Source organism: Battus philenor, unplaced genomic scaffold (assembly GCF_028537555.1).
Source record: "Battus philenor isolate CCGP_79_NKW_IND1 unplaced genomic scaffold, ilBatPhil1.0.hap1 SCAF_20, whole genome shotgun sequence".
Taxonomy (NCBI): domain Eukaryota; kingdom Metazoa; phylum Arthropoda; class Insecta; order Lepidoptera; family Papilionidae; genus Battus; species Battus philenor.
In genome coordinates this window covers 94,020-605,309 of record NW_027181683.1, presented here as the reverse complement: position 1 = coordinate 605,309, position 511,290 = coordinate 94,020, and the positions used below count along the sequence as shown (strand labels likewise).

Sequence of the window (511,290 nt, the reverse complement as noted above, 5' to 3'; positions counted from 1 at the left end):
AGGACTGGTCAGGCTGCAGCAGGTCGAGCATATCGAGTATAAAATAGTAAGGAAACCTAGAGTGTAGTGGTTGAGGATGGATGTATGGCTAATGGAATGAAAGAGAAAGACTGGGAAAATTGTAGAATGAAAGAAACAGTACTACAGATAAGATGATATATGAAAGAGAAGAATGATAATAATAAAAAATATGAATAAATTACTAGAAGTAAAAAGTCCCTGTCCCACACGAGATAGGGGAACGAGAGGTCCCCAACAGCGGGGACCATATGAAAAAAAAAAAAAGCAGGTCGAGCGCCGATAGTTGACAGCGCGTGTTCGTGCCTGTGCGTGGTACGAAAAGATTCAACCTCGCAACCTGATGTGCGAGACTATATGAGGATTATAGCGTGAATTTAAAGATACTCCGAGAATAAAATTGAAGAACCGAGACGAGAATTTATAACGTAAATTCTAATTAACCCCGGCGCGTGAGATGTCACATAGCTGGTAACCGCAACCGAGGCCAGGGTCCTTCTCACGGGATCAATGTATCTAGACTCCTGTAGTTGGTGCGCAGGCGCATTGGAATGTTTGTTATATAAGGGTTCGTTGAGCCGATAGCACGCTTCCACAATCTCACGCCACTTGAGATATACCGTGCCCCTCCAAGTGTTTAAATATTACTGTATTACAAATGCTGTGACATTTCTTCCATCTATACTTTTTTGTTAAAATTTAAATTTAAACATATGGAACGCTGATATGCAACATTATACGGAACACCTTGAACTGCCCAGCGTAGGGCATACGCCCACAAGTTTGAAAGACGAGCTTTAGGTCATCAAAAGACTGACACATTTAATTGTTATTTAAACACTATGAGAGAAGCCTATATTCAGTAACATAAGTCTTATGGTTGAAACAATGGTTGACAAAATATGAACCTGAACTAAATTCATTTGATGTTACATAAAACCAAGCAAGCATTAATAGTCTTAGATAAAGAGTAAACAATATATTTGAATATACAAACTGACAAGATGAATGTGTTTAATTAATGATAAATTATATTAAAACAGAACAATGTGTATGTGGAATTATATAGTATTGTTACGTACTGTTGGTTCTGACTCGAAATGAAACATCACTGGTTCACAAGGAGTCCTTTATTCACAAATCAGATGATCAACACACTTTAATACCAAGTATACTTTTTCCAAACTACGTTTCAAAAATCGCTCAAGAAATCACTGTTCAAATAACTTACAAATAGTCACTTTATATCACTGATCGTAGATCTTAATCTTATAACTCGAAAAACAACACTGAACTGTCGTCATGGGGAGTACATATATTTGTACTACGGATAAGGTTCTAGTAAGTTCGAGATAGTACTCGGTTAGAATTTCCGAGAATCGTACACAAAACTTATAAAAGACTTCAAGGTTACGCGTGTTCATGACACTTCTTGATCCTAGGGTTCCGTGTTTATTGTTTAGAGGGTTCTTTAATTCGTGCTTTGTAACAATACATAATCTAGTATTTAAGTATTCCATAGCGAGGATTTTATCTAAAATTGCTTTGGTGAGCGCTAGGCTTGAAAACTTGGAACAATGGCGAAAATGAACAAATCTATCCGTATACATTCATACTGTATACACACTATAAAATGCATTTTGAAGACTGTACAGCGGAATAACACCAAATAATTCCTCCATCTTCCATTTTCACACGTACCCTAAATATAAGTAGTAAAGCTACCATCAGCTCTGAATCCTGATCTGCTGATAAGCCAGCCGGTAACTGAACAATTGCTCTCTTTAAATGAAATTTAACAATATTTGATCTATATCAACATATCGATCGACAAAAAACACTAAAATGCTATTATAAGATTTATTAAATAATATACTTTTAATTTTATATATCGAGGAACTTTATTATATATACGTACACTAAGACATATGAAAGATTTATTGACCTTTTCAAGACAACGACTGCATTTTGGAGATGCAAATAATTCCCCCATCTCCTTTCTTCCATCGTACAACAAGACGCACGGACGACATACGTACACGGTTGAAATTCCTTCTACCCTCACTAAGGATTCTGCTAATACTTTTACATGAATAGACAAGGAGTGGAACAACCTAATCGCGTTATTCCATTCAATTATAACTTAGAAGCCTTCGAGACAATGAGAAAATATGTTGAACACTCTTTTACATATGAAAATATGTAAAACAGTGAATATGTTTCTTCTAGAAAGGCAAATTCCATCGTAGAACTCGTCATCGCTAAATATCATACGAGAAATAGATCAAATGCTTCGCCTACAAAGACTAAGGAGAAAGAAAAGAAGAAAGAAAAGGAAAGGTAGTGGAATGTTCTAGAAGATAGAGTAAGAAAGGAGATGTAGATAGATATAGAATAAAATGAGCTGATGACAATAGCGGGATAAAAGTGGACATGGATTACCCAAAAGAAGAATTAGCTATTGGAATAGGTTTTTATCAAAAGGATGCAAATGCATCCGAATGTGATCCACAGAGGATATGGTCGGAAATGAGAGTCATGTCAGTGTTAAGATGGTCTTCATCACAAAAACAGTGATTCACTGTCACGTGTGTTTAGGATAGACTTCTTAACACAGACTTAGTCTAAAACCATTGCGATCGAATCATGATGCATTCAGGACTGAATTTCCAAATAAGACCGCAAATGACAATTGTCGACTAGATTTTGTACCGTTTTTAATTCAAATTTTTAATTTCAAAGAGTTTCAGGTAAAGACAATTACCTAAGAATTAATAAACATCATGAACCGGCAAGGATATACGCTTATAAGGAGGATATCTAATGAATTCAGGCGTTATTTTGCGGAAGTCCATCCTAAGTAAGAGAAGGACCAATATATAGCTACTTCCGCCAATGCAGTAGTAGTCGTGCAACAAAGTGCACCGCCCGCCAGCCCGCTGATAAATGCGTATGCGGCAAACAATGCGAATTACACAACTACCACCGTTAAATCTCTCAACACGTGTTTCACCTCTCCACGGGGCATCCTCAGGAGTAATGTTACACCAATTAGTGCTTTCTCTGTGTGGTGCACTTTATTGCACGACTACTACTGCATTGGCGGAAGTAGCTATATATTGGTCCTTTTCTTACTCATAAGGTAGATAGACAACCTTGATAAGGTTGTTTAAAAGCGCAGAATACAGGCTTTTAACTAGCTTATTGGTAAATTATGACGTCTGATTTCTGAAATGGTAGTGATGATAAAATTTCAAATGTGTTTTTAATTATTACTAAACAAGAACAAAACGATTCAAGCTAATTACTGTCATCTAATCTATTCACAATGCATCTGATATAATCTAACATATTGCAGCAATCTGATTTGATCCAGTTATAGCCGCTTCATGCGCTTGCGATAGGAAGTTAATTATTGTTATTATCAGTGATGTATTGTTTTTAATACACCCGTCTTACCGGTAAAACCGATATTTAGAAACCGGTTACGAATCTAAGATCTTCATTTAGATCAGTGATTCCTAAAGTGATAGACCACTTTAGGAATCACTGATCGACCCCTAGGGGTCTATGACAACCTGCAAGGGGTCTACGTCGGCGACAAAAAATTTGGGGGTCCATGAAATGAAAATGGGGTCCACGATTGTGGATCTCAACACATACGCTGATGGTACCTATTTACTTACATCACACTGTCTTATAATATCAAAACATTTACATTATTTATTAAAGTACCTATGAAGTAAAAAAATTATTATATATGTTTATAAAATTGTGTAAGTTGTAGGATGTTGGTAATCGCTTTGTGGTCGCAATACATTTTGAACAAACACTAAACTTCAGAACAGTTAGAAATTTAGAGGTAATCAATATCAGGTAAGTAGGGGTCTACCCAACACGAAAAAACATGGCAAGGGGTCTACGACACAAAAAAGTTTGGGGAACTCTGATTTAGATTAATGAACTCACGTTTCTTCAAATTTCACCTTCAATATATTTCATTTCATCGTCATTATCATTTTAAATGTAAGATGTCCATTACTATATAGACCTTGGTCAAAGACCTAGGTTTTGTCCAATGTGACATGGAAGTAACCAGCTTTTTCCGTTTACCTATCAAGGTTTATTGTTTACCTTGCGCTTACCGGTATATTGCCCCTACTTCTAATCTTAAAGCCTTAATGACAGTATTCTATATTCAAATTCAAAATATTCTATTGGGCATTTACATGTGCTTTTGAACCGTCAATTGTTTTAATATTATAAGTAATAAGCTACCACCGACACGGAACGATCTAATCAGGGTTGGCAAGAAACTTAATTTTTTTTCATGTGCACATTATAATATCAATCATGTAAATGAGTCAAAAAACCAAGTTGCAAACATTTCAATCAACTAAAAACTGTTGAATGCTATAAAAAGATTTATTTTTAACAGCATGCTTTTAATTTTAGATTTAAATATAGAAACGAAAGTACTTAATATATCCTGTGGAACTATTATATATGCGTACACAGGCCCATGAAGGATTTGTAAGATTTTTGATTTTTATTTCTTGTATTTATTCTGCTCGCTATATGGCGTGCCCAATGCCATTGGAATCTTCCAAATCACATTTAGATTGAATAAAGATTTCCATATAGATATTTAAAATTGGAATACCTTCAATTTTTTTATATATGGTATATTAAATGATTGTCAGTTAATAAAATTTATATGGGAAGATGTAAATATACAATTATTTGAAACCATTTCTCAAAATATAATTACATCTTTAATTATATAAAACATTAACAAAATTAATTGTCCGCCATCTTGTTAAAAATGGCGCGAAACTTCAAAATGAATAAAACACTTCGTAGAACAAATTCAGACGCATAACCTCAAAATACTGATAATACGTCACAAAAACTAAATGAAAACGGTTAGTTACCTAAATTGTTTTATTTAAACTAGATAAAAATATTATACAATTATTTTAACCGTAATAACATTTACACAGATTGTTTGTTTGTTGGCTCATGTTACTGTCTTATTTATTTTCGCGTCATTTTACCCGAAGCGATGTGTATAAATGTAATTTCTGAAAGATAAAAACCAATTAAACATTCGTGCTCTCTCATTCTGGGCCTCAGCTTGCCCACAGTTGAACTACGAAATCGCATCAAGAATAAGGACAGATGGTCGTTGGAGTCTTAAGGTTTTGGATGAATGACACAAAGGAAAAAAAATGGAAGGGTAGAGGGCAAAAGGCCTGGTCTAATTTTCCACCGCAGCTCAGTACTCCCATGATGGTGGTAAAAAGCAGCACAATTTCCCAGGACTGGTCAGGCTGCAGCAGGTCGAGCATATCGAGTATAAAATAGTAACGAAACCAAGAGTGTAGTGGTTGAGGATGGATGTATGGCTAATGGAATGAAAGAGAAAGACTGGGAAAATTGTAGAATGAAAGAAACAGTACTACAGATAAGATGATATATGAAAGAGAAGAATGATAATAATAAAAAATATGAATAAATTACTAGAAATAAAAAGTCCCTGTCCCACACGATATAGGGGAACGAGAGGTCCCCAACAGCGGGGACCATATGAAAAAAAAAAAAGCAGGTCGAGCGCCGATAGTTGACAGCGCGTGTTCGTGCCTGTGCGTGGAACGAATAGATTCAACCTCGCAACTTGATGTGCGAGACTATATGAGGATTATGGCGTGAATTTAAAGATGCTCCGAGAATGAAGTTGAAGAACCGAGACGAGAATTTATAACGTAAATCCGAATTAACCCAGGCGCGTGAGATGTCACATAGCTGGTGAACGCAACCGAGGCCAGGGTCTTTCTCACGGGATCAATGTATCTAGACTCCTGTAGTTGGTGCGCAAGCGCATTGGAATGTTTGTTATACAAGGGTTCGTTGAGCCGATAGCACGCTTCCACAATCCCACGCCACTTGATATACTGTGCCCCTTCAAGTGTTTAAATATTTATACTGTATTACAAATGCTGTGACATTTCTTCCATTTATAAGTTTTTTGTTTAAATTTAAATTTAGACATATGGAACGCTAATATGCAACATTATACGGAACACCTCGAGCTGCCCAGCGTAGGGCATACGCCCACAAATTTGAAATACGAGCTTTAGGTCATCAAAAGACTATCACATTTAATTGTTATTTAAATTCTATAATAGAAGCCTGTATTCAGTAACATACATACTGTGGTTGACAAAATATGAAACAATGGTTGACAAAATATGAACCTGAATTAAATTTATTTGGTGTCATATAAAACCAAGCAAGCATTAATAGTCTTAGATAAAGAGTAAACAATATATTTGAATATACAAACTGACAAGATGAATGTGTTTAATTAATGATAAATTATATTAAAACAGAACAATGTGTATGTGGAAATATATGGTATTGTTACGTACTGTGGGTTCTGACTCGAAATGAAACACCACTGGTTCACAAGGAGTCCTTTATTCACAAATCAGATGATCAACACACTTTAATACCAAGTATACTTTGTCCAAACTACGTTTCCAAATCGCTCAAGAAATCACTGTTCAAATAACTTACAAATAGTCACTTTATATCACTGATCGTAGATCTTAATCTTATAACTCGAAAAACAACACTCAACTGTCGACATGGAGAGTATCTATTTGTACTACGGATAAGGTTCTAGTAAGTTCGAGATAGTACTCGGTTAGAATTTCCGAGAATCGTACACAAAAATTAATAAAAGACTTCAAGGTTACGCGTGTAACGACACTTCTTTATCCTAGGGTTCCGTGTTTATTGTTTAGAGGGTTCTGTAACAATATATAAGCTGGTATTTAAGTATGCCATAACGATAATTTTATCTTAACTGTACAACGGAATTACACCAAATAATTTCTCCATCTCCCATTTTCACACGTACCCTTAATATAAGTAATAAGCTACCATCAGCTCTGAATCCTGATCTGCTGATAAGCCAGCCGGTAACTCAACATTTGCTCTCTTTAAATGAAATTTAACAATTGATCTATAACAACATTTCGATCGACTGAAAACACTAAAATGCTATTATAAGATTTATTAAATAATGTACTTTTAATTTTATATATCGAGGAACTTTATAATATATACGTTCACTAAGACATATGAAAGATTTATTGACCTTTTCAAGACAACGACTGCATTTTGCAGATGCAAATAAATCCCCCATCTCCTTTCATCGGACAACAAGATGCACGGATTTACGACATCCTTATACGGTTGAAATTCCTTCTACCCGTACTAAGGCTTTTGCTAATACTTTTACATGAACAGGTAAGGAGTGGAACAACCTAATCGCATCATTCCATTCAATTATAACTTAGAAGCCTTCAAGACAATGAGAAAATATGTTGAACACTCTTTTACATATGAAAATATGTAAAACAGTGAATACAGTAATACCCCGCTTTACGCGAGGGATACGTTCCAAAAAAAATCGCGTTAACTGAAATTCGCGTATAACGAGGTTTATGATTAAACATAGTCAAAAATTATTACAAAAAAATACAAACCATTTTAATCAATCACTTTAATTCTAGGAACACTTTATACGACACATACTCTTATTATTTACGGAAAAATACATCTATTGTCTTTTGGGTAACGTTTTGTTTACGTTCTTGTAAAATACGTTCATAACACCCAACACTGTTTTTAATTGTTTGACAGATGGTCAAGACACCATAGAGAAGTTGATGACAACATTATATTTATAAGCACTCTTTCGCGTAATTCGAGGCATTTGAGCGCGAAATTTGCGATTCGCGTTGTAGTGAAACCGCGTATAACGGGGTCGCGTAAAGCGGGGTATTACTGTATGTTTCTTCTAGAAAGGCAAATTCCATCGTAGAACTCGTCATCGCTTAATATCATACGAGAAAGAGATCAAATGCTTCGCCTACAAAGATTAAAAAAGGAAAGGTAGTGAAATGTTGTAGAAGAAAGAGTGAGAAAGGAGATGTAGATAGATATAGAGAAAAATGAGCTGAAGACAATAGCGGGATAAAAGTAGACATGGGTTACCCAAAAGAAGAATTAGCTGTTGGAAGAGGTTTTTATCAAAAGGATGCAAATGCATCCGAACGTGATCCACAGAGGCTATGGTCGGAAATGAGTCAAGTCAGCGTTGAGACGGTCTTCATCACAAAAACAGTGATTCACTGTCACGTGTGTTTAGGATAGACATCTAAACATTTACAGACTTAGTCTAAAACCATTGCGATCGCATCATCGTGCATTGAGGACTGAATTTCCAAATAAGACCGCATATGACAAATGTCTACTAGATTTTGTACTGTTTTTAATTTAAATTTTTAATTTTAAAGAGTTTCAAGTAAAGACAATTACGTAAGAATAAATAAACATCATGAACCGGCAAGGATATACGTATATAAGGTGGATATCTAGTAGGATATAGAGCTACTTCCGCCAATGCGGTAGTAGTCGTGCAATAAAGTGCACCGCCCGCCAGCCCGCTAATAAATGCGGATGCGGCAAACAATGCGAATTGCACAACTACCACCGTTAAATATTCAACACGTGTTTCACCCCTCCACGGGGCATCCTCAGGAGTTATGTTACACCGATTAGTGCTTATTCTGTGTGGTGCACTTTATTGCACGACTACTACTGCATTGGCGGAAGTAGCTATATATTGGTCCTTTTCTTACTCATAAGGTAGATAGACAACCTTGATAAGGTTGTTTAAAAGCGCAGAATACAGACTTTTAAGTGGTTTATTGGTAAACTATAGAGGAGGATTATGTTGAGCATTAGACGTCTTATTTCTGAAATGGTAGTGATGATAAAATTTCAAATGTGTTTTTAATTATTACTAAACAAGAATAAAACGATTCAAGATAATTACTGTCATCTAATCTATTCACAATGCATCTGATATAATCTAACATATTGCAGCAATCTGGTTTGATCCAGTTACAGCCGCTTCATGCGCTTGCGATAGGAAGGTAATTATTGTTATTATCAGTGATGTATTGTTTTTAATGTACCCGTCTTACCGGTAAAACCGATATTCAGAAACCGGTTACGAATCAAAGATCATCATTTAGATCAGTGATTCCCAAAGTGGTCTATATCGATCCCTAGAGGTCTATGACAACCTGCAAGGGGTCTACGTCGGCGACAAAAAATTTGGGGGTCCATGAAATGAAAATGGGGGTCCACGATAGTGGATCTCAACACATACACTGATAGTACCTATTTACTTACATCATACTGTCTTATAATATCAAAACATTCACATTATTTATAAAAGTACCTATGAAGTAAAAAAATTATTATATATGTTTATAAAATTATGTAAGTTGTAGGATGTTGGTATTCGCTTTGTGGTCGCAATACATTTTGAACATACACTAAACTTTAGAACAGTTAGAAATTTACAGGAAATCAATATCAGGTAAGTAGGGGGTCTACCCAACACGGAAAAACACGGCAAGGGTTCTACGATACAAAAAAGTTTAGGGAACTCTGATTTAGATTAACGAACTCACGTTTCTTCTAATTTCATTTTCAATATATTTCATTACATCATCTTTATCATTTTAAATGTAAGATGTCCATTACTATGTAGACCTTGGTCAAAGACCTAGGTTTTGTCCAATGTGACATGGAAGTAACCAGCCTTTTCCGTTTACCTATCAAGGTTTATTGTCTACCTTGCGCTTACCTTATTGCCTCTACTTCTAATCTTAAAGCCTTAATCACAGTCTGTTCTAAATTCAAATTCAAAATATTCTAGTAGGCATTTACATGTGCTTTTGAACCGTCAATTGTTTTAATATTACATGGAACGATTCGAATAGAGTTGACCAGAAACTTAATTTTTTTTCATGTGCACATTATAATATCAATCATGTAAATGAGTCAACAAACCAAGTTTAAAACACTTCAATCAACTAAAAACTATTGAATGCTATAATAAGATTTATTTTTAACAGCATGCTTTTAATTTTAGATTTAAAACTAAGAAACGAAAGTTCTTAATATATCCTGTGGAACTTTATTATATTTTATATACGTACACAGACCCATGAAGGATTTGTAAGATTTTTGATTTTTGTTTCTTGTATTTATTCTGCTCGTTATATGGCGTGCCCAATGCAATTTGAATCTTACAATTCACAGTTAGATTGAATAAAGATTTTCATATAGATATATCAAATTTGAATACTTTCAATATTTTTATATATGGTATATTAAATGTTATATATATAATATTAAATATACTATTATTATATTAATTAACCATTTCTCAAAATATTAATTCAACTATAGGAGGACCACATCTTTAATTGTATAAAACATTAACAAAATTAATTGTCCGCCATCTTGTTGAAAATGGCGCGAAACTTCAAAAAGAATAAAACACTTCGTAGAACAAATTCAGACGCATAACCTCAAAATACTGATAATACGTCACAAAAACTAAATGAAAACGGCTAATTACCTAAACTGTTTTATTTAAACTAGATAAAAGTATTTTACAATTATTATAACCGTAATAACATTTACACAGATTGTTTGTTTATTGGATCATGTTACTGTCTTATTTATTTTCGCGTCATTTTACCCGGAGCGATGTGTATAAATGTAATTTCTGAAAGATAAAAGCCAATTAAACACTTGTGCTCTCTCATTCTGGGCGTCAGCTTGCCCACAGTTGAACTACGAGATCGCATCAAGAATGAGGATCTCCTCGTTTCTTTCGAAATTAACATACGCCAGAAAATCGGCTATTTGAAGTAGCAATGGGTGGACCACATAGCTTCCAACACAGATTCCTTCAGGAGCTTTAAAGTTCTGGAATTGACCAGATCCAGACAGGTCATCGTCACAAGACACTGATCTGTTCAGGAGTGGGGACTACGGTACATCTAGTAAGGAGTCATCCTTGATAAGCCGTCAGATATTGGATACAGGCCGCTTCCAACCGTTTTTTTTTAATCTGCTAGAACAGACGACCATTCTAAGGTCGTCGAAAGATGCTGCCATTGTAATGATCGTAATGAAATTTGAAGAAAACTATGTCTAGCATTGGACGTCATATTGATCGAAGTAATGTTTTAACTCGTGTCAATCTTCCATAAGTTTCTGTAATGATTATATTTTTCTAATAAAATATAGAATGGTATTAATAACATTAAAACGTGTTAATGGAATTAACTGTACTCTGAAAAATAAATATATCCGAATATCACACAACTATAGTAAACATGTACATATAGTGAACGACATATCTGCGAATTCTGCTTATAGTGAATTTACACGCGATAAGAGCGATTGTCATTCAGTATAAACATGGTTTAGTATAAAATAGAATCTGGGCGCTAAAATACAAGGAGGTCATTTTAAAACTTGCTACAGATGGCGTCAGTCCCGAGAATCGTAATTTGCTAATCTACAATGCCATGGACCCAACAAACTCACGTTGAATTAATAGAATTATTTAATTAAAAAGAATGTATACAATTATGACCATCATCAGTATATCAGCCAAAGTCATCAACTCCTGAAAAAAGGTCTACTCCAGAAATTTAAGTTTGGAAATGGTCTATATCCTGCGTTTTATGACGATCTTAACATGGTGGTCTGTCCACATTTTGGGCGGTTGCCCAACGCTGCACTTGCCAGTCTGTTGTATCTACTCCAGAAACTTAAAGCACAAGTTGCCATCAGTTCTACGCGGTATCTGCCCTGCCTACTACCACAGGAACTTTTCAATTCTCTGGGCTATGTATACTTTCATTGGTCAAAGAATCTCTCTTTTCCTGGTGAAAAGACACCCCGCATTTATAGGGATGCTTGATCTGATTCCAATTTTGAGCAAATCGATCTTTACTGGAATAATTTTTTTACACGCGTATAGTATGGACATAAACGCCTGTTTTGTAAAAAATAACAAAATACCGTTATATGTATATATGTTGCTAGTACTGTAGTAATCATTAAAAATTTACACATTTATGTCAAAATTACTCTATATGTGTATGTGTGTGTATGTTACTGTGTATTTAATTTAAATTTGGAACGCTGACCGAAAGTTTACTAACTGATATTTACAAATAAAATTATCATGACATATAAATACGTGAATACACAAATCTTACGCGTTCATTGCACCATATCTGTGATATACATATACAGGGTGTCCGGTAATGAATGGATAACCTTGAAATGTCTTATAGTACAACTTGTTCCTATATTACAAATTTTGTTACTTAGTCAAATTTTCTGCTTTTCTACATTAATGGCAATAAGTCACTATATATGAAAGATACATTTATGAATTATACCATTATAAAATCTACATGAAACCGACATTATTTTAAAATTATTGGCCACCCATACATTCATACATTTTTTTCATACCCAAGAGGTTTGAACTTCGCTTAAATAATATTTTTTGCATGTTTTTCAGAAAAAAATTAATTTGCGAATTTAAAAAAAAACTGCAAAAGCTATTCATACTGTTTACTTTTTATCTATCAGCACAGTTAGTGTATAATAATAAAATAACAAAAAACCAATAGAAATCAATTATTTTTGGTCATAGTGTTCAAGACAGTAAAATAAGATAGAAAAAATCGACTTTTCTTTAAAAAAATATATCAAAGGTACTACTTGTGATATATTATGTTTCGTATTTTTTTTTCAAAATGGACATAAGTTGTACTATAAGACATTTCAAGGTTATCCATTCATTACCGGACACCATGTATATAGGATGATTTATTATACGTGTTATACATCTGAATAGGTGAAATCATTGTACATATGTCAGTAAAGACATTTAAAGCTGTAATGTATATTTCAAATCATCCTGTATAAGATTATCACTATGAGATATGTTACATTAATTTATATTTCATTTTGCAGGGATAGATAGTAAAGTTTCATTGCTTTGAAATTTCTTTTTTTTTTAAAAAAAGATATACAAAACGCTATTTCTATTTTATGCTAATGTGTTTAACTTTGTAGGAGTATATTTTGGGACTTTGTAAGTCTTATCTCCTGATCTGGTGAACAGTGACTCCCCAGGAGTAACTCAGAGCTGCCTCTGTCACCATCTGATGTCTCTGGCGCAGTTCAGTTGTTTTTCTCGGACAGGACGTTGAATGTTTACATCATCTTCTAGACAGCTCATCAAAGAAAAGTGTAAGAAATATGTGTTATATATGCTTTGTATGTGTATTAATCTGCTTCTATAATTTTAATATGTTGTAAATCGAAATAAAACGCCTTTTCTTACTATATTATTACGATTGTTATTATTTCGTATAACAATTATTTTCGTATAGTGTGTACCATATATGAATTGAGAACAGATAAGCTATACATTGACGTTTTTGTCTTACTAAAATGTCTAGAAAAAAGGTTAAATTAATTTTTTTTGTTCTGTTGTCTGTTTTTTGTTCTCATTCTTGTTCTTTTTCGTGCTTTTAGGACGTATAATAGAGTGTTAAAAAAATAATTTGTAATTGTTTAGCAAATTTTTTAAACTTACGTTACAAATAATTTGCTGCAACATTTTTGTCAGGCGCTGAAATAAATTGAATATGAAAGGTCGCGGTGAGTAACTGTATACAGGCAGCGCAAAATCGCTCATTGAGGCGATCTTTGGATTCGACATCCTTGCAGTGAACATCTATCGACTGATACGATAGACGGTTTGCCTAATCTTTAGTCTGTCTTAGTATTTTTTTGTCAGGCGCTCAAATAGATTGAATACTCTATATATATACACCTATACCTCACTTTGCGTGTGGTTATGTTCCAAAAAAAGGACGCAAATTGAAACGCCGCAAAGTGAATTAAGATTTTCTATAGCAAACCATGTAAAGATCGAAGATAGATTCACGGAAAATGCTACTTTTTAAAAAGAAAAACGAGCAAAGTAAACATTTATAAAAAAAAATAATATAACTCTGCCAATAAATAAATTGGAATAATATTTAACTTTTTATTAACCAGAAACCACACGTAAAAATTTATATAAATTTATTATTCTCCTTAAAAAAAGCACAACGTACTCCATTACAACACTACGTAATTGAAACTGAACTCCAAAATTAGCAGAACAAAGTGAAAATAAAACTGTATTAAAATTGCTTGATTTTTTAGTAGAAAGGGAATCAAGTTTTGATGGCATGGCGCAATTAGAAACAAAAGTGTTGACACCTTTTGGAAAAAAAAAATTAAAGACTCGCACCCAAAACAACGCAATATCGAAAATCTAACGACGCACAGTGAAAATTAGTACTAATTAAGCAGCGACGCAACTTCGAAAAAAAAACGCAAAACGAAACCACGCAAAGCGAGGTATTGGTGTACTACATAATTTTTTTATTATCTAATAGATTCAGGCGTTACTTTACGGAAGTCCATCATGAGTAAGAAAAGGACTAATATATAGCTACTTCCGCACATGCAGTGGTAGTCGTGCAATAAAGTGCACCGCCCGCCAGCCCGCTAATAAATGCGCGTGCGGCAAACAATGCGAATCACACAACCGCCGTTAAATCACTCAACACGTGTTCACCCTTCCATGGGTCATCTTCAGGAGTAATGTTACACCGATTAGTGCCAAACAGTGAGCTCTATTTTTTTAATGGCCACCGCTATGGGGACTCCTCGTATTCTATCCTCCTATCTATTATTGGATAGGGACTTGGTTTTTATTTAATCATTTTTCAAGTGATATCTTTATTTTACTCTATCGTTTCTCCTATGATAAGAAAAGGACCAATATTTAGCTACTTCCGCACATGCAGCCGAAGGCGTGCAAAGTGCACCGCCCGCCAGCCCGCTGATAAATGCGCATGCGGCAAACAAAAAGCGTGACGAACGCGTTCCAGTTGCACGAAGACTTTCGCCGTAGTAAACCGCTCTACCCGAGTAAAGTTGTGTAGTGTTGATGTTGTGTATATGCTTGGGACGACAGCGTGGACCACAGGCGAGCCAAGGATGGATCCGGATCCAACCTTGGTGCACCCACGCTGTTCGCGGTTAGAAAGCGGCCGCCCCCTAAAAACGGGTGTTGTCGTAAGAACACCGTGATATATTTATAAGTGCAAATGCTTTAAAAGTGTGAATAAATACTTTTTTTTATAAAAATTGATGATGTATTTTGGCCGTGTAGGAGGATAACTCTGTGAAATACTTCTACCTTTTAATGACCACCGATTTTAGGGCCTCTACTTCTTACTGCCCTGTGTGAGGCAGGCACTTTACGAATTCGGATAAAAAGAGTTTTTCAATTTTACTCTACATTCTCTTTCGTCCTTCACATTATCTTTCATTTCTTCCTTTTATGCTTCACGTGATCTATCATTGTTCGCTTCCAGATCATCTTACATCTCCTTCTCTTTCTTTATCTACATTCCTAGATCTCAGTTTTTCTTTATTTATTTACATTTATTTTGTTATTTTACTATTGCACTAGAGGACAGCATCGTGATGAACCTGTGTGACATCATTTCCAGCATCTTTTAGTACTTTAAAATGTAAATCTAAGACCAATGTAAGGCACTTTCGAGCTTGATTTGCAAGGTCAATCAAACCTTGTTGGCTATGGATCTTTTTACGAGACAGAATCAACATTGACGAATGTAACCATTACAGCCACACGGATTTACAAGCTACTATGTTAGTAGGCTCCACATAGCGCGCAAACCAGATGGCCGATGGTACCTTAAGGTTCAGGAGTAGAAACCACAGAACGATATAGAACGCTTACTCACAAGCTGGACTTTAAAAGACTTTATACAACTTCCAACCGTTCTTATTGGAAATATCTTGCGGTGGATATAGAAGATTTTTGTGCTCTTGTTGTTCAGGGATTCCTTATCAGTCTGCCGTTGTCTTTACTGCAAAACATAGGTCTTCCTCAAGGATCGATGATGCGACTTCCTATGAACTATGTCTTCGGTCTACCTTTTAGGGGATCAACCCACGTCTTTTCTGCCAGAGTGTGAATGCCAATGGAGAAACATTATTCTTCTTTTCAGCCGATAGACTAGTGATTCCCAAAGTGGACTATATCAACTCCTAGGGGTCTATGAGAACCTGCAAGGGGTCTACGTCAGTGAAAAAAATTTGGGGGTCCATGAAATGAAAATGGGGGTCCACGATAGTGTATCTCAACACATACACTGATAGGTACCTATTTACTTACATCATACTATCTTATAATATCAAAACATTTACATTATTTATAAAAGTACCTATGAAGTGTATATTTTATGTTATTTTATTTATAGTTTATTTAATGTTACGTATAATTTACATAACAGATACAAAATTTTATTTTGTGTAGTTTTAATTTAAATTCAATTAATAAATGTATGTATTAACACGTGTTTTTACTTTAAGTTTATAACACTAAACTTCACTACAGTTAGAAACTTACAGGAAATCAATATCAGGTAAGTAGGGGTCTACCCAACACGGAAAAACATGGCAAAGGGTCTACGACACAAAAAAGTTTGGGGAACTCTGCGATAGACGCACAATGAAAGGACACAACTATTCCCTAAAGATCGCTTCGATGTCTTGCGCTTCTCACATTCAGACTTCCACCAAGTGGGAGCTTACCTAAGTTGCGCTTGCTTGCTCGTGGTAACTTGATAACTTTTAGAACCCAACCGCCATTGGTTGCACGAGCACATACGAGCAATTCTTCAAGCTACGTAGTCGATTTTGATTCTTCTGTGTACCTCATTTCTAATCAGATCTCGCAACAAAACCAAGCATAGCCCTATCCATTCTTAACACCGCCTATATATCTTTCACATATATACACTCGAAGAATATCGGAGGTATATATACAGATAGATTATCTGTTTCATATGTAGCACTACGTTTATTTGTTTTGATTTCATTTGATGTACATATCGTTATGTTTTATATCCATTGCACGTGGCATATGGTGTATTCAAATGCGTGTCACCTGCATTTGCTTACATGTGTATCTACCATTATCAGTGCACGATGGTACTTAACGTAGGTAAATTGCAGTTCCGACCTCCGTCTGTATAAACAAATATTGCTTGTCTTCGATGCTTTTTAATATTGTTTGTTTTGTGTACCTCAGGATATGTAATTTTTGTAACTTTAAATAATATACAGGGTGATATACTTTCAATAGTGGTATTAGTCGTATCCCAATGGTTGAGGGCTGTGAGTAACACTAAAGTAAGGTATATATTATTGTATTACAAATTGGCAAGTTTATGTGCCAAGGTCAACAAGAGAACAGACGGCCATTGGAACCTTAAGGTTCTGGAATTGGGATCTGAGACTGGCAAGCTATGTGTCTAAACGTTGTATAGCTATGATATATATATATATATATATATATATATTTTTTTTTTTTTTTTAAAACAATGCCGAACCTTCACCAGAATGCCCAGTTTTTTGGCAACTATTTTACCTTTGTGCCTAAACGACCAAAAGACTGAGATTTGATATTTGAGTAATACCCAAGAGTTTGAGATGATCTCTCACTGGTATTAATGCACCCTGAAAAGACTTAAACAGTTGAAAGGTCCTCTTAGCTGAATTTGTTAAGTAACTAAGATTTTAAACCTGCGGCATTTTAGAACTATATAAACTTATCAATGTATAAGTAAATTTCAGAAAATATCTTAAAAGATTTTTACGATGTCATTTCATTTCCAGAATTTGAAGCTTTATTGAAACGCTTCGAAGATCAACGGGTTCGAACATGTTTGATGAGTCCATGTCGGATATCGAACGCTGCCTCTCCTTGGTCTCCCTCTTGGTCTCCACTCTTCCTTCTGCGCGCTACAGGGCCTGCCTACAGGCACTTTAATTTACCGATCCAAAGATCTACTCATTTCGGATTCGATCTCATATATATCCCATGTATAGATCTCTCCATGGTCCGTTTTTATGGCCCGATTTTTGGAGGCCTTTCGTGTCACCCCTGCCTTGGGTATACAGGGACAATTTTTAACAATAATAATTTCTACATAAACTTGCTTTATTTACATTCTCATCTATTTTCCATCTTAATGTTATATACTCATAATAATTTATTCCTCACAAATTATATCATTCTTTTTCATTCTTTTTATTCCATTCATACCTTGTCTTAATTTCGTCGCCTTTCTCAATGAATACCTACTAATAATACACTACAGATATTTCATTTAGTCCATTTTATTATATTTTTATTTCTTTTACTTTATATATTTTTATTTACTTAAGAATATATCACAGCTTTATCACAAGTTTACTAATCTATCACAATTATTTTGTTTTTTTTTTCCAATATCGAGCCTATCTGTTTCTCTTTGTACTCTTTTCTGTGACCTTCTTGCATTATACCAGGAAGTTCGTGATGGTGTCGTCAATTATTCTGTTCTGCTGGTATTATACTCTTTGTGCTGAATACTAAATAGCCAGTGGTTAGGAGGACCTGTCTGGTCACACCGCTGGGTCAACGGTCCTCCGGTTCTCCTTCAGTTTCAACCTTTGCAGATGAAGGAATCCCCCGTGCCTCGTGAGGATCTGTACCAGAACCGTGACCAGCGCAATCAGCGCTCGATTGAAACTTCCTCATTACCGAAGATATCATGCATTCCAAATACCTGGTATTCCATTTGCCAAGTATATACAGGCTGAACTGTTGTCCCTAAATGAAACAGGGCATCTCTCGTACTCCGTTCTTCTTTTACTAAAAGCCGCTTTCTTACCAAGGCATGATCTGTTAAACAGCTGTGATTTATTTTATTTTTATTTGTACTCGTTCAGGAAACATAAAAACAAGAATTACAAGGGGTCAGTACAAGATATCGCCTTTATCATTATTTATCCAAATATTACTTTTAATATGAAAAAATTAATTAAATCCGGTGAAGAATAACTTTTGTTTTCATGGTCAAAATTAGTATGTTAAACATATTCAACTGCAGACGAAACGCATTAAAAAATAATTGCAGTTAAATGAATTTCATCGGTGTTTTGCAATGCAAATTACCTTCACGATTCCCGGGAGTTATCTGTGCATGATACATACATGATAATTTGCTGCAAAATTCATTTATATAATAAATACATTTAAAAAATTTTTAAGTTATACGGTGTTTTGATACCCATATTGTGTTGGTTGTGAAAAAATATGTACCTTGTCCACCATATTGGAACGGCGTCCATCTTGAATTTTAAATTTTGACATAATCATCGTGTTTTACTAGTGTAGCCCTTTATTTGATACCCATATTGAGGGGGTTAAGGAAAAATATGTAATCCGCCATTTTGCATCGGCCACCGATGATGATCTTAGATTTATAATATTATTGATTTTATTATATTGTATTGCCATCTAAATTAAATGTGTGTACCAAATTTCAGATCAATCTGACAACGGGAAGGTGCTTAAATTTCAATTTCTAATTTTGATCCAAATAAATTCCGTACGGGTCGAACTAAATAAAACCGTTTAATAAAAAGGATTCATTGATAAAACATTCATGTGTTTTTAATTATATGATGTGGCTTGACAAATATTTTATATATATTTATTCTATTTATATATTTATTCTATTAATTCAATCATGGCTTTGTGGTGAAGTTTAACAGGTTAGGTAGGCAATGTTAGAGACAACACCTAACGAGCTGGAGCACAAAAATTAAAACGCTTGGATGAAAGATAAACACAGTTTATTTTAAAAGTCATCCGCCTACAACTCAAGATACATCAACGCCGTAATAAATTATTTGTTATGCGAATGAAATTATTTTTACATAAAACTTTCACCGCTCATTTGTAAATATAAAACATTGATTCAAAATTGATATAAGATAGTATTTAATTCCATATTCCATCGCAACACTAAAGATTTAATACAAATTCACAAACAACAACACATATGTCAGTTGACGCCGTCCGCCATTTTATATTACACTAGCTGATCCCGCAAACGTTGTTTTGCAAAAAAAATTGATATTTTAATTTACAAATAAAAAATTAAGGGTTGATCGTAGAGGGGTGAAAATTTATGGTTGTATGTATTCTTGTATGCTGTATCATAAAAAAATAAAAACGAAAAATTTCGTTAAAAAAATAAAAATTTTTTTTTTAAGTGTGAACAACCCTTATCACTTAGGAGTATAGAAAATAGATAGTAGCCGATTCTCAGACCTACTGAATACGCATATTAAATTTGGTAAAAATCAGTCAAGCCGTTTCAGAGGAGTTCAAGTTCGAACACCGTGACACGAGAATTTCATATATTAGATAATATTTATGGGCGTGAGACGCGATTTTGACAACCGCCTACAAATCATACGCCGCGCGTCCTTACATTTTGCGCATGCGTAGACCGATGGATTGACAGATAAGCGAATGCATCTTGACAACAGTGATTATTTCACTACAGCTTCTATCATTTGATTTAAAAAAAGTATTTATTTATAATACTCCTTATATAATTCTTTTTTATAACCTCTCTTTTTTATAACTTATGTATTTAATCAGTAATATAGGAACAACATTACATCATCAACACTAGCGCATCGAAAAGGTGAATTTATAACAAATAAAATTGTTTATTTACGTCGATTTGAATACGAACGAAGCTGGAATGAATACACACACATTTCTACTTCAGACCTACCGGCCCGAGGAAGAATCCCATAAATATATATATCTTTAGGCTTGTGGTTGCACTAGGAAACATTTCGTTCCCAATTGCCGACAGTTGCACAAGCAATGTGCCATATCAACTGCCGCTACAGACGAACACTTCTTCGGGCTTCGTTACCAACCTTAGTTCTTTTGGATCTCATTTTTAATTCGATCTAGCAGTGAAACTCCTAGCATAGTCCTATGTATTGATCTTTACGACACCATGAGCCTTTTTCTAAAGCCAACATTCACCTAAAACCACCAACTACCTTTGCGATATCACGTTTCGCTATGTGCACCAGAATGTATAGCTACATCTTACTGGTCATATTGAATATCTTTGGAAAAAGACTTTGTTCAGCACTGAACTTCTTATGTCTTAAATAATAATTTAAAATATCATACAATAACCCAAAAGGTGTTAAAATAACACCTGATTCATTTTTTACAGTTAACTTACCAACAGATAACGTACTGTCAAAATTTATCGTCCAATCCGAAATACGGAAGCGACTTGTCGAATAAATAATTTTTTTTTATGATACATGGAAGATTTTTGTGAGAAGAATAGAAGACACAAAGACAAAGTTTTTTTTTAACGTAATCTGAATTGTGTTTTATTTATTTACTACATGATTATTTTTGACACTACAAATTCTGTTTGAACCGCAAGGTTAGGTTAGGTAAGAAATTTTCACCACGAGGGTTTCGGGGGTAGCGTATCCACGCATACCCCGGGACGGGCTATCGAAAAATAGCACGGCGCGAGGGAAGACCGCGTGGCGATCCCTGACCGGGAGATACCGTGGTCCCCCGTTTAGCGCAGAGGGCGACCACCGGTGGGAGTTTTAGTGGGTAGGATTCCCACATACCCCTGTCCTCCCCCAGAGGCAGGGCATCTTGAATACCGGAAGATTTCCCCACCGAAACAAAAAAAAAGGTAAGAAATGTTACCGTATTCTTATATATACATATATATATACATCGTTAAGTTGCAAATTAAATATAGAAAAACCACCCAAGATGTGTAGTGAAACCAATTCGCGACATCACAATATATATATATATATATATATATATGTGTGTGTGTGTGTGTGTGTGTGTGTGTGTGTGTGTGAGGGTCTATAATGTATGTAACAGCTTGTGTTGAAGAAACCTATTCATTCTTGTCTTGAAGACTCCTAAGTTATAATTTTCAGAAAACAATGACGCAGGTATGTTCTTCCACTCCTTGGCTGTACGTAGCAAAACGCTTAGTGCTGGTGGAAGGAATTTCAACCTATGTCGTGAGTAATTTCATTTATCATTTCAGTTATACGACGCCCACTGTTGGACACGCACTTACTACCTTAGGCCTTCTGTCTACCTTATGAACCTGTACCCTGGACTTGCCGCTCTTAATTTTCTTGTATCACGTTTTCTTGAACGAATCTTAATAATACAATGTGAATAACAAACATTTATGGCAGGTTAACTAGATTTTCATTATCATCTCCACCACTGGACATAGCCTTCCTATAAATTCCAACAGGATCAGATGAAAGTGGAAGCCTCTTTTGAAGATCTTCACTAGGTCGTCTGTCTACCTTGTGCGTGAGCGTCCTAAGTTACTCTTGCTTCCCCGTGGTCTCTGAAAGCGCCCTTTATCCAGTAGCTTCAGATCTTCTTCTTAGCAAAGTCTACTGTCTACCTGTCTGGATGTACCATAGTTTCCACTCCAGAATCTGAAGAGTTCCAGTTAGAAGCGGCCTGTATCCAGTATCTTCAGACGGTCTTAACAAAGTGGAATGTCTACCTGTCTGGATGGACTATAGTTTCTACTCCGGAACCTGAAGAATTACAGTTAAAAGCGGCATGTATCCAGTATCTTCAAACGGTCTTAACAAAGTGGACTGTCTACCTGTCTGGATGGACAATAGTTTCCACTCCATAATCTGAAGAATTCCAGTTAAAAGCGGCATGTATCCAGTATTATCAGACCATCTTAACAAGGTCGATTGTCTACCTGTCTAGATGGACCGTAGTTTTCACTCCATAATCTGAAGAATTCCAGTTAAAAGCGGCATGTATCCAGTATTATCAGACCGTCTTAACAAGGTCGATTGTCTACCTGTCTAGATGGACCGTAGTTTTCACTCCATAATCTGAAGAATTCCAGTTAAAAGCGGCATGTATCCAGTATTATCAGACCGTCTTAACAAGGTCGATTGTCTACCTGTCTGGATGGACCGTAGTTTCCACTCCACAATCTGAAGAATTCCGGTTAAAAGCGACATGCATCCAGAACATCATCAGACCGTCTTAACAAGGTCGACTGTTTACCTGTCTGGATGGACCGAAGTTTCGACTCCACAATCTGAAGAATTCCAGTTAAAATCGGCATGTATCCAGAATCATCAGACCGTCTTAACAAGGTCGACTGTCTACCTGTCTGGATGGACCGAAGTTTCCACTCCACAATCTGAAGAATTCCAGTTATAAGCAGCCTATACTCAGTGTTTTGTGACGGTTTCAACAAGACCGATTGTCCACACATTTGTGTTGTGGATTCGGTTCACTCCAGAACATTAAGACCCCAACGGTGATCTATTCTCTGAGCTCTGTGACATGTCTGCTGCAACTTCAATCTGCCAATATGCTTACCTATATCTGTTTCTTTCATTCATCTACAGATCTATTCAAGACTTTATTTTTTGTCATTTTAATTCAGTGTATTGTACTTCCAAATCTAAATACATGTCATGTATTTTTGGAACGTCCATCTCCTAGTAAAATATCGAAATATCGTAGTTTTGTATCAATGTGAAGCATTTACACTATGATATGCATATACAGATGTTCTTTTCAATAAATGTTTAAGTTTTATAAAGTAAATAGTTCCATTGAAGAATTTCTACTATTGTTCGATTTCCGCATTCCCTTTCAGACGGCAATGTTACGTCACATGTTTATAATTACTTTACTTATATAAACTAGATAATGTGGTAATTTATTTTTGAATTTATTTATAATATTAGTTTTAATAAAATCGTAGAAGAATTGAAAATTTAACCGCAAAACACTCATACTGTGAAGTTATGTGAAATAAATTTAAAACAGTAAACATTTATCGAGAAAAATCTTTAACATATGCTGTTATTATATATGTAACAGAAAAAGAATAGACAATAACAACACCTTATAAACGAAACGACCTATTTAAAACGACATAACGGGTACAAACTACAAACCTTTACATATATACACACACATATATATATATAAATATCTTAATGTCGCGGGCTGGTATTCAATGCGCATTAGTTTTGCGCGATTTATATGAATTAAATTCAAAACTTAAAGGTTTTGTTATTTATAAACTAAAGGTATCTATTCCTATAATAATAAAAAAAATAAGACTAATTATTTTTTATTTTTGTGTCAATTCAAAACTGAATAGTTAGTTTTTGCGTGGAATTTAACACAGAATTATTTCTTTTCTTCGTTGAAGAATTTTTTCTAAAATAAAAATAGCATAATTTACTCGTCTAAATCAGTCCAGTCATTTTAGAGATTAGCCAGAACAAACAGAAAGACGGACAAACAAAAATTTTAACGAAAAAAATTTCTATATACAATGTATATATATTCATATGCATGCAGTAAAAAGCTGTTACTATAATATTACAAACCTACACTCCTATTTTATTTCTTTATATAGATTATACGTGTTTAGAATAAGTTTTAAGCATTGCAAAGTTTAAATCAAGGAATATTAACCTGACCAGTATATATTAATATGTTTTGGATCAAAAAAAATTCGTTCTCGGCATCTTTCGAACAAACAGTAAATCATATTAAATCGTAAAGATACAACGGTAACAATTGCATGACTTATTAACAACGATAGATCAACATCTTTTCACTTTCTGTTTAATTTTAACTTTAATCTTAAAAAGGAATATCAGAGTTTAAACTACATGTAATAGTTCTACTATACCAAGTGATCATTTAAATGTTCTTTGTTATGCTACTAAATAAAAAAACAAAAATCAAAATTACTTACAAATATTGACTGAGTTCTTCATCACGCAACGATTGTCTTCTCCAAGATTTCCCCACAGCTTCTTCACGGATGCTCTGGTAAGTTGGACCACTAAACGTGTGATAACTATCCGAACTCGATTCAGTCAAATGCCGATCAGTATCTTCACGTTTAATATTAACGTGTTCATCAGGTTTAATATCCTTTTCCACTTCACTTATTACGTTATCTCTTATATCTTCTATTTCTAGAACTGCTGAAGATTCTAGAACTATATTGTCTTCTTTCGAAGCATTAATATCTGGATCTATTTCATGATGTTCCTGTTTAGAGATATCTTTGGATTCTTCTATTTCACTATTCACAGCATGATTGATATTTTCTTCTGTCGACACGTAACCTTTATTTATGTAAGCATGAATGTCTTTATCCATTTTCGGGCTGAAATTTAAATAATTAGGCTTTATTTAGTGAGGTAAATTATATTGATGAAATCAAAATGTTATTTATACGAATCACATCGATGTCCCAAACGAAGTTACAATCTATTCGGAAGGCTGTTCTGCTGAGAGCCGGTGAGAAACTTAACAGTTGCTCTTTACAAATATAGTTTTATAAAGAGCGCGCGACAATAAATAACTTCCTGAGCAACAATAACATTTAATGCCACGCATTAACACCAGTATAGTATTCTTGGATAGAATTATATACTTTTTTTCAATAACATGTTTTTAATATCAGTTTTAAATCTCGCCAATGGCAGATCTGTAGTTGATAGTGGAATTTTATTATACATATATATACCTTGTGCCATGAAGGATTTTAGTTCCTTGTATAAACACCTATATATACTTTTATGTTGTCCAGAAGACAGCGATTGACTTGTAAAATATTTGGACGTATGTACAGGAGTGGTTACTTCGTATTACGAGTATATATTGGAAATAAATGAATGTACATATACAACTGTCGTAAAAGTAACGAACGATCAAAAATATTTCACATATGCGATAAGATTACGAATGCTTAAAATACTCTAAGGTAATTGTTTTTTTTTTTAATTTAATTAGAGCCATAAACACGGTCGTTGCTAGACTCATTGCGCACTTTCATACCGTACTCAACCAGGTTGGCTCGACCTGGTAGAGGAAAATTCACTAGTGCGAACCAGGCAGTTATGACCGGATGCCATTTTCCTAATAAAAATCAAATAAAATTAACAAATATGTCGTTTTAGGTACTGTCTTTATTCCAAGCCATAAAGTTTGTACATACAACAGAAGCTACAGCTCCCGCACGAAGTGACAACCAGGCCAAAAAGACCTGGTAAGCGTATTAGTGCATTTTTGAGTTTACCATTGCTATCACAAATCCATCAGCCAATGTATAGGTTTTAATCACATTTCTATATAAATATATAAAAAGAGAGAATCACATATTAATTTCACATATCAAAAATTGTTCAACTTGAGGTGAACTAACATAAAGCTATATCGTCAGTCCGTCTAGTGGAGTACCCATCCGTTTTTTACTTTTTCCTAAATTAGTAGATTATACACTCGAAGAGTTCCCGCGAACAAGTGAATGGAAATATTTTCGTTAACATACTCCCAACACTTTGAATAGATTTTAGAATTAAATTAGATTAGATACATAGTTCATCAACACCGTCATTATCATGCCAGTCGTTTGCCATCAACAGCATCATCATCTTGCCAGTCGTTTGACGCCCACAGCTGGACATAGATCACCCCCATAGATTCCCAAACCGGCTGATAGAACACTACATCTATTTTTCTGATGTGAGATACACGACGATATAAATACAGTTATCATAAATTATCTAAAATTTTAAATTTGGAATTGAATTATTTTCGCCATGTTTAGATTTAAAAAAAATCCAAGTTCTGCTGTCTATTTATATAAATTATCATATTCATTAATTATAATTAGATAAAACACTCTCTTGTAGCACTAGAGTATTGTGACTTTTGTCATTTCAGTCCAAAGACACCCAGTGCAAGGCACAGGTCTTTCCAAAGGTACCTATGGGAAGATATACTATAATCGCCACGCTTGATGACGACTACATATACATATATACTTATAATAAATATTATATATATAATTATAAATATAATCTAATATATAAAATTCTCGTGTCACGGTGTTCGAACTTGAACTCCTCCGAAACGGCTTGACCGATTTTTACCAAATTTTATATGCGTATTTAGTAGGTCTGAAAATCGGCTACTATCTATTTTCTATACCCCTAAGTGATAAAGGTTGTTCACACTTAAAATTATTTATTTATTTTTTTAACGAAATTTTTTGTTTTTATTTTTTTATGATACAGCATACAAGAATACATACAACCATAAACTTTCACCCCTCTACGATCAACCCTTATTTTTTATTTGTAAATTAAAATATCATTTTTTTTTGCAAAACAACGTTTGCGGGATCAGCTAGTAATATATAAGAACATCAAGCTAATTTAGATCGCACTTTTGTATTGTTTTTAGTAGAGAGATTATTTTTGAGACTTGCGATCATAGGTCACGTTGTCGATTGCCGGGATTCAATCTTATATAACTAAAACTTCTGTGTATGTATTATATAGGATTGCCACTGCTCACAAACAGGTTTCCAGAAGATGGGCAGCAGCATATTACCACACTGCAATCGCCAACCCGCCTGCTAAGTGTGGCGATTAAAGTATATTATCCCATAGATTTATTTGGAGGAAGCCTATGTCATGCAGTGGGTATATATGTACACAGAGAACTAATTTTTAAAATTTTTTAAAATACGTAACACATGGCAATGTATTGTATTTTCAATATTAACTCGTATTATATTTTTCGGAAAACTTACTAATAATTTTTTTTATATTAATTCCTATCTGCAATTAGTCGATTTGATGTATATATCACGTTTAGACTTAATGTTATATGTTATGTCATATCGATTTAAGGGCTTATGACAGCTGACATTAAGTATGTCAAATGTCAAGTTATTTTTGTGATCCCTTTGCATGTTTTTATATCTTTGAGTTGAGAAACTTATTTCATATTACAGTGTATTTTAAATGCCACAATACAGTTTATATATAAACATATAACACTTAAAATTTGTATATAGAAGCAGGTAAATACTTACCGTTAATATTTACACTAAAATGCAACGAAAACTGTACAGTTAATTTTAAAAATTGAATAAGAAATATTAGAAATTAACGGCAACGAATACAACGTATACATCGAGTCGCACACCAAATGAATATACTTGATCGAACTTCATAACAATTGAGGGAGATTCAACAATGCATGTTCGTTGTTTTGAAATTACTTCTATAATTTTATTACGTACGCACCTATATTCCATCGTGTAAACTGTTATGTTACAATACTCATTGTTAAACTAAACACAGTAGACATACAGATATCTTAATTTTATTTATATTTATATTAAGTTGGGAGAGAAAGTTTAGCAAGGTATGTATAACTTCGATCAAAAGCTAAGGTGAAATTGTCATTCAGAACTCCCGAGTATTAGGAAGGTAGGTATTTTTTTCTACGTTGGCAAGACTGTCTATATATATACGCCACCGATGACAGCACGACCACGGCACAGATGACTGCTCCCGTCCCGAAGTTCCCTGTAAGAGACCACCAAAGGATGCTACCAGGATAAAGTTTCGGAGCCTGTACCCAAACCTATCCCCCCCCTCACCCTCCGGAATTTTCCTTCTCCTTCAAGTCTCTCATCTCCATCCAAAGACCATCTGGTTCAGAACGCTTCGAGCGATAATACTGCTTCTTGTACCTCTATAATAAATTGTTTCTTTTTTAAGTTATTATCTATGGTGTACAAGCAAGTGTAAAATAAATAAAACACTATGAACAATTATAACAAAAGTAACAGATTCCAAATTCAAAAGTAACATATTTTTATTTTTAATTATAACAGTGTTTATGACTAGAATAAGTATATACTGGTTTTTTAACATTTCTTTTGTTAAATTAAAACCTCTTTAGTTTATTTAAACTATTCGTGCTAGAAAGATAACTGGCAGCTGAATTGTCTAAAAAAAACATTAACAAATCTTTTATCATTGTGAAGGAAACTGTAATATCAAATAACAACACGTAATGAGATGATTAATCATCTCACATAATTCATGTTTATCTCACAACAGAAAGATAGATGTAGACCATGGATGCACAGACCGCGGCCCACCGGTCGAACACTGGTGGCCCGCCGACAGCAAAAATAATACTCTCGTGCATTAGAAAAATATTGAATTCTTTTCCAGAATAAAACCAAAAAAAATTAATTACCTATACTTCTGGCGGCTGGCCCGCCATCAGTTCATGATTTGCCCGAATGGCCCCTAGTCTTAATCTGTGCAACCATGATATAGATCGATACCAACCGGTTTGGGAATCTATGGAGGAGGTCTATGTCCAGCTGTGGGCGTCCAATGACTGGCATGATAATGATAGCATTGATGAACTATATATCAAATCCAGCTTCATTCTTAAATCCATTCGTGTTGTCTGGAATTGTTACAGTAAACGAAAATACATTTATTTAGTTCACTGGTGAACAGGAACTCTTTCTTTCTTCTTCTTCTTCCAGTGTATGATCTGCAGACAGTATAGACTACTAATTTAGGAATAGATAAAGAACTGATGGGTTCCGTGGTAACTGGAGTTGAGTTGGTAAAATTACACCGATGTAGCTGTCTGAAATGGCAGCGGCGATGGCCGTTGGGATCGAAAGCTTCTCAAGTGGCGACCACGAGCCAGTGGACGCGGCGTGGGAATCCCACTAGGTGGACCAACGACATAGTTAAAATCAAGAGAAAGAGAGAAAGAGATATTTTGCCTTGCAGTGGTCGTCTACTGGCTGAAAAGAATAACATACATAGATTTGCCATATACGCGCACTAATGCTCACAGTAAAACGAAGGAAAATCGCTTACTTGGGACACGTTCTTCGACACCAACGATACAATCTCCTTCAACTTATCATGATGGGAAAGGTCGCTGGTAAAAGGAAGGTTGGTAGGAGAAAGAAGTCGTGGCTTCGTAACATTAGAGAGTGGACCGGAAACGCCAGCGCTGCTGAGCTATTACGCAGAACTAAAAATAAGGAAGAGAGCAGGAAGCTGATAGCCAACCTCCACTAGTTGGAGAGGCACTTCAAGAAGAAGACATAGATTTGCTTAACCTTCCTATACCCGCGCGTTTGTCTGAGAGACCGACAGAATGATTTTTCGATTTTAAATAACGAACGAATGATGCTAGTTTAATGAACTTTCTAGCTAATTTTGCTTCATCATTGATGCTTGATCAACTTCATCATTCAGAGACCGGCGCGGGTACACGTGTTACACTATTTAGCGCGGTTTAAAACAGTGTGATACGAAAACTTACATTGAAATGTGCCATTGTAAGAGAGCTTAATTTTTTTTAAAAATTAATTTTCACTTTTCCATTTTCTTTATCTTTAACATAGTCTTATAACCTTTTGTGGTGCTGAGGAACCTTAACTTAAAATATATTTTAAGGTAGTGAAATTCAAGAGCTCCCCTAGAAGCCTCGACTGAGGCTGCTACACACTACAATTTCACCGATTTGAAACCTTTACACGGTGGAGTTCCCTTGAAGGCATACTAAACTTTTCATTTAGTTTCATATCAGCCCGAGTATGGAAATTTCTATTGGTATCCTTATCTCCTGAGAAATATAACCCAGGTCACTTCAAGTTTATAATGAATGGTACCACCTTCGACCACATCGTCGCTTTCCAACAGCGAGTTGGTGGTCAAAAGTGGACTAGTAAGAAATTAAAAAAAAAGATGTCCGCTGTACACTGGACTTATTGAGTCAGGTAATACAGAGGTTACCTTTTTTAAACCTTTAAACACATTACATCTGTTCCTTAACACGTTCATTGCGGGCCCAATTTTGAAGAACTTTCAGCTGGTGCGGCTGTGGTCGAATCAGCCTCAAGCTGAACTTCCTAGTAGTGCGGTTGAGGCCTTTTCTGCCTCATGTTCATCAATATTTTTTTACAATATTGAGTCAATGCTTTGCAAACATAAAGAAAGCTATATTTGTCTTTGTCATACCTCATACGGTTGAGTGTAAACAGCCGCCGCACTAGAGAGAAAACACGAGTTTTACGCGCCGCACCAGTGCAAAGTTTACCATGAGGCTGAATCGACCTCAAGCCGCAGTGAACGTGTTAAACTATAAAGTCCCTGTATTATTTCACATATCGTAGACTAAATAATAACACGCCTACTAATCAATAGTTTTTTTATTAATTAATGCCATTCTGGGCAGATTTTTGACCAAAGAGGTGATGAACTCCCCAAGTAGCCGTTTGTAAGGAGTTCAACAACTTTTGAATATTACAATACACTCCCTTCGAAATGTCACTACATTATAATCCTTTCTAAGTGGTAATAAAGCTTAGAATTAATCTGCTACTGTATTAAATATATTGCAGTACAAGAAACCTGTCTGAATTTGCTGTGGACTCTTCACGGATCTTCGAATTTTCAGCGCAGGTTTGGAATCTTTTGGTCTATACGGTCTGTACGACGTATATCTAATCACCTGTTCAGCTGAATAGACTATATTGCGCTATCCGATATAGCCAACTCTGTTAAATTTCGAATACCTCCAGAAATATTTAACTGTCTGCAGTATTCCACACACTACTCATGTAAAACTAAATCTATGTAGGTTTTCATCTATCATAAAATATGCCTAGATACCGTCGTAAAACAATAGAGCGACAATGTGACCAGAATTCAGTTATTTTAAAACATTAAATATGCTCGAAAGGTTCTACTCATATCTTATGTTTATATTCATATGAATTTAAATCTGTTGATTGTATCTTTTGAAACATATTGTTAGAGTTAGGTTTGTTGACATCATAAATAATAGTTTTATTGGACTTAGTACATAATTCTATTATTTCTTCGTTGTTTACATTAATTTTTTCTAGTAACGTCTAATAAAATTTGTCGCAATGACCTTCGAACTCTGTATGACGTATTTAATATTACAGAAAATTCACTAGATGGCGCTAATTTACAAAATCGGTATTGATAAAACAGCATGTCGTTGCAGGTGATGCAACTAGATGGCGTTTGTTATATATGAAAATCTTCAATTTTTATATTATATTTTTTGGGGTTGTCGATTGAGGTATATCGCTCCATAGATATCTTTAGGATAGGTCCACGGTTTGCATTTAGCATAATTGCGAACAATAAGACACATTTAATCCTCTGTATAAACTTTTATTTAAAAAAGCTTCGAAGATTCTAGACTCCATCTCTTGTTTCCATTCATGTTTCTTTCCATCTCAGCTTCTTGTAGCTCTGTAAGAGATAATTTATTTTTATTTTGACAGCATTTAAAATAATTTTAGTAAAGATAAAAATAATTTTTTACAAGGATACAGATTATAAAAAAAACTCGCTATTAATATAAATCAGTTTGAAAAAAGAATTAAAAAAATGCTTTTTTTATTTTTTTAAAAGCGCGAAAACATGATATTTTTTTAATGTCCGCTATCTTACCTCCGCCGCCATTTTGTGTAACAACGCTGATGTCTCTGGACCGGTTTGTTCGACTAAAGATCTAAAAATACCAGAATGCTGTCCATCCGACCTGAGAAATATCAAATTAATTATTACATAGAAATATTCGTAATTTAAACTCATCGGTATAGGCCTCCCCCAAAGATATCTCTGGGGGTATGTACCATTAATCACCATTCTTGGCAGGGAGGTTGGCGATCATAGTATAGTATTATGGTACGCAGAGGACGCTGCTGGCAATCTATTGGAAACTCTTTTGTGTTCAATGGCAATGGCATGTGAATAATGCATGACTATATGCCAGGAATCAAACCCATGACCTAGGATCACAAGTCTTAGTTCTTTATCACTTGACTGCCCTTGCTCTATATACAAAGTTAAATTTTCTTCTATGGCAACATTGGTAGAAAATAAAATTTATTTATATAGGTAGAGTCTTGTGAAGGTAAAGGTGAAGGTCGATGTATGCGGAGCGTCAGCCCCGAGAACGGCACTCAACATACGACTATCAATGGAATGCTAAAAAATTAAATCTCTTGTAAGAAAAAAAAACAATGTTTATAAAATTAATCTTACCTATTTATATCCTCATCCTGATGCTTTAGGTGATCTCCTATTGGATGTTCCTGTTAAGAGATAGAGATTATCATATAGCATCCACAGATGTCGCTGTAAGTAAGCTGGAACGTCTATGTACAGCCTAAATCCTAGGGTTGAAATTAGGATGCATAGATGATGGTCGGTGATGGTTATAGCTTCATCAAATTTAAAATTACTTTTTTAAATATAAATATATATCACGAGCTGTGCGAATGATAAATGAATCAGACTTGAACAACAGGGAAAAGGAAATCAGAACAATGAAATAGAGATATTATTAACTAAAATTACATACACATTTATTAAACATTGAAATAGAATGTAGGTAAACATATCATAGCATAGCGTTCACGCTCCGCATTGCTGACTACTACAGCTACAATACTTTTATGTCAAATTACTCTTGAGTGTTCCAAAATTATTTAATTCAAATTTCGAACACCGATTTGAATTCGAACGCCGTTTTGAATTCGAACGCCGATTTGAATTCGAACGCCGATTTGAATTCGAACATCAGTGATGTAGTTAGATAGCGTTCGTGGTCGTCTTTAGCCCGAGTTCACTAGAATAGGGCTAAGGTATCCCCTGCCGTAAGTGGCCACTGAAATGGCATCGGATTCGCGGGCGTTGAAGGTGGTGGCAGAAGGACAGCAACGCGAAGTGGTCTGATGTTGCTGCAGTACAGCGAGGATGCCGGAGAAGTCACAGCTTAGTTCTCAATGTGTCTTGGCACAGTAGTGAGAGGCAGCTGCGAGTTTAGTAGGAGATTCGGTAGCGCCTCCAAAAGCACCGAAAACGACCACTGAGGTGGTTTTAGTAAGGAATTCCACATTACCCCCTCTCCTCCCGTAACAAAAAAGAAAAGTTCATTGTCGTTCATACCAAAAATGGGATCTTCGGATTCGCGGATGTTTAAAGTGAGGGCCTTCAGCTCCCAATAGCTTCAGCGACTCTGAGGCGGATGAGTTTTTCAGGGGTAGCGTGAACTATATATACCCCGGCGTGAGGGAAGATCGTGTAGTGATTCCTGAATGGAAGATATCGCGGTTCCTACATCGTGCAGAGAACGATCTCCAAGGGGGTTTTAGTAGGTAGAAATCCGACATAACCCTGTCCTTCTCCCATAATATCTTGCACATCCCAAAGATCCCCCCCATCCCCGAAACCAAAAAAATAGGTCGTTTTAATCGTAAATACTCTTTGTTCATATGTGAATATACCTTCGATTACTCTTGCCTATCATCTTCAGTCATTCATACATCTGCTTCATTCTTACCTGATCATCTACATTGGATTCCTTCTGTATATCTGCGAGCAGCTCAAACGGATGTCCAGACTCCACTACTCGACCCCTGTTATATATACAGAGTGATTGTAAACAGGTGTAAAATCTTTAGAGATACAAATTTACTTTCAATTAGTTTATGGTACATCCTATTAAAAAATCTATGGTTTCAAATACTAACGTAATCATAATATACTAAAAAAAAAAAATTTAAAATTCCGATTATTCTTTTCAGCTGATGGGCGCCCACTAGAAGGCATATATACTATGTCCTGGGTCCAACACTGGGGGCCCCCCCACGCCTCAATTCGGATTACTATATATAAAAATTAATTATTGTTTAATATATGTCCATGCAGACTATTCTACCAGGAGTTATTTACCCATCGCATTCCAATAGAAAAATTAATAAATTTTACATTATTAAGAGAGATCACTTTATACAAAGTGATTGAAAAAGTTGTATTTAGAACCAATCATCTTTATATTCTCACACACACACATATATATATATATATATATATATATATATATATATATATATATATAAATATATATGTATATATATATTAATATACACACATAGAGAAAGAGAGAGAGTTTTTTGATGTCCATACGTCTTAGTTACTCCTATAAACCGAGTTGAAAATAAAATAAAACACCAAATATTAGTTTAATTTCATGAGTATATACGAATAGCATAAATTTAACTCGATATACAGGGTGATTGGTAATATATAATAAAAGCTTTAACACTATTAATGGTTTAACAATAAGGTCATTTCGATTTCAATTTACTACCTTTTTTAAGGTCCCCATTTTTACGGACCTTTCGTTCCTCCGATTTTATAGCTATAACAGAGAATTTTCGTGCAATAATTTTACCCCTAAATTTCTTTCATACTATCATCTTTCAAATATTACATTTTGTTACATTAACTTTTATTTACAATTCTCACATCGCCTCTATTTATTTGTGACTATCTTTAGTTTTACAATTCACTGGTTTAAATCTTTTATACCTCTAAACAATCATCCTGTATACTAAATCAAATCATAGTGAGACTCTCAAGGGAATAAATGTTGCTCAAACAAATTAGACGCTTCATTGGGAGAGCTATCTGAACCAGAGAGAGAGTCGCCCACCATTTCTGAGATACAAAAAAACCATAAAGAAGGCAATTGAAAGAAATATAAATAAGATCATAACTATTAAAATCAATAGAGTCAGGTAAGATCAAAGGAATATAAAAATATTTAAGAATAGATAAAAAAAGTAAATATGAAGAAAAATGCAAGATATAAGACTGTCACGAAAATTTCTATACACTCATTCTGATCTACAGGATGTTCCAGATCATAAACGAATTTTAATACAACACTTCTAATACTCACTTGTCCATAACGATGACGCGGTCGTAGTCCATGACGGTGTTGAGACGGTGGGCGATGGTCAGCACTGTTGAACCAGCAAACTTGCTCCGGATGGTCGACTGTATCTGCTTATCCGTCCTGTTTTTGAGAAGATAAATATTTCATTCCATCTTCTGATGGAAGACACACACCCCACTTCTCCACTGGATGAACTGAGATAGTCAAGCTCCCAGGACCTCGTTGGATTTGAGTCATCATTAAATGTTGCAATGAGATAATCAAATATGTTATAAATAGGAGTATACAGAGAGGTAAGAACTAAATATAGAGTATACCTATAATAAATCAGAGGAAAAACTGTTAAATGTAAAAAAATCATAAATAAAGTGATATACAAAGTAGACCAAAGAAATTAGAATAAGTAAAAAATTGTAAAAATATTTAAGAATAGATTGAAAAAGTAAATATGAGTAATATTAAATTAAAAAAATAATAATTTATTGTAACGTCTCTGTCCCACACCAAACAGAGGGAACGATAAATAAAATAAAAAAAATTGCTGGCAGAAGAGAAATGCAAAATTTCTATAACCTCGTTTAGCCCTACAGGTTGCTCCTTTTGTTACTGTAGCTGTTGAAATTGTGAAGAAGAGAGTGAGGTGATGTACGGGAAGAAGAAAAAGAATAACAGAAGTACGAAAGAAATAGAGATTCATGAAAAAGGAGAAATAACAGAGATATCTGAAAAAACTTATAAATTGAAAAATGAAATCCCTGTCCCTCTCAAAGTAGGGGGGAACCTGATCTATTGGTAACCTAGGGGTTTGCTCGTGTTCTTGCTAAGATGATGATTTAGATATTCATTCCATATAAGAGAAGATCGATGTCCCAGCTGTGAAACATATCATTAAGATTGGCGTGTACCAGTCATCATCATTTCTGCCACAGAACATCACCTGGATATAAGCCATTAACATAGGTTTCCAATAGGACCCATTGGCAGCTGCGTATTGTTAATATTACTCAAGTAACAATTGAAGAAATATCCTGAAAGAGAGTGATTAGGGTAGAAGAGTGAGGGAGATGGTTCACTGACTCCGTGTCGACGTTGGCTGTGGCCTCGTCCAGCACGAGCACGGTGCAGCTGGCGAGCGCCGCGCGCGCCAGGCACACCAGCTGCCGCTGCCCTGAAGACAGGTTGCCACCGCCATCGCCCACGCGCGTGCTCAGTCCAGCCGGCAGCGCCGCCACTGCCTCCCGCAGCTCCACCTGCACCACCACGCAAAGTCACAAGGCATACGCCACCCACAAACATTGCCACCATGACACATGAAATTTGAAAATAATTGCTAGTTGAGTAATAGCGATGAACTGAAGGATCTAGAAAAAAGGCATCGACCCCCATGTCGATGGACTAACTTGAAAATTGGGGAGATTGGCAAATGGGGTTTTTAGTTGGTTAGAGTCCGACACTACCTGGGCAACATTCCCAGGTGTCCAAGAGGATTTTCCCCATTTGCCAATTAGCTCGACAAAAAAAAATTAGCGATGAACTTTAAAATGTTTTAACGATATAAGAAAGAGTAGAACAAAAGGTGATGAAAAAGAATCTTTAGGTGACGTAATGAATAATGTAAGAATTGCCAGAAAATATCCTACAGGTTAAAGAGACGATTGGATGCGAGTGATGTGTAAGAAAGAGATGTAGGACCTGATCGAGGGCTGAGAAGATCTGCGCATCGGTGTACCGACCCTCAGGGTCCAGGTTGTCGCGCAGCGTGGCTGCGAACAGCGCGGGCCGCTGCGGCAGCGCGCACAGACGCGACCGCCACATACGAAGCCCTGCAACCTCTGGTCGCACTCCGTCCACCGACACTTTTCCTCCTACACGGCCTAGCCTACAAACACAGAACCTCATCATGAACTATCTTACTACCTATCTGCATAAGAATGAGTGTAACACACAAGAGTGAGAGAAAGAGATGGAGAGGCTGCAAGACATAACCCCTCCCTCTCACAAAAGTCAGCACAATGACCGGAGAGTCAGTAATAAGGCATGGCATTACCTTACATTTAAATGATACATGAGACTATGAGATCCCATTATTTATACCGAGTTATATAATTGTTTATATTTCTGTGGGATTCCCCTTTTCAACGCGCCGCTGACAATGACGTAATATTACTCCTTCAAGATAATTTCAATCTTCGATTGCCAGAGTTTTACTCTCAGTTTTCGTGTTAATTTGATATGATAGTCTATGCAAACTTCTCCCAGAGCCAACATTTTTTGAAGTGTTGGTAATGACGGTATGAAAATATCTCAGGCATTCTCGCATCGGTATTTTGAAATTCGGGAAGCGTAAGACAATACCGCTGTGTTCGTTATTTTATCTTTTAATTTGATATCCAAGTAGATTCTCTCCATTCTTCTCTGATTGGTTTGTACTATGTTACCAACTAATATATAATTGAGTAAAACTTCCAAATTGTATTGTCGATGTGTATAAATTTTATCTGTATTTACCCATAAGAGAAAATTGTGTAAGAAAAATTGTAAAAAATTATAAAACCCTGTCGTGCCTCGCAGCTGGGAGAAGAAAGATCCGTATCAAATAGCGGCAACCCTCTCCCAACTGTCTGCGTTTAGTAAAAGCAAAAAAAAATATTGTAAAAAAAACATTAGCGATACAAATAGAATAAAAAAAAAAACTATGTTACCAGTCTTCAGGTCAAACGTTCCAGGTTTTGCATCCATATATACACCATATATTAAATGACCTCAAATGAGGTCTACATTTACTCGTTTAAAGTATATACACTAATAACTAACCATCCTATATAAACTTGCTTTTGTATGTAGTAGATATAAATTCATGACTAACCTGAATAGGGCGGAAATGAGAGAACTCTTCCCTGCTCCAGTTCTACCGACCACAGCCACTTTCTCTGATGGACGGATCCTGAAGCTAACGCCTTTGATGGCGTACACCGGTTCTTCTGTTTTCTCTTTCACTTCTTCCTCGCTTTTCGGCGGTTTCTCGTATTCAAGAGATACGTCCTCGAACACAATTTCACCTACGAATATAGCCATTATATATATACATATATATATATATATAAATATTTATATATATATAAATATATATATATATATGTATATGGCATGATTGGACCCTCCCCTAGATGGAGCGACGGCACAGTTAGAGTGGGAGGAAGTCACCGGAAGACCAGACATCGTGCCTCTCTTTGCTGGAGATCTAAGCCTTGGGCATCTATCGGGTGATATGCCCATGATGATTACGGTGAAGAATTTAAAAATTATTACAACACTTTCGCTAACAAAACCAAAAGTTGGTTGTAAAGTAAAATTATTTATACAAAAAAATTAGATCTGTTTTTTTTAATAAAATAAGCGCTTTTAACTACATGCATATCAATATATATACGGTACATATACTAAAATCCCATTTTTTTTTGTCTTTTTATTCCGATTAATATCTGAAATGACTGGAACGATTTAGACGGGACTTGTACTGGTAGGTAGCTGATGTAATAAGGAGTAACTTAGGCAACTTATATTTTAGAAAAAATCTTAAACGAAAAAAAAACTAAATAATTTTTTAATAAATTTTACGCAGACAAAGTCGCGGGCCACAACTAGTTATAAATAATAAGTATAAATTGTGTTGAAATAAAATTACAATGGGACAACCTTACAACTGTGAAGTTCAGAAAACTAACTAATCGTACCTTTCGTTGGCCACTTTTGTAAATCCAAACCAGGATGCTCTTCTTTTAGAGCCTGTTCATCAACTTCCACAGGCTTCTCTGATGGTAGATTGTTATACTCCAGGATCCTTTCCACCTGGAGACACCGAGCTGAATATCAGTTTTATTTAATCCTACACATCTAAAGTATACCTACGAAGATCTATTATCTTATTATTATATCTACGGGTTTAATTTACTTTGAATGCCACTGCTCATAAAGAAGTTTCCAGAGGATGAACAGCAGCGTCTCCTGCGTACGATAATATCACACTGTGATCGCCAACTAACTCATCAAGTGTGGCGATTATGGTATATTCACTCATAGACATTTTTGGGAGAAAAGAAACCATAGGCTGAAACGTCGTAGTTGATGCAAAAAAAATAATGAATGGTTTAACTAAAGAACGAATGAACGAACAAATGAATGAAAGTAAAAGTTTTGTTCGTTCGCGGAGAACAGAGCTGACTCTTCCCAAGCGATTCTTGGGTACATTCCTTTAGTTGTTTCAAGCAGTGCGTTAGTTAGCGGGTTGATATGAACCATCATGATAGCACCACGAGGGTTTCGGGGGTAGCGTATCCACGCATACCCCCGGACGAGCTATCGAAAAATAGCACGGCGCGAGGGAAGACCGCGTGGCGATCCCTGACCGGGAGATACCGCGGTCCCCCGTTTAGCGCAGAGGGCAACCACCAGGGGGGGGGTTTTAGTGGGTAGGAATCCCACATACCCCTGTCCTCCCCCCAGAGACAGGGTATCTTGAATACCGGAAGATTTCTCCCACCGAAACAAAAAAAAGAGCTAAAATACCAGTTGACGTCGCTACAAATGAATATATTACAACATAGCTACGATGTTATACTCATACTGATCTAAAAGGTACCATTTCTATATTCTTCGTCACATTTGTCAACTATATAATACACGAATTATTTGTAATACAGAAATATATGGTTTACCGAAGTCATCTGGTTCTCCACGTCAGCTGTCTGCCGCATACCGAATTGACACATGCCAACAAGACCTATAGCCTGGGTTATGGCAAGACCAACATTGCCGCCTCGATTCTCTAAAAACGGAAATAGATAATTACAAATCAGCACTTTTCTGGTCTAAATCTCGAAGTAACTTAAGATAATTTAAAAAATTAAAAAAGGGAAAAGTCAATCAGATCTAATCTCACCCGTGTTCGTGAACAAGAAGAAGCTGAAAGTGACGAAGACAAGGTAAAGACAGCAGACCATGTCCATCCAGAAGCCGAACGCCTGATTGGTGTCGAGCACCAGGGTCCAGGCGCAGCTGTGCAGATCCTGTAGCTTGTCGAACTCTCGCGCGAGTGTCCGCTGACGAGAGCCGCAAGACCTGATGGTCGTCAACCCCGACACGGTAGCGGCCGCGTGATTCAAACTCTGGCTGCGTGCTTGTAAGAACAGTACATACATTTAAATAAAGATAAGAAAATGGTAGACGCTGAACCCCACCAGATACAGTCAGGGTAAGTCATGTGATGGTGGCAGCGCCAGGTTATTGTGGTATTCTTTGGAGGTGGACTTTGATTTTTTTTTAATTTTCCTCCGTTATTAGGGGTCACTCGTTCCCCTATCTTTTGGAAGTTCATGGTTATTTCTTTTTGTTAATTTTTTTTACACTTGTTATATTTCCGCACTCTACATATATTCATTTAAGTTCTTTCATTATTTCTCTTACTTTCCACATTTCGTCTGTCTTACCCTTTCATTCCATTACCCACTTTTCTTCATTTTTTCTTCATTCCTTACTTCCGTCACCTAATTCCTTAGTTTTCTTCTTTCTTCTGGCCTTTGTCTTACAAGACTGGCTGATTGGTGGTAAAGAAAGAGTACATCCTGTTTCCATAGCATTAAGAAAGTAAGACTCGCTTTAGATCATGGTTTCACAGACTTATTAAGACTAGGGGCCACTCGGGCAAATCATGAACTGATGGCGGGCCGGCCGCCAGAAGTATAGGTAATTAATTTTTTTTTGGTTTTATTCAGGAATAGAATTCAATATTTTTCGAATGTACGAGAGTATTGTTTTTGCTGTCGGCGGGCCACCAGTATTCGACCGGCGGGCCGCGGTCTGTGCATCCATGGTTTAGATCATTAATGTTTACAGTTTTGCAGTGCGATAAAATTCAAAGTAACAGATTCTTACATTTGTGTTTTTGGAGAAGAATTTTGTGAGTTCAACACTGCATCTGTTTCCCCAGAACGCTTCTTCGTAACCTTTCTTATACTTTGACTACGTGAAATAAATACGACGCTATATAGAGATACGTTGTTGAATGGATAGCTAAAAACAGCACATTTGCACAGTATATGCTTCTAAACAAATTTGTAACAGTATACCAAAACGTTTTCTTAACCATATTTATAGTGAATTCAGCCTGTTAAAAAACCACACATATATGTGTGATGCCTCGGTGTTACATTCCAATATAAGACGTAAATGTTTTTGGAAACCTCTCTTAACATAACAGGTACTAAATTGGACATATTTTATTAGCAACACATCCCTTGTTTTTAACAATATCTCTATCCTCTTTCGTCCTTCACGTTATTATGCGTACTCTTTCATTTATTAACAATCCTTAAATATGACACTTCTCTTTCTTAGCCACTATCTTGCCATTTGTGAATATTAAGGTACGTTTATATAATGACATTACTTTTTCGCCACTTGTTACATTACCAGCTATTTAGTCGTTTATTTAAATAAATTAATAAAAAATTTTCATTATCATATTTTAATATTTGCATTTACATTTTTAACTAAAATTTTATTAGCACTTTATACAGTATTATTTCCTTACAATTTATTGTCTCTACTAGATTTATTTCGGTGAATATATCTTAGGAGTACCAACCTATAGCTTCGATCCTCTTCAGCTCCCGACTGGTGCCAAGGAACAGCTCTCTCAGTAAATACAGGAGGACGGTCACCCCGGCCGTGGGGATCAGGAGCCACCAGTTGGCAATGCAGACAACTATCAGCACCGAAACGATTTCTAAAAAGAACTGGAACAGATCAATTTCACATTCACACGTTTGAATCGTTAAAATATTGTTATGCCATTTAATGGGATCAGGCGTTACCTTGCGGAAGTCCATCCTAAGTAAGAAAAGTACCAATATTTAGCCACTTCCGCACATACAGTGGTAGTCGTGCAACAAAGTGCACCGCCCGCCAGCCCGCTGATAAATGCGTATGCGGCAAACAATGCGAATTACACAACTGCCACCGTCAAATCACTCAACTCGTGTTTCACCCCTCCACGGGGCATCTTCAGGAGTTATGTTACACCGATTAGTGCCAAACACAGAGTCTCTGTGTTGATTTGCGGAAGTGGCTAAATATTGGTCATTTTCTTACTTATTTCATTTATTAAAAATAACAGGATATTTAATTTTAGTATAACAACGTCATAGTAAAGATTGGATATGTATATATATATATATATATATATATATATATATATGCCTATATGTATATATATATACTATCAGTACACACATTCAACGAAAACCAGATGACCACGTGGTAAAAACTGCCTTAAGCCTCCCAGAATTCCCAAGAGGGAGAGGGCGTCCAAAATCTACGTGGTGGTCTAATATCAGAAAGGAACTGGAAACCCTTCAACTTGATGCAGAGACAACCCAGGATAGAGTGGCCTGGCGCAAATTGATAAGGAGACCCGACCCCAAATAAAGGGATAAGGGAAGGAAGAGGAAGAGATATATACTATCAGTACCTCAGAAGTAGTATATATGTATATATATATACTACTTCTGAGATATGATATCCCAGAGCAACGGAGAGTGCTATGCTCAGAGTTTCGGTGCGAGATCTAATCATAAATGAAGACAAGCAAAAGCACTAATATCACTGACGCAGCTCGAAGAATTGCTCGTTTAAAGTAAGAAAAAAAAGAAGAACAGATATGTTGGTAGATTTGTTTTGTAGATATTCCCCTTCACCTTATGCTTATAGTGGTTTTAATTTACAACCGATTCTTCATACAGTTGGAAAATCTTGAATGATTTTGACCAAAAAAAAATTATCAAAATAAATGTTGGCTTACCCCGATGCAGTCAAGAAGAGTTACAGGCAGCAGCGAGTCCACCTGACCCATGTCCTTGGAGAAACGGTTGAGTATTCTACCTGATGGGTTGTGGTGGAAGAACCACATCGGAGCGTTGGTAACGCCGCTGTAAAACGCAAAGGGTCAAATATCGCAAATATCACTAGATCGTTGAGGAAATATTACTTTTAAATTAACACCATATATCTTCCCACCGTTCTCAGCTAAAATGGCTGAATAGCCGACAGTGCTGTTCTTTACTTGCACTAACTACACTTTCCAATCCCAACACCTTTTCAAATGTATATATATCAGGTGTAGATACAGTTAATATTTAACCCATTCATGTATTACAATTATTAAAAAAAACCGTTTTCTATTTTTAAAATAAAATCGGCTGTATAGTGTATTACATATGTTCATTATTATTGTTACAAAGCACGAGTTACAGAACCCCCTATATAAACACTGAACCCTAGGATCAAGAAGTGCCGTAAACATGCATAATAAACAAAAATAAAGCAATGAAAGTGGGGTGATGAATGAAAGGATAAGAAAAAAATGAAAGAATTTGTGAAGAATAAAATATGAATGAATAAATGGCATAAGGAAGGAAAAAAGATAAGAACGCAAATATTAAAATCTGTAAAAAATTTGTAAAAATAGTCTCTGTAGACCTGTAGTCCCTAGAGAGAGAGAGAGTACGAAAGGCACCTAAAACGAAGGACAATTAAAAAAAAACATTTGTTCTCAATAGAAATCGAAATAAATTAAAATGTGAATATAAAAAGTGTTTGCTACTTATAAAAGTTAGGTTAGGTTAGGTTAGGCGAGATAAATTAACTTTGTTACGGACGATGGTTTTATGTGGTTTCGAACCATCGTGATAGCACCACGAAGGTTTCGGTGGTAGCGTGAACCATTCACGCATATCTCTGGACGGGCCATCTAGAATAGCACAGCGCAAATGGAAGACCATGTGGCGATCTCTGACCAGGAGATACCGCGGTCCCCCGTATAGCGCAGAGGGCAATCATGGGTGTTTAGTGGGTAGAAATCCCACATACTCCCTGTCCTCCTCCCAAACGCAGGGCATCTTGAACATCCGGAAGATTTCCCCCCGAAAAAAAAACGAACAAATAGAAATTTTAAGAAAGCAAACTTACCGAAACATAGTATCATGCAAGGATATGGAAGCCTTGATGCAGGTGTTGTAGAAGACGATCAGCTTGTTCCAGGTTAGGAAAATGCAGATGCCGATGAGACTGGCATATATATAGATGCACTGCTCGCGGGTCAGTTGTAAATAGTTGGCCGGATTTTGCAGAGTATCTGATATAAGAAGTTACTTATTTAAAATTCTTTATTGAAATTCAAAATTCGAATGAAATTTGAAGCTACATAGCGTCATCGTTTGCGGCGTATCAAAAAGGGGAATTCCACAGAAATATAATTACTTATATAAGTCGGGCGAAAGATAGCGCTCTACAATACTTCTCGACCTGTGATTGGTTGAACATTGTTTTAAATCTGTATATATATGGGATAAGCTTGATGAATATACACACTTCTAATTCGGACTTCGTGTTGTTATCATCTCCAAAACCAACCAGCTCTAGGAAGAATCCCATACTTTATAAGAGTAGACATTAAGTAAGAAAAGGACCAATATTTAGCCACTTCCGTACATGCACTGGTAGTCGTGCAAATTAAAATACTCAACACGTGTTTTACCCCTCCACGGGACATCTTCAGGAGTTATGTTACACCGATAAGTGCCAAACATAGAGTCAGATTTAACGGTGGCAGTTGTGTAATTCGCATTGTTTGCCGCATGCGCATTTATGAGCGGGCTGGCGGGCGGTGCACTTTGTTGCACGACTACCACTGCATGTGCGGAAGTGGCTAAATATTGGTCCTTTTCTTACTTAGGATAGATTTCCGCAAAGTAACGCCTGATTCCATTAAAAATAAGAGTAGACATTAACAAGCGCTTTTGAATTGTCGATTATTTTAACATTATAAGCAGTAAGTTACCACAGGCTTGGAACGCTGATCTATAGAGAGCCGGCCGGAAACTTAACAGATGCTCTTCTAAATTGATTTCAACAATTCTTCTTCATGTAAATGTGTCAACAAACCAAGTTGCATACCTTTCGATCAACTAAAAACTCTTAAGTGTTGTAAAAAGATGTATTTAATGCTAGCTTTACCCTCCTCTCGTTCCTACTCCACCAACTAAAATAAATTCATGAACTGTGACGGTAGTATATGAAATTCATTGGAATGACAGTGATGCCATCTGTCGAAAATTGATCATACCATATATATAGAAACCTTCGTGTGCTCATGCACAAAAACTTAGGTAAGATTATCACATGATAAAAGGCATAGTTTACGAATATATATGACATACAGACAAACGTTCATTTTTAAACAGTTTTATATTATTTAGTTCGACCCGTACGGAATTTATTTGTTTATTTATTTGGGTCAAAATTAGAAATTGAAATTTAAGCACCTTCCCGTTGTCAGATTGATCTGATATTTGGTACACACATTTAATTTAGATGACAATAAAATATAATAAAATCAATAACATTATAAATCTAAGATGGCCGCCGATACAAAATGGCGGATTACGTATTTTTCCTTAACCTACTCAATATGGGTCAAATAAAAGGGCTACACTAGTAAAAAACGATGATTATGTCAAAATTTAAAATTCAAGATGAACGCCGTTCCAATATGGCGGACTAGGTACATATTTTTCCACAACCACCACAGTATGGATATCAAAAAACCGTTTAACTTAAAAGTTTTTTAAATGTATTTATATATATAGATACTTTTAACCAGTTAATTCACGCTCGATCATAAAAACTGTTTCTGCCCGCAGGCGTGAATTCACGCCCTAGTGTCTTAACTTTGATTTTTCTCTTTTTTATTAAGATAATAAATTAATTTATTAATTTTTTACTTTCCGATTGCCAGTACTTATAGTAAAAATCTCCTAGAATCTATTTTTATCTAGTTTATTTTTTTAAACGGTTTTATTTAGTTCGACCCGTACGGAATTTGTTTATTTGGGTCAAAATTAGAAATTGAAATTTAAGCACCTTCCCGTTGTCAGTTTGATCTGAAATTTGGTACACACATTTTATTTAGATGACAATACAATATAATAAAATCAATAACATTATAAATCTAAGATGGCCGCCGATACAAAATGGCGGAATACATATTTTTCCTTAACCCCCTCAATATGGGTATCAAATGAAAGGGCTACACTAGTAAAACACGATGATTATGTCAAAATTTAAAATTCAAGATGGACGCCGTTCCAATATGGCGGACTAGGTACATATTTTTCCACAACCACCACAATATGGGTATCAAAAAACCGTTTAACTTAAAAGTTTTTTAAATGTATTTATATATAGATACTTTTAACCAGTTAATTCACGCTCGATCATAAAAACTGTTTCTACCCGCAGGCGTGAATTCACGCCCTAGTGTTTTAACTTTGATTTTTCTCTTTTTATATTAAGATAATACAAATAATTCATTTATTTTTTACTGGAATACGATTGCCAGTACCTATAGTAAAAATCTTCTAGAATCTATCTTTATCTAGTTTAATTTTTTATCTGTTATATGCATGTTTCCGATGTCAAGTACAGTGTGCGTAATAGACGCGGTCTTTAGACGACAACGGCTTATTTTTCCGGGGGCCCGTCAAGAATTAATTTTAGATTTAAAACTAATAAACGCGTCTAAAATGGCAGTTGAAAGATATCTTGTTGAACTATTATCTATACATACATACCAATATTTCACTTTAAATTACATAAATAAATAATAAATCATATGGTGTAGGATAAGAAAGAGATATGGCGATCCTTGCTTCAGATATATCCAATAAGATGTAATATGGTCCAGTATGATTCGACGAGTTTACCAAAGTTTGTCCACTTGTGGGTGAACATGTTATGCTTGCTCGTCCACGATCATAATGCCCAGCGGTGATTTGGCCTGTCCACTGCACACTTCACCGATGGACTTTATCAATTACTTTATACGTAACAACACAAAATGTGATCATATAACATAAGGGGAGAAATTTAAATCTGTTTTTTTTTTGTAAATAAGAGAATTATTTACCAAAATCAGAAGGAATTATGGTTGTAGAGTTGTCATTTGAAATATTTTGGTAGTAAGCATTATTCGACTCCTCAAGATTGACCCTGAAAATAAAGAAATTTTAAGAAAAGAAAAATGAAAAATTTAGTTTAAATTTTTAAATTAACTTCAAGTTAGTTTTGAATTAAGTAAGCAGTAAGCTAAAACGTGAGTAAAACAAATTGGGAAATATTATACTTAATTGTAAAAACAAAGGCACGGACGCTAATGTCTTTGAAATACAGAACCTAATAATTTAAAAAAACCTTCGAACATCACTCAGTTTTTATCTGTAGTTATTATTAATAAATTGTTTCGGTTTAGCATGTATCAATCATTTTACTATAATTAATTTTATAACAATATATTGATGAGGTTATATAAAATAAATTAAATTTTATAAACGCATTGCGGGCCGCATGTTGGTCACCCCTGAACTAAATGATTTCATAAAAACAACTCCATGCAGTTTCAATTTAAATAAGTAATTTTATATAATTTTAATAATTGCATATGTCTCGATGTATTTTCCTGTTCTCAGGTCAGAGTATTTCTCCTATCAGTTGTTACTTATTTTGACTTCAAGAGATATAAACTGTCAGCAGTCCAAGATGTCCAACCATAAGGTGGACAAAGGACCTGGTGAAGGTCGACGGAAGACGTTAGAAGATGCTTCCAACAGGTCATATTGTAAATCTATAGTAGAGCAAGAAAAGGACCAATATTTAGCCACTTCCGCACATGCAGTGGTAGTCGTGCAATAAAATGCACCGCCCGCCAGCACGCTGATAAATGCGTATGCTGCAAACAATGCGAATTACCCAACCGCCACCGTTAAATCACTCAACACATGTTTCACCCCTCCACGGGGCATCTTCAGGAGTTATGTTACACCGATTAGTGCCAAACACAGAGTCTCTGTGTTTGGCACTAATCGACTAAATATTGGTCCTTTTCTTGCTTAGGATGGACTTCCGCGAGGTAACGCCTGATTCCATTAAATCTATAGTAGAGACCTATGTTCAGCAGTTAATTTTTTTTTAATTTGAATTGAACTGACCATTCCTTCATCCAGATGTCAGTGGAAGAGTAAAAGATTTGAGCGCAAACGAAGAGGGCGAACAAGCAGAACATAGAGAAGCCTGTTCCCCCACTCTTCACGTAAGCCAAATACACGCCGCTGTCCACGGAACCCTTGTTCTGTATTTCACCTGGAATCAAATCACGTATTAACCGTTTTGTATATCTTTGCTTTACGAATTCGTTGTGATATATCAGGGGTTGCGAACCATTTTGTGTTTATTTATGTTATTTATAATACATTTTACACAATTTATGTAAATATAATGGCGAACTTAATGTCGAAGGCATTCTCTACCAGTTACCTTAGCGGTGCAGGAATACATAAATAAAGGTAGGTTCAACAAGTAATATAATAAAAATATATATTTTGAATAAGTAAAATCAAATTGAAAGGGAAAATGGTCGCATAAGAACATATATATATATATATATTTACATATATATATATATATATATATATATATATATATATATATATATGTATGTATATATATATACATAAGGTCACTCTCCTTTCACCCCTACCCCGCTATGTATAATTACTTACAGCAGTTAATCATTAATAAATAAAGCAGCTTCCATCTTGGAAGAATAATGCCGCCACTTACCGTTATGTTTTTGTACCAAGGTGGTAGGAAACGTAATAAAACAATAATAATAATTGAATGTTAAAGGATATGTAAATAAAAATAATAAAGAAAATTGTGAAAAGAAATGTGGCGAGGAATGGGAGGCGATGCGCGAATGAAATGTTAAAATATGATCAGAGAAAGAAGAATGTGATTGCCGAGAAAGAGAGCGTGTATTAAAAAGTAAAAGAAGAAAAAATGTTTGTAATCTATATTTCTGTCCTAAAAACATGATAAGGGGAACGAGAGGCTCCCTCTAAATCGAGGGCCATTAAAAAAAATATAGTATTAATAACATTCATGTAAATAATCACAAAATTACCAAACTGTAATAGTTTCGGGATAATTAATTGGTAGGTTTTTTTGTTGTCTTACATTTTCTACCATTAATCGACCAAGACATTATATTATGTTAATAAAAAAATATTAATTACTTTTTCATTTACATTTATACTTATTACATATGTACCAATGGATTGCATTTAAATGGTTCTGGTGTGTTTTTACGTGTAAAGAAAATTGTTATCTTTGTCTTGGGCGTGGCTAGCTTAACCACGCCCCTTGCTCGAATTCATCTCTCGTATTTATCTATACATTCTTCCATCTTCTCTATAACTCTTACCTTCATAATCCGGATCAAGAATATTCATATCAACCGACATCTTTGAAGTAATTGATATGGTTCTCTGTGCACGTACTTGATTTTGCTGTAAATAAAAAAATCTATTGACATATTTATATTCAATACAGAAATGTGGGGGAAATTAAACTTCTAGAAGACATAGGACTTTCTAAATCGATTTGAATGTTAAGGTAAAACATCGAATTTTATTTTAAAATTAAATGTATTTATTACACTTCACAATCATATGATCTAGGCCAGTGTTTCCCAACTCAGGGCCCACCCCCCACAAGGGGACAATCCTTTAGCTAAATTTAAAGATCATGTATGTCACAGGGGTGTAAGGATTTTAAAAATTGAAATAGTAGCGAAAGCAAAGCTTTCTTTTATCACCTGCTAGTCCTTTGAAAGCGACGACCTGGTACCAGGCACGCAGACTCAGTATGTACCTGTTCACTCATATTGAAGATACCTGGGTTATATTTCTCAGGAAATGCGAAAGCTGGCAGATTGTTCTATTCTCAAGTTTTGAGGATCAGAGACTATCTTAACTACTGTTTCTGTAGAAGTTGATGTTTTTAATCCTGAAGGCTTTTATAGCTTCATCAGTTCTGAGTTTAAGGATCCGTGAAATTATCAAAATAAATATTACTGGCATATTCCGAGACACAATGATGTTTGCATGTAGGATACGCCTGTACTCGTGTAGAGGTGTATAGTGTAATTGTTATTTATGCAGCTTGGTACGATAGCGTGGACTTTTCGGCAATCCAAGGAAGAATCCGAACGAACCCCAATATGAATCGTGTAGTGTGGTGAGTAATGATTTGTTTTACTGAAGAACAGGGTGTCGTGTGCTCAGGGTGGTGGTTGCAGTGTTTTGAGGGTCTGCAGCCTGTTATGGGAAACCTAAGATTGGAAGAGCCACAAAGACGCGTGTGGAACGCCTCGCTTTCATCCGTGAGCGAACAATCAAAGTTAAATTGAGATAAAATTTTAAAATACCGTGGACAAAATAATCCAAAGTATATGAAGGTAAGAAGACTTGACATGATGATCAATAGTTGTGAATGTTGTCCAGATGAAGTACTAGGGAGACATGGGTGATTAGACAGGAATCTATTTTTGTATGTGAGAAAAAATATAAAAATTCTGGCATATTCTTCTTCGTTCATTACCATGTCTTTTACCACATGGGTCGTGTGGGCTAGGGAAGCACTGAGCATGCATATGCGAGACAGATTCACCAAGATGTCCACATGGAGATCTCTCACCCCAGATTAAATCTCACATTTTTTGAAAAAGTCTCTGGTTTGATGTAATAATATGAAAAAGGAATGATAAAGTTCCCAACACTAAGCTTTGCAGTATACCAATTTTATAACTATTTTTAATTATTAATTTAGTACATAAAAGTACCAGATACTGACTGATAATGAATATAACTTAAAGAGAATGCTTACCGATTTCTCTTCTTTCTCTTTAACAGTCTTCTTTTTGTCTTCATGCACGTGATCTGCCATCTCCACCAACTTTTCAAACTCCGATACGGTCTCCTTAAGTACGTTATAAGGGCCTTGTGCTACGATCTATAAAAAAAAATTGTTCCATCTCCTAGAATTCCTGGTGTCCTGGTACCTTCTTTTAAGCAACTATGCTGCACACTCAATATTCACAAAGCGATATCTTTAGAGTTGGTATTAATCTACTTCATTCTTCTTTTACTTCCAGAAGTAATTACATGACGCATTAAGTATATTACTCAAGGACTGTGCTACGATCTATAAAAAAAAATTGCCATCTCCTAGAATTCCTAGTATCCTGGTACCTTCTTTTAAGCTACCATGCTGCACACGATATTCACAAAGCGACACCATTAGAGACGGTATTAATCTGCCTCATTCTTCTTTTACTTCTAGAAGTAATTACATGACGCATTAGGTACGAGGGTCAAACTGAAAGTTCTTAGAAAATCAAAAACTAAGCATTCTAGCAAGTTATTAGTTTTATTATAACTTTTCAAAATAGCGTCCATTTACATCAATACATCGCTGCATTCGATGGAACCATTGAGAAAAGCACCTTGCCCACTCGGCCTTAGGGGTCTCTTCGACGGCGTTTTGAAACGCAGCCACTGCTTCTTCGGCGTCCATAAAATGTTTTCCTCGAAGTTTTTCTTTTATTTTCGGGAATAAATAAAAATCGCAGGGTGCGAGGTCGGGGCTATACGGCGGGTGACCCAGTAATTCCACGTCTGAGGTCGCCAAATAGTCGATCGTTTGCCTGGCAGTGTGCGACGAGGCATTGTCGTGATGAAGGAGGATCCTGCTGTGAGGTCGTTTCTCTCGAACTTTTTCCAAGACAAGTGGCAAACAGTTGTTAGTGCACCACTCTGCATTAACCGTTTTCTGATCCTCTAAAACAACTGTCGCGTAATGACCTGTCTTTCCGAAGAACGAGGCCACCATCTTTTTTCCAACACTTCGACCTCTCTTCACTTTAGTTGGCAACTGTTCGGAAGGAAACACCCACTGAGCAGACTGTCTTTTGGTTTCCGGATCATAACAGTAAATCCAGCTTTCGTCACCCGTTAGTATGTCGAACACAGCATTTGAGTCACCTCCGTTAAATTTTTGGATCATTTCTCGGCACCAATCAACACGGCGGAGTTTTTGAGCCTCGGTCAAATTATGCGGTATCCAGCGGGCACAAAGCTTCCTGACCGCTAAATGTTCATGGAGGATTTTGTGCACTTGACTCATACCTATGCCTAGACTTGTCCGAATCTGCTGATAGGTCACTCTTTTGTCAGTCTCTATCATACGCCGCACAACACTGATATTGTCTTCAGTCGTCGCTGTAGAAGGCCGTCCCTCACGCAAATCATCGGTGAGATTAGTTCGACCACGTTTGAATTCATTAAACCAGTTGTAAACTGTGGCACGAGGTGGGGCTTCATCGTGAAAAGCCAATCGAAGTCTATCATAACTTTCTTGTTGACTTATATGACATCGAAAGTCATAAAAAATCATTGCACGAAAATTTTCTCGGCTTTAATTCATTCTGACGTGCACAGACAATTTTCAATTTGCCGCCAAATCGTAAAACAAATGACAAATGAATGAAATGTATACTCAATATTATTGGTAAAGAGTTCTATTTTCAAAATTTAAACTTATTTTTTTAATATAATGCTTTTAAGTTGCCAGTTCTAAAAACTTTCAGTTTGGCCCTCGTATATTACTCAAGGACTAACTACAATGACATTTTTTATAATGTTGAAATTATTTGACGATTCAAAAATGCACGCAGTAGATTCAAAGTTGTAGTAATATTAATCAAATTTTAGACGGATACTTGAGCCATATTCCAAGCCTAAGGTCTAGACACTCCACGGTGTGTTAAATGACCTAAGAACTCTGTGGAGGTTCAAACATTCTTCACAATGCTTTAAAAAATGAGACATAGATGAAACATTTAATGGAATCAGGCGTTACCTTGCGGAAGTCCATCCTAAGTAAGAAAAGGACCAATATTTAGCCACTTCCGCACATGCAGTGGTAGTCGTGCAATAAAGTGCACCGCCTGCCAGCCCGCTAAATGCGCATGCGGCAAACAATGCGAATCACACAACTGCCACCGTCAAATCACTCAACACGTGTTTCACCCCTCCACGGGGCATCTTCAGCAGTTATGTTACACCGATTAGTGCCAAACATGGTCGAATACAGAGGTAAGTGAAACATCCTGAACGTAAAAAATAAGTTCAGGCTATTGATAAATATAGTTGAAAAGACGAACTAGGTGATCATAGGAGGTCCATGGCAGTACGTTCCTTGTACTCTCGACTAATCAAATCCATCTAGAGCTGCTTAAGAGATCGCAAGAAAGTAACAGAGTTATAAGCTAGATATATCTGTCTCGCTCACCCGTCCACCACGCATGACGCACACGTTGTCCGCATGACGCGCGTATTGGACGTGATGAGTCACCAACACCGTCGCCTGACCACGTAGGAACCCTCGAACGCAATCCTCGTAGATCGCCTGAGCTACCTGACGACAAATTATTTATCTTATGAAGTTATTATATTCTACACTAGATGGCGCTAGTTGTATTTTACAACACGCTATCGTTTTTACGAATCCAAACTAGAACATCTCTGATCATTTTAGATAAAAACGTTTCTGGAGTTTCTTTCATATTTAATGGAATCAGGCGTAACTTCGCGGAAGTCTATCCTAAGTAAGAAAAGGCCCAATATTTAGCCACTTCCGCACATGCAGTGGTAGTCGTGCAATGAAATGCACCGCCCGCCAGCACGCTGATAAATGCGTATGCGGCAAACAATGCGAATCACACAACCGCCACCGCCAAACCACTCAACACGTGTTTCACCCCTCCACGGAGCATCTTCAGGAGTTATGTTACACCGATTAGTGAGTCGAACACAGAGTCAGTTTTCAGTTTCAGGTCAGTTCAGTTCAGGAGTTTCTTTCGCTACTCCACCCAGCGCTGATGGTTTAGAAAATGTTGATGTGTTCGGTGTGTTAATATACACTTACCTTAGCATCGACTGCTGCCAGGGGATCGTCCAGGAGGTAGACATCGGCATGCTGGTAAACACAACGCGCTAAGGAGACACGAGCACGCTGACCACCGGACAGCGAAGACCCTGAACCAATAATGGTGATTATCTTCTTTGGTAGGTAACTTTTGAACATCATCATGTCAGCTGATAGACTCCTATTGGAAGACATAGATCTCTTCCATATAAACATGATGATCGATATCTTACTCGCATCCATCCTTTCTCACCAGTCTCGAACGAAAAGATAAAAGATAGGAGCACCGCCTCATTGGTGAACTAACAGAAAAGCAGCCAGATCTTTCTGAATTACGAGATAGATTATAGGAATTGTAATCAAAATGATGGAATAGTAGCAGTAGTAAAAGAAAAAAAGAGTTAAATTATGACTAAGAAATTATACTATAAAAGTGTGATATACATATAAGACGAATAATAAAAGAAAAATAACAAATTAAAGAATTGCACAATAAACATAGTCCGGAAGAAATTGCGAAAAAAGCTGATGTATGAAAGGTGAATGAATATGAATGAGAAATAATAAGACTGAGTGAAAAATGAGGGAATACCAAAATTGTCATTGTATACTTAGCTATTGGAAATTTACAGGGGAGGGGGGGGGTCAGCCTGCGTCTATTACACGTCTAATATTGTCGTCTATATGTTTATCGATATCAAAGTCATCGTTCCATTACACTCTACACACCAGAAATCTAGTGAAATATTTTGTATATAATGTTTCTAAGTATGAAAAGGACCAATATTTAGCCACTTCCGCACATGCAGATAATAATAAAAAGTGATCTGTGTCAAACACCGAGCACTAATCGGTGTAACATAAATCCTGAAGATACCCGTGGAGGGGTGAAACACGTGTTGAGTGATTTGTCAGTGGCGGTTGTGTGATTCGCATTGTTTGCCGCATACGCATTTATCAGCGTGCTGGCGGGCGGTGCATTTTGTTGCACGACTACCACTGCATGTGCGGAAGTGGTTAAATATTGGTAGTTTTCTTACTTAGGATGGACTTCCGCAAGGTAACGCCTGATTCCATTAAATATACAATGTTACTAGCGTCTTTGTTATTTATATATTTACCCTCCCCCCACCCCAAAAGGCCGTATTTTTCTTCTAACAACCTTCTTATGATATAAGCAAGCAATGCCTAAGAATGCTGATGTAATAACGATTATAAAAGATATTAATAGCATATTAAAAATATAGAGGTCTATCCAAAACCAGATAGAAGCATACGAAAATAAACTTAATAATGCTAAGCGGATAAAAAGAATAATGTAGAAACGTCATTTTGGTTTTTCTGATTTTTTTATATATGGTCCCCGCTGTTGGGGACCTCTCGTTCCCCTATCTCGTGTGGGACAGGGACTTTTTATTTCTAGTAATTTATTCATATTTTTTATTATTATCATTCTTCTCTTTCATGTATCATCTTATCTGTCGTACTGTTACTTTCATTCTACAATTTTCCCAGTCTTTCTCTTTCATTCCATTAGCCATACATCCATCCTCAACCACTACGTTCTAGGTTTCCTTACAATTTTATTTTGCAACATTACTTTCATTGTTCAAATATTTAAACACGTATTTTCTTTATAATTATCATCTTATATTATACTGTTTATTGCACTATTTTTGGTACTACTATATTTTAGTGTTTTTTTTTTCTGATTTATTATGCACATAATATATACTCCTGATGGAGGTTCAACACCTGGCCTCACCTCTCTCGCCTACGACAGTCTTATCTCCATGAGGAAGTATGTCCAGGTCACTCTGCAACTGACAGCACTCTATCACCTTCTTGTATCGCTGCAAATCCAATTCCTGCCCGAAGAGTATGTTCTGACGTACCTGTACAATTAGTTGCAGGTGTAAAAGCTTTTAAAGTATGTTAGATATATATATATATATATATATATAGATATATATATATATATATATATATATATATAAAATTCTCGTGTCACGGTGTTCGAACTTGAACTCCTCTGAAACGGCTTGACCGATTTTTACCAAATTTTATATGCGTATTCAGTAGGTCTGAGAATCGGCTACTATCTATTTTTCATACCCCTAAGTGTACCCAATTTTTTGACGAAATTTAATGTTTTTATTTTTTATGATACAACATACAAAAATACATACAACCCTAAATTTTCACCCCTCTACGATCAACCCTTATTTTTAAATTGAAAATTTAAAAAAAAATTTTGCAAAAAAAATTTGCGGGATCAGCTAGTATATATATATATCTAACATATAAAATAAAGTAATTTCCGTCTATTTGAAATATAAATATTGTTTACGATATGTCCCTGCTGACTTTGTACTGCTAGAACCTATTGGCCCCTCGCGTTACAATGTAACAAAAAAAAATTATGTAACATATTTCAGAGTAATCACTTTATAGGGTCCATTTCATCCATTACATTTCGTCCATGTCCATTCGACACCAACGATACAATCTCCTTCAACTTATCATGATGGGAAAGGTCGCTGGTAAAAGGAAGGTTGGTAGGAGAAAGAAGTCGTGGCTTCGTAACATTAGAGAGGGGACCGGAATCGCCAGCGCTGCTGAGCTATTACGCAGAAACAAAAATAAGGAAGAGAGCAGGAAGCTGATAGCCAACCTCCACTAGTTAGAGAGGCACTTCAAGAAGAAGAAGGGTCCATTTAAAATAGGTGTCAACCCCTTTAAATCTTCACACCTATATTAAATCATCCTGTATATATTTTTTAAACGTACTGTTGCCTTGATAAATAAGTTAAATCGAAGCTAATACTAACCGATGCATCGAACAGCCACGGCTCCTGAGATGCATACGCGATAGTGGCACGAACATGTATTTGTCCAGCGTTGGGGGTGAGCTCTCTTAGCATAGCCTGTAGCAGCGTCGACTTCCCACTTCCCACGGTACCTACAATCGTGGTCAAACTTCCCGGCATAATCTACGCAATGAAACAATAGAACAAATTTTAATTGTTTTAAATAGGCTTTGTTAAACACGTTGATATACTGTACATATTAATATATACAAAAAAAAAAGTTTACCCTACCGTCAAATTGATATCCGTTAGAGCTGGTGTTCTGATGTCTGTCTTCTCTTCCGTGGTCTTCCAGTGTGCAGAGTAGTCCTCAAGACTTATCAGCATCTCCGATCCCTGCTTCTCCACTTTCAATATTCGCATTTCCTCTTCAGGTATGCTAAGAGAGAGAGACAGTAGTGGGATAAACATTGCAACACAGTGATATAAAATAATTATAGAATCTAAGTAATAAAAATGTTATTTAAAATAACAATGTAATTTAAGAAAATGTAAAAATAAATGAGGAATAAATGAAAGATGATACAGAGCAAAAGGGAAAGACAGTAGAATTGTGGAATGAAAGAATAGACCGAAAGACAATGTGAAGTATGAAAGGGGAGAAAGAAAATAATTAAAAATTCTGTGAAAAATTAAATAAATTTACCCAAAAAGTCCCTGTCCCTGTCCCACAAAAGATAGGGGGTACGAGAGGCCCCCAATAGCGGGAGCCATAAAAAAACACAGTGACCACATGTGTACATCACGAAGAATTCAACTAGAGTTCAACTGGGTTCTCTTGTTACGGAAGCTGGTATTATGAGGAGCAGATATAAGAGAAGTTCCACTCCAGCGTCCCACGCTCCTTATCTCCCACCAGCGCGTACCGCGAGTAAATAAAGGTAGAGACTGAGGAACAGTAAGTAAGAAAAGAATCAATATTTAGCCACTTCCGCACATGCATGCGCTGATAAATGCTGATAAAGGCATTTATCAGCGGGCTGGCGGGCGGTGCACTTTGTTGCACAACTACCACTGCATGTGCGGTGGTGGCTAAATATTGGTCCTTTACTTACTTAGGATGGACTTCCGCAAGGTAACGCCTGATTCCATTAAATATGTGGAACCGTAAACAAGGACACTCTTTCTCAGGACCTCATAACATAGCATAATTTGTTTTAATTATTTCTAGTTGATATATTAAATCAGTTTTTATATAAATCTTTGAGAGCTAATAGGAATTTAAAAAATAATAAATATCGCTCGTGCAAGCGATGGCTGTTGAAGCCGAAAGATGTTTGAGGCACACCACAAGTCGGTAGATGCAACGTGGGTAGTACCTCACTAGTGGGACTGTCGAAATAGTTAAAGTCACAGGATCTCGCTGGATGCGTGAGTCCAGGACTGATCAACGTGACCATCTTTGGGAAAAGAACGAGATAGAACCACTCAAAGACCATTTTTCGAAATTTTATTTTATTAAATCTCTTGAGTTTTGTATTAAAATAAGCGAGGTATAGGAGAAACATGGTTCTGGAATAAACGACGTTGACCTTCAAAATATACAGATGACCTTGTGAAGATCTGGATGTCGGCTTCTAATCGGTTCCATTGAAAATCTTCATATCCAGCAGTGGACGTTCTGATGATTATGATGTTCATCATATCTAATATGTTAGCTACTTCCGCTATGTAGCAGTAGTCGTGCAATAAAGTGCACCGCCCGCCAGCCCCCCGATAAATGCGCATGCACGACTACTGCTACATAGCGGAAGTGGCTATATATTAGTCCTTTTCTTATTTAGGATGGACTTCCGCAAAGTAATGCCTGAATCCATTTGATGTTCATCATATCTTCAAGCCTTATATCACCCTTTAAAAATATACTTAGGCTATTTTTCCTTCAGATATATTTCATCATCATCATCATGGCAGCGGTTAGATATCCACTGGAAGGTATAAGTCTTCATCAAAGATTGCCACCATAACGAGTCACACTAATCGGTGTAACATAACTCCTGAGGATGCCCCGTGGAGGGGTGAAACACGTGTTGAGTGATTTAACGGTGGTAATTGTGTAATTCGCATTGTTCGTCGCATGCGCATTTATCAGCGGGCTGGCGGGCTGTGAACTTTATTGCACGACTACCACTGCATGTGCGGAAGTGGCTAAATATTGGTCCTTTTCTTACTTAGGATGGACTTCAGCAAGGTAACGCCTGATTCCATTAAATATAACGAGTCAGCAACTTCCGCATCAGTCCTAGTGGAAGACATAGACTAGTATGCTATCTGTATAATTATTTTTTTAAAAAATAAGAGAACTCACTCAGTTCGAACTTTTTCATAGACGCCATTGCTCTTTCTTGCATCATCCTCTGCGATCTTCAAAAGGTCGACACCATCTGAATTGTCCACCTCCGGTAGAAGAAGGAACTCCTGGATTCTCTGCACACTCACGTATGCCTCGAGAACGAAAGCTATCGCCATTGGAAGGAAGTCCACCAAAGTATATTTAAGGTTCTCGTAATAATAGAAGATGACGAAGACTTTGGCAGCAGTGAGGTCGTTTTGGAAGAAGATGAAGGAAAGGATGCTGATGAAGATAGCGACCTTCGTGTTCAGTTTGACGCATGAGATCATCACGGCGCGTAGCCAGCACATTTTCTTTAGCACGTTCATTTCTTTTCTGAAATTTTGTCAGTTTATCACCATGTCATATATCATATACCTCTTCCAAAGATAGCTATGGTTACCTATCTTGCGATGCCCGCATCTAGAGACTTCTTGAAACCTATATCGTAGGTCCATCTAGTGGTTTCATATAGTGAATAAATACAAGAACTTTCGGACAGAATTTCTCCGAACTCTTTCTCTTACTTCTTTGAAAGTCTCTCTCTTATGAACACTACCTAAATAGCCAACAGAGGAGGCTTCATTGTACCTAACCAAAGCCTTGTACACAAACATTTGACTAATACCAAGCGTATGGAGAATTTTAAAAATTGTATTTGGCACCATACCTAGTTTATGTAATGCAATAACCCCACTCCGTTTTAAAACGAAAATAAGAAAACAGTATGAAAAAAATCATATAAATATGACAGATTCTAAATTCAAAAGTCATATTTTGTTTATTTTTTAATAATAATAGTGTTTATGGCCTGACTTAGAAAATAAATAGAACGGGGTGGTAAGTTCTAGACCACCCCGTAGATGAACCATGATTATAATAAAAAAATGCAATAAAGATTCTTATAAAAATGACAGATTCTAAATTCAAAAATTACGTTTTGCTTATTTTTAAATATAACTGTATTAAAGGCCAAACTAACTACTTTTATGTACACATACAGCCAGATCGATGAAGTATTTAACTTTTTTGAAAAGGATATATATATATATATATATATATATATATATGTGTGTGTGTGTGTATCTAATAGATTCTAGCGTTACTTGGCGTTAATGTTACATTACTCTTAAGGATGTCCCGTGGAGGGATAAAACACGAGTAGAGTAAATTAACAGTGGTAGTTGTGTTTCGCATTGTTTGCCGCATACTTCATTGCACGACTACTGCTGCATAGCCTAAGTAGCTATACACTACTTCCTTTCTTATATATACGTGTGTTACTATTTTAACAAATTTCTTACTTTCTAGCCTGTCCAATAATTTTAGCGAAAGCCTCTTCCCACGCGTACATCTTGATGGCTTCGATGCTTTGGATGACTTCGTTCATGAGCCGGATTCTATGGTCTGTTCTCACTGTGGTCTGATGCCGGAGGTTGCTGGAGATTTTGCCGAGGTAACCTTTAATTGAAGTTCTTTATACATTTCTTCTATCGGACAACAAGACGTACGGACTCACATTCGTACACGGTTGAAATATCTTCCACCTGCACTGAGAGCTTCGCGACTACTTTTATAATTCTAACAGCCAAGGTGTGGAAGAACCTACAGGCGTCATTCCAGCCAATTATAATTGAAGAGTCTTAAAGACAAGAGTGAATAGGTTTAGACCAGAGTTCCCCAAACTTTTTTTGGGTCGTAGACCCCTTGATATGTTTTTCCGTGTTGGGTAGACCCCCTACTTACCTGATATTGATTTCCTATAAATTTCTAACTGTAGTGAAGTTTAGTGTTAAAAACTTAAAGTAAAAACACATGTTAATTTATACATTTATTAATTGATTTTAAATTAAATCTACTCGAAATAAAATTTCGTATCTGTTATGTAAAATATACGTAACATTAAATAAACTATGAATAAAATAAAATAAGCAATAAGTCAATATTTTTAGTGAGAAGGATGAACCTGATGCTTTAATAATAAATTATCAACATTTGACGTCAATTTTGTAAGGGTTAATCTTAAATCTCCTCGGCTAATGATGTCTCGTCTGCTTTTTTACTTCATAGGTGCTTTTATAAATAATGTAAATGTTTTGATATTATAAGATAGTATGATGTAAGTAAATAGGTACTATCAGTGTATGTGTTGAGATCCACTATCGTGGAACCCCATTTTAATTTCATGGACCCCCAAATTTTTTTCCCTAACAGGGGTCTACCCATTGCAGGTTGTTATAGACCCCTAGGGAGTCGATATAGACCACTTTGGGAATCACTGGTTTAGACATGCATGTACCATCGTAGACCACTTCTTCGCTGAACATCAGGCGAGACAGAGGTTCTTATTACGTCCGCTTGCTTCATCATCGATCATATCTTTGCTTTCCAACAGACGAGATGGTGATCAAAGATGGACTAGTACCCGCTATACATACCCCTAAACCATTTACCCCTATAAAAATCATCCTGTATAATAAGAAAGATGAAATTATGATACCTTGCAATGGAATGAAGAGCAACAGGAAGGCGACGCCGAAGAGTGTGGAAACTCCAATCTGACGGTACATGAGGTAGACGATGAATGCGCTCTCAATAGGCGTTCGGAACAGGTCGACAAGGAACAGTATGGCCATGTCGAAACGCTGCGCATCTGTGGTCAGCAGGTTTACCACGTGACCAGCAAGACCTTCGGACGCCTGCCCGCCCACGGTCACATCCAGTCGTAGCAGCTGAAAGAGAAACCTATGTCTTCACATATCCAATACGTTTTTTTATAAATACTGACTGATTTTTAATTACAGTTTCACTGTATTATAAGTGTTTGTAACTTTGATGTTATATACGGCTTTTTTAAATTACATTTATTATTCTTTTACATATATTTCACTTTATTTTCTTAAGTGTATGTCTAAGTCACCTAATGTTTTAAAAAAACGTGCCATGGACAATATGACTAAGTGAGGCCTTCGCCTTAAATATTTTTGATTTTTGAGGTAATCATATCATAGGGGACTTCAAGAGACAAAATGTGATTGCTCGAACAGATACTACAGTTTTGATAGAACTCCGTATGCAAAGCCGCCTGTGGGTAGAATGAGATTTAGAATGACTTGACTTTTGTAGTTAGGGACTGAAGAAAAAGGAGGAATTTAATCTATATTTGATCTGATAAAATGAACACCTCGAGCCTGTAGATACGGCCCCCCCACTCAGGCCTCCTAGTTGACCCGACGACATAGAGAAGGTCGCTGAAAACATCCGTGGGTAGTGCAGGACCGGTCATCATGGTGACGATAGGGGGAGGCCTATGTCTAGGCTTCTATCGGATAAGATGATGATAATTACAGTCACTCGTACAACGCGTATTTCGCGCTATCAATACATACCTTTCTATATATCATGGACGAACATGCCACCCTTAGTTTCATACTCATTGACAACATCCACAGGAACATTGGATGCATTATGACTGCATTTATTAACTGCAACCTGTGAGATATGTATCATTTAAAAAAGACACTGCATTTTGGGGGGGGAAGTCCGGGGGCAGACGTCCTACGCTGCATATATCGGTCTGTGGTTTCTATTCTAGAACTTTAAGGTCCCAGAGGTCCCATCGGGCCAATATCATCATCTCACTTATAAGACGTCCAATAGGCATAGGCCTCGCTCACAGAGCTACAATAGAACAGGTTGGTAGCTGACTGCATACAACGTCTACCAACGTCTTTAACACGTTCACTGCGGCTTGAGGTCGATTCAGCCTCATGGTAAACTTTGCACTGGTGCGGCGCGTAAAACTCGTGTTTTCTCTCTAGTGCGGCAGCTGTTTACACTCAACCGTATGAGGTATGACAAAGACAAATATAGCTTTCTTTATGTCTGCGAAGCATTGACTCAATATTGTAAAAAAATATTTATGAACATGAGGCAGAAAAGGCCTCAACCGCACTACTAGGAAGTTCAGCTTGAGGCTGATTCGACCTCAGCCGCACCAGCTGAAAGTTCTTCAAAATTGGGCCCGCAGTGAACGTGTTAATGGTGCTTTCAGGAAGCTTTCATATACACGCTCCAAGATATATGCCTCTCCCAAAGGTATATATGGGGGGATATACCATAATCACCACGTTTAGCAGGCAGGTAGACGACATCAGAGTGGTATTATGGTACGCAGATGATGCTTTTGCCCATAATTGGGAAATGTTAACTAGATCGTCTGTTCACGTTATAGGCAGTACAATGCTGTGATTGCCGATCCGTGGTATTCATTTTTTAATTCAACATTACAAACAGTAAGATACCACCGGCTAATGCTGATAAGTTGGGAAGCACTGGCCAGAAACTCAAGAGTTGCTAATTTTAATGAAACGTAACACTTTTTCGTGCTATAATAAAATTCTTAGAAACTACAGGAGCGATTGGCCTTAAATGATATGTGGATGGAATGGAATAAATTTGTATGTAAAACATTTAAAATGAATTATAAGTTTGGACGAAATGGAAGAACATTTCAAAGAAAATATATATTTGAATGGAATGGAATAAGTTTGTACGTAATACGTTTTAAAAATTTATATCACTGGATAGAATGGAATAATTTTGGATTTAGAACATTTAAAATTATTCATATATTTGAATGTAATGGAATAAATTTGGATGTAACACGTTTTAAAATTTATATCATTGGATAGAATGGAATAAGTTTGGATGTAGAACATTTACAATTAATAATATATTTGAATGTAATGGAATTAATTTGGATGTAACACGTTTTAAAATTTATATCATTGGAAAGAATGGAATAAGTTTGGATGTAGAACATTTAAAATTAATTATATATTTGAATGTAATGGAATAAATTTGGATGTAACACGTTTTAAAATTTATATCATTGTATAGAATGGAATAAGTTTGGATGTACAGCATTTTAAATGAATTATAAGTTTGGATGAAATGGAAGAACATTTAAAATAAATTATATATTTGAATGGAATGGAATAAGTTTGGATGTAATACTTTTTAAAAATTTAAATCATAGGATAGAATAGAATAAGTTTGGATGTAGAACATTTAAAATAAATTATATATTTGAATGTAATAGAATAAATTTGAATGTAACGCGTTTTAAATTTTATATCATTGGATAGAATGGAATAAGTTTGGATGTACAGCATTTTAAATGAATTATAAGTTTGGATGAAATGGAAGAACATTTAAAATAAATTATATATTTGAATGTAATGGAATAAGTTTGGATGTACAGCATTTTAAATAAATTATAATATATATACAGCATTTTAAATGAATTATAAGTTTGAATGAAATGGAAGAAAATTTATATTAAAATATATATTTGAATGTAATTGAATAAGTTTGGATGTAATACGTTTTAAAAACTTATATCGTTGGATTGAGCGGAATTAATTTGGATGTAGGACATTAAAAATTAATTATAAGTTTAGATGAAATGGAAGAATATTTAAATTAAAATATATATTTGAATGCAATGGAAAAGTTTGGATGTAGAACATTTAAAATATATATTTGCATGGAATGAAATAAGTTTAGATGTAATAATACGTTTAAAACGAATAGAATGGTTGCAAATAGTAAATCAAAACCAAAAATAAGTCGATAAGAATAAGTCGAAGTATTCAGTATAATAGCATATAGAACCTCTCGACTCCTTAAGAACTTGTATGACGTAATGTTCTAGAACTTTCTACATATTTCTAATTGTTCACTCACCCGACCACTCCGAACGCGTACAAATATGCATCCGACACTGTTATACCCGACTGTGCGGTAGAAAAGTAGTTTATCATACCTTCAAGGCACATCGGTATTGATAGTCTGAAATTAAATATTATCATTCAATCATTCATTCATTCATTCACTGTTGAATGTTTTATTTATTCACTGGCTATATCATCTTATATGCTAATATACCAAGGGTAGCGTAGCTCCTTGATAGTTCGAGACATTGTTCGAAATTTGAAATTTTTGCTAGCTGCAATTTAATACGAAAAAGAAAATGTTTCTACTAAAATTACACCTATCCCCCGATTTACACGGTACTTGTTTTACATGTTTTCGCTTTTACACGGTTTTCCAAATAATTTTTTTTTTCGTTTTAATAACCGATTGTATAACCATCTCTCATAATGTAAATATTTCTGCTTCAAACATCGCATCGGCACAAATAACTTGGAGTGATGAAAGTGAATTTGAACCTTCGATTCCGAATAAAAGAATGAGTGTATTTTCTGACAGTGATAAAGGATAATAAAACACCTTTGGTTTTATTTTTTGTTCTTCTGTAGTATATTTAATATATTAAATATTTTAACTTGTCAATGCATTTTATTTTTATTTCTGTGTACACCAAAAAATATTGAAAGAAAATAAATCACAACTGTTAAATGGCAAAATTATGGATTTTCTGCAAGTTTTTCGATTTACACGGTTTTGACTTGACAAATTTAAATTTTCGATTTACACGTTTTTTTCTCAGGAACGTATCTACCGTGTAAATCGAGGGATAGGTGTATATTTATTGAAATTATATGACAAAAATACAATATATGTGCATTGAAGTTAGATATAATAGCACATGTATATGACAGCACTACTAATTATACTCAAGACGGCGGTTAGTTAATTATGATCGCTGTTTGGATTTTTTCACACCTGTAATTTGTTTCGTTTTCCCAGGAGCTGACATAGTTTAAATAATTGAAATAATTCGACAATCAATCGGAGCCAAAAATAATCGTTCAAAGAGCCGTGCCGCAGCTTTGCTTTTGCCGAGCGCGCAAAGGTGGCTTGCGAGCCGCAGTTTGGCCACCCCTGGTATAAATAAATTTAAACAAAATTCAAATATCAATAAGACGTCATAAGACATAAAACGCTTGTTGACCAACCTATCTGCCCGTCGCTTACGAAATTGGGGTATAGTGAGCGGGCGACATATATATATATATATATATATATATATATATATATATATATATATATCGCAGCCTGTCTGTGCTCCCATGTTTAATAGGTGCGTTTGCACACATATACCAACATAACATAAAACATACACACACGTATATACACGGATACTGTACCATTCGTAACAATTAAGTAATGTTTTCATGTGTGTGTATCTATTTATTATAAGTACAGTTTTTTCCCTTTTTTGTCTGTTTGCGTTCTATGTTTTTATATGGTTAATTATAGTTATTATAATATGAAATAAATGAGTATTATTGTTATTAAGTAATTTCTATCAAATTATGTTCTCACATACTTGTTTTGATGTAAACGAGTGATCTTTATAAATGATTCAATTGGAAACTATAACGAATCAAAACATCGTCGAAAATGTCCAAAATATCTAGGAAGAATGCCACAACTAATATACGAAGGTCATCTTAGAAATATGTAACCATGTACTCACCTTATAGTGCTTTCAAGTAGAGAAAAAATAACATTTCCGATGATGAACTTGAGACCGTAGACTTTTGTGATGGCGCGTAAAAGAGAAGGTTTACCTCCATTTCCTGAAATTTATTCGTCAGTTTTTACTAATTAAATCCGGTACTTTTTAAAATTGGTTTGACATTGATTGCCTTTATACCAGAGTTCCCCAAACTTTTTTGTGTCGTAGACCCCTTGACATGTTTTACCGTGTTGGGTAGACCCCCTACTTACCTGATATTGATTTCCTGTAAATTTCTAACTGTAGTGAAGTTTAGTGTTAAAAACTTAAAGTAAAAACACATGTTAATTTAATAATCCTACAACTTACACAATTTTATAAACATATACAATATTTTTTTACTTCATAGATACTTTTATAAATAATGTAAATGTTTTAATATTATAGGTATGATGTAAGTAAATAGGTACTATCAGTGTATGTGTTGAGATCCACTATCGAGGACCCCCATTTTCATTTCATGGACCCCCAATTTTTTTTTCGCTGACGTAGATCCCTTGCAGGTTGTCATAGACCCCTAGGGGTCGATATAGACCACTTTGGAAATCACTGCTTTATATTACCTTATTTAAATTATTTTTGTTTCTAATACTTGTAGTCCTGATAAAAATAATGTAACATATTTCAGAGATGAGTTGAGCCTGTAAAGGATATATTACCTTTTGTGAATTCCTCGTTCCATTTTGCACCCAATGTGTCGCCCCGCTGTGCGGCACGATGTCCTGGTGTGCATCTGTTAATATTAAACGATATTTCTTGTAAAATTTTCCAGGTTTTGTGTAGTAGAACAAAATACCTATGTTACTACGAATTTTGTGGTAGACTGTACGAAAATTAAGCACGTTTAGGTAGACTTTAAACGCATTTACACGTTTTTTTAAGGCCCGGAGCCCCTCATCCCACTATTAATGGGTAAGGCCAGATCTCTAGGTGCGAAGCATACTAGGATTCAATTCAGAGACTCTGTGTTTGGCACTTATCGGTGTAACATAACTCCTGAAGATGCCTCGTGGAGGGGTGAAACACGTGTTGAGTGGTTTGGCGGTGGCAGTTGTGTGATTCGCATTGTTTGCCGCATACGCATTTATCAGCGGGCTGGCGGGCGATGCACTTTGTCGCACGACTACCACTGCATGTGCGGAAGTAACTATTGGTCCTTTTCTTACTTAGGATGGACTTCCGCAAGGTAACGCCTGATTCCATTAAATAATACAGAGAACAATAGACGAGTCATGAGGTGTGCTGATAAGCAAGACAGGCAATGCCTACCATCAGCTGCCGGCTCTTTAACGACCTGCTCCGGCTGTTACAACCCCAACTGCTCTTGTTGGCAGGAACTTTAACAAGTCGTGGTTTTTTTTTAAATCTATTCACATTCGGCGTTACGGACAGTCCTTTGTACAGAGCTTGCCTGGAGAAGAACGAGACTGCTCACGTACTTATTCGATATACGAGTGTAGCATCCTACAGGACTATCCATCTCGAGTCGCTTAGGTGCCTCTCCGAGATCGCTGGTAACATGGAGAGTCTGCTGGGATTCTCGAGGAGTTAGGTTAGCTTGGTTGCGGAAACCAGCCCGCTGAGACAAGACAAGGCAAGTCAATATATTGAGCGGGTCATCGGCGTGGAGGGCCGTGGCCTCTTTTTGTGAGACCGTCATGGTCCAGAAGGAGGCGGCCGAACGGGATCGGCAGAGGACAGATCCCGCTCGGAGACGACGCCGTCAGCGCAGAGACGCGCCTCGCGACGGCCCTCCGGTGAATGGTTCTCCCCTAGGATGGGGGCCCTAAACTCCCACTAGCTTCGGCGACTCTGAGGCGGACGATGGTTCGACGTGGTCTCGAACCATCGTGATAGCACCACGAGGGTTTCGGGCGTAGCGTAAACACGCATACCCCGGGACGGGCTATCGAAAAATAGCACGGCGCGAGGGAAGACCGCGTGGCGATCCCTAAACGGGAGATACCGCGGTCCCCCGTTTAGCGCATAGGGCGACCACCGGGGGGGAGGGGGGGGTTAGTGAGTAGGAATCCCACATACCCCTGTCTTCCCCCCAGAGACAGGGCATCTTGAATACCGGAAGATTTCTCCCACCAAAACAAAAAAAAAAGTCAAGATTATATAAGACACATGTTGTAGTAGACATTAAACGGTATGAGTTGAGTTTTTGGCAAAAAAGTCGCGAAGAACTAATATAGTATGACATCGACCAATCGAGACTTGACGCCATTGAAACAAAACATCCTTCAAAATGATTTGGGCTGAACCAACTGATTTTTTTTTTGAATAACCCCCGCTATTGGGGGCCTCTCTTACTCCTAACTTTTTGAGATCAGGGACTTTATTGTTCAATAATTTTTTCAGTCTTTTCTTTATTTATTACTCTCTTTCACGCGTCACAATATTTTTCATTCTTTACTTTTGTCCTTCACAATATCTTTCGTTTTGCTCCTTTATACCTTTTTTCTTTCCTCGCCTTTCTTACATCATCTTCTTTACTCTAAGGTGGCTAGGTACATTTTATTTATTTTTATTCTTTAATTTTATCTTACATTTTATCTTTATTTATACATAACCAAACCACCAAACCAAATGATATTACAACACCATCAGCGATTTCTCTTATTGTCAATCGCTAGTTTTCAAGCAACAAATCTTTAATTTTGAAACGTGGTCTTTGTCAGTTTTAAATGACAATTTCAAATTATTTTTTTAAAAGTATATCGTTGCAAAATTAACATATTAATGTTCTAAAAGAAATTTATGTATCGAGTATTCAAGAACACATGTATTAATTTATCTCTGTAAATAATTCAAGAAATTTACTTAGCACGGTTTCTAATAAAAAGCCTACTATTCTTTTTCGGAGCATATTCAAAATAAATATATTTAGGTGTAAATTCTTCGAGAAAAATTAATTTTTAATACAATCGTCAAAAAAAAAATCAAACACAACTGAGTTTGTTGTTAGTTCTTCTCGATAGATGTCGCTTTACTAACTAACGTAACGTTATCTCGACTTAAACTTTGACTGAACGTAAATAAAAACCTGCCAAACCATTTGAAGGTCAATCATTGATCTCTCCAAAAATTAACAGACGTTAAATATCTCAGATTCAATTCAAAACTTTCCCACGATGTATATCCACTGTACACTGCAGTTTTGTACAATAAAAATTGCAAATAACTTTGTCCTCGCTTACATGAAATTGGTGATAAACTTGAATTTTAATTCAGCAATATGTCCTTCATGCTTAAAAACTCGTTGTTTATCATCATAATGAATTATTATGAGGTTATTCACCTTTTTATCACCATGTCAGCCGATACACCTTGCTAAAAAACATAGGCCTATATTGACAACTGAATTCTCGACTTTAACTATATTGTCGAACCCAAAGAGAAGCCTATCGACGCCGCGTCTAACGGCGTTTGGTCACCACTCGTGGTCACCACCTTGAGAACCATTCTGCTGTCAGTTGCTACCGACTCTCTTCTCCAAAACGTTCTTTTTTGGAATCCACCTACCCTCAGCATTGGAGTCAACAAACTGATAAATGTTTTTAAAGAAGGTCAGAGCTTTTGGCGGAAGAATCAACAAAACTGTCTAATTACGAATTATTTATATAGCACACACACACACACACATATATATATATATATATATATATATATATATATATATATATATATATATATATATGTGTGTGTGCTATATAAATATATATATATATATGTGTGTGTGTGTGTGTGTGTGTGTGTGTGTGTGTGTGTGTGTGTGTGTGTGTATTAGTTACCTCCGAAACGGCTAGACCGATTTTTACCAAATTTTATATGCGTATTCAGTAGGTCTGAGAATCGGCTACTATCTATTTTCCATACCCCTAAGTGATAAGGGTTGTTCACCCTCAAATTTATTTTTTAAATTTTTTGACGAAATATTTTGTTTTTATTTTTTTATGATGTGGCATTAAAAATACATACAAACCTTCATTTTCACCCCTCTACGATCAACCCTTTAATTTCAACGTTTACGGGTTCAGCTAGTATATAGATATATATACATGTATATATATATATATATTCATTTAAGTATAGATATACATATACTATAGTATTTATATAAATACCACATATTTTTATTACCAAGTAACTTTTTTTGAACATTTAGTCACCTGCACACTAATTACCTCGGCATGACCTCTGGTTTACTGATAGAGAATGCCTAAAGGCATTTAGTCCGCCATTACAAAATTTATAATAAGGGTGAATCAATAAATAAACCGAATTTTTAATATTTTCATATAATGCATAAATTAATTATCAAAATCACCTTTGAGATGGACGGATCAAATGAGGAATGTTAAAATGACAAAAAAGATCCAAGGCCTATCTATATTGGTACTAGCGATCAAGACACGACATCCGCGGTGCGTGGTCCAACATCGAATGACCGGATAAATGTCAAATGAGGGACTTCCCCGCGGCACGAAACGAGCTAACGTCACACGAAAATAATTACAATTACAAAAACTTAACCTGTTTTTTGTCACTACTAAGGATCATGATCTTTTTTGGAAAATTATATGTATATGTATATATGATAAATCTAACCTGTACAGATCTGTGATGCTGAGATCGCCTTTACGTCCTTTTACGAATAAACCGCGGGTATACCTGAAACAGAAACAGTTGATTTCAACGTATGAAAGACAGAGAGAGACATATGAGCGGTCATATCACGGACTCTTTTCATTTATATTATTATACTGCTCTAATAGAACTGAAAGTGGCCTGTATTTAACGTTGACGATGTTAGCAAGCTTCTCTGTCCTTGTAGACATCAGTGGCCGATGATTTTGATGGTGATAATCTACTTGATCATAAAATTGATCATCAGCGTCTTTAATGAGAATTTAGAAACAAATTGATCACCTATAAAACGGCATCTTTGATCATTCCAAACGCATTCTGGTCTGTGAAGCCAATAACAGATTCCTTTTAGTTTCTTTTGTGATCACTTTTATAAACGTGTTAATCGTTAAAGCAAACCATCACCGAGCTATATCATCACGTAAAACGGAGTGATGTCATTTATAGTCAATATTTATTCGCGTCTGGAATTTCATCATAAAACTAGTTTTATTACTTCATTATCATCATGTTATAATAAATTAAAAGAAATAGGGTGAGCCCATAGTGTATTTACAAGGTAACGTGAAAAACTGTCTGTACCAAAGTTTCGACTGCAAATAGTCTCTTATTCCTTTGTAATAAAAATCATATTTTTTTAATAAAATACTTCGAAACATTTACAAAATTAAAAAAAAATGGCGTATTATTCAATAAAAGAATGTTTAAATGACAAGAATCCTTGGCAGTGATGTCGCCTGATTATTTTGATTTCATTTAGGCTATATCTGATAAAGTGTATATGTATAAACCTATGTCAAACTTTATTAAAGGTTGTGTTGTTGTGGAGTTTCATACTGCTTCTTCTCCACAACTATAACACCTTGCGAAGCAGAGTAGAATCAAAAAAATAGATAAAAAAGATAGTTTCTCAATAAGAATACAGTTAAAAGTTCCAAATTTGAATAAACCACCCACAAAAATTGCCACTTTGACCAGTCTTGCGGTGTCCTCATCGACCGAGGTCCTTGACTATATCATCCGTCCTACTAATGGGTGGTTCATCGCGTTCCCTGTTCACCAATTTAACAATAGATATAAATTAGTTTTATATTATTATCATATAAACTAACTAAACCATTTATGTTTGTACGTATGACATTACTTTTGCGCCACCTGTAATATTATTATTACAGGTGGCGCATAAGTAATGTCATAATGTGAACGTAATAAGTGAAGACATACCAAAAGCACAATTTTGAAAATATATTCGCTCTCTCCCTTGGATTCTGTTTTCTGTCTGTATCGTAATGTCCGGGATCCATTGCTGGTTTTCTTTGCTCAATGTTAGAATTTTTCTAACTAAACACGTATCATATTTTGTACCTGAAACAACTGAATTATATATATTTTAATTTTTATTTTATAGTATATAACATATATGTAATGAAAATATTTTTATTTCCGTAAACATGGTTAAAATGTTGTTACAATTTTATAAACATAAATATCACATGTTTAGCCAGTATCGGCATGCAAATGTAACTAGATACTATACCTGTTTTTAAACAGTTCTACTTATAACTACTAAATTACACTACGTATTTATTCTATTCAATATCATTTAAAACAGAGTTTCCCAAGCTATTTTGTGTCGTAGATCCCTTGCCATGTTTTTCCGTGTTGGGTAGACCCCCTACTTGCCTGATATTGATTTCCTGTAAATTTCTAACTGTAGTGAAGTTTAGTGTTAAAAACTTAAAGTAAAAACACATGTTAATTTATATATTTATTAATTGAATTTAAATTAAAACTACTCAAAATAAATTTTGTATCTGTTATGTAAAATATACGTAACATTAAATAAACTATAAATAAAATAACATAAGCAATAAGTCAATATTTTTAGTGAGAAGGATGAATCTGATGCTTTAATAATAAATTATCATAATTTGGCGTCAATTTTGTAAGGGTTAATCTTAAATCTCCTCGGCTAATGATGTCCAGTCTGTGTCTTTTTTTCGTTAGGAGATTGATATCGAGTGACGTATAGAGTGACGAATTAAACAAGTCAGTGCAAGGTAGCGAAGCTCTGAGACTGCGACTCTCAGGTTTTTACAAGTTCAAAATGTATTGCGACCACAAAGCGAATACCAACATCCTACAACTTACACAATTTTATAAACATATATAATTAATTTTTTACTTCATAGGTACTTTTGTAAATAATGTTAATGTTTTGATATTATAAGATAGTTTGATGTAAGTAAATAGGTACTATCAGTGTATGTGTTGAGATCCACTATCATGGACCTCTATTTTTATTTCATGGACCACCAAATTTTTTTTCGCTGACTTAGACCCCTTGCAGGTTGTCATAGACCCCTAGGGGTCGATATAGACCACTTTGGGAATCACTGATCTAGTGTATCATTTATTCCCAACGTTGAATTTAACAAGATTCTCATCCCGCGAATGGGACACAGAATCAAGAACCTTTTTCATCCGCTGCACCATGTGTTCACTTATATGCCAGTAATTACGTCGTTGCAGCTCGGTTTGACTTTAAAAATATATGAAGTTACATATATAATGAAAATTGTGAGGCTGGTGATGAACACGGCATTCCGAAGCTGTGCTATGTTGCCAATCCAACTAGTGGGGATCCCACGTCGCTTCTACCGGTATATCACAGATAATCTATATATATATATATATATAAATATATGTGTGTGTGTGTGTGTGTATAGCTTATCTGTGATCTCATAAAAAAAACATCGATAAAGTTATTACTAGTAGGTATAATCAAGTTTCCCATTTTTACCTTCATCACTGAAACCTTTTTTTACGAATTCCATTTAAAATTAATTAATAACTTAATCACCGCTACACCGCGAAGGTCCATCGAAGCCTTCTATTTCTACAATAATGACTATGACATGACCTCGTGATAATGAAATTATCTCTCAATATCGTCGTGCTGAAATTATGGAATGGATCATTAGTAGTTTTCAATGACCCGCTGGATAAAAAAAAAGAAAGTGAACGATTCAGAGATTACTTGACAGCTTGCAATACGAAAGATAAACATGTTGTTTACAATTGAATATAGATGGCGCTGTTAGGTACAAAAATATTGCAACAATCATGAACTATTTTCATATTTAGACAAGGTTTACGATGAGCTATATAAAAAGGCTCAAGGTAAAAGAATACAGATAGATAAGGAAAAGAACAAAGGTGAATGTAGCTCGAAAAATTTTTTGTCTCAAGTGGCAGTATGCTTGACACATCGCTGGTACAGCTAAGAGACGTTCGAGCAGAACTGTCTTCGAACATCGACCACGAGCTGATACACGCAGCGTGATATTAGGTTGACCGACGACATATTTATATCTTGTGACATACACAAGTGTTATAAAAAAGATATGGTAATATTCATATATACTATGTATATTAATTACATCATCGTCATCTTGTTAGGCTCTTCACTCAATCATCACCACGACTGGTCTTCCACCGCCCCCATACAGCGACTTCTCGTGGCTTTAACTATGTCTCTAATATATTCAGGCGTTACCTCGCGGAAGTTCATCCTAAGTAAGAAAGGGACTAATAAATAGCTACTTCCACTATGCAGCATTAGTCGTGCACCGCCCGCTAGCCCGCTGATAAATGCGTATGTGGCAAACAATGCGAAACACAACTACCAATGTTAATCTACTCTACACGTGTTTCACCCCTCCACGGGGCATCCTCAGATGTTAGAGCGTTCATAGTTGTCCATGAAGATCTCTGCCATCAAAGTAGATAACAAAGATCCTATAGCCAATCCCACCCTCTGCAATAACTGCAGAAAATTAAATAAAATTGTTTAACAAATTAATTTAATAAAAAAAAAATTTAGAATGGTCACAAAAAATTTTTCCTTCTTGCCACAAATTGCGTATAAAATTTCTCCGAAATTCGTTGTTGATCTTCCAAATAAAATCTTACATAGAGTGTTTCATTACGGGTATAAAAGCTAGAAAGCATTTACATCTGTTTCCAAATACCCTGTATAAAGTGATCACTCTAAAATATGTTACGATAATTTATTTATTGTAATTCGTACAGCTTTTAATCATCCTGTATATTTGATTTTTCTTAACGAAACTTTAGAAAAAAATTCTTACATACCATTAAATGAACTCAAATGAATTGGCAGCACATTCTTGTCTCATTTAATCTTATAGCATTATTAACACAGCTGTCACATCCGCTGCAAACTTTAATTAGAAGTATGATGGAAATAAATTACTCATTGCGTAATAAATTTGTTTATCTGTTACATGTTTTTTCTCTTAAATTATATCCCGTATTCCGTGCCAAGAATGGATTTCCAGTTTAGGTTGCCAGGATTTGAAGAAAGGAACTTCGCATCACTTATGGACAACGAGGAGAGTCGCGGGACCTTTCTAGTACTGCAGAAGGATCACAGGAGAGACCATTACAAGGACAAGTAGACAAAAACAAAGGTAGTTAAGACTAAAGAAAATATGAAAGTAAAAATTGAATTATAAATCAATGTTAATGTAAGAGTTAATCAAACAAAGAAATAAAAATAGATCAAAACAGAACAAGATGTAACCTGTAGTATTCTAATGGGAAGATGACGAAAGTAAGGTGATGAATGAAAGGATTACAAAAAAAATTAAACGAATGAAATAATTTATGACGAACAAATGATATCGAGGAGGAAAAAGATGAGAATGCAAATAATATGATGAAAGAAATATATAAGTAAGAAAAGGATCAATATTTAGCACAGAGTGCAACTCTGTGTTTGGCACTAATCGGTGTAACACAACTCCTGAAGATGCCCCGTGGAGGGGTGAAACACGTGTTGAGTAATTTGGCGGTGGCGGTTGTGTGATTCGCATTGTTTGCCGCATACGCATTTATCAGCGGGCTGGCGGGCGGTGCACTTTATTGCACGACTACCACTGCATGTGCGGAAGTGGCTAAATATTGGTCCTTTTCTTACTTAGGATGGATTTCCGCGAGGTAACACCTGATTGATATTAAAAGAAATATATAAAAATGATGTGCTATTTTCCCATAGATCACTTTCAACTTTTTTTAACTAGTTACGGTGAACCACTTGCAGCGATATTTTTATCATATCACTAGATCTAAATGAAAAATTTACTCGGCAGCGATGGTTTGCAAATCTAGGCACGAAATTCATGAAATATGCAATATTTAATGGAATCAGGCGTTACCTCGCGGAAGTCCATCCTAAGTAAGAAAAGGACCAATATTTAGCCACTTCCGCACATGCAGTGGTATTCGTGCGACCAAATGCACCGCCCGTCAGCCCGCTCATAAATGCGTATGCGGCAAACAATGCGAATTACACAACTGCCATCGTCAAATCACTTAACACGTGTTTCACCCCTCCACGGGGCATCTTCAGGAGTTATGTTACACCGATTAGTGCCAAACACAGAGTCGAGTGGGTGAGAGAGTGAAATATGCAAGTTTGGACAAGTAACCTAACTGTATCGTACGGGTTCAATTACCGCGATACAATCTTATATATTATAATTAACAATTTGTGTGTACGAAAGACACTGCTCACAGACAAGTTCACCAGACCGCCTGCGAGGCGTGGTGATGAAGGCATATCCTTCTACAAATATCTTTGGTAGAGACTTGTGCCTTGCAGTGGGCGTCTATAGGATGAAACAAAGACGACGAATTTGATAGAAGAAGTCATGCAAATATACTTCTTCTTTATCAAAAGCAGGTCAATCTTCATGAACTTCTGTTTACGAATTGAGCTCACATTTTTTTGATCACCTCAACGTGAACTCTACGTGGTGCAGCTGAATCACTTTGGGAATTACTATTACAGTGAAACGTCATAAAATGATCAAGCATTTTCAACCTATCACCATTATGACAATCTGTAGAAAGTTATAATTTCCGAACGCAAACCAAAATGGTAGCAAAGATCGCCACGATGACCTGTCGTGCGCTGCCTGTCTATTTTGTTGTGCTGTCTAGGCTTTGTACAGCTTCATCGAAATTGAGCCCGTGGAAACAGAGGTCCACGGACTAAAAAATTTACCCTGGGGATCGTACCTCAGTTACGAAAAAGACGTCCACACGCGAACTATACCCGTGTAGGTGTATAGTGTAATGAGTGGGGTGTTGAGTATGTAGCACGAAGCGGGGACTACTCGGCGGTCGGGAGAGACACGGGCCTCTCCGGACCGCCCTCGCTTGAACGCGGGTTAGGCGGGCGCGGCCGCCGTGTCATGTGTAGGTGTGTAGTGCGTGAGGCGTGTGTCCTGGCGTTAAGACGGGGGAGCGGATATTATTTAAATTCCGCTTTAAGGGCAACGAGAAGGGCCGCTGTATCTACCGACTCATGTCAAACATTAGTGCGAGGCAACTTACTACCAGCGCCATCTGTTGACACTATTTAAATTTTATTTTTACCTTCACTTATTAAAGATACTAATACAGTTCAAAATGTCTTATCTATATTACAACTACACTTAACCAAACATTGCTTGCTTAACGGAGACTTCACTTACAATGTGTTTATCAGGAATGACTTAAATTTAACAACATTTTTTAACCAAGGTTTTCTTAACAATACTGCTGTCTTGCATTGAAACGATACGGAAGTATATTAATATAAGAGAGTTGATCGTGCGAAAAAAAAACACAATACAGCCTATATATACTTATATACAGGATGATTGAAATACATACCACATATATAAAACTTTTACACCTATTTCCAATCATACAATATAATGACTCTGAAGTACGTTATATTCATTTATTTTTTCTACAAGATTTCGGCAAGCCCATAATTTCTGGCAGAAAAAACTGCAGGCACAGGTATTAAACAATAATTTATTTTAATATGTAGTAGTACGAATTTTGATACGCTTTTTGTTTCTATACTATCATTTTGTTATTAATATATAAAATCACTTGTTTTTTGAATCCTATCCATATATTGACAGCATACATGTATAATGTTTTTTATCCTTTATATATGAAGCATTTGACATGTCTCGCCTGATGTTGAGCGGTGATGAGGTCCACGATGCTACATGCTTAGATGAAACCTATTTGCTCTTGTCTTGAAGACTCCAAAGTTATTCAGCTGGCAACAATGGCGCCTTGGCTGTTCGCACTATAAAATATGTATTAAAACTAAGAATTAATAATGTTACAAAGCACGAGTTACAGAACCCTCTAAACCAGTGATTCCCAAAGTGGTCTATATCGACCCCTAGGGGTCTATGTCAACCTGCAAGGGTTCTACGACAGCGGAAAAAATTTGGAGGTCCATGAAATGAGAATGGGGGTCCACTATAGTGGATCTCAACACATACACTAATAGTACCTTTTTACTTACATCATACTATCTTATAATATCAAAACATTTACATTATTTATAAAGTACCTATGAAGTAAAAAAATTATAGTATATGTTTATAAAATTGTGTAAGTTGTAGGATGTTGGTATTCGCTTTGTGGTCGCAATACATTTTGAACTTGTAAAAACCTGAGTCGCAGTCTCCAGTCTCGCCATACCTAGTGGAAAGGTGGTTCAGCGCTGTTACCAATCTCCGAGTCAGCCGAGGAGATTTAAGATTAACCCTTACAAAATTGACGCCAAATGTTGATAATTTATTATTAAAGCATCAGTTTCATCCTTCTCACTAAAAATATTGACTTATTGCTTATTTTATTTTATTTATAGTTTATTTTATGTTTATTTAATGTTACGTATATTTTAAATAACAGATACGAAATTTTATTTTGAGTAGTATTAATTTAAATTCAATTAATAAATGTATAAATTAACACGTGTTTTTACTTTAGGTTTTTAACACTAAACTTCACTACAGTTAGAAATAAACAGGAAATCAATATCAGGTAAGTAGGGGGTCTACCCAACACGGAAAAACATGGCAAGGGGTCTACGACACAAAAAAGTTTGGGGAACTCTGCTCTAAACAATAAACACGGAACCACGGATCAAGAAGTGTCGTAAACAAGCCTGAACTTGAAGTTATTTATAGATTTTTGTGTAAGGTTTTCGGAAATTCTAATCGAGTACTATCTCGAACTTACTAGAACCTTATCCGCAGTAAAAAAGTTTTTCGAGTTATAATATTAAGTCCTACGATCAGCGATAAAAAGTGACTTTTTGTTAATTTATTTCGACAGTGATATCTTAAGCGATTTGGAAGCGTAATTTGAACTAAGCGAAAGTATACTTAGTGCTGAAGTAGGGTGACCATCTGATTGAATAAAGGACTCCTTGTGAACCAGTGGTGTTTCTTTTCGAGTCAGAACCCACAGTACGTTACAATAATATATTCTTTCGCTCCTTCAATCTTTTAGACTTATAATCCATCTTTATGTGTATAAAATGATTATTTGAATTTACAAAGGTAATATAAATTAACAAAAAAGTGTAAACTACACTAGAAATACACATTACAAGTTAAAAAAAATTGTCAATGAAATCAGATGCGTATTTTGTAATCTCTCTCTCTTCTCAGGTACCGATATTTCTTTGAACTACTTACATAAAGTGAAAGGAGGATATACATAGACGAATAAGTTAGGCAATTTGGCCAGGATTGGCACGAAGCAAATAACACATGTCCTTCGGAGCCTTACAGTTCAAGAGTAGACACCATGGTCCAGCATGTACATCTATGGGCCCATCACCAGACCAGTAACATCTATCCTCAGGTTATGAAATATATGAAATCAATCGAAACTAAAAAAAAAGGTGCAGTAGTATATACTGTGCATTCGAATACAAATTTCGAACGTCGATTTAAATTAATAATATCATACAAGAGAATATCAACTATACTAGTTTTATTATAACTTTTGCTTCCTTCCAAAGACATTCTTCTGTAGGTGCTATATTACGCCAGCGGCGCATCTAAAAGGGGGAATCCTCCTCTATAATAAACGACAACCAGCGGCGTCCCATATTTTTACGATTCGCATCAACAGTAATTAACACGTTCACTGCGGCTTGAGGCCGATTCAGCCTCATGGTAGACTTTGCACTGGTGCGGCGCGTAAAACTCGTGTTTTCTCTCTAGTGCGGCGGCTGTTTACACTCAACCGTATGAGGTATGACAAAGACAAATATAGCTTTCTTCATGTCTGCGAAGCATTGACTCAATATTGTAAAAAAATGATTGAAACATGAGGCAGAAAAAGCCTCAACCGCACTACTAGGAAGTTCAGCTTGAGGCTGATTCGACCTCAGCCGCACCAGCTGAAAGTTCTTCAAAATTGGACCCGCAGTGAACGTGTTAAAAAGTCAATCAGTAGAAATAAGACTAAATAGAAACAAGCAAGCTCAAAGCAGTCAAGTAGGATAAGTTATTATTGGATGTATAGATATAAGACAAATTAAGAATAAGTATAAGCACTAAGTTTTGTATTGTATAAGAATAGACAGATAGGAAATAGTATTAAGCGTAGAATTCACATATAAGAATAGACTAATAAAAAACATGTAAATAGCTTAAGAAAATAATAAGTGTAATATAAATAGGAGTTAATACTATAGGAATATATAGAAAATAAGCTATATAAGTATATATCATGAATATAATATATATATCAGTAAAAATCTGACACTGCCTAGGCCCTCCATTCCCAGGCGTCCAATGAGGATTCCTCCCCCCCCCCCCCTCCCGTCTAGAAATTGTAATTTAGTAAATAAAGGCTCTGACTATGTTAGAGGAAAATTTTGTAACAGTAATAAAAAAAATAGGAGGAAACCCACAGAAATATAATTCTTTATACACATCGGTCGAAAGAGAGCTCCCTACAATAATTCTCGAGTTGTGATTGGTTGACTATTTTTATAGGTTAAAAATTGTTTTTAAAAATTTAAATCAATATAAATATGGGATAAGCCTGATGAATGGACACACTTCTTTTAAGTTCACGGACCCCTCCGTTCCGTGAACTCACTTCCGATGAAGCTGTAAGAGCCGCAAGGCTAACAGCACCAACATCATACGAGACAATAGACAATAGAATGAATGTACACACTTCTATTTCGGACTTCGTGTTGTTATCACCACCAAGACCTACCGGACATAGGAAGAAAGACATAAAAAGCTACAGCCATTCACAAGCTACCGCCAACCATACACTTTAATTAAAAATACACATTTAAGATAGTTTCAAATACGTCAAACAATTGTGTTTTTTTTTTTCTTACGATTACATTCAAAAATGTCCCTAAAATTTCAAAACGTTTCATTCGCAAGCTTTATTACAAGATGACTATCACAGATTTATAGAGATTTTAATCTTGATAACTAGATAAAGACTTTCAATAACAGTTTTTCCAAACATATAGTTACATACGAAGTGTTAATAGAATGATAATAAATTTAGCAAATGCTAATAAAACTAAACGGGAAAAATATATTTTAAATTGTTAAATATCCAAGTTAATAACCTATTAATATAGAAAAATTGATGTATGATTTAAATTTATAATATAATAATTATCGTGCTAAATCACTATTTATTTTTAAAAAAATTGTTAAGGAATATTTACCAGACCAGTGATTATTTATCTAATTATTTTTGCTTTATCTTATTAATTGTCCTAATAAAATGTATTATATCGTATTTATTATAAGTATATATGCTTTAGACATATGTATGTATGTTTTGTACAATTTAACTATCTATTATTTATACTTCTATTTCCACAATATGGTTGTCTGTAAAAAATTGCCTCGTATTATAAGACCATCCATTATACTTTTTTATTTACTATTATAAAACTTTGCATATATATTCTAACGTGTACAATAAAGAACTTAAAATTAAATTAAAATTATCGTACGTAATACGGGATAGTAAATAGATTATTTTAAACTTAATTAACTATTTTAAAATCATAAAAGTTACTATAGAAAAATGTATACATTAATCTTTTATGATTTTATAACACTGTTAACACAAATGCACGCATCTCATGGTGAGTATAGAGGTAAAAACGTATCAATGGAATTTCCAGACTTAAAGACATGATTTTAGGATAATTGGCTACAAATTATTGAAACGCGTGACGTTTCTATATTCCTGATTCTTTTAAAACACAATTTAAATTCATTACACTTATTAAAAATCGAAATTAACTCAAACAATAAATACTTACATTCGTATTCTTATATTTCTTATAAACACAACACACTTTAATACTTGCAACAGTAAAATAGCACAATATAACGTCCATACGCCTTAAATATTTTATAACCACTAAATTCTAAAACATCGTTTCGCGCGCAGTTGAGTTTTTTTTTTAATCGTAAACCGTCAAAGGCGACTCGCGCCGGCAAAAAACTGCAACAGACTGATGTAAGAATATATAACCTTCCTTCTCGAATACAGCTATTATTAAAAACTTGCATGAAATAATATTCAGTTGTTCAAATATAGAATATATTTTAGTTTTTTATCTAATAATATTAACCATGGATGTCGATATTTTTTGTAATTCATTTATAAAAGTTTTTACCTAAATATATAGTGGTTGACCTTAAAACTGATTTTATTTTATCGGTTAGTCGTTGTGTTGTGTTCACGTGGCATCGAAGGACAGATCCGGTTGAAATGTAATTTGAATGCGGAAGAACGGATATAAAAATAAATGGTTTTAATATACATTTTTATATTTGAGTACTGTTATGAATAAATATATTTACTTTCACCGTACAAGCAACTAAATGACTATGTACGTAGTTTTACCGGTTAAAAAGTTAATATATTATCTATAATAACTAAATAAAAATATAATTAATTAATTAATGATTTATAAGAAGACTAAACACTAATATTAATAACAATAAAAAACATTTTATTTATTTTATATCAAAAAGTTTATTAAGTATAAAGAAATTACTTTCTAGCATTCCCTGGTTTTCGTGTGGGTATAGGATCCATAGAATTGTAGTGAAAGGGAACAGATACGGTGCATAGGCTTCCTTACAATGTTCATCATCACCGAACATACTCCTCTCTCAATGTAATCAAACTTTAATAATTCCTCTCAAGGTCCTGATAGATTTTGATGAAAATCCTTCAGCAGGTTATATAGAACTACTGTTATATCCCTCGCTTCTTCTTTTCAGTCGATGGACGCCCACTGCAAGGCCCAGGCTTTCCTCAAAGATCACCACGATGGCTGGTCTTACTCTGCCCGCATCCAGCGACTTCCCACGACCTTAACTATGTCGTCGGCCCACTTAGTGGGAAACTTGCCCACACCGCGTCCACGGGCTTTATTACATTCTTCTTTCTATAAGCAAGAAACTAGTATGCATTTACTTATTAAACATTATCTTATTCAATGTATGCAGCTCTGAAATAAATATAAATAATAAGTGGAATAAACGTACAGTTTTACATTGAAAATAAATAGATAATATGAAAATAATATTTTTTTGAATACTAGAATGTATATAGTTGTAAAATAGTAAAGATAAAAGTACAGTTGGCGATCCTATCACGAGGCAATCTCTTCCCGACAACCGTAATGTGTAACGGGAAGTCAAAACATACAAACATATACATGTACAAAGCATACACTTATACATAAATAATTAAATTAAATACAGTATAATACATCATTATAAATACAATAATAAATAAAAACGTCGAACACTTCGATCGCACTTCTCTCCAAAAATAATGAAGAAATAGAGACAGGTTAAAAGTAATTAAATCATAAATAATTTTAAGTTTAATATTTTGTAACCATTTTCTTAAAAATAAGCACGTCTTATATTCAGCAGTAACTCATTATACAAACAAAAAGTATTGTAAAATGAAATACATTATTATTACACAATGTATACTATAAACGTGAATGACTCACCGGCATAGACCCGTCGATGTTGTTCTGCCTGTGACAGTTCTACGTATATCCGATGACGTCATTTAAAACAAAATTTTCCCTAGTGACTGTTTTTGTTTGGTCACATGTTACCTATTTCGTTCGAATTTAAGCAAAATTGTTTTAAAAATACGAAATAAATTTGTAAAATAAAATGTAATTTATTCTAAACGTAACATATTATGTTTATCTATAATCAAGTTATTTGTGCCTTGCAGACATATTTTATAGTTTTTTAACTAACTCTCTTTCGGACTCAATTATTTATTGTAACATTCGTCGACAGTGGTAAATGTAAAAATGCGTTCACATGTAGTTATTTTTTCTAAATATCGCACAATTAACAAGTTTATATAGATTTGATAAAATCTAGAAATTCGAGAGGTCATCGAACTCTAGTCTAACCTAAGGTTAAGTTCGTCGGAATAAATTTAAATTTGCAATTTAAACCATAATATAAATATATAAACAAACATAATATAAATATATAAACCATAGTCTTTGATCCCTATTTAGTAAAGTTTTTATTTTTATTTGTTTTTTCATTGTTTGACTATAAATCATTTTCAATCTATCAATATAAAAACAAATTTCATATTTTTAAGCTTCTAAGTTTGTACTTTCTTACTGCCTTTTGTTACTGTCTATCTCCAATAAAGTAAATAAATAAATAAATACTCTGGATGCTTCCAATCGATTCTGCTAGAAACTTATGAGAGAGGTTCAGCAGAGTAGGTTCTGTTATTTATTCAGCCAATAAGATTGCAATAATGAAGAGTTTCCAGAGGATGTGCAGCAGTGTCGTTTTCGTATCATAATACGGCCTGGATCTCTAGGTAGAGTTACGGAAAAATGTAGAGGAAGGAAGAATCGCCTCCTTCATGGTATTGAGTAGTCATTTGTAGTTAGGCGAAAGCGCACACGGGGACGAAGGGTAACAAGAGGGCGGACCAGCTGGCCAAGGATGCTGCCCTGAAGAGTAAAAGAAGACCGGACTCCGAGGAATGCTCCATCTCCTTCGTCTTTCATGGGCGACGATATCATGCGCTCATCATTCCTAGATTTCGACAGAAAAGTAGTGCAAACTGCAATAAAAGTAAAAGCAAGACGTCCAAAAATAAAAAAAGTATATAAGGCACAGGGAAAAAGGGTAGTAACATAGTACCAAATAGTAAAGTAAGAAAAGAAATGTAAATAAATAAAAAGAGTCTGTGATAAAAAATAATCTGTGATAATTGATATAAAAAACTGTGACGTAGAAATGTAGACGAAGAAAGAGAAGACGACGCAAAAAAGAAAATCAAGCGAAGACTGACAGATCGTGTGAAGCGTAAAAGGAATCAATAAAAGATAATGTGAAGGACGAAAGAGAATGCTACAATAAAAATTGTGTTGCCCCGTGTTGGGCAGTGGGGACGAGAGGACCCCAAAAGGGAATTTAGAAAAAATAACAACATTTCAATCGCCAACCAGCTTGCGTGGCGATTATGGTATATCCTTCCATAGATATATTTGGAAGAAGTTTATGCCTTGAAGTAGGCGTCTGTGGGTTGAAACGACAACTGCTATTTATAATATAGTAAGAAAAGGACCAATATTTAGCCACTTCCGCACATGCAGTGGTAGTCGTGCAACAATCAGGTGTTTCACCCCTCCACGGGGCATCTTCAGGAGTTATGTTACACCGATTAGTGCCAAACACAGAGTGACTCTGACACTAAGACTCTCGCATTGTTTGCCGCATGTGCATTTATCAGCGGGCTGGCGGGCGGTGCACTTTGTTGCACGACTACCACTGCATATGCGGAAGTGGCATGGCCGATTCCATTTAATATTTATATATATGGTCTGGGATGAACTAGATAGGAGAGTGAAAAATTGCTGTTTTTCTAGCTCAGAACATTTATGAGTTATTAGAGAGTGAATGAAACAAGTTATATGAAGATTATTTTAAGAAGTTAATTAATAGAATGCCTACAATCTTTGCTGAAAAGCAAAAGGTGGTCACTTTAATGAAGTAAAAATTAGATTAGGTTCCCCATTATTTATTAATTTTCTCTTTTGGTCTAAGTTACTTATTGTTAAGTTTTTAATTTTATATCAATATAAGTAATTAAAGATCGTTAAATATTGCATGTTACTTTTGGAAATGATATATATATATATATGTACATATACAATAGTTTTAGTATATGTCGCGCTCTATGGGGCCACATACAACGGTGTCATTGTACAGTTACGAGAAGCAAGTGAATGTCTGACCTCGGCTACTTCTGAGGTAAGAATACTTCAGTGGAATTTATATCATTACTGTTAATTACTCTATTACTTTAGAATAAAAGGTCAGGTCTGTTCATTGAATTTATTTAAAGCTACCTGCTTTGATCAAAAAGAAAGGTGTATTGGCATTTAAAAGTCCTGTGCATTAGAAAGGCATGTAATTCTGTTTCCTAAAGTTGTAGTTGGAATATCATTTGGTTCAGCACAAATCATTTTAAAGTATGTTTTGTGTCGATATCATACTGCATTGGTTCTTCGCGAATGTTTTGCCAAAAACTCGACTTACACTTTTCGACTACTACCATATTCGACATATTTGAATGTTCAGCAAACTCAAAAAGCCGATAAAAACCTATTCGAAGATCTTGAAGGCTTTATCGGAAAAAGACTATTCCGATTGTTTCGAGGACTGGAAAAATTGTTGACAAAAGTGCATTTTATCGAACGGGGATGAAATTGATTTTGAAGAATATATATACAATTTTCATTTTATTAACAAATTCATCTTACTTTATGATCACAGTGTTATGTATTTATGTGAATTATACAAAATTTAAAGCAATTTTTATTATTTCCTGTCCATGACAGACGTACTGTCAGAAGTCCTTTAACTTGTGGCATGTCAATAAAAAAAAATTGTAGCTACCACAGTAGAAGCTACATATATTTTCGCCATGTTGGATTCTTCCTAGAGCCGGCAGGTCTTGGAGGTATTAAAAACAGAAAAGTCTGAAATAAAAGTGTGTATATTCATATTGTATTGGGTCTGTATAGTTTTTGCCGTTAGCCTTAAGGCTTTTACAGCTCCATCTGAAATGAGTTCACGGAACGGGAAGGTGAACTATGTGTATATTCACCAAGCATAGCCCATATTTATACCGACTATGAAAACAATGTTCAACCAATAAAAATCTTCGGCTAATCATCGCGTCGAAAAGTATGGTAGAGCGCCATCTTTTGTCCGATGTATATACAGAACTCTCTATATAAATATAACTATATTCCTGTGGGATTCCCCTTTTTAATGCGACGCGGACGATAACGTAATGTAGCTAATACAACCGAAATTGCTCTCCGCGAATCCCGATCTACAGTACACTTTATGCGTGAAGAGAATAATCGTCTTCTTAACAGACGACGCTCTTCCAGTATCACCTATAAAGCCTTTTTGATAAATTAATTAAAAAAATATAAAAAGGTACCAAAAGTAGTAGCTAAATGTGGAGATGAATATATATATATATATATATATATATATATATATATATATACGTGTGTGTGTGTGCGTTTTTGTCTTCTTTAAAATTTTCCGTTACATTTTTTTATTTAATTAAAGTGATTATTTAGCAGGATTCAGAAGATCCAAGAGGCGATTATGACCTTGACGACGTGATACTAATTTTGAAGGTGTATAAATAGCCTACATGGCTTTTTAATGTACATATCGTCGGGGTTTTCATTCACACTAAATTTTATAATTAATTATCGTTTCAACATAGTTGTGCTCTTGCATGGGTTTGGCCGTTTCTAATAGCAGCATCAGAATATTGATATATTGCCATCTATCGGCATTGTTCGAAATTACATTATTTTTAAGGGACTCTGTAGTTTCAGCTGATGTCGACAGATGGCGTTAGTTCATAAGCAAAAGTAACAAGGTAGAAAGAACATTGCTAATTCACGGACCCTTCCCTAAATTGATCTCAGAAAAAGCTGTAAAAGCTCCCGGTCTCTCAGCATTAACATCAGAAACAATGGAGAATCGACATTAACAAAGACTCTATCTTCACATTCGAATCTTCTCCTGTGCACCGCCCTCCTTCTCTAATCTTGGTTCCTAGACCACAATTTGCAACTGAATGTGACTAAAACTTGTAACTAGTGCGTATTAGTGTCATTTGCCACCAGCTACTATGACGAGTATAGAAAGATTACTAAATCGCATTCACATCGGTAGACTTATTCATTTCCAGTAGAAGTTGTTGCTGTTTGGAGCTGAATTCATGAAGCGGAAGGTTACATAAACTTAACCCTTAATAACCTAGTTTCAATTTTGAAACCAATCTTTTAAACCGAATGTTCACATTACTATTAGTTTTTTTATAGGTTGACTGTACGTATTTTACTGTTGTATAATATTCTTTCCAACGAAATTAAAAAAATATGTTTTTTTCTTCATCTAGACCCTCAAACAAACAGTAATATTTAAAACAAAATCTCTTTCGTAAATCAGGCTATTAAGGGTTAAAACATCGCTAAAGAAACGCGACATTATTGCGTTTACATCGCGACTGACAACCAGCGATCGCTTGTCGATTATATCGACTACGATAGCGTCGCTACTAAAAGTTGCCGTGGTTGACGGTCTTAATGATGCGTTTATATTTCTTTTTAATATGCGTAGACTACATTTTCTCTATTAATTTTTATATTTTTGGTTGTATTAGACCTACAAAGTCAATATAATATTTAAAAATAATAAAAGTAAAATAAATTTAAAAAACTTTTAAGATAAACGGTTTTTTGATACCCATATTGTGGTGGTTGTGGAAAAACATGTACTTAGTCCGCCATATTGTAACGGCGTCCATCTTGAATTTTAAATTTTGACATAATCATCGTGTTTTACTAGTGTAGCCCTTTCATTTGATACCCATATTGAGGGGGTTAAGGAAAAATATGTAATCCGCCATTTTGTTTTGGCAGCCATCTTAGATTTATAATGTTATTGATTTTATTATATTGTATTGTCATCTAAATTAAATGTGTGTATCAAATTTCAGTTCAGTCTAACAACGGGAAGGTGCTTAAATTTCAATTTCTAATTTTGACACAAATAAATTCCGTACGGGTCGAACTAAATAAAACCGTTTAATAAACAAAGTTCAAGTGGAAATAGAAACAATAATTATTAGAGCAATATATTAAAAGCGTCCACACAGCATCACTGACAAATGTAGACTGATATTTTGCACCAGTGTAAACGCATCTTTAACTCGTTGTTGCTTTACAAAGTTTTAAGTTGTGCATTTTTATTACTACCTTGCGAATACATAAAATATACGAATAGACACATATAGAGGTAACAAATGAACAATACTAAAGCGACACAAATTTTATTTCAGCACATACCATTTTAAAAAAATGTTATTCTTAAACATTATGCAAATATATTTTAATATATGGACTTAAGAATAATATACTTATAAGTAAACAGGATGATTGCCTATCGGTGTAATGGCTCTAAAGAGGGTGAAGAATGTGCTCATTTGTCTGCTAAATGCTTTTTCATCTGCTTCTAATCATCCTGTACTAAGATAGGTAGCTCGCGAACTAAAGACAAGAATATATCTTTGCAAAACATATAATCACTCTCCAGCTCGCTTGTTTCAATTATATCTCTATATCTTCATAAATAAGGCTCAATTTTCAAGTAGTAAGTGATGAGTTACGGCTCGTTCAGAGTTAGAGAGAAAGGGATGGGCTTATAGAGCAATTTATACTTAAAAGAGGGAGACGGATAGCTATTGCATGTTTGTATAAAAATGTAAACTACAGATTTTCGGAATGACAATACACTTGCGAGCGTTTAGCTTTTTTGTGTTTTATGACAAAAACATAAAATGCTTAATATGAAGCAAATGCAACCAAAAACCAACATTCAATTTTCAACAAACTTTTTGCATTAATATCTCTAATCAGTACTGAGCTAAATGAGTTAAAGATATAAAAGATCGAAAACATGTAAATCACTATTTTCTTGTCAGGGATACATTTTGCCATCTCTATTCTGTACATAAAATTAAATTCGATAATTTTTTTGATGAGTATCTAAGTCAACTTGGCTTTGACACCTGTAACTGTCAAGTTACTTAACTCCTACCATCCGCTAACTCTGGCTTTTAATACAAACAGGAAAATAACATTAAAAACAAGGTTTATTTTAAATGCCATACTAGAATCAAATAAGCTTACCTTTAATGGTATACACGTATACTATTCACGACTTTTCGTTTTGTATGGAAGTCCCAAAAGTGATACCATTTTGGGCAGAGAAAGGGATGCCGACCTGTGCTAACAATCAATAAACCAAGAACTAAAACAGCACGGACTCATTTTTTATCGACTATAGAAGCATTTGACCTCTTCCGTTTAAGAGATGAGATCTAAGATGCTAAATACTTTGCTAGAAGAAATCTATTCACGCTTGATGTGGAGACTCCAAGTTGCTGGAAACCACGAGGCTGGTAGGTTATTCCATACCTTAGCTGTTCACACTATAATGTATTATCAAAAACGCTTAGTGTGGGTAGAAGGAATTTCAACTGTGTACGAATGTCTTGTTGTCCGATGGAAGAAAGGAGATGAGGGAAATAATTGAAATAGCTCTGGCGCACACTTTTGACACCTTTTATTAGACACAGGAAGGCTCTCGTTTATGATCGTAATTTCAACGGCATTAGCCTGGTGCCCCAACATCTTAAGCCAGAACTGAAACACTCAACCGTTATCAAAAAAGATATTTTGTGCTGCAATACAATTTTTCTTCTACTTTTTTATGACAAACCATATTCATTCCATGATAGTTTAGAATGTTCAAATCGATAAAGATTTCCATACATAGGCGTACTTCCTGTCCAGTCGTTTCCACAAATTTCCGAATCGAGATTTCTACTTTATTCAATGACTGCATACAATAGATGACTTGTCTTCATTTATTACGATTTTGGTTCATCAGGAGACTTTGTGAAATGTTCATTACTTACTCTTGCTTCATCATCATCTCGGCCGGTAGACGCTTACTGCGATGAATAAGCCTCCACTAAAGATCAGTACCTTTACGGTCTACCTAGTGCGGGATCTACCCACGCCAAGTCTACCAACGTGATCGCCATTCCGTAACCCTTAGATCCCAGCAGACATAGATTGTTAGAGCGATATGTCTCCTCCCACTGTACCTTCAGATGAGAATTTCTTCGAGCTCGGATCTTCTGAGGATCTCCTCGTTTCAGAGCAAAGCCTTCAGGCTGACAAGCCTTCGTGTAATAATACGTATTAACTACATACTACGCACTACTTCTACATAATGCACGGGTAGTCCCATAAAAAAATGTATTCTCCACCTACCCTCATCAAAGATTTTCTTTTAATATATTCAAATATATTCTGTTACACCAAGATTCTATAGCAGACTAAGAAAGAATTAGTATTGGTGAAGAAATCAAGTAAGTTATAAATAATTGATCTATTGCCATAAACAAGAAATTAAATATATTTAGTACTTGACCGTGATGTTTTCCCAACCCGTAGACACTATTCCATCACCCATATTAGATACGGAATTAAAGTTTACTCCTTTCACCAATTAGTTTTAACCACAAACAATATCTATCCCAGCTAGGATTAAATACCAGAGAAATGTCATTGTCGACGTGTAGTGTTTTTTTGTTTCTTACATCGTAAGGCAACCATTGTACACGCTGATCTCTCCAAGTTGGTTTCCTGCAACGAAATAATCTTGTTTATTTTCAAGTCAAAATTATTGATTTCGTATCCTTTGGTGATTCAATATATGTTGAATAAAAAATTTTCAATAAAGACCTTGTTTTTAAAATTAAAATAAAAATCATTTATGTTTGGCAATTGAGAACAATAATATCGATTCTTTTGTCTAAATATTCAAGCATATTTATTGAAATAATAATTCGTTGATCATGTCAAATTTAAATTATAATTCGAAATTTGAATCGCTCCTAAATTCCATAATCCAAAAAAATATTCAGTTATGTATGATTGCTTGATCGGGGCGGTCAAATAACAAAAAATAGTATTACAATACAATCATTTTTTCGGTGACTGTTTTATATGACCCTATATGTTGAAACCCTAAAAAACACCATATAATACTGTGATCAAAAAGTAACCTGAATTTGCTAATAAATGATAAAAGATGTAAATTCTTTATTTATTCTCCATTTCATTCCTATAAAAGTTATCCCCGACCGCAAAACGCACTTTTCGTCACGCTTTTTCCAACTCTCGAAACATTTTTTTTTTCCGATATAGCTTTCAAAACCTTCTTTGATTCCGTTTTTATCTACTCAAACGTGTCAAAACGACATCCTCGTTTTGGCTTTTTGGGTTTGCTACTTCTATAAGTCGCACGAAGCCAAATCAAGCTAATCGGTGGTTGCAGAATGATATCAGTCGAGTTTTTTTTTGCAGAAAAGTCGCGACAAACAGAGAGAAAATTGAGCGATTTTAACCAATATGTGGCGTGTATATCGCGCGCCACTCGCTAACCACTCCGCCTTTGGACCGCGCCTCGAAAAACGCGTTGCCTAGCAACGAGCTCTTACCCACGTGCCCGCGCAGTCAATCGCATCGCGGCAGCGTCGTAATGAAACGGACAAATGATAGATGGCGCCACGGTAGACGCAACAAAAATTTGCATCGCGCTGTTGAGAGTCTCCGCGCTCATTATAACTGCGAGCGGAGGTGTGGTCAACATTAACAAGAAGCTACAGTGCTACGACCACTCCTACAAATAGACACTTGACGTTTTTGAGACATAAAGCATCCTTCAAAATAGTTTCGACTGAGCTAAAATATATTACAACTTTTTTTACAAACAGACGCTTGGCAAATTTTGTTTATTCTCTGTTGATGCTAGTACTGTTAGCCTGAAGACTTTTACAGCTTCATCTAAGCGAAAGGATCCATAAACTTAAAGGTAAATTATAAAGACAGCCCTACCAACCTAGGAAAAAAGGCGGGTAAGTTTTAAATGACAATTTCATCTTACTTTTTGATCACGGTTATAAGTGGTATATAATGGTTTTTTGACCTGGTTTAAACTGCAGCCCAAGTGGAATTTTCAGAATCTGCGGTTGCAAGGGGGCAGGGTGTAAAGTGCATACAGACTACAACCTCTTTTAAGGTAGCGAAGCTCGGTGGCTCTAAGGAGCCCTGGCTTGGACTGCTACATGCTAACCGGATTGGGATATGAAGGTAGAATTAAAACTTCTTACCCATTTTTGGCGAAATTACACCACGCTTCGCTCAACACACTGACAACCTTTTTATCCATTTCCGTACAATTTTCCGCTTTGCTCTTTCTATAAAACAAATACTGCGCCAAATCTCCGTGAGACGCTCCTCTGCAGCCCAACTTCTTCATGACGCTGGTATTCATATTGCCAAAGTAAGAGAAATAGCAGAAATATACGTTTTCTATATAGCTTGAGATGAGTTCTATGAACATGACCGTATCTCTGCCGAAGTACGCGTCGGAAACGAAATCGACGTACTTATCTTTATCAATATCTTTAGAATTGAAATAGAATTTTCGTAATTCTTTAGCGAATTTTTCTGCTCTTGCTGTGTTTAGTTTTATACCACTAAAGCGTGGTATAAAATTTTGAAGATTATCATCGTAGAGGACTTTACCGTCTTCGTCTTTTCTCAAGAAGAGAGCTCCTTCATGAGAATTTAACGTGACTATAATTGGCATCTTGTTGATCCTGTTTTTACGAATGCTTACAATCGGGTACTCGTCAAAAAATTGTTCGACACCTTCGAATTTCCTCTCGACCACGGGTAGCATGAACGCATTGATGATAGAGGGGGGACGGTTTAGCTCCGCTGTCATTGTTGCCGAGATAAGATCCTCCGCAGAGGCAGTCATCATAAATTCATACATATCCTTAACATCAGAAATTTCCTTTCCCATGTTTGAAACTATCTGTTTCGCCTTTCCAACCTGATCCTCTTCTAGAAGATACAGATCTGAAAGTAAATTTCCGGACTGCGCTATGATTTTATGACACAAACCCACAGCCATTTTTGATGTTAGATACGAGGAGACGATACCACCACCAGCGCTTTCACCACAAGCAATGATATTGTTCTCATCGCCATTGAAGTATTTTATGTTATTCTTCACCCACTTCAGCGCCATGACGGTGTCCTTCAAGGCTGCATTTCCAGGTACTTCTGGTATGTTTAAGCATAGAAACCCAAATATATGCAACCTATAATTAATTGTTACCAGAATAACGTTGTGCTTTATTAAATAATCAGGTTTATAGTAATCGCCATAGCCGAAGAGAAACCGACCGCCGTGTACGAAAAACAGAACAGGTAACTTCTCCAATTTTTCAACTGGCAAACTCGGCGTGTACACGTTTAAGTACAGGCAATCTTCTGACCCTACCAATGTGGAGGGGTTGTATGGATTGATTTGGACACATTTGTTGCCAGGCTTCGTGGCGTCGCGGACACCCGACCAGTTTTCCGGTTCCTGTGGACACTGTAAAAGAGATTTATTTTCATTTAACAGAATCAACCCTTAATAGCCTAGAGTTTCAATTTTGATACCGATCTTTTAAACCGAATGTTCACATTACTATTAGTTTTTTTATAGGATGGCTGTACGTATTTTACTGTTGTATAATGTTCTTTCCAACGAAATTATAAAAAATATCTATTTTTCCCTTCATCTAGGCCCTCAAGCAAACACAGTAATATTAAAAAAAATCACTTTCGTAAATCAGGCTATAAAGGGTTAATAATCAAAACTAATGTATTTATGTAATGCGAACAGGTATAATAATTAGATAGGTAGTCAAGTTGCATTAATCTAAGATTTCCCTTTAAAAAAATTACACAAGGATATATTTCTATTGTTTTACTTGTCTAGGAGTAGATTTTGAGACTCTGCGAGTCTGAGCTAGTACTTTGGTGAGCAGTGATCCTCCTGGAGCCTAACTCAGAACTGATGCTATGACCATCCGATGAAGATCAAGTTATTGTGCAGAAGGGACATCGGATATTTATACCTTATTACAGTCAGCTTATTCGGCTAAGCAGTGATTCCCAAAGTGACCTATATCGACCCATAGGGGTCTATGACAACCTGCAACGGGTCTACGTCAGCGAAAAAAAATTGAGGGTCCATGAAATGAAAATGGGGGTCCACGATAGTGGATCTCAACACATACACTGATAGTACCTATTTAGTTACATCATACTATCTTACAATATCAAAACAGATTGAATTGACGCCAAATGTTGATAATTTATTGTTAAAGCATCAGGTTCATCCTTCTCACTAAAAACATTGACTTATTGCTTATGTTATTTTATTTATAGTTGATTTTATGTTTATTAAATGTTACGTATATTTTACATAACAGATACAAAATTTTATTATGAGTAGTTTTAATTTAAATTCAATTAATAAATGTCTAAATTAACATGTGTGTTAAAAACTTAAAGTAAAACTTTAAGTTTTTAAAACTAAACTTCACTACAGTTATAAATTTACAGGAAATCAATATCAGGTATGTAGGGGTCTACCCAACACGAAAAACATGGCAAGGGATCTACGACACAAAAAAGTTTGGGAACTCTGGGCTAAGGGAAGTTTAAAAAAGGGATACCATTTATGGCTTAACTTGCGCATTATTCTTCATAAGTCGTGTGGTGATTATAACTAAAAATATATTAATTTTACACCACAGCAACAAACACACATTTATTTATACTTACAACATACTTATAAATACATAGGACTGTTTTATAATATTTTCTCTAAAAATCTACTAGATGGCGCTAGTCAATAAGCCTCACGTAGTACTGATTTACCAACGTCTTGTTCTCTTTAAAACCACTCTGTATAAGTGGATTACGTGCTCCAATAAATAAATACTTATATATCACAAAAATTGTGTTTTTGTCTTCATTGAACTTTAAAAGCAACCTACCATCGTATATCTATACATATAAAAATATAAAGAAACGGTATAATTAAACATAGATATAATACCTAGAAAAAAGAAACAATTTATATACAGGTACAAGAGGCGGCCTTATCGCTCGAAGCGATCTCTACCAGACATCCTTTGGATGGAGATGAGAGACATGAAGGAGAGGTCAGTTTAAGATGTACGTACATACAAACATATACATATATACCAATCATTTGAGATTATATAACACTGGTACATACACTTATATACACTTATCTACCGATACAATAATTATGAAAATTAATTCAAATATCTGACAATTTAAAATAACTTTTTTTTAATGGCAACAATACGCATTCACACAAAACTGGGAAATCACATTCAATGTACAATTGTACAGAAATTTTAAAAAATATAGTGAAGTATAAAACATTTATCCAGACATTAAAATAGCATGTTATGGCCTCTTCCGATATATGGAATAAGATTTATATGTGACAAAAAAAACACGCGATTCAAGACATATCATGCAATAGGCATTTATAAAAACGTGGAAACGAATAATAAAACAGCATCTGAACAATTATAATCCACTGTTTTTACCTGTCTCTAGAATCATGGAAAATTTATAAGAAAACGCTATGCCAATGTAACTGTATTTTGATTTAAAAGTAAAGAGAGTTTGTATTAGGTTAGGTTTGGTTAGGTTCCCGCTCGGAGACGACGCCAGGAACGCGCCTCAGGACGGCCCTCCGGTGAATGGTGTTCCCCTACCATAAACGGGTCCTTCAGAGCCGCGGGAGTTTAGGGTGGGGGCCCTAAATTCCCACTAGTTTCGGCGACTCTGAGGCGGACGATGGTTCGACGTGGTAGCAGCACGAGGGTTTCGGAGGTAGCGTGAACTATACACGCATACCCCGGGACGGGCTATCTAGAATAGCACAGGGCAAATGGAAGACCATGTGGCGATCCCCGACCGGGAGATACTGCGGTCCCCCGTATGGCGCAGAGGGCGATCGTCGGGGTGGTTTTAGCGGGTAGGAATCCCACATACCCCTTGTCCTCTCCACAGAGGCAGGGCATCTTGAACATCCGGAAGATTTCCTCCCGAAACCAAAAAAAAGGTTTGGTTAGGTTACATAAATTCTTTATTCATTTTTCCAAATCAATTTCATGCACTTTAAAGTGATCCCGGTTCTCTAAAACGCACTTTCGTCAACGTTTTTCCCAGTTCTAGGAACAGTCAGAACAAGATTCTTCGATTCAATTTCAATGTCATCAATCGTGTCAATACGGTGTCTCCTCATTGGCCTTTTGAGTTTGTTGAATAGCCAAAAGTCGCACGGATCCAAATCAGGCGAATACGGTGGTTGCGGAACGATATCAGTCGAGTTTTTGGCAAAAAAAATCGCAAAGAACTAAAACAGTTTGACATGACCAATCGAGACTTGACGCGTTTGAAATACAAGATTTCAAAATGATTTGGTCTGAGCCAAATGATATTCCTGAGCTTTAGACGAACAGACGCTTGAAAAATATTATACAAAGTCCTGGATCACAGATCACTGATCACAGAAGAATACGCAAATAAAAAATGTATACACAATTTTTTTACTTGGTTCTTTTTTAAAAGTAAATTAATTTTGTTTAAGTAAATTAATTCCGATTTAATAATAATGTACTGTAAAAAGGTGGCAAATTATACTGATTTTTTTTTAGGTTCAGGAGAGTAGTCGCTTGAACCTTATAACAAGGCTCAAGGTCACTCACATATCGATAGAGAGAGATAGAGCTATACTCGGAGTTTCGTTAAGAAATCGAATCAGAAATTATAAAATCCGAGGAAACAAGTTCACAGACCTCGTTAAAAGAATTGTTTATCTAAAGTGGCAGTAGACGGTTCTTATCTTCTCTTATGCAACCGGAAAAGGTAGCAGAGTGGTTCTAGATGCGGTCAGCGCAAGATCAAAGTGACAACCTTTGTTAGAGGCCTGTGGATTGCACTGGGCCTCTACCGGCTTAAAAAGAGAAGGAGAATCGACAATGGTAGTGACGTTCCCTGATCGTTTTGACTTCATTTAGGCTATATCTGATAAACGGTTGTTAAAGTATTAAAAGACTTTTTTTGAGGAGTTTCTTCTTGCTTCTTTTCCACAATTACTACAGCTTGCGAAGCAGAGTAGCATCAAAAATAAAAAATATATATATATTATTACTTTTACTACTGTATTAAGCATACAGTAAATTATAATTGTCCATTTCCTGCTTGCAAAATCGTGTTCACAGTGACAAGTAGAAGTCACACCGACGAACCCAAACAACAAAGATATTATTGATATCACGTTGAACGATTATTCATGACATTCTAAATGCAAATGAACCACAGCAAGCCATATGTTACAGTACTCACCTTAAATCTCAATCTACCCACAGGCGGTTTTGCATATGGTATTCCCTCGAAACTGTAGTATTTCTTTGAGCATGGAGTCGCACAAATTTTGCCTTTTAAAGTTCCCTGGGAGACAGTCACCTCACAAGCCATTTTGTCTGTGATAATAAAAATAAACAATCTGTGATACCTTAGCAATGGAAATGAGAAATGATAGGCGATGCTTAAAAGGTATACTAAAAATATAACTAATGAAAGATATTGTGAGGAAAGACTGTTTGAAAAAAGAAAGTAAAATAAAAAAAGATTAAATGATAAAAAGTATTCAAGGAAACAAAGTCCTTATCCTACATGGAGGGAGAACAAGAAGCCTCATTAAGAAAAGGACCAATATACAGCTACTTCCGCCAATGCAGTAGCAGTCGTGCAATAACGTTTAAATTGTTCACCGCACATGCATTTATGATTAAATGGCGGAAGTAGCTACATATTAGTCCCTTTCTTACTTAGGATGGACTTACGCAAAATAACGCCTAAATTCATTAGATATTTAAGAAGTCTCATAAAATTGCCTTTAAATCAAACAATAGATAAATAACTTCACAGCATTATAAATTAAAGCATCTGTATCGAAAAATTGACGACACACTTTCTCAATCTACTTTGCAGCCAATCCAGGTATCAGGCAAGGCTTTCCATTTAAAGAGAACATTGTTAATTGAAGTGGATAATATATCAGCTCATAGATGTCCACTGTATGGCACATGCCTTCCCCAAGGATGACTGATCAAACCTACCCGCATCCAGTGATTTCTTATGATCTTAAATATGGCATTTATCCACGTAATTGGCATATATGGTGAACATAGCTTGTAAAGGAAATAACTTAAAATAAACTCATAGCTGATTTGTATGTGGTAGAAATATCAGAGAGGTATAACAACATACATAAATATATATGATTAGTACAGTAACATTGACATTTAAAAACATTACTAGTTTTTACAGAAAATTATTAATTAAAAGTCTGAACTTTGATAATATATCTTGATAAAACTATTAACTATTTTAGTCACATAGCATTCTTATTAGATGGTTCAGTCAGTTGATGTTAAAGGTTACACCACACCAATAAAGGATCGAAGAATTAATCAGAATGTACTCAGGAACCACCTTGATACTTCATTAGAAGCAATTACTAGTGCTACTTATGAGATTTCAGACAAGAACGGAACATTATTCCAGATTGAATTGTGAACCTTGGCTTCATTGGGCAAAGCAGACAGAAGGTTGAGGAAGCTTACATGTCTATACTAAGTCCAAAAGAACCCTCAGGAGCCTTAATTTCTTACTCCTTATATCTCACTCACACACAATACTCACATATGTTGCTAAAGCCAGTTAAGTCAAAAACTATATATAAAAATATAATTTAATATTGTTTCAATGTCAATTTATCAAATCAAAAATGAGAGTGTATAATAAACATTAATTTAAATAATATGAATTCAGTTTCCCGTTTAAAAAATTAAAAAATAAAAAACATGCTGAAAGTACAATCCAAATTAATTTGATAATAAAAAATGAAGGTCATGTTATACATTCATTAATACCAGATTGCTTTGAAACAGCCTAATATTTTGAGCTTTATAACTAAGAAAAAATATTTTCTGAACTTCCTTTTTGTTATTTCATTAAAGAATAACATAAATAACACAAGGACTTTATTTATTTATTATAATTGCAATAAATTATAAAATATTAATCAGCGATATATAATTTATTACTAAAATCACACTGGTATAAAACTTTTATAACTGCACTTTGAAAAAATTAAAAAAAAATATATGTAAACATACCTTTTAAAATAACGCACCAATTTTTTTAATTTCGGAGATGAATTTTTAAAAGATTATTTAATAAATGGTAACCAGAAATCCGACTTTACTAAAATAAAATGATTGTTCACTACATTTTATGATAATAGCTTCGCTGACTTGACTTTTCAGTGGCGTCGTATAAAATGCAAATAATATGTAAATGTAACATTAAAATCAATTTAATACGAACGGAACGAACATCAACACTGACAGCCGATAACACAGATACTTACTATCAAAGTGTTTATAAATCCCGCAATATACTTTATTGTTCGTACAGACAAACAATTATTATAGAACTCTTTTTATATTACAGCGGCATTATACAGCTCCAGCTCTAAATGTTGTTTTTAACTGCTGAAGTAATTTATTTCACAATTATTTTGATTTTTTTAGGGACCGGACAGTCATTGCTCCAGTGGCATTTGCAATTTGACGAATTTGAGGAAACCCGCGGATTCCTGGGGGAGTCACAGTTTGGATTACTACTTAATATTATTTCACCGGATTGAGAAGCCAACGAGCTTTCAGATCGCTTCGGTGTATGCACCTTGAACTGACCAGATTCAAGAGCTCCCACGAAGGGACCAAAGTTTAGGCTTGTCGATAACACCTCCTTAGCATTTCGACACAAGGGCACCCGAAAGAGCTGAATCTTAATTTGGTGGATTGTTATTGTCTATCTAATATCACAACTAAAATTTCGAAAAGTGTTAGGATTGGAAAATAAGTGGCGGAAAAAAGAACTCCAGCCACAATTCTCTATAGATTGATCGTTGGTTGGCGTCCCCTGTAACTTACGACCCGGAATCGTTTCCGTCGAGACCGGTTGGTTATCGAATAGCGACAATGACATGTGCAGTGTATGAGGCTTGTCTTAATGTCCTTGCAACGTCCGGACGCTCGAGAACGGAGCGGCGTTTAAACGTACTGAGTTTGATTTCATATATCGTTGAAAACCTTTAGAAATTGCCCCATAACAGTAGCTGAATGCAATTAGAAAAGAAGAGAAATTTTTATATCATCTGTGCTTAATCGTAGTTGCATTTTTACTAACGTACTATTAGACAGCTTCACAGTTCTAAAAATAGTTTAAAATTGCACTAGTTAGATAGTTCATTATTTTGATTTTGATAACAAAATAGGCTACGGTAGGGATTGTCTAGAGTAGTTCGTAATTATTATAATAAACTGTATATCATTGATAAGGTCAAGATCACTTTAATAGATAAGCTAGATATCATCAAATAAAGTGGTTGAGCCACAAACTTAAAAATTATTTACAATTATTCCTTATAAAAAATCTAGCCTAATGAGATACCAAATATATCCATTTTCTTTATTTGTATAAACTTTAAATGAAATATATGACAATAAAGCTTTATTTTATTTTAGTTTTATATTCGACTAAAAAAACTAAACGTAAAACAAATTGGTTAAAAAAGAACACGACTTAACTTGTTTCAGTGCGTGTATCCGAATGCTGACCGCCGCCATGGCGCCATCGCTATTGCGACATATGTAGCGTGACAAGTCATGTCATTTTTGTCCATGATATATGAAAAAATCCAATGGCAGATTCTTTTTTCGGGTTCGATACTTCGTTTCCGGTGAGTTTTAGAAAGTTCCAGCGTGTTTCGCTGATTAATTTGGTGTATAATTTCTTTTATATTGTACAGAAGTATTAAGTGCCAACATGCTAACTGAATCACACTTTACGTATTTTTGTTATTTTCATTAAGTTTCGTGTGTCTTGTGGGAATTATTTGTTGCAGAATAGTGATTTAATACAGAAATATGGTAATAATTTTAATAAACCGTGCTTGAAGTTGAGTATGTATGCAATTTATAAATCAGTATGTATGTTCGTACGTGTTTATATCAGAGCTAGTTTCCATAGCTGGACACGTACTTTTAAACTCAACATCGTTTACTCAACCTCCTTACATCATTCGAACCCTTTGCTCTAGTTAAATTTATTTTTAAGACTAATTTATTGCTTATTTTTAATATTCTCGTATTCATACGAAAAATTTCACTATTTTAAATGAATACTAACTTATAACTTTCTATCGTTTCTATAATCATTATGGATTGAATATTTTAAATGGACCATTAATTACAATGACTATTAATATTATCATTAAAACGACGTTAAGTTACAGTTAAACTAAAAAAGCACAAGACAGTTGGAGGTTATTATTTTCGTGTTGTAAATTCTATGTTTCTATACTTTGTATTTTTAGATAAATGCTACTCTATATTGTTCAGACAAATTAACTACACAAAATCCACAAATTCCACAGCTCATTTGATTTCATATAAACTGAAATTAGATTGACATCTATAAAGCATTCTTCGATGTAAAGTTTCAAAGGTTCCAAATGCGTACGGATGTGATAAGAGCACAATTACATCCTTAGTCCAACAGTGGAGAAATTTGATCCCATACATAATTATCAATGAAAAATCCTTCATACTTTAATATGATTTTTAATATGTTCATTTAGCACAGTATTTTCAACCTTTCACACGCCTGCTTCACTTTAGACTTTCTAAAATCCTTATGCCCTCCTATGTAACAAATATACTTTTTATATTAAAGCGAAATGGTTAAACTTGTGTTAAGTCCACTTTTGAATTGTCCACCTTAAAAATAAAATGGCACCACTGTATGGTTTAGGCCCTGCTTTGGGGAACACAGATTTAGAGACAATACATTGTAAGAAAGGGACTAATATACAGCTACTTCCGCTATGCAGTAGTAGTCGTGCAATGAAGTGCCAATAAATCATTATTTTAGGTCTCTGGTCTAAGATGTTAAGTCCTTATTTATGCTATTTTGAACTATATATCAGTGTTTCACAACCTTATGCAATATTAGAAGGCCCCCTATGTATCATACATAAGAGATAAAGGGTTAAACTCGTGTCAAGTCTATTTTAGAAACTGCCTCCTTTCCTGTTGTGAGGTGCAGGCCCCATGTTGGAAAACATTCCTATATACATTATAAAGTTAATACAAGTCTTCTTCCAAGCCATTGGCTAAGTCCTCATGACTAAGGGTTATGTGTAATCATATCACTCTCTGCTATCAGCTCTCACCATGTTTTTCTGTTTCTGGAATGTTTTATCTATCAGTGCATGGTGCTGTACACTTTTGTAAGTGTCAGGGTAGTGAGTAGGTGTTTATATTAGTAAACTGTTTCTGTGTGTTTTCGCGATTAGCAATATAATTTTCATACTCTCACCAGAAATTCATATACTTCAAGGGATATGTGTACAGGTGTTTGGAAAAGCTGTTGTAAATGTTTATGGTAATTGTACTTTTATACAGCTGATGATTGGAGTTAATTTGATTTTGTTTTTACAGAACTTAAATGACGACGAAGGCGGAGGAGGTCCTTCGGAGGATGAGTATGACGCACTCAATGATGAAACTTTTGGACAGGACTGTAAGTTATTTATAAGAATCTAATAGTAACTAGCTTTATAAATTATACATATACCATAATAGCCACGCTGGGCATGCAAGTTGGCAATCACGATGTGGTATTATAGTATTCAGAGGATGCTGCTGCCCATCCTCTCGAAACTTGTTAGTAAGCAATGACAATCCTTTAAAATAACGCACACAGTGTGATTTAAATAAGGTGGCATCATGGGAATCAAACCTGCGACCCACAATGAAAGTCTTTGTCTCAAGTAATTAAACTTCTGGTGGCATCATTTCCTCAATGCTGAGGATTGTGATCTCCCTGGAGTTGTCTCTTGATTAAATATTTTTTTTGGGTTATTCTGCTGCCCAAGTGGTATTTATAGATTCCGCTGGTACAAGAAAGCAAAGTGCGAAGAGCGCTTTACTTAAAATCTGTATTATTGTGACAAAGCTGGAGAGTATTGAGAGTATTGGGAGTAACTTTTGGGAGTATTAGGTGGATGCTCTGTGGAAAGACAAGGCTCAAGGGTCCCTATGAGCTTGTCTTGGTTTGTTATTCATTTTTAATTATATTATATCACCTGTTAATATCTTTGGCATTGTCAAAGTGATGCATAAAGTTTGGTGGTTGTCAAACATGGCGACAAATATGCTTTCTTCGTTGACTTGTTCCCAGCTGATGAGCTGGACTGGGAGGTGGAGCATGAGCAACTGGCCGAGCAATTGGAGAGCAGCAGAAGGAACAACAGCGGTCTTGATGAGGCGAACTTGCAGCTAGGTTAGTATCAGTTGCAAATACTTGTATATTTTATCAAGATCAGATTTCAATTTGATAGAGTATATAACTCTGCGAAAACGTGATCATATATACAGTATGTTTTTTTATGATCTATTTTTCAAATGTCCTTAATTAGAGTAATTTATTTCTAAGTATTACTTAACAATTTCTTACATGTATTTCAATGGCATTACAAACAAGTTAAAATGTACATAGGTGCTTACCAAGGAGTTACTCATTTTATATAGTCTATCACAGGGGTGTTGAACCCGCTGCCTGAGTTGAACACTTGCAGTCCTATACACACATATATATATATATGTACAGAGACAATATGTCAAGTATGGACACATAAACAATAATTTACCTCTATATATGTCAATTACAACATACTAGTTAAAATATATTTTTTTGTGTCCTAGTAAGCTTTTGAGTTTGACCCCTCTGGTCTATAGAAAGGTGGTAAATGTTTTTCAATTCACACATGCTTACCATTAGAGGTCAGAGACTTTCGAACCTGTGTTCGAATCGAACCCAACACCTGCGTGTTGGGTTCGGTTCCCGTGTTACAATCATATATAATTCACACTGTAAATTATATGTATGGAACAGCCACTGCTAACGAACAAGTTTACAGAGGATATGCTGCAGAATCCTCTGTATACCATAATACCACATTGGGATCACCAACCCATCTACCAATCATAGCGATTATGGTACATCCTATAGATAGATAGCTTTAAGAAAGGACTATGCCTTACAATGAGCGTTTATAAGTTGAAACGACGACAATACCTATACATATCCCCATAGATATAATAGTAGGAGGCCTATACCTTGTAGTGGGAATTATGGTTTTAGATAAAATAAATAATGTAATGATAATATACAGAGAAAAATGCAGAAAGTTATTGGCCTGACGCATTCAAATAGGAAAAAAAATTAATGTAACATATTTTAGTGTTCACTTTATACATAGTGAACAAAAATAGATATAAAAGCTTTAAAACTTTTTCCTGCCACATGAACTATACATTCACCCCTTCAAAGTTTTCCTTATAACAGAACACTTTTGTATCATCCTGTATCATAACATGATACATATGGTGCAATGTGTGCAATTGAAATTATTAGTTCATATTCAACTGTTTCCATTAAGCATTCCATCAGAAGTGTAATGTTTTAGATGGCTGATAATTGAAATTGGAATCCAAGGTTTAAGTTTCATAAACCGAGACAACAATAGGCCATTTGCAGATCAATTGTCTGTTTCATGTTCACGCAAGTGCAAAATGAATCTTAAATACAGGGAACCTCGCTGCTTACATATAGTTAATTATTCATAAATGTTTATACAGGGTGATTGATTGCAGATGTAAAGCTTATTTGTCAGCGGTAACCTGTAAAGCTTTAACACATTTTTTTAATCATCCTGTATAATATGATCACTCTGAAATATACAATATTTTTTTTATAATGTAATGTGATAGGACAACTTCTGGCGATACATCTGTATTAATTGTCTCTGAACTATAGATTTTTAAACAGGGTATACTATAGATCAGTGATTCCCAAAGTGGTCTATATCGATCCCTAGGAGTCTATGATAACCTGCAAGAGGTCTACGTCAGCGAAAAAAAATTTGGGGGTCCATGAAATGAAAATGGGTGTCCACGATAGTGGATCTCAACACATACACTGATAGTACCTATTTACTTACATCATACTATCTTATAATATCAAAACATTTAAATTATTTATTAAAATACCTATGAAGTAATAAAATTGTTTATTTAATGTTAAGTATTTTTTACATAACAGATACAAAATTTTATTTTGAGTAGTTTTAATTTAAATTCAATTAATAAATGAATAAATTAAAATGTGTTTTTACTTTAAATTTTTAACACTAAACTTCACTACTGTTAGAAATTTACAGGAAATCAATATCAGGTAAGTAGGAGGTCTACCCAACACGGAAAAACATGGCAAGGGGTCTACGACAAAAAAGTTTGGGGAACTCTGCTATAGATGAATAGACAACGAAAGATTTATCACTTTAAAATTTATGCACCTATAACTAAACATCCTGTATAAATGGACGCTGTGTCCAATATACAATAAAGTACAATATATAGTAATGATTAATTTGTAACATTTCAGAGGCATCTCTCTCGAAACTTGTGTTGGACGAACCGGACTCACCCCAAGGGAGGCATTCACTCAGTTCATCTGTTTGGCGGCACGATATCTCGCTTCCATCTTCATTGGTAATAAATCTCTATTAAAATTCATGTTATGCGAACAAGGTGTGCTGCTGGGAGACCATGACCATGTCGAAAGATCAGTCTGGTTGTCACAGTCTAGGGTTTTTGCATGTCTTGAAACATACCAACTTTAGTCAGGGGGATTTTGGGTTCGGGAAATTGAACATAAACTTAACCTAAATCAAGCTGTATTTCAAGTAATCTTTTGAGAGGACATATATATAATCCATAAGCAAATATACACACAACTCTCTTTTACATGGTTTCACATGATTTTGAAATAATGCTCTTCACCGATAACTATAAATATAATATTTTAATATGTTTCTTTTATTCTACCACAAATCACATAATTTTTACTTTGACTGTCTTATAGAAACTTATTTATGTAGTAACAAAATACATTTGGGAGGTATTCTTCCAAATGTATTTTGTTACAATCTTTTTGGTTTTTCGGGGCCTCTTGTACATTCCTCCCTTTTCGGTTACACAGGGATAATTTTGGTTTAGTTTTTTTTTCACATTCTTTTTTATCTCTTTGGTCTCTATTCCTTCACCATTCCTTCCGGACTGCTTTTTTTTCTATATTTGTTTAACATTTTACAATTCTTTAAGTTATTATATAAATTTTGCATCTATATTACACTTATTATGTAATTACTCAGTCATAATTTAAAATTTATCTCTCTTTCCTATTATTATTGTGTTTTATGAGGGAATACCATTACGAACTACATACGTAAACAAACCATTGCATAGTTTATGCCCTTAGATGTGTTAGTGTATTGGTCTATTTTGTAATAAAAGGCCGTTAAGGCCGTTAAAAATGAACGAAATTCAAAATTGAATTAAACCCAGACAGTAGACTGAATTTTCATTGTACACTAATTAAAACTTTTATTTGTATGTATAAATGAATTTTTTAAGTTTTATGAATATTTATGTAATATAGATTTCATAATTACGTTTTTAGGACGATTTTTTTAATTTCATATGATTTTTTTAATTTACCATATCTCAAAATTTACCATAGTTTTTCTAAGGTATAAACCAAATTCGTATAAAAAATTAAATAATTTAATAATCCATATGAATATTTTTTTATTTATTGTTTTTACTATATACGACCAGACAGAAAGCTTTAAATAAATTTGATGGGCTTTTTGTTTATTTTGGTGATGATACACTTCCCATGATGTGAAATTTTTGTTTTTGCAGCCAGCACCACCACTCAAGAACGTATGCACGGTTGAGGAGTTGGAGAGGCAGCTGCGACAAAGCCAAACATCCCAGCAGCCACAAAATGCATTCCCCGGACAGAATTTCTTTCAGGTATTCACATATATTTCTTAAACTGTGATGAATTATTCAAATGATTATGAAGATTCGAAATTAATTACTGAGAAGCAGTCATAGATTCCATTCCTGGTATATAATCTTTTATAATTCACACTTTGTGCATTAATGATATGATTGCCGCTGCACATAAAAAAGTTTCCAGAGGATTGGCAGCAGCATCCTCTGTGTACCATAATACCACACTGCCAAGTGTGTTGATTATGATATATACCCCTTTATTTTTAAAATAAATATAGTAATAATCGAGTTTTTGGCAAAAAACATCTAGAAGAACCAATGCAGTGTGACATTGACCAATCAAGATGATGCATTTGAGACACAAAACATTATTCAAAATGATTTTGGCTGAACCAAATGATATTCCAACTCTTGACAAACAGACGCTTGGCAAATTTTATAGACCAGGGGTGGCTAAGCCCCTTGGTAGGTCATACCATCGTATCTATACCATCGTATTATACCATCGAATTTTAAACACAAACCGTTTTAAACCCACAAAAGAAATTTTTTTACAAAAATTATATTTATTGAAATTATGTGACAAAAGTACGAAATATGTGCACTGAGATATAATGGCACACATATATGACAGCACTCTTGATAATACTTAAGATGCCGGTTAGTTAACTTTGATTGGTGTTTGAATTTATAGGTGGTTTATTTATAAGGTGAAATAGTAATAACAATTATTCACACCAGTAATTTGTTTCGATTTCCCAGGATGACATTGGTTATATAAATTTAAACATTAAAATAATTCGTCAATAAATTGGAGCCAAAATAATCGTACAAAGAGCCGCAGTTTGGCCACCCCTGTTATAAATAGTCCTATCAACCTTGAAAAAAAAATTACCAGCCTTCATAATGCTTGGAAGGTTTAAATGACAATTTCATCAGAACTATTATTTATATGGTAACTTTTAATGTAGTTTTAACTAAGTCAACTGCTGGTGTACAAATTAATTTACATTTTATATGCAAGCCGTAATATTTTGTACTTTTTATTGTATAGTAATCAATTTGTTTGTTTCTTTTATTTCAGCCTCGCTATCCTCCTGTTATCTTACAAAGACCACTGGGTCTTCAAGCCCCTGTGCCCCTTCCATATGCACCGCAGCAGCAAATGTCTCACAATGTCAATCAGATGAACCAATCCTTGAACAAAATCATTGGTCAATCAAGCCAAATGAAGCAACTGGGTCAGACAAATCAACTAATGCCTAACCATATGGTGCAAAATCAAATGGGTCAAAATATCAACCAAATGGGTCAAAACATGAACCAGATGTCCCAGAATAACCTATACATGCAGAACAATCAAATGAGTTCGCAGTTTCAAAACAACCAAATGGGACAAGGCATGATGAATCAAATGCAACACAACATGCATCAAATGAGCCAGACGAATCAGATGCTCCAAAATCAAATGAGTCAAAATATCAACCAATTGGACCAGTCGATGAATCAAAATATGAACCAAATGGGTCAGAATATGAATCAGTTGGGTCAGAATATGAATCAGCTGGGTCAGACTATGAATCAGATGAGTCAGAATATGAACCATATGAGTCAAAACCAAATGATGCCTAACGGTGGTCAGTTTAATCCGGGAATGAACCAGTTCCCACACATGATGGGTCAGCCTAGAATGATCGCTCCGCCGCCCGGTATGGGTTTGCCGAGACAAAATTTTAATCCAAATATGAATCAATTTAATTCTAATTTTCGTGTAAGTATGCTTTTAAGTGAAATAAGTTAAATTTTAAGTTACTTTAACTATAGGCCCTATATTTTATCTCTAGGGGACCAAATAGACTGATATAGGCCCCCATCAAGGCATGCCCACATCGCCACAATGTCTGTTCTTGAACTGCCTGTATCTAGGGACCTTGTGATATGGTGGGTGCTCACGCCACATATACCAAGGGTGATTAGAAATAGGTGTGAAAGTTTGAAAGACTTGCTGCTTGATGAACAAATCACCCTGTGTAATAATTTTTTGGAATCTATAAAATGTAATAACACTATGCTTTGAACTTCTTTCATTTTTATTTCTGGCATATAAATCGATATTTAATTCAAATTTAAAGTTTTTTTATGCAAATACATTGTGAATAATAATTTTATTTACAGGGTCCAATGTCAAGCAATAAAGGAACAGAATCACAATCACCTCTAAACCAGAATCTAACGATGAACCATTTAAAAAACCCGACATCAACAATCAACCAGAATATGGTTAAACCAATGATGAACTCCCCGCAGTTGAACTCGCAGATGAATTCTCAAGTCAACTCGCAGCAGATGACCTCTCATCAAGTTACATCGCAGAACAAAGTTCAAATTCAGAACTCAATGAAGTCATCATCGCAGAGAAATGATAAATCACAAAAGACAAGAGTCTACAACAATACGAACACAAATAAGATGATGCCGTCTCAGAATCTGGCAAAGTTTCTAATGCAGAACCCGTACCCGGTGATGCCTTTCAACAACAGTTTCCACAACGCCAGCCACCATCCGATGTTGAACAACAGAGGGACGACATATAACAACAATCAGTTTGTCAACAGCCATCCCATGTTTAGCGGAGCAAGACCTAATGGTAGCTTCAATAATGGCAACAGGTATGTTGGTTTTTTCAGATTGTGGACAGGCAATTTTACTGAGAATTTAATTTATATCATGTTACCTGTCAGGTACTGTTTTTGCATAAATTTTATGGTACTCTTTCATTTCGGAATGTTACATATTGGTCTGTGTAATGACTAAATCAAAACTCACTTTTCCTCTCGACCTCGTAACAAGTAAGAGAGCATGTCTTAGAAAAAATAGTCACTCGAGAAGCAAATCTGACTAGAGAGTGTAGAGTATGTTCTTCAAATGAAGACTTAGCGAAACTAGATACATTCGTTAAAGCTGTTAGGTAGAAAAAGAAATATTAAAAGTTCATTTTAATTGTTTTACTTTCACATTTAATTACGAAATAATGGCCTGAGACCTAAGATGAATTTTCAGTAAAATTGTGAGTCAACAATGTGTTAAGTGTTGCTATCATTAAAGTTTTTAATGACAACTATAAAATCCAATTAGGGTTCAAAGTATGGGACCAACATCCTTCCCCTACATTTCAGGCACATGGTGAACGGTGACGAGGGCGCAGGAGCCTCGGAGGTGGACGAGTATGCGGGTCTGATGACGCAGCGCGAGAAGCAGTGGCTGATTAATATTCAGATGCTCCAGCTCAACACCGGGACACCATATATTCATGACTTCTATTACACGGTCAGTATCAGTTTATGGAGTTGTTTTTTTTTATTATCTATTTGAGTGCTTTCATAATGCATTGGTCTCTAAGAGTGCTTTCATAATGCACTGGTCTCTAAGAGTACTTCCATAATACATTGGTCTCTAAAAGTGCTTCCATAATACATTGGTCTCTAAGAGTGCTTACATAATGCATTGGTCTCTAAGAGTGTTTTCATAATGCGCTGGTCTCTAAGAGTGCTCCCACGATGAATTGGTTCCTAAGAGCGCTTACACAATGCATTGGTCTCTAAGAGTGCTCCCACAATGAATTGGTTCCTAAGAGCGCTTACACAATGCATTGGTCTCTAAGAGTGCTCCCACAATGAATTGGTTCCTAAGAGCGCTTACACAATGCATTAGTCTCTAAGAGTGCTTTCACAATGCATTGGTCTCTAAGAGTGCTTACACTATGCATTGGTCTCTAAGAGTGCTCCCACGATGAATTGGTTCCTAAGAGCGCTTACACAATGCATTAGTCTCTAAGAGTGCTTTCACAATGCATTGGTCTCTAAGAGTGCTTACACTATGCATTGGTCTCTAAGAGTGCTCCCACAATGAATTGGTTCCTAAGAGCGCTTACACAATGCATTAGTCTCTAAGAGTGCTTTCACAATGCATTGGTCTCTAAGAGTGCTTACACTATGCATTGGTCTCTAAGAGTGCTCCCACAATGAATTGGTTCCTAAGAGCGCTTACACAATGCATTAGTCTCTAAGAGTGCTTTCACAATGCATTGGTCTCTAAGAGTGCTTACACTATGCATTGGTCTCTAAGAGTGCTCCCACAATGAATTGGTTCCTAAGAGCGCTTACACAATGCATTAGTCTCTAAGAGTGCTTTCACAATGCATTGGTCTCTAAGAGTGCTTACACTATGCATTGGTCTCTAAGAGTGCTCCCACAATGAATTGGTTCCTAAGAGCGCTTACACAATGCATTAGTCTCTAAGAGTGCTTTCACAATGCATTGGTCTCTAAGAGTGCTTACACTATGCATTGGTCTCTAAGAGTGCTCCCACAATGAATTGGTTCCTAAGAGCGCTTACACAATGCATTAGTCTCTAAGAGTGCTCCCACAATGAATTGGTTCCTAAGAGCGCTTACACAATGCATTAGTCTCTAAGAGTGCTTTCACAATGCATTGGTCTCTAAGAGTGCTTACACTATGCATTGGTCTCTAAGAGTGCTCCCACAATGAATTGGTTCCTAAGAGCGCTTACACAATGCATTAGTCTCTAAGAGTGCTTTCACAATGCATTGGTCTCTAAGAGTGCTTACACTATGCATTGGTCTCTAAGAGTGCTCCCACAATGAATTGGTTCCTAAGAGCGCTTACACAATGCATTAGTCTCTAAGAGTGCTTTCACAATGCATTGGTCTCTAAGAGTGCTTACACTATGCATTGGTCTCTAAGAGTGCTCCCACAATGAATTGGTTCCTAAGAGCGCTTACACAATGCATTAGTCTCTAAGAGTGCTTTCACAATGCATTGGTCTCTAAGAGTGCTTACACTATGCATTGGTCTCTAAGAGTGCTCCCACAATGAATTGGTTCCTAAGAGCGCTTACACAATGCATTAGTCTCTAAGAGTGCTCCCACAATGAATTGGTTCCTAAGAGTGCTTTCACAATGCATTAGTCTCTAAGAGTGCTTCCACAATGCATTGTTATTTAAGAGTGCCTGTATAATGAGAATTTCTTGAGTGCCTTCGCAAAGCAAATAACTAAAAGAATATCCGCTTGTATGAGCTTAAGATTCTTCTGTGGAGAATTAATAAAGATATATGTTAAATTACTTCAGGTTTTCCTTGAGAGGCAGGCAAATAAGGAGAAAGAAGGAGTGAAAGAGGCCCACAAGGCCAACCAGCAAAACCATCCGTTTTACAGTGGAGGTAAGTGTTTTTTATATTCTTCTTTTTAATAAGCGCACAGACAGGATATTTAAGAAACTTTTTGTGGTGATCTAAATTTTATAAGTAATGTTGGCAAGGCTTACATCATTAAGTAACATATTTTGTGTATATATATTTTAAGTACTAAATATTACAAGGTGGTATGTAATGTCCGTCAAGTCCAGACGCTCATGGTAACCAAACCAGGACCAGGAAACCACATCCATGTTAGTTAAACCCTACAAATCAAAAAACAACCGGTGCCAATTAGGTTATGTGGAGTCTTATCTCCCTTAGCGACTACACTTTATCAATAGAAGTAGAGAGTTCTCTCAGAACGGCTGCCTTAGGCCAGACCTCTGCCCATTGGGTTTTCGGATTAATATTTAGAGTGGAGCCTTAAACTCCTACTAGCTTCAGCGACGCTTAGGATCATGGATTGCGGTTAGATGTGGTCTCGACTCATCGTGACAGCACCATGAGGATTTTGGGGGTATCGTGGATTATTTATACCCTGGAACAAACTATCTAATATATGAAAGCGAGAAAAGATCGCATAGAGATTTATGAACGGGAGAGACCGCGGTCCTCTATATCGCGTAGAGGGCGATCAATCCTACATAACCCTGTTCTCCCAGAGGCAGGGTATCTTGGACAGCTGGAAGGTTCTCCCCCTGCCCCTTCCGAAAACTAAAATAAAATAAAAAAAATTAGGATTGGAAAATCAACCTTTTAGGCAGAGTTTACAAGAATAGGGCTAAATTATCCTCTTCCTGTCGTAAGAGGCCACTAAAAAGGCATCAGTTTTGGGGTTGTTGAGGTTGGGGGCCTTCATCGTTCACGCAAACCCAAGAAGGGCAGTAACGCGAAGTGGTCTCGTGCGGCTGCAGTACAGCGAAGATGCAGGGGGAGTCAGTTTCCTTTCGGGCTGTACCTTGGCGTAGTATTGAAGGGCAGCTCCAGGAAGCAAGATGTTAGTAACAATCAATCTATAACATCGTCGTCTTAGCCGATAGGGGTTTTAGTGAGTAGTAATCCATCATAACTCTTTCCTTCCCCTGACGAGCAGGATATCTTTGCCCATCATGAAGATTTTCCTCCTATACCAGTTCTTAGTTTCACCATAGGTTACTTCAAGCCATGGTGAAATTAGCTCCAAAACTATGAAACGGATTCGCTTTAGAATGGTAGTTACCTTCTTCTTTTACCTCTTGGAGAAATCCATCATCCTTCAATCCTGTTCTAAACTTCTATCAATTAAAGGCGTTCATTGCAAGATATAGTTGATGGTATAATTCCAGCAGTGAAACACGAGCAGCAGCCCAGAGAACGTCACAACTCGCACCGGCACAACTCCACCAGCGAGGACGGCGCGCCACGAGCGTATGTGCCCATGCAGTTTGAGAACTCTCTCGGCAAACTTCAGGTATACATCTAGACACACACCTATAGTTGTACCACTACCCTTGTATTACTTTGCAAAAAAGTTCTTACGACTTATTCCTTTTTGTACCGTCCACTTTATATCATCAAACTTACTAGATTGTAACTGCTTTAACCAACTAGGTGGTGCTCTTACAAACACTGCGTTGTGTTTATATATATCAAAAAATGTCTCACAATTTCAATTTTTTATACGTTTATTTCTTTTATAAAATTTAAATTTTTGATGCTATCAAAACCTGCCTTATACAAATGGTGCAGGCTAAGATATATTGTTATAAGTCTATAAATACTTTGGAGAAGGGGTTGTTATTTCTCTTGTCAGACCATTTGTACAGATGCTATTGTAACGTTATACAAATCTGTTGCTTCTACATCTTAAGTTTAGTGTTACCGAAACCTCTGTACCGCGCCTTAGGTTAGTGCAACGAGGAGGGTGGAGAAAAAACGAACGAGCCTCGAGTATTGGGGGCTCCTTTAGTCTGTCTGTCTGTTTGTTCCTACTCATATTTGAAATAGCTGGACCGATTAACTGGACTTATACTGGCAAGTAGCTGACGATTGAAGTCTGAATTTATATTTTCAGTGCGGCAGCGTGACCGCTCCAAGGAAGATAATTGATGTCGAAGTGGTATCAACAGAGCCAGCTTCAGCCAGGGTGTCTAGAGCACCCAGCGTTGCAAGCACCATCAATCCGGCTGAGGTGAGTTTATTATATGACAGTACCTACCTGGAGAATAAGGAAGGAATAGTTTAGGATTCGTTTACCATACCATTTTTTCCATTAATTTTTAATCTGTATCTGTCGGAAAATTTTGGTAAATACAATCCAGTAACAAAAAAAAAGAGAAAAAAAAATTTAATCTAAATTTTTATGTAAAAAATATCACGTGTAAAAGCATCTTTACATTCAAATTTTGCAAGCCCCTAAAACTTGTTTAGCATCCTGAAAATGTAACAATTTAAATGTGATATCTAGTTAGGCCTTCCAAAGATATCTTATGGTAGATGGTGGTCCCAATGTGGTGTTATGCTGCAGAGAAAATAGCAGTCCATCCTCTGGAAACATATTTGAAGTGGAAATCCTATGTTAATGTGCAAAGTGTGAAATACATGATTGTATCCCTGGTATCAAATCAGTAACCTATGATTGCAAGTCTCAATCCTCTACCGCTGTGGAAATATATACATGGTGTTTATATTTTCTCAGCGAAATAATAAATAACGTAATGATAATAGAATAAGAAAAGTCCTTTTTAAAATTCGAATTGCTAAATATTAAAATTAATTATTATTTATTATCTGTGTAGACTGCCAGAAGTTAATAACCTGTCACTTTACAATAAAAAAATTAATGTAACATATTTCACAGTGATCGCTTTATACAGGCTGATTTGAAATAGGTGTAAAAATATAAAGTGTATAAATGAGTTATACATTCACTGTTTTTTAAAGCTTGTATACAATAGCTTCAAGTTAAATACCTTGCTGTTCAGGTTCCAAGAGAAGTGAAGAGAACGAAGCAACTGCTGTTGGATATCGAGGCGTTGTATCTGATACTGCTGCGGTTGGAGGAGCTGAACGATCCCCTGGCTATCTCCAACGCGCTGATACTCAAGGTATGTGGTTTATTATTACCGTATATCATGCGGTCAATCAGTTTCGAAACCTCGTCTTCAAAACACCGCAATGTTTGAAGATGAAGGTCTTTGATATGTGTGTTGCCGGTGATGAGATACGGATACGAGACGTGACTAACGACGGGTTTAAGAGTCAAGTTCAACTAGAGAGCAATAGAAGAAGGAGATCCACAGAAGAACCAAGAGTAACGTAGCTCGAAGAATTGCTGCTCTAAAGTGGCAGTAGGCGGGGTATATCGCGTGCAACCGATAGCCGTTGGAGACGAAAGATTCTCTAGTGGCGACCACGAGCCGGCAGTAGTGGTGTGGGCAAGCCTCCCACTAGGTGGACCCATGAATTAGTTAAGGTCGTGGGAAGTCGCTGGATGAGAGCAGCGCAGGATCGGTCATCGTGGTGATCTATGGCGGAGGCCTATGCCTTGCAGTGTGAGAATATGAAGAACTTGCACCAATTAGTTTGAACTCTTTTTTCATTCATTCATTCACGAGGAAGGTTAAAAGCCATAAAGACTATGGATTAGGTTCAAATGTTACCAATTTGGTTCAACAGTAACTCACTGTTAAAATCGTCTCGGGTAATGAGCATGGGGCACTAGTCTATCTTTAATGGAATCAGGCGTTACCTCGCGGAAGTTCATCCTAAGTAAGAAAAGGACCAATATTTAGCCACTTCCGCACATGCAGTGGTAGTCGTGCAACAAAGTGCACCGCCCGCCAGCCCGCTGATATATGCGTATGCGGCGAACAATGCGAATCACACAACCGCCACCGCCAAACCACTCAACACACGGATATTAATATAATTTGGAACTACATTCAACCGCTTGCATTGTTGGTTAAACCAAACGTTTTAAGCTGCCACCCGATGTAATTAAGGCTATATATTGGTCTTTTTCTTACAGTAGTCTATCTCCCTCGTTCCTCTAGCGCGCCCGCTCGCACACAAGTTTTCTCATGGTATTACCGTGGGTTCGACAACTCGTGATATATGCAGTGCTTGCCTACGTGAGTTGATGTCAGTTGGCATGCTTTCGTGGCTGGATTCCACATTGTCGCCAAAATGGCGGTAGGCGTGCTTGCAGCGATACAGCTTGCAGTGTTCGTCGCTCACTAGATTGTGCCTGGGTGCTCTTAACGTGGGTTCAACTTTGCGGAATTTTGGTCAGTTGGCATCTTTACATGGGTGGATCCGACATCATTCTCGACCACTGCTGGTCTTGATTACCACAGATTTTCAACGGTATCTATTAAAAGCGACCTGAATTTAATGCCTTTTGACAACCTTGACAAAGCCATCTGTCTTTACGAGGCCATGGTTTCTATTTTTAAAACCTTAAGGCCTCATCGGCCATTTGTTTTTACCAATACTCTGGGCAATGCCAGTAATTTTCGTCGTCTTTGGATCCGTTCATGTCCAATTAATTACAGTAAAGTTCCCATTAATGTATTCTCTATAGGATCATATATTTCCAACATTATCTTTAACATATAAAATATCACAGGAAAGAGAAGAGAAGCAGAAGCAGCTGGAAGCAGCACAGAAAGAAGCGCAAGAGAACGAGCTGGAAGAGGACACAAACTTATTCCTGAAGAACATAGAGTCTGTTCAGAGGAGGCTCAAACAGGACAGTCCTAAAAGTGAAAGCATAGACAAGAGGCAGGCAAGTATTTTTATACTAGTTAATAATTTTTTTCTATTAATATAGCAGGTTTAATGTGGGTAGATAAAGATTTTTAATTCAAGATGTTTTATGGAAATTACCCATTTCTTGCAGCATAGCGATAACTTAAAAATGTCTTTTTCTATTTCATTAATTTTGTACAAGGTTCATATCAGAAAACATCAGAAAATATAGTGACTTTAATATTAAAATATTCATTGCATATCATGGAATACTACACTATCCAACTAAAAGGAATAATGCGTCAATTGCAATCTCTTTGGGTCTCGGTACAGTCGTGTAAAAAAGTATTTAATGGAATCAGGCATTACCTTGTGGAAGTCCATCTTAAGTAAGAAAAGGACCAATATTTACCCACTTCCGCACATGCAGTGGTAGTCGTGTAACAAAGTGCACCGCCCGCCAGCCCGCTGATAAATGCGCATGCGACAAACAATGCGAATCACACAACCGCCACCGTTAAAACACTCAACACGTGTTTCACTCCTCCACGGGGCATCTTCAGGAGTTATGTTACACCGATTAGTGCCAAACACAGAGTGTTTGGCTTAATATTGGTCATTGCTAAACACGTAAGACACAAATTTAAGAAAAATGTGTAAATAAAACAAGAGCCACTGTAAAACTAATTAACTATCCTAGACGTATATATAATTATAAAATTAGACAGTTTGAACTTCGTGCATTTGACGATTCGCTATGAACTTCGCGTGTTTGACATTTCACTTGTTGCAAATTAATAATGACAGTGTTTATCGTATTAAATTAATTGATTATTCTGAAATATGTTGTGTTAACTTTTCGTCTAATCTAGCTGTACGAAGGAATAAAATTTACAGAAAAAAAAAATATATGTAGCCCATGAATAGTTCAGACGGAATAACCTGTTAAAGAAAATTACAATTTTGTCCTAATGTCGCAGGTGGTGAGTCTGGCAATGTGTGAGAAACCGGCTCCTGCGAAGAACCTTCTAGACGAAGACAAGGACGACTTGTTGAACAAGATGTTTGCGGGGCTGCTGCACGGTGACCGCTTGCCCCAGATGCTGACAGTCAGAAAAGGAAGGGTGAGATCTATTTCAAACTATCTTATTTATTTATCCCCAGGATACTACTTTCTGTGGCACTCTGACATCTTGCGTTTGTTTTTTTTTATTAAGGCTATATCCTACACATCTAATATATAAAATTCTCGTGTCACGGTGTGCGTGATTGAACTCCTCCGAAACGGCTCGACCGATTTTCGTGAATCTCAGCGCGCATATCGGCCAGGGCGGAGAATCGGACAACATATATTTTTCATCCCCCTAAATGTTAAGGGTGGTTCACCCCTAATATTTTTAATTTTTAGACATTTTTTTTGGTTTTTATTTTTTTATGATACAGTATAAAAAATACATACAACCCTAAATTTTCACCTCTCTACGATCAATCTTTATTTTGTATTTGTTAATTAAAAACTTTAATTTTTTTGCGAGAATTTTGATTTTATTTTGTCATGACTTAGAATATTATAAATATATCCCTGTACACTTGTAGTAAATAGTTATTTTTATTGAACTAAAAAAATGTTTCGTTTAGAAATAACATAATTGGCAAAACAACATTCACGGGATCAGCTAGTAGTATACATATATGTAAATAGGTACTGTTAAACTTTTTTTTAAAAGAAGTGTTCTTATGAAATTTCTTTCTGCTTCTTCTTCACAATTATCTTACGTAGCAGAAGAAAGTAAAACAAGAAGTTTCTTTCCAATAAGAATCATGTTAAATTTTTAGATTTCCAATATTACCCATTGGAAGCGATCAGCGTATAATGTTGTCGTTGTTGTTGCAGGCACTTGTTGCTCGGTTCGCGCGTCGTACGCCGTCGACGCACGTGCGTTTGCGCGCGTTCTGGTCGCGCGTGCTGCGTGCACTGCCACACGCTGCGAGGCGTGACGACGGCGGACTAGCTGCGCTCGCGCACCACTACCGCAGGTAAACCGCACTACAATATGCATGCACACACACACAAGAACATGTATGTACGCCACACAAACATTCAAGCCAACACACGCACACTAGAATATGTACATACGCATATAAACACATGGGTAAACATATATGATTATATTTAAGGGTACTCAAAATCATGTACATATATATATATAAGCACTTGGTCAAACTTTTAAGTTCACTGACACACACAAGAATATGCATGTACATGTATAAGCACTCGGTCAAACCCATACATTGACTGACACACTGTAATATGTACAAACGGACCAAATTTTTACGTACACATGAAAATTTTGCATATACATATACGAATATTCTGGTAAACTTTGCATACGAACAGATGTATGCTGAAGAACATGCATGTCTGTGCACAAACATGTACATAGTTGTGGGAACGGAACGCAAGAGAAAAGGAAGTGAGCGATTGATTGATGAATGAATGAAGAGTAGGAATGGATTAGGGGCATTCTCGGGTAAGATGGGGGTCGGGCGGTTGATGTCAACTATGTAAGACGTGAAAAAATTAAAGTGTTTGAAAAAAGATTTACATCTATTATTCGCCTGCGTGATTCACTCCCACATAGTTAACAAGTAAAAGTTCTAGTTTCAAGAGTATAACCTTCACCTTCATCGTTATCAGGTACATCCAGAACACGACTGGCTGGTCTGCAGTGCTGGAGTCTTGCGGTATACTGTCCGAAGCCATTGACCCTGCGCGTACGCACCACGCACTTACCACTGCCGTAAGTCTACTTCTAAAGTCACTCACTAGTGAATGTCATGAGGGGAATTCCATAAGCCCTATTACAACAATTTTCCTTGATCTGAGGAACAAGGAGGTCTGATGACATAGCTCAGAGGTTGTACAAGTTGAAGTAGTAGCGAGCAGGGCATATAGCGGGAAGAACAGATGGATTTTAGGGTCTTGGTCCTGGATTGGAGAACATAGCATGCGTAATGTAGGAGATCCACCCCTGAACTGGACAAAGAACCTTCAACCCAACCATAGAGTTAATTTAACGAAACGCAAACAACCGTTGGCTTTGGGAGTCTAGACTCCTTTAGGCACAGGTCTCCCTTAAAGTTTGTCACAATCACCTTGGTCTTTCGCTGCATGTATCCAGTAATTTCTCTCGACCTTACCTACATAGGTAAGGTCGAGGTATAGTCCGATGACATCATCGGACTACCTAGTGGGGGGAGGGGGGGGGGTTACCCACGCCGCGTATACCAGCTCGTGGCAGCCATTCGAGAACCTTTCATCTCTAATGGCCGGTCTTGGGATTTAATGGAATTAGGCATTATTTTCCGGAAGTCCATCCTAAGTAAGAAAAGGACCAATATTTAGCTACTACCGCACATGCAGTGGCAGTCGTGTATCAAAGTGCACCGCCCGCTAGCCCGCTAATAAATGCGTATGCGGAAAACAATGCGAGTTATACAACTACAACCGTTAAATCATTCAACACGTGTTTCACCCCTCCACGGGGCATCTTCAGGAGTTATGTTACACCGATTAGTGCCAAACAAAGACTGTGTGTTTGCTCACTTTGTTGCACGACTGCCACTGCATGTGCAAAAGTGGCTAAATATTAGTCCTTTTCTTACTTAGTCTTGGGATTCTTCTCTGGGTTTATTTTGTTGAAGTATATGTATAATAATAGCAACCAGCGGTCAACCCTTGGATGTCTTAAGGAGCATTTAAAAGCTTGTGCAGCGGCTTCACTCGTAATCATATCAGCCGAAATATGCCCTCTGCAAGGCGAAGGCCTGATAGATCTCCATGATGATCGGTCTTGCGCTGCCTGTATTCAGCAACTTAACTATGTTATCAGAACATCTAGAGGAGGAGGGGGGGGGGGGCAACCCACGCTGCGTCTACCAGCTCCAGGCCGACTTTAGAGAACCTTTCGTCTCCAACGGCAATTGGCTGTATTAGCGATCTGACCTGCTACCTGACATTTCATACGAGCATATCTTCAAGCTGTGTTCTAATAGTTTGGTTATCCTGTAGATCTCCTCGTTTCTGATTTGACCTCGCTGCAAATCTTCTGAGCAGCAAAGTGTTTAATTGATAAATTTTGTCTCCAGCTGACATTAAGTTGCGTGTGCGCAATGCTGGAGAAGGCGACGATGCTGGTGAACACCCCTGAGGCGACGTCCAGCGAGCGCCAGTGGTTCAAATTCCTGAAGAGCCTAGCAAGGGCCCTGAAGAACACTACCGTCACCGTTGCCAAGCCAGTCCAGCGTCTTCCAGAAGCGAAGCTACTCCATCATCTCAAGCAGTTGGAGTCCAGAAGCACCATAGAGATCCTGCAACGGGGAAGAACCACTGCCGAGTTCGCGGACCTTACTAAGGCCGATGTGTCCGAACAACTAACCAAACATCTCTGCTGATTTCGGCCATTTTGCGAAAACGTCGCCATTTTGTAACGACAATGTAAATTGAAGGTTTCGAGTTTAACTTGCGTCCAAATCAATCCTCTGTTCATCTAGAGAGTTTGTAAATCCTTTCAGTTGTACATAGATGTATTAAGGCCTATGCAGCGGGCCTTTTGCCCAGGCTCAGTCGACGTAGAAATAATGGAGTAAAAAAGTTTTTTACATATTTTTTTTTAATTTTCGACGGCATCGGCGAAAAACTGTCTATTCGCCGTGACTTTCGGTTTATAGTCTGTGGTGTCGCCATATTACATCTGTGAAAATCGTCCTGGCCGCATTTAATATAGTTTTTTTTTTCTTTCTTTCATATTCTAACTTATAACATAGTGTATCTAATTAATCTGACATTTAGAAATAATTTCCATTCATCATCTATTTTCTATTGTTTAAAATTTAATCTACGGCTGAGCTCACAGCGTAAAAATGCATTGTCATTCGGATATTATTTTAACATAGAATGGCAACATTTACGCGAATTACTTGCGGGAGTGTTACCAGATATTTTACTTATTGAAATATCTAGTAACACCGTCTCGGCCCACTCCGGTTCTGATTTAAAGTTTTTTATTATTCTTGTAAATATTAAGAGGAGTTAATAGAATCAAATAAACGTTTGTCTGTAGATCGAACGGCTTTTTAATTTTAAAAAAAGAATTAACGCACGCTTCATTCGTAAGGGCTGTGTTCGAATTTTGAATATGGATGTTAATATGTTCACAATCCATATAAAATGTCGAGGGGTAGGTGACTGCCAAAATGCTTGATGGCTTGATTTGTTTATACGAGAAATTAATAAATATATGTTTATGAGACTGTGATCTTTATCGATTTTACTCTCCGCTGTTGATTTGTTTCGTTTCTTTGTTATTCTCGTGAGAGTGGGGAGACGAGTGGGAGGAGTCTAGGGGGGCATGAGTGATAGGAGAGTAGAGAAGGATACTTGGCGGTAGAGTAGGGCGGATGAGTAACAGAGTAGAGTTGAGTGGCCGTAGAGAAGGGGGAAGAGTGAGTGAAAGTAGGGGGGGATTGAATTGCGGGCACTGACAAATTCACATTTCGAACATTTGTTAAACGCGAATGTGTTTTTGGAATAAGTTTAAATTAATTGCGAAGAGATTTCAAAGGCCGCGCTCAGCCAAATGTTAAATACGCATGTTGTTTCTCTGTCTTGCACTTAGTTAAATTAAGATAAATGTTTTATACGCGCTAAAAATTGTTGAACTACCCACGTAAAATATTTCTATTTATGGGGGAAATCCCCTACGCGGTGTAAATATTTAACATTTAATTGTGTGAATAACATTTGGCGTGGTCAGGTCTGCGAGATCGCTTCGCAAAGGGAACTGACAGTGTATATAAAGCGAAATTGGGAATAGGCCCCCAGCGCTGGGCATGCACGTCTCATTTTTGTTATCACACATTTTTAATTTTGTAAATTGACCTCGCTGGGTGCGCTCGTGCGCGGTGCAAGGAGTTATATAGATTTTTTTTTTTACTACCTATTAGTAGTTTTTAGTTTTTTTTTTAATCAGTAAATAAATTGATACTTTGTTTATAGCATCGAAAGTGTTTTATTTTTACCTTTAGATATAAGAGTATATATCAGGGGTGGCCAAACTGCGGCTCTTTGAACGATTATTTTTGGCCCCGATTGATTGTCGAATCATTTCAATATTTAAATTTGTATAATCTATGTATATGTGAACAGTTATTATTATTATTCCACCATAAAATTAGCGAAATCCAAATTACTAACCGGCGTTTAAAATGTTAGAGTGCTGTCATATACGTATGCTTTTATATCTAACTTTAATACACATATTTTGTACTTTTGCAATATAAATATGATTCGCGTACAAAAACATTCTTTAGCGTGTTTTAAATGCCTATTTTTAATTGCGGCTCGCAATAAATTTTAAATTTCGAATTAAGGCTTGCACTGTCAGAGCTTGGCCATATATATATATATTGACTCATCACTATATCTCTAGATCGAGAAGGCTTAGAGACTTGAATTTTAGGAGGAATATTCCTTTCGCCGAGTAGAAGTCAGCTAAGAACGATTTATGTGATATTCCACCTATAAGAGGAGTTATGGTGGAGATAAATTCGCCAAGCAGGCGTAAGGAGAGTAAGTTTCTTATATGGCTAATTTAATACTCTGTATTATATATGTAACAAGTATGTACACATATATAGTTATACTAAAATAAAAAGTATAATGGGCAGCTATATCAAAGTCCTATATCTTTCAGACGATCATAGTATAATAAAAATATATGGTTAGTGATATATAAATACACGAATAAATATATTTATATTATTTAAAATAAAACTTTTCAAATGTGACGCCATTTATTATTACAAATACAGTGTGACAGTGTGACTATATGTGAAATACAATTAAATAAACCTGAAACATTCATGAAACAAAAAATTATCTTCATTTATTTTGAAGAGTAAGATTGGGTATAGGTTTAAAAGATAATTTTGTCAGAAAAAGCTATAAAGATTGTATGCCTATTCAAATACTGTATATATGTTATATGCAATTATATATTTTCTATATTAAAACGTGATAGGCCAGTAACTAGGCTAAGTTTGGACAGATAGATAAACAATAATTAATTTTAATACGTATTAATATGAAGTTTGAAAACGATTTTTCTTACTATATCATCATTACTTTATTATTTCTGAAACCATAAATTTTATAAGGTCTATCATATATTGATTGGGAGTAAAAAAGCTGTACATTAAAACTTTTAAACCTTTTACATATATAACTAGAGACCCTTTATGATAGGCATGATGTATGGAGTCAGGATAGGTTTTGATTAACTTGCACAAGGGACTCAAATATTCCCAGGCTTTCAGGGATATCTATAATAGTGCAAGGAACTATTTCAGAGTTACAAAGGTTCTTAATCCATCGTAAAATACTACCACGGAGAGAGATTAGGTAGTTTTGTGTGAAAAACCACTACCCAGTCTTCTAGTTTTGCCTTGCACTATGTATTTTAAGCTAGATAACTATAGAGTGACCAATAGCATATGACAAGCTGATCTCACACTGTAGTTCTATATGATCGAGGAGTCAGGAGTAGCTGGACAGCTTCAGTTCCGTCAGCATGCTGAAGACTGTCTCCACCAGTTTGTACTTCATAGAGAACGCCGCACGACGTGCATCCACCGATCCGTAAGACAGATTCAGTGTAAACAGATCCGGGAAATACTGAAAAAGTAAATATATACACATTTTTTTGTCCCCGTTTTTGGGAGCCTCTCATGGTGTGGTCTCTATCTGGTGTGGGATAGGGACTTTTTGTTTACATTTATTATTTTTCACATACATTTTTTTTATTTTCTTTCTCTTCTTTCATACTTCATATTATCTGTCGTTCATTTCTTTCTTTCCACAATTCCACTGTCTTTCTCTTTCGCTCTGTATCGCCTTTCATTCATTCCACATCACTTTTACATTTTCTTATATTCTATCTATATCACATTTTTTACTTATATTCTATTATTACTCTATATCACATTACTTTTTTGCTTTTATTTTATCTTTGTGTTATTAATGATTTTGATTAAAGATACTTTTAAACACATCGCTATTCTGTTGCTTGTATTATATATTTATAAACAACATTTACGCGCCAAATATGTGATAAATAAAAGAAATAAAAATAAACTAGTAAGCTAATTAACAACTAAAAGCCCTCAAATAGCAGACTACACACCCTTGAGCATCGTCGTCGATTTGCCAGCTTATAGGCTTTTATAGGATACACTTTGGAGAATGCTCGAAGGCTCTTTTCGAATTGATTGAGCCATCTCCATTCCTTTATCTGACTACTAGGCGCAGGCAAAAGTTTCATCCATACGTTGTTGACATACCCAAAAGTCGAACTAAACTGTTGATAGCTCGTTTTTGGTGAGAGTCGCCAAGATTTGGAACGACCTGCCTGGGTCTATTTTTCCTGATGAGTTGAACTCTGGAGCCTTTAAGAGTAGAGTGAACTGGTTTCTTTTGGATGCGCGTGTACCACCTTCGTCTTCATCTACACTTTCCATAAGGTGAGATGGAAGACAAATGCCTATTCCTTTATATAATTTAAACATTTACATTCATTATTTCCGAAAAACTTTTAGCTCACAATTTTGCATGTTAATGTTTATTTAGTTTCTTAATCTATTAACTAACTTAAATTGTAAACTATTTAAAACTAAGTTAAAGTCAACTAAAATTATGATCATTTTTTTAAATTATTGGTGTCTTGTTTGTTTTTAACGACGCCCAAACAATGTTCAGGTTTTAAAATGACATTTCGTGTGACCACTTCCTCATCCCTACTCCATATTGGCTTCATCAGGTTGTGCGCCAGTGTATATGCGGCGGTTCCCGTATTCACATCGATGAACCTTGCGATCGCATCTTGAGTCTCTACCGTGCAATACACGCGCGAGTTCGTGTGATGTGATATTGCTATCACCGCGTGATGAACACAGTTATACAGACCGAAGGTGTCTGTTATTTGACAGACACCTATACTGTTGTTAAATGAATAATTCTTATAACCCAATTGTATGTTCTCTCAAATAAAACTAAAACCGATAGAGCTATAAATGAAATTAAAAAATCTCTACAAAGAATTGCAGTCACTTTTTAAGAAATTGCAAGTAACTCTTATTTGTGCGGTAAGAGTGTGAGATAGAGTGACTAACCGGCAACCCCGCCATCGGCTCCAGGTCGAAGTTCTGCGTCAACTCGTTGCAGTTGAGTATTGTCGTCTGTTGTGGAGTCACATGCAGAAGGGCGAACTTAGCCTGCAATTAGAACATTGATTGGTGTCTGTTTATAGAAATCTAGGTATCAAAACTAAACCTATATATCGCTAAACACTAGTACCTAAGTAAAATGTATTTCGGATCGTTATATTGACATTTTTTTAAATTCAAATCTGAAATATCTTTATTCAAGTAGGCATTTATATGCATTTTTGATTCGTTGATTATTTTAACAATAAAAATAGTAAGCTACCATCGGCATATATAAAAATACTCTTCTTCATATATGTTGTAAGCTGAAAATTAATATATGTGCTACTAACATATCAAATTCATAATAGAAATATAACCAAAAAAAAAAATACAAAGTTTTTAAGTTAGGACACTGATCGATAGGTTGTATCTAAGAAAAAGGGACTAATATATAGCTACTTCCGCTATTATATATATTAGGCTCTTTCTTAATGGACTTCCGCAAAGTAAGGCCTTAATCTTTTAGATAGATAAGTTGTATATTACCGCCAGATTTCAATGTTACTAGTACTTATTCTCTGTTGATGTTATTGCTGATAGCCCGAAGGCTTTTACAGGTTCATCGGAGCTAAGTTCACGGACCCTTCCGTTCCGAAAACTTAAAAGCAGGTAATAAAAGCGGATTTATTTTTCCACGTTATTTTTTTATTATCTTTCTACTTCTTTCATTCAACACATAATCCATCTTTCTACTTCTTTCATTCTACAATTTTATGAATCTTTCTCTTACGTTCTCTTCGCCATACATCCATTCTCAACCACTACTTTCTAGGTATCTTTATTAACAATTTTTTTAAATCTTAGTTTTATGCAGCTTTACATTCTTTTACTTTTTATCTTTTATTCCACTTATTGCAACATTTCTACTCACTATTTTATTTCCTATCTGACAATATTTGAGCCTATAATTAAGTTATATTTCTCTCTATTGCTGTTCTGGCTACCTTTTTTACCGTAGTTTAGGAAGGATTTGCTTTTCTCTTCCTCTGATATAATGGAGGCGATGGTCGCATCCTCAATCTTGTCTGACCGGCATTCGGAGTCGACTTGGAGTCTTCTGAATGCGGGACAGTGGGCTACCAGGCGGACCATGGTCTGATCCACGGCGCGCGTACCAGTTGCATGAAGACATTCTCAGGTAGTAAAGCGCTCTACCCAAGTAGAGTTGTGTAGAGTTCGTGTTGTGTGTATGCGGTTCAGGACCGCAGCGTGGACCACAGGCACAGAATACTGGATACATAATATTTTATATCTTTCCAACTGGTGTCTAAAAGGTATAAATCAGAAGGTTTTCCAATGCGTGAGTCTCTAAAAGAATATGATCTTATTCTGGGTTGATGTTGATGCTTTTAGTCCTAAGGCTTTTACAGCTTCATCAGAACTCGGTTTACGAAGCAGAAAGGTCCGTGAACTTAAAACAAAAAGCTGGACCGGACGCGTTCCATTTGCACAAAGACCTTCGCACTTAGTAAACTGCTCTACCCGAGTAGAGCTTTGTTTTGATGATGTGTTGGGACCACAGGGTAGCCGAGGGGGGATCCGGGTCCAAACTTGGTTCGCCCACGTTGTTCGCGGCTAGGGAGCAGGCGGCCGCTCCCTATAAACGTGTGGTGCGATGTGATGAGTAGTATTTGGTTCTATTGTTTATAACCCTGTGATGAGGTGAGGTTAGCGCTTGCAGTGTTGTGAGTGTCTGCAGCGGGATACTAAATACGGAGTATATAATTTAACTATAGACACTTGCCTCCCGCTTCTTATCAACAGCCTCCCGCATCTGCATCACGATATTTCTGCTTCCAGCAGACACGTTCCATCTGCCGAGATGACATTGCGAAGTGAAAATTCTGGAAACCACTCGCTTGAAGATAGATACATTCACACAATTGTTAACTCATGTCCTTACTAACGACACAATTTAAGCGAAGATAGAACAATGGTTTTTTAAACAGACGACACTCAAGAACATTTTTTTAAATGGCCCCGTTATTGGGAGCCTCTGGTACCCCCTATCTGGTGTGGGACAGGGACTTTTTATTTACTTATTCACTGACATTTTTTCATTTTCATTCTCTTCTTTCATACTTCATATTATCTTTCATTCATTTCTTTCGTTCAACAATTCTACTATCTTTCCCTTTCGCTCTGTATCGCTTTTCATTCATTCCTCATTACTGTTACATTTTCTTATTTTCTATATATCACATTTTTACTTATATTCTACTATTATTGTTACTCTTACATTTTTATTATTTTGTTTCTTTATAGGGATATGTTGATTTGTTTTACATTATTTTTGATTCTTGTTTTGAAGAACTTTTAGGCGATAGTAAGAAATAAAGAGGAAGATGAACCCAAAGTGATTAGCTTGGACGCGGGTGGTAGGGTACGATAGGGTGGAGGAGGAGAACTGGCCCGGGACAACTACCTTAGACATCACAAAACGCAAAACTTCAACTCGTCTGCATAGGCAGACTCCTCCTCCCCCAGGAGTGGGGTCCGATGTTAGTGATTCAGAAATTGCAAGAACCCTATAACACAAAGGCAAAAGCTCTCCCGATATTAAGGATAGTGTCCGGGAAACCTGAACATGTCTGCCTTCCTGGCGGCGCTAAACACCTCCACATCGCAGAGTGTTTCCGAAGTTGGTATGTGAAAGTGGTCGCACAAAACGTAATTTTAAAACTAGACATTGTTAGGGCGTTCTTAAAATAGACCAAGAGACTTAGTAAACACTGTAAAACCCAAAAACGTGAGCAAAAATATATTCGGAAATATTAAACATAATAAAGATAGCACGAACGATAATGTCTGTTAATATATATTCTAATAATAATAAAAAAATGAACGATTATATGTAGCTTCAAGTAATACAATTAAAAATACGTTAGGCGTTCTCTTTTCGCTTAAATTGTGTTGTGGATCGGGAGTTAGTAAGGTAACCAAAACACCAACCTGCTCCACTGAAAGTTATAGCCCCTGGACAGGCAGGCCATAGCGTGGTAGTTGTGATGTTCAGCCACCCACTCCTTCGGACAGCTGCCCTCCACGTGATTGTGCCCGTCGAAGTCCGGGAAGAAATCACACGCAGCCTCACGCATCAGCTTCGCGAAGAAGACAAGTTTACTCACAAAATACAATTATTGAATGGAATCATATTTAAAGATTTTACTGGTACATTAATTAAAAATAGAAGTTAGGATAATTCTTAGTAATATATTTGGCTGTGATAAATCTTAAAACAGATCTACATATAAGCCCACATTACAAGGTAGATGCCGGCTAACTCCGTCGCTGGTAACAAAAGGGTTAAGGATATAGGTCCACAGGTGGTCCGCATCAGGGCGCGTATATACCAACTCTCCCTGAACAATTGCGAATCCTTTTTTGAAAGTTTGTTGCGCATGTTACGCCCTCTTTGCTGGTTTTCTTTGGTGTGTATTGTTTTGGTTACTGACACATCGAGTGTGGTTTCAACCTGATCGTACCAGCGGATAGGAGTGTTCATTATGGAGTAACACAACTTGTGATTCTAGCCTGTATCAATTTGGATTCTAGCATTCTTCTTTTAATGTACACTTGTGCGAAACAAGAAATGAAATAAAAAAGCATGTAAACGATTTTAACAAAATAAATAGAAATGTATGACAAATTATGTATAGAATTGTTATGTATTAGTAACGATAAAAATAAAATGTAAGAACAAAATAAAAAAATAAAATAAATGTACCTAGCCACCTTAGAGTAAGAAGATGATGGAAGAAAGACGAACAAAGAAAGAAGGTATAAAAGAGCAAATCGAAAGATATTGTGAAGGACGAAAGTAAGGAATGGAAGATATTGTGACGCGTGAAAGAGAGTGATTAATAAAGAAAATACTGAAAAAATTATTGAATAATAAAGTTCCTGATCCCAATAAGTTAGGGGTACGAGAGGCCCCCAATAGCGGGGGCCATAAAAAATGTACACTTGTGAAATTTCTTAATGATTTAAATTATATATATTATAAATGAACCTGTATCATTTTCTTGACGCTGTATGGTTTATCGAAGTGTTGTTTGAGAGCGCGGGTGGTTGCATTCGCGATCCAGCGAAGTCGGACGGTGTTGCCGACACACAACCACGTGACGGTCACCGCCACGCCCGTCACGTTGATGATCACGCCGTTGCTGGCAACAAAGCCTACATATATCTCCTAGATCTCTTCTCCATAAAAGGGAGTCGGTTATAAGTTTTAAATGAGAGAATTTATAGCTCATTTGTTAGCAAAAAGTCTTCGAGCTTTTACACTTACTTTCAATAACCATTTAACACGTTCACTGCGGCTTGAGGTCGATTCAGCCTTATGGTAGACTTTGCACTGGTGCGGCGCGTAAAACTCGTGTTTTCTCTCTAGTGCGACGGCTGTTTACACTCAACCGTATGAGGTATGACAAAGACAAATATAGCTTTCTTTATGTCTGCGAAGCATTGATTCAATATTGTAAAAAAATATTGATGAACATGAGGCAGAAAAGGCCTCAACCGCACTACTAGGAAGTTCAGCTTGAGGCTGATTCGACCTCAGCCGCACCAGCTGAAAGTTCTTCAAAATTGGGCCCGCAGTGAACGTGTTAAAAGTATTCACTCTGAAATGCGGTACATATTTTTTATTTAAATGCGACAGGCCGCAGGACTTCTAGAAGTACAAAATCTGCTGGTGCAGATAGTAATACACTTTGGTTTTTATTTCTAGAACTATTGTTTTTTAGAGAGAATACCATACATAATTAACATCAAATGAAATGTAAATTCATCCCTGCAATCGATAACAGTCGGGGCCGAAAAGTTCTCGAATGGACTCCACTAGTAGGTAGACGCGGAGTCGGTAGACCCCCCACTTGATAGACCGACGACATATTTGAGGTCACAGTAAGTTGCTGGATACAGGCTGTGCATGACCTGTCATCGTGGCGATCTTTGGGAAAGGCCCTTGCCTTGTAGGCGTCTATCAGCAGAAGATAACTTGTTGATGAATGGAAAATGTTAAAAGCGACGACTCTCATAATTGGTTTCGGGCGAGTTAAAAGTCTTTCGTTTGGGTAGGTAGACAACCATCACTATGTCAACATATACATCCACTGGAAGGCCTATATGCCTCCCCCAAAGGTATGATCATTGATCTTGCGCACCCCATTTCCAGCGACTTCCATCGACTTTGATTACATCGTCTGTTCATCAAGTGGGTGATATGCCCATCTATTTGACTATATTATAAGATATTTCAACTGTGTTACCTTTCTGGATCCGGTCTTATATCCCAACCCTGGTACGGAAGGTTACTATAGCGCAAAGTGGCGATTCCGATGGGCCCTGTTAAAGGATACAAAGTATTTTAAAGTTACGCAAAGCGTGATAGTTATAGAACTTGACGAACTTGATTCCATGCAAGAAGGAAACCGGACAGACATCACCACGTCTCACTATTACCATCATCTTTCACCATCAACCATTGATGGACATAATCTTGTCCCATAAATAATGTCAGATGACTATCTTAACAAGGTCATCTGTTCACTTTATGAGTGGACACAATGCATGTTCTATTGAGACTCTTGATTTAACGTATTCTTGTCATAAAAATGTAAAGTCTAATACAAAATAAAACAATAAAATATAATGTAATAACACATTGAAAATGTAAACACATGTATTGTAATCTTATTATATAGGCTACCGTGGCAAGAATTAAAATTGAAAATATTCTGTTGTAAAATAAAAATAAAAGGGACAATATGATGTCCAAAAAGGTAACAGGGATAATAATTTTTTCGACGATAATGAATATGGCAATAGTAATAATAATGACTACGACGACGAAGACGATGATGATGATGACAATAATAATGAAAATAATAATGACTATGACGACAAACATTACAATAGTGAAAAACACGGTGAAGACGACCACAACGACAAACATGGCAATAATGACAATAATGAAAAACATGGTGAAAATATTAATGATGATAATGAGGATAAATATGTAAATAATGACAATAATGAAAGACACGGTTAAGATATGATTAATAACGTAGACAACAAACAAGACATTAATGAGAATAATGAAAAACACGATGAAGGTGATGATGATGATAACGACGATGCTTATAAACATGGTAATAGTGACAATAATGAAAAACATGGTGAAGACGATGATGATAATGTCGATGACGATAAACATGGAAATAATGACAATAATGTAAAAGAGTGGAAATGATGATATTTTATCACTTTACAGATCTATTTGATTTTTTTGTAATTTATCATTACAAGATTATTGTTTATAGGTGCTAAAGGTTTAAATATGTAAATGTATTCCTCATTTATCATTAATAAATCTTATATAATAGGATCATTTTTCTATATTACATTATTTTTTAAATTATATTGCGGCAAAGTTATAACTTCTTCAATTTAAAGTCTGCAGGGATAGCAAACAATATTTTAATATGTCGCAATCGGAATTCTAAAACGCTTTTTCTTACTATATTATCATTACGTCATTATTTCTGAAGCCTTATTATTTCGACAAGTAGTTCCATACATTAATTGAAAACAAATGAGCTATAAAGTCACCCAAGTTTTTACACCTAAAATCAGTCATCCTATATAATATTCCTAAATAATTCTAGCAAGTTTATTAAATGTATTCCTCACACAGAACACCCGTCCTGAACTGCACGGTTAGCTTATCTTCATTGAACTTGTAGTCATTGATGTAGGTGTTGACCCAGAAGCGGCGAGGGTCAAACCACTGGCAGATCACGGGAGGTTCAGTCCACATCACGTCCTGCGGAAGTCTGGGAGACAGAGTTCGCAGCTGCATCATCTAGGAATGCTTCTTGCTTCAAAGCATTACAGATGCTGCTAGCTAGCTTACGTAGCTCTTATTGGTATGACGAAAGCTTTTTTTTCGTCTCCTTGCTTTGTGTGGAATATGGATATTACCACATGGGGTTAAACAGTCTTTTCAGTATTTTTATTTTTATTTATCCTTCTCCTTTCATTCTTCACAATTTTTTTCATTCATCACCTTTTGATCTTCTCTTGCATCACCTTATTTCCCTCGTGTACATTTATTGTTAAATTTGGTTCTTATTACAGCATCTTTTTTATTTTATTTTCTACATCAACAATTTTAAATTACAAATTTTAATTTGTAATTTTACTATTGTTATTAAATTTGCCTTGATATTTTATAATATTTTGTGTTCTTATGATCAGGCTTTACTGGACTTTTTATTATAGTCCTTACTTTTGTTTCTACTGATGGTCGCCCATGAGGAAAGCGGAGTATAAATTTATATATTTCTTTTTCCTTTCTTATTTGCATTATAAATCTTAAGCAAATTTAATTGATTGCTACATTTAAAGGTTCGAAAATAATTTAGTCTGCCCATAGCCTTGACGGTGGTAATATGTATCAGAAAGTAATTGTGTACATACTCAATAAACACGAGAGCTAGATTCTCATACTCTGCTTCGACCCTCTTGATCTCCGCTTCAATCTCCTCTGGTGTTCGCGTGACACCTGGCGGTGGTGGAGACGGCGCTCTGTACCGAACTTGGTACTTGATATGCTGCAACTGTTTCGGCAGCTGTACTGGAAACATAATTGTTTATTTATTTATCTCTGTGTTTTAAATTTTCATCTTATCATTTAGATACACCTGTAGAACAGTCTTTGTTTCGTTTCCCTAATGCAATATTGTTACCATATTCATGCATTGATTTTATGTTTTATGTATAAACAAATGTGATATGTCCAAAAATATTGATTTTTTGCAAAAATACAAATTATTTGTACCTAAAACTTGACTCTACAGAAAGTTTGTATGCTAATCTTTACTATACCTTAAAAGGCTTCATAGATCCTTCAGGAACGGAGACGCAGTGCTAATATAGCCTATCTAATGCCTTTAACGAACGGTAAAATAGACTGTTACAAGCTTCTAAGTGGGTAGTGGATTCGTGCACATGCCAACGTCGTGAGAAATCCTTTATTACTGCATACTCCTCGTGTAAACTCAAACTATCGCAGCGTGCATTTATTATAGGAGCCAGCAACTAGTTTAGACTTATTTGACCTTTTTTACACTCTCACTGTGTTTGGCACTAATCGGTGTAACATAACTCCTGAAGATGCCCCGTGGAGGGGCGAAACACGTGTTGAGTGATTTGACGGTGGCGGTTGTGTAATTCGCATTGTTTGCCGCATACGCATTTATCAGCGGACTGCATGTGCGGGAGTTATAGATGTAAGGTCGGTTTAAAACGAATTAAACCAATCGGTTTAAAACGAAAAAAATGGTTTAAAACGAAAAAAACGGTTTAAAACCGAAAAAACCCATTTTTTTCGATTTTTAACGTTTAGTGTTGACGACTATGATTTTCTTAAATATAAACACATTATCTATTCCAAGCGTAGACATTACCTAGCTAAGTTGAAAAACTATTACCTAGTTAACTATATTGGTTATTTTGAAAAGATTCATACCATACATACATACCATACCTAACGTTGTCTCTTTCATGTGCAAGTAAAACAGAGGGCATTCACTGTGCGTGTGTATGTGTGTGTGTGTGTGTGCATAGCTGTCGGCGGTGGCTCTCTGTCGGCAAACTCTTTGAACAGAAATTGAGGAGTGGACCTTTGAGTAGACCTTAACTACTTGGAAATAAAGGTCAAAACTCCTATCCACAATTTCTTTATGATTTAGGTACATATTTTAATCTATTGTATCTAATATTGTTTCTTTATAATTATAGTACTTTATATGTAATATACTTACCTACATAGGTATAAACTGCATAGGTAACTAACACAAGACCAAGTATTGTCGATAATGATGTGTAAAAACACTGTTCTTATATTTTAGTAGGCGAGTTTTAAACCGTTTAAAAAGATTTATTTGGGGTTTTAAACCGCCACTTTTGGTTTTAAACGTTTTAAATCGTCTTTTTTACATCTATAGCGGGAGTGGCTAAATATTGGTCCTTTTCTTACTTAGGATGGGTTATTAGGATTATTTGTTGTTTGATACATATATTTGTTTATATAATACATTTTCTTATTCATTTATTTATTATTATAATCATATCCTGTTATTATAAATTTTATCTATATACAAATTTGTAATGTTCTGATCTAGAGCGCACTATTTCTTTAAATTAAAATTTGTAATTGGCGATCAGCTACTATTTATTTATTAATATTTTTTATCTATTATTCTTTATTATACACGTTAAGACACATTTAAATAGTCACAATAATATACAAAAAAGTACAATGGGCGGTCTTATCACACAAGGCAATCTCCTACAGACAACCATAGTATGTAAAAGGTAGAAGTACTAATATTGGGTAGTTGACGTTTAAAAACATAGTCACTTACAAACAAACGTACTTATACAAAGACATACATGTATATGTATATAACATATATATTTATTATAAATAAGATATAGTACATTATAAATATAATGTAATAATAAATAAAAACATTAAACTGATTTCGATCGCAGTTACTTCAGAAAGAATAAACAAAACAGGGGATGAAAAAAAAAATGAATTAACATAAAGATAATCATACATCTAGTAAATAGTTCTTAACCATTTTCTTAAATATAAGTAGTGAGTAAGCGCGTCTTATATTCAGAGGTAAATCATTCCACAATCGAACGGCTTGCGTGGTGATAGATTTGGCCATAAACGAGGAAGAATGCGCCGGTACTTTTAATTCCAGATTCTCTGATGATCTCACAGACCTCTCATGTGTATCCTGAAGAAATTGAAACCTCGATTTGAGATAAGAGGGAGTGAGTGGATTGAAAAGAATATTAAAAAGTAGATAAAGGATTGTATCTATTGTAAATGTATAAATATCTTCTAGCTGTAATCTTTCTAAGCGTGTCAAAATGGCCTCCCTGCGTTGGCCTTTTGAATTTGCTGAATATTCAAAAGCGCACGAAGCCAAATCAGATGAATACAGTGCCTTGCGAAACGACATGAGTTGAGATTTTGGCAAAGAAATCCGCGAAGAACCAATGCAGTACTTCAACCAACATAGACTTGAGGCATTTGAGATACGAAACATCCTTCAAAATGGTTTGAGATCAAATAAATGATATTAAAACTTCACAAAAAAACGCTTAACAAATGTTGTAGACAGTCCTACCAATCGAGGAAAAAATACCTGCATTCCTAATATTCGGGAGTTTTAAATAAAAATTTCCCTTACTTTTTGATCACAGTAGTATGTTGTAAAGACAAAAAATGTTAGTGGCGTCGGCAAATCTCACATAATGTTTCAAATTCTTATACAAATATTATTAAAATAGAACGACCAGTGAGTTGAGAAGTGGTGGCATCACGCTAGAAGAGAATTGTGATTGTTGGTCGCAAGTTCGATGCTTATACTATGAATCCAGAGAATGGGCAAAAATATCCTTTGTATACCATAATATCACGTTGCGATCGCCAATATCTCTATATTGAGGCTATTATAGTATATCTCCCTATAGATATCTTTAGGAGAGGCTTGCAGTCATATAGTCTGATACAAGGGTGACCAAATGAAACAATCCGGACAATAGCGCTTTACGAAACTTAAACGTTCAATAATTATTCCCAAAATAACACAGATATGATATTTATCATACAGCTTAGTATTTATACAGTTACTGATAAAGAAAATTCCGCTTTAAAATTCCGGCATATGGAAATTAATTACAAACGCTAGCGAAATTTATTAATATTGATAAATATGACACCAATTTCTGCATGACTAAAGTATGTGAAACTTGAAATTACGTTGTGCCGAATTGCGTAGTTAGCTGTACTCTTTTTAAATGTATAATGTTAGAAACATCACAAACTTATAAAAATCTAGAAAAATCGCAGAATAACCAGAGACACAAAGGTTCGACTAATGAGAAGTCTGGTCTTTTCAGTATTTCCATACGGAGTTAAGATCTGGACATTTACGATTCTGGATCGATCTGAATCGATGAAAATTAAAATGTGGTGCTGGAGAAGGATGCTAAGAATCCCGTCCACGTTTCGATCCTAAAAGAAGAACTATAAAAGAGACATTATTGTCGACTGTACAATTACCTCAAGTTGTTTGAACATATCACCTGTAATGTGGACTTAATAGAACGTTTGGTGATGCAAGTGGAAAGCAAGAGACCTCGTGGACAATGTCCAACCAGATGGACATCAACTAAAAACTCATTAAATAAATGCTCTCCCTCCACCAGACAGTTACATGGCAACACGTGGCAAGAGTGGCATGAGCATTAAAACCGACTGGGGTATGACTACAATCAATCTAAATAGAGAACGATTGAGAAGAAGTTAGAAGCACTGCATTGTTATTACACAATTTTTTAACTTTGTTTTTACAATTATACGTTTTTATCAATTTTTACTTTTGCTCACGTTTCTTCGTGTCAGTGCTCTCTGTCTTAAAGTATATCATAACTTAAATCTAAGGTTCTTAAATCATTGAATCACATTGAACTAATGACACTGGGCCCTCCTGAGGAGTTCTCCAGTACAGATGAGTTGAAGTTGGTTTTTGCGTATTGAGATGTCTATGATCCTTGTTCCGGTTCTCATATAAGACTTGTCCTCCACCTTCGCACTATCGCACTCCACCGCCATGACGTCCACGCTAAATACTTTGGGCTCAACTGGCTCTTCGTTTCTTGTTAGCTGTTACCACGTTTTTTTGGGCTCTTTCATTTCTTGCTAGCTGTTTCAGAAAATTAGATTCGCGTGCTAATCGTGACAAATGGTCACCGCATGCCCCGTCAATCCCGTATCACTGCAAGACCGTCTTTATCCTATGTCTCATTAGGGTCACCGCCAATTCTTCATATCTACTCCTCGTCGAGGTATTTCGAGAGGTACAGTCTTTCAACAGACCTACGAGTCCAGGGGAGATTTCAAACCATTACTGTGTTCTTGTGTTAAATAATGTAATTAAACACATCAACATCATAATTTTAACTCTAGGAAATCTACTCCTAGACTTAGGCTTTGTAAATAAATTTCCAGTAAGCCCGGTTGCAAGTGAACTTTATCCAGTGTCTTCTTAACAAGGTTGCCTGTCCACCTTGTGGGTCCCATGGGATCCCAGTGTCACGAGGTTAGTCAGTGAAGCTGATCTAAGTTGGCTACTGGTAGTAACCATGGGAGAATCAAATCAGGAAAGTAACATCGTCTCCTTAGTTAGCCAAAAGGGAGGAAGCCAGATATTTCTGGAGTATTGTAGAAGTTTAATTGGAACATCAATAAAAAGGAATAAGATGTCAATAACTCTATATAAGAAAAATTATAAATAATGATAAAACGCTGTCGTGACTCGCAGCTGGAAGAAAGATCCGTATCAAATAGCGACAATTCTCTCCCAGCTGTCTGCGCGCAGTGAAAGCGAAATAAAATTATTGTAAGCAACACTAGCGATGGTAAGTAAACTGCTAGTGACGGAACGCAAAATCATGCGGAAGATCTTGGGACCAGCGAGAAATCAAGACGGATCTTGGAGGCTCCGAAAGAATGCCGAAATTCAGACTATAGTAGCACAGCCAAATATCATTGGCGAATATAAAGCTCAACGAATCCGCTGGCTTGGTCACTTGGAGCGAATGGGATCGGATCGGAGCGTGAAGGTAGCGTACCTGGAAAAACCGAGAGGTCGAAGACCAGTGGGTAGACCCAGGTATCGCTGGATCGATCGCGTTAAGGCAGACTTGCGCGAATTGAACGTCAGCCAATGGCAGACGATGGCGCAAGATAGAGGAAAGTGGAAGTCTCTCGCTTCGGAGGCCAAGACCCACTTTGGGTCACTGAGCTAGCGGAGTAGTAGTAACACTAGCGAAACAAATAAGAAAAAAAAAAGATTGTCTTCCATTTTAAAGACGACGTTTGCACGAAGAGGGACTATACCCGTGTAGGTGTATAGTGTTTCCACTGTAGCTTAGGTTGGCGAAACGAGAAATACTAGACGGTCGGGAGCGACGCTCTTTGACCCTAACCCTCGCTTGCATGCCGGTGATGGTGTCGTTGAAGTCTCATGAGGTGTGTGTGCGGTGTGGAGGCTTATTTAAATTCCGTTTTAAGAGCAGCAAGGAGCGCCGAATGCAGAAAGCGCTCCAATGTACTGGAGGCTTAGTGGAGCTTTGCTGTTAATATAGATACCTCGTCAAGGTCCATATTTGCGTGATATTGCGCGAGAAAGACTTTGAGCTCCTTGGCGGGAGAAGGAGATCCGGCTTGCTTCGGCTGCTCAGATTGAGCCACTGAAGATATGGAAGTGGGGGTGTTAGGATTGCGTCTCGGGTAGAGAGGCTTATTACAGGCTGATGTTTCTGGAGGAAGAGGGGCGACGAAGGGGGGGGTTTCACTAAGGAAGTGGAACAGGCTTTGCCGTCCCATGCTCTATATCGGTTATATATGATAATACAAAAGCGTTGTACATTATAATTTATAGTAAAACTATGAAATATCACAGCTCAATATTTAAGTTGTGATTACATTCAGCAAAGATAAGATATGTCGATGGCTACTCATCGATTTAGCAAATTATATGCCAACGTTTATTTTTTTTTTTCACTTCCGCGATAAGATACGCACGTTATCAAACACTAGTTGGTTCACGTGACTCCGTCTTTGTATCGTTTCTCTATATAATTATATACAGAGTGATTTATAATAAAGTAATGATTTTTTTTTAGTTCTTTATTTTTTTTATTGCCCCCGTCTTAGGTGGGACAGGGTCTTTATTGGCAATTTAATTTTTTATTCACATAATTTTTTATTTTCATTCTCTACTTTCATTCTTCACATAATTTAAATTATAAATATTAAATTTCATTCTATTCTTTTATGCCACAATTCTGCTTTCCTTCACTTTTGCTCTGTGTCATTTCATTCCTCCCTCATTACTTGTTACATTTTATCTTTTTTCTTTCATTTACATTTTTATCACACTTTATATCACATTTGAGTTACATTATATCACCTTTTTTCTTATTGTCTACTTAAATTTTTATTTTTTTGTATAACTTTTTTAATTATTTTCTTGCAGCATGAGAGGAATTCTTCCCTAGTTTCCTTTCCGCCTATCAGGGAGGCTATTGTCTGCTCCCTGATTTTAACGCCAGTAGTTATTTAATTTATCATCATTTTAAATTTTAATTTATATAAGGTAATCACTTACCCACTGTTTCGGATAATGTTATTTCTGTTGACCTGAAGGCATTTACAGCTTCATAAGAACAAAGTTCACGGAACGGAAAGTTCCGTTTCAAGTTTTTTAAATGGATACTCTCCTTTTGGATACTTCTTGTTCTCCTATTTTATTTCAGGGATAGGGCGTGGCAGCCGCTCAAGATTCGTCAGTTACACTAGCAATGTCACCTGCCTACTGCCATTTCAGACGGATCTGCTGATCTGCCCATTTTTGTTTTTATCTCGCAGCGAAACTCCGACCGTAGCTCTCTCCATTGCTCTCTGTTTAACATTTAGCCTAATGAAACCCGTTGTAAAAGACCACATCTCGGATCCGTACATCACCGGCAACACACATTGGTCAAAGATCCTCATGGATCCATACCTCATCACCGGCAACACACATTGGTCAAAGATCTTCATCTATAATAAATACTGCGTTTATTAAATTACCTCTTTCATTTATTAAGGTTCTAATAGATTAATAAAAAAGCTGTCAGCTGGTCATATAAATCTCAAAATACGATATGTAGAACCGACAAACATATATATCAATTTAACTATAGATATAGACTACGTATTGCTTGATTATTAATACTTGAATGTTTTTGTCATACGCCATTTTCCAGTCATAATCAGTTTAGTTAGAACGGGAAGTTTCACGTGATCAAGTGTTGTTGTGTCTTCGTGTTTACAAGTGAAGTGATAGTGTTACTGTGATCGTTAATGAGAAGTGAGTGAAGTGAGTGAAGTGAGCCGATGGAAGAAGGTTAGTCGCTGCAAAAATGGACTATAAGTCGCGCTATCTCCACACCGTGTTGTTGATAAGGATATTATAATGCTAATCAGATGCCTGTAAGTATATTCAACTGGAATACTGTAAAGTGGGTTATTTTTATTATTCTTTTCTTTAGATGCCCACTCAAAGGCATAGCAGCCAAAGATCATCATGATGACCAGTCCTGTTCTGCTCGAATCCAGAAACTTCCCCCAACTCTAACTATGGTTCATGGTCGTCACTCCAGAACCTTTTGGTGCTACCAGCCATCGTTTTTACGAGTAGTTCGCAGGGCAGGTAATTCAAATGAGCAATTCTAAGATCTATCTCACTGATCTTGATTTAAAGCGGGTCAATGTGCTGTAAATAATGTATTTTTTAAATCTTTCATAATTCAAGCATTTGACCTCTGTCTCTGATGTTTAGTTAAGACAATGTCTTACGATAACATATGCTTGCCCAAAAGAAACCTATTCACTCTTGTCCTGAAAACTATTATACTGTCCATTTATTGATATTATTAAAGTAATTTATAATTACAAAATAGTCAAATCAGGTTAGTCTAGAAAGAAATCAATTTCATATTGAGCTTGGCTAGGAAGTGTGAAAACTACGAAACGTCTTTTGGTTCAATATCCCTATGAGTAAAGATGAAAGTCTACCACGAATTTGTGTTACCAGTAACAGCATAGAAACGTTCTCCCTTACTCTAGGCCTTATAGGCAAGATATGACGTAAAGAGCAGCAGGGGCGGCTCTAGCTCGTGTAGCGCCCGTGTGCAATGAAACCCTGGCGCCCCCTAGGCCTGACCAACTCCCGCGGCTATAACTATTAACCTTGCCGTCGTAACAAGAAAGTTTTTTTCATATTCCAACAAGATATTTTATAAGTAGGTATAGCTTACAGTATGGTATTAGTTACGGCCTTTCTTATGACGGCAGAATAACACTCATTGTTTTTATGCCTGTAGCACATCTCTGTTGCGAAACTAAGCGGCGAACTGCGATAGTTTATGATTCGTCTTGTGTTTTAAGTTTTATGGAAAGCGAAATGTATTGAATTTGGCCACCGCGCTGGTTGGCTGCTTCTGTCATATCATTGTTGTACTATGATGGTTCAGGACGATGCTCTTAGCAGTCTCAGGGAGCGCCGCGGCGCCCGTGTGCATTGCACACCCTGCACTATAGGTTAAGTCGCCCCTGTCGAGCAGGAACAGGATCAGGAATATGGTGAATCATACAGTCCCTGACGAGCAGGAACAATAATAGGAATGTGGAGATTCATAGATATAAGTAACTGATATAGTCTAGCGGACTCGCATATGGCAGTAGAGAAATGCACGCATGCACAAATGGCATGGTAAAGTTTGTCGAAAGATAATGTATGCAATTTGCTTCTTATTTCCCCTATTGAAAATTTGTGGAGGAGACCCATGCCCAACAATGAACTGAAAGAGTGAACAAAGTGAACTGATTGAAATGATGCAAAAATGCATAGTATTTAATCTTATTAATATAAATTTATTGAAATTAAAATAAAACATGTAATATTGATGTACATGAGAAAAATATATAAACTAAATAAAGCTGTGATACTGCAATAGAAAATACAACTGAAGTGTTTGAGAATGGATAAAAGGAATGGAATGATCGAGAAAGGTAGATGGAATTATGGAATGATAGAAGGAAGAAAAAAAGATATTGTGAACTATGGAAGACGAGGATGAAAATAAAAAATTCACGTGAAAAAATTGTTAAGGAATAAAAAACCCTGTTCCCAACAAAATAGGGGAGGAAGGAGAGGTCCCAATAGCGAAGGCCTCATAAAAAAATGCACAGTGTATTTCACGAGAAGAAAAACCAGGAGTGAATTTTGTTAGACAAGTTGAGGTCTATAATGAAGTCTTTCAAGTTAAAGTTAAGGCCTAATAAGAGTTTACAACAAACACAGTAAGAGTTTGTTGTGAAGGTGCAAGTGAGACAGCTGCACATCTAGAGATAGAAGGCTTTTCGATTCTAACCTTCAATGGAAGCCTCACATTAAGTCTTGCGGCTTATTGCTGCAACTTATGCTGTTAGGAAGATAAAATGTTACTCTGATATCGATACTGCTAGTATAGTGTACTTTAGTTATTTCCAAAGAATTATGTCCTATGGATTGATACTTTGGGGTAGAGCTGCAGATATTGAAAATATATTTGTTTCGCAAAAGAGAGCCATCCGAGCTATTTACGGCTTAGGATCTCATTGAGAAAGCAGTTTACAGAGGTCAATATTCTTACAGAGACCTTACGATATATATATATATATATATATATGATATTTTTAAGTTTACAATTATTATATTAAATTTAAAAAAAAACAACTGTCAGTACCAAAAATTCGACTGCAAAAAGTCACTAATTTATTTGTAATAGACGGAATCAGATTTTTAAATAAAATTCCACAACACATTATTGAACTATTAACAAAATTCAAAACGCATATTAAAAATAAATCCACGGTAAAAGCTTATTATTCAATAAACGAATATTTAAATGACAAAAATACTTGGCAGTGATGTCGCCTGATTATTTTGATTTCATTTAGGCGATATCTGATAAAGTGTTTATGTATAAATCTTTGTTAAACTTTATTAAAATATTTTTTGTTGTAGAGTATCTTACTGCTTCTTCTTCACAACTAACATGCCATGATCCCTTCAATAAGTTCAAAAATAAAATTTCATAAATACACATTTATTTTGGTTTAGGCGGTGTAAATTTGATGACAAATATTTAAAAGAGTTTATCTATTTTAAACGATTTTTAAAATTCTTTTAAAGTGAAACTAACCTTGGTGATTATTATATAATTAACTCTAACAATTGCATTTAAGATATTAAAAAAAAATATCAGAACAAAAACTAATTTGGTGGCTTCTGATCTATTGAGACGCGGTCAGAAACTTAACCCTCGCAGTCATTAAAGCAAGTTACACACATTTCGGAAAAATAAAACCTCTTAAATGCAATAAGATTTATTTATATCTTCTTATTTATCTAAAACAATAGAGACCCTATATAACACCACATCCAATAGTCTAAATATGTTTTTGTGATGTGGATAAACGTTTATTGAATAATTAACATAATTTGTGCCCGGAAAATGAATAATGCGCCTACGAGCGGTTGCGCATCGTTCCCTAATTCAAATCCGACTCCCCGAGAACTGCAACAGCCGCGCGCGCACGTTCTGCGCCTTGGCTACCTGCCAAGGAGCAAGCAAGAGCGCGTATAGTGCACGCCGTGCGAGTGAGCGAGACGAGTGGACGAGACAAGCTAACGGTTGAGCGTTGTGACGACGTTTGCGGGAACTTTCAAATATGGCGGCTTTTTATGTAGCAATATTATTACAGTTTTAGATTTGAAAGTATATTATTTTAAATTTAGATTTTAGTGTCCTATATCATTACGAATTAATGAATAATACGCAACCCTGCAACCAGTGGTACGCAACAATTTCTAACATAACGTGACTACATTTCAGGATAGTCTCGTGTCTTCTCCATGGGTTGTCTGCCCAACCGCCCCCGCCGCCTATGGAGCGCTGCCTCACCGGCTACATGACGGACATCCAGTCTTGGGTCGACTTCCGTGGACGACTGACCAGCTCAGCATGTAAAACTAACATTTTTTTCCGTCTCACTTATCATTTCACCTTCAGTAATCGATTCCCCTACATTTTTGACGTTTAACCATCAGCCCCGACTGGCTCGATCACGTGTTAGATATTTAAAAGGTGATTAAAATATCAAGCATAACACATCATTCCCACTGTTATCATCAATCAAGTTATTTACAGTATAGTAGCCCACAACGTTTTTTGACTTTTTTTTAATCTTACAATAAACTGAATTTGAAAAAATGCTGGATTGGTTAACTTCTTTTTATTATTTAGCTCTTACTTACTATTTATATATTTATTTATTTGTTGTACATTCTAGAAAACATATAAATAGTTTCATAATTATAAATAAAAAAGTACAACGAGCGGTCTTATCACACGAGACAATTTCTTTCAGATAACTATAATATGGAAACAGTAGAATAAATAATGCGTAGTCAACGTGTACAAAATATACATATATACAAACATACATATGTATATAGCATATGTACTTATAATAAATAAGGTGTAATACATAATACAGTATAATATATACATAAATAAAAACAGTAAACTGCATGGTTTTTCCTTTAATATTATTTTAATGTTTTATTATTTGTTTTATTTGTACATTCAACAAGGATAACAGTTTTGTTACATCTGATGTAAATAAAAATGTTGCAAGCATCTGACATTTATGTATGCACCAGTTTTTGTTTAATGTACTATGTTCTTGTGTAAGTTTGTGTTTACGTTTGTTCATGTGCCTTAGAAGCCTTATAAAATTACTAACTTAATGTATGACATAAACCATGCCTTAAGGTTCTAGAGTGAAGAACTTGAACTGTCAAGCACAGCTTAGGACGATCACCAATGAGGTGGAAAGGGAGAATTTTAATATCCTCGGAAGACGCTAAATGAAAGCCTTTTTCAAATGGTACCATTGGAAATTACTGAAGAGGCAAATATCCAGCTATGGATGTCCAGCAGCTGAGATGTTGACAATGATTACCTAAATTCCTTTTTTAAAAAGTTAATAAGTCCATCACGTGTCTGAGTATACGAGTATGCATATAACTAGTTTCACGAGATGTCTTAAACTTTACTTTTGTTAAGTAACAGTGCACCGCCCGCCAGCCCGCTGATAAATGCGTATGCGGCAAACAATGCGAATCACACAACCGCCACCGCCAAATCACCCAACACGTGTTTCACCCCTCCACGGGGCATCTTCTGGAGTTATGTTACACTGATTAGTGCCAAACACAGAGAACAACTCTGTGAAGTGGCTAGATATTGGTCCTTTTCTTACTTAGGATGGACTTCTGCGAAGTAACGCCTGATTCCATTAAATATTTACTTTTGTTAATTATAAATCTAAAATTATAAGTATGTTATAAAATAAATATTATTCATTCAAGAGTTTTTATTTCGAAATGTGCGGAACTTGGTTTGTTCACTCATTTACATTATTTATGTCATTTTTTTAAATTTCATTTAAAAAGCTACTGTTTAGTTTCTGACCTGCTTTTAGCAGATCACCGTTCCAAGCCGGTGGTAGGTCATTACTTATTATGTTAAAATAATTGACAATTTAAAAGCACATGTAAATGCCGGAATTTGATAACAGTGTTTACAATTCCAGTGCAAGAGAATGCCATAGACGTTTCCTATCAACTCAACTCCATAGGGGAGCTAAGGCAACAGATGCAAAATTTCGGCCGATCCAGGAACAACTCCGTTCAATACCTCAGTTTAGCCAGATGTCAACTCCGATGGGTGCCCAGGGTAAGAATATTTTGATTTCAATTTTTAGACGCAAAACTGAAAGGATTTGAAAAACCTGAAAATTAGTTTCAGAATTTTCGTAGGTTTTGGATTTAATTAAAAAGTTCTACCATAAAATGACCATCCACGGCTTGATATACTTGCTTAATCACGGTTGAGGATGATGCTCTTAGCCCGGGGGCTTTTATAGCTTCATAGGAGCTTCACAAAGTGGATGTGTCCTTGAACTTAAAAATAAAACAAAAGTTGGACAGACGCGTTCCTGTTGCACTTAGTCATCAGTCGTAAACCGCTCTACCCGAGTAGAGCTGTGTGGTGTTAATGTTGTGGATATGCGACTTGGGACGGCAGCGTGGACTACAGGTGAGGAAAAGAGGGATCCAGATCCAACCTCGGTTAGGGAGAGAGCGGCTGCCCCCCTAAAAACGGGTGTTGTAGTGTGACGAGTAGCGTTTTATTCTGTTATAAATTACGTATTTTTTTTGGCACCCGCTATTGGGGACTTCTCCTTCCATCCCCTATTTAATAAGGAACGGGGTTTTGTATTTCTTAATAATTTTGTCACTTGAATTTTTCTCGTCTTCCATAGTACACAATATCTTTTTTTCCTTCTTCTATCATTCTACAATTCCATCTTCCTTTCTCAATCATTCCATTCCTTTTGTACATCCTCAAACACTTTAGTTATCCATTTCTATTGCAGTATCACAGTTCTAATTGGTTTAATTATTTTCTCGTGTACATTAATTACGTATTGTCCTATGCGGAGTATCTCAGGTTCAGTGGTTGCTGGTGCTTGTGTGGTTAACGCTTCCAGTGTTGTGAGTGTCTGCAGCAGGTGTGTTGCGTTTTTTGTGGGAACCCTTTAACAGGCATGGGTAGTACGTCTTTGGAAGGTCCCTTGGCAGTCACTGAGGTACGGGAGGAGTAGCGAGTAGCACTCGCTATGATAGGGTTTGGGTGAGAAGAGACCGACTCAAAGTAACTCTTTGAGCAAGCCTTGTAGAATTCTAGGAGCGTTGGGAGTTGGAGATCTACATTACGAAGATACCTCTTCGCATGGTTGGATATAGGATTCCATTGATCTCTTATATGTCCGGTTGATGGTGGTCTGCTTCCAATCTCTTCCAATGACATAACCAAGTGCGTCTGTTCACTTTGTGGACGGATGTTATACTTTTCTGTTGCCGGTCTTGAATCTTAACTTCAAAACATGCCATCCTGTCCACTACCAATTCAACCCCCCTATCCATTGGATTTCCTCTTTTATAATTCAATCTCTAAGAGAAATTCTGCGTATAGATCTGTCCATGGAGCGCTGAGCAATTGTGAACTGGCCAATGACCCTCAGAGTGAGAGACCACATATTTTGGCTTTTCACCGTTCTTCTTCTTCTTGTTCTTTTCAGCCATTGGACGCCCACTGCAAGGCATAGGCTTTCCCAAAAGATGTCTGTGATGTCCGGTTCATCTACTACCCATGACTTTAATTTTAGATTTTAAACTTTTATTTTTTGCGTTATTTTGTGGAATTCCATCCTAAGTAAGAAAGGGACCAATATTTAGCCACTTCCGCACATGCAGTGGTAGTCGTGCAACAAAGTGCATCGCCCGCCAGCCCGCTGATAATTGCGCATGCGGCAAACAATGCGAATTACACAACTAACACCGTTAAGTCACTCAACATGTGTTTCACCACTCCACGGTGTATCTTCAGGAGTTATGTTACACCGATTATTGTGTTTGTGTGTTTAGCACTAATCGGTGCCTGTGCGGAAGTGGGTAAATATTGGTCTTTTTCTTACACTTGATTGAACAAAGATATTTTGAATTTCGAATTTTATATATCTAGACATAGTAGCTTTATATATCTGGTCTGCTTCCAGCTGTTCCTGTTCAGAGACTCATCACGTCGGATCCTCACCGACACCGTTGTCTATCTGACGTTGTTTGGAAATGACTTTGATCCAGCTCCAACCATCGATCGCTTGTCTCTTCAGCAGCAAGAGTATGAGATGCGATTGGATAACAATAACTTGAACTGTGAGTGATCTTCTCTACTTTTCACACTTTAAGAATAGAACTGGTTGCTTAGCGGTAGATGACTGATATTTCCGATCGTGTGATGATGATTAGTTGGATTCCCGGGATATAATCTTATATGTCTTATACGTCGCCTGAGTAGACCCACTGCTGGGTAGACCGATGACATTATTAAAGTTGCCGGAAGTCGCTGGATACGGCAGGCAAAGGATCATCATCACCATCGTGGAGATCTTTGATGGAGGGCTATGTCATGCAGTGAACGTCCATCGACTGTAAAAAAGAAGAAAGAGAAGAAAGATCTTATATAATTCACAATTTGTGCACAGTTATATATCGTTCCCACTGCTCATAAATAAGTTTCCAGAGGATAGGTAGCATCTTCTTTATCATACCTGCCAAGCATAACGATTCTGGTATAACCCCCATAGATATCCTTGGCGGAGGCTCATGCCTTTCAGTGGGCTTTTACATGCTGAATTGCTGTTGATGAAACTGTTGGGACCAAAAGGTTCTAGAGTGGCGATCATGAGATGGTAGACGCTGGGTGGGTAGGCCGCCCATTAGGTAGACAGACAACATAGAAATATATCACGCAGAAGACACTGCTACCCAACCTTCTATAACTTGTTTGTATCCAGTAACAATATATAATTAATGACACAAAGTGTGAATTATTTAAGATTTTATATCGGGAATCGAAGCGGAGACCTACGATCGCAAGTCAAAGTCCTCTACAACTGGGCTACCATAGAAATTAATTCATTTATTTATATTATTATCCGCTCATTGATATTCATAATGAGCAATTGACGTATTTCGTGAGAAGAGTCGAATTTCAAAAAGTCAAAAAAGATCGCCACGACAGTCTTACGCTGTCTAGATCCAGTAAAAAACACATGTAAGACATAGTGTTTAGTCGCAAACGGTATCATTATTTGTTTATTTATAGAAACTAACATAATGAGAACATTTAATAATACTGCAAGACAATAATATCATTAGGGATAGAATAGAAGAGAAAGATAGATAGAATTGTAGAGTGAAAGAACAGAAAGATAGATAATGTGATGCATGAAAGAAGAGTATGGCAGTAAAAGATCAAATGTGAAAAAATTAATAAAAGTAAAAACCCTGTTCCCACACAAATAGGGGCCGAAGGATCCCAATAGCGGGGGCTTGAAAAAAAAACAGTAATCGCAAGAAGAGATCCTTTATCTCAGACAAAAGAATTCGCATCAGGATTGGAACAGAGTAGCAGAATTTTTAAGAACATCTACTCACAATTATTAAGAGCAATAGATATAAGAATCTAAAATTTACGTGAAAGTTATGTATGAGTCCATCTATTAAAATTGTCCAATACAGGATTTGTCAAACAAATTCTCAGAATAAAATTATTCATAGGAAATTTAAAAAAAAAATGTTTTTGTTTAAGGTTAAGGAACAATTTAATGTTCTGATGATGTATATCTGTCTCTTTCGTCATCCTCAGCTATTTCCTGGGCGGCAACTTTAAAAGAAACACAATTTCCGCATCTAAAGGAGTTAGATTTACGCATTTGCGGGATCACAGAATTGGGAAACGGAACATTCTCCACCATGCCGAACCTGGAGAAACTGTATCTGGGAGAGAATAACATATTTCATATCAACTCTTTGACATTTACTGGTCTTAAAAAATTAATACATTTGGATATCAGCAGAAATTGTGAAAACGATACGAATGGAAATTTCCAAGGTTTTACGTTTGATGATTTTAATGTTTTCTCCGGGCTCGTCAATTTGAGCTCGCTGGATTTGTCTTACTCGAGAATGTCACAGCGTAATGTTCACGCTTTCAAGAACATATCGAAAAATTTACAAAAATTGTCAATCTGCAATTCGGGCTTGACAAATATTGGTCCAGATATTTTCGATGGTACGTCAATTAGATTTCTAGATGTGTCTGGGAACGCAAATATATTTAGCAACATTAAAGGACTTCAATGTGTGTCGTCGACATTGCAAGTTGTGTATGCGGACAACATAGCTTTGACCAATTTTGATGTTTTTGAAAATTTAACATCACTTGAAATTTTACGAGTATCGAATAATGAAATCACAGAAATTAAAGAGAAAACAGCGATGACCCTTCCAAGCCTTCAGGTTCTTGATATGGACGCCAACAGAGTCACGACCTGGCATAAGCCCACTGTGTCTTTGATGCCGGAGCTAAAACTTCTGTCATTAAGAAATAATAACATCAACTCGATATCTGAAGTGATGGCAATAGACTTTACTAATCTAACATACATTGGTCTATCGGGTAATTTCATAGTTTGTAATTGCAATTTAAGAGAGATATTTGAAATTGCAATTAGAAATGAAAAGAATAGAGAAGACGAACACATTCACCCTTTGGAGTGTATCAACAGATCGCGGCTCACGGGTGTGATGTATGTCACGGCATACGATGACGTCAATACGATCATTGCAAACAGAAATCCAGTCAGACCAGTTTGCGTTGGTAGGAAATGTGAAGACGTTGTACTGGAAATATCAGGAAACTATCTCTTGTTGGACTACAATCAGAATACTTACCATTGTCTGATGATGTCCAATGGTATATCCACTTCAGTTAAAGCAGTTCCATCTTGCAAGACCCGCAAGGATTTCGATGGAAATGAAGTAATGTTCCCAACTTGGAATAGACTTTACCTACTAATAATACTGCTTATAATTTTACCATTTTTGTTTTACGGATTCGTCTACAGGAGAAATTTAAGATATTTCCTTATAACAGTAAGAAATTCTGCAACATTGAGTTTGATAAGTAGAGAAGAAATCATCGATGGTAAGTACTCTGCATATTTATGACACTCTATACATAATAATAAATAATGCTTTATTGTAATGAATTATAATTTACAATAAGTATTGTTCTCTGCAGACTTTAACTAGACTATAACTTTAAGAAAATTAGTATTTCGTTTTTCATAGTGATCACTCTAAACAGGTTGATTTTAAATAGGTAATAAATAAGCTTATTGCTGACAAATGATCTGTACTATTGACACCATTAACCAATCAACCTGTATATGTTAGATTTTTAGTCTGAATATCTGTAGATTTCACATGAACTATTCATTTATTTACCCGTAACAATTTCATATGATTACGGATCTTTGAAGGTTAACCATGGTTCTAAATCAAAATACTTGTTTGGTAGACGCAATAAGTTTTGGATATTGTTACGTACTGTGGGTTCTGACTCGGAATGAAACACCACTGGTTCACAAGGAGTCCTTTATTCACAAATCAGATGGTCACCCTACTTTAACACAAAGTATACTTTCGCTTAGTACAAACTACGCTTTCAAGTCGCTCAAGAAATCACCGTCCAAATAACTTACTAAATAGTCACTTTGTATCACTGATCGTAGATCTTAATCTTATAACTCGAAAAACAACACTGAACTGTCGACATGAGGAGTACACTTATTTATACTACGGATAAGGTTCTAGTAAGTTCGAGATAGTACTCGGTTAGAATTTTCGAGAACCGTATACAAAAATCTATAAATAACTTCAAGGTCACGTGTGTTCACGGCACTTCTTGATCCTGGGGTTCCGTGTTTATAGTTTAGAGGGTTCTGTAACTCGTGCTTTGTAACAATATGTTTCAGAAAATACTATCTTCAACTATGATGTGTTTGTTTCGTATTGCAACGACGACAGAGCGTGGGTTCTCGACCACCTTCTCCCACACGTGGAGAAAGACTGTAGCATCAGCGTGTGTTTACACGAAAGAGATTTTATGGTAAGAAAACCTACTTTTTTCTTAATCATGGTTTATTTCATTGCATAGGTCATTTGTCTGCAAAACCTTTTTAAAAGCCTTTGGAATGGAATCAGGCGTTACCTCGCGGAAGTCCATCCTAAGTAAGAAAAGGACCAATATTTAAGCACTTCCGCACATGCAGTGGTAGTCGTGCAACAAAGTGTACCGCCCGCCAGCCCGCTGATAAATTATAACAGTTACTCTGTGTTTGGCACTAATCGGTGTAACATAACTCCTGAAGATGTCACGTGGAGGGGTGAAACACGTGTTGAGTAATTTGGTGGTGGCGGTTGTGTGATTCGCTTTTTTTGCCGCATACGCATTTATCAGCGGGCTGGCGGGCGGTGCATTTCATTGCACGACTACCACTGCATGTGCGGAAGTGCTTAAATATTGGTCCTTTTCTTACTTTTTAAAAGCCTTTACACCTACTTGCCGTATACCATATGAAGCGATCACTTTCAAAGATATTGTATTATTTTTATATTACAATGTAAATGCCAGTAGAGAAATGTCTACCGGGAAAGATGGTAAACAATAATAAATTTTAATATATACCTTATTTATCATTACGTTTTTATTTCTAAAACCATTAATTGGACAGTATATACCATACATTAATTGGCAGCAAATGATCTCTACATTCATTTCTTTAGAGCTTTTACACTTAAAAAATCACCCTGTATTCATTTCACTTTGAACCAACAGTAATGTACGTGAAGACAAATGCTAGTAGAACCGAAATTGATAGTAACTAGAATGAAACTAATTTTCTTTCTAAAAGTAATGTTTAACCTAAAGAAAAGGCTTTCTATTCAATAAACGAATATTTAAATGACAAGAATCCTTGGTAGTGATGTCGCCTGAATATTTTGATTTTATTTAGCAGTATTAGTAGTAGTATAGTTAGATAGTGTATATTTATATATCTGTGTTGTTAAACATTATTAAAAGATGTGTTGTAGTGGAGTTTCTTCCTGCTTCTTCTCCACAACTATAACACCTTGCAAAGCAGAGTAGAGTTAATAATAATGGATTTAAAAAATAAGTTGACAATCAAAGGTTTCTGTTGGTAATTCTAATGTTGAATAAATGATTTCTTTTCAATCCTATGAAATATATGATCGATCATAATTTCACTTCCCAGGACAGCAGTCAAATTTAGTTGTATTAAGGACACTTATGAGAGTGATCACATAAAAAAAAGTGTCGAGCTTCTTGTGGGCTCTTTTAGCGTACGTCAACACTTGTATATTTTTTTTAAGCTCATATCATATTAATAAGTTGACGATCAATAAGAGTTCTGTTAAAAGTTCCAATATTAAATAGAGTAGTTTTATCTTTTATCTTTATCTTAAAATAAAGCTACGGTCGTACAAACGCACTCAGATCAGAGAAAAGTCTGTAACAAACTCAGTCTAAATTTCCTTGTTTTTACTATCACAAACATTCTTAAATCAAAATAAGATAGATTTTCTTGTTCAAACATCGGCATATGGCCACAGATTTATATATCATGAATAAGTTAAATGTTATCATCACCATTATATCACCCTGACCTTCCAGTGGGATGCAAAAGGTGATTAATAGATGTAAAAGCTTAAATGTATGATTCATTTGTCAGTAAAAAGCTTCTGCATCTGTTTAATTTTTTAGTCACTAACTTTTCTATATCACTATCATAATTTTATCTGAAGAATGTCCACTACTGGGCATGGGCCTGCAATTAGCGTCTTACAACGACTTTAATAGGGTTGTCATTCCACCTCGTGCCGAGCTATCCTAAGCTTGTGTTATGTGCGTATTTAACGGAATCAGGCGTTACCTTGCGGAAGTCCATCGTAAGTAAGAAACGGACCAATATTTAGCCACTTCCGCACATGCAGTGGTAGTCGTGCAACAAAGTGCACCGCCCGCCAGCCCGCTGATAAATGCGCATGCGGCAAACAATGCGAATTACACAACTGCCACCGTCAAATCACTCAATCTTCAGGAGTTATGTTACACCGACAAGATGCCCCGTGGTGGGGTGAAACACGTGTTGAGTGATTATTTGAAATATTGGTCCTTTTCTTACTTGGGATAGATAGAAGACGATTCTAAACATAAAATAGTAACCTAAAAATTGCGACTCTTTATTTTCAATCTTACATAACACATTACTTAATCAATTATAATAAATGTTTCAGTTACATCTTGTACCAGTAGGTGAAGGTGTATTTAATTTTAACACGTTTCAACATATGTGCGTATTTTTAAATATTTATCTTTGAAGGTGGGACTGTCGATCTTGGAGAACATAGTATCCTGTATGGACCGTTCGAAGACCATCATGCTGATCCTGTCGCAGAAGTTCCTGCTCAGCCAGTGGTGCCAGTTTGAGATGCATCTAGCTCAGCATAGGTGATATTTTGAGTCAATTCAACACATTTCTCTATAACCAATGTATTTGACGTACTTAAAAATATATAGACAATATTACATATTACATATTACATATGACAAAACTTAATGAAAGATCTTAAGAAGTATACATGAAGAGAAAGAAAATAAAAAAGATGTGAATAATTAAATAATTTTGCCCGTAAAGTCCCTGTCTCACAAAAGATAGGGGGTACAAGAGGCCCCCAATAGCGGGGGCCAAAAATAATATTACATATTTGGTGTATATATTGAAACAGCAGTCAACAGGCTTATTTAGCTTCTGTATATTTACTCTCCTTTTTCTCCGTCACAATCTGAGTCACACGTTCCTTTATTTTCCTCCACAATGTCTCACATTCTTCTAGATTAATATTATTCTTCTATACATCATATTTCTTACTTCTTCGCTTCTATAACATCACAGTAGGTTTCGTGTACATCACAGTTCAATTTAATTATTGTCTTTGATTACATGCCTCATAATCTAAATACACACTTACATATTTTAAGATCAAGATGCTTAGTACGCGAGGTCAAGTGGAATTTGTAATCTATTGCAGATACGGGGCTTGCTTTCTTTACATGCCTATGGACACTATATGTCTTTGAAAAAATATAGTTTCACATCTGTTAGGTTTTAAAACACCGCGTATATACAATCTGCTTTTAAAAAACAGGTGGTTACAGGTGTACAAATTCTAAATAGGTCAATATGCAGCGTATTTGCTATAAGGTTAATGCTGCACTCTAAGTCAGGGGCGAACAACCTTTTTGAAAAACAAGTCAATTTAAAAATTTTAATTTTTTTTGATGGGTCATTCATAAATTTACACTATGATAATTTACAAAACATTATTAATGATAAAATTTGGAATGAAAAGATATGAAATTGAATGAAAAATATACATTTCACTTATTTATATGTATGCCATCATAGCGATTCGGTATTCTTTATCGCCATATTCCAATTTAATAAATAAAACAATGAACAATCATATAGAGATGACAGGTTCCAAATTCAAAACTAATGTTTTGTTTATTTTTAAATATAAATGCATTTATGACCCGGCTAAGTATATATTGTTTTTTAATCATATATATTTCACAGGCTATTAGAAACAAGACGAGAGGATCTAATTCTCGTGCTCCTTGAGGACATACCGCGTCGGCTACGTCCAAACACACTACACTACCTGATGCTGACAAACACGTACATCGTGTGGCCGAAGGAGGAATCCGAGAGGCATTTGTTCTGGAGGAGGCTGAAGAAGAGTCTAGTGATTCATAAAATGCAACAACCGGAGAACGTGTCTCTGGCGTGAAGAGAAATGAAAGTCAGCTACTCGGAAACTTTCACCTAAAGTTTATTTATGATAGGAGAACTGCTTAATATTTGATTATAAAGATAATCAGTTTGACGTCGACTGCAAGGCGAAAACCTCCTTCAAAGAACTCTTTGTTTGGCACTAATCGGTGTAACATAACTCCTGAAGATGCCCCGTGGAGGAGTGTAACACGTGTTGAGTGATTTGACGATGGCAGTTGTGTAATTCACATTGTTTGCCGCATACGCATTTATCAGCGGTCTGGCGGGCGGTGCACTTTGTTGCACGACTACCACTGCATGTGCGGAAGTGGCTAAAAATTGGTCTTTTTCTTACTTAGGATGGACTTCCGCAATGTAACGCCTGATTCTATTAAATATTCAAAGAACTTTACAAAGCCTGGTCTTGTTGCAGCGACTTTCTGCGACCTTTAGTATGTTACAGTACATTTAATAGGTTTACCCACGCTTTCGCATCTTTTGCATCCAACAGTCGTCGGTAAAAAGTGCGATATGCTCCACCCATTGCCATTTCAGACAAGCAACACTTCCAGCTTCGTTGGTGACTTTGTTCCTTCTGCGTATGTCCTCATTTGTGATTCGATCTCGCAGCGATACTCCTAACATACCCCTCTCCGTTGCACTCTGGGTGACTTTGATCCTTTTTCTCTTTCCATACTTAAGTATACGTCAATAACTTTACTTCCAATTGTAGTATATAAATAGATATAGAGATTCCAAACTTAGATTTCACTTTATTTAACTTTATATAATAGTACAATGTACAATATAGCAATGAAGCTATTTATCTCCATCACCCTGATTTGATATATATATAAAAGCTATTTAATGGAATCGGGCGTTACCTCGCGGAAGTCCATCCTAAGTAAGAAAAGGACCAATATTTAGCCACTTCCGCACATGAAGTGGTAGTCGTGCAACAAAGTGCACCACCCGCCAGCCCGCTGATAAATGCGTATGCGGCAAACAATGCGAATTACACAACCGCCACCACCAAATTACTCAACACGTGTTTCACCCCTCCACGGGGCAGTTCAGCAGTTACACTGATTAGTGCCAAACACAGAGTCAACAACAATATTGGTCCTTTTCTCACTTATATAAAAGCTTTAAAGGTCTGAATGTGCATTACATTTGCTAACAATTAATGTATGGTAATTGTCGAGTGGTGATCAAGATCCGGTAGAGGAGCCGTGGGCACGTCTCTCACTAGAAGGACTGACGATGAAGAAGAATATATTTAATGGAATCAGACGTTACCTTGCGGAAGTCCATCCTAAGTAAGTAAAGGACCAATATTTAGCCCGCTGATAAATGCATATACGTATGTATGGACCAATATTTGGCCACTCTCAGTCAGACTCTGTGTTTAACACTAATCGATGTAACATAACTCCTGAAGATGCCCCGTGGAGGGGTGAAACACATGTTGAGTGGTTTAACGGTGGCAGTTGTGTAATTCGCATTGTTTGCCGCATACGCATTTATCAGCGGGCTGGCGGGCGGTGCACTTTGTTGCACGACTACCACTGCATGTGCTATATATTGGTCCGTTGTGAAGTGGCTATATATTGGTCCTTTACTTACTGAAGAAGAATATGGTATACCCTATACAAAAATCACTGGTTTCAGAAGTAATAAACAACACAATGATAGGAAAGTAAGAAAAATCGTTTTCAAAAATCATATTACTACATATTAAAATGAATTATTATTTACTATCTGTCTTTATAACGCCAGAAATTATTAGCCAGTCGCATTCCTATAGAAAAAAAGTCATTTAATGTAACATATTTCAAAGTCATCACCTTATCACCTTATATATTATGATTGGATATAGGTGTAATAGATATAGAAGTTTTTGCACATAAATTAGCTATACATTAACCCCTTTTATGCTTTTACATATATATCTAATCGTACTGTAAATTCATAATGTATTTCATGTAAAAAACACAAATTTTATTGTTGACAACATTTATGGATTACAATCGATTAAAGCAGTTATGTTGTGTGCGATGATACCACACCGAGATCGCCAACACTACCAATCGTGGCGATGATGGTATATTCCTCATAGATATCTTTGGGATGTCCCATGCCTTGAAGTCGGCGTTTATAGGCTGAATCGACAATGGTTACAGTTTAAATTTAACTGCCAGTTTATTATTTTGTAAATTATTTGTTTGTAAACTAAATGATGTAATATTTATGTCCAATGTTAAACTTAAGATTTAGTTTTAGATACAGTTAGTTGAGATTGTATTTTTTACATTGTAAATATGTTATTGTGATGTTATTATTAATAAAAATAAATTAATATTTGTTACTTTGTTAACTTGTATTCATGTATAGAATCTTCCATCTAGTTTAATAAAAGCGTCTGTCCGAAGTAGTGTTTACCGCTCTTTGGCTTCCATTACAAAACCTATTTATTCTGAATTACCAATCTGTTGCATCAGGCCGTCTTTGGGTCGACTCATTTCTTATTCGATCTATAATAAAAGATCATATATTGTAACACCTAACACAACTATGTGACTCAATAAGTTCATTGTTATTTTTTAGACTATCGCTATAGTAATGCTGTGATCAAAAAGACATGATTTTATTTTAAATATGTAATTTTTTACAAATCAATTTCACCTCCTTCAATGTTAACAATGTCTGTGTGAGTAAGTGACGGAAAGCTTTTTATAGACCTCAAAACAGTCAAAATAGTTAATTTCCGGCATAGCCTTCCAAACGTGTCAAAACGTGGAATCAGGCGTTACCTTGCGGAAGTTCATCCGAAGTAAGAAAGGTACGAATATTTAGCCACTTCCGCACATGCAGTGGTAGTCGTGCAACAAAGTGCACCGCCCGCCAGTCCGCTGATAAATGCGTATGCGGCAAACAATGCGAATTATACAACTGCCACCGTCAAATCTCTCAACACGTGTTTCACCCCTCCACGGGGCATCTTCAGGAGTTATGTTACACCGATTAGTGCCAAGTCTCACTCACTCTGTGTTTGAAAGTGGCTAAATATTGGCCCCTTTCTTAAATAACCAGAAGTCGTACGGAGCTAAATCAGGCAAATACGCTGGTTTCAAAACGATATCGGCTAAGTAAAAACTCAACTGACATCGTTCTGAAAAAAAGTTGCGAAGAACCAATGCAGTATGACATCGACCAATCGAGACTTGACATGTTTGAGATACAAAACATCCTTCGAAATGGTTTGGGCTGAACCAAATGATATTCCAACGTTTAAAAATCAGATGTTTGGCAAATATTATAGACACTACCAACCGAGAAAAAAAAATATCTGCCTTCCTAATGCCAGGGAGTTATTACAATTTCATCTTACTTTTTATTCACATCGTATATTGTGAACACTTTTGTTCGTCTAGTAAAATCTCAGAAGATCCTAATTCGAAAGAAAATAGAGTCACAATTACTTCATCCAAGCGTAGCAAGCGCAACCTAATCTGAAAGGAGGTCATTTGAAACTCAGTAGGGTTATTTCTTTAGAATCACTTTTACAAACATCCTAAATACAGTAGTTAGTAATTCACTTCCAAGTTCTATTATCACTTAAACTATCTTTTGCACTATAATTCGATCTTCTGTTAGGTTAATAAACTTTAAATGTCTCAGTATCATCATAAAAAATGAATAATAATTCGCCATTTTTAAATAGTTTAATGTAATAGACTACATAGTTGCCTATAAAGGTTATACTAATTTTTTGGAACCTAGGGAAAGGTGTTAGAAAACTACCTTTATTTCAAGTGCTAGCAATCTATGTACATCGCATGGTCAATAATATTCGAGATTCGTTCAGCATTGAGTTGAAAATTATCAATGCTCAGATAAAGGAAACCCAATCCAAGGTGCTGAATACGACCGACCTTGGAGACGATCGGTTGCTATGCGCGGAATATCGTAAAATCATTCTTTTAGTCACAAATGGTTACTTGTCCTGGCATTTTCAGGACACGAAAGTTTGAAGAAAGCTTTCTCAGGAGTTACAATTCAGGTCGTAGAGATTTTAGACCACTTCGACGTACGTTCCTTGGAGTGATTGTGTGCAAAGGCATCCCAAAAATTAGACAAGTATAAATTCTGATGAATTCCCAGTAAAAACGTAACAGAGTTTCAGAACGCGTACAACGCCATCTATTGAAATATTTTTAAAAGTTTTTTTTACTATGTGGTCAGTATTTGATAATAGGCGGTACTTACGCGTGGTGAGCGTGATGCCACCTTGCATCCGTTTCTCCTGAGGCGGCGTGGTAAGGAGATCCAAGTTGAGGATACCACCACAGATCCTGTGAAAGAACGGATTAAACTTATTGTAGACAAGCGAATCCCAGATGCCATGGGGATCCCCTGGGGTATGCCTGAGGCCTTCTTCTTCTTTTTAGCTGATGGACGGCCATTGAAAGGATAGGCCTTTCCCAAAGATCGTCACGATGACAGGTCTTGCATTGGTATCCATCGACTCCCTGTAAACTTAACTATTTCTCCGGTCTACCTAGTAGGGGACCTACCTACGCCGCGTCTACCGTGGCGCCCTTGGTACCCTTGGAGATACGTGGGGTAAAAAGTCGTTTGGTGATTATTTTAAATGCTTTTATAAGAAATCTATGATGGTTGCTTATATCTAGCAGTAGGCGACCAGCGTCTGAAATGATGATGACGATGGTGATGGTGATGACGACGACGATAATGTTGATGATAAAGTATTATTTACTAGCTATAAATGATTTAGGAAGCAAGTTATGGGATTCGTTACCTGTATTTACGCAAGTTCACCTCTCCGGACTTTGTCTTCGTGAAGCATTGCTTCAAGTACTTTGCAAACGCCAATTCTGTATTTAAAAATATTCTTTTTTCAAAAAACTAACTCTTAAATTCAAATTAAAAATAATTATTGAACACGCAATGGATAACATCTCTGTGACGTCTGTATATATATATATATATATATATATATATATATATATATATATATATATATATATATATACAGAGATGATATATATATATATATATATATATATATATATATATATATATATATGTATATAAAATGACAAGAACAAGGGAAAGAAAGTCTGCGGGACCATATATCCCCCTCTCCAATAAAAAGACAATCGCTGTGATAATTTTGATATAGTTTTTAATTATATGCAATCTACGAGTTGCCAATACCGCTTGTCATAAATAAACAAGATAAAGTACAAACATGAATAAAAAAATTATACGAAGCTTTCTTTGAAATACATCGAAAGATTGTTCGATATAAAATTAGCTTTCAAACTATACAAAGGTTATAATTTTAAGTGTACACTTAAAATTCCACAGTGGTTGATTTCCTTCTGGTTGAATAGAGTAGCGGTAATATTATAATGAGGAAAAAATTACTTCTGATATTTTATTTGTGTATATAACAGTATTATTTAATAATTATCCTTTCTATAACCGGTTTTTTTTTATCTTTTTTGGCCCACGCTATTGGAACCTCTCCTTCCACCCCCTTTATATTTGGGAACAGGGTTTTGTATTTCTTAATATTTTTTTCCCTAGAATTTTTATTTTCGTTTTCGTTTTCGTCTTCCATAGTACACAATATCTTTTTTCCTCTTTTTATCATTCTACAATTTCATCTTCCTTTCTCGATCATTCCATTCCTTTCGTACATCCTCAAACACTTCAGTTATCCATTTGCGCAGTATCACAGTTTTAATTGGTTTAATTATTTTCTCGTGTACATCAATTTTATCACGGATTTATTTTACAATTTTTTTTAATATCAAGGTATCTATTTTAATAACTTTACAATGTTTTATCCACCTATGTTTTGTTCTTGTCTATTGCTTATTGTGCAACTTTCCTAAAGAATTTGAGAACGCACTCTCTTTCATCCTTTTCCATTTTTTATAACCGGTTACGATGTAAGATCAAAGTACATATTTTGATGTCATGGAAGTATTTTCTTAATATATTTATGTACAATATTATCCACACAGGATCATAAATGACCACTTGTGTAACACAAGCTGAAATTGAAGCTGATATTAGATCAGATTTAGCACCAATATGATCTAATTCTCCAACTTAACCCCGCAGAGTTTCCAAATGCGATCTGGTCTGAGAGAAGTCAAGTCCACAACAAGATTGTATAATAAATTACCGCTAAACATATAACGCGGTAACTCACTACCTATTCCTATGAAAATGGTTAAGAAATATTTGTTAGACCTATGATTATTTATCTGTTAATTCATTTCTTTCTCTTTCTCTGTTTCTTTATTCTTTCTCAGGCAAGTGCGATCCAAGTCCAAGTTCAAGTTACACTGTAACATGTCTTACACCATATTTATTATAAGCATATATGCTTTATACACATGTATTTATGTTTGTATATATATATGTTTTATACACGTTAACTACCCTTTATATATATTTCTACTGTTTTTATACCAAGGTTGTCTATAAGAGATTGCCTTTTGTGATAAGACCGCCCATTGTACTTTTTTGTTTATTATTATGAAACTATTTAAATATCCTAGCATATACAACTTAGACAGGTTTCGCACGAATTCGAGCTTTCCGTGACCTAAACTATGTCTTCCGTCAACCTAATGAGGGATCAACATAGTACGTCTACCATTTGTCATCGGCGATACCAGAAATGAGCGCCCACTGCTATTCCAGATGAGCAATTATTCAAAGTACGTCCGTTATTTTGGTTTTTCTACAGATTTAAACAAAGCCTTCTCCGTTGCTGTCGACGTGACCTTGAAACATTATAAAATCCACGATCCGAGTTCATAAATCATCACTGGCGAATTAGTCAAAGATCTACACTTTCAGACATCGCTTGATTATTAAAACACCAGAATTTTAAAGAAAATTCAATCTTCAGCCATACGAAAATTACAAATAAAAAAATCAATACAACTTACCGTTTTGTTCAATAATAAAAGTTCTAGGGTCCGGTAGACCCTGCGGTTCGGCCATGTTCAAATTGTCCAGCTCCTCTTTCTCTTTGTCGAATTTTAAGAATCTGAAACGATTATAGTTTTAAACTTTTAATTTATCCTGCCATATTATATATATGAAGCTCCTTTTTTTTGGTTTCGGGGGAGAATCTTCCGCAGGTTCAAGATGCTCCGCCTCTGAGTGAGACAGGGGTATGTGGGATTCCTACCCACTAACCCCCCCCCTCTCCGGTGATCGCCCTCTGCGCTATACGGGAGACCGTGGTATCTCCCGGTCAGGAGTCGCCACGCGGTCTTCCCTCGCGCCGTGCTATTTTCGATAGCCCGTCCCGGGGTATGCGTGTATACGCTACCCTCAAAACCCTCGTGGTGCTATCACAATGGTTCGAGACCACGTCGAGCCATCATCCGCCTCAGAGTCGCCGAAGCTAGTGGGAGTTTAGGGCCCCCACCCAAGCTCCTGCTACTCCGAAGGCTCCGTTTATGGTAGGGGAGCACCATTCACCGGAGGGCCGTCGCGAGGCGCGTCCCTGCGCTGAGGGCGTCGTCTCCGAGCGGGATCTGTCTTCTGTCGATCCCATTCGGCCGCCTCCTTCTGGACCATGACGATCTCACATAAAGAGGCCACGGCCCTCCACGCCGAATATATAAGAAGTAGCCCTCCTACAACACAGCTTCATTTAACACGGTTTCACTTTAACGTGATAATAAAACTGTGTTTGTACATACAACATTGTACGTAATTATATCTCCCGGTAATTTTATTCAAAGCTTTATAAATTATTGTTAGGTTTATTATTAATAATTGTTTTTAATTAGTAGTTGAAACGTAACCCTCCTTTTTGTTAGTACAAAAAGGGAGGTTACGCAATGTTATGCAATGCGTGTATGTACAATAAAATTCCACAAACAATTTCGGATCTTTTATTGTAGATATATAAAACTAATATTATTGAAAAAAGGTATATTATTGTATCCAAGAATACTATACTGATGTTAATGCGTGGAATTAAATGTTGATGCTCATTCAGAAGGCTAATTATTGTCGCGCACTTTTCATAAAACTATATTTGTAAAGAGCAATTGTTTTTCGCCGGCTCTCAGCAGAACAGCCTTCCGAGCTGGTGGTAGCGTTCTGGACAACAATGTCGACCTTTCATGTTGATTGTCGATTCGAAAGTGCTCCTAGTGGTCTTTTCGAGTAAAGAATGGTGTATTTTGATTCCAATTTTTTCTCTTTGAAACTGGTATAGTCCAAAAAGAAATCCTTGGTAGAATGGAAAGAGATAAACTTACGGATTTGCCTTCATAATGTTCTCAATCTCCTTTATCTTGCTCGCGATGTCCTTGTAGAACTTGTTCCGTGTTTCCTCCTGTTCCGCCTTAAGTTTGTACGTCGCTGCGTGTTCCCTGCAGTTGAAGGTGTACAGATCTGGACAGGAACATATTTGTACCATTACTTAAAGAACCAAGAGTCAAGTACATAGCAGGACATTACTTCTTAGGAAAGTTTCCCGAAAGTAACTTACAGAAAGTAAGTTATCGATTATGTATTCTCATCACTATCATCATAAACTTAAATATGACCACAACTGGACATAGGGATACAGGCTGCTCCCAACCGTCTTTATTAGAAATGTACTGGGGAATCCAAAGTTCAGTGTTTTTTATGTATAGTCGCAATACATCTGCCATAAAACGCAAGAGACCTTGTACTTTTTTTTTTGTTTCGGTGGGGGAAATCTTCCGGTATTCAAGATGCCCTGCCTCTGGGGGGAGGACAGGGGTATGTGGGATTCCTACCCACTAACCCCCCCCTCCCCGGTGGTCGCCCTCTGCGCGGGGGACCGCGGTATCTCCCGGTCAAGGATCGCCACGCGGTCTTCCCTCGCGCCGTGCTATTTTTCGATAGCCCGTCCCGGGGTATGCGTGAATACGCTACCCCCGAAACCCTCGTGGTGCTATCACGATGGTTCGAGACCAGAGACCTTGTACTGTTTCAACTTCACCAGTGTCTTGAATATGGGAGTCAGCCAAGAGCCAACTTTTTTGGATATTAATTTGTTTAAAAATGGATTTAAATGTCATTAATTACGTATCATTTGCATATATGAGGTAAAAAAATAAAAAAAAAAATAAAAAATATCACGCACCGGCGCGAGACCGGCACTGCGAGAGGGATTCTCTTTGTAAGTGTCGAGTTTCGCTTTCTTTGGCACGTGGCAGACTTTTACTCATACGCATATTGCAGGCGCAATAAAAAAAGTATAAAAATTAACTAGAAACCAATAGTTCGCCAACGAAATTAAAACATCAAGTGCAAACACGCTAGTGTGTAACTTCGCGTGATGCCGGCCTCGTACTTGTTCTTAAAAGTTGGTTTGTATACATCTCGCGCCCGCGCGAGACCGGCATCTATGTTAGAGTAGAGTTTTTTTCTTTATTAATTTATTATAGTAGTAATTAACTATTTAATATTTCAAGTTACTTCACTCTAGCTCTTACGATTGTTTTACGTGGATCCAAAATTTAATATATTTATGAATCCGTGCTGTATATTAACCTAATAGATAACATTTAGCATGATGGTATAGCTTGATTGTTTTTTTCACTTGCTATATCTAATGAGTCTACTTCTTTTTGATTTAATCCCTATTTTTACTTTCCTGTGCATTATATAAATTTAATAAATGGCACTTGACGAAGAAATCAGACGGGGGGATCATATGAATTTTGATTTTTTTTCTGTTAATTATTGATGATTCTAGACTGTTTTAAAAAAAGTATTCTCCAAAATAAAATTAATGACATGGGCTAAGCCAACATTACAATTTTTGAAAATAATACTGAGATCTATGTGGTGTGGTTGCTCACCAGTAAGTACTAAGACTTGCGAATGTAGGCATAGGGTTCGATCTCCGAAATGCAATCTTACATAATTCACAATTTTGGGATTATTATAGATAGATATTTCCGTAGCAAACTTTCCAGAATGCAGTATCTTTAATGGCAGCTGGCAACTTTTCGCTGATCCTCACAAACAAGATTCCAGAGGATTGGTAACAGCGTCCTCTGTGTACATAATACCACACTTCAAACGCCAACTCGCCTGTCAAGAGTGACTATTATGGTATATCCTGTCATAGATATCTTTGGTGGAAGCCTCCGCCTTGCAGTGAGCGTCTATGGGCGGAAACGAGGAAGTAGATGAAAGACTGTAGACCTTGAGAAATTATCCGTCCGTAATTGTATTTGGACAAAGAAAATTTTGGCAATAAGCTTCGATAAGTATCTTCGATAAGTCAAGACAGTACAACTTACTTTATATTCAAGTTACAAGATGAAAGGTTCCTTCTTCTAATAGGAATGAGGAAGAGGAATCTTACCTAAATCTCTGTCTGGCATTTCAACGGCGAGGCTGAATGTGCGGCAACCTTCACTCAGAAGGTCCACCATGGAGCGAGCCGCCCTCACACACACACACGAGCCGTCGATCATCTTGGGCAATCTGATGCTGACTTGCATGGCCGGGAACGAGAGCTCCATTGGCTCGCTGCAATCACACGAAGTTCACGGTAATTATGGCAAATTCCTTTATACCACTGAAAGTGTAGTGTGTAGTGTAAGACGTTCCGACAAATAAACAATAAAATAAATGTTCATAATAGATCCATTACATGAGATAAATACAATCTAATATATAAAATTCTCGTGTCACGGTGTTCGAACTTGAACTCCTCCTAAACGGCTTGACCGACTTTTACCAAATTTTATATGCGTATTCAGTAGATCTGAGAATCGGCTACTATTTATTTTTCGTACCCCTAAGTGATAAGGATGATCCACCCCTAAATTATTTTTTTTATTTTTTAGACAATTTTTTTGGTTTTTATTTTATTATGATACAGCATACAAAAATACATACAACCTTAAATTTTCACGCCTCTACGATCAACCCTTATTTATTTTGTTAATTAAAACCTTATTTTTTTTGCAAACAACGTTTGCGGGAACAGCTAGTAGTCTATAATCATCAGCTTAAAATTAAGTTTGCGCTAGTTCGTAAAGCGCCATCTATTGAGGAGAATTAACAACATAGTCAGTCGTGTTTGTTTACGGAGGCAGAGCATAGGTTCTAAAAATTTAATTTCAGATATAATTAACTGTTCTTTTGGATACACACAAACACATACATACAAACAAATAAATATCTACTACATTAAACTTTCATACTGAAGCAGTGCTTGAATGAAAATAAATACCGTTCCGGTTCCATTGGCTTCGGCTTTCTGGTAGGCATTCGCACAGCCACCCAGAAGTTCAATCGAAGTCCTTTGAACTCGCGCTCATATGTGGTCAGCTTGATGGAGTCCCACTTGAATCTGTGCTCCAGGTCTCGGAGGAGGGTGAAGGAGGCTGCGTGGATAGCGTTGGAGAGTTCATCTCGGAGCGCCGTGCGAACCTGAAAAAAATAAGGAACATCGTGAAAGAACGTGTGAATCTAAAAACGAATTCAAACATGATGTATTAACCTCAAAAAAACAATTGTAAAATAAATCCGTCATAACATTGATGTACACGAGAAAATAATTAAACGAATTAAAACTGTAATACTGTAATAGAAATGGATAACTGAAGTGTTTGAGGATGTACGAAAGGAATGGAATGATCGAGAAACGAAGATGGAATTGTAGAATGATAGAAGGAGGAATAAAGATTTTGTGTATAGAATGAACTTTGGAAGACGAGAACGAAAATTATAATTCTAGTGAAAAATAATTTATTAGGAAATACAAAACCCTGTTTCCAATTAAAAAGGGGGTGGAAGTAGAGGTCCCCAATAGCGGGGGTCAAATTAAAAAAACCTCTGGAAACTTGTTTATGAGCAGTGACAATCCTATATAATTAATAAACAACACGTAAATTATATAAGATTGTATTCCGGGAATCGAATCCTCTACCGCCGGACTATCACTGCATTTTTTTAATTTTTCGTCCGTCGATCTGTCTGTTTGTTCCGGCTTATCTCTGAAATGGCACGACCGATTTTGACCACACTTATACTGGCAAGTAGCTAATGTAATAAGGAATACCTATTGCTAATTTTATTTCAGAAAAAAAAATTAAGTCAGAAAAAGAACTAGATTAAATATTTTTTTTGGTAAATGCCACGCAAAATCGCGAACACTGGTAGTAGTATATACTTTTAGGACATTCTGCTCTTCCCTAATACACGAATGAAATGTTTATTTATACAAAAAGAAAAACAAACAGATAGTAATGATAATAATGCGTGTCTATGTCTCTGTGTGTATGTTTGTTTGTTTGTTTGTTATATCAACTAAAGCTATCTATCACACAAAATGTATTAAACATTATGTCTTAGATTCTACTAGGAAATCAACATGACTACACTTTTTGTGTGACATGGAATATATATATATGTGTATATATATATATATATATATATATATTTACTGTACTACATATATCATAGAATATTTTACTATATTGTTTTGAGCACGCAATTAAAAATATCCTTGTAAATAATCCCTTTTTTCGCGAAGGCTCTTAGTTTTGGGGGCATTTCGTACATTCCACCATCTTGAGTACACAGGGACAATTTTGGCTTTTGCAAGTTCTTTTTTATTTGCTGACTCTTCTTATATCTATCTTTTTCTTTTATCCCTCACAATACCTCTCATCCCTATTCATTCCTTTACCTTTCTTACATCATCTTTACTTCCTCAACCATTCTTTCCGCGCTACTTTACAATATTTATTTTGTTTTTTACATTTATTTAACCTTTTATAACTTATTTAATTAATTATATTTCTCTTAATATTAATATCTTATATCTATATAACAATTTTATCACAAAATTTCCTCGTCATAATACATATATTACATAATACATAATTTACAATTCATCTCCTCTTTCTTTTCTTACTATCACTATGTTTTTGTTTTTGATTATTATCCCTATAACCTTCCGGGAATAATCCAGAAAGATCTGCCGGCTTTCCTCTTTATTCCCCAATGAGGCGATGTTCCTTTCTATCTTTCCGTGTAAGCGAGACTGGAATTCAAACTTTCACTGGACTTAATTATAGTATAAAACTTACCTCCGTAAAGCCTTCAATCTGCAGCTTAGTGAACTGGCTCGGGTCGGCAAGAAGCTCATCCAGCAATTCCAGCATCTGAATAAATTGGCATAGACAATATATAACAGTGATAGCACGGCGGCAGAGAACTGAGACATGCGATCGTAGGTCGCTAGTTCGATTGTCGGAATACAATTATGTGTGTATCTGGCCATAAATATTACTATAATTAAAAAGTACTAAAAATCTTTTAAATTTGGAATCTGTCACTTTTTTATAATTGCGCATGTTTTTTTTACGGCTAAATATTGTAAAATATCTTATGATATTAAAATAAAGCGGCGTGACAAATAGAATCACATTGCTGTGATTGTATTTGTAATCAGAAATTTTACTTTTAATCATTCTGCGTCGATTAATCAAGTCAAAATTATGTTCGTTTCAAGTTTTTTAAACAAAATATACACATACATATATTGATATCAAATGATCAGCTATGCATTCTCTTCTATAAATTGTACAGAAAAAGCAGAAAGAGAAAGGGAAAGAGTAGATGGTATACCCACCGGTAGGACCTCAATGAACCGTCTTGACAGGTCGTTGTCATCACATACATCCTCCTTCCTCCAGAGATGAAGGTAGGTGTTCATTTGAGTCACCACTCGAGGGTCTGGAAGTCCATCACAGCGCAGATATTGCTGCCACTATCAATCAAAAATTTAACATTTAATAAATAGCAATGTTCATGTAATATATGTTCCTAGACATTTCCATTTCACTAGACTTACTCTACCCTCCGTACACGTGGCGTTTTCATATTGGCGATTAGTAAAACATAACATACTAGAACTAGGTATGTAGAATGTGTTACAAGTGAACAGACGGGCACTGCCATGCGCCATACTGAGTGACTCTCTAGACAATCGCGAGACCTGACACCCTCCATCCATTAGCGTTAAGAATAAAAGAAAATTTTATGAAAGCGAGAGAGGATGGGAAGAATGTTAGTTTTTATGGGTGAAAGCAGAGGCGTGGATGGAGGGGAATGAGAGGGCGGATCAACTGGCCAAGGACGCGGCCTTGAACTGCAAAAGAAGACCAGACTACGAGGAATACCCCATCACATTCGTCAAACGACAGCTAGGCTGGGAACGCTTGACGAATGGAATACGAGGTACATGGAAGGTACGACGGCGTCGACAACATGGAAATTTTTCCCGGACGCCATCTCAGCCTACCGCGTGTTCCGCAGTGTCGAGGTGGATGCGATCTTTGTCCAGCTCTTCACGGGGCACGGGGTGTTCTTCGAGTACCTTCACCGGTTTCAGCTCATGGAGGATCCCTCGTGCTTCTGTAAACCAGTCGTGGACTAGACCGTGGTCCACCTTTTGGCCAACTATCACGAGTTCGGAGGATTCCGAGTCGGCTCCGAATGCCGGTTAGGCACTAGGATCTGCGAGGATGCTATAGCTTCGCTTATCAAGAATGATGAGGTGCAATCAGAGTTTCTTAGACTATGTAGAAAAATTGTGATAAACGTAATAAAAAGGAAAAGAGGGAAAATGAAATGAAAGGGCAATACAGATGAAATGTAGAATAGAAGGAAAAAATAAGTGTGTGTGTGTGTGTGTGTGTTTAAATTATTAAACCGAAATAAAAATCCTTAACCCGTAAACAAGTTAGGGGTACGGTAAATAAGAGCCGCTTCAAACAGATATTATAGTAAATCTATAGAAAACGTCTCAGAGTTTGAAAAAAAAATGATCATAAATCAATATCTGTATTCATCAATCAATCGAGTCATTTCATTTTCTGATTTATGGTAATATTGGTCTTGATCCATTGTCTATAACACAATTATTTATTTTTATTTATTTACTCTTTTTGCAATTATATGTAATAGGATAAAAAATGAAGTACTATGAGCGGTATTATCGCAAAATGTGATATTACATTGTATGGATATAGTTAATAAGGAAAAACACAGTGCGTAGTCAACAAGCAATATATATTAACATATATAAATATGTCAATTGATAAGCTGTCGTACTTATACGTCTGTGCTCGGATATATTTACATCATGTATTCTTTTTTTAAATTTTGTTTCCGTAAAATAAAAATAATTCCATTGATTTTGCCGATTCAGAAACTTTCAAACGAAGAGAGCCGATAAAAGAAACCAACACCAGATGGCATTTTAGATGTTATTGAAAGGACAAAGGAGGTTAATAACTTTTATAAACTACTTGGTGCAGATTGGCTTCTTGCTTATGATGACGAATATTAGATATTTCACATCTATGAATGTAATTCAAGAATTCAAAGAACCAAATCCTTGAGATAACGTATTTTTTTGATTTAGAAATTTACTTACGGCGGCATTCATTGTCTTCTTCTTCAAGAAGTTCACTCTTTGTAGTTCAAATTCTGAAATTATCAAAAAAATTGAACTTTGTGGCATTTTGAGGTTTAATAGTTAAAATATAATGTTGGAAGATAGCGTGGTGATTGAGGATTTTATAGGTATCCAAGAATAATTCTATCCCAGACTACGACACAACACAGAGTCACTCTGTGTTTGGCACTAATCGGTGTAAGATTATTCCTGAGGATGCCCCGTGGAGGGGTGAAACACGTGTTGAGTGATTTAACGATGTAGTTGTGTATTTCTCATTGTTTGCCGCATGCGCATTTATCAGCGGGCTGGCGGGTGGTGCACTTTATTGCACGACTACCACTGCATGTGCGGAAGTGGCTAAATATTGATCTCTCGATTTCTTACTTAAGAATAATTTTAGCCGGTAGACGCGGCGTGGGTATTCCCCCCACTAGGTGGACGGATGATATAGTTAAGATCGCGAGAAATCGCTAGATGTGGGGAGATCCATGTCTTGCAGTGGTCGTCCATCAGCTGATAGAAAGAAGAAAAGTGGACTATCGATCTTAGAAAGATCTTCGAAGAACCCTGGATACTATCCAGTTCTATTGGATACCTATAGAGTTCTACACTTATCAATACGTAGTATTATTACGTTATTCCGCTAAACAAACTTACTTCGGAACAGGGAAATGGTTTTGACTAGCAGATCTGCTCTGACAGCTTGTTCCTGGTTGTCCTTGGCCATGAGAGCGGCGCGAGCTCTGGCTTCGGACAGCCGTTTTTCCTTGGCGCCCGCCAGGATGGCTTGCCTGTCAAATTAAATGTTTCTCACTTTACAAAGCACAACAGCCGTGAAGCTCTAAGATTCTGGAGTAGAGATAACAGTTGATAAGCATTTCGGATGCAGGAAAGAATAAAGGAAAGTAATATCGCCTCTGTAGTTAGCCCAGAGGGAGGATGCTGGATATTTCTGGAGTACTGTAAGAAGATTATCGGAACAGTAATATGAAGGACAAAAGGTGTAAGTCAATAGAAGAGACACACATTGCGACCACACTGTGAAAAACCTAAACAAAATAAAATAATGGATACAAAATATAACTTAAATGAATATAAAAATTGTAAAATATGAATCAACAATAAGAATTTAGAATTGTTACAGTACTCTGATGGGAAAGCAAAGGAAGAGAGGTGGTGTATGTAAAGGAATAGAAGAGAAGCACAACAGAGGAATGAATGAAGGATCTTAAGAAGGACTAAAGAGGAAGATGGAATTTAAAAAAAAAAAAATAGTGAAAAATTTATTGTAAATAATGTCGTTTTTTAAACATGGTATGGGAGCACGGTAGGTCCCTAAAATAGGGGCATTTTAAAAAATAAACTATCTTGTGTACGATCGCCGGAATATCCTAGCGGCATTTTTGGAAATCTATGGGGAGTCTGGACATTTCTAACAATGTACACTTTATTACTAAAATCATCTATTATAAAATGATTTTAGTAATAAAATATCCACTGCTGAAATATCCACTTAAAACTGCCATTAGTATGACGTACATTTCTCTTTGGGGTTACACGTATATACATATTTTTCTCTCCAACCAACAACCAACCAACTGTAATATATACGTAATTTTAGTTATATAGATAAGTACTACTAATTGGACTGTATCAAAGTACCAACAATTTTTATTAAATCTAATTCACGATCTACGTAAACCGCAATAGCGTATGACTAACTTCTCGGCCTCTTTCTCCGCTCTCCACTCTTCAATCTTCTGTGCGAGCCATGCCTCTCTTTCTTTCTTTGCCATCTTCTTCCAGTTTTTAGGCTGTGGTGAATTCTTATTTTAGTTACACTGGATATATATTATAAGTTCTACTGTCAATCCGATCTTGGTAGAGTAACTTTGTATCACTATAAAGTACATATAGGTTTAGCACGCATATTTTGTTAACAACTTGCACAAGAATCTAAAACAATATTCTAACGTGGACAGAATACGTAACATTAATCACGCGTTGCAATTGAATGTTCTAGCGAATTCTAGTAAATTTTAAATACAGAACATATTTTTGTGAACAGCAAACGGCTACTGCCCTCGTCGCGCAGTCAAATATTGAACCTGCTATTGAAAGGGGACGCTATGAATAACAAATAGAACAATAAAAAGTGTTCCATTTCTTTATGACTGAAGGAATTTTACTGTCTCGTGCCCTATTCATATTCCCTTAGGATTTTCGACGAACGTATCTAATAAAATTTCCTTATAAAATGGGTATACTTTTTTTAATACCAAAAAGTCACGAGCTGTGTAATCTTACAAGACTTCCATAACAGTAGAAGCACATTCCTAAACATGGAAGAAAGTGCACATCAATATAAAAATGTACTGCTAAAAAACAATGCTGCATATATTATAGACTTTGCAAGAATATTTTCATGTGCTTACACACAAATTTAATAATACTTTTGCATTTAATGCAAAAGACAGGGGACGTTTTGAAATAGACTTGTTGTCCAGAGAAGAATGAATTGCTTCGAATCTAGATGACGCTGCAAATCACGTTGAAGTATTTAGAGAATCGTACGCAAAGTGAGGCAAGGTAGAGTTGGTAACAGAAGTAATTCTGACGATAAACATCACATCAGCTCTGCAAAAAGTATATTTCTAAAACGATAACTGTGAGGAAAAGGGTCTAAAATAGAAGGTTGTCTCACTCCATAAATTATACTTGAGAATACATGGATCTAACTGTTTTGACTAGTGTCATGGTTTACATTTTGAAGGGAAAACATATCATTTCGCCTTAAAGGTAGATTAGCTTGTATATGTTAGCATGTAATTCTATCTTCTCTGGAACTCATCAGGTTTCTCTACGATATCAAATGAGGGATTAGGTAATCCAACGACACACGAAAGTAACTAAATCAGCAGGCCATGTAGTGTCCAGAACAGATGGCTGTTAGATCCTCAAGGTTCTAGAAGCTATAGACCGGCAAACGGAACGTAGTTTCATCGGTAAAAGTGGAATGCAGGTCACTTCCAACTGGTCCTACTGAAAATCTATGTAGAAGGTAGATGTCCAGCAGTGGACTTGCAGCTAAAATGATGATGATGATGAGGTTGATAAATAAAACAATGAAGATGATAGACGTGACGATGGTATGTAATACAATGAAAATAGGTGTCAACGCAATATCTTACTAAATTTCTTTTTACTTCTCGAAAGTTCTACAGAAGTTTGAACTGTTCTTTAAGCAATAGTTATTTTTTTAATAAAAGTCTAAAACTTGAGCTTATAACATAACAATTAGAAACTAGCCATTCCTTTTCAATTGATGTAATATCGTCTATGCCTTCCAATAAACGTCTATCGGATGACATGAAAAAAATGATGAAATATTTATTTTATACCTTTTCAAAAGCCGGTATCTCTTCCTTCTTCTTCTCTTTCTTTCCCTTCTTGCCTTTTTTCTTCTTTTCCGCTTGATCTTCCTCTTCTTCTTGTTGTATTTCCTCTGTGATATAATTAAATTTCCATTATTTATAATACTACATGATATCATAATCTGGTCTCTTTAGTTGAGTTTAGTTTAACCTTTATTGGTCAAAGCATGTGATCATGGGCAGTTTAATCATTTTCAAGTTGTTACATTTAACTTTGTTAGTTTTTTGCACTAAGTGAAATATATTTGATAATGTTGCAGCGCTAAGTCAAAGTTGTCAGACGGAAATAATAAAGTTTTGTTTTAATAACAACAATTCGTTAAAAATCATAAAGCCTTCAATTGTACGATCCTGCATGTATATAAAAATTAATTTTTATTTCCGTTCGTTCATTCATGTCAGTCCCTAAAAGGTGTCACTCCCAATGACAGATCTTTTGTTGCCCACTGACCACTATTATGTCTTCGGTCTACCTAAAGGGGGGGTCTACCCATACCGCGTCTACCGGCTCGTGTGGAAACCTTTCAGCCCTAACAGTCATCAGCTGCACGAGCGATGGGCAGATCGCACACAGCTGGGCACCGCTCACAGCCATTTCATTTCCATTTCCATTTGTGATTAGATCTGGTTTTTTCGTTGACTATATCTTAAAAGACTAAGGAATGCATTTGTATTATTATAGTTATCTATTGGAAAAATGAGTAAAAGTGTAGAAAGTAAAGTTTCTAATAAAACTTTGTAAATTTAACATTTTGGTATGAACTTCGCACACTTGATACATCACTGTGAACTTCGCGCGTTTGACAGTATATTGCTACATCTTTTATATATAGTCGCTTATCAACAAATGCTGTAATGTGTATAAATATACACACACACATATATATATGTGTATATATATACATATATGTATGTGTGTGTGTGTGTATATGTATAATCAATTATCTTACATTAAATCATATGAAAATATAACGAACATATAGATTTTAACAAAAAAAAAACATTTGGTAAATCATAATGTCTGTTTATAATTGCCATCTAAAGATTTAACTGCCTTTTGTTACGCACCTCCTAAAACAGGCGAATCTATATAATTCCAAAATGAATTGTTAATTTAAATGTCTTTATTTTCAACTCACAGGCTAACCTTGTAAGGTTAATATATTAACGGTTGAAAATTCCACTAAATCTAACATAATTATACTTTATAATGATATGTTAATTATTTTTTTGTATTTCAACGCGACAGACCGATGACCTCTCCTTACTTATACCTTTATGACTCCAATTACGTTTACTCTACGTGTGAATCCGTAGTCCAGCCTGTTTACAACCTACCAAAACCTTCGAGAATCGATATTAAGGTTCTTGAAATATCGTATAATAAATACATTTAAAAAACTTTTAAGTTAAACGGTTTTTTGATACCCATATTGTGGTGGTTGTGGAAAAATATGTACCTAGTCCGCCATATTGGAACGGCGTCCATCTTGAATTTTAAATTTTGACATAATCATCGTGTTTTACTAGTGTAGCCCTTTCATTTGATACCCATATTGAGGAGGTTAAGGAAAAACATGTAATCCGCCATTTTGTATCGGCGGCCATCTTAGATTTATAATGTTATTGATTTTATTATATTGTATTGTCATCTAAATTAAATGTGTGTACCAAATTTCAGATCAATCTGACAACGGGAAGGTGCTTAATTTCAATTTCTAATTTTGACCCAAATAAACAAATTTCGTACGGGTTGAACTAAATAAAACCGTTTAAAAATCATAGACATTTCTATGGGTGTTAAAATTTAAATTGTATACTCACCTGCAATCGATTCGTCAGACCAGTCGAATAAGGATGTCGCTTTCTTCGTTACCTCCACAACCTGAGTAGTGACGACATGTTTAGCTTTTTTAGTCTACGTGGTTTTCTTATAATTGATATTTAAATATCTAGTGTCTTCAAATTTAATCTATATTTTCAAAACATATAAGCGCGCAGCATAGATAGCTTGGAGCATCAAGGTTCTGGAGTTGAAAGCGAGGTAGGAGCAGCAAAGTAAGTCCACCCACAAGATGAATATAAGCCTTGGATTTGGTGATCAGAAGACGCTAAATCCAGGCCACCTTGATCCACTACAATTGAAAATTTATAGGAAAGGCTTTATATCGGTGGAGGTCTTATAGTTGAAACGAAGATGATGAAAGATGAAGCATCAAATAAATTAAATAATCTTTGAAAATTTGCTATAGCTCGTGTAAGTATTTGGAGTTCGATAAGTGGGCGTTCTCTTCTGTTTGTTAAAAAAAGGATTGTTCCTTAAAACACTATTCAATCTGGAAAATTCCACATTATAGGATCAAGATTTAAAGCTGCTTTCTTAATAATATTACCAATATAAATGTTTTACCTTTCTACATTTCACAAACATTAGCGTCCGTGCATTCGTTTTAACAATGACATTTTATATTTCCGATTTTTTTTTGCTTGCGATTTTTCATGAAATAGTGTATACTAAGTGTCTTAAACTATTTTCTAGCCTTAATTTTGGGTTCTTAAATCATTGATGTCTTGTGCTGTTTTTAAGATTACCATTTAAAACTAAGTTGAAGTCAACCAAATATTATGATTATTTTTTTAAATCATTGGTGGGTTGTTTTTGTTTTTACAACGCTCTAACAATGTTCAGGTTTTAAAATGACGTTTCGTGTGACTGCTTCCTCATCTCTACTCCATATTGGTATCCTCAGGTTGTGCGCCAGTATGTGCGGCGGTTGTCGTATTCACATCGATGAACCTTGCGATCGCATCTTGAGTCTCGTGCGTGTGAAACTCACATGTATCACACGCACGAGTTCGTGTGATACATGTGCGAGTTCGTGTGACGTGATATCGCTACCACCGCTGGACACTGTTATACAGCCCGAGGGTGTATGTTGTTCGACGGACAACGATGACCACCTCGCTTTTTAGCCCCTGAGCCTTGTAGATGGTGATCGACCTTGAACCTGCCTCTGTATCGTAGCCTTGTCTTATGAGAACTTGTTTATCTAAGTAAGAAAAGGACCAATATTTAGCCACTTCCGCACATGCAGTAGTAGTCGTGCAACAAAGTGCACCGCCCGCCAGCCCGCTGATAAATGCGTATGCGGCAAACAGTACGAATCACACAACCGCCACCGCTAAACCACTCAACACGTGTTTCACCCCCCCACGGGGCATCTTCAGGAGTTATGTTACACCGATTAGTGCCAAACATAGAGAGTGCCAACGCCTGATTCCATTAAAAACTTGTTTATCGGCTTGGATGTGTGTCAGATACTGAGTATTTCTCTGTTTCCTCTCTTTTTGGACGAATATACATATACTTCTAAGCTAAGGGATTGATTGTAAGTGAAGATTCTATTAAATTGGTCCCTTCCAAAACTTCTCTTCACATAAAAGTTGAAAAGAAATGAATAGAAAAAATGAGACAAAAATAGCAAATACCTCTTCCGCCTTCTTCTTCCCTTTCTTCTTCTTGATCGGTTTAATTTCTGTAAAATAATAATAAATGTTAAAAGCTTTCTCAAGGTATGAATTAGTAAACATTATTAAGCCCTGGTTAGCATTACGTCTTGAGTATCCTTTATTTTAGTTTTAAAAAATGATGTTTATCTTGTTCTTAGACGGAAAAGTGAAGGAGAAATTATGTAAGTAAAAAAATTATTCCAGAAGTAAAAAGGTGATTCGAAGTAAGAAAAGGACCAATATTTAACCACTTCCGCACACGCAGTGGTAGTCGTGCACTTTGTTGCAGAAGTGGCTAAATATTGGTCCTTTTCTTACTTAGGATGGACTTCCGCAAGGTAACGCCTGATTTCATTAAAAATAAGGTGATTCGAAACTGTTGTATCTTCCTCTTACTCTTATAACATGACTTTGAATTCAGTTGAAAGAAAGGGTCGAGGAGGAAACCCTGGCGGGAACTAACCAGTGATCAATAATAAAAGTCACCAGACGTTCCTAGGCTTCTATAGGAAGGTCATAGAACCTGCAGTAAGAATCAACAAGGCTCTTATCACACTCTTAACACGTGTAACTTAGACATTATTAAACCTTTTGACTGTCAGATGCTTAACAAATGTTACAGACATTCCTACAAACCGATGGAAAATAGATACCCACCTTCTAATGCCCCAGGAGATTTAAATAACAATTACACCTTACTTTACAATTTATATTCGCCTTTCTAAAGCAAACCAATCAATAACCTGTATGCAACATACCTGCGTCATGTAACACGCTTTTCTAGTCTCTAAGAGGTGTATTCCACTAAGATCTTGTTACAAAGCTAACAAATGTACATAATGTATAAATTATTACATACAGTATACTACAATCTTGATCCTTGATAAAAAATCCCCCACACTTTTCGTTACGTTCGTTTCGTTGTCAATGAACCATCGATCAAACTGTGAAACTAGTATTGCAAGACAATGTATTCCGCCCGATTTTGTCTAAAATTATATTCGTGCAAGTCTTGTGTTTTGAATATAAGAAGTTTAAGTTTCTCCAGCCACATCCTTTTTTTAAATATGCTACTTTTGCTATATGATGTGTTGACATAAATCATTGGAGGTTTGTAAATTTATGTATATATGTTATATATATATATATATATATATATATATAACATATATACATAAATTATGATTTATTTATATATATATATATATATATAAGAGGCTTGTCGTTATAATAAGTTTATCTTACCTTAATGCCTCTTAATTATTTTGTAGTATATTAAAGAAGTCCATTGAACAATAAAATCCTGGTAGAGTATGAAAGAAAGCTTGGAAATTAATTTTTCGGCTACTGCATTCGAGATATTGTATATAAAAAAATCAAGAAAAAGAAAGAGGAATGAATGGAAGATATAAAGAGTGGTTACAGGGAAGCATGACAACAATGATATTCAGTGAACACATATTAATTTTACGAATACTTCCTGCTTTACCATTGGGTCTACAAAAATAGGGGCCATGGTAAAAATTCGTTGGTGAAGGCATATACCTTGCAGTGGGCATGATTTGATAATGATTGCCTGATCTGAAGTAATGAGAATAAACAAGTTTACCTTCCACTGGAGGCAAGGATTCGAACGAGGCGCTGGTGTAAGAGGTGTCGGTATACTGGACCTCCTCAACTGGTTGCTCCAGGTCCGTGGTGGCCACCAGCGTCTCCTCCAGCACTTCGGACTCTGTAATTTACATTTCCAATAATTTACTGTGACCATAAAAATATTTTTTTTTATTATAAAAAATTATATTTTATAAGATGTTTCATTCTAATATGTCGTTATATGTTACAGACACCAGCGTTCTTCTCCTTAAATAAGCAAATAATAAATGATACCTTCAAATGTTTATATATAAAAAAACTAGATCTATATATAAACAATAAAACAAAAAATATTTATACGAATAGGCTTTATCAAGCACCTTCGGAAAGCCAATATATTGATATAACATACATTTAAATATGTGTTTACACATTTTTGATCTCTAAAGTGGTAGCCCGGCGTTAGAGAAACGAGACTTGCGATCGAAAGTCATGGGTTCGATTCTGGAAATACAATCTTACATATATACATATATATATACACATTTTGAGCATTAATCAATGCCAGTCTTATTGTTTAATACAATGCGAATTACACAACAACCACCGTTACAAATGTGTAACATTACTCTTGAGGATGCCCCGTGGAGTGGTGAAAGACGTGTTGAGTGATTTAACGGTGGTAGTTGTGTAAATCGTATTGTTTGCCGCATGCGCATTTATCAGCGGGCTGGCGGGCGATGCACTTTATTGCACGACTACTGCTAAATAGCGGAAGTAACTATATATTAGCCCTTTTCTTACTTAAGATGGACTTCCGTAAAGTAGCGCTTGAATCTATTAGATAATGTTTAGAAGTCTTCTTGGAGTTGAAAGTAAAACTTTAGTATAGAGAACAGAATGAATTTTAACAAAAACCCTAAAACCACGTTAACGAATCCTAGAACTAACTTTATTTAGACAACCAATCAAAATCCTTACTTTACAACCAATCACATGCGTCGTCTGTGTGAGGCGACGGAAGATGTGTGCGACAGAGATAGATATATATGTTAAAATTGTAGCGCGCATTAATCTATGCCGGTTGTGGTCGCTTCAAATGAATTTTATTTGAATACATATATACAATGTTATCTATATATGTATTTGTGTAAATGATTTAAGTTTTGTCTTATCTAAAGCGTTGTTACTTCTGTATTCTTCTTTAGTATATTGTGTGGTCACTATGAATAAGAAAATAGAAGATATTTACCTGGTGGTTCTGGATGGTCATTCTGAAAATAAAAATAATGTTTAGTGTTGTTAGCGTTCTATTATCACTATATGTTCTTTCTTAGACATATCAACTTATGTTACGTATTTCTCTTAAAGTTAAAATAAAAAGGAGAAGAAAATTTAAGAAAAAGGATTCGACTATACATTGTCATTTTAGCCATAGGTCGTTCACTGCTCGAGATAGGCCATAGGTTTCCAATAGCACTTGTTGAAATAGGACCTGTTGAAGCACTTATCGTCTTCCGATTAGTAATATATGTGTTCAAATCTGAATATAATATTTTTATTAATACTATTGGTTTGCGGGAATTAGTTGATCCATTAAAATTTCACCAATATATTCCTCTTCAAAGGTTTCTACAACCTTTAAAAATAAAATTAAGTTTATATTATTTTCCAGCTAAAATCTGGATCATTACCATCATCATTTCAACTGAAAGACGTTCACTGCTGGGCATCGACATTCTCCAGATTTACGATAGAACCGATTGCAACTGGCCCCAGAAGTCCAACAGTCGTTTTAGCTGATAGATGCCCACTATAAAGCATTGGCCTTTTCTTCTCTAATCATTCCTATCTTTCGCTCGTGGGGTGGCGAGTGATACGGTTGAAAGAAATAAAACTGTACAGAATAAGGTACTTAATAAGCTCTGCACAAAATAAATTGTTAACTAATAATAAGAAATAGAAAAAGAAATGTGTAATAAAGAATTAAGAAAGTAAAATAAATGTGTAAATAAAGATAAATTAAATGTAACATAAAATTAAAAAACAAAAATAAATAAAATGTACCTAGCCACCTTAGAGTAAGAAGATGATGGAAGAAAGGCGAGGAAAGAAAGAAGGTATAAAAGAGCAAAACAAAAGATATTGCGAAGGACAAAAGTAAAGAATGAAAGATATTGTGACGCGTGAAAGAGAGTGATAAATAAAGAAAAGACTGAAAAAAAAATTATTGACCAATAAAGTCCCTAATCCCAAAAAGTTAGGGGTACGAGAGGCTCTCAATAGCGGGGGCCATAAAAAAAAGCATAGGCCTTTAATAAAGATATCTATGAAGAGATATACAATAATCACCACGCTTGGCAGGTGAATTGGCGTTCGCAAGATGTATTATGGTTTACAGAGGTCGCTGCTACTCATTCTGTAGAGGTCGCAATCCTATATAATTAATGCACAAGGTGTGAATAATATATAAGGTTCTATGCTGGGAATTCCTACGATCGCATCACTGCTCATGATAATAATAGAAACTATATTTTTTAATATGTCATATATGTAAAGAATCGAAGAACAATATATGACACTCAAATCAATGGTTATAAATTACTAGCTGATCCCGCAAACGTTGTTTTGCAAAAAAAAGTTTTTAATTAACAAATAAAAAATAAGGGTTGATCGTAGAGGGGTGAAAATTTAGGGTTGTATGTATTTTTGTATGCTGTATCATAATAAAATGAAAATCAAAAAAATTGTCTAAAAAATAAATAAATAAAATTTAGGGGTGGACCACCCTTATCACTTAGGGTATGGAAAATAGATAGTAGTCGATTCCCAGACCTACTGAATACGCATATAAAATTTGGCAAAAATCAGTCAAGCCGTTTCAGAGGAGTTCAAGTTCGAACACCGTGATACGAGAATTTTATATATTAGATAAACAATTTTTAACATGATCATAGAACTTATCAAATTACCTTTTTCTTGTCTTTTTTCGCCATGGTGAATTAAAAAAAAAACGTTCGAAAATATATACCGTGTAAAATAACAGATGATTTTGTAAAAAAAATATATAAATATATAATATATCGCGTACGATTATCTGAAATAGTTACATGCTAGTGACATAATGTCGGCCAACAAGTGTCAAATTACTTGACGCCAGTTGCATAGTCATCGGTAAAGATGCGTTCAATTATTATTACTATTTATATAATAATAAAACCTCTTTTCTCCTTGGCCGCGTCATAAGTCGTTCTCTATGGCGTAGAAACAACAGACGTAATTTATTTATTTATTATATGCTTTCTAAACTTGAATCTTATGGGACATTGTTATCTGCTTCGGTGCAATGAAAATACACACACCAGTACGATTAGGGGAACAAAAAAATTGTTTTCGACTTATTTCATACAAAACAATTACTTCTGCTCAAATTACTAAATTTTTTTGAAAAGTTATGAAAAAACAGCGATTTATGAAATTTTCTTTTTCAGTTATTATCGGTTTAATTTTAAAATGAACACGATAAAAAATCAAATCAATATCGAGTATTGCCTTCGCAAGCCCTTATCAGTGCTTGTATACGAATGCATATATCCAAAATAAGGTTGTCGATTATTTCTTGAAGCAATTTGTCCTATTCTTCCACCAACGCGAATCATCAGGAACATTCCTGGGAGTTGGATTTCGCTGTCTATTATAGTAGATGTTGACTTGTTGATGTTGTTGTTGAACAGAGAGATATTTATCAGAAGTGACGTCAGGTGTGTTTCTTCGTTCTTCAATCATCATGAAATGTCGGCATTGTTGTCTCTATAGGAAGCTATCGGCTCGGAAGGCAGCTCTGTTGAAAAGAGCCGGAGAGAAACTCAACAATCTTTACAAACATAGTTTTAAAACAGTTCTAGCTTCCTGTGTGAGCACCCACAACATTTCCTGGATAGAATAATATAGTTTTTTCAATAATATATGGGTTTTAAATCTCTCCAGTGGTAGATTTAAAATTGATTTTTAGTATTTTATTGTACATACATATACTTTGTGTCATAAATAGTTCAAGTTCGAAGTTATTGACTAGAAAATCGTTTCGTTGATCGACGAAAGACTTCGAGTAACATATAAAACAGGAAACGACTAAAAAAGTCACGCACCTGTCTTGAAACAAATGGTCGTTGCTATTTCTACGAATAATAAATATGTATTAGTTTGCATCGGATTTTGAACGTGTAGATTTTTATTTTTATTTATATATTTAATATACTTTATTGTACACTTTTGAATACATAAATAGTTTCATAATTATATACAAAAAAAGTACAATGGGCGGTCTTATCACACAAGGCAATATCTTACAGACAATCATAGTAGAAGTATAAGTAATGAGTTGTTAAACATACATATGTATATAGCATATACTTATAACAAATAAGGTATAATACATTTTATAAATATACAATAATAAATAAAGCATCGTATTGACTTGGATCGCACATGCCTCAGAAAGAATTAAGGAAAAATTTTTGTTAAAACTCAAAATGGGCGACGTACGGAGTATGTACTGATTGAGGAAAAGTGATAATCGAATAAAAATCTGTTTGATTTTTTTATCCGGATTGCAAAGAAAACACAAAAACGAAAAGTGTGCGATTTATCGATAGATGAAGCAAAAGGAGAAATGTAAACAGTATAATGTATCCGATACAAAAAGATGTTTTGCAGCTTCCTGAATGCTGCCCATTCTTGTTGAATTCTAGGAGTGATCTCTTTCTTGAAGTTGGACTCGCCAAGCTGGATGGTTTGTTCAAGTTATGTTGCTTACACTATTGTCTTTTATTTCATTTGGAACACAGAACCTCTTTCAACTCCCATGGTTCTCTACTGTTAAAAGGTTAGTTACACATATGTATTACATTTGCAATGGCGATAAAAAAGTATTTTCACGTGTTGAAAATGTATCAAACTTTTAAAACACCAGAAAAACAGCGACTCATGTCGACATTAACAATGTCATCCGCCATCTTGTGGGTGTACGTTCTGTGCTGCGCCAACCAGTTCTTCATGGTTTTCACACCAAAAACCTCAAGACTTTTCTGATACTTAACTTGCCAATCCACTTGACACATAATCAACGGTTACTATAATGATCTCTATTGATCTCGACTCGTCATAAAATTAGTGTTAAGATGTTATTAAAAAAAAAAAAAAACAAAATTGTAACATGTGAAATAGAAAAATTTTTTTTTTAAATATTGTTCAGCAAGTTTTATATTTTTTTTCTGTGTCAAAATGTGACAGGTCAATATTTTTAATGATAAAAAATTTAACGAAACATTTTGGTGAATACATAAAAATTTAAACAAATGAAAAAATATCGAAACAATTGAAAGTATATATGCCAATATAAACGCGTAGATATATGCATGATATATGTACATATACAGTTACATTTACCCTTGAATTGCATATTGAGTGTTAAGGGAATGTTAAAACTTAATTATTATTTTTTACGGTCGTGACTTATTGCTAATTGGTCGATGATTCAATTCTTGGAACTGATCATAAACCGTGAAAAAAAAGTAGCTTCCTCGTTCCTTATCACTGGCCAGTACGACTACAATATTTTTATATAAAATTGTTCTCGCACGTTCGAATTTAAATTCGAACGCCAATTTGAATTCGGACGCCATCTTTTATGCGCCATCTTGTTGTATTTTGGAACGTTTTCCCATATAATTACTGCACAAAGTTAATTACATTATATTATATACCAGGAATTGAACGCGCCACTACCGCCGTACTGCAAGAATAAATGTACATATTTATACATATATTATTTTTGTCAAATATATATATATCCATATATATATATAAATAAAAAAAAAATCCATGTAAGAAATTCTGATTAAAAATACAGGATGATAGGTATATACGTAAAAGTATTTAAGAGGTAAAGGTGTACTTTATATGCTATCAAATAGTATATAGTACACCCTCTTCAATAACCAATCCTATCAAAAATAATATATAACATAGTGATAATACTGTAAGAAAAAATGATTGTAAATTGGGATTACTAAATATAATAAATATATTTAAAAAACTTTTAAGTTAAACGGTTTTTTGATACCCATATTGTGGTGGTTGTGGAAAAATATGTACCTAGTCCGCCATATTGGAACGGCGTCCATCTTGAATTTTAAATTTTGACATAATCATCGTGTTTTACTAGTGTAGCCCTTTCATTTGATACCCATATTGTGGAGGTTAAGGAAAAATATGTAATCCGCCATTATATATCGGCGGTCATCATAGATTTATAATGTTATTAATTTTATTATATTGTATTGTCATCTAAATTAAATGTGTGTACCAAATTTCAGATCAATCTGACAACGGGAAGGTGCTTAAATTTCAATTTCTAATTTTGACCCAAATAAATAAACAAATTCCATACGGGTCGAACTAAATAAAACCGTTTAAGAATGAATTTTCGTTTACTTTCTGACGACGTTAGTACGTATTCGTCTGCCTAGCGGGTAGGCTCCCTAGTGAATCACTGGATTCGGGCAGTGCAGATCTGGTCATGCCCTTTCGACGTCAGGACATGTGCCTTACAGCGAGCTCCCTCGGTCTCAATGCACAAAACACAGACTCGGAGGCCGCGGCCGCCTAAAAGCGTGGGCGGCCTGGAGAGGCCCCTATCACTCCCGACCGCCCAATATTCCTCGCTTCGTAACTTACACTACACGTCATTCACTACACTATACACCTACACGGATATAGACATTCCATGTGTGTGCGTCTTCGTTGTAACTGGGGTACGATCACCCAGCGTGTTTTTAGTCCGCGGACCTCCAGTTTCCGTGGATTTTTTTGGTCCTTGGACCTCCAGTTTCCGTAGATTTTTTTAGTCCGCGGACCTCCAGTTTCCGTGGATTTTTTTGGTCCGCGGATCTCCAGTTTCCGTGGATTTTTTGGTCCGCGGACCTTCAGTTTCCGTGGATATTTTTAGTCCACGGACCTCCAGTTTCCGTGGGTTTTTTTAGTCCCCGGAACTCCTGTTTCCACGGTCTCAATTTCGATGGAGCCGGAAAACCCTAGATCGGCTTGCAGCATAACTTCGTACACATCTAATGGCAAATGAACAGGTGATCGTGGCGATGTTTGAGGGAAGGGGAGCATATCTTGCAGTGGGCAAAAGTTCTGTTCCTTTAGACTTTGTACTTCCAGAAGTTATTAGCCATTTTAATACCAAAAACAACATTAATGTTCCACATTTCAGATTTGATCACTTTATATAACCTGATTAGAACCAGTAAACGATATAAGCATGAAGAAAAGAAAATCTTAGTGAAAAACTAAAAAAAGATTGAATATTTCGAGTAGGTACTTCGCCTTAACAGAAAAAAACACTTTGTCATTATAATCCGTCGCATTGAATGGAAATGCTGAGTATACGTAGCATTGGGCACTGGCCACGCCGCGTCACATTGTGTCCTGTATTAATTCTAGAAAGTGATAGAAGCAAGTGATAACGAAACTTTTTTTTATAAGGTATGATTTATAGTTTACATTTAGGGACTTTTATATAACCCAATTCACGATTTTTTTCATAAATTAGATTTTAAAATGTGGTATTGAACTGAATCAGAGTGACTCGACCTTTTAAGAATGATATCCTCCTACTAGACTTACTATCTGAAGTCGTGTGTATTTAAAATTAGTGCCCTTAAATCCTACTATCTTCAGCAATATTCTACAGCCTGCATTTTTGAAAGCGTGCATTAGAATTACGCCAAATATTTCCCATATCTCCTTTCTTCTTCACGATATCCGTACATGGTTGAAATTCCTTCAATTCGCACTAATACTTATACACAAACAGTCAAGGAGTGAAACAAGCTGCTGGCGTCATTGTTTCCAGACAATTATAACTTAGGAGTCTTCAAGACAAGAGTGAAGTTTCTTCTAAGCATGTAGCATCCTAGACCTCGTTATCGCTGAACATCAAGCGAGGCAGAGGTCAAATTTCATCTAAAAAGGATGAAAAAGCGACTCTAAACCATTGTGATATCACCACGAGGTTTACAAGGGTAGCGTGAACAATGTATACCCAAGGTCAGGCTATACCAAGTCATATAGTGCGGGGGGAGTATGTGTTCTTTATCTTGGAGATACCAGAGTCTGTCATGCAGCGAGAAGGGTGGCAACCGGGGGGATTTTAGATGGTAGGAATCCCCGTAACATAATTCTCTCCTTAGAAGCAGGGTTTCTTGAACATCGAGATGAACTCCGCTTATAAAACCAAAAAAAAAAAAAAATTGTCGCGAAAAATTATACCAGTACAAAGTCGATATATGTAATTTTGAGCCTAGTCCATATGAATATTAACCCTTTCCACTCCAATGTCGAGTGTCACTCGACACTGATTTCGTTCCACAAGCTCCACTGTCGAGTGATACTCGACATGGTGTAATACTTCTTTTTGCGGAAAATTTTAAAACAGGTAAGGTTTTTGTTACTAAAATTTTTGAATCACGAATGAACGAAATATATTCTAGAATCGCAAGATACTATAATTCAATTAAATTTTATCGATGCTACATAACAGCTTTGGAGTGGAAAGAGTTAATATAAAAAAATATACATAACGTAAGGCTTAGCTTCATAAAATTATTCGCTATTTTGTGAAGCAACTATGGCAGATTTTAAAGTATGTCATTAATACCTTATGTAAATATTTTAAATATTTATTTAAATGGAATCTCGTAAATACTGATACTTTTTTCTAAAGTAAAAAATATTTTTGATTTAATTATTGATCTTATAATTAATTAGTTCATATAAACTGCTTCATAATTACAGTTTTTATACTGTTTCCTAATTTTATAATTCATTTACATGACATATGTCTTACTTACTAATTTATTCCATATGCTAATCTATTTTGAGCACAGCACATTTTCTCAGAGGTCCTAGGGTCCACAGAAAACTCGAGGAAACGATTGAGAAAAGAAGCCAACAATACTTTTTGTCATACACTCACAGCATAATCAATAAATTAAATAACTAATCGATTATCACTTCACAATCGATTTTTTTCGAAATAATCGATTCAAAATTAAAGCACCATCGCAATAAAAATTGTTATAGTTAGATATAATCATAAAATGATATGGTAGAAGTAGCTCTAAAGGTTCATCGGCATCAGTTAAACTTTTAAAGTGGTCCATAAGAAAGTTCAGGAACCTCTGGTCAAACTGAATCATTGTTCCAGATCATCATGGGTTTCCTTGAAGATCGAGACTTCACCGACGTGGAGACGATACCGGAGTACTACAAAGGCAAGACGCTGTTCATAACTGGAGGCTCAGGTCATTGTTTTTTTTTTTTAAATTGATGCAAATAAACAATTTAAGTATAAGGTCGCATTTAACAGTATCACGGCTCGCCGTTCACATATCAACGGGGTTTTATTGTTAAAAAAAAAGAAATGCTAACTTGGAAAGGTACTGGCTGCATTTACAACATCTTGTTTTTTTTTTATAAGTATCTGAAGTTATAGGTCTGGCGCATTCCGATAATAATTAAATAATGTAACAAATGTCAAAGTGATCGCTTTATATTATAATTTAATGTAAAATATTGTAATGTAAAAACACTAACTGATGCGGTGTCTAAACGATAATATAAATTTCTAGCGTGTGAATTGTAAAACTAGCAAAGTTCATAGCTAACTGCCAAACGCGTGAAGTTCGTGGCGAACTATCAAACGCGGGAAATTCAGAGTAAACTGTGAACCGGGCAAACTTCAAAGAGAAATGTCAAACGCACGAAGTTCATAGCAAACTGTCAAACGCGTGAAGTTCGTAGCGAACTGTTAAACGCGGGAAATTCAGAGCAAGCTGTGAAACGGACAAACTTTAAAGAGAAATGTCAAACGCACGAAGTTCATAGCGAACTGTCAAACGCGGGAAATTTAGAGCAAACTGTGAAACGGACAACCTTAAAAGAGAAATGTCAAACGCACGAAGTTCATAGTAAACTGTCAAATGCGTGAAATTCATAGCGAACTGTCAAACGCGGGAAATTCAGAGCAAGCTGTGAAACGGACAAACTTTAAAGAGAAATGTCAAACGCACGAAGTTCATAGCGAACTGTCAAACGCGGGAAATTTAGAGCAAACTGTGAAACGGACAACCTTAAAAGAGAAATGTCAAACGCACGAAGTTCATAGTAAACTGTCAAATGCGTGAAATTCATAGCGAACTGTTAAACGCGGGAAATTCAGAGCAAGCTGTGAAACGGACAAACTTTAAAGAGAAATGTCAAACGCACGAAGTTCATAGCGAACTGTCAAACGCGGGAAATTTAGAGCAAACTGTGAAACGGACAACCTTAAAAGAGAAATGTCAAACGCACGAAGTTCATAGTAAACTGTCAAATGCGTGAAATTCATAGCGAACTGTCAAACGCGGGAAATTCAGAGCAAACTGTAAAGGGGCAAACTTCAAAGAGAAATGTCAAACGCGTGAAATTCATAACGAACTGTCATACGCGCGAAGTTCATAGCGAACTGTCAAACGCGTGAAGTTCGTAGTGAACTGTCAAACGAGCGAATCTCATGATTCGCAACGTTTGTTCGGTTGTTGACAAGTGAAAATCAAAAAACAAGATTGACCATATATATGGTCAATCTTGTTTTTTTATTTTCACTTGTTTTTCAGTATTAAAACTAATCAAATAGGCATATTGGGATTAGCGACTTAAGGCCATAATACGAATAATATAGTCGTCTGATTACAGGATTCATGGGCAAGGTTCTGTTGGAGAAGTTGCTGTACTCATGCACGGAACTAAACCGGATCTACCTGTTGCTGAGGAATAAAAGGAACGTAAATTCTGAGGACAGATTGAAAGCGATATTCGACTCTCATGTAAGATACATACGTCAGATTTTATATCACACCTCTCCTAAAATCACAAACAAGGTATAGAGTTTACTAAACGCAAATTACTAAAAAGTCTTACCTGAGAGTTTTTAATACATTTATTAAAATTCTAAAATTCTTTATTTAAAATACATTAGATTACATCTCTTATTAACTACCAGTTGAGTCTAGCATCTGTTTGGATGATAAATACTGCAGACTTGAAAAGAACAGACGAAGAACTATAAATATACAATTACGCATTTAATTAACTTTGAGTCTATAGGTGAACACATTAAACAATCTTTGCAAACAAGGAAAAACCTTAAAAATAAAGGCTTTCTGAACGCTATTAAGAATTCTACTATAAAAGCGTAAAGTAAAAGTCGACTCTTACATACACATAATTCATTATTGCTTCTTGTATCTACATTGTATATTACGTCAACAGATGCTTTTGTACTGTAAAATGTTACTGGCCAGTCGCAATCCAATTAAAAATTCGGATTTCAAAATATCCGATGTATATAATGATTTAATAATAAAGAGATCGGTAAGCCTAGAGTAGACATCCATCTACAAATTGGATATTTCATTGTCCATCCATCCATCCATTTAATTGGACTATATTTTTAAATTCGTCGGAAGACGCTGAATGCCAGTTGCTTCCAATCGATCTATGCGGAGACTGAGGTAACAGTGGACGTATTGACCGAAGTAATAATGATGATGAACAAAAAGTTGACGAAATAAAAAACTTAGTTTTGTGTGTATTGATTCATACAATAGCAGAAAAGGTTTGACTGACCATAATTTGTACATAAAGCAACTTCATTCGTTGTTTAAATTTACTTCGTAGTTTATAAGGAAAAGTAAAAGTTTTATTATTAATTTCATAGCATGTTTGTTCTGCCTATTGCAAGGTATAGGCCTTCCGCAAAGTTTTACCATGTAAATGGAATCTATGATCACAATTCACAGTCGCTACACTACAACTCTTCTTTGACACGCTTATTCTTCTTTTCAGCTGATAGACTTCCATTACAAGGTATAGGCCTGCCCCAGAAATTGCAGCGATGACTGATTTGCTGCCCGCTTCCAGCTACTTCCCTCAACCTTGACTATGTCATCAGTTTATCTGGTGGGAGCTTACCCACGCCACGTCTACCGGCTCTTTATCACCACTCGATAGAATTATGTCATCAGTTTATCTGGTGTAGGCTTACCCACGTCGCGTCTACCGGTTCTTTATCATCACTCGATAAAATCTTTCGCTAGTGACTTAAAGATATTAAAAAATGGCATCACTAATCGAGTCATATGTAAATATAAACTATTTCACAATTAACAGACAGACAGAGTGATTGAAAATATGCAAAAACCTTTAAACGGGTCAATAGAGCTATATTGGCAACAATCTATATTTTTTAAAAGGAATATATACCTCTTCTAGTGTTTCGACCGTCTGCGCAAGGAGCGGCCGGGAGTCTTCGAGTCAAAGGTGTTCGTCGTAAACGGTGACGTCAGTGAGATCGGTCTGGGTATGTGATTGTATACCTCCAGGACTCACAAGATCACAAGTAAAAAGTAATTTAGTTGGAACTCTTTGGTAGCATTGGAAATTTCTCAAACTCCAATGCGAAATTTCCGATATCTTCAATTGGATAAGATTTTTGTACAAATCTTTTGGATATGATCCAGTTGTCGACCAGTTTTGCGATGGTTGGATCTAATTGATCATTCATGAATCTGTACATACGAGATACTTCGATAGAGTAGAAATAGCGGAAGATTATGTCATTAAAAGGCAATTTAACATGTCTCATTTAAAATCATTTGAATTCATTTTCCGGATTTCTTAGATCGAATTAGAGATTAGGAGATACGTAGGCATTCGACTAACATAGCACAGTGGCGCCACCTTTATTTCTTCGTCCTACTGCATGGAATAGGCCTCCCCTGATCTATATGGAGTTATATCACAATCGCCACGTTTAGGCGGATAGGCGATCGCAGTTTTCTTTTAGTTTACTAGCTTGCGGATTTCGGAGCCCTGAGTCCGATGAAGCTATAAATGCCAAAACGGCTAACAGCGCGCATCAACATTCGAATATAGCCATATAGCTAGGCAGATTGGCGATCGCAGTGTGGTATATTTTGCAGAGAACGCTGCTGCCCATCCTCTAGAAGCTTGTCTGTAAGCTGTGGAGATCCTATATATTTAATGCAAAAAGATTGTATATTTAATGGAATCAGGCGTTACCTCGCGGAAGTCCATCCTATGTAAGAAAAGGACCAATATTTAGCCACTTCCGCACATGCAGTGGTAGTCGTGCAACAAAATGCATCGCTCGCCAGCCCGCTAATAAATGCGCATGCGGCAAACAGCGCGAATCACACAACCGCCACCGCCAAACCACTCAACACGCGCTGCACCCTTCCACGGGGCATCCCCAGGAGTCATGCCACACCGATTAGTGCCAAACACAGAGGATATAGAGAGTGTATCTCGGAATCAACACCGCGGCCTATCGCAAGTCTCAGACGTCTACTGCGCCACCACTGCTCAATTATTATCTACTTAGCATCATTTAAAGTAAACATAAACTAAAATCAGAATGAATTTTCCTATAAGGCATCTTTATATTTAAATCTCAGTAAGTTTCAAATCTCGTAGAATCCCAAAAGAGTCCACAAAAAACTTGGATTTGTTTTAATGTGATCACTTTTAAAATAATCTTAATACAGTAGGTACAACGAGTTACAAGTAGAAATAATTTAGTTTCAATGAACTTAAATACGAATATCGTTTTGCAAGTCAAATGTTGACCTTTGATCATGAAACCTGGTGTGGTATTAACACCACTGCATACAATGGTAACCAGTACAAAGTATTGATGAATTTTATAAATTTAAAATGTAATTAGTACTTGATTATGTATACAGGTTGATTGGTTATTGGCTTAACATTATTAGAAGCAATGAATATATGAACTATATATGGAATATCGTCTCCAGCTTTGGTTCATTTAAACTAGTAGTACATGTTGACTTGTATAATGTTATATAGATCAACGATACAATTGAACAGCTCGATATCCAATGCGGGCCGTGTATCTACAAGCAGTGACGTCACGGACGTTTAGATTCGCGTTTGGGAACGATGGATGTTTAATAGGCGAGAGAGCCGCCACAAATGTTTGGTGGAACGACATCATAATTAAGGCCGTTGTATCGTTCGGATGTCAATCGGCTAAAAAGATGAAGAACCAAAACCATCCGATGGTTGTCTGGAAGAAATGTCTTTGCTGTGGTTCAATGAAACTAGAACAGTAGATATAGACTTATATAATGTTACACATATCCACGATATAATCGAACAGCTCAATATCCATTGCGGGTTTTGTGCGGGTCGTTTAGTTTCTCATTTGGGAACGTTATATGTTAAGTGGACGAGAGAGTGCCGCATGCATATCATCAGTTTTAAATTTGCTACCAATTAATGTATGTACACCCTATCTAATTACGTAATGATAATATAGTAAGAAAAAACATTTTCAAATTTCGAATAATTTTACTTTTTAATTAATTACTGTTTATTATCTGTCCCTGTAGACTTTGTACAGCCAGTAGTGATTAACCTGTCATATTTAAATAAAAAAAAATGTTACATATTTCAGAGTGATCACTTTATACAGTTTGATTAAAAACAGGTATGAAAACCTTAGAGCTTTTCCTTATTAAACCTTATAAAGATTTTACTACCTATTTAATAAAAAAAATGTAGTAAAAATAATTTATTACATAATATACAAAACTTTTATTCACATTGTCGCCTCGTTACCATGATTTCAGCCCTAGGATGTCCACTATTGGACATAGGCCTTTCCCATAGATATATCTAAAAGCACGTACTAATTCAAAAAGTAAAGGCAGGTAAAGTGTATACAAGTAACTTATATATTTCCAGGTCTCTCTGCGGAAGACAGAGCTCTTCTAACCAATCAAGTTCATATTATATTCCACGTAGCAGCCAGCGTAAGGTGAGCTTATTATTTATTATAAATAATTACTTAACACGTTCACTGCGGCTTGAGGCCGATTCAGCCTCATGGTAAACTTTGTACTGGTGCGGCGCGTAAAACTCGTGTTTTCTCTCTAGTGCGGCGGCTGTTTACACTCAACCGTATGAGGTATGACAAAGACAAATATAGCTTTCTTTATGTCTGCGAAGCATCGACTCAATATTGTAAAAAAATATTGATGAACATGAGGCAGAAAAGGCCTCAATCGCACTACTAGGAAGTTCAGCTTGAGGCTGATTCGACCTCAGCCGCACCAGCTGATAGTTCTTCAAAATTGGGCCCGCAGTGAACGTGTTAATGGTGCTTTCAGGAAGCTTTCAAATACATACTGAAAGATATATGCCTCTCCCAAAGGCACCACCGTCCCTGATACGAGTTCCGACACTCAAACTTTGTTAAGTTTTAAAGTTCACGGACCCCTCCGTTCCGTGAACTCATACAGATGAAGCTGTAAAAGCCGCAAGGCTAACAGCATTAACTTCTTCAGAAACAGTACAGTACAGTCTCCCAAAGGTATATAGGGGATATACAATTATCACCACGTTTGGCATTTGGCAGGCAGGTAGACGACATCTGAGTGTGGTATTATGGTACACAGATGACGCTTAAGAGGTAAAGAGACCTGAAGGAGAAGCCTCTATTGTAGTAAATACTTTATTTTATCTCACCGCCTACAAGTGCAGTGAAAAATGCCTTAAAGCAATGCACAATAGCATCCGCATACTTACTGCCTTCATTAACCCACTTGCATCTATTTGATGTCGCGGCGTCAGCCCCGACTGACCCGTTAGTAAAATTAGTCCTATGTTCCCAACGGTCTCTCTTGTTTCGGTTATTTGTGCAATCGTAATAGCTAATCAAAGCAATTATTGAATTCATTAGATAGTTATTGAAGTAAACGAAGTTACCTTGGTTATCGTTAATTTTGCTTGTCCAGATTCGACGACCCGTTTGCAGTGGCAGTGAATCTAAACCTACGCGGCACCAGGGAGGTTGTGGAGCTGGCTAAAGAAACCAAATTATTAGAGGTTGGTAATATGTCTCCGGCAGGTAGGTGTTACGATAGAATTATGGAAAAATATAATTTTTGTATTTATCGCTTACAGGTAAAGTGTTTGAACTCTGTTTCACCTGATGTTAAGTGATGACAAGGTCTATTATGCTACATGTTTGCTTAGAAATAACCTAGTCACACTCGTTTTGAACACTCCTTAGTTATAGCGTAATAAGACCTAATTAGGAATGTAGATGAGTGAAGAAAGACGACGTATGAAAGAAGATCAAAACGTGAAGAACGAAAGATTTTGTAAAGGATGAGAGAAAAAAATGAAAAGAGTCTGTGAGGAAAGAAAGAAGAAGTGATAAAAATAAAAAATGAAATATACCCGCATTATAACACCTCTACCAAAAAAAATATCGCTCGCTGGAAACAATGAGGCCGGAAGGTTATTTCGCTCCTTTACTATTCGTACTATAAAAGTATTAGCAAAACACAGTGCAAGTGGAAGGAATTTCAACCGTGTACGGATGTCTTGAATCCGTGTGTCTTGTTGTCCGATGGAAGAAAGGAGATGGTTAAATTATTTCATGTAATTCTCACGCACGCTCTCCAAAATGCAATCTATAGAATACCTATATTTTGGAACCTTTTTCCGACGCTCTAAGCTTTGAAGGACCTTTAGTTGCATATTTATTTGATCATTTGAAACGTTGTTGATATTTCTTTTATAACAATAGTATCTTTGGGTGAAAGCCTACTTCATCTTTTTATATGTGTCTCACTTATTTTGGCCAACCAGTCTTTCTTTGATATATTGGCTAAGTCATCACGGTCTATTTGGTTGCCTTACCTTTTTAATTTTCTGGTGATTTTATTAGTTATTAAGCATCTCATATAATAGACTGGCCGGCGTGGAAAAAGTCGTCCGACCACAAGGAGACTATACTGTCTTGTCAAGGTTGAAACACGGTGCTTGTAGGCCGCTTCTAACAATTACTATTGTCTATATCAGTGATTCCCAAAGTGGTCTATATCGACTCCTAGGGATCTATGACAACCTGCAAAGGTTCTACGTTAGCGAAAAAAAAAAATTGGGGGTCCATGAAATGAAAATGGGGGTCCACGATAGTGGATCTCAACACATACACTGATAGTACCTATATACTTACCTCATACTATCTTATAATATCAAAACATTTACATTATTTACAAAAGTACCTATGAAGTAAAAAAAATATTATATATGTTTCTAAAATTGTATAAGTTATAGGATGTTGGTATTCGCTTTGTGGTCGCAATACATTTTGAACTTGTAAAAACCTGAGAGTCGCAGTATAAATGTATAAATTAACATGTGTTTTTATTATAAGTTTATAACACTAAACTTCACTACAGCTAGAAATTTACAGGAAATCAATATCAGGTAAGTAGGGGGTCTATCCAACACGGAAAAACATGGCAAGGGGTCTTCGACACAAAAAAGTTTGGGGAACTCTGGTCTTTATGGAGACTATGTCCAGCTGAGGATATCCTATCATTAAAATGGTGGTGATGATAAGAAATGCAAATAATTTTTGATGTTTTCTCCAGGTCTTGGTCCACGTCTCCACGTCGTATTCCAATACAAATAGGAATCCAATCAAGGAGGTGATGTACCCTCCTCACGCGGATTGGAGGGACACCATCACCGTCTCCGAGGAAACCGACGAATACACTCTAAGTGCCATCACGCCCAAGTAAGTTATAACTAAGATCTTTAACACGTTCACTGCGGCTTGAGGTCGATTCAGCCTCATGGTAGACTTTGCACTGGTGCGGCGCGTAAAACTCGTGTTTTCTCTCTAGTGCGGTGGCTGTTTACACTCAACCGTATGAGGTATGACAAAGACAAATATAGCTTTCTTTATGTCTGCGAAGCATTGACTCAATATTGTAAAAAATATTGATAAACATGAGGCAGAAAAGGCCTCAACCGCACTACTAGGAAGTTCAGCTTGAGGCTGATTCGATCTCAGCCACACCAGCTGAAAGTTCTTCAAAATTGGGCCCGCAATGAACGTGTTAATAACTTACTAAGTCATATAAGCGCTATAGGATTCAGAGAAATTTTTATGTTTGCTTGCCTTTAAACGTTCAAGCTTTGAAGGTGTGAATCTATAGCTTATTTTTTGTTATAAGAAAATCAGTAAGAAAAAGTTTTTTTTTTAATTCGTATTACTACATATTAGAATTGTTTATTATTTACTATCTTTCCCTGAAGACTTTGTACAGAAAGAAGTTATTGGCTTGTCACATGCCAATTGAAAAAATAAACTAACGGAATAAAGTTTTACAGATATAGGTAATTGAAAATAGGTGTAAAAGTGTTCAAGCTTTTTATTGTCAAATAAGTTAAACATTTACTTTTTTAAAGCTTCTACACTTGTCTTGGAGAATTTCAAATTGAAATATTGCTTCGAAGATTCTAGATGCATCCTGATCTGAAAATACGCAATAAACCCGATAAATTTTTTAAGATCATTGTCACGAATAATCTCTTAGAATATTAGTGTCATTTATTCTTTAGCTAAAGATATTGTAATATTTGTTGAGTTGAAGGCTCTAAACTTGTGTTTCCCAACGTGGGGGCAATACCTTACTTAATTTGATTGTTAAGGGGGGCAATTTGAAAGTGGATTCATTCCTTAATCCTTTCGCTATAACAAATAAATTATATACAGGAAGCGTAAGAATTTTAAAAAGGTTAAAGTAGAGCATGGCAGAGAAAAGGTTATAAAATACTCATCTAAACAGAATTATTTATTTATTTAAACTTTATTGCACACCGTAGATAATAAATAAAAAAATAAACAATTTATATAGAGGTACAAGAGACGGTGTTATCGCTCGTGGCGATTTCTACCAGACATCCTTTGGATGGAGATGAGAGACATGAAAAAGAAGGCAGTTTAGGGTGTATATACATACAAATTCATGTATCATTATACAAACATACACTTATATATACACATATATATATTTACGTGTAAAAGGTATCATATAGATACGAATAAATAATAAATGCTACACAGTGTCCTATTTTAAAGGTCAAGGATGTGCTCTTTAAAAATCTTTTTAAAATCTGACAGCGATTTAGCGCATCTAATTGGTTTTGGTGGCTCATTCCATAACCTGACAGCGACAAGAGTAAAGGATTTCTTCATAAATATAGTAGAATGAATGATTTTGCATTTATTTATTTTGCAGATACCTGGGCGATCTACCCAACACCTATACCTTCACCAAGCAACTAGCGGAGCATGTTGTTTACGAGGAGAAAGGAAAACTGCCTGCGATAATCATAAGGCCTTCTATAGGTTCGTTATGTAAAGCATTATAAGTAATCATGACATTATCTGTTAATGTTGATTTTCTTGGTGAACAAATCTTTCAGTGCTCCTGTACGTACTATTTTTGAAGTCACAGATGTTTTTCTGAGGCTTGTGTATATGATTAGGCGTCTCAAATGCGACGACAGTAAAATTTTATTCTAATTTACATATATGTATATATATACATATATATATACATATACATATATATATACATATACATATACATATACATATACATATACATATACATATACATATACATATGCATATACATATACATATACATATACATATAAAATATCAATCTTTGAAACTTTTACTTTCGTTTGTTTCCTCTTTTATATTATGGACCTCTAGATATGAAAAAAAGATCAGATATTTAATGGAATCAGGCGTTATTTTGCGGAAATCCATCCTAAGTAAGAAAAGAACCAATATGAAACACAGAGTGGCACTAATCGGTGTAACATAACTCCTTAAGGTTGACCGTGGAGGGGTGAAACACGTGTTGAGTGATTTAGCGATGGCAGCTGTGTAATTCGCATTGTTTGCCGCATGCGCATTTATCAGCGGGCTGGCGGGCGGTGTACTTTGTTGCACGACTACCACTGCATGTTCGGAAGTGGCTAAATATTGGTCCTTTTCTTAAAAAAGATTAGATTTTAAACCCATAGAAATGACATGATGAAAAAAAATAGTAACTTCTTGGTAGGTAACGTGTTTATAATGTTACAGTATTACAGTTCGTTCCCACAAAATCCACAAACACCGAAAAGTCACTTTATTTTTCTTGTAAGATAACATTTATTTAATTTTAGAGCAGTGGTAGCTCAGCGATAGAGGAGTTAGACTTGCGTTCAATGGTCGCGAGTTCGATTCTCGGATTACATTCTAATATGATTCACAATTTTTGCATTAATTATACAGGATTTCCACTGTTCATAAACAAGTTTCTAGATGATGGGCTGCAGCGATCGCCGCGTACTATAATACCACACCGCGATCGCCAACTCTCCTGTCAAGCGTGGTGATCATTATATATTACCCATAGATATCTTTGAGTGAGGACTACGTCTTGCAGCGGGCTTCTATGGAAAAAAAAACACACTTAAAAAACTTTTAAGTTAAACGGTTTTTTGATACCCATATTGTGGTGGCTGTGGAAAAATATGTACCTAGTCCGCCATATTGGAACGGCGTCCATCTTGAATTTTAAATTTTGACATAATCATCGTGTTTTACTAGTGTAGCCCTTTCTATTGATATCCATATTGAGGAGGTTAAGGAAAAATATGTAATCCGCCATTTTGTATCGGCGGCCATCTTAGATTTATAATGTTATTGATTTTATTATATTGTATTGTCATCTAAATTAAATGTGTGTACCAAATTTCAGATCAATCTGACAACGGGAAGGTGCATAAATTTCAATTTTTAATTTTGACCCAAATAAATTCCGTACGGGTCGAACTAAATAAAACCGTTTAATAATATAACTTCAAGGACTAATAAAATACTTTCGCAATTTGTTCTACTTAAAGAGCATTGAGATAGAGTGGAAATCTCTTAGATTTTTCTAAATACAAATACTTGTAGGGGAGTTCAATGTTACATTCATTACCATTAATTTTGTTTCTTCGTTAGATGATCATTATAATATTAAACTAGGATAGCATATGTTTACTTGTACAATTATACATAGAATTACGATACAATCGAACAGCTCGATATCCATTGCGGGTCGTATATACACAAGCCGTACACGTGGAGTGACGTTACGGAACGTTGAATGTTAAATTGTCGAGAGAGTCGCTGCAGTCAGTGTAAATAATAAAAGGCAGATAATAAAGTACGCTACTTAAATAACTGTTTTTTTATTCTGGTGATTTTACTTACAGTTATATCAAGTCACAAGGAACCTCTGCCTGGGTGGTTGGAAAATTTTAACGGTCCAGTTGGTTTGATTGTGGCCAGTGGGAAAGGTAAGCTGTGTTTAATGAAAACTTATTTTTGAATATATTACAGGATTTAAAGACCACTAAGATGCCCCACTGCAAGGTATAAGCCTCCCACAATTATCTGCATTCTGCCATTCTACACTACCTTAACTGTATCCATCTAGTGGGAGATCTACCTGCCGCGTCAACCTGCTACCCAACAGCCTTCAGTTGCACGGGCTATGTGCACCGCTCACTGCAACTTTATATAATCAATTCTTCGATCTACCTCGGTGACTTTGATTCTTCTGCGGATTCTCTCATTTATTTATTAGCCACGCTTGGCTTTTGATTTTTATAGCTTCATAGAACTTAATGTAAGCTATAAATTCATTGTATGTTATTAGAGATAATCTCCTTAATAGATTGAGGCATGGTTCACTGATAATAGGTGGACACGAAGGGTTATAAAATGAGGTTCATGAGGTTCCAGAGCGAGAAGCAGAGCTAATGCCAGATGGGTTGACGAGATCGTGACTACGGTCATGGGTGGCTTCAAGTTGCCAAAGGTAGAGAATGAAAAGCTTTGGAGGAGGCTTTCAACTTGAGGGGGTCCAAAATTAGTAATTTTAAGTCATTTGGAATAGAATGAAATAAAGCTATATTATTATTATTATATTATTGGAACGCTTTCAATTTCAGGAATACTTCGAGCGATTTACTCCGACCCGGCTCTGGTGGCGGACTACATGCCGGTGGACATCGCAATTAAGAGTTTCATCGCCGGAGCGTGGTCGAGAGGCACCAAGCCGTAAGTCAGACAATCTGGGCTAGTTGCGACGGACCGAAACACATTGTTAAGACAAGTATTTTTTTTTAATGTACAGTTGTAATGGAAAAGGCGTTTGTCTTCCATCTCATCTGATGGAAAGTGAAGAAACCTGTTCACTTTACTCTTAAAGGCTCCAGAGTTCAACTCATCATGAAAAATAGACCCAGAAAGATCGTTCCAAATCTTGGCGACTCACACCAAAAACGAGCTGTCAAACCGTTTAGTTCAACTTTTGGGTATGTCAATAATGTATGGATAAAACTTTGGTCAGTGCTTAGTAGTCAGATAAAGGAATGGAGATGGCTCAATCAGTTCGAAAAGAGCCTTCGAGCACTCTCCAAAGTGTATCCTATAAAAAAACCGATTCTCAAAAGTGTATATATATATATATATATATATATATATATATATAAAATAGCAAAAACAATATGAGAATGCTGTTTACTAATTAAAGTAGGTCGTACATCAGAAAATCATTACTCGTTTTACTATATATAAGTAAATTTAAATTGTAATCTGTTGAAGATTATTTTCTTAATTAAATTATTATAAAAAATGTTTAAAGGTTGTCGCCGGACGACGACGTTCCCGTCTACAACTGTTGCGCCGGGGACCTGAACAACATCACGATCGGCAGGCTGCTGGAGTTGGGGGTCAAGGTTATGGAGGAAGCACCCCTGGGCGGCATGCTGTGGAGGGCCGGAGGGGCGGTGACCACTTCTAAAACGGTGTACTACCTTAAGGTGATTATTTTTTATACGAGCCAATCAACCTTCGGAAGTATGCTCACGTCTCTGCTCATCGATCCGATTTCAAATGGTTACCAATCCTTGAGCTGAGAATTCTTTTTTCTCATTTAATGGAATCAGGCGTTACCTCGCGGAAGTCCATCCTAAGTAAGAAAAGGACCAATATTTAGCCACTTCCGCACATATAGTGGTAGTCGTGCAACAAAGTGCACCGCCCGCCAGCCCGCTGATAAATGCGTATGCGGCAAACAATGCGAATCACACAACCGCCACCGCCAAATTACTCACTACTTTTTACTTCTTTTTTCTCTACCACTTCGCCTCTCTACTTAACTCCATACTGTAAAGCTCAAGTAAACCTGAAGAAAAGTTTACTGTCATCAAATAATCTTTTACTACTTGTCCTTTTTACATATGACTTCCAACATTTTTCTTTTCCTGTCAAAAGTGTTCTGTATTGATATAAATTTCCTTTCTCACGCAGAGAACGCTGCTGTTCATCCTCTGGAAACTTCTTTCTGAGCAATGGCAATCCTATGTAATTATTGCATAAAGTGTGAATTGTATAAGATTGTTTCTAAGAATCGAATTCGCAACCTAGGACCACTACATGGGATACCACTTCTCTAAAATGAAATATATGTTATCATACAAAAACAAAGTGAGTTTACGGGGTTTGTGGGTTTCATGGGTGCGAATTGTAATACTAAACACAGTTGCCCACGAAATAGTTAACAATTTCTATCGGTGTTAAAAAGTACACTTTTTATAGAAAAAAATCAAATTTTTCATGTCTAAAGATCGATGACAAACAAAGGTAGAAAACGAAAGTGAATGTTTTAGTGATTTAGTAGTTGTCATTATATATTGTATGAAATTGATTTTGATCGAATCAGAAGTAAGAAGACGTAGCTTGAAGAATTGCTCGTTTAAAGTGGCAGTGACGGTCACCGTTGGAGCCGAAAGGTTCTAGAGTGGCGACCACGTGGCAGGCCCTCCACCAGCTGGACCGATAGCATAGCTAAAGTCACAGAAAGTCGCTGGATGCTGGGCAACGCAGGACTGGGCATTGTGGTGATCTTTGTGGGAGGCATATACCTTGCAGTGGGCATCCATCTGCTGTAAAGAAGATATACTGTATATAAAAACTAAATAGTTACCAGTTAATAAAAAATGTGTTTTAAGCTAACCATAGTAATTATAATTAGCTTTAAATGTAACATACATTGTAGTGTTTATTGATTACTTCGAGATTGTTCTATTAGAGAATCTAAAATGAAAATTCTTTTTCAGGTCTTGTTGCTCCATCTCCTACCAGCTTTGTTGGTTGATATAATTCTATGGGTAATTGGACGAAAGCCTATGTAAGTAGAATACTTTATAAATAATTATTCAACAGTTTATATATCTTCAATCCACCTTGTAGTGTCAACTACACCATTTCTACCATCTTGTGGATACACGGTTGCACGGGATATATTGACCCCACCTACTGCCACTTTAGACGATGAATAATTGTGAAATTATTCACAGTAACCTGTGTATTTTGGTGTAGGCTTTTCTCAGAGTACATTTGGGACCACAGTAGTTTTAAGTTGAAGTATGCCATTATTACTGACCTCAATTTTGGGTTTTTCTGGAATTTTCGTGATGTATACATTTAATACTAAGTAGTGAAAAAAAATTAAAAGGAATAGTATATTTAAATAATAATAAAGCTTGTGAATGTTTACTACTTCTTTTTTAATGGCTTTTGTTTAAGGGGAACTTTTGTTTCCCTTTCATTTCTCGAGATAAAGATTTTGATTTCACAAAGCCTTCCAGTACAGTCTTATTCATTTTTCTTCCTCCTTCTTTCACAATTACATTCATTCTTATTGCTTTTATTTACAAACCTTAGTATCGTCTTTGATACCTCGATACATTTTAACAATGTTACGTACTTCTTTACATTTTCTTTTACCATTTGCATTTGATTATTCTTTAAGAGCATTTATTTACTATTCCAATTCTTGAATATGTCTTATACTACTTTCTATATCGCAGTTATTTTTATATACTTATTTATTTGATCGATCCTTGATTTTACTACTGCATCAAAGATGTTTTTAAAAGTGACTACAAAAAGAAACAACCTAGGTTTTTTTTATGCATTTGAAGTATTTTAAGTTGGATGTTGTCTCTACGAGTAAAAAAATTTGGTGATAAAATTGGCAATGAAAAAAATAACAGATAAGAAGTATAAATAAACATGCTGTTATATAAGGAGCAAAGGTAAAATGGAATGTAGATGAGGGAATAGGCTATGTGTGAAAGGTCAGAACGTAAAACAATGAAAGATTTTGTGAATGATGGGAAGAAAAAAAGAAAGTAATTGTGAGGTAAGAAAGAAGCAAATTTAAGAAAAATTTTAAAAATGTTAACACCTGAAATATGATGATGAACCAAAAAAAATCGTTCAAAGTGATAAATAAAATTACTATATTATTGTTGTCAAAAGTTATGGTACATTTTCAGGTTGGTCAAAATCCAAAGACGCATATACATGGCGAACATTGCACTCCGGTACTACATCACACAGCAATGGACGTTTAGCAATGAAAACTTTGTGAAACTCCGAAGTGTTATCAAAAAAGAAGATAAAGAGAACTTCTTCTACGATTTGGAGAGTATCGATCAGTTCGAGTTCTTCCGGTTGGGTTGCATTGGAGGAAAGAAGTATTTGCTTAATGAAAGAGAAGAGGACATACCAAAAGCTAGAGCGCATTATCATAGGTAAGAATAATATTCCAGGTCCATTTTTAGAGAGGGCTTTTGACTCACACAGGATGTCTATCTGCTGACATAAATGAATGGATGAATGTGGAGGTAGCTTTCAATAAAATTGTCAAAACATGAGATCATGACATGGACAGCTTTAAGTTCTATAATGATATGAAAAATGTAAAAAACTTTGATTAAACTTATACGAACTTTACATAAACACAAGCACATTTCATGTAAAGTGTATCAAGTCAATTTCCGCTTCGTAACTTTTACTCACCTTTGATCTCTCCACTCATTTTAACAATATTTCGGCTCTTGTTTATTCTTTTTTAAACGGTTTTATTTAGTTCGACCCGTACGGAATTCGTTTATTTGGGTCAAAATTAAAAATTGAAATTTAAGCACCTTCCCGTTGTCAGATTAATCTGAAATTTGGTACACACATTTAATTTAGATGACAATACAATATAATAAAATCAATAACATTATAAATCTAAGATGGCCGCCGATACAAAATGGCGGATTACTTATTTTTCCTTAACCCCCTCAATATGGGTATCAAATGAAAGGGATACACTAGTAAAACACTATGATTATGTCAAAATTTAAAATTCAAGATGGACGCCGTTCCAATATGGCGGACTAGATACATATTTTTCCACAACCACCACAATATGGGTATCAAATAAAACCGTTTAACTTAAAAGTTTATTTTACCGATTTTTATTTCAAACGGAAAAGGTTTGATAGAGAGAAAGGAATATAAACGCTGGTACTGTTTCTTCCTTTCTATGATTATTATTTTCAATAGTTTAGAAAAGTAGTGATGTACATAAGTTTAGAAATAGAAATAATAATTGTTATATATTTTTATCATCATCATAATGTCTGCCTATAGGCGTCTACCGTAAGGCCTAAGACAGCCAGAAAGATCGCTACTGTGTACGATCTTGCACTGTCCGAAGCAACTTGTCGTTATCTTGATTATGTCGTCGATCCCCTAGTGGGGGCAAACCCACTTTGCGTTCACCGGACCGTGGTCGCCAGTCGAGAACCTTTCGGTTGCAGGAGCAACCCCAGGTGTTGCGTGCATTACATTCCAATACCATATAATATCTTTAATTGAAGTGGTCACTGCAAATGATCCTATATGGCTAATTGTCGTTTCAATCTATAGACGCCAACCGCAGAACATATGCCTCCAATATTTAATGGAATCAGGCGTTACCTTGCGGAAGTCCATCCTAAATAAGAAAAGGACCAATATTTAGCCACTTCCGCACATGCAGTGGTAGTCGTGCAACAAAGTGCACCGCCCACCAGCCCGCTGATAAATGCGTACGCGGCATACAATGCGAATCACACAACCGCCACCGCCAAATTACTCAACACGTGTTTCACCGCTCCACGGGGCATCTTCAGGAGTTATGTTACACCGATTAGTGTGACACACTCTCGCATTTATCAGCGGGCTGGCGGGTGGTGCACTTTGTTGAACGACGACCAATGCATGTGCAGAAGTTGCTTAATATTGGTCCTTTTCTTACTGAACATATGCCTCCCCCAAAGATATCTACGTTACATGAGTATAGTATGACCAATTCTGTTCACCAAAGGTGATCAGTACTTGGTTTCTTGTATTTATAATTATTTCCGCAACTTTCATCACTCTCGTCGTCACTGCAAGACATAGGCCACCCCCAAAGATATCTAATGAGAATGTGATCATGATCGCCACGCTTGGCAGGCGAGTTGGCGATAGCTCTGGGATATTATGTTACACAGAGGAAGTTGTTGTACTTTCTCTGGAAACTTGTTTGTGAGTAGTGGTAATCCTATATATCTCGGGAATCGAACTCGCGACCAACGATCGCAAATAGGACTGAGACTTGCTACAGCTGCTTGGATGTGTGAAATTGAATAGTAATATGAATAAATAAATGAATATCTTCCTAATTTTTCCAGAATGATATATTTGGATCTGTTCGTCAAATTCTTGTTCTTCGGATTCATCATCTGGAGATTGCTGCAAACGAATTTCGTTCAAGATATACTCCAGTCCGTGTATAGCTCGTTTTTTTGACGAGTAACCTTAAAATTTATTTCAGTTATTGCAAACATTTTTAGAAGCGACTGTTTATTTATATAATAAAATTAAATTTGAAAAATTGTTTTATTTTCTGTGATATGTCATTGTATCATCAAGCGATTTGATTTTGAACAAACACTTTAGGGATTTTCTTACGAAAGTTAAAAATTTTATTATAAACAGATGACCTAGCTTTCTTTTGGGATACATGTGATGGAATATATTTCTTGTTGAACCTAACTTGAGGCTATAACTTGTTCGGATGATTTATTTGGGACATGAAAACAACAGACGAAAGAAACTCACAGTAGATTTTGTCGCTATTTTAAAATTCAATTTACCTTGTTATATCAGATCAGGGGTGAGCAACCTTTTTGTTTAACTGGCCAATTTATATTTATTATATTATTAGAAAACTAACTTTTTTCAAAATTCATAAATAAATTTTAATTTAAAAATATAGGAACTGATAAACGTTTTACTTGAAAATTATTAAGCTTAACTATCGTGCATTACTTAGTTTTGATCGGTGGTAATTTTTTATAAATTTCATGTTGAAAAACTATTTTAAATTTTTCGCCAAAACACGTACTTCCGAACAGACAACATTTACTATGCATTTCTCGTCAAAATTAGAAGTTTTTTTTGTTTTTTTTTTAAATTGAGACTACTTAAGAGTATCTCTATTCCTATTAATTTTTAAACAATATTTAATTAGGAAAAAATCGAGAAATTTTATTCAATTTTTGAAATGCTTTTCGGTCACCATATAAATGTCCAAAAAGTTGCAAGCGCCTCGCGGGATTGATAGGATAAGATCGGGAGACAAACAAAAACTAAATCTCGCGTACAAAATGTTTTATTTCTTATACATAAGAGTTTGAGCTTAAAATATACAGAGAGCCACCTTCATCTCCTATCACAACTATAATTCCGGCGCTATCGTAGACAACGCCGCATCTTAAAATATCACAAAGCAATTCGTTATAAAATTAAAACTACCGAACTAACTAAGCAAGTCGATGCAGAGGCCCACTGTACAGACAAACAGATATACTACCTTAACTATATTAAAATAAGACTTAAAATATAAACCTACCAGATTGAGCATTAGACTAATATAGACAACTTAGCTAATTTACAAAAATAATACATTCGTACTAACTAAACCCTGCCGTGTGAGACTAAAACTAATGATAAACTTCAATTTCAAGTCATGAATTAAAAATTTTGATCATGTGACATCTAGAACTCATTGACTCAATAAAGAACAAATATATCAGTTTAATTTAGTCGTTAATGACAAGGGAAGACTTATAAATAATCCAGATAGACGGTAATCATTCCAGTGCCGACCATGCACACGCAGTTTCTAAAAGGTGAACCAATACAACGTGCAATTAATCATTTTACAACAGCGAATGCTTTTTGTCTCTATCCATCGTATAGCATTGTTTCTTTTCAACAATAAAAACTATGACTCCATCAGTTAGTATCGACATCTGTGATATTTAAACTGATTAATCTATGGCTTAATCGACTAATCAAAGTTATACTCATACATTAAAAAAGGCATTAAAGTAATTCCATTGTTTTGCTAATCGTCCGTTAATCGGTCATTTAACAATTGATTAACTAATGACATTGGCCTTTTAGAAACTGAGAATTAAAGCCCCTTATTAAACTTAAATGTAGAATCTAAAGCAATTGAGCAATGTAATGTGGTTAAGATTAAATAAATATTGGAGAGAAGTATGTCGTGAATTCTTAGTAGATAACCCAAGGATACCGCTGCGCCTGATTAATATTAGCTAAATAAATATAATTCTCAATAAAACGCAACGCGGGTTCCGTTGGGATTTCGACGAAGATTTGGTGAAGCTATATCTTATAAATTTCTCATAAGATCACGTAAATTTGCACACGTGGTACGCAAACCTTTGTCAACACTAAAGAAGGACATTTGAATGACGTATTTGTATCTACTTCTCACACCATCATTTAAGTTCGAAAATAGCCTGATACGTTTTCGAATATGACAACGAGAAATTTGACCGAACAAAACAAGTGGACACAACATATCGAATAGCTTTCAAGACAAAAATATTTACAAAGGTTAGTGTTATATTGTTTTTATTTAAAATTATCAACACTAATTCAATCAAATATTAATATTTAGAAGTTGTATTGATGTTGGAAAAAATAAATAAAATCATGCGTAGAATAAATATCAATGTTGATCTGTTATCTTTCGAACAAACACCTTTCGACCGACATTCTATTGAAATTTCCTGAGAATCAGGAAAAATTTGAAACGATTCTACGATCGGCTATATATTAGTAAATGCTTAGTACTTGGCAAGATGAAGGTATTATGCTAGATCAACCGACGTTAAGGTAGACTTCGTTTTTGGGTTTCGAATCTCGTCGAACTGTTGCAGGGTACATGACTGCAGTCTCGTCGAACTCGCTACCGTCATCGACTACTTCTAGATACCCGCATTCGTCGTCACTGTCTGTTTGATTGACTGCCTTATAATCTTTGTAGGTTCCATTATCTTCACCAGAGTCACTTTTATCAGCTGTGATTAGAGAGTTCTTTCTATCGTTGATTGCGTTTCTCATGTGCGTTAGTTCGTCTTTGATGCTATGTCTGACGCCTTCTACTGAATCAGCCACACGATCTGAGAGTTTATTGCTGAGCTCTTTGATTCTGTCGCTGTGAGTTTTGATGAAACTTTGTTTGTGCTCTCGATTGTCTGACTCTGTATCGTTGAGCGGTATCTCGCAGGGTGCGTAGACTGAATTGCGGCCGTTGCATCTCTTCTTCTTCTCTTGATCAAACCAAAGATTCGATTTGAAATTAAAGTTGCATTTTCTGTTCTCATTGTTATAACTTTTGAACATGATCTTGAACGTGAGGATGTAGCTGGTCATGAGGATCAGAGCGATACCGATGACGAAACAAATGTACATCGCGGACTGTTCCACCACGGGAAGAATGTTGAGGTATAATTTGAATCTTTGCTCCAGTGACGGTGTCAAGCTGTACAGTCTCTGCAAAACAAGTAATATATTAATATTACGCAACAATATTAACATAAATAACTTAAAATAAATAATTCTTCAGCGACAACAACTAGCTGCATTGAATTGTGCGCCACAAAACTAATACCTTTCGTATTTATATGTACCTTTTTCTATCGCACACATCTTCCGTCGCTCTCATACAAACGACACTTGTGATTGGTTGTAAAGTAGCAGTTGTGATTGGTTGTATAATTAAAATAATTTCTGAGATTCGTTGACGCAGTTTTGTGATTTGGAACAAATACAAGGTCTCGATAAATAAAATTCAGTCTATTCTCTGTTCTTTAGTTTTACTTTTAACTTCAAGAGACAGTTTTCTAAAACTCTTAAAATGACAAGTAAGAAAACTAAAGGTTAAAGATTGCTTATGCGATAATAATCTGTTAATGAGATGCTATAATTTCTTTGTAAAGGACATAAGGAGCAGTAAACATTACAACTAAAAATCGTCGTGGTCTCAACTGGCCATAATCATCAGCGTTCAGCAGAAAGATGTCCACACCTGGATGTAGAGTACGTCCAGAGATTTTTAATAGGATCGTTAGAAGAGATCTTTTTCGTCTGGTGATGATCAGGTGGTTTGTACACTTTGTAGATTAACGACCCATGTTGCAATTGCTAGTCCGTAGCTTCCATTGCACACTTAAGTCTGATGTTATCATAGAATAGTTCAATTAGATCTAGTATTTTCTAAGAAATCGAATCCTTCTACCATTCTATCCTTGACGTAGGTAAAAACTACGAAAGATTAACTATGAAAAATAAAATTATCAAAGAGAAATCAACTTACAATATCAAACCACAGCAACGGCAGGTGCATATTGGAGAATCTCTCTGTGTTTTTGATCATTGATATATCGTCAAGGGCCATGTTGATCTGGAATTTGGCGCTTACGTCTAAAGGAAGACCTGAATCTGGCTGGACCCAAAATCTGAAAGGAATTATTAAACTTTATAAGTACATGTTTATCATCGTTTCTGCTGATAGATGCTCATTGAAAGTCATAGGGCTTCTTCAAAGATATCTATGGTAGGTATACTATAATCGCCACTCCTGGCAGGTGGGTTTCTGATAGTAGTATGGTAATATAGTACGCGAAGGGTGCTACTGCTCATCCTCTGGAAACTTGGGAACAAAAATGTAATTGTAATAGAATGTATCACGGTAATGGAATCCATGATCTACGATCGCCAGTCTCAACCCTCTACCGCTGGTCGACCACTGGTACATATTTCTACCTTCAGTGAACTTTATAATGTCGGACTCATAGACTGCAAGTTTAGAATAAATTCGAAGTTTGAATTAATGTTTTTGATAAGCGTGCAAACTTTTTAGAAAAAGTAGGAACAATATTTAAAAATAGAACTATAATTAAAGATTAATGTACGATACGGTATTGATTTTTTTTTTATTTCAATTGCGATTTATAATACATATAATACGAAATTCAACGACTGACAAAACGTCACATAGGTAGTGTGGGAAAGAGATAGTGCTCTACTAAGCCGAAATTAACCGATCGTCTCTTTCCATAGGTCGATGTCCAATATTTATCAAGCAACGTATGTATAGTATCCAATTACTTACCTAGTTTCATGGTCTTCTTTGTTGGGAGTGAGTCCTTCTACTTTGCTGAACAGGATATCGTCTCCTTTATAGAAATGCGGGTAAGAGAGAGCGATAGGGAAGCTGTAGTAACAATCTGCCACATCGATTAAGCCTTCTGGTAAACATTTACCTGAAATGAAATTATAATAATGTGTAATTCGCATTGTTTGCATACGCATTTATCAACGGGCTGGCGGGCGGTGCACTTTATTGCACGACTACCACTGCATGTGCGGAAGTGGCTAAATATTGGTCCTTTTCTTACTTAGGATGGACTTCCGCAAGGTAACGCCTGATTCCATTAAACATTAAATATGAAATTGTACCATTAGCTAATTCAGATTTCAAGATATTTTTGACATATACAAATCTAAAATCAACTATGTGGATAATAATTTTAAGCTCATATATGTTTAATCTGTGGAACAATTAAATGTAGTGAAAATGTAGTTCGAATAATGAACCCGGTTGTCTTGTAGCAACTGTAAAGGGTGATTGTGAATAGGTGTAAAACCATTTAAAAAGGGAGTGTAAAGATCATTTACTGTAATTTTTATGTATGTAACGTAACAACAAAAATAGTAAGAAAGAGTGTTTTCAAACTTGGCGTTCTATACTTCCAGAATGTTACAGACTTTGTGTTGTCATATGAATTGATGTAACTTATTTAAGAATGATCAATTTATTTCGAATGATTAAAAATGTGTATAAAGGCTTTAATATTTTCGCAGACAAATGATTTACTAATTCTTTAAGGCTTTTATACCTGTAACAAATCAACCTGTATATTTGATTTTACCTATTTTAAATGCTTTACTTCATTGAAGTAAGAATCAGGTCGAATTAAGAGTGAATGCTAACACACACGCATATATATATATATATGTAGACATATATTAGTTAAATATAACATTACCTTGCCTACAGAAGCACTTGTTCTCCTTTATATTCTTTCCGTTGTCCAGCATGTGCTCGGGAAAAGTATACATGTAGCCCCTGAGTCCATTCTTTATACCTTCGGCTACTGGTATCTGTACAGAGAAACAAATATTAATAAATATTTAATGGAATCAGGCGTTACCTCGCAGAAGTCCATCCTAAGTAAGAAAAGGACCAATATTTCACCACCTCCGCACATGCAGTGGTAGTCGTGCAACAAAGTACACCGCCCGCCAGCCCGCTGATAAATGCGTATGCAGCAAACAAAGCGAATCACACAACCGCCAATGACTCTGTGTTTGGCACTAATCGGTGTATCATAACTCCTGAAGATGCCCCGTGGAGGGGCGAAACACGTGTTGAGTAATTTGGTGGTAGCATAAATATTGGTCCTTTTCTTACTCAATATTAATAAAGTTGAAAATTTTTGCTTAGGATTCACTGTTATATTTTCAATAAGTACACCTTTTTTTATACAGTGTTTACCGAAAAAAAGTAATTCACATTTTCATCATTTTTTGGTTAGTTCAAAATTTTATCATTATTAAAATTCTTACACCACTTATAAATTTTGTATTAAAGCGAAAAGGTTAAAAGCGAGTCGAGAACATTTTCCAATTGCCCTTTTCAGCAATAAAATTGCTCCTCTGTAGGGCGTAGGTTTAACATTTAGAAACACTTGCTAAACCTTTTAATAATAAATATCTTTTTAATTGATGGAGAGTACATTATCTCAAAAAATTATTGAAGCAATAAAAAAACTAAAAAAAAAAAAATAACTGCTAATAAAGGCTTTATGACATTAACAATCAGAAGAGGCTTTTAATTACGAACGAAATCTTTTAAACCTAACAGTTGCGGTATATCTATCATATATTATAACAAAATTAATTTTTATTCCTCATTTCATCATATATATGTTTTATATCTATATATATTTTAATATCCAAAAATTAAGTTTTTTTTTGTACTTTATATTTTTTAAAGTTAGAAAAAATGTTTCGTTTCAAAATTGACCATATGTCACATGTATTTTTTCATTCCATTTTAGTAAGCTTTCCAAAGGAACGTATCTACCGTGTACATAAGGTTTGACTGTACTTAGTTTAAGAGATATATATATATTATACTAGCTGATCCCGCAAACATCGTTTTGCAAAAAAAATTAAAGTTTTTAATTAACAAATGTAAGATAAGGGTTGATTGTAGAGGGGTGAAAATTTAGGTTTGTATGTATTTTTGTATGCTGTATCATAATAAAATAAAAACCAAAAAAATTGTCTAAAATAAAATTTTAGGGGTGGACCACCCTTATCACTTAGGGGTATGGAAAATAGATAGTAGCCGATTCTCAGACATACTGAATACGCATGTAAAATTTGGTTAAAATCGGTCAAGCCGTTTCGGAGGAGTTCAAGTTCGAACACCGTGACACGAGAATTTTATATATTAGATATAATCTTACCAAAGGAGCAGCTCTACAAAGACTCTTCCTGTAGAACAGGATGGTCTGGTTCCTTGAGACGCCGCCCTTGAACTTTGTTCCATCGGACGCATACTGCACGTTGGAGCAGTGCTTCCCCTCCCAATGGGGCAAGTCGGTCGAGCCTCGGTAGGTGTCGATTAAGCCCGAGTTGGTGACGTCATCAGTACCAGTGAATATGGTTTCGTAGTCGCCGTTGAAGTCGTACATCTGTTTCATCAACATTATCTTTATTACATCATTACAATCATCTACAACCGACAGCTTAAAATTAACTTTAAGTTAGTTCGTGACGCGCCACCTACTGGTAAGTAAGAAACTCAGTGGAGATTGTAATTGTTTTAATGATAGTTGTAGTGGAATAGGCGCTTGTCTTACATCTCACCTGGTGAAAAGTGTAGATGAAGAGAAGATGGTACACGCCCATCCAAAAGAAACCTGTTAGATCTACTCTTAAAGACTCCAGAGTTCAACTTATCGGGAGAAATATACCAAGCAAAAAATAGAAAATTCCTTTAGAAATAGAAAATTTCTTAACATCTTTATAGTAAGCATACTCTGAAATAGAGTTGTATGGCTTTTGGCAATTCGTTCCTAATAAATTTACTAAAAAATAAATTTACTGCGTCTTTTAGTGGTTTGTTATAAAATCGCATACTCTGTAGAATAGTATAAAACGGAATACAGTGGTACCTCGACATACGAGTGCCCCAACATACGAGTATTTCGAGATACGAGCCGACGAGCAAGTGATTTTTTGCTTTGAGCTACGAGCGAAATTCGAGATACGAGTTCGGTTCGGTAGTAACACAAGATACAAGAGTTACAGTCACAGCAGCATTCTGAGGTTATGCAAGGAATTGGTTTTGAGGAGACAGAGGAGGAGGTTATTTCTACAAGTGAGATAAAGGAGATCTTAGGAATGTGGGAGAGAGTTTCACAGTTTGTGGGAAAAAAAAACACCCAGAAAAAGTTGCAACTGTTGCATCTGACCTTTTTAATGACACTTGCCTTATTCATTTTCGGAACATTCTGAGAGGGAGGAAGAAACAAACCTCCTTGAACATGTTTTTTTCTAAACGGCCTTCAGGTGAAAGCGAGAAAAATGTAGCGAAAAAGGCAAAGACCAGTGAGGATATCTAATTTATTTCTTTACATTCTCTTTTTTGTTTTTGTGCAATAAATATTTGATATTTATAAATACGTTTTTATTGTTCAAAACCACGTAACAAAAATAACTGGGGTGACATTTTGGAGGTTGGAACGGATTAATGGTAGTTCAATTGTTTTGTATGGGGAAATTTGCTTCGAGATACGAGTAATTCAAGATACGAGCAAGGTTGCGGAACGAATTAAACTCGTATGTCGAGGTACCACTGTATAAAGGAATGCAACGTAGTAGAAGGGATAGTATAGAAAAAAATATAGCCTAATAGGAAAAATAGTATAAAACTGAGTACAAAGGAATACAACGTAATAGAAGGAATGGTATAGAACGGAATATAAAGAAATGCAACGTAATAGAAGCGATAGTATAGAACGGAATATAAAGGAATGCAACGTAATAGAAGGAATAGTATAGAACGGAATATAAGGGAATGCAACGTAATAGAAGGAATAGTATAGAACGGAATACAAAAGAATACAACGTAATAGAAGGAATAGTATAAAAAGGAATACAACGTAATAAAAGAATTAGTATAGAACTTATTACAAAGATATACCCTTGAACATTCAAGTATGAAATTGTCTTATATATAATTATAAATTAAACTACCTTATTAGCGTAAGTCACTAGTTATACGAGATTTACAATTGACATTAAGAATGTTTATTTTCTACTTTTAAAATTATATTTGTAGGTTGTTTACTTTAAAGGGTATAAATGTTATGAATACAGGTTATATTGATTCTATAATTAAGCAAACTATTTTTGTTTTCGTTTAGGTATATATAATTTAACAATGGGACACTATGTGAAGGAAATAAAAAATTTAAAGATTCTTAAATTTCTTTTATCTTTTTTAACTAGTCTTACTAAGTATATCCGGGAGTTCCCCGTCTCGCGCCGGCGCGAGAAAGGGGGTTTACGGTGAGGGTCAGTCTGGGGTTTGCTTTTGCGTTTATCACTATTTTAACATTTTATCTTTGGTTAGTTGCCTTGTAGATTGATATAGGTAAACTTGTTTTAACTTATACATTAATATAAACGAAATCATTGTGTACACCTTTTTTACTTTCTTAAGAATTACTGTACAGTAATACCCCGCTTTACGCGAAGGATACGTTCCAAAAAATATCGCGTTAACTGAAATTCGCGTATAACGAGGTTTTTGATTAAACATAGTCAAAAATTATTACAAAAAAATACAAATCATTTTAATCAATCACTTTAATTCTAGGAACACTATGCAATATATGCAATCTTATTTTTTACGGAAAATACATCTATTGTCTTTTGGGTAACGTTTTGTTACGTTCTTGTAAAATACGTTCATAACACCCAAAACTGTTTCTAATTGTTTGACAGATGGTCAAGACACCATAGCGAAGTTGATGACTACATTATATTTATATGCACTCTTTCGCGGCATTTGAGCACGAAATTTGCAATTCGCGTTATAGTGAAACCTCGTATAACGGGGTCGCGTAAAGCGGGGTATTACTGTAATGTTTTTCATTCTCTTATTGAACTTTTATTGATCGACTACTATTTTTTTAAATACTTTATTTTTGATTCTATTCTGCTTCGCAAGATGTTATAGTTGTGTAGAAACAGGAAGAGACTCCACAAACGTGGCATTCATGCTTCATAATTCTGGCCACAACGACCACAATACTTTTTGTTTTAAATAATTTTTCGCTTTCGAATTTAAATTCGAACTCCTATTTGAATTTGGAAGCCGTTAATGATGTGGTCGCTACTATTGCGTACTCGATGAAATTGTAAATAATCTTTGCGTATTTATTTATACATAGTATTATTGAGGCGAATTTTCGTCATATGCTAATATTGCCAGGTTCAAAATATTCATTTTATCGAAAAAAACCTGGCAAGCAAATTGGTACACTCTTAAAGTACTTATTAGAGTACAGGGTTAAACTCACCCGGTCAATAAGGCCAAGCTTATCGAAGTATATCCACCCGGGCATGAATGTGTTGCCCAGGGTCATCAGCTTGGAACTGTATCCCATCATGAACTCCTTGGCCGTCATCCGGGCGAGGGGCTTCGTGTCCGTGAGAGATATCAGGTTGTTGAGTCCAAATCGAGTCATGAAGCTCTGTTTTGATACGACGTTTGCTATACTCTGAAAATAGGTATATTTTATTATATATTAAACCATTACACTACAATGATATTATGATTATGGAAGATCTGGGAGTTGAGGATAACAGTTGGACATTTCTATAAATGTCCAACTGTTATCCTATAAATAAATAAAACCTATGTTTTGAAGCTAAACATTTAAGTGGACATTCACAGTTGAACATTGAAGCCTCTTAGATTTACAATATGATTTGAAACAGCCTGCATTGAGCGTTTTTCGGTGACATTTACAAAGTCATTTATCCACCTCGTGAATGGGCGCCCAACGCTGGGCTTGTCAGTCCACGGTATCCACTATAGAATCTTAAGTCACCTGTTCTGCGCGCTATGTGACTTCTCCACTGTCACTTAAAATTGTTAATCCGTTCGACTTGAAAGGAATGTAAAAAATACGAAGAATACTAGAATTTGTGAAGCCATTAAGACGAAGAATAGAACAAGAAATTGCGAAGGAGATAATAGAACAAAAATAAAAAAATTATTCTGAAAAAATAATCACACATCTTTAAGCCAAACACCTATTTTCACGTGTAGATGTGAACGAGAGGTTCCCACAAACACTGGTTTAAAAAATCCATAGGACTTTGACGGTTATCTTAGTTCCTTTACAAATTAGATTATCTAGAAAAATTCTAGGCGTAGTCCTCTCCGTGGTTTTATTGTCTTCAATCAAATCAAATTAGATATCAAGTTTACAAAGTGCTTGTAATTTAGAAATACATTTACCGATATAATTCGGTGAAAATTTTCCACGGACTCAATCAAAGTGTACATTGTATCAATAATTGTTTCCAACGTTAAAGGTGTCATAACACAGTATGAATCAGTAGCAGAGAGTTATTAGCAAATCAAAATTATCTCTGCGTTAAGATTGCGTGTTGTTTTGCAAGTGCTTGCTTCGTTTAATAAGTAGGGTTGTCAACGAAGGTGTTTTGAAATTGAGGCTTTGTCATTATGAAATCTTATTTCAATTGTAATCGCTGTGAAACGATTATTTTCTGATTGTTTATTAAAGAACCGAGCAATGGTATTGTTAACACAATCACGAATTTCATTTGTAATAAGATTAGTATAGCTAGAGTAATGGTAGAAATGTTTCTGAAGCCTTAAATCATGGATGCACAGACCGCGGCCCGCTGGTCGAATACTGGTGGCCCGCCGACAGCAAAAATAATACTCTCGTACATTCGAAAAATATTGAATTCTATTCCAGAATAAAACCAAAATAGTAATTACCTATACTTCTGGCGGCCGGCCCGCCATCAGTTCATGATTTGCCCGAGTGGCCCCTAGTCTTAATAAGTTTGTGCAACCATGCCTTAAATGAAACAAATATGACACTAAGAAAAGACTTATTGTCCAGGGTAGAGTTCAGATATCTAATAGCCCTTTACGATTAACGGATAAAGTAAGGTTCCTCATGAAATCATTCCGGAACTTGTACTCAGAGAGCGTCACAGTTATAAAGACAATTAAACAAATATTTATTATTCCAAATAAGCTATGCTATCTTCCAAAATTTAAGAAATTAATGTCATATATATTTAAATATACACTTATATATAGATTTGCATTGTTAGTTCTATTGAGTATAACAAATGAAAATCATCATGATACTAATTTCGACATGGATAGGAACTGGAAAGCATCCAATACAAGACTAAAAATAATCATTTGTTACTCTGCAGTGTCTTTATCTAGACAAGATGAGAGTAGTCGAAAGGCTAAAAAGATTTAGCACTATATGTTATGCAGAAGAACGAGTATAAATAATAAAAATACATTTAAAAAACTTTTAAGTTAAACGGTTTTTTGATACCCATATTGTGGTGGTTGTGGAAAAATATGTACCTAGTCCGCCATATTGGAACGGCGTCCATCTTGAATATTAAATTTTGATATAATCATCGTGTTTTACTAGTGTAGTCCTTTCATTTGATACCCATATTGAGGGGGTTAAGGAAAAATATGTAATCCGCCATTTTGTATCGGCGGCCATCTTAGATTTATAATGTTATTGATTTTATTATTTTGTATTGTCATCTAAATTAAATGTGTGTACCAAATTTCAGAACAATCTCACAAAGGGAAGGTACTTACATTTCAATTTCTAATTTTGACCCAAATAAATAAACAAATTCCGTACGGGTCGAACTAAATAAAACCGTTTAAAAATAACATATTGATATATCTACAATAAAACTGAGTTCTATAAACTTATAAGAATCGAAGCAAAAACAAAATGCGATCATGAAAATCATCACCGTCTTATCAGCTGATAGACAGTCAAGGCCTTCACCATAGGATAGCTAAAATAACTGATCTAATGCTGCCGGCATCCTGTATCTTTCCATGATCTTAACTATGTCGTCATCTTAGTGAGCGACCAATCCATGCAAGAAACGGTACAAATACAAAATAAAAACATGTTAAGAATGGACATTACAAATGAGAGAATAAGAGCGGATACAAGCGTTCGGACGGAATTAAATCAGATAGACAATATTGAACATTGTTACTAAAGCGATATATGGAAGTAAACATATCATAGTTACTTCTACATTAGCTAATGTGGGAGTGGGAGTCAACCCAAGTGATATAGGCACTTATACTTAACTGGCATAAATATGTATATAAACATCAAACACCGAGGAGTAGAAATAAAAAGAAGAAATAGATAGGAAATATATCTATAGCAATATATATTTCATCATCATCACCATCACCATTGTATCAGCGGATAGACGCCCACAGCAAGGCATATACTTTTCCCAAAATTTGCCACGAAGATCGTATCCAGGACTTCTTGCAAAATTAAAGGTATCTTTGGCCCACGAACGGCTTGTGGTCGCAACTCAAGGACCTTTAAGCCACATATGGCTAAGTAATATACCCTATCCACTGCCACTTAAGATGAATAATTCTTCAAGTTACATTGTTGACCTTAGTTATTCTGCGAATTTACTCTTTCTGATTCGTTTTCTTAACGAAGCTCTGAGCATGCAGCACCATACAATATATAATGACAGAGAATAATATCTAATAGATTCAGGCGTTACCTTGCGGAAAACCATCCTAACTTAGAAAGAAACTAATATATAGAAACTTCTGCTATGCAGCGGTCTGCAGAGACTCGGAGAACTCGGTGTTTGGCGCTAGTTAGTTTAACATCTCCTGAGGATGCCCCGTGGAGGGGCAAAACACGTGTAGAGTAGATTAACGGTGGTAGTGTTTCGCATTGTTTACCACATGCGTATTTATTAGTGAGCTGGCGGGCGGTGCAATTGCACGACTACTGCTGCATAGCGAAGTAGCTATATATCAGTTCTTTTCTTAATTAGAGAATAATAAGTACTATTTACCAGTAAAGCAATATGCGGCATGTAGACGATATCGTCTTCTTTATTTCCCTCCGACAGCTCGTCGACCCAGGTCAGAGGATGTTTCGGGATCGCTGACAGAGTTCTGTTTTCGTTGAACCGTATCACTTCGTGCTCAAGATTTTCTCTGGAAATACAATGACAAGAATTAATTTTACGAAATTTTTGAATCATCCTCCTTAAATTGGTGCCCAACATTATTGAACACTTAAAGCATTTCCATCTCCCTGTCTTTTTACAATAGATAGGATTGCTCTTTCGTGTAGTATTTCGAATCAGATTTATCCTGTTCAAACTTCTATCACTACACTATCACACTATTTTTTGTCGTCAACCACTGCAGTCATATTTAGTTTCCATTTCCCACACGGCTGTTTTTTTGAGTGAAACAACAAAAAAATGAGAAGATTCGAGATCTTTTCGCTGTCTCTCAAATTAATTGTTCTTGCGACAAGTCAATTATGCCTAGGAAATCAGACAAGACCTCCAATAGAAGTAGTAGTAGCTGCACTGGTAGAAAAAAAAAACATTATAGGTTCTATTCGTGTCGTAAGAACAGAACTCAGAATTTGAAACGATTCCACATATCTCGATCCTTCTAGAAACAACTAGATTTATACCATCTTAGATTTAAAAAATTATTGGGTTATTTTTCTATGAAATTCTTGAAAGCGTTCCACTATCGCAACAATACGTATTTACTTTCTACTTATATGATGGGGGCATTTAGAACCTCTTTACATTTTTGTTTGTTTTTTTAAACGGTTTTATTTAGTTCGACCCGTACGGAATTTATTTGTTTATTTATTTGGGTCAAAATTAGAAATTGAAATTTAAGCACCCTCCCGTTGTCAGATTATTTGAAATTTGGTACACACATTTAATTTAGATGACAATACAATATAATAAAATCAATAACATTATAAATTTAAGATGGCCGCCGATACAAAATGGCGGATTACATATTTTTCCTTAACCCCCTCAATATGGGTATCAAATGAAAGGTGAAAGTGAAAGGACTAGTTAAACACGATGATTATGTCAAAATTTAAAATTCAAGATGGACGCCGTTCCAATATGGCGGATTAGGTACATATTTTTCCACAACCACCAAAATTTGGGTATCAAAAAACCGTTTAACTTAAAAGTTTTTTAAATGTATTTATATACCTTTTGTACATCGACATTTTGTGTCGTTTTGTAGTTTTTGTACGTTCGTAACAACAGACAGAGTTTGTTCTGTCTGTCCATTGTATTATATGTACGTATCAGTGTACTGTTACCTTTATTTTCATTTATTTAATCAATTATATAGTACACATGCTCGCCACACTATAGTTTATTTCAAGACATTTTAGAACGGTACAGCAAAAACAAAGATCTGTTGTCTGTATGGTGTGTGATTTTGTTCAATATATATAATCACCTGTATACGTAAGGTCCGACTTCTTGCAGCTTCACTTTGTCGTCCACACCCGACATGTACTCCTCGGCGTTTGTGACGTTGAAGAGATAGACTCTGCAGTAAAGTTTCACTTCAGGCTTTCTCCACATTTCGAAGATCTCACCTCCATCTTCCAGGATCGCTTTCTGTGAATACATTATTCAGTTATTCCAAGGTCCTTCACAGCTTACAAGTTCGTACTTAACACGTTCACTGCGGCTTGAGGTCTATTCAGCCTCATGGTAGACTTTGCACTGGTGCGGCGCGTAAAACTCGTGTTTTCTCTCTAGTGCGGCGGCTGTTTACACTCAACCGTATGAGGTATGACAAAGACAAATATAGCTTTCTTTATGTCTGCGAAGCATTGACTCAATATTGAAAAAAAATGTTGATGAACATGAGGCAGAAAAGGCCTCAACCGCACTACTAGGAAGTTCAGCTTGAGGCTGATTCGACCTCAGCCGCACCAGCTGAAAGTTCTTCAAAATTGGTCCCGCAGTGAACGTGTTAACTAAATATAAACTATGTCAATTACAGACTTTACATCTTTATCAATTCAAAATAATATATTAGACATAAAATAAGAAGAAAACAATAAACAAAGTATGGTATATTTAACAGTGTGCGTGGAGTGTGTTTGTTTAGTGTGTATGGAGTATGTGTGTTGTGTGTTTTATTAATTTTGTGTGTGTTTACTTAATCTTTATTTTCGGTTTATTTTTTCTTTTTGCCTAAAAGACATTTCTTTACTTGTTTTGTATTAGTATCGAGTGGTAATGAAAGGGTGTAGTGAAGGGATTTCTGTCATAAAAATATCTGATGTGCCGAAAAATGAGACATTTTCAAATAATTTGTTTTGGCTGCAGGAACATGTAAATTTGAGACGCTTTGTGAGAACACTAAAATTATATTTTGCAGGCAGTTCAGGACAATCAAAATTATTGTCTAATACATTGTACAGATTCAATATATCTATTAATTATTGTCTTTCTTCTAGTGTGTTTATGTAATGGTAATGACATGATTCCGCGTATTTTAAATTGTGCAATTATCTCTTGTAATTAAGAAATTTGATAAATTTAATTTGTTTTTTTTTCTGCATTGTCAATATAAGTCTTATGAAAGGGTCGCCAAATTAAATTTAAATTTTTTAATATATTCCTTACGAAACGTTATTGGATTCACAAGTCATAGAAAACTAATATACAATTGAAATAATGTGGTTCAATAATTATCATTTGATTTAGCAGAAACATTGTCTTATGTTACAAGACAACCCGGACACTAAGAGGCCGGAACAAGTTTGAAAGTTTCAATAAGAATGAAAAAATACATTAGAAAAGGTCTGACTTATAAGAGAGATATAATAAATAACTTCTGAATCGACATTACCTGGTTAAAGAAGAAATTATAAGGATGCAGAAACAATATGAAACACGCCGTTCCCAGCGCGAAGAAACCTAGCATGAGCAAGATAAAAAGACCTGGAACAAAAGAAAAACTATGTAAATGATATGTACAAAGTATCCGTAGAAATTTATGTTTCTAAGAGAAATTTTAAAACGCAAAAAATAATTGATAAATAACTGTAATAGACAGACGTTTTATACTTAGCTTTATGTATACATACAGAGCGTGTAATTACGTACAAAAAGTAAACATACAAAAAGGACGAAACACAGCTTCGCACAAGGATTAATAAAAAAAAATTACAACTTAAGGGCTTAGATGTTAGATAAGCATAGTTCAAGGAGTCTATAAAAATTATTGAAATAGTAAATATTAAACTAAACATAGACTTATCAATGAATCAATTTCCAAAACGTCCCTTTGAACATCTACGTATCATTCGATCCTGTAAAACCATTGAGAGAAATCTCTTTGTGTGTGTCACTACTCTGTGTTTGACACTAATCGGTGTAACATAACTCCTGAAGATGCCCCGTGGAGGGGTGAAACACGTGTTGAGTGATTTGACGGTGGCAGTTGTGTAGTTCGCATTGTTTGCCGCATACGCATTTATCAACTGGCTGGCGGGCGGTGCACTTTGTTGCACGACTACCACTGCATGTGCGGATGTGGCTAAATATTGGTCCTTTTCTTACTTAAGTCTCTTTTCCCCAATTAGTTTAGTATTTCTAAGTTTTAAACGAACGAAGAATAAAATGGCCGCCTTTACCAAAACAAAAATTGAAGCAACAACCGTCTGCGTAGATTATTGTGCACTTCAAATTTAGAAGCGTTATTGATATATATACCTTCCTCTGTCACACATCTTCCGTCGTTCTCACACAAACGACACTTGTGATTGGTTATAATGCAGGGATTTTGATTGGTATAAATAAAGTTAGTTTTAGGATTCTGGAACGTTGTTATCAGATTTAAAATTAATATATGGTTTCTGCAAATAAAATTTAGATTTATTACTTGCACTCAAGTTATATTTTTAACTCCAAGAGATATATATTATAAGATAACTGCAATTAATTGACTTATTTAACTTATCCTTATTTATTTTAAGCTATCAATCTCAACCTTGTTCAACAACAGTTGTAACAAAATCAAGATTTATTTTGAAAAAAAGTAATTTTGTTTCTTGTTTTTGTAGGTATTTGTTGGTAGACAAGCCTAAGTTAATCATAAGTTGACTACTGAAGTACAACGAGAGAATTAAATTATAAGTTACGTCATTATCAGTTGAAACAATAATTATTTCTCGGTAATTAAGTTACCTCAAGTGAGACCTTCGTTAATAGAAACATGCAATATCGTAAGTAGTAGGTAGCGTCGAATCTAATTGTGTCAGCTGATATTGTATAGCAAGCTTTAGTTGCTATACTTAAAGTGAATTAGAAAGATGTGTGAATTTAAATTTTAGGTAACTTTTTTCTTTCTATTTTAATAATTTTCATTCCTAAAACTGCAGAACTTGATACCAACAAGATGGCGCGACATCTAATGAATCTTTAGGAATTGTAAATGAAATGTTTAATAAAAAACTGTTATTTTGTCGATGGCATGTTTAATAGCTTTCCTGGAGCCATGATTTGGTTCTCCGAATATAAAATGATAATTAAATGTAATCACAAACTTCATTCTTCATGCAGAATATAACGTACACTAACATATTGGAAGACGCTGATTTATTTATTACACGCTCCAGCTGCGTTGTGACTTTTGGGACATACTGTATATAAATAGATCAAAGTTCAACTTTTCACTTTCCACTCTTAGATATTCTATGATATTTTATGCAATACCTTTCACGTCATCAAAATATTGGATGCAAGCAACTGGTGGTGATGGGAAGTCCTTTGTGAGTTGACGTCCTTTGGGTAAACCAGAGCGACAAAAATAGATTTATAATAATCCTTTATGTTTCATATATTATTAATGATATATTATTAAATGTGCACCCGGATGGAACTTGATTTGCAATTATGCGGAATTTTAATTAATAACTCTGCCGAACTTGATTTGTAAACAACTGTATAATATATTCATACGCAATGTTATTGCACATAACATGGCGATACAAAAAACAACCACTTAAATTATAACTACAAAAGCTGTCCTCAGTTAAAAAAATCAGGTGATAAAACTTATCACCAACATAATTATATCTATCTGGGTGTACTAACCAGTGTAGCAAGATGAAACACGTTCAGATTTCCTAAAGTATTTTAGAAAAGAAATAAAAGTTAAGATATTTAAAATTATAATTGTAAATGAAATTAAAATAGGTTAATAAATTAAGAAGTTAATAAAATAATACTGTAAAATGTAAACCTAAAATAGACCGAATGTGAGAAATAAAATTAAGGCAAGAATTGTAATAGTTAAGGAAAAGAAAGAATGGTGTAATGAAAGGAAATGGTAGAAGAACAGTACAGTGAGAGATAACAAAAGAATGAAAAATATATGATGAACGGCTGAAGAGCACTAAATATTAAATATATTATATAAAAAAATATTTAAAAGAAATCAAAGTCCCTGACCCATAAATAAGTTAGGGGTGCGAGTGGCCCCCTACAGCGGGGGGGAGGGGGGGCTATAAATTAGTAAAAAAACCAGTGGAAGGCAGTGGGTCAGACATATGGGAACAGATGGCAGATGCCATAAGGTTCTGTAGATATAGATAGACAAACAACTTTGCCAAGGTTGTCAAGTGTAACAAAAATACATAGGAACGAATTGTAGTACAAAAGAAAACATATAATAGCGTTAAAATAGTGTTAAGAAAACAATAAAAACAATTTAAAATGTGTAAATTCCATAATAATGCAAAATAAATAAAAATGAACAAAATGTACCTGTAGTTATTCGTGAAGGTAAGGAATATAAAGAATGAAATGGAATGAAATTGTGACGAACACAAGAGGAATGAGATGGTGATATTAAGATGGAAGGAATAATAGTATGGATATAAGAAAATACAGCAAATAAATTATTATTGTAACTGTTATCCCTGTGTACTCAGGATAGGAGAAGTACGAAAGCCTCCCAATAACGGAGACCATTGAAAAGGTTGTCGAGAATCGCAAGCCTCTTTCAGCCGATCTTATTAAAAATCTCTGGGTAAGATAAATCTTCAGGAATGGACTTGGATCATTTGAAATATAAAAAAATTTATGCTTATTCTTTCTGAGAATCAAACCTATAATTTGTTTAATTAGTTTTTAAACGCTCTTTAACCACTGAGTTATAAGGTCAAGTAATAAAAATGTTTAATAACCTGTTGGTTGTATGCGCTGTAAATCAATATATACTATTAACATTTAATATTCTAGATATTTTTATTTTTTATTTCACAGCAGTATAAATGAAATAAAAAGGAACGAACAGAATTTTTATATGAGACTATTAATGTCAAATAGCGTCGTGTTACCTGTCTTTCAAAGTTTAATTGAGAAACGAATGCGATTCTTAATAAAGGTTATAATTAACTAGATTTTATTTTCCATCCTAGGTTTTTATAAGAGTAATTTAAACCTTCTACGTGTCTCTTTCCATTTCTCTCTGAGGTATTTTCCTCGCATGGATTTTGGCGTGTTTCCATGATGAATTTGTTCATCATAAACTTGGGAGATTTCTCAACCTTGAGCCATTCATTCTACCCTAATCAATAAATCTCTAGCAGTGATTTTCATAAATACGGTAGCTAATATATACGTTTTATTTTATTCTTTATTTAATATTCTTTATTGTACACGTTAAGATACATTTAATAAAATTTACAATAACATACAAAAAAAAGTAAAATGGGCGGTCTTATCACACAAGGCTATTTCTTTCAGACAACCATAGTATGGAAAAGGTAAAAGTACTAATAATGGGTAGTATACGTGTACAAAAAATACATATTTACAACAAACAAATATAGACATACATAAACATACATAGACATACATAAACATACATAGACAAACATAGACAAACATAGACATACATAGACATATATAAACATACATAGACAAACATAAACATACATAAACATACATAGACATACATAAACAAACATAGACATACATACATACGTATATAACCTATATACTTACTACTACTTACTTATATGATATATATTATCGCCTTATCAAGGTGTATATGTGTCATATATGTTGCCAATTTTGAGTTGACCTTCTGTGTGTGTCATGCCATCTCCTCAAAGTTATGTAAATCGAAACTATTTATGGAATCCAAAAACAAAGATATCAATGTATACGAGAACATAAATATTAGATGTTAGAAATAAAACGTGTCGAACTTGTGTTATTAATTGATCAAAACACCGGCAGTGACCTCTGGGATTCGAGGCCGGTTCCGCTTGGAGGATCTGACCTCCTATTATGCAAATTTTTGGACCATAAGATAAGAAAACTCTTTGCGAATTATTGTAGGCAATATCCGATCATAACATAATATTAAAAAGTAAATCATTGATAAAACTAGGTGATTATGATTCTCGGAATACAACTTTATTTATAAATAAAGGAAGAAAAACATTTAAAAGAATCCTAAATCTTTTTTTAATGAATATTAAAACCACTATCGCGATATGCAAAATAAACATTTATTACCTGTTATTTAGATATAAGTTTCATTGAATATGTATCTACAAAAATTTATCGTCCAATCCATCAAGTATAGGAAACACTTATATAGATCCGCTAGCCGTCATGCGCACTACCGATGAATTTAAATATCTTATATTTAGTTGAAATTCTTGTTAGACGATAATTTTTCAATAGCCGAAGTGATCAAATATGTCGGCATATGTTACTAGTTGAAAAGTAAACCGGTGTTTTAATAGAATCGTAAATGGTCCTGTTTTTATACAAATTAAATGTGTATCAGAAATTAGGAGATACACAAAATAACGAAAAAAATTGTCCAAAGTGGCAGTAGGCAAGGCAAGGTTATCAAGTGGCGACCATGAAGCGGTATAGGACATACGAAAAGCTAAAGCGCAATATCAGATATAAGAATAATGTTCTTTAAAAGTAAAGAAGATGGGAGAGTAGGTAAAACGTGGCTTGGGTATGCCTCCTCTGGGTGGAGCATCGACATAGAAAAGATCGCAGGATCATAGTGACCATCTTTGTGAAGGTAAAAGGTAAATAAATATATTTAAAAAACTTTTAAGTTAAACGGTTTTTTGATACCCATATTGTGGTGGTTGTGGAAAAATATGTACCTAGTCCGCCATATTGGAACGGCGTCCATCTTGAATTTTAAATTTTGACATAATCATCGTGTTTTACTAGTGTAGCCCTTTCATTAGATACCCATATTGAGGGGGTTAAGGAAAATTACGTAATCCGCCATTTTGTATCGGCGGCCATCTTAGATTTATAATGTTATTGATTTTATTATATTGTATTGTCATCAAAATTAAATGTGTGTACCAAATGTCAGATCAATCTGACAACGGGAAGGTGCTTAAATTTCAATTTCTAATTTTGATCCAAATAAAATCCGTACGGGTCGAACTAAATAAAACCGTTTAAAAAGAAATGCGGCTGTGAGATGAGTTTGAACGTTATGTTACCTTTTTGTTTTTTATATAATTTTTGTACTTACTTTTTGTGTCAAATGGAAGGTGATTAAAAGAATATTTAAAAAAATGATTTTGTTTGTATAGTAATTTTTAATTAATAAACTAGTCAAATAATTGCATTAAGTTTCAATCTCGCTTTCATATGTATATTATATCTTTAGATTCTTCTATCAAAGATAGCTTATGTAGAATTAGACAGGAGTAGATCTTCAAGGAATGACGTAGTAAAAAGGTGATTGTCTTTTCTCTGCGGGTTGGTTTTCACGAGTAAAGATATGCATTCGTGCAGGGGTGAGTAACCTTTTTAATCAACTAGTAACACATTATTAATTAACTCTAAAAAACAAAAAAAAAATTAGTTGAAAATTTTAATGAGAATTTCGTCAATGTTTGATACAAACAGATTTATATAAGCCGGAATAAATATGCAGTTACACATATCCAGGTTTCTAATCGTGCATCACTTGGTGTTAATAGATGTTTTTTTTTAAATTGTTTCAGTTTAGTATGTACTACCGTTTTATTATAATTTATTTCATAACAATATATTGATCAGATAAAATCAATAAAATTAATTTGAATTTTAGAAATATTTGCCGGATCGCAAGTATGTCTAACGGGCCACATGTTGGTCATCCCTGCATTAGTGCTTTACACTGTTCACTACTGAACTTGACTTACCCAATAGATTTTTAATAGGACCTGTTAAAAACGGTTCGCATCTAGTCTTCTGGACTTAATTCTGTAGTCTTTCCACGTCTCCCGATTCGTGGTCTTCGGTCAAGAATCTTAAGACGATCTCGACCATCTGTTCAGTGCCATATGACCTGCCTACTGGTACTTTAATTCGCTAATACGCTGGTATATGTCGTACTTTCGTTTATGTACAAATTTCCTAATTTTAAAGTGTATATTTTTGAGATATTTCTAGCATAACACTCTCCATAGTTCGTTGAGTTGCCGTGATCTTCCTAATGAATCGTGAGAGATCACGTTTCGTTTCATTTTATTTTGTTTAGTTTAACTAATTTCATACACTAACACCTTGTAATTGAGAGGTCGCGACCATTTAACAATTCATAATTTGTACGGAAAATAACAAGTCAAGGCATCTTATTTGTCTGAAAAAAAAAATTTTAATATTAATTGCGTTTATTTTATATTATTTTATGTTCAACTAACCTTGTACCATATTTATTTTAGAATAATTTGACAGCGTTGTAATTAAATAGCTTTGAAAGGAAACAAATGAAATAACACAAGAGTGTTATAAATTATTCTTTACAAAAATACCTTGATTATATTGAAGACAAACGACCAGAAGACCTAAGACCGGAGACTATGTGCTTTAGACTGGTTACATTCGGTCTTTTGGTAAAGATATTCATCTTGATTGAACAAGTATTCGCCCTTGATTAAAGTAAGGAAGCATTTGTCCGCGGAAATAAGTTCTTTGCATCTTAAATGTGACAAATATTTACTATTAAAAAAATGTTGATCTACTTACATAATGAATTACGAACTCGAATTTGATATTAAGTGTTGTGAAATAACTTAATATAAACTAAATGGTTTTGCGTCGTGGAAAATTTATAATAAAATTTTAATATATTTGTAAGTGACTTTAAAAGGAGCAGGATATTATAATTGACAATCAATTACGTACAAAATATTATGACTCAAAAGGTATATAATATTTTAAAATGAATGTCAATAAGATCACATTTTTGTTACGTATGATCGGTAGATTGAATGATTGGTTCAAATCTTTAAAAGGTTTAATCTGTATCTCATTTGCCGGCAAAAACCTTAGACATATATACAGTATGATTGATGATATTCTTGGTAAAAGTTTTAAAGGACTAAAAAGCTCAAAACTTGATATATATATACAGGATATATATCTCGTTTGTCAGTAAAAATCTGAAAAATATATACAGTATGATAATAAAAGCTATAAAAGATATAAGATCAAATACACTTATTTCAATTCTTGGTATAAAGTGTTTTATTACTCTGAAATGTTTTGTATTAATTTAATATGTCTAGAATGCAATGGACTAACAATTTCGGGCTTTATAAAATCGACACGTGCAGACTGTAAGGAAAAAGAATTTTAAGATTAATTAGATTATTGCGTTGTTTATTATTTTTGACATAGTTGAGTTTTTAATAAGGTGTTCCATATCTCTCATTTAGAGCTTTTATAGCTATTTCCAATAACGCTGAATAATATTTTCTTTTTCTTCTTTTCAGCATATGGATCTAAACTGCCAGACATAGGCCTCCCCCAAAGGTCCTCCCTTTAATTATGCCATTCATCCATCTACTGGTGAATCTACCCACGCCGCGTCTACCTGCTCGTGGTAACCACTCGGCCCCAACAATTGTACCAGTTCAACTCCAGTTACCACGGAACTTATAGAATAAAAATGTTTAAAGCTCATGTCGGTTTTTTATCAAAGTACAACCTACAGCGTGATATGCGATTAAAATTTAAAACGTAGGCGGTATGGAAATCCCGTCTAAACAGTACCGTTAATTATTACCGCAAAAACCTTAATTGCTTCAAAAACATCCGCGTTTCTTTTTAATAATTATATGTTGATATGGCATACGTTTGATAATAGCATACCGTACATGCACACATATTCTATCAGAGCAATAAGCAATAAATATAATACTTTCAAAATCGAAGGAGCACAAACAAATTCCTGATATAAAACTGGAAATGTAACTTAGAACGAAGATCAGTTGTCTCCGATATGCCGATGACACCACGTTTGCTTCTCTCTCCGGACGTGAACTTAAAGAAATGTATCTCAGGATTAAACCAGAAAGTGAACAAAAATTGTGGTCAATGATCTGACTGCCTTCAAAGCGTCGATTAAGTTCGTGGCCGGGGTTTTTTCCACTTAAGAGCGCACGTTTAATATGAACTCGATTTTGCACAGTTAAATATGATTGTTGGATATCATCAAACTAAGTTTTTGCGGGGCCACTCGGTGGAAGATTCCGACGAATTTTTTTACTTGTCTAATTGCGTATCGAAATTACGTCAAAACGAAATAATCTTAAGACCAAGGTAGAGTATCAATCATTGAAATGGAGCACCACGTGTTCTACATATATAAAAACGAATATTTGTCTGTATGTCCTTCATACAATTGTAAACTATGCATTTGATCATGTGATTATCTTTAGCGAAATTGTTGCCCATAAACTCACAAAGGTTTCTAAGTTAGTATAATCATTTTTTGACAGATGGCACTACTGTCGTTATAATGAATTTCATATATATATACGTAAAAGTTCAGGCTTATTTGAATTGAAACGAAAAAATTATAAACTATGTTTTTTTGTTAAATACCACGCAGACGATATCGCAAGGCATGTGAGTGGAAGTAGAAGAAGTAGACCTCAATAAGTGATTGATGGCTTCCCAATCTGATTGACTAGAAGTTCTTTTATTCTTTCATACATATAATTATCGGTTTTGGATAGTCAACTGTGTGTGAGATGAATGCTAGATAAACTATATTTATATTCAGCTCTGAACGTACTAGTGTGTTAATATGTAGTTTATTTATTTATTTTATTTATTAACTTAAATGCATAAGCGATAAGTAAAAATATTACAATTAAGTGTTAAATATGATCTAAAACCAAGAACAATGAGAAACATAATTATAAGAAGATATAGCTATAGAGTAGCGGTTGAGGAATGATTGCCAAATCTCTGAAATAAGTTTTCAAAGGAGAGATAGTAGCATTCTCTGCGTACCATAATACCACACTGCAATCGCCAAACCGCCTGCCAAGCGTGGCGATTATGGAATAATCCTCCATAGATATATTTGATAGAAGCCTATACTTTGCAGTGGGCATCTGTAGTTTATAAGACGACTAATGATGGAGTTATGAGTAAAGTTGCGAAATAAATTTTACTAAACACAAATTTTTAGATTTAAAAATAAATTACCATAAAAAGTCTCAAAAACATACTTCAAAACATTCGATAATATTTATTAAACAAAACAAAACTCGCAAGAATTTTAATAGACTTTGAAATGCTTTTTAAGCAATAAAATTGGTAATAAATACCTGTAAATACTGTATTAACAATATTGAAAAATATTAAAAATATATATCACTATTTTTTTTTTTAGCTTTGGTTAAGGCCGCTTTTGGAAACCTTGTAACTTTAAACTCTCGTGGCGTATATAAGTGGTGATTGTAAATTATTTTATATGCATAGTAATATTAAATAACAAATAAAACGGTAAAAAAATCGTAACAAATATTATTTGATTTGTGTGCAAAAATCTCAACACATTCGCGGACTTTTTACAGAGAAGCGCAACGTCATAGAGTATAAATTAATTATATATAGATGCGCCACAAAAACTTTAATGCCCATCAAAGCTAATTATTAATGAATAAGCTTTATAACTTATAAGGATAATTATTATTATGAAAAGGATAAAAAAAATGCGAACTCATTGTGAGTTAGTACTCGTATGATACAAAAAGTTTGCGGATAAATCCATGAACTTCAACCCGGATTTGGTAACACAAAAAAAAATTATAATCACGAATATATTTTCTGAAAGATGATTGACATCAATCGGATTGTTTTTATAATGTTTGCTAGAATTAACCTCGATTCAGTTATACAGATGGACAAATGAGGAAATTAATATAATAAATATTACGTATATTTCGTAATAGATAACATCCGTGTAAGAGAATTCTTTAAATATCAACCATATCACATGTACATAATTATTTTCTAATATTAGATACTGATATTCTAAAATCACTTCGTTGGTTAATATATTCAATATTGTCATCTAATTTCGTATCATGTTTATATTCATAAAATCAAAATATATTCAAAAAGACATTTATATCCGATTTTGAATTGATTGATTATTTTAACATTATAAACAGTAAGCTACCACCAAACGCTAGTCTGTTGACAAGAGCCGACTGAATTCGATTGTTGGTTTTTAAATGAAATTTAACAATTTTTCACGTGTACATCTTAATATCAATCATGTAAATGAGTCAACAAACAAAGATGCACACATTTCGGTCAACTAATTTTAATTTACTTGGTCTAAGATATCTTGTGGAACTTTATAATATATGTGTACACTTATTTTTGAAAGATTTGTAAACTCAGTGCAGATGATTTATTCTTCCGACTTATACAATTGATTAGAAGTGATCAGAAGTGGAAAATAAAAGTAAAATAAGTTAAAAGTGATGTATCTCTTGAGTACATATAGAAAGATTAATACTCAATCATCGTTTAGAATATTCTAGAAGCAACACAACTGTTATCTGCAAGTCATGATTATCTTCTACTTCTACTTATATATGAAAACATAATCAATAACTGTCATGTTTTTTTCAGAAGATTAACTGCGTGCGTCTGTCTCACTTTAGGTATTGTAATAATTACTTCGCATATACAATTACATACAATTAGTTCTTGTACACAAAAAAATTACTCACGTCAATAGATAATTGCGGACACTAACAAAGCAATCTCGGTAACTTGAATGATTACAATGATTTATATATAAACTCATTTTTTTACGGATGGTCAAAAAATTTGAAATTCATTCATTCCGATAGTTTATGGAGTCAGAACGCAGATGGCGTAGTTCAAATCTTGTTTTTGGTAGCAGAAAATGGTGTACCCTTTAACAATAAGATCACAGATAATGCTTATAAAGCTGCTGATGCCGAAATAAAAAAAATATCAAAGAATATTTCAATAATAAGGGTTACTGGTACATTTTGGAAATTGTCAATTCACCTGGCAATTCAAATGTTTATTAAATATGCAATTTAATATTAATACAAAAGATATCTACGCCAACTAAATTTCTTTCGTCTGTTCTTTTCGGGTCTGGAGTATTTATGGTTCCATCATGTGGTAGGCTGAACTTGACATCAACAAGAGATATAATTGATCGTATGTGGAAAAAAGGATGTCTGTATTCGAATTTTAATTAAGAAAAGGACCAATATTTAGCCACTTCCGCACATGCAGTGGTAATCGTGCAATGAAATGCACCGCCCGCCAGCCCGCTGATAAATGCGCATGCGGCAAACAATGCGAATCACACAACCGCCACCACCAAATCACTCAACACGTGTTTCACCCTTTTGCCCTTTTCACCGCATTGTTTGTTTGTTTTTTGTTTTTGCGGTGCATTTCATTGTACGACTACCACTGCATGTGCGGAAGTGGCTAAATATTGGTCCTTTTCTTACTTAGGATGGACTTCCGCGAAGTAACGCCTGATTCCATTAAATATCGAAATTTAATTTTAAAGTTCAAGGGTTCCAAGTAGATGCTACATACTGCTCTAATTACCGGACTGCAAGGCCACCGAGATTTTAAATCTGTAATTCCATGGAGTACCTGTCGCAAGAGCCTTCAGGAAGAGACATCTGTATGTGATATTACTACGCGTTTAGTACTATCCAAGGACATCCGGAAGTGCCAATTCTTGATGTAGCCGGTTACCAATGCTTAGTTAAAATAATTACAACGAATAGTGAGAACTTAAACAAGAAATACAAGCAGTTTGAATAATTTTTTTTTGTTTTAGTTTCTGTTAAACCTTATCTAAATTATGGATCTAATATTTCTGTGATTGCAAAGATAGATTATCTCTCTGGGAACAACAAAAAAACTTCAAAGTTACATTAGTTTTTATCGTCAAAGTAAATATCTGTAGTAAAACAAATTGCGTTTCGGTTATGTTAAAAATAAAGTTAATTCTGCAACAGAAAAATATTTAAGTCGCTATACCTGTATCTATATATTTAAATTCTAATACAATAAGGTTAGATATTAATTAAATGATACGTTATCAAGAATATTCTTAATTACCACGCCTAATTTGTAATGGAAAATCACCAAGTGACGTCATTGCTCACAACGGTAAGAAGATTTTCCCAAATACTGTAAGTTCATTGTAACATAACATCATAGTTTGATTGACATATATTTTTATGTTTTCCTCCTTTCACTGAACACAATTAAGACCTCTAAGTCCAATTTGGAACTTTTTCAACGATATCCGTACGGAACTTTTAACGGGTGATTTTAATACGTTCACAAAAAATATTACATACACACAATGGTAAAATTAACGGGATCCTTCAGTACATATCTCTCCAAATTACACCTCGAGCATCTAAGATAAAGTATGAAACAAAAAATATCTATGAATTATTGTACTGCTTACTTATATTTATTGCTTATTTAATAACATTTTTCATATACTTATTTCAAAAAGGCACTAACATAATAAAATGATAGATATTGACTTATTTATTTAAATCTTTAATGGTAAATGTTATGCAAGGTTAACGAGTGGCGAAGATGCTGCGTGGGTAGACTCCCAAGTGGACTGCAAACCCGGTCCTCGTGGTGATCTTTGGGGCAGGTTTATGCCATGCAGAAGAAAACAAATCCTATACAATATATAAAAGAAGAAGAACACGCGATCTTATAGCAAACCACATTTTTTTCAGAAAATCATTGTATGGATTTACTAAGAAAAAATTGAATTGATGATCATTAAGGAATAGAAGGAGGTTGGATACCGAATATTTATTAAAATTACATGAGATAATGAGAATACAATATTTTTGGTACAAGAGTCACTAGACAGTAACTGAAGTGAAAACAATTTTGTATTCAATTTTATAGGCACTGTTGGTTAAAACATTTTACAAAATGTATTAAAATATACTATTCCTCGACTAACTGATTCATATGTTGTCGTGACGAAGGTGTTCTGTGTCCATGGCCTGGTGACACATGAAGCTAAGAAGTACCCATATGGCCGGCCAGAGAACACTGACTCGATAAATAACTTTACAGGAGAGGAAATAGGAGGTATTTTTCGCAACTAAGCAAGGTTGTACCACGGATTCCAACAGAACCTAGATCTCCCATAGGAGGCTATTTAAGGTCTGTACATGTGAGTACTGGATTTATTAATCAACTTTACTACTGATCGGATAGGACAATATAACCCAGAAAATAAGATGCGCTGAAATAAATTAAATTGTTCTCGAAGCGTAACATTTTAAGAATGATATAGAAACATAGTTGCAACAAGTTCGATATCATCGTTGTTACGTTGTTAGGTACAAGCCTCCCTTAAATATATCTATAGGAGGGACCAAATCGCCGCGCTTGGTAGGCGAGTTGATCGCAGTGTGGTATTATGGTACTAAGAGAACGCTGCTGCCTATGCTCTAAAAACTTGTGTGTGAGCAGTTGCAATCCTATATAATTTATGCACAAAGAGTGAATTATATATGAGACAACTGCTGGTCTACCACCATTGAAGTTTTTAATAACACAATAGTATTAGTAGAGTATAAGCTCTTTATCCTTACCAGTAGATTACATACCACTAAATTAATCTATATACTTGTTATTAATTTGCCTCTCAGAGACAAATGGATTATTACCGAAGTGTCACATCTGAATGTTAATCAATTTTTCTTTGAAGCCGCGTATGCGAGCGCTTGACATAAGTATGTTTATGTACTTTTACATTGATTGTTTTTAGTTACAATACTTTTTTCTGCGTAATTACGCCTTTATTTAGAAGTAAAATTACAAAAGCTTAAATGTCTTAAACGTTTTTCCTTTAGTCTCTTTAAAATGAAAACGCTATATGAAAAATTGAACATATATATCTTGAGTAAGATAATATATTTTCATTAATAATTTAAGTATAGAAGACCATAGGTGTAGGTTTCCAATCGTACCTTTCATGCATGGATACTTATACTATACATACTCCCGCGGGAGCAGTATCCCTGAAAATTTCCACAGTAGCACAGCGCATTGGTTATTGTCACATTCTATTGCAGCCGTTGCTGTAAGTGCATCGCCTGTCAAAAGTCGGGACTCGTGAGATAAAAAAGAAAAGAAAAGAAAAGAAAAGAAAAGAAAAGAAAAGAAAAGAAAAGAAAAGAAAAGAAAAGAAAAGAAAAGAAAAGAAAAGAAAAGAAAAGAAAAGAAAAGAAAAGAAAAGAAAAGATAAGAAAGAAAAGAAAAGAAAGCCGATAAAATATGAAGATTCAAGTCAGATTCAAAAGGCAGCTACAATAGCATATTACCGTACCCGGCAATAAATATTGCACATCGACGTTTGGAAAGAGACAATTGGCTAATTTCGGTTTCGTCGAGCATTATCTCTGTCCTACACATTGTTTGTATTTCGTGTGACAGAGATAACGCTCTACGAGGCCGAAATTAGCCGATTGTCTATTTCCAAAGGTCGATATGCAATATTTATTGCCGGGTATTGTAATATTAATATATTTTTTTCAATATTAGAATTTATATTTCACAACCTTTTACAATTACGTTTAATATTTACCAATTTTTTTATTAATGATCCTATTAATACTTCTTAAGTAATTATGAAGCTACATTTTGTAAACTACATTGTTAGCTTGGTAAAATAATACTACGGATCCGAAACGAGGACTTTGACATCTCAACCCGAGATTATCAGACTAAAAAAAGTTTTCATGTATTGCCGAAAATAATAAAAGGCAAATCCCAAACCTTTAGGTTTATATAAAGATATCTCACCTTTCTTAAAACCAGCCCTAAATCCGATATTATTGCAACCAATTGAAAATTAAACGAGTATCCAAAATGCCACCGTACTACCTGACATTCATTTCGACAAGACGACCTTATAAAAATAAAATTTAAACCGAGTCATCGACATACGCATTATCCACTTTTACATTTTGCTTTTTCGTAATGAGTACGCAATGTCCTTGAACATACATATAATAATACATCGAAAATAAAAATAAAAAACAGACTATACATTTTCGATTGCTATAAATGGGAAATTCCAGAAATATTATTAATTATCTGTATTTATAAATACCATTATGCGCCGTGGAAAGCACTAATATACAAATCAGAAACTAATATGTCTAAAGAACAACTTGAAAAAAAAAATTAAACAATAATACATCATGAATGCCAATTATACCGCAGTAATATATGCTTATCTTTAATAATATTACAAGCCAGTTGCACAATTACAAAATACATTTAAAAAACTTTTAGGTTAAACGGTTTTTTGATACCCATATTGTGGTGGTTGTGGAAAAATATGTAAATAGTCTGCCATATTGGAACGGCGTCCATCTAGAATTTTAAATTTTGACATAATCATCGTGTTTTACTAGTGTAGCCCTTTCATTTGATACCCATATTGAGGAGTTAAGGAAATATATGTAATACGCGATTTTGTATCGGCGGCCATCTTAGATTTATAAAGTTATTGATTTTATTATATTGTATTGTCATCTAAATTAAATGTGTGTATCAAATATCTGACAACGGGAAGGTGCTTAAATTTCAATTTCTAATTTTGACCCAAATAAATAAATAAATAAATTCCGTACGGGTCGAACTAAATAAAACCGTTTAAAAATACAAATCATCCAACATTTTCCTGCGACATTAGTAATATCATCTGACCATCTGCAATAGATATCCTTATGCTACGCTAGCCAATAAGTGGTCTCACTTTAGAACCTTAAGGTTCTAACGCCCATCTCCTCTAGCGCTATGTATATTTACAATATTAAACATAAACCTTATTTTTTAATATTTAACAGTTGAACACCATATTTGCAACTAAAATACAAGCATATATCATTTAATTTATTTGAGCCTTTTTCACTTTCTACATAGGAAGCTATGAAACATCGTCTATTCCAATGTAGGTATGCAGGCCTGTTGCAGGTGGACCTGATAAGAAGTTTCAAGGTCACCAAAAGATCAATGGAGAAGGCTGTTTCTTTGTGAGATCTAATCAGAAATGAGAAGCAAGAAAAGGACCAACATTTAGCCACTTCCGCACATGCAGTGGTAGTCGTGCAATAAAATGCACCGCCCGCCAGCCCGTTGATAAATGCGTATGCGGCAAACAATGCGAATCATACAACCGCTACCGCCAAATTACTCAACACGTGTTTCACCCCTCCACGGGGTATCTTCAGAATCTGAACCACTTCAGAAACTGACCACTGCATGTGCGGAAGTGGCTAAATATTGGTCCTTTTCTTACTTAGGATGGACTTCCGCGACGTAACGCCTGATTCCATTAAATACAGAAATGAGAAGACCGGAGAAGAACAAAAGGTAAAGAATATGTCACATAGTGTAACAATTTTACAAAGGCTCAAGTGGTCATGACTTAAAAAAAGATTGCAAAACACCGTAATATACAATTACGTGTAATATACAGAGGCGGTAATTAAATTTGTAATAAATATAGCCTATTGTATTTTTAATCATTTGCATATTTTTTATACGCACAGGTCATAGATTCGCATACTGTATAATTACACTTATAAAGGAAGTAATTGCGTGAATAAAAAAAATAATACATTGTTAACTTACACAGGTATATACATAAATAGTAATAAAGCTCTATTATATTCGATACAAATGACTTTAAATATTATATGGACACCCTCAGAGTAAAAACCTGTTCCAAAGCTTTCCATTTTTCTCGATCTTTGGCAACTTGTAGCCATTCCTGATCTGCCGTAGCCACGATCTCGTCAGACCATCTGGCGTTAGGTCTACCTCTAGCTCTGGTACCTCGAGGTCCTGTCCATTTTATAACCCTTTGTGTCCTGATAACAGCGAACCTCGCCACGTGACCTGCCCAGCTCCTCTCTCTTTGGAGGTAATAGGTAAGTGCATCTGTTATACGCGAACTCCTGAAGATGCCCCGTGGAGGGGTGAAACACGTGTTGAGTAATTTGGCGGTGGCGGTTGTGTGATTCGCATTGTTGGCCGCATACACATTTATCAGCGGGCTGGCGGTCGGTGCATTTCATTGCACGACTACCACTGCATGTGCGGAAGTGGCTAAATATTGGTCCTTTTCTTACTTAGGATGGACTTCCGCGAGGTAACGCCTGATTCCATTAAACGTTATACATGTTTTTTCGCGTATGGCTGTATTCCTTACTTTACCTTTTAATTTGATATCCAAGTAGCTTCTCTCCATTCTTCCCCGAGTGGTGTGTATTTTGTTACTAGTCTTCAGGTCAAACGTTCTAGGTTTGACACATACATAAATAGTAAATCCTTTTTTTTAGTCTATGGACGCCCGCTGCAAGGTCTAGGCGTTCCCCAAGATCGCTATGATGACCAACGATCGTAACTATGTCCTGTATGTATATATCGTCGTGGTTCATGACTGCCACTCTAGAACCTCTCGGGGCTGACGGACATCAGTTATACGACCGAATTCCACGCGTCCTGCCATTTCAGTTGAGCAATTCTTCCAGGAACACCTTACTATGTAGAGTTAATTCAATTTTCTTAAACCGTTAATTTCTAAACAGGTTGTATCATATTTGAAATTGATTAAAAACAAGCTATAAACTTTACAACATATAGATGTATACCCAATAATAATGTATACATAACAATGACTAATATTGGTTATATATAAGTTTACATTAACCTTACATAAGTATTATTTATGTACGTTATTGTGAATGGTAAAATTTTCCTAATAATTACCTAAGTTATGTGTTTTTATTCACGCATGAGCAACTTTTAAGTATATCAACATACATACAAAGATTACGCTATATCTAATTATGATTAGTTTATTATTTGCAAAACAAAGTGGACATGTCACTTTGTTAGCGTCGTGGAAGGTTTCAACCTATCCTATTGGAGATCTATGAGGTAGATCTATGTCCACTAGTGGGCATTCTACTGCTTAAATGATTTCAATACCATTTTCATGGATTAATTTTCTTATCATTGACGAATATAAAACTCAACGAATCCGCTGGCTTGGTCACTTGAAGCGAATGGGATCGGATCGGAGCGTGAAGGTAGCGTACCTGGAAAAACCGAGGGGTCGAAGACCAGTGGGTAGACCCAGGTATCGCTGGATCGATCGCGTTGAGGCAGACTTGCGCGAAATGAATGTCAACCAATGGCAGACGATGGCGCAAGATAGAGGAAAGCGGAAGTCTCTCGCTTCGGAGGCCAAGACCCACTTTGGGTCACTGAGCCAGCGGAGTAAGTAAGTAAGTAATTTTCTTATGATCACCATTTTTGATGGACTTGTTCATCCCTACGGTTCTTTGTTCACAACGGTAAAAGATTTTTTTCAATTCTGATTTTAATTTTATTCTCTTCTTTCGTTGTTCATGTTTTCTTTTGTTCATCATCTTTCTTCTAAATATCTGTCACTGTTTACATTCTTTTCATTTCTGATTTCCAAGATATAACAGATTCGTTTAAACTACCACATTGGATACATACCTTGTTCTATTTTGTTCATTTTAGTAAATACCTATATTAATTGCAAATTTTACCTCAGTTTTTTATTTTTGAATCTTAGTATCGAGGTCTTAACTCTGCGTTACATAACTAAGTCTTATTCTTATTGTTCTACACAAACTTAAGAATATGGGGCGATATTCGTAGCCCACCAGGTGGTGATGGTACTTGATGGGCTTCCTTTTTCTTACTTCCATCTGGAGATAATTATTAACAATTGTAATAATAGAGGGAATAAAATTAAAAATTAAATCTTTTTGAATTAGTTAATCTTTAATAAATAAATAAAAAATAATTTAATTAACTCCCAATAATATAAACTGTGAGAAGGTTCATGTAAATGTTATTCGAGTCCTTCGAGACCAAAAGTACAATCACCGAGATCGGTTTTAATAGGATCATTGACACAAATTAATAAGATATTTCCAAAGCAAACTTACTCTTATACCAATAACACATTAAAAGGCATGAATTCATTTAATATTAAATCAATTTTAGTTTGTATTTGACTAAAGATTGATAAAGTAAATGTAATATAAAACCTTCTTTAGTTGGTAATAGACGTTGTTTATGTTAGTATTTTGTTTGATGGTCATCAGTACTAAAAACTCCATTAAAAGAATAATTGAAAGATCAAAATAAAAATAAAAAAAAATTACAACTACTTCGATCAGCCTATATACAGTGAACACTGTAAATTATGTACACGAATGTACAGGGTGATAGGAAACTACCACCCGTGTACGTATTTTCTGCTAAAAAATTAACTGAAATGCAAAGAAGACGGTAGCATTAATGGCGGCGTTTGAATCCAAATCCATGTTCGAATTTCAATTCGAACACAAAAAGATTTTTTTTTTAAAAAAAGTCTTGTGTGTGTGGCCAGCGATACGAAGCCTTATTAAATTAACAATACATGTGTATAGTTAGCTATAAGCTAATTATATCTAGTAGAACAATGTCTGTAGAGACGATAGTGATCAATGATTTTAATACGTAGTAAGTTAAATTTCGAAAACGTTTTTTTTTACTACATTATTCATCACATATTCAGTCCAAAAACCCCCATTGCAAGACGTAGATCTTTCTCGAAGATATCTAAGAAGGAATATCCACGCTTGGCACGCTTATATTTGCCTCGCTTGGCAGGTGGATGGTAGATCGCAGTGTACTATTATAGTACTGCCACACTGCTGCCCAACCTCTGAAAACTTGTCTGTGAATATATGCAATTCTATATAAGTAACAAAAGGACCAATATTTAGCGTGACTCCGTGTTTGGCACTAATCGGTGTAACATAACTCCTGAAGAATCCCCCGTGGAGGAGTCAAACACGTGTTGAGTAATTTGTCGGTGGCGGACTTGTGATTCGCATTGTTTGCCGCATACACATTTATCAGCGGGCTAGCGGGCGGTGCACTTTGTTGCACGACTACCACTGCATGTGCGGAAGTGGCTAAATATTGGTCTTTTTCTTACTTAGTATGGACTTCCGCAAGGTAACGCCTTAATCCTTTAAATACAATTCTATATAATTAATATACAAAGTGTGAGTTATTTAAGATTGTTCTCCGGGAATCAAACCTGCGACTTGCAATTGCAAGTCTCAGTCTCTTCGTTGAACAAATGCAACTTTTACACATAAAACAAATTCCCCTGATGTATTTCTTTAAATATAGCGCCTAACAAATTATAAATAGATCATGTTTATACACTTCTGCCTAGACAATAACCTAGGCGTTGTAGAAATAATAATTTGAAATTCCATCAGGAATATATCCAGGAACTCCATCACAAAGAGGTATTTGGAGAATCGCATCTAGAACGTGATGATTATCACGTATCTTATATAAAATTACGTGACTTTTTATTAATTATTTTTAGGTTAAAATGTAACACGTTCTTTGATGTTTTGTTTACTGCAGTATATTTATCTTATACTATAAATATTCATGTCTTTATATATATGTCAAATGTTGTCTATAGTTGTTAAAGTTAGGTTATATGGCTTTTCAATTTGAGCACAATAGAGGGAGCTACGGTCTTACATGTTCTCCCTTCTCTATTTGCCATCCTTGAGTTTAATATGGGAGAACTTGAACAACTGATTCACAGCATACCGAAGGTAACAAAAATATATTACATACCCTCGAAACTAACCTCAAGTAAACTCTGTTGAACTATGTTTGAAATTAAATAAATAAGACCATAAACGAACTTTTGTTCATCACTACTCAAAAATAAGTTTCCAGAGGATATACAGCAGCGTCCTCTGCATAATAGCTCAATGTGATTACTACCAGCCTGTCAAGTTTGGTGATTAAGGTATATACCCCCATAGATGTCTTTGGAATACGTCTATTGAATTATTTCTTATAGCATTTTGTCTTACACAATTTTATTAAGGGATAGTAATATAGAAATTGATTGAATATTTATTTGTCATTTCCAATTGGACCTATTAGTCCTAGATCGAGTGTTATTCGTCTTCCGTCGAACTAAACAAAGTCTTGTAGACGTCTTATGTCTCACTAACTTGTCGAAGGTTTATAACAGGTTGTCAAATATCTCCCTTCCGCTTTTTTGCTCTTTATTCAATGCTTTATAAAAAGTGTTACAGTGATCGGATTTAGTTCAAATATGCGCCGTTTTGTTCGATAATCTGTTTCCATCTAGACGGCAACTTCATAATACCTCCCTCGTAGAAGCCCCCCTCCTTATTTGCGAAGAACTCGGACAGCCACTTTTCACAAACCTCTTTTGAGTTCAATTTTACACCACCAATGGCGTTCGCCATGGACAGGAACAGGTGGTAATCACTTGGCGCTATGTCCGGGCTATATGGTGGATGTGATAAAACCTCCCATTTTTTTTTCATGGCCCCCGTTTTTACAGACCTCACGTTCTAACCCTATTTATGTGGGAACAGGGATTTTATTCTCTATGTTAAATTTTTCACCTCCTTTTAATATCTTTATTCTCTTCTTCCATTCTTCGCTGTATCTATCTTTCTGTCTTTTTCATTCCATAATTTATTCTATTTTTCATTTCCGCTCTTTAAACCTTTCATCCATCCTCAATCGCTGCAGTTAGGTCTAATTACTATTTATAATATATTTAATGGAATCTTTAGACTTGAGTGATTTGATAGTGGCAGTTGTGTAATTCGCACTGTTTGCCGCATACGCATTTATCAGCGGGCTGGCGGGCGGTGCACTTTGTTGCACGACTACCACTGCATGTGCGGAAGTGGCTAAATATTGGTCCTTTTCTTACTTATTTATAATATCACAGATTTAATTTGTATTTTCCTCTTATATATATATATCACAGTTCTTTAATTTATCACGATAGCTGTATTGTTATTTCTTACATTTTCACTTTTCCTAATATAAATAATTCTATATCTTTTTTTTCTTGCATGTGTTACATATTTACACCTTCAGTCAGGCATGTTTATTATTAAGCCATTAAAATAAATAAAAAAATGAACGGGATTTCCCCACGTGAGAAAATAAAAGGGTTGTTGCCAGCTAAACGCACATGCTCTCGACACGAGTCGAACTCGCCGTCAACTATGCAAATTGAATTCAAACAAATCTATTGATTATTTAACTTGTTTTATCCGTTAATTGTATTTATATTTGTTAAATATTAATAATCAGTGTATTTTAATAATAACATTAAATGTACGCGAAATAATGAAAGTTGGTATATTATATATTTTACAAAGTCGAATGACTTTATTATTCGGAATTGAAATCAAGCTTGATTCTGATGCTGGTAATTATCAAAATTTCTAGAATGTTCTAAACCGAATAGAACAAATGGAACGCATATTTAAAGAGCATCGAAGATCGATAGAAAAAAAAATTACTAAAGATTTGAAAATCGAACGAAGATTCCCGAACTTTTTGCTACAGTTGTGAATGCTTTTGGGTAAATATAAAACTCATGTATCGGCAAAGATACTTAAAGATTTTAAATGTATTTCCTATTAACCTGTATATATAATATTTAAATATATTTCTTTATCTTTCCTGTATGAAAACGACAGGTCAGTAGCTTCTGGAAGAATAAAATTTTGTACACGTCCTTTGTTTACTTCAGACCTACAAGCCTATGATATTATAACTGTAACATAAAGACATATAATTAATAGAATTCTTTATATATTATATGTCTGTTAATATTATTTTATCTGTAATTAATTGGATATATTTATGTCGATTGCATCTATTTTGCATTAAGCGGAAATCATGGCGAGTATGGAAAATTGTTTTTGTCTTGTTGATCTAGGTGTAATATTTATTTTAATTACTCCTTCGGTTCTAAAGAACTAGGTGAACAGAATCACGCTACTTTTAACCTTTCTGCTTTAACAGTCCAATTGAATTTTTAAATAATATACTTATAATTAATCACCTTTAGTTTAAGTCTCGTCTTCTTACATATATACCTAGAAAGCTTTCAGATGTAATAATTTATTTCAACATTCCAATGCTACAAAATTTCTTGACAAAAAGGTTTTTTATTTTACTCTAGGTTGGGGCTGCAGACTTCTGTTCGTTCTGTAATATATCTAAGATGAAAGAACTTGAACCCATCAAGTTTAAATTGTAAAAACACCATTATCTTTTCATGAATAAAGAATGTCGCTTCTCGTTTACGACGGCGATGGAGTTGTGATGAATATATATATTCATCAGCCGAATTATGGTTCAACCGGATTTACCGTAGGAGGCCGAGAAGGGCTTGATCTCGTGAGTCGCCTTAGTTCACCAGGTGTCTTGAAATCTTTATTTAAGTAGGCATTTATATACACTTTTGAATCGTCGATTATTTTAACACCAAACGTAACAAGTTACTACTGACTCGGAATACTGGTTTGTTGATAAGAGCCGACCAAAAACTCAACAGTTGCTCTTTTAAAGTATATGTAACAATTTTTCACGTGTACATTATAATATCAATCATTTAAATAAGAAGAAAAGGCCCAATATTTAGCCACTTCCGCACATGCAGTGGTAGTCGTGCAACAAAGTGCACCGCCCGCAAGCCCGCTGATAAATGCGTATGCAGCAAACAATGCGAATTACACAACCGCCACCGTCAAATCACTCAACACGTGTTTCACCCCTCCACGAGGCATCTTCAGGTGTTATGTTACACCGATTAGTGCCAAACACAGAGTCACATACTTTGATCAACTAAAGACTTTTGAATACTATAATATATATGCATACATATAAAGTTTATTTTTATTTTTGGTATTTATAATGTATCTGTCACAATTATGTTATAAAAGTATTTAAATTTTAATGCATAAATGATATGTTATTAAATAAAGTCTGTGTGACAGTTTCTGAAGAGTCCATCGACCGAAGCCGAAACAGGTTCCTTGGCGCCTTTATTTGGAAAAAGATCAGACAACATCCTGGAGACCTGTAGGTTAGGTGGCTGTCGTTGGCAGGAAAAATGTTTGAAACGGCATATGATGATGGAAGAACATCATGGAAGTTAATCTACCAATTGAGACAATCCGTTGTTGCTATCGACAAGTGAAAGAATTTTTGAACGTAAAAAAATACCAATATTTTCCGATTAGGCAAAAGCAACGGAAAACAATTTTACTTGTACGTAATAAAGAGTTTTTAAATATTAGTTTATGAGAATGAAGGCTATGTTTACGATAAGAACAAGTTACGTATAAAAAATGTCGTCCGTGCAAACCGCTTCGCTACCTCGCGTGTCCGAACATGTAAATCTGTTGAATTTATTTAAATATTGTTTACATGAACGATAGAATAGCGTTCTCAATGCTAAAATATGCGCTGTAAGAAAAATTAAGAAGCGATCGGAGTTCATTTTGTTAATAAAACTTAATTGAACAAAAACATTCATGTCTTGATCATGAATTTTTCTTATCAATGGCAGAGTGTGTGTTCTCGGAAGTGCCAGTCAGCGCGTGATGTGAGCAATGACACTATATAGTGCAATCGATAAGACGCACATGAGATCGTTAAGAACAAACCGCTTGATATTTGTGTACCTCGACCATCCAGCCGATTATAGAAATGGTAGAAGTGCAAGTCACATATTGAGGTATGCAAATAAGACGATGGGTGCATGATTGATACGACGCACAAGAGATATTTAAGAACAGATGGCTTGACATTTGTGTACCATATCCATCCAGCCGCACATGTACCTCGAAAGATGATTATAGATATAGCAGAAGTGCAAGTCACCTATAGAGATATGATGGTGCGACGAGAAGTGTGTGGTTGATACGACGCACACGAGATATTTAAGAACAGATCGTTCCGCATATTAGTTTCAACGATAATTATTATTTTATTATTAATTTACAAACTCTTGTAACATATCGTTATACATTTTCTTACTTTTAATAAAATAAAAAAGTAACATGTTGAAAAGCTATAAATTTTTATTAATTTATTTATATGTATGACTTGACTCTTTATGTAATTATATATATATATACCACATAACATTAATTTTTAAATAAGGATCCAATTACATGTCTTGAAATACAGCATTGCATACATGTATTGTTATTGTTAATTTAGAGAAGGTGCAGAAATAATTAAAGGATGTAACGCCTTCTCATGGCCGAAGAAGGACCTTGGTCATGTTTGCCTACAGTTGATGGTATGTTATATGAGACGATAGAGGCCGACAGACAGGAGCTTTCCTCAATGTTCACCACGGTGACAGGACTTGCGCTTCCTGCAAGCTTACCATGTTCATGGTAAACCTGATGGAAGGTGAGGGAGGCGTCGGTTGCAGATCGAGTTACGTCAGTGATTTCGGTTCTTTTGTGTATCTCCTCATTCCTGATTTCGCAGCGAAATTATGTTATATCTAATATATAAAATTCTCGTGTCACGGTGTTCGAACTTGAACTCCTCTAAAACGGCTTGACCGATTTTTACCAAATTTTATATGCGTATTCAGTAGGTCTGAGAATCGGCTACTATCTATTTTCTATACCCCTAAGTGATAAAGGTTGTTCACACTTAAAAATTATTTTTTTTTTTAACGAAATTTTTTGTTTTTATTTTTTTATGATACAGCATACAAGAATACATACAACCATAAATTTTCACCCCTCTACGATCAACCCTTATCTTACATTTGTTAATTAAAAACTTTAATTTTTTTTGCAAAACAACGTTTGCGGAATCAGCTAGTAACTTTATATATAATAAATAAGTTACAATATAATATCCTAGGAGATATATAGCATTCGTTCTACTGTCGTAGATGTCAGGATTGTATTGTAAACGTCTGCGTGTAGAGTGACTACGGCGCAGAAACTTTAGGGGTCGTTTTTTTAAAGTCACAACCTTTTATATTTTAAGGCCAGAGGTTGAATTACCATATGTCCGTTCGTGTAAAGTGCAAGGGAAGGCCGTCTTAGCTTCCAACATCCGGACATACAGATCCAAGAGTGTCATTTTAAAATTAACATATTAATACAATACATTAAAAACAAAATGCATTAATGTAATGTGTAATACATTCGTATGCTGATTTACAATTATTTTTTTTGCTAATTATATTCAATCATTTGAATATGTATTAATCAAACAAGTTAAAATATTTATAATATTATAAAACAATAAGATATATTTGATTTTTATTTCTGATACTTTTAAACTGGACATATTTGTTACAAGCACTTTCGAATTGATCTATCGATATAAAATGTTGACATTATTGTCCCTACAGGAAGCTGCCGCCGGCTCGGAAGGCAGTTCTGCTAAGCCGAAGGAAAATTCAACATTTTCTCTTTACAAATATAGTTTTGTAAACACAATAATTAACTTCCTGAGTTTTTCGCGACAATAATTAGCTTCCTGAGTGAGTATCGACATTTAATGCCACGCATTAACATCAGTATAGTATTCTTGGATAGAATTATATACGTTTTTCAATATTTTTTTGTTTAATATTGTTTTTAAATATTTCCGGTGACATATCTAAAATTGTTTGTGAAATGTTTTTTGTACATACGTGTTGTACCTTGTGCCATAAATGATTTATTAATTTTTGAAGACGAAAACTAGCAGCATACAGTTTATTTTTATCCCTTGTGACACCGTGTCTGTGATGGTTTTTTTTTTAATAATTTTGATGTGTTATAGATATATTGCAAAGTCGACGTCGATAGATAACTGGGATATGTTCCCACGCGGTCTGTCATGAACATATAAATACACACACACATATATATATATATATATATATAAGAAGTAAGAAAGTACATATTCCTATGTAGACACACACACACACACACACATATATATATATATATATATATATTCGCTGATGATCTAGCAGTCGTTATAGTAGCGAAACACGTGGAGGAAGTGAAGTGGGCATTTGAAAGATCCTTCCAAAAAATCACTCTGTGGATGAGGTCAGTCGGACTAGAACTGGCTGAGCAGAAGACGGAAGCAGTGCTCATTACTGGCAGGAGAGTTGCGGAGACCATCACACTCAATGTCGGCAGCTGTGAAATCGCAACTCAACCAGCTATACGGTACCTTGGAGTAATGATCGACCATAGGCTAAACTTCAAAAATCAGGCTGAGAGAGCAGCAGCGAAAGCGTCTCTGGTGACAGCTAAACACTGCCGACTCATGCCTAATGTCGGAGGTCCCAAGCAAAACAGAAGGAAGTTATTAGCGTCGGTGACTACGTCAGTGCTTATGTACGGAGTACCCATATGGTCCGACGCACTGAGCAAACAGGAGTCCCGACGGAAAATCGCCTCTGTTTATAGAGTCAGCACTCTACGGGTAGCTAGCGCCTTTCGTACAGTATCGGAGGATGCGGCATGCGTGATAGCAGGTATGGTTCCTGTTGCGCTTCTTGCAGACGAAAGAACTGATCTGTACCGTAGCAAAAAAAGGAAATCAGACCCAACTTCAACTGAACTTAGAATTCGGGGAAGACTGAAAAGCTTGCAACAGTGGCAATCGTCCTGGGATAAGTCGACGAAAGGAAAATGGACGCGTAAGCTAATACCAAACCTAGAGCCATGGGTGAACCGAGATCATGGAGAGTTGAACTACTACCTGACTCAGATGATATCCGGCCACGGATGTTACCGAGCGTATCTCCATAGGTTCAAATACGAAGATTCCCCTGACTGTCCTAATTGTGTCGGAATGATTGAAGATGCAGAGCATGTCTTTTTCGTCTGCCCCCGATTTAACGAAGCCAGGAGGTCTTGGGAAGAAGGTGTAGGATGCAGAATCTATCCTGAAACTCTGATAGCTACAATGCTATCCTCGCCTTCGGCCTGGGAACTTACGAGCGCGTACTGTACGACGGTGCTGAAGGAGTTGCGAAAAACAGAGCAGGAGCGGAGGAAGTTGGCCTGACCAGCCAGTCTATCAGAGAAAGCTGCGGCTAAATCCCCCCCGCGAAGTAATGCCTAACGGCCATGCCGTGGGGACCAGGGATACCGAAGAGAGAGGATTGTTTTTAGTCGGTATTGATCTAGATCAAGTCCGACATACGGGGCACCAACATCAGGCCCTATGATACGTAAAAGTATTTTTAAACCTCTATAAAAAAAAAAATATATATATATATATACATATGTGTGTGTGTGTGTGTGTGTATTTTTATGTGAATATGTCTTTTTTCTTATCAAACTATTCTCAAGGATTGATTTTGAAATTGGTAATATAGTGTTGCCATACACATATGTTAGATTGTAAACTTTCAATTTTATTAATATTTAATTATTGGTATTTTTTTAATATTTACGCAAATAAATATTTGTGAAAGCTTTAAAAGAATAAATAAATATCAGTAAAAAATATTAAAGTTTCTATACCTATTTACAATCACCTTGTATAAAGTGATCACTCGAAAATGTGTGACAATAATTGATTTTTTTTCTATTGTTATGCGACTGGCCAATGACTTCGCTTTGCACAAATTTTGCAGGGACAGATAATATATAATGGTTGATTTCTTTAACGATTATTTTCAATCATATAATGTATAATTCAATAATTGATACGCTTAAAAAAAAACAAGCACGTCATTCGATTATTTTCGGGCGCAAATGCTCCCGACGTAATTGACACAAAATGGTTAACTTAAACTCATATTATTTTTAACTTATTTAATTTCTAAAAATTATTTAATTTAAGAAATAAATATGAGTCTGTATACCATATTATATATATATATATATATATATATATATATATATATATATATATATATATATATACATATATAATATCTAAAAAATTTCAAAATTCAGAAGGGAATGTTGTTAATATATATATTTTTTGGTTCAAAATAATAATAAATTTATATAAAATAACATTAGATCTTAATAAAATTTATTGGGAAAATTTAAAAACGAACATTTCTCGCTTTTTGGCCTGCAAAGTCATTAATTACATTTTCAAAATCAATAGTGTCGACTAGTTTGAAACACAGATATGTGTTTTTGTGATTTAAGGCCCTTTTAAAAAACACTTTATGTGTTTTGCGAATGAAAGGCTTAAAAACTGTGTATATTATAATTTGTAACCGTTTACTTTTTTTTAATGATCATATTATTTAACAACTTACAAAAAACAACCTAACAAAAATAGTAAAATTCGATATTCTTTTAATGTTATTTACTTTAAATTATGGTTTTCATTTTTCTTTTAACATTTCATTATTCATCATTTAAAAAAAATTTCAAAAATTTTTTTTTTAACTTTGGTGCCCCCCCTGCTTGTGGTGCCTGGTGCGGCCGCCCCGCTCGCCACCCCCTAGCTACGCCACTGCTCCAGAGCCTATAGAACCAAACAAAGATAGTTGGTATTGTATGTCTATATAATGGATGGCTGGTAGTTGAAGGTTCCTCACTAAGGTATGATGACCTGGAAGTCCACCTTCGTAGGAAAAGGTCTTCGACTGCTATTTTTAAATATCTATTGGGAAAGTCTACATCGAGTATTGGACTTGTAAATATTTGCTGGTTCTGTCAAACCATGTGCTCTAAATCCAACAAGATGCATTAAGTATGTACGAAAGGGACCAATATTTAGCCACTTCCGCACATGCAGTGGTAGTCGTGCAATGAAATGCACCGCCCGCCAGGCCCGCTGATAAATGCGTATGCGGTAAACAATGCGAATCACACAACCGCCACCACCAAATTACTCAACACGTGTTTCACCCCTCCATGGGGCATCTTCAGGAGTTATGTAAATATTGGTCCCTTTCTTACTTAGGATGGACTTCCACGAAGTAACGCCTGATTCCATTAAATATTTAAATATGTACAACTTCAAATGAAGAATCGGTGATGTAATTTACATAATATATGCGACCAGCTGGATAGAAGTCCTCAGGCTGTGACCGTGATAATTAAGATAGAAGTAAATCGATGTCAAATCTCAGTTCACATTTATATATGTAATGCCGGCACGTGACTCACAATTACTCTGCAAAGACCGCGTCAGACGATCAAGGTGATAAAGATTTAGCAACACTTCTCGTAATCCTTAGATGCAAATGACCACGCCAACGCACAAATTTACCTTCGGAAGTCAACTATATCTCAGCATTTTATTTATATATATTTATTCATATAATTTTACACTTTGTAACATTTAAATTGATCACTCGAAAATGTGTGACAATAATTGATTTTTTTTTTCTATTGTAATGCGACTGGCCAATGACTTCGCTTAGCACAAATTCTGCAGGAACAGATAATATATAATGATTGATTTTTTTACGATTATTTTCAATCATATAATGTGTATATATATATATATATACATATATATATAAATATATATATATACACATAATGTAATATATATATATATATATATAACGTCTTAATTTACCTTTGGAAGTCAACTATATCTCGACATTATCCGTTTATATATATATTTATTCCTATGATTTTACACTTTGTATAATTGATCACTATGCCAGTATATGCTGTGTATGTAATTCATCCTTTAACAAATAACTATGGTATGATAAATATATAGTGGAATCAGGCGTTACCTTGGACTTCCATCCTAAGTAAGAAAAGAACCAATATTTAGCCACTTCCGCACATGCAGTGGAAGTCGTGCAACAAAATGCACCGCCCGCCGGCCCGCTGATAAATACGCATTTATATAGTCCTTTTCTTAATATGGTATGATAAAATAATACAGTAGTTATTGAAATAGTGATGTAACATAATGATGATAAAAGTTAGGCATCAACAAACAAAAACAAAAAAGATTTGTAAAAATAAATAATATTAAACTGTGATAAAGATAAAGATAAAAATGTGATACAACAAAACTAGAAATTAAGAAAATGTAAAATGAAAAGAGGATGAAAGAATGGTAAAACAGAGCAAAAAGGGAAAGAAAGCAGAATTGTGGTATAAAAGAACAGAATGAACGATTATGTGAAGAATGAAAGAGAAGAGAATGAAAATAAAATAATTAAGTGAATAAATTAAATGCTAATAAAGTCCCTATCCCACTATAAATAGGGGTACGAGATTTAAAAAAAAAACATAATGATGATGCAGCTCGAAAATTTGATTGTTTAAAGTGGCAGAGGGCGAATCACTTCGCTCGTTGGACCGAAATGTTATCAAGTGGCGACCACGAGTGCGGCGTAAGTAGGTCTCCCAATGTTTGGACCGTTGACCTCAGGGAGAGACCCATAAGAGAATTTACCATAATCGCCTCTTAACAGGCGGATTGGCGATCGCAATGTGGTATTAAACATAAACTTGTGAACTGCGGCAATCCCATATAACAATACTAAGTTCGAGTAATACTGTATCCCAGGAATTGAACCCATGACCTGCGATTGCAAGATTCAATCCTCTACCTCTAGACTACAGGATGACTATTTATTGGTGTAAAAGCTTTAAACATATTGCGAATTTATCAATAAAAACCTATTGTTATGCGTATATACAATCACCCTGTATAAAGTGATTACTCTAAAATATATAACATGAAAATATTTCTTTTTTATTGGATTCCGACTAGTCCATAACTTACAGTATGTATTTAATAGAATCAGGCGTTACCTTGCGGAAGTACATCCTAAGTAAGAAAAGGACCAATATTTAGCCACTTCCGCACATGCAGTGGTAGTCGTGCAACAAAGTGCACCGCCCGCCAGCCCGCTGATAAATGCGTATGCGACAAACAATGCGAATTACACAACCGCCCTCGCCAAATTACTCAACACGTGTTTCACCCCTCCACGGGGCATCTTCAGGAGTTATGTTACACAGATTAGTGCCAAACACAGAGAGACTCTGTGTTCGCATTGTCTGCATGTGCGGAAGTGGCTAAATATTGGTCCTTTTCTTACTTACAGTATGTAGTTTAGAGACACCGATAGTAAACAATAATGAATTTTAATAATAATATTCATTTTTAAAACGACATTTCTCACAATATTTTTATTGGTTTATTTGTTATATCTAAAACCTTTTATTTTTGGGTACGGTGTACCATACATTAATTAGTAACAAAAAAGATAAAAGATAAAAAAATATTCAACATAGGAACTTCTAACCCTTAATGGCCTGATTTACGAAAGTGATTTTTTTTTAATATTACTGTGTTTGCTTGAGGATCTAGATGAAGGGAAAATTAGATTTTTTTTTAATTTCGTTGGAAAGAATATTATACAACAGTAAAATACGTACAGCCAACCTATAAAAAAAACTAATAGTAATGTGAACATTCGATTTAAAAGATTGGTATCAAAATTGAAATTAAATGGCTATTAAAGGTTAACGGAACTCTTTAAATCTGTTTTATTTTTGACTCTGCTTCGCAAGGTGTTATACTTGTAAAGAAGAAGCAAGAAGAAACTCCACAACAACACATCTTTGTATAAAGTTTAACAAAACAGATTTATACATATACACTTTATCAGATGTCGCCTAAATGAAAACAATCAGGCGACATCACTGCCAAGGATTCTTGTCATTTAAATATTCATCAGTTGAATAATTAGCTTATTTCGTCTATTTATTTTTATATGCCTTTTAAATTCACCTCTTTATTTTTATAACCAATTCTAGGAGACTACTTTTAAATTTAAACATTGCTAATCAGTTGTCCGAATGCAGTGCACGCTTTGTCACCTTTGTAATAAAGAAACAAAGAAAATTATTGCTCTAATGCAGGGGTGACGAACACGCGGCCCGCTAAACATGTTTATGTTGCCCACCGAGCATTTCCAAAATTTAATTCAGTTTATCGACTTTCATCTATACATTGTTATAAAATTTAATATAATAAATAGTGGTACATGCTAAACTGAAACAATTAATAAACCACCGATCAAAACTGAGTGATGCACGATTAAAAACATATATATACGCTTGTAACGAAAAACTTTGCTAGAATTTCTTTCAAATTTTCAAGTATATTCGTTAAAATTTGTAAATTTTCTTATTCCTATATTTATTAAAAATAGAGTTTTTTAAATTAGTAATAAGTATTAAATTATATACGACCTGCCAAAATATTAATAAAAAAATTTAATTGGGCCGTTGATTAAAAGGTTGCATGTGCAGGGGGCACTAATGTAATATACTCTTTGAGTTAATATATACATAAAAATAATATAATTAAAAATAACTAACCAAACGTTAAGTTTGAAACTTGTAAACGGTTTTATCTATTCACGACTAAGGTTCTTTTGAGAAGAAAAAATAAAGAAAATTAAAAATATATATATTAAAAAAAACACTTTTTCACATACACATTACACATATTAAATATTCGTTCTTTACTGTTAAACATTTGGCTTAATTTAAAATCCAAAACAGGTAGTGATGTAATAAAAAATAGCATTAAACATTACAACTTAAACATGATAAGATCAAAATGAAAATGATAAATTATTTATTGATTATTTTATTATTTTATATCAGATATTGCATCGAGATATTTTTAAAATTATTGGCATATTACCGCAAACTAAAATTCTTTACAAAAATAAGTTTTCGTGTATTACACGTTGCGAAGATTTTTTAATATAGAAACAAAGGAAATTATAAATATATCAATAAGTAAATGAGTCGGTACAATTATTTACTTATTTCTGTATTAATTAAAAATTCATTTGTCACGTTAAATTTTTAATGGATGTTTGTAAACAAATAGAATAATAACCCAAAAAAAAACTGGTTTAGTTTAGATAATGTGGCGATAATTAAGGAAGTCGTAGCGTTTAATAAAATATTCCACGCGACTAAGTGGCAGTTCATTCGTAAGGGAAACCAGTTGTTCACATGAGCGTCACGATTCAGTCGCACAAAGGCGCTATACCCTTCGAATTCCGCTCTAAAATCGTACGCGGCGACGTCAGCGATTTTAAATTGCATAGTTTTAAGTAAAAGTGAAATGGAGCCTTCATAAAGTCTGTACGTCATCAAAGGACATGATGTTTTACGAGTAGACAAAGTGGGGAAGAGAAAATGTAATCTACAATGTGTATATATATATATATATATGTGTGTGTGTGGGTGGGTGTGTATATATGTATATGTACTTTTTTACTTAGATACATTGCAAAGTTGACGTCGATAGACAACTTGATATCGGAACATGTTCCCACGTGGTCGATCGTTAACCGGAGTAAATCATAAATTGCCGTACAATGTAAAATATACTACTTTTAAAATAAATATATGTATATATTTATATATGTGTATATATATATGTGTATATATATATATGTATGTATATATATATATGTAACAAGTTTTTGTTTCTAATCAACAATATATTCATCTTCGTTATCAACAACTTCTTGTCGCCTAGTATACAAATTTTCAATGCCGGAGCGGTAAAAGTCAATCTGTTTTTCTGTAAAATATGTATATATATATTTATATATATATATAGGATACCGTATAGCGGCCCGAGCCGAGGCTTCTCAGGGATCCTTAAAACTTCTGAAAAATCGTAAAAAAATATATATATATATATATATATATATATATATATATATATATAGATAAATATATATATTTTTTTTTTCAACTTATATAAATAATATATATATATTTATTTAGATTTAAAAAGATTAAATCGGAGACAGTTGAATGTAAAAAGATGAACAGACTACGTAAATATCCTTTCACCTAGTATACCCACATTATCCAGGCAATGGCAACCGGCCAAGCCAAGGTTCAGCTCTCTCGGGTACCCTAATGTCGAAACATTAGGAGACACCTTGGGGCACCTCCGGGAGCTCACGAGCTTCGCTATTTCTAGAGGTCTTAGACTATACTCTTAAGTACACTTTACGTCCTGTCACTTCAAACCCACGGAATCTGCAAAAGCCGTTTGGGCAGCAGTGAAAGTTCAAAATAAAAACGTGTACCTATAACCGAATGTACGAATATAATCTGGTACATCACTACAAGTAATTTGCCTCATCTACCATGCTGTGATACAACATATCACCTTACCTCGGGTACCGTGTCTCGGAAAATTTGTGATGCAGTATGTGACGAAGGGTATACTTATTTTCGAGTGTGAATAGAACCTGATCGACCTGCCGAGATGTTACAGCCTCGCGGTTGACCGTCATGATCATTAGTCATGTAAGAATTACTGCAATTAAAAGGAATAACAACGAAGTCACAACAAGATTCTTGTTAATACGACACATTTACATTTCTAAGTAATTAAGACGCCTATTTCGCTGTGATGGAAAAACTTCTTACCGGTTATGGCGATAATCAGGTTTGGTTATGGTGTACTATGTCGTCTTCTGTATATTATTTAGCAGTATTTCTAGTTGTAATGGAAATCCCTTACTTTTTCTTCTCAAATCATTATTCTCATCGTTTAGGATCGTGATCTTGGAGTAATTTTTATTATGTTGCTACCTGTGATCGATGACATCAAACACAGCATGAGGATTAGTGTTAAGTGCTAAGCGGATTTGGTTCAACCTAATGGAAAGCATGGTCATAAATTGATTTTAATAGCAAAAATCATACTACTCGAAATTCACCTAGTGATCTATTGCGTTTATGGTAGCCTCCTTGAAATACAGTGACGTTAAAATTACAAACACCATTGAGTTTCTTGTTAGTCCTTCCAAGTAGGTTGTGCGATACAAATCAATGTAAACTGATAATTATAGATAAATAGAATAAAGTAAAGTTATTTTTACTTTGACTTCGACTTTACGTTCATCGACCCGTCTCCTCTCTCTATCTAGCCAAATTTTTAATGATTCCACTAATGCCGCTTTGTAAGCTTTCAAGACAAGTAAAAAAATCCTTCAGTAGTTTATAAAAATATTTCACTGTCACTTCTCACTTCTACATATTCTTCTTCTTATTCGTCATTTCCTTTAGTATCTGCTACTATCTCTTCCTAGGTCATTCTATTTCGCGAAAGTTTTAAGAAGCCGTGTACAGTGGTGTTACAAGCTCTTTTGCAATAGTTAATCATGTATGTGATTGTTCTCTGTTTTATTAACCTTCATATTGTCGACAACTGTAGACTTCCCTTGATTGTCCGAGCCTCTTAGTCCAATGTGGTACATGTGATAGAATGTTTTACGCAAGCAGATTGTGGACAGTCTGGTCTTTATTCTAAGCTCTTTAAGGATATAGGAATAATGTCCGTTGTCCATGACCCACTGTCATGACTTTCGGCGCGAATACCAGATTTCAAATGTGTCTATTCTTCTACCTCTAGATTTTCTTTCTTGTTATTCCGTTGAGTAGTATGTTCATCTGTGTGATCTTTGGGTATATTAGTTTCTCTGAGATTAGTAAGTCCTACTTCTGCTAAAAGTTTATGCAAAATAAAAAAAGATTCAATCAAACGAATTGACCGAAATCAGGTCTAAAAACCAGTTTAAATGATAAATAGATAACTGCATTTATATTTAAATTAGAATAATATTATACTACGGTTAGAATTAAGAATATTGTACACGTTGATTGATTCATTTTTACTTGTTCTGATTTTGGAAAAAAACAATCGATATTTTGCTTTTATAGTCAGTTATACATATCTGTCTGTATGCAAGCCGTTTTTACCAGTACCATTCTAAATCTTTGGGCAAAAGTGCATGTCAAGCAATGGAAACCTTACGGTATTTTTTAAATCTTATATAGGCAAAGTATTTGACTTCTGTCTTGCCTGATGTTAAAGAATGACGAGGTCTATGATGATACATGTTTTTCTAGAAGAAACCTATTCACTTTAGTCTTCGTCTTAAAGACTACTAAGTTATGATTGTTTGTAAGCAATGACGTTGGTAGGTTTTTCCACTCCTTGGATATTCATATAAAAGTATCCACAAAACACTTAGTGCAAGTGGAAGGGTTTTCAACCGTGTTTAGATGTCCTGAATCCATACGTCTTGTTCCTATAGAATAAAGAAGATAGGTGAATTATTTAGTGTAATTTTGACGAACATTGTCCCAAATACAGTCTGTAAAATACCAATAAATTAATTACAATAGATCTTATTGGAAATCTGTGGGGCAGTCACACACCAGTGGACTTCATAAAGAACGATATTAAAAAAAATTGAGAAATATGAAAAGTTGTACATGAAAAAAGATTTACACTTTCTATATGTGAAGGTCAACATGTATATTTATACACAACTGTGTTTGTACGATAGTATCAAGCCTTTAAATTAACTTTTTGTTCCGAAAAAAAAAGTTGAGTCATGGAATTTGAAGTAAAAGGCCGTAGTAAACGTTGATTTTTAGATACTTTTTTTAATTAATTATAGGTAATATATAATTATAGATTAATTTTTGACGTTTTTAAGCTCTCATCAGTTTCTCTCATTACGCTCACATTTCGCGGCAATGTTTAACTCTGTTTAAAATTTCCTGATGTATTTTATGGCGTCTGTTATTGGGTATCTCTCGCACTGCTCTATCTGATTTTGGGACTTCGACTTTGCGATTTAGATTTTCGTTAATGATTCTCTTCACATACTTTTTTTATTTATTTACTATGGATTGGGAATTGCGGCTGCTGGTCTTATCGCATCATTTACTTTATTTTTCTGTTCGGGCCTTAGCTTTCTGTGCCGTTAAAAAGGCAAATCTAGGATTTCCAATAAAACTGACCAACTTTATGGTCCAATTTTAAGCTTGTCATTCCATGGAGTCCAATCCAAAACGTTAAGACCCCTGAGTCTACTTGTTCTACGTTACTGTGTTTTGTAAACTACAATGATAAGAGAAGAAATAGAAATGTATACTTTTTCTTAACATTGGACATAATATAGTACTATGTTTAACATGTAAATTTAGATATCGTTATTATAATAGATGGTCTCTCACCAAAGATTGGTCTCGATCAACAACGAAGGTTTATTAAGATATTAATTTTGTAATATCACATGTTTACATTTACAATTAATTGCTTTGTTATTAAAATCCACGTCCATTTAACTTAGTTTAACGATTCGTTGCGTAATACAGTTCAACGAACGTGAGCAAAGAACATTTGAAATTTCAGGGTCTCTCTTGTTCTAGAATGATCTGGCATTCTCTTTTAATTCGCGGTGTTTCTTGAATCTTATGACTGAATAGCTGCATACATCAAAACACTAGTTCTCGATCTATACAAACATCTGTATAATATACAGGGTGATTTTTAATAGATGTTTTTGGGCACCTGGGCAGCTTGACCGCGAGTCGACCAGTTGATATACAGTTCAGCACTTTTTGTGTTAATATTACAAAGAAACATTTTCAAATTGAAAGCTCTTTTGGTGTTTAAAGCCACAAGTCATATGTTTCCTCTTAGATGCGATCACTTTTCTCTTCAATGTTTTTGATGTAATGTGGTCTGATCTTTCTGTGATGTTGTATATAGTATATTTTTAATCTTATGTTACGTATATAGAAACACATAACGATACCATTATTTATAAAGTTACTTTAAAGTACTCTATGTGTACAGCTGATGTATCATAAATAAATAAATATTATAAACAAAGTAAAACGAATAAAAGGGATGGTGAAACTAGATTGTTTATTTATAAATGTAGATTGAGGCTGTACACCACATTCTTAGTCCAACCGCATTACAAATTATAATAATGTTTTGTTAAATACAATGTACGTAAAACCCCGAGTTTTAATCGAAGTATTTCTAGAATGTGCTGTACCGGAAGTTACGAAAACAGGTTCGCTTATGGTCAATGTCAGATTTTAAATCAACCGTTTATTACTGAGCGAATTTATTTCTTCCAAATTATTTCATAACCACCAAGGCTTTGCAGGCTTAGTCGTGACTAATTATTAAAATAGTCAATATATACGAAGCCTCAAGTACTAGTTGAGTTGTACACCAGCGGCAGTGGACTAAAACTTGCGATCGTTGGTCACGGGTTCTATTCTTCAGATACACTTTTATATATAACTAGCTGATCCCGCAAACGTTGTTTTGCAAAAAAAATTGATATTTTAATTTACAAATAAAAAATAAGGGTTGATCGTAGAGGGGTGAAAATTTATGGTTGTATGTATTCTTGTATGCTGTATCATAAAAGAAATAAAAACAAAAAATTTCGTAAAAAAAAAAAAAAAATTTAAGTGTGAACGAACAACCTTTATCACTTAGGGGTATAGAAAATAGATAGTAGCCGATTCTCAGACCTACTGAATACGCATATTAAATTTGGTAAAAATCAGTCAAGCCGTTTCAGAGGAGTTCAAGTTCGAACACCGTGACACGAGAATTTTATATATTAGATTTTCCACTTTCTGCATTAATTATTAACACATTCAATGCCTTGTGGATCGTATAAAACCCTCGCTGCACTTTCCGTTCAGGCCATTTGCAGTTCTTATTGAAAAACATAGGATTCCTAAACAAATGAATTGTAGGCTCCAATATCGATAATTTCACATCACGTATGATGTACGTAATGCATATTAAAATTTATAACTTTTTCCCGTTAATTATAGCTTTATAGATAAATGTAAAGCACACGTCTTCAACGATTTTTTTTTAGTTTTTAAAGTTTGGATCGTATACACCCTACGCGGCCTGAATGGGCAATCTCCAAAAATTACCCCGGTACGGAACGTGTTAAAAACAAGTTTCCAGAAGATAACGGCAGCGTTCTCTACGTACAATAATAACGCACTGCGATTCCCAACCTGCCAATCAAGCGTGGCGGTTAGAATAATTGAAAACTAAGCAATAATTTGAAAATGTAAAGAGTAACGAGAAATACAAACTTATACAGTTTTAACACAGTTAAATATAAATACATTAAAAAAACTTTTAAGTAAGTTAACCTTTAAGTAAAGTTTAAAGTTATACGGTTTTTTGATACCCATATTGTGGTGGTTGTGGAAAAATATGTACCCAGTCCGCCATATTGGAACGGCATCCATCTTGAATTTTAAATTTTGACATAATCATCGTGTTTTACTAGTGTAGTCCTTTCATTCGATACCCATATTGAGGGGGTTAAGGAAAAATACGTAATCCGCCATTTTGTATCGGCGGCCATCTTAGATTTATAATGTTATTGATTTTATTATATTGTATTGTCATCTAATTTAAATGTGTGTACTAAATTTCAGATCAATCTGACAACGGGAAGGTGCTTAAATTTCAATTTCTAATTTTGATCCAAATAAATTCCGTACGGGTCGAACTAAATAAAACCGTTTAAAAAATATACCGAAAACCTCGGAGAAGGACACGATTAGATTCAAGAGCTGTTTAGAAATGCGTCAAGGATCATGTATTTTTTAATAATTGTATTTTGCATCACAATTGTGTTTTATTTACAATAATTTTTTTCTCGTTAATAAGCGCAAGACGTTGGGAAAGAGATGGCCTGTGTTTGCTACGAATCTTTCTTCTCCCAGCTGTGAGTCACGACTATTTATATAGAATTTTTCCTATGGGTAAATACAGTTAATATTTGTGTATGTAAACAATATTATTTTCGTTTCTACATTACTTAAAGTCACTGCCGAAACGACTTATATGTATATATATATATATATATATATATATATATTTACATACCTTTTCGCAGAGCTAAAAGTGCTTAAATATAACATGTCTTGGGTATATTAATTTTCTAGATTTCTAATTACCAGGCACAGGGGAAATTTGAGATAGCAACACGATAGGTTGATTTCAAATAACCAACCTCTGTCGTAGATAATTGCTACAACGTCGGATAGATATCGACGTTTCACTACATACCATCGTTAAATTACACCAGATTTATATCAAAGTCATTAGTCTTTATTTAACATTTAAAGAACTAATAAAAATGATTCAATAAACTTGTTGCTGAGCGCTCAACTCGACAGACACGTCGTCAATTTGTTTAAATTTTGTTTGACTATTTCATTCTACGTGTGAAGGTTTTTATTGAAAGAAAGCATGGAACGTATGCGAAGAAAATTACATTGAAACATCCTAAGCCGTCAAATATTTAAGAAAAGGACCAATATTTAGCCACTTCCGCCAATGCAGTAGTAGTCGTGCAATAAAGCGAACCGCCCGCCAGCCCGCTGATAAAAGCGCGTGCGGCAAACAATGCGAATTACACAACTACCACCGTTAAAACACTCAACACGTGTTTCACCCCTCCACGGGGCATTTTCAGGAGTTATGTTACACCGATTAGTGATTCGGTGTTTGGAAGTAGCTATATATTAGTCCTTTTCTTATATAATTAAGGCAACAGCGCAGAACCGATCATCATAGCGATGTTTTGGTGATGCCTTCTTGCATTGACAGTCTATATTTTTATGTATATTTAATCGTATCGTAACTTATTTTCGAGTTTAAATAAATCAATTTTAATGACTTTTTGTATCAAAATTGTTAGTTTTTAGTTCAAACCCTTTATATTGGATGGATTAGAAGGAATTGGCTCAGCATTTCCCTGGTGGCTCCATATAAGGCAAGTCTGTATGATTAAACGATGTAATTGCATTATTCATGAACGCATAACGCATTCTAAAACAGTCTTAGACTGCGACCGCAAATCTCCTGGTCTTCCTACATTCGTCTTGTATTTACCCACGTTACGTCATTGCTAGAACATCATACCTTCTGTGATTTTGTAGAAAACACGAGAAATTGTGTTAATATAAATATTATCTCCTATTTCATTTGTTCATGATATAACTTGATTTCTTTAATCTTTTATTACATGTTTCCTAATACTGTGACATCAAATAGGAAAATGCGCAGAATGATTTCACAAAACAATGACCATGTAAAACACTGCCTTTCATTGTATTTCTTTTAATAAATACATTTAAAAAATTTAAAGTTAAACGATTTTATGATACCAATATTGTGGTGGTTGTGGAAAAATATGTACCTAGTCCGCCATATTGGAACGGCGTCCATCTTGAATTTTAAATTTTGACATAATCATCGTGTTTTACTAGTTTAGCCCTTTCATTTAATACCCATATTGAGGGGGTTAAGGAAAAATATGTAATACGCCATTTTGTATCGGCAGCCATCTTAGATTTATAAAGTTATTGATTTTATTATATTGTATTGTCATCTAAATTAAATGTGTGGACCAAATTTCAGATCAATCTGACAACGGGAAGGTGCCTTAATTTCAATTTCTAATTTTGACTCAAACAAATTCCGTACGGGTCGAACTAAATAAAACCGTTTAAAAATAATTTATTTATATATTAAAAAAAATATCTGAACGCATATTCCTCGGTGATATATGGATTTAAACACGTGGAATAATTTTATTTTTCCGTTTAATATTTAATCTTTTGTTACGATCAATCTATGATTAGTTTTAGTTATTTAAAATGAATTATATATAATCATAATGGTGATATTTCAAATTTGCTTCTTGTAAACATATTTATATATTTATTTGCTACTTTAATAACAGTACGAGTACAAGCAGGGAAGTATTTTTTATATCGCTATGTTAATTTGCGATTAGCAATGCAAGAGCGATTTTTAGCTTTTATATAACCGACACGTTAAAATACTGCTAATAAACTCAAGGTTTATGTCTTAGTTTAAATTATTCGAACGTAAATTAATTAAATAAGATCTTTATTATTAATTGATATAACTGTACTCTGTTTAATGTTTGATTTATTTATTTAAAGTACAGATGCAGTTAAAATTGCATTCCGACCAATACAGAAGAATTTATCTGTGTTGCCATCTGAAGAAAAATTCCCGGTTTTTAGAAAAATTTTCAACATAATGTTAGAAAATTTCTTGCTCCCTATCCCAGGATGTAAGAAATAAATAAATGACGAAATTATTGCACAATTTACTATTCACAACATAAACGAAAGACGGCAATATAAATACAATATTACTTATGCGCAGTATTTTTAAAAACAAAATGTACTTGGTGTACAATTAATGATAAAAAAATATACATAATTGTACACATTTTATATATACTAATAGTCTACATATTATTAGAGTGAGAGGTTTAACAGCAAAATATCTCTATAACCTGCTAAAGAAATTAAGTGAATAAAATATAAATAAATAAATAAATAAAGGTGAATGTGATTTGTTTGACTCCTGGGATACAATCTAATATTATTCACACTTTGTGCATTAATATAGGGTTGCCACTGCTCACAAACAAGTTTCTAGAGGATGGACATCAGCGTCCTCTGCGTACCATAATACCACACTACAACCAAATCGCCTTCCAAGCGTGGCGATTATGGTATATCTCCATAAATATCTTTTGAGGAGGCTTCGCAACGAGCGTCTTTGGGCTGAAACTAGAGACGAAACTCAGCTCGGGACTACCTTCTAAAACAGAGCCTCTGAACTATATACTTCATGAAGGCTGTAGTGCTGCCTAAACTGCACCACGACTAAGGTATTTGCGACGAGATATGGGGGGATTAATGGACGCTTCGTTCCATTATTTCACTCGCACTCATGCATGTTTTCCCCCGCACCTCGCGGCGTTTTCATAAGGCGCGGTACAGAGGTTTCGGTAGCAATATAATTGTAAATCACTTAAGTTTTTTACGTAACTGTACACAATATATTAAACATATGTTCGCGAATACGCGTTTAGTTCTGTCAACTGAGTAAAAATTGCCACATGGTAATTTCATTTATATCTGGAGTTATGTTACACTTATGACAATTTATGACATGAATAACCTGTCATAAGATTTATGCTGCAGCGTCTTCCTCGAAAGATCATCACCGGTCTGACGCTGCCAGCATCTAGCGACTTCCCCACCACACCTACCCACACCGCGTGTATCGGCTCCAGGTCATCGGTACTATTCTCAACAGCTTCGGGTACTATTCTCATCGAAACTCGAATACATAAATGACAATTACATATATCGATATATATAATCGATTACATTTAATCGATTTTGAAACATACTCATGTCAGTCTACTAACCTACCTGCCCGCAATTAAAACGGTAATTTTAATTTCTAGGATGGTAACATTGAAAAAATAAAATTTAAGATTATGAACGAGTTACACAAATATTTTGTTTCCTATTAAAATTTTTAATCTTTGACAGTTAGAATCTAGAATTAAGGCAGTGTTCAATGAAATATACCGAAAAAATATCATACTGTATTAAATTTTATTAAGAATAACAAAATGCTAATTGCAATAAGAACCTGTATTTGCTGTTAAACAATTTTAATTTATATTTTTAGCCAATTAAAGTATATATTTACTGTAAATATGAAAGTTAAACAATAATCGTATCGTAATTTATAATATATTTTTTAAATATCGTAAAGAAACGGTAAAATGGCGAAATGATTTAAAATTACATACTCGCTTTTTGAATTAAGAACGCAATTTTTTTAATATATTGGAATACATGCCAGTGATAGTAATAACATTTAGTTACTGTTTCAATCAATTAAATATAATTTAAGGGTTAAATTTAATTTATTTAAAAATTAATGCTATGTTAGGTAGTTTAAATAAACGAAAATGATTTGTCATATTAATAGGTGAATATAGTTTATTTGCTCTTGTCGAATAAATGTTGAACAATAATTGTGTTTTTGTATTAAACCTGCTTAATATTGAAAAAAAAAAACACTTACATTTGGGCTGCCGTGCAACCTGTCCCTTTCGCCGCTTCTCGAACAGCCGATTAATAATGGCGTCCTTGCCTTCGGCGAAATCAAAATCGTCTGTGTATTTTCGATTCAGACCCTCGCACTCCTGGAGATTGTCATCACGGCACGGGAAGTCGGCTCTCCTCAGCCGGTTCCCCGCGAGCTCCCTCATCTCCCGGTCAACGTTCGCGCCGGAGTAACGCCTACCCGACACTTTATTCCAAATTTGCACAAAGTCCTTCATCTTCACAAACACAAAAGTCTAGAATATTCGGCTTAACAACTAATAGATCTTAATTCGTTTTTAATAGCGGCGCGTACGTCCGTCAGCGGTATCGGACGTTGACTGTACTTGTTTTTATATTAATTGAGAAATATTTACAACAGATCAGCTGCTTCGACTTCCGTAATAGTTCGCCCGCCGTCGCGAATCGAATTCCAAAATTGCATCCAACAACCGCACTCTTGCAAACAGTCACATAGTTCTATTTAAACCACTAAAAAACTCACAATTAAATAATCTATCTGTATTATTATCAATAAATAAACAAATGAAATCAATTGGAAAAATAAAAATATGACGTTTCAAATTCGCGCGCAAAATAAACCGCGTCGCTTCGCGCGCAGACTACAAATATTGTTTTTTTTTTTTATAAACAATAAGTCCGCAGCGACCGATCGTCCGGCCATCTAATGAGATCGCGCTTCACTTTTCTCGTGCTTATATAAAACTTCGCAACGCACACATCCGCAGATCCGTACAGGTGTGTGCGTAACTGCATATATATGAACCTGTTTTTTTAATGACCGTACTCTCTCATAAAGACAATAAATATTTATAATTTTGGAAAAAAGCGAATGTGACGATTCACGTGTTATTATTTATAACGGGATGTCATTATCTCTGATAGCGTCAGGAAATATTATATATTGACCTAGGATCTGTCAAAATTAACACGCGTTCATTGTGTCAGTTTAAAATGAATTACACAGATTAAAAAAAATATAACTTTTTATATATTTCACACGTGGTCCGCACATGTTTGATGTTTAATATAAATACAAACCAAATCATTTTTAGTACAAATAAGTCACTAAATAAATTAATGAGTGTTTTAAGTCTATTGTATTTTATAATGCGCACCGTATTGTCTTCTCTGACCAGGTAGACGTTTCGAAAGACCCATCTGGACGCCATCTTTATTTTAACACAGTTATACCTGATATAAATACCACGTTATATCCAAACATTGTAACAAAATGTAGTATTAGATTTTGTTTCGTGTTAGAGAGAGACATACTATAAAATGTAAAATTAATAATTTCTATAAAATTAGCAATAATTAGACGAAATGTAAATAAAATCCAAGCTAATCAACGCAACGTTATCTGCGGGGCAAAGGTCTCCATCATTTCCTTGCATCAATATCCTTAACAAAGGATATCTGTTCTGCGAGCTAAGTGAACTGCCAACTGCCACTTGAAATACTTTCGTATACGAATCTCCTCATTCCTAATTCAAATTTATATTTCAAATATCTTTATTCGAGTAGGCATTTAAATTCGAGTTTGATTGTCGATTATTTTAACATTATAAGCAGTAACCTACCACCAACTCTATGTGTGGCTTGCCTACTGTCACTTGAAGTTGTCAATCTGCTGACCTAGGGTTTATTTCATTCTACACATCTTGTTTAGCGACTATCAGGTTTACAAATTAAAGGTATAGTTGTAGTAAGTTAAATAAAACAAAAGTTATTATAAACTGTGGTAATTGTTGACAAAAATTTAGTTTTAAATAGCGAATACGATTTAACTTACTAAATAGATAAAGGAAATTAAAAACTGTATCGTGCAAAAACGTGAATCAAAAATAAGTTTCGGAAATATTAAACGTAATTATAAAAATAAAGGCATGGACGCTAATGTCTGTGGACTATAGATCCTAATAAAAAAAATGTGATAATTTTAAAAATTAAGTGTGATATAGATAATAAGAAAACCAAATAATATTAATATTAAACTAGGACAAATGTAAAAAGTAAAAATAAAAGAAAATATTCCTGCAGAGAAGGAGATAGAAGTGAGGTAATGTATGGAAGGAAAGGTAAGAAAAGAAATGCAAGCTATTGTTAAGGGAAAAGAAATAGAATGGAAGATATTAAAAAGGATGAGTGAGGAGTATGACAATAATAATTACCATGGTAGGAGAGAACGAGAGGTCTTTTATTTTTACTTTTTTATTATTGAAAGTAGACATTTGCAGGCATTGGAGAATTTCGTAACATGTTGTACTTGTATTGTAACTTCAATAATTGATGATAATTTAGTATTATTTAATTAATATCACACAATTGTGTGTACTCAACATGATGGATCACACAACAGCTTCAACACACATATTGCAATTCCCCCATTTCTAATATTAAACCAAGCAATAGTTACTATTAACTCAGTTTTTTTTCTAGTTCAATTAGTTTAATTGTTATAATTGACCAAAATACCACAATGTGTGAAGACGACTACACTGGAAGTACGTCAAAGACTAATATAATACATATAAAAGATTTACATAGTAACTTAAATAGTCAAATTGTTCTTACATTAAAATGTGGGTTAATACGTAAAAATTAAAAACGGCGAAGGCGGTTCTTTCAATAATTGTTAAACCATATATACACGATCTTTTCGGTCTTTCAGGAAGGCAACACTTGCAGAAATTGCAGAGTAAAACCGGACGTGGAGAATTTTTACAGAGACGAAATATCACAGGTAAAACCCGTCGCACACAGCGACGCGGAAGCGATATGAAAGCGAAGCGATCACTCAGGGCCTCGTTGGCAATCTCACAGTTGATCAGCCAATGGAGAGATTGGTAAGTCCAAATCACAATGGCCAGGCCACATGGCGTGGTGACCACTAGAACCTTAAGGTTCTAGAACAGAGACCACAGACCAGCAAGCACAGCGTACGACATCATTCTGCAAGTTGGTCAGACAACTTTGTAGGGTCAAAAAAGCTAAAGAGTGTATAAAAATGTGATGACAGAAGAAGAAAAGAAGTGAAAGATATTTTGAAGAAAAGTGTAAAAAGAATAAGTAAAGAAATCAATTAAATAAGAGTCCCTGTTCCAAAACGGAGTCATTAAAGTAAAACCTTGTAAGGTCCTCGAAAGACATTGGGTCCAAGTCGCTTCTAAGCGATTCTATTTTATTTTCTGAGGCCTCCGAATAATTGAGACTTTTCGTTCACCCCTATCTTGAGAAGAACAGGGTATTTCTAATCTATTAAATCATTTTTCACACACTTGTTCTTATTTCTCTTTCTCTCCTTCTATTAATCACAATTTCTTTCATTCGTCATCTATTTTTCATCACAATATCTTACATTTTCCAGGCACCTTATACACATCACCTGTATATTTTAGGAGAACTTCTTTCTCTTTCCCTCCTAAAATATTTAGCGATCCTATTGTCAATATGTGGTCTAAATCCAGTGAACTTGATACCGCTGAAACGGTGATGAATAAATATGTTAGCTCTGTGTTTTTGTGGTTGAACATTATTTATTATTGCAGGTCTAGTGGATATGTTTCTTACCAAATACATTTCAAACTCTTTAAAGTAGTGCTATAAATGGTCAATAGGTTACATCTAGTAGATTTATTTTCAGTTTGGTCTATCTACACCCTATAGTCTATCTACCTTATTGGTATCTAAGACAAAGGCTGTGTACTTTTAAGGAGAATAAGTCTGGAAGGCACTGTAGCCTTAACCACGTTTATGTAACTTTCTCACAATTACCTCTTGTGCTTAGAAAGCTGTACAACTCTCAGAAGGCATAGGTGGGTGCCCCATAGATTGAAAAAGCCTCCGAGAGGGATTGACCTTCAACTTGGTTGGTTATTAACATGGTTAAAACATCACTTCGAAGAGTATTTCCGCAGAGAAAAGAAGTTGCTGTAGAAAATGCTGAAAGCGTTTTTATCTAGGATAATCGAAGGTTTTCTCTGGTGCATCTTTATGGTCATATGTATAAGAAAGTAATTCATTACTATGAAATGTTTGAAGATATATTTATTTATATGGGCCTTTAAAAATTCCTCCTCAATGGCGATTAAGAGAGACGAATGTTTTATACTCTTTAAATTTTATTTCGTTGTCAACTGCATATTTGTGTTTATAAGAGAATATAAATCAATTTCACGCAAGTAAAATACATTTGAAATCGAATCAGCCGCTTGCGAAAAATATGTACACATGTTATTCGCAATTTCGATACAGTTCATTTTTAATTTACGAATTTCATTTATTTATATAATATGTACTATCCAAAAATGCCAAATATGTGACCACCTGTGGGCAAGTTAAAAAACTAGTAGAGATCAATTTGATAGAAACTAGAATCAAATTAAGTGAAGTTCAGTATACTATTGTAATCAAAAAAGTAAGGTGAAATTGTCATTTAAAATTCCCGGGCATTAAAAAGGCAGAATATTATTTTTTTCTAGTTTTATTTCTGTTTATTGAAAAATGTAATTATCTTAGAGGTACACCTATTTTTGTAAAAGGTTTCAATTTTTTGAAAAGAAAAGAGTCAAAAACTCGATTGATATCGTTCCGTAACCAACGTATTCGTCTGATTTGGATCTGTGTGATTTCTGCCTATTCAGCAAACTCCAATGCGGAGACGCTGTTTTACACGATTGAGGAGATGAAAACTAAATCGAAAGTCTGTAGGCTATATAAGGCTGTACTTGAAAAATACTATTCCGAGTGTTTTAAAGACTGGAAAAGGCTTTAGCTAAAGTACGTTTTATCGGACGTGGATTGAAGGCGATGAAATTACATTTTGTAAACAAATTCAACTTACTTTTTGATCAGTAATATCGTTTTGTTATAAATACATTTAAAAAACTTTCAAATTAAACGGTTTTTTGATACCCATATTGTGGTGGTTGTGGAAAAATATGTGCCTAGTCCGCCATATTGGAACGGCGTCCATCTTGAATTTTAAATTTTGACATAATCATCGTGTTTTACTAGTGTAGCCCTTTCATTTGATAGCCATATTGAGGGGGTTAAGGAAAAATATGTAATCCGCCATTTTGCATCGGTGGCCATCTTAGATTTATAATATTATTGATTTTATTATATTGTATTGCCATCTAAATTAAATGTGTGTACCAAATTTCAGATCACTCTGACAACGGGAAGGTGCTTAAATTTCAATTTCTAATTTTAACCCAAATAAATTCCGTACGGGTCGAACTAAATAAAACCGTTTAATAAATCTACAAAGATTTTAATCGATTTCTGATCTGTAAAGAGCCTACAATAAACATGGACTAGCTTTGTTATTACTTATTACCTTCAATAATATCTTTAATCTGGTAGATTAAGGAAATTCTTTCAAATCCTTCAATATTATTTCATTTTACAATGTAATAAAATATTTCTAAATGTTTTAAGTTAACTATCAGGGACAATAGCGGAAGAATCTAATCATGTAACATCATCACCGAGTCATAAATTCAAGGTCATTGACTTGCCAATAGGTGATCGACAGCATAGCAAGATGATGATTGCCGGATGCGAGCAGCGCAGGAGTGATCATCATGGCCATCTATGGGGGAGGCTAAGTAACCTTTTTTTATTTGCGCAATTACTTTGTAAGAGTAATTTTATAGCATGCGAATCTATAAACATTTCATAGCTTCTAGTTGTATTTTCACACAAAATGTGTGTGTGTTTTTATGATGAATTTAATAATCGCATTTGCTTATTTCACGAGATTTTATATCTCAATGTTTCTCAAACTGTTTTTGCGGCATGTCCCACCATGCATTTCTAAAATTTTTACGTATTATATTTTTAATTTAATTTATTATTCTTTATTGTACACGCGACAAGATGTATACATAGTTGTATAATAAAAGAAAAAAGTAAAATTGCTAGACTTATCATACGTATGAAAACAGAAATAGAAATAATTGTACAAAATATAATACATATACCAAGTATGATTGACGTGATCAAGTAAAACAAAACCTTAACTATAGGCTATACTGCTAGAAGCAGAAGTCTGCGATAAGTCTGATGGCAGTTAAGCAACCTCACTTAACTGTAGCTTTGGTGTGTGTATGCAACAGGCTTTTGCATTTCTCGTACATTCACCGGACGCAAATTTACGTAAGACGTTATTTCCAAAATATAAGGTCACTGTCACTGTCACTCGGTTGTTTAATGATATCATTTTATTTATAAATAATTTAACAATGATAATCAAGTATTAATATTTTGTTAAGGTTTATATGTATATAGAACGTCCATTGTTGGGTACAGTACCATACATAAATTCATATCTATATGTCCTTGCAGACTATGGTAGGCTGCTCTTCAAGTTCCAAGAAGACAGAAACACAATTTTTGTGATATTTATTGATCAGAGCACGCATTACACGAATAGTGTGGTTTTAAAGAGAACAAGACGTCGGTAAATCAGTGCTACGTGAGGCTTAATAACTAGCGCCATCTAGTAGATTTTTAGAGAAAGTATGATAAAACAGTTTAATACTAGCTGAAACGAAAGACATTCTGTCTTCTTTTTTTAGCCGATAGACTCTCACTTGCACAGGCCTCCCTCTATGAGCGCCACGACCGGTCTTGCTCTGCTCGTATTCAACAACCTGCGATCTTTACTATGTAATGGAATCAGGCGTTATTTTGCGGAAGTCCATCCTAAGTAAGAAGATCTTTACTATGTTTCTGATTAACCTAATGGAAGGCTTACTCACGCCGCGTCTACGGACTTGTGGTCGCCACTTGAGTTATTTGTCCTGACCGCTGGCTGCTCAGGCCATGTGCCCAATGTCACTTCACACGAGCAGTTCTTCGAGCTACGTCCATTAGTTTGGTTCTTCTCCGGATCTCCTCACTTCTGATGTGCTTTCTGGTTGAACTTGTGCCTTCTTATAAAGCCTATGGTCCATCCTATCTCAACTATCAATAATGAATTCGAACTTTAATAAATAATTAAGAAAAGTTATTTCAAATAAATTTTTTTATTATATTGTAATTTAAGTTATTCGATGTTATGGATACGTACTTTATTAGTGTATCTTCAAGTAAATAAATAATTTTAATGTTTTTCATACATTTAGTCATATTAAAAACATGATTTTTTAAGATCGATGTTACAATCACTCAACAACTGCCTTTATGATTTATTTATGAACAATGCAAATGCAAGCAGTAATGGAAATTGTATTTTTTTTTCATATAAACCTTTTAGAAAACTTTAAAAAGATTAAGTAAAAACATAGTTTTCTCAAGTTATAGTGATACCAAAAGAAAGAGAGGTTAATTATTGTACAGGACGATTGATTGTAAGTGTAAAAGTTCAGAGGTGATTCATATGTGAATAAAAACTTTAAAACTTTTACATCTATTTCCAATCAACCTGTATAGCGATCACTTTTAAATATGTTAATAACTTCTAGCAGTACAAAGTTTACAGGGACAAGTAGTAAACAATAGTTAATTTTTGTACGTGTTAATACGAATTAGAACTTTTATTATATTATCATAAAATTATTGATTTTTGTTAATTATGCATTCACTCATTTAAATGTATTTCATCTTTAACAGATCACCTAAAAAAGGTTCTGCGGCGACCACAAGCCGGTAGACACGGCGTGGTTAAGCCCACCGCTGGGTTTTTTTTATTAATTCTAATTTGTATCGCTAGTGTTTTTTACATTATTTATTTTTCGCTTTAACTAAACGCTGACAGTTGGGGGAGGGTTGCTGCTATTTTTTACGGATCTTTCTTCTCCCAGCTGCGAGGCACGAGAGCGTTTTATAATTTTTTACAATTTTCCTTACACAATTTTCTCTTATGGGTAAATACAACTAAATTTTATACATATTAACAATACAATTTGGAATACTCAATTATATATTAGTTGCTTCATTATTTTTTTCAAGTCGCTGCCCAAGCGCTACAGACCGTGCCCACCACTGGGCAGAGCGAAGACATAGCTTTGATTGTGGGAAAACGCTGGATTTGAGCAGTGAGTCCATCGACTGAAAAGAAGAACCAATCACCTTGTATATTCTTTTATATGGCACGTATGTAAGTGTCAAAAATAATTTTAAAGATTTTTCTAGAACGTGTCGATAGTTAAGAGATGAAAGTCATGACTGCTCAGCGGTAATTCATTGACGTAAGGTTGCATTGTGTGAGGGTAAAAAAATTCCATAAACGCTCGGCCCCCGGCTGAGGTCCGAGCGAAAACGAGTTTGCGAACCAGACCCGCGAACGTCAACGGTGACGCGTCTAAGCCGGCCGGGTCAAAGAATTCCGCCTTCACTTGTAACGCCTTTGTTACACTAGGGTTGTGTATTTCTAATTCTTCATTTTTTTCCATATACAGTTTAACTTTACTTTAATGCTATATATTTCTAACATTAATTTTGTGTAACCTTGTTAAAAGCGCAATATATTTTTATTTTTATTTATATATATACTAGCAGGGCTATGACGTTTTTATATTATTAAATAATTGATGATTTAAATTTGTTTGTGAATGCGTACCTGCATAAAGATATGTTGAATTTGTTGTTTTTTTACAATATTTTAATTACGTATCATTATTACATATGAATGTATGAACTACATTGTTAATTTTAACATATTACATTACATTGTTATATTATATATATTGTTCTCTTATATATATCCGGAGAAATTTTCCGAAACAGCTATCTTTGATGAAAATTAAAATCAAATTGATTTCCTCGTAAATAAAGCATTTTGTTGCAAGAAAAACCAATAAGCTTAGTAGGTTTTTTTCTGTATCCGCTTATTGAAGAACAATTTTTTTGAGTCACAATATACTACTATTTCGCCTGATTGGGAGGCAGCCAAGCTTTGCTAGGGCTGTCACTCGTTCATAATACCCAGTTAACATTTCGATACGACGTTTGCTCTTGCTTGGCTAGCACTACCTCCACTTAGCTGAGTAACGATTTGGAACTAAACCTGGGAGAAATAGAAAAAGAAACTCGAATCATGCTATTAACTAGCATTATTGAAGGTTTTTGAACATTGCCTAAACCTTTGAACCATGAAGAATTTTGTTAAAATCGTCGAAAGATGCTGAATTGAAAATCTTCGGAGAACGCTCATGCTTGTAGCTGAAGAGCTTATAAAATTATAAAGACGGGTGAAGAAGTAATTAATCATTTAACAATATATTATTTTTAAAAATTGCATGAATTTTACTGCGGTGACAGCCCTGAAACTCAGATGACTCATACTAGTAATGGATGCAGTACAGCCCGCAACGCGGCAGTGGACACATCTAGACAACAAGTTTACGTAAACGCACGTAGTGTACGTAAATGACAACGTAGATTGGGCTCGCCGAGTCAGACGATAAATTTTAATTACGGAATTACCGAGTGACTTGACTCCCTTTACTTATCACAACTTATTTAACTTAATATACGCGCATCGGCTGACTTTGTATTTTCCGAAAATTATTGACCTCTCGCTGTACAATATATAAATATACAGGGGGTAATATACAAATTGCACCGCCCGCCAGACCGCTAATAAATGTGCATGCGGCAAACAATGCGATTTACACAACCACCACCGTTAAATCACTCAACACGTGTTTCATCCCTCCACGGGGCATCTTCAGGAGTTATGTTACACCGATTAGTGCCAAACACAAAGTGTGTTTATCAGCGGGCTGGCGGGCGGTGCACTTTGTTGCACGACTACCACTGCATGTGCGGAAGTGGCTAAATATTGGTCCTTTTTTTCATTTTTTTTCATTCACAGGTCCATTTTATTTATTACACATATCACACTAGACCAGTGATTCCCAAAGTACTTCTATATCGACCCCTAGGGGTCTATGACAACCTGCAAGGATGTTGGTATAATAGATTGGTTTAATTGGTATAGTAGATTCAAAATTTTATTTTGAGTAGTTTTAATTTAAATTCAATTAATAATTATATAAATTAACACGTGTTTTTACTTTAAGTTTTTAACACTAAACTTCACTACATTTAGAAATTTGCAGAAATCAATATCAGGTAAGTAGAGATCTACCCAACACGGAAAAACATGGCAAGGGGTCTACGGCACAAAAAAGTTTGGGGAACTCTACACTAGACTAATACTATATACTAGACCAATGTTTTTTTTAAACAAGGCGACGGAACTTCTCATCGCAATTTAGCTGAGTGCATGTTTGACAACATTTTTGACTTTAGTAAAACTTGTCCTGCGATAGAGGATATGGATAGGGAAAACATGCGATCGTAGGTTGCAAGTTCGATTCCCGGGATACAATTTTAAACAGGTTTATGGATAAAAAGAACGAGATAAATGTAATAATAAAACCGTTATTCGTTCTGCTCATACAAATAAAGATATATGATCGAAGGATATATTATTAAATTGCATATTAATAATGGTTGTAATGAAGTAAATTGTACCTAAAATAGATAAAATTCCTACTCAATGTAATGATAAATTAGCTAAATTAACTAAACTGCCTCTATGAGCAATATTAGAAGAAAGAGGAGGATAAACTGTTCATTCTGTGCCTGCTCCATTTCAACAATTCTTCTAGAAGTTAATAAAGTTCATGAAAGAGGTAATAATTAGAATCTTATATCACGAACTCCTAATATCAAAGGAGGAAGATGGTAGTGGTTGAGGATGGATGGATATGGCTAATGGAATGAAAGAGAAAGACTGAGAAAATTGTAGAATGAAAGAAACAGTACGACAGATAAGATGATATATGAAAGAGAAGAATGATAATAATAAAAAATATGAATAAATTACTAGAATTAAAAAGTCCCTGTCCCACACGAGGTAGGGGAACGAGTGGTCCCCAACAGCGGAGACCATAAAAAAAGAAAAAAAGGAACTAATCAATTACCAAATCCACCAATAATAATTGTTATAATCATAAAAAAATTGTAATAAAAGTATGAGTTGTGACAATAGTATTATAAATTTCATCATCACCGATTAAAAAGCCAGGATTGCCTTCATCACAATATTATAGTGTTATCACTGCCCATAAACAAGTTTCCTGAAAATAGGTATCAGTGAACCCACCTGTAAAGTGGCAATTACGGTATTTCCCTGCTTAAAAGCCTTTTAGGGAGGACTGTATCTTGTAGTGGCTGTCTATGGGTAGAAGCAACGATGACATATAAAATGTATCAAGGCTTAATTCCTATATTAGTCCTGTTCCTACTCTACCTTCCATTTAAGTCAATGTTCAGTAAATTGCCTTTATTATTGTCTCTATTCCGAGCTCTCTTTGGAAACATCATCTTCATTTTGTGAGATTCATTCTGGATATACAAGATAATTATGATCAAAGAAAAGTAATAAAGTGATATAGAATAATAATAGAACATGAGTAAAAATGTGATATAGGATATAAGAAAATGTAAAAGTAATGAGGAACGAATGAAAGGCGATACAGAGCGAAAGGGAAAGACAGTGGAATTGTGGAAAAAAAGGAATGAACGAAAGATAATATGAAGTATGAAAGAAAATAAAAGAAATGTATGTGAAAAAATTAAATAAATGTAAATAAAAAGTCCCTGTCCCACACCAGATAGGGGGGTACGAGATGCTCCCAATGAAGGGGGCCAATTATAAAAAAAAGATAATTATGATCACGGGGAGTTGCTAGATACGGGCAGGGTAAGACCGGTCCTTTAGAGGGACGCTATGTCCAGCCGTGGGCATCTATTGACGGATATGAATGTATGGATGTCATTCTTCTTATTTCATTCTAAATGACACAAAGTTGATAATAAAATGAATAAATATAATCGAGTTCTTCACAGTACAGGTATAATCATTTTCTAAATTATTTATAATTAAGTAAACATTCGACCGTGAGGCGGTTAAAATTACAGCATTACACTCTAGAAACTTCCACGCTTCACCCGCCTTGGGAAATTCCATCGCCTTCGCTTTGTCTTTATTTTCCACGGTAATGATAAAATGGAATGAGGTAGAAGATTATATCTCCATAAATTTCATGACATACAAGATGTGTTATAAAAGAAAATATATATTTATGCAAGAAAAGGACCAAGGCCACTTCCGCAGTATCAGACTCTGTGTTTGGCACTTATCGGTGTAACATAACTCCTGAAGATGCCCCGTGGAGGGGTGAAACACGTGTTGAGTAATTTGGCGGTGGCGGTTGTGTGATTCGCATTGTTTGCCGCATACGCATTTATCAGCGGGCTGGCGGGCGGTGCACTTTGTTGCACGTCTACCACTGCATGTGCGGAAGTGGCTAAATATTGGTCCTTTTCTTGCTTAGAATGGACATCCGCGAGGTAACGCCTGATTCCATTAAATATATGTATTTATTACACAGGAAAGATACGGGATTTTAATTTGTACATATTCCTCGAATCAATGTTGCGAATTCTTGGATACACAAACACATCGCTCGTCAGCTATGGGAGCTTTCGAATGAAAAATAAGTCTAAAGCCTTAAGTACATATAGATATACTTATTCAGCGGTGAGATATCTAGGCTCCAGAAACCACGAATGTCTAGACTCAATAATAGACTCATTGGATATATATTATTTGTTGAAATCAAAATTATTTAGTTTCAAAATAAATTTGCATTAGCTTTTTCTTGGGTCATATAAAACCTCCTTACATTTTTATTTATTTTTAATACTTTTTATATTGACAGTTTGCGTATGTATGCAGTTTATGAATGTTCGTTTTGTTCTGTACCTACTGTTACCTAGTTTTGTAAAATTATTAATAAATTACCAACATCATTCGAATTTATTCAATCCACTATACAGACCATACGCTTGCAAACGCCTTCTATATCTTGACGGGGCACGGGGAGTTCTCCGAGTACCTTCCTTGGTTTAAGCTCAAGGAGGACTCCACGTGCTTCTGTGAACCGGGTGTGAACCAGATCGTGATCCACCTGGTAGTCCACTTTCCCTCATTCGGAAGACTCCAAATCGACTCCGAATGCCGGTCAGGCATGAAGATTGAGAAGGCGACAATCGCCTCCCATCATGTTAGAGGAAGAGGGGAGGAGGAGGGTAGAAAATCCTTCCTCAACAACTGTAAGAAGGTAGCCAGAACAACAATAGATAGAAATAAAACTTAATTATTGGCTCAAATATTGCGAGATAGTAGGTACTAAAGTTAAAAAAGAAATTAAATTAAATAGTGAGTAGACATATTGCAATAAGCAGAATAAAAGATAAAACTGTGATAAATAAATGTAAATAATAGAATGTAAAGCTGAATTAAACTAAGATTTAAAGAACCTAGAATGTAGTGGTTGAGGATGTGTATGACGAATAGAACGGAAGAGAAAGACTGAGAAAGTTGTGGAATTGTGGATTCTTTATAAAAATTCAGATATTAGAAATCTATTTTTATATTTTAGAAAAACACAAATTATTATAAAACATGAATTTGCTTTGACAAGTAAAACCAACTTAACAAACGCTATGTCAAAAAACCAAAGAAGCCAGGCGCCCACAGAATGAAATAAGTAGAAAGATAGATTGTGTTATGAATGAAAACACCCTCTATATCAAATTAACATAAATGAAAGTTATAAATTTTGAGGAGGTGTAACAATATTTACAATTTAGCAGAAGTAAAGCTGTAAAAATCGGATATGTGTAATATAAGAAATAATTTGATATATCTAAGCAAATAAATTTGAGGCCATTTTGTTTGTCTCGTAAATTTGATTTTAATATCACATTAAAAGACAACAATAAAACTAATTGTTTTTTTTCCAAAGATCAGTAATTACGTACGCGATGTTTTATAGGTTGTCGGAAAATAAACAAAAACAAATCGATTAGTTAATGATATTGCCTTTTAATGATTTTTAACATTTAGTTAAATCTTTGATCACGATCAAGCTGCCTGAGTATTATTATGATATCTTTAATCCTTTTAAAGATAAACTTCTCAACTCTAATTAAATTCGATAGGTTTAGATATTTAAAGTTTACAAGATACAATAGTGAAACGTGATATTATAAGGGTTGTATTACATGTTTCATTTGTCCTTGACGTACGGCAAAGTTCCTACCGCGTGTTGGTTGCTGTCGAACCTGTTACTATAAACCTCTGCACTCATAAACGAATTAAATATCCACTTGGAGCATCACGTAACCCTCGAATATTGTACCAAGAACAAAACTGTCAACACGCTATTGCAGACGTATCATTAATATTTAAACACGCTTCGACTACGAATGCACTTTGTTATTTTGTTCCATATAACAACACAATTTATATACCCGAACGAATAATATAGCTAATACTGTCATTTTTCTGATCTCCAACTTAATGGTTATCTATTATATAAAATTCTCGTGTCACCGTGTTCGAACTTGAACTCCTCCGAAACGGCTTGACCGATTTTTACCAAATTTTACATGCGTATTCAGTATGTCTGAGAATCGGCTACTATCTATTTTCCATACCCCTAAGTGATAAGGGTGGTCCACCCCTAAATTTTATTTTTAATTTTTTAGACAATTTTTTTGGTTTTTATTTTATTATGATACAGCATACAAAAATACATACAAACCTAAATTTTCACCCCTCTACGATCAACCCTTATTTTTAAATTGAAAATTAAAAATATTTTTTTGCAAAACAACGTTTGCGGGATCAGCTAGTGGTTATATAAAAATTTTAATTTAAAATTCAAATTCTGTTTCCGGACATTCTGTAAACATTTGATTTTGTAATCAAATTACAAAAGATATGGTAACATTACTCGAAAGACAAGTTTCATTTCTAAATTCTTTAGCTTTGAAGATAAAAATACGTATCCTATTTTCCCAAAGTAAGAGCAAGTAATAAAAGTAAATGTAATTTAACTTATGGTCAAAAGGTGCCGTTTTGTTTCATCATTTTTGCCATGTTGTAAAAGGTATGCCGTCTAGATGTTAATCTGACACTGTGCAGGGAATTCGGAAGAAACTGAAAGAAAACTTCAAGGTCAAGGCTGAAGATATGTGTGATCAGTGTCACCACAACGAAAGACTACAATTTTCTCGAAACTTCTTGTTTTAATCACAAGTTATTAGTAGTAGAGATAGTGGTCATCATTTATTCCAATGTCCCCAAGATGGGGCAGAAGGCGTCCACAGTATGTCGCCATCCCGAGCGGTCTTGAGCCTCGCGCTTTACTTCGCTCCACGTCATTCCAACTGCCTTCACTTCTGCAGTGATCGTCCGCCACCAGGTTTGCTTTGGGCGGCCACGTCTTTGTTTTCCTTGAGGATTCCATTCTAGGGCTTGCCTTGGTATGTGATCAGGTTCCCTTCGGAGCGTGTGGCCTATGCAGTTCCACTTGCGGTGTTTGATCTGCTGGTCTTTTGGCATCTCTCCGCAGAGTTTCCAGAGGTCTACGTTGGACACTTTCTCAGGCCAGTATATACTGAGAATACGTCAAAGATAGTTGTTCACGAAGACTTGGAGACGAATCGAGATTTGTTTCGTGGCCTTCCACGTCTCGTATCTATACACAAGAGATAGAGGAGAAACTCAAAATTTTTGCATGTGGAACGCCTAGACTAATTTTGCAGTGGGCGTCAATCGGCAAAAAAAAAGAAGAAGTAGAAACCAACTTTGTACTACTCTTACTGAAACTGCAATCTGTCCAAAACTTCAAAGTTACTTTTTTACTAATTTGAGGCAAAATTTTAAAATGTATCGCATTAGATTCACACGTTCTGCCACAAATAAAACAAATGAAAAATACCGCGAAACTAAATTTTATAGTCTTATTTCTTTTTTAAAAATGTAACCTTTTTTAAGTCATCAAAACCAGACAGTTGTTAATAATACACACAGCCAAAGAGAACAAATTTATACTTACTATTTACGAGCTTATTTTTTCCGATTCATTATTTATAGTTAGTTGATTATAATTTTAGTTTACATTAAAATTAGATTTATTTAATTTCATATAATCAATAGCTAGACAATAAATATATAACACTGAGATGATTCTAAAACAATGAATCGAAATTCATAAACAACGCGACACGCCCACTGAAGTTGCAGTGGGCGTGGCACATTACTAGTGCAACATCATTTTCAAGTTGTGACCATGAGTGAGTAGACGCAGCGTGGGAGTGCCCCCCACAAGGTGGACAAATGACATAGTTAAAGTCGCAGGACCTGTCATCGTGGTGATCGGCGGAAGACTTGCAGTGAACGTCTAATAAGGAAGATACAAAAATTCTTTGTAATAGCCTTTGATAAGCACCTTCAAATAGACAAGACGTTGATATGTAATATTCTTTATATACTTCTGTCTGATTCAGAATGTTTATTCTATCGAGAACAATAACTATATAACTTTTTTTAAATTAATTTTATTTTGTATATTGCTAATATGTTCTATTATGATATATGTTATAGCAAAATTAAAATTCCTTTTTTGAAACACGTATAATATTTATGACCGTTGAATTCAGGCGTGGGCAGAGCGTCGGCACAATTCTTAGAACCAGACCAGTATAATTAGTTTCACATAATCGCAAGAGTTATAACGCCTTGTTTGTTCATTTATAAATTTAATAGGACATAGAGGACGCAAATGGACGAACACAAGGTCAACCTTCGCAACAGGGGAAACGAACAATTTAGTTTTAATTGCATACTAAGTGTACAGTTCACAACAATTCTTATTACGGAAGCTAGTTATCATTGAGGAATATATAGTCTTGCTCGTTATTTCGATCATCCTGTAGAGTTCATATTTTTTAACCGAACTTACTGCTGTTTAAATTTCATTTGCAGATTCCGGCTTATCGAGGCGCAACCTATCTCTTTTACGGTAGTCAAACTTTAGGATTCCTAGAGCTTCTGCTATCAATCTGCCTATAAGTTAAATGTACCTATATATAAAATTACTACTTCCCGTATGTTAACAGTTGCTATTTTGATTATTTGAAAACACACGACGAACGTTGTTTTTACATCCAAGATGGCCGACAAAAGTAGTGCATACATCATTTGCCGCATAGTAACTTTGCTATTAATTTTCTGCAGGCGTCGATTTTTTATATTATTTTTAAATAAATAAAAACAGTTGAGATATAAATATCACAATCTATAAATATAATTGAAAGCATTATATTTTTGACGTTTTAATGATTAGATTGGGCGTGTCCGGTTTAACATTTTTTTTGTTACTGACCAGAACTTAGTAAGATATTATGACCTTCAAGCCAAAACAAATATAACATATTGCATAATTAAATATTTCAAACGATATGTATGTAGCGTGCAAATATTTCATTATTTATTCTGTCAATATCTATGTATTGGAATTAAACACGCGCCATTTTTTTCAAAATGGCGGATAATCAAAGAGATTTTTTGCATTCGGTTTATAGTATTGCTGTGGTCATTTCAACCAAAGCGCTGACGGACTGCAATTACTATTATCTGTAATTAGAGATAGCTGGTTGATTGTGAATGAGAGGATTTAACCTTTAGTAAGTTTAATGCTCAATAGTAAAATATGAAAAATAAACCGAAGTCGTATTATTTTAAAGCGAATGAGCTACATTACCCGGCAATAAATATTGCACATCGACCTTTGGAAAGAGACGATCGGCTAATTTAGGCTTCGTAGAGCGTTATCTCTTTCGCACGACTGACAAAACGTCGCATAGGTAGTGTGGTACGGTTTCAAATAAATATTTAGGGTTTTTAATAATTTAAGGACTATTTCGAAAAATCATCTATTTCCATTCTAACAACACGTGGCCCGTTAAACATATTTATGCGACCACACCACGCCTTTCTAAAAATGAATTTATTTTTTCAGCTATCTGTCATCAATATATTGTTATAAAATTAATTATAATAAAATGACAGTACATGCTAAAACGAAACTATTAATTAATAAAAACCACAAAAAAAGGAAAACTGTGCAAAATTTTTAATATAAATTTTCAATAGTTTTTGTTTTTCCGATCTTATATTGTTTATTTTTATTTTGCATTAAAATTTTTATACTTGTTTATTCTAATGTTTATTACAAATATAATTTTGTTAATTATTATTACATACATTACGTGTGTTCCGTCGAAAATTAAAAAAAATAAATTGGCATATTTATTACAAAAAAAAGGTTGCTCACCGCTGGCCTGTTCAACTGACAGCGTCAACACTATCAGAGATTTGACAACTACGTCGATTCAACAAATCACAACTAACTCTGTGCCGATGTAATTTATTAAAACAAAAAGAGGTTACATATTTTTTATACCAAACAGATGTCATAATTATTTTTATACAAAGTCTCACAAGGACAGGATTATTAATTTCACATGAAATTAATTTAAAAAATCAGAAATCAGATATTTCACATCGTATTGTAAATAGCAAAATGTGAATCTTCTTACAGCGTCCAATATAACTATTAAAGATGTAAGATGTTTTTATACAAAAACATGAGCATTTATCGAAATGTTTTCGCACGTTTTTACAATTTAAATTCCTAACTTTTTAATTATAGGTATGCGGTAATATCTTTCGAAGGCCGTTTACATACTTCACTTCGGCATTTAAAAAAATTAAAAAAAAAAAAGGTTATTGCAAAAACATCATTGTTAACAATTGATTCACAAAAAAACATCACAAAAAGTGATCATCTTAAAAGCTGATAGATACACACAGAGATCGCAATGATGACCGGCCATGCGCTGCCTTCATACACGATGCGATGTATGACGTTACGTTGAAAGGCTTGCGGAAACAGGATGTCCACGGGCTAAAAACTTTACTCTGGCAGATCGTATTACAGTTACAATTTGTATGTGGTGACTGTAGCGTAGTGACTGTAGTATAGTGACTGTAGTGTAGGGCTTGTAGTGCAGTGACTGTAAAGTAGTGCTTGTAGTGTAATGACTGTAGTGCAATGTCTGTGATGTAGTTACTGTACTGTGTGACTGTACTATGTGACTGTAGTGTAGCGTAATGCCTGTAGTGTAGTGACAGTCGTTTAGTTACTGAATTGTAGTGACTGTAGTACAGTAATTGTAGTGTAGTGACTGTACTGTAGTGCAGTGACTGTACTGTGAGACTGTACTGTAGTATAGTGGCTTTACTGTGCGACTGTACTGTAGTATAGTGACTGTACTGTGTGACTGTAGTGTAGTGTAGTGCCTGTAGTGTAGTGACTGTAGCGTAGTGTAAGAGTGTGTTGAGAAGCGACGCGAATCGAACCTGATTCGTGTGCGTGCAATGGTATCGTAGCGTAGGATCCTAGAGTGGAATTTATTTGAATTCCGCTTTAAGAGCAGCGAAACCCGTATTCAGCGACTTCTTGCTACCTGAAATAAGTCATCGGTCGACTTAGTAGGGAACCTATCCACGTCGACCTATAATTCTGTTGTACTATCATCAACGTTTCAATCGTAAGACATCGACTATTATACATTGAACTCCGATGACCCTAACAAGGTTTCTTATGGGTGAAGTCGTACGCTTGCTGGTCTCGTCTCCGGAACTTGAAGGCCCTAACGGAGATTTGTTATACGTGCTTTCGAATGACTTTTTGGTACCGGATTTTCACTGCTACCCAAAGAGTATTATTCTTCTTTTTACTGTAGAAACAACCTTTGTATTGGGTACGCAAGGACAATATTTTCAATAGATTTTTATTTTCGTTCTAATTTTTTATCCTTCAAGCATCTTTCACACTTCAGTCTTTTATACGTAACGTTTTATAAGTAAGAAAAGGACCAATATTTAGCCACTTCCGCACATGCAGTGGTAGTCGTGCAACAAAGTGCACCGCCCGCCAGCCCGCTGACAAATGCGGGGCACTCCACGGGACATCTTCAGGAGTTATGTTACACCGATTAGTGCTAATCACAGAGTCTAACGTTTTCTATCATTCCTTTCCATACTTTATTTTACTTTTCCTACTACGAATTTGATTACGCGAGTTTGTGGTTCCAGGATGCAAGAGTACGCCTAGTCTAAGACCTCTTTTAAAGTTGGGAAGGTCGAGGGCTCCCGGGATCCGCAAAGCTCTTAAATCACTTAGTTGAACGCTCCATGGGGTGACTAAGCATACGGGCTCCCACGAGGGGAACTTGGCTTGGGACGATTGACCCTAAACTTAACTCCACACAGCAACACAAGCTCGATTAAATACCCAAACAGAATCATTACAAAAATCCATTTCACTCGCTTACCAGAATAATAATACATAAATATATATTCTAATTTTAAAAACCGTTTTAATTTTTTTAATTTGAATTAAGAAGGAATCTACTGTAACGTATCATACTGTGATCGTAATAGAAACGTGACAGGCAAGTAAAGAAGCTAAAAAAATATTCTTGTGAATCACCATAAAATGTCCATACGATATGCATTGTTAAGTAAGCTATGTATAATATGATGAAATCTATTATTAATTTAGAATTAAAAAAAAAATATTTTGTATATGAGAAGAATGCAGAAGAACCTAAGTTGATGGAACCTAGAATCACATTGAGGTCCAATATAACGGCGATCCTAACTTAAAACGACGACTTTGTAGTATGTAACGACCCGTGCTGAGGCTTTCTAGGAGGCCATCGAGCTTTGCTGCCTTAAAAGAGGTGGCAGGCAAAGCGCTTAGCGCCTTGCCTCTTGGACTCGTGAAGTCTGCAAATGCCATTTGGTCAGCGAACCAAGTTAGATCCAAAAAATGTATTTCAAGGGATTATTTTACTAAAGAAATACGTTGGTAACATTTTTCAATGGGTTAAAATGCCATAAAGGTATATCAAATTTGGTTGTTGGTATTCGATGGAAATTATCTTCGACTAGAAATTGTTGAGAAGGCGTAGACGACAAACTTCTACCTAAGTTATTCCTGGGCAATTTTAATAAACAAGTCATGTTAACTACGGGACATGGGCTTCCACCAAAAAGTTCAAAGACCGTCTGTTTAAACCAAAACGTAAAAGGAAAAAAAAACAAAACTACCAAACAATTGAATATTTTAAACTTTAAAAACAGTTACTTGACTTTTTTATCCAATCTTTGTCAACTTAAGTAGAATTATGTTTACCTAAGCACGTACAATTGCATACACGTTTTAATGTCATAGAATCTAAGCAAAATAACTTAATGTTAACCACAGTGAGCCATAAATTATAACTTAGCATAGTGGGCCTCGTGTTAACGGTGAATCAGATAGGTTGTCTCGCTCTAAGCGCATTAGAAAACAGCGTGCGAGAGAGACGGGATGGGGGAATCCCGAAGGTTTTGCGGTCAAAAATTGCGGATGTTTTTCAACGGAAAGTTACTGTGATTGCATTCGTTTAGAACTTGGATACCGAACACTGTCTGCATTGAACGGAAAATTTGCAAAATATTGTTCAAAAATTAAAGATTGTCAAAAAAGAGCAAGTTCAACAGGATACCCACCCACTTTGAAAGGATTATCAGAAAAAACATTGTTCAAAAATAAAGAAATTAGAGATAGTTAAAAAGACCAAATTTAACAGGATATCCACCAACTTTAAAAGGATTATCCCAGGGTGCAGGCCACTTCAAACCGGTCTTATTGAAAACCTATAAAGAGCAACCTAAGTCCAACAATGGGAGTCCTGCAGTACTATAGTCCTTATATATAATACTATCTGGTTCTTTTCCTACTTCATCTTTTTAGTCGATGGACGCCCACTACCAGGCATAGGCCTCCGCTGCCCGCATTCAGCTACTTGCTGCCACCTTAACCATGTCATCTGTCTACCTAGTGGAGGTCCTGTCCACGTCGCGTCTACCGGCTTGTGGTCGCCATTTGAGAACCTTCGGACATCGATTGCATAAGCAGTGTTCCCTGCCACTTAGTTTTTTTACATTTAAAAAATATAATTTTACGCTCAGGATCGTAAATAAAAACATCGATTGACAAGCGATAAAGATACTTATCTTCTATTCGCATTGAGTTGTTAACTTACATCGTCAACTTAGCCACGCCTTATTCAATTAGAAAGCCGTGTTCACATTGACCAATCAAAATAATTACTTACGTGCAGATATAACTTAAGTGTTTTCTAATTTTGTTATGGTTATATCATTAACTTAAATTGGCTATAGACTGCAAGCCTATATCTTCAGTATTATAAAGGTTTACGAGGTTACTTAGAAATATTATATGGATGATTTTTCAAGTGTTTATATACTGTGTATAAAAGTACGGAGCCATTATAAAAGCTTCTCTTTAAGGGATGTATAAGTTTGCAATGGAAGTGAACATAAGTTTGTCATATCTTTGTCTAAGATCCATAAAATTGATACCTGTGTACTTCCTTTGTACCTCTCATTTTCGTGTAATTTCACTTAATCATCACATAACTAATTTATAAGAGGTTACTGAACGAAAATTCACAAAAAAATCTTATCACAGTATGAAGGATATTTTAAATGATAAATATTGAAATGAATTGCTCTGACTGCTATATTAAAGATATTAAACAAAAAAAAAATGTGGTAGTTAATTGTAAGCTCTTTACAGAGATGGGACATTTTCAACTTTTAAACTTTTTTTTGGTTGGTTAATAATATTTACTGTACACGCTACAAAATATACATAGTTGCATTACAGTAAAGAAAAAGGTGCTATGGGTGGTCTTATAACACGAAGTAATTTCTTCCAGACAACGACAAATGACTAATTACTGAGTTCTAATGACTGAAATAATAACTAATAATGGAAATTATGACTATTAACTGAAATAAGGTCTGATGACTGAAATAATGACTAATAATGGAAATAATGACTATTAACTGAAATAAGGTCTGATGACTGAAATAATGACTAATAATGGAAATAATGACTATTAACTGAAATAGTGACTAATGATTGAAGTAATGACTATTGACTGAAACAATGACTAATTACTGAAATAAGGTCTGATGACTGAAGAAATGACTAATAATGGAAATAATGACTATTAACTGAAATAATGACTAATTACTGAAATAATGACTAGTGACTGAAAAAGTTACTAATGGCTGTAATAATGATTAACCATCCAAACAGTATTTAAAATAACATTAAACTTAAACTTTACTTACGATTGAACGAGAACACCATTATATCTTCTTCAAACTTAACACTTAAATCGACTACTTAACATACACTTAATTAACTGAATATATATCGTTATAAACTCGAATTTCATTTATATTCACAACAACAAAGTTTCTATTGCACAAATAGGCGTTATCACGTTTAATCTACTGGCGGAGTTCCTGAAACAAAAGAAAAAGGTTAGAAAAAAAAAGAAAAGAAAAAACTTGTGTTTTGTTTTTTTTTTGTTCTAGACAGGTATTGTTAACCATGCAATACATTTGGTCTAGAATTTTCACAGTAAATAAGCTAGAAGGTTCCTCGATAGCATTGGCACCATCAGTTGCATTTTTTTTCCGGATTATAGCTGGACTGGACAAAAGGACTCATAAGGAACTCGGCTTGGGAAAAGTGAACAGAAATAAAAACCTTCTGACTTTGCTGAGGATTATTCTCAGATCAGGATGTATTTAGAACGATTACAGTTTTAAAAAGAATGATGGTATTATAGAAGTTAAATTTGATTATAGATTCTGTCAAGTTGAACTATTCCAACATTTATTTCGTGATATAACAAATAATATTATTGATTTGCGTATCAAGGATTGTCAAAGCTCATAAACAAGTTTCCAGAGGATGAACAGCAGTATCCTCTGCGTACCACATTACCACACTACGACCGCCAAGTCATCTACCAATGGTATATCCCCCTAAATATATCTTTGAATGTGGCCTATGTGCAGTGGGTGTCTATCGGCTGAAACAAGTGACTTTACTTTGTACAAATTTTCGTCAAATGATAAGGTCTTTGCTTGCGATAGCATCGCTACTCTTTTGGAAAAAGAAGAGAACCGCCACACTTTCTTTCTCTTTCCGTATTTAATGGAATCAGGCGTTACTTTGCGGAAGTCCATCCTAAGTAAGAAAAGGACCAATATTTAGCCACTTCCGCACATGCAGTGGTAGTCGTGCAACAAAGTGCACCGCCCGCCAGCCCGCTGATAAATGCGATTTGTGCCAAACACAGAGTGACACTAATTGGTGTAACATAACTCCTGAAGATGCCCCATGGAGGGGTGAAACACGTGTTGAGAGATTAAGCGGTGGTAGTTGTGTAATTCGCATTGTTTGCCGCATGCGCATTTATCAGCGGGCTGGCGGGCGGTGCACTTTGTTGCACGACTACCACTGCATGTGCGGAAGTGGCTAAATATTGGTCCTACTCTTACCTTCTCTTTCCGGTTTTGTTACAAGGTGTTAAGTGACATAATAAACCCGTGCACGAAGACGTTGAAGTTTGAAGAATTGTAATATATCGAAATACTTAAAATTTTGAAAAGAAATTGTTATAAAGAAAATAAAAAAATTAACAGTTTTGTATAAAATAACAAAAAAACAGAAAAAATAAAGGAAAGAAAAGTAAAAATAGTTGATTGGAAATGTATATGATTGAAATTTGAAGAAATATTGTAAGGGATCGGAGGCAATGCATGAATATAATGTAATGCTGTGAGAATGATAGAAATTGTGAAGGATAAGAGACAGAGAGAGAGAGAGAGAGAGAGATGGAGTGAAAAAAATCATTGTGCAATACATCCCTATCCCAAAAATAAGTTAGGGGAACGAGAGATCCCCTATAACAGTGACCATAAAGAAAAAAACTTTGGTAATAGTTATAGATGATAATCTTGTATTATGATAGCAATAAAAATAACGTCAATACTAGATATAAACATATATATAGCTTGTTATACATTCCTCTAAGCTGCATAAAATTTAGTTATTCTTACTTCGATAGCTGTGTATAGAATTACAATATTCTCGTATAATGTATATTAATAAAAAAAAAAATATTATAACTATTGCATATTTAACATATGTTAAAAACAGATTAATTTATTGCAAATTAATAATTACACTAACACTTCCACGCGGCCCCGGCTGTGATTTTACTCCTAGGCATTCATCGTCATTCATCAGCCAACTGATACAAGCTCATTGCAAAGTAAAAACCTCCCCCAAAAGTCTTTGTCCCCCGTTTTGTGTGAAATGTGGAATAGAACCTTGATTTTACAGAGGTTGTATAATTTTTTCAGGTTTAATTTTTTAATATGTCTTCTTCTTTATTTAAAAATTCTAACATTCTTTACATATCTTTTAGATATCTCCATTCATTTCTCAACATAATTCCTAAGGTATCACATCCACCAAAGTTAACTTCGATGAATGGTCTTTCTATGTCGTCTACTATATCGACAGTCTACCTAGAGAGGACCTGTTCAAGCTGCATCTCCCATTTCTTGGTCGTCAGAATCTTTCTGCTCCTACGGTCATGGGTTATCACACACGAGCAATTCTTCAAGCTTCGTCAGTGACCTTGGTTCTTCTGTGAATCTCCTCATTTCTGAACTAATTAGATATATTAGATTCTAATATTTATTACTCAAAGTTCGTACTCAAGAGTTCATAGTGGACGATCTTATATAAATAATACATATTGTTACTGTTTGTATGGATTTAAGATTTTTATCAATAATGTATATATTAGTTCAGCTAGACGATAATGGATGGCGCTACTAGTCTTTTACATTGGTGCATAGTTTTCCTTTCCTACGACTAAGCAAATCATGCTTGGGCGATTGAACAATGAAAAGTTGTGTGGTTCTCACATCCAAAGCGACAATTGGTGCATATTAAAATTGGTTAATATATCAAACTGTTTTACTATTGTTGGGAATTCGTCTTTTTTATTCAAATATAAATTCCGTTAGAATCAAATTGCTAGACAACTTGTTAATACATATAAGTTAGCTGTATGGTTATTGCCTGTGTTCAACTAAATATAAAATTTAACTGTAAGGGATGTTAAATTCCCTTCAAAGCACGTTCCGATTTATGAGCGCGAACAATGACAATTTCTCTAAAGACCTACTAGATGGCGCTAGTCAATAAACTTCACGTCGTACTGATTGACCGACGTTTTGTTCTCTTTAAAACACTAAAAATCACTCTGTATGCGTGTAATATGTGTTCCAATAAATAATTATATATTACAAAAATTATGTTTCTATCTTTCTGGACCTTACTTTTTTTATGGCCCTCGCTATTGGGGGCCTCTCGTACTCCTAACTTTTTGGGATCAGGGACTTTATTGTTCAATAAGTTTTTCAGTCTTTTCTTTATTTATCGCTCTCTTTCACGCGTCACAATATCTTTCATTCTTTACTTTTGTCCTTCACAATATCTTTCGTTTTGCTCTCCTGGACCTTACTATCCTTACTTATAGATGTAAAAAATTTAAAAGGTTAAATACTCGGTTGTCATGTATTTACAATAATTTTGATACTTTATTGGAATCCAACTAACTACTAACTTCTAGTGCTACACAATCTGCAGAGACAGATAGGACAGATAGGAAACAATAATTAATTTTAATATGTAGTAATCCTAATTTTGATAACCTCTTTCCTTATTACCTACACAAAATTACGTTTTCTTTTATTTATGAAATCATTTAATTTTGGAAAGATTGTATCGTTAATTGAAAAGGATTTTTATTCAAATCCTCTGAAAGCTTTTACACGTATAACCAATCATCCTGTATATATTCGTATGTATTATTAGATGTACTCTAAAAAATAAAAATTGTACAAGTAGACGGACAAACATTCATATTTATATGTCATATAGATGAATATATTAACATAGCGATGTAAATTGTTTAATGAAAATTATTGTTTGATTTATAACAGTTGATTTTGATGGCTCGCCGACCAGTTTTGAACACGTGATGTCGATCTATTAAGTTTTTTTTGGTAGCAATATGAGGACGCATGGGAGCGTGTTCAACAACAGAATTCTGATATTTCAACGGAAAATTACCATGTCTATTTATATTTGTTAAATAATTTATTGGAAAACATGTATGTAATATTATAAAGATAGTTATTAATTGTACAATCCAACTTAGTTGAACAGCCTTAGAGAAATATCTTCTGGTCTAATATCCCTCTATACGTTAAGACGAAAGTCTGCGATTAATTTGTGCCTTTACTTCTTCTTATTCTATTCCGCCGATGGACGACCACTGCAAGTCATAAGCTTCCAGTCCTGCGCTGACCACGCCCAGCGACTTGCCGCGGTCTGAACAAGTCGTCGGATCACCTAGTGGGCCTGCCCACGCCTCGTCTACCATATCGTGGTCGCTCGAGAACCTTAAAACGTGCAATTTTTGGAACTGCGTCTGTGATGATTCTTCTGCCGACTCTCTCATTTCTGTTCCGATCTCTCAGCGAAACTCCATAAAACCCTTTCTTTAACTCTAGGTGATATTGAGCTTTCTTATGATGCATGTCGTAAGTGACCACGTCTCGGATCCTTATATCATCACAGGCAACATCATTGATCACAGCTTCGTCTTCAGACATTGCCGCACTTTGGATAGAAAGAGATTTAGGAGGTTCCCGAACTCTGCTAATTGGAGTTGGATTCGGCGAATGATCCCTTTCTCGAAGTTTAACTTACTTTTTGGTTACTTACGGCACAGAAATGTGGTTCCTTATTCTGAGCCACATTGGCTAACTCATTCATGGAGGGGGCTATACTAGAGATATATTTATGATATTGGATTACCGATTTGGACATTTAATATAGGCTTTAATTGAATCCTCAACTCTCAACTCTCGCGTTCAAAATAAGCTTAGCTGTCTTTGTAATTAAAAAAGTAAGACAATTACCAAATTTTAAATATATATTTTAATACAGCTCGACTTATATATTTTAGTTATATCCATTTCGTTCTCGCTTACGGGGCAGTACTGCCGAAATTAATTATCTATTTATTTTACAGAAAAGACCAGTCCGGGATATTTATATTTAAAAATTAGAGATTCTCCAAGAGATGTTTTTAAAATACTCTAACGGCTGATGCGCAATACATTAAAATAACATATTATTTATGCGACATTATTTTAGTATCTTACATAATGAAGAACGACAGACACATTATAAACCCTAGAAATAAAAATAAACTAAGAATGCATAAATTTCGTCATCAACAGTTGCTATTTTAAATGAAATTTAACAATTGTTCACGTGTACATTATAATATTAAGCATGTAAATGTGTCAACAAACCTGGCTTCACACATTTCGATCTACTAAAAACTATTGAATGCTATAATAAGATTTATTTAATAATATACTATTGAGTTTAGATTTAAAACTAAAAAGAATGGTCTGAGATATCTTGTTTAATTATACTACTGTTTACGAATATCTTCGAGTATTTTATTGTGCTATATTTGCAGCTTCGGATGTGGACACTCATCTTTTTACTGTCAAATACAAAACAAATGTTTTGTATTTTGTATTGTTTGGAAGATGTTAATGATGTTAGTTCTGAAGCTTTTACAGCTTCGTCGATTAAAAGTTCATGGAGTCCGTGAACTACAAAACTACTTTATGTTAAAAACGGTTTATATTAGTAGGAAAAGAAAACCATCAGGCATGGTAAAAAACTAGTGGCTCCATCTGTTATCGTCTTGCTGATCTAATAACCGAAATTATCAACTAAATTGATAATCATTTTAAACAATAATATATACACGTATATTTAAAAAAAATGCCGATAGTTTTGTTTCTGGTCGGCACTTCTCAACAGATCGTTCCGAGCTGGTGGTTGCTCACTTATAATGTTAAAGTAATTGAAGATTTCATAAGCGCATGCAAATGCATGTTTTAAAGAAAAGTATTTTAAATTTGAATTTAAATTATAAATGAGGATATACGTCAAAGAAATTAACGGGTTTTGATCAGCGGATTGTGTCAGTCGCAGTGGGCAAGTCACATAGCCAGCAGAACGATCGCTCCGGACTTAATGTTCCGGAGTGGAGAGCACAAACCAGCAAGCGCAGCTTTGGAGGTCAAGTTGACCTTGTTAAGGTCCTATTGGATATCTTAGTATAAATGTCGCGGACGTCATGTAGTTGCAATGACGAATAGATTTTGAATAAATACATTTATTCTTTTCGCCTTATAACTCGTTTACTTTTTGAATTTAATTAATACTTAATTTATTTTTTATCTGTATTCTTTGGACGTGAATCTCTAATTGATCGTTGCGTTTATGTAAATATATATCGCCTGTTTAAGTTCAATAAATGTAAACAGATGTATTATCTTAATTAATAAATAAATTATAATAAACATGACATCAAAATAATAATTTTAATGTACAAATTGATAAAAGAAATTGAACATGGGTTTTTAAAATACTTATAAGGAATACCTTCCTTAGTGAATATCTATCTTTCTTCTTTTAAGCCAATGGACGCCGACTGCGAGGGCCTACCTCAAATTTCACCACCATGCCCCGTCCTCGCGACCTTATCTTTGTCATCGGTCTACCTAGAAGGGAGCCTACTCGCCCCGTGTCTACCTGCTCGTGGTCACCACTCTAGAACCTTTCGGCTCCAACGGCCATCATGCAACTTCATCGTAAAGAGCAGGCCTTACGTTGACCATGAATCATATGCTCTCAGACCCCACCACTAGTTACGAGAAGGCGATGGCGGGCAGTGCAAGACCGGTCATCTTAACGAACTTTGCAGGAGGCCTATACATTGTAACGGGCGTGCGTTGGATGAATCTGAAGCTCATCAGGAAGAACTGAGACTTGCGATCGTAGTTCATAGGTTCGATTCTCGGGATACATTCTAATATAATCACACTTTTCGCATTGATTACATAGAATCGCCACTGCTTACAAACAATTTTTATAATGATATGCAGCAGTGTGTTATGCGTACCATAATATCACACTGCCACCACACTGCGATCGTCAACCCGCCTGCTAAGCGTAGCTATTATGATATATCCCCCCATAGATATTTCTGGGGGAGGCCTATACCTCATTGTAGACATTTATGGAGTGAAACGACGAATGGCTAATGACACATGCATCTATACAAGGTGATTGGACATAAAATTCTTGATATCTTTTAAAGGGGAGAGAGAATGCTTCCTCAGCTACTGCAGGAAGGTGGTAATAAATGCAATAGGTAAAAATAAATCGAACACTAAAATATAGAAATAAAAGGAATATAGTAGTACCAAAAATAGTTTAATAAATAGTATAATATAAGATGATAATTACAAAGAAAATACGTGTTTAATATTTGAACAATAAATAATGTTGCAAGATAAAATAGTAAGGAAACCTAGAATGTAGTGGTTGAGGATGGATGTATGGCTAATGGAATGAAAGAGAAAGACTGGGAAAATTGTAGAATGAAAGAAACAGTACGACAGATAAGATAATATATGAAAGAGAAGAATGATAATAATAAAAAATATGAATAAATTACTAGAATTTAAAAGTCCCTGTCCCACACGAGATAGGGGAACGAGAGGTCCCGAACAGCGGGGACCATTAAATAAAAGGAAGATTATCTTTAAAAGATATACATGGGTTTTCAATCAACCTATATAAATTGACTACATTAAATATATTACAATTATTATTTTTTATATTAATGCTACATAACAATAACACCTGGCTGCAAGATGCAACGATGACAGATGCAAAATAATAATTAATTATAATACATAGTAATAATTAAATTTATTATAATTATTTAATGTTTATGAAATTATTGATTTTTAAATAGAGAGATGTACGTACATTCACCACTTCCAATCTTTTACATCTAAAATCAAACACCATGTATATATTTTGTCAAATAAAAGCGTTCTGTAAATCACCTAGGTTGATAGACTTTTACACGAAACGTATACGTAACGTATACGATATAAATTATAATCTTTAATACTGACCGATTTATAAAACAGGCTTCTTCATATATTTCTCATCAACTGTCACGTTATATAAAGTGTTGTCTTTTATATCTAAACACAGTTAAACTAGATTAAAACTATATTAGCACTGCACATAACATCACAATGTCATTTTAACTGAACGTAATAACTGCGGTTATTGCACTACCCCCCAACTCAACTGTTTATATATCAATGTTATAAGTTACCTTGTATTTTATAAATATTAATAAATTTACTTGGGTGTTTTTACATAGTGTAACATATTGGTCAAATATTCAAACGTGGTCCAAGGGAACTTAATAATCTATTTCCAGTCTCCAGAAATGTTCAAAAAGCTTTCATTGACGGTTCTTTAAGAATAATAATACTTACGTGTTTAGTGAACCCATATTTTATCAAAAATGCTGCGAGATATTAATAAATGAATGCTGTCTCTCAGCGCATTAGGTCTTTAGGGAAGGCTGCATAAATCGTCTATCAGCCAGTATGATAATGAATTTTGTTTAATGAATTTTAATGAAATAATTTTATTATTATCTATATATATATATATAAATGAAAGTCTGTCTGTATGTCCTTTATATATTAAACTATTCATTTGTTCATGTAATAATCTTCAGCAAAGTTATTGCGCATGAGTCCACAAAAGTTTCTAAGTTAGTATGACCAAATTTTGACAGATGGCGCTACTGTCATGATGAATTTTAGATATCGCCGTGACAGTTCTTGATGTCTTGAATCAAATGATGACGTTTCGAGTCGTGGGTGATATTTCTTCAAATATATTTTAGTAGGTTGCACCGCAACAGGGTAAAGCTATATTATATAAATATAAAAGTGTACACGGGTGCCTACAAAAGAGTTAGGAATTTGATAAAGCCAAGAGAATCTTATGACAAGTTTGTCATCTATTTAAATAAATATAATTCAAGTATGTTTCTAAGCGCGAGATTCGACTGCGGTTCGTTCGATTCCGTCAATTGTTTTCTAGTTTCCTTGTTGAGTAGTGTACTAAGAAGACTGAAGAAAATATAAATACATTTTAAAAACTTTCAAGTTTAACAGTTTTTTGATACCCATATTGTGGTGGTTGTGGAAAAATATGTACCTAGTCCGCCATATTGGATCAGCGTCCATCTTGAATTTTAAATTTTGACATAATCTTCGTGTTTTCCTAGTGTAGCCCTTTCATTTGATACCCATATTGAGGGGGTTAAGGAAAAATATGAAATCCTACTAAATAAAACCGTTTAAAAATGAAACATTTCGAGGAAATTTCGTAAAAAAGGGAGGTTCCCTTTCCTTTTCCTTTGCTAATTTATATGTTATTTTTTAATACAAAACTTACAAAGTTTTTTAATATAAATAAAACCGACTAATTTGTAGTAAACAATATCCAAATTATGTATAAAAAAAATGACATATCATCGTCACCAGAGCACGTTGGGCAAGGAATATGAGAGGCAGTAGTGATCGAAGAAGGTAAGGATGTATTTATATGTTTACAAAACCATTTACAATTTACAATTCTGATTTTAATACAATGGCGTATAAATCACTGACTACCGAATTTAAATTCAAACACGAAAAAATTATTCAACACAAAAAAATATTATGGCCGTGTCGGTCAGAGATGCGGAACGTGAATTGAACATGCTATTCCTTTATCTCAATATATGCTTTTATTAGATCCGCAAATCGTTATTGAATAAATGATTAGCGGATTATGTGACGTAATGAAAGATGTCTTCCAACATTAGCGCTTTTTATTGCAATAAATTAAGCGAGTTTAACACCAATGGAGACTTGTTTGACAAAAACACGTTTAACTCGGAGATAATTAAACTTTTTGACGAACAGACGCACGGCAAATGTTATTGATAATCCTACCAACTTGAAAAAGGAATTACCTGCCTTCATAATGTCCGGGAGCTTTAAATGACAATTTCACTTTAATCTTTGATCACAGCAGCATTTATGCATAAATATATATATATACAACCATATATATGTATATGTATATGTATATACATATATATACATGTATATGTATATATACATATATATATAAAATTTCCATGTCACAATGTTAGTTACCGTACTCCTCCGAAACGGCTTGACCAATTTTTACCAAATTTTATATGCGTATTCAGTATGTCTGAGAATCTGCTACTATCTATTTTCCATACCCCTAAGTGATAAGGGTTGTTCACCCCTAATTTTTTTTAAGCAAAATTTTTTTTGTTTTAATTTTTTAGGATACAGCATACAAAAATACACACATTTTCATCTCTCTACAATGAACACTTATTTTTTATGTGTTAATTAAAAACTTTAATTTTTTTTTTGCAAAACGACGTTTCGACGATCAACTAGTATATATATATATATATATACTAGTTGATCATATATACATACATACATACACAAATATATGTATATATATATATATGTGTGTATGCAAATATATATATGTATGATGCGAAAATTATTTTAATCTTAATTTACCTTTTTGTAATTTTTAAGTAAAGTTATTATTCCTTTAGAGATCACCTTGACACCTTGCCGTATCGCAGTCTATTGAATAGCACGGAAGGTTAAGGATTTAATCACCAAGTAAAAAAGGTCGCGTAGAAAATAACAAAAAGTTAATTTTGTGTTTGTATGAAAATTATATTCATTTTTAGTTTATATGCTTTTATTTTGTTATTTGTTGTAATTTCGAGGTGTAGGCCTCCCTCTAAGTTATTTATAAGGGGATGTATCATAATCGCCACGATGAGCGGGTGGATTAGCGATCGCAGACATTTTGGCACGGTGGCAGTTGTGTACTTCGCATTGTTTGCCGCATGCGCATTTGTCAGCGGACTAGCGGGCGGTGCACTTTGTTGCACGACTACCACTGCATGTGCGGAAGTGGTTAAATATTGGTCCTTTTCTTATTTAAGATGGACTTTTGCAAGGTAACGCCTTTGCTATCACTCAGCAAAAGGTTCATAAACATCATAAATTTTTTTCACGGCTTGTTTTGCATTTATTCCTTTTTTAAAATAAAATTTTGTAATGCATATAATTCACTGTTTCCTAACAAGCAGCTCACGCCCCATAAATGATGTAATTGGAAATTAGACTCAATTTTAACTTTCGTTTTAATATAAAAATTATGTATGTTACATAGGAGGAAGAAATACAGATCTGGTCCCTTCAATATATACACTCATTTAAACAGAAAGAAATACAAGTTAAAAAGAGTACAAAACGAAATTTTATATAACTTTATTTTTAATATAAAAATTAACCTTTTAATAAATCCATCTTGATACATGTAAACACAGTCGAATATATTATATCACTTTATATGCGTTTCTGATATGCAGTAATATGCTTTTTATTCGACACATTATTTTATTATTGTGTTTATCATTAAACATAAACTAGTTCGTCTATTCTGGTCAGATGTAATGACACGTGCGTACGTTGATATAATGCGAATATGTAATTACATGTGCACTTAGCACTCTCCAGTTTATTGACCCGCGACAGAGAGATAACGTTCCAAGTTATGACTTTGCGAATAATTATTGAGTTAATGCTTAATTAAAACTTATGTAATACAAGCTATGCTTTCGGAACGGCAGCACAAAGGCGGCAGACCGGGTGCTGTGTGAATAAATGTAAATAAATTTAGATAACACAATAAAAATGAGTAACCAGAACCAATAAGACGCGCTAAATCGCTGTTGGCATTTAAAAAGATGGTAAAAGAGCAGTTCCCGGGCCCTCTAAAATAGGATAATGTGGGATATTTGTTATTAATTTGTATATATATATATATATATATATATATATATATACTTACAAACATATTTTTATATTACTACTACATAGTATTTTTGTATTTATATAAGTGTATAGTAATGTATGTATTTGTATATATGTACGCCCTAAACTGCCTCTCCTTCATATCTCCGATCTCCATATTGTCTAATAGAGATCGCCACGAGCAATAGAACCTCCTCTTGTACGTCTATTTTAAAAGTTTTTTTTTAGTTATTGTCTATTGTGCAAAATAAAGTATATATGAATAAATAAAATTAAAAAATAGTTATAAGTATCCCCTTAGACCGGAAAGTAAAGAGTAAAATAGATTGATTTTCACCGCTCCGGTATTGATTTGTATACTAGATGACAAAAGGTTGTCGATAACGAAGGTGAATATATTGTTGGTAAGAAACAAAAATATTAAATGGAATCAGGCGTTACCTTGCGGAAGTCAATCCTATCGCACATGCATCCTAGCGCATATGCAGTGGTAGTCGTGCACGACTACCACTGCATGTGCGCAAGTGGCTAAATATTGGTCCTTTTCTTACTTAGAAACAAAAATTTGTTAAAAGTTTGTAGTCGTGTGAATTTAACTCGCGGAAGCGACGTTACTTTCCGATCCTATTGGAAAGCAATGATGGCAGCCTTTGTCGAGGTCCTGAAACTAGAGGTGAACTGTAACCGTAATGGATTCTCAACAATTAAATACTTTAAAAGTTTTCTGATGTATCCGTTAGATGGCGTTACTCGTTTTTTTTTTTAAAAAAGCGGTATCTAGTTCATAAATAAACCTTGTTTATGTTCATACAAGACAATTGGTTATAGGTTTAAAAGTTGTAAAGGTGTGAATGTATATAACAAGACAAAAGCCTTTCGAAAGGATGGCCACAATGACCGTTCCTGCGACCACCATTGCATTAGCTTGTGCGGAAATAGATAATTTTATTCTTATCAACAACCCCTTTCTTTAGTGACTTATTAACCTTATCAACACTACAAACACAGTTTCCCAAATTCTCCGGCCGTATCTCGTGAGATATCAAAGGTCACTGCCCAAATAACTTTCGTCGTATCATCGCCCTAGATATAAATAAATAAAGTATATTACACATTTTACTAGTTACCCAAATTTATTTATCTTAGACGTTCTAAAAATAGATATTATTATGTCGTCGGTGGTTGGACCACGAGAATTTTTCGGCTCAATCGCCACTGCCACTTTCACTTCAGACTTCATATTACTCTGATGATTTTGGTTCGTCTTGATCTCCTCATTTTCGATTGGATTTCGCAGTGAAACTCCAAGCATAGACCTCGCCATTACTCTCTGAGTGACCTCGTGGTTTATGACACCCGTGTTAAGCGCTCTCGACGCGGATCCGTTTCTCATCACAGTCAAGACACATTGGTCTAAGACTTTCATCATCAGCTTCCCAGACGAGTGATCTCTTTCTCGAATTTGGACTAACCCAAACTGGATAAATGTCATACAAAATAAATAAATGTATATAATATATAATAAAGGTAAATATATATGGTCAAAATAGTGTAATAGTGTGAAGATAGGTTTAAAACGACCAATGCGCCTCCCTTACTGTCACTTCAGATCTTTGATTGATGATGTAGTCATGGTCACGGGTAGCCGCTGGATGCTGGTAGTGCTGCACCGGACATCGTGCTGATCTTTGGGGGAAGCCTTTACCTTGCAGTGCACGTCTATCGGCTGACAGAACGGTGATCATCACCTTGTTTATCTATTATTACTGTATTTTATGTTTAGTATTTACGTGAAGTAAAAATTGAAGATTAAAAAAATAACGCTTAACTTGAATTCTTTTATTAATAATCCAATTTTCAGGTACATGGCACCTTAAAAAAATTAATAAACAATGTTATGTGACTAAATTAAATAGCACGATATCGTAGGGAGATGTCATGTCAGCAACTCCATTTATATTTCGCAGGTTAACCGCTATTGCAGATTACGAATTATTTCTATTTTTTTTTTGGTAGATGAATTTTTAAATTTTGCTGCCTATTATTCCTGAGGCATTAAAATTTTCATTACTATAGAAGGTCTATGCCTACAAAGAAGTTACTAATTTCATTTCTTGTAATAATTTCGGGTACATCGATATTTTATTATTATACACATGTGAAAGATACCCGCTGCAGGGAATTGACTTTCCCAAACATCGCCACGATGACCGATCTTGGACTACCTGCAACCAGAGATATCCCGTAACCTTAACTTGTCAATCAAACTAGTGGGGGCCTGCCCACGCCACATCAGATGAGCAATTCTTCCAGCTACATCAGCGATCTTGGTTCTTCTGTGGATATCCTCATTCCTGATTCGATCTCACAGCAGAAACAGAACAGAAACTCCGAGTAGAGCTCTATAAAGCAATACTGTAATAATTTTTATTTCGCCCAAAATTTCTACAACAATAATTAGGTTCTACCTATTTATTTATTATTTTTTTATTTAATATTCTTTATTGTACACGATAAGATACATTTAATAAGTTTTACAATAATATACAGAAAAGTACAATGGGCGGTCTTATTACACAAGACAATCTCTTACAGACAACTATAGTAAGGAAAAGATAAAAGTACTTATAAAGGGTAGTTCACGTGTACAAAAAAATACTCACAAACAAATGAACATAAATAAATATAAACATACATACATACGTATATAACATATATACTTATAATAAAAAAGGTTTAATACATATTATAAATATAATACAATAATAAATAAAAACATCTAACTGATTTACCCTATAACAAATTGATACCGAATGATCCATGTGACTGATAAAGAAAAACGTGACCCATGAACGTATCTTCACGTGGACTTTGTAACCTTGACATAACTGGAAAATCAAATATATTTTGAATGAATTTAAATAACCTGTCAAATGCCATAATAATTAATTGACTCGCGTTTTATTAATTTATATTTTCATGTGTTTAACAAATGATATGGGTGTTCAAATATATTGTTTTACAATATCCTCTTCATCTTCAACTCGCCTGGTCTTTGATATTCTAGGACGTATTTATTGGAATCAGGTGTTACCTTGCGGAAGTCAATCCTAAGTAAGAAAAGGACCAATATTTAGCCACTTCCGCACATGCAGTGGTAGTCGTGCAACAAAGTGCACCGCCCGCCAGCCCGCTGATAAATGCGTATGCGGCAAACAATGCGAATCACACAACTACCACCGTTAAATCACTCAACACGTGTTTCACCCCTCCACGGTGCATCTTCAGGAGTTGTGTTTAACACTCTCCACGCCTTCCAGTATCTTCGAAACGACTGCAAGTAACAATGTTCAGTTCCATCTCGCCCATCAATCTCTTTGACTGCCACGCTGGATATTTAACAAGTGTGCGAGATGGAAATCATCTGGTCTAATCTCTCTGCCTTCATTATCATGATGTTATCAATCGATAGACATCCACTACAAGGGATGTACTGATTCGAGATGCTTTTTCTGTTAGCCCTAAGGCTTTTACAGCTTCGGAAATGAGTTCACGGAACAGAAGGGTCCGTAAACTGTACTATAAACTAAGGCTTTCAGGATTCAGGACCTTCATTAGTCACTCTAATAGAGGATGAGGCAGACGTTGTTGTTTGTACAATGAGTGTGGATTGAAGATAAGAGGGCTATTATATTCATTCAAACTTAGCCAAAATCAATACCGATTCAAACTATGAAAACAATGTTCAACCAATAGAAGTAATTTGGAGCGCTCTCATTCGCCTGATGTGTATGAAGAATTATATTTCTGTGGAATTCCCCTTTTCGATGCGCCTCTGATGATAACATAATGTAGCTAATACAATCCCAACAGCCAACTTAAATGTGACATTGCCAACTAACTTGCCAATAAGCACGTGCAGATTGTCAGGTGGAAAAATATTCATCACGTGTGAACTAGGAAAGGAAGGAAACTACAAAAAATAGTTCTCCCTCAAATATAGCCATGATGGCCGGTCGTGCGCTGACTGTATTATATATATATATGTGTGTGTAGCGATACTATGTCATCCGTCTCAGTTATTAGTTGCAAGAACGATATACCCCGCACCTGCCACTTTAGACAATAAATTTTAAAATAATCTTTAAATAAAAATTCTCTTACCTCACCGCACATTAATAAAATTAAAACATAACAATAAAATAGTCGAATATTAAATCATTCAGTTTTACATGATATCGCAGCCAACGACGTCGTGACAATAATAATTTAGTAATGTTTATATCAGTGCAGTTCGGTGATACAATTATGCACCCCTTTCACATAAATGTTACAGTTTATTTATGTAACAATATTCTACAGTGCAAAAAAGGCTTAAGTCTGAAGTCAAAGAACTCTTTCTTTAGATTCTGGTCTTTTTAACTGTCTTTTTAAAAAAAGAATAGTTATATAAGGTGGGCCAAAAATTTTTGCAAATAGCAACACTTGATTTCTCCAAAACCGTGAGAGTAAGGGGCCAGCGGCGAGACGGAGCACATCTCGACGATGTTATTTTTAAAAAATAAATTTTAATAAATGATAATTACGGTAAATAAATCATAAACAAAATAGCATTTGTACTATTTATTTCTACACATGTTTCAAAAGTGCAAAAGTTTATGGTCCACCCTATATTAATGACATCGTATTTATTTGTAATGTATGTTATTGTATTTGTTTGTAGCTGTTAGTCTTGTAGGGCTGTTACTGCTTCGGTCAAAGGACTTTCGTTTCGTATGTCCGGAAGGTAAACCATTAATGTTTTTAATACTGCATCAGTATTTATAAAACCTTTTTCTTGTTTTTATATACACTTACCCCCATATTACTTTTAGGACAGGAATATAAACCTTTCTATTTTCATCCTCTCTCTCTCATTCTTCACAATATCTCTCTATCTTCATTCTTTAATCTTTCACGTTTTCTTTCATTCACAGAGCATTCACTCGCCTCGTTTCTGGGTAAAAGGTTCTATTACACTTAATTTTGGCAACCTTTGACCCATGCCTTACGTTAGTTTACACCTTCTTATATAACACACATTATTTTTATATTAAAGCGAAATAGTTTCACTGGTGTTGAATCCAAATTCGATTGTCCCCCTGAAGGGCGTGGGCCCCACGTTGGGAAAATCAACACTACATTTTTAAAAATACTTTCTGATGCTTGAATAAATAATGTTTATTCCCTAATTTTTTGATTGAATTTCAAAAAATTAACAATTTTTTTTTTCGGTCCGGTTGTATATATAATAAAGTTCCATAAGATGTCTTAGACCTTCCTTTTATTAGTATAAAATCTAAAATTATCGTTATTATTATTAAATAAATCTTATTACAGTATTCAATAGTTTTTAGTTGATCTTACTGAAAATATATGATGCTATAATTTACTTTAGAGTTTCCGCATTCCAAGCTGGTAGCTTACTGCTTATAATGTTAAAAGAAATTATATATTTCGAGTTTATGAATTTATAAAATTTGTAATAACCAACATTCAACAACTGCCTTTATTTATCGATATTGTAAACACAAGTCACCCTAGAAGTTATTTTTTTTCATACGTCCAAAAAATTATTAGGAAATTTTTAAAACAAAAAATACAAAATAAATCGTTAAAACAGTGCTCAAGCTATGACGTGATCATGGGATATAGGAATGTATTATTATATACATTGTCTTTTCAGCCTATAAATTCCTACTGCAAGGTATAGGCTTCTCTCGAAGATATCTATGGGGCAATATACCATAATAATCTCTACTCTTGGCAGGCGAGTTGTCGATCGCAATGTAATATTATGATACGCAGAGAATGCTGTCCATCCTCTGAAAACTTACTTGTGTGCAGTGGCAACCCTATATAATTAATGCACAAAGTAAGTATTATATAAGATCGTATCCGGGTATCGAACGCAGGACTTATGATCGCGAGTCGCATTCCTTTATCGCTGGACTACCACAGTTCAATTCCTTCGTTACTATATAGTGATATTATTTGAATTATTAAAACTAATAAAACCAGTTCTATTGTTGGTGCCACACAAAGCATTGCGTATCCAAAATAATCATATAATTTATAAAATCTTTGCAAAAAATTTTGATTAAATATTATTTCTTAAGGCGATTATGGTTTTAAACAACAAAGTAACTATTTATTCAAAATATAACGGCAAGAGATGGGAAGGAATACTGATAAATGTGAACTTAAAAGTTACCAAAATGCTTACTTACTTAAAATAAATGACATAACTTGAACAGTAATTGCATATGATTTTCACTAATTTCAATATTAAAAAATATTATTCAACGATAAAATAGGCTATATATTTATATTAAAAATATATGGCCTATTTAAATATTTAGATGCAAACAAATTTAAATTCTATTTTCGAAATTTTTAATTTAACGTTATTTTAATATTAAAAAACATTTGATATATCGCTTACTCAATTTAATTAATTATTATTTTTCACATTAAGTCACTTTTATATATCGAAAGAAAAATGTCAGTGTTGCACATTTATTGACACTGGTATCAAATTGAAATCCCATATGACATGTCCGAAAGCTTAAAGCTTCAAAACAAATTCAACTGAAAAAAGTTTACAGTAAACTCTTCTGGTATTTTTGAGGTCACTTTTACAAACCTTATTTATAACTGTATTGTACCTTTTATTGTGCAGTTTTTAAAATTATTGCATTTAAAAAAAATTATAAAATTTTTATGCAAAGATGACCAGAGAAAACTTACAGGTAAACAGACGACGTGTGAATGGCAACACCGTAACATCCACTTCTGGTGATCACTGAACACTTCACGGCACGATCACTGACTTCTGTTGTCCTGTGGCCGCTGATCGGCTTGCGTTCAGGCGCTCCACTGACACGCACGACATTAAATAAACGATATCAATAATAAACATGGCGGACAGTTGAAACTAGTCTATGATTTATATATATATATATATAAATATATAATCAAAAGGATTTTAAAAGTAATTTTATTTAGCAATGATATAACGCCCCCCCCCCCCACACACACAAAGATATAACGTGAATCAGTTTAGGAAAAAATGGATGAAAGTATTCAAATTAATTTTCTAAACATCTGTTAATAAAAACACCTTAGAATGAAGAAGAACAAGTGAATAACACGTGAACAGGTGGAGATATATTAAACGTTGACATACCCTTATATGAACACGTCTTTACCAAGTTATGCTATCATATATGAAAGATATCATTATAGATATTGGAACAGATTTAAATTTTCCTATAATAGCTTCCTTTACATCAAAACTTAGTGTTCTTATCGCGCCTTGATCTAAGAAAAGTCCAAAACTAAGTTAATTATAACATTAATTATTTTAATTCCAGAAATAAATATAAACGTTTATTTTTTTAAATTAGCAGTCGAACAACACATGAGCGCTAAAGCCTTAAGATTCTACACCGATTTACAATCACCCTATATAAATTGATCACTCTGAAACACGTAACATTAATTGATTGTATTGAATTCATAATAAACAGTAATTAATTTTAATATGCAGTTTTATTTCAGCTCATAGAAGTTCACTGCAAAGTATAGATATCTCTACGGTATATACCATAATCTCCACGCTTTGCAGGCAGGTTTTTATGGTAGTGTGGTATTATGGTACGCAGAGAAAACTGCTGTCCATCTTCTGGAAACTTATCTGTGAGCAGTGACAATCCTATATAATTTATACACAAAGTAAGAATCCCGGAAGTAGAACTCGCGACTTACAATCGCAACACTCAGTTCTCTTCTGCTAGCTTACCACAGGTGACTTTGTATTAGTGTATTATATAATTTAATATTTAAAGATATTTTATTACTTTTGTATATGAAGCACACCTGACACCACGTCGGGGTGATCGTGTAGCTGCGGCAGAGCGTCGCCATGTAGCTCGATGGTTGGCGGAGTAAGAGCATCTATTTATCGAGTGTTTAGTGGCAGATTTGGTGATGTTCATCTCCCTGGAGGGCATCCATGAGATCGCTTGACTTCCACTTTCTCTTGCTCCACCACACGTTCCATTGAGACCTCAATACAGGACAGTACAGTGTGTCACGGAATTTTATACATAATTTGAAATAGAAGTATCTATGTATATAAAAATAAATCCCCGTATCCTTTGATTACGTCATAACCTTGACAATGACTTTACCGATTTTATTCGTCTTTTTATTAAAGTTTCCTTATACTACGAAGAATGTTTTTTAATAAATCAATAGCACAACATGCTGAAACTTGCAAAATTATAGAACGGGCATTTGAGGGTTCGCAATGAACTTCGCGCGTTTGACAGTTCGCAATGAACTTCGAGCGTTTGACAGTTTGCAATGAACTTCGCGCTTTTAACAGTATACAATGAACTCCGCACGTTTGACAGTTTTTGGTGAGCTTTGCGCGTTTGACGATTCACAATGAACTTCGCGCGTTAGACAGTTCGCAGTGAACTTTGCGCGTTTGACGATTCACAATGAACTTCGCGCGTTTGACAGTTCGCAGTGAACTTCGCGCGTTTGACAGTTCGCAATGAACTTCGCGCGTTAGACAGTTCGCAATGAACTTCGCGCGTTAGACAGTTCGCAATGAACTTCGCGCGTTAGACAGTTCGCAGTGAACTTCGCGCGTTTGACAGTTCGCAATGAACTTCGCGCGTTTGACAGTTCGCAATGAACTTCGCGCGTTAGACAGTTCGCAATGAACTTCGCGCGTTTGACAGTTCGCAATGAACTTCGCGCGTTTGACAGTTCGCAATGAACTTCGCGCGTTAGACAGTTCGCAGTGAACTTCGCGCGTTTGACAGTTCGCAATGAACTTCGCGCGTTTGACAGTTCGCAATGAACTTCGCGCGTTTGACAGTTCGCAATGAACTTCGCGCGTTTGACAGTTCGCAATGAACTTCGCGCGTTAGACAGTTCGCAATGAACTTCGCGCGTTTGACAGTTCGCAATGAACTTCGCGCGTTAGACAGTTCGCAATGAACTTCGCGCGTTTGACAGTTCGCAATGAACTTCGCGCGTTTGACAGTTCGCAATGAAATTCGCGCGTTTGACAGTTCGTGACGAGATTTGAGTGTTTGACAGTTCACTTTGTACTTCGTGCGTCAAACAGTTAACTATATAGCCGTGTAACAGCGCATCGATCAATATTTATGTATCACCAAATAAAAATTTTTATTTCTCATTTATTCCATAAATAATGTGCTTATATAATATGTTAGGCTAATTTATTTTTCTGATTGAATGCAACAGCCAATTACCTCGGGCAAGACAAAGTCTGCCGAGACAGCTTTTTTTGGAGCGAAATGTCACTGTTGCCCAAAAGACATTTTAGACACCGCGGATTAAGGTGGCAAGGCGCAAAGGAGGCCCAACCAAAAACCTCTTTCAAACTGGCGGAGCTTGAGGGCACCCAGGGGAGCCTCGACCTCGGCGTGGGCTGTCACACATCGATATACCCGCTTAGCATTCCCACACATGGGCGTAAGAGTACAGCGTTAGCGCTGGGAGAATAAGTGGCGGAAGAAACACCAGCAACACTTCTATCTAGTACGATTTAGGGTTCCCCTTGGATATACGATCCGACCTCGTTTCCGATGGTACCAGTTGGTTATCAAATAGAACATAGTAATCAATAAATTTTCAATGACATTTGACATCTATCGTCAACATATAAGTTAATGTTATATTTATAAAATGAATTACATTACAACAAAATTATTTTTATAAATACTTTATATGTATGTAAAAAAAACATTTGATCGCGAACCGTGCGTATTTTTTTGTTCTAAATTATGTTTACGACGAACTCGCTCAAAATTTTCCGACCTCGTGGTTTGACTAGCAAATATATACAATAGCGAACTCCGAAATTTGTCCCCATTTTATACACATTATTATATAGTGGTCATTTATACGTGATAAGAATGTAAGAAGATGCTTATTTTGCAGAAACTAGAATTAAATTAAGGTCCTTTTTGATTACGTCATTGTCTTTTTTTATTTTATTCAATGGAATCAGGCGTTACCTTGCGGAAGTCCATCCTGAGTAAGAAAAGAACCAATATTTAGCCACTTCCGCACATGCAGTGGTAGTCGTGCAATGAAATGCACCGCCCGCCAGCCCGCTGATAAATGCGTATGCGACAAACAATACGAATCACACAACCGGGAGTTTCCTTAAGATGCCCCGTGGAAGGGTGAAACACGTGTTGAGTAATTTTGGTGGTGGCGGTAGTTTGATTCGCATTGTTTGCCGCATGCACATTTATCAGCGGGCTGGCGGGCGGTGCACTTTGTTGCACAACTACCACTGCATGTGCGGAAGTGGCTAAATATTGGTCCTTTTCTTACTTACGTCATTGTCATATCAGCCTTTGGATCTCTTCAGCTGGAAGTAGGTATTCCCCATAGGTTTCCAAGAGACTCCATCAATCTGGTCGTATGTCCACATTCAGGGAGCGTATCCTATGCTGCGCTTTCGTGGTATGTACTCCAAAACCTTCAAGGTTCCTGCGGCTATCTGTCATGCACGCTGTGTGCGTCAAATGCACGAGTTTCAAAGTGACAGTCAAATGCGCGAAGTTCATTGCGTACTGTCAAATGCGCCAAGTTCATTGCGAAGTGTCAAATATCCATAAACTTAAGATGTAAACAAGCTTCGACCGAATAAAATAAGTTCTATAATGCAACTTTTCGCATTGTAAATTTTTACGTACATCGTATAATATTTTTATTCTTGTTTGTATTTTACCTTGTTTATTTATATAAAAAATAAGCCTAACTCCGCCATTTTAGCTAGAAAACTATGTAAAAATTTGACAAAGTGTATTGGAACTCGTAGATTGCAAATATTTATAAACCTGATAACGGTGATTATCGCTTTATTCGATGAAGGAGGGATAGGTATAAAAAATTTTGAGTTAATAGATAAAGGTTAATAAAAATATAAGTTTAAATAAAAAAAAATAGATGTTATGGTCATTTTAATTCAATATTAAATCGGTACAAAAATCCGAAGGTCGCAATAGAGACAAATTATTTAAATTATTCATAAAAACCAGTTTCTCTCCGACTCAAATTAAAATCATATGTTTATTAATGAAGTGACTATATTCATTTTTGCGAAGAACAGTATAAGAGGATTTTGACCCGGAGTTTTAAAGGAATATGTTTTGTTTGGAATAATTTTTAAACTAGGTTTATATACACGTAATTTTTTTTTTTGATTTATTATTCTATACCAGTATTTTTGAACCTTTTATGAGTCATAACCCACCTTTGCCTTTCTAAAATTCTTACATCTACTTAATATATATATATATATATATATATATATATATATAAAGGTTAAACTATTATCGAGTCCATTTTCCTTTTGAATATCCTCCCTCTACAATTACATTGCTCACTTGTGGGGCGTGGGCCTCACGTTGGGAAACATTGAAGCGAAGTAATATTTTGTTACATCGAGATTACTTCAGTTACTTAATCTATTTATCTATTTATTTCAAATAGGCCAGCCAACTGCAATATATTATATAAGTTTACATTAGTTATTTATAACAATGTACAAAAATAAATATGTTTATATATTGTAGACATATACAGTCCTTCATTTTTCAGGATTATATCATAGGAGTTACTTTTATGAGACAATGTTGAAATAAATACAATTTTTAGGTTACAGGAGAGAGCTATCTCTGAAATCTATAGTGTGAGAGATAATGTAAAAGACTCTTCGGCTAGAACAGTGATTCCCAAAGTGGTCTATATCGACCCTTAGGGGTCAATGACAACCTACAAGGGGTCTACGTCAGCGAAAAAAAATTTGCGGGTCCATGAAATGAAAATGGGGGTCCACAGACTGGACATCATTAGCCGAGGAAATTTAAGATTAACCCATACAAAATTGACGCCAAATGTTGATAATTTATTATTAAAGCATCAGGTTCATCCTTCTCACTAAAAATATTGACTTATTGCTTATGTTATTTTCTTATAGTTTATTTTATGTTTATTGAATGTTACGTATATTTTACATAACAGATACAAAATTTTATTTTGAGTAGTTTTAATTTAAATTCAATTAATAAATGTATAAATTATCATGTGTTTTTACTTTAAGTTTTTAACACTAAACTTCACTACAGTTAGAAATTTACAGGAAATCAATATAAGGTAAGTAGGGCTTCTACCCACCACGGAAAAACATGGCAAGGGGTCTACGACACAAAAAAGTTTGGGGAACTCTGGGCTAGAATAACTTCTAGACTTTAAAATAAATTAAATATATTAAAATTATGGTTTGCTATGGTTAATATACAATAAAACCTTATATATGTGTAAAACAATGTTATATATAATAAAATGACCGATATATACATTTAGTATTACTATTACATACAGACTAGTAACATATCTTTCTTTAAGCTCCATAAAGTTAATAACTTATTTATATACAAGTGTTTTGTAATAAACTCAGGAAAATAAAGGTAATACTGGTTTAACATATATTAACGTGATGTTGATGGAGTACACCAATACCTCGATTTGCGTCGTTTCGTTTTGCGTTTTTTTCGAAGTTGTGTCGCTGCTTAATTAGTACTTATTTTCACTGTGCGTCGTTAGATTTTCGAGGTTGCGTTGTTTTGGGTTCGAATCTTTAATTTTGTTTTTTGAAATTTTCTTTTTTTTTTAATGATGGCAACACTTTTGTTTCGAATTGCGTCATGCCATCAAAACTCGGGGATTTCCTTTCTAACTAAAAACAACGCAATTTGAATACAGTTTTATTTTTACTTTTTTTTTTGCTAATTTTAGAGTTCAGTTTCAATTACGTAGTGTGTTGTAATTTAGTGTGTTGTGCTTTTTTTAAAAGAAAATAATAAATTTATATAAATTTTTACGTCTTGTTTCTGGTTACAAAAAAGGTGAATATTTTTCCAATTTATTTATTTGCAGAGTTACATCATTTTTGTTTTTTAAATATTTACTTTGTTCAATTTTCTTTATAAAAAGTAGTATTTTCGTGACCCTGGAACATATCTTCGATCTTTACATGGTTTGCTATAAAAAAATCCTAATTCACTTTGCGGCTTTTCAATTTGCGTCGTGTTTTTTTGGAACCTAACCACGACGCAAAGTGAGGTATTGGTGTACATTGAACTAGCCTGGACCCACCCTGAATCCCATCACCATACTCTACTCCCCCCGTTCCTCTTTCAAGACCATAACGAGCCGTACTAAGAACGTCCACATTGACTCCATCTCAAGGTTTCCACAACCCACTCATCACACCATATCCTCATCATCATCAGTTATTCACAACTCAGCACAGAGTTCACATATAGCTTTCCGTCAGATGATGGGCGAATTAGCGAATTCAGGCTAGTCTTATCATGTTAAATTCACGGACCCTGCAAAAGCCTTCTGGTTAGGAGTATTAACATCAACATATACAATATAAGCTTAGCTAGTTTACATATTACTGAAGAACAAAGTTTTCTCTTTGATCATTAGTAAATATTAATCTTGTTTATACAAAATGTTATATAATTCTATTTTAACACATTATACCGTTGGTGACCACAAGCCAGTCAAAATTTAACCCCTAATAACCTTGAGTTTCAATTTTGATACCAATCTTTTAAATCGAATGTTCAAATTACTATTATTTTTTTTTTACAGGTTGGCTGTACGTATTTTACTGTTGTATAATATTCTTTCCAACGAAATTAAAAAAATCTATTTTTCCCTTCATCTAGACCCTCAAGCAAACACAGTAATATTAAAAAAAAATCACTTTCGTAAATCAGGCTACTAAGGGTTAAAATTCCAAATATCTTTATTAAAATAGCTGTTTATATGCGCTTTTGAATCGTTGATTTAACATGTGTAGTTAGCTACCGTCCGCTTGGAACACTGATCTGCTAACAGGCAGCTAGAAACTCTACAGCTGTTCTTTTTAAATGAAATTTAACAATTTTTAATGTCAATTATACAGGCGTGGCGTAGGTCGGCACCCCACTAAGAGGATCGATGACATTGTCAAAATCGCTGGACGGCTGCGCAGGACCGGCCATTGTAATAATCTTTGTGGTAAGCCATTCCCTTTCAGTGGGCGTCTACCAGCCCACATGAATGAAATGAATGAATGAACATAATGCGGAACCTATCATACCATTTATATACAAAAGCACAACATTGGAGGACCCCCCGTGCTTCTGTGAACCGGGCGTGGACCAGACCGTGATCCACCTTGTGGCCCGGTGTCCCGCATTCGGGGGACTCCGGCACGGCTTCGAGTGCCGGTCTGGCGTTGAAATCAGGGAAGAGACAATAGCCTCCCTCATAGACGAAAAAGAAACTAGGAAAGACATCCGCGCTTGTTGCAAAAAAATAGTTAAAAACGTTATACAAAAAAATAAAAATCCAAATATACAATAAGAAATGTGATAAAATGTGATAAAATAAAACTCAAATGTGATATATAATGTATTAAAGAAAATAAGTAAAAATGTAAAATGAAAAAATGTACTAAGAAAAGAGGAAAGAATGATAGATGAACAGAGCAAAAGGGTAAAAAAGTAGAAATGTAGCATGAAAGATATCTATCTAATAGACCGAAAGAGAAAGTAAAATATGAAAGAAGAGGGAGAAAAAAACAATCATGTAAAAAATTAAATTACAAATAAAGTCCCTGTCCCACCATAAATAGGGGTACGAGAGGGCCCCCAATAGCGGGGGTCATATAAAAAAAGCACAACATTAAATTAAAAAGTAACAGAAGAAAATCTGTCGTAAAAATTAAAAAGAGAATGATTTTGTCCCTGGAAGAAGAATTGTAGGAGTAATTAGAGTAAAAAAAGGACCAATATTTAGCCACTTCCGCACATGCAGTGGTAGTCGTGCAATGAAATGCACCGCCCGCCAGCCCGCTGATAAATGCGGCAAATAATGCGAATTACACAACCGCCACCGCCAAATTACTCAACACGTGTTTCACCCCTCCACGGGGCATCTTCAGGAGTTATGTTACACCGATTAATGCCAAACGCAGGGTCTTAGAAAGAGAAGAATAATTAGAAAAAAAAGAGAAAGAGTAATTAGAAATACAAAGCATGCAGCAGGCGAAGGGTTGTTACGTATGTTCGGGCGATATCGCTCGCTTGAATGAATCGCTCGGCGCGTAATTAATTAGGTTATGCTGCGCCTGATATCGCGAGGAGTCACGTGCGGGTGGCAATGCATCCGTCAGATAAAACAGGATAATTAACTCATTGTAAATGTTACAGAAAATTATTTAATTACATAACACTATAAGCAAGGCATAGACCTCTCCCAAAGATATGGAGATATTCTAGATATTCTATAATCACCGCGTTTGGCAGGCGGGTTGGCAATCGCAGTGTGGTATTATGGTACACAGAGGACGCTGCTGCCCATCCTCTGGAAACTTGTTTGTGAGCAGTGGGAATCCTATATAATTATTGCACAAAATGTGAAGTACATAATATTGTATCCCGGAAATCGAATCCGTGGCTAATGATCGCCGGTGTACTCTACCGCTGGGCGACCACTACTCGCTTGTTTATAATTAAACAATGTCTTTAAAAATTAAAGTAATTAATTCTGATGATTTTATCACTTGAATAAACTTTTACCGCAGTTTTGTTTTAATGTTTTAAATTTTGTCCAAAGTATATTTGATATTAATATCATCGTCAAAGGCATTTAACGGTCTTTAGCACTCGGGCAGCGACTTGAAATAAAATAATGTACCAACTAATATATAATTGAGTAAAACTTCCAAATTTGTATTGTTAATATGTATAAATTTTAGCTGTATTTACCCTTAAGAGAAAATGATTAACCGTTGTCGTGCCTCGCAGCTGGGAGACGAAGGATCCGTATCAAATAGCGGCAACCCTCTCCCAATTGTCTGCGTTTAGTACGAGCCAAAAAAAAATATTGTAAAAAAAATATTATCGTCATAAACTCTAACAAATTTTATTCGGGATTGTCTTAAAATTTGTCAAATATGGTGTCACCTTAGTCACGTGTCGGGCGACACCGACGCGGCCGGCCGGGGCAAGCGATAGTAGCTCTTAATGTTGGAGATCGAAGGTCGAGTCGTGTTTGTTGTTTATCGCTCCCAAATAAACAGCCGTCACCGGCCCAAATGTTTCGGCCGCGACCTCGGGCGCAGGTACGAATCGGGTTTCATTAAAGGGTTTTATTTAGTTCGACCCGTACGGAATTTATTTGGATCAAAATTAGAAATTGAAATTTAAGCACCTTCCCGTTGTCGGATTGATCTGAAATTTGGTACACACATTTAATTTAGATGACAATACGATATAATAAAATCAATAACTTTATAAATCTAAGATGGCCGCCGATACAAAATGGCGGATTACGTATTTTTCCTTAACCCCCTCAATATGGGTATCAAATGAAAGGGCTACACTAGTAAAACACGATGATTATGTCAAAATTTAAAATTCAAGATGGACGCCGTTCCAATATGGCGGACTAGGAACATATTATCCCACAACCACCACAATATGGGTATCAAAAAACCGTTTAATTTAAAAGTTTTTTAAATGTATTTATTATTATTTGCTCTCGCCGCCAAATGTAGTCAAGTTACAACTATTATCTTAATGCTAGTGTTAAAATATTTGCATAGATGGCGCTTTGTTATGGTACGATGAAAGCCTATGACTACAAATGTTTGTGAGGTTAGGTTTTGCCTAATCTTGGGAGACCTAGGAAGAAAGTTTCAAGTCAAAGTAGCTTTATTATAAAATATCGTCAAGTTAAAATTAAGTCCACGTTAGTTCGTAACTTACAAGAAAGTCAGATAGGTTTATGATTTAGTTATTAATAATTGTATTATTAATAAATAATTAAACAAAATCAAGACAATTAAATCAATCAATTTGTCGTGAACATATTCATATATAGAGTAATATGCCTTTTAACAGAGTGCTTAATAAAAATATTAAAATTTACAGATAATAAATTTATCTTTATTTAAAATGTCGTTTGGTCATTTCTTATAGAATCGTATATATAGACCTACAAATGAATAAGATACTTTACGCAATCTAACGTTAGGAGCAAGTTTATCTGTATTCCTTAGATCGCGCTAATGGAGACCATTATTTATATTAAATTAATTAGGATTTTCATGTACATAGGTTACCGTAAATATATAATTAGTGTGATGTGTGTTAGTGTTTAAATGTATTTCTTAGTGAATCCTGTGAACCTATTGTGTTGATGGCTCGAATAGTTCATTTAATGAGCATAAAATTTAAATCTCTCTCGAGCTGCGGTAGCTCAGCGGTAGAGTAAAGAGAGTTGCCATCGTAGGTCACGGGTTCAATTCCCGAGATACAGTCTTATATAATTCACAATTTGTGCAGTAATTGTATAGGAATGCCATTACTTATGAACAATTTACCAGAAGATGTGCAGCTGCATCCTTTGCGTATTATATTACAAACCTAGTCAAGACTGGAGACTGTAGTATATTCACCCATGTATATCTTAGGAAAGCTGCTACGTAAAGTAATGTCGCAAGAGGTCCCTGGACCCCAGCGCAAGACGGGTCATAGTGGCAATCTTTGAGAAAGGTCTATTTCTTGCTGAGGGCATTTATAGGTTGAAGTTGCGACTGAAGCTTGTGAACATTGTTGTAAATAGATTGAAACAATCTAATATATAAAATTCTCGTGTCACGGTGTTCGAACTCGAACTCCTCTGAAACGGCTTGACTGACTTTTACCAAATTTAATATGCGTATTCAGTAGGTCTGAGAATCGGCTACTATCTATTTTCTATACCCCTAAGTGATAAAGGTTGTTCACACTTAAAAAAAAATATTTTTTTAACGAAATTTTTTGTTTTTATTTTTTTTATGATACAGCATACAAGAATACATACAACCATAAATTTTCACTCCTCTACGATCAACCCTTATTTTTTATTTGTAAATTAAAATATCAATTTTTTTTTGCAAAACAACGTTTGCGGGATCAGCTAGTATATAAATAAATAACAAACACTGCGGACATAAATGTGATCTCTGCGCGGGTCCTTATCACAGTACCCCGCCATCTCTTCCTTATCTTTAGGAAAACTAGGCTAGATGTTCATATGAAATCTAATTCCGCTGCAGTCGCTCTTGTCGCGTAAAACAACTGCGCGCAAAATTAAGCAAATTGCATCACGCACGCATTATCGCTGATGTGCGTGACCTAGTTCAATATCCGGTCGACATGTTAAAAAAAGCAACCATTACCGATGTACAAAGTCAGCATTAATTACCTATGTATCAGATATTCTTTCAACGTATATGTTTTCTTCTCGAGGAGGCTTAGATGTAGAGATCCTCAGGTGTAAATTGAGGTTCTATGTTCTAATTAATGTAAAGTACGTGTGAAGTAAACCCATGAATTTCGTAAGCATTCTTATTATGGAATACTATTTCAGAGCATGTTTAAAATGAATTGTTCTGTTTTGAAAGGAGAAAAATATTATTATAAAATATGTTCTAGCAATAGTAGCCGAGCGATAGAGAACTAATCTGATTCGATTCCCGGGATACAACAATATATGATTCACACTTTGTGTTTTAATTATATAGGAGCTGCAGCTGTTCATAAACAAGCTTCCAGAGGATGGGTGTATATATAGTATATATATATATATATATACTATATATATATATATATATACTAGCGTTGTTTTGCAAAAAAAAATAAGTAGTTGATCGTAGAGGGGTGAAAATTTAGGTTTGTATGTATTTTTGTATGCTGTATCATAATAAAATAAAAACCAAAAAAATTGTCTAAAAAATTAAAAATAAAATTTAGGGGTGGACCACCCTTATCACTTAGAGGTATGGAAAATAGATACTGAATACGCATGTAAAATTTGGTAAAAATCGGTCAAGCCGTTTCGGAGGAGTTCAAGTTCGAACACCATGAGTATTATATACACACACGAGAATTTTATATATTAGATATTACCAATAATCATTACTTTATTTATATTGGGTGCGTATTTATCTTATTAATTATTTGATACTCTTTTTAAATATCGTATTTACTTGTTTCATTTACCTTCATTATTTTATCTCTGCACCGCGCAAATAGTCAACTGGTACAAAATGCGTTCAGCATTAAACTCGTCGATATACATAAATAAAATGTAGTTACTGGTAATAATTGAATAATAATCATATAGAAACAAGCAATATTTCATTAAACGACACATTTATTGGGACCCTCGTGAGGTCAAAAGTCAGTGGGACAAGCGATAACTGCGTCAGAAGCGATGTCACACCGTATGTGGGATGTACATAATTTTTTTATACGTACTGACTACTTAAACTACAATAAAAAAATGTTATTACAGTGAGGCAATAATTTTTTTTTATTCAATTTTAAAGAACGTTTAAAAAATCAAGACATCTGTCGCTTCGGATGTGGGAATAATACAACTTTTCACTGTCGAATCACTACATTGATTGCGGTGGTGTCTATGCTGACTACATATGCACTCCTTCTTCTTTCTAGCCGATGGACGCCCACTTCAAGGCATGGGTCTCTCCCAAACATCGCCACGATGACCTGTCTACCCACACCTCGTCTACCAACTCGTGATCACCACTCGACAACCTTTCTGCCCCAATAACCATCGGTTATTTAATGAAATCAGGCATTACCTTGCGGAAGTCCATCCTAAGTAAGAAAAGGACCAATACTTAGCCACTTTGATTTTTTTCATATTCTTTAAAATGAATACAGCCTTTTTCGAACAATTAAGTAAGAAAAGGACTAATACATAGCTACTGCAACTCAACACGTGTTGAGTGATTTAACGGTGGTAGCTGTGTAGTTCGCATTGTTTGCCGCATGCGCATTTGTCAGCGGGCTGACGGGCGGTGCACTTTATTGCACAACTACCAATGCATATGCGGAAGTGGCTAAATATTGGTCCTTTTCTTACTGGCCATCGGTTACGATGTGATGTGGCGCGCCCACCGCCACTTCAAATGAGCAATTGCTCAAACTACGTCGATGATATTAGTTCAGTCCCTCTAGCATTGTTTTATTAACGAAAAATACCTCATTACTAAAATTTTCTGTTCTGTGTAAGGGACCTCAGATCCTATTGTTACTTTATTGTGCCATCAAATTCAGTCATACACAAGGAACTTCAAACATGGCTTCTGCTCCAGCGTGTTGATACGATTTTGGTCGCATAAAACAAAACTCCAAGGGGTTTTTAGATCTCATAACGCAATAATCGTGCTAAAGTACATTTCCAGATAAGTTTACCAACTTCTGTAGAATCAAAATAGCTGTTGATGAATAGGAAACTTTAACCCTTTCCACTCCAAGGCTGTTATGTAGCATCGATAAAATATAATTGAATTATAGTATCTTGCGATTCTAGAATATATTTCATTCATTCGTGATTCAAACATTTTAGTAACAAAACTCTTTCCTGTTTTAAAATTTTCCGCAAAAAGAAGTATTACACCATGTCGAGTATCACTCGACAGTGGAGCTTGTGGAACAAAATCAGTGTCGAGTGACACTCGACATTGGAGTGGAAAGGGTTAAGAGTAGGGACAGGTTTTCTATCTTTATTAAAAGCAAAAACTGTTATGTATACACCGCACGACAGTTCCGTGCGGAACTTTCACACAGACTTCTTGCATTTGGCAATGTTACAAAACTCTAGACCATACACCAGTTAGAATAACATCATGTCACTTTGGTCGTTGATTGAAGTTTCTCGTATGTCAACAAAACGATTTTAGGGCATGGTCGGGCCTTACGAATTATCAAGCGGCCGGAAAAGTGTAATGGTTCAAGTGGCCGCAACGGCGTAAGCTAGAAATCTGGATAAGATCACGTGTCCACGTTTTTCTTTCCGACGTATGTTGTGTGATAAGATAAGAAAGGTTAAATGCATTGATGAACAAATCTCTAATCTGTTTACACAAGCTACACTATACATAGTTTGTTATTGTAACACAGTGGCAGAGAACTGAGATTTGCGATTGTAGGTCGCGGATTCGATTCCCGGTACACAATTTTAAAATTTACTTTTGATACATTAAATGTATAGGATAGTCATTGCTCACAAACAAGTTTTCAGAGGATGACAGCAGTGTGCGATCGTCAATACGCCTACCAAGCAGAGCATGGTGTATATCGCCTAATTAATAGAAGAAAAATCCGACAGGCTAGTGTTTCTTGATAATTGAAAACAAATAGCAAAACATGTAATTAATGTAAACAAAACTAATACAGGTACAAAACAATAAGAAATAATTATAAAGTAAATAAAACAAAAACAATGAAATCTGGGATAAAATTTAATATAACCAAATCCTAAATTGTAAAATAAAAGATAAGATAAAGTAAAAATAACTAAAAGCTGTGATAGTAAGAAACGAGGCGAAGAAAGTGAGGCGATGAATGAATGGCAGAAAGTAAATAAAAGAAAGATAGAAATTGTAGAATGTATGTAGAAGAAAGATAGATCACGTGAAGTATGACAGAAGAGCATGGAAATAAAAAAGAAAAGAAAGTGAATGATTAAAAGATAAAACGTCCCATTAATAAGGTAGGGAAACGAAAGGACCCCAATAGCGGGGGCCATTAAATGAAATAGTACATGTACTTTAAACAACACAATAACAGCTCTTTATATATACATGTATATATAAAGAGCTGTTATTATATATATAATTGGAAAATGTCATCAATCAAATCATCAATGCACCAGAAAAGAGAACATTCCATATTGTATGTCAAAAACCACTACAATAAGGAACAATAATGGGGCGAAAATTTTGATGATTTCAATCGTTTTAAATCAATGGGTAACAAAAAATAAATGTATTATTTTTCTAATATATTTATTACAGTACTAAAACTATATAGCTAAGATATGTATTTATTACATCTATTAATATAATTACAACATTAAATATAACAATTGTACAGAGAATCTTAGAATTGAAATACAATATTATGGTTCGTGTGGTAACTGTATACAATAAACTCTTTGGCGTTAAACTAAACCAAAAAATACTGCTTTGATTAAATATAAATAAAGAAAATTTTAAAATACTTTATAACTAACTTAAATAGATACATTTTTACTGAAAAATACCTTTAGTTAAATCATTTTTGTTTTCCAACTTTCTTAGAAAAGAATGAACGGAGCACTGTCTGCTATGAACTTCAATTGCCATCTAGCGGTGATTGGCAAAACAAAAAGTTTCTCACGCCATCTAGCGGTAGTTAACAAATCAGATTTTTTTATTTAGAAATATTTTTTTATTAATACTGTATATGCCTCTTAACTTATGTGAATATAATTAAGGTTTAAATATCAAAAATAATTTGATTTCTTAAGAAAAGCTGGTCGTTACCTGAAATGTTTTAGAAGCGTTTTTTTCCCAAATAGCATTAAAATTTAGGATGATGATTTGAATAAGGGATATCTCAATCGTGTGCATCGAGTATTGCTAATAACTGTTGATTGGAATTGTAGGGACTACAATAACTATATATGACATCAAGAAGTGTGTTTAATATCTTGAATACTGTATGTATCTGACTAACCGTGTTTGAATATGTCAACAAACGCATTGATTCTCCTTGTAAATCTTCTAAGCAGATGATAGTTTAGTTGTTCGTGTATTTATTCAGGTGCAAAAACTTTTGCAATCCTTCCCAACTTTTCCCAAACTAAGAAGAAACAAGAGATTTTCATCTAATTACGTACTCATCACCATATCTCAGGAATTTTAAGGCTTTATGGCTTTATATTTAGTAGAAATATTTGATTCTCCAAGGAAAGATTAGCTAAGAATGGATTTTACGTAATAATGGGCTGAGAGATGTTTGTGAAAAAATGGATTTTTTAAATAATAATTTGAGCCTAAATGTTTTTGGCTTGCTAGCTAAAGGCAGCGCGGGTAATACGAAGCAGACGGGCGACGCTTAGTATTAAAGTCAGAAATAATAAAATTTCCAGTGTGTCTGTGCACAAATAACATGTTTGCTATTCCTTTAGAATGTAAATTAGCAAACGTGGCCTAGAGGAACAAGAAAAATAATTCAAATGCTTAATATAAAAGTGAAATATGAACAATTTTGAAAATATCTCTTCATCACAAAGAAGTGCGAAGATATGGTTCAAATTAAAGAAGAATATAAACATGACAAAGTGTATCATGTTGCTTACTTTTAAATAAATCAAAAATATTTAACTAAGACAAATTGGAGAACGTAATAAAATATAAATGTCTTCTCCAAAAGTAAGGTACCTACATTTTTTACTAACTTATTATTTCCTAGGTTATTCTAGAAGTAGCGCTCTTCACTTAGTTCAGGTTATAATAATTTGTGGCCAATACCAGCAGCCGTTGACTTAATCCAGTCCACGTAGGAAGCGACTCTTGTGTAGACTCCGGGGCGTGCGCGCCGCGCGCATCCTGAGCCCCAGGAGACCACGCCGTGCAGTTGCCAGCGGCCTGCCGCTTGGCATGCCAGAGGACCACCCGAGTCTCCTCTACACGCATCAACACCTCCTGCCAGAACGCCTGCAGAGAAAAAAATATTAAGATAACACAAATACTAAGAGAGTGGTGTTTTTTGTTTTGTTAGGGCCTTTCGTACACCCCTACCATGTGTATCAGGGACCTTTCTTACAATAGTAATTTGTTCACGTACTCTCTTATTCTCCTTGCTCCACCTCACACTAAATTCCATTCCTTTCCATTCTTTTCTATGAACACATACATAGCTTTGTCTCTATGGTCCTACGTTCATATATTAAATTTATTTCTTTATTTGTTGAGTTTAAATATGAATCTAAATTTTCTTTGTTAATTCTTATTTCTTACTGGCTAGTAATAGTAGACGACAAAGAGACGAATAGACGTAGCCACGTCACAGATTAAATTTATCACGATTTTGAAATTTTTTATCACATTTATTTGTACTCATTATTTATCACCTTTTATTATTGTTCTTATAACTTTTGTACAAAGATCTAGAAAAATCTGTTCATACTCCTTATTGCTTACTAATAAAGCGTTGCTATTCTCTCTGCTAGCAGAGACTGACATTCCATTCTTAATAACCCGAAGATGGCACAGCTGGTGAACAGGTGAACCACGGAGTGGCTTACTTATTACTAATATGGTATGTACAAACAGAACATTCCCAGTTTTTTGGACTAAAACAACCTGAGAGGAAGGTTATTGTGTGATATTTTTCTGATCGTTGTTTGTCTCTGTATTTATTATACTCAAAGAAGTGTTAAAAGTTTAGATTCTGACACACTTTAGTGCTGTATCTGATATAAAAGATGCCAGAACATATATCACTTCACTATTACTAACCTTTTGCCAGATTTAGCAGGCCTATAATTTAGGTTTAAAGTTTAGAGTTTGATTAACCACTAAAATGTACCCACCTGCACATATCATAGAGTCCAAAATGGGCTGCTGCCGTCCTCCCAGCACTTGATTCTTCCTGCAGGTCTCCAAATCCATAAGTGGCACGTCAGCTGCCCTCAGTATCGGCGCGAACGTCTCCGTGCCTTCTGGAAATTTAATAACAAACTTGATCAATTTCAATTTTGCTCCTGTTTCTTTAACGTAAGACTTATTTTGAGCCACTACAGTAGAATCGCTTTGGATCCTCGGCACTTGCAATTTAAAATTGTAGATTCAACTGCCTCTACCAGACTTGACGCAGTCTTGCAGTTCAGATATTGCTTATGGTGAAGACATGGGTTCACTTGATCATCTTTATAAATTATTTCATAGAGTAACTATCTAGTTTCATGATAGATTCTTCTCCATAGAATCAACATCCAAAGTCTATTGCTTATCAAAGCCTATTCATAAGAATGTATATTTGTATCATTGTTGCATATCAGCCGACAGAAGCCATAGGCCTCCACCAAATATTGCAAGGATGACCATCATTCGATAGTCTTGCCTGTGCTCAATCATTAACTAACTTAAGTTAAGTTCTTTAATAACAGCTTAACTTAATTATGTCTTAACTAATGATGTAACTTATAAAAAGATTCTCTCGTCGATACTTTAAGTAAATAAGGAAGGGACTAATATATAGCTACTTTCGTTATGCAGCAGTAGTCTCAGAGACTGTGGATGTCCCGTGGAGGGGTGAAACACGGGTAGAGTGAATTAACGGTGGTAGTTGTGTTTCGCATTGTTTTGCCGCACGCGCATTTATCAGCGGGCTGGCGGGCGGTGCACTTGCACGACTACTGCTGCATAGCTGAAGTAGCTATATATTAGTCCCTTCCTTAGTTAGGATGAACTTCCAGAAGGTAACGCCTGAATCTATTTTATACTTTGGGTTACAATGCGTCGATGTCATATAACAAATCATTAGTTATGTCAATTTTTATAATGAATTTAAGGCTTAGTTTGTTAGTTTACTTTGTGTACGAGTGCACAGTGTACATTTTAATGATATTTTCGTCTATTACAGCCTGAAAATTCGTCCTTTAAAATTAATATCAATATAAATCGAGACATATTATTATGCTAAATGAAATTTATAAATCTTGGTACCTGCCTGATACCCCCAGCCGCTGACGGAGCACCAGCGCCCCGTGGCCGCAGTATCCTCCGGCAGGCAGATGGGCCGCACGTGGGAGTTGAACTGGACGCCGTTTCCTGACCTGGACACCAGGACCAAGGCAATGTCGTTGCTGTGCGGACCATCTGAGGAGTAGAAAAAAGAAAAAAATTATATAACACATTGGTGAATCACTGTCCTTGAAATAGAGTCTATAAAAGAGACTATATCTCAAGAATAAAGAGACTCGTATATAAGCCAAGTAGAACGGTTAATGTTTGCTGAAAGGTATTTTGCACATATTTTTTTAAATTTATATCTTCAATAAGGTATATAATAATTTTTAATGCTATGTCACATATAAAGGAATACATAACAGAACCATTACTTAAATTGTAACTTTAAATGTAATTTTAACTTTATGTGTACTACTAATAAGTGAATCTGTTAGATTTTATAGTCTTCAATATTTGTCTTTAAAGAACTTGCAGCCATCGGAAAGATTGTTGGTAAGATTGAGATGGTGAGGAACTGTGAGAAGTGCCCTTGAAGACTGGACACTCTTCTGCCAAGAGCACAGATCTATGATGTACCCTTTTTAATCTTAATTACAGATACTCACTCTTTCTAAAGTCTGGATGTAGAACCACCTTCTCCGCGAGGAATCGGTGCTCGTGCTTATCCTGCACCTTCAGCCTATGTTCCCCCACCACTATACGAATATGATCCAGCTGAAGTGGTTGCTGGAATTGTAAAAGTATTTATTAAGTATCATAGTTTTGAAACTTGAACTTACACGTTCGTTACCATAACATCTGTTTATACTGAGATCAAAAAATAAGATGAATTTCTTTTTAAAATGTAAATTCTTTTTAATCCTCCAAATCAATTACATCCCCTTCTAATAAAAATAATAGGTAATTAAAAAGGTGCAATTGTCCAAAGTGCTTTAAAGTTAAAGAGTCACTACCGCTCAGAGAACACAACTGAAAAGCAAGAAACTCTGCTCACCTTATCAAAGCAGTGTGCAGCTGAAAGAACCAGGCGCTGGGCGATCACAGCGCCCCCGCAGTGATGTTCAAACGTCAACTTGTCAGGGTCTAGCATCTGTATCTCCACCTGCAAATTTAATAATTTACTTATATAACAACGCTATATTAAAGTTCATATATATTATATGATCGGATTTGTATCAAAGAAATTAGACAGATTTATAAGGAGTCAATAGTCAAGTGAAGCATAAATTATTGATAATGTGTATTACCAGCTTCTTCCATTACAAAAATGTTCTCTTACTAATACTATTAATTTATGCTTCCCTTGTAAATAAAAGTTGTTTCTAAGTAAGAAAAGGACCAATATTTAGCCACTTCTGCACATGCAGTGGTAATAGTGCAACAAAGTGCACCGCCCGCCAGCCCGCTGATAAATGCGCATGCGGCAAACAATGCGAATTACACAACCGCCACCGTCAAATCACCGAACACGTGTTTCGCCCCTCCACGGGGCATCGTCAGGAGTTATGTTACACCGATTAGTGAACACAGAGTCACTCTCTCTCAGACTCTCTGTGTGGCGGGTGGTGCACTTTGTTGCACGACTACCACTGCATGTGCGGAAGTGGCTAAATATTGGTCCTTTTCTTACTTAGGATGGACTTCCACAAGGTAACGCCTGATTCCATTAAAAATAAAAGTTGTTTCTGTTAAATTTTGATCCAGCGACATCTATAGATAGCAAATGAGCTAAACGTTCACCCTTTTGAAACTTTCACACCTCTAATGCTAAATCAACCTACATAAAATAACTAAAAGATCTTTGACTACAATAAGAAGTAACATTAAAATGTTTATAAACAACATTTTATAATTTACATTTCAATAGCACAAATTATAATCAACAATAAAGGTATACACTATGATTATACCATAGATATTGAAAGTATTTGAAATTATAAAAGTGAAAGTTCGAATGACGAACGTTGCAAAATGGCGGCCGTGCGTCAAAATTTGACAGTTGGCGCGCTTTTGTAAAATTTTGGCTTCTGTCTAAAAGAGGTTAGGTTGTTTGCGTCGCTTGCATAACCTCTGCTTACGTAACTCGATAAAACAAACGGCCCGCTGTGGTTCATTACGTCCGTTAAAAATGCTCTCGCCATTGAATAGTATCTGCTTAATATGTAATAACAGAAATTGCGAAATTGTAGTAATGAAAGGCAATGATTTGTATGTCAATAAGTCCTAACTAAACACTCGTGTTTAGTGTTTTTGATGACGTCAAGTCATCGCTTTTACTTTTGATATTTTATCTGTATATAACATAAATAGATTTGGTTCTATAGTTAAGACCGTGGACCGGAAAGCGCAGCCAGAAAGGAAACTATGGGGGAGGCCTATACCCTCCATACAACGTCCCAACACTCAAATAATGAAAGATTATAAAAACGATATTTATCTTAATTAAATTTAGGATTAAAATAATTGACGCGATTAAAAATTATTGTACTATTACTATTAAAAGGCGTGTTTAATAACCTACGTTGAATTTAATCCATCTTGATTCAACACGAAAAACAGTTTTATAGGTGTATGACACGGATAAATTTTGAAAAAATAAATAAAACCTTTTTAACTAATAGTATATGAATAACTGTAACCTATAATCATACATTATGCAGAGCTGTGATAAAATACGTATATTTATGTTATTAAATCTCTTACTTTAACTATAAATAAATCGATAAGTTTGACTTTGACTTGATAAAATAATTAAAAAAATAGGGCTCGACACAAGATGTCATAATTTTCGCGCCAATTAGTTATGTAAATGAAAAATTGCGACTAAGCATGTTTTTCTCAAAAGATATATGTGATGTAACTTGTTAAATCATGTTAAAGGCATTGCATCGATGACTCCTTCACATGCAGCCAACGTCTTTATACACATTTGGAATTTTAAAAATATAAGTCGTGCATAATTTTTGTCTGTGCTTTTTACCGCCATCGCGGTGTTGCGTTCTGTTAATTTTCTTAACAAAAAATTAGGTTATTTTTACTTTAAAAAGATGGAACAAAAAGATTTTATTTTTTGATTTTGTTTTAAATTTATACAGTAAATATAAAATAAACATATTAACAATCGGAAATAGAAGAAATATTTTAAATACACACAAATTTGAAGAATCTTCAGTGATCGATAAATTTACATTTGACATGGCGTCATGTTCTTTAATTGTAAGACAAATTTGTCGTTTGCAAATCAATATACTACGGCGACAGAAATATGTTTCAGATTACTATATGAAATGATATTACTTTTATTAAATAACAATATTATACCAAAGGTGAAGTTTTAAATGGTATTGCATATTACTCATAACTCAATGTTATTACCTTAAGAATATGTATGATAAGAGAACAGTGGCAATAATACTAGGATAAATACTGTAATATTTTGGGAATGAAGTAGGGGGATAAAAGGCTAAGGGTGAAATATTTTATAACGAATGAAAGGAAAGAAAAAAATGAAAGATGTTGTGAAGGAAGATAAAGGAAAACTATAAATAAAAATAAAGAAATAAATAAGAAAATTATTACACCCGAAAATATAGTTCCTGTCCCAACAATATGACAGGGAAAACGAAAGGTCCTCTAAAAAGGAGGCCATGAAGAAAAATAGAATTGTAAAAAAGATTTGATGCAGATAATCGCTCAAATTTCTGGGATTCTCTTCATCCTTTATATTTACATATTCTCCTATTGAAGTGTATTGCACGTTTACAAATTCACAAAAAAAGAAAATAATTATCTTGTTGTTGGATGGAATTTTTTTAAAAACATGTAAAAAACCTATTGCCTGAATTTTTAATGACCCTTTCTTACATTAGGATTCGTTTGGAAACTTCATTGTATTAATTTGAAACATTCTATTCTTTTTCTTCTCGGTTTTATACACTTGTCAGAGTGATCGTGGTCATGACCCGGTTGGGCACACTACCCTCGCTTTGCGTCGCCATGTAACTTGGTATTTGGTGGAGTGAGAGCATTCATTTATTGAAATTTTAGCGGCAGTTTTCATGAGATCTGTTCATCCAGTTTAAGAGCGTCAACGAGATCGCTTGATCATCATAATATCAGCTGGCTTAGGCCTCTTTCAAAGATCGCCACGACAGCCTGTCCTGCCTGCCTACATCTAACGACTTCTCGCGACGTTAGCTACGTCGTCGTTCTACCTAATCGGAGGCTTATTCACACCATTATTCAACAAACTACTAATTACAGGCTACATTCAATAAAAAGGACATTTTATTATAAATATTAAATATATCTAATTAACATATACTTCTTCTCATTTGCGATCTCTTATCTGAGTGATCGTGGTCATTCCACGATCGGTTCTGGTACCCCCGCTGCTCACTAAGTATCGATGTTTTGCGGAGTGAGAGCTTTTATTTACTGACTTATTAGTAATGTCTGTCCAAGATGAAGATTACACGAGATCGCTTGTCTTCCACTTTGAAACCACGAAACATTTCATTGTGTCCTCATTACTTTTAACATGCCATTAGGGATTATTAATTTGATAGTAGTCTATGACAAATAGGGCTCTCCTTAATTCTTCCCATAACGTAAATAATAGATCACTGTGAATAATTCTAAGTAGATAATAATATGGATGAATAAGTAAGGTGACATTAAATACAAGTCGTTTTTACCTAGAGCATTATGGTTAAACATTTTAGTACTATCATAGAACACTCATCAGCGATGGTACTGCTACCTATTTAAGTTTACGCTAAGAGTATCCAAAGTAGACGTTAGGTTAGGATTGGTAAATCACAACCTTTTGGCCTGGATTCTCCAGAATAAGGCTCAGGTATTCCCTACCTGTCCTTAGAGGCGACTAGCATGAAGGAGCATCGGATTCGTAAACGTCAAAGGTTTTTTAGAGAACCTTCATCATCCATTCAAAGCGAACCTGAAAAGAGCAGCAACGCGAAGTGGTCTGGTACTGCCAAGGTACTGTGATAATGTAGATGGTGAACACCGAGGGTATTTTAGTGGGTAGAAATCCTACATAACCCTGTCCTTCCCCCAGAGGTCTGGGTATCTTATTTTCATGCAGATGATTTCCATACCAATACCAAAAAAAGTATTGGTAGATCACACTGTGTAATTCTGTTATTAAAGAAATAATATATATAAACTGTATTGGAGAATTGAGGGAGCTAAAGATGCACCAGTGTACAGCTGGTGTGAAGGGTGGAGGCGGTAGATCCTTGGTGAGATGTTAGTAAAAATAACAAAGCATCAAGGCACGGGCTTTCTCTAAAGATCGTAAAGATAATTGCGCTTGCGCTGCTCCTATACAGCGACCTTTACTTTGTCCTCGATCTATCTATAAGTTATATATATGGAGGGTAATATGGATTTCTCTGCTAATAACATTCATTAAACAATTTTCATAAAACTTTTCAAAAGGTTAGGTAAGAATTTTTTTTTATAATTGCTGTTGTCTGCACGTTTGACAATTCACGCGCTGCTAATATTGTCGTTTAACAGCTGCATCGATTAATATATTACTTATAAAAATGTATATTATATTAATATATTGCAGTCGAAATGCGACCTGACAAATATCTCTGTCAGGCTACCAGGAAAGCTAGCTCTGAATAAAATTATATCAAAGTTAAACGAATTTAGTAAATTATACATAATTTAAAAAAAATTAAAGACATTACGTTCTTTTAGTATTTATCTATCCCTAAATATATTTTATAGAGCCCATTTAAAAAACTCTAATAAAATATCTTTAATAATTTTCTTAAATTATTTTCCCTCCGAAACTTGTACCGCGCACAATTGACGCGGATCTTTATAAAAAAAGTAAAATAGTTTTTATATGTATTATTTATTTTATTTTTAAGTCATAAGTAGTTAAAGTTTTGTTTTTTTTTTCTTTCCTATTTATAATTCGTTAATTAATTTCCTTTTTATTTTATTTAATATTTGTGTTAATAATTGCGTATATAATATAGTTTTCATTTCTATTCTGTGGATGCGCAACTAACCTAAAAGAGAATACTGCAAAAACAATAGTAAGCTATTAATTAAACTAAAAAATAAATAAATGAATCTCACCTGCCAGGGGTAAGCCCCGTAGGGAGTCTCGGAGCCGCCGACAATCTTGCCTGTCCTCCTCGGGCTGAAGTCGACGGTTCTGGTTCCGCACTGCACTTTTTCAGGCTTCCCCGGCCGTGGCACGAGGTTCTGATTGAAATAGTTCGACGAGAAGCTTGAGAAAGCTTTCGATGGCCGAGTCCTGTTCCTATAGAACTCCATATGATTTATTTGATTCATAAAAAAATCGCCCAAGCAGTAATTTATGAGGACGAGAAAATTAAATAATTTCGTAAACATTTTATCACAAACTTATTTCTTAATATCACTTTAAATATTAAACTAATATTATTGAATATTTTTTTGTATGAAATATGCACTTAGAAAATTAGCATGTATGTGTTTGTTTATATCATGGTGCACAAGCCGCGTGCGCGCGCCGTGACTTCCGAAATCGGAATGAGGCGTCGCAGATGCGACCGATTTATGTTTTTTTTTCGTGTTCACTCGCGCGGCAAAGGATTCAATCACAATGCCACGCGTAACACATACGAGAATGTGGGTCACTGGATCGATCTTGAGATGCATCTTTTGTTATTCATGTACACACCATTGTTGTGCTCAACGACCGTCCGGAGCCGGATATAATTATGTTTGAATTAAAAATATAAAGCCTTTTTTTAATACAGTTACAAGGCCAAGGTAAGTGCCGCCATAGATTCGATAGGCGTGAATAAACTTATGATTTAACTTTATTACTGACTGAAAAAAAAATTCCGACCAGTCTAATAAAAATCTTTGCTTTTTGCTTGTTTTTTTTTAAATTAATTGTTGTAAAGTAAACACGTGTTTTAAAAACACCTGTCTATCATCATTACATTTATAAGACGATCACTGCTGAACATTGACATCCATGGTTGATAAATCTAACACCCGACAGTTGAAACATAACGTTGAAGACGGTAAACCAATACGAGTTAATTGCTTTTTAAACTTAATATATTTGTTTACTATCTTTCTCTATAGTTTTGTACTGCTAGAATTTATTGGCCTTTGATTGGAAGAAAGGTGAAATTTTAAAAATTTTAACTGAAAGTAAAGCTTTACGTTCAACCATTCAAACCTTTTACACCTGTAACTAATCATCCTGTAGATTTTCTTTTTCGTTATGTTATCTATAATGTGATCGACACTGGCTTTAAGTGTTTGCATCCTACAATAAGTTGGATGTGACCAAGTTACCAATGTATTTTAACACCATATAGCGTTCAACTACTTAAATCTTTTACGCCGATTGCCATTTTATACATGATTAAAAAATTACACGATCGCTGATGAAATAAAAATACCCTCAAAGTTCTGAATATTTTTATTTAAGTAGTCATTATAAACATATATTAACTGTCGAAAGTACACATACACTTCAAATATATGTTATATAACTTTATTTTTTACAGCACTTCAAAATAGTGATTAATTTAATATTGTTAAACAAATTGTAATTCAAAATATGTTTCTTGAAGTGCTGGTTTCTGTTGATGTTGATGTTGTTAGCCTTGCGGGCTTTCACAACTTCGTCGGACACAGGGCTAATATTTACATACTATCCTACTGCCGTCTCTCGGCGCGTGTGTGCGCTGCGAGGGACTTGCTTGTGTTGCTGTAGCTTTCCTCCTTCGATGTTGGTGTTGGAGTCGGCGTCGGCGTCGGCTTTGTCGATGTCTTCGTCTTCATTTCTTCTTTGATGATGATGATGATGTCTTCGTTTTCTTCTTCGATGTCTTCTTCTCACTACTGTCTTTTTGCAGTAGCTATTCGGTGCGCCCTCTTGGTCGGGCGTGTCCTGGCCATCTTGAATGTGGTCTTCTTGGTGGTGGCCCCCCCTGGTGTTTTCGGGGGGCGTTTTTTAATGCCTTTCGGGGTCGGAGCGTCCTCGTCCAGCACTGCGTGGCGTGGCCTACGCTTTGTTGTTGTTGCGTGTGTGTCTGGTATGTAGTTGGCCGCTTGGACCACCAGACTGTTCGGATGGTGTATGGCGTCATGTAAGTATCCCCTTGACGCCTCTCCAAAGTATTCTCTGATTGTGGGGAGGTCTAAGTCGCTGTGGAGGTCGACGTCCCTCTGGTATGGTGCCGCACCGGTTGCTTTCCGGATGAAGCGGTTTTGGAGTTTCTTGAAATAGGCATAGCATTGTAAGTAGTAAGCTTTGTAATAACTTGGAAAGGAATAGAAGGAGAAAAGGCGATGAATGAAAGAAACAATATAGATAAAGGAATGAAAGACTATGAAGTACGAACGATAAGAAAAGAACGAATGATCATACGAATAATGGAAGAAGACAAATATGTACATAAAAATGTATCTGAAAAAATTATTGACGTAATTGTAATGTCCCTGTCCTCACTGAGATAGGGGTGAACGAGTTCCAATTAAGGGGGCCCTTAAAAAAAAGCAACGAGCTACCACCGGCTCGAAACGCTGATGTTTTGGGAAGAACAGTCCGGAAACCTAACAGTTACTCTTTTCAAACGAAATTTAAAATTATTTAATATGTACATTATAATTTCACTCATCTTAACGAGTCAAAAAACCTAGTTGTACACATTACGATCGACTACAAATTATTGAATAGTATTGTTCCGTACTGTGGGTTCTGACTCGAAATGAAACACGACTGGTTCTCAAGGAGTCCTTTATTCACAAATCAGATGGTCACCCTATTTTAACACAAAGTATACTTTCGCTCAATCCAAACTTCGCTTCCAAATCGCCCAAGAAATAACTTGCCAAATAGTCACTTTGTACTACTGATCGTAGATCTTAATCTAATAACTTAAACAAACAACACTGAACTGTCGTCATAGGGAGTAGTTATTTATACTACGGATAAGGTTCTAGTAAGTTCAAGATTGTACTCGGTTAGAATTTCTGAGAACCGTTACATAAAAAGTTTTAAATAACTTCAAGGTCACGCGTGTTCACGATCCTAGGATTCAGTGTTTATTGTTTAGAGGGTTCTATAACTCGTGCTTTGTAACAGTATTATAAGATTTATTTAATAATATACTAATATATTTCAATTTTAGGTATAATACTAAGAAAAGGAAGATCTAAGATATCTAGTGGAACTTTGTAATATATGCGTAAAAAATCAATTGCGCGTCAATTGTACGTTTTCCTGTAAATCTTAAAAAGTTTGTACCGTGCGCAGCGCGTGCGCTCGTTTTTGCGTCGCAATGGCCCGCAATGCGCCAATGTCAGCGAAAATTAACATAATCTGCGGCGCACGCGCATTGCGCCGGCGCCTGCTCACGCAATACCCTGTATGGCATGTGAAACTGTTTTCATTTAAACTTTTAACTATCAAAAAGTTTGAGAAACACATGACCTGTTCTCATACCTTATACCCCCCTTTTTCGGAACTTCTGAATGTTTAAGGTGAGAGAACAGTGTTTTGTGGGGGTCACCAAATTAAGGATCACACACAATCCCACGCGCTGTTAACACTCGTAGCGCAATCAAGGTGATTCAAGCCTGTGTTAGTTTAGGGCCCCCACTCTTAACAACCGCGACTCCCAAGGCCTTATTTGTGATAGAATAATGCGGCGCGCCTGACATCTGCTCATTCAGTTGAACGGCGTCATTTTAAACCATGACCTTTTCACAAAAGATTACCACTGCACATGATCTGCATAAGAACTTCGACTGCTTCGTGGTTGTGGGAACTCTCTCGTGATATTATTGATGTTGTTTCGTTTAGGACAGAAAACCTGTCTCTACTCTCGAAGCCTCTCCACTTCTAAGGTTCTTTACTATCAATCACATATACCTGTCAATATTCGAAACCCTGAAAAATGTTTTGTAATCTTTTTTCTCCTGAGCATACTTGAATCGGAATTCAATAGCAACTGTAATATTACGTAAATAATTTTTATAATAAAAATGCTTTTACCTAAAATAGTAAATGTATAAGAGGCATTTAAAAATTGAAACTGTACAATAAATTGTGTTTATTGATAATTATAAGCGTGTTACTAAGTCAATGTAGAATTAAAATAAAATTAAAAAAAACTTTAGCTCAGAAAATTAAAGAAACAGTGTTTCACAAGCACAATGAAAACGCCCCTTTATTTGAATACGCACGCAAACCCAATCTATAATTATGCAAATATTATCTGTGTCTACCAAACTCACACATTCGTCGCTAAAAATAGTCAAACTGTTTATTTATTATCTTTATATTAGACTACACTGTGGTTATGTGTGTGCGACGTACTAAATATAATACATTATAATAAAATATAACCTTGACATCAATGGTAGCCCTGTTATACATATATATATTTAATTATATGTATAATTATGTGTATAAGATTGGGATTGACTTTAGTGGACTGTATTCAATTAAAAGGCCTTGGTCCAGAGAAGGAATAAATTTATTAAGAATTAATTTCACAAGGTAGGGAAAACACGTGTGCTCGGTGGCGGCAGGGAGCAGAGAGAGAGAGCACAGATAAAAACATATTTTACAGATTCGCCAAACCATAGATAAAATCATAAAATCTTAACTAAAACATTTTTTGTCTTGTTTTGCCAACATTATGATATTATTTTTGATAGCAACGTTAAATTAAGAAATTAATAACAAAATCAAAATATCCTTTTGGTAGCCCAGCGGTAGAGGACTCGGATTTACAATCGTAGATCGCAGGATATATCCCGCGATGTAATCTTATAAAATTCACTCTTTTGACGTAAATTAAAGGATTGTCACTGCACATAAATAAGTTTTTAGAAGATGGGCAGCCGCGTCTTCTGTGTATTATAATAGGACATTATGATCGCCAAACCACCTGCCATGCGTGGCGAATATAGTATATCCCCCTGTAGATATCTTTGTGGGAGGCCTATGCCTTTAAGTGGGCGTATATAAGCTAAACCTAGTTCATGTTGTATATTATATATATGTATATATATATGTATATATATATATATATATACATATACATATATATATATAATGTAACATATAAAGTATACAAAATTTTAATCAATCCTAACACTAATTTGAAACGGCACAGTCAAATCTAGTTTTAAATAGACTAGAATTAATTAACTTCTATATAAAGATCTTATTTTAATTAGAGACTCAATAAGATACATTAAATCATTAAAACGGTTGGTTTTCTTATATTAAAATAACAAAAAAATATATAAAATTGATGTTGTTATATAGGTTTATGTTTATAAATTTAATAATCATTATCATTTAAGCTACACGATGTCCATTGCAAGATAGGCCTTCTCCAAATATCGCTCCGATGACCAGTCATGAGCTGCCCAAATCCAGTGACTTCCTGCAACTTTGACTAAGTAATCAGAGGACGTAAAAGTAGTAACAAATTGCCAGACGAACACTCTACACCTCAGTGCTACATTTAACAAACATTTACAAATGTTCTAACATGAAAATCCAACGCAATCCGGCTCGCGCCGGCATCGACGCGCGCTCCATATTCACCGCATATCGGCATTTGCATATTATCAGGCGTGTGTAACTTTGACCTGTAAAAACTGTGCAAAGGACATACGCATCTACTCAGGTGTGTGTAGCGATGGGAAAACAAATTACACTTTATTACTCCATCATTAATCTAGTACCAGACATCACCGACTTCATCAAACTGCGACCGACATCAACTGCCTACTATCGTGTGACGACTGCACAGTACAGACTTATCATCACTTACTCAGACACTGCTCCCGATTCGAATCTAAAAGACGTGACCACGTGACCTTATGAGAAAACCTTAATATACCTCCGTTCAACTTACCGGACCTTCTCAAGAAAAAATGTACAGCAGAATCTTTTGATGAGTCGGCCCGGCAAATCGTCCTAAACTTCAAGGCATTCGCAACTGGAAGAAGAAAGATCCGTATCAAATAGCGGAAACCTTTTCCCAACTGTCTGCGTTTAGTAAAAGCGAAAAAAAAAATTTTTGTAAAAAAAACACAAGCTATAACATATAAGAAAAAATTATATATAATAATTAGATAGATAACATAAATTAGAATTAATAAAAATAAAAAAAAACTGCCTACTGTCTCCCAACCTTCTGCTTAATATATCTTACTGTCATCAAATATTACGTAACACACTTACAAAGCTATAAGGAGCTAGTGTGTATATAATAAGGTAAAATAAAACTTAGGCCGGACAAGAATAAGTACAAGATAACATAACAATCTTATTTAATTCACACTTGTATGGGAATATCACTGCTTATGAACAGTTTTCCAGAGGATGGACAGCAGCGTCCTCTGCGTCCTCCTGATGGTATAGAGGCCTTTGACTTGCAGTGATGTACAGGCTAAAACCCCACTCTTGAGGAAAGTCTTGGTGGCAGATTCGACCAGTTTTATTATTATGAGGCCCGTCACCACTCAAACAGAGTCCGCCCATCGGATTAGCGATTGCCATCTTCGTCTCTTTCCTTCTACTTTTCCTATGACACACTTGTCAACACTCTCTAGTTACCTCCGAAGTATGGTATATATACCCCCTATGTGCCCGAAGTTGCGTATAATTTTCTTGTAGCAAGTGATAAAGAGACAGGGTTTTTATATGTAGTTATTCAGGAAAAGGTCTGTTGGTTCTTTTTGCAGTCCTCGGCATACGTAGCATTCTTTGTCAGTACATTTTAAAATCGTCGATCTTCAATTGATCTGCCGTGCGAATTTTCCAGGTAACCTTTAAAAATAAATATTAAATAAAATACAGGATACAGTAATTTTTTGTCTGTAAACATAATCTTTGACATTTAGCGATAGATGTTTTAATTTATTCTGCGGTATTTAATTCCAAAGGAATTCTATTTCTCAATTAACTAAAATTAAATTTAATTAAAAAAAGAATATCATTGATTTTTTTTAATATTTGTTTTAATAATTACTTCATCTGTAATTTATTATAGAAATAGGTATTCAGAATTAAATTTGAATCTTTTTATTATTTGTATTGTCAATACTTTTATTAATTATCCAAATATAATAGGAATTTTAAAGATTTAGGTAGAATAAAATTAGTATCCTTTTGTTTAGTATTTCATTATGAAACTGTAAAGTCTTTTAATGTCGGTATCTTGACCGCTTTATCTATTCAAACTGCGAGATGTGATTATTTTAATAGTTTTTGCTTGAATAGTTAATTATAAATATACTAAAGTATATACGTAATTCTAAAATATCTGGTAAATGTTTGCCTAAATGGTAGAGCCGACTTACACAAAGACATAAAACAATATTTTATTTTTCAGTTCTTTGAGGATTTATTCCCGTAACGTGCCGCGTAGCAGACAGCTGTAGCAGAGCTCTACGACCTGTTTTCCCGACGCTACCGTCGCCGCTAGCGGGCGTGTCTGCTCATAATTTTCGCAACTCGAGGCCGTGTTGCATCAGACACGATTATGCGCCAACAGCAAGCGCCGCTCGTAGCCACCTTCCGTAGGAGCACGTGCTACGATCGGGCTACGGCCTAGAACCCCTATGGGCTATAAATCTGTGCGCGCAGTCGCGTAGGGGATTAAGATATATACGACAGCTACGGGAAAACACTAGTGAGTAATTAGACGTAGTTATGCAAACCGATGGCCGTCAAAGCCTGAAGGTTCTCAAGGTGAACCGAATGGATAGTCAAGGTCTCGGGATGTTGCTGAATTTGGACGACGAAAACCTGCCATTGTACCAATCTTTGCAGCAGGCCTACCCCTTGCAATGGACGTTTATCAGGTGAAAAGAAGAGACTTCTGACTTCTAGCATATAAATATTTCTGTAATAGTCTGAAATGACCTGTATTATAGATGTCAAATTCCTCATACGTTGCGATGCTGCTTTCATCGATCTTCTTCCCTCGGAATCAAAGTGTAGTATTTGGAATATACGACAGCCGGCAATGACATGCATCACGATCTGGTCCATCTCCTAGTCCACCACGAGGGAGACTCCTTGAACTTGTTACAGCTTACTACACATACTTTTAAATTTTAGCTTTAAATTTTAAGATCCAAGCTCGTTAACAAGGTAAGGCAAGTCGTTGATATAAATAAAGAATTAAATATACTCAATATTGAGGCTTTCCGGCAAGCCCATCTCGAAGAACGTTTTTCGTTTACGTCTACCATTTGAATAAGTACTTATGAGAGAAACCTTATTAATTCTTTACCAGATTGTCACCAACGCTGACAGTTATATTAAGCCTTTTTAATAAAATCTCTTTGGAGAGATAACAATGGAGGCTCTAATGAAACTGACTCTCTGAAAACATTAATCTTCACTATCAATAATGTAAAGTTGAAAATAAACGATGAAATTTTTTTGTTAGGAAAGTGACCAATGAGATCATAGTAAATTAGAAAGCAATATTCACATTGACCAGTGAATAAGACCATTAGGAAGAAATTAAGTGATTGTCAATTTTAATATTTGTAGATAATATTTTTTTACGTATAAAGGAAAACATAACGGAACCATTATAAATACGGTAACTTTTAATGTACTATTATCTAAATAAATAAATACTTCATCAGATGGTCAGGATTTTTGGAAAAAGTGAGTCACTATTTACAGCCAGTAAATTTATTACCTTTTACTGGAGTTAGTCAGAGACAAATCAATAAGAAAATGTAACATGTTATTTTATTCTTTTTAACAAAGAACTAAATATAAACGTTGTCATTAAATATTTCACATCGATTCTTTTATAATGAGACAGCTTATCTGGATACAATGTTTTCGGAGTTGAAAACCTTCGGTGCTTTTAGTTAGACTTATTCATGGAACTCTGTGGATTGTTTGCAGAAGCAATGTATCGATACTCATAGATCTCAGAGAGTCTTTTCGAGTTGTTTGGTCACATAGCCAGGAAGAACAGTGATAACTTGGAAAAACTTTTATTTACAGGTAAAGTGGACGACAGCCCCACTCGATGGTACGATCAGGACTCTTGACAGCGCAGTAGTCAAAGCATGACGTTACGTGGTGGTTTACAAATTTTTCAAAGAGGTGAGCCTTAAAAATTTGTCAAATTCTGAGTAAAAAATATATATATATATATATATATATCATAGTATCTGTTTGTTTATTTATTTTGTTTTTTTTTCCATACTCATCTTTCGTCGTAATCAATATCTTTAATTATTTCGCCTAATTCACTTCGCAATATTTTTTATTCCTTTCCATACTTTTCTTATATAAATCACTCCACTTCCTTCGCCTTCCTTCCAGAGTTCTACTATTTAACGTTTATTATTTATATCATTTGTTTACCTATTTGTCTATTTTTAATTCCTACTCATTTTCTGACTATCTATATAGCACTTAATTTTCATTTCTATTATCAAGTATTTAGACTACTCTTGTACATTATTTTAATTTTTTACAGTCCATGGGTTTTTCTCGTTGCATTCCCGACCATATCACAACCAACTTTCATAATTTCCTGAAATTGAAAGAAGATGCCAATTAAACAATGGTTTCGAACGAAAATGATACAGAAAATGTCTTTAAGAAGGGACCCATTTGTTCTAACCATGATTTTTCAGGATCCCTAGATTGTCTGCTCTACCATTTGGAAAAACAAAACGATTTATTAGTGTATACATAGTTTAATTTTTTGTAAGAAAAGGACTAATATTTAGCCACTTCTGCACATGCAGTGGTAGTCGTGCAACAAAGCGCACCGCCCGCCAACTCGCTGATAAATGCGTATGTGGCAAACAATGCGAATTACACAACTGCCACCGTCAAATCACTCAACACGTGTTTCACCCCTCCACGGGGTAGCCCTCAGGAGTTATTTTACACCGAATAGTGCCAAACTCAGCGTAACTCTGAATGTGCAGAAGTGGCTAAATATTGGACCTTTTCTCACTTAGGATGGACTTCCGCAAAGTAAAGCCTGATTCCATTAAATATTTATTGGATTTTTTGTATTATAGAAACTTTCAAAATGAATTCCGGAAGCCAAAAACATTGTGATTTTTTTTAATGATATCCAAATGTTCAACACCCCGCAGCATCGGCGGCATTGTATGCACAAGCGTATCGCTAATCGGATCTGCTACGGTACTCTCAAATCTCGTACGGAGCAAAATGTCAGCGCATTGACTCACGCATTGTTGTCGAAAGTGGGTCGGCTGGATTGATGCAACTTGTAACGCACGAGACGGGCATTCGTGTTGTTTACAGAACAATGGCGCCCTTCGGTTGACTCCGTTGATCTGGTAGATTACGAAATGACACCTCGCCATCCAGTACGCCAGACATCTGTGACCTGAATACGATGGCCAGCTGTTGCCAAAAATTACAACATTCCTTTACATTTACTTTAAAATCAATCCATCAAAACATACTGATATTCCGGTGATGATGAAAAAGTGAAAATATATTACAAAATAGCTTGCACTTCATGGCAGAATAAAAATACGCAGCGGGAAGCGCAACATAAAGTTAACAGGTATTATACTGGTCTTATTAGAAACCCTGGGTGGAGAAACCTGTCCAGCTGTGGACCCCTTGCGGCTAAAGTCACCATGAAGACGAGTAAAGATAGTTTCGCAAGTTGTTTTAATTACGTGAGAAATAAAGTAATTAGAATGTATTAATTCATTTATTTAGGTACACTAGCGGTATATATAAACTAAAATTACAATTAAAGTTTACCGCATAAATAATGTTTCTATTATGTGTTCCTTTATAGCTTATATAACATTAAAAAATAACTCTATACAACATTCTAGAAAGATCAAACCACATCAAATTAAAGATAAAAGTGATCGCACGAGAGACCAAACATCTGGTTTGCGACTCTAGACGCCGAAAGAGATCTTAATTTGAAAATGTTTCCTCCGGCGCACAACCTTTAAGGCTGTGTGCTACAAAATATTAAACTAAGTTTAAAATTTGTTATGGATACAGTCAATTATTAAGATGGTTTCAATATACTTTATAAGAGCTGCGAAAGATATCATATGTAGGAAACAAAGTTAAATATTTGTTTGTCTGAATAAGAAGCAGCAATCTCTGATTCAAGGTCACCCATGGAGCAATAGAAGCATCTAGGTTTATTCTAGAATTTCAGATGGGTGTAATAAGAAAATAAATTAATTAACAAATATAAAGAACATGAATAAGGAATTTGAAATTGTAAACTAATATCAAAGAATGTGGCAGAAGGAAAAGAGGCGATACGTGTAAGGATTGTAAATGAAAGAAAGAGAACGAAGGAAAATGAGAGGAGAATGTAAATAAAATAGTAACAATGTAAAAGTCACAAATATGAAAGAAGAGACGAACGAGATAAAAAACACTAAATGAAATAAATATATATTTGTATTTTATACTTTATTTATTACATTGATATAATATAGGCTTAAATGTATATTTATACATGGCATTAATGGTCCAAAATTTCTCCATGTAGTACCTGGTTTCGAATAATGGTTCTATCCCTGCCAAAGAACTAGTTAGTTATTCTTTTATCGTGTTGTAAATTTTGAATTTGTTACTTGAATGCAACATGATGCTAAACACAGATATGTGTATCAAATTAAAACTTAATTTATTCGCACTGTTCAAAGACTCGCGTCTTTAGACATTGCGGTATTTTGAACGATAGCTTGTACACCACAAGTAATTACAGATGTTTTCATGTACTCTTTGTAAGAATGTAATGGGACAGAATAATTGACCTGACATAGTCCTGTAAAAATATGACATAATCTTCTTCAGTCTTGAATGCAAATTGACCGTTGTCAGGCACTCCGAAAAGTGCTAGCGCTGGTAGAAGTGGAGAACGCCTCATCTGCTATAAATATCCTCTAAAATGACTTATCATACATTATCTCTGATACTAGAACGTTTTTCTCCCTATACATATATGTGTGTATATATATATATAAATGAATGTTTGTATGTCCTCTATAGAATCGTAAACTATGCATTTGAACATGTGATGATCTTTAGCAAAGTTATTGTGCATAAGATTTCGAAGGTTTCTAAGTCAGTATGATCAATTTTCAACAGATGGCGCCACTGTCATTCCAATGAATTTCATATACTGCCGTGATAGTCATGCTGATTTGAATCGAAACGAAAACAGAGAACGAATGATGACGTGTCGAGTTGTAAATGACGTAATAATTTATGTAAATTATGAAGTTTCTTAAATTCCACGTGGACGAAGTCGCGTGGCATAGCTAGTTTTTATTAAAACTGTTGAAGTCAACTTGCGGAATTATAAAAAAGTTTTATTAATTAATCGATGTAAGGGGAACGTCTTGTGGATCTTTATTATATTCATTTATTATTTTTTGGCATATATTAATATATAATTTTGGTGAACAAGCAAAACAATAAAAAAGCGAGAAGCCATTTTCAATTTTTATTTTTATAAGTGTACAAAGTCATTTAAATAACGATAACCAACCATATATATTATCACCAAAGAGATTTTTCTGCAACTTTATAATTTTAAAATTCAATTATTGTATTTTATTTAACATAAAAGTTACATTAAGTCTGTAACATAAAAACGTAAGTACTTTTTGTACCTTGACGAATCCAATGCGAATATTTAAACTAATTTTGGCACACAGTTCGGTGGATTCCAAGTAGAAACATGAGACACATGTCTGTTCGTCACCCTTATTCCAAAAAAAAATCACAATAACCAATGTATTTAACTATACGAGGAAACTCCTACGCAGTCTCACTGTGCGCGGTATTATCAACTTTAATGCTATAGCATAAAAGCTATAATTGAACGATACATTTAACAATTAGTAATGAATTGTATTGGTTATGCGATGGTGTATTGTATTGCTCACTGACACAGTGCCCCGCTTGCTAACGGTCCTAGAAATGTTTTTTTTGTTCCACAAATTCTAAAAGGTAATGAATCTTGGTACTCGTGGTTGACTAAAGGATCAATACTGGATAGTTCCACTATACGTTTTATCAGACTTGTAACAGCTTTAAATAATTCAGCGACTCAAAGAAGTTGGTTGGTTTCACATTACGTTATCTATTACTTCTAAAATCATTGATTTTCGGATAGTGTACCATACTATAAATTCATCATATGACAATACTTCTACACATTCATCCCTTTTAGGCTTTTATACCTATAATCAAACATCCTGTATACTAGCTGCCCTAACAATGTCATGATTCGTATCATAATTACACAAAGAAGTGTGAAACAGAAGCAGACGCTTTTCGGCAAGTTTCAAATGATCCATTCAGTCTGAAATGCTTAGATAGATTTTTGATGCAGAAGTTTAAGCCAAGTAAGTAATAATGTTGTTTAAATTTAGGAGCGACGTTAAAAAATTAATAGCTTTGCACAGGTGAATCAATATACTCTTTTGTTGGCATGAAAAAATAAAAGCGTTTTGTTAACTTTTTTCATAATTTCATACAGTACTTGCTGTCCCTGTTCGCTTCGCAAATTAAATCAACGCCTTTAAGCATTGAGTTTTATAAATTCCCTTCTTAGTTGATGTTTACTTAGATAAAGAAATATTTGTACCAAATTTCAAGTCTTAAAACCATATATTTTTTAAAATATCGTGATGAGTCTGTACATATATGTTCATTTTTTGTATTGTGCAAGGCTATCTATGGGGAGATCATAATCGCCACACTTAGGCGTGTTAGCGACCGCAGTGTGCTATAAAAATACACAGAGGATGCTCCTGCGCATCCTCTGGTAATTTATTTGTAGGCAGTAGCAATCCTTTATAATTATATAAGATTGTACCTTGGGAATCGAACTCGCGAAATATGAACACAAGACTCAGTTCTCCATCGCTGGGCTATTACTATTTATATATATATATATATATATATATATATATATATATATATATATATATATATATATTTATATTGGAGATTTAGACATTTTGAGTCCGCGATAAAAACACAAAAAGTCAGCAGTTTTTCGCCAAACTTATATTAACATATTAACAAATCAAATCAGTAAGGTATTTAATTGTACACTAAACAGTTAAAGGCACTTACCAATGCAAAAGGCTATTTGGTATTGTTTATAAAATACTTATGGAAAGAGTTATTGGCCGCCGCATTCAAATAGAATAAAATTTAATTAATGTAACACGTTACAGTGATCACTTTGTTAAGTGATATATATATATATATATATATATATATATACTGTAGCTGTGTGAGGGCCTAAGAAGCGAGTTAATAAATGTAATTCGTACAAACCTGTTAAAGCTAACTTTCAGGTTAAATTTAAACTAACAAGGTAAGAAAAGAGATAAATTTAAGTATTTTTTTTATTAAAGTCATTCTCTACACAACTTTGAAGATGGCCTTGGATATGGCTCCAGTTTTGAGATCGTCCAGGGCATCTTGGTACTGCGCGAGGCTGTAAGTCTTGACACCGAGCTTGTCGTAGTCAAGATATCTGTAACGGAAGGTTATTACATAAGGCCTTAAAATAGGACAATAAGCCTTAAGGTAGTGTATTGGAGACCACAGATCAGCAACGAAGGAGTTCCATGCACAAGATGAGCATACGACTTTATTAAGGTTTTATATATATATATATATATATATATATATATATGTATAACGTGTTTGGGGCAGGGACTTTGCATTCATGGTAAACATTTTTTCAAATTTTGAATTTTATTCATCATTCTCCTTTTAGTCTTCTCAATTTCTTATATCTCCTTCTGCCCTTCGCAATCTTTTTTCCCTTCTCTTTCACACATCGCCTTTTTTCCTTAGTTCTCTTTCCTAGATCACAGATTATTACAGCATCACAGTTTATTTGACAGGTATTTATATAACTTCAATTTGCATTTTATTCCTATTAATAATTATTTTTCCACTAAAACTTCTTTTATGTATCTAATCTTATTAACCTTATTTATGCGCCTGTTTTTGCTTGCTTACTGTTGATCTTACCCGACGGCTTTGTTTTATCGCCGAGTCTTTTTTAAGGTTATTTAAAGGTGATAGTTGCAGGTCACTTCCGACCGATGTTACAGTAAATCTATAGTACTATGCCCAGCAGTGGCCATTTTACATCATAGAACGCCCCAATATTCGCAATAGGATTTCGACAACATTAATGTTAGTTGGATCTACACAGAATAATCTATAAACATGGTATGAAATCGAATACTAAATGAAGAGAACGTAAAAATAATACTACAAGAAGAGAAACTATGTTAAAATACCTGCTGCCCATAGCTTTGAGCCAGCCGATGGCTTTTGGGAAGCTGAAAGGGTTGATCTTCACACCAATTATAGTCAGCTCCTTGTCGTATATCTGGAACGGGTTTAGTCTGAAAAATTACAAACATGAATTTTTTCATATCCTTAAAAATGAATACAGCCTTTTTTCTAACAAATAAGTAAAAAAAGGACTAATATATAGCTATTGCAACTCAACACGTATCACTCAGATTTAACGGTGGTAGTTGTGTGATTCGCATTGTTTGCCGCATGCGCATTTATCAGCGGGCTGGCGGGCGGTGCACTTTATTGCACGACTGCTGCTACATAGCGGAAGTAGCTATATATTAGCCTTTTCTTACTTAAGATGGACTTCCGCAAAGTAATGCCTGAATCTATTAGATATTCTAAAATTTAAACATAATTCTTTATAACTCTTTTATATATGTATGTGATATTGCAAATTTTTGTGATCAAACATGATGACGTTGATTTACGGGAAAGTTTGTAGTTTCCCATAAATCAACGTCAGCCACTGCCTCAGTCACAACGCCAGAAAATTGATTAAAAATAACACATTAAACTACATTTTGATGACTATTACATATCTAATTACATTTATTTACCTACTCTTTGTCAATATTAGTAGTCATTTTTGTAATTCAAAATTAAAATTCCGTTAAAATAAATACATTTAAAAAACTTTTAAGTTAAACGGTTTTTTGATACCCATATTGTGGTGGTTGTGGAAAAATATGTACCTAGTCCGCCATATAAGAACGGCGTCCATCCTTAATTTTAAATTTTGACATAATCATCGTGTTTTACTATTGTAGCCCTTTCATTTGATACACATATTGAGGGGGTTAAGAAAAAATATGTAATCCGCCATTTTGTATCGGCGGCCATCTTAGATTAATAACGTTATTGATTTTATTATATTGTATTGTCATCTAAATTAAATATGTGTACCAAATTTCAGATCAATCTAAAAACGGGAAGGTGCTTAAATTTTAATTTCTAATTTTGACCCAAATAATCAAATTCCGTACGGGTCGAACTAAATAAAACCGTTTAATAAAAATACATGTATATATCATATGTTAAACGTAATTATCCGGATATGGGACAAGCAAGTGACTGAGTACTCACGATGCCTGGTGCGTTGGGGGGCAGCATCCGAACAGCACGTATTTACCGCCGTGCCGCAAGTAGTTGAAGCTTATCTCCATCACCTTGCCCACGCCTGGGAGTCACATTTGGGTATAGAAAAGTGTTGTTAGAAAGGTTGAAGCAATGTGATTGTTAGAAAGGGCAACCCGTAAGTAAACATAACAAGAGTATAACCATTTCGTTTTAATATTAAAAATATGTATGTTACATAGCCCCCCTATGTAAAATTTTTAGAAAGGCTAATGTGAAAAATACTGATCTAAGCCAAGGTACCCCTTGCTGAAATGATCAGGCCATTTTATGAAGCGATCAGCCAAGTGACCGAAGCATGAAAACCTTTCTAATCATACATAACTAATGCCCGACTTGACTCCCCTGTGGTAGTTTTCAATATTCTTCAAAAAATAGCTACTAAGATTCTTAATAGATGCTCTGGGAATTACCAGATAAGTAAGTTGACACTGGCCGGTGATAATTGTGTTAATAAAAAAACAGATGGGTTTTTTAAAATTGTATCACTCACCTGTGCAATCGATAATGATGTCGTACAATTCCTTTTCCTTTTCCAACACGTCGGGAGTGACAAGGCGGAAACCAGTATCTGAAAATAGATCAAAAGATAAATAGTTGCATATGTGAATATTTTGTTACAATTTCGTTTCAAACCCTCTATGTAAATAAAAAGAATTCTAGTATTGCTAAACGGAAAAATCGACAACGTCTGGACGTGTTGGCTTTCATTGCATTAATTATATAGGATTGCAATTACAAATAAGTTTCCAGAGAGAAGTTTCTCGCACTATCTCCACCCACAATCCAAGTGTGGCGATTATCTATAGGTATAGACCTTGGATGCACAGACCGCGGCCCGCCGGTCGAATACTGGTGGCCCTCCGACAGCAAAAATAATTCTCTCGTACATTCGAAAAATATTGATTTCTATTCCAGAATAAAACCAAAAAAGTATAATTACCTACACTTCTGGCGGCCGGCCCGCCATCAGTTCATGATTTGCCCGAGTGGCCCCTAGTCTTAATAAGTCTGTGCAACCATGCTATAGACATTGTTACAAAGCACGAGCTACAGAATCCTCTAAACAATAAACACGGAACCCCAGGATGAAAAACACGAGTGACCTTGAAGTTATTTATAGATTTCTGTGTACGGTTTTTGGAAATTCTTACCAAGAACTATCTCGCACTTACTAGAACCTTCTCTGTAGTATAAACAGGTGTACTCCCCATGTCGACAGTTCAGTGTTCTTTTTGTTATAAGATCTACGATCAGTGCTATAAAGTGACTATTTAATAAGTTATTTGGACAGTGATTTCTTGAGCGATTTGGAAGCGAATTTTGGACTGTGCGAAAGTATACTTTGTGTTAAAGTAAGGTGACCATCTGATTTGTGAATAAAGGACTCCTTGTGAATCAGTGGTGTTTCCGAATCAGAATCCACAGTACGTAACAATATCTTTGGAGAAGATATGCTGCAGTAGAAGAACACATTCGTTAAAATCTCTACAAAGCCTTAACAATCCAAGTGTATATTTTGTAAGTTCGACTCTTTCTTATCAAGTTTTGATAATGTAAATTGACATACCAAGTTTCTTCACTATGTCAAGTCGGGCCTTGTTCATCTCTGATACCGTCACATCTCTGTGTCCATGGTGATGTAGAGTTGTCACCCATAGGTTTCCTGAAAAATAAACGTTGCAGATATAGTTGTTTCATTTGACAATAGCCGACTTAATTCTGGAAAATATAGATTACTAGCTATTCCTGATACTACATCCAAGACTTCGAAATTTAACAAAAACAATATTTAGTCTTTTATTTTTTAAAATAAAAGCAGTCTAACATTAACTACCTGCCAGTACTACCCGACAAAATCGGTCCATCCATTCCAAAAATTGTATAGAACAAACAGACAGACAAAAATTATTTATTTTACTATTACGTACAGACACTCCGCAATAGTTATTTTAATATTATATTTAGACACTGCGGTTTCATTTATTTTTATAGATATAATGAATAATTTTTATATACCACAAAAACCTCACTGTTTTGAACTTTTCCTCTCCACACTCCGTCTACAATTAACTTTGTGTTATTTTCTTTTATTTTCTTTTCAGCCGATAGGCACCCACTTTGAGCTGCGTCAGTGAACTTGGTTCTTCTGCGATTATATATATATATATATATACAAGCGTTGCCGTAGTATAAATGTTTGTATCCTCACCTATGATTCCAGCTCCGACAATTAAAATCTTGCTGCCAACAGGCATGGGAGAGGCGCGGTCGAATCCGTGGGATACGCAAGAATATGGCTCGCAGAGTCCGGCTGTAAAACACGAACAGTTAACCAAAACCAATGTGACGTTATAAGATAAAAGATAGAATACGTTTATTCAACACTGGAACTATTAACAGAACTCTTATTTATTGTCAACTTATTATCTCTTTTTTATCTATCTTATTATTGAATCTACTCTGCTTCGCAAGGAGTTATAGTTGTGGAGAAGAAGCAGGAAGAAACTTCATAACAACACATATTTTAATACAACATCACTGCCAAGGATTATTGTCATTTATATATTCATAAATATTAAGCTTTTTACGTCAATTTATTTTTAATAATCGTTTTGAATTTTGTTTAATGGTAATCCGATGTTTTGCGCCATTTTATTAAATTCTATTTATTACAAATGATTCATAGGATGAATTAAGACGGTTTAAATCGATTAAAAAATTAGTACAGGTTACTTTTCAAATATAACTCGGCAAAAATATACTCTATGGGTATGTCTATGCATTGCATTGATAGTTAAAGTTGAGAAAAGCTTATCAATAAAATAAGAAAATTTTGAAAAGGCAGACTGAAAAATAAATGACCGAAAGAAGCGCATTAAAAAAATATACATTATAAGTTCTTCGAAATCATTAAAAGAAAAAATAAGGAAGAAGGGAATCAACAAAGTTCATGTAAACAAAAAAATGATTGTCAAAGGATTCCAGGGTTGTACAATATAACGACAAAAATTCGACAAAAGCATTCGTTGCATTAAAAGAAGACACGAGTAAGTCTTGAGAACAAGAGTCAACAGAAGAAGAATATAAAGAAAGTTATAAAGTTATACATATTGTACCACCTAAAGAAGAAAACGTATACATACCGTGAAACAACACGAAATATAATACAAAAAAAAATAGATTCGGATATTTAGGAATATGGTTACAAAAAAATTCCGACTTGATTATTTTTTTAGGTATCCACACACACAAGGATAGGTAAAGGAAGAAGATAAAGTTTGGCAATACTACATGCAGCTAACCCTGTTCTGTCGTGATCTGGTCAGGCAGTAAATAGACCTGGTCCTGTGGCACCAAGACGTACTGCGCCCAGCCGCCGTCGCGCCAGATGCCCACGGTGCTGTTGATACCAGCTGTCAGGCAGTACTGATAACTGCCGTCACGGCAGAAGCTGCATAGGTTACACGCTCTGCAAACGAAAAGAGAACTTGCCTTATCTAGGAAGAGGAAAAGTATACAGTTCTCGTGGCGAAGGTAATCCCCCACTAGATGGGCCAATAAGATAATTAAGTATTTAATATAACAAGAAGTAACACAGACATTTCTTAGAATATTAACAATGAAACTCTTAAATGAGTATCAAATAATTAATATTATGTTTATTCTGCATTAAAACCATTGTTCCACTCATGAAATATCTACCACTCCACCTAGCTCTCAACAAACTTCCGCAACATTTATACGTCCAAAAGAGTTACCTGTTGGGGTCAACAACAACCTTCTGTCCCTTTTTGAAGACGGACGCCTTGCCCGCCTGGTGGACAACTCCACTGAACTCGTGTCCCAGAGGCAGCGGTCTCTCTTTGGACGCCGGGAATTCGCCCTGGAATACATATTAAGATCAAATCCTTACTTCAACTCTACCCATTTATAATCAAATAGTGTACATAATTAAAGCATGCTGTTAGAACCTTTTATTTCATGTTCAATTGTTTTATTTATACATTTACTCATAAACATATTATAAATGATCAGACTAAATCTGTATAGACATTCTTTACTTGTTAACCAAGGTCGTGCAGCAATAACAAATAGACAGTTATGTAAATGTCATAGAAAAATTATTAAATTACATAGTACTACAATATATACCAGGGGTGGCCAAACAGCAGTTCGCGAGTTACATGCGGCTTTATGAACGATTATTTTTGGCTCTGATTGATTATGCAATTATTTCAATGTTTAAATTAATATAACCTATGTCAGCTGCCGGGAAATCGAAATAAATCACTGGTGTGAATAATTATTATTATTCTAATATAAAATTAGCGAAATCTAAACACTGATCGTAATTAACTAACCGGCGTTTTAAGTATTATTAGGAGTGCTGTCATACACATGAGCCATTATATCTAACTTCAATGCATATATTTTGTATTTTTGCTTAAACAATTTTAATAAATATATTTTTGTAAAAGAGAACATTCTCAAAAAAATTATAAAAATGGCTTGCATTATCGAAGAGCTTGGCCACCCCTGCTATATACTATATCATCGTTTCCGCCCTTAGAAACCTACTGCAAGGCGAAGGTCTCCCAAAAATATCTATTGGGGATATACCATAATCGCCACGTTTAGCGATCGCCATGTGGTATTATGGTACGCAAAGGAAGCTGCTGCCCATCCTCTGGAAACTTGTTTGTGAGCATTGACAATACTATGTAATTAATGCACAAAATGTAAACTATATATAAGAGTGTATACTGAGAATCGAACCAGTGATCTAGGATCAAGTGTCAATACTCTACCACTGGGCTACCACTATTCGACCGCTAAGCTAAACTGCTATAGGATTTAATTGAGAAATTGAAAACTATATACATCTCACTTTGCGTCGAAGTTACGTCCAATAAAAACACGACACAAATCGCAACGCAAAGTGAATTAAGATTTTCTATAGCAAACCATGTAAAGATCGAAGATAGGTTCCAGGGTTACGAAAATACTACTATATTTAAAAAGAAAATTGAACAAAGTAAACATTTAAAAAACAAAAATAATATAACTCTGCCAATAAATAAATTGGAAAGATATTTACCTTTTTTGTAACCAGAAACAACACGTTAAAATTTATAGAAATTTATTATTATATTTTAAAAAAGCACAACACACTACATTACAACACACCACGTAATTGAAACTGAACTCTAAAATTACCAAAACAAAGTGAAAATAAAACTGTATTTAAATTGCGTTGATTTTTAGTTAGAAAAGGAATCCCCGAGTTTTGATGGCATGGCGCAATTAGAAACAAAAGTATTGCCATCTTTTAGAAAAAACAGAAAATTAAAAAAAAAATTAAAGACTCGAAGCCAAAACAACGCAACCTCGAACATCTAACGACGCACAGTGAAAAATAGTACTAATTAAGCAGCGACGCAACTCCAAAAAAAACGCAAAACGAAACGACGCAAAGCGAGGTATTGGTGTATAACAAGTGTCCTACCTGAATGATGTGCAGGTCGGTACCGCACACCCCGGAGTATTCCACCTTCACGATGACGTCATCGTCTTTCACCAGCTTCGGCATGGGATACTTCGCGTCAAACTTGAGGGAAAGGGACTTCCCGTCGAATACCACGGCCTCCATGATTACCTGGCACCAACAACAATCTACAATTTTTTTTGCTATGTTCCACAGATATTAGACCACGTGCCTTTGTACAATTACCTTTAATATCCCAGAATTATTTCACGTCAGTCTATTAAACTTTTAATTTAAATCTTAGGTTCCTAAATCATTGGTGTCTTTTATGTTTTTCAAGAGGCTTATCCTTACTCCTGCTTCATATTGGCATCCACAGGTTGTGCGCCAGTGAGTGACAACCAAAAACCGTGGTCTAGGGGACCCTGAACCTATGGGATATTGTCTCCAGTTTTGTTATATAAAACTAGAATACTTGATATAAACTTGTATAATGTTAGCTTAAATAGATCTACAATACAATCCAACAGCCCGATATTTCCAATGCGTGTCGTTTGTCCACAAGTGGGAGTGAAGGCCTCTCTACAGACACTTAACGTTCAATTTGAGCTGGGCAAGAAAGTCGCCTCAAGCTTAGTCACATAGTTCACAGAGCGATCCGAAGCGATCTAAGACCTCAGCGGCCTCTCTATCAAGTAAAATAGTTGAATATAGCAGCCTAGCAAAACGCAAACACAATAAATAAATAGAAAATAGATAAAAAAAAGATAAAATAGAACCAAAGTGATGCATAAAACTGTGATAGAGAATAATTATAGGATAAGTAATAATAATGTAAAATAAAAATGTACAATAAAAAAAAATGTAAAACGAAAAATGTAATAACAAAAGAGGAAAGAATGAAAGATTGCACAGAGCAAAAGAGAAAGATAGAAGAACTGTAGCATGAAAGATAGATAATAGACCGAAAGAGAAAATAAAGTACAAAAGAAGAGAAAGAAAATAAAAAACTATGTGAAAAAATAAATTGCAAATAAAGTCCCTGTCCCACCATAAATAGGGGTACGAGAGGCCCCCAATAGCGGGGGTCATAAAGAAAAAAAAATATAGCAGCCTGAACCCAGGCTCCCCCGGGAGCGAAAAGCCTTGCTACTTTTGAAAAGATCTACGCGCTCTCTGTGCTGCACAAACCTGTGAATCTGCAATTAATATTTGGGCAGCAACGACAGTATGGTCCAAAAGAAAAAGCAGATTTAATGGTTGTCTAGACCTGTAGCAAAATACCGCACTGTGTTATTTATTCTTTTGCCTATTTCACATACAAGGTTGATAGACCTTCTTAATTGGATATATTTAAGAGAAGTGTGGCGACTCTCTCGCCCACTTAACATTCAACGTTCCTAAAAGTCCGTGACGTGTATTCACGCGCATTGCCTGTACACACACGACCCGCATTGGATATCACTCTGTTCGATTGTATCGTGGATCTATGTAACATCATACAAGTCAACATCTACTATGTTTAGGTTAACCAAAGCCCACGATATCCCATAGAAGCTTATGCCCATCAGTGGACGTCCTATTGCTGAAATGATCTTGATGTCATTTTTGTAGCGGGCATTAATGTACAATAAGTATTAAAAATAAATATGTAATTACTGATGCAATACAATTGTATATGTAAATATTTTTATCCACCACGAAGTGGATGTAGGAATTAAGGCATATCAGCATATCAAAATCCTTAAACTAACAGCGAGATTATATAATAGTAGATATAAGATAGGATAAACTTTATTTGCTATGATAAAACTAAGTAACAACGATATGCATATACAATGTAACGTAATTGTCTTATATTAACGTAATAAAATTAATTGGCTATCAAAACTATGGATACAACATTATTATTATTTCAATATAATTACACTTCAACAGTCTCGCACGCAAAACTCGTAAAATTCCTGCAACTTGTACAAAGGATTTTGAGCTGAAAATAAGACTTAACATCTGAGAAATCTTTAAGGTTTCCACAATTCCTTACTCTAACCGGCAGCTTATTGTATGTTATTTCATGTTTGTTAAAAGGGACGGCTTCACCTACAGTGCAGGGTGTGCAATACACACGAACGCCGCGGCGCCCCCTGAGACAGCTAAGAGAATCGTCTTGAACCATCATAGGACAACAATGATATGACTGAAGTGGCCAGCCAGCGCGGTGGCGGCAATCATCAAACACGAGTGCGCTATGGGCGGCTTCTTTTTCGAACATTTTGTTTCAACTCGAAATAAACCTTATTTCACGTATTTAAAGTTTAGAAGCGGCCAGACAGCGCGGAACAATGAGTGTTATTCTGCCGTCATAAGGAGAAAGGCCGTAACTAATACCATACTGTAAGCTATACCTACTTATAAAATAGTTTGTTGGAATATGAAAAAATTTTCCTGTTACGACGGCAAAGTTAATAGTTATAGCCGCGGGAGGGGGTCAGGCCAAGGGGGCGCCAGGGTTTCATTGCACACGGGCGCTACACGAGCTAGAGCCAACATATAACTAATGCAAATTAGCTTTTTAAAAAATTACCATAATTTGATGAAAGCTGTATCAGATGTCCACGCTGTGACTGCGAGAATATTCTGGTTGAGGGTACTTGGTTTTTGGATATAGTAAAAATATTAAAATGGGTCTACATTGTTCAAGACTTGCATTATTTCGACTTGTAATATCAACGAGAGAATTTAATAATAAATTACATCGCCGTTCAAACAATAATTAAGTTCACAAAAATAAGCCAGTTTAACCCTTAATAGCCTAGAGTTTCAATTTTAATACCAGTCTTTTAAACCGAATGTTCACATTACTATTAGTATTTTTATAGTTTGGCTGTACGAATTTTACTGTTGTATAATATTCTTTCCAACGAAATTAAAAAAAAATCTATTTTTCCCATCCATCTAGACCCTCAAGCAAACACAGTTTTATAAAAAAAATCACTTTCGTAAATCAGGCTATTAAGGGTTAAGTTAGATTGTGTGATCGGCGTCATATTATTGCATTGGTTGATTAATCAATATTATATCCTCGTATTAATTTTCCGACAATACGCTGATATCTATAGTTTTACGTCAGAGAAAGCTGTTCTTGTAATATGTTATCATAAATAAAGACTCTAGGAGAAGATAAAGGCAACTGTGAACAGTTTTACTTCCATGTAACGTGTCGGAACTGCGCAATAAATTTAATAGAACACTTGTGAAAATTTTACAGTAAAAATAAGATTATTAGGTGATAATTTATGTGTACATTAATGTCAGTCTATACACGCCCACTACAAGGCAGAAACCATCTCCATAAATCGCCAAGATGGCCGCTCTCCCAATGTCATCGTGGCGATCTTTGAAAAATAAATAAAAATCGGTAAAAACACTTTTGAGTTAAACGGTTTTTTAAACGTTTTTATTTAATACCCATATTGTGGTGGTTGTGGAAAAATATGTACCTAGTCCGCCATATTGGAACGGCGTCCATCTTGAATTTTAAAATTTGACATAATCATCGTGTTTTACTAGTGTAGCCCTTTCATTTGATACCCATATTGAGGGGGTTAAGGAAAAATACGTAATCCGCCATTTTGTATCGGCGGCCATCTTAGATTTATAATGTTTTTGATTTTATTATATTGTATTGTCATATAAATTAAATGGGTGTACCAAATTTCAGATCAATCTGACAACGGGAAAGTGCTTAAATTTCAATTTCTAATTTTGACCCAAATAAATAAACAATTAAATTCTGTACGGGTCGAACTAAATAAAACCGTTTAAAAAGTGTATCCCGTAATGCTTTAACATAAATATATCTTAATCTTACAATGTACAAAATATAAATAGAAACTTATTCTAGAAAGTATTACATTAAATCAGTTATTCCCAAAGTGGTATATATCGACCATCGGGGTCTATAACAACCTGCAAGGAGTCTACGTCAGCGAAAAAAAAATTTGCAAGGGAAAAACATGCAAGGGGTCTACGACACAAAAAAGTTTAGGGAACTCTGCATTAAATGATCGCTCTGAAATACAGTTTTTTTATTTATCCTATTTATTCTATGATAGGACAATGATCTCAGAAAATACGTAGTATATTAGGGTTATTATTCATAAATAAATACATTAGTATCAATTAAGTAAATATTAACCTTTTTTATTTTGGACCTGCCTGTCTGCTGCCCAAATATCATTTTCAGATGTTTAAAGTGAATGGATGCAGAAGACGCCTAATCAAAAACCTCTTTCAAAATAGTAAAGTTGAATATTTAATGGAATCAGGCGTTACCTCGCGGAATTCCATCCTAAATAAGAAAAGGACCAATATTTAGCCACTTCCGCACATACTCTGGTAGTCGTATAGTCGTCAAACTCTGTGTTTGGCACTAATCGGTGTAACATAACTCTTGAAGATGCCCCGTGGAGGGGTGAAACACGTGTTGAGTAATTTGGCGGTGGCGGTTGTGTGATTCGCATTGTTTGCCGCATACGCATTTATCAGCGGGCTGGCGGGCGGTGCACTTTATTGCACGACTATCACAGCATGTGCGGAAGTAGCTAAATATTAGTCCTTATCTTACTTAATAAAGTTGAAGCTCCCGGGAAAGCCTTAGTTCAAGTCATTACAAACTACTATTTTACTGAATTGGGAGGTCATCGAACTCTTGGAACGTTTCAGTGGACACACCGTGGAATGAGAAGGTTGAGGGTTCTCCACGATGGGACCTCGGCCAGGGTTGTCAGTAGCAATAATACCCGCCCAGCATTCCGACACAAGAACACGCGAGAAGGCGGAACCTAGTCTTGGGCGGTTACTATTGCCTGGAATATGTCACTACTACACCTCGTAATGCGCTTGCGCTGGAAGGTGGTAGATGAAATTCCACCAACACTTCTAGTATGATCGGGAAATATTAAATTCAAGTTCACTTTATCTTAGTAAATCACAAATGATATCATAAAAACATGACACAACAGTCGGATATTGCGTCTAAACGTTGTTCTGTTTATTCGTTTTAAGAGAAAAAAACTTAGTTATTTATTGACACCACGCGACCTTGCTGTTCGACCCGCTTATCAAAACGTAACGCTACGTGATAAGATAACAAGGTTACAGAGTTAGGTAACTGTTATCATGAGTTAAATAAGAATTATTTTTATTTAACATATACAACTTATGTTACATAGTTGTGGGCGGGGCACATCTCTCGTTCAATTTAAGAGATGAGGTGACTTGATAGACCGATATTTAATGGAATCAGGCGTTACCTCGCAGAAGTCCATCCTAAGTAAGAAAAGGACCAATATTTAGCCACTTCCGCACATGCAATGGTAGTAGCATAGTACACCGTGTGTAACATAACTCCTGAAGATGCCCCGTGGAGGGGTGAAACACGTGTTGAGTAATTTGGCGGTGGCGGTAGTGTGATTCGCATTGTTTGCCGTATACGCATTTATCAGCGGGCTGGCGGGCGGTGCACTTTATTGCACGACTATCACAGCATGTGCGGAAGTGGCTAAATATTGGTCTTTTTCTTACTTATGATAGACCGATGACATGGTGATGATCGTGGGAAGCTACTGGATCCTGGCAGTGCAAAGATAGGTCATAGAGGCGATCTGCCTTGCAGTGGACGTATATCAGCTGATGATGAATATAAGTAAATCGCTTGTCTTGAGTTTTCAAAGGCAACGGCTCTGAATGTGCGCTTGAGTAGATTTGCTTGCACGTGAATGTACATTACGTAGATTATTTATACAAATAATTAAGCATGCTTTTTAATTTTAGGGTAGAGAAGCTAACGATCCAGAGGACGTTTCACTTTTCTTTTGTAGAAGAAAACAGAACTTATGGAAAAGGTGTGCGTGAGAAACGCTTCGGTAAGAAATAAATGGCTGGATACTCGAAAAAAAGACTGCAATTACCTTCATGACAACAACTGATTTATCAAGAGCACATGATTAGGAATATATATTTCTTTTTTGATTCGTCCTGATTTACGAGTTGAAAGAAAGGAAAAAGGTATGTCCGTTATTTTTATGCAAATATTACATTACACAGTAATATATGCGTAGACATATTACTACATTAAACTCACTTTTATTTTCATTACGCACTTATGCTGTTCGAAATTTGCAAGCAATTCTTGATGCATTGCTCTGAAATGGCTTAAAAATATGCATGAGAATGTTCTATTCTACCGATAGATGGCGCTACTTCAAATATATGCTCTGGATGTTCTTGGGATGGGACTGTCACTGCTGCGTTTGCAGATTCCGTGGGTTTCTGGCAGCAGGAGGCAGTGGGCGTCTAGCCTAAGACCTATTTTTAGACTCTGGAGCCGGTAAGTTGTACCGGATTGCGAGGCCGCTGAGCTCTGAGGTCGATTTTTTATGACCCCCGCTATTGAGGGCCTCTCGTACTTCCCTTGTCCTAGGTACACAAGGATAACAATTAAAATAATGATTTATTCACAAAATTTTCCAACTTCCATACTTTACTTCCTTCCATCTTAATTACATTCATTGCTTTTCATTCTTAAGTCGCTTCGGCGGCCCCTCCATGGAATGCCTAGGCTCAAAGACCATCGTCGTCGATAGCGGTTGCCTGACTTATATCACTACTATCATTTCCGAAAGCATTGGCGCTGATAGAAGACCGTGATATACGATCATACCTCCAGTCCTCGTCCCGCAAGACCGTGGTAGAGTTTATTGGAGCGTGACAAGCTGTTCTGCATTTTATTATTATACAGTGGATCGATTACTGATATACTTAGCATTACATATTACTTTAATTCGAAGATAAACAACATAAAATAAGATACATAATAATAATAAAATAATAATACATAATAAACTGTGATAAAGATAAAAATGTGATACAACAAAACTAGAAATTAAGAAAATGTAAAATGAAAAGAGAATGAAAGAATGGTAAAACAGAGCAAAAGGTAAAGAAAGCAGAATTTTGGTATAAAAGAACAGAATGAAAGATTATGTGTAGAATGAAAGAGAAGAGAAGAGAATGAAAATTAAATAATTAAGTAATTAAATTGAATGCTAATAAAGTCCCTATCCCACCATAAATAGGGGTACGAGAGGCCCCCAATAGCGGGAGTCATTAAAAAAAAAACATAAAGTGAGAAACATTAAAAAGGTTATTAGCATATAAATAAATGGAAGAATATATATACAAATTATTAGTTTTCATTGTACAGCACTACTACACTTTGACTAGTAAGATGCTAAATCTTAAAACGTCAAATGTTTATATACCGAAAAAGAAGGCAGGACATCTCTATCGTAAACCATTAAAATAAAACGATGCGGGAACAACATTATCTCACCAACAAATAGTAAAAATAACAGATAACAATAGATGATAAAATGGAAACAAATAAAGTAAAGTAGTTTATACACAGTTCCGATAACAAGGTGAGACCTGCAGCGCGTAATCTGCGCATGCGATCTTTAAACAAAATGCGAAAACAACATCCGATTACTCCGCGTTACACGTGCGAAGACGCCGTTAATATCAGCGTAGGATGCTGCGACTTGTTTTATTGAATCAGTCGTGAATATAACTGGACATAGCCCTCTCCTGTATATCTCAAATAGGAACATACGCTGCCTAACTCGGCGCAAACACATCCTCAACATTAATCAATCAATTGACGCCTGCTCATAGCACGAAAAAATGCGTGCGATGCTCAAAATTCAAGCATGACACTCTCCACTTTCCGTCACGTAAACGGCGTCGACCGCCGTCGCGAACAGCGTGGACGAACCGAAGTATGATCAGTATTCTTCCTTAGATTACCGAATAGTCCACGCTGCCATCCTATCTTCACTCCACACTCATTGTACAAACAACAACACAGATTTGACTAGAAAAGCCCCGTTTGCATCATTCTCCATTAGTATCTATGGTAGGTCCGGAAACCCGAATGCATCAGTTTTAAATACAAATCACGGACTCTTCCGTTCCGTGAACTCATTTCCGATAAAGCTGTAAAAGCCTTAGGGCTAACAGCACAAACATCACAGAAACATACAATACAGACGCTGCCTGGCTTCATCATCTTCCACCGATTGACCTGCGTATGCTGCATGTGTCTTCCGCATGCATTACTTTTAAAACCTTGCAGCCTTCTTCTTTCTTTTGCTGTCACTTCAACCAATCCCCTGATATAGTTACATTCGTTTGTCTATAGATTTCCTCATTCTTGACTCGATCTGGTAGAGATATTGGGAATACCTGTCTAGCTTGCCAATGGAGCCAGAAGTGGGATCACTTTTCACTGTCGTAAGTTAACACTGGTAAAAATCATTGTTCGTACGTGTCGACCTTCATCTTGTAACACCCGTAAATACCGTATATTGCTGCAAAATAGGTCTTCCCAAAGATATCTATGGAGGAATATAGCATAATCGCCACGCTTGGTAGAAGACTACATCATTTTTGTGATCCAAGTGTGACTATCACTTTGATTGTAATCTAAATTGAATTTAGGACTGACATTATCATGCCGCTGTGGCAAATTGGTTCAAATTTAATATTTCTTGTTAACTCAGTATAGAGGACATTCAGCGGTCGCAAACCTTTTTTTTTAAATTAATATCTTAATTTCTAATCTGATTAAAATTTTTATAAACTAATTAATATATTAACAATTTATTTACACCGAAACTATACAAAAACAAACTATGTATATACGGCATAAGAGGCGGTCTCATCGCTATATATAGATATAGATATATATACATATATATATACATTAACTAAAAACCTTTACAGGTTTATAAAATTAACTTCAAGTAGAGGATATTAAAACCTTCAATTGTTCACATAAGAAATCTACGTATGTATATTTAAATTACACCGGAGTAAAAGATAAAGATATTTATTACCGTAGAATTGTTTTTAGTAATTTTGTACTATTGTTGTATATATATACATTGTAGTTTAATGTAAACAAGACTCAACTGGTAACTGCAACATGATTACGTTTAAATATGTTTATTGTATGCTATTTACTACAATTATAAAAATTACACATGATGTCATGTGATTTTAAAGCTAAAAGATTTTTATAGAGTTGCGAGATAGTTTTTTAAGGCACTTACATTTCTAGATAAGACGAAACAAAAAATAAATAAATTAGTGTAAAACCAAACAATTTTTTAAGTCATCGATTTCGGTTAATCGATTTCTAGGTTACCGATTTTATTTATTATTTATTCCGATTCAAAAAACCGATATACAATCATTTAGCATACATGTCAACATATTATCACAATTATTGCCGTCTATTCTATGTCAATTCAACTTACGCAATATTCATTATTATTTCCTTAACTTTATGTAGTACTTCTTAACTTAGTTTATGTGACAATGTTCACAATGAAATTCTACAATTCTATATTTATTTCATTTTTGTAGTCATGGGTCGAAGAAATCTTCATTTTAAAATGTAAATACATAACATGGATACACTGTACAAAAGCACGGACGATACGAGAGGGATAAAAAACAAGGGGACCTACCTGCAAACGACCGGCGCCTGTTACGTTCACAGATACTATGAGAGAAGTGGCGGCCTGTGATAAATAGATCGAACACAACTAGGGTGACAAGGATTGTATAGAAATGTGGATATGTCTTTTATCTATATAAAAAAGCCTCTTCTCGACCAAAATACCGCGATGTATGAAGACGAAGGACCAACGTGTGTTGTGATCACATACAGATCCAAGTCTTGGTCACTTTCGACAGGCATTCAAGTCGACTAGAGAGCAATGGACAGGACATTTCTCGGAGTTTCACTGATGTTTACAAGATCGAATCAGAAATGAGATCCACAGAAAAACTAGCTCGAAGAATTGCTTGTCTGAAGTAGGTGGGACACAGCGGGTAGACGCGGTGTAGGTAACACCCCCCCCCCCCCATTAGGTAGACCGACGACATAGTTAAGGTGGCAGGAGAACTGGTCGTCGAGACGATCTTTGGGGGAGGCATATGCCATGTGGGCTTCCATCGGCTGAAGAAAGAAGAAAAGCCACGACGCGCTGCCAATATAAAATTTACTTTTAAACAAAACACAAATTACGTTTCAGGCAGTTGACACTCTCCAACACACACCTGCAACATCACGACGCCACAACCAACTCTACACGCGAACTTCCACAATTGTTACTACAACCTGATTGAATGTCAAACAAAACATACCACCAGCAATTTAAACAATTCACTACCGCTGAAACTACAACCACCGCCATGAACACCACATTCACGCACTATCAAAACTACAAATATATGTATTTACAAAATTATGATTTATCCGCCACGCAACAACCAAAAACTCTTCACCATCACCGAAACAACGACAAACACTACTCATAAACCGTCATTGTGAACGGCATAATCACAACTATCACCTCAAAACCTACATCCACCACCACTAATATTACTATGACCATCACATACAGGTTAACTGATATATATATATATAGGCTGTTTAGTTGTAAAAACCTTTGCCGCTTTTTAAGCTTTAAAAACATTTTGCCGGCAAATGAGCTAAACATTCATACATTTAAAGTTTATATACCTATAACCTAAGTCACTACCTATTCCTAAGAAAAATGTTTTTTTATTAATTCTAATTTGCATCGCTAGTGTTCTTTACAATATATTTATTTCGCTTTTACTAAACGCAGACAGTTGGGAGAGGGTTGCCGCTATTTGATACGGATCTTTCTTCTCCCAGCTGCGAGGCACGACAGCGTTTTATAGTTATTTACAATTTTTTCTTACACAATTTTCTCTAATGAGTAAATACAGCTAAAATGTATACATATGAACAAGACGATTTGGAAGTTTTACTCAATTATATATTAGTTGGTACATTATTATAATTCAAGTCGCTGCCCAAGCGCTACAGACCGTTAAATGCCTTAAGGTTTAGGACGATTTGCCGGGCCGACTCATCAAAAGATTCTGCTGTAGATTTTTACTTGAGAAGGTCCGGTAAGTTGAACGGAGGTATATTAAGGTTTTCACATAAGGTCACGTGGTCACGTCTTTTGGATTCGAATCGGGAGCAGTGTCTGAGTAAGCGATGAAAAGTCTGTACTGTGGAGTCGTCAGAAAGTGGTCTTAAGAAAACGGTTAAGAACTACTTATTTTATCCATTAATTCATTTCTTTTTCTTCCTCTATTTCTTTATTCTTTCTTTCGCAAGTGCGATCCAAATTCAAGTTTTATGTTTTTATTTATTATTGTATTAATATGTATTATACCTTATTTACCATATATATATATATATATATATATATATATATATATATATATATATATATATATATATATATTTATATGTATGTTTTGTACACGTTAACTACATATTATTTATACTTTTACCATTTCCATATGTATGTATGATTGTCTGTAAGAGATTGCCTCGTGTTATAAGACTGCCCATTGTACTTTGTTGTTTATTATTTAAATTTAAATTTATCCTCGCGTGAACAATAAAGATCATTAAATAAATAAATAAACCTACAACCCTGTATGTTGAGACATATATAATATATAGTATGGCGTGACACCATTATTGCAGCTTGAGGTCACGGGTTTGAACCCCGGCACACTCATTGTATGTAAATAACACCATCACTTCGGCACCATACACACGTTTCGAACTTTCAATTGAAATTAGATTTAAATATAGTTCTTAATTTACTATTGGCAAATTCAAGACAAACTTCACTTTGATGGTATCTCCTGGCGTCAAATGATTTGATTAACAAATCTATACAAATAAATAAAATCGGAGTGTCTGTTTGTAATAATAAAATAACTACTTTTAAATACATGCATATAAATATACAAAGTACAAAAGTTTTTTTTTATAATTTATGTCTGTTCCGGCTAATCTCTGAAATGGCTCGACCAATTTTAACGGGACTTATCTGGTAAAAAAGTAGTATGTAGTGAATTAAAGTGAAGCTCCTGAGAGAGCCCTAATCTTTGAAAACGAGATGACAAAGTGCCGCCTGAGCCCTGTCTCTCAAAACCGCGCAAATAAATGTCTATTGGGTGACAGTAACATTCCGTAAAAAAATGACACCAAAATGCCAATATATATTTATGATATACGAAATTGGAGTGTGTTTGTAATGTTATAATAACCGGTTTTTACTACATTCATATAAAATAAATACATCTAAAAAACTTTTAAATTAAACGGTTTTTTGAGACCCATATTGTGGTGGTTGTGGAAAAATATGTTCCTAGTCCGCCATATTGGAACGGCGTCCACCTTGAATTTTGACATAATCATCGTGTTTTACTAGTGTAACCCTTTCATTTGATACCCATATTTAGGGGATTAAGGAAAAATATGTAATCCGCCATTTTGTATCGGCGGCCATCTTAGATTTATAATGTTATTGATTTTATTATATTGTATTGTCATCTAAATTAAATGTGTGTACCAAATTTCAGATCAATCTGACAACGGGAAGGTGCTTAAATTTCAGTTTCTAATTTTGACCCAAATAAATTCCGTACGGGTCGAACTAAATAAAACCGTTAAATATATACGGTACATTACATGAAAATAACATTTTTTTTTACTTTTTTTTCTGTCTGTTTGTTATAGAGTACATGCAGTAACAAATAGATGAATGCGCCGAATTGGGACAAGTCAATGGAGTTGTAATTGATTGTAATATATTTTTAATATAGCACTGGCTGTCGAGCAATATATTTATAGATTACTACGGCGTTGACTCCCAAATTAATGTAAGGACACCACAAAAATTTTTGATTTTTTAAAATGCACTTGTGTAAGTAAAAAAAAGACCCAAACAGCCCAATTTCGAATAAGCTTTATTTATTTCAATGCTTTTATATTAATGTTCTAGCTGTGTAAAAAATATTTAGTATTTTCTCTTTCATTCTTATTACATCAGTTACCTGCCAGTATAAGTCCTGTCAAAATCGGTCCAGCCGTTTTACAGATTAGCCGGAACAAACAGACTTGAAAAAAACAAAAAACAAAAAAAAAACTATTGTACATGAACCGGTTATGAATATACTTTAATATTCATAACCGGTTATTATAATATTACAAACAGACAGACAATTTTATTTATATCTTAACAATAAATAAATGTAATATGTTTCTTTGTAACAATATTTACATATAAGCTTAATAAATATGTAATAATAATTGACAAATAATTTTAACTCTCCAGCACGTTTGTGCTAAAATTAATTTTCCCTCCGGCAGGACCTCCTTAATTTTTCTATTTTCCAATTACTCATCTTCATCACCATCATCATTTCAGCCGTAAGACCGCCACTACTGGACTTGGGTCTCCGATATAGATTTCCAATAGGACCAGTTGCAAACCAGCCGTGAATGATTGCAACTAATGTAGAACTGTCAAGTTATACATAAAGTTTAATCTTAAAGTCGGACCAGGTAAACGTCACCTTATTTTCTATTAAATGAAATCATGTTGATAATAAGATTTTTATTCACAAAATATCGAAATCTAAATCTTTTAAAAGTAAATAACATAACGAATTTTATAACCTAATCATAACCATGCATTAAAAAACGTAATTACTTATTATAATTTTACTATTTACTGTATACTTATACATTAAATTTAATGGTAAATATAAATGTATTTAACAGAATAATGTTAAGAATGGTTATCGGATCTAATAATTACATTAAATTTAGTTAAACTAAGCTTTATGATATTTATTTACTACGTTCATATAGCGATTGCTGTATATTTAAATTATATATATATTTGTATCTATTTATATTTATATGTAAGAATTAACGCGAATCATTTATTTAAGATTTTATTATTATATTTATTTTTAAAAAATGGCAATCCTATTTCGCCATTGTCTAGTTCTATGGGCGTCATAGCCTTTTTTTCCATAAAAATAAAAAATGTCACTGATGTTGAGCAATAATTTAAAAAAAAACTTTTTCTCTATTGTACCACAAACATGACATTTCCAAGTTCAACTACATATCTAAATTGAAACAAATTAAGTAATTTAACAAATTTTATTGCAGTACAAATAGATAAAGCGAAAAAACATTTAGATCTTAAGCAGTTATAAAAACAATAAACATTTTATTATGATGTTATAAATGTGTTCATGATATCAAACTGTATTTCTGATGTAATACTAGGAATACGTTTACATTAAAACTTCATAATAAAAAGGGCAATTTCCACTAAATCCACCAACGCTTGGTATGTTAGTAGTATATAATTTTTGCTATACTTTGCATATGAAAAGATATTTAATTACTAAGAGATAAAATCTACCCCATTAGACGTCAAAAATTATATACTAGAAATTAAATGTTTCTTTACTAGAATGAATTGATCAACATTTAAATTTTGAAAAACATAATGACTTCTTGATGAGCTTAATTACGAGTTTTAATTTTATTTCTTTACTCCAAAAGAGCAATCTATCATAAATTAGTCAAACTACGTATCTTCGTTACCTTTACCACTCAGTAGATGTCACTATATTCTCAATTTAAATAAATTGTTCTAAACGTCAAAACAAAAAATAAATTTTATTATAACCAATATTTTAAAGATTATAAAATAAGTTGAAATCTTTCTAATAAAATTAATTATAATTAAATTTACAAACACAATCAAAAAATATTTCTGATAGCAATCTTTCTTTAAACAAGATATTCTTTACCGTTTTGAGTAAATGACCCCTTTTTCTAAAGTAAACTGAAATTTCATATTCATCATTTTTAGATAATCCTCTAGGTTTTTTCAAATTTTGTAATTTTTTTAATTTTAAAACTGCTGAAGAATACGATATGTGACCTTGAAGAAATTATATTAAACGATAAGTTTCGTAAAAATGCGAAAATAATGCTTCCTATTAAAATATTAGTCAATCTAATAACACGTTGGTGCACATGATACAATGTATGTAGAATCTTAACATTTCAAAATAGAATTTGTTTCAATTAGCAGGGGTCTATTTTTAGAACCCGCTAATTCCCAAGAGTTTACGTTTATATCGACATCTAGGAAGCCGATTTCGTCTTTCATAAATCTTTGCCATAAACATATATTGTAACATGTATATATTAACATAAGATTATATTTTAATTAAACAATATAAAACACATGTTATATAGTGATGGTGGCTAAAATATTATTGTTTTATTATATACATTGCGTTTTAGATATTAGTACATCATAAAAACGAAAACACTTATTTTCTCAACTTAACTGAGCTTATTGAAACAGTATACGGCAACATTAACAAACATTTCGTCATTCGTTCGGTGTACGCTCTTTCCTAATCGTTCATTCTTTAGAAATCTCCTCAATCCGTCAAGACTCGTTATTCGAGTCGGAACGCGTGTTTGGTATTTTGTTGCGAGTTGTTTTCACAATGGCGTGTTTAAATTCAAAATTTGTTCCGCTATTACTATATTTAACAACAATTGGTGAGTAAATATTCCTCTTTTTTTAATCAAATATTTATCTACGCATCATTTTTATCACTGTATACAATATCGAAAGTTTATTGTCGTCAAACAAGTATATTTCACTTCGCTTCTTTCAATTGTTTACCGCGCCGACACGTAACGGCCTCTGGACACACCCTCCCGGGCGCGATCTTTTGTTTTGTTACATTTAAACCAAGTTTACAAAGTTACACTGCGCCCAAAGTAAACCATATACGTTTTTACCACTTGCCCTCATCGAAAACAATTTGTAACAACGGACGAAAACTTTCAAACTTAATACGTACTTAAATCTTGTTATGTACGTTTAAACATAATTTTACGTAAAAAAATCAATGTATTTATATACAAAAATATTACTAGATTGATTAGTATCCTAATTCTCGGTTATTTTGTAGTTGATTTTTGACACTTATTTGAAAACTTTAGAAGTATAACTAAAAAAAAATTTTGCACTTGTTATTTTTAATAATTTCCTGTGATAACTGCGATTTCTGTAAAATTATCGTAAATATAAATTACTCTGAAGACTATAAATAAAGTAGTAATAATTGCCGCCACTTTATCAATTAATTTCTTATAGGTAGTTAATCCTAGTTATGTATTCTGCATACATATCTGTCCAGATCCACATATTATTTTCGAAAAATGATATTTTGGTAGTATTCAAAAACACTTGTAATTTCTAAATAAATATAAAAAATGTTATTTATCTGTTACCTACCCGGTCGGTTTCATCACAAATGCAAAATGTGACAAAAAAAGATTGCGTGATGTGTTTTACCATGGTAGGTATAATTCAAATGCTTTCAAAATATTGATTACAAGTGAGATAAATTGACAATAAATTAGAAATTAGCAAAATATAATAAAGGACCAACATGCTTTGTCACCTTTTTTAATATACGAATTTACTGATTTTACTGTAATGGTCTATTGAATTATTTTAGGTAAATTACTCAAAACTGTGTTGCTAGGGTAGGCCCACTAGGTGCACTGATGACAGAGTAAAAGTTACAGAAAGTCAATGGATGCAGGTAATGCAGGCCTATGTCTTGCAGTGAGCAACCATTGACTGAAAAGAAAAAGTTCACAGTCAATATGTAAATTATAGATAGGAATGCAAGGCATAACATCAAAAATTCTTTACAACTAACAAAGCATTAAGTTCTGTCAAGTGCAAAAATTACCTTATTGTTAGGATGCATAGAATCCATTAGCATTATCATTAATGATTTGGTCAGATAGAAAAAAGAGTCTGTTTGGTGAAGATGAATGCTCATGCTTGACAGGAAGACCAACTTGTGATGGACGAAGACCTGAATGGTTAATCCATTGAATAAAATAAAAGCATATGCCTCCTCTAAAGTTATCTATATGGGAATATACCATAACAACCATGCTTGGCTGGGAGTTTGATTATTGCTGTGGTATTATGGTATGAAGATGATGCTGCTGCACATCCTCTGGAAATCTGTTGGTGAGCAGTGGCAATCCTATAGCATCAGTGTGAATTAATTAAGATTGTATCTGGGAATTGAACCCACAATCTATGATCACAAGTCCCGGTCCTTTATCTCTGTGCTACCACTCCCAGCTATGAGCTGCTAAGAAGTATTGAATTTATTTTGTTTATTAAATGCATTATTTCTCATAGTGAATACATCTATGTTCATAGCGATTTGTTATAAATTTTGTCAAGTCTATCTATCCAAGGGTGTGTTCACCTGAATTTTTATGAAATGTAGCTGAAGGAGAGAATGTGTAGACTTGTGCCTCTCTTTCCTTCTCTTTCTCGATATCAGTTTATGTTCTTCACTATTTTAATTTGGCTAAAAATCAGTTTATCTATATGAATTTGTGCTTATTTGACTATTTGTGAATGTTGTTCATAGCTATAAAGGTAGTTACACACTATCACACACTTAATCAGGTATTTAATTGTTATTGCAGAATGTATGTAAATTATATCAAAACTATTAAGGTATATATAGTCTTCCTGAGTTTCTTTTGAAAGTTTTCTCACAACTTAGGCACTTATTTACTGATCTACTCGTAAGATGGAAAAGATGTAATCCATTCTATAACATAATTAATAAATTCTTTACCCAACATAACTTTTTTGATTTAAATGCTTCTTTAATCTGTTATTGTTATGGTTTTAAATCCACTATTTTAGATTTTGGCTCAAAATATTTGCAATGAACTCTGATATATTACTTAATATTGTTAGATTCATCATATTGGTTATTCTGTAAAGTACAGAGCAGTTTGAACGGTCATTCTAGGATGTGGAATATTATAAATTTGATAGTGTACCGATAGTAAGTAAAGATTTGTTATTGGCTCCCAGTTTAACATGATCATTGTTTTTATATGCATTAAGCTGATGAAACCAACCACATCTAGTTTGCAGAGAGTGAAGCTGGTTATGTTAAATGTATACATTGACTATTTTATTGATGGCATTCCAAATTCGTTTTGAATTATCGGAATTCGAATACAAATCGGTGTTTTAATTCGATATTTAAATGCGTAACAATATTTTAACTATAAAAAAACTTTGTGGTCCTCACGTGAACGCAACATTATATGTGAATTACCTACAGCTGTTAATCTTCCTTGTATATATATATATATATATATATATAAAAAACGGAAGATTATTTTGACAACTATGATATACATTTCCAGACTTTTAAATTAATGACTTCTAGTGTGTGTTGGAGTTGCACCAAATAATTCCTCCGTCTTCTTTCTTCCGTCGGACGTCAAGAGATTCACGACTTCCGTACCCGGTCGAAATCCCTTCCACCCGCACTAAGCGTGGAACAACCTGCCAGGGTCGTAGTTTTCAGCTATTTATAATAGTGAATAGGTTTGTTCTAGGCAAGTATGAAACATCCTAGACCTCGTCATCACTTGACATCAGGCGTGACAGATGTCAAATGCTATACCCTTTGTCGATTAAAAAAAATTGATGTCTAATTTTAGAGATAATGTAAAAATTATATATAAAAATCAAGTCACCAATGCATGAGTTATAATTTAGCAAATGTAAGGAACCCTGTAATCTACTTCGATGCAAAATTACATATTCAAATGGCTGCTTGCTATGCATACAGATCAAGTGTGTTATTGGTGTACTACCCTAAAATTACATCGATTGAACACACGCGCCGGCAGGGTGAAGGGTTGAACTTGTCCCGCCGGTGCGCGGCGCGGGGGGGAGGGGTAGCTTCAACTACCCTTCCCTTGTCGGTCGCATTTTGGCAGTAAATTTTCGACCAATTACCCCGTCAAGATATCCGGTTTATCCGGTTTAACGGTGTGCTTTGTTCAACTGTAGGTACCATACATAGTAAAAATGATGACAGGATATAATAAAAAAGATAAAATTCATTTATTCCACATTGAAACTTTTAACAGAACTCTCATTGATCGTCAACTTGTTTAAATCTATTTTATTTTCGACACTACTCTGCTTCGCAAGGAGTAATAGCTGTGGAGAAGAAGCAAGACGAAACTACACAACAACACATCTTTTAATAAAGTCTAATAATACAGATTTATACATATACACTTTATCAGATATAGCCTAAAATGAAAACAATCAAGCGATATCACTGCCGAGGTTTCTTGTCATTTAAATATTCGTTTGAATAATAAGCTTATTCCGTCAATTTATTTATAATGCGCGTTTTGAATTTTGAAATGATGGTCCAATAAATTTTTGCGGAGTTTAATTAAAAAATCTGATTTCGTTTATTACAAATGACTTCGAGACTTTGCAGTGAAATCTTTGGTACAGACAGATTTTCACGGTTCTTTGTAACTACACTATAGATGTCTTCTAATTTTTTCGAATATATTTCAATTATTGTAATCGTACAAAATATAATCATAAATACACCTATCCCCCGATTTACACGGTAGATACGTTCCTGAGAAAAACGTGTAAATCGAAAATTAAAAATTTTCAAGTCAAAACAATGTAAATCGAAAATCTTGCAGAAAATGCATAATTTTGCTATTTAACAGTTGTGATTTTTTTCAATAATTTTAGGTGTACACAGAAATAAAAATAAAATGAATTGACAAGATAAAATATATAATATGTTACAGAAAAACTGTTTTTTTTTTATTATTTTATTACAATATACATTAAACAGAAGAACAAAAAATGGTGATGGTAATAAAATCGGTTATCGAAACAAAAAAAAAAACGTTTTTTGGAAAAACGTGTAAAACAAGTACCGTGTAAATCGGGGGATAGGTTTATATTTGAGGCTACTGTAAGAATATAGACCTTTTGAAATAGATTTTTCAAAGAGATTCGCGGCACTAACCCATAAATACCTCGGATGGCTTTCTTTTGTACTATCTGCCTCATGGACCAAGTCTTCTGAGTTTAAAGATGCCATTGTAGAATACACACTTTTCTCTTCTGTGTATAATTCTTCTTTAACCATCGGACGTCTTTTGGATATAGGCCTTCCGCGTCGATTCCAATAGGACCTGTTAATATTGGATCCCATTACTTATTGTGTATATATATAGAAATAATTATTTATACATAAAGATGTGTTGATTTAAAAAAAATAATCTTACAATGTAATTAAGCAATTTTTGTTAATTATTTTTACAACTCTTCTGTGTGGTCATGTGTCAGCGAGATGATTTAATTTTTAATAAAGTACAAATGTAATTATATTTACCATTTATTTATATATAACATTTATATCTGTATGTAATTATATATGTACAACATAATAACGGTTTTAAATTAAGAGACAATCACAAGTCTTCGCTTATGGAAGTCCGTAGACGCCAGCTGCAAGACATGGGTCTCTCCCAAAGACATTCATAGTGGAATTAACCATAATCGCCACGCTTGGGGGGCTGGTTGGCGATCACAGTGTGGTATTATGATACTCGGAAGACGCTGCTACCCATCCCCTGAAAATTAATTTCCGAACTGTAATAATCCTATGTAATTAATGCACAAAGTGAAAATTATATACGGTGGGCCATAAATTATTGCACTTTTGAAACATGTGTAGAAATAAAAGTACAAATGCTATTTTGTTTATGATTTATTTACCGTAATTATCATTTATTAAAATTTATTTTTTAAAAATTACATCGTCGAGATGTGCTCCGTCTCGCCGTTGGCCCCTTACTCTCACGGTTTTGGATAAATCAAGTGTTGCGATTTGCATAAATTTTTGACCCACCCTATATAAGATTACATTGCATCTCCATCAATATAATTACGTTGCTTTGTTTGATGTATTAGGTACACACAAATATCTGTGAAGCTTGAACTAAGTACATATCCACACGTTGAATTTGTAACAAATACATTAAATTCAAAAACGAAAAAGGTTTCATTACACCGGAGGTTACTGAACGGGGATGGGAGGGCCATTTTGATGCCTTGAAAACCCTCCGACCCCCTACGTAGACCCACTCCTACTCCCTCCAAAAGAGGAAACTCCCTCTGTTTTTCGCAATCATTGAGATATTAGGCAAAGTTTTTATAAATGTACTTAAAGGGATCCTTTTAATTAAACGATTCCTCTTATATATAGGGTGATACATTTAAAACAAAATTACACGGAATGATTTTTATTTTGTGTACTTTACTTATAGCTTCCAAATCTTTCTTTTGGCCATGTACTTGCTTTTTAAATAGGATACCAGACAGCGTTCACGAGCTCCTGATGCATCATCAACCCATCTTCAGGATATTTTAAACTGGTGATAGACTAAATCAACTTCAAATTACAAATATCTTTATTCAAGTAGATATTTACACACAAGTATGCTTTTGAATCATCAATTATTGACGACATTGTTAAAAAGTTATTTACATGATTGATATTATAATGTACATATGAAAAATAGTAAAATTTAATTTTGAAAAAGCGACGGTTGAGTTTCCAGCCGGCTTTTTACTTTAATGCTTATAATGTTAAAATAACTGACGATTCAAAGTGCAGGTAAACGATTACTTGAATCAAGATATTTTGAATTTGGAACGCTTATTCGCTGAGAACCGGCCAGTAATTCAAAAGTAGCCCTTTACAAATGAAATTAATGAAATTATATATAATTAATAATTTATCATCTGTACATTATATCTATCATGTAAATGAGGCAACGAAGCGAGTTGCAAACATTTCGATGAACTAAAAACTTGAATGCTGTAAGATATATTTAATTAGATGCGGCCTAGGCTCCTTAGATTTAACATTATATAGAGATAAGAATATTTGAATTGATTGAAAATTTGTTGACAGCTTCCGGTCTACGAACACCGACAATCTCGCACATCACCCAGGAACAGATCCGCGACATCGGCGGCCAGGTGGATCTGGACTGCTCCGTGCACTATGCCCAGGACTACCCGGTGCTGTGGGTGAGTACATCTTATTAAGTAAGAAAAGGGCCAATATCTAGCCACTTCCGCACATGCAGTGGTAGTCGTGCAATAAAATGCACCGCCCGCCAACAAATGCGTATGCAGCAAACAATGCGAATCACACAACCGCCACCGCCAAATCACTCAACACGTGTTTCACCCCTGCACGGGGCATCTTCAGGAGTTCCGTTTCTTACTCAGGATGGACTTCCGCGAGATAACGCCTGATTCCATTAAATATAATATACACTAGGAGCTCATGAGTAATAAGATGTATCTTATTACTCATGAGCTCCTAGTGTCTCGAAGTAAGTCAATCCATCTGGTTTATATCGGCTACCGGAAACGTGGTTATTTACAACGGGCCTCGTAACACAGCTCAAAGTCACCCAGAGAGCAATAGAGAGGGCTATGCTCGGAGTTTCATAGTAGTGATGTAGTTCGAAGAATTGTTTGTCTAAAGTGGCAGTGGGCGTGGCAAATCGCTTGTGCAACTAGTGACCATTGGGGCAAAAGGGTTCTTAAGTTTAAACCACGAGTTGGTAAACATGTGAACTGCCTCCCACTATGTAGACCGAAGACATTGTTAAGCTCGCGAGACCGATCATCATGGCGGTCTTTGGCGGAAGCCTATCCCTTGCAGTGAACGTCAATCAGCTGAAAATAAGAAGCCTTAACTAAATAACCTTCATTTTTTTTTTTTTTTAAATGACCCCCGCTATTGGGGGTCTCTCGTACCCCTATCTTAATTATACCCCTATCTTTATAACCTTCATCACAACTATACACGAAAATAAGAAAACCGAAGCGGTAATGATTCATCGGTTATTTAACACAATTATGCCATTAGTACGTGACTTGTACGCTATTTGTGATGACCTAGTTGTATCAACTCTTTATGTTATATTTTTTAGCGAATAGTTACTCGCTTTTGACAGCGAAATACATTGATAATCACGCTATGAGATTATTAATTTCCATTTGTTTATATACCGTTGAAACTGATATATATCAGTTTCAACTTATATATATATATCTGTGTGTGTGTTTTTTTGACTAAATGCTTAGTCGAAAAACTCTCAAAGATATTAGAATAACAAAGATTCGACTCATGAAAGCCTTGTGTTTCCAATATTTCTGTACAGAGTTGAGACTTGGACACGAAGCACTGTAGTAATATAAGTAGTAGTATAGTCCCTATAGCAAACGATGTTTTCAACTCACGGACCTCTGTTTTAGTGACCTCAATTTCAGCGAACCTATACAAAGCCATAATGCTTAGCAACGTAACATCACATACTATTTAAAACCTTAATTTGTTTTATCGATATTTTAAGGACACTTTTATTAAATAAAAGCAATTATTTCTTTGTATATCCCGGTTTTACATTAAATATTATGTCAGGATAAACTCAGAAAATAAAATTTTTCGATTGCGTATTTATTCAGGACAGGAAATTGGCAAAGTTGAATATCCACGTTAATCGGAAGGCACCTGCGGGGGTTGGTGCATGAACGAGGATACATTTAGTCGCATTGCAGCTAAACCTCCACACCCCTCCCGCTTCCCAACTGGCACCGTTTTCCTACTATGCCACTTGAATATAAATCTAGCTTCCTGTTAACTTTTCCACTCAACAATGCTGAGACACGCATTCGTTTCACTGAAATTGCGAAAACTCGTATATATAAAAATTTGTATACATTATAAACGTATTGTTGTAACTACTGTTTTAATCAGTGGTGGCCCAGCGATACAGGACTGGGACTTGTGATCCTAGGTCGCGAGTTTCATTCCTGGGATACAATCTTATATGATTCACACTTTGTGCATTAATTATAAATTTTGGAGATCCGTAATGTAAGCAAAGTAGCCGATATAGCTGAGCGGAATGGCTAGTTAAAGTTACAGTGGGTGGGTCATGAATAGATAACCGTTCTTGGAAGGTTCTAGAACATTATAGATTGCCAATCGTAGAGTATGATGGAAGCCTTGTTGCGGTCGCCGGAAGACGCTGAATGCAGGTCGCTTCAAATAAAATGCTTACAACCAAGTTTCCAGATGATAAGATCAGCATACCACACTACAATCGCCAATTCGCCTGCCGAACGAGGCGATTTTGGTACATCTCCCCATAGATATCTTTAAGGAAAGCCTGTACCTTGCAGTGGATGTCTATGAGCTTAAACAACTGTTTTAAACGAAACTGTAAAGTTTATCACAAAAATGTTTGTTATAAACGCTTTTCAAATCAGGACACGTCAGGAACTTTGCATGTTATGAAATTATTGTAGTGAATAATTAATTGTTTAAAGGAAATCTTAACACGATTATTTTGATTGACGTTGTATGCTTTTGGTATGGCTTTGTATGGAATTGGAAGAATAGTTAATTAGAGATCCGTAATAGAAAGAAAGTAATCGATATAGATGAGGTCATGAATAAATGACCGTCTTCAGATGGTTCTCGAAGACTAGACAGCCAGGAGTAGAGTACGATGGAAGGCCTTGTTAGTTGTCGGAAGACATTGGATGCAAGTTATTTCGAACGGGTCTTTTGTAAATCTATGGGGGGATGCTGTGCTCCAAAAAAACGATATCTACTTCAAATTGGATCATCGCCTTATTTATAATAGCGATATATGGAAACGCTCCGCTTATGCCGATTGTACCATACGCACAAATGGCGTGGTACACGAACACAAATTGACTTTCTATTTCCTAATCTTTCGAAAATGACCAAAAAAGTTCGCGAAATTTATATTATAACTTAGGTAGATCATTTTGTTCATACCATAAGAATTTAGACATTGTTGTACGAAATGTTTGAAATTTTTGACATACCTTAATCTAGATTGAAAGCACCGAATTACGGAATAGTACAGTCGTGACACGTGCAACGTGTATAATATAATTTCCTCTCCCCAATTTGAACAGATCCCTCAGGCTGGGAGGGCCTTACCTTTCCCCCCGTCCTCCCGTAACACGAAGCGCTTTGTGTTTACGAGGCTATTGACAGAACCATACGATTGATACGGGTCGACTTTCTTTGTCCGTTTGTTTGTTCGTTTTATTAATAGGCTTATCTCGAGCAGGTCCGCTGACCTTTGTACGTGATCTTTAAATGAGAGATTATTGTGTAAACAATCCATATATGAGAGGGTGGCATGAAACTTTAATTTTTATAGCGGGTATATGTAACCGTTGCACCCAAAGAACATCTACTACTGGAGCTAGCTTCTACCATATATTTCCAATTGGAAAAATTGGAAGCGGCCTGCATTCAGTGTCTCTCAACGACTTTAATATTGGGTCTGACCACCTTGTGGATGGACCTCCAGAACCTTACTTTTAGCAGCAATCTGTTACATGGCCTCCTTTCACAGCCACTTCAAAATCCCCTGGATTATGTCGATATAATTAGATGTAAGTAAAAATAATGGTCTTTATTTTCCATACTGCATATAGACTTCACGAATTGAAGGCGGCAGAATAAAAGAAACCTAAATCTCATTACGTACGTAAAATCTCCAGGATTCTGAATCTTGAAAATAGGCAGACATGTAACGAGCAAATGTTATATGACTGGAAAGCCGCTTGGACGTGTGCTTTATGGAGTGACCTGATGAGGATACCCAATCACTCGATACGCAGACTTTATCATCATTTCTGCGATAGGGCCTCCATAACTGGACAAAGGCTTCTCTGGTAAAGTCTCAATACTTGAACAGACTTATGTCTTTTTTATGAGAGACTTTAAAGTTAAAATCAAATTATTGTTTGAATCATTTATAGCGATCACATCAAGGGAAATGCCAGAAATGTCTAAAGTCTCTTTGATCACTTCTTCAAATGTCCTTTGTCCATAAAATTGTGAGGTTTATATCCAGCTTAGTCATGTCCTGTTGAAACTTGAAAATAGGATGTGATAAGCTTTCGCTTTTTTTTATATTTCTAAGATCAGCTTAATCGAAACATCCATTATTAAAGAAAGAATTTCAAAAGAACCTTCCATTTGATAAGCTAAAATTGCTGTTTCAATGTTTTTTTTTGTCATTTTTACTTTTCCTTAATACAAGTTATAGCATGAGGCTAACTTGATCTGTTTTTGTAGAGCTACATTGTTTACATTAAGTTATAAAAAAAAGGCTTTATTCTATTAAACATTTACATACACTTTGAATCGTCGATTATTTGAACATTATACATATTAAGCTACTCTTGGAAAGCTGATCTTTTATGAAAAGCCTTCCAGAAACTTAACAGTTGCTCTTTTTAAAAGAATTTCAACAATGTTTGATATTTACATTATAATATCAATCATGTAAATGTGACAACAAACCGAGTTACATACGCTTAGATGAACTAAAACTCTTCAAAGGTATAATAAGATTTATTTAAGCAGTTCGAGACGGGCGTCGAGTATAGTCGACGGGCACAGGTGAATGCGCACAGCCCGCTCTTACTTGCTTCGACACAGTTTTTTTCTCTTTAACATACTTGTAATGAGAGTGTTTTACATTAAACTGTAATTGTAGAGACAGGTTAAAATTTCTTGGTTGACGACTAAAATCGACGCTAAAACGCCGCGTCCATATTTCGGCTGTCGAGTATAGTCGACGCCCTGCCATGTGTATGGTTTTGTGGCTGTCAAGCGCCGTATTGTAGTAGTTAATGATATACTTTTAATTTACTTGATCTATGACATCCTGTAGGACTTTATTATATATGTGTAAGTACGAAACGAGACGTATGAAAGATTTGTTAATTAAACGGTTTTATTTAGTTCGACCCGTACGAAATTTATTTGGATCAAAATTACAAATTGAAGTTTAAGAACCTTCCCGTTGTCAGATTGATCTGAAATTTAGTACACACATTTAATTTAGATGACAATACAATATAATAAAATCAATAAAATTATAAATCTAAGATGGCCGCCGATACAATATTGGCGGATTACGTATTTTTCCTTAACCCCCTCAATATGTGTATCAAATGAAAGGGCTACACTAGTAAAACACGATGATTATGTCAAAATTTAAAATTCAAGATGGACGCCGTTCCAATATGGCGGACTAGGAACATATTTTTCTACAACCACCACAATATGGGTACCAAAAAACGGTTTAATTTAAAAGTTTTTTAAATACTAAATCTAGGCAAGTTTATATTTATTTCCTGTATTGATCGTGTCGGTCGAAGTGAGAATATACACACCGACGTATTAACTCGGAGGCCAGACACGTGCGGTGTTCGTTACGGTGTGAGGCTAAGCCGCCAGGAAAATGGATTAGAGGGGACTAGTGCACGCGGACTAACCGAAGCTTACGGACTTAAACAGGAGTGTAACTTACCTAGTGGTTATTCAATGGAATCAGGCGTTACTTCGCGGAAGTCCATCCTAAGTACGAAAAGGACCAATATTTAGCCACTTCCGCACATGCAGTGGTAGTCGTGCAATGAAATGCACCGCCCGCCAGCCCGCTGATAAATGCGTATGCGGCAAACAATGCGAATCACACAACCGCCACCGCCAAATTACTCAACACGTGTTTCACCCCTCCACAGGGCATCTTCAGGAGTTATGTTACACCGTGTAACATAACTCTGGCTAAATATTGGTCCTTTTCTTACTTACCTAGTGGTTGTACAGGCTATGGGCTCACTTAGCTAACTTTAAAGTCAACTTAATAATGATTTATTTCTCTCGTGTATTTGTATGTCTTGTTGGAGTTATAAATAAGGATATATCGACGGTGCATAGGTATTTTATTTATTTAGGATAGGTTAATATCGTTAAAAAATATATACATACTCCTTCCTTCCTTAACAATATATTTTATGCCTTCCATTTGTCACTCACATGGTCTGCACATAGCCTTTCAATTTTACATTACATATGACAGATTTTATGACTTATTTTTGTATGACGCATAGAATCAAAAACCATTCTTTTTTTGACAATTTAAAAAAAATCGAAGTGGGTACAAAATTATTGGAAATATAAATAAATTTTACTAGTATGTAAAGGCAGACGATATCTTTTTAATCCGAAGACAACCTAGGTAGAATAACATTTTTAAATTTATTTTTGACAACTGTCAGAATGTTCAGGTCCCTCGAGGCTTTACGTTGCTGATCCTATATGAAATTTCTCCTAAAATTAACTATGAATTATGTTTTTAATGTCGACAAAGGTGATATCAATCCAATAAATACATTAAAAAAAACTTAAATTATACGATTTTTTGATATCCATATTGTGGTGGTTGTGGAAAAATATGTACCTATTCCGCCATATTGGAACGGCGTCCATCTTGAATTTTAAATTTTGACATAATCATCGTGTTTTACTAGTGTAGCCCTTTCATTTGATACCCATATTGAGAGGGTTAAGGAAAAATACGTAATCCGCTATTTTGTATCGGCGGCCATCTTAGATTTATAATGTTATTGATTTTATTATATTGTATTGTCATCTAAATTAAATGTGTGTACCAAATTTCAGATCAATCTGACAACGGGAAGGTGCTTAAATTTCAATTTCTAATTTTGACCCAAATAAATAAATTCCGTACGGGTCGAACTAAATAAAACCGTTTAATAAAACACACAAATGAGTCTATTTCTCCGACGTATAAAACTATATCTTAATTACAATGCTGTATTTTTATAATCAGAGGTCAATATGTTTTTGTATTGTCCCTGTATTATAAACAAAGTGATAAACTAACAAATATGTTATTGTTGATATATAATGGAAAGTTTAAAAAGTTATCAGTAAATGTGTTGCCATAACACGGTCATAATAACGATCAATCGCTTATTCTGTTTGTAATTAAATAAAGAAACGTCTAAGGTGACCAGGTCACTCTGAGATCAATGGAGAGGTCTGTGCTGAGGTTCGCTGCGAGATTCAAAATAGCCAAGGTCACTAATGTACCTCGAAGAATTGCTCGTCTAGTAGACGCGATGTGGGTAAACCCACAATAAAAAGATAACAAAGTTGAAGTCTCAGAAAGCAGCTGCATGAGAGCAGTGCAAGACCAGCCGTCGTGGTGAACTTTGGGAGAAGCTTATAAGGCTTCTGTTTTATATTTTCTCCGTTGGGAGGTGTACAGGTTATTAACTGTATTATTGGTCGCTTTAGCAACTGAGGGATAATGAAATAAAAATTGGCAGAATTCGAATTTAAAAAAATCTGTATTTAAAGCTTCACGTATAAGCCGAATATTATGACTAATTGTAATAATTCTACGCAATTTCTATAGATATCCAAATTATATGAGGCATGTATCCTTGGACAATAAAGAAATTATGTAGAATTGATATATATATGTGTGTGTGTGTGTGTGTGTGTGTGTGTATATATGTATATATATACACACACACACACATATATATATATATATAAGAAGCTTAGATTTCAATACAAACAATACTTATATCTGAAAAATACAAAGCACAGGGGTAATTAAGTATTAAAAATTTCAATATCAACAATGAAAAAATACAATACATTTTATATACATAAAGCAATAGTCCATATGTTAATTTGTTTAAATTTTTCTCTTAAAGAAATAAATATATATATAACAAATAACCTATATTTAATTCATTAATTGACGGTAATTGAACTGTACATTCACTCCTTTAGGTAAAGTTTTACTATAAAAAGCAATGACCACGTATTCAATTGTCGAAATCTTATAAACCACCTGCATTTATATAAACAAGCTATCTGTACACTATGCGCGTTACCATGCTATCATCTAAAATAAATTTCAAAGAAACACGTTACATTAATATTTAAATCATTCTGACTCATATTGATTTTGTTTATTTCGGAAAAAAAAACTAATATTGTGGCGTTTCCGGTTTTTATCACCTTCAACTCGAAACGTCATCACATGTTCGCTGTTTTCGTATCAATTCAAATTAGTATGAACTGTCACGATGATATATGAGTCATTGGAATAAAAGTGGCGCCATCTGTCGAAAATTGGTCATACCAACTTAGAAACCTTTGTGGGCTCACAACTTTGCTAAATATGATCACTTGATCAAAAGCATAGTTTACGATTGTACAAATGACATATATACAAACATTGGTTTATATATATAGATACGCAAGTGTAGGTAGACGCCCGTTAGATGGACCTTGGCTTGATGAGCAGCGCAAGCGCAGTCATCGTGGCGATCTTTGATGGAGCTCTTTACCTTACTGTGGGCATCCATCGGCTGAAATGAAGAAAGATGGACTGAAAACTGTTTAGTCAATTCAAAACAAATAATCATGTATTTAAGAGTTAAGATATCCATTTCGTATGCCTCGCCTTTCTTTCAAGAGACTTGTATATTGTGATATCCACAAGTATGTCGTCTGGGCGTGCGTCGGCGGCGAGTGGGTGGGGCTGTGCATTGTGCTCGGTGCACTCTCCGAATTGCATCCGCCACGAGCGGCTTCAAGTGTCCTGAAGATGCACTTCTTAGCCCTTCGCCTCGTGCATTCTCGGACGAAAATTATATTTTTAGAGATTTGACCGCAGTCTTTATGTTATTATCTACCTGAAAATTAGCTCTCTAGAAGCTTTCAAAGCATCTTATTCGATTAAATTCTGTCATATAAGTAATATTTATTAACTAATATATAACAAAGGTTTTTTTTTTAATCTGTCTATATAGCGTTTCGTTCATTGCAAGGCATAGGAAAAATACCTTTCGGTGGATATATGACTCGATCGTATTTCTTCTTCTTGGCCTCATAATATATTTATAATAATATTTTGTACGATGCAATAATTATAATGGCTTAAAAAAATAAGGAGGTGTAAATAGTGTTTTTAAAAGACCGTGAAACACTGCCTGTACCAAAGTTGCGGCTGCAAAAGTTCTCTAATTCATTTGTAATAAACGTAACCAGATTTTTTAATAAAATTCAGCAAAACGTTATTGGACTCCTATTAATAGAATTCAAAACGCGTATTAAAAATAAATAGACGAAATAAGCTTATTATTCAATTGATGAATATTTAAATGATAAGAATCCTTGGCAGTGATGTCGTCTGATTGTTTTGATTTCATTTAAGCGATATCTGATAAAGTGTATATATATAAATGTGTATTGTTAAACTTCATTAAAAGGAAAATACACTAAAATAAAATATATTAAAAAAAAAGTTTTCGAAGAATAAGTCAAATGTTCCAATATTGAATAAATTAATTTTATCTTTAAAGAAAAGACACTTACGAAGGGAGCACTCTTTACTGTACTAGATTAAATCATTACATTCTACCCATTCATTGTATTACTATAACATGTTTCAGAACGCAGATAGAATAAAAGAGGCTATACTTTTGCAAACGGCAAAAAGGACAGCCGGAGAGTGCACAGTGGAAATAACTAACAAACTTGCTTTGCGTATGTTCATGCCATTACAGTAATGAGGGCGCGTGAAGTGCGCTCGCCTCGCCGCTCCCGTGCGGTGAAGCCAGGCGGGGGGAATCCCCTGTTAGCATGACGAGGGGAATCCCCCACCCACTGCGCAAACTTTTTTTGATCTAAACCTAAAAGTACTTGCGATCATTTAAAAACAACTCGCAGCGGGTAGCGCTTTTGTGGCGTTATTAATTGCGGAGAGGGTCTGAACAGATTTTTGTCTGAGGGTACTTTGAAATATAAGCTAAGGTTTAAGCCGAGGTCAAGTTATAACCGATATACATGAAATTTGATACGAGTCAAACGAAACCGCAATACGGTGTAACGTACCGTTTTACCTGAAGATCGTGGACGTGAATGCGGTTTTTAAAGTTTTATTCACTCTTAAAGGAAGTCTTTTGACCACGCGACGGACTTGCATGCACCCGCCTTTACAAATTTTTGTAGAGCACTTACAGTGTATAGAATACAAACTGGGTTCTATACGCGGAGATGAGGCGACTTGGAGATATAGTGTCCTGTGTTGATTGCAACCAAATATATACGTATATATGTTGTATTTCAAAATATGATTACATTACTTTTATTCAGGAATTTGATCAGCGTTTTAGCAAGAGATATTATGAAAGTAGAGAAGTAATTGTACCCTTCCTCCAGCTTGAAAGAGCGAAGTGGAGGGAGATAAAGGAGTTCGCCGAAACCAAACTTAAAAGTAAATAAGTCTTATTAGAGTGCTAAGCCTTTAAATGATATTTAACTTTAATAAGAGAGGCTTTGGTGTGAACTTGTTAGTGCCAAACACAAGTCGGTCTGACATCTCCTGAGGATGCCCCGTGGAGGAGCGAAACACGTGTTGAGCGATTTAACGGTGGTAGTTGCGTTTCGCATTGTTTGCCGCACGCGCATTTATTAGCGGGCTGGCGGGTGCTGCACTTTATTGCACGACTACTGCTGCATAGCGGAAGTAGCTATATATTAGTCCCTTTCTTAGGATGGACTTCCGCGAGGTAACGCCTGAATCTATTAGATATGTAACTTGAGATTGAGTTTCTCTACCTCTGTGTTAATGATGTTTGTAAAACTGATCACAAAAAAACTGCTTGGTTTGTTGTGAGCTTTTATCAGAATATTAGCGTTTAAAAACCCTTATATATTAAGTCGAAAGATGTCATAGTGGAGTTTGTTATGATTCTGCTTTTCAGTCGATAGACACCCACTGCCGGTCCTGTGCTGTTCATTTTGATTCTAGTCTCAAATTCATTTGTTCTGGTTTTACTAATAACTCCGTTAACCGGACAAAATTGTCCGGAAATGCTATATGTTAATGCAACGGAATATTAGAGAATTTGCTAAGAAGATGTTTTGTTTGTGCAGATGAAATACGATCGGCAGAAGACGACGGAGGCGCTGCCGCTGTCGTCCAACTCGGGCCTCATCATCAGGGACTCCAGGTTCTCCATGCGCTTCGACGCCGCCTCCGCCACGTACACGCTCTCGGTGAGTTTGCTTACACCTGGTGTCCTAATCATTTCCTTCTACACTCTATTATCCATTATACATTGTCACAGGCAGTCAATTATTTCGTCACAAGATTATTGTGGAATCTTTTTTAAAAAATATTTATTATATACCCGTATAATGTTTCACTGTCTTTGAACCTTCAATAGCTGCGACTACTTTATATATAGCATTTTTTTTTCTCGTACCCCTATCTTTGGTGGGACAGGGACTTTATGGCCAATTTTATTTATTCACATAATTATTTTTTATTTTCATTCTCTACTTTCATACTTCACATAATCTTTCATTCTATTCTTTTATGCCACAATTCTGCTTTATTTCCCTTTTGCTCTGTTTACCTTTCTTTCATCCTCTTTTCATTTTACATTTTCTTTATTCTCATCATTCATTTTATATTTTCTTAATTTCTATTTTTATTGTATCACATTTTTATCTATTCTATATCACAGTTTTATATTATTTTATTTTTTTAACTTGTCTTGTTAGTTTTTATTTGTTGTCTATGCCTAACTTTTATTTCTTTCTATTGCAAATTGTATGATTCTTTTGCAATAAGAGAAGAATTCTTCCCTGGTATCCTTTCCGCTTATCAGGGAGGCTATTGACTCCTTCCTGATTTCAACGTCAGACCGGCACTCGAAGTTATATATAGCATTACACGCCCGTCTGTTATTCGAATCAAACAATTAAAAATTATTGAATATTTAAGGTAAAGTTCTTGTAATGTGGGTTTTCAGATAAAGGACATTCAAGAGACTGACGCGGGCTGGTACCAGTGCCAGGTGCTCCTGTCGGTCAGCAACAAGATCACGGCCGAGGTGGAGCTGCAGGTGCGGCGGCCGCCCATCATCTCCGACAACTCTACGCGCTCTCTCGTCGCCAGCGAGGGCGACAGTTAGTGACCTCTCATACCTTACTTGAGGGAATCCCCTCCTTGTCTTTACATCATCATCTCGATCAGTAGCTCATAGGCCTCCACCATGAACAGACATATTATAGCTTCCCTAAGCTGAAGCAGTCTAGCATCAGGAGTAGATAGGTCTCTCTGTACTTTGACTTTTTATTCTTGCGGAGAATATTTTGGGTTTTCTCAAGATTAACTTGCTTCAGGAGGGAGAAGCTTCAAGTTCAAGCTTCAGAAAGAATTATCTCGATATTTCTTCTTAATATCTTTGCAGTCATTTTAAGAAGCAAGAACCGGTAACAGTTTTCCTTTATCATCGTCGCTCAGTCTGGGAAGAAAACCTCTCCTCTCCCTTGGGCCAGCGCATTGAAACCTAGCACTTACTATTACACTTCTTCACTTAACACTGGTAGAGAATTTCCTCGAATTTGTCAACCAGAGGGACCAAGAAACTTCCAATAAAACAAGCACAAACCACCTGTTATTAAGTTCACACTGATTTTATGCATAGAGACACAATTATCGTATGTATATGTTGAAGAAATAGCCTCAAGTGTAAAAAAGTGAGTGAATTGAGCCTTAAAAGCCTTATTAATATATTTTTTGTGATTACAAAACGAAACTCTCGCTCCCTCTCTTTTCTTTTTCCCTCTCTCTGTCCGTCTCTCTCGGTGGGTGGTTATTGATACTCGCTAAAGCAATTTACTGAAATTCGTCCACTGTCTTAATTCTTTTATACAATAGAAGTAACAAATCCAACTCGACTTTAACAATTTGATTTTAAAATTATATGAATAAATTATTATAAATAAAAAGTCCTTGTCCCACACAAGATAAGAAGAAAGAGAGGTCTCCAATAGCGGGGACCATAAGAAAAAGAAAAAAAAACTATTTGATTTTGCAATGCTGTGACACTCCGACATATATTTTGAAAATGTTTCAGGCGCTCAAATGGAATGCTACGCCGGAGGTTTCCCACCGCCGAAGATATCTTGGCGCAGAGAGAACAACGCCATCCTCCCGACTGGCGGCTCTATATACAGGTAACACGAAGAAACACTTATATGCAGAACAGAATGAAACATTATGTGAAGAATGAAAGAGAAGAGAATGAAAATAAAATTATTAAGTGAATAAATTAAATGCTAATAAAGTCCCTATCACGCCATATATAGGGGTAGGAGAGTAAAAAAAAATTTATTCCCACCTACTTGTGCTTAAAAAAATCAGCCGAAAGATATTCAATTTACATATTAAAAGTGCGATGGTTTCTTCAAAGGATTTTTGAATGTTCACGAAGTTATGCCTCTTTCAAGGATTTTTTTCTAAAAAAAAACTTATATGCTGCAGGACTGACAGAAACTCCTCCAGAAAACCCTTCTGAAGATATCTATATGTTTCCAAGTTGTTGAGCTTCCTCAAAGATCTTTTTAATCATCTTCGTAGTCGTTTCAGCCCTTAGACGATCACTGCAAAGCTTAGACCTCTCCTAAAAATATTTAGATCTTAATATTCTATACTCAAATAGGCTGTTACAAGCACTTCCGAATTGTCAATACACGAAGCTACCACAGGCTCGGAAGGCAGGTCTGTTGAGAAGAGCCGGTGTGAAAACTCAACAGTTGCTCTTAAAATTTCTATGGGGGATATACCATAACCTCCACGCTTGGCAAGCAGATTGGCGGTCGCAGTGTGGTATTATGGTACTCAGAGGACGATGCTGCCCATCCTCTGGAAACTTCTTTGTGAGCAGTGGGAATCAAACCAGCGAACTACGATCGCAAGCCTCAGTCCTCTACCACTGATAGACGAAAGAATCATTACTACCAAATTTAAAGTGTTTCAAACTTATCGTTCCAGAAACCCATATGGGTATATCGTCTATATGTAGATATATACACCATTTGCAAAGTGCCACTTCGTCACAATTACCATCAGGCAGGGGAAAGTCGGTGATGATCCACCCAAGCTCGCGAAGGTCTTACCACTCCGTCCTGCTAAGGCCGTTGGTACTTCGCCTGGTGCGCCTGTGCTAGCAAAAACTTAAGCCGATGTAATGTGACAGGGGCAACGTGCTGAAGCTGAACTCCGTGCACAAGGAGGACCGCGGCACCTACTACTGCGTGGCGGAGAACGGCGTCGGCAAGGGCGCGCGCCGCAACATCAACCTCGAGGTGGAGTTCGCGCCCGTCGTCTCCGTGCCGCGCCCGCGCCTCGGACAGGTACCCAACTTCACTCTACCCCCACCATATCTCACTCAACGAGACACTACACACGCACACGATTACAGGCGACTCCGTGAAGCCCCATTCTCCTAGATCTCAAAAGTTTAAATTGTTTATTTAGTATTGATACCGATAGATGGCGCTTGCTTGTAGTCAAGCGCCATCTATCGGTATCAATGATCCTTTCCAGCCTCAATAGTTCCTCGCTACCTTTTCCTTCCCAAGACACTATGTACGTAAAAAAATTGGAAGTAAATTCATGAAAATCCTCATTTGATTTTTGATCATACAAGACGTAGACCTATCACATAAATCGCTATGATAAACATTCCGCTGCCCCCAACCAGAAACTCCCAGCAACCATGACTGTGTTGTGTTATATCTGGTAGGGGGGATATTCATGGTCACCACTCGGGAACCTTCCGGCGCCTACATTGGTCATGTACGGACGATGTACCCTGGCCCACTGCCATTTCATACGAGCAATTCTCCGAGTTGCATCTTCTCCTACTACTAATTGGTAGTGGTGATATTAACCAGGAAATACCAATTGACCATGCCGAGATTCAACCATCTCGGGCGTCTTAGTGTCGGAATTCTAAGCGGATGTTATCAAAGATTGACCGCTCTAGCAGAGGTCCTGTGATCAAAGTCACTTTATGGGGCATCCGTCTAAGCCAGTGATTCCCAAAGTGGTCTATATCGACCCCTAGGGGTCTATGACAACCTGCAAGGGGTCTACGTCAGCGAAAAAAATTTGAGGGTCCATGAAATGAAAATGGGGGTCCACAGACTGGACATCATTATCCGAGGAGATTTAAGATTAACCCTTACAAAATTGACGCCAAATGTTGATAATTTATTATTAAAGCATCAGGTTCATCTTTCTCACTAAAAATATTGACTTATTGCTTATGTTATTTTATTTATAGTTAATTTTATGATTATTTAATGTTACGTATATTTAACATAACAGATACAAAATTTTATTTTGAGTAGTTTTAATTTAAATTCAATTAATAAATGTATGAATTAACATGTGTTTTACTTTAAGTTTTTAACACTAAACTTCAGTGCAGTTAGAAATTTACAGAAATCAATATCAGGTAAGTAGGGGGTCTACCCAACACAGAAAAACATGGCAAGGGGTCTACGACACAAAAAAATTTGGGGAACTCTGGTCTAAGCGATCTAACAACTTGGTGGCCTCAAAATCTGGGGAAAGAGTAGAATGTAGTGACTCTAACCGAAGTTCCGGCGGGAGCCCTCGAGCTTCGCAATTTTAAAAGAGCTCTTAGGCTTGGCGCTCTTTGCGATCAGCGTCTCGGACCAGCGGAATCTGCAAATCCCATTTAGGCAACAGTAGCTGGCTGCTAAAAAAACTTCTGCCAAGTCCAGAATGTAATTCTTTCGACAAGATTCTAGCAAGAAACTTAAAAATGCTCTATTTAATGCCAATAGTACATTTTTATTTCTTATATATTGTCTATTTGTTACGTATAAATCAGCACGACACTAATTCAGTGCATGTTTATCTGTTATATAATATTTAACACAATTACAGGCTTTATTAATTAGGTTTCCATTAACCTTTGAATATTTTCAAGGGTTAATTTCTGACAGGGAAACTATATGAAAAGATTTATTAGAGTACTGGGACTAAAAAATGTTAGAAAGCACTCCTAGGCAGGCTTTCAATATTGTCCCGTGGACACAAAGTCAGGCTGTTCTTTTTGTTGAAGACAAAACCTAATAACTCCACACTTCACTCCGCAGGCGCTGCAATACGACATGGACTTGGAGTGCCACGTAGAGGCTTACCCCCCACCTGCCATCTCCTGGCTGAAGGACGAGGTGCAGCTGTCTAACAACCAGCACTACAGGTATAACCTCACTAATCATTAAAATCAGGGAGGAATCAATAGCCTCCCTGATAGGCGGAAAAGAGAAACAGTCATTCGTATCTCTCTGCAAAAAAATCGCAAAAAGTGCGATAGAAATAAACAAAAAGCGAACACAGTTAATAAATAGATAAAAAAAGACAAAATAGAACCAAAATGATACATAAAATTGTGATAGAAAATAATTATAGGATATAAGTAATAAAAATGTAAAATAAAAATGTAAATTGAAAATGTAAAAATAAAAAGGCAAAGAAAGCAGAAATGTAGCATGAAAGATAGATAATAGACCGAAAGAGAAAGTAAAGTATGAAAGAAGAGAGAGAAAATAAAAATTTATGTGAAAAAATAAATTGCTGTAAAGTCCCTGTCCCACCAAAGATAAAAAGGGGTACGAGAGGCTCCCAATAGCGGGGGCCATTAAAAAAAAACCTCACTAATCACAAAACTCTTATAACAGGGTATATGTGAAAGATGAGATGGCTTCGGTAACGAGGATATTTTCCCGGATGTGACGAGGCATGAGGAATTCTTGGAGTATCTATACAGATTTAAACTCAAAGATAGTCCATTGTGTATCTATGACCAGCGGTGCGCTAGACTGGTGCACATAATAGTTTGAATGTCCCATATTGTAGTAACAGAGAGTGAGATGCAGCTGCGAAGAGAGAGGCTGCATTATCTCTCTAATGGCAGATATTAAAAGCCGTCTCATATTCTTGAAGTATTTCAAAGCGTATACATAAGTAATGTAACAGTGTAAGCATTGTGGTGAAGAATGATAGGTGATGCAAGGAAGGTTCCTAAATAAATGTTTAGAATGAAATGTTAAAGATGAAAGAGGAGAAAATTCAGCAAAAATTTAATAACTAAAAAGTATTAAATAAATCAAAGTCTCGTAATAAAAGAAAAAACCTTTAATAGCAGACTTTTCAGTTATCCACTTAGGTAGCATTGAGTCATTTTCTACTATTGAAGAATTATATCATCATCAGTTTGAATGACTTACAGTTTGCATTTATGTGCAACGGTGTCTGTGTGTCATTATCATCATCATCACCAAAAATCGCTATTGCGACCGGTCTTGCTCTGTCCACATCCAGCGACCTTTCCCCTTTAAGGGGGTGCTTACCCACACGATCTTTACTGGCTCATGGTCGCCACCAGGGTTTCTTTTTATTGCATCAATGTGGGTGTCAGACGATAGGATCCTGTAGGCGTTTCTATGTAGATTCTGTCAATAGAATCAACTAGTGATTCTATGTGTACTTTGACGATAGAATCAACTGGTGATTCTCAGTGGACTTCGTCGCTTATCAGCTAGTGATTCTTAACTCCAATGACTGCTGATGTCGTTCATCAGTTAGACCTCTATATTTGTGTTCTTTGTAAGATTTTGCAGAATTGATTCTCGTGTTATGTTTACGCTGCCGACGCCTTCCGGTCGTGGATAACTTTAACCTTTTAAGTGCCATGAGGACCGCCGGCTACCTCACGATACCCAACAATAGGTGCCGTGAGGGCCGCCGGCTACCTCATAATTTTTCATCTGTACATCTAAGGAATATTATTATTTTCCGACCCTCCGGTAATTATTAGCTTCATTAGGCACCTAGCAACTGGATCAAGGGATGGTGTACGATTTGCAGCATGTTTTAGAAGCGGTTACCATGGGTGCCAATGAGACCGCGGGCGGCCTCACTTTTTGTATAAAATTTACATTAGTATATGTATATAGAAACCTTTCTTTGTATTGAATTCACAATTTATTCATATTTCAAAGCTGACTTTGAAAACCTATCGTGTTTTCTGTGTTACAAAAACGTGACTCGCCGGCGACCTCATGGTACACCGAGTACTCTGTTGCCTTTAAGTACCATGAAGGTCGCCGGCGGTCTCAGTACATAATGATATACATAATGTGTTATATTCATTCGTAGAATGTAAACATCCCAAATTTTCACATAAGGAAAGCCTACACTTGATATTTCCTATCGTGTTTTCTGTGTTACAAAAACGTGACTCGCCGGCGACCTCATGGTACACCGAGTACTCTGTTGCCTTTAAGTACCATGAAGGTCGCCGGCGGTCTCAGTACATAATGATATACATAATGTGTTATATTCATTCGTAGAATGTAAACATCCCAAATTTTCACATAAGGAAAGCCTACACTTGATATTTCCATTTGGCACCTGGGGAAGTCATGGCCAAAACAGCTTGGCAGTTAGAAGGTTAAACCGCTTGCAGGATCTCGCACTTCGCGACGGCGGACGAGTTCACGGATACAACACTCCGCGTCATCACCATCGAGAAGCGGCAGTACGGGTTGTTCACTTGCAAGGCGCAGAACAAGCTCGGCACCGACGAGGGGCAGGTCGAATTGTTCGGTCAGTGGAATTTCAACCTTAATGCAATTTGCTTAAAACTGCATATGCGATGACAAATTATTTCTTTACATAAGTATTTGACAGAAATTTAGGTATTGGTCATTTAGATCAAAATAGCTTCTTATGTAACATTTGGAACTTCAGAATCCAAGAATTCGATGACATTCTGGATTATATTTTTGCAGTCTAATTTTAGATCTTATATCAAAGGAATAGGAGTGAAATTACATTTACATTAAACCGATTTTGGTAAAACTCGAATGTAGAGAACAGACTGAATTTTAATCAGACACTGTATTCATAAAAAACTTTAAAACTAGTTTAACGAATTCCAGAACTAACTTTATTAACACAACCAATCACACATGTCGTTTGTGTGAAAGTGGCGGAAGATGTGTGCGATAGGGAAAGATATATATACATATAAATGTTGGTGATTTTGCAGTGCGCAATAATCTATAAAGCCGGTTGTTACTGCTACATATACATTTATATTTAATTATATATTTAAAAATAGCATTATCTAAAGATTTAATTATTACGCAATACAGGGCTGACACCCTTTATACAACAGAGAGCTATAACATATGTTACTGTTGAAATATATGCGAATAAGAGTATGTTAGACTGTGTGTCTGTATTAAACATTTTCAGTTATACATGTATAACCTGAGCCTGTCGCTTCATTGTGATCTTAGTTAAGCATCGTCGTGGCTTGTGCGTTTGCATGTGTTTGCTTGTCTGACGGCGTGCTTGTTGCCTGTAGAGACCATTATCCCGGTGTGTCCGCCGGCGTGCGGCCAGTCGCGCTACTCCATCGCCGCTGCGCCTCGGGCTTCGCCCCCTGCGGCCGCGGTAGCTCTTCTCCTCCTCCACGTGATCCTCAGCGGAAGGTACGTACATACAAACATACAACTACAGCTGATAGACAAGGTATAGGCCTCTCTCAAATGTCAGCCACAGCGACTTCACGCAACCTTGAATATGTCGTCGATTTATCTAGTGCAGGGCTTCTTAAACTATGGGTCGCGTAGCGAAATGCTGGGGTCGAGATATTTTAATATCAAATATTAAATTTTTGTATACCACTTTATAACATCACCCGTCTATACACGCGCATTTGTTGAAAGTTTTAAACTAATATAAATACGATTTTATAATTTTTTGTGCAATTTTTAAATTTTAGAAATTTATTTTCAAAACGAAATCGAAAACTATAATTTTCATATATATGTGTATATTATTACCAAATAAATAAATCATCAAAATGTATTAATTTATTTTCCTTTTATATTTATATGGGGTCGTCAAGAAACTCACAATCATAAATGTCGTTGTGAATGACAAAAATTTAAGAAGCCCTGATCTAGTGGAATATGGAATTACTCGTAACAAAACTATTATCTCCATATATATACAAAACTGATCATTCACAATTATACAGGATGATTGTAGTCAATTATAAACAATGCAGTCAAAGCTCCTATACGGTTGGTGTATTAACTGCTCTTCATTTATTCCCATATAAACTAAATCATATGACAAATAAACAGCTGTAATATATACAGGATGATTGATGTAAGAGCCTTAAATCGGTGAATGTATACCTCATTCGCTATCTATTCATGTATTGCACACCCTATATAAAACTCAATTGTTTCAGAAATAATAACATAATAATATACACCTATCCCCCAATTTACACAGTACTTGTTTTACACGGTTTCGCTTTTACACGGTTTTCCAAATAAGTTTTTTTTTGTTTTAATAACTGATTCTATTACCATCTCTCATAATGTAAATATTTTTGCTTCAAACATCGAATCGGCACAAATAATTTCGAGTGACGAAAGTGAATTCGAACCTTCGATTCCGAAAAAAAGAATGAGAGTAATTTCTGATAGTGATAAAGGTTATCCTTTATACTCTATATCTATCTTTATTATCCTTTATACTCTATATCTATCTTTATACTCTATATCTAAAACACCTTTGGTTTTATTTTTTGTTCTTCTGTCTATTGTATTGTTATTATATTTAAAAAAAAACAGTTTTTCCGTAATATATTCAATATTTTAACTTGTCAATGCATTTTTTTTATTTCTGTGTACACCAAAAAATATTGAAAAAAAATCACAACTGTTAAATAGCAAAATTAGGCATTTTCTGCAAGCTTTTCGATTTACACGGTTTTGACTTGAAAATTTTAAATTTTCGATTTACACGTTTTTCTCAGGAACGTATCTACCGTGTAAATCAGGGATAGGTATAGTGAGAAACTTATTTAAAATTGGAAAAAAAATTATTATCTATCATCTGTACATGCAGACTTGATACTGTGGTCATTGGTCTGTCGCTTTCCAATAGAAAAAGAATAATGTAACATTTCAAAATGATGATACAGGTTGATTGAAAATAGGTGTAAAAACCATTTTTGTCCACAGCTTTTACAGCTATAATCAATTATCCTGTATATAGGTATTTATAATAAACATGATTTTTTTTTTCAGATTTTAGTTTAAGTAAATGCAGCCATGTGCTTTCGAGTAGATTTGGCTTGTTTTTGTGTTTAATTATATTTAGCCCAAGTTGTGAAAAATTATTGTAATGGCGTGTGATAATATGGCTATAGCTAATTAGTGCTATGTTTTGAGATGAAGTAGCCGTCATAGAAAATCTATCTAGGGCTAAACTCCTGTACTCAAAAATTTCCTCTTTTTTGTCATCGTCACAGGCCACCCCTAACAATATCTGTGGAGTGTGCTATATACCAGATACCATAATTTCCATATCCTGCAGAAAGGTTGACAATTACAGTGTAGTATCGTGATATGCAGATGTTACTGCTGTCCATCATCTGTAAACTTGTTTGTGATCAGTGGCAATCCTATATAATTATTGCACAAAGTATTTATTATGGACAATTATATTCTGAAAATCGAACCAGCGAGGTACAATAACAAATTTCAGACCTCTGTTAAATACCACTGTTCAACCCCCCTTATACAAAATATTTTATCATATTGATATTAGTGTTTCAAAAAAAAATTAATTCTCTTTCTAATTTTGCTTTAATTATTTATAAAGTACATTGTTTCATGGTATATTTGCTTTGAAATTAGAATTGATTATTCATAACTAAACATTAATTAGGTCTGCTATTATAAAAGATAAAATTATGAGAGGGCTTAAAAGAATGTTTTCTTTTAAAATATAGGTTTTTACTCCCATGAAAAGCACCAGCACCGTTGGCAACCTATCCAAGTCAAGCATTTCTGGTTCTTGGTGGTCATCATTTTATAAATCCATTTTTTTTCCTCAGAGTCATCGGTACCGGATATTAATTACCCAGGGCTTCGCCCCGATCCGCTGCTTTATGGCAGGGCAAGCCACCTCACCATCGCTAACTTCTTACTCGAGTTCATTGTGATATCAAGCGTCATTTACTAACTATACAGTTCAATCAATTTCATTAAAAATCGTGTAAAAAATTCAACGAATGAAATGAATTATTAAAATGAACTATTTAAAAGTGTAAAATGTACGGAATTGCATGAATGAAATCGTAATGAAATGAAACTACTCGTTCTGATTTCATTCATTCAATTTCGTACTTGGTTTAATCAAACATAGACTTGTCCAAGATTAAATTTGGATCAATCATATATTGTAATCATTTTTAAATGTAATTTTATATTTTTAGACTTAGCTATCAACACATTGGGTTTTTGTAATAATTGCATATAAGTTTAAATACAAACTTTAACTTGATTATGTTTACAGTAATTTTAGTTCAAATACATTTTAATCTACCACTATGCCTTTCAAAATGTAAATCACAAATGTCTTATCGAAGTACAATGAATACAATAAAGTTATACACTTTATATAAGTAGAGTAAAAAAGGTAAAATTATACAAAATATATATGTATATTATATATTTATTTATTTATCATGGCAGTAATTTATAACTGGATGTACAAATAAATTCCATTACATACACTAGTGGATTATAAGCAGAGATAACTGTATGTTTTGCCTAATGATAGCTAAGAAATTATGGAAGCGACTTACGTGAGGTACTACTAACAAAAAGGCATTATTTAGTCTCTGTGCATTTGGTAATGTTGTCTGTCTCACTCACACCTTTGCATTTTTAATATAAAAATTCTATCCATATTTATCGAGAGCTTCATCTTTAAATAAATATACATGTATCTTTTCTCTGATTATAAGACATTAACAGTAACTGGCTAGTAATAAGAAATTCAACTTTTTTTTTTCAAAGAACTTAAATAATTAAACATAGCCTTATTTGTTTTAGAATATACTTTAAAAGTCAAAGTCTGATTTATTCAATTTTCTATATATTTTTTACTATTCAATGGAGGGTTTCAATCTCGTTATATTTTTTTCTTGGATATCTCTAAATACATTATTGGCGGGAAAATTTAAATTTCGATCCGCCATCTTTAATCCATATATATACAAAGACTTAACTGAAATAGATACTAAGTTATTATGATAGGATCGTAGATTTTAATAAAAACGTTTTTATAACAAAATGAAAGATGGAGACTTTTTAATTGATTTTACTTTGAACCAGTTTATACAAATACGAGTTAAAAATATTTACTTTCATGTAAAACATGTGCCATTTGTAAAGAATTAAAAACATTAATTTCAATAATATAAATATCTTCGATTCTACCAAAAGGTTATTTTTGGTAGAACAAACAGTAATATTCTCCTACAAAGTTAGTTTTGTGTTGAAGTAAATCAAATTCAAAAATCCTATATTCAAATATGGATTACATCTCTTGTTGACTTCAAGTTGAGTCTACCAGGTGTCAAAATGACTTAGATCTAAGAAAAACACGCAAAAAAAAATAACTCTAGAATGTGTATTTATATTCAACAATTAAAAATTAGATAATTAAATGAAAATAAAAATAGCCTGAAAACAATTATAGTAACCCCAACTAACAGAAGTGTAACATGAGAAACCCCCATAGGGGGAAAGACTTTTATATTGACTTGAAATTAAGTTATAAAAGTATCGTTTTGTAGGGAAGATATACTGTATATCATAACATGGACATGTTTTTTGCAGATACCTTTCACAATCTATCGAATATTATTGAATTTCTAAATAAATAACTAAAATAATTTAAATTACATTTATAAATCAATATGACGTAAATATGTCAATTTAATTGTAAAGAAGGCATGTCCATATTAACATTTCACATAAATAGCTCCATCTATTGCAAACACTGATAACCTCTATATCATAGCTACATGTAAAAAGCTTCAGCCAATTGTATCTAATAAAAAAATAGACTAGTGAGACTATATGTTTTAAAACGGTGAACAGTAGGAATAATTTGACTGTCTCATATCGCTGCAATCTCATTACAAGGCTGATTTCGATTATTAATAAAACGTTTATGAAGAGTTTCTTTTTATAATTTTGTAAGACAATAGACAAACACATCAATTTTAGAATTTAAAAAATGTAGATAATAAATCTTTATAGATAGTACTGTGATCAAAAAGAAAGGTGAAATTGTCTTTTAAAATCGATAAGGGTCTCATTTAAAGATTTAGTGCTTGAAAATCATTGATCGACAATTAGACTTTTATGATAGTGTTGGAATATCACTTGTCTCGGTCCAAATGCTTCAATTCTTCTAGGCTTTTATTTACCAAAATTTTCAATTTTCAACTAATATCGTTCCCCAACCTCAGTATTCTATTTAGCTTCGTGTGACTACTAGCTAATCGCCGTTCTGACACGATTGAAGAGATATAATCCAAGTAGGAATAGTTGAAGATGATATTAATTTGGAAAAATAGATAAAAAATTTCATTTTATTAACAAATTTACCTTACTTGTTGATCACAACATTATGGTGGATTATGACAATCAGACATTGTGAACGAAAAGACTTAAATAAATCATTCCACGACGCCGACGACTTGTAATAGGATGTATAACATATATATTAGTTATATAGTTTAAGAAAGCCTACATAGACTTACTGTATTCATGTCATTTTGAAGTTTATTTTGGTGGAGAATTTTATAACCACATACAAAACATGTGGACCCATTGTGTGCCTAGGTTAACACCCACTACCTTTCTCATTAACTGCAAAAACAATTTCTTGACAAGCATGGCACATTGTATACATTCCATAACAAATTATCAAATACATCACAGTATGTTAAGAAGTTACGAAAAAGCGCAGTCAAATTTATACTTTACACCTATACAATAAGTTTTATAATTGAATATTACGTGTTTTACAATTTTTATAAGATATAAAATGTACTTTTTACCAATTTTGTACCGTGGATATATTAAGTCAATTTAGAAATATTTTGTGTATCGCTTCATATATAGCAGCAATGTGTTTACCAAATAAAAAGCTTGTAAAGTGTAGAGGACGATCAATTCAAATGAAAATTGGTGAAATTTATCAATTAACCATACAAAAAATAACTAATATATCACTTAAATTGACAATATGGCTTGTTTTACTATGAAAATTATAATTAAAACGAAATGATAGATGAAAAAATATACATATTATATACTGTATAAAGTTATTAAAATTTCAATATTGTGAATTCAGATTTTATACTTCATTAAAAACAACTAATTATTCTTTCCAAAACAGATAACTAGGCCAGTGTTTCTAGATTACAAATTAAATAAATTAAATCTGTTTTCCATAAAATATTGTAACATGTGATTCGGATGTAATGTAGAAATAGAAACATACATCATATAGTCACTTATCGAGGAGGTTTAATGATATGAATAGAAAATTATGAAAAATGAAATGTAGGTAGTCTGAAATTATATGACATGTGAAGCTATATTAAATATATGTTACAAATAACATTTTAGATCGCCTCTACACTGCGATAGAATATCTTGTACCTTAAGTTAATTTCACCAAATAACTAACATGTAAATCCAGTAGCTTTAAGTTTGAAGTTCGCGTTGTTTTAACTTAATTACTTCTGTATCACAATGTTGAATTTATATCATTTGAATTTTTTTTAAAAAAAGAACTATCAAAATGCTGTAATACTATCTAAAATTCAATATTTAAAGGTGATTGAAAGTGAATTTTGATGTATTTAGTTAATTATTCAATGATTTACATCTAGATCATAAATTCCCAAGTTTTATGAACTATCCCCACCTCTCTCTTAATAGAGTAAAATCAATTCCAACAAACGCTTTTTACAAATTAATAAGTTTTATATTTATTTGATCATAAAACATCTAAGATCTAGGAACACCTAAAATGGCAAGTCAAATAACTGTCCACAGCACTTGTTAAACCCTAATGTCAATGGCTAACCATCCAAACCAGTTTGCTATCCAATGTCTTGGAAAATTACATAAAAAGCATACATATAACACTTTAAAACTGTGAACATGTATGTAGCATGTAAAAGGAGGGTGCCTTTTGTTGAATTTTCTCTTATACTCACATATTTCACACAAACACATATAGTCAGACTAATTGCGAGTATTTTTAACTGAATAAAGTATCTTGACTTTGAAATCGATGTCAACTCCAGCCTTCAGTAGGGCAGTACCGCTATGAGAACATATGATCTAGATGAAATATATGGACTGATTTAAATATTCCATCCATTTTTTAAAATTTAACATTACTCATTTTTATTTACCTCAGGCTTGAATGTTTATAAGGCAGCTTTCTTGTATAAAACATGATTTAAAGTGTATAACTAATTTTAACACAAAATGTCACCGTTTAGTTTTTAAGTATTCTATTGTTTGTAATGGTAATTGATTTAACGTAAACAACAATCTATTATTTGCGGATTCCATTCAATGTAGTTTTGTTTAAATAAAGTTTGAAAATGTGAAAATTATTTTATTTATTACTTCCTTACACTAAGAAAATCAAAAAATAGTAGTCCACAGTATCCTAAACATTGCATTTTATGATTGCAGCGCACCATTTTAAAATGCTTATACTACAAACATAACAAATAAAAGAAAGGAATTGTTTATTAATACCATTTTAATAAAAATTAAATAAATCATCACAATATATATAGGACCTTAAAAATGACGTATTGTAATCAGAATACACTGCCTGGCATTTGACTTGGTTCTGTATGTATTTAGTTGTAACTTATGTTTTCTATATGCTGATTCAAATGCCGGATACTACATTAATATATTTATTTAACTATGACGCTTGTGTGAAGCCTTAGCCTTAAAGAGGGCATCCATTGGCTGATGTGATAATAAAAACGAGAATAAAAAAGTTTTAAATTGTCTTGTTTGTTCGTCTATTGGAGTATTTAGGTTTAATTTTACTTCAATGCTATTATATTATCTTCAATAATTGTTTAACACCTTAACTATCTCTGTTTTAAATTCTTTCAAGATCAAATGCGGCTTCCTAATTCATAGAATTCTAATATTAATGATTAAATTAAATTTTTAAGCTGTCAATGAACATACACTACACACAAACTTGACCTTACACAATGACCCTTAAAACCTTTTCTGACTTATGGTAAGTGATTGTTGAAATTCCTGAGTGATTTTAACCCCAAAAGATTGAGATAAACATAAACTGATTTTGAAAGCCAAATGACTATTATATTTTTGTAAAGATGTAACACACATGTACCAACTTATAAGAATGTCTAATATTTTAATAGGAAGTGTCATTGTATTTTTAATAAACTGTTGTCCCTATAGAATTTATATCTTTACTAATTAAGAAAAGGACCAATATATAGCTCCTTCTGCCAATGCCTTCTGTAGTGCATGACTACTACTGCATTGGCGGAAGTAGCTATATATTGGTCCTTTTCTTAATTAGGATGGACTTCCACAATATAACACCTGAATCCATTAGATCTTTACTAATATTCACTTACAAAGTTATATTTATTGGTAAATAATTTTTTTGCAGAAATAAGAATGTAAGAGGTATTTTGGGGGATTGGTTTAAAAATTAACCTATTTTTGAAACTGTCACACTTAGGAACCAAAATTCTCACTTTAAGTATTTTGTAACAATAACGAACAAAAAAACTAGAAATGGGATTGTTAAGTGTTATTTGGCTGTGGGTCTGAAGCACTAATTCTATTTTTAAAAGTGGTATGTTCTCTAAAAATAGTTTAGTAATCTCTCATATAGATATAATAAATATGTTCCATTATCTCTATATATGAAGTAAAAATAACTGTCTTATTAGAAGGTTGGTAACTTAATTATAGAATTTCGCACAATGCTACCAGAGACTTACATTTCTTTTTAAACAATGCTCCGTATTTCAAAATTTGTGAGTTCTATAACTTATGACATGTGTGCATTCAAATTTGCATTAACTATTGTACTGTACTATACTGCACTTGTTGAATTACAGTACAAAAGAAAGTGTAAAATACCCATTACTTATAGTTTGGCACAGATTACTTAAAAATTTTAAAAATGTGTTCTAATTATTTCCCACTATGGACTTCAAAAATAAAAGGAAGTCATCCCACAGACAGAATCCATTCACATCAACTGGACAACTAGTCAGCTCTAACTGTGTAAACTGTGGCGGCTTGTCCAAAGACAAATTAAGTCCATTTCTCAGTTGTTCCATGGATTGGTAAACATAGTCAATCTTCAATAAATTCTTTTTGCTTTTATTATCATACCATTTTTGAAATACAATTTTTCCTCCGACAGGACTCTTTTCAAATTGCTTGTGAAGTGTAAATGTCTTGAATTCCATACTGTTTAACATGGTCAATACATTTGCATCGTGCCCCATGATAAGCGTTACTCTAGGTGTTTCCTCTGCATTTGTAAATATGTCAGTCATGTACTTTATAAGCGGAGCGGCAATGTCTCTGGCTACTAATGTAGTATTAAATATGACGTCGTGATAACCTTTGCTTATCTCCATTATCAGTTCCCATTTCTTGTTGTTGTCAATAAAATCCCAAGCTACATCTTTTATCGGAAATCCTTCATAATAAGACATTACAAATGAGTCAATGGCTGATTTTGCGACCTTTATTGGCCCTGAAATATTTGGCTTTTCTCCAACTGCAACATTAATACTATTTTTATCTGCACAAAGATCACATTTATTTTCCACCCTGCATTGTTCTGAATCTTTATAATCTAAGATATTCTCCATAAATAACAATGAATTGTTTAAAGACAGTTGATCAAGTCGCTTGTTCATTTGTTTTAGGGCTACATCCATAAATTTGGTTGTGATATTGTGAATTACGGGGTTGAACACTGGATCAGACTCTTTCTCATAATGCACTTTTACATCGCAGTTAGGGAATGCATTCTTAACAAATGACTCAGCCGAGGCTCTCGTCCTCTGCTTTGCATTTGCATATGCATAAAACATGTCTTCTGTTGGACAGTCTTTGTGCAATATCTCCTCCTTACACAACCAAGCTGAGAAGTACCTGCCCATAAGGCCCTCTAAGTGAGCGCCTTTAGCTGTTAAATATCCACGTTTTTCTCTCCAATGTGGCCAAGGTTTAGGCGTCAGATCAGTTAAATCTTTGGACAATGGTGTACGCAAGTTATGTCTACTTAAAATGACCACTTGTTTCAACGAATGTTTACCATCGCTATTGAGAATTAAGGCACAGACAATTATAAATATTTTGAAAGTCATAATTTGCTTTGAAATACGACTATATTACACCGAGCTGCCGCACGCTGTCCGCGCAATGACTTCTACGGAAAGACTACGACCGATTCCCTTTCTACATGTTTACACATTTACTTTGTTGTTGTGTAAGAACTAAATGTAGGTTTACTTGAGGAAGAGGGGATTAATGCAATGCCAGCAAATTGTATTTATCTTTGCAATTACGTGTACAACAGAAAGGTCATAAAATCTTAATGTTTCAAATGTTATGTTACTGAGGCAATACTTACGTATACATACGATAATAGATGCAAAATAGCTAATAAACTTTGATACAAATTACTAACAAGAGCGCTTGTTAGCTATGTTTTAAAACTAGCTTTGACAGGTATCAGCTGATTTACAAATGTTGCGTCCATAAACGCATAAAAGCAAAATATTCCGAAAAAAACTTATAACCTGTATTTTAATTATTGTACACGTTGTCTACATTTATCGCGCCTTGTTACAAAAAAATATTACCTGTAAATCAGTTAGTTTAATAGAAGTGTTACGTTAAGTAAAAATGATTATAGTTAAAACAAATACGCGACATTGACATTAGTAGTTATAAATGAGTCCATGTAAATATTTATCAAAATTTGTTGGGAGTATAGTATATAATGAGTACAGTGTTATTTTTACTTTTATTAATATTCTTTAATAGATAAAAAATAAAAAAAATCAATACAAAGAAACAAATACAGTTTTAAATATTCATATCATTGGAGCAGAGTAAAGTCGTAAAACTAAAGATTTATTAGTAATACTATTTTTATGTAAGATCCGTGGGATGTAACATGATGTTGCTGTTAATTTATTTGTAAAAAGTAATATACAAATGCAATTTTCGTGTCACAGTTCAAAATATTCATCTCAAAAAAATCACATATAGATTAAAAAGCTCAACTTTTACTTTGGAAATCTTCATTTAAACTTCATTTAATTAAATATATAAGCTTAATTTAATTTAATCATGTTCCATTAATCATAGTCATGTTATAAAAATATACCTATATTACTATTTGCCTAGTGATCTCATTAAATTTTATTGATGAATCACAGTTCCAGAGCACTTAAAATCTTTTTAAATTTCTCCCAGGGACAAAAACCTCTTTCATCTACACCACAGTCACGCAGCTCCAGTTGCACCCATTGTGGCGGATTACTAGTAGTTAGACGTGTCGCGTTTCGAATTTGATCGGTTGATTGGTAAATGAAGTTAATCTTTAAAAGATTCTGTCCGCCTTCCTGGTCGCGCCATTTTTGGAAAATTATTTTCCCTCCAGGCGGCGTCGCCTCGTATTGATTCGGCAGCTCGAAGTACTTGAATCCCAGGGCGGCCATCACGGAGTTCAAATTAGAATCGTGTCCGAAGAGGATCGTTACATTTCTGAGCGTGTCAGCAGAGAACACATTCCTGATGTACTCTAGCAAAGGTTTAGCCACGACTTTAGCGAGAGTGGAGCTGTTGAAGCGGACATTTTGATTCTCTTTTATTATCCTGGTCAGGAGTGACCATTGCTCAGGGGTACGTATTTTACCCCAAGCGACGTCTTTGTCGTCCATACCCTCGTAATAGCTCATGATGAAGGCATCCATAGCGTTGTTGCTTATCGCTAACGGTCCAACTACGTTTGGCTCTTCTCCGTTCAAAAGCAGAATTTTATCTTTACCATCCAGGAAGTTACAAAAGGCTTCAACCTTACATTTATCCGAATGCTTTAAGTTGAGGATCTCGTTGAGCTCGACGTATGCGTCGTTGAGTTCTAGTTCGTTAATCTTTTGTAGCATTTCATTTTCAATTTTTTGCAACATTTCTTCGGAGGTGGGTCGGAGGATTGGATTGAACACGGGGTCCATATCATCGGATTGGATGCTGTGTACGGTGACGTTACAGTTTGGGAACGCGCCTTCGACGAAGGAGGACGCCGAGAGCCGCGTACGTTGCTTGGTGTTTGCATAAATCAGCAGGTTTTCTGGCTGGGGGCAGTCTAGCAGCAATCCACGCTCGCTAAGCCACCCTGCCAAATACTCGCCCATGTAGCGCTCCAACAAGGCGCCTTTTTTGGTCAAATGTCCAACATCGTATTCCCATTTCGGCCATATATGTGGCGAGGTGCTTTCCAACTGCGCCGTCAGCGGGGTCCTTATGTTATGTCGGCTTAACACCAAAACTTGCTCCAACTTTAAATCCGTTGCCTCAGCCGTTAAAAAAATTACAAATGTCAAATAGAAAATTAAACTTCCCGCCATTTTTGACATGCATATGCTTCTAATACTATTTGTTTAATATTAGTATCACTATAAATAAAATAAAGAGAGAGATAATATTTACTGTGTCATATTTAGAAGTCTAAAGTTTATGCGCAAGTTACTCGGAGAGCTAAACAAGGTTAGGCCCGCGCCATGGACCGCGGCGCACTGGCCCGTCCGCCTGTACCCGCGTCGTTGCTAAATACTGTGAATATTTCATCATGCGGAAAGTATATTAATAAATTTATTGGCTGTCTATTACACCGTGCGGTGAAGCAATTACGTTTTGCTCTTTAACATTGTCCTGTGTACACGTTTTCGCAAATGTACTTTAAAATTCTAATCAATGTTATACTGATAAACCGCACTTTAGAGATTAGACGTGTTATAGTCAATTACATTTGTCCATTACGGTAATGGGTAATAAATGTAAGCATAAAAATTTTAAGCACTTTACATCCACGCGTTCACAGACACAGAAATTTATTGTTTTCTCACACAATACTCACAACCTCGAACACAACTTCAAACCTCACAAATTTATATAAAAATCAATAAAACACATATAATATGTGAATCTAAGAAATAAATTTGCTAGGAAAACTTTTAAGACTAACTTTCAATATAACAGCGACGATTCTGCACGAAGCCGCGGTGCAATGTTAAATATACCCACCAACAAGACTTTTTAATAATTGTCGTCTAGTATTTTTTTTAGCTATTTCAGGTATAGTTAACTACCTGATACGCCGGACAGGGGTTCCAAAATATGTATCTACCGTAACCAATTTTCGATATTTAATTAAAACTGCTCATAGTATAAATGCCAATAAAGACAATTCAGAAGTAGCGTAAACCGTATGTTTGTTCTAGACGGAATGTCTATATTTATAAATTTCTGTGATGTTTGCACCCGCGGGAATAATTTCACTAACGACCCTCGCCTACGATTCTGTCGCGATGCAAACACGACACCGTCACGATATAGAAGCGCGTCGACATTGCTACTATAAAAAAGCGTGTCCTAAACAACGCCCTGATGGTTGTTTAAAGCAAGTCGCCAGTTTGATGGATTTCGCACAGAGGCCCGTGAATTAATAACGGGATAGATTTGTAGCTCATAACGTATCGTGGTAAATAAATATGAAAATTTTCGTAAAACATTTAGGGAGAATTTATTTAGAAGAACGGTGTGAGTAAGGCCGCAATCCGCCGATAAGCGCTCGATTAGACAATCGTTCCGGGTTGAGTCTGTGCGATTGAGACCGTTACACTGCTCATCGCAGCCCATTCGGCGCGCTTTTTGCTCCTTATCATTTTTTTTATTTCCGACTTCATATACATCGATTATCTATTGGTCAAGATGTTTTTACTCTAGGATTTTATAAGATGATTAGAAAATACTGACCATCCATTACACTCTCAAATAAAAATCCGTAGTTTTTTCTGCACTAAAATAATTAACAACCGAACGATGTATGTTATTCTAATACATTATACATTCTTAAAACTGGTTTAGAATGCTCAGAAAGCGGTAAGTAGTAAAGTGGCGTCACTAAAAGTCACTCCTGACAGCTGTCATTTCAGCGGGCGCGATGAGAATGACTACTATTTTCTTTCAGTTATTTGAAAATTTCCTGCTCTCTTTACAGATCACCTATTTTATTACACTGCTTTACTTTTTACTTACCTTGTTTTTTTAAATATTTATGTAATAGATATAAACATTATTTAATTTCATGTTAAAATTTTGGATGTTGGTTTTATTTTTTCTGTATGTATGAATGGCATGCCAATGCCAGGAAGTGGGCCACATAGCACGCATAACAGATGATTGCTGGATCTTATAATTTTTGAGTGAAGATCACAAACATGCAACCGCATAGCAGGACCTCCACCCCAGGTTTACCTTGAGGGTGGACGCCCTGCCCTGAGTCCTTGTTAAAACCACCGAAAGAAAATCTTTTGTCCTGTAGTGGGCGAGCTATGGTTGAAATGATAATGATGATGAAAATACATACAAAGCGAACAAGGGGACAATGGCAACGTCTTGAGTTGTTGTTTCGCTTGTGGCGAGCGAGTCGCCTACCCTCCGGAAGATGCTTACAAACCAGTTCGTATCCAATAACCAGGAGTAGGGATGAGGAAGTGGTCGCGCGAAACGTAAGCTTAAAAACGGAATATTATCAGGGTGTTGTTAAAGTATAATAGATTAAGGGACTTACTTTTTTTATTTAAACACTGTGACCTGCAAAAACGAGAGCAAAAAAATTGAAAATATTAATCATAAATGTAAAACAAAGACACGGGGGCTAATATCTTTGGAACATTGATCCTTAGAATAAATAAAAAAACCATGTCGTAGCGGCCACAAGAGGACTAAAACCAAAATTCCTCTAACAATCACGTATATAGAAATTGTTCTCATTTACATTTATCTCTTTATTTCATTCCGGTCCCGATAATTCTTCAACGAGTTAGTTTTAATGGTTAGCAATACATATAGCAATAGCGTATAAATGTCTCTGCCTGTCACAATGTACGGTGCGTTACGCCAAAACGTACATATGTGAATAATCTCACAGAATTAATACGGGCACTTGAACAGACTATTTATAATACGTTTTTTTATTATTTATTTTGGTTCAAAGAACTGGTGTACATATATAATTGTAGAAGTTATATTGAAGTCATCGTCGGCGGCGCATCGAACAGGGGAATCCCACGCCAGAGTGCGGCATATTTTCAACGCGCGAGAGACAGCGCTCTACAATATTTCTCGCCTTGTGATTGGCTAACAATTTTATGTTATATTATTGGTTATATATTTTTATCACAGTTTTACGAATTAGTGTAAATATAGTCTACGTTTGATCAATAAACACACTTTTACTTCGTGCTGTCATTACCTCTAAGACTTATTGGCCCTAGGAAAAATCTCACATTGTTATCTTGAGCTGTGGTAGATGATTGAGACGTGCGATCGCAGGTTCGATTTCTGAAGTCATATGCATAATTAGCACTTTGTGCATTAATGACACGGGATTGCCATTGCTCACGGACAAGTTTCTAGATGGTGGACAGCAGCATCTTCTACGTACCATAATATCACATTGATCGCCAATCCTACGTAGTATGACAAATACGGTATATATTCCCAGAAATATCTTTGGGGGAGGCCTTTCTTGCAGAGGGCGTCTATGGACTGATACAACAAATTACTTAGCCGATTCTTACTATGCTTATCTATTTATTTTTTGTTAAATAGTACATCATGCAGTTACTTTTTTTAACTATAAATTTAATTTTTTTTATAGTATCCACCGAACTATGGGACAAGTCAAGATTTTTATGTATCAAGTTTGCTAAGCGAAGCATTATCTATAGATTATCGTGCATCTTTATCTGTCCCACGCGGTCTTTGTTTATCTGTGACTATGGACATAGACAATAAATATATAAATCTTTGTTATGGGATCACATCACGATGCGAATAGAAGCCATAAATTGTAACTTCCAGCAACGATTGGGGGAGTTTAACTCCATTTTTTTTTGTGATATAGGAAATAAACTATATATTATATACAAAAAACTATGAACAATATATTTCATAATGGAACCTAAAAGTAGCTATGATCTAAAAAATAAATAGTCTGGTTTTTTAAATCTCGTTGCATAGCAGAATCGAGTAAAATCTTAATTTTCTGTTATCTTTAGTTTATATGCGCAGTATAGTGTTTAATTATCTGCCGTGTAACTAATAACTTTAAATATAATTGAATTTACCGACGTTTTAATCACAAGCTCTCGTACGTGTTTTACGATTGGTGATAATAAAACATATTCATTTTAGAGATTTATTAAACAGTACAAAATTTATATTAGAACAGCCTATGTTATATTTCCAATAAATACAATCGTAACGAAAATACATTTATAGCATACAATACAATTTAGAATAATCATTTAGAATTTATATAATAATTCACTGTCTAAAGAAATAAACTAGCAAGCATATTTGAGAAATAAATATAACAATTTAAGAATAATTTACACGAACATAATTTTTAAAAATATAAACAGATTTAAAAATGAAAAGATATTTGATAATGTAGTGTATTTTTAAATTCTGATTGTAATAAGATAGCGAAAAAAAAAACCATATTAAATATTCTATAGTTTCGTAATAAAGTCACAATAAAAATAAAAAATAAAAAATTTTACTAAGGCAACAGCGGTTAGCAATTTTATTTCCAACAGTGAATATGTTAACCAAATTTATAACGGAAGACATGTTCATATATATAATCTTCGCAATACGAACTAAAACAATACCAAAGGTATATTTAAATAAATATTTAAAACAGAGTAATGTTTATGTGGTGGCCTTGTCCAGCTGCGCTAGCTGGTGCGCCAGTCGCTCCTCCCTGGCGCGCCGGGCTTGCCCCAGGGCGCGCTGCTCCGCGAACTTGGCTATGAACGTCTCCACTGGAATGTTGCCTGGTAAAAACAAATAATATTAACCCCCTCTTTAAAGTATTTTAAGAAAATATACCTGAGAGAGTCGATACAGATGTTTGCAACGTATTTGGCTAGAAAGAGGAATGAGTGAAATATATTAAGAATGATAAAAGAGAGTCGTGAAAATATATAAAGTATCTGAAAAATATTATTCTTATAAGAATCTTTGTTCATACACGATAGAGCCGGTACAAGAGACCCCGATAAAGAGGGAATAAAAAAAATATTTGTCTTTTTTAATATGTTCTGGTAAATTCATACGGAAAAAATCAAGATCTGGTCTAAGAAAGAAGAAGAACAAGAAGAAGAAGCGGCCACGCTACTGGTGTTATTTTCTTCGTTCTTTGCGCTTTTGCAAAGTCAAAGTCAAAATAGCTTTATTAATAAGAGACCATTACAATCATTTTCAATTGTCAGCTTAAAATTAAGTTTATGTTAGTTTGCACCGCGTCACTTACTGAGAAGAACTAACAACAAACTCAACGGAATTTGACATTTTTTTAACGAGTCAATGAAGGTCTAATTCAGTTATTCCCAAAGTCGTCTATATCGACCCTTAGGGGTCTATGACAACCTGCAAGGGGTCTACGTCAGCGAAAAAAAAATTTGGGGGTCCATGAAATGAAAATGGGGGTCCACGATAGTGGATCTCAACACATACACTGATAGTACCTATTTACTTACATCATACTATCTTATAATATCAAAACATTTACATTATTTATAAAGTACCTATGAAGTAAAAAAAATATTATATATGTTTATAAAATTGTGTAAGTTGTAGGATGTTGGTATTCGCTTTGTGGTCGCAATACATTTTGAACATGCACTAAACTTCACTACAGTTAGAAATTTACAGGAAATCAATATCAAGTAAGTAGGTGGTCTACCCAACACGGAAAAACATGGCAAGGGGTCTACGACACAAAAAAGTTTGGGGAACTCTGGTCTAATTAATGACAAAGAATCACTGCAACTCAAAAAGCTTTTGCAGATTCCACAGATTTAAGAGCACAGAGAGCGTCTTAAAAATAAGGAAGGCCTTTGCCTGAAGTCAAAATATGGTGTAATTATTATAAATTCTTTAAAGTAATTATATATATATATATATATATATATATATATATATATATATATATATATATATAATACTATAAATAAATAAATTATTACATTTCTCACCTAATAAAAACTGTTCCGCTATCACTTCTGCATCCTCATCAGCTTTCAGGGCGGCTTCCTTCAAGCAATCCCTGATCCTGTGCGGGTCGTACATCTCCGACAGCTTCTGGTGCTTCTTGTTCAGCTCTTCATAGTTCATTTTCATCTGGACGATGGAAGAGATGCGCTCTATCACCTCCGTCTTCATGTCATCAAGAAGCTGTTGTTTCGCTATGTTATCCTGTGGGGGTTTTAAAAGGTATAATCTTGTGCAGAATATGTTGTGACGACAGCCCAAATATCCAGAACAAAGGACACTCTCTACAATCGAGCTAATCGGGGCTGACGGCGGGACATCAAAATTGTGCAGATGGGGTAATTAAGGCGATAAAGTTATTTGGGCTCTATTGAGCGTCTTTCGCTTTATTGCATCTTTTACAGCAGCTTACAGTAAAATAATGTATGGACTACCACAGAAGTTCCTCATTCAGAAGGCTTTATGTTTCTTCACCATTCCACGCCGCGTTAAAACGCCTATAAATTACCTGCCTGCATAACATATACACCAAAAACAAATTAAAGTTGGTTTTAATACTGCTTAGGGAAACCAGAGATCTCAAAGAGATCGCAATTGGTTTCTTAAAGGTCGGCATGAACAAAAACATTGTTTTCATTCGTGAAGTAATTTCAGACAGTGACAAAGGACAATAAAACACCTTTGGTTTTATTTTTTGCTCTTCTGTTTAATGTATTGTAAACATTGTTTCCGTAATATATTAAATATTTTAACTTGTCAATGTATTTTATTTTTATTTCTGTGTACATCTAAAATATTGAAAAAAATCACAACTGTTAAATAGCAAATTATGCATTTTCTGCAAGCTTTTCGATTTACACGGTTTTGACTTGAAAATTTTTAGGTACAGGTGTATTTATGCTATATACATAATCATTATCAGAAAGTTATAAACATTCTTCTGCCAAGTTTACTCAGTCATCCAACCATAGAGTTTTGAAATTAATTATTAGGGGGACCGGAGGGAAATGTCCTTTCTTAATTTAAATTCATATGATTACATTTATAATAAGTTTTTATTTCTGATCAACAATATATTCATCTCCGATATCAACAACTTTTGCTATCTAGTATACAATGTCTTCTGAGTACATAATTAGCTACAAAATGAGAGTCAAATATTGACATGCACAGAAACGACATTATTTATCGGGCCCCTGTAATAGTATTCTCCCTAGTAGTATTATTACTGTAAACATTAAAATCATAATATACAGAATGTGATACCTGCGCTATCTCTTCTATGCTTGACATCAGCTCTTCCGTTTCTAAATCCAGCTCCACTAGCTGTGGGTTGGTTTCAAGGAATTTATCCTGGAATTATAATAAATTAATTACAATGGAAACCTAAAATTCTGTACAGAGAATATTTTAGTTTTTTTTTAACATTCCAAAAGATCATAGCATTTATTGAGCTAAGTTACTCTTTTCTCTTCCTAAACTATTTTCTAACTTTACTAGTTTGAAATTAAATTAAACTTAACACATTTTGATTTTTTGATTTTTTTTTTCAGAAAATTACAGCTTATGCGACCACTTCCTCAACCCTACTCTAGTATCTGTGCAGCAGTTGCAGATTTCGCAACATCAATGAATTGCAATGTGAAATACACACATAAGCTCATGTAAAGTGATATTGCCACCACCGCTTTATGGACACTTATACAGCCCAGTGTACAGGGTGTCTGTTGTTTGAGGAACACTAATGACCACAATATAAAGAATATTAAAAGTGCAAATTTACGGGCATAACTCTGCAAGGATCTTGCCAAGCCTATAGAGAATATCTAATTTGTACAATAATTTTTGTTTCACTCTGTCAGGACAATGTTTCAATACATAAAAGTTTTTAAACAATGGAAAATTTAATAAAGAACGATATAAATACCAATGATTAAGAATGTAAATGTAAAATTGCAGAAAGTGTGGATGAAAGATAAATCATAAAAGCAATGCGAAAATATGTCTCGACAGTGAAAGATAATGACGAGAGAGAAGTGAGAGAGTGAGGGAGGGAGGGAGAGAGAGAGAGAGAGAGAGAGAGATAGAGAAAGACCACTAAAATAATAAAAAAAGAATTGTAGAATATTAGGGGCACCGGAAGGTAATCTCATTTCTTTCAACATATTTTACACAAAACCAATTGATTTTTACCCCTCCAGCATTGATTTTGTATACTGGATGGCAAAAGTTTGTTGATAATGAAGGTGAATATATTGTTGATCAGAAATAAAAACTTGTTAAAAACGTATTCATGTAACTTAAGAAAGCGACATTACTTTCTGGTCCCCTTAATATATATCTGTTCCAAAAGTAAGATAGTAAATCAGAGGTTACATTCTTGTTTATTATTTAGAGAGCCATATAATATTATTTTTCTGTTTTGTGTTTATTACTTAATATTTAGATACAAGCTGCCATAATTATGGCCAGGCTTGTATTTGCCTAGAATAGGCAAACATATTTAATTTTGTACTTTGTTAAATCATACTAATTTAAAGTTATTGTGATAACATGTAATATGTAATAACATATTAATAATAAATTTACTGGTTTAAAATATCAGTCAAGCAGGTTTGCTATAGACAAATAGCAAAGACCATCACCTCATCCCCGAACCAGTCTGTGCAGTTTCTCAAGAAGAGAGAGATGGCAGTGAACTCTGAGGAGGGCCAACAACCAATAATTACAACAAATCTGCCAAGAGAATACAACAATAAAAAATAATATGGGATTCCTTACAATCTATATATTGTCTCAATAAAAATGAATGCTATATCTCTTGGTTGTTGAATCATGCCTATATATGCAAGACCATGTATTCTGTTGTGGTTAATACTAATAACAAAGCCCTTAACTAATTTAAATGTAAGAAATGTCTTTTAGTTCAGTGTGCCTCATGGCATTGGTTTCCTCTAACTCCTTCCACTGTCACCAGACTATTGCTATGGATAGATGTGATTTATAAGTAAACAATCATTAACAAAAGCAAAACCTCACCTGCAAATCAGGATTCTCTAGGATTTCCTGTAGTTCTTCTATACTAAGTTCACTCAACTCCGGAAACATTAAAGACTGTGAGCTAACATGGGACTGGGGACTTGTATCTGTTGACTTGTCTTCATGACTTGTTACATTTGGAACTGTTCTCTGAAACTCTCGTATTATGGCTTGGACTACACGGCCTGGAAATTATTTAACAAAAAAAATTAATACAAAATAGTAGAAACAAATTCTCATGCATATATTTATTATATATATTCAATAATTAGTCATTTGTGAATTTTAATAAGATTGTTTGGATTTGCTTCTGCAATGGTTGTAAGGCTATGAAAAAATTTAATGCACTGATTTCAGCAACTTCAATAGTCTAATAACAACAATTTTTCTTGAATGGCCTATTATCATGGTTTGAGGTCATGTATGAAATATTTGAGAATGGATTGCTTGACATTCATTTACCTCCTTTGTCCATCAATTCAAATATACCAGTCAGGAAGGAGGAACTTGTTGCACTAAATATGTAATTAATAATGGTGTTAAAGCTTGTGGTTTGAAGTACGTGTAGTTCAAAATACCTACCCAAGTCTGAGTGTAAAGTGAAATTAATTAATCCAGGTGCCCCAACCACTTGATTCGTGTTTTCTGCTATCCAGGGATGGGCGAACACAGGGTTGACGAAGATTGCTGGCTTCTCACTAGGAAAGTCCGGACCCAGAACAATATTCAAAGTCATGTTTCTGCCTTCAACAGAGAATTCCACTTTGTATTCAGCGTTCTCTTTAATTTCGGTTACGTTGGCATTAAATATCTTCAACGTATCAATCTGTCGTCTTCTTACATCTTGTTCGGCGTAGTAAGGTCGAGGTAACATGTTTCAATACTGAAATTTTTTCTGCTGATATATTAGCAATTTTCGACTAAATTTAACAGAAAATTACAATTTAAGCGATATCAACGTTATCAGTGAGTTTCTTAATGCGTTCAAAGTTAAATTCTTTCTCGAACAATAAGTATTAAAATACTTTTGTGGTAATTTTTTCGCAACAGTGCAAAATTCGAATCGATAACAACAGTATGTTTTCTGTGATGAAAAACTTGGTTCTTTCAAGACTAGTCTGCGATTGGTTCAAATTTTTAACCGACTATAAATTTATTTGTATAAGCCAATGGAGTGTTTGTGTCAATCGTGCGAATAATTGAAAACAGACAATAACTGTTAACTGTCACAGGCACCAAATAAAACATGTGTTCGTTCAGAAACAAAATTTGCATTTAATTAATTAAAAAGGTAAAGAAAAATGTTTAAAGTTTTAATTCATTGAAAAACTTATTTCCCTTATTCGTCACTTATAATTATTTTTTGTTTATCAAGCCATAAAAGTATACGCACTATTTATAGTTATAATTAGAATTCGATTAACTTGTTTTAATAATTTGAACCATTTTGTCGCAAAATGTCAAACGTTAAGAACAAACTGCTGTGGATTTAGTAACAGTTTTGGCTCCTTTGAATTATGAAATTAAAGAAATACTAATTTATAAATAATTTATAGTAGTTGCTATAAATATCAGACTAATTACCGACCATTGTTATTCGTCAAATATCATCAGGACACAACGAAATATTTTGAAAAATCTTGTGTATTAAAATGATGTACACATTATAGTATCAAGTTTCTTAATGGAGTCCCCATTAAGATATACACTATCGAAGAAAAATACTAATGAAAACGCCTATTAAATTGTATCATTATCTTACAAACAACCTAAACAATATTTTGCTATGGTATTACAGAAGAGGATAGTAAATTTTAAATTATACTCTGTTTGTTCGATAACATCATGGTGTAGTTGCTAGACTAGAAGTATCGCACAACTGTTAGTTTGTGAGTTTCATCGACTGCACGCGTCAAGCAGAGGCGTCCCTTTGAACAGACGTTTGATATGCGACGCGTCTTGAAGAATGCCATCGCAACGTATACAGCGCAATATATACGCGCTTTAGTAATCGGCGACCTATCATACGGCGTGCCATTTGATAAGCTGCGCGACTTTCGGAATTTTTTAGCATCTTATATTGTCTTGTAATATGATTTACCAAGAAGAGAGAGATATATTTAAGAGACAACCATTCCACACCTAATGTGGTCCTCAATTAAATTTTTGCGGTACTGCGTTGGTACTGTACTAGTGTTACGTTTGATTACGTATGCCGCGTAACATCCTCGGGGTTCGAGCCGCATCGCGTGACGCCGCCATCGCACGCAATCCGATGATATTGGCATTAAACTCGTCGGGTGAAATTAGCCTTGCCGCAAGGCCACCAAACGCTTTATTGTGTTGTGCTGCCGGTGCACAAACTGCTGCATCATTTAGTTATATAAAACAATTACACATCACTTGTTTATAATAGAGAAATGTAAACATGATTTAGTATTGTCCCCGTAAATTGGGGTCACGGCAAAGCGCAGTCGCGGCCGCAATATTAGCACATATTGATATTGTGAAATTTATGCACTGAAACACGACCGCTGCATTCGCGGGCTTATGAATCAGAATTATTAGGTTGAGGTAAAAGTCTTTTTGCGCTGTTATAATTTTGCATTAAAACCTTTTTGGCTGTACTATTTGTATTTGTCTGGTTTTGATGACTTTAAAAATGTCAAATTTAAAAAAGAAACAAATTATTATTTCGTTTTGTGGTATTCTTCTTTTGTTTTTTTTTTCTGTCAAAATAAGTGAATCTAATGAGGAACGTGGGAAGAAATTTTTCGTATAAACTGGTATTTTATTGTATTAGCTAAGCAACTGATAATTGAACATAAAATTTGTTGATATTTTTCAGGATTCAAGACATTCCGACTAAACATTTTACTCTTAAATCTTTGTTTTCACTCTTTATTCACAATTTGTTCTAAATGTTTTTTTGGTAAAAGCTTTAAATATATAAATATAAATAGCTGCTAAAGTTTCACTTTACGGCAAGAGAAGTTTGTTATAATTATAAAATAAAAACAGCGAAAATTACAAGGACAAGGTGTTGTTCGGATCTTCAGGGGAGGAATATTCTAGCTAGCGATCTATAGTGGCTCTTCCAGTTAGAAAGCTGGAAGTTTAATTAAAGTAGAAAACTATAATAAGCTTAAAAAATCCGAAAGGAAACACTTGTTTAAATACACCTATAGAACTTACTAAGGAAAGTGTTTTTTTTTTTAAATACAATAAATTCTCCCTGTTCTTGTACTTTTTTAATATATGTTTTAATTATTAAAGTTCTCGTTGTTCTTAGCATCATTCAAAATAGAAGAGAACGTGAAATCTAAAAACACAAGGAAAGTATTTTATTTGTTTGAATATTATTATTTATTTTGCTATAACATAGGTTTCTGTTATATAAATATATTTTTATTTGTTATTGTTACACCTGGGGGTGGAGGTAGTCTGTGTTATATAGTTGTAATACAAACTGTCACCACTGTTAATTCTTCTTTTGAACCTCCATAAACAAAACAAGGGTCAAAAACAGGAGAAAGAGTAACAAAACAAAACCTGTAAAAGAATTACTATGGTATCAACATATATTTCTCACTGCTTCAGTAAGAGATGTATGTTGATCCATACTGTACGAAAAAGAGTTGTCCGAACTACAGTTTCTCTTATAATTATTGCAGCCTTAGGGCTTCCATTAGTCCCGAAGAATTTGACTATGCTCTCATATACAATTCTCATTCATGTAGACCTATCCATTGTTTCCAGCCAATTATAATTAAGTGGGCTTCCAGATAAGATTGAACAGATTTCTTCTAGGCAAGCATGTAGTATCGTAGAGTTCATCATCGCTTAACATCAGGTGAAACAGATCTTAAATGCTTCACCAGTAAAGTATAAAATAAATTCCCTAAGTCTAAGAGAAGACGAATCTTCCTCTCTTCTCCCAACGTTGGCAAGGAATCACATGACTCCTTATCCTTTCCATAGCGATGCAAGAACAAGGTAACTCCATGTGACAGATCTGGTATTTGGTTCCGTCGCTAACGCCGCGGCTTCACATGTCCGGATTAGAAAACTTGGTCTCAATAGACGCGTGAACTTTAAAATTATTGCGAAACTGAGTTCCCACCGAACCACAGATATAACTTCACTGCTGTATAATCTTAAAGACAGATAACGTGCGGATGCCGTTGCGAAATTAGGAGGAGCGGTAGTTTTTTTTAATTAAGCTGCGTGTTGCATCACGCCGGCGCGGCCGCGCGGCTGCGGTCGGCTCCGATCGCCCCGCGTGCGAAGTAAAAGTATAGCAACGGAACAGACAACTAGACGCAGCTGCTCTTAGCTTATACGGTAAGGACGATACAGGGAAATATATTATCAATAAGGAAAACCCGTAAAATAAATCATGAGCCATAAAGAAAAGTTATAATTACATAAATACATTAAAAAAACTTTTAAGTTAAACGGTTTTTTGATACCCATATTGTGGTGGTTGCGAAAAAATATTTACCTAGGCCGCCATATTGGAACGGCGTCCATCTTTAATTTTAAATTTTGACATAATCATCGTGTTTTACTAGTGTAGCCCTTTCATTTGATACCCATGTTGAGGGGGTTAAGGAAAAATATGTAATCCGTCATTTAGTATCGGCGGCCATCTTAGATTTATAATGTTATTGATTTTATTATATTGTATTGTCATCTAAATTAAATGTGTGTACCAAATTTCAGATCAATCCGACAACGGGAAGGTGCTTAAATTTCAATTTCTAATTTTGACCCAAATAAATAAATTTGTTTATTTATTTGGGTCAAATTCGAATTCCGTACGGGTTGAACTAAATAAAACCGTTTAAAAGTTTTAAATGTATTGCTCGTTTGCCTTTAATTAATAGTTCAAAAATAGTGGTTTCCGAAATAAAATATGACACAATGATAATATATATTAAAATATATTATTGTTTACTATCTGTCCGTGCAGACTTTGTACAGACAGAAGTTATTGTCCTGCCGCATCCTAAAGAAAATATAAATTAATGTAACATTTTTCGGAGTGATCACTTTATAAAGAATGATTGGAAATAGGTGTAAAGGATTGGAAGCTTTTTGTTGTCAAATGATCTATACATTCATCCCTATAGAGTCACATTTAGAATCCTTTAGCATCACCCTGTGTAACAGATGATCTAACGCCGGATTGTTACCAAAGATCGAAATCGGTTTTTATGGGTCATCGAAAATGCAAATTGATTTTATAGGCATACGACATCAAAAAATTGATCCATATTGACACAAACTTATATTTGAAACATTTAATATCCTCTATACCTTTTTTATTGATACTTATTTAAGTTTTTTTACGTAATTTATATCCATAATTATAAATTAAACTTCACATTTACGGAATAAGTAGTTTAATAATTTTATTGAGAAAACGATGTCAGGTTCGCTTATTACACCGACCGTAAAGATTTTAAATTTGTAAGTATATTGCACCAATAAGAACATATATTTTAAAAAAATTAAATTGATTTAGTTATAATGGAAAAGAGTTTTGTAATCAAATAAATTAATTCAAAATTTATTTTAATCTCTTAACTCAAAAAATCAAATAAATTAATTCAAAATTTATTTTAATCTCTTAACTGAAATAGCAATGGCTGGACGTTTTTCGAAATAAATACACAAAGTTACCAAAGTCTATATTTGGACTATGTAAGCTACATATTAAAGTAGACCATGGGGAAAAGGAAATGTCGGAAGACCACATGAGGTAGTACCAGTTCCTAGTAGAACTTCAAGTGTTTATAGCGAGTTTAGAATACATGATTGGTTTTAGGTATAAAAGCTATAAATTTGAGAATGTATAGCTCATTATAGGTCATAAAACTTCAAAGCTTTAGCATCTATTTCAAATCAATCTGTATTCAATGATCACTCTGAAATATGTTACATTAATTATTATTTTCTATTAATGTAACAGGCGGTACAGTCTTAAGTCTTCTCTACTTAAAGGTTCGTTATTTCAACCCATTGACACTCACTGCAAGGTATAGGCTTCCCCCAGAGATATCTATAGGGGGATATGCCATTATTATCACGCTTGGCAGGTGCGTTGGCGATCGCAGTGTGGTATTCTGGTAGACAAAGGGCGCTGTTGCCCATTCTCTGGCAATTTGTTTGTAAGCAATGGCATATATAAATAATTATCATCTCAAGTCTCAATCCTTTACCACCGGGCCACCACTGCTCTAACTTTTGATATAGCAATCCAATATTTGGAAACACATTTTTGAGTATTCATATAATTATGTTATTTATTACATCTGAACAAACGCAACACGGATTTTTTACCGTATATTATATATTATTTAACAGCAAAAGAACTATACATTCACCTATAACCAATCTACCTATATAAAATATTAGTGTAAAAAAGACAAGTATAATTAATTTCACTTAAATAGAAACTTGAGTAAATAGATTAACACATTTGAAGTGTACATTATTTATAAAATTGAATAATAATTCTACTAATACCATTTGTTGTTTCATTCCGCTAGATGGCGCGCGTAATCTCCGCGCAGGACAATATAAAGCCTCTATGACATCACACTGTATGCTCTTCAATTATTATCACGTTTATATAACAATAAGAACATTCTAGATTTTGTATATACTCCGTTGAACAAGTTTACTGTAAAAGAATTTTGTTTTTATTGTCTCGTTAATAGAGAAAAGATAATTGCAGTATAAATGATTACATTGTATGATTCTAAGTAATCCGTAAAAATGTCAACTTTATTATCTCTAACAAACAAATAAATTATGGCAATTATTATCATTAGAAGGATGCATTCATATAGGTTAAAAACACATCCACAGACACTTAGTAGGCTATTCTTGAGGAACTTCTAGAATGACATAGAGAAGTTCTTTCCTTTCCTGAATTGAAACTGATGGCAGCACAGCGAAGATTTGCTACACCAGTGCCTACAAACTTCGCTCAACGTTTCGTTTTAATGTGTGAGACATTTATAAAGCTATATTTGTAAAAAGCTACTGTTGAGTCTTTATGCAGAACTGCCTTCTGAGCCTGTGGTAGTTTCCTGTAAGGACAAAAATGCCGACATTTAACGTTGATTGACGTTTCGGAAGTACTTGTAATAACTTATTGGAATAAAGAATATTTTGACTTTGATTCTGAAATTGATGAAATGTAGATTCTAAACTTATAATCGTCACTTTAGCCCATAAACGCCCACTGCAGGTCATAGGAGACGTACTGCAATCGCCATGCTTGGCAAGCGTGTTGGCAAACGCAGTGTTGTATTATGGCACGCAGAGGACGCTGCTGGCAATCCTCTGGAAGCAGTGACAACTCCATAAAATTAATGCACAAACAAAGTTAGAATTACATTCTATCGTATCTCGGGAATCGAAAGCCGCGACTGAAAACTCAAGCCTTAGTCTTCTATCGCTGGGCTATCAGCGCCTAACCCTCTAACAATGTAACATATTTTATTTATTATAAAACATTTAAAATGGTACACTAATATTTTTTATTAGCATCACATTACAAATTAATACACTTTAAATTAAATATTATTATTGTTGATATTAAATATTTTCCTGTCAATAGTGTGGTTATAGGTTTTGTTTTAATTCAGCAAGTGTATCTAGACAGTTACGGAAGAAACTTTTGAGATGTCCCTATAAAGCACAAAGCGACCAGTATGTCCCCCTTTTTATGACTATTCGTATGGATGCAGTCTTAGTCTGCAATTTAAAAAAAATATCATCTGTCCACTTTTTTATGGCCGAGCACCTTTCCTTTAGCCAATAAGAGCTTTGCATTTCGTTGACAGCACAGATTATCTTTTATCACCACAGATAAAACATGTACATCACTTGACGTATTATACTTCAAAAATGATGTTCTTAGTTTGAAATCAAAGGCAAAAAAGCAATGCAAGACAACGTGCCAGTTACGTAACATCCGCGCCGGAAAACAAACCGTCCGCTCGATAAATATTGTTTAAGAAAATAGAGATGTATCTTGGAAGTGTTTACGCTGATGTACCCGCGTAAATATGCATTCAAATAATAACGAGAAAATCCTTTTTCCTGTTCAAACATTATGATCCTGCTATGCGTTCGTTATTTGAAGTTGCCGCTACACATGACAGCATTAGGAGAACAAATGATTGTTTGTTGAAGAGTATATATCTATATATATATATATATATATATATATATATATATATATATATATATATATATATATATATATATATATACGTACATACAAACATATACATATCTAATTTATAAAATTTTCGTGTCACGGTTTTCGAACTTGAACTCCTCTGAAACGGCTTGACTGATTTTTACCAAATTTAATATGCGTATTCAGTAGGTCTGAGAATCGGCTACTATCTATTTTCTATACCCCTAAGTGATAAAGGTTGTTCACAATTAAAAAATTTTTTTTATTTTTTTTAACGAAAAATTTTGTTTTTATTTTTTATGATATAGCATACAAGAATACATACAACCATAAATTTTCACCCCTCTACGATCAACCATTATTTTTTATTTGTAAATTAAAATATCAATTTTTTTTGCAAAACAACGTTTGCGGGATCAGCTAGTAATCATATATAAATGTAACTGATTTGCTATGACTTAATGTACGGTACACCCTGTATTAAACAATATTTTTAGAAATAACATATAACATTACGATAATAAAGTAGAAAAAGGTTTTTCGAGCTAAATATAAAAATTAATTCATGTTATTAAAATTGTGTCTGTCAATTATTATATAATAAATCACGTAATGATAATTTGAAGTCTGAATACTACATATTAAAATTCATTACTATTTACTATGTTCCCCCGCAGGTATTGTACTGCCAAGAAATATTGTTCCGTCGCATTCAAATAAATATAATAAATTAATTTAATATATTTTAGATTGCTCACTTTATACAGAGTGATTTTAAATAGGTATAAAAGCTTTTACACCTAAAACTATTACCATTTTGGAACCGTTATCTAACGAAAGATCGGTGATAGAGGAAATAAATACATTTAAAAAACTTTTAAGTTAAAAGTTTTTTTATACCCATATTGTGGTTGTTGTGGAAAAATATGTACTTAGTCGGCCATATTGGAAAGGCGTCCATCTTGAATTTTAAATTTTGACATAATCATTGTGTTTTACTAGTTTACCTTTCATTTGATACCCATATTGAGGGGGTTAAGGAAAAATATGTAATCCACCATTTTGTATCGGCGGCCATCTTAGATTTATAGTGTTCTTGATTTTATTATATTGTATTGTCATCTAAATTAAATGTGTGTACCTAATTTCAGATCAATTTGACAACGGGAAGGTGCTTAAATTTCAATTTCTAAGTTTGACCCAAATAAATTTCGTACGGGTCGAACTAAATAAAACCGTTTACAAAATATACACAATGTCCTTTATTATAATCTAACATTTTACTCCAAGCTTCATAGATGTTAAGAAGTAGACCTTTTTTATTTTATTACTTGTATGGACCCGCCTTTGTGGTCTCTCGATCAACACCTATCGTGGGTGGACAGTCTGTATTTTCATTACAGTTTTTCAAATAATTTTAATTAATTTTCATACTTATCTTTCGCTCTTTTAAATGTCTTTCATTCTTTCCTCTTATTTACTTCACAATATAATTTCTTTCCATAGATTTCTTCCATACATTACCTTACCACTTCTTTTCCCTTCCCTCCAAAGTTGTACAATTTTATTTTCATTATTTTTATTGTTTGTTTAACAATTTATTTATCCTTAATTCTTGTTTATTTTCATACCATTTATATCGCACTTAGTTTACATTTCTATTATTAGCTATTTTATTATTCTTGTTTATTACTTTCAGGAAGTAGATCTTTTGTGAAAACACATACCATAGTGTATAAGATTGGGATTGACTTTAGTGGACTGTATTTAATTAAAAGGCCTTGGTCCAGAGAATGAATTAATTTATTAAGAATTAATTTTACAAGGAAGGGAAAACACGTGTGCTCGGTGGCGGTAGAGAGCAGAGAGAGAGCACAGATAAAAACATATTTTACAAATTTGCCAAACCATAGACAAGATCTTACCTAAAACATTTTTGGTTGGTACTGTTGCCAACACAAAGTAATAGAAAAAAGAAATATCTATCATGTTTCGGAAATTCTCGTTATGCTCCATCATCTTGGTTATGCATAAGGCTTCGCCGGAATGCTCACGTCCTTTATATACTCTATTATATTCATTTCAATCCCCTTACTCCCTCTTATCGTAAAACAAGGCTTCAGGATACACATGGGATGTCTTTGAGATGATCAGAGAATAAGCAATTAAAATGCCAGTGCACTGTTCTTGGTTCATGGCCAAATCTTTCACCACACAGACTGTTCGAGTTGTGGAATGATTTACAGCTGAATATAAGACGCGTTGTCACTACCTATTTTTAAGGAAAATGGTTAAGAACTATTTAATAGATCTATGATTATTTATCTGTTAATTTATTTCTTTTTCGTTATTCTTTCTTACGCAAGTGCGATCCAAATTCTAGTTTCATGTTTTTATTTATTATTGTTTTATATTTATAATATGTATTACATCGTAATATGTATTATACATTATTTATAATAAGTATATGTTTTATATATGTATGTATGTTTTTTCCATGTTAACTTCTTGTCATTTATACTTCTACTGTTTCCAAACTATGGTTGTCTGTAAGAGATTGCCTCGTGTGATAATACCGCTCTTTGTACTTTTTTGTTTATTATGAATCTTCTTAAATATATCTTGGCGTATACAATAAAGAATATTAAATTAAAAGAATACCAAAAAATCAACATATTCTTTCAGAAGATGACCAGTTTTAACATGTATGTATGTATTTATTACGTTTACGTTAGTAACGCGCCGCCTGTAGAGAAGTATTAACAACAAATTCAGAAGAGCTTTTATTTTATTTCATGTTTGTAAAGGGATCAAGTAAAGGCCTTCACGGAATCGATCTTAAATATTTGGGTCGTCAAGTAATCGGCCTCGGAAAGGGAGAGGCGAGACTTTTGAAAAAGGCTGAATAACCTTCTGTGGTCGTCAGTGATTTTCCACTAAGATACAAAGCATTCTTTTTCCTTTGTACAAGAGAATTCCCACAACGAATGACCAAGGAAAACACATCTTGTGTTCTTAATAAAATTTATTTATTTAACAAACGTCCTATATCTATCAGGTATTTCAAACCCAATACAATATTGTTTTGTTAACTACAGTAACAATACAGAAGAATGTCCACTATTGGACATGACCTGCCTCATAGATTTCCAATTGGACAGGTAAGAGCGGTTTACGTCCAGCATTTTCTGACTTGAGGGTAAATTTACTCCAGAATTTCAATTGTGGACGTCTATTCTGCGCGCTGTGACTTGCCTACTACTATTACCATATGCCAATACGCCGGGTTATTAAAAAATAACAATACTTTTCTTCGTCTGCTTAATACCTTGATATTTAAACATATGTTACAATACTTTTTATAACTGACACAGCTAAATTGTATTATTAAACGGTTTTATTTAGTTCGACCCGTACGGAATTTATTTGGATCAAAATTAGAAATTGAAATTTAAGCACCTTCCCGTTGTCAGATTGATCTGAAATTTGGTAACACATTTAATTTAGATGACAATACAATATAATAAAATCAACATTATAAATCTAAGATTGCCGCCGATACAAAATGGCGGATTACGTATTTTTCCTTAACCCCCTCAATATGGGTATCAAATGAAAGGGCTACACTAGTAAAACACGATGATTATGTCAAAATTTAAAATTCAAGATGGACGCCGTTCCAATATGGCGGACTAGGTACATATTTTTCCAAATCCACCACATTATGGGTGTCAAAAAACCGTTTAACTTAAAAGTTTTTTAAATGTATTTATTTATAAATATAACAAATCAAATGCACACACTTTCTAATACAAATACATTGTTTGGCAAATGATATAGTTCATTTGTGGATTTTATCTCATTAAATAAATCGCAGGATCCTATATCTGCGACACACGCCAGCGAGCCTGGGGCACGATCTGTAATACTGATACATTTGTTACGACTTCAATTATCGAGCAACGGTAACCCAGCGATGGAACACTGCGACTTGCGATCGTGGGTCGCGGGTTCGATCCACGGCATACAGTCTTATATACAATTAACGCTGTGATTACCACTGCTTACAAACAAGTTTCCAGAGGATAGGCAGCAGCTTCCTCCATTCAGCGATACACCAGTGGAAAATACATACACGTACACACATATGATTCTTCAACGTTGTCTGGGCGACCAAAGATGTGGAGACCAGTCTTCTTAGTTGAGATACTTACACATTCTCTACATTGTAACTGTTGAAGAATATACCCAATTTGACCATGTTCACCATAAACATAAGAGTAGAAGCAATCCTAACCATTAACTCAGAACTCTAAAACATGAAGATTGTTACAAACTGCCGGCGTAAAGAATGTTAGATTATTTTTGAAGTATCCTAACACTAAAAGAAAATTAGTTCAGGAGTGCTGAATTCCTGTTAAACTTCACGTCGGTACGTGATTATAAAATAAAATATTATAAATAGTTTATCTATTTTAACTACCTCAAAATTCATAAGCGAACCGTACGATCTCGCACAGATTGATGGAAAGGAATCAGCGGCGTGCGCGAATCCATTATTTCGCCACCAATTCCGTGACCCGGCCGACTGCCGCCCCGCTCGCCGCCGTCCCGGTGGTGGGGGCGGTGGGGGCCCGCTCGACCGTCGCACGGGACTCCGGCGGCCACCTCAATTGTCACAGAAGCGGCGCAGATGCATTGACACTTTCTACGCATCGACGGCTCCGAAAAATCGCCTCGCGAAGGACCCATCCGATCCCCCGAAACGCGCCGAGAAATCCGTCCGCTCTTTGCATAATACGCCGCCGAGTGCCCAGCGGCGATTTTTATGTAATACTCTGTAATAAAGTGTTGTGTAACAATCATTTCGGCCTCATATTTTGGCGGCCCGCGATAGTCGCTCGCCCGCCATGGCCGAAGCAGTTCGCGCGCTTTCATTTTGACAGTTCAGTGACGTTCCACTACGGACGACCGTTTTTTTTTTTCTGACACTAACGTGAATGCCAGTGCTATTTGCAAATAAGTGCAGTGAAAACATTTTTTTTTCGCATCGACACAAATATTAATTGGGTGAGTGGTTGTATAACGCTAATTACATGTTATATCATTGTTTCTGTGCCAGGTTTAATTTATGCGATATTTCGAAAGATTTTTTTTCTGGGCTCCACAAACAAGAGTTGTGAAAGTAGACGTTTCCATTTCCTGGTCGTGGAAATGTGTCCGTTGCTTGTGTCGAGTCGTCGGCGTTGCGGCGCGCGTTCCATCGCTACAAATTGCCTATTGCCTAATTTTGGCGTATTGGCGCATTCGATAAGCCGGCGCGGGCCGCGCGGGCCGGGCCGGGCCGGGCCGGCTTGCGAAATTAAAGATTTGACCCTCGCAACCCACTTCCTATGCTAATCTTTACATTTGAACGCGGCCAGACGTGTTTATAATGCGCCCGTAACTGTTTACGTAAACGTTATGTCTTCTTAAACGATGGACGTCTTTGAATTATTAATGAGTAAACTCACACACAGACCACTTTTAGGCCACAGATAAGACAGTTCCGCGTGTGTGTGTTTGTCATGTGGTCTGTGAGTAATTTTTAATTTATAGTCATATAATTGCCTGCCTGACTATAGAGAGCTACATCGATCACAAAAGAAATAAAGACACCATAAAGATGTCTCAAACTGTTTATGGAACGTCGATCAGTAGGCAGTTAAATAAGGAAACGTAACTGCCTATGTCTAAGATCTATTGACGTATTCGACGCGTAGCAAAGTATTTCCTAATCACTTTTCGAGCAATTGTAGACGTGATTGTCTATTAATTATTCGTAGTGGTCCATGTGGAGGGCGGGTGTCTCTGTGCGAATGCTTCTGCCTGCAGTGGTGTGTGGTCAATTCGATGTACAAGCGTTTATCTGTGAGGTTTCGATATCTATATGGGTTTGTGGTTATTAAGAAATTAATCGTGTAAGTCGTGTGATGCTGAATATACGCCCTCAGACCGGTCCTGTTGCAAATTGATAGGGGAGCTCTATGTCCAGCTGTGGACATCGACGTTAAAATGATGATAATGATGATTATGACCATATCCAACTTAAAGCTTACGAAGGTTCTGCAGGCGCCCACGACAAACTCAGACAGGTTTCAATGTGTTCATAAATATCTTTAATAAGTCGGAGCATTTATTCCCCAATTGTCATTATCACTTTGGAATCCTTTGCGCTGTTATAAAATTTTTAAAAGGGTCTTCCTTCAGTTTTGAATTTACTTTCACTCCTATGCTCATATAGCTATCGTGTCAAGGAATGTAAATGTTTAAATTGTCAACATAACTTGTAAATAAATAAAATGAAAAATAAATATGAAATAATAAAAAGTTTGTTTAAGCAGTGGTAGCCAAGTGTTCGGTTAGAATCCAGTGATATAATGTTATACAATTCACACGTTTGTGCAATAATTACATAGGATTGCTACTGCTCACAAACAAGTTTCCAAATGATGGACAGCATCGTCCTCTGCGTACCATAATACCTCACTGCGATCTTCAATCCACCTGCAAATGACATTAGAAATTTCACTCATACTTCTGCCGTCATGTACATGTCCAGACACCATGTTTCGGCTTCATGGAAGCCCCAGCCCCGTTACCGATCCTAGTGACCTAACAATTAGCCGCAATACTAGCAGTTTCTGCAATTAATATTTACAAGCTGCTTAAATTAAATTACACATAACCTAAAATGAAATAAAACCAATTTTCCGAGGAACTACTTCGGGTTTAGATTTATTTTCATATTTCCGACGTCTAGTGTACTTCGCAACACGTCATGTGTCACTGTGTAGAATTTTCACATGTCATAGTTGTTCTTTTTTGTTCTAGTTTTTGCATGCTATGTTGCTTACTCTTGATTTATTTTAACGACATCCTAACAATGTCAAGTTTTCAAAATTACGATTCGTGGGAGCACTTCCTCATCCCTACTCCATATTGGCATCATCAGGTCGTGCGCCTGTGTCTGTGCGGCGGTTACCTTATTCAGATCGATGAACCTTGCGATCGCATCTTGAGTCTCATCCGTGCACAAGACGCGCGAGTTCGTGTGACGTGAAATTACTACCGCCCTGGAAACTGTTATAGAGCCCGAAGGTGTCTGTAGTTTGACGAACTGCTTTTCTTATATTCTTATCAAATAATAAATTAGATTAAGTGAATATTAATAAAATATGTTATAAACTCGTAACGAGTAGTGGAGTCAAATATGTAGAAAGTTTAGTAGCAAAGTTATTAGTAACTTTGTTAGATAAGATAAAAGATATAATTCATTAATTTAACATTGTAACTTTTAACAGAACTCCTATTGATCGTCCAGTTATTACCTATTTATTTTTTTAACTATTTTATTTTTGACTCTGCTTCGCAAGGTGTTATAGTTGTAGAGAAGAAGCACGAAGAAACTCCACAACTACATATCTTTGTATAAAATTTAACACAGATTTATGAATATACACTCTATCAGATACAGTCTAAACGAAATCAAAATAATCAGGCGACATCATTGCCAAGGATTTTCATCTCATCGCCTAACGATAAATACATATGTAGGAACTATTTAATATTATTTATTTGAATCTAATTAAGTGGTTGTGTCTATACGGAAGTAAAATCGCTGAGATCAGCATAGAGAGCGCGGCCCGCTGTTATCTGGGTCAAGTTGCAACATATCGGTGCGCGCCGCCTGACCGTGTTCCACCTGACACATCACTTCGAAACGCCTCTCTTGGTCTCTCCTTCTAACCTTTATATATACAGGATGATTGCTTATATATTTACAAGCATTAAAGGGGTGATTGTATATCACATTTGGTACAAAGGAATTAATTTAGAAAATAACTTTTCATAGGTTTGACACTAAAGTATCTGTGGAAACTAATAAGAGATAAGGAAATTAATGAATAACTTGTAAAATTTCGTATTGGTATTGCAGAACAATGTAGCAGAAATAACTAAAAATCCACAACTTTAATTTGTTTAGCTATATATTACAGTAATATAGAGAATAAAAAATAAAAAAGTTAGGTTAGGTTAGGTAAGTTAAAAATAAGCAAAATATTGCCGTTGGTAAGCGTGTGAACTGAATAACGGATTAAATAATTGAAAATGATAGCGATAATACTGATTGTGATATTTTAATTAAAATATTACAAAACCAAAAAAGAATACGTGACAGTAGATTGACACATGCTAACTAACATGCAAGCTGCAAAATGACAAACACTGTCATTATAAACAGTAGAAAAATAAAAATCGGTAAAAAAACTTTTGAGTTAAACGGTTTTTTAAACGGTTTTATTTGATACCCATATTGTGGTAGTTGTGGAAATATATGTACCTAGTCCGCCATATTGGAACGGCGTCCATTTGAATTTTAAATTTCAAAAAGACATAATCATCGTGTTTTACTAGTGTAGCCCTTTCATTTGATACCCATATTGAGGGTGTTAAGGAAAAATATGTAATCTGCCATTTGTATATGTATCGGCGGCCATCTTAGATTTATAATGTTATTGATTTTATTATATTGTATTGTCATCTAAATTAAATATGTGTACCAAATTTCAGATCAATCTGACAACGGGAAGGTGCTTAAATTTCAATTTCTAATTTTGACCCAAATAAACAAATTCCGTACGGGTCGAACTAAATAAAACCGTTTAACAAACAAAAATGTAACCGTCACCATAATTGCCCTATGAGTAAAACAAAAAATATGATGTTACAAAAGAAAGGGAGTTTAATAATTGTGGTAGAAAAGGAAACTTACCAAAAAACAACCATTAATATCACAAACCATAAAATCCGTTTGAAAATTTTTCTTATTTGATCGTTTCCAGGTTACACGATTCGGTTTTTTGTCAGACAGAGTTCTACGACGGTATTTATAAGTTCTGATTATTTTAAAAATAAGTTTTCTCTAAATCTGAAGTATTGCTTTTTACCTAGATTACACTGTAGCCTAAGTTCTGTTTAATTAAACTCCTGTTAAGATAGACGAAGCTCTATCGCCACTACATATTATAATTTCATTTACAATTCGAATTAGGGGGCTACCGAGCTAATTAAATTGCTTTGGTGAACGCTCCGTTGAGGGATTACGCTTGGAGGCTCTCACGAGAGGAGCTTGGCTCGGGAGATGGCGCGGCAAATTAAAATTGTGATCGATGTGGTGTGTGTCTATAATTATTTAAAAAGACTTTTTAAATATCATGACTTTAACCCCAAAACTATAGCAGGAGCTATCTCACCACAAGCGTTCGAATTCAAATCGACGTTCGAATGTCAATAAGAACGCGCAAGAAAACATTTAATACTTTTTGTGACCACAATGGCCAATAAATGTAATGAAATACGGATGTCTCTCACGTGAATATTACACTTCTGTAATATAATTATTCAATAAATTCTAAAACTAGTTAAATCGATTGCTTTTCTATAATACTAGTACTTGCTAATAAATTATGACTACGAAATCTGACGTAGCACCTTCGCTTGTAAAACGTTGACTTTGTACTTAGTTTTTCTAGTAAAGTAAATTATAAATTTTCGGGCAGCGGTAGCGCAGCGGTAAGAACTGAGACTTGCGATAGTGGGTTACGGGTATATCTCGGGATACAACGTTAGATAAGTAACATATTGTGCATTAATTACACAGGATTGCAACTGCACTTAAACAAGTTTCCAAAGGATGAACAGTAGCGCCCTCTACGATCTAGCGTACGATAATGCTACATTACGATCGCCAACTCCCTTGCCATTTCATGATTATGACAAATACCCCATAGATATCTTTAAGAGTGGTCCATGCTTTGCAGTGGGGTGTCTATGCGCTGAAAAAAATTAAAAGAGGTTTATAACAAATGTAATAAAATTGATAAAAAAATATTTTTCAACTACTGAAGTTTTAAATATGCTTCAACTTACAAGCCGGAAATTTTATTAAAATCATCTATAATTATGGTGTCCTTGTATATTTTATTATCCTTCAGTACTATCTAAAGCAGTGATTTCCAAAATGGTCTATATCGACCCCTAGGGGTATGTGACAACCCGCAAGGGGTCTACATCAGCGAAAAAAATTTGGGGGTCCATGAAATGAAAATGGGGGTCCACGATAGTGGATCTCAACACATACACTGATAGTAGCTATTTACTTACATCATACTCGTACTATCTTATAATATCAAAACATTTACATTATTTATAAAAGTACCTATGAAGTAAAAAAAATATTAATATGTTACGTATATTTTACATAACAGATACAAAATTTAATTTTAAGTAGTTTTAATTTAAGTTCAATTAATATATGTATTAATTAACATGTGTTTTTACTTTAAGTTTTTAACACTAATCTTCACTACAGTTAGAAATTTACAGGAAATAAATATCAGGCAAGTAGGGTCTACCCAATACGGAAAAACATGGCAAGGGGTCTACGACACAAAAAAGTTTGAGGAACTCTGATCTAAAGCGACACCTGTGCAAAATTGTATTTCAAGCTAATTCACTCTACTAGATATGCTGGGAATAGTGTAGTGTTTTATTAAGTTTAATTACGTTGTAAATTTAAAATAATTGAATTAGAAAATATATTTATAAAGAACATTGCTGGTGCCCTATCCCAATTGCAACGGGTAATAAATGTCTCTGATTTAAACAATGATGATATGTAATAGTCTTGATTTGTTTTTAATTTTGAGTTTTGTGAATAATAAAAAACATGTTTGATCGTACGTTAAGGACGTCGACCTTCAAACCGCAGCGGGCAACGAAAGCGAAAGTATTCGCGGTGAAGTAAGAACCGAGCCTTGGACTTTATGATCAAGATGCCTTGCCGGCGGCTTGCGACACCGGCGCCTTTCCAATTTTTAAAATCACACGCCGTATCACTTATAGAAAACGATAAGCGCGCGCAGGCTAATCAGCTGTTCGGGCTGCGAAAATAGCACGCTAATTAGCATCGCAGTTACACAACGCTAAGTTATTTGAGCCGTGTTCCAACGCGCGCCGATTGGGTTCAAGTTCACTTATGTAAGAGACACCTCCGCGCTCGCCGCGCGCTCCTCGATGCTTCTAGAGGCTGTAGAGCTATTCAAGATGTTATAGCAAATTATAATGCTTTATTAAATAACACCCCTTAGTTTGTTCAACTATTTATTTATTGTTTACAAAAGATACGCTTAGAAAGCGCTTGGTAGACAAGCATTTTGTTTTGCAAGATTATTGTGGCCGCGTTCTAAATCTCCGATCAGGAACAAAGACTATAAATAACGATGTATTTATTATAATCTATATAATACATGGCCAGTAAATGTGATGATAAATTGGAAACACTTTTCACAACTGAAAGGTAGATAGCGAACACAAAGTCAGTCCCATGCGTTGGGTCGATTGAACCACACTTTACTGTGATGTAGAGCGTGGTAGAAAAAATACTTGTCACCGAAGATATGGTTTCGGATGATGTAAACGTTGTTAGCTTATGCAGTTTTCGCCGATTCGTCTGTACACAGTTCACGAAATAGAGTGATCCTTGAAGTTATACAGATTACATGTCGGTGGCTGAAGGCGTGCACACGTATGATAAAATTATCAAGTTTTATCAATCAGAGACTTCATTTTTAAAAACTTAATTAAACACTAAACGTGTTGAACGTTTAAAAAGCCGATTTTGGAACTCTTTTTGTAATGGAGAGCGATTCTCCTCGGGATGATTTCCTGACGCCTAATTTAGAATGGTCTTACTATCCGATGTCCCTCGCGTTGTTCAGCTGTTTTTCTCGAACAGGTCGTCAGATGTTGACACTATCTTGCAAACACTTGACTTGTCAAACAAAAGTCTCAGAAATAAATATTGTCTCTTGTTTAGCTCGCGTATTAATCTGCAATAAACTATCTACACTGAGAAGGTAACAAAAAGAGACAAATAAGGTCAGGTAAGAGTCAAATATCTCGTCAAAATATTTTAAAAGTACAATATAATAGACACCAAAAGTAATTAATAGATAAAAATGTGATAAATAGATTGATTTGATATATTTATATCATAACTAAGAAACTAGAATAATAGAAAGCTGTAACTGTGATAATGAACAAATAGTGGAGAAGAGAGAGAGGTGATGTATGGAAAGAGAAAAGAATGAAAAAAACTACAAAGAAAGTGTGATGTGAAGGTGTAAAGAAAGACGAAAAGAACGGAAGATAATGTGATGTGATGAAGAGATAAAGTAAACAAAATAACAAATTTTTGATAAAAAAATATAAAACTGTACAAAAGAACTTGTCTCTCTCAAGTGAATGGGAGGACCCCAATAACATGCCGTCTGCTGTGTTTATAACTAAACTCTTGTTAAGGTTTAGCGTGGTGGTCGTGTAGAGGAGGAGTTAAATTAAATAGGGGTGATCGCGACATTTACTCCGCGTTTAAACGGGAAGTTTGATCCTACCTCCTACCGTCCTCGCCGGGAATGATGTCAAGGGGCTGAATAGGCCGCCTCCAGTCGCGAAAGGGCCTGTGGTATAAACGCGAAATACTCAATAAAATAATAAAAGCCTATTAAATCCGATGAAGAAATCATAGAACTCTACATAGTCATTAAAGTTTACTATCTTTTTAACAATCAACTCCGCGAACTAAGTTATTTAAAATGCTAGACTCAGTAAAAAAAACAGATAAGCTTAAATCTATTGCATTATAATTATATTTGAAGCGAGATATCTATATTATTATATATGTCTATTTTAAAGTAATATTTGTTATTACTTGTGCATTAAAAAAGAACATAAAAAGAGCACAATTTAATAGAAACTTTTAATAAAGCTATGTCTATATATATATATATATATATATATATATATATATATATATATATATATATATATACCCACACACACATATATAAATATGAATGTATATATAGATGTGTGTATGTGTGTGTATTTTATATATATAAGTACTTACTGTTACCGATTAGAAAAATTGTAATAGACACAAATTACATTTAATTGCTTCATAAAATTAGAAAGTTTTTTATGCGGGACTGTGTACGGAATTATTATATATGTCATCATCAACATCATCAGGTCAGCTAGTAGACATTCACTGTATGGCATAGAGCTCGTTCTAATGGTGAAGGAGGGAAGAATTTGATAAGTCATGTGACGATAGATACAAAAAATATTTATTGTTAATTTTTCATGTACAAAATTTGACTCGCGATTTTATCCGCATATTTGTGCAATCGTCGCAACTTATTCTGCAACAAGAATATGCCTATGCAACATAAAAAGGCGCAGGTGGGGTTACTGCTCCTTTATGATACGCGCCGTCAGCCCCGACTGGCTGGTTCGTGGAATTCGATCTATATTCTCTGCGGTCTCTACAATATGTTGGTTTCTTCTTCATTTACAATTTATCAGTGTTATATAGACTGCATTTTAAACAGTGTATGTAGGAATTGCATAAAACAATTCCCCTGTCTCCTTTCTTACATCGGACAACAAGACTTACGTTGTCTCGACATCCCTACACGATTCAAATCATTCAATCTGAACTTATTGCAGATTAAATGGATTTTGATACAACTTTTATAGTGTAAACAGCCAATGTATTGAAGAACCTGCTTACGTCGTTGTTTTCAGTTAGATATAACTTAGAAGTCGTCAAGTGAAGAGTGAATAGGTACCTTCTAAGCAAGCATGTACTTTTGTAGAACGTAGATCATTGCTCATGAACAATAAAAAGATGATTACGGTGAATATGAACTGTGCAAAGTGCTTTATGATTAAGAGCATCGAATTTGTTTGTTGGTCACGGCGCTAATGAACAAATAATGTGCACTTGATAATAATAAGCGAAGATAATCAGGGTGATTTACTTTAATGATACCGAGCTGTGATTTGCGTGCGCGATCTTTGTTTTGTTACGTACGTACCTTGAATTTCTGACACTAGAACACTTATAATTTATTTATCAACTGCTCTCCAAATCCTCTGCAGAAATTCCTTGCAACTTTTTTATATCATTCCATCCTTGCTTATAAGGATAAAAGGTTTTAAGTGGTGAATGCATAGTTCATTTACTCTCAATTAAATTATGGTTAGACATAGATCTCACCCAAAGACACATATGGGGAGATACATCATAGTCGCCATGTTTGGCAGGCGACATGGCAGTCACAGTATGGTATTATGGTACGCAGAGGAAGTTCCTGCCCATCCTCTAGAAACTTGTTCATGAGCAGTGGGATTTCTATATAATTAATGCACAAACGTGTGAATTATATAACTTTGTATCCGGGATATAGAACTCGCGACCTACGATTGCAAATCTAATTTCTCTATCGCTGGGATACCACTGCTCGATTTATGGTACACTCTCTCCAAATATAAATAGTTTCAGAAGTAATAATTACGGATAATGCAGTAACAAAAGGCGTTTAAAATTACATATTACTTACCATTTGACTCTGCAGACTACAAGAAGTTATTAGCCTGATGTAATACAATAGATATGCTCGGAAATGAGGAGATCCACAAAAGAACCAGAGCACCGACAGAGCTCGAAGAATTCAGGCACTCCTGGCAGTGGGGGCTGGAAGGTACTCGAGTTGGGACCACAAGCCGGTAGACGCGGCGTGGATTAGACCCTCACTAGGTAGACCGATGATAGATTAAAGGTCACGAAAGTCGCTGGACGCGGGCGGCGCAAGACTGGTAACCGGGGCGCTGCTAGCCATATGCCTCGCAGTAGATGTCTTTGACACTAATCGGTGTAACATAACTCCTGAAAATGCCCCGTGGAGGGGTGAAACACGTGTTGAGTAATTTGGCGGTGGCGGTTGTGTGATTCGCATTGTTTGCCGCATACGCATTTATCAGCGGGCTGGCGGGCGGTGCATTTCATTGCACGACTACCACTGCATGTGCGGAAGTGGCTAAATATTGGTCCTTTTCTTACTTAGGATGGACTTCCGAGAGGTAACGCCTGATTCCATTAAATACAAGATGATTAGAAATGGTTAAATTAATTACAATTGAAAATCAGTCGTGCAGAATTAAGCGACCGAGGACATATTCAATTGAATTGTAATCTTTTTAGGTAAAAATGCGAGAGAAGGTTGAAGAACTTTCGAAATCCAATACTCTGTTCATATTACATTAATAAATGAAGGTTAACTGGATACAAGATGATTAATTAAAGAATCCCTTGCACACGCGGCTGACTTTACATTTTTATTATTATTTGGTTCACAACGCGTGATATATACCAAGGTTACGAAATAGCTAAATGACATAAGAAAAAAACGTATTGTTATTAAAACACAATTAAAACAACGTGCAGTAATAAATAAGAGTATGTAGAAGTGAAACCTGGAATTCATTTACAATTTTAGCAATATGCAATTTAGCAGGGGCTCAGGGAACCAGAGAATATATTAAGTTTCGATCATACCATGCATACATTTGTTGGACAATATAACACTATTTCCTTAATTTAAATAGATATATACATTACTAAAATTAAAAGCTTACAAATGTTGTAGCATTTGTGATAACGTAAGACAGGGGATAAATGTCTACTTCAAAGAAACCATAGAATTAACATGTTTAAACAGTATTTGGCGTACAGCATAAATAAAAAAGGCATATATATATAATATTATTACATAATTCTTTATTATTTTACTTTAAAACTATAATAAATTTAATACAGTGAATTTTTTTGGAATCACACTACACAAAAATATATCCACTTTTAACCTGGCGAAGGTTTCATCATAATAACCGGTGATTAGTCTTCACTCAGTTTAAATACGGATGCTGAAAAGATATGAGGTCAGGATGGTATGAGGGACTAGTAGCCGCAGTTGCGGCTGGCAATGCAAATAATATAAAGACTTGTGGAGGTTCGGGCAGCGAGGCCTATCGCAGCTTCCTGCGTTGTTGCAACAGGTTGCGCAATGCGGCTCTTCCGAGACATCGCCGTCGTGCGCGAGGAATGAATGAATGTCATTCCGTTTGCACGCATGCAACTGTGCCCGCACGCTTACATCTGCACAAATCAATGCAATTCTCATCATTCTGACAATCATAGTTGTTAATCTTTGTGAAAATAACACTTTGCATTGTAATATTAAATAAATATATTCTTACAAATTAAATAGAATTTTAAGTCGTATGCCCGTGTCCTTTGCAAGACTTCAACCTTCTTTTAATAATAGCCACGATTGTCTTCCGTTGCCCGCATACAGGGACTCCCCGTGACTTTGACAATACCGTCAGTCCATCTAGTCCAGGGCTTACCCATGTGCTTTACCATATCATTACGTCATAATAATCAACCCACATTCTTTGCATTGAAATGTATGATACTGCGCGCCTATTAGATAGTCCAATACATTTTAACCAGTTCTTCGGAGAATATTTAATTCTTTTCTTCCATGTCAACTCGATTACCAACTTCGAGACCTCTTCCATACTGATGTCAGTGTGGGTTGTCACAAGGCGGACAGACAACCTTCAGGAGTTTGTTGGAAGACGCTGAATGCGCTGAACCATTATGTCCAGCCGGTATTTGTCTATATAGGATCTATGGGGGAGGTCTATGTCCACCAGCGGATATCCGTTTCTATTTTCTATTTCTATTATATCCGGACTGGGCTTTGAACAGCTTCATCGAAATTGAGCCCGTGGAAACAGCGGTCCACGGACTAAAAAGGATATTCGTTGCGACGTGCTTCTAATATATATATGCTGCACCATTTTGCGTCACTAACACGGTAACAATAAAAAATAAACAAAATTTAAGTTTTGAATTTGGAATCTGTCATTTTGATTAGATTGTTCATTGTGTATGTTGTCTAATTTTATTATGAATAAGGTATTCAGTTTACATCAAATTTAAATGAATCTCCTTCAAAGTATTCTTCTTGGCTAGCGATGCACGTCCTCGCGTTGATTGCACGATTTAAAGTATTCCTGAAATGATTTTTTTAGAAGGCCCTTCAGCTGCTCCGTCGTAGTTCTTTCAATAAATTTCAACTCCGGTCGACTTGTATCAAAACTGTTTCCTGTCAGCACGGTTTTTGTATTTGGGAAGCACCAGAAATAGGACACTGCTAAATCTAGAGTGTAAGGCGGGTGTGGACAGGCTGGCATATTTTTTTGACCGCACTCATTTGCAAATAATCGATTAAAATGCTTTGCACGAACCCACACGAGATGTTTAGTGCCTCGGCAAGCTCTCGAAACGTCAATCTCATGTCTGATCGAACCATTGTTGTTACTCTTTGCACGTTTTCTTCGGTTTTTGAGGTCAAAGGACCCACGAACTTTGCGCGTCCGCAGCCGATTCCTGCCAGCTTTTGTATCGCTCACATCGCTTGTAAACAGTCTTTCAATCACCATAATGTCACCATACACTAATTTTAACATTTCATGTGCTTTTTTAGTATTTTATTGCATCTTAAAATAAAATTATTTATGTTGAAGCGTTGTTCAAAATCCACGATGCGTGACAAATACAAGGAATATGCCCTCATTCTTCTAGCTGTGGAAGCTGATAGGCAAGTCATTGTTTGTCTAAATTCGCTGCAGATCATCTCAATGAATCAGACTATCGAACGTATTCGTTCAAAAAGACCTTTATACAGTAGATTCTTGTACAAAATATATAATACATCCATAATCTACTATTAAACAAGGTTTAAATAATATTACAGGTTGTCAATCCATTTGTTTAACTACTGTATTAATAACATTTGTAAAAGTGATCACAAGAAAAAATGAGTTTACTGCGAGATCTTCTTAGATCAGGAAGAGATTGGAAGCCTATAAAGATATAATAAGCCGATAACGATAAAATTCATTTATTCAACGTTGAAACTTTTTACAGGACTCTTGTCATCTTTCTTTAATTTATTATATTTTTGACTTTGCTTCTCAAGGTGCCATAGTTGTGAAGAAGAAGAAGGAGGAACTCCACAACAGTACATATTGTAATAGTTTAACAACACACACATTTATAGACATACACTTTATCTTTATCGGATATAGACTAAATGAAATCAATATAATCAAGCGACATTACTACCAAGGATTCTTGTCAAATAAATATTTGTTTATTTATCTATAAGACTGTCAATATAGAAAAATTCAATTCGATTTCGGTTCTTGAGGGTGCAATAAGTTATGTGTCGTCCTGCGAGCTGGCTTCATTATGAATACAGTCATGTCAGCGGACACACGCGCGCTGCGAGGTGTAGGCCTTCCCCAGAGATCGTCACGATGACAGGTCTTGCACCGTCGTCCGACTTCAAGAAGGGGCTTACCCACGCCGCGTCTACTAGTTTGTGGTCGCCACGCCGAACCCTACTTGGCAGGCGATATGGCACCATCGTGTGGTATAGTACTCAGAAAACGCTTCCTATCCTCTGGTAACTTTTTTGTGAGCAGTGGTAATCCTGTATAATTAATGCATAAAGTGTGAATTATGTAAGATTGTATTCCGGGTATCGAACCCAAGGTACCTTTGGAGGGGCCGTCGGATCTTCTACGGAACTTGTAGTTGCCTCTTAGTACTATGCCAAGGCATATCCCTGGGAGAACCTGTACCTCCTCCGGCATCCTCGTTGTACCGCAGTAAAACGCGACTATTTCGCTTTGCCGCTATTCCCATGTTTACGTTGAGTGGATGATGTAGACTCCCACCATCAAACTCCATGGATCCTGTCTTTTTAGGCGCTCCTTGTGACAGGCAGCGGATACCTCAGTCCTATTTAAATGAATCCAGGCTAAAGGGTCTTCCTTCCCTTGGTCGATGGGTAGGATCGGCCTTCTCACGTTCCCGCTCGACGACCTCCTTCTGTGCAATGATGCCCTCGTAGAAAGCAACTAGCGCTCCGGGTTGCAGTGACCTAGCTTACAATATTTGTTCTTCGGAAAGGAGAAGAAATGGTAGAAGAAACTCCAGTGACGCTTTTAGAATGATAGGGGGTTGGCGACCCCTGTGTTACACGAGCTGACCTCCATTCCAACCAGGCCGGCTGGTTCTATAACGGCTGATTGTTGAAGGTCACTGACTTCGCTGGCCGGCGCTGCGTAGATGACTAAATGTCCTAATTAAAGTGACTAATGTAACCTATCAGAAGGCAACTGGGTTTGTACTGACCGAAAACTCGCTAATTTCTTGTGCGAAAACATAATTTGTTAAATCGTTGAAACTGTGTCTTTTGCCCGTGTCTGTTTTTCTAAAACGATTTCAGTCACAGATCTTCGTAAATGACATTAATTTTTATGAACAATAATGTTTAGTTTTTATTAAATCAACAGGTTATTTGTTAAAGGTGTAAAGCTTTGAAAGGTGAACGCATATATTTGTCAGCAAAATGCATTAACAAATTGAAATATTACATTAATTTATTATTAAATAGAAACTAATAAAAATATATGCGCCAATTATTTTAACGTAAAAAACCGCTGCAGAAATCAAATTATTCAAAATTATTCAAATTATTCAAAATTAATTCAATATCAACAACAGAATACTAAATATTAAACTATCGTCGCTTCAACCCGTATACGCCCGCCGCTAGGACGGTGCCGCTTGTCCCCTGCAAATTTGTTCGACAGCTGTGCCAATCCTTTACAATTATGTAAAAAAAGGACCAATATTTAGCCACTTCCGCACATGCAGTGGTAGTCGTGCAACAAAGTGCACCGCCGGCCAGCCCGCTGATAAATGCGTATGCGTATTTTTCACCCCTCCACGAGGCATTTCCGGGAGTTATGTTACACCGATTAGTTAGCGTGGAGGGGTGAAACACGTGTTGAGTGATTTGGCGGTGGCGGTTGTGTGATTCGCATTGTTTGCCGCAAACGCATTTATCAGCGGACTGGCGGGCGGTGCATTTTATTGCACGACTACCACTGCATGTGTGGAAGTGGCTAAATATTGGTCCTTTTCTTACTTAGGGTGGACTTCCGCGAGATAACGCCTGATTCCATTAAACACTATACAATTATTGCAGAAAATGTGAATTATATAAGACTGTATCTCGGGGAACCGAACCAACGTGACGTCGCAAGTCTTGGCCCTCTGCCGCTCGGCTACCACTGCCCTAACACATAACAAGTAGTAATGCGTATTTTGAAAACTTTTTTTCTTACTAAAACATTATTTGCATTATTCATAATTTTGAAAAACGTTGACTTTTGCTTAGTGCGTCCTGTATATTATTTGACAGCAAACGAGCTAAAACTTGTACACTAATAATCAATCACCCTGTATAACTAGATTATAAATGAATGTTTTAATGATATCCGCGTACATTATTTTAGCATCCATGTATAAAAAGAGTACATTTGGACAGTGCTCGTTTTATATAGATGGTACGAAATGGCACCAAAATTATTGATTATTACGTGCGTTATGTTAATATAGGTAAGTGCAACAAAAAAAGCAGAGCTGTTATATGTGATTCAGGTTTTACTAATAACAGATCTGGAATACTAATGATGTTTTTCATTGCACCTATCTATAGTCCGGTCCACAAACATTTGACTAAATCAAAACGTATGGATGATTTTAAAAATTGTATTTGGTGCCGTACTTACTTTATGCACTTGCACCCCACTCCATTTAAATATCGCAAAATACGTCACAATATGTTGTCGAGAAAATAAGAAAACACAATGAATGATCATATAAAAATGACAGATTCTAAATTAACCCTTAATTAGGCGCATGGGGTCAGGGCCACTTGAAATTCAAAAAATTATGGCTTACAGTCTTCAGAGCGTACTAACGCTCTTTCTAGCTTCCTCACTCCACCCAGGGTACGCGAATTAGTCACATCCAGAACATTAACGCATGTGCATGCATCGCTGTCCTTTAGAGAGCTGACCCCATGCGCCCAGTTACGTTACATTTTTTGGCGAAGGTAAGTATTTACTTTTGTGATTTTTTTTGTGTTTATATTAGTATATTGTTTACTATTTATTTTTGTATGTGTGTATTTTGATAAGGTATGATTTCTTTAAGTATTTTTGAGTTTTTTCTATGCTTTTTCTTTTTTTTTGAATTGAAATGCCTAACGACAAACAAGTATTGCAATGGCTGGACGAAGTGCTTGATGAAGAGCAAGATGTCGCTGGTTCGGATTCGCAAGACGAAACTTTAAGCGATGCTGTTATTGATAGTGCTCATAATTCAGAAAGCGAAATTGAGGAGTCTGAACATATCCAAGACATCGGAAGACGGAAGATAATTATTTTTTATCTCGACATACTCAGAGAAATGGCCCGAAAGTGAAATGGTGTAAAGTACCACCATCGAACGCAGTAAGGACCCGAGCACAAAATATTATTTTAAATTTACCTGTAGTATAAACATATCTGACATTTGTCATACACAAAGCTAATATTGACTAGCTCTAGACTTTGACATATTCAAGACGGATTTTCTTGAAGAAAATAGCTGCGGCACTTGTGGAAGATCACCAAAAACGTCGCATACAACTACGTGCTGTACCAGCGACAACAAAAAAACGGTTCCATGAAGTTTATAATGTGAACAAGGCGGTTTATCAATCGACAGCTAAGCGCGGGCGCTGTTAATCATGTCCTAGAAAGGACGCCAAAAAAGTGCCAACAAAATGTTTCAAGTGTCGTAAATTTATTTGTCAGCAACACTCAAGGATTTACTGCGTCGGATACAGAACAGAAGATTCCGCTGATGAGACTGAATAAACTTTATTTCTTAAGTTGATCTCGGCTATGCCAAAAAAATTAGTTTAAAGAGAGGTTTACTGTTTTAGTTTTTTTTTAAATATTTTTAATGTCATAGTAAGTATTAGTTTCTTAAAGTTAAGTATATTAAAGAACTTTATTAATTACTATAGAAATCCATTAAATTTTATTCCTTTTTGATACTCCTTTCCCAATGTTTTTTTGGGGTCATATAAGACCCCATGCGCCTAATTGAGTGATTTTCTTAATGCGCCTAATTAAGGGTTAAAAAAAAAACATTTTATTCATTTTTTATGACAACAGTATTTATGGCCAGACTCAGTAAAAGTTACATCGTATAATTATTTCGTTCCGGAATATTTCATGATTTTTTTTTTACTTTAATATTATTGCCATTAGAAAACATAACCTTATGAAGGCAGCTAGAAAGCGCTAAGTGTTGACAGATTTCAACCAGTCTTAATGAAAGTTTACAAAGTCTATTCCCAGCTATGGACTTCCTTCGGCTGAAATTATGATAACTATTCTACCATTTGTCTTCTTAAGTACTTTTGGAGAGTAAGATCATCAGCTATTTTTTCCAAGCACAACTCATTGGTAAGACCTCCCACGGCACTTGAGATGGCAAAGCTTCACCAGATGACTTAGTGTTGCTGCGCTCTCACCGTGTAAAGACCCCTGCCTGTCGCCAACCTGATATTCCTTTTAGATTCTTTTTATGATGGATAGAGGATACCTTAGACTTGTTTTAGGGAACACCAAGCTTCCTGCAGTCCTGCGAGCCGTCTTCATCATCTTTTTTTTTGCCTCCTTTTATTGGAGGCCTCTCGTGTTCCCCTAACATGGGTAAAGTTAAGGTTTTTAATATTTACAATAAGTTATTCACTCTTAATTTATTTCTTCTATCATACGTCACATTATCATTCATTCTCTTTACTGCCACACATCACAATGTCTTCCACTCTTCATCATTAATTACATTCCTTTCTTCCGTCTTCTCTCATTCTTCACCTCAGTTCTTAATATTACAGCTATGCTATTTACATTTTGGTTATCATCATCTTTATTATCACATCAACCGATAGACGGCAACTGAAAAGCATTAGGCAAAGGTCTTCAAGATGATCGGTCTTGCGTTCTCCGCATCCTGGGACCTATCGCGGGATTATAAATATCTTCGGTCGCCTCTTGAGAACCTTTCATCGTCAACGTCAATTGGTCAACTAGAGAGACGTGACACGCCCACTATCACATCTTACGCGCGATTCTTCAAGCTACGTCGATGATCTTGGCTCCTCTGCGAAGCCCCGAACTTGGCTCTCTAGGTGACCTTGAGCTTTCTTATAAAACCCAATATAAGGTGTTATATATTGAACCAGTAAAGCATCACCGTTATCGTCATCATCGCACACTGGTCAAAGATCTTCTTCTTCAGGCTTTGCGGAACATTGGCCGCGGAACTGACCGTCTTTATATTGGATCGAATTTTACTCGTCGTCCGCCGCAAAGTAAACTTAAGGCAGCGTATAAATGTGCGCGTGCGCACGCCGCCGCCAGTGCCCGCGCTCGCTGTCAACGTCGCACGTCCAAGCTTTCGTTCTCTCCGGTGCGCTACAGGTGCGTTCATATTAACATAAGCTTAAAAATTTCGTCTTTCTTCAAAACATTTCTTAGTGCACGCATATATAATAAAGTTTCCCAAGATATATTTCAACTTCCTTTTCTTATTTTTACATCTAAAATTACAAGCATATTTATGTATTAATAGATGTTATTATAGCATTCAACAGTTTTAAACTGATCGAAGTGTATGGAATTTTGTTTGTTGACTCATTTACATTTTAGATATTATAATGTACACATGAAACATTGTTAAATTTCATTTAAAAGACCAACTGTTGATTTTCTGGTCGACTCTTCTCAACAGAAGCGTTCCAAGCCGGTGGTAGCTTACTGCTTATGCTGTTAAAATGAATGACGATTCAAAAGTGCATGTAAATGCTTATTTTATAAAAACATTTTGTATTTACAGAACTTTATAAGCTCTCTGTTTCTTATTTTTAATATAATTTAGCGGATAGTGGTTCTGTGTAATTATTAAATCTTTTTACTACGATTATTCATTCTAATTGCACTAGATAATTGTTTATTACTCGGAATCAAAAAACATAATTACGTAAACATTTTTATTTTGTAAATGGAAAAACAAATCACTTAAAATTTTATTATTATAAATATATTTGCTTTCATGAAAATGCATAGAAGCTGTGAAGTCCTAAGTAGTTATTAATTTATGTTTAAATAAAACTGCCTTTCCCGGGCTATCTTTGCCGCGATTTCGAAAACAAAAGCTTTCCTCATCTCTTGTATTGCTACACAATTATCAAGCGATAAGATTAAAAAATTGTCAAACAAAAACTGAAGTGATTTTGGCGTGGTATTAAAGGCAATGTATAGTTGTAATTATTGCAATAAGGAAATACGTGAAAGTGATTATAGAAAAGTTCCAATTAAGATTGTTGTAGGCTTTATGCAATTCAAAACGCGCGAAGCGACGTAGTTTTGTTTTAAGTTGTTTTATTAGAAGCCAAATTTTACTCTGGTGATAATGAAATTTTACTTTATTACTAATTTTGCTAGAATTCCAGAATCTTCTAATGTACACATGTGATAAAAATAGAATCCAAAACGGCTGACTAAACTATAATTTGACAAGTATCTTGAATTTATTCGCCGCTCACACAATTGTTAGTGATTTTAAAATGATTAAAAATTAGCAAAAAATGACAATATATTATAACTGCGTTCGCATAAACATAAACAAAATGTTTTCATTTGAAATCAAAATGAAATATTTTCTACAGGACATAATATTAAATAGTGTACATTTGTTTTTCCTTCCGTCATTGTTTTTTCACTTCACAACGTGATTGGGTGAAAGAGTTGAAAATGCTATCAGAGTTGACACGGTCAATAATAAGTTAAAGAGTAGGCGGTTCGGGTCTTGGACAGGAGTAGGTCGTGTATTCGATTCTCGAAATACAATCTTATATAGATCACACTTTGTGCATTCATTTTATAAGGTAACCGATCCTCACAAACAAGTTTCTAGAGGATGGACAGCAGCGTCTTCTACGTACCATAGTGTCACATTGCGACCAACCCGTCTGCTTAACGTGGAGATTACACCAATACCTCACTTTGCGTCGTGGTTACGTTCCAAAAAAACACGACCCAAATTTAAACGTCGCAAAGTGAATTAAGATTTTCTATAGCAAGCCATGTAAAGATCGAAGTTAGGTTCCAGGGTCATACTACATTTTAAAAAGAAAATTGAACAAAATAAATATTTAAAAAACAAAAATAATATAACTCTGCGAATAAATAAATTGGAATAATATTTACCTTTTTTGTAACCAGAAACAACACGTAAAAATTTATAAAAATCTATTATTCTCTTGCTAAAAAAAAGCACAATACACTGTGCAAAACAAAGTGAAAATAAAACTGTATTCAAATTGCGACGATTTTTAGTTAGAAAGAGAATCCTCGAGTTTTGATGGTATGCCGCAATTACAAACAAAAGTGTTGTCATCTTTTAGAAAAAAAAAAGAAAATTTAAAAAAAATTAAAGACTCTAACCCAAAACAACGCAACCTCGAAAATTTAACGACGCACAGTGAAAATTAGTACTAATTAAGCAGCGACGCAACTTCGTAAAAAACGCAAAATGAAACAACGCAAAGCGAGGTATTGGTGTATATTATATTTATAGAGATATCTTTGGAAGAGGCCTAGGCTTTGCAGGGGGCGTTTTATGGGCTGAAACTACGACCGATACTTTTGTGAATCTGTGGGAAGGACTATGCCCAACAGTAAACGGTTAACTGTTAAATATGACGATGATGAGTAGGTGATATAAGTGAAAGACCTCAATCATCTATTTGGAAGTGACACTAGAAGTCAAGAGTTGCATTCAAATTGGCCGTTAGTCAATTATTTAAGAATTAAGACTTACGTTAATGTTTAGACGTTGTTCGATGTTAAACTATCTCGCAATTCTACGGAAAATCAATTGATCAATTCCAGTAAAAGATAGTAGGGGAAAGAAAGGTAAGAAGGAAGAAAGGGGAGCTTTATCCAGTCAGAGTTTTTTTAAACATTGTATTAAAGATCATAGCTGAAAAAAATAACTGAAGTATCTCTGTGAAATAACAAGCTGAAGGTCGGAAGACGTTGGATATAGATAGCTTCCTACTGAACTTATATAGGAAATTTATGGGGAAACATACATCAGTAGTGGATGTCGTATGACTCAAATGATGATGAAATACAAAAACAGAAATAACATTGACGCTGTAGGTTCTACAAATGTGTAACGTAAATAAACATAATGCACAAAGTAATTCCATTACACTAAGAACGGTAATAAAAAACGTTTATAACGGAAAGGTAAATACGTAATGTAGTCGTGGACAATGGCCACGGTAAAAATAATGACATTTGACTTGTATTTATTGCGGTAGATCAAATATATTCATGTAACTTTGTTGTCCGTTTTATTTACTATATAACTTAAAAAGGTTTCAGTGCAACTAGCTTGAAAACGAAAAAATGAACACAGAGTTACTTATAGTAACTTGACCTGTACTTTTTTATTTGGAATTCAAATCCTCTGGTTTATATTTTTTATATTTTATCCTTTTGTTAGTTATTTTATCGCGTATTATCTTACTGCATCTGTGCCGGAGTTCGGCGATGTCTATTGCTTTGTACACTGTGGTATCGAGAATATTGAAAAAAGAGAAGAAAAGAGAGCGGCATTGAAAAAAGACGTAGCAGTGAGGAGTAAGATATCAACTCTTTCCTCTGCGCGTTAGTCTTACTTGCAATTCCTGACCTAAGGCAGTCAAACTCAGTACTTTTCATAGACCTGCCCGACCGTTCAAATCCTTCTATGCTAACAAAACTTAATGAGACGAAAGCTATGGCTATATTCACGTCATTGCAACAGTGTCATGCTGAACAAACTGGCAATATGACTTTGACAGAAGAAAAAAGGTTACTCGTTTTGTAAAAAGTTCATAAATCCCGAATAAATTCAGTAAATATTCTAATAATGCCTACACCATAATATTTTTATTAAAATATGGGTAATATTAAACATGCATCGGTTTTATATTCGACTTAGTAAAAAATAAGGAACTTTATTTGTAGATTTTCGTTGTTCGGTCACGTCCAACACGTCCGAGAGTAATCGGTGTTAAATTCATTAATTTAATTAATTTATTATATCAATGTCAGTTGAGAAAGCAAACAAAACTTTAATTTAAATTCTAAATACGTTTCTCAGACTATAAACTGGTATTTTTATAGTTAAATATAAACATATATTACTTTGAAATTTGGAATCTCATTTTTTATAATTGTTCATCGAAATTTTCGTGCCAATGTGTAGTAATATATTTTGTAAGATTAAAACGGAGTCCATAAAGAAATGCTATGGCTAAAGTTACTTGCAATCAAAACTGTTGCACTGCACTTGATACAACAGATTTTGTATTCAGGTGAATCTTAGTTAGCAGCACCGGTTTACTATGATTGCAAATAGATGGCGCTATTTTTAATTATAACACCCATACATATTTAATATTAAATGACATTTGACCGACTGACATATCGTTTTAACATTTTGACAACGAACTTTCGGCAAACAAAAAGCATATTTACCGAAAATATTTAAATACACTTGACTTTGTTGTTATTATAATAATTAATGATTATTTAGGTAAAGATTTTTTATATAAATGTCTAAAAAAATCCAAAATCGATTTAGTTTAGTCGGTGTTGTATTTCAGACTATTTTTTTTGTCGGCCAAATTCCGTTGGTTTCTGCCAGGAAACCACCTTTCCCAATAATTCTATGCTAAAAATTGGTACAGTCCAGCTTTTTTTTTCGTCAGCGAATTTATTTGAAGTATAATGTATCGTCCTAATCAAAACCGATATGTTACACTGTGAATATATATTTAAGTACAGCAGTACTGTTAGAGTTCGACAAAACTTTGCAATTAACTTTTTCACTGCCCTATAGACTTTTTACTGCCAAGTGTTACTGTCGTGACTCAATTCCATAGAAAAAAAATCATTGTAACATGTTTTAGAGTGTTCACATTATTTATATATTAGCAAACTTTCGTAGCAATCTGTCATATTCTGGAAGATTAAATAATTATTATGTTTTCTGGAATAATTTCTAATTGGTTAAATGAAAGTCGTTCTCTCTCTTTGTCTGTCTCTCTCCTCTTTAGACATGATCGTCATCGTCATTTCCGCCCATAGACGACCACTGCATAGGCTTCCCCCTAAGATTGAGGGATATATATATAATCGCCATGCTTGGTAGGCTGGTTGGCGATAGCAGTGTGGTATTATGGTACGCAGAGGATGCTGCTGTCTATCTTCTAGAAACTTTTTTGCACACGATTGATTATCATATATAATTAATGCACAAAGTATATAAGATTGTGTCCTGGGGTCTCAGTCTTTACCGCTGCGACTACCACTATATATATAAATATAAATATTAATAATATATATATATATATATATGTATGTTTGTATATATTGTTTATTTAACACTTTTACGCAGAATGCAAACTCACAATACTCATCGCCAGTCGTCTTGTGCAAGTGTGCATTATGTTCAATTAGATAACAAAAAGTTGTTGAATGTTTCATATTTATTCGCAAAATCAATTTCTCGTTTTAATGATTTCATGTTTAGATATAGAAATATGAAATGACTGTCTAGAAGACATCGCTCTCAGCAAAAATACCGTCAATTCTTGTTATACAAATGTAAAAATTAGTTGTTATAAGCATTTTAAACTTATTTTTTTGTATTCGTACGATAGTGGTTTTATCATATATAATCATGTATATAAAATTATAAAAATTATTATAAACTAAAAATAAAAAAAAATAAAAAAAATTTCGCAGTCGGTAGGATTCGAACCTACGCTCCCAGAGGGAATCTGATTTCTAGTCAGACGCCTTAACCGCTCGGCCACGACTGCTCTTATAAGAAGTGTTGAAAATTTGTATTACAACCCGTGGTAGTTTTAAAATTTCTTGAAAAATTGTTTAAAATCTAAATCTTTATCCTTCTAATGAGAAAATTGAAAAGATATTTCGGATTCCTACCTATTAAAAATCCTCGTTGAGCTTTAGTTCTATAAAGAAAAAGATAAAATTAATTTATTCAACTTAAGAACTTTTGTCTGAACTCTTATTGTTTATCAACTAACTATATATTTATGTTTTAATTATTTTATTATTGACTCCATTCTACTCCGCAAAGTGTTACTGTTTTGGAGAAGAAGCAGGTATAATTTGATTATTTTGATTTCATTTAGGCTATATCTGATGAAATGTGTATGAATAAATCTGTGTTAAACTTTATTAAAAGATATGTTGTGGAGTTTGTTACTGCTTCTTCTTCAAAACTATAACACCTCGCAAAGCAGAGTTGAGTCAGAAATAAAATAGATTAAAAAGATAAATAATAAGTTGACCATCTATAACATTCTTATTAAAAGTTTTTAATTTGAATAAATGTATTTTATTTTTATCTTTCATTTTATACATTAGTGACTCTACAAAATCACCAAATTATGTTATTATTAGTTAAATGTTCTCGTTACGACTCGAAAAACAAACAGGATGTGCTATTGCGAACTTCGCATTAGTCGGTGATGTTTTGTGCGACTTTTCATGTGTGTGTGATGCAAACACATCACGGCGTGCCAATGGAAACAGCCGCGCAGAGCACGGATTAGTTCTGAGAATACCAAAACAAACTAGATCCTTGTTTATTTTGTTCACACGTGATTAATATTTTTCTTTGACAGCCTGCACGTGTTTATAAATATAAGTTGGCAATGTCACATTTAAGTTGGCTGTTGGGATTGTATAAGCTACATCACGTCATCATTAGCGGCGCATCGAAAAGGGAAATTCCACAGAAATGTAATTCTTTATACACATCAGGCGAATGAGAGCGCTTGAAAATACTTCTATTGGTTGAACATTGTTTTCATGGTTTAAATCGGTATTTATATGGGTTAATTTTGAATGAATATACTCCTTCCTTAGAATGCCGAGTGAAATATGAATAGGAGTCAGAAGAAATACAAGAAACGGAAGCGTTTATGTCATATAAGACATAGATCATCGTTTCAGTCCATAGGCGTCCACTGCGAAGCACAGGCCTGCCACGAAGATATCCATGGGGTGGACATATCTCAATCGCCACGCTTGGCAGGCGGGTCGGCGGTCCCAGTGTAGTATTATGGTACGCAATGAACGCTGCTGCCCATCCTTTGGAAACATATTTCAACAATCCTATGTAACTAATGCACATAGAGTGAATTATATGTAACATTGTATCCCGGGAATTGAACCTGTGATCAATGAAATTCTCAGTCTTCTACCACTGGGCTACAGCTGCTCGAAGCGATGACATGTGAATTTATCGCAAAAGCGAATACATCATTTGCAAATGTGTTCATATCTGTCACGTTTAAGCAAATGACCCAAATAATCTGTTTTGCGCCGTTTGATAGACACGCCAAAAAGAGAATAACATAATGTTCCTAATTAAAAAAAAATCCCGCGAATTGTTTTTACGCGGCAAACTGATTCCATCCGTTACTTGAGGTACCGTACATTTATTACTACAGTTATAAATAACTGCGACGTAAATACGATAATTGTATTCCATTTGTGTTTGCAATTTGTTAGCGCGTGATTTAAACAAACGTACAGACGTCAACGGCCGGCGAGAAGGTTTTTTCCGCACGAAATTTGACATCTAAGTCAATATTAACATCGTTATTTCGGTAAATAGGCGTCTTTGCAACATTGACCATGGTCGCCGTTAAGTGAATGTTATCATGCGATGTATCATTACATTGCTAATCACTAGATTGTGTCAACTGTTTGACAGGTGGGACGCCATTGGCAAAACGCACACGAGGTATTCGAGAAGAGATAAATCTCCTGACAACAATGTCTGTTTTATTATACTATTTTTTACTATATCACATCGACGGACTACGACATACGTTAAGATGCAACTTTAAAGTGAAATTATTTGCCCATATTGAGATTCCCGGAGCTTTTTTTCTTATATACTTGTCTCAAAATGTAAATATTTACAGATGACTAGCCTGAGCAGATATATGAACGTAAACCAACAATTTAGTTTTTCACAGAAGTTAGTAAGCAAATGATTCAAATTCAAAATATCTTTAATCAAGTAGATGTTTACATGCACTTTTGAATAGTCTATTTAAATTTTCGTGAACCTTCGAACAAGTGGTAGCCCAGCGGTAGAAGACAGACACTTGCGATGGTAGATGCCGGGTTCAATTCTCAGGATCTTATATAATTCACATGTTGTGCATTAATTATATAGGATTGCCACTGATCAGAAACAAGTATCCAGAGGATGGGCAGCAACGTCCTTTGCCTGCCAAACTATCACACTGCGATCGCCAAACCGCTTACCATGTTAATCTATTATGGCTTATCCCCCCATTGATATCTTTGGGGGGGATCTGTGCCTTGCAACGGGCGTCTATGGGCTAAAACGAAGATTTTTTAACACCATCGAAGACTCCCTATGAGTGCAATCCTTGAATTTAATTCAAAGTATCTTTTGTTCAAGTAGGCATTAACATGTACTTTGGAACCGTCAATTATTATAACATTATATCCAGTAAGCTAGCACCGGCCAACCCTGGTCTGTTGAGAAGAGCCGATTGGAGTTTCAACAGATGTTCTTTTAAAATGAGATTTAACAATTTTTCACGTGTACTTTATAATGTCAATCATGTAAATGAGACAACAAAACCAAGTTGCACATATTTCGATCTACTAAAAACTATTGAATGCGATAATAAGATTAATTTAATAATATACTTTTAATTTTAGATTTATAACTAATTATCATATAAGTAAGAAAAGGACCAATATTTAGCCACTTCCGCACATGCAGTGGTAGTCGTGCAACAAAGTGCACCGTCCGCCAGCCCGCTGATAAATGCGTATGCGGCAAACAATGCGAATTACACAACTGCCACCGTCAATTCACTCAACACGTGTTTCACCCCTCCACGGGGCATCTTCAAGACTTTCAGGAGCACTTTGTTGCACGACTACCACTGCATGTGCGGAAGTGGCTAAATATTGGTCATTTTCTTACTTAGGATGGAATTCCGCAAGGTAACGCCTGATTCCATTAAATAATTATCACATATACGGACATCCATACTCATGAAGGATTTGTTAATTTGACTCTGCACCTTGAGGTCTCCTGGACTCCTTTGGAAACTGTGTCTGTTAATACATGTGTGAACGACAAGTGTAAGCGTTAGTCTATTAGTTAAACTAACCAAATATTTTTATTTGTTTACAGAAAATGACGTCATCGTAGACCAGAACTATCGACAAAATGACCAACACTAAACTGAGCTCGCCGAGCGCCGAAGCGAAGAACATGAAGAATTTGAACAACAACATTCCTGCGATGAAAGGCGCGCGCGTGCCCAGTGAGGCGGCGTCGCCGGCGGCCAACAATATCGACATCGACACAAATTACTGCGCAGACTGCACCAACGACACGAGGAACGCGCAGACGGACGACGCGCAGCTGTCCGAGATACAGCAGTTCTATCACGGCAAGAACGTGCTCATCACAGGAGCCACCGGTGAGTTTGTACGCGTTCACGGCGCGACAGTTACTTTATTCATTTATTTAGTTTTGATCACCTGGCGTCTACAAAAAACAAAACAAATAAGGACTATGTATAACAGGGGTGAGCAATACGCGGCCCGATAAATAAATATACGGCCCAACAAGCGATAAGTTGAATTTAAATCATCGACTTTCTCCCATCAGCAAATTTATAAAATTTAATTAGTTTACAAAAACTTTTATTTGGAAGTGATTGAAATACAGAAAAAATATACTAAACATCGAATTTTTGATAAAACTTATGGGGGCCCTGAGAAATTTTCGCTTTTGACGAAAAATGACGTCACTGTTAGGAATATGAAAGCTATCAAAAATTATTTTCGAATCAAAAATGACCAAAAAGGTTGCTCACTCCTGATTTATATTATTATAAGTAGGTCTTTAACAATGTTCCATATATATCGTTGGAGACCTGTAAATATAGGTTATTTGTCACAGAACTGACTAACTATACATTTAATTTATTTAACGTTGCGTATTATTTAGAGGATTTCGTTAAACTGTATATCCCTTCAGTACTTGCAAAACAGCGTATCTGCATTTAAATCACGGAAGCGATGTTCGCAAACGCGAGCTCAATCTAGTAAGAGTTCGTGTATCGAATTAATAATATTGTATTGTGCGTAATGTACGCCACCAACTGCTTCCCAATCGCACAGACAGACATGTTCACGCGGACGAACAAACAGGGAAAAAAGTTCCTAAAGATTTCTTTTATTCAATCAATAATTATCTCTCTAACACACGATTGATCTCTTTTTGTCGTTAACTTAAATCCACCTCCTGTTCGGATGATTTTAACTTAAACTTTGTGGGTGAAACACGAGGCTACTTATTTTATTAAATAAATATAAAACTACTTATTTATGGAAATAGCCTAGAGGCAAACATCATTCCCTAGATGCTTACCGCGATAAAAGGAAATGGACCAGAAGTCAATCATAAACACCTTCACAACCTTCCTTAATGATCGAAATAAATGAAAAGTAAAGTCGGGCAAAGAAAACGTCAGGTGTAAAAAATAACTGTGAAATAGAAAGAAAATATATACAAAAATAGAATTTTAAATAATTGCTTTTAAATAAACAATCCAATGAAAATTGTAAAAGAAAATATAAGAAATAATAAAATTTATATATATATATATATATATATATATATATATATATATATATATATATGACGCGAACGATGGAAGGCGATGCATAGATGTATGTAAATAAAAATATTATGACAAATCAAATAAGAAAAACAAATAATACGCTACTGAAATACTTAGTGAAATCAAATTCCGGGAATCTAGAGGTCCAAAAATATGGGGACTTTGTAAAAAAAATCTTCCTTAACGGTGGTAAATAGTCTCCTTAATGAGGATACCAAAAAGGAATACATTCACGTAATTAGTTTCAACACACAGATTATCAAAACGTTTTTTATTCACAGACATGCAAATTATTTGAAACACGCATTAATATGTTATGTCATACACATAACCAAATCGGTCAAACGGTCGAGATGTTTATAACATTTATGTATAAATACAAACATAATGTTTTAAATTAATTAAATATGCGACAGCGGTGTTTCTGGGGCGATGTATTTAGGTTAATATGTAGGCGGTCAAAATACTTAGCGAAAAAAATTGCGGCAAATTTAAATTTTATTTTTTATTTTAAATTCTGAAGTGACTTAACAAAGGTGCTACCTGTCCGAAAGTAAATCAGAATTGTTATTATAAACCTGTATATAACCTACTTTCAGTTCTACTTAATTTTTTTAAAAGTTTACGGCAGTTTATTTTTGATTGTCAGAGATAAAATTTGAACGCGAGCACTTTTTTTATTCACTATTTCTTTGTTTTCCCCATGTTTTTAACATAAATATTGTTTATAACGAATAATAAAGAAATAATTGCTATTTAAATCATTTTAATGAGTATAGTATTTGTAAGAGTATAGTTTGATAATATAACAATGATATGACAGTTTCCCATAATGTCCACACATATAATTTTATTTCTCTTATCAATTTACCAAAATGGTGAGCCTATTTCCTTAATTGCGTTGTAGTTAAGACTACAAGCGATTTGTTTAATTCCGTATGGACTCAATCTTGACATAGTTGTACAAATAGTAATCCAATGGTTCAGAAGCAACATCGCACCGCATAGCGAAGTAAAAATTTCAATTACGATAATAAACTTTATTTATTACAAATTCAGAAACAATATTTTTACTTGAACTTTCCATCCATTATCTTTTTTTATTTTTGTGTATTTTTTTTCTCTCCCTAAATCCCATTCATTCAGATTTTTTTTCTATCGGGGACCTCTCGTTCCTTTAACTTATTTATGGGACAGGGACGTCTTTAATGTTTTAATATTTTTTTTACTTTCTTTTCTTTTTTATTTCACAATTCATTCATTGAGATTGCAAAGCAGTAACCACCGGACATATAAAAATAAATAATCAAATAACTGAGTCCCTAATTGAAGATCATTTCTGTATTAGGGGTAAACTATACTGCCGTATGTAGCTATATACATATATTGATAATATCTAATATCTAGCTTGTTATAATTTTAATAAATTAGATAATTTGATGCATAATTTTCTTGCAATAATTGTAAACCAACAATAAACCTTCTTTTTTTCATTCTTTCTTTATTTCTTAAGTCGCGTGATCAAGGCGACCATTCAAAAGCTTTTCGTTAAATTATTTGGAACACAGAAATTTGGTATACAATAAATCGATCGATTCATTGGCTCTATGACGTATGGTTACATAAAGTTCATGTAAAACCCCTATAGTGAATAATTTTAGTGTGTCTGTTTTTCATATTAAAATAACTGTTTTTACAATATGCATAAGAATATATATACGGTACATTTACCAAAATTACATTTTTTTATTTTATCTGTATGTCTGTCTGTTTATTCCAGCTAATCTCTAAAATGACTGGACCGATTTTGACAGGACTTATACTGACAGATAGATAATGTAATAAGGAGTAACTGGAGCTACTTTAATTAAAAACAATCTTAAGCGCTAAGTAACTTGTTTTTATTAAATACCATACGGACGAAATCGTGTGCGCAGTTATTTATTTATTATTCTTTATTGTACACGATAAGATACATAATATACAGATACAATAATATACAGAAAAGTACAATGAGCGGTCTTATCACACGCAATCTCTTACAGACAACCATAGTAAGGAAAAGATAATAGTACTTATAAAGGGTAGTTCACGTGTACAAAAAAAATACATATTCAAAAACAAATGAACATAAATATACATAAACATACATAGACATACATACTTAAACATACGTTTATAACATATATACTTATAATAAAAAGGCAGTTAGTATATAGGCAATGATAAGAAAGTATTAATGTCATATTTCAACACCGTCACATCACTAGCGCGTGAGCACAACACTAGGCCGACGCGCCGTTATGTCATCCGTTGAGGTTATGTCATGGCAGCCACACAAATATAACATAATGGCTGTGCACTTAGCGTGTGTACGCAGAACCGAACTTGGGACACGCCTAGCGATGCCTTTTACTAAACTGACACAACTAAGATGTCCTTATTTATGTATGTTACTCTCATTTTGTGTCATGTATTGATTACTTATATACAAAAGAATAATGCCGTGAATGTTTCACACTAATTTTAAAAAATTTATCGTGCAATTTTTTCTTTACATTTTAAATTGAAGCTTCTTTAAGTCCAAATAATTCTCAAGGGTCAAAATCATAATTATTCTCTTATGCTATCATCTCCTCAAACATTCTTGTAAGAAAAAAAAAACAAATATTAAAAAAAATTCAGGTCATCCATGAATATAAAAGTTAAACATATTAAAATGTCAGCTTAATTAGCTACGTTACGTTCTTAATACCAACATAAACTTGGTCACAATAACAACAGATATTCTTATATCATCTGTATATATCGCCATTTCAGCCTATATACACCCACTGCAATACAAATGCCTCCCGAAGATATCAATGAGGAAATATAACATAATCGCCGTGCTAGGCAGGCTGGTTGGCGATTTCAGTATTATGTTACGCAGAGGACGCTGCTGATCATCCTCTGGAAACTTGTCTATGAGCAGCGGTAATCCTATGCGATTAATGCATAATGTGTGAATTATATAAGACTGCATCCTAAGAATCGATATCCTAAGAATATTACTAAAAACGTTACAAATTGCGACTTTATCACTGAAGACAGTTTCTTACAGAAAATCATTGTATGGAAACAAAATGGCAGCGATTTGTCGACGTGTACAGACAACACTCCATATATTTACTTATATACATACATTTATTTATGCATATGTACAATAACATTATAAGACGTGGCCGTCTAAAATAAAACAGGCGGCGGACGATAAATGCAAAAGTGAAATGACGCGGAGCGAAGTAAAGCGCGAGGCTCAAGACTGTTCGGAATGGCGACGTACTGTGGACGCTCTGTGCCCAGTCTAAGGGACACAGAAATAAATGAATGATAAATAACATTTTATGAAATGATTAAAATACAACAGGATATAAAAACATTAAATTAACATTATGTTCGCATTTGCCCACAAGAGAAAGAAAAACGCCAAAAATCCTTGCCTATATATATAAATATATTTTTTTTTATGGTCCCCGCTGTTGGGAACCTCTCGTTTCCCTATCTCGTGTGGGACAGGGACTTTTTATTTCTAGTAATTTATTCATATTTTTTATTATTATCATTCTTCTCTTTTATGTATCATCTTATCTGTGGTACTGTTTCTTTCATTCGACAATTTTCCCAGTCTTTCTCTTTCATTCCATTAGCCATACATCCATCCTCAACCACTACATTCTAGGTTTCCTTACTATTTAATTTTGCAACATTACATTTATTGTTTAAATATTTAACACGTATTTTCTTTATAATTATCATCTTATATTATACTGTTTATTGCACTATTTTTGGTTCTACTATATTTCTTTTATTTCTATATTTTAGTGTTTGTTTTATTTTTACCTATTGCATTTATCACTACTATATAAATATATATGTAACGGAGACCGATGACATATTTAAGAGCTATTTGATATACAAGACTAAATAAATATTACATATAGTGTGTCGGATAGTATTTCGGTTGAGAGTGAGCGATAGAGCGACCCGCGGCGGCGCGGAGAGCACGCGCGGAATAAACGGTTGCATAAGGCCGCCGGACAGTTTTTGGTGCCGGCGACCCACAAATCATACTAAAGCTTTCCATAAACGTTCCGTTGTATAACCGCGCGGCTGGGTTAAGGTCGAGCGAAAACATTTCGCTTCGCGTGCGCGGGACGCGGCGCGTTTGTACACTGCCTTATTAATGTAATACGTACCAGATTACTGCGTGGCTGCAATAGGTGCACACGATAGATCACTTTTAGTCGTCTCCTTATAGTTTCAACTCCTATTAAATTAAATCAAAATATTCTTTTTTAAAATAGTCTGCTGCAAGCACTTTCCGACAATCAACATAAAATGTCGGTATTGTTGTCCCTACAGGGAGCTACCGCCGGCTAGGAAGGCAGTTCTGCTAAGAGGGAAATTCAACAGTTGCTCCCTGATAAATAGTTTTATTAAGAGTCCGGGACAATAATTAGCTTCCTGATAGAGTATCGACATTTAATTTCACGCATTAACACCAGTATAGCATTCTTGGATAGAATTAGTTTTAAATCTGTCCAGTGACAGTTCTGAAATTGATTATGACATTTTATTATACGTACGTACACCTTGTGCCAGTGGCAAGAATTGAACCTGGGTATTTTTATGTAATTTATTGAGCTACTAGCGGTCTCTCTGATCTTTCGAACGTTCTTTTATAAGCAGCGCATATTTTTGTTATACAACTATTATAAATTAAAATATTAAATAAAGCTTACGATGGAAGACGACAAATGAAAATAAAAAAATATGTCGCTAAAGGAACCTAGAAACGAGTTTAAAAGTTGTTTTTTTGTTAATACTTACCCCGCACCATTGTTGTAAAAATATATCAATGATTCATAAACTTTCGTTATCCTTTGACATCTGTCAACTGTCATCAGCACTTAATCAAAAAGTATGCATGCTAAAATACTAATAAGTATTTATAAATGCTATCATTTCTTTATAAACTTTATATCTTAATAGCTGCGCTCGTAACGTCGTTTGACAAAAACTATTTAGAATGTTAAGTTTTTCTTTTGTTTTTAGAATTTTTCTTAAAAGTAGCCAAAGGTGGTGGACATCTGCTACCTGCCAGTATAAGTCCCGTTAAAATCGGTCTAGAAATTTCAGACATTAGCCGGAACAAACAGACAGACAAAAAAAATAAAAATGATGTAATTTTGGTATATGTACCGTATATACATTCGTATGTATGTAGTAAAAAGCTGTTATTTTAATGTTACAAACAGACACACCAATATTTTTTATTTACTTATAGAATTTATTTAACTTAATACTAGCAATTTTCTTAGTTAAACTATGAAAGATGTCTACGATCAATAAATAATGTATTACAATGTCCATCGCGTAAATTGAACCCTTTTATTTTTCTTTTCGGTTCAATTTTTTCGTTCGTAACCAACTGGTGGAAGAGTTAATGTAATTATAACTAATTTACATATATATTATTTAATATATAAGATATTTTCATCTATATATATATATATATAGAGTCATAACTTTTTTTTTCAAATTATTGCTTTTTATTGTTTTCTCTCTATTACCACTTTGCAGAACAGCAAATAGGTCTGGCAATACACCTTTTCACTCACCTGTGAGGCGATGGTCTCTTCCTCTATTCTATCTTCTTCTATCTGCTAACCGTGACAGGTATTCTGCTCTTACCGCGTCAAACACCGGACAGTCGGTGATCAGGTGTACCACGGTCTGGTCCACACCTCACACCTGGGTCACAGGTGCACAAGGGACTCTCCCTGAACTTGAACCTTTGCAAGTTCTCGGAGAATCGCCCGAGCATCGTGAACATCATTTGGATACAGCACCGTGCTCAGCTCAACTTGACAAAACCATAACATTTAGGGACTCAGAATTCGGTAGGAATATTTATTTTGCCCAAAAAAGCACATGAGTACGTGACTCTTTTAAACCCGCATACTTTTATAATAAGTTCAAAGATGTCATCAAAGGAGATCAGGATTTGATTCTAATTACATTCAAATTGAGTTTTTCTTTACTTTAATTAGAAATTAATAGCAATAAAAATAAATAAACGTATCATTATCATCATTTCAACCGCAGGACGTCCATAGCTGAATATAGATCTCCCTCAGAAGTTTCCAATAGGACTGTTTAGTTATGTAAACCACTTGTAATCCTTTGCCGTCAAGTGGCAGAGATCTCTTCTATTGATTTCATTTATATATTCTATTTCTAGAATTCAATATATTTATATATTTTTTTATTTACTGCCTTATTATAATATTCATTTCTTATCCTATGTTTGTCTTGAATTGTTTACTTATTCTTTTATCGACATGTACAATGTATGCATACCTATTTACAACATAAAGGTATTGTTATGGCACAATACATATTTATAATTCTCATTTCTTATCTCATGTTATACATTTCTAAACTTATTCAGAATTTACTCCTTATATTTTTGTCTACGTTTGTGTGCATACATATCTATTACAAAAATAAATAGCATTAGGCACACAGTTAAACCAAACTTCTCCCACTATCATCTGATATCTACAATTTAAAAAGATATCAATTATGTTTCAAATAACAATAGGAGCAGATGGAAGCGCCTAAGTCCTGCATTTTACACAGATAATTAATATTAAAACTTCTCGTAAGATGTTGAAAAGAAACTACTGGCACAAATACTTTTAATGAATTCTTAAAAAAAAAAAGAAAACTTGGCAGGCTGTTCTAATGTAAAATAATTAGTAATGCACTAATTACAATGAAAGCCGACAATTAAATCTAGGCAGCGCACTGGCTGACTGCTCACATCGCGCCGGCCCGGCTACAAGTTACATACAAGGACTTATAACAAAGTAAAAGCTCTTTATTCGCGTGAATACGAAACTGTAATTTATATGGGATTATGGAAGATACGTTTTTACGTGACAAAATGATTAAAAAATATGTATAAAAAATCAATATAATCGAAGTTGGAACATTTTGATTAATCATCTTGACGTTTAAACAACGGTTCGAGCAATTTTGTAATTTACTCTTGCTTCACAATTTTTAAAAGCTTCTTAAATTCAGACCGATTCAGCAATCGCATTAGCAATTTGTCTTAAAAATAAGACTTCGTTGCAAAGACAGATCGATGATCATAAACAAAAGTTGTGTTAAAAAGTGCCAAGTGCCTCTTCAGTTGGCTGTGAATTTAACATTTTTATATAACTCTTTTATAAGTTCATTTGACAGCATTTACAAAGGATATTGGCTACCTATTGGAATCCTTTTATTACAATGTATGCACTTGTCAGATCTGAATAGTAAAAAGCCCGCGAATGAAGGAAGTGCGAAAAAAGAGCTTTTGCTGTTGTACAGTATGTGAGATGCTACTAGTTTTCGACATTTCCTTAATTAATATACAACAATCTGTTTTAGTATATGCAATTCAAACATTCAATCATATATTTAAAAATTCTTTTTTAGTCACGTTATACGAAAGAAAATTCACTCTGTGAGGAGACTTGTTGTCTCAGGTAGAATGGGCGACTCAAAGTGTCGTTTAGTTTTGCCATGAATTACCGAATGAGAGACCTAACAGAATCTCTCGTGATTCTATCAATACTAAATGCCTCGGAGAGGAAAAGATGGTGGGACACTGTTAAAAGGAACTATAAATTACCACTATCATGACATATGCTCTTCTACTAATAAATAGACTTAGTTTGAAAATTATCCCCTTCTTAAAAAATGCAAAGTACAACAATTAATACTGACAAAAATTAATACATTGGCCAATTTTTTTTTGCGGGCCCCAATTGGAAAATATTGTAGAAACTTTACAGTTTTAATATTAGTATATCCAAGTAATTAATTGACTATCTTCTTTTAAGGCTTCCTGGGAAAGATCCTCGTGGAGAAACTGCTGCGGTCCTGTCCCGGTGTAGAGAACCTGTATCTGCTGGTGAGGCAGAAGCGCGGCAAGGATATCTACACGAGGATAGAAGAAATCTTCGAGGATCCCGTGAGTCTTTTGTTACACTCTGCTATCAATACAAACTATCAACACACATTTACGTATAAGCAACATTATTTATTTAGTATAAATGTCATCCGAATCATTATAAACAGTGTTTTTATTTTAAAATTTAATTATCTTCTTATAGCTGACTGTACTTCTGTTTTTAAATGTATCATTTAACATGTTTGTTAATTATATTTCACTGTTTAAAAAGGATGCTGACTGCCGTATCGCAGTTCGAACCTAGCACAGCTGTTCACGACGTATAAGAAATAAATAAAAATGATTTCGTTGGCAGGGAGGAGTAATACCATGGTCCAACTATCTTTGTATATTATATTATGAGTAAATTGTCAGTATTACCGCATCAGATAGGGCGTCTCTTATATTTGAGTTAAATTTGTTTTGGTGCCGGGCTACCCAATGCCGACTAAATACAACGGAGGTTAAACTAATTCGAAGCGGTAACAAAGCAAGTATCTCTTATTTGCGAAATTAAACACACCGGCGCACCTTATCATCGATCTCCGCCATATTCGTTACATGTCAAAATATATTTTGACAATTCACAAAATGGCGGGAATCTTTGAAAATGGAAAAAGAACATATACAGCTTCTCCAAAATATTACGATACTATTGTGAAATATTTTAAATAAAACAAGGTAAAGTTGTGTAAATAAAACATATTTATTTGTTTTTCTCTTGAGATGTCTCGTCCTTTGGTTTAAAGTTGTATATTAAATAATACTTGAGAGCTGTGTGAGCACGGTCCAGTCGGGCGGCGCGGTCAAGGCTGTGATTCGACCGACATTATATTTGCTTTTAATCACACAAGAGATGATTTGAGCGCTTTAGTGGGTCAAGTTTGGGAGCGTTTGCTTAAACTGTTATTTAAAATACGAACATATTGAAACCAATTTACAAAAAGGTTAAGGTCCTAACTTGTTATTAAAATAATATACATTGCAATAACGATTAAATGCAAAAGATTATTTTTACCAAAATTAAACGTTCTTTATTTAAATGTTTCCATTTATAAATTTCGTGAATATTCAAATATAGCCTGTGTTGCCATTTTTCTCCAAAAAGTAAATTCATTTTGTATAGTTAATAGCATTTCGTGATCGATATTGCTGGTATATTGGTTGGCAAGTAATCAAACCAAAAAAATATAATTCCATTTTAATACTTTGTACCTTGACACTCTCGCGGGAGAGAAAGGAGGTTTGTCAGTAGAAACGTTGAGAGACATTCGTGTTAATTATTATCGATTTGTCTAGATGAACTGGTTTATTAATTTACGACGGAGTTACTTGATTCATGGATACTAGAGAAATATTGTTATATAGAAATGATGTGGGGTCGATTTCTTTCACTGAGTACTGTTTGGGAGATCGGGTGAGTAGATGGTCGAATGTCTATTACAACACATACAAAATAATTAGTTATAGGTGAAAAAACTTTAAAGTGATGAATGTAGTGAAATCAACAAAAATATTTAAAGCTTTTGCAACTATTTTTAATCACCATGCGTAAAGTCGTCACTCCGAAATCAAAGACGCCCAACATTGAAGAAATGTGTTTCGTACATTCGTGCTTATAGGTTACAAAACTTAACAATCTTAAAGACAATTGACAGGTATATACAACATAAAGATGAGTGTATATAAAGCAAAAACTATTAAAAACTTTTAAATCTATTTCAAATCAACACGAATAAACTGATCACTCAGAAATAGGTACATGAATTTGCATTTTCTATTGTAATGCGATAGACCAATAATTTCCGGCAGTACAAAGTACAACAGGAACAGGAAGGTGCAGGAACAAATAGTAAACAATAATTAATTTTAATATGTAGTAATGTAAATTTTATAAAACAATTTGATGATATTACGTTATGTATTATTTCTAAAAGTGCTCCTTTTAAAATCGTGAACCATACATTGATTTACATCAAATGAGCTAAACATTCACCACTTTAAGGCTTTTACATCTATAACCAACCATTATCATCACGTCAGCGGACACACACACGCACACACACACACCTGCCCATGCAGGATCTATCGGCTCTTGATCGCCACACGAGAGCCTTTCCGCTTCAAAAGCCTTCGGGGACACGAGCGATGTGCCATTGACAATACGGGCGGCCAATTTTTAATCTACATCGGTGATCATAGTTCTGCGGATATTCTCCTTTTTGATTCAAAGTAATACCTTATCATCCTGTATAAATGAATTTATATACAGAAACTGTTGCACGTTGGCAATAAAATATGGACTTTTTCAATACCAAAGCGCATTAAAATGTGGTTTCTAAACTAAAGTGTATGCAATCATAAAATGTATAATTGTGACAATAGCTCGGCGGAGCGAATAGCAAACATGCTTTATTTACATCTCCTGCAATAACAGCCGGACTGCACGTCTTTTGGTACTCGATACCTATTTATTTCAAATATATATAGAAGAATATAGACAAATGTCCACTTCAAAAGTTGCTCAATGCACTTTGTAGAGTTTGATTGGTTAGCAAGTGAATGTATATCTCATGAGCTGACAATTTATGTATGGTACACCGTATTCAAAACAATTGGTTTCATAAATAAATATATGTATAATGATAATATAGAAAGAAAGGTGTATTAAAATTCTAATTACCTCGTGCTAAAATTTATTTATGTTTGCTGCCTGTCCCTGCAGACGTTGTATTGCCGGAAGTTATTGCTCTATGGCAGTTCAAAAGACGAAATTAATTAATCTAACATATTTTAGAGTGATCACTATATACAAGCTGATTTAAAATAATACAAAAGTTGCTAATATATAGTCTTTAATAGAGTTTGCAGACAAATGAGCTGTATATACACTCACCTTTAAAGCTTTTATACCCATAATTAATCATCCTGTGTACATCTGCTAATTTGAAATTCTCTGTGCCTGCAAATTCAGCACTGCATAAGTTATTGGCATATCGCATACCAATAGAAAAAAATGTTACATAATTGAGAGTAACACTAATAGGGGGTAATGGGAAATGGATGTAAAAGCCTTAAATTTATTAGTTGCTAAATAAGCATACATTCGCCATTTTAAAGCATAATCAATCACCGTGTATAACTGTATTCGCTAGAATTTCCACGTTTCCATTCTTCAGTTGTCACGCAAATAATATGACCGCTTCATATCCTAAAATGATAACGTTACTCGTGTAGAGTTTCTTCCTGCTTTTTCTTGACAACTGTAACACCTTGTAAAGCAGAGTCGAAAATAATATAGATAAAAAAATAAGATGATGATCAATGAATTATCTTATTTTATATAGTAGTCATCCGTTCTGCACGCTAAGTGGCTTGCCTGCTGCCACTTGGCTGGGCCATGTCTGCCACTTTGTCACGAATGACAATTTCTGATTATGTAGAGTTTGAATTTGATTTTACTGTCTATCTAAATTAGGCTCTTTTGGCTTCACAGACTCAATAATTATAATAAAATGTGCAAGAAAATCGTCTATTTGTTCACGTCTGCGGAATCTTTAGTCTTAGCAACTTGACTCCAGATATATCGCTTAGTCTATATTTACCTTCACTTACTCAAACGTTAATATCGTACGATAGTATTTACTATTGTCTTATTTACATTTTGGTATATAATTCTGAAATAAGATGTTACCTATTTCTTTATAAGGTTAGTACGTGTTATTACATTTAGTTTATACAGGGTGCTTGATTGTAGGTGTATTGTAAGCTTTGAAAGAATGTTTTGCTCGTTTGCTCTCAATGTATGATATAAAATTATTTATTGTTTTCTATCACACCAGAACACTTTCAAAAGTTATTGACCTGCCGTATTGTAAAAGAGTTATGGAGTGATCACTTTATATAGGATGATTATAAACATGTGTAAAATCACTCTGTATACGGAAGGACTTTGTAGCCAAATTGTTTTGTGTGTAAATTGGAGGATATCTTTACAAGACAATGCAATCTGATAATAATACGAATCAATGTAATAAATTAATGTTCAGGTGTTCGACCGGCTGAAGGAAGCTGTGCCCAAGTTCCGGCACAAGGTGGTCGTGATCCCGGCAGACTGCGAGGCCACCGGCCTGGGCCTCACCATCACCGACCGCAAGATGCTCACAGAGAAGGTACGACACGTGTTCAATATTCCTATCATCATCATGCCAGTAGACAGACGCCGAGCAAGCCACGGGCTTCCCTCAAAGATCGACTCCTATACACTAACACTATTGATTAAAACTGGAGAAGAGATATTGTTGAAATCAGAACACTACATTTTGACTTCACACTTCGTAATTGTGCAGAGCTTTTGTAGTTTAGTGAAGATTAAATGACTAACAATCATCTCTCCAAGCAGAACTACACTACTAAAATTACAGGGTTCTTTACTGAAATCAGCGAAATATCTCAAGTTTAGCTGTACTGCAGTATATAGCAGAGTAAGAGTTCCTATCATTGAGTCTATAATTATGTAATAATTAGAATGCTAAGTCAACAATAGACATATTTTAGAAGGCGATAAAAAGTACATAATAAGTCCAATTGAACAGCCTTATTATTGAAGGCCTCTCGTTCCCCTACTGAGAGAGATCTGATCTACCACAATTTCTCTTTCTTCCCTCTCATCCTTCACATTTTCTGTGATTCTCACAGCATTCATAAATATTACATTCACGCAACATCTCCCATACCTCGCCTCGTTTATTGAAATTTTAATTATTTACATTTCCATGTGACTATTTTTATATTCATTTTCTTCAATTTTACTATTTAATGTTATTTTATATAATTCTTGTATAACTTTCTCATTTTCTATACTACAATTTCTTCTCAATATTATTAATAACAAAACATCCTCTTGGAAATTGGTATTAATGGGTAATTGTAAATTTAAAATTAAAACTAAAGTAATTTATAACAGCACTTAAAAACCCTACCACAGTGTAAAGGTTGTTTTGAGTTATAAAACATAAGAGTGAATTGTTGCACGGGTGAAAAGAAGCGTTCCAAGTCAGCTTCTTACTCGGAGGTACCTTTAAAGATACAAATGAAAAATAACATAAAAGGTGATCGCATGTGTCGGTGTGAAATCTTTAGAGAGGGGAATGTAAACTCACTTCCTGTCAATTCATTCATGGTGTACCTACACAAAAATTAAAATAGTAAGAAAAAGAATCTTCGATATCCTTATTATTACATATTAAAATTAATTATTGTTATTGTCTGTCTTTGTATATATTATACTGCTAGATGTTATTGGCTGTTGCTTTAATATAGAGTTTAAGAGTTATTATTTTATACAGGGCCTGCGAGTAGGTGAAAGAGCTTTAATAATTGCTTTACATCTATAACCAATCACCCTGTACGTAGTTGCAACCTATAGTAGCCTACTGCGAAGCTTAGGCCTCCTCCAAAGACATCTATGGGGGATATATATCATCGCCAAGTTTGACAGGCGGGCTGGCGATCACAGTGAGGTATTATGGTACGCAGAGGTCGTAATCCTATATAATTAATACACAATGTGTGAAATATGTAAGATTGTATTTTGGGAATCAAACCCGCGACGTACGATCGCAAGTCAGAGTGCTTACCGCTGAGCTAAGGCGACAAGTTATATTTGCGGTGAATCAAGCAGACCAATGGACTTGCTAATACCAGCCGAACCGAGCGATGAAAACGTTTGTTATTCTTCTATCAGATCACGTGTCGGTGTGTTTGTCCGCGGGTGCGCGCGGGGCGGTGCAAATATTCTATGCAAACAGCTAGCAGATTAACAAACGCGTTGACGTAGCTCTGAAGCGGTGGCTTGTAAAGAAACGTAGCGCGAAATGTGATAATTGCATACGCAAGTACTAACATGTCAATCATGTTGAGTACACTTTGTATTTTCTGATAGACTTCTAATCTGCACCATCGCCTCCATAATGGAAAATACACGCCGTCACAAATTTTTAAAATATTACCATATAATAATAGAGAAAGCAATAGATAAAAATAAATGATAATTATATGTAAGGTAGAATAACTGAAGAATAATATAAGAAGAAAAAAGGACATAAATTAAAAATTGTTAACTGAATTGTGATACTAAAAATGCGGCGAAGCAAAAGAGGCGTTGTGTGTAAGGATGGTGAATGAAAGAAAAGAGGATGCAAGAAGATGTAAAGAATGAAAGAAGATATAGTAAAAGAACTTGTTAGCAATTACAGAAGAGTACGCTAATATAAAAAATACTGAAATGTATTTGAAACAAAAGCCTCCGCCATAGATTTCATAGGAGGAGATCATAAAAGGAGTAATAAAAAATCTGAGTTATGCGTCTTTGAAACGTCCATATGCTCTGTAATTATTACGAAATAAATTATAATAAATATGCCTTGACGATTAATTGTTGTTACTCTATTTGAGCAAGGACTACCCAGCGGTGGAGGCCTGGGACTTGTGATTGTAGGTCGTGAGTTCGATTTCCGAGATACAGTCTTATATAATTCAAACTTTGTTCATTAGTTATATAGAAATATTAAGATTGTTGGAAGACGCTGAAGGAAGCCGCTTCCAACAGCACCTGTTGGGAACGTATGGTGGTGGTGGGGAGGCAGGATAACTATATTCATCATCAAAAGTCCCTAAAGCTGAAATGATTAAACAGCCTGTGTCATACACTCAATGGTGACATCAATAACAATCGTAAATTAACTATAAGACTTGTATATGATTAACTGTAACAGCGTTTTGGCAACGCAACATTCAGAATGCGGAAATGCTAAGATATTGTAACGGTCTTAAAGTTCGGAACCAGAGGAAAACTCTGTTTTATCTGGACTGGCCTATATTGCCATGAGCACAGCGGTGGGCGTTCTGTGGCAGAAATGACACGAACCTCTCGCTCCCATCCCTTGTGTTAAGCTACTCAGATTCAGGCTGCTCTTTCAACTCTTGCAGAGGTACTCTACGCAATCCTGATTCATTCACCGCTTAACGTACTTAGTTACATAATGCTTCGACTATTTATCTATTTTTAATTTTTCACTGTGTTCACTTTTGCGTTATCTATAGATTGCTTCGGCTTTACTAACACTAATTTATTAAGGTTTTGATAAAAGAGATTTTTTTACGCCCGCTGCGTTACGCGATACATTAAAATTTGTTCATAAAATAAATCTCGAATGACTATATATATAACATTATGATTTGTTGATCTATAGAAGCGACATAGAAACACATCAAGATGTATTATGATTCTAGATTCTTTACTGCAATGAAAATGTAAATGATTCCTTCGATTTCAAAGTCATCTTTGGATGTAAAGTTGTGTCGTATTTTCCGAATAAAATGTTACTTACATGGGCGTGTGTGTGTGTGTATGTTTGCAGGTGAACATCATCTTCCACTCGGCGGCGACGGTGAAGTTCGACGAGCACCTGCGCGCCGCGCTGGCGACCAACGTGCGGGCGCCGCTGCACCTGCTGCGCCTGGCGCGAGACATGAAGGCTCTGGACGTAAGCTCTGAGACTAACAACTAGAGATAAACATAGATAAGAATTATACACAATGTGATTTAATACCATCACTGTGTCATCCGCTAAATGCCCATTACAAGACATAGGCCTTCACCAAATATCGCCACGACGACCGTATTGTCTTCCCGTGACAATTCAGACTGACATACAGCGGTCGCATTAGCAATTTGTCTTAACAATAAGACTCCGTTCCATAGACGGACAAATGTTCATAAAGAAATCGCAAAGTTCATTTGCGATTTTTAAACCTTCATTAAGATTTTTCCAATTAAAGCCTCATCTTCAATAGGCGGTCAATTTAATATTTTAACATTTTGTTTTTATTAGTTCATTTGACGATATTTGCAAAGAAAATTAAGTTAGATGTCTATTGGAATCCTTTTATTATTGTGTATGCCCTTATTAGATCAGCGAATAAACAACTTTTTAGCCGTGAGTATAGGAAATGCGACGCATTTTTTTATCGACGAATAGTGAAAATGCGAATGAAGGAAGTACGTAGGAGCTCCTTCTGCACACTTCCATGTTACGTCCCTGAATTGCCATGTAATGGACTTAAGTAGTTCATTAAATAAAAACTTAACAAATCCATTAAACATAGTGAAGAATTTTTAAGAGATAATAGAGTACGGGAATCAATTGCATTACCGCTGTCATAAGAATTTCACAAGGTACTATCAAATTGGACTCTTCACTTATCACTTCAAATAATCCTTCGTTTATAATGATATGAGTAAATAAATAATTGAACGTGAATGTTTAAACGTCAATTATAAAGATTTGTGTTAGGATATAATGTTGAGCCTGAAATGGGGAAATCCGGTGAACAACTAAGACGGCTGTTGGGGACGAAACGTTCTTGAGTAACAAAAACAGTAGGCAGGCACCTGTCAGGTAGACCAGCGACGTCATTAAAATCGGGGAAATCATTGGATACGAGCAGAGCGTGACCGGCCGTGACCTGGTGATGGTTGATTGATACGATGAAGATGATGACAATGTCGGTTATTGTTACCGCCGCAGGTTCTGATGCACATCTCGACCGCGTATTCCAACTCGCACCTGTCCCGCATCGAGGAGAAGTTCTACCCGTGCGCCGCCGACTGCGACCAGCTGCAGGCCATGATCGACAAGATGACGGACGCCGACATCGACAAGCTGCTGCCCACGTCCGTAACGCTTGCTGCACCATCGCTTGTGTACACCTTTATCACCCTCACTCATCATCAAACTATAGAATGCTTGATACAGGAACGCTGCGTGATCGTATATTTTATCTGTTATAGTTTTAAATTACTATTATCATCTACAGGAATTTTTATAGTTGTGAAAGTATCACACAAACACATTTTACCGATCACCTGTATAAATTGATCCCTCTGCGACAGAACTATATACAATCTGACAGTACAGTCTTCATGGACAAATAATAATTAATTTAAAAATTGTACAAATAACAAAAAACTGATCGGGTGTATAATACATTACTTAACAGCAAACGAACTAGACATTCAACCCTTTAAGACTTTTATACTTATGATTTACTTTTATACTATGATTATAAGTATAAAAGCCTTAAAGGGTTGAATGTCTAGTTCGTTTGCTGTAAAACATATTATAATTAAGTTCGTTAACAAAGAACGTAAATTATAATTAGAAATACAAGCGGAGTTACATGAGACTAATCTCTTTCTTCTTTCTTTTATCTAACAATTTCGTTTTTTTATATTTGCGACATCATTCTGTTCTTCTGATAACATCCAGCTGCTCTATTCGACGCTTCAATCTGCTGCCCCGTGGCTGTGTTTTTTTCCAGACCCTGGATGACAGTTACTAAACTACTGGGAGGTGGCGCATGATGGATTAATATTAAGAAGTGCTTGTCACGTTGCAGGATCCTCGGCGACTGGCCCAACACCTACACGTTCACCAAAGCGCTGGCGGAGAAAGAGCTGAGGCTGAGCTCAGGGGACGTGCCGCTCGGCATCTTCCGGCCGGCGATAGGTAACTTCGGATGAATGATTAATTATCTAATAGCATCAGGCGTTACCTCACGGAAGTCCATCCTTACTAAGAAAGGGACTAACATATAGCTACTTCCGCTATGCAGCAGTAGTCGTGCATTATAATGCACCGCACGACAGCCTGCTGATAAATGCGCGTGCGGTAAACAATGCGAAACACTACTACCACCGTTGATCTACTCTACACGTGTTTCACTCCTCCACGGGGCATCCTCAGGAGATGTTAGAGCCAAACACCGAAGGTGACTGGGCGGTGCACTTCATTGCACGACTACTGCATAACGGAAGTAGTAAGATATTAGTTCCTTTCATAGTTAGGATGATTAATTTTCTTGCTTTTTTACAATATGAAAGCCAGTGGTAAAAGACAATTAATTCTAAACTAGAACGCTAGTTAATAAGAAGTCTGCACTTACAGTCGTCTAAAAGTGGTGAATACTAAAAATACCAGGCAATTTATCTTTTTAATTTTTTTTAAAATACATAGCGCATTTGTCAGCAATAAATCTTAAAGCTTTTTGCATCTATTTCCGATCACCTTATATAAATTGATGTCCTTGAAATAAGTTACATTATTTTATTTTTTATTAGTAGCCAAGAACTTCTAACTGTACAGAGTTTGCAGGGAGAGATTGTAAACAATGACTGGTTTTAAAATGTAGTATCATCTCTGTAACGATTGATTTTTTTACATAGCGTGTACGACACGTTAATTGATAGCAAATATATTTCCCGACGCGAAATAAGCTACTGTCGTTTGGTTGTGGAAACCAGCCCGATGGGACAAGGCAAGGAAATACGTTTGCAACTTTAAAATTTTTACATCTGTAAACAATCATCCTGTATTTCGAGGTGATCTTATCCCTAGCGACTTCTCACTAGCCAACTAAACTTGTGCTTCTTTCTCAGTCACGTCCACGGCGAAGGAGCCGCTAAAGTGCTGGCTGGACAACATGTACGGCCCGACGGGCGTGGCGGTCGGCAGCGGTGAGCCACGAACAAACAACTGACATTTTGTTACTTTTTGCATTCGTCTGCAGCTTAAACAGTTTGTTAGAGCGTTCTTGACACAGGCCGTTTCTAGATTCGTCATATCACATATTAAAATTAAAAACTTCTTTATTTATTATACGATAGATTCCATCTCTTTTTTACGTCAAATTGAATCTACCACCTATTCGAATGAAATGTCTCAGGCTTGAAAATAACGGGCAAAAGAAACTCAGCGGTATATTCAACTGAATGACAGTTTTATATGGCCCATGTCAAATCCCTAGTCAATCGACTACTAGCGCCATCTATCAGTGCTGGACAAGTCATCATTATCAACGATCTGTCACAAATATACTAGAAATTTTCTGTATAATACAAACTTTATTCTCTTTGGTGATAGTAAAGGTACAGATTTTAGTCGATTCTACCATGTGTGGTGATTTGCTTATAAACGATATATAGAGTATACCGGCCCTTGGAGATTGATCATGAGTAAGTGTTTTGTGCGCTACAAAGTGCACAAAGATTACACTTCAACTGAATTTCATTTAGAATCAATTATAGTGTTATGTATGTAATGACATCAGGAGATACAATACAATTTGATAGAATACAGAATCAAAATAAGCTCACCCTATAATATAATACAACTTATAATAAAACGTTTCCGATTTCAAACGAGTGATCCGGGAAGAGTCCACAACAAACCCAATTATATGACTTTCTTTCTTATTATACGAGTATGACCCAATTAAATGGCTGAATTTTTCAACAGTTTTTGAGTTTATTGCAATAGTTAGTAATATTTGTTACTTTACAACATAATATATTTTGTACAAGACTATAACTTGTCATTTTCGTAAATCTGTTTGACAAGGGCAGTGAATTACATATTTTACAATGCATTTATGAGACAGTAATAATAAAAGTGTATTTATCGGTGGCGTCGCGAGGAAGTCACTCTCTATGTAATTGGGTTGTCGACAGCGACGGGGATACTGCGCACGCTGCAATGCAACGAGCGCGTCACGGCGGACCTGGTGCCCGTGGACTACGTGGTCAACTGCCTGATAGCGGCAGCGGCCAGCGTGCACCGCGCCTACCGCACCAGGTCAGTACTACCTCGACTTAGTGCCACTAGTCCATCACTAGATGGCATCACTCTGCAAATACCACTTAACTAAAGGATTAGATATCCGGTGAAATGACCTGCTCCCTGGCACCCGCGGAACCAACTTAAAAATTACTCGTGTACACTTAACATTGACTTAATTAAGTGTTATATAAAGGCAAACATACCTACAAAACCATGTAGCATACAGAGTAACATTTTTTTTTTGCACGCCCATTAAATTTTTCATTTTTTCATATAACTGTAAGTCTTTCTTGTCAATTATTTTTTATTTAATGATCTGAAATAATGATTATATGTTGATATTTATTGATATTTTATTGCATCATAATTCGTGAACATCACTGTCGAGTTTATTGTAAACAATTATGTAATTATTAAAAACAAACGTACAGGAGTACATTACATGTCGATAGCCTGGAATCAGGAGGTATTGCTCTTGTGTCTGACGGCATTTTGCTTCGCAGATCACCACCACCCGAGCCGCCGGTGTTCAACTACGTGAGCTCGGTGGAGAACCCCATAACGTGGGGCGACTTCATGCAGCTCAACATGGCGCGGATCGACAACCAGCCATTTTCAAACGCCGTCTGGTGAGTGACATCCGATTTACCTTGTTTTTAACACATTTTTCTCGAATCTCTTTGTTATAAATACATATATTTCAGAGAAAGATTTCAGTCGGTATAGCCTTCATCGAAACCTGTAATAGAAAAGGTCTTTTCGCTGCAACAATAATTAAATATCGTAAATTATATCTATGTTACATTCGTTGAGTTCGATCGTTATGGTCATGAATAAACTGACAACGCCACCTATCGGTCTTATCCAATGTTGTACACATACATATATATGTTTACTATGCATTTAAACACCATTGATTTTTGTATATTGTGTACAACACATTGACAACTAATGAGGAGTATATTCACGCCTTTAAAGCTTGTATACCTGCAACTATACAGCCGTATTAAACTAATCTCTTTTCAGACAATCCATCACAAGTAAAGATCATGACTCTCTGTCCAGTGACCGTATTTTTCCGTTATTTGTTGCCTTTTTCTGCTCCTCTGATGTGTTTCAGAGCTGAAAGAATTTGGTTTGCTTATCTCCAATCATACGAGGGCGCTCGTGGTCTTATTCCATTTTCGTTTTCACGTTCGCAGGTACATATCGCTGACGCTGACGAAGTCCGCCGTGCTCAACCAGATCTACATCGTGCTGCTGCACTTGGCGCCCGCCGCGCTGGCCGACACGCTCGCGGTCTGCCTCGGGAAGAAGCCCAAGTCAGTGCCCCCATTGTTCGCTCTCACGTTCCACTGGCATCTCCTCTGTTCTTTTATAATACACTTTAAAACATCAATTACGTAATTTCCGCATTAGAATTAGCATCTACTGTCATATATCAACGCTTTTTAATATTGTACCACATAATGCCAACATCGGACCACACCACCCGACACACGGTTCCCAGGACGTGTAACACTCTGTCGCAGTAAAGTATAATCTTGCCTGTAATTTATTCAATGCAAATTCTTCGTTTATGTATTAAATTAATATTACTTTGAGAGCCATTTAATAATTGTTTTAATTTTATTCATCAACAATGATTAGATATAATCAAACATAATTACAGCCACGATATCAAACTTCGCCGTCGAGCAATAAGAGATTCAGGTCACGAACCAAGGTCCGACATAATTTACGGCAGGTCTTCTAGTCCTCATTCACCAAAACTATAAACATGCGAGTGATTTTATTTTGTGGCCTCTGCTATTTGGGACCTCTCGTTCCACCCCTATTTATGTGGGTCAGGGATTTTTATTTTTAATATTAATTTTTTCGTGTTCCAATTTTATTTCCGTACTATTTTTCCATGCATCACGTTATCTATCTTTCCGTTCTTTCACTCTACAATTTTATCTGTCTTTCTCTTCCATTCTTTCCCATTCATCCCTCCTCAATCATTGCAGTTTGGTCTATTTACTATTACAATTTATCATAGATTTTTGTTTATGATTTCTCGACATGTCATTGCATACCTCTATGTAAATAACATACTCTTAGAAAGCCATTTGATGTATCAGATATAAACCATTGACAATTTGCTAAGCGGGCTGTATTTGCAGGATGCTGAAGGTGTACAGCAAGATCCACAAGTTCTCGTCAGTGATCAGCTACTTCTGCACGCGCGAGATCAAGTTCTGCAACCGCCGCACCAAGGAGCTGTGGCAGTCCACCTCCAGCCTCGACAGACAGGTGAGCAACGCCTTCTTTGTGCCAACGTCTGGGAGCGCAATCGGTGAAAGAATATCGATATCTGGTCTTAAGTGTTTAATTTTCAATAGTGACTAAATAGATTAACAAGATAATATTGTACTCTACGCTCATTACTTATTCTATATCACACTCCTGTATATACACACACACACACACACCAATATCCACTCACACTATGTTTAATACACGCATACACTCGCAAGCGATAATGCTTGTTTATTTTATACGCTATTAAAATAAATAAATAAATATTTTGATAAAAAAACCTAATTGTAATCACCTCGATCGGTATGATACAGGCCTGCAAGCAAAGTACTAATATCAACATTATTTGCATTAACACAGACTTTTATGCATATAATAATGTTAAATAAATAAAACATATTAAGATCGTTAAAATGAAACAAAACAACAAACTCACAACACATTCGCAATCGTTAAATTGTCTTTATTTCTATCACGCATTATATTTTCTTTCTGTAATACAGTATGTTAGTTTTATAATAGAGTAAAACGTATTATAATAAAAAATGGGTTATCATTTTGATAGTTTAAGGCTTTTGAAGTCCCTCGCTGTCCATATCAAGTCGACTATGATTCCTGTTGAAAGCATTTCGAAATGAACTGGCTCTAATCGGCAGTGGTAATCCATACATATGCATCATGTACCAGTTTGCTCACCCAGCTTTGCTTGTGCGCCGCGGAATATCCCGAAACCAAGTAACAAACGTGTAGTTGAAACGTATAAAATCTTTAGTGGAAGTAACATTTTCTATTTACTTAAAAACGGATGTCATGATAACATTTTATTTAAATTATTTGAGCTGTAGTAGCTCAGCGGTAGTGGACTGAGGCATCCAGTCGCAGGTCGTGGGGTCTATTCCCGGGATACGATCTTAAATAATTAACAATTTGTGCATTAATTATACGGGATTGTCACTAAATATTCACAAGCTTCGCCAACAAGCGGCCGACTCGCCTGCTAAGCGTGGCGATTGTTTCCCCCGTAGATATCTTTAGTGGACAACTCTGCTTTGGGGTGAGAGGGACTTTATATTTATTATGTTAATTTTTTTTCCGAAAAATTACGTTTTTTATGTTGAAACAATTGGTGATTTTTTTATTGATTCCTTTTTTAATTTACACACGTTTAGGTCGCAGAGCCTTCAGTTTTATCACTATGAATTGTGTTTCCCTTGTAATTTAATTTTATAATTTGATTTATATTACTATAATACTTATGAGGATATTGTTCCACACAGCTGTATGCACTTATTATGATGTTTTTCGTAGTCATATTATATGTTTAATTCTAACCGGCGTAGGATCTAAAAAAAATGCCGCTTTTGCCCAAAGTTGTTCTGCCGCGGTGGCTGTAGTTAGAATATTGATTTTATCACTTCTCTCTCTCTTCTTGCAGCTATTTCCGTTCAGCATGGGGGAGATAGACTGGCAGGACTATTTCGACGACTACCTGGTGGGCATCAGGCGGTACCTCTTCAAGCAGAGTGACGACTCCCTTCCGCGGGCGAGGATCAAGTGGAAGAGGTAGGATGTATTTCATCATCATCAATTCAGACGTCGAGGACCAAGACGTCCACCGCTGGACATGAGCATCCGATTTCCAATCAAACAAGGGAATCTTAGCAAGGACATCTGTCCATCTCGCTAATGGAATCTTGGCACTTTGCACTCCAAAGCCTTATGATCTCATCCGCTGCCACTTCGACTTGCCTGTCCCTTGGGCTCTGTCGGTTAATTTAGTTCGCCTCTGTTCTTTTTGCACGATTCGTAGAGCAATCCCGAGCATACGTAGCCGTTTTCATGAATAAATGTGAGATTAGCAATATGACCAGAAGTGGGAGACGATATTTTAATGCCGTAGGCAGTTGGTTGTATACTTTCGTTTTTAGGCGTTGAGGGATATTAGAAATTAAGTATTGGATATATGGATATATGGACGTCTTGATGAGTCTATCGCCTGTTCGAATGAAATGTCGAAGACGTGAGAAGATCAGGCGAAAATTCAGCAAAAGATCTTTAAAACAAATCAATCCAGCTAGCCGCCAGCTAAATAGAAAATTGCCATCACTCATCAAACAGTCACCCGCGTTTTAAAATATGTACTAAAGTTCCACGTGTTTCTTTCCACAGGTTATACTATCTTCACCAGATAGTTCGTATGATTTTCTTCCTGTTCGCTCTGTACGCGGCGTGGTCCGCCCTGGCGCTCGTCTGGTGATATCACTGAATCCTCATTCGTCAGTGTTCACACGCAGACGTGACGCGCTACCAGTTGGCGGGAATTTGTAAATAAATGCGATTACCACAGATAATTAAGTTTTACTTTTTAAATTGGGCACAGGCGTATGCGAACTCTGCCATTGTAAAATGACAATTGACATCGGACGGGAAAGTGTACCTACGTTAGTCTATAGTAGAGTTTTGTATATTTTATTGGATAAATAATTATATATGTACTACATTTAACTGTCGGTATAGGTATGTTACACTTAGAAATATTGTAGAGACATTATTTACGTTTATATCTTAAATTTGTGTACAGTAACACCGAAGTTACCAAAACTTGTAAATATTTGGCTTGTAAAGTTATTATGTTTTATGAAAAATTATTTGTACAGTAGAAGAAATTTCACTCGTGAATATAATGTATACATGAATATATAATATAAAGAATTACACCATTACATTTGATTTTTTTTTATTTCCCCAAATGAGACGTTTTGTTTTGTTAATTAGTTGAAAAGAATAGAGATCTTGTCCCCACTCAAACTCACGTCAAATATTTTAACATTATAAGCTACCGCCGACTCGGATCGCTGATCTGATGAGAAGAGCCGGCCGGAAACCCAACAGTTAGGTAGATGATTGTAAGACTTCAGGACGTGGTTGAATTACTAGAGAGTTGTTCAGAGCCCTAACATATTAAGCTATCTTCAATGACAGGCAATAGGGAAGAGAAGGTGTCAGAAGAATAAATAAGAAAACAAGTTTTAAATTAATTAATTCATTTCACATCGTCGTCACGTAATTTAACTCTCTCCGTGTCTTTGATGATCTCGTCGATCTTATGCAAGTCCTTGAGCGACACCTCCCCGCTGCCGCGCTGCAGGGGCTTCGGCTGCGACGGGTCGGGCTTCCAGCCCAGGAAGTTTATGATCTGGAAGGTGGCCGGCACGCCGCGGGAGCCGCGCTCGGGGAAATCCTGTCAACCACAACTTGATTGGTAACTTCGACTCATCGCATATTTATTTTAGGGAAACACGCAGTGATACAAATAAGGTTAGAAGTAAAAATAGCTATAGATCTAATATGCGTCGTCGCCTGCAAGAATTCGCAGGACTTTGCTCAACAGCTATGCGTCTTCTTAAAGGCCGGCTGATATTTTTGATTAATAACGTAACTGATGGTAAATAATGTGTAAAGATTACTCGGGAAAAATATTTCACTTGAAGAAATCTACAAATAAAAATATTTAAAAACTGCGTATGTTGAGTGAAAGTCGCGAGCAAATAGCAATTTTTTTTACAAAATCATCTTACAAATCATATTTAAAATCGTTCCGAATGCCATCTATAGCTCGACAACTAAACTAAATTTCCAAAGAAACTTCCATCGTGAAATGTTATTGCAGTAAAACAGTGCCATCTGTTTCTTCAGCCGTTTCTGGAGATTGTGGTGTCTTGACACTCGTCACGTGGTGAATGTGTGTAGTTAGTTGTAATTACGTACCTTGCCGTACATCTCGTCGTAGACGGCGGCGGCGGCGAACTGCAGGTCGCGGCGCAGGTGCAGCGGGCGCGCGTGCGCGGCGTTACCTTCGCCCATGGCGCGCACGTCGCGCATCACGTGCCACGCGCTCGGGAACCAGATGCACATCGCCTCCACGTCCACCGTCTGCAGCGTGAACCCCGCCCTGCCGCAACAACACTCCTTCCATTCGATTGACACGACACTAGGACCCTTACCAGTTAAAGATATATCTTATCCATAGCACTACCATTATATAATTTATTGCTATTATTTTCTACTTTAGATCATCAGTGATTACTTATGTAGACAATAGATAAGCAGGTCTTCTCACAAAACAAACTCTCACCAACTCTCACAGTTAACAACACTAGTATGCGTGACATCTGTCAAAATGACATTGACAGATCAAACTATACTCATTACCCGTTATGTATTTTTATGTTAATCCACAACTTTTTCCCACTTTGAACAACATATTGATAGCTTATATATATCATAAATGAGCTGCATGTCGCAAACCGTGTGTATAACGAGAGTGAACTGTTAATATAAGACTGACAAATAGAATATTCTTCCATCCCGGATTTAGCTCATGTAAAGTGATCACATTAGAATAACATGGAAAGCAAGCTCAATTTACAAGACTCTACAACAGTGATTCTCAACCCATGTGCCGCGGCACTTTTGTGTGCCGCGAAAAATTTAAAATATATATAACACATATACAAAAAAAAATATTCAACGTAAATATTTATATATTGAACCAGCTAATTATATTTAATTTACAAAACGCTTTTCTTAATCCCTAATTATGATAAAGTCATGTTTATGTATTAAAAATTGTCTCAAGTCTACCACACTTGTCTTTTTCCAAATGAGCATGTTGTTTGTGTGATATTTTAAATTTACATGATTTTCCATTGTAATACTAATCTACCCTTTGTAAAATTAGAAAAGTATTTGATTCGTATCCTTATTAATTTGTTGGCATGTAGTTTCGATAAAAAAATAGGAGGTATATTGACTTTGCAATGCACGTATTCTTTGATTTACAATATCTAAGACTTTTCAGATTTTATTCCATTCGATGAATATTTCTGTAATTAAAAAAGTTTGCTGGTTTGCTGCTAAATTGTTTCACGAATACAATGGCAGCAATTATTTAAATAAAATTCGATTTTATGCATTAAAAATTGTATTTGTGTGAAAGTTATATAACTTCATAAGGGTTATATTTTTCATTTTCATAAATTACAAATGGTTACAGAATTTGTATATTTATAAATTTAAATTTATATATTCTTCGATTTTTTTGACAGTATTTTTTTTTGTTTTTTTCAGACCCCTTAAAAATGGACAAATGGATAAAGAAAAAAAAGAATAATGATGATGATGATGCAAGTAACAATAATGATGACATATACGACCAAAGTAATGAGTGTTCCTCTGTTTTAAGTGAAAATAGTTCTATTTTAAAAAAGTATATAATTCCTAGAAAATATAACGACAATTTTTTAAGATTTGGATTCACCTCATCGTTAGAAAATAACATAGTAGTCCCAGAATGTATTATATGCAATTTAAAATTATCAAATAGTGCTATGGTTCCTAGCAAACTTCTTCGTCACTTGGTTACCAATCATCCCTCTTTATCAACCAAAGATAAGAACTATTTTAAAACGTATCTTTCAACAAAAGTAAAACAAGGAAAAAATTTTAAAAAACAATTTTGTGTGTCCGAAAAAGCTCAGTTTGCTTCTTATGAAATCGCGGAATTGATCGCAGTAAAATTGAAGCCCCATAATTTAGCAGAAGAAATTATATTACCTGCTTGCCGTAAAATAGTCAAAACGATGATTGGTGAATCAGCCGATGTTGAAATTTCCAAAATACCCCTTTCTAATGACACTATACATCGCAGGATAAAAGATCTATCAGAAAATATCGAGCAGAATACTACAAAAAATCTTCAAAATTCCTTTTTTGCAATACAAATAGATGAAACCACCGACATCACAGGAAATTCTCAGTTAATTGCATTTGTTAGATTTATCTATGAAGATGATATTATAAATCAATTTTTATGTTGTCGGGAGCTGTCAAATTTTACAACCGGGAAAAATATTTTTGAAGTAATTAATTCATATCTAGAAAAAACAAATGTCTCTTGGAATTTTTGTATTGGAATTTGCACAGATGGTGCACCCTCAATGACCGGGCATATTAAAGGATTTGTATCTTATGTAAAAGAATTGAATCAAAATATAATAGTTACACATTGTTTTTTGCATAGAGAAGCTCTTATAACAAAGTTCCTGTCACCAGATTTAAAGATAGTTTTGGAGCAATGTGTTAAAATGGTAAATTACATAAAATCAAGACCATTGAAAAACAGATTATTCAAGGAACTATGTAAAGCAATGGAGTCCAAGTATGAATCTTTGCTACTCCATACTGAAGTAAGATGGCTATCCAGAGGAAAAGTCTTATCTCGGGTTTTAAAATTAAAAAAGGAAATGAAAGCTTTTTTTGAACAAAATAATAATATTGAATTTGTTGAAATATTAGAAGATTTAACATGGACAACGAAACTTGCTTATTTGTCAGATATTTTTGTCATTTTTAACAGTATTAATTCAAGTATGCAAGGTTCAAATGAAAATATTTTAAATTCAACTGATAAGTTGGTGGGGTTAAAAAGACAAATTTCTTTATGGAAAAAGAAAGCCCAAGAAGGTAATTTAGAAAAGTTCGAATCAGTTCCTAAAGACGGGTATAAAATTATTAAACAAATTGTTCTTGATCATTTGACAACATTAGAGGAGAGAATTGTTTATTATTTCCCGGAATTGGATATTAATAAGTTTGATTGGGTTCGTAACCCATTTCTAATTACGGACACTGCTGTATTTGAGTTAACTTTAAATGAAGAAGAAGAGCTTATTTTGCTTTCAACTAATCGAGATTTAATTTTAAAACATTCTGAAGAATCACTTAATACATTTTGGATAAAAATCAGATGCATCTATCCACTTTTATCTAGAAAAGCTTTAAATATTCTATTACAATTTTCCACATCTTATTTGTGCGAATTCGGATTTTCAGCATTAGCCAATATTAAAACTAAAAAAAGATCAAGGTTGTTAAATGTAGAAGACGATATGAGAGTAGCATTGTCATTTTTACGACCAAATATAAATGAAATTATCGAAAAACATCAAGCTCAAATTTCTCATTAAAGTAGTTTAGTTAATTAGCTTTTAATTTTATATCGTTAAGAAAACTGGCCATTTTGTTGTATTTTTAGATTATTTACATATAATACAATTTTTATGGTTCTTTTTATTCAGTTTGTCATGCCAACAAAAAAACTTCTGTTGGTTTTTTTTCTTTATGTGCCGCCAGATTTCAGAATAGTTAAAAATGTGCCGCAGGTGAAAAAAGGTTGAGAACCACTGCTCTACAATCAAATTGTACTCATTGGACATCATCCTTTATATTTATAATTTATTTTTGTGTACACTTTCTCAAATATCATTGATCTAGTAGTTAGAGCAATTCATTTTCAAGCTGTATTATCGTTTAAAAATAATTTACACTGTTGTAGTATTTTTTTATAACTTTCTTATCGAATAATGTTTTAAACCGGGCACAAAAACGCATGGTGTCAGAAGGAACCCTGAAAAGAAAGTCACAAAAATACAGTTCGGTGGATTTTGGATAACATTAAACACGTTTGGGCAATGGGAATAAAGTAACAAAAAATAATCCACTGAAAGGATGACAATGGATGTAAAATAAACAAATGCTTTTAATCTACAAGCACCCCTGCAAGGATCAAAACTATAACACTTGTAGATGTTAAAATGGCGTCAACTTATCTCTCACGTTAACAACTACAATATTCTCACTCACGCGTTGAGCAGGCCCCCAATATCTCGGATACGTGTGAAGGGGGATATGTGGGGGGAAATGCCGCCACTCCTCTCCGTTTCCGCCAGCTGCAGCGCCTGCCGGAGCTCCATCAGGGTGTCGCCGCCGAACACGCAGGCGATGAATACCTTGCCCAAGTACAAACACACTTTCACTCATAGCCAAAATAAAAAAAATGGGAATAGTTGAAGTCAGTTTTTTCTGATCATATCAATAAGATAATTCTTCTATGCAATTTTTTAACTCTTCAAAGACACTCACTATTTTTCATATTCATTTGAGATTATTGTCTCAACACAGAAGTGTTGGGATGAGGGCTGGAAAAATTGTCAAGGAATTTTTAATATTCTTGGCATAATTGGATTGAATGTGTGACTACTATATACAATGTTTTAAGGTACTTAAATATTATACCCAACTCAAACGCGTCTGTCTCAAGATCTGACTTATTTCCACCTATAACGTTTGTACTGGCTAGCTTTCATAATTTCGATGTGGACATTCAAAAATTCATGGACCTTATAATCAAATATTGTCATTTACTCACCCCATCAGGTTTCAGACAACGCATGACTCTGTCAAAGCACCCCGGCAAGTCATTGACCCAATGCAGTGCTAGCGATGACACTAGCAAATCAACACTGTTGTCTGGGAACTGAAATATTATTAACATTAGCTCTTTGCTTGAATAACTAAGAGAGAACTTACATGCAATTCATTCTACAACATCACTATTTGTGGTTTAGTTTCACATGTATTGATGAGGTGTAGTTGCTAACATAGGCAGAGACCCATGATACAAGGTGTCCAGGTTAATACTAAAAATTTCTTGTCAAAAATGTCAATTACAAAATCAACACAACCAGTGAGAGTGCGGTACAGCAATCTATCTTCCTCATGTAGCACACCTGCCTGTGGATGAGACTACACCCATTGTTTCCAGTTAGCATTCTCAACAGTACCACATCCATATGTGCATGGATCTCAGTTTGGTTGCAAGAAATGAACTATGACCGATTCCTTTTAATCACAATCAATTTGGGTTACTTAGGAGCAAATCATATTTATTGATTGGGGGATTTGATTAATTTTGCTAAAATTAATCATGGCTTATACTATGGAAGCAATAAAGGTAACTTGTGTTCTTGGATAATAACCAATATAATTATAAAATAACCAGGACCTATTGAAAATTACAAATATATATGTCACACCCCACTATGGGGTAATTTTGATAGTGTTCCAAAGTTTTTTATTATATAACTGTATTAGTAATGATTAAAATTACACTATAGAATTATAAAATAACAAATGGAATATTAGTAGTGAGTAGCAGAGACATTGCTTACAAAGTAGTAGCGGAGACATTGTTCACAAAAGCAGGCATTATCCAACTCAGTATCATGTTTTTAATTAGTCACTATGAGGTGAACACTGCTATAGAGTTTAATTAGGTAACAAAAATGACAAATAGTTAATTATTTTCAGATGAGATCTGCTGGACAATGATATTGTCAAATTAGTGTAAGCACTTGTATAAAAAAACAAACTACATCACGACATACCTACTTACTTCAAAACTCTCTTCGTCCATTACAACTTTCTCATATTTGACACCATCACCAATAATCGCTTTATCCAAGTGTGTCTGAGAGGTGTCACACAGGGTGACCATTTCTACACTATCGGGGAGAAAATGGCGGGAGACATACCCTCGGCCGGCGCCTACAAAAAAGAAATTGATTTTAAATCAAGTGAGAGGTCTTTAAAAATATCCAGTTTATAAAATTTGCATCTTTTAAGAAATATGTTTATGTTAGGTGTTAAGCACAGTCCCCTGTATGTCTGGAAGAGGTGATTGCTGCTCGTGTACTGCTATAAGTATAGTACCATACATGGCCACCCAACTCAACTCCATGGGGTGCCTTCCTGAAATCAATGATGACATTCAGGGACCACATTCTTCAAGGAGTTGGGTTGGCTAGATAAAAATCAACCCAAATGCAAAAGTTGCTTCATTATGAACACCAGCTTTTTATGACAATGAGGTTACTGGCTTTGAATATGTAAAGTTGGACTAGAATAAAGCTATTTTTGATCCAAAGATCATAAAAAAAATTCACCAGAATTTTTTCCATTAGTCTGCATTTACATATGCCTTTCTTGTCCTTTTTCTATTATATTTCTACTAAATAGTATACCCAAAATTTAAATAAAATTCTGATACTCAACAAAATATGAACTGAGACTTAAACCTGGTAGGTTTGCAAATGAGTAAAAATAAAAAATATATCTTAACTAATTGGGTGAAATAAATATTGTACATTTTCTGATTTCCTTACTATTCTAACTAGCTAATATTTGTATAAACTTCAGTAAAGCCTTACCTAACTCGACAGCATTTTTAAAAGTTCTTTTGATATCGAACACCCGATCAGCTGTTCTCCAGCCGACCTCCTCCCTGATGTGCTCGGACAAGTGGTACTCCTCGCTGAGAGCCGCGCGCTCCCGCTGCAGCGCCTTCGCGCTCCGATCGAACACATTCATGCTGCGGTACACCGAGCTGGCGGTCTTCGTTTTGGCACTATTCGTGCTCTGTAGCCGAGGTTCTTGTCCATTACGTAAATATTTTGAAGACTTCTTAAAAATGCATCTATTTATTAACAACGCATTAACAGGACATCTCGTGGTCATCGATTGAAACATTTCATTAGAGTAATCTCATTTAACACTAAAATATTAGATTTATGAATATTATATTCATTCAACTTCTGTTGACAATTTTTTTTCAACTACAGGTTATGTTTATAGAATATCTATTCAAATTTTAATCTTATCTATTCTAACTATAAGATACAGGTAACACGATCTTAAAGCCATTAAATTCCGAACACTGCTAAAAAATACAAACCTCTAAAAATATATTCAAATCGATAAAGCAAAATTATTTATCACTTTGCTCTCATGTTATAATTTATTAAATGTTATAATTTCATTGTTGTTATAATTTATATCAGTGCTATAGTTTTCAACTCACAATGTTCGAAAATGCATACATGATTTTTAACTTATTTTGTACTAAAAACATGTGACAAAAACTATTTAATATAAATATGACGGGTTAAGCGACGCGTATAAACACATGTTTCAATATTCAATATTAATATCATAGATGATATTTATGCAGAGAAACTGTTTTTTCCTCATCGATTACCATAAAATATACGATTATCATGACTACGAATACTTATGAAGCTACTGTGATAGTTTCCACTTATGAACAAAAAATGCAATTATAAAATAAATGACACTGCGTTAAAAATATATATTTTGCGTACGCTAAAAGTCTTTATTGTTAGCAACAACCTCCGACTAATAAAAAAAAATATTGTCTTACCAGTGACATTTTTAAAAATTGATAAAAATACGATTAAAAACTATTTTTTAGCTTTTTAATTTCACAGTACTCCGATGTTATCCACGAAAATTATTAATTAATATCAATTGCAAGGCTACAGAAACAAAGTATTACAGTTAGTATTAACACTAACTACGTTTAAAAAAACTTACCGGGTCTACTACTCTTAAATAGTTTCTCTAGATAACAACCTATTATTTTTTATATTCTTATAAAGAATTTCAGTGAATGCAATAACTTAACAGTGATGTCTTAATAATGTTCTCAATATGTCAATTTTAACCTTTTTCCAGATGTGGCCTATTCTTATGCAATTTTTGAGGACAAATGCTCCATACATCACTTTACCAATTGCGGCTGTAGTCGGCATCATTGGCTACAACCTGGAGGGCCTGTTGTCAGATAGATATACACCATATAACAGTGAGTATATTACTACAATACTATTTGTAGCAGCAGTGATTGGCTATATCCTCTAGAAAAAAAAGAAGAACAAAAAGTTTGTGCCATTATTAAACAAATACTGCTACACTGTAGTGTATATTGCCACATAAACTTGAGTAAAACAATACTTCTATAATGTATTTATTATATCTTTATTGTTTATTTAACACCTTATCTACCACACATGTAAGTATATTTCTTTAAGAAAAACACATAGAGGCCTCTCCCATGTAAAAAATCATTCATTGTAGTACTTTTCATTCATTCTCATATTCATTGTAGATGCATTTATATGGGTACTCTGAAAAGTTATAAAATGCAAGTAACAATTTATGCACAAAAACTAAAGTAAAACTTCTATAACAGTATAAAGTAGATAAAATGCATCTACTTTGTGCAATTGACCAATGTAGTCTGACCTTTTTTCTATGACACTTAATACTTCATTATTATCTTTTTGCTGATGATGACCACTGCAAGGCATAAGCTTCCTTCAGAGAATGTCTTGTGCTACACGCATCCAGCAACTTCCAATGACCCTAATAATGTTGTTGGTCCATCTAAAGGGGTGTATTCCCACTCTGCATTTATAGACTTGTGAACCTTTCGGTCCTAAAGACCTTTGGTTGCATGAGCAATGTGCACTGCCCACTGCTACTTCAGACCAGCAATTCCTTGGTTTTCTGCAGATCTCCTTATACCTAATTAAATCTTGCAACAAAACTCCGAGTGTAGCCCTCCCTATTGCCTCCCTTGTTATCCCTTGTTATCACTAACTAATAAGTAACACATTTTCTGACATCAGATCTGTCCAGTGACTACAATACAGATAATATTAACTCAGTATTTGTACATGAACAACAATATGTGGCAATTTCAGAACCTGTTCAGGATCAGCGTTTGGAAAGGTTAGCAGAGGAGGAGAATCTGAAAGATCCAACAAATGTGAAAAAGCTGAAGTACCAGGAGAATGTACTTGGAAAGAATATACCACCATCTCTGGAGAAACACTAACTTTAAAAGGGATGAATTCTAGATAGGAAAATTTAGTCATCAAGTTTGGGCTATTGAAAGCCTTGTTAATGGTTCTTGCATAGTTTTTCCAGTGACTCAGATAATATGAAAATACTTCCTGTTATTCAGACTATATTTCTCTATTTATTTGCAAATCCTAAATCAAATTTGGTACAGTAAATTTTGGGCAGATCAGAGGAGCATGTATGAACCAAAAATGTTTGCTTGTTATTTAGAACAAGAGTTTCTATAAAATTGTGTTTTACATTTATTTATTTGAAATTTATATATCCACTTGTCCATTACAATAATTGTCTTAGTTTAATGTTATGATTGAGAGGAATAATTATTTAAATAAATATCGTAATTTATTATTAATACTGAGAAATCATATCACATAACCAGATTTTTTATCTGTTCAACTCGATACTCTGAATCCTTACTATCAACTTGCATAACTTGCACTGCATTGCCCTTGCACAAATAAAGAGAGTTAACAAATACTGAGCTGTTATGTGAATATGCTATAGGTATCAATCAATATTTTGTTTAACTCTTTGCAGTAGTATTTACAATAAATTCAATAAAAATGTAATTATATTTTCATGCAGTCAATTGTTATTTTCTCTAGTCGCTGGAGGTCAGTCTGTATATAAACCGCTGTATCCCCTGACTTGTAAATAAATGTTTTATTATTTTTTTTGGTTATAGTCATTTTAACATTGTGTGTATGAATTGATTCTCAAGTTGAGTGGTGCAAGTAGCTACAATAAAACTATTTCTTTGTAAAAAGCGATTGCTTACATGTCTAAAAGCTATTAAATCTATTTTTAAGTACCTGACATGAAATGATTACAAACTCAATTAGAATGCGACTGGCCAATTACTTCAGGCAGTCTGCAATTAGAGCAATTAAATAATAATTATGATATATAACTATCTGAATTTTTAAAACATCATTATTTATTATTTCTGAAACCATAGATTTTTTTGAATGATGTACATTAATAGTTATAAAGCTATTACACCTATAACCGAACACCTCATATAAGATAAAGAGTTTGTATGGGATAAGGGTATGTATGTCTATCTACCCACCCATCGCTTGGTGAGTCCTTCCATGGTACTTTATTCTAGAATACCTAACCCTCGTTCTCTCGGTCGGCGGTTTCTTACTGCGTCGAGACACTTTCACAGGAGACCAGTGCTGTCATTAAACTTTTAAGGTAGTGCAATATTGGCACAGGAAAATATTGACCCAGTACTTCGAGTGTTTTTAATTTTCACATTGCCGTCAATGAAACCTAGATCATCAGAACCTAGATCAGCATCACGAATTCAAGGCTAATGTTGTTATGAAATTAGCCCGATAAATGACACCTCCCAGTCTTCAAAGACTAAATAATTTACAATTTTGTAGTATTTTTCCTAATTACACTTTTCCCTAAAAATAATATGTTCAGTGCTAATTTTCTTATAGGCAACTGTTTCTTGTCTGTGGCCGGGAGAAGCAATAAATATATTTGTTTATGTTTCAAAAGGATAAAATAAAATGTAAACAGTTTTACGTTGTTTATTAAATCTTATAAACTATCTTGCAGTGCACAAACAAAACGTGCGCTTTGCAGTCACAACGAAGTTTCGTCGCCATGGAATACACAGATTATCGCTAACGTAACAATAAACTATTAAATAAAACATTTTACAACTGGCTGAAATTTGTACAGAGGTCTAGTAAAAAACAAAACTAAAATTAGCGCGCTCTTGCGTCGCCCTCCTAAATCGCCTTTAAGGAATAAGGATGTAATATATTAAGATGGTAAACTCAGATGGCGTTGATCAACACACGTACGAAATTTATTTAGCATGTAATAATTTTAAATATCATGACAATGAATACAAACTGGAATGCATTAGTATTTTCCTTTAGCCCAACTACAGGACACACTTCATTTTGTGGGTACTTTTAAATTATCAAACTTTAAGAACATTGGCTTGCGATCCTATTGAAATAATTTCATTATTGCATAAATATAACTGAAAGATTTAATAGAAACTATTTTTTCGTAACACATTAAAAGTGCAAACACAAACGGACCCGTTTCATAGTCACGGTCACAAATATATATACTTCAAAGTCATGTGCGTAAGCACCAAAATGATGAACTGTTTAAAATAACTACAGCTATTCAGCAAGGACCACAATCAATTGTTACTCAATGAATATATCACAAAAACTTCACTTTGGTTTCCGCACAGAACAGCCAACAGCAAATAAATCAACAAATAACAATAACTCATTAGGCATCGCACTAGTTCTGGACATTAGTTTTTGTTGTCATTACCAAATTTTCGACAATAGAGCCGAAAACAAATTGTACCGTACCTGTCCCTTGGTTTAGCACCACTAGGATGCTTCCCACATCTGGGTTGCTTTGCTTTACGGGTAACAGTGATATCACTCAAGAAGGAAGAAATAGTGATTTTCCACCGATGGGCGCAAAACTCTCATAATTCTATTTAATATATTGACAGCTCTTCAATTTTACCTGCACATTTACAATTTGTAATGCAATCAGAGATTTAAGTGACTTACTCTCTTTTTTGATAAAGTCTAATATGGTAATAAACCGTAATGAGATTCGATTTCGTTTCACATTTTGCCCCTTCTCATCCTGCTCGGAAGCCGGGGATCTGTAGTTAAGGATCCTCAATGAACGGATTTCTCAATAGGAATGTCTCGATGCTCATAAAGTCAGCATACATATTGAATGGGGTATCAGTGCTGTGTAAATATTTCCTCACAATTTCCAAGTCCTCCAGTGCCCTTGTCCTCCTGAGCACATTCTCTGCGTTGCCGTGCTCCGGAGCTTCAGTCCCTAACGGCAGCAGTTCCTCCATCTCCTTCTCCTTCTCACGCTTGACAGACTCCGATACCTTGTGGTTTCCGCCGAACACGGAGCAGTTGGTGCCCTGCCCCGTTACCAGCTCCTCGTCCACCGTGAGGTACATGTCGAGGCTGGCCAGATCTGTGTAGTAGGATTCCACATCATAGTCCTTCAGCAGCTCACAGAGTATCTCCTCTTCGTTGTTGGGGAACTTTGTCCTCTCCTCGCTCACTTCTACCCTCTTGACATCGTAGCCGGCGACGCGGAAGCTGTCGTTGATGAGGTGCGCTGGCAGCCGATCCCATGCCTTTTCCAACATGTACAGGGCCTCCAAGCACGTCACATTTCTGTCCACTCCCCTTACAGCATTCATAGACTTCTCTAAAAGAAATAACCTACGGAATTCGTCGCGAAATCGGTTGAATATACCATTTCTAATAGGAATCAACCTTGATGAAGCCTTCCAGGGTACGAAAACTAACTTTAAGTTAGATAAAACGAGCTTGGAGTGTATGGTAGCCCGGTCTAGGATTAGTATCGCCTTCCTGTTAAGCGTTTGCAGTTCCCTGTTCCAATACTTGACGTACTCCTCAAACATCTGCGTGGTAAAGTGTGCTTGCGCGTGCCTTATGTAAGTAACGGGCAGCGTGTCCGGGTCCCGTTGGGTGTGCATGAGCGGGTCCTCGGTGCCGCACACGACCAGCCGCTTTTTGTCACTGCCCGTCATATTGGCACAGATAAATATGGACAGACGATCCTTTACATGGCCTTGGATAAACTTCCTTCCCGACATTTTCCTTATCCTGCCCTTGGATGGGTTGTAATACAAGCCCACCTCGTCTCCCGTGTAGATGTCCTCGTCGTCGAACCCCAGGCGCATGTCGCACCAGGTCTCCTTAAAAAACAAGTTTTTCCATTTGCACCCAGACGCTATGTTGGTGTAGTCCCTTTTTGAAGGAGTTCCCCTTAAGGAAATTTTGTATTTGGTCTTGAAGCGGTCCAGCCACTTCTTACTGCCGTTGAAAGCAACAAAGCCGCTCTCCTTGGCGAACGTTTCCGCGATATCCTGGAGCATCTTGCCCGACATCTGAACGTGCTTTGCCCTTTGTCCGTTGAACCACTCGATTAGCCTGGTCTCGAGGAGGCTGTTGAGGTACTTTTTGCCGGCTCTCTTGGGCAGCTTGTATTTGTCCCGCTCCTCCCAGATCTCGTTGACGACGTCCGGCGTGAGATTGTACAGTCTGCAGACTTCCGGCACCGGCCGACCCTTGTGCATTTTGCTGACGATGGCGCATAGCGTGGCGTGATTCAGGTCTTCCATTTTCATGAACTCTTCACAGTTGCCGGAGACGTTTAGAACTTCTTTCACTTTGTTTTCATTCTCATCTGATTCCTCTTCAAGTTTTATACTACGAAAGCAGGATTTGCTGACATCCGAAGCTGTGCACCTGACTTCAGTTGGTTTCTGCTCTGTTCTATCATTCCTGTGGAATGAGTTGTCAATGTATTACATGATTCAAAACTGTTACTATTATAAGTGGTAAGATATATTTAAAATTTTATGGAAACATATATTTTTTTTATAAACTAAACTCAAGACCTATTAGTAAACTAAGTACACGTCTTAGTTTCACATCGAGCACTGCCTGTTTCTTATCACTGACTATATCCAGAGATATAACAAATGGACAGTTGAGTTGTATTTATACCTCTAAATTGTTAAAACAAATACCATGTTATTCTAACTGGTAAGTATTATTATTTTTGAAGGCAGATGTCAGAACCGAATAAAGCCGTATTTAATTCTATATGATTTAAATAATACTTGACTGCTTTTGTTGCAATACATCTTAACAACCAAAGTTAATGGGTATAGACCATAAGTTAACACTAAAACTGTTGTCATGACCATGTCTCAGCTGTCTCTTTAATGGCTTCATTGAAGCTGAAGAATTCACTTAAAATTTACTAAATCACCAAGTTATTTCCTTGTCCATGTCATAAGCGCTTACTCATCTTAGTGGTGTGATTTTTATGTATATTTGTTCCCTAGGGTATAACTGCTATTAATAATGTTTTATTAAGGGCTTTATAAATATAAAATAAGATTAGAATTAAAACAAAAAAATATAATTAAATTCGTCAGCACTCTGCTCATGTGGAAAATAATTAACACATTAACATATGGAAAATAATTTTACTATCTCAGAGTAAAATTATTTTCCATAATAGTTAACCCCTTAAAAGTACGCATTTACTTAAGAGATTATGCCCTATAGATTGAAAAAACACTTATTTAAACATTTGAATTAATGTGCAAGTCTATCCACATGTGTGTGCTTTTTGAAACTAATAAACACTCACTCAGCGTGCAGCTGCAAATTTTCTGGAGTGTCCTTGATAGCATGCGTGAAGAGATGCTGTTCCAGTAGATTCTTTGTTTGAAATTTTTCAGGACATCTCAGACAGACTTCTGTTTGCTCATGTGATTTCAGGTGACGGAGCTGAAACAAAAGCTCATTGCTTTAAGCTTAGTTTGTGTATTCACTGAAACTGCCAACAGTTTATGTTGTACAGAACATTTATGTGATATTTTGCTATATAAAGGCCTATAATTAGTTTCCGAAAACTTAATAACCTATTACAACTGATCACTTACTAATCTAATGGTTAAAATGATTACATTATTCTTATTACACCGCATGTGGTTGAGGATGTGACTGCCTTTAATAAATGGTACAGTAATATTTATTCTCAATTGATTATTGTTAGCTAATGCTCATAACTACTATTGTAAAATTGCATTCTATTCATGCTCAGCAAAGACATTTTGTGTAAAATTATCTGCCAGCAGTAGGTACAATATTTAATTCTCAATTGGATAAAATTTAAATTCACTGTCATAAAATGTAATCATAGATTAACCAAAACTTAAAGCCTTGTTTATTTTTTCCACAATCCTCTGTTTCAATTAACATTAGGGAATGCTGTAAACACAGTCATCAAAGGACATTACTGACCATATTTATTTTGAGCGCGTATCTGGCGCCGCACACCGGGCATATCTCCACCTTGTCTGCGTGCACTCGGCTATGAAGTCGAAGACTGAATGCCTTGTTAAAGTAACGGCCACATGGTTCACATTTATGTCTAGAACAAACAAAAAAACCATCCATGTTACCATGGTATATCTTTGTAAGAGTATGCAATTCAAAGATAGGTTGCCTAATTCTAATATGGTATTACAAAAAAAGGAATGAGATTGGAACAATAGTCTTCTGTTATTTGGAATATTGTATTCACAAGGTCTAGACTAAGAACACAATTCCTTTTTGGGGGGTGACCTAGATCCTCGAGTGGTCCATGCTACTGTTCCAAGCCACATACAAAACACTACACGAGTGGAACTGCTACTTTTGTGTGAAGAACGTCATCACACAAATGGAGTATGAGTGCTCAGTAATATTTTTTTACAGACCCTTCTTCTTCGTAAAGTTAATTCAGATGAAGCGATAAAAGCCCCTGGGCTAACAGAAAGAATAATAGACTGAGAAGTTACTTGAACTTCGAGTCCTGCCCATCCTATTTCTACAATCCACTTTGTCCTATTTAATTTGCAATAAAAAAGCCAATATCTTTCTCACCTTGTGACAACCTGGTGTTCTTTAGCATGGTTCTTTAATTCTATATTCAGCTCAAACACAGCATCGCACTGTGGACACTTAAACAGTCTTTTCTTTTTAAATGAAACTGTAGCTCTGCTATATTTGCCCTGTGATTTTGGATTTGATTTTTTAGAAAGGTTTTCATTTCGATACTGCAAGGAAATTACTTGATTACTTAGAACATTATTTTAAGTTTCTAATATACACAATGTTGAAAACAATAAAAACAATAGAAAGTATTTCCGAGCATTGTTGTACAAACAGATCTGATGTGTCATCTCACTATATATATGACTACATACATGTATCTTATTTGTAAATGTTTTCATTATGCACAATTTACCTTTACAATCTTTTTACACAAAATTATTAACAATCGCATTAAGTCTCTTCTTCCTCTTAAACTAAATTCGCATAACAATATATTTCATATATATTTCATGTAAGATGAACATGACACACATGACAAATACCAATTTTCTTTTTCTTTTGATTACTACAACAAATTTCTCAGTGATGTCATATTTTGAAATAATTTGGTAACAGGTAAGCAGGAGGTTCATGAACTGCTTTTCAAAATATGTGCTGCTCATAGGCCTTTTCAAATGTATTATATGAAACTTTTAATTATTATAGCTGTTTGATGCATGAACAAATAAATAATCTAATAACTATTCCTTTGCAAGTTTTAGTGCAAAAGACAAGGCAGGGATTGTGTGCTTGTGGTGTTCATTGAACTGCATAATGCTTAAATACTTTATGATGTATATATATATATATATATATATATGTCCAAGAATATAATTAATAACGCAGAACATACAACATACTAATCGTGACATGTGGCATCTTAAAAATTATATATAATATGTATAAATTTGTTAATCATCATAAATAAACATCATCATACATAAACATATAGTATATTGCTCTCCAAGTTTACTTTAGAAAAGTTAATACATTGTTCTCTGGATGGTGAATAAAGTTGAAAAATCTACAAAAGATATTTTGGGTAAATTTAATGCAAGTTGATCCCTTATAATCATTAACTGCTTTGTATAATATTTGTAGTATTGAATGCCAATGGACCATAGGTGTGCAGTAAACTGTTAACGAACTTAGCTAATTAGAAGGTGGTCAGTAAGTCGCTAGAAGTAAGCTGCTATACCGCACTAAAATCCAATGGAGCTTCTTCTATCTCTTCAACCTGTACGCGTACGAATACGTGCGGCGCGAGGGGCCGCCCCTCCTCCTCCTCATCATCATTAACAACATACTTTTTTTTTGGCGGCCTTTTTCTTTTATTAGCTTTCTTTCTGACTCTGCTTCTGACCACTGATAGAATTTCATCTTCGGAAGATATTTCGTCGTTTTTTGCATTTTGAGCTTCGGTATTTGAAGCCATCATCACAAAAGTATTATATTTTTACAGCCAGCTCCAAATAATAGAATATCTCATAATAAATAAAAACAAATATTGTGTATTTGTAGCCATTTTTGATAGATGTCAACATTCTGATGAAATATATATTCAGTAGTAAGTTACCCTTTAAAATTTATATTTTATTGAAAGTAAGATGGCACGTGATGTACGGTGTTAATATATTGTTTTTAATATTATACTAAAAAACTATAGTATTTTAAATTGAAAATAAAACAACACACGTTTTTAACAAAATTCGTTACGTTAAAAATATATTAAAATATTATAAAAAATTAAATACTTATTCCAATTAAAAGCATGCCTATGGCAACAAAATTCATGTCAACGTTAAAAAGTTATCACTGTCATTAATGGTATGAAAAAAAACCAACGCGCTTCGCTTCTCTTTTGGAATTTATGTTACAGCAACAAGGCTCGCTTTTGTGTTTCGCTCGGAAAACTTGAAAATTTTCGGTACAATCATGTCAACAATGCGCTAACAGCGTTTCTATTGCGACAATACGGCGTCTACGCGATATTGAATGTAAAAGTATTCCTTTTACGGATCAATATCGCTCTTGCCCTGTTATGTGTCTCTAGCGTCACTTCGGCAAATGGAGAACAAGTCCGGCGTCGGCGTTCAAGACCATTGGATGAAGAGTGTTATGGAGCCGGCCGGTAGCGAGAAGCAGATGCAAAACGATAATAGATCTGTTAAATGTGAAAAAATGGCCGAACAGTATAACGGTGGTGACAATAACGTGACTTATGAGTTGAAACAACAACAAAACGACACGAGATACAGGTGCGATGTGTGCGATTTGACATTTGAGGGCATGGAGTATTTAATGTTGCACAAAAAGTTTCACGGTAACGACAAAGACGCCCCGCAGATGGAGCCGGAAGCGCCGCCGGTTAAGGAGGGCCCGAAGAAGCGGCGCAAGTTTAAATGCGACCTGTGCGACGTTAAAGTTAATTCACAGTACCACCTTGACATCCACCGCAGCAAGCACGAAGGCATCGCGTCCAAGAAGTACATATGCGAGGTCTGCGACCGAAGCTTTGTCGCAGCGCAGTTCCTCAAGAGCCACATGCAGACACACTCCTCCACCAGCACCATCAACTGCGAGATTTGCAACAAGAGCTTCACAGGGCAGGCATACCTTAAGCTACACATGCAGCTGCACAATGACATCAAAAAGTTCAAATGCTCCAAGTGCGATGAAATGCTGCCCACCAAGAACTGTCTGAAAATTCACATGAAGAAGCACACCAAAGTGAAAAATTTCAAGTGTGACTTCTGCCAAAAGTTGTTTGTATCCAAAATCACCATGGAAAAGCACCGGCAGACGCACGAGGGCCAGCCGCTGGACTGCCTTGTGAAATGTACCCAGTGCGATAGAACTATGCATTCGTCTTTGTTGAGGACACACCTCGCCAGGGCTCACCCCCCTACCATTGATGATGATGTAAAACGGCCGCACAAATGTTCCACATGCAATAAAAGTTTTATTGTTAAGATAAACCTGAATCTCCACATAAGGGTCTGCCACCCGGACCTCGCCGAGCCGGAGGATGAGGATGATGATGTAATGACAGACAATTCCTAGTTCTAAGTTTTAAGCTATCATGTATTATCAGATAATAATTATACTTTTTTATCTTAAAAATGATACTGTATTTTATTTCTTTTAAAAACTTTAATGTGGATTATAAAATTTGACAATTGTTTTGTGCTTTCTCTGCGGCTTCAGTGTACCAAAACATAAATACAATTGTGACAATAAAATCAATAAGTATCTTAAATATACTTTCATTTTGTGTCAATTATTACAAAATATTTTAATGAGCGAATGTGTTACTGGTGCTCTCTGAAGAGTACAATTGTGCATTATTTGGATACAAAAGTTTTGGCAAATCTTGAGTTTTAAGTTAAATAAATTACCCAATAGCTGGCTTGAATCAACAGCTGGCCTGTCACTTTCCAATATAAAAATATATTAATGTTAACTAGATATTTCAAAGTGATCAACATTTAATAAATTTATTAGTGTGGTTTATATATATAGGCTGATGTAGCTTTTAAACGACAATAAATTTGCAGCGCGTGAACTGTTACAAGAGCGAAGTTCACAGCGGACTGTCAGACGCTCGAAGTTCATAGTGGAATGTGAAAGTGAAGATTTATAATTCAAGTGATAGGCATTGATAAATTTAGTGCAATTTTTTTCTTTTTATTTGGGATTTATCGAAGTTTTAGATTAAATTGTATGAAAAGCAGATTGAAATCGGTAAAGAGGTTAAGTTATAGCATGGTCAAGGGTAATGAGATTAATTTATATGTATAAATATTGGTACAAATTTATTTATAAATAAACATTTTTGAACATAGATGTAATTACTTTAAGAAGAATGAATATAAATAGAGAAATAAATTAGGAATTAAAATATTAGGGTTTAAAATCTCGCTATGAACTTAATAATATTGAAGATATAATTTTCACATATTTTTGAAGTAATAACTGCGCCATCTATTCCGTCAATTATTTATCGAAATAATTGCCTTTTAACAGAAAACAATAATTAAAGGTAGATCTGATCTCTGGCATGGAACAGTAGTGTGCTGAAGTTCGGAGGGCGCTCTGGCTAATCAAATAGCGGATTTATTGTTTTTTCTAGTTTCAAATAAACGTTTAAAATGCAAATGAACGCCGTTAAATTTTTTTAAAGTGACTTATTAGGCGTTGCTTAAGAATAATATGTTTACCAGACAATTTAATATGGAACTCTTTCAACAGGACTTTTTCCAGCTAGTGAAAGATGTAGATGATTAAATATTTAATGTTTTTATAACTCTGTGTTTGGCACTAATCGGTGTAACGTAGCTCCTGAAGAAGCCCCGTGGAGGGGTGAAACGCGTGTTGAGTGATTTGGCGGTGACGGTTGTGTGATTCGCATTGTTTGCCGCATACGCATTTATCAGCGGGCTGGCGAGCGGTGCACTTTATTGCACGACTACCACTGCATGTGCGGAAGTGGCTATATGTCGGTCGTTTCTTACGTAGATGATTAAGTTGGCGACAACAATTAATTTTAGCTAAAAATAATAAAAAAATAATGAATACAGGAAATATGTTATGAAAATACCAACAATAGAACATTAAGACGAAATCTGCAAGCAATCTGTGTTACTAGTAATTTGTTACTTCACTTCGGGCTTCATTGACAAGCTTAGAGTTGCTTGGCGAGCCATGGAGAGGGTTATGCTCGGGATTTGACTACGTGACCGAATCAAGAAAGACGAGATGTGTAGACGAACGAAAGTAACCGACTTAGCTCAGTGGATTGACAGCATAACGAATGGCCAGAGGATTTTTTTTCTGATCTGATTTGTTTCGTTGCTATTAGCAGATTCTGCGGGTGCGAGGGTGTAGGGCACTGAGGGAGGTTAGCCTACACCTCAGGTAGCAAATGTCGATAGATACCAAAGAAGCCTCGGCTCAGGCCACTACATATTACAATTTCACTGGACCGAGAGGCCGCCGAGCTTTTAAATCACTTCGGTGGACGCTCTATGCAGTGATTAAACTTAAGGGTACCCCACGAGGGCATTTCGTATTGGGCTGTCACTCCTCGATGATACCTGTTTAACATCACCGTCTCAAGACAGAGAGAGCTGAATTTCTACTTGGTCTGTAGTTAGTCTAATACCCGGCTTACATTATTACTGCTTCAGAAAGCGTT

The 511,290-nt window shown here is 35.0% G+C and overlaps 18 protein-coding genes and 1 non-coding gene across 23 annotated transcripts; 7 read left to right on the top strand and 12 right to left on the bottom strand.

Annotated features, from left to right (window-relative positions):
• Positions 1-32,082: 32,082 nt before the first annotated feature.
• On the bottom strand, positions 32,083-73,325 carry LOC137922938 (probable multidrug resistance-associated protein lethal(2)03659). Its single transcript, XM_068766049.1, has 32 exons — positions 73,182-73,325; positions 71,919-71,981; positions 67,964-68,037; positions 67,263-67,365; positions 65,564-65,668; positions 63,202-63,304; positions 62,313-62,544; positions 61,117-61,273; positions 59,789-60,148; positions 57,712-57,859; positions 57,442-57,603; positions 56,376-56,505; positions 54,611-54,720; positions 53,975-54,100; positions 51,509-51,634; positions 50,046-50,130; positions 48,772-48,922; positions 47,694-47,776; positions 44,696-44,861; positions 43,530-43,656; positions 42,315-42,465; positions 40,611-40,847; positions 40,387-40,496; positions 39,406-39,520; positions 38,538-38,730; positions 37,364-37,550; positions 36,749-36,921; positions 35,675-35,791; positions 34,271-34,346; positions 32,971-33,020; positions 32,374-32,464; positions 32,083-32,172 (listed from the first exon to the last, which is right to left on the bottom strand). Exons 1-32 carry the CDS (start codon positions 73,259-73,261, stop codon positions 32,140-32,142), a joined length of 4,224 nt encoding a protein of 1,407 aa, XP_068622150.1. The 5' UTR covers positions 73,262-73,325; the 3' UTR covers positions 32,083-32,139.
• Positions 73,326-92,487: 19,162 nt separating this feature from the next.
• On the bottom strand, positions 92,488-101,388 carry LOC137923105 (esterase FE4-like). Its single transcript, XM_068766247.1, has 4 exons — positions 101,190-101,388; positions 99,352-99,488; positions 94,221-95,500; positions 92,488-92,691 (listed from the first exon to the last, which is right to left on the bottom strand). Exons 2-4 carry the CDS (start codon positions 99,481-99,483, stop codon positions 92,532-92,534), a joined length of 1,572 nt encoding a protein of 523 aa, XP_068622348.1. The 5' UTR covers positions 99,484-99,488; positions 101,190-101,388; the 3' UTR covers positions 92,488-92,531.
• Positions 101,389-102,705: 1,317 nt separating this feature from the next.
• Patr-1 (Protein associated with topo II related - 1) lies at positions 102,706-125,017 on the top strand. 2 transcript variants are annotated; one of them, XM_068765757.1, is made up of 17 exons: positions 102,706-102,820; positions 104,583-104,664; positions 105,325-105,426; positions 107,590-107,696; positions 108,912-109,025; positions 110,095-110,781; positions 111,186-111,679; positions 112,187-112,337; positions 114,160-114,250; positions 115,555-115,676; positions 116,280-116,396; positions 117,190-117,312; positions 118,836-118,994; positions 119,938-120,081; positions 120,852-120,994; positions 121,656-121,758; positions 123,107-125,017. In XM_068765757.1, exons 1-17 carry the CDS (start codon positions 102,782-102,784, stop codon positions 123,410-123,412), a joined length of 3,084 nt encoding a protein of 1,027 aa, XP_068621858.1. In that variant the 5' UTR covers positions 102,706-102,781; the 3' UTR covers positions 123,413-125,017. The 2 variants fall into 2 exon arrangements, with proteins under 2 accessions (XP_068621858.1, XP_068621857.1); XM_068765756.1 differs by having other exon boundaries at positions 115,552-115,676.
• Positions 125,018-126,554: 1,537 nt separating this feature from the next.
• Positions 126,555-182,512, bottom strand: LOC137922918 (dynein axonemal intermediate chain 7 homolog). Its single transcript, XM_068766029.1, has 23 exons — positions 182,458-182,512; positions 180,828-180,874; positions 179,163-179,223; positions 177,306-177,409; positions 175,627-175,718; positions 174,562-174,695; positions 173,881-173,933; positions 172,072-172,209; positions 171,527-171,601; positions 169,663-169,862; positions 168,787-168,953; positions 166,697-166,832; positions 165,365-165,465; positions 163,189-163,264; positions 162,636-162,721; positions 135,767-135,923; positions 134,978-135,120; positions 133,555-133,630; positions 132,294-132,447; positions 131,234-131,382; positions 130,026-130,095; positions 128,186-128,287; positions 126,555-126,692 (listed from the first exon to the last, which is right to left on the bottom strand). The coding sequence occupies exons 5-23, from the start codon at positions 175,698-175,700 to the stop codon at positions 126,555-126,557; spliced, it is 2,229 nt and encodes a 742-aa protein (XP_068622130.1). The 5' UTR covers positions 175,701-175,718; positions 177,306-177,409; positions 179,163-179,223; positions 180,828-180,874; positions 182,458-182,512.
• LOC137922728 (toll-like receptor 13) lies at positions 146,483-158,561 on the top strand. Its single transcript, XM_068765774.1, has 8 exons — positions 146,483-146,598; positions 146,864-146,994; positions 148,629-148,771; positions 150,657-150,813; positions 152,309-153,649; positions 154,482-154,615; positions 156,912-157,039; positions 158,169-158,561. Exons 1-8 carry the CDS (start codon positions 146,483-146,485, stop codon positions 158,380-158,382), a joined length of 2,364 nt encoding a protein of 787 aa, XP_068621875.1. The 3' UTR covers positions 158,383-158,561.
• Positions 182,513-189,902: 7,390 nt separating the features above from the next.
• On the top strand, positions 189,903-210,240 carry LOC137922706 (fatty acyl-CoA reductase 1). The gene is made up of 14 exons (XM_068765737.1): positions 189,903-189,992; positions 191,716-191,812; positions 193,245-193,375; positions 194,823-194,910; positions 197,340-197,412; positions 198,392-198,482; positions 200,045-200,190; positions 201,701-201,810; positions 203,727-203,810; positions 204,468-204,576; positions 205,163-205,340; positions 206,640-206,710; positions 207,864-208,121; positions 210,078-210,240. Exons 2-14 carry the CDS (start codon positions 191,722-191,724, stop codon positions 210,193-210,195), a joined length of 1,548 nt encoding a protein of 515 aa, XP_068621838.1. The 5' UTR covers positions 189,903-189,992; positions 191,716-191,721; the 3' UTR covers positions 210,196-210,240.
• Positions 210,241-211,051: 811 nt separating this feature from the next.
• Positions 211,052-313,845, bottom strand: LOC137922636 (scavenger receptor class B member 1-like). Its single transcript, XM_068765629.1, has 11 exons — positions 313,747-313,845; positions 295,303-295,479; positions 226,868-226,959; positions 225,458-225,621; positions 224,014-224,158; positions 220,431-220,631; positions 217,305-217,532; positions 215,817-215,931; positions 214,880-215,030; positions 214,082-214,223; positions 211,052-213,258 (listed from the first exon to the last, which is right to left on the bottom strand). Exons 2-11 carry the CDS (start codon positions 295,319-295,321, stop codon positions 212,584-212,586), a joined length of 1,932 nt encoding a protein of 643 aa, XP_068621730.1. The 5' UTR covers positions 295,322-295,479; positions 313,747-313,845; the 3' UTR covers positions 211,052-212,583.
• A 16,625-nt stretch (positions 313,846-330,470) lies between these two features.
• Positions 330,471-339,118, bottom strand: LOC137922937 (trypsin-like). Its single transcript, XM_068766048.1, has 6 exons — positions 338,840-339,118; positions 333,711-333,818; positions 333,322-333,442; positions 332,693-332,845; positions 331,558-331,686; positions 330,471-330,679 (listed from the first exon to the last, which is right to left on the bottom strand). The coding sequence occupies exons 1-6, from the start codon at positions 339,116-339,118 to the stop codon at positions 330,471-330,473; spliced, it is 999 nt and encodes a 332-aa protein (XP_068622149.1).
• Positions 339,119-353,088: 13,970 nt separating this feature from the next.
• On the bottom strand, positions 353,089-370,417 carry LOC137922715 (uncharacterized). The gene is made up of 10 exons (XM_068765754.1): positions 370,377-370,417; positions 360,802-360,951; positions 359,054-359,178; positions 358,598-358,764; positions 357,505-357,606; positions 356,863-356,958; positions 355,786-355,863; positions 355,242-355,335; positions 354,092-354,199; positions 353,089-353,310 (listed from the first exon to the last, which is right to left on the bottom strand). The coding sequence occupies exons 2-10, from the start codon at positions 360,943-360,945 to the stop codon at positions 353,196-353,198; spliced, it is 1,029 nt and encodes a 342-aa protein (XP_068621855.1). The 5' UTR covers positions 360,946-360,951; positions 370,377-370,417; the 3' UTR covers positions 353,089-353,195.
• A 5,823-nt stretch (positions 370,418-376,240) lies between these two features.
• On the top strand, positions 376,241-404,627 carry Lac (Lachesin). Its single transcript, XM_068765771.1, has 10 exons — positions 376,241-376,360; positions 382,687-382,805; positions 393,625-393,747; positions 394,509-394,665; positions 395,619-395,718; positions 396,741-396,897; positions 398,677-398,783; positions 401,052-401,191; positions 401,958-402,084; positions 404,514-404,627. Exons 1-10 carry the CDS (start codon positions 376,306-376,308, stop codon positions 404,533-404,535), a joined length of 1,107 nt encoding a protein of 368 aa, XP_068621872.1. The 5' UTR covers positions 376,241-376,305; the 3' UTR covers positions 404,536-404,627.
• Positions 404,628-410,571: 5,944 nt separating this feature from the next.
• On the bottom strand, positions 410,572-412,228 carry LOC137922894 (glucose-1-phosphatase-like). Its single transcript, XM_068766001.1, has one exon. The coding sequence runs from the start codon at positions 411,900-411,902 to the stop codon at positions 410,706-410,708; it is 1,197 nt and encodes a 398-aa protein (XP_068622102.1). The 5' UTR covers positions 411,903-412,228; the 3' UTR covers positions 410,572-410,705.
• A 339-nt stretch (positions 412,229-412,567) lies between these two features.
• LOC137922808 (glucose-1-phosphatase-like) lies at positions 412,568-414,581 on the bottom strand. The gene has a single exon (XM_068765883.1). The coding sequence runs from the start codon at positions 414,180-414,182 to the stop codon at positions 412,977-412,979; it is 1,206 nt and encodes a 401-aa protein (XP_068621984.1). The 5' UTR covers positions 414,183-414,581; the 3' UTR covers positions 412,568-412,976.
• A 3,769-nt stretch (positions 414,582-418,350) lies between these two features.
• Vsp37A (Vacuolar protein sorting 37A) lies at positions 418,351-424,001 on the bottom strand. Its single transcript, XM_068765890.1, has 5 exons — positions 423,514-424,001; positions 422,932-423,116; positions 421,159-421,245; positions 419,877-420,096; positions 418,351-418,673 (listed from the first exon to the last, which is right to left on the bottom strand). The coding sequence occupies exons 1-5, from the start codon at positions 423,803-423,805 to the stop codon at positions 418,549-418,551; spliced, it is 909 nt and encodes a 302-aa protein (XP_068621991.1). The 5' UTR covers positions 423,806-424,001; the 3' UTR covers positions 418,351-418,548.
• A 12,200-nt stretch (positions 424,002-436,201) lies between these two features.
• On the top strand, positions 436,202-489,672 carry LOC137922638 (fatty acyl-CoA reductase wat-like). Of its 2 annotated transcripts, none has more exons than XM_068765631.1 (14): positions 436,202-436,225; positions 463,440-463,731; positions 472,881-473,011; positions 477,040-477,162; positions 480,412-480,537; positions 481,582-481,727; positions 482,453-482,562; positions 483,492-483,569; positions 484,563-484,686; positions 485,175-485,300; positions 485,874-485,993; positions 486,837-486,966; positions 488,408-488,535; positions 489,142-489,672. In XM_068765631.1, exons 2-14 carry the CDS (start codon positions 463,476-463,478, stop codon positions 489,227-489,229), a joined length of 1,686 nt encoding a protein of 561 aa, XP_068621732.1. In that variant the 5' UTR covers positions 436,202-436,225; positions 463,440-463,475; the 3' UTR covers positions 489,230-489,672. The 2 variants fall into 2 exon arrangements, with proteins under 2 accessions (XP_068621732.1, XP_068621731.1); XM_068765630.1 differs by lacking the exon at positions 436,202-436,225 and adding an exon at positions 454,485-454,573.
• On the bottom strand, positions 459,954-460,035 carry TRNAS-AGA (transfer RNA serine (anticodon AGA)). The gene has a single exon. It is a non-coding gene; the product is annotated as a tRNA-Ser (tRNA).
• Positions 489,673-490,015: 343 nt separating the features above from the next.
• On the bottom strand, positions 490,016-497,476 carry LOC137922814 (arginine-hydroxylase NDUFAF5, mitochondrial). Its single transcript, XM_068765891.1, has 6 exons — positions 497,082-497,476; positions 496,268-496,419; positions 495,242-495,349; positions 494,677-494,822; positions 490,741-490,924; positions 490,016-490,213 (listed from the first exon to the last, which is right to left on the bottom strand). Exons 1-6 carry the CDS (start codon positions 497,398-497,400, stop codon positions 490,016-490,018), a joined length of 1,107 nt encoding a protein of 368 aa, XP_068621992.1. The 5' UTR covers positions 497,401-497,476.
• Positions 497,477-498,086: 610 nt separating this feature from the next.
• Positions 498,087-500,270, top strand: LOC137922867 (small integral membrane protein 12-A). 2 transcript variants are annotated; one of them, XM_068765959.1, is made up of 3 exons: positions 498,087-498,227; positions 498,406-498,535; positions 499,437-500,270. In XM_068765959.1, exons 2-3 carry the CDS (start codon positions 498,406-498,408, stop codon positions 499,568-499,570), a joined length of 264 nt encoding a protein of 87 aa, XP_068622060.1. In that variant the 5' UTR covers positions 498,087-498,227; the 3' UTR covers positions 499,571-500,270. The 2 variants fall into 2 exon arrangements, with proteins under 2 accessions (XP_068622060.1, XP_068622059.1); XM_068765958.1 differs by lacking the exon at positions 498,087-498,227 and having other exon boundaries at positions 498,382-498,535.
• An 881-nt stretch (positions 500,271-501,151) lies between these two features.
• On the bottom strand, positions 501,152-507,616 carry LOC137922703 (tigger transposable element-derived protein 4-like). 2 transcript variants are annotated; one of them, XM_068765733.1, is made up of 5 exons: positions 507,292-507,616; positions 506,103-506,275; positions 505,479-505,608; positions 504,823-504,962; positions 501,152-503,942 (listed from the first exon to the last, which is right to left on the bottom strand). In XM_068765733.1, exons 1-5 carry the CDS (start codon positions 507,529-507,531, stop codon positions 502,271-502,273), a joined length of 2,355 nt encoding a protein of 784 aa, XP_068621834.1. In that variant the 5' UTR covers positions 507,532-507,616; the 3' UTR covers positions 501,152-502,270. The 2 variants fall into 2 exon arrangements, with proteins under 2 accessions (XP_068621834.1, XP_068621835.1); XM_068765734.1 differs by having other exon boundaries at positions 506,103-506,230.
• A 306-nt stretch (positions 507,617-507,922) lies between these two features.
• Positions 507,923-509,329, top strand: LOC137922810 (zinc finger protein 765-like). The gene has a single exon (XM_068765887.1). The coding sequence runs from the start codon at positions 508,161-508,163 to the stop codon at positions 509,154-509,156; it is 996 nt and encodes a 331-aa protein (XP_068621988.1). The 5' UTR covers positions 507,923-508,160; the 3' UTR covers positions 509,157-509,329.
• Positions 509,330-511,290: the final 1,961 nt, after the last annotated feature.

Excerpts from the sequence above, each read along its gene's own strand:
- LOC137922706 (XM_068765737.1), top strand. The coding sequence starts at position 191,722 with ATGGGTTTCCTTGAAGATCGAGACTTCACCGACGTGGAGACGATACCG. Across the intron at positions 203,811-204,467 it reads GATTGTGGCCAGTGGGAAAG|GAATACTTCGAGCGATTTAC; the intron begins GTAAGCTGTGTT and ends TTTCAATTTCAG. Across the intron at positions 205,341-206,639 it reads AAACGGTGTACTACCTTAAG|GTCTTGTTGCTCCATCTCCT; the intron begins GTGATTATTTTT and ends ATTCTTTTTCAG.
- Vsp37A (XM_068765890.1), bottom strand. The coding sequence starts at position 423,805 with ATGTTACCTCGACCTTACTACGCCGAACAAGATGTAAGAAGACGACAG. Across the intron at positions 420,097-421,158 it reads GCATAGAAGAGATAGCGCAG|GATAACATAGCGAAACAACA; the intron begins GTATCACATTCT and ends AAACCCCCACAG. Across the intron at positions 418,674-419,876 it reads AGCGGAACAGTTTTTATTAG|GCAACATTCCAGTGGAGACG; the intron begins GTGAGAAATGTA and ends TGTTTTTACCAG.
- LOC137922814 (XM_068765891.1), bottom strand. The coding sequence starts at position 497,400 with ATGTTTCAATCGATGACCACGAGATGTCCTGTTAATGCGTTGTTAATA. Across the intron at positions 496,420-497,081 it reads TAAAAATGCTGTCGAGTTAG|GCGCCGGCCGAGGGTATGTC; the intron begins GTAAGGCTTTAC and ends TCTTTTTTGTAG. Across the intron at positions 494,823-495,241 it reads GTTGTCTGAAACCTGATGGG|GTATTCATCGCCTGCGTGTT; the intron begins GTGAGTAAATGA and ends TACTTGGGCAAG.
- Patr-1 (XM_068765756.1), top strand. The coding sequence starts at position 102,782 with ATGGCAGATTCTTTTTTCGGGTTCGATACTTCGTTTCCG. Across the intron at positions 115,677-116,279 it reads ACTCTCTCGGCAAACTTCAG|TGCGGCAGCGTGACCGCTCC; the intron begins GTATACATCTAG and ends TTATATTTTCAG. Across the intron at positions 120,082-120,851 it reads TGACAGTCAGAAAAGGAAGG|GCACTTGTTGCTCGGTTCGC; the intron begins GTGAGATCTATT and ends TTGTTGTTGCAG.
- LOC137922715 (XM_068765754.1), bottom strand. The coding sequence starts at position 360,945 with ATGGAGGCCGTGGTATTCGACGGGAAGTCCCTTTCCCTCAAGTTTGAC. Across the intron at positions 359,179-360,801 it reads CCGACCTGCACATCATTCAG|GGCGAATTCCCGGCGTCCAA; the intron begins GTAGGACACTTG and ends TATGTATTCCAG. Across the intron at positions 355,864-356,862 it reads TGACATAGTGAAGAAACTTG|ATACTGGTTTCCGCCTTGTC; the intron begins GTATGTCAATTT and ends ATCTATTTTCAG.
- LOC137922728 (XM_068765774.1), top strand. The coding sequence starts at position 146,483 with ATGAATAATGCGCCTACGAGCGGTTGCGCATCGTTCCCTAATTCAAAT. Across the intron at positions 146,995-148,628 it reads ACGACTGACCAGCTCAGCAT|TGCAAGAGAATGCCATAGAC; the intron begins GTAAAACTAACA and ends TTACAATTCCAG. Across the intron at positions 154,616-156,911 it reads TACACGAAAGAGATTTTATG|GTGGGACTGTCGATCTTGGA; the intron begins GTAAGAAAACCT and ends TTATCTTTGAAG.
- LOC137922937 (XM_068766048.1), bottom strand. The coding sequence starts at position 339,118 with ATGTTTACGAAATTATTTAATTTTCTCGTCCTCATAAATTACTGCTTG. Across the intron at positions 331,687-332,692 it reads CGGCTGGGGGTATCAGGCAG|AAGGCACGGAGACGTTCGCG; the intron begins GTACCAAGATTT and ends TTAAATTTCCAG. Across the intron at positions 330,680-331,557 it reads GGACTCTATGATATGTGCAG|GCGTTCTGGCAGGAGGTGTT; the intron begins GTGGGTACATTT and ends TTTTCTCTGCAG.
- LOC137922703 (XM_068765733.1), bottom strand. The coding sequence starts at position 507,531 with ATGATGGCTTCAAATACCGAAGCTCAAAATGCAAAAAACGACGAAATA. Across the intron at positions 506,276-507,291 it reads CTCCATTGGATTTTAGTGCG|TATCGAAATGAAAACCTTTC; the intron begins GTATAGCAGCTT and ends ATTTCCTTGCAG. Across the intron at positions 504,963-505,478 it reads ACGCGCTCAAAATAAATATG|CTCCGTCACCTGAAATCACA; the intron begins GTCAGTAATGTC and ends CTTTTGTTTCAG.
- LOC137922636 (XM_068765629.1), bottom strand. Across the intron at positions 225,622-226,867 it reads ATAATTTCTTCTTTAACCAG|AAAGCGATCCTGGAAGATGG; the intron begins GTAATGTCGATT and ends ATGTATTCACAG. Across the intron at positions 224,159-225,457 it reads GTCGGACCTTACGTATACAG|AGAAAATCTTGAGCACGAAG; the intron begins GTGATTATATAT and ends TTGTATTTCCAG.
- LOC137922808 (XM_068765883.1), bottom strand. The coding sequence starts at position 414,182 with ATGTCAAAAATGGCGGGAAGTTTAATTTTCTATTTGACATTTGTAATT.
- LOC137922918 (XM_068766029.1), bottom strand. The coding sequence starts at position 175,700 with ATGGCAAAGAAAGAAAGAGAGGCATGGCTCGCACAGAAGATTGAAGAG. Across the intron at positions 171,602-172,071 it reads GGTTCATTGAGGTCCTACCG|ATGCTGGAATTGCTGGATGA; the intron begins GTGGGTATACCA and ends CAATTTATTCAG. Across the intron at positions 131,383-132,293 it reads GCGTCAAGAAAATGATACAG|CTGATGCGTGAGGCTGCGTG; the intron begins GTTCATTTATAA and ends TTCTTCGCGAAG.
- LOC137922810 (XM_068765887.1), top strand. The coding sequence starts at position 508,161 with ATGGAGAACAAGTCCGGCGTCGGCGTTCAAGACCATTGGATGAAGAGT.
- LOC137922867 (XM_068765958.1), top strand. The coding sequence starts at position 498,382 with ATGTCAATTTTAACCTTTTTCCAGATGTGGCCTATTCTTATGCAATTT. Across the intron at positions 498,536-499,436 it reads TAGATATACACCATATAACA|AACCTGTTCAGGATCAGCGT; the intron begins GTGAGTATATTA and ends TGGCAATTTCAG.
- LOC137922938 (XM_068766049.1), bottom strand. The coding sequence starts at position 73,261 with ATGGATCCCGGACATTACGATACAGACAGAAAACAGAATCCAAGGGAG. Across the intron at positions 62,545-63,201 it reads CGTCCATGATATATAGAAAG|CTGCTACGACTGGATGTGAC; the intron begins GTATGTATTGAT and ends TTTCTCTTTCAG. Across the intron at positions 43,657-44,695 it reads TTGCATGATACTATGTTTCG|CGGCGTTACCAACGCTCCGA; the intron begins GTAAGTTTGCTT and ends TGCGTTTTACAG.
- Lac (XM_068765771.1), top strand. The coding sequence starts at position 376,306 with ATGGCGTGTTTAAATTCAAAATTTGTTCCGCTATTACTATATTTAACA. Across the intron at positions 376,361-382,686 it reads ACTATATTTAACAACAATTG|CTTCCGGTCTACGAACACCG; the intron begins GTGAGTAAATAT and ends ATTTGTTGACAG. Across the intron at positions 393,748-394,508 it reads CCGCCACGTACACGCTCTCG|ATAAAGGACATTCAAGAGAC; the intron begins GTGAGTTTGCTT and ends GTGGGTTTTCAG.
- LOC137922894 (XM_068766001.1), bottom strand. The coding sequence starts at position 411,902 with ATGACTTTCAAAATATTTATAATTGTCTGTGCCTTAATTCTCAATAGC.
- LOC137922638 (XM_068765631.1), top strand. The coding sequence starts at position 463,476 with ATGACCAACACTAAACTGAGCTCGCCGAGCGCCGAAGCGAAGAACATG. Across the intron at positions 485,301-485,873 it reads CCATTTTCAAACGCCGTCTG|GTACATATCGCTGACGCTGA; the intron begins GTGAGTGACATC and ends TCACGTTCGCAG. Across the intron at positions 486,967-488,407 it reads CCTCCAGCCTCGACAGACAG|CTATTTCCGTTCAGCATGGG; the intron begins GTGAGCAACGCC and ends CTCTTCTTGCAG.
- LOC137923105 (XM_068766247.1), bottom strand. The coding sequence starts at position 99,483 with ATGGCTTGTGAGGTGACTGTCTCCCAGGGAACTTTAAAAGGCAAAATT. Across the intron at positions 95,501-99,351 it reads TGGGTAGATTGAGATTTAAG|TGTCCACAGGAACCGGAAAA; the intron begins GTGAGTACTGTA and ends TCTCTTTTACAG. Across the intron at positions 92,692-94,220 it reads TGTAATTTCGCCAAAAATGG|GAAACCAACTTGGAGAGATC; the intron begins GTAAGAAGTTTT and ends ATTTCGTTGCAG.